Source organism: Pelodiscus sinensis, chromosome 5, assembly GCF_049634645.1.
Source record: "Pelodiscus sinensis isolate JC-2024 chromosome 5, ASM4963464v1, whole genome shotgun sequence".
Taxonomy (NCBI): Eukaryota; Metazoa; Chordata; order Testudines; family Trionychidae; genus Pelodiscus; species Pelodiscus sinensis.
Window position 1 is genome coordinate 38,261,313 of NC_134715.1, and position 576,716 is coordinate 38,838,028.

Consider the following 576,716-nt stretch of genomic DNA (forward strand, 5'->3'; position numbering starts at 1 on the left):
AGCCAAAAACTCAAAAAGAAATAACAAAATCTTTTTTAAGTACATTAGAAGCAGGAAGCCTGCTAAAAAACTAGTGAGTCCCCTAGACGATCGAGATCTAAAAGGAGCAATCAAGGACGATAAAGCCATTGCGGATAAACTAAATTATTTCTTTGCTTCAATCTTCACGGCTGAGGACGTTGGGGAGATTCTCAAATCTGCACCGTCCTTTGTGGGTGATGCATCTGAGGAACTGTCCTGGATTGAAGTGTCATTAGAGGAGGCTTTGGAATAAATAGAAAAACTTAATGTTAACGAGTCTCCGGGACCGGATGGCATTCATCCAAGGGTTCTAAAAGAACTCAAATGGGAAATTGCTGAACTACTATCTGTGGTTTGTAACCTATCCTTTAAATCGGCTTCTGTACCTCATGACTGGAAGGTAGCCAACGTGACACCAATATTTAAAAAGGGCTCTAGAGGCGATCCTGGCAATTACAGACCTGTAAGTCTAACTTCAGTACCGGTCAAAGTAGTCGAAACAATAGTAAAGAATAAAATTGTCAGGCACGTAGAAGAACATAACTTGTTGAAAAAAAGTCAACATGGTTTCAGTAAGGGAAATCATGTCTTACTAATCTATTATGGTATGTCTACACTACAAAGTTAATTTGAAATAACAGCCGTTATTTTGAATTAACTTTAATAGCATCTACACATCCAAACCGCTATTTTGAAATAAATTCGAAATAGTGGAGCATTTATTTTGAATTTGGTAAACCTCATTCTATGAGGAGTAACACCAAATTCGAAATAGCAATTTCAAACGAAGTGCTGTGTGGACACTTAATTAGAAATAGGGGGCCTCCAGCCCTTCCCAGGGAGCCCTGGTGGCCACTCTGGGCACAACCTGGAAAACTTACTCTCCTCTCCCACAGCCCCAGAGGCATTAAAGGGGTAGACCCTGGCCACAGTGCCTGTGCCAGCTCCAAGCCTGCCAGCCCAGAGCCAGCAGTGGCCACTGGGCCCCCTGATCCAGTGGCCCTAAAACATGAGCCAGCAAACCACTGGTAGCCAGCCCTCCTCCGCTCCCCAGGAACAGTCTGCCAGCTCCCAGGAGCCTGACAGGGGCTGGAGAAGGCGGGTGCCTTCCTGGTCCAGGGTGGAGATCCTGGACCTTATTCAGGTTTGGGGGGAATGCCCCCAACTTCCATGATCTCAGCCCTAGATGGAGGAACATGGCCGTCTGGTGGCCAGGCTGGCAGCTATCCTACCATAAAGGCCACATGCGAACCCAGGAGCCGGTTTGCATGAAAGTCAGGTTGGTCCGGCGAGACCCCCAACCTTGAGCCCTGAGCTTCCCCTTCCCCTTGCTTCCCCCTCCAGCTCCCTCCTCCCACCCCCTCCTACTCTCTCTCCCATCCTCTCTCTTCCCCTCTGTCACCTCCTTTTCCCAGTCTCCCCAGAGGTCCATCTCCCCCCCAGTTTTGTTCAATAAATACAATATGTATTAATGCAATACATAAAATGGATTACAATCACTGCAAAGTAATGATTTGTACCGTTTTCATTTTTGAAAGTCCAGCATAATAGTTGGTAAGTACTACTCTGCTATAAAATGTGTACTTGATTGATTCTCACTACAACCCAATGAAGAAATGGGCTACAAGATCTTCAACAAATTTGAATTTAGGGGCTGATGTAAACCCAGGGTTAGGCTTTCCAATTACTCATGTGTTTGGCCTCAAGATATGCTACAATTTGATACTGAAGGGATTCATGCAGAGCCTAATACTATAGTATAACAAATAACACCTTCAAAATGGAAGGTTTTCTCTTCTCACATGGTAAATATCAGGCTGCACACAACACTTGGAATGACTTCTTAGAAACTCTCAGGTAACTTTAAAAAGTTACCTAAGAGAAAAAAGTGGCCCTGGACTCTGTATCAGTATGTATTCATGCTGCTATCAGTCATCTTATTAAAAAAGAGAGGAGGCCAGTGTCTGGCAGAAAATGATGAGGACCCTGGAAGTTGCACCAGAGAAGACCTGAATTTGGTGATATTCTGGACACATTGCACATTGACGTGACTGGGTTTATGGAGAGGGTAAGGTTATGCTTCTCATGCCAGATGGTTTCTACAAAATACCGGACACACTTGATGTCAGATGAGGGAGCGGGGCTGGTCAGGAAGGGGTCGGGAGGAACCAGCGGTGCGGAGCAGTGCTGGCCGAGAGGAGGTCGGGGGGAGCAGGGCTGGTGGGGGAGATTAGGGGGAACTGGCCGGTGGGGAGCAGGGCAGGTCTGGAGTGGATCGGGGGGAGCTGGGCTGATTTGGGGGGAGGAACCGGCTGGCGGGGAGCAGGGCTGGCTGGGAGGAGGTCGGGGGGGAGCGGGGCTGGCGGGGGAGATCAGGAGGAACTGGCTGGTGAGGAGCAGAGCTGGCAGGAGGAGTGGGGATGGCTGAGGGAGTTGGGGGGAGCGAGGCTGGCCAGAGAGGAAGAGCATGGGGGAACTGGCCGGCGGGAAGTGGGGCTGACTTGGGCGCATGCAGATCCCGGGGCGCTGCCCGTCCCGCTCACAGTTCTGGTGGAGCGCATGGGCGAGTCTGGACCCAGGGATTCCATCCCGTCCCTGCCCCCCCTCCCCCACCACTGCGTAGTTGCGTACTGCCTGGCTGGTAGACACGCTCACACAACGTGAGCATGTCTACCAGCAACATGAGTGCGTCTACCAGCCAGGCAGTACGCCACTACGTACTGATACTCATGATGATGATAAAGCTTATTTAATTAGAAAATACCGGACATTTATATGTCTGGTATTTTCTCAATTTTTTTCCTGGAAGGAAAGCTCAAAAACCAGACTGTCCGGTTCAAAACTGGACATCTGGCAACCCTAGGAGGAAAGGAGTTTTTGTAGGAAGTTGGCTGGCTGGGTTTCTATTAAAATAATTAATCCAATAGTAATAACAATTATTGATAGTGTGTTAGTGCACCTACAGGCTGGGCGAGGTATCTCTTATTGGTATTTAAATATAAATATATTCAAAACAGCAGTGGGGAATGGGGGAAGATAGGAGGAGACAAACAAGAGGCTTCACTTTCCACAGAAAAGCGAATGTGAGTCTGAGCTTGTTGAAAACACTTTCTTTTGGGGATTAAAAAGGCCTGAGGATGAGGTGTGTGCAGCCTTTCAGATCTTTGTATTGTCTTATTACATCTTTATATTTCAGTGACTTCTTGAAAGGGCAGACTCTGAGCTTGTTGCTAGTCCTTTTAACAACTCATCAGTACAGCAGGAAGCACTAAAAAGTCAGGAGGAGTTTTTGACTGGCAGCTAAACTTCACATAAAGCTGAATCTTTTTCACAATTGTATAGACTTTAGTTACACATCCTGCTCTTGGTCAACCTTAACTTCATTTTAATAAAGACTTAAGAGTGTTCAGACTTAAGGGTAACATTCTTTGAGAATGTTTAAATTACACTTTCTTTTTAAAAGCTAGGAGATAGAAGGTTCATTAGGCCACCATTAGTCTTCATAGAGTCATCAGTGGTCAGCTCAAGCTCAAAATGAGCTAAAATTGGCTTTCACAGTGTTGAAAGAGCCAAAATATTTGGTTAGCACCCAAACAGTCAACCTGCACTCCTTGGGAGCTAGCAAACCTACTGGCTGTGTCTACACTGCACCCCTTTTCCAGAAAAAGGATGCAGATTAGACACTTCGGAATTGCAAATGCCGTGGGGGATTTAAATATCACCCACTGCATTTGCATTTACATGGCTGCCGCTTTTTTCCGGCTTGGGGATAAGCCGGAGAAAAGCGCCAGTCTAGATGCGATTCTCTGGAAAATAAGCCCTTTTCTGGAGGATTTCTTATTCCTACTTGGAAGTGGGAGTTGGGGGGAGTGGGGCTGGCCAGAGAGGAAGAGCATGGGGGAACTGGCCGGCAGGAAGTAGGAATAAGAAATCCTCCGGAAAAGGGCTTATTTTCCGGAGAATCGCGTCTAGACTGGCGCTTTTCTCCGGCTTATCCTCAAGCCGGAAAAAAGCGGCAGCCATATAAATGCAAATGCTGCGGGGGATATTTAAATCCTCCGCAGCATTTGTAATTCCGAAGTGTCTAATCTGCATCCCTTTTCCGGAAAAGGGGTGCAGTGTAGACACAGCCACTTAGTTTTGTGCAGAAGCAGGATCTGTATGAATTTGACACCTTTGCCTAAAGATTCTTGAAAATATGGTCATGTCAATGCACTTAATTCTATTCCTTTTCCCTCTACCTTTCACTGTCCTGCCCCGTAACTGTAAGCTGGGAAGGGTGGTTTGAACTACACATTGTTCCATTTCCATTGGGTCCAAGATGGCGCCTCTCTTTCCAGCTCCCATATAGCCTATTGAGACTAGAGGAGACTTACAAAGTGGTACTTAGGGTCTGATCAGTCTCCTAGGGGCTCACGAGGAGGTCTGCCCTCTTGTGGAAGTGCCTTTTGGTCTCCTCCCTTCACATCTCAGGGCATATTATGTTGTACATTTTTGTTAATAAGAAGAGGTCTTAAAGGATACTCACTCACACGCGCGTATTTTCAACCTCAAACCTTCCAACTGTGGAAAAGTCCCAGGAGGAAGCTCTGATGGAAGAAAATAGAATATACCAGAGCTGAGGATTGTCACAGAAAGAGTCCTGTACCCAACACCTTGAACAGAATGAAGTGACTACTAAAAACTGCATGAAACGTAACAAACCTATTGCTTTTATAAATAACGCTATGAAAAATCTCTCTGCTATGAAGCAGAACATTGACTCCTTAACTCCAGCGCTTCAGCTTGTAAAACTCAGCAATGATTTGTGTAAGTTTAAGCCTCTCGTCACCATTATGTATTCTGAGGGCTTTCTCTTCTATCTGCCTTCTCCACAAAGCCATCAGCATCCACCCAGTACCTTGATCTCCAGAAGATCTTCTTGGGATTAATCATTGGCAAATGTCTCTTGACTCTTTCTGTGTTGTCCATCTGTGTTTAATTCCAACAGAAGGATACCCAGATGTATTCCTGCCCTCAGGTATAATTACCTCAAGACAGAATGACCATTTAAGCACATATGATACTACTTAGCTTTAATTGGAGAATTGGCAGAATTTATATGACCGGTAGTTTTGGGGTCTGTCAGGTGCATGAAAGCATAGTTTGAATCTCATTTCCTGCTGAGGCAACAATCTCAGTACTAGCTGAGAGATAAGGAAAAGCATATTTGATATTCGATTAGTCCCTCGACTAGTTGCTTCCCCTCCCCCTTGCTGTCTTTATCAGAAGTAGCAAGGGGAGAACAGGAGCCAGTTCTGGGGGGAGTCTGCTTAAAAGCTGGGTCCTGCCAGCACCATCTTGGCAGGGGATAGGGGAGGCAGAAGTGGAGCAGGGACCAGGCATGAGCTAACATTTAAAAGGCTGGTGCACAGCGGAGGGGACTTGGCACGAGCTGGGAATCAATTGTCCTGGCTTGCACTGGGTCTCTCCTGCTGCGCTTTAGACTTTTAAATGTATTAATAGCTGACAGGCTCTTAATACATTTAAAAGGCAGAGCTGCAGCAGGGTTAACTTCTGGACTGGGAGCTGACCCTGCTGCAGGTCTCCTGCTTATTGGCTAATCGACTAGTCAATTGAAAATCCATCGACTAGTTGATTAAACTAAATTTAACATCCCTAATGATGGAGTGTGTGCGGGTAGATCACAAAAGGACTTAAGTATCTTCCTGTTACAGGGGTGCCTGAATCAAATGCTGAAAGTGTGAAGATTCTTTTTTTTTTTAACTCCACTGTAGACTTCTTTTCTAAATCAACCTCCTAAATCAGAACATGGATTTGATGTTATGCAGCAATATGAGCACTGACGTACATTACCCATGTTTGGGATGCAGATGTTACCGTAGATATTTGCTAGTTTGCCAGCAGTGAGAATATATTTTATGGTTGTGAAAGATGAGTGATCCGTAGGAAAGAGGCTATAAGGGCAGAGGGGTAAATTTATGCATGAAATAAGAGTTTAGCTGATACTGGATTCACTAACCAGAGTACTCTGAATAGAACTCTTGCTGAGAACAGCAATTTTTGCCGGAGCGGTGCAAAAGTATGAGATTGCAGCATGGTAAACAAGATTGTTTGATGCCTGCATCACAACTTCACATTCACTGATAAAGATACAGCTGATGAGCCAATGACAGTGTGGGAGAAAGCAATATCAATCCTTTTCAATGACTAGTTATCAGGGTGCTCTTTGGGAGGTTGCAGACTATAGTGGTGCCAGAGCAATGGTATGACCTTCTCATTTGCATTTTCTGTTGCCACTGGCCTGAATGGGGAAGCTGAGAACAAGGACTTGGTCATGTGCTTAAATTGGTGAAAACAACCTGAAATCTGCCTGAGATCGGAATGTGATATTAACTCTGCATTGGAGACTTGGACACAACAACACTGTGAGCACATTCCAAATATTCCAGTGAGTTTAGGATTTAATGACAGCTTAATATTCCTCTAGGGTCTAATGATAGTTTAGAGCTGTTCTTTAATAGTGCAACTGAAGCAATACTAGCACCGAATACAATGGAGATTGGCATCATTTAAATACAAAGATGAACGGCTAGGTAGATAATTCATATTGGCCCCTAGTAGAGGCAGGTAGTCTGGCTCACCTTTATTTCTAGCTGCTTTCACAGACTTCCTGACTCTTCTTTACAGTTAAAAACCTGGATGCCTGTATAATCAGTTGACAACAATTGCAAGCACCATATAACTATAATCAAAAACCGTATCTTGAATTACAAAATGGTATGTAATCTACATGATTACAGTGATGCTCTTTTGCAATTGTATAGTGGCCTTCCCCTGGTGATTTAAGAGTGCTTTACAAATACTGATAAGTTAAGAACTTTATATTTAAAAACCCTCTTGGGAAATCACTTGTATCTTTACTGTAGAATCTCATCAGTTCAAACCTGAATTCCTCTAACTTCTCTGTTTACCCAAAAGGGGTTTTGCTTTCCCCCAATAGAATTTTAGTTTTATTGAAAATTTGTTGAAGTTTTGGATGTAACATGTACCTAGATAGGCTAAATTATATAGATAAGGTTACACAACAATTAAATGGAAGAACTAGCATAAGAACTTGAGATGTGAAATCCAATCTTCTTTTCTTATCTCCCTCTCTCCCTTTAAGGTAAACTTTGCAGGTGCAATTTGCACTAGCAAACAGTTTACCTGCTCTTTTGTGCCCCAAACATTACTTGTAGAGGCACAAATGTTGTTTCAGATTTTGTGGGTATCATTTGTGTCCACAAAAGAAATAACTTACCTCTGAGAAGTTATTTTTTAACTGTTGTGTTTAGTGTAACTTATAAAATAGAAGAATAAATATTAGAGTGTAACAGTGAAGTTTGTACTGTAAAGAATCAATTAATTTGTCAGGAGACTTTGCCTCAGAGATTTTCACAAGAAAAAGCATAGAATTGTATTTTTTCATTGAGACATATGTCATAAATTAGGAGTTCAGCTGATGACAAATAATAATTGCATGAATTCACTCTTCAGGCAGTCTTTCCTCAAGAGAGCTTTTAGTGTTAATCTGGCTAAATCCAAATGTTTCCCTTTCTTATGTTGTTTATTCTGCTTCAAGGTAGTTACAGTTCATTTATGTCTACTGAAGTAACAAGTGGTATTTGCTGCAGTTCCTTGTAAGGATTCATGGGGAAACTCATTTACATATTCCTTGTTACAAAAGCAAACCACATCCTGGCTAAGACAAAGTGCTGTCTGATAAACAAACTTCATATACTAGAGTCTGTCTGGAGGAAAGCCAGGATGTGGTCAGCCTTTGTAACAAGGTACTGTTTAGTTTGTGTGGAAGTCAAGGAAAGGGACAAACTAACTAAATCTTTCTTTCCATCTCAGAAAGAATTTTCATTAGTCAAAACATATGTATGATTCTCTTTAGGCAGTGCTATAGCTAGGCTTTGCAAAACAAGATTTTTTTAAAAAAATAATTGTGGAAAAATGATTATCGGGTTTTTTAACTTAAAATTTGTTGTGGAAAGCTATGGGAAAGTCAGACAATAATTATTTCATAACAGTAACTGCTGAGATTCTAAAAGTTTTATAACGGTTAAAACACAAATTGTGGACATCATGTGTCATAATATTCAAAATAAATATCCTTAAATCAAACTCTGCTCCCAAACAGTATTTTTCATTCTTTATCTGTAAAATTCAGTTATTATCAGTGGAAATATTTTCTCATCAGTTTGTGTATGTACAGTGAAATTGGTGTTTTCCAGTAAAAAAAAAAAAACCTGAATCATTACACTCAAGCTAGGCATGGATGTTTTCTTACAGAAGGTTTTTTGCTTGCTCGCATTCAGGAGAAAAACAAACCCCATTTCTTTCTGGGCTGACAAATATCTATGGAAAGTTGGAGACACCCGTTCAAATAAATGTGTTATGCAGCTGTTCCTGCTCCTTAGTTAAAGGGTGCCTTTGCAATATACTAATAATTGTAATGATACTTTACACAGCTATCATCTTTCATAGAAGAAATTCAAAGCACTTTTCAAGTACATATGAGTTAAGTTTCATAACAGCTTTGTGAAGAAGGTTGGTAAATATAGGTTGTAAGATCATATGGGCTGGGACTGGCTCTGCTGTACAAAGCATACAGTATAAAAAGCACAGTAGCACCAGACTTGTGGGCTCATACTAAATATTATCTCCTCCCCTTGTGGGGACAGATATGCTTGGAGCCTACTGGATCAGTCCTCGGTCAAAACCACCACAGGAGGAGAAGATATCCCTACCTTTTGGGTCCCTATCCCTGTGGTTAGAGCAGCTACCCAAGTTGTAGGTGATCTGGGTACAAATTCATGAAATGTATACATCTTAGATTGTAAAACTCTTTTTAGAGTAGGGAATACATCTTCGTATGTGTTTTTGTAAAGGTCTAACACAGTGGAAACTGTGACAGAGTGGACTAGGCCTGAGAACCTCTGCTGGAGGCCTGGGGGGTCCTGCCACATCCTGCCCCAGACCAAGGCAGTAGAGAGATCCTCCAAGCAGGCTAGAGTGGCTGCAGGGGAAGCAGCCACTCAGGAGCTAGGAGGGACATATAAAAGGAGCTGCATAACAGAGCAGCAGTTAGTTGCTGTGTAGAGCTCAAGGCTGGCGGCTCAGTGTGAAGAGCTCACAGCAAACACGATAGAGCCCTGAGGTAAGGGCAAAGATGGCACAGGACCATGAGGAATTGGTCCAGAGAATTAGAGGAGCTGTAGAATGGACATACCAGACAGCTGGTATCTACAGGGTCTCTGGGCTGGGGCATGGTGTAAAGGGTGGGACTGCATCGTCCCCAATCTCCCATTTGCCACTGGGGGAAGTGGCCTGGATCTTGAGACATTCCAGGGAGAGAGAGGACTCCAGTGACCTAGTCAAAGGGCTGCAACCTGAAGTGCCCTGAGAGGCAAAGATGTTGCCTCCAGGAAGGAAGCTCTTTTATCGCAGCAGGGGATTGTTTATTTTGCATACAGATTGTGTGTGACTTGGAGGGAGGGATGAGTCATCGAAGAGGAGAGTACAGGCACAATACAGTCAGCTAGGAGGCACTCAGGAGAGGTGAGTGCAACCCAGTTACAGGGCCCTCCTTTACATTGGTGCTTCAAGGGCACCATTGCCATATAAATATTTAACAGAAAATAATCTTGAGAATCCTTCAGGCTGAAGGGCCTTCTAGAAAAATACCATCATTCTCTGAGTACATTTGGTAGAGAGGACTTTATTAAAAGCTGTACAAGCTCATCAGTGCAGAGACCTGTCATCCTTTCTATAAAGCATCTAGCACATCTATGGACACGAGAAAATCTAGTGGTATTTTCCTTATTCACAAGGAAAAAAAAAAGATGTTGAGAAGTTGCATTCTTTCCCGCCCTCAAATCTTTTGTCTCCTGTATGACCTCTTTGGTTTGCAGTAAAAATACCTGGCTTATGTTGGTGTGCTATATAGGTGATAAATTACAGTGACAGAAGCAAACTTGTTTAAGTCAGATCTGCTCAAAGGCATATGGGTTCCCATTTTCAGAGCATGTAAACTTTGAAGCAATGGGTCTCTATCCAGCTTGTTTACATGAAGCAGATTAGAATTTGCTTCCTAGAAGGAGAGTCAGACTGGTGAGTGGATAAGGGGATTCCTTTTAGGTGGGGTTCCTGAAGTATTCTGGCTAACTCAGATGGAACTTATGGGGGAGGGGTCTCTGGCAGGGCCAGTTCACTTGTAGGGTTGCCAGATGGTTTAAAAAAAATACTGGACAAAAATTTGTCAAACGAAAAACCAAACCAAACCACCGGGAAAAATTTGTCGACAGCAAAAAAAAAAAAAAAAAAAAAAGAGCGGTAAGTAACCGGGGAGAGCTGGGGGGAGGATTCAGAAAGTCAAGTCGAAATGCGGTCATGGCCCGCCACTAAGACCAGCTTAGTTGGTGGCCCCTTGAAAATGGTGGCCCCGGGTGACCTCCTGGCTTGCCCACCGGCTCGGGTAAATGAACATCAGAGAGAGAGAGAGAGAGAGAGATACTAAAAAAATTTGTTTTGCATCATTCAGGCTGTGTTCCCCTTCAACTCCACAAGCTGGTGCAAAGCCAGGATTGGATAATGACCATGATCCTATCCTGTGCTTTCCTATCCACTATCAGAAAGTAGCCAGGCCTGTATTGCCCAGACACAGTGTGAAGATACTGGGTACTCTGAGTAGAACATGCAACTATGATAGTTTTATTATAAGAACAGATTATTTTGTTTTGCATCATCCTGGCAGGTTGTTTAGTTAGCTGGTCTAGGGCCTGGATGACCCTTCCCATTTACTGAAGAAGTTGAGTGGTGCATAATGGTTAAGGTACAAGTCTGCTGGAAAGGTGATCAGCACTTCTGTGGTTGAGACACTGGCTCTGGGGTATCAGAAATCCACCTCTGATTTTTGTGGCTCAAGTCTATTGCTATTTGAGGTTAATTCTAAATGCCCAAATCTCTTTTGTGGATCTAGCCTAAGTAACTTACTCAATGTCACATAAGAAGTCTGTAGACCAGAAAAGAACCTAAGATCACACCAATCTTGTGCACAGATGGTGAAATACATCCATATACATAGAACTGCACAAATGCTCTGCATCACTTAAACACTAATTTAACACTGAAGTAGGACCTCTCTGGTGTATATCTCTGCTGGTGCTCTGTTCCACTGTCTTTTTATAGGGACTTTTTCTTACAGTTTCACTGTTACAGTATTAACTTCAAGAAGAAATGAACCCGAGCCACAAAATTCAGAGGTGAATTTCCAAACCACCTTTCCCTATGATAGTGGAGAAAGTTTGGATTTAATCCATCACAGGGACCAACTACAAATTTTGGATTTATATCTGGCTTGATTCCAAAGCCCTCTGTCCCTCTAAGGTGGAGCATTCAGATCTTGGATTTTTTAACCAGTCCATTTAACACAAGAACATAAGAACGGTTAAACTGGTTCATGCTAAATGCCCATCTAGCCCAGTATCCTGTCTTCTGACAGTGGCCAGCACCAGATGCCCCAGAGGTAGGGATCACAACAGGTAATCCTCATGCGATCCCTCCTCTGTCATCCACCTCCAGAGAAACAGAGGCTAGGGATGCCATTCCTACCTATCCTGGCTAATAGCCATCGATGGACCTTACCTCCATGAATCTATCTAGCTCTTTTTTGAAACTCTTTGAAGTTCTAACCTTTACCACATCTTCTGGCAAGGAGTTCTAAAGATTGACTGTGTGGGTGGTGAGTGAAGAAAAACTTCCTTGTATTTGTTTTAAACCTGCTGCCTATTAATTTGATTTGGTGACCCCTAGTTCTTATATTGTGGGAATAAATAAATAACTTTTCCTTATTCATTTTTCCTATACCAGTATTGATTTTACAGACCTCTATCATATCCACCCTTAGTCTCCTCTTTTCTAAGCTGAAAAGTCCAAGTCTTTTTAATCTCTCTTCATATGGGGGACCCATTCCAAACCCTTAATAATTTTTTTTTGCCCTTTTTTCAACCTTCTCCAATGCCAATATATCTTTTTTGAGATGAGGCGACCACATCTGCAAGAAGTATTCAAGATGTGGACAAACCATGCTTTTTGTATAGAGGCAATGAGATATATTCTGTTTTATTTTCTATCCTTTTTTAAATAATTCCTAACATTCTATTTGCTTTTTTGACTGCCGCTGCACACTGAGAGGATATTTTCAGAGAACAATCCACAATGACTCCAAGATCTCTCTTGAGTAGTTGTAGCCAAATTAGTCCCCATTATATTGTGTAATATAGTTGGGATTATTTTTCCAATGTGCATTACTAAACATTTATCAACATTACATTTAATTTGCCATTTTGTTGCCCAATCACTTAGTTTGGTGAGATCTTTTTGAAGCTCCTCACAGTCTGCGTTGGTCTTAACTATCTTGAGTTAGTATCATCTGCCAATTTTGCCACCTCACTGTTTAACCTTCTTCTCTAGATCATTTATAAATAAGTTGAATAGGATGGGTCCCAGGACAGACCCTTGGGGGACCCCACTAGTTACCTTTCTCCACTTGGAAAACTTACTATTTATTCTTACCCTTTATGTCCTGTCTTTTAACAAGTTATCAATCCATAGGAGGACCTTCCCTCGTATCCCATGACAACTTACTTTACGTAAGAGCCTTTGGCGAGGGACCTTGTGAAAGGCTTTCTGGAAATCTAAGTATACTATATCCACTGGATCCCCCATGTCTACATGTTTGTTGACCCCCTCAAAGAACTCTAGCAGACTAGTAAGGCATGATTTCCCTTTACAGAAACCATGTTGACTTCCCCCAACAAATTGTCTTACAATTTTATTCTTTACTATAGTTTTAAGCATGTCTAGTGGTTATCATACCTTTCATTCCATCAACATGTCCCCTTTTTTTGCACCCCCCCCCCTTTTTTTGGGAGCCAGTGTATTGGAGTTATTCTGAATACAGTCTTTCTCAGGCTTGGCAAGCAAAAACTTTGATTTGGTTTACTGTTTCCTCATAATTTAATATAATATTGCCAGCCTATATATCTATCAATAAATTAATGGCTCCCAGCTTCTTATTTGTCAAACAGCTTTTCATGGTCTGGATGCTGTTCCTAGTGCACCAGCATCTTTTTCAAAATGAATTGTGTCATTATTTTCTATGTCAATTGCCTCCTAGCTTGCTGCATTGGTAATATTGCAAACCTGAAGAGCAAATCAGCTAGAAGAAGGGGGAGCAATGGAAAGGTTTTTAGGTCCGTATCAATAATGATGTCAGTAATGGTGTCAGTTGCACAGGGGGGCGAGTAAGTCATAAACGATCTGTAACATGTACGGATATGGCTTTCCCAGGGGGGTAAAATGACTAGCTTAGATAACGAGGTGGAAAAATGATGGGTCTCAAGAAAAGTAACAAACAAGAGGCTGTTGGACTGAATGGTCCCCTCCCACACTACTGTTCTTAAATCATTACTTTCAGGACCATATTTGGCAGGTAACGAGACATAAAGGCTTTTGATTCTAATGGAAACTGTAACTTTCTATGCCAGGGCTGAATTTGGTTCCTCCAGAATTCTAGATTGGTATGTTATACTCATTGTGCACATCCACTGAGTACACATGTCTAAAACCAACAGAGCTACTACAAAGTTACACTGGTGTAACTGAGAAGAGAATCTGGCCCAAAGTGTTGTAGCTACATTTTAATTGTGTACTTACTAATTGGTGTTATTCTGTTTCAGATGTTTGGAGGCCAGTGTTAGGAATCACACATAAATCTAACTTACATCTTTAGGATGACGTGATTTTTTTTTTAAAGTATATATGTCTTCTAATTATAATATATTTTGCTTTGACATTACTGCATTTATTCATGTTTGTCTCCTCCTTATATATGCAGAGTTGATTTTATATGGATAATTATTAAGAATGTTGCTGTGGTGTTTTTGAAAATTAGATCCTCCCTCTGCTCTCTGTAATGGCACTTACATCATTAACATTTTAAACCTGGATTAAGGGGTATGGAGCAAGTCGTAAAAGGTCTTCAAACCATGAGATTAAAGATTTTGGAATAATTTACACCTGGATTACTTCAGTTGTCTACTGTGACTGGAAAGTCAAAAAACATACAGCACTTTTGTTAGTATACATTGTCTCTGTAAATCCTTTTGAGTTTATCTGGTACACAGTCCTCACCCTAAAAACGTGCATTTGACCAGCAAAATTTACAAAAACTCAGGTATAACTTGTAGTTTAGAAAATAAGGGCTGTCCTATGATTGATAGAGTGCATTATGTTTCTGGCAAAGTTTTGAAGCTCAGTTAATGAAGTTTGCTGCAGAGTCAGCACATCTGACTGCTTGACTGGCAATATTTTTTAAAACTGAGCTAACAAACAGTACTCAATGAAGTTACTGCAGTTAGTTCTCCAGGGTAGAATCTTTAAAGCGTGGGAGTAGAATACACAACCTTCTTTGGGATTATGTTGACATTATAGAGTTATGTTAAGTAAGCAGCAGGATCATTAAAGCACAGCTCAATGCATACTACATGTAAATCCTTAAAATGTATGGGCCTGATTTTGATCCTGCCTCACACTAATTTTACATTGGTGTAATTCCATCATCTTTAGTAGAAGTACACTGGGCCAGGCATAAGAATTGTCCAGTATCCTCTGCATTGCTCTGACCAGATGGGAATAAGTTCTGAAATGCAGGGTGGGGTTCTATGTGTTTCTAGGTTAGTATCAGAAATTCATGAAATAAATTGGTCTTGGTGAAATTTATCTTTATGCTGAGGACCAGCATAAAGACCAATTCACATCTCAAATCTCACATAATACATCAAAGGGCTTATGTGCTATGTAGGCTTTTTCACGTTGCATATGGGCAAAGATCACCAACATGAATAGGTATAGGAGAATCTGGCTTTACAACGCTCTTGTGAAGTAGGTACAGATAGGGTTGACTTAATACACTGCTGAAGTGCAGTCACAGCAAACAAATTTACACTTCCAAAAGTAAGTGAAAAAGAATGCTTTAACAGTTTCAAGTGGCAAGCGAAATTTAAGTAGGCAGAATATAATTGCTGGTAATGAAATTTCAGCTGGGACATGTTTCTTACAAAATGTGCCATAGAAATGTAAGGCCAGAAGGGACCTCTAGACATCATCTAGTACAGCTCCTTTGATGAGTCAGGGCTAAGTATACTTAGACAATCCCTCAGCGGAGTTTGACCTGTTTTTAAAATCTCTACTGACGTGGATTTCACAACCTTCTTTCAAAGCCTATCCCAAAGTTCCACTATCCTTACAGTTAGAAAGTTTTCCCTTGTGTATAACCTAAATCCTTGCTGCAGATTAAGGTCCATTACTTCTTATCCTGCCTTCAATGGACATGAAAAACAATCACTGTCCTCTTTATAATATCATATTTCAAGACTGTTGTCAGTTTTCCTCCTCAGTCTTTTATTTTCAAAACCAAACATGCCCAGTTTTTTAGCCTTTCCTTACAGGTCAGAGTTTCTAAACCTATTTATAGCTCACCTCTGGACTCTCCCCTGCTTTTCTATGTCTTTCCTCAAGTGCCGTGCCCAGAGTTGGACACACAACTTTAGCTCAGACCTTCCCAGTGCTGTGTTTTAAGAAGGACAATCCCATTAATATACCTCAGAAAGATATTACCTTTTTTTAGCAACTGCATCACACTGTTGGCTGACATTCAATTTGTGATCCACTAAAACACCCAGATTATCTTCAGCAGTATTATCACCTGGCCATGTATTCGCCATTTGGTAGGTGCTCATTTGATCTTATTTTCTTTTCTAAGTGTAATACTTTTTGAATTTCATCTTGTTAATTTTTAAATTTGTTCTCCAATTGGTCAAGGTTATTTTCAATTCTAATCTTGTCCTCCAAATTGCTTGCAACCCATCCCACGTTGTGTCCTCAGCAAATTTGATAAGAATATTTTCCACCACATTGTCCTCGTCATTAATGAAAATATAGAATAATACTCGATCCATGGTAGACCCCAGATTGACTATGAATCATGGATACTTATTCTTTGAGTAAATCTTTTCAAATAGTTGTACGCCCACTTCACAGTAACTTCATCTAAATTATGTTTTCTTAGTTTGCTTATGAAAATGCCTTATAGGACTGTCTCGAAAGCCTGACTAAAATCAAGATGAATCATGTCTGTTTCCTCCTGTCCAATAGGCCAGTAATCTAAGAAAGAGGGAAACTATATTGATGTAGCATGATTTGTTCATGATGAATCCATATTGGCTATTTATAGCCATATTCTTCTCTAGGTGATGATAAATTGATTGCTTAATTATTTACTTCAGTATCTTTCTAGATATCAAAGTTTGGCTAACTGGTTTATAATTCCAAATGCTGTTTGTTCCCTTTTTTTAAAGATATGTGTTATGTTTGCCTTTCTATAGTCCTCTGGAATTTCTCCCATCCTCCAGGAGTTTTCCAAGATAATTGCTAATGATTTTGTGATTACTTCAATTAGTTCTTTAAAAGCGCTAGGATGAATTCCATCAGACCTTGCCTATCTGAATATACCTAACTCGTTGAAAATATCTAGATCTGTTCTTTTTCTTTTCTGACTTGAATTCCTTCCTCCTTGTTCTTAATATTAATTGTGGTAGGTATCTAGTTACCATTAAACTTTTTAGTGAAGTAATATAGATATTGAACACCTCACCCTTCCTGATGTAATCTGTTGTTTACTCTTCTGTGAAGCAGTGAACTACATGTTCCTTTATCTTTCTTTTTCTCTTAATGTATTTATTATGTCCCTTGCTAGGTATAACTCATTTTGAGCCTTAGCCTTTCTGATTTTTGTCCCTGCCTGCCTAGTGGTATTTTTTCTATTCATCTGTAGCAATTCAACCATGTTTCCATATTTTTGTAGGAATCCTTTTTGATTTTCAAGTAATTAAAGAGCTCATAAGGGGGAGACATTGTCTTCTTATTTCTCTGGTCATTCCTTTGTATTTGCTGCTGTTTCTTTAACAAATTCAGAAAACAGGTGGTTCCCTGGGAAGAAAATATAAAGGAAAAAGAATTTCAGAAGAGCTAGCTGTTTCTCAGAGACAATATTAGTCTGTTTTTAGGAATTGTATTGTCCTTATTCTACTTCTCTCATACCTTCCCTTACTTAGAATAATGAATTCATCATGTCATGATCATGTTCTCCCAAATTGCTTATACCTTGAGATTTGCTACTAATTTGTCTTTGTCAGTCAGAATCAAGTCCAAAAGAACTGTCCCCATGGCCACTTCCACCACTTTCTAAAGTCATTCCTAATTCATCACAGCAACTCATTGAACATTCCCCCCCATGTTACTCTCTCAACAGATATCTGGGTAGATCAAGTCTTTCATTACCAGGGCCGGCTTTAGGAAGTGCGGGGCCCAATTCGAACAGTTTGGACGGGGCCCCGGCAGCCAGGATTTTTTGTTGAACAACAACAACAACAAAAAAGCACACAAAAAAAGCGTCACAGCCTCTTTAAATCCCCAGCTGCAAGGCAGAGTCCCGCCTTCCCACCAAACCCCGGGGCTGACTCCCCCTCCCACGGCTCAGAGAAACCTGAGCTCGACTCACCCCTCCTGCAGCGCAGGGAAGCCACTGCGCTCCTCCTCCGGGGCTGACGCCCCCTCCTGCAACGCACCCGGCATGCCAGCACACTTCTGGCTTTAGGGCACGGCGCCCTCTTAGGCACGGGGCCCGATTCGGGGGAATTGGGTGAATCGGCCTAAAGCCTGCCCTGTTCATTACTTACAAGACCTTTTGTTTTAGATAGACCCCTACCATGATATCACAGTTGTTTTCCCCCTTCTATTTCACTCAGACTTTCAACTGATCTGCTTCTCGCTTCCTTCAGTTGCTTGTCTCCTTCTGGACCTCCCGGTTAAAGCAACCATTCTCCTTTTCCCCCTAACTGTCCTTGGTTTAACAGATTATATCCCTCTATACCAATATACAGGCAGTCCCCGAGTTATGCGGATCCGACTTACGTCGGATCCACAGTTACGAACGGGGCCCTCCCTCTCCCTGGTCTCCAGCAGACCAGGGAGAGGAAGCAAAGCGGCGGAACACGCGGGCAGCGGACAGCCCACATGCGTCTGGGCTGTCTGCTGCCCGCGTGCTCCGCGGTTTTGCTCTGCTTTGCTCCCCGTCCCCCTGGTCTTCAGACCAGGGGGACGGGGAGCAAAGCAGAGCAAAGCTAGGGAGCCCGAGGGCAGCAGGACAGCCACGGCGCGTCTGGGCTGTCCCGCTGCCCCCGTGCTCCGCGGCTTTGCTCCGGACGCCTGTGGTACAGCAGCTGGGGCGCTGCCGGTTGGTCCCATAGTTCCGCTCTGGTCGCTACTGGACCAACCCGGCAGCACCCCAGCTGCTCTGCCCCAGGTGTCCTGATTCAGCCACTGCTGGTCAGTTTCAGCAGTGGCTGAATCAGGACGCCTGGGGCAGAGCAGCTTGGGTGCTGCTGGGTTGGTCCAGTAGCGCCGAGGAGCGGCGGCGCTACTGGACCAACCCAGCAGCACCCCAGCTGCTCTGCCCCAGGCGTCCCCAAGTCAGCCGCTGCTGAAACGGACCAGTGGCTGACTACAGGAAGCCCCTGCTCCGGGCTTCCTGGAATCAGCCGCTGATCAGTTTCAGCAGCAGCTGACTTGGGGATGCCTGGGGTTCTTAAGTTGAATCTGTATGTAAGTCAGAACTGGCGTCCAGATTCAGCCGCTGTTGAAACTGATCAGTTTCAGCAGCGGCTGAATCTGGACGCCAGTTTCGACTTACATACAGATTCAACTTAAGAACAAACCTACAGTCCCTATCTTGTACGTAACCCGGGGACTGCCTGTACCAGTCATGACATTTTATCCCACCAAGTCTCTGTGATGCTGGTTAAGTAATAATTTAGCTTATGGGATGTCTCCAGTTTTTCCTGTTGATGCCTTATAGTCCTTCTATTTGCTGATGTCTAAGATTTCGAGAAGATTTCCCTCGCCGTTTCCCCTCTTGTTCCTATGATCAATCCCTCACCCACACACCATCTTTAAGTCCTTTAAGTTACTTTTGTCACCTTTCCTCTCTGAACACAATTTAAAGCCCCCCTCACTGCGTTGGTGAGTGAAGATGATTTTTCTCTTCTTGGTCAGATGGACCCATCTCTCTCCAGCAGACCTCCTTCTTGGAACAGTATCCTATGTTTGCAGAAGCAGCAGCCCTTCTATCAGCACTATTTATGCAGGATTACATTCATTTCCAGGATGCATGCATCTCCCTGCAAGGGCTCTTGTTTTCTACTGGGAGAATGGGCATCATCCGTGCCCCTAAGTCCTTCACACTCACACCCAGACTTCTGAGGTTGTTGCTAACCTGCTTAGAGTCATAACAAGCAATATCATTATTGTCCATGTAGATGAGTACCAAGGGCTAGTGGTTAGAGGGATGGATGAGACTTGGCAACCTTTCCGTAATGTCTCACCTGCAGGCTCCAAGCAGGCAGCATACTTCCAAGGAGTGAGACAAAAGGTTAAGTTGTCAAATGGATGCCTCCATCCCCCTTCTAAAGGGAGTCCCCAAATCACTGCTATAAGATGCCTCCTCTTCTGTGGTGTGGTGTCTGTAAGTCTCCCAGTCTTGGTGGCAAGTGATTTCTCCTGCTCAGCCATTGGGGTTTGCTCCTCACCACCTGTAGCCACTACAGCGTACTGGTTCTTGAGCTTGATGGATGGGAGCTTGGGTGCAAGGTGGAGTTCTGGTCTGTTTCCTGGAGTGACTAGCCACCACTCTCCTCCCCCATAAAGCAGCTGATTCTCTTTCCTCCTTTGTTACTGCCATAGTCCTCCGCGGCATCCGCCGTCCCAGTTCTTTCCATGTGTGTCCTATTGATGAAGTCTTTATACATCTGGATTCTAAGCAGACAAGCCTCTGCCTCATGTATCTCTTAGCTGCTTCCTGAGCAACTCCATCACACTTGGTGGTTCCCCTTACCTGGCTTTCATTAGCAGGGGCACACAGACCATTTTCTCAGAAAGTCAACTCCAGGACCCAGATAGAAACCTCTAGCATCTATATCCAGTGGTATAACTAAGACAACTTTTTCATGTTGTCAGTGTAAGTAAAAAGTAATCTGGCAAAATCTAAACTAAAGTAAGCAAAAATTACAGAACAAATTCAATCTGTAATGTCCCCCTGAAACAACATACCTCTCCATATTCTCATGTGAAGTCATTTGAAATGGATTTCATTTTTTATTTTGTATGAGGAGACATACTGTATTTATGACATGCCTAGTTGCAAATTATTCAAAAATAGTCTATTGCAATATGCTAAAAGTAGTGGCCAAAGCAAAGGTTTAGATGCTGCTGAGGTTTTTCTTTCACAAGAACAGAAAGTTCTTGAATTCTCTCTCTTCCCCCCCCTTTTCCTCTTCTCCCATTTTATTGGAAAGTGTTTGATAGCGAGTGTCTACTCCAAAATAAACTCTGAGCTCTATAAGGATTTAGGTTTTATTTTAATAAAAGAACATTTCTACAATTACAAATTTTTTAATCACATTTTTTTAAAAGAAATACTGCTGGACTCCATAAGCAGTTATATTCAGCCAACCAAAGAATAGTAAGAATTGGTCTGTCCAGTTAATGTAACTTTTAGAATCTGAGTCTACTTTCAGGAAAACAAAACAAATTGTGTCCTCCTCCTTCCTTATTACGTGATGTGAAAAGACCTACTCAAAATTAGACTGCATAGAGCTTCATAATACGATACTACTACTCCATTTTCCATGGATGTCAACAAGCAACGTTAACGTTTAAAGATTCAGTGTTGGAGTTAGCATCCACAGAAATGAATGGAGGTAACTTATAAATGTGTCAGGATGTCTACAAATGCAGGCAGAAATGAATGTAATAAACTCAGCGTCTTGCAATCTTCTCTCCGGAGACTTTTTTTATTTTTTAAATGAGAGCCGAGACACTGAAGAGCTATTGGAAGGTCTGTCTGATGCATGTTCTTCGCTTTGGGAAACACTAAGTTAGAGCTTTTAGATTGATAAAACATCTTACTTTAGGAAGAAAACATGGTCTAGTGGCTAGTCTTGGGTTATGTGTGACTTTCTGCTGCCACTGATTCATTGGATCATCTTGGACAAATCCCCGAAGTTCTTTGTGCCTTGATTTAATCATCTGGAAACCAGATATAACACCACACATATCAGGGAGAGTAAGAACTAGAACAACCACAGTAAGATCACAAGGCTACTCAGTAAAGCAGGCACGTAACACTGTCTCCTGTGTGTGTTTGTTCTCCTCCCCCCTTTCCCTGTCTCTATCTTCCAAGAGGACAGAAATGAGCCTTTATGAGGGATGCCAATGGGGCAAGGGAAGAGAGGTGTGGGGTGGTTTCTCTAAACTTGAGAAACAATCTTCTCCAAAAAGTATACCAGCTTGCACAGTGCAGCTGCTTTGTAGTGGTGGGGGTTTTGATTATTGCCCAAAAATGTGCCTCACAAAGTGAAGAGGCAGTGCCTAAGAGCCCACAATCTAAATCTGAACTGATGCAACAAGCAACAGCCAAAAACAGATAGCAAGGTGGAGGGCAGAAGAGAAAGAGTGTGACAAGAATAAACTCACATAGTTATGCTAAAAGGTGTGTGCCAATCTTGGTGAGTCAGTTGAAACAAACCCCCTTGTCACCTCTCCTCTCACATGCTTCTTGTCGGCAGTATGGTAGTCAAGGGAGACTTGAATAAGGAGAGGGAGAAGACTTGTTTTTCAAAGTATTTTAGCCCACAGGGTTGTGCTTGGGTGTACAACTGTGTCTTCAAGGGACTCCTTTTGGTTTTGTTGTTGTTTAGAAAGGCCAAGTCTTGAAATCTGCTGCCTAACGGACAATCAAGTACTGAGCATGACAGGCTTGGGAACAGAAAGGAGTCTTTTGAAACTAAATGTGAACAATCCTTCAGTCCAGGCAAGAAAAGGGGGAGAGCGTGTTGTGGAAATACTGAGAGAGACGATGAACCTCTCATCTAGACATGCATCAGCTTTATATATTTAAAAATTATTTAACACACAAAACTGGTTGTGTGTGTGTGTGGTGTTGTTGTTGTTTTTTTTTTTGGCCTTGTTGTGGTGGGGTTTTTTTTGTTTTTTTTTTCCCAAGAGGTAGAGAACAAAAATAAATGAGAAGCATTAACAGCTTTGCAAGGTCACTAGAACCTGAGCAGAATTACTAACTGGTTCCCTCTCTCTCAAGCACTCTGTATTCACTGTATCACAAGCTTGAAGCCAGACCTTTATTTTACTGAGCAAAAAATGGTCCTTTTGTTACTGTTTTTCCCCCTAGTGTCATCTCTCATGGTTGTCAAGGAAACCAGTGTGTATCCTTTCAGCATAGGTTATTGGGCCTCAGGAAGGAAGTGCTCCAGTGCCGGCCTGCTATTTTTATAGAACCGTTACATAATACAATCTATTAGCGCTTCCTCTTGGAGTTTTATTGCACAAAGGGGAAATTAAGTTTGATGACTCCTAAATGTTTGATGGAGGATATCAAGTGACTTCTGGATTGTTTTTTGCTGCCTGCCTAGCAACAATATTTCTGTATGCAATATAAGAAGAACAAATACATTAGTGCCATTGGCAATATTTGTCTGTATGCAAATAGAGGAAGATGAATTCTAAGCAATGCAAGGACAAACACTGTAAAAGCACACAGCACTATCAATCTGGCAGGATGGGATGGCAAAGGAGGTTGATGTTTTATTGACAGAATGGGGTAAAGGAGTTTTAAAGGAAAAACACATGTCTATGTTTCAGCACAATGGAATATTGAATAATGGAATTGAGAAGCATTGTAATAAATCAGTGACCACGTATGCCATAATGGCTGTCTCTGCGATGATATTATGGATACTCTGAACTTAGCTTTCTCTGCTCCAAAATCATAGGCCTCTACCACTTCAGAGAATGGCAAACCTCCTTTTGGAGTTAGCAGTTTTGGCCGTACAACATACCTGAACAGTTATGTTCCCATCTTGATGAGGGCACTATTTGATACACACACCAAGATGTTAGGGTACATTTTCAAAATGAATAGCTTAAACTCAGAGCAAGATAAAGGCATGTTAGTTAACTGTAATAAGCTTTTCTGATTCTCTACAGGACAGGTAGGGCATCAAGTAGTCTAATCAGTTTTCCATTGGTTCTCCCCTCTCCTTTTGGAGGAAAGGGTCAGTATTGAAAGGTAGTAGTTTCATTCGCATTTTTGTAGGAAAGCACTTTATTGGTTTATACTTTTCTATACTGAAGATGGTGGGTTTTGCGTCTGCTCTGATTTCTTGTGGAAGGCAGTTCCAAATCCATGCTCCAGCTGCTGAAAAAGCTTTGCATCCTCTAATGGGGGAAATTCCATTGTTTCGATGGAACGTAATCACCGTGGAGAGATCCTGGTAACAGAGAGTGGCAATTTGAAGGTAGGATGGGGTCATTGTAGGCTTTGAATATAAGGGCCAGAATTTTTCGTTTGGTGTGTGTTTCACAGAGAGAGATGGACAACTGGTATATGACCTGGGACATGCATGAGATGCTTCACAGCTGGGCTGCAGCATTTCAACCAGCTGTAGTTTTTAAGCATGGCAGTGGTTTTTTTTTTTTTTTTTTCCTAGGCAAAGCCTGGAGATGAAAAGCATGTGGATCGAGTCAGCAGCCGATATGATGGGGCGCACAGTCTCCAGGCTAATACTATAATTGAAAGAAGGCATTGCTGGGGCTATTGCTGTTTTTGTCTCCAGTAACATTTGATACCCCAGGAATCTTCAGACTGTACTGAAGACTCGAAAGTAGATCAGTGATTAATGAGAATCTCGCCATCTTTATCAAAGAAACTTTATCAAAGAATCTCCCTCATAGCTGCCTCTGTCAAGGTTAAACTTAGCTCCAATCGCCAGCTTTTATCTTGCCATGGCCCTGTTTAAAAAGAGGGAGGTGCAGTTGGGTGTTATCTGCATACTGTTTTCCCCCCATCATCTGTACTGATGGTTTTACACAGAGCCCTGGGCTGCTCCAGAGTAGGAGGAGATGCTCATCACAATTCTGTGGAGTTGTAATGAGGGAAGGGTCCAAACCAGGGTGAGACACTGCTCATCCGTGACCGATCAATGGGGCAAGTCAGCTATAGCTCATGATTGTGGTGAATGCAGATGACCGAACCAGTACTGCATATATAAATGTCTGTCCGTCTTCTGTTGCCTGGCATAGATCAATTACCAGCTTAACTAACTAGTGCCATTTACCTGTCCTGTTGTATTAAAAAAAAAGTTCAGGGAATTGGAAAAGATCAGATATATTTGCAAGTAGCTCTCTGCGAGCTTCTGGATGAAATTTGCTCAAGAAAGGGAAAGTAGAGGTGGTAATGTCTGTTGTACTGCTGTATACTTTATAACAGGTAGGAAACTGCTTTCCTCAAATGACTACTAGAAAAACCACTCTCCATTCCTTAGTGCTGATATAAAAAACTTAGCCATGGCAAAATGACTTCATTTCTATTCAGACAAGTACTAGATAGTTGGGCACTAAAATGCCAATATTTGAATATTGGAAGAAGGTGGTTCATGGATATTGTATTGTAAATTCATCCTTGGTCCAGTTGCATTTGCATCTTCAGGGGATGGCCATGATGGCTGTTTTTGTAATAGTTAGGACCCAGTTGAGTGAAATCTAGTTGCCCTGGGATTGCAAGAGAGGGGGCTGGAAGATGCCTTTGCCCTCACTCTCCTTAGGTGCAGTGAATTGAGCGCTGTACTTCTGCAGACAAAGCACACTCATTCCATAATGATACTGTCAGAAAGCAAAATCATTGCATAAGAACATATATGAAGCTTCTTGACACTGTTATAATGTCTGATGTTTAGGCAGCTTATATATTATATTTTTATGTGAGTTCAGGTCCCCGTTACTGCTTGAAGTCCTCTGGTCACAGCTCACCAGACCTTTGTCCACTTGCCAACCGGACAGAGCCTTTTTGCAAGATGACAATATCTAGCTGTATAATTTATAGTTATCAAAGTTACACCTGGTAGGATTCCCTTAGATCTCTGGATTCTAGGTAGAGTGTGTGTTTGTTGTCCCATCTGCATATTTGTGGATTTTTTGGTTCTTTCAAGAAAACTGATTACTTCACTGGAATTCATTCTGAAATTCTTAAAATTTTCTGTATGGATCTTTTTGTTATTCCAGATGCTGGACCTGAGAAATGAATTCTTCTGTTTGGTTGATTTTATTCCACTTCTCCCAAAGTCACACAACAATGGATCAAGGTTAAGAATGTCTTAGACTCTCTCATTCCTTGAACAAAAAGAACAGGTGAGTGGTCCTGGAATCTCATAGATATCCTGCATTATGTAGTTCTTACTTGAAAACAACGATTCTGTTTAATAAGAAATGCTGAGGTTTTGAAATCTTTGGTTCTAATGTGGAATGGAAGTGAGCCCTTTCAAAACATTTCATGGAAAAAATGAGATGGACACATCCCACAATAGACCAACAGCTTGCTGGTCAGTGGCCTACTCTGCGGTGGGTGTCTCCAGAATTTCCATGTGAACCTAAGAAACAAATTTTGTCAAGAATGACAGAAAATGTTATTTTCATATGGTAAAGAAGTTCTACCAAAAATTTTTGGACCAGTTTTAGGAGAGTGCCAGTACTTAAGAGGAAAACATGTAGTGGCAGTTTGAATGGTGTAAGGTGTGTGATTGAAACATTGGCAGAGATATGTTTTGTATTTGTTTTAAAAGCCTTTATGTGTACAAATCCCTGTTTTGGTTTTAGAAAGATCTTCTGGATGAAAACAACTGGGGGCAGGAAAGTGAAAAATGTACAGCTGGAATTACCTGATTTATTTCCCTGTCAAATGTTAAATTAAGCAGGAGGCACGGAGGGTTTTTCTTTTTTTTTTTTTTCTGGTAGATACTTCCCCCAGACTTCCTGTGGGGTGATGTGGGCAGTAAATAGCAGGGTATCTAATGGCATCATTCCAGGCCTCCCAGCTACTGGCGTTGACATGGTCCTTTTCTTTTTTCTTGTTTTTAGAATTCTGAGTTTTCAGGGGACAGAGGGAGGGTTTGGCCTTATCAATGAGGGATTCAAACTAAAGTGGATGGCTTCTGCAACCCTCTTACTTCCAGACCAAACTGGAGGAAGTTAAGTTTTATTCATACCACTAGTAGTTTTGCCTTTCAAATGCTACTTCCTTGAAATTAAACCATATGTGCACATGCAGGTAATAAAACAGAACTGTGTGTCCTTCTCAAAATCTCTATTTTAAATATCTACGTCATTCTCTTCAAGCCTCCCCCTGCCAACTCAATTTGAAAATGCTCCCTTTAATCACTGGCAATACCAGTATTACTTTTGGAAAAAGATGCTGAAAAAAGAAGCCTCTGAGCAGAGCCAAAACTAAGATTTTCTGTGTCTGGGGCAAGCTACTGAACTGCGCCCCCTCCATCCTCCAAAAAAGATAAAATTCTTAATTTTTTGTATTAACTGTATTCATTGCACGCATTGTTAATTGCACATTAACAGATGTGCAATTTTTAATTTTGAGCCCCCTAACTGTACTGTGCCTGGGGCAAATGCTCCACTTGCCTCACTCTTGTTGCAGCTCTGCCTCTGAGGACAATACGAAAAAAATCTTCCTTACGTTTTAATCAGCACCGTAGAAAGAGTTATTTGTGAAAGCTGCAGTCTGGGTTCAGTATGTCTACAGGTTTCTCTCAGATCTGTGCAGTCATACAAATAGTAGAAACTACAATCAGATCTGTGCAAAATTAAGTGGTTTAGCTTCTCAAAGGTTTGTGTAAACACTCTGGGTTCACATCAAAACCACATATTTTGCACATTTTCAATGTAGTCCCCACAAACCAGCCCCAGTTCATTCAAAACTGGAACCAGATTTACGTGACAGATTTGTATTTGATATTTGAACATGAGCAAATCTGTAAACCAGAGAAATTTAGTTTGTTTTTGGATTTTGATGTAAACATTTCATGCAGTTTTACTGGCAATATGATTTCAGGTCCACGCAAGCCCTCGTATTTGCTGTTTGTTTGCTGTATGGCATAGTGCTTAGGCATAGCAATCCAAACCAATCTTCAGTGGTTTAAAAAAATAAGTTTTTTTTTTCCTGACTTCTTTTCCATCTGTTAGTCTCAGTGATGCCTTTAATGCTTATCTTGTGGTAGGTGATGGCAAAAAGAAGCATTACAGTGATTCCTGGATGTCCTGCTAGAACATCTCAGACAGACATGTTGCCTCTGGGAGCACAGGGGAAGTATACTCCTGGCTCTCACAAGTAGTCTGAACTTCAGCAAAAGTATTTGTCAAAGTAGTTGTTATAGGGCAGAGGGTAGCACCACCTATTATTAAGGTCACTTAATACTTCCCACTATAATCCTTATTTTCAGCGGCTTATACCTTTGTCAGATTTTAACTGTTTGGGCTGAAATTTTCTCTATCGGGCACCTGAACTTTCATTGGAAAATTTTAGTTTACTATTTTCAGAGCAAGTGTAAGGAAAACATTCTTTGTTTAACAGTGTTAAAAATAGTGCAGGGATCTTTTTCCCTAAATGTTCTCATCCTCTTTCCCATGCTGTGGTGTAGGAACGTGATATTTAACATGTGCGTAGATGGCCAGTGGGTCATGGCGATACCTCTGACTGTTCTTATGTGAGCCCCTGTACTCCAAATTTAGCCAAGCTATACATTTTTTTGAGCTTATGTAATCAGGAGTGGCCCGAGCCCAGTTGTGGCAGCTGGCGCCCCAGGCGGAAGGCGCGATCAGCGCCCCTGCCTGCATGGCCGTCAATGGCTGTGACATCATCATCGGGCACCCTGGGCCGTCGGCGCCCTAGGTGACTATCTAGTCAGCCTAGGCTCACGGGCTGCCCATGTGTGTAATCCACACACCTACTGTGGTCCATTGTGCCATGTAGTGGCACTTAGACCATTTATAGCAAGAGATAAGAGTAAGGGAGTTCTACAGTCCAAGCTGGGAGCCAGCTGGCTTTATAGCTCAAGCTGTAGAGGCTCCTATACTAAGCTCTGGAGGTCCCAGGTTCAAATACACCCAGTGGAGGTTACACTTACACGTCCTCAGAGTCTCCTTCAGTGTTAACAGCTAAAATCTACAAGGATTCAGTGTGGTCTGAGCATGTTTGAGCTCCTCCCTCAGATGGGATATGCTCCATCCCCACAGAGCAGCAGAAATACTTTTTTCCAGTCCAGGGCTTTGAGAACTCATAAGAATTTTCCCTGTAATTTTCTCTGAGTGGGGCTGGGCAGAAGAACCTAGAGCAGTGAATCTCACTCTGCTCTATGTACACATTGACCACCCTGAGGAGACCCAGCCAGCATGAAGAAAGAAGCTGCCTGGTTTGAATGCAGAAGGGAAAAGAGCTGGACTAGGTGTGAGGGAAGGTGGGAAGTCAGAACAGGCTTGGATGAGGAGCCTGGTGAGAGATTTGAGTTGAAGAGGAGAGGGGAAACTGGGATTTTTGAGGAGGAGAGTGGCTGCATAAGGAAACCATGAATGGGAGGCAGAACTGGGAGCCAATGAGTTGGAGCAGAGACTGAAATTGGATGAGAAGCCAGCGAGAGAGACTGGGACTGGCTGGGGAAGGAGACAGATTGGGAATCAGTGGGATGGAGTTAGATCTGAGAGGAGATGGGAAAGAGGTGATGGACCAGGAGGATAACTGGACTTCCAGGTCCAGGAACTGAGGGGGTGCTAGAGAGTTTCACAGATATTTGCTGAGTGTCTCATTCTCCTATTCTGCTGGCCTACACAGAGACTTACAACTTACTGCTATTACTTAATCTGCTAGCTCAAAGAGCTGTACATGACGGATCTACAGCTTACAACCCTACTAATGACCCATGTGGCTGTCAAGATTTTCTTTTTTTAAATTAGGAAATTACACACTAAAATTGTCAAAAGAACATGGTCAAGCTTGCAAAGTCAAGTGTGCGAAAGTTAGGACACACCAGAATTAGGTAACGCCAGAATCATCTCTGGGCCAGTGATGGATCAAGGTTGTATAGTATAGAAAGCTGATCTTTGTAGGACCCCTACTTTGTTTTTTAGATAGAAATTGGGAAGGGATGTAGTGACTGAAACCAGGGCTAGCAGGAAGGGAAAGGATGGCTTCCTGGTTGAGACCCTCAAATGCTGTCACAGAGTTTCTATGTGATATTCCAGTCACTTAAAAACAAACTTGTCACAGGTGGTCTCTCACTTTGTTCTTCATTTCTGGGTGCCTGGTTATAAGCCCCTTAGGACTGATTGGCAGAAACCCTGAGAGCTAATGGCTGTACCTGTAGTCAATGGGATCTGTGTCTTGTGAACTCATAAGGAGCTATATAATGCTAAGAACTCTGAAAAAATCAGGTCCTAACCATCTCAAACACGACATCCAAAATAAGTGGATACCGTTGCTCTTAATCTCTCTGTGCCTCAGTTCTCAATTTATAAAATGAGAATAATACTACATCTTATAGGGATGTTGTGAAGATAAATGTATGCATCACACAAAATAGTATGGTGATGAAGGTCATAGGAAAGCCCATAAGGAAATGAAGAGCAGAGTTTTAAGAGCAGAGTTCAAATAGTATGCAAAAAAAGCCATTGAACAATGATAGGAAAACAAAACATTGAATAGTTGCTTATTAAGTAAGCATAATTCAGTCTGTGCATTGAATGAAGCAAGAATACTGTGGAAAAAAATGTGATGTCATCAAAGATAGTATCAGAAATAGAGATGGTTGGAAAAATGTGATAATGTTTTTTCATCAGAATGTACTGATTCGCTGAAACTGAAATGTTCCATGGAGGCAGTTTGATCTTGTTGAAGATCTGATGCAATTCTGCCTGCCAAGCAAGTTTCTGTGGGAAACCTGCTTAGTTTTCTGTCAGTTTAGCGGCCTGGCTCTTTGATAGCTTGCTAAGAGGACTACCTTCAGAATCGGGACTCTGAAGCTTCCAGGGCTCATGGCTCCATTCTTTTTGATAGAAAATACCGGGTTTTATTCTGAAGTGGAATGAACCCTAATTTCAAAATATTGAAATCCTCAGCGAAATGGGATTATCTTTACTGGCACAGTTCTAATCACACACACTTTCACACATGCAAAGAGGGCAAAGTGTGGTTGCACGGGCAATATTAATTCTGGCATTACGTAATTTATGAATGCTTTCCATTGCTACTGTACTATTATTTTAATGTAGTGTTTGTGCATAGCCTTTTAGAGGAATGCCTAAAGGCCTCCGTCTGATCTGCGACTCACTGGGCAAATACATACTTGGAGAGAGTCCCTGACTTGAGAGATTTGCAGTCTGAAACTAGATTGTGACTTCACCTGGAGCCCAGCGCAAGGGGCAACACCTGGTGCTGATATCCCAAGAGCAGCCTTAGGGCAGAATTATGATCACATCCACTTGCTCTCACACATTCAAATCTGGGGAAATACAGACCCAGATTATGTCCCATTATGTGTGTTTGGTTTGTGTACGTTCTGAGAAATAAACGGAAAGATTCTAGAACAGTAGACTCAAGAATTAGGGTATGTTTGCTATGAAATTATGGAGTGCTAACCTGTGAGCATGCTTGCACGCTCTCCATTTTCTGTACAGCAAAGTATCCTGTGCATTTCAGTGAGCAGGTATAAATGTGCCTCTTAATTGTGGAGAGAATTTGTTTTAATTAGCAGCTATTTTTAAACTAAATACATTTTGTTCTTTGAATCTCCCAGGTTTCAAATACATCTTCTCTTATAACAGTGTGCTGCTGTAAAATTATATCACTGAATTCAAACTGCTTATATACTGGCACTTAACTACAATGAGCCCCATTATATACTTGGTGTACATTTCACTTAAAGTGCTCTGCTCTTTAGACTATATTAAGGGCAGGATTTAATAGCCTTCTATACTTAATTATCATCCTTATCCGCTGTATAATAGTATTTTGGAGTGTGTAAATTGCTTGTTACAACAAAGTATGCAGTGTATCTACTGAAATATTTCTATCAAAGGCCTATTTATGACTGCAAGTTGCTTGATAGAGATTTGTGTCAAATATCTGGAAATCCTTTTTTGGATTTACAAGAATCCAGTCTGCAGTGGACTAAGGCATGATATTTTCTAAGCTATAACACACACTTATGTATCTCCAATTGGTGCACATTAATCAGTCCTATCAAACAGCAGTATTTCCTGAACTGTCTAATAAATCTCTATTCTGAGCATGGGTGCTGAAATGAATAACTCAGGCTAAACCACATTTTACATACTATACATGACTGAATACATATCTTTGGCATCCATGGATTCCATGATATAGGACCTTTCTGAGATTCGGAACATCTGTTCAGTGACTACCTGGCTTTTTGGATACATATATTTTTGCATGAATCTTTCCTTGTAAGCTGAATCCAATGTCTTTAGGCTACGTCTAGACTGCCGCTTTTTGTCGGAAAAAGGTACGCAAATTGTGCTCTGCAATTTGCATACCTTTTTTCAATTTGTTTTTTCAAAAGAGGCTTTTCCAAAATTTGGCCTGTCTACACTGGGCCACATTTTGGAAAAACATCCTCTTTTGGATCTTTAAGCTTAAACATTCACCCCCTCCCTCCGGAAAATTAAGATAAATGCTTTTCATTTCTATTTTGTACCTGTGTCTGTAAACTGGTTGCTATGAATAATTTCCAACAAATTTAGCCCTTTCCTTTGTTGTGCACAAATCACTTGTCAACAGTTTGATTTTTATAAACTTAATTGCCTTTTGTAGTAATTCATTAAACAATTTATACAAAAAAATTGCAATCCATAGGTTGTTTATATTCCATTCAGCTATTTGCTACTTGTCATGTGGGATTGGCCTTCTGACACATAAGATATGGTTTATGCTTGTTTTCAGGATGGAGAGGAAAATATCTGAAACTGAAGTTGGCTAGCATGTCACAAGAAGGAAAACAAATGATTATGCTTCTAATTGACCTGAATATGATACAAGTAAAAATGTTACACTAGTAGGTGAATCTCAAAGTACTGATGAGAGGAAGTAGAGGAATAGCAAGTGTCAAATGCCTTTCCTGATGAACCTCTTTGGCCATAGTGCCAATGTCGATGTTACACTTTGACTGGGATCTCTTTTTAAACTGGAGCATTTATTAAAACCTTTTTTGTCAGAATCCATCAGCCATGCAGCTTACAAAATCACACTGCTGGAGAGTCCTTCCAGGAGTTCTACACTGTTCTGTGATCACACACTTCTCACCAGAGCTGGCCTGATCCAACACTTAAAGGGACAGGACACAGGAAAATAGAGCCCTGGCATTTCAGTCAATTAATTCAAATTTATACAGACATACATACCTATTAGAACTTGAGTGCTACATTGACTTTTCAGAGGAGTGTGTGTGTGTTTAACAGGGCAGGAGAGTGATACAATTTTTGAGAGTACTGCGATTTTAGTTTACTAAGAACTCTCCCTGTATGTAGCACCATTTTTATTTTCTAGTCCATTGCAGAAGAGAGACAGACACTGCCCTCTCATGGAGACTTTGTTTTTGTTCTTTCTTGTTAATCCTAAAGTGAAACATTCAAGATTAAATCTTATTCTTTGTCATGTAATATTTCTGTATTTATATATTATAATTTCTCAGCCTAGAGCTCGTGACTCCAAGGTAGCTTCACAAGACACAGTCATGCTCTGGATGAGTAGGAGAAGAAACATCTGGAGGAAATTACAACAGTGAAAGGTTAGTCTGTTGTTCTATGCACGGCCACTGCAGTTTGGAGCACCTGCTCAATAGCGCATGTGGTCACATCCTTATATTATGATGTGTACACTGAAGTGTGTCTGATCTGGTTACAAGACATCCCTTGTAGTTGCCTGTTTGCTGCTCTTTCAAGGAGCTTGCCAGTTGGTCGATTACTCTATAATCACAGTTCTCCTGTTTCCCAGGCAAGCTGTTTTAGCATGTGGGTTCTAGTTGCTGTTGCTCATTCCTTCACTTTAACAGGACTCGTTAAGGGAGACAGAAGCTTGAGAGAAGACAACCATGGGGAATAGGCAATTCAAACCTGCTAAATTAGGCCACATTCTTACTTGATATAGTCCCACTGAAGCCAATGGAATCAGACTAGGCATGACTTGGCCCACTGACCTGAAGTTTATATTCACAATTCTTATGGTCTGTTGGCCCTGTCCAATTCTTATCAAAGTCAGTGAGTGTTTTTATTGACTTCAGCGGGGGATGAATCAGGCCCTACATACAAAAGGGAGGTCAGATGGTGTCAGCCGACGGTCAGGGCAGTGAGTCCCTTATGACCGGCTGAAGTTCTTTTAAATTGTGCTTGGTTCTGTTACAGCAACTGAAGGAGTCAGGTTAAAGCTTAAACAGTTACTATTTTATTGTTACAGGGTAAACTTAGTTGTTAAATGCTACTACTGTGTTACAGATAACACAGCCACTACAAAGGACAGGACAGAAATTACACTAATAAGTCACTTACAGGTACCATGAAACCCTTTTGGTTCTCTGAGCTCTTATTAAATGCATGCAAAATAGACACATAGCAGGTATATATTCTCACCCCTGCGTTCCAGACTTGGCGTGGCCAGCGTCTTTCTCTCAATCCCTCGGGAAGAAGTAGGGTGAGGTTGGGCGTCCCACAGACCTCGGGAGACAATCAATACCTGCCAGCAGGTATAGATGATTGGAGCTCAAATGGGGTGGGCTGCTGAACCTCTTTTATACCCCTTGGGTCATGAAGGCTTCTTCCTGGTTTCAAGTGGCCAATTAGGAAAAATGGCTTTGAACACCAAGTTTCCCACGAAGGGTGCAAAGCATAATTTACACCTGGGAAAAATGCAGACAATGGGCACCTCTGGTATGTGATGGGCGAAGATTCCTCTCCTGGGACAGTGCAGGCGTGTCAATTACTGGTACTAGCCATCAGGGCGACGGGAGGTCCCGGGTCGTCAGCTAGCCCATTTACTGTCGGGTTTCTGTTTATGGTAGAGTCAGGGACAGGCAGCACACCTGTGTTCCCAGGGCATCAAAGGCTGACTGCCTTTCTCTTGATCTCTGGGGGGGGGGGGGGGGGGAAACAAGATGGGGTTCGTGGAAAACCAAGATGGGGTTTGTGTCTGGCTACAGATGGGAAGTAATAAACTGTTTGAATGCTAAAATAAACCAGACATCTTGGTTGTACAACTTTTGCTTCTTCCCCCCTCCCACCCCAGTTCATTGTTGCAGTTTCAGATTGCTTTTGCTTTTCAGTGGTTATTAGAAGGGCCCTACCAAATTCATGGTCCATTTTAGTTAATTTAATGATCATACAATTTAAAAAATAATAAATGTAATTATTTCAGCTATTTCAATATGACATTTCATGGTGTCATAATTGTATGGGCTATTAGGAGTTGCCGGGGAGGGAAATGTAGCAAGGTTATTGTGTGGGCGTGTGTGGGGGGGGGGGGGGGGGAAGGAGTGGTGGTACTGCTCCCTTACTTCTATACTGCTTCTGTTGGCAGCCCAGCTTTGAAGGCAGAGCGTCTGCCAGCAGTGGCACAGAAGTAATGATGGCATAGAATTGTATTGCCATCCTTAGTGCTGTGCTGCTGCTTTGAGCTGGACCCTCAGTCAGCAGCCACCACTATCTGGATGCCAACCTCTGAAGGCAGCACCACAGTCTGGCATTGCCACCTTTACTTCTGCACTGCTTCTGGCAGGGCACTGCCTTCAGAGTTGGGTGCCCAGCCAACAGCTGCTGCTCTTCTGTGCTGCCTTCAGAGCTGGGCAGCTGAAGTAATGGTGGCACTACCACAATCCTTCTAAAATAACCTTGCAATCCCATCAGCCTCTTTTGGGTCAGGACACTCAGTTTGGGAAACACTGGCCTCCTCTGTGAAATCTGTATAGTATAGGGTTAAAAGATCAGATTTGATGAGGAATGACCAGATTTCATGGCCCGTGATGTATTTTTCAAGGCTTTGAATTTGGTATGGCCCTAGATATTAGTATAATGCAGGTAAGGAAATGGGAAAATGTAGAGTGATTACTTGCATCCTAGGCTTTCAAGATGAGTAGCTTCTAAATAAAACATAGCCACTGATGTCATCTTTGAATAGCTGTGGACAACTATTGAAGTTTCTGACAACTGGAGAAAAAAGCAAATATGGTACTGATTTTTCAGACAGAAAAGTGATCTGGCCATTACGTTATTTCTATGTCTAACTTCTATTTTTTCTAGTAAAATAATAAATATTCAAACAAAAGGCATTTCAGAAAGCAAACAACAATATTAAACTTTCTTTGAATTGCTGGTGGGAGGGTAGTTCAAATTTAGGAGGAGATCAGTTCTGCTTTTACTTCACACAGCTTTTCATCTCCAACTATCTTCTCCACCCCTCCTCCACCACCAAGTATAGAATTAATTAAACCTTGCTCTATAAAAAAGAGAACACTTTCAAATATTTGGAAATTGCTACAAGCATGCAGCTTTATAAAGCTATTGATAATGGTTTTCTGCCTTCTTTAGTCAATACTATTATGTCTGAGGTGCTTCTTCAAATGTTAGTGGTGTGCTGAAATAGTAAAGGATTTGCACTGTGGTAATTTCTTTGAAGCCTTGCTGTCTGCCTTTAATTTTTCAGTGGGCTGCTAATCTCATTAGATTTTGTGCACTGAGTGTTTGCTCTTGCACAAAAGCTGTTCAAACAAAGCCAAAATGTTGACACCACTATCCTCTGACAACATTTGCAATGAATATTAAACACATTTGGACTGGTTTTGAATACATTTTAGAAATAGACTTCAGACTCTACAACTGATGTGTAAAAAGTTGGGGTTTTGGGTTGTTTTCTTTAAAAAAAAAAAAAAAACCAAACCAACAACTTTATTGTTGAGCAATTTGAAATGGCATTGCATATGCAATGATTACAAGAGAAGGTAGAAGCCAGATTCCTTAAAAACAGCTGTTCACATTTTTGTCAACTTAAAAAAACCCCACAAACAAAATACGACTTTTGACAAAATGGAGACTTTCATGAGAATTTCCATTTTCTTAATTTTTGGGTTTTCTTTACAAAAATCTGTTTTTTTTCAGGCTTAAATTGCTCTTTTTTTCATTGTCAAAAAACTAAAGAAAACCCAAACAGTGAAAACACTTGTTTTCTCTAAGTTTTTCATAGGAAACAAAAACAACTTCTCAACTAGCTCTAACCAGAAATAGTTCAAGAATGTTTTCTGCTTATTATCTTTTATGCAGCCAAACTGATGACCAGAAGGATTCTCTGGTATTGCTAGATATCTGAGCTAGATCTCTGGGCAGTCTTGCTTGAATATTTCAGGTCAATTTTAAGAGTGAGAAGAATGTGAAGGTGAAGGCTGATAGAAGAGTAGGGAAGAAGAGATAAGATCCAGTTCATGTGTTTTTCTCTTTAATACGGGTGCGTCCAAATGCCTCTTCTCCTTCAGGAGTGGTAGTGAATCCATAACTGCTGTAAGAGAGGTGGTGACCAGTCAATGACTACCAGAACTGAATCTCAGTTGCACAGGCTAGAATCTGTAAACTCTCTGTAGGTCCCTGGAGGCCAGCTGCATGTCTCCGCTTATCTGATGATGAGCAGCTATGCCCATGACCCCCCTCAATATTCATGGATCCTAAACCCTACAAGAATACTTCTACAGAGGGGCATCTGTTGGACTGAGGAAAGGGAGTGAATTGAAAGCAACCACTTCCCCACTCTCCACTGCAGCTCTTCCCCCTTCCGCCCATTCAGCAAGTCTGGTGTTCCTATACTCACAAGTGGATGACTTATGAATGCCAAATATGATGACATTTTGGTTCACGTGAAAAGTTTAATTTATATATAGAATATATTTAAAATACCGTTAAATTACACATAGATATTCATCTAAATTTTGGGGCCTAACTACTCAGCAATGTCTCTTTTTAAAATTTGATACACTATTTCTTTCAAGGAATAGCAAGTTTCTCTTTAATATGACTTAACATTATTTCCTTTCCCAAAGAGTTCTATGTTTATTCTTGCCTTAAAAAAAGGCCAGATATGATTGAGAATTTGAATGCAGTGCTGCCAAAGAAGAGTGGAGACAATGGTGGGCTTCAGTGCTTGGTACTGAGGCAAATGGAGTGTGCGTGGTTTAAGTCCACGAAGGGAAACCTGGGTCATGATCATTAGTCTCCTTTAGCACCAGTCTTGCATCTTTTCAATTGCTGGAATGATTGAAGGGCCAAAGCATTCCCTCCTTGGATCTCTATTAAGGTGCTGAAGTAATCCATCAGCAACAATGCATTGTCCAGAAAACACAGCTTTCTCTAGAGAGCAAAGGAGGAAGATTTTTACCTCTGTGTGGTAGTATTCATATTCTTTATCTCCTTTACTGATATGGTTATTTTATTACATTATGCTTTTCTGTTTTATTTCTGGGCAGTAGGCCTGAATCAAGAACAGTGGAGCTCGAGAAATGTGTGTTCTGCATCCTGGCAGCAGCAGGGCTGGATAAATGACTTTCACAGCAACAGAGAACCAAAAATGTCTCTGTTTCTCTCTCCCTCAAATAGACCGAGCAAGAAGGGCTCACTCTATGCAAACTGAAATCCTCACAGGATTGGGCCCCAAATTACTTTCCCACACACATTGTTTGTGCTTCAGTCTTGCAAAAGTAGAAGACTCAAAATAAGCTGCTTCTCATGCTGCATTCATTCTGCCAGCTTTTACTTTTGAAGACTGGTCTCAGGAGCAAGGTACAAATCTGTCCCCTTCCTGCTTTGCTGCTGTTAATATTCCTCTTCTCTTTCTATGACTCACTCCGAGCACATCCAGTTCATTCATAATGATAATTTTCTAGCTGCACTTTTCATCCTCCACATCCCCCTTCCCTTTCCAGATCAAAAATGTACTGTCAGCTGCTGTTTATCTGATGTTTCAAATGTCCTGGCTCAGTTTCTTTTTCCCTTTCATTACATTTTCTCCCTTCGTCTAGAAAGTTGTTTTAGTTTGTCATTTCTATTCGCCTGTCAGCAGCATTCTTCGGAGTGTCTGGCTCAGGCAGCCTGTCTGCCTGGTTTTCTTTATTGTTGTTTTTGTGCTGAATTAGTGCCTCCTAGGAAGCCCAATGTAGCATAACATAATTAAGTGACAATATATGAGGTGCCAGTACTTTACCGGGCAGTTAATGAATGGCTGGAAGATTTACAGGCACGAGGTGAAGTCAAAGGGAATTTAACACTCAAACTAGTAATTAAGTGATAGGAAGAGAACTGGCATCACATTTCTAAAGCTTCTGTATATTGGACGTAGTACTTTAAATTTTAATTGTATCTAACCTTTTCTTTAAAAATAAATAGAATGCTTTAAAATAAAGATATACCAAGAGATGTCCCCTGGCCCTGTTCTTTCTCCTCCCCAAAACAAACAACTTCTCCTCACTCCCTACCCCAAAAGGAAAAAGAACTAAAGTAACTCATACCAGGTCTCCAAGAGACCATCTTAATTTTAGATTGAGATTGTGGACTAAATTCTACTATCTATATAGAAGATATGGGTGCAATCAAGAGCCGCATCAAACCACACATTTTCCGTCTTTCTCAAATATCTATATGCGCCCTGAGATATGAATATAACCCCAAGGGTAGGACTTTGGGGGTGAACTTGCAATCCAAGTTTAATGTACACTTGTGGTCTCCCCAAGTGATATATTATCTTTGATGTTTCTCAGCTGTGGTATCAGTGCACCCCAATAAGTGTTGACTTTAGTAATGTGCTCTATGAACTGGTCCTGAAGCATAGGGCACAAATAACTAGACCCTGCACAGGGAAATCAAGAGGTTCTCAAGCAATCCCTCTGGCATGCATCACACATATTAAAAGCTAAAACTTTGCTTATAGGTCTTTTAATTTTGGGAGGGAATTTTTTTTTTGTTTACTTTATTTGTTACTTGGAAGTATTTTCTTTCTTTAAAATGCATATTTAGTGTGTATTTTAAAGGTGTTGAGTAATAAGCTACTGATGTGTGCATGAGGCACAATGGTAGAATGGGTTTTGCTTTGCCAATTCAAAAACATCTCAAACCATGAAGGGGGAAGGGACAAGAGAAGAGTCACTCCAAATCACCAGCTCCACATGGGTTATTCCAGTTTTGGCTAGTATATATTTTTTTTCTCTTTTCGCTTTAATTCCTTTATTTTGGCTCACTAAAGTCTCCTCCAATCACTGCACATTTTTTTTCTTAGCAGATTACTTTGGTCACCAAGAGTTTGTTGATTTAGTTCTAGTTGCCACACCTTAGATACTGAAATCAATATAGATTATTAATATCCTCATTGTATAGTTTTATTGCTCTTTCTTTCCAATCTTATTTTAAACAAATGAGTTTCTTTGATTGGATAGTATTCATGTGTACACACACACACACACACACACACACACACACACACACACACACACACACACAATGTTATTTAATGCACAGACATCATATGCATATATAAAATGTGTAGGCCAGCATTTTTAAATTTTGAGTGTTTAATATTAGGCTCCTAAATAAAATTGGTTTCAATTTCAGAGTTGAAAGCATCCTGAATATCAGACCATTGTTAATATTTTTATTATTCATATTATATGAGTATCCGGAAGTCCTGAACAGGTTAGAGGGAACCATACTAGGTATGATACAAACATATATGAAAAGCAGCTCACTAAACTGAAGAACGTAGTGTAATTTAGGTGCCTAAAGTGCTTCCTATACAAACACTTTTGTAGTTAAAACTTAGATCACACAGAGGTGTGAAAAACCATTGCCCTGGCTGTGATAAGTTATACTCACAGGAGTACTGGTGTGGACTATGCTATATCTGTAGAAAATGCTCTCCCACTTTCATTGTTACAGCCATTTGGGGTGGTTTCTTGTTTGGCGTAGACTGTACTGTGGCACAGCTGCTTTAGTGTCGCTGTAAGATCTCTAGTGTTGATGCAGCCTTGGGAAAAATTTAGAAATGGGATTTTTAAAAAGCACCTAAGGGATTTAGGAGTACAAGTGCCTTTGAAAATTAATGGGACTTGAATTCTACAGTCACTTACATATTTCAGAACAAAACTAAAACCACCACACCTTAGGTGCTTAATTTTAAACCTAAATTTGAACATTCTGACCTTTTGTGATGAACCGATTAATATTTATATGCCTGAGCAGAATCAGTACTGCTAACTTGTGTCATGGGCCTTTGACCGTTTGCCATGAATCAGTTGCTTTTCATCTCAAGTGTTAGGTCTGCTTTTGAAGTAGAAATATCGGGGTTCTATTTCTGTTGTCACCATGACATTTTAACTCGCTACAGTTTGCAGCACAGTGATACTGAGGTTACCCTGGAGTTTTATTGCTCTAATGTCAGTGACGTTTGAACTTCCATGAAACCTGCTTGTTCCAGCTGCCTGTGTGTTTAACTAGCTAGTTGTATATATGCACCGCTGCCCTCTATTGCATGAGATCAGAACTGCTCTAATATGTGTCTAGGCCCTTTATTGAACAGCTGATTGAAAAGGTCCCTCAGCTCACACCAGAGAGGTTTATGCTTTTGGAGCATCAGAATCTGAGTTCTATCACTGTTCTGCAAAGCTTAGAGCAGCTATGGTGTGCAGCACAGTAACAATCTGACTAAATGCTTCAAGTCATCTATAAGACAGTGAAGAAGAAAAAGGAAAAGAGGCATTTTTAGGGTTAAGAGAAGAAACAGTAAATCATTTCCTTGTTCTATACTGCAACATTTTAGAGCAATGCTCTTAAAGTAAATTGGTAATTTAACCCCAAATATTTATCTAATGATAAATATCTTTAGTATTCTATTAGATGAACATTGTACAGTTTTCCAGTGAAGAATATTAATACAATTTCATGGAATCACTTTAATAGAACTCGTAGGTCCCTTCTAGTTGTCCATTGAAATTGGGTCAAGTGGCCCAAGCCACAAAGTCTGGATCTGCACCCAAAATTCCCCAAACTCTGATGTGTTTGCATCTGAGATTTTGGTATGGACCAGCAGATGCAGCATGAAATTCAGAAGCCAATGTAAGTTTTCACCAAGTTCAGGGGTTATTTGAATTGACCTCACTCCTACATGAGCTGAAAAGGAAATTTGTGACTTTTTTTTTTAATCTATAAGCATGAATTTTCTATATTACTTTTTGAAAGATTACAATGTATTATAATTAAAATATATAGTACAGGTTGAACCTCCCTAGCTGTAGCGCTCTCTGGTCTAGCATCATTCGTGGTCTGGCATAATTTTAGTTAGAAGAGATGTTCACTTACCATGGATGTGTCCAAGTTTCCCACCGTCCCATAAAGTTTGTTTATCGCTACCAGTCCTGGCTCTCAGTGTTCTGTGCTGTTATTTAGCTCTAACTTACCCCTAAATAGTAATAGAGATGCAGCCGTGTCTTTTGCTACCCCTAAATGTCTTCTAAGAGCCCAGTAAGCAGTGGAAGTGTTAGTTAATGCTGCTAGACAATATTGACCTCCCATGGTTTGGCAAATTCTCTGGTTCAGTCCTGAGGGTGCTGAACTAGAGAGGTTCAACCTGTACTCTTTACATGTACTGTATCATGGGGTCTGCTTAATAAATAAAAGTCATATCAGCTAACAAAGAGTAATTAGAAAAGAAGTAAAAATGTTTTTAGTTTTAAAACTGAACACATCAGCTGCATGAATGCCACAGGGTAGGGAGTTGCAACAAGACAGAGCCAACTGGAAGACTAGATGGCTCATGTGATATGAAGCCACTGGCCTCTAGGTTATTAATTCAAATGCAGTTCTTATTTGTAGTGGCTGAAAGTCATGAGTATCTAATACAGGGGTGGGAAATAACTTTAGATGGGGGGCCATTTCACTAATTTTTGAAGTGGCTCAATGCTGCCCCAGAAGGGGTGGGGTCAGGACACTTTTGTGCTCCCCCTCCCACAGACCTGATTGGCCTAGGGGTGGGGAAGCATGTGAAGTCTTTGCTCCCACCCTCCCTCGCGTAGAGAGAAACACCAGCTGTTCTGAACAGCTTGAGGTGCCTTGCAGGGCAGGCGGAGACTTTATGTGCTCCCCCTAACCGCAGTCCAATCAGGGTCTGGGGGTGGAAGGAGCATGCAAAGTCTCTTGCTCCTTTCCCCCACCCTGAAAGGGGCACACAGCACTTGCAGGGCGGGGGCAGGGAGCAAGAGACTTCCTGTGCTTCTCCCACCCCCAGAACCTGATTGACCTAGGGGCAGGGGAATGGCAGGGCATCCATAGGCCCGATCCACTCACTTGGTGGACCAGATTTGGCCTGCGAAGGCCCGTTTGCCCATCCCGAACTAATAGCTATTAGCAGCTTTGTGTTCCAGATCCTAGAGTACCGGAACAAAATTTGCAATAGCAGTGCTGAGCTGCACCCCCATTTACCTGTGTCTGCACCCTTCATCACCTCTTGGAGTTGGGGTTGGCAGCTGGAACCCTCTTGTGGGTCTGGTGGCTAAGACCATGGGCCTGGCAGCTGGGTGAGATCCTGCGTGTGAGGCTTGGCAGCAAAGCCAGCAGTTGAGTGGGACCCAGGGCCGAAAGCAGAATGCTTGGGGAACAGCGGGGCTGGCAGGCAGAACTCCCTGCACGTGGGGTCAGCAGCTACGCCAGACCAACAGCCAGAAGTGGAGCCCTTGGGACCTAAGAGTTCAGTGGCCAGGACCCTGGGCAACAGGGACATGTGGCCAACATGCCCAAAACTTGGGGGTGCTGTAGCACCCCTCTTGTACTCCTACTTCCGACGCCTGTGGACCAAGAGCTGAAGGGGCACAGAGACAGTGTTTTATTCTTGGAGACTATCTTTTTTTCTAGGATAGTTGTGGGCGCAAAAGCTAAGGGGGAGGAGGAATTCCCTTGCAATATAGATGCTCTTGCTCTACCTCTGGGGTAGATAATTAAAGGTGGGTGGGTTTTTTTTGTAATTGGCTTTTCCTGTACAAATGAAATAGAAAGTAGAAGCAAAGACCGAGGAGGAGCTGATCATAGAGTCTGTATTGGAGTAAACATAAAGGTTCTTGTTACCTAGAGAGCGGAGGTAAACAATTGCAGTAGGCAATTAATTAAAGCCTAAGGTACTCTCTCCACAGAAGTCAGATTCTCCCTGGTATCCTGTATCTAATCACCAGGTAACTAATTTAGTAATTAACAAGCCTGACAATAATTTAGGGCCAAACCATATATTTTAAGAATAAAGAACAAACTTCAGCAAATACAGCAACTATAACTGTCCCACCCTAACCCAAGAAAGAGAGAAGATAGTACAGTCCCACACACACAAGGGTATACATTACATAAAACGGCGATTGATGTCCGTGACCTACAACCTCTCAGCTAATTTTAAGCTTTAAGGGAGGATTAACGGAGAGATCCTTTGATGTTTGTTGTTGGGCCGGATCCCGGAACCGCGTGGGTTCTCGCCTCACCCGATCTACTGCTCAGGATCAGCACCGGATCCTGTCCGAATGTCAATGTTCAAAAGAGCCCGACGTCTGATGATAAGTTCCAAAGTCTCGAGTTATAGTAGAAGAAGGCTTCCCTTACTCCTTAAAATAATATCCCAAGATATGGGCAGTCTCGGTTCGATCGTAGGCTGGAACCTTGGCCTCCTCGGGGTACACAATGACGACACACATACACGGACATAGAAGAGCCAAAGAACATGAATGCTCTTCAAAGGAAGCTTATAAAGAACTTAAGGCGGGAAAATGAACTAGCGAGCAGGGTGCAATGATAGTGGGCTGGGTGCATAAGGAAAAGGGCCGGGTGCATAAGCAGCGGTGCGCACGCAGGGCATAGTAAGGAGTGCAAAGGCTTTGAGCCGTGTGCACAAGCAATAGAGAGGAGTGCAAAGGCTTCTTTCTCCAGGTTTTGGCGGGAAAGATAAATGAGACTCCTTAGACTCCATTTTGAATCTGTATACCCAGGGCAACATTCTGGAAGCTGTGAGAAGCAAAAATACCACCACTACGATTTTGGTACTCGCTTGCAGAGGTCGCCATTACAAATATGTAGTGACCATGTAATAGGCCTCCAGGAGTAACACAAGCAGCAGGAGTTTAACTGTGAAGTGTAAGTTTGAATGGATGGTAAACAGTTTCTAGAAGAAGCCATAAGGAAGACTTAGATAATTAGTTAATTTAGATAAAAACAGGTTAGGAAATGTACTTGGGTTTTCAGAGCAAAATGTGATTCAAACAACAACAGAAAAACAGAAGATGGGTGGGAGACCCTCCTGTGGAAAATGAGAAGTAACAGCAGGCAGAAGAGGGGCAAAGGTGGCAGCTGCCCCAAGACCCAACAATTCAAAGCAGCCTGAGGCTCCCAGCCACTGCTGCTGAGCCCCAGACCCTTTAAATAGCCTCTGGAGCGCTACATTGCATGCTCTGTGGCTCTGGGGGAGAGGGTTGTTCTGTCTGGCATGGAGAGCTGGCTGCCCCAGCTCTGCCCCTTCATCCCTTCTGGGAGCACAGATCCGGGCCTCCCTTCCATCTTGCCCAGGGGCTCTCGAAGGCTGTCGGCTCCCCTGATAGCAAGTTTGAGTGAACTCAAATGTATAAGGCTAGTACAAGAAATCCTAAAGAACAATCCATTGCAGCTCTGTTACTCCATTTGATGAATAGGCCCATTCACTTCAGGGTTGTATTTCTGGTGAACTTGTATAATAAGTCACTAATCTCCTTCTATCAGATTCAATACAAAGAAACATTATGGTTGCATGCATTTATTTTGTGTACATTGAAATATTACAGGTATATATGGGTTAGACCCTAGGGTTCCTGGCAAGTTAACCCAATCCTTCCTAATAGCTAATCATCACTGTGATGGAGCGTTGGGTTTTTCCTGTCTCCTGCACCTCCGAAATAGCACGAACAGACTCCACCAGCCAGTAGAATAGAGGGAGTTTATTGCTTCTCCAGGATACAGCACAGCACAGATGTCATCTGGTTACAGGAACTGGGGCTAAGAGGCCTCAGTGCCCCCCCCTTGAGATAGGGGGTGGCTGGACCCTACAATCCTAGCCCCCCTCCCCACCTCCTTCTCCCCTGCTTTCCAGACAGAAACTAACTCACTCTCCTCTAGCCCTGCCCCCCAGCCAGGGGCGGCATTCCACCTTTCTTTGTTTCTCTCCTTGGGGGGTAGCTGGTCAGACAGGTTGAGAGACCCTTTTTGCATAATGACTCATCCCTTGTCCTGCTGGGCCATGGTACAGACAGCAGCCAGTGGGGGTTACCACAGCCCCAGCATAGAAACCAGCAAGGTACCCACACTACGTCACAGTCACCAAAAAGCTTTCTGTAGTGCACAGCTAGCCAAGAGCTCCATCTGTTTCCCGGCTGTAGAACACAACTACCTTTTGAAGGACAAATGACCCCAAATTGATGGCTATAAGCATTTTCCTTTATACGCTGCTAGAATCCCCAATTGACCTCAGTGGAAGTTACTCATACCCACGGGTTGAGGAGTTGAGCACACTGAATCTAAGCAGCCACCACCACTGTTCCCATACACTTAGCATTTACCCTGAAGTTCCAACCCCTCTGAACCAGTGGAAAAGATGTAGGGGTATCTGCACATTCTTAGCGCCTTGACTCACTTTGACAGTGCATAGCACCTTTTTCCCATGAAGATTTGAGCTGGAAGAAGGAATACATAATTATGGATTCATAATAGTTCTATGTACCTCGGGTGGGTTCAGAGACATTTTTTATTTGGGCTCATTGCTGCAGCTTACCTTTAACAAATTTTATTGTGGGGGCCATTTCTTCTAGTAGCTGCAAGTGGTGTGATCTGTTGCCAAGCAGTTTGTTCTGTCAGGGACAGGAGGACAAAAGGGTGAGTGTTAATTAAGAGGAAGGATGACGACATGATAGTGAACGACACACACCTGCCTCAAACTGCCCTGTGCACTTGTAACTATACAAAAGTGTTGTTTCCTCAATGATTCTCTGAAATGTCTTCTACCAAATTTGTATTTACTCTGACAGCCAGATGCTGAAGTTTGTAAAGATGAACACTGTGATAGGGCTGCACATCTTACTTTGCTAACGAAGCACGATGTGTCTGTTCATCAATTACTCATCTATTCATAATTGTTTTATTTATTTTCTTGCTATGGGCTTGCTTTCCACGTTCCTGAGCTCAGTCTGGTTGGGAGCAGTCATTTTTCCACTTGCTGGAGTTGTGCAGTTACAGTATTGATGGCTGTTCAGGCAGGGGCGCCGATTGTGCCACCCCGTCTAGGGCGTCAGTTGCTGCAGCCGGCCTCGGGCCGCTCCTGATAGTTCAGCAATTTCACATTTAAGTTATTTTAGAACTCTTGGGTGAATGCCATCTGGTCCCAGTGATTTGTTACGGATAAGTTTATCAATTTGTTCCAAAATCTCCTCTGACACCACAAATCTGGGACAGTTCCTCACATTTGTCACCTAAAAAGAATGGCTCAGGTTTGGGAGTTTCCCTGACATCCTCAGTTGTGAAGACCGAAGCAAAGAATTCATTTAGTTTCTCCACAATGACTTTATTGTCTTTGAGTGCTCCTTCGGTATCTTGATTGTCCAGGGGTCCCACTGGTTGTTCAGCAGGCTTTCTGCTTCTGATGTACTTTAAAAGCACTTTGCTATTACTTTTTGAGATTTTTGGCTAGCTGTTCTTCAAACTCCTTTTTGGCTTTTCTTATTAAATTTTTACACTTGTCCATTTAATGTCCATTATTCTACCCACTGCTGTTCCTTTCTTCATTGCTGTATCCTTTATTTGGTTTTCCTTCCACTTTTATTTTAGAATCAGGTGTGAAGATTATATGAGCATCTTCCAAAGGTCTCCCTTTAGTTCCTAGTTTAAAGCTCTTTTTGTTGTTCTCTATCTCAGATTCCCCCCCGACATCAAACATCCAAAACCCCTTTTTATAGCACCACTGCATGAGCCATCTGCTGTTGATCATCATCTTATGGTTCTCCTCCTCTAGGAACAGGTAGAATCCCACCTGAAAGTCACCTGAGCTACCGTTTCTTTAAGCATCTTTCCCCACCTGGCACAGTTCCTTTTGATATGTTACAGCAAGAATCTAGCTGTGTCATTTGTTCCTATGTGAAGGACAATTAGGATCCTCTTCAGCCTCAGGTTTGTGTCCCGTATCTGGGCACCTGGCAGACAGCCTATTCTCTGGATCACTTGTAGTGCAGAAGCTGCTTAAAGTACTGAAGGGTTTTTGCATCACTGTTAGAACACCACTTCCCTGAACAACAGGAGGTTTTTTTTTCCCCATTAGTCTAGATGTGTCTACAGTGGGTATTAGGTCACATAGCTATGCTGAGCTAAATTTTAATGGTAGATTAGGCCTCCATGTCTTTACATACATAAGTAAAGGCATGGATGGATACAAGAGCATAATATTGACAGTTTTGATTATTTCACTGGGTTCTTCTGCATAAGTCACATCTCTTGTGTATGTTAAGGGTACGTATAGCACACTTATAATGCCTGACTTGTTGCTGAAGGTTTGGTAAAATGAAATTATTTTGAACACCTTTCCCTATTTGTAGTTAACCCTTATGTCTTTTTATTCATTCTTTCAGATTCGATTTTGAATGTGCTATTATTTATAATGAGAACCCTCTTTAACTCTTCGGACTCTGCCTCTCACTTTAGAAATTAAGTAGAATAGTTGTTGTCTTCATCTTTACCAGATAAATAAATATTTTATTTACATGTAATGAATAATTCTAGTGTTTTTCTCATTGTAAGTAGAAAGCAACATTTAGTATATTAGATTACATTATATGTATGTGTGTGTGTGAGTGTATGGTACCTATTTTTTTTAAAGGAGAAAAGGCCAAAGGAGGAATGTAGTGGTTAAAAAGGAAGTAGACAGAAAAGTCTGCAATCCAGAACTGAACAAAAGAATCAGGAGAACAGTGAAAGTATTGAAAACTGACCGTTAAAACTCAAAACTGCAACAGTCCATGTTGAATCACATTATGAACAAGAAGCTAGTTATCATTACGACTTATCATTGCATTTCAAATTTAATAAAATACAATGGGTCGATTTTTGGGGGGCAAAATATATTTTTCAGGAAAAAGGGAGTTTTGCTAAATGTCTTTTTTTTCTGCTTGAAAAAAATGTGGTTGTTTTTTCATTTTTTTTCAATTTTGATATTACATAATGTGGGATTTATTGTTTTGTTTTTAAATAGTGTGGAAATTCCCATTTTTTCCTTTTCCTCTCCGATATATAATTAGAAAATAAGGATACTAAAATCATTATCTATGTAGATATAGACTCAGTGCTGCCCATTTTACCTGCCTGGACCTTTGGATTAGGGAGAAGTAGATAGCAAACAAAGTGAGATCCACTCTATAGGAATCATTTTTCTCTAAGTGTGAGGGTTTGATTGGTCCAAATGAATTTCCATTAACACCTGCTACAAGGCCCCCTGACTCGTTTCTAGAGATGGGCAAAGCAGTTTTAAAAAAATCAGCACAAACCTTTCCCTCAGCTATTGGTGAGTGCTAGAAGTAGAAGGACGACAATAATGCCAAGGACACTCTTTAATGATATTGCTGACTTGACTTGGTGGTAGCCAAACAGTGTTGGAAATCTTGCAAGAAAATCTATTCTTACAGTATTGCCTGTCCAATTTCTGCATCCATGAAATGGGTATGTTTAGATAAATATAAAAGAAGTATCTGAACTAAATGGAACTTCTGAATCTTCTGGGGTTTCATCCATTAGTAATCATTTCCAGAAGCTAGCATAGGTAAGATTTTTATAACCAAATCCTCTTCTGAGCAAGACACGGGTGTTATAGTGACTTCCCACTCAGGGAGTTTACTGTGTCTATTGAACAGTAGATAATGGTTAAATTAGGTGTAAAAATGCACAGGATGTTCTCAGTTACTTTTAAAAAAGAACTTCTGTAACCAAAGAGGGACTTTAAGTGAGCTTCATTTGGTTAAAACAAAATTCAAACTAAATAAAATCCTTGGGAAGGAGTGCAGGTCTTGGGCCATGGGAAAAGGAGGAAATTAGCCATATGAGTGTTAAATTCCTGGTGACTATGCCTTTAAACCCGTGAACTGACTTCTAGAAAAAGGAGTAGTATAATGGAATTCTCTCAGAGCCTTTCTCCCCTCCCCCACTCTGTTTAAATACTGGTTATGTAGACATCTTAGTCTTGCATCCATACGTGCAGTGGTGCATGCTACAAATCCTGTGCTCCATTTTAATGTGAAGCACTGATGTAAAATCTACAATCTGGCCTGTCAGAACATGATAGCTCTCTAAACATTGTCCTCCTTGTTGCCATAATACCACAAACATATTATGGGATACTGTATATGAATACAGCTGAAGCTTTGGGGAACGGGAGCATTTCTAAATGGCTCCAAGCTATGTCACAGCACTTATAAATGTGAACCTAATTGCTGAATGCTAACAGGATTTCTGCTAGCCCTGGTGCTCAGCCTTTCTAGACCAGAGTTATGGTTCAGGATTATTTTTTTACATGGTGCAGTTATCCATTCTGTTCAGTTTTCTTATTTCATTATTCACATAAGCCAAGGGATATGAAAAGCATCTTAATTCCAACAAAAACAAACACGCAAAAATCCCTGTGAATTATTAGCTGTAGTCCCATTTACAGGGATTTTATGGAGCAACTCCTCAGCTTGTAATTTAAAAATTGGTTAGGGTGAAAAGAAGACTCAGAAGCTATCCCAAATTAAAGCATGAAATGGGGAAAGAATAAACTGGTGTATATTAAACATCGAAATAAACTGGTGTATAAACCAGACAGTTTTGGGGAACCAAAACATTTCCCTTGGCTACTGAACCATGACATGCTGGTAGCAAAATATCAGTTAGCACCTAAAGGTTTATATTCCCTCCCATTCAAATATATGAAATAAAATATCTGGTTTAAAAGATATCTTTCAAAGAATTAAATTTCATGCCTATTAGACATAGAATCTACATTTCTAAAAGGCCTCTAATTTCATACATTTGTAAAACATACACTGTGAGCACAGATGAATATCTAATTAAAATTTTCACACTGGGATCCGTAAAGTTGGTTCTTAAATAAGTAGGCCTGATTTTCAGAGGTGCTAAGTACTTTCAGGTCTCTTTGATTTTGAGAGCTGTGGGTACTCAGCATCTCTGGAAAAAAAAACAGCCCATTTACAGTTTGGTGCTTAAATATGGATTTAAGAGCTTCATTTTAAATGCCCAAGTTTGAAAATGTTGGCCCAAATAATCTGAATCAAAATGGTGTCTCTTTGTTATCTAGCTCAGACAACTTTGAGTGCAATACATCTCGAAGAAGTCTTAAACATTGTTAAAAAAAATATGTAGACATGCAAACTGAGAGTCAAACCCACGCACTGTGTATGAGCTAGATATTGAAATATTCATTAATGATGATGGGTTTTGGCTCCTCCATCAGAATACACATCATTAGTGGTTCCACTAAAATGATTAAAGGTAAACTCATGCCCTTTTTGCTTCCAAGGGCACTGCCTTTTTATGTTTTTGTTTTGCATTTTTCTGACAATGCAGTAAGCCATTCCTGGCTCAAAATATGAGCCCCATATCATGTCCTTGCTCAGGCAAAAATCCCATTAATCCCAATGTGAGTTCTGTCTGGGCTAGAACTACAGGCTTAATGTTTGCACAAAATCTGAAGACTAGTACTTTGGAAAACATCGGAGAAACAACATGTTAAGGGAGAAATCATTGGCTGTATATTAGTTGAATTTCTCTTCACTCTCATGAAGTTCATTGGGCTGAAAATAGGATCTTTGTTTCCTCACCTGAAGTCATAATCTTTTGTTAGTCCTTTCCTCAGCAATCAATAGTGGTGTTGTAAACCAAAAATTATTATTTCAGATGAGGAATAAGAAACAAGAACAAACTTTTAGAAAGGATGGCAACAATAGTCTTTGAAGGGTTCTGGGCAAGGATGTGTGGAGTCATAGGCACAAGCTACATGGAGGAAAGGTTAGCAGCTGATGAATGCTTGTCAGGAGACACAGGAGTAGAATTTTTATTACTTAGATTGTTGTGATGCATCAAATGGGGCAGACACTTTTAAAAAACCAAAAATTCAATCTCTGCCTCAAAAGCTATGTCTAGACTGCAAGCCTCTTTCAAAAGAGGCTCTTTCGAAAGATACTTTCGAAAGAGCCTCTTTCGAAAGAGAGCGTCTAGACAGCATGTTGAACTTTCGAAAAAGCGGCTCGCTTTTTCGAAAGAAAGCATCCAGTGAGTCGAAAGAGGAACTTTCGAAAGAAGGCGTTCTTCCTCGTAAATTGAGGTTTACCGCCATCGAAAGAAAAGCCGTGTTCTTTCGATTTAATTTCGAAAGAACACGGCTGCAGTCTAGACGCAGGTGAGGTTTTTTCGAAAAAAGGCTACTTTTTTCGAAAAAACCCCTGAGTCTGGACACAGCCAAAGAATATACAAATTGATGATAGCAGAAGAAGTGTGTGTACCAAAACAATCCAAAATCCTCACGCACAGTGAAAATGGGCAAGAGAGTCAAATAACTTTTGGGTTAAAGTTTTGTTGTTGACTTTGTGTTACTGTGACTTAGTCACTTGGATACTACAATGATGTGATTAAATTAGAATTAGACCTCTTAGAAAGAAATTGCAAAAAAGAATTTAGCATCTTGTGGAGGAAAGAGGGTTTGTTATTTCTTCCTCACCTAGAAGGAAAGTAGAGATGGTTTTTGCAATCATCTTTGTAAATATGACCTATATCTACTGTCCTGCCCAGAGATCTCCTCTCCCCCACTGAGACTCCCACCCTGACCTCTTGGAGGTTTTCCATGTGCCCTTTCCAGCTAGGTATGCAATATGTATGCTTCAGCAGTTCCAATATTCAATCCAATAGAGGGCAGTGGTATATACATTTTACCAAAATAAATACATTTTATATAATGTTGATGGCATCAATAGCTTTCAATTATTGTGTCATACTTGCTCTAGGAGTCAGAGAACAAACATTTACTTTCAACTTTAATAGGTACTTAAATGTAACGCCTCCCCAAGACTACCTCTGCTGTGTTGTATTCCTTTATTCTGTATATCCCATATCCTCTCATCATTCTGTTTATTTCTTATTTAAAAATTAACTAAAACGTGTGAAACACATAAAACGATAGTTGAAAATTAAATTATTTTATAATTAACAACTGAACAGGACAGAACTAAAGATTACTAATACAAAGCTGTACATTTAACAAATCGTTCAGAATCTGTATCTGCACATTGACACTCTTGATGACCCACAGTCTGAAAAATAGTTTAAAATATATGTATTTTCATATATCTTCAATATAACTCCCCACACAACTCAAAGACTCCTTAGTTTGATTCCGCTTTCAGTTAATCAGGTGTGTAAATCAGGAACAACTGTCTTAACATTAATGGAATTACACCAGTGAGATGATGGTGAAAATGAAATCACCACTCAGTCCCATATTTCATAAGTTTGTTTACACTTGGATAGCAACAGAATTACCAATTCCAGAAGACACCATTTTTTCTAGAACTATGCAAATATTGATTTTTTTTCTGTTGTCGTCTTTTACCGCAAAGTAAAATTTAAAATAAAATGAAGTTTGAGAATAATCCAAAGCAGTTTAATTTTTTTGAGTGAACTTGACAAGAGTAAAAAAAAGTTTTGGATAAAACGAAACCCTTTTTTAGTTTAAGTATTAATATTAAATATATCCACCAACACAAGAGTATTGGTCAGTCAAACAAACAAACTTGATTTTGCATAGTGTCTTTGTCCTATACTTGAAAATGCTTGGTAAACAATCTTACAATTTTTCATGAAATGAATTCCAGAAAACAGCAGTGTAAAAATAAGATATGGTACATTTCCTAACTAAATGGAAGCAAGGGGGAAAAATTGTTTTGGGATGAGAATAGAAAATAAATGGAGAATCACTGAGATGCAGGAAAAGATAACAAAGATGGTTGGAATTGTAGAGAAGACCACTTTTGTAATAACAGTTGAGAGGCTGTGTCAATTGGACAGACAATAGAGTAGATGAAGAGAAAAAGACAAAGTCCATGAAATAGATTTGATGCAAATACATGCAGGTTTTTTTTTTTTTTTTAAAACAAGGCAATTTTGACCCGAATCGTGAAATGAGTAAATGAGCCAGGGGATTTGCTGAAGGCTGAGATGTTTAAATGGCTATGGTTTTGTGTCCAGGTATTTGCACATTTATAGAGTTGGGATTTGGAGTGCTGTGTGGGAGGGAGTTGAAATAATAAAGACAACAGGAAATGAAGGCGTGGATGAATATATTAGCACAGGTGAAGTCAAGGCAGTGGAAAATGCAGATAATATGGAAGAGATGGTGACATGACTTGCAAATATGTGCATGCACACAAGAACAATACTGCAATGAGGCATTTTAGTACTTCTGAGGCTCTGTGCCTAGCATGGCTGTCGTGTTTGACCCACCCATAACCTCAAGCAGATGGGGAGAAAGATTTCATTTCTGTGTTCTGGTGAAATTCCACTTTGCTGGTTAGAGTCTGCTTTCCTAAATGTCCCCTTAAATTTCCATTAGGAAAATAGTATTCTTTAGTCTTGTGTAGTGTCGATGTGCACTGTTAAACTCATGCTGTGTCTTATACAATAATTATTTAAATCTGTAGGGTATGTTTTGTTACTGTATATATTGATTTAGTCCTGAATCTATACTGGACTCAGTGTGGATAATCAGGAGCTGAGAGTCCTGTTGACTTCATCTGATGCCATGTATGGGGATCCAATTGTAGGATTAGGATCCTGTATGACAGTCACTTTGGGACCATTTAGGATGGAAGGTGCTATGTACATGAAAGATCATTACAAGCATCCCAGAAACAATGAAAAGCAATTTTTTTGTAGGCAAAAGTAGAATATAGCTATTTTATGACACCAGAGTGATGGATGATGGCTTTCACCGCATTTTTGGTTTCCAGGACAATAGTCTCCCTGGAAATACATTAGTGGGAAATTTGTATCCTGTCACATGGTATATGCATTGCTCTGTACTTTAAAATGGATCACAGAATTGTCATTGGAGAATGAGGTTTTTTTTGTCCTTTTCTTCTCAGGATGTGCAGTAATTAGGAGACTCCATCAGGCAGTATAATAATAACGTAGTTCTCCTGTAGTCAGCAAGGACTTGTAACCGTATTTTATTTCCCTTCTCTTTATAATTTCAATAAAATGGATGGGGAAAAACGCCTCTCTTAGATCCTTGAGTCCGGTAACATAAAGTGGTTGGGTTCTGTGATCACTGTTCTGAATAGACTGGTGAGCCTCCATTTCACCACCTCTAGTGAAATAGACACATTTATGGCAGTTCCTGGATAACACCGTTGCCAAGATAGGAGTTTATAGTGTGAGAAGCTATGTTAATATTGAAATTAAGGAACAGACTTTCAGGATTCAATATAAGATCTATCATTTAAAACCTCAACACTATTTTATCCATAGATACAAACTGATTTTATTATTAGAAGGGGGAAGTGTAATGGGATGGAAGTGAGGACAGGAGGAATCTATCTCCAGATGCCTGACTAGAATTGGAACAACTGAACAATACAAACACTTCCCTCACAAAGTCCTTCAATGTTTTCCTCTGAATCAAGTTAATGTGGGCATAAGAATTTAGAGGTTAAATCATATGCTGGTACAAACTGGTACACCACCAGTGGAGGTGTATCAATTTACACCTATGAGAGAATTTGCCCCTGGAGTCTAGTTAGCACTGTCTGAGGACGCCCAGGAATGCTGTGGTTTCTCAGGAATTGCGGAATGCCTGAATAAATTACCTGGCAGTCAAACTGCGATCATTTGATTTAGGAGCTCCAAGTAACTTGGAACACAGCCAGAGGCAATAAGTAATTTGTAGGGATTTATACAAATCCCAGAACTTCCTGGATGATACCAGGCAGGGACTGGAACACATGAATGGGAGAAGCTATAGAGTTACAGGTAGGTGGGTAAGCAAGGCATTCCACCACCTACTTGCTTATCACTTGTTTTTCAACATGGAATTCATGTGATATCTGTTCTCTGAAAAACTCAGCAGAGAAGTGTCAAATATGTGGCTCCAGCTCAGAAAATGGTAACAGGGATGGAGCTTTTTGAGCAACCATGCAACTCTGGCTTGGGGGGGGAGGGGTGGTGTGTATGGCGGGAGGGTGGGGAGGACTTTTTATACTAACCTCAGCATTCCCTTGGAAGAGGAAGTTTCTTCATCTTGATCACAAGCCTAATTAGGAGGAAGGAGCTTCTTTGCTTTCTGGAGGAAGACGGACCTTGTCAGTCCATCATGTTCTTGACAGGAGGTGGAGAGGGATGGAGGGGAGAAAGCATTGAAAAGATGGTATAAAGAACAGAATGGACAGATAATAGAAATGTTCATGATGTTCAGTTCTCACTGTGAGGTTTAAGGGTTGAGATTCAGGGAAACTGAGGAGTAGTTGAAGGGAGGCAATAATTTAAATGGTATTTATGCCCTGAGGATAAGAGCTTGTGAGGACATTGACATTTATAGTCTTAAGTCACCACTGAAAGGTGGAAACATCTGTAGCATTTCTTGTTATGAAAACTTTAATTGCATGTATAAAGATTGGCTTAATTTTCTGCATGCAAAGGAACAGTTGTCATGTTATTGGATTTTAAAGTGAGCAGACGGATCACTGTTGCACCCACGAGTGGTGTTTGCCCCAAATTCTGTACAAAGTGGGCCATGTGAGGTGTCAAATGGAAGTTTCTATGTATGATACTCATGTTCTTGTATGATTTTTGTATGTGAAGTTATGAATATGGTCTCTGTTCTTGTATTGTAAATGTTCTCTGTCTGGGAGGGAGCAATGGGCCTGGACTGCCTATTGTTAGGAAGGATTTATTGGTCAGTGAATAGCTATGCTAATTAGCATGACTCTATGGACAATGGCTCTCAGAGTGGCCAATATACACCTGAGGAATGCATCTGGAAGCCTCCAGACTAGCCAGTGCATAATGGCTACTTGCATGTGAACAGAGATAGGTCACTTGATCATGTGACCAATTCCAATTTGGGAGACACCAGGAATTTAAAAATCCCATGAGGGCATCTCCATCTTGTCTTCAATCTTGTTCCTGATTCCAGATACATCCTTGCTAGGGACAGAGAGTCAGGAAGGATTGCTGACCCATCCTGATATAGGATGTACACCAGAGACTTTTAAGCTAGCAATTTGTAACATCTCTGCTAAGAGCCTGCATCAAGAACTTGGTGACTGATGTATGTAATGTATTCTCTTTAACAATCTCACTCTCAACCTTTTCTTTCTTTTATTAATAAACCTTTAGATTTTAGATTCTAAAGGATTGGCTCAGCGTGCTCTTGTGGGTAAGAGCTAAAGTGTAGATTGACCTGGGACTGTGGCTGGTTCTTTGGGACCAGGAGGATCTGTTAGGAGTTGGTGAGATTGGGTTTTAGAATCTTTCACCCGTGTGTAAGGTCCAGGGCTGATTGTGGCACAGGGAAAGCTGGAGTGTCTGATGGGTTTTGCTTGTGAGGCTTCCTGCTGAGATGATCGGCAGCTGAAACACTTTGGCTATGTCTACACTCGTGGCTTCTTGTGCAAGTAATATGCAAATGAGGCTAAGTGTGGAATATCGCCGAGCCTCATTTGCATGCCTAATGAGCCACCATTTTTTTTCAGAAGAGGCTCTTGCGCAAGGAGGAGCGTCTACACTGCCCCTTGTTGTGCAAGAAAAACCCTCTTGCGCGATGCCGTTCTTCCTGAAAAGTAATAGGTGTAACGGCGTTGCGCAAGAGGGTTTTTCTTGCGCAAGAAGGGGCAGTATAGATGCTCCATCTTGCGCAAGAGCCTCTTCTGAAAAAAATGGTGGCTCATTAGGCATGCAAATGAGGCTCGGCGATATTCCACGCTTAGCCTCATTTGCATATTACTTACGCAAGAAGCCGCGAGTGTAGACATAGCCTTTGTGTGACTGGTTTGTGGCCTATTGGGGAAAGGTCTCCAGTCGAGGGCTGTAAGTAGCCCTGGTTTTGAGCAATTCACCCTGAGCGGACACCCTCAGCAGTGCCCAGACCCGGCCCGTTCTGTCACAACAGTTCCTAATCAAAGGCTATTTGACTAGTAAAATCAGATGCTGATGAGCTGTCTATGCTGGTTGGTCTGAGGAGGCACTGCAGCCTGCTCCATAGAAGGAGAACAGAAAAGCAGATCATTCAGCAATGGAGACAGTGAGAACCCACCTGGCTCATAAAGAACAGCAGGGAGGAGTGGCCTGATGAAATCTGAGCTAGGAACATAATGGTGGAAGCACCATAAGACACATTAGAAAGCGTTTGACTACTGAGTAGCACTTTTTGCCTTGTGATTTATAATGCAAATCACACGCTCTCAGCTCTTGAAAGCATGCAATTATGTTGTTTTGCTTCCTGTTGGGCTCTGCAGCCTTTATCACAAGAATGAAGCAATGGAATTTCAGTAGCTAATATGGTCTGTGAATGGTAGCATTGTGCTGTAGAACTCTGACCTTTTCAATATTTTTTTGTTGAATGCTGGTTGCCTCTTCATAGCCTCAACAGCTTCTGGGTATGGCAAAGCTGTAGGAAAATGCAAATTCTAAAGAGAGAGACTGGTATGATTCATTTGCCTGAGCTGAAAAATATGACTGAGTCTGATATTTCTCTCTAGTGATGAGAAATGGATGGAGCAAATCAAGAGAAAGCAGCTCTAGGCACATGGCTGTTTGGCAGCTTTTTAAAGACCCCTTTCAATAATCCTTGGCCCAAAGCGATACATTCAATAAAGGGAAAAGACATGTGGTCTGTAGCTGTAACCCAACACACATTAGAAAAGTTCTTTCTGTATCTTTGATACTGAGAATTAGCCTCATACTGCCAGTATTGAAACATTCCTGGAATTTCTAACCATTATAAATGACAATTTCTGAATTAAAAAAGAGTTGCAGCCAACCTGGGGGAATTCTTTGTTAGAACTTGTCTTAACAGATAAAGAAGAACTGATCGCACATCTAAAAATTATTGGTAGATCATATAGACGTGCTCATGACTTGATGATATTTATAGCGTGCAAGCAATGTCAACTCCAGATGAGTAACATAGATATGTGGTGCTTTAATAGGGCCACAAAGCTGAAAACAATTATGAACCAAATCTGCTGGGAGGAAGAATGTAATCAGAAAAATGTGAGTGATGATTGGGAGTCATGTTAAGAATACCTTATTAGAGGCAGGCCCGCTGACGGGAGAGGAGGAGACAACGGTCTCAGGGCTTGGCGATTTAAAAGGGCCCAGCTCTTCCAGCAGCCACCACTGCTACTGCAGCAGTGACAGCTCCCAGAGCCCCCCCAGCCTTTAAATTATGACCCAGGTAGAGCACTGCTGAACTACCTTGTCCAACTTTGGTGCCCCAGATTCATGAAGGATGTTGATATATTGGCAAAGGTTCAGAGGAGAGCCACGAGAGTGATTAAAGGATTAAAAAACCCATGCTTTCTAGCAGTGGTGTTCAAACTTTTCCTATTGATCCCTCCCCCATTACTGCACAGTTGGCTCAGCCGAGGTGCTCAGATTGAAGGCAGAACTGTGAGCTCAATCTTGAAACTTAACAAAGAAAAGGCTATGATGTGACCTCATTACCCTCTTTAAATATCTGTATGGTGAACTAATACTTAACAACAAGTTCTTCAGTCTAGCTGCAGAAAGAATAAAAAGCACCAAGGGCTGGAAGCTGAAGCTAGACTACTTGAGACTGGAAATAAGGCTCACATTTTTATGATGAGAGTAACTAACCATAGGGGAAAATTAATTAAACATTGTGGTGGATTCTCAGTCATTTACAATTTTTAAATAAAGACTGGATGTCTTTCTAGAAGATATACTCTAGGGCTGTGTCTACACTGCACCCCTATTCTGGAAAAGGGATGCAGATTAGACACTTCGGAATAGCAAAATCCGTGGGGGATTTAAATATCCCCCGTGGAATTTGCATTAACATGGCTGCCGCTTTTTTCCAGCTTGGGGATAAGCCAGAGAAAAGCGCCAGTCTAGACGTGATTCTCCGGAAAATAAGCCCTTTTCCGGAGGATCTCTTATTCCTACTTGAAAGTAGGGCTTATTTTCCAGAGAATCACGTCTAGACTGGCGCTTTTCTCTGGCTTATCCCCAAGCCGGAAAAAAGCGGCAGCCATGTTAATGCAAATTCCGCGGGGGATATTTAAATCTCTCGTGGATTTTGCTATTCCGAAGTGTCTAATCTGCATCCCTTTTCCGGAATAGGGGTGCAGTGTAGACACAGCCTAGGAGTTACTTCGGAGAAGTTATATGGCCTATTTTATATGAAGGTCAGAACTGATGACCACTATCTTCCCTTCTAGCCCAGGAACTCATGCATCTAGGGGAGATTATAGATGCTTGTTTCCCTGAGCCTGCAGTTCTTCTGTCTACCCCACTTCTATTATTTTTATTTCCACCTCTTACCGGGGAACCATATGCTTTCTCCCTACTAAGCTTATCAGCCTATCTCTTCCTCTCCTCACATCTGATTAACTAATTAGAATGTATTGCCTGATTGCTGCTGCATGCCCCGGGCAACTTTTGGCCATATGGAGCAGTACAGATTAATCCCTGCATACCACATGCACCACACAGCCTGTACATTTAGTACAATTGTATATCTGACCTACATACACATAAATGGGCACAACAAACATCTGGGATGCTAGCTGCTGCTAATGACATTTAGTGTTTCCACAGCCGTATTCACGTTGCATCTTTTTGCAACCACGTCTTATGATGCAATACAGTTAAACCCAATAGAATTGTCAGCATGTAACACTGAGAAAAGCTGTAGTAAGCATGTCTTTAGTCTGACCATTAATGGCTAGCTAAATACCTATAATTTCGAGAAGCGGTGCATTCATAGTTACAAATTGCTCTGGTTTCCACTGATTGCAGTTTCTAAGTGAGACAAACTAAATAACCTGACTCTTCTAACCATTATATTTGCCTGGGACTATAAAGAGAGAAACGAAGAGGGGATGTTAGCTAGACTGGATAGGATACAGCCATTTATAACACTGAATGTGAATAAAAGGATCAGAGAGGTCAATACTCAGGCCTGCCACTGAGGGGAGGGAGGGGAAAAGGGCAATTGCCCCAGGGCCTAGTGATTCAAAAAGGAGCCGCAGGCCCTTTAAATCGCCATGGGAGTGCCATGCTCAGAGGACAGCACAGAGGGTTGGCTAGGGTATGCGAGAGTCGGTGCTTTTTGGGAACGTAGGGCTGGGTACCCCTTATCTTACTGGCCCCTGCCCAGTAATACTGTTGGCCCCCTGTCACTACTTACATAATTTAATAACCAATATAAAGTTTTTTAAAAGGAATAATATATTGATACAGCCTGTAAGGCTGTGAGCTTTGGCACTTGGAATAAGATGTCATACATGTGTCATACATGTAATGCTAACAAGGGCCCTTGAAAACAAAGTAATTAATTAATAGCATTTAATTGCTCTGGTTATACATTGAACTAGTTAAATGTATTTTCTGTGGGGGAATATAGAAATAAGTGAGAAATTTCTTCTAAAAATTTCACTGTATTTTTTCCTATTTTTCAAGTGGAAAAACTGAAAATTCTCAGAATGATGTATTTTTTACCTTAAGGATTTTCACTTTAAAAAATGGAGGAATGGGGACATGGAGAGATTAAGATAAAATATCTCTGATGATTTTGGGTGCCAATTTGACCGTGCTTTTCAGTGTATTTAGTGCTACTGGGGTATTTGACCTCCTTCCATTTAGAGGGATATTATGGTGCACACATTCAGAAAACACTTGTGCTACCTTCCGTGTCAGTGCAGTGCAATTCTGTGTAAGACACATGTTTGCTTAAATAATCAAAACTATTGTTCACTGTCCCTGTTCCAGCTGCTTTGCATTGCACAGAATAAAGCATATGGAGTGCTGCCATAAAGGACTAAGTGACACAAGGGAGTCCTAGATGGTATAGAGTTGGTGTAGTCACCAACTTTGTTTTCCATGTACAGGATACATTAGATTGGGGAGGAGGAAGAAGGAGAGTGAAATATAAGGTGCTCTGTCTGCTACCCAGCCAGTGTAGAAAACAGCCCCAAGGCTGCCCAGAGAAGAAAAGTAGCTTAGGGGCACAGTGTTCTCCTTCTCCCCACCCAGCTGTCCTTAGCTGCATCTGCCCGTTTGAAGACTGAGCCCTTCAGGAAAATTTGCATTAATATTTCATTCTAACGCCAATTCTTTATCTTGAAATGTGTTGTGTCTCTGTTCTAAACGCAAGCACACCAGGGATGTGTCTACACTGGCACCCTTTTCCGGAAAAGGGATGCTAATGAGACACTTCGGAATTGCAAATTCCGCAGGGGATTTAAATATCCCCCGCGGCATTTGCATGAATATGGCTGCCGCTTTTTTCCAGCTCGGGGTTTTTCCGGAGAAAAGCGCCAGTCTAGACGGGATCTTGCGGAAAATAAGCCCTTTTCCAGAAGATCCCTTATTCCTACTTTCAAAGGGGCTTATTTTCCGCAAGATCCTCATAACTTTAGCAGCAGAAAAGGTGGTGCTCCACCTGGTAAATTATATATTTAGAATTAATTATTTTAGAAAGGCAGAGTTAAGTAGATATTCTTACTAGGTAAAGGAAAGGTCTAAATGATCTTTTCAATGGTGAACTTAAGTAGGCTTTGCATGTTTCATTATATATATTGTGCTACTTAGGTGCAGTCATACATTCAATACTTTGCACGTGGTGTTTGCCCATAATGGAGCAGAGATAGCTCTCTTGTATCCTGCTAAACTGTGTTTAATCTTAGAGTAAATAGAATACTTGTTTTATGACTATAAGGGTGCCAAGAAATTCTTTAAAGCATAGTCTGTATCTTTTAAGGGAAAGATGGAATAGGATGAAACAGGAAAGTTACTGCAAGATGACATTGTGTGTTTAAAAAAAAAAAAAAACACACAAAAGCACAAACCATCTCCCCTCCCCAGAGTTTTAATTAATGTTCTTGTCATAAGTATAGTAATTTAAATTAATTCTGCCATCTGTGATATGGAGTCTAGAATATTTTTTTCAATATAAAATATTTTTGGTTGTGCATAAGTAACAGAAATACAATGACCTTAAATCTAAGAGTCTCTGAGAATATTTCTTAATGTTTTCCAGTCTGAACTTTCATTTTTAATTTTTATCTGTATTTTGATTGCTCTGAGGGTGGTTGTACACAGAGTAAAAGTGCTAGAGAGCTCCAGAGCAGATTATAGGCCTGTTCAACATGATCCTCTTTCCTGTTTCAGTGTTAAAATATATTGGGCATCATACCACCTTCATAAATGATCATTTGTTCATACTCAGAAGAATCAGGGAATAGTACAGGTCAAACTTTTCTAAACCAGCTTTCTCCTGCAGCTCCTGAGTGACAATAGGGGCTCGTCTACATTGGCCCCTTTTCCGGAAGGGGCATGGTAATTTTTGAAATCGCAATAGGGAAATGCGCGGGGGATTTAGATATCCCCCGCGGCATTTAAATAAAAATGTCCGCCGCTTTTTTCCGGCTTTTAGAAAAGCCGGAAAAGAGCGTCTACACTGTCCCCGATCCTCCGGAAAAAGCGCCCTTTTCCGGAGGATCTTATTCCTACTTATTCCTAAAAGCTGGAAAAAAGCGGCGGACATTTTTATTTAAATGCTGCGGGGGATATTTAAATCCCCCGCGCATTTCCCTATTGCGATTTCAAAAATTACCATGCCCCTTCCGGAAAAGGGGCCAATGTAGACGTAGCCTAGTAGTGTAGCAAGAGAAGTGGCACAGACCAACTATCCAAAGTTCTGGGTGTTGGTGGTATATCCCATTGGTTTTTACTTTCAACTGGAACATACCAGTGCTCCAAAATTTGACAAGGTGAAAAAAGGGCATCAATATTTAAGAATAATCTGAACCTAACCCTAGTTTACATTTGTAAGACTATCTCTGCAACAAGAAGGGCTTGAGACTTGCACTTAAAACAATCTACCTTTTGGACTCAGACAAGTTTTGGCACTGAGTGTTCCAGAAATTGGGGTACCCACAGCTGTTGGCCCCAAATCTTTCTGTTTGCTACTGTTTGCTCCTCGCCTAAACTTGCTCACAATGCTCTCTTTGTGCCATTGCAGTTAGTTGCCTTGGAGATTATTATGTTGTCGCAATAAAATTACAGCTTCACCTGAAGATGTTTTTCATGAGCCATGAGTAGTTCTTTACAGATCGCATGTGTAATGCAGGAAGCCACTTAACAGAATGCCTTTACTACAGCTCATTCCCTTTGGCTTTTTTCCGTATTTGTTTTTGCTGTCACATCAACGGCACAATGCTGGTTCGAACACTGAGCACAATTATAGCTTTGTTAAGGAACATCAACTCCTGTTTACGTGTTTCTGTCTTGTGATTGGAAAATGCTCAGCATCTCCTAAGGCTGGGCCTGTAATGGGCATGTGACGAACTAAACAGCCTCTTGAGGTTTTGTGACACCTCCCAATTCATCACTCAGAGGAAGAGCCTGCCCCTAGTTAAGCATGCCCAAGGGATCTCCCTCTCAGGAGCCTACTGCCGAGGGAACCTGCAGTATTAAAAACTGAACATCCCCCTGTCCTACAGAAAGAAACATCAAAACGTGTTATGCAAGTGTTCCAGCTAAAGTAAGGAATCAAAGTGAGACACAGATGTTCTTTCTTTAGTCCTCAGCCCCCTTTTTGCACATTTTATAAGGCTTTAGGCTTGTCTGGCCCTAACAGAATTCAACTCTTCCTCTGCGCCATTTGGAAAAGCTTTTTGGCATGGCTGTTGGCTCTGTTAGCATGAATTCTGAGCCATAGTGCTAGCCTCCTTCAAATTAGTCCAGTAAGTAACACATTAACCACTACAGGAAAGGAATATAAAAATAAACCTCCCAGTTTCCTAAAGCTAGAAGAGAGTGAGAAAGCTCTTCTATTCCCGGAGGTCTTAAAGGCCCTGATGGAGTTTCCAAGACCACTATGGTTAATTTACAGCACGCATTGAGTCAGATATGAGAGATACTTGTGAACAATTTGCCTACTAAAACACCAAAGATTATAGGGTAGACTAGACCCTTGGCTAGCTATCTCAAAAGGAAAATTTGAGCCATATTTCAAGCTGGCAAGGGCTAACGTACAGTTGTGGGTGGGACCTGTGCAAAATTGTGTTTTCATACTGTTAATAGCAAATCATCAAGCTGTTGTAGTTTCAGCTTGGTTGTGTTGAGTTTTGGGGTTCTCTTGATCCTGATACTGGAAGCAGAGCTCAAAGTATGAACAAACCAAATTACTTCACCTGAATATCTGGGAACTGAAACCAGTTAGAAAATCTTAGGGTTTAACTGGCTTCAGAATCCCAGAAACTTGATTTGATTCAATTTAATCACTGCATTATTTTACTCTGTCAGTGTAACCAATATAGCACTGACTAAAGTAAAACAATACTTAATGAATCTCTGGTAACAAATGGTCATTCGTGGACTCTCATAGCAATCAAAACACATCCTGTATTCATCTTCAGTTATGTCAAGTCCTGCATGATTGATTTGAGCTGTACTCTAATAACTACTGTATGTATGTTGATCTGGTGTTTGAGATGTTTTCTCCACAACTACATTGGTTTAAATAAAAAAGTGGTCATCAGTCTGACAAAACGGGCAGGAAGGGGAAGAATGGCCACCTCTCTGCAACCACTTGAATTGTTAAGAGACAATGCTAAGACGATTAGCTTTGAAGGGTTTGCTTCCTCTCCAGCCAACCTACAAAACAGTTTTGAACCAGGACAGAAAAATGCTTGTAAATATGGGAATCAAAAGATTCCTGGCAGATTTAACAAGGAACAGTCAGGAAGGCAGGTCCTTGGCTACAGGGCTGAATTAAGGTTATGGGGGCCTAAAGCTAATGGGAGGGAAGGGCCTAAGTATAAATTAAGTCAAACAATTATCTACATATATATTTACATATTTATTTGTGTAAAATTAACAAATTTATTCTACTGTCACTACATGCAGTTCTTCAAATAGGTACTTCTGAGGTAGCATGAGGGTTGTTACGCTGACCTTCTCTTAGGCCTCCTTCCTCCTAGGTCCTGGAGAGACCTTCTATATGTGGATCAACCCTGCAACACTCCCCATCCTGCACACCTTTTTCAACCTTGTGCTTCTTCCTCAGCTCTCCACATGGTATAGTGCAAAGCCACGCCCTGCTCATGTTTTCCCCGAACCATGGGCTCTACACCACATACCCTGTCTCCCTCTTACTGCACACAGGGAGGCAGCCAGCTTTTATTATGTAAAGGAAAACTGCTCTGAAAGCTGCCTCCCAGTGTTGTACTGACTGAGGACAATAAATTAGTGTTGTCTTATTTAACTCAAATGATGTTGATGGCAGGGACAAATGTAAGGGGACACGAAGGCTCCATGCCCCAAATGCCATGGGTGGGAGGCGCCAGCCAGTAGCTGGGGGGGAGGGTTGGGGGCAGGTGCCCGTAGGTTGGGTCCTCCCCTGCACTGACCGGCAGCAGCAGGGGGAAGTGGATCAAGGCGGTACCTCTGCTTTCCTTTCCCAGCAGTGCCATTCTGGGGGAGAGTGCAGGACTACCCCACAACAGCCTGGTGGGAAATGGAGTGCTGCAGCTAGGGGAGCAAAGCAGCTGGGAGCAAAGTGCTTACTCCACCCCTCCTAGTTGAGGTGGAAGGAGTGGCGATAGTCCCCCAAGTCTGTCCCAGTTGAGGGAAGAGGCAGAATGAGGGCAGGGTAAGGGTGGGGAGAGAAAAGAGCAGAGATGGGGAGAGGCAGGACCTGGTGGAGAGGGATTGTCTAGCCCAGTGTTTCCCAATTTTATTTGGTCGTGGAACCCTTTTAAACTCGAAAAAATTTTGTAGAACCCCTAATAACGGTCTCATATATGGAGCTGAAAAAGTAGACCACAAATAAGTAGGGATAATAATAAACAAATGCTAAACAAGGTCATGAGATCAACAATTAATTTAATTGCACATATTTAAAAACAAAAATCACTATTATTTTTTTATTCATAAAATGTTATTGTAATGGAATTTTCTCGCGGAACCCTTATTTTTACTTTGTGGAACTCCGGGGTTCCATGGAACACCATTTGGGAAACACTGGTCTAGCCCTTTCCCAGGCTTTGGGGGGGGGGAGGAGGTCCCTTGGACAGTGGTCCCCCGGTTCACCTGACCTGTTGCTTCTGATTTGTGGGATGATGCCCAGTTTGTGAAGTTATTCTCCAGTGATTCATCACATCAGGCAATTCTATCACCAAGCTCTTCAACAATTAGAATCTTAGAATAGAATTTTAGGACTAAAAGGGACCTAAAATGATCATCAAGTCTGATCCCCTATACTCATGAAAGATGCAGGGTTAAATATTATCTATTCTACAATGTGTGATCAGCTTGAAGGTTTTTTAAGCGTGAGTTCTACGTGCAGCAGCCTCCATGCTTTGCAGCTGTTAGTTTTAAGTTTTCTGTTAGAAAAAGGTAGCAGCTGGATGTGACACATCTTTAGATTTTTGCCCAGTCATGTTTAGCACTTCTGTATGATGTTAGCACTTCAGAATCACTGTACAAACATTAAACAAACAATCTAAAGCTTTTGAATGACCAGGGGCTTACAAAGCAGAATTATTCCCTTTTGTGTTCTCTGCCCCCTGAGCAAAAAGATTCCATTGAAAATTAGCATCTTAAAAGCATCATTAAACATCCTTCAATCCAACCAAGGCTACTGTAGTGACACCCTTGTTCCATCAAGTATGGTGCCTGAAGCTGGTGTAGAAGGAAGGGAGAGATTCCTGTTTCATTTGCTTTTGTAAATCAAGCAGACCTTGCTTCTTTCTTTTTTTAGAGTGCTCAGAGTTTAGGGGAAGAAAGTGAATCTGATTCTGCTTATTCTATGTGTGAAAAAAGCAGAAGGGACCAAAATCTATTTTTGTGTGAAAATCTGTTCTCCCTGAAGTCAATAAGGCTACACAGGTATAGCCGTCAACAGGAATTGGCCTTTGTTCTCATTCCCTTCTCAAGTTGTACTCTCATTTCAAACTTACCCAACATTTTCCACTTGGGAAAGAAGTTAGTTTGATTTGGAGCAGAAAAATGAAGACTATTTGGTTTTAACTTTTTGGAATGAAACTTAAAAACAAACAAACAAAAACAAATGTGAGGTACTTTTATGATTCATTGAACTGCTACAGAGCCAGAAAATGGACAGAACATGCTTTTAGCCTATACAGCCAGTCTTTCTATCATAGTCAGCTAAAAAATAGATTTTAAATCCTTCAAGGACAGGGGAGGGAAGAAACCTACAACATTATTGAACTTCCTCCAGTACTTCTATAACTTTAAAAGTACAAAGATGCATTGGCCTGTGAAAATAGACTGAGCATAAGGAAACAACGTGGATGCCTGTACAGAAAACTACTTCTCAGAAAAAAATAAGATTTCTTTGCTTTTTAGTACAGTTCATATAGTTTTGAACACAGTGCATCATAAATCTGAAGCCCCTTGATGGAAGGCATTGTAAAAGTTAATAAAATACAGGTATCCAGAATGGGATTTTTTCCTACAAATGTGTGGGAATTTATTCCTTACACATGGAAGGAGCTATAGTTTTGGCTGGAGCTGGATGTACTGTGTGTGCAGGTTCTTTTCAAGCTTCCCACCCTATTGCTCTGCTAGTGGCTCTGGTAGCATCACCTACTTGCTGGCTTCCCCCTTTCTCTCTCTGGTACTAACCAGTCATGCAAAAACAGGAGGGTCTAAGGCTATAGCCTTATCGGCCTAATGGTTAATCCAGCCCTACTTGGCTGGGGAGAACTAGATTGAGAAACAGTGACACAATGGAGGTATCTGGAAATTAGGTCTACCTAAATCATCAGAGGGATAATGTGTATTTAGGTAAGACAGGTATTCATATAGAATGTTTGTTGTTTCTAACCCCCTTTTCTTTCAATGCTTTATTCCAATTGTCTCAAACACATCAAAGACGAAAAAAATGTGGACTACTTTCAATAACATCTACTCATCACTCAGCTGCACCTACCTTCTTCAGAAATGAGCAATGAGACACCATTCTGTTTGTGATAGTGAACATGGACTTCAAGCTGTGGAACATCTTATCAATCTGTGACCCAAATGATTATATCTGGTGATTTCTCTGCCACCCATTCCCTGTCACCTAAAGAAATCTGTTGGGTTCCAATTCAGGTTACGACATTTAGGATTGCTGTTTTTAAGCCATAGGAAAGAAGAAATAAATTGACTTAAGAAGGCCATCTGATCACTGTATTGCTCTACTTTACGGGCTCCTAAAACAAAGGACTGCAGGTTTCCAAACTCAGTGGGATCTGCTGGGTGAGCACCACTGATGAAGAGTTTGATAGCCCAGGACCTGGTTTAATAGTGGGAGGATTGTTGAATTCCATCTCAGTAGAGGAACAGGCATGAGGGCTGACACCTAAAGGGGTGCACTCAGAGAGACAAGAAAGGGAAGAGAATTGCAATTAGCTCTGTAACCATGACAGCCTGATTTTTTTGAAGGTTTTTAATGTCATGGAAACCTTGTAGAAAATGAGCATGTAATGTATACTTTAGTAATTAATAGCTTTGCAAAGCACAAAAGCACCCAGAATTGATTGTAAACTTCCAGCCATGTTACCACCTCCTCATAAGTTGATACAGGGACTTAGTGTTTCCACTTGTAGTTTCGTATTTTGGACATAAGAAAAAATAAAATTTGAGTTTTCAATGTGGGACAACGTTCTTTCTCTGGCAAACCAAGCATGAAAAATTTCAGCTAGCTTTCTGTGGGTAACAGAAAGCTTTTAAATAAGAATTTTCTGCCAATTTTCATGCAGAAGAGACTCATAAGTGATTCTGCCAGTGTTTATAAGTCATAAATTTACTATCAATAAATAACTAGTATCAAGCAAATGTCTTGATGTACTGAGATAAGCAATTGACACGTAACGTGGTTTAAAATGATTAAAAAAAACCCTGAAGCAGGAATGAAATGTTGTTTTTCATATGAGTATGGAAAAAATATTGAACTGAAATTTATAGTAAATCTGAGTGGTAGATTCTCTTCTATGTGCCAGTGAAAATGCAAAATATCGTTTTCCAGAGCGATTCAGCCTGAAATCAACCTGTTTTATGGCTATGGGCTTTGGCTTGAGAACATAGCAGGAGAACTCGAGAAAGATTGGATGAATGATTGTGTTCAGCCTTTTTAAATGGGAAACATATGAAGTGATTTGTGTAAAGTAAAAAGCAGAATGGGAAATTCTTAAAAAAAAAAAAAATCTTTCTAGGAGTCTTTTTTAATAGTGTGGAATTCACCTCAAGTTGTGATGATCTATTCAGAATAATAAAAAATACTGAAATCTGCAAAAGGGTAATCATCACATGCTCCTTCTCCTGTCATCCATTTCCAGACAAATGGAGGCCAGGGACACAATTCCTACACAACTTGGCTAATTGCCATTGATTGACCTAACCTCCACGAATCTATCTAGCTCTTTTCTGAACCTTGTTAAAGTCCTAGTCTTCACAACATCCTCTGGCAAGGAGTTCCACAGGTTGACTGTGCACTGAATGAAGAGAAACTTCCTTTTGTTTGTTTTAAACCTGCTGCCTATTAATTTAATTTGGTGACCCCTAGTTATAATATTGTGGGAATAAGTAAATAATTTTTCCTTATTCACTTTTTCCACACCAGTCATGATTTTATAGACCTCTATCATATTCCCTCTTAGTCTCCTCTTTTCTAAGCTGAAAAGTCCAAGACTTTTTAATCTCTCCTCAAGGGAGTTCCAAACATGTTGAAAAGCTGTGAAAAGGTAAAGTAATATAGTATAATGTCAGTTATCTGAAACCCCAGTTATCCAAAGATACAGTGTGCCCCCATGTAGATCTTGAGCTCCAAGTAGTGTTTGGATGTATCCACGTGTCCAGTTATCCAAAATTTTGAATATAGTGCCCCGTTTACTACTGCACAGGCTTCCTCTAAAAAAGAAGGACATTGGAGGCTTCAAGAAAGGCAACTCTCTGTGACTGGTTGCTTAAGGATTGTTCGTACAATGCACTCCTGTCTTTCATCCAGGTGACCCTTTCTTTGTTCCTAGATTGGGTCAGCAGTTGAATGTAAAATAATCCACATTAACCACTGTACAGAAGATGCAGTTTATAGGAGCATATCGGGACTCATTGGTAGCCAAAGCCTAGTTTCCGTAAACAGATTTGTAACCTTGTCAGGTCTGGTTCAGGGAAGCCCCTGAGACACAATAGGGAACTGTCTTCAGCACCTGGGACCCACAGCATCTTAGCATCTTTGTGACCAAATACAAAAAGTCAGGTCTCTGCTGCTTCCAGGGTTGGCTCAGAACAACTTATTTTCCAGACAGACTTACCTTGGACAGACGAATGACTGCTTCCCTACAAGTGAGGTGCTCCTGAGCCTGGTGGAAGGATCAGCTCAATGTCTGTGCAGGCACTTTTTTTGTTGCTCAATCCCACAAGTGGCTTTAACAGCACATGCAACAGGAATAGGGAACACTATGACTCAGAGTAGATGGGCAATTCAAGAAACCAGTCTTCACATCAATCTATTGGAACTCAGGGCTGTTAGGAATGCTTACCTTCATGTTCTACCCCTCATTAGGGGCACATCAGTCAGGGTCACGACAGCCAATGATTTCTCCATGTCAACAAACAGGGAAGAGCAAAATCAGTCGGTCTGTGCACTGAAGCCATGAAACTATAGAATTGGCACACAGCTCATCAGATCCAAATATGAACAGTCTACCTTCCACGTATTCAGAACACTGCAACCGATGTCCTCAGTAGACACTTCTCTTGGGATTACAGGAGCTAGACACCCAAGTTCAAACAAACAAACAAACGATTTCACAGGAGCTAGACACCCAAGTTCTCCACAGTATATTCCTAAAATAGGGACTACAAGAGCAGGATCTCATTGCCACCTGCAATAACAGGAAGTGTTTGCCTTTTTTCCCCTCCAGACGGGGTCTGAATACCACTCCTTGGGAAATGCCTTTCTTTTACCTGGGAAGCAAGGTCTGCTCTATTCTTTTCCTACAGTGTCACTGATACCAAGGATGATGAATTAGATTCAATAGGAAAGAGCCAGAGTTATCCTTTATAGTGCCAACTTGGCTGAGATGAGCTTGATATTCTTATCTGCTTCAGCTATGTATTGAATTGTTGTTCATGATCCCGACCATTCCCCACTGCTTGTCACAGAATGCTGGTCGTGTTTTTCATCCTAACTTAGCAGTTCTTCACCTCAGGACTGACTCCTCAGTGGTTCACAAGGTTAGAATCTCCTGCTATTGTAACCCACACACCCAGTGGCTGTGGTCCACCGTTCCATGTAGTGGCACTTAGACCACTTACAGTGAGAGATAAGAACAAGTGAGCTCCACAGCCTAAGATGAGAGCCAGCTGTCTTTACAAGTCAAGCTGTTGAAACTCCTATGCTAAGTTCCAGAGGTCCCAAGTTCAAATCTAGCTGGTGGTGGTTACAAGTCAGAGCTTGTCCTGGATCTCAACTGGGTCCTGCTAGGTGTGTGGTGGTTACACTATGCAGAAATACAGCAGGTGATATGGGTTAATTTCTTCCTACTGTTGAATATTACCTGCAGAAGTAGAAGAGAAGAATTCTTCCACTGGTGGTGGTGTGGTTGTGTCCTGCCTTATTTGGTGCCACTTTCAGTCATCCTGGATTATCTGCTGAATCTAAAAAATTGAGATTATCAATTAGTTAAATGTAAGGTCCATTTGGGTTCAATATCAGCCTTTTATCCTCTGGCAGAGAAGAGACTGAGGGCAGTTTCCCTTTGTACCCCTGCATAGCTTCAATATCTGGTACAAGGAGACGCAGGGTGGGTGTATACATGGACTGAATGGACACTGCTAACTGAAAATCTCCATTCAAAAGTTTGAGATGCCTGCACATTTGAAGTGGAGAGCCATGGGGAACTTGAGTTGTAGAATCACAGTGACTGCATGAAGTGAGTAACTTCTTCATGAGAAAAAGTTAAAAAGAGCTGAGAAGAGACTAATAAAAATGGCATTATTATAGAAGTGTATAAAATAATAAAAACTATTTAGATTAATCAATGCTCCTATTTACACATCCCTCCAAAAGAGAGAAACAAGAGGACACCCAATGAAATGAAAGCACCTTAAAATTGATTTTTTTTCCTCTCCACCATGAACAATTTATGACACTGCCACAAGATGTTGCTGATGAATATTGGTGGCACTACATTGATTTCTGCAGAGTTTTGCCAATGTACACGAATAGAGAATTTGGGCCTTTGAAGAGTTTAGTAGAATTCAGAAAAGGTTTAGAACTTTTTGTGTGAATGTCCTCCACTAAAACACTAAGACTATGTGAGATTTTGCGCCACAGATATGCAAATGAGGCTAAGCATGGAATATCGCCGACCCTCATCTGCCTATCTAATGAGCCGCCATTTTTGTGGGAGAGGCTCTTGCACCAGAAGGAGCTGTCTACACTGCCCCTTCTTGCACAAGAAAATGCCTCTTGCGCAATGCTGTTATTCCTAAAAATAATCAGCGTAGTAGGATTGCGCAGCAGGGTTTTTCTTGCGCGAGTAGGGGCAGCGTAGACAGCTCCTTCTGGCGCAAGAGCCTCTTCTGCAAAAATGGTGGCTCATTAGATAGGCAAATGAGGGTCGGCAATATTCCACGCTTAGCCTCATTTGCATCTCTCTGGCACAAGATCACGCCAGTGTAGATATAGCCTAAGCATCTACACAGCATCCTTTGCTTGAAATAAGCTAGGCAATTTTCGCTATTTAAATTGCATAGCTTATTTCAATGCTATTTCAGAATAGTTTATTCCATAATTTGGTGCAGAAATTTTGAAATAACTCACTATTCAGAAATTTCCATTAAGCCTCGTGGAATGAGGGTTACTGGGATGTTGGAATAAGCCTCCTGTTATTTCAAAGTCTATTTCAAAATAACGGGGTGCTTCAATAGATGGGGAGTAGCTATTTTGGGATATTTCCAATATCCCAAAATAGCTCTGCAGTGTAGACGTACCCTAAGATAGAAATGTGCAAGGGATACCAATCCTTATGCTTGAGGACAGAAATCAAACTAACTAATTGGGATGAGAAAAACAGTTCCCCAAAAGGCACGCACTTGCTTCACTATCCAGTAAGGAGGTTGTGAAGAAGCAAAAATATAATGATGGAGTTTTTCTGGTTCTTCAAACATTAAAGAACATTAAAATAGTACATCTTCAAATATTGTCAGCCACTGATTCTATTATTTTCTTTGAGGAAGAAATCACGTTATACACTGAAGTTCGGATTTGATTATTTTTTACCTCATCTTGGTGCCCTTTGTGTCATCATAAATGTAACTAATAATGATGCATGCACTCTAATTTATTTGCACATAAAAGTCCATGACTATTTTGAAAAACAACTAAAATAATATAATTAAAACTAAAGCTCTATTGAAATACCCTAGGAGCCTTTGAACTAAACGAATATGGACTAGATGAAACCCCAAAATTTTTGGTGGGTTTCTTCTCTTTGCTTTAGATTCTTGAAACTATAGCATGATTAAGTGAAGACTTATTCAGTGTTTACCTAGTTTTCTTTTGGCATGACCAAGCCATTCATAGTCCAAATGCTTGTGTCTCTTTGATTTCAGTGGAGCTATAACAAATAACAGCTAATGATATGCCTCTTATTGTTTATTAATGTCCTCATAAAACAGATGTTATATGCAACATATGATTTGGATACTCTGTCTCCTGGGATAGTTATTTTAATAATTTTATATTTACATTTGCCATTTATATACATTTTAATTTGTATTTTTTATTTTAAATCTTCATGACTCTCTCTAAATTACTGGGGATTCAGAGTTTAGCTTTTCTTCAGAAATACAGGCAACTGAAAAATGTGCATTAGCAGAAAGTTAAATGGAGGGATGCCATTGGATATTAACTGTTTATCTTTGCATTATGATTGTAATTTGACATGATGTTATTTTTTAACTTTGTTGTGACTTACTGTCAGCCCCTAAAAACATTAGTGAATGGTGCCCAAGCCTTTTAATAATAATGAAAAAAAGCCTAGATTTGTTTGCCATTTCTCTAATCTGTTGCTAATAAACTTGAAAGAACACAGCCCTGTCTAATAAACACATCAAACTAATGGGGAGTAAAGTAGTTCAGAAGAGTGTTTGTTGTTTGGTGTTTAGATCTCAGTCAAAATTAATCAACAATGGATGGGGCCTGCTGTATTTATTAGCAACACAAATCCCTGTGATTCAGTGCCAGGTCCTTTGACTCATTCCAGTGCATGCTGGCAGGGGTACAGGACTGATAAATACTTACATCCTTATGACTGAAAAAGATGGGGGAGGGGAGAGGAAAGGAGGAGAAGTTGGGGGGAAGGGAATACAGCCGAGAAAACAGACCACACGACTGTAATGAATTCCCTGAGAGCCATTTTGAATTTCTCTCTATACAGCCAGACTGTGAATGGGAAGTAATTGATTCAGGAACAGTAGAGGCTTTTTTCTTTGTGAAACCTTCAGCTTTGCAGATGGCTAGCCTGAATAATCCTGCATGGTTTTGTTCTCTCTTCCCCTTTCGACTACTACCTCCCCGCCTTAACTTTCACTCCTCCTCATCCCCTCCCCCACATTTGTTTTTTAAAGGCCTTGCTTGTAGCAGTGAGGACTGCTGGAGACAGGGCATATATAGCATGTGCTTTCAGGGGCATCACTAGAAATGCATGTGCAGCTTTCTAACAAGTTCTATTCCAAGGTAACTAAAGTGATGACATTTTAAAAGCTTGGTGTTTAATTCTAGATCTAGAGTTTAAGGCTCATTTTTGGAGGAGAAATAAATCCAGTTATCAGCATAAAAATGCTTCCCTTGAATGAAATGAACATCTCCCTCTGAAGTGCTGTGATTAGAGCTGGTAGAAATATCTGTTCAATGAGAAACTACCAACAATAACAACAACAAAAAGTTTAGAAGTAATAGCAATGTTTTGCTTTCAAAAGTTTGAAACCAAGTTGAGCCCAGAAGTCTAAGTTCTGTTGCTTCTAAGTCTGCCATGGCTTCCAAGGTTTCTAGGTCCCCGCTCCCTCTTGACCCTAGCAGACTGATAGTGGAATTCAGAGTCTCGGTGCCCTGGAAGCCAGTGCTCAATCAGGAGACTAAGAGTTTGGGAATCAAGGTATTCAGAGTCCTTGATCTGCAGCAGTGTGCCTGGAAACCCCCGAGAGAGTCCTGGCTTGAGCCTCCTGTGTTGCAGCCTATGAATTAAGAACTGCTAGCATCTTAATACCAAATTAAATAAAATGTGGAAACACTTTTGAGAGAAATAATGGGTGTAATTTGGACTCTAGCAATTGTGTCATGTGGTAGGCTTGCCAGATAGCTTCACAAAAAAGCCCGTACACAGCAGGGGAGAAATTGGTTGAGCAAAAAAAAAAAAAAGACACCGTGCCTTTAAATTCTCGCACGCTCCCTCCGCTAGACACGGCAGGGAAAAAATGGCTCTGCTGGCCTTCCGTCCAAAAGAAACAGAAAACCGGGCGAAAACCGGACACCTGACAGTCCTATTGTGTGGGGAGACTGGAGTGAACAGAACATCAAATAACCAATAGCCAAGTGTTTTAAATGATTTTTTTTCTTATTGTCATGTCGGAACCATTCTTTTCACACAAACTCATATATTTTTCATTGTGTTTCACTGATAAATGTCATGGTGGAGTCGATGCCTGGGAAGGGTAATAATTTCAATTTAGGAAGCATAAAAATGAGGTGGTTATTCAGAATATAAATTTAAATTAAAAGCCCAACAACCTGCCAGTACGAACTCCCACAATTATTTTTTTAAATCTTTCCAAATAAAGATTTCCCTCCTATACATATGAAAACACTCGCTACCTACACAAACCTGTCTAGGAGGCTAGTGGGTAGAATTACTCACAGCAGTAATTTTTGTCCCACACTTGCCATTCAGGGAGAGAGGCAGCAAATTTCTGCATTGCAGCAAGTTTTGGTAATCTTCCTTTCTCTGTTTAGTTCTGCTGTTTACTACTGTCTATTTTTCCACAGAGAGGCAAGATGCGTGAAGTAATATCTTTAATTGGACCAATTTCTGTTTTGTGAGAGAGACAAGCTTTTGCGCTTACACTTTCCTCTATATTGCTTTAACAGCAGGGCTGAGGGACTGATGTGTAGTGGATAACTTATTCAGTGCACCAGAATTCTTTCCATTAGTGACTTGTCAAGCAATTTACAGCTTCTGCAAAGTATTCATTCAAAAGTATTGTTCAACATTATTCAGCAAATAACCTTGTTGAGTAATTCTTGGTATGTAAGTTGCTCAAGAATTGTATGTTGTGAGTAACTGTATTCATGAGCTGATGTTTCATCTGATTTTGATAAAACAAATAGGCAAAGATGTTCATATGTGAATGCCAAACCTTAGGCACTCTTGAAATTTTGGCTGTGCTTCATATGGTATAGTTTCTTGATTAGCTGCTCCTCCTAGATGCTTCCCGCCTGAACTATTTGCACTAACAGCATTAAATATGGCTCTAGGGGGGCATATTCATTTACGAATTGCTTCGAATTATTTTGTATACAACATGGAAAACTGCAGCAGAAATCAGCAAAGATGCCAAGGATATATGGATGGTAGCATGCAAAAGAAAATATGTTAGACTTGTTCCTCAGACAATTCCCTTATCTAAGCTAGACCACCTTTATTTATTTCAGAGGCAACACTTTATTGTCCTGGGTAAGAATCAATAGGTGAAAACTGCCATGCAATGAGATGAACAACCTCAGCCTGGGAAAGACAAAACAGTGGAATGTCAACCACTGCAGTAAATGGTTCAAGAGGCAGCATGAATAACTAAACTGGAATGGTTACTCTGGAATATTAGGTTATGTCTACTAGCGTTATTTCGAAATAACTTAGTCCACGTCTACGCAGCAGGCAGTTATTGTGAAATAATGTTGAAATACCATCAAGCTGGAGGTCTTCTTACTCCAACTTCTGTAACCCTCATTGTATGAGGAGTAAGGGAAGTTGGAGGAAGAGTGCTCTATTTCGAAATAAGTGCCTAGACGCTCCAATTTCAAAATAAGCTATATCGAAATAAGCTACGCAATTGACGTAGCTCAATTTGCATAGCTTATTTCGAGTTATGCCCTGCTGTGTAGACGTGCCCTCACTGATAATAAGACAACTTAGTGGAGTAGGGGCGGGCTAAGAGTTATTTAGTTCTCTTCCTGGTTCTGTCACTAGTTTGCCAAGAGACGTTATGCATGCCGCCTAAGCCCTTAATTTTACCATCTGAAGGATAACATGTTCACCTCCTTCCCTTTCTTACTGTGAAGTTGTGAAAATTACATAAAGCATTATTGACCTGATGCTGTGGGGTGCGATGAGCACTCCTATGAGATGCTGAGCATCTTTCACTTGAAATGAGAATCAAGACCCTTCAACACTTTGCAGTACTGAGCTCTGTATAAGTTCTAGGTTTCCTTACCATTAAACAACTGGCACGCAGCAGTATAGCATCAGATATAAGATTTCATGTAGGGAAATCATAGCTATGTTTAATAACATCAAGCTGTAACTAAGGCATTTTAAGCAATTTTAAAAGGACGCAAAGTTCCATATTTCTTCTGAAACGGTATGCCAACACAAACATATAATACAAGCTTATGAAGCCACATTCCCTTGATTCCTCATGCTCCCTTGGGTATTACATCAGCTGTATCAGGGGAATACACAACCCTGGATTAGAGGTTTTGGCAGGTGACAGCAAAGAGTGTTTAAAATATACGTTTGAAGTAGTTTGCTTGGATATGTGCACACTAAGTATATCAAGAGTACCTAATGTATATACGGATAAGTAACTCTTCTAAACATGTAAAAACTAACATCCCAGCATAACGTATGAAATGCAATTCACCTGCAGCAAATCAATCCCCTTCCGAGCTCAAATGTATATGATAATCATGTATGTGTGATATATACTGTTAATAATGCGGATTGAAGGAAAGGAATCTCATTTAGTGGTTAGATCAGCCTAAAAAATTGCCCTGAAAATTTATCAGCCTGGACATACAATCTGATTTTTAGTTTATTCATGATCAGCAAACAACATAATAAAGATATTTTACTCGTCTGTCAAAATAAATTACTCATCTTGGGCAAGGGAAGCAGTAGACAGCTCCAAGGCTGGGAATGATTATTATAGGATTAGAAGTCAGGACTTCTGGGTTCCTTTCCCAGTTTTTCTAATAAATTGTCATCTGACAATGGGCAAGTCACTAACCTCACTGTGTCTCCGTTTCCTCTTCTGTAAAATGGAGACAGCAATACCTACCTACCTGCCTCACAGTAAAGTTGGGATCCTCAAATATAAGTCTCCCATATAAATGAACAGGTCGGTCTATCTCCACAAATCATTTTTATTTCAAAAACACCTTTAAGAAATACAAAATTTCTTTTCATGAGTACCATGCACATCTCTTAGCTTTGTCAGTGACAAAATAGAAATTCAGTTATTAGCCTCCAACGTTATTGACTGAAGATAGTTGTGTGTGTGTGTGTGTGTGTGTGTGTGTGTGTGTGTGTGTGTGTGTGTGTGTGTGTGTGTGTGTGTGTGTGTGTGTGTGAGAGAGAGAGAGAAAAAAAAAAAAAGCTTCGGAAGGAATTTAAGAGATGTGCTGTTCGCAGGTGGGTGGTCTCCCTGAAGATATTTTCCTTTTCTAGTCATCTTGCTACTGTGTGACCTTGTTTTCTGCAGCTTAATAATTAAACTAGCAACAGAATCCACTCCCACTTCCCTTTGATGTGTCACCAGCTTGGCCCCTTTAAAAGGTGTTTCTAGACAGGTTAGGTTTTTTTCCTCTTCATGTTTATTTCAGGTGTGATCAAGGAAAAAAGATACACTGCACTTAAACGAAACTGGCAAAGTTTGGGGTTTGGCCAAAGCAAGTTGTTGTCATGGGGAAATTTCAGAATGGTTTAAGCAAAAGAAATACTTTAGAAAAGTTTATTAGAGAGAATTTTGTACAGAGACCACAAATAGTGAAGATAAAATGATAACCACAGAGTTAAACTAAAGAGAGAAACTGCTTTTCTGGGATAGGACCCTTTCACTTTAGCTTTATTTGTTTAAATTAAGCTAGATTGATAGTGAGCAAACGTTGTGCCCTGCTGCTGATTATTCAGTGGTCTGTCTGAAATGAATTTGACAGTTTCAGTACATTTCATGCTGGACAGGTGTCTGTGACAGAGCCCCCCTGCCATCTGAACATCTATGGCCCCTTTGTCAGCTGTCTCACTAGAGATGCCAAGAACTGTGGAGAAGTCTAAATGGAACAACCTTAACTGCTAGAGTCAGTCCTTCCAGGCAGAACAGGAAATCTGCTGTGCCTCTGTCCATGCCATGCCTATTCTGTGGAGAAGTGTAAGACCTCCATTATGAATCTGAGCTTACTGCTGGTCTCCCCCCTCTCCTGAAATTTCTCTGTTGCCTTCCCTTGGACATTGCTTTCTTTATTTTATACTCCCCTCTTCTCCTTTCCCTGGGTTTTGCTATGTTGCAGTCCCTTGAAAGTTTTACCTGTATAAGGATGGAACCCACTAACTTGTATTTTCTCAGCACTCAAAGGAGAGAACAAGGAGCTGAACATCCTGGCGAAGAGTTTAGTCCCACTCCAGCTCAGCCTAGAGTCTGTAGAATGGTGAGTGTCTTTGAGCCTCTCCTCCCTGCTCACCTAACTAATAGCGTGGGAGGACTGTACAGGCTGGTTAGCAAGGAATTCAATGGTCTCTGCTCTTGATTTTAGTCAAGTGCTGGGTTCTGAGCTTCTTAGGATCCACTAACAAGGTGAAAGCATTGTGTAGGAGTAAAATGAGCGGCCTGTTCTGTAGACATTCAGGTGTCTGTGCCGCTGACAGCAAGATACCAGCCAGGATATTTACACATCCCTCACCACATCTCATTCAGGACATGTCAACCTCTCACAATCCCCTTTAATTCCCAGGGTCTTTTCTCCTTGACTGCACTCCCCTTGCACTATTTGGAAATCTCCTTCATGGACCCAGAACGGCTGGAACTCTCTCCTTCGCAATCAGATCAATGCTTTATGAAAATGTCAGAGTTTGCAGTGCACTCTGAAGCATATATACTTCAGGAATGTATTATAGTGAGATCAAGCTGAAGCAGGACCTACAGTAATGAGACACAGTGTTGAATGTGCTTGGCCCAGCAACTCTCATTTTTTCCCCTGAGACCGGGGCTCTTGGCACAGTGAGTGACTCATTCAGTCCTTTTGGTTGTGCATGAGAACGAGAGACAAGGGCCTTTGGTTGTTCCAGGAGAACAAAGAAAGGCAGATTTTGAAGGCTGCCAGATCTTCCATTAAGGCTACAGGACAAAGCTTGTTAGGATGTGTGTTGTAATGGAAGAAAAAGAGTGAGGCCTAAAAGGCAATTTGTGTAAGCATATCAGACTTGAGTATGTATGAGAACCAAGCCCCTTTGCATATTACAGCTAACCCTTGTATTCACTCTGAGCCCATCCTTAGAATGTTCAGCTGGAAAGGGCCAGGAAAGTGAAGTATGAGTCAAGAATGGAATGATTTACATATTGCAATGCACACATCAAGAAGACTAATTTTATTTTTAAAGTGGGAGGAATGAATACAAGCAAAGATGGCAAAAGGGGCCTGACTCTCAGTGAACACGTCATGCACCACCACTTGGATAGATTCTATGGGGTTTACTCAGTACCCAGTGCGTTCAATACAAATTAATTCCATAGTCCTATGAATTTCCCACAGTCTCTTCCCATATATACAAGTGACTTTTCATGGCACACAAGAGCAGTACAAGAGCAGCTATACTAAAATGCAGGTGATATGAACATGGTGAGGTAAAAATAGCTATATTTACTAAATGTATAGGCGAATACAAACTGCATATACACATTGCTGCTTTGGCAGTGTAACTGTGGCTTCTGAAACACTGAAGGCTCATAAATTATTTAAAGGGATACTACCCAATTCCTTTACACGACAGTAATGTGGTACTCTGATCCTGCAGGTGCATCCATAAGGGCTGATCCTCCATGAGTTCAGGGATCTCCATACAGCCTCCTGGATCTACCTGGATGGATTCAGACTGGCAGGATTGAGACCTTATACTAGATAAATTAAAACACTGTGGAACTACTCTTGGGCTTGAAGTTAAGCTTTTCAGAATGGAGGCCTTGCTTTGAAAAGACCCTGGGATAGGATTATCTGTTTGGGGAGATGCTTAGCATGCTTGTAGGTGGTGGTAGAAATAATGTCATGACAGTTTCTGAGGATGCCTGTTCCTCCACTGCAAACCAAAAAAACTTACTGTTGTCCTCCATGTTCTTAAACACATTGAATGTAAAAAATATTAATGAACATTACGGCCAGCTACTTGCATTGCAGTAAACACGTATTTCTTTTTAATTTTTGGGTAGTCCAATCCCAAGCCCCATCCACAGGTATTGCTCCAGAGAGGTGTGCCATTGATGTCAATTAGGGCTGCAAGATTAGGATTTTATTTTGTCTTTCTCTACAAGTTGTTTTTTTTTTGTAAAATCAATATTAAAATGCTGTTAAAGAACAAAAGCAATGTTACTTCTTGCTAGGGTGATCAGAGGAAAGGAACTTGTGGGTTCCAGCAATAGGTGGAACGTATATGATGTGGCTTTCTACTGCATTGTGCTGCTGCCAGGGGAACGTAACTAAACAATGTCTTGTAGAATGTAATTGATTAAGGAAACATTTAACTTCCAGATATTCAAATTCTGCTGTCTGTTGTGAAAATCTGTTTTCTTTCCACCGTTGTCCTAGATAAATCCGTGCTATGCTGCTCCAGGCTGGACTGTTCAAGGTTGTTCAGTTTTCCCTTTGAATCCCACAAGGTATACATCTGCGTTACTCAGACACCAAATATTTACATTCATGTACATGATATAATTGTGGCCTCTGCTGTAGACTCTTTCTCGGGGTGAAATAAGCATGTCTCTTCTAATACTGCTAATGCTCACATATGCCAATGCTATATTTTCTATTAATTAAATGTTCTACATTCATATTTTGGCCAATGGTTGTGCCCCTTTAAGACAGCTAGATTGTAGGGAAGGAGTTGCAGACCATTTCTTATCCACTTGAGGAATTCCTCATGTACAGGGGAAAAAACCCTAAAAAAACTAAGTGAAGAAAGGGCTGGATCTGCTAGGTCTATGGGAACTATGGGTATGGGAAGCATGAGAGGCTCTACCTGGGCCAGAAGAGAGACAGAGACTGACCTTTGTCCTGGCAATTATGCAAAGCCCTTTGGAAGTCACTGAGGCAAGGACACAAGTTAAATAGTTTCTAGGGCTGTCTCAGCCTATGCCAGGGACCATATAGCCCCTACACAGGGGCTTAAATCCGAGGTCCCAGTTTATCCAACTTCTCTTGTTTCTGTCCTCACATAGGTTTCTAGGCTGTCCCCTAGTTCCTGTCCAAAATATACTTCTGCAGTGACCAGTCATACTCTCTTCCCCATAGCTTCAGTGGTATTACATGGTAAATAAAGAAAAAGTAGCAGGACTACCAGATGTGACACGTTGTGTGCTGGGCTCTGGCCAGCTGCATTCTACTTGGTGGTTTCCCAGAATGCTCTGCTCCTATTCCTGGGGATGCTGTGGAGGAGGGCACTATACCTGCATGAGCCCTGAAAGGAAGGTAGGGATTGGGGGAGAGGAGTGAGGTGATTAACTTATTTACAGTGAAGGTAAAGTTGTATACAATTATGGGAGGTAATTGTATACAAACCAGTCCATCCTCCTCTAGGCTGAATGAAAGTATTTTTCACATCATTTATTAATATCACGCAAAGGAAAGGGAGATTACTGAGAGAGAAACAGGGATCCAGTCTAGTCTTGAATACATGCTAAAAATTAAACAGACCTTAACAATAAAATAGATGCTGAACAAATTCTGACAAAGCACAGATGGTTTCTTAGGTGCTTTTGAAAATCTGTTCCACAATTATTTTTCAAAATCTTTGTATGTTAGTGTTGCATTGCATCAGATCCCAAGAAGAATTTTTTTTCAACACAGGAATGGTGTTCTTATCTGATACTATATCCCTTTTTTAGTTTCATGTGAATGTGGTATAAAGGATAGGAAGTTGATGCAGTGCACCAAAATTAAACAAAGGTAACAAATCAAATAAAGAGGGCAGACTCTGGGTAGAGTGACTGACAATGCAGCTCATCCTATGTTGTCAGAGTGCTCTGATGTAATCCTGAACACCTGACTGGGCTTCACAAATTGGTCAGGAACCTCATTTGACTGCCTGTAGGACTCTTAACTCTCTATCTGCTTCTGCTCAGCTGGAGATGCTGCACTATTCCATTAAGACCTGTACCTCTAGGTAAGGAAAGCCATTGTATAGGCTGATGCATGATAAGCTTCCCCCACACTGTTCAGCTGTCTAAGCATTTGCCCTCAGTCCGAAGGATAGTAGCAGAACACTATGCCAATGTCTCTCATTCTTCATCTGTGGTGTCCAAGCTCTTGAGCAGAAAGGGCCAAGCACTAAAATCCTATGGCTGGTTTTAGGGACATGGATGAATATTCAGAGTTGACTGGGCTGACTGCCAGTCTTTATTACCTACATTGGTGAACGGAGCAATGACAGTCCAGAAGCATGTGTGATCTGCCAAAATAGTGCAGCTATGTAAAAGAAAGACATTTCTCTGACTATAACACGCAGGATTCTGCTGTGTAGAAAAACTGGACATGTCATAAGCATGCTAAGTGTTTCAGCTAAATCAATTTTTTCATTGTATTTTAAAAAGCCAAGCAACCCTCACCTGTCATGAATTAACCTTCCTGATTAGAATGTAAGAAACCATGTGAATTGCAGCCCAGCTTTGTGTCAAGCTGTGGAATTCAGTGTGGCATAAACCTTCAGAATTCTGATCCTTGTGGGACTTGGCTACAATCAGCCAAACGTTCTATCAATCAGCAGGACCCCTGCATGGCATGGCATTAACCTTTACAATTCAGACTTGTGTGGGACTCTGCTATACTCAATCAGTCAGTCAAATCTGTCTGCACAGCCCCTCCACAGGGGGTACATCAACTTTTCTAACACCACTGACAAGCTGAATTGTGATCAGTCAATCAGTCCTATCATGCTGTACAACTGCTCCTCTTCTGCCCCTCTTGCCCTGAAAAAAAATCACCCTGCAATCAGTGTTATTTACAAATTGTTCAAAAATGACATTTCCCCCTTCTGTCAATTAACTGGCGCTATTTCTTTTTTTTATCAAAAGACTGATGAATGTTTTTAATCACAGTGTGTTTTGTGTGTGATTATCTAACAATTTGGCACAGATAGCTGTCTGCTATCAGGCCCAGCTCTGGAGTAACAAAATTACTATAGCTCATGATGGAATAAAATGGTTGGCAGAGCAAGTGTGTTTACATCATACCTGGCTCTAGTTAGATTCATGAATAGATTTGGACCTGTTTACTGTTCCCTTATGGTGTTTGCCCTACTAATAAAGTATATTATATGCAACCAGAATGACATACTGCATAAAAAAGACTGCACATAGACAAGAGCTGCAACCAAACTAAAAAGGTGTTTGAGACAATACAATATGTGCGGTTTGCACTGTATTGATGGAAGGAGGACATGTTAATATTTGTACATTGTCAGATCTATTAATTTTGACCTAAAATGTCAGAAGCAAACAGTGATTTTTTTAGTGATCATTTATATTGCTGGAACGTTTTTTCCTTTCTGAGTGTCTTTATGGGCAACACTTTTGTAATTGAGAAAATGTAATAATATTATGAAACAAGCTCCCGTTTTTGATTTTTTTGAAACATTTTTTTATATGACCAAAAAGAGAACCTTTCCCTCTTTACTGTCCCCATACCTTAGTAATAACAGAATAGCCTGGTTGATACTTCCATGTATGGGATGATGTCTTATTTCCATAAAGGGAGCCAGAAGTTTCGCTAATCAAGAATTCCAACTGGCCAGTCCAGCCAGCCTTATGGGATGTCATGTTTTCACATCTGTTGCTCAAAATAAATAAAATAAAAATTCAGCCTGGTTTGAGACAATCCCCTTACCTTATCATTTGTTTGGAACTTAAAAAGCCATGATGGAATTGCATTCTGATGTAAGATCATGGGATTTTCACAGTAGTGGAACATAGGAAAAGCTTTACTTTTTCCCCAAAGGTTTGCTCTTCTTGAAGACACTGGTCATTTATAAAAACAAGACAGAGTAAGTTTGAGGCAAGGTTACCTTATGTCTGCTCAGGTCATGTGGTTTGGTTTATTTTCCCACAGAATCGTTTTTGCTGTTACAGTCATAGTTGTATATCTGCCCCTATGGTGCTCCTAGATCAAAGATGCACCATGGGAATATCTTGGCAGCTATACAACCTGGGTGGATGTCGGAGTGTTCTGAGGGTACTGTGCACACATAGTAGCTTCAGCAACCCATGGGACAATGTTCTCTAGGCAACTTCGAGGACTGAAGACAGGCCAAACACTAATGAACACTCCAAGGGAGTTCTGTGTACTTCACATTGTGTTTGAACTGCTCCAAGAAGACAATTATGTCCTGAGCTAGTGCTCTGGTAGCGACCCAAACACTGTTAACTGATCATGCTAAGCACTAACTACACTGTGTGCAGACACAAACCATATTCAGAGACCACAGTAAAATGATTACAAACTGTTAAAAGTTGCAGTGTGGGCATGATAGAGAGGTCTGACTCTACTATTGAAATAAACACAAATTGCCCTTGACATCAACAGGAACAGGCTGAAGCACTAAGGGCCAGACTTATAAACATATTTAAGTGCCTAATGATGAAGATTGATGCTTGGTGGGATTTACAAAAATACAGGTGGAACCTCTTAGTCTGGCACCCTCAGGACCTCATTGGTGCCGAACCTGAGAATTTGCTGGACCACGGAAGGTCAGTATTATCTAGAAGCATTATCAACACTTCCACTGCTTACTGGGCTCTTAGACATTTAGGGTAAATTAGAAATAAATAACAGCACAGAACACTGAGATCCAGAATTGCTGGCTGTAAAAAAAACTTTATGGGACTGCAGGAAACTTGGCCATACCTGTGGTGAAAGGACATGCAGTTAGCTAAAATCATGCTGGGTCACAGGTGTTGCTGGACCAGAGTGTGCTGGACTAGAAAGGTTCAACCTGTACCTCACTGAGTTAGATGCCTACCTCCCATTGACTTGCCTAGGCATATTTGTAAATCCCACAAGGTACAGAGAATATACCTTTTGTAAATCTAGTGCTGAAAGCTGAGAGAGGGTTTTTAGTATCAATGATGCTTATAGGTTTTACTACATCCAGGCACTTTGTGCAGAGCTGTTGTTGCTTTACAATTTCTGTACAAAGACATTCACTGCGATCAATAAAATGGTAGAGAACACATTGGAAATTTCCATCTTTGAAGGGCTGGAGAGAATGAATTATTTAAAAGCCTAATCCTGCAAGTCCTGCAGCATGTGAGTAACTTTAAGAATGTGAAAAAAGTTACTCATCTGCTTATATATTTGTAGATTCTTGATTCCTAAATATACATCTGGGGAGAGGGATGAAATGGGATGCATTTTTCATCTTGGCAGGGGGCAAAGGAATCCACACGACATAGAAGCAAGCCCTGATAATGGGTCAAGGATGGCATAATTGCTTGAGGCCTGTTCTTGGTATCCTAAGTAAAATATTCAGTGGATTTACTGATTTTCAGCCTGACAGGACATGCAAGTCACTGCTCATATCAGAGAGTGCAACAAATATATAGAGTGAGAATTAAGTTTTACTTTGCCTGCTGAGATCATACTAGATAAAACACATACCCCTGGAATCATGTGTGGAAGGTTTCAGGGAGAAATGGAATATTATAGTGCACTCAATATCTGCTTCCCCTTCCATCTTGCCAAAAGTGCTCTTTTGCTTTTTAAATTTTGTCTGCATTAGTTTTTGTGACTCTAAGGCACTGCTAAAGCACACATGTAAGACATCAGTAGAATACTCTGAGGTGTGGACCACACAGACATGCAGTTAGTTCCCTTTCAAAATGCACAGCGGAGGAAGCATTTTTTAAAATTAAACTTCCTTATTTCTTTAAGTTAAAAACAACTTGTACAACTTTTATGAAAGGAGGAGAACTTAAAACCTTGTATGAGCACAAAAAATTGGCAGGGGGTGAATGTACTGATTAGATGAAGGAACCCTCTTTCTTCCCCCCCACCTGAAAGAAAGGTTAGGGAAAGGAAACTGGTTTCCTGCAGTGGTTGCCATTTCTCTACCTCTGTGTGCTTTGCTGTGCTCTGTAGACACACAATAACAACCCCAGTGGGTCTGGGGATCAAATGACTAGCTGCTGAAGGATTAAGAGCAATTCTATCCTCTTGGCATGGGCTTTGGAATTTTCATTAAAATGACCTTGGGTGTGGTAAGAAAGGAATTCAGGCTGCACTGATCAGGAGCTAAACATTTTACCTGGGAAAACAATAAAAAAGGGCCCCTTTAAAATGCTCCTTCCTTGGGCCTCAAGCAGAGTGGTAGTAGATTTTAAACCTTGAGATGGTTGTACACAGATTAGCCCATAGATGTATGGAGATTCAAAATTAAAGGGATCTTGGAGGGAAAAGGAAGAGTGCTTACTACTAGAAAGTTTGTTCATGCTAGAGAGTGGAATGGACTTTCCAGGTTGACACCATTGTGCTGCCTATAGCCATAGAAAATTTAAATGTTTGTGTGCCAGATTGTGCAAAACTTCAGGTAGATAAGCGATTATTCACAACTTTTCCACATCCATCTCTACCTTTTTTTGTTCAGTCTGATGCCTCCAGCTAGCTCTATTTCTGCGTGGACATCTTTCAGTCTTACATCTCAAACTCAATCTGCACAAAATTGAATCTATCCTTTATCTCACTCTCTCACTAGTTTCTCCCCTCAGTAGCAACAAAGACAACTCCACTAGGTATCTTGTCCTCCCAGGCTTGTCATCTTGCTATTACCTTAAACTTACCTTTCCCCACAATATGTAGTATCTGATCAAACCTTATTAGTTTCCCCCTTTTTAATGAAATCAAAGTCTACTTTTCCCCTGAATCTATTGATAAAACCTTTATTAACATAAGGCATTATCGCTTGCCTTCAATACTGTAAACTTAGTCTTCCAACATTTCACCTCTGGACGTATCTGATAATGTCACTGTTAAAACAATATTGACTTTTTCTCTTTCAGCGATCTCATCATGTTAGTGTCTACATTGATTCCCTTCCTGAGCTTTCTTCAATGCTTACAAAATCATGTCCCACTTTCCTTTCTTGAATCCACTGCCTCTACCCGTACTATGTATTTCTCCTGGCAAGTAAACCTCTGTCCCTACTGTTACCTTTGTTTCCTTTTTCGTGCACTTGACTTCACGTGATCCTTCATGCTGCTTCCCATATTTGGAATAGTTTCCCATTTTTGTCTTCCAAAGGCCTTTTTTTCTCCACCTTTGCTTCACTCTTCAAAATTCACTTCTGTATCATGTATATATCCCTTTTATGTCCTCACCAGTGATCTCTTCTATCCTCCCCTTCCTGGACTGCAGTAGACTGTTTTGTTTTGCTATGTTCAGTTTGATAAAACTAAATTTTATTTCATTTCGGTTTTGTGTCATTCTGGAAGATTGATTTTAAGGTGCGTTCCTCTGTATCCCTAGGTGGCTTTTAAGAATCGTTTTTCACTGGGAAAAATGAAAATGCATCACTTGTCCCTTTTGGTGGTTGTTATGGAGTAACTTCTGATTTGCCATCTGTATGACCTTATGGTCCCCAGGAGCAGGGGCAGATGACCCTTTTGCATTATCTTGCGGGGCCCCCCTTTGCCACGGCGCATGCGCGGTGACGCCACGGCGCATGCGCGGGGCTTTTTGAAGCGCGGGGCCCGGGGCAGCCGCCCCGCTCGCCCTGCCATATATCCACCCCTGCCCAGGAGTACCTGTGAAATTGTCCTCACATTGGCCTCTGAGGGCTCAATAGAGCACTGGGGAGGCTACATAGGAAGCTGCCAACTAGAGAGAGGTTGAGAGGAGCAGCCAACTGGGGCCTGAGAGCAATATTCTTTCTAATTTTTTTCCATTCATTTGTGGAATAAATGTTAAGTGCGTTGAGTCATGCGTGGATGTGCAACACCAGTACAAACACATGCTGCTGGTTGTGGGCTGCTGTGGGTACTCCACGAATTAGCTGGGTGGCACCAGAATCTCTCCTGGGTGTCTGCCCAAGCGCATAGCTTACAGGGACCACTGCCTGGAAGGACCATAAAAGAAGAGCTCCAGGGCAGAGTTACTCCCTGGAGCTCAAAGAGGGAGCCCCGCATGCTGGCAGACAGAGAGAAACTTGTGCCTGAACAGAACAGTCCTGCTAGCAGGTCCTCAGGGAGCTAGAAATAGCTCCTGTCTGGCCGCTGGGTTTGCATGCTGAGTCCATGGGGAAGTGGGTAGATAGTTGTCTGCAGTCACTACTTGGGAAGTTGTAGGACAGTTGGACTGAAGCACTTGATGCTCCTGGATGGAGGAACACAGATTGTGTCATGCTGGAGGGCTGTGACATGAAAAGGGTGCTGAGTTAAGTTCCCTGTAAGCTGAATGACCACACAGCTGTTTTCTGAGCTCTGCTCAGAAGTTCAAAGCTCCTGCACAGGCAGGGTGCTCAGCTGATGACTGGGGAGGCAGGGGAACAACTTGCTAAGCAAGCAGCTAAATGGAACTAGCTGCCTGCTTGAAACTGAGCAGCTCCCAGAGCAGGTAAAAAGTGAGCTAAGGAGACAGTAAGTGGCTGCAGGAGAAGGGGAAGTGGAGGAGGGAGGAAGGGAGGGAGGGAGTGATTGGCTGGGGGCGGGGACGACGAGGGCAGAGGGCTGAGAGGTTTTGAGAGTCCTATCTGCATGAGGAGAGAGAGGCAGAAACTCAGCACTCTCAAGCCTCCTGGGAAGAGGGAGATAAGAGGCTGACCACATGAGGGTGTGGGTCGGTACTGGCATTGGGGTGAGGTGGAGGTAAGAGAGGAATTTGTTTGTGATGTGAGGTGGGGGAGGTATGGATAATTTTTGTGCTTTAGCTGGGAGTTAGGACAGGTCAGACTGCTGGTGCTTGCTAGCTAGATTTAATCCTAGCTCTCAGCTCGGCTGGGAGGAGCAGATTGCATAGGGGTAGATGGGTGGATGCTGGCATCTGTGCGGTGAAGTGGAGGTGTGGGAGAGGGGGTTATTTGTGATGTCCCTGATTCCCTTGTTGCAGTCCTGTCTGTCTGGGTTGGAGGGAAGGTGGGGTGGGGGTGAGGAGCAGGCTACATGGAGTGAGTGTGAACAAAGGGTATTGATATCAACTGAGGAACTGCCCCCAAAAGTTTAGATACTTTCCCTCCATAAATGCTGTTAGTTCATCTCTGTCGCCACAAAATCCCCTTCCACTGAACATTTCTGTATGAAATCCTCCTGGCCTACTTCTAATATTCTTTCAGTGATTGACCAATCGCCTCATCCTCTGTCATGGTGGCTTTATCAATGGATCACTCTTTCCTTGGTATCTTTGGTTTTGACCAGGCAGTTTGCCAAATGGTTCAGAATCAGAATTAAAAAAAAATGCAGTTGTGCTATCTAAAAGAATGAGGTAAAATAGCATCTGCTAACCTTTCTCACCCCACCAGACTGACTGCCCATGAGGGACTAGTACCAAGTGACTCCTGTGAGCTATCCTAACCAATGCAGATTGGGTGGGAAGGTAAACATTCCCATAACATTTCAACTTTGGTTTATTTCCTTTATTTTATTGCTGTGAAAGCACCTTAATTGGATGTGGCTACAAGGTTAATTATGTATACAACATGACTGCTCTGAATAACTCGCAAGGTATCTTTTCTTTTGCAGACAGATAAATGTCAGCTATCTGCACAGACCACTCACGTTGGTCATCATGAACTGGTTATTTTCTAGTAGGTATCACAGCAGAAATACGTCTGATGAGGGATGATTGGTTTTATGGATGTGTTCAAGGAGAATGTTTCATATGTCAAGGGCATGAAATATGTGGTAGAGAACTGTGCTGGACTAGTCCCCCTGTTGGGGGACTGCAGTCCTGTGGGTCTTGCAGTAATTGCTGCCATAATAATGGAAGTGGGTGGGAGTGGGATTTAAAAAATAGTACCAGATAGGGCTCTAATGCATGGAAACTTCTGATGGGGAATTGGACAAATGGGTGCTCAGGGTTGATAGAAGAAAACATTTCTGTTGGAGGGTGCAGCTCTGCCCAGCCCCATACTATGGGCTATGTGCAATTTGCCGTCTCACTCATGGAGGTGTTTTGTTAATCATTCGATCATGTGAAACATATTTTTGTACAACAAAATTTCCAGTTTCTGCCAGTAATGTTAACAATGCTGGCATAGAAACAACTTAGCAGATTGCTGGCATCTAAGGATGGGCAGGGAAATTGTGAATTAGCATCAAGTATATATATCTTATACAATCAGATGTGTGAAATATGGCAGTGAATCACAAGAAATGAATCAACTAATTATGACAGCTATGGCGGCCGAGTCTTTCTTTTATACAGGTTAAAAGCATAGAGCATATGAATATTGCAACCAAGTCTTTTGCCTGGAAGTGCCAAATAGAGGTATGAGTTGAGTTAAAACATGTTAGGAAAGAAACACGTTCCTCAAAGCTGGCAACAGGAGCTAGAATGCTATAGATTGCAGAGAGCAGATGACTTTGCATCACCTACATTGCTCCTGAGACCTTGTATTATAATTAATTTCATAGCTATGGCACTCAGCCGCCCTATGAACCTCCAAGTTATAGCAAATAAGAAATGCTCCAAAGAGCCTGCTCCTTTCTCTCATTGAAGTAATGACAAAATATCTATTCATTTCGATTGGAGGAGGAGCAGGTTTGAGATCATGGGCTAATTTCAATTTTACGTTTATTCCCAACAATGTATGTTCCCATTGTTCTTGACCCATGTGATCATTATTATGTTCCTTGAGAACATAGTTCCATTCAGCATAGTTCTAGTCCTCAAGAGATTATGTAGTGCTTTGGGGCACCTTGTATACTATGTAATGTCAAGATAATATCAGGACAGTTGGTTTAACAAAAAAATAGGCTCTTCATCCTGTTTATCTTGATTACCAATATTAGGCTGTTGCCACAAGCTGTTCATGTGTGTTTGCCAGTAATATTGATTCTGTTGAAAAGACCTTTATTAGCACAGCATGTGAAAGAGAGTTGTGGTTAGAGTAGGGGATTGAGAGCCAGAACTTCTAAATTCTGTTCCTGGCTCTGCCATAGATTCGTTGTGTGATTTCCCCCCCCCCCCCTTGCTGTGTACCTACATATGGATTGCTTTTTCAGGGAATGGTAGGGTGCAGGATGGATTAGAATATTTCTGTGTGGTTTAGAGTATGGTTTTCCCTGGAATGCACTTGTCAACTCAGTCATGGAAGGCACAGTATTCAAATCTCTGGGTAAAATTTTCAGAAGCTTCTAAGTAACGTAGGCACCCAAATTCAACTTTCTTCCAGTAGAACTTGCAATCCAATCTGACTTAAATACTTCTGAGGATTTTATCCTTCATTACCAGACATTCAAGAAGGTAACTTTCAGTTGGTTTATATATTTTAATGTTATATTGCATATTGCTCACCAGCAGTTTTTAGTGATTTTTACTCTTCTTACTGATTAGATGAAGTGACTGGGCTACATTTTATAATACATTGCAACTCATTCGTACCAGTGAATCTTGCACCTTGCATCTTTTCAGCAAGGATGCTACAATTTTGCAGATCCACACAAACTTTGTCTACATAAAAACATTGTGTGTGACCTGATTATTAGCTAATTTTGTAGCAGTTGTGCTTGGTCTCTCTTACAGGCAGAAAGAGTGAGAGCAGGGAACTGGGGGTGGGACTTACATAACTGAAAACATAGTTAAATCAGTATGACAGGTTATACCTAAAATCCGGAACTCTCTGGTCTGGCAACATCCATGGTCCAGCAGAACCATGGACATTGCTGGATCACAGATCCCTGACTGGCCGGGTTCAGGGACTGGGCTAGTAGTAGGGAGTGCAGCCCTAGGGCAGTGGGCTGGTGTGGTGGAAGGCAGAGCCCCCAGCTGGGTCTGGTGGTGGGGACTGCAGTCCTGATGGGGCTGCAGACAGTGGGGCCAGTGCCTGGGAGTGGAGCCCAGGCTGAGTGAGCAGAGCAGGGAGTGCCGTCCCGCCTAGATAGGAGGCAGTGGGGCCCAGGAATACAGCCCCAGCCAGGGACTATGCAGAGTAGCAAGGAGCGCAGCCCTGGCTGGGCCAGGCACTGTGTGGAGTGCAGCCTACTCGGCCTACTCCTCCCCCGAGTGCAGTAGGGAGCACTGCCCAGTCCCCAGATGTGAGTTCAGTACTGGTAGGGCTGGGGGCAGTGGAGCCAGTGTGGGAGCACAGCCGGGAGGGGAGCCTTGACCTCCCCTTGCCAGAATGAAAATCAGCAGGAGAAAAAGAATCTGGAATGAGCTCATGAGGGAGCAGATGATCTGCTTGCAGTCCCTCGTGCAGGTGCCCCTTGCTGTGCTCTCCTTATGGCACTGGTGTCCGGGTGCTCAAATTCCCTGGCCAGGGCTGTGGCATCTCTACAGGTAACCAGAGCAGGACAAGACATGTGTCCACTATGTCCCTTTTCTGTTCCATGCAGGGGGAGGGAGGAGCGGAGAAGGCCCTTGTGAGATGCAGGCATGGAGAGGAGTTCCTGTAAGCACTCATTGTAGTTTCCAGACCAAACAGACACCGGAAGTATCTGCCCTCCTGGCACTCTCCCCGGAGTGCTTCCTGGGGCCCTAAGTTCAAGGCAGACTCCATTAAATGTGGGTTCACTGTTCTGGAGTAATTTCAATGCTTCCCTAGTGAGGACACAGAAGTTTGAATTTGTAAAATTGGGTGTCCAGAAGTTGAATATAGTACATTCAAAATAATCTCCTAGCGTAGGCATGTCTGTAGTGTCCTTGTGTCTTAGTTCCCCTTTCTAAAATGGAGCTAATAGTGAAGTACTGTCTCACAGAAGTGTTGTGAATATAAATGTATTATAGATGGCGAGGCACTCAGTTACTACAGTAACAAGGAACATATCAATATGTAAGAGAAATTGTAGAATAACTGGGTTGTAAGGAAGGATACGAAGGGTTAGTGGTCTTACAGTCAGTTTGAGGGAGTGGGGGTGGTCCTGTCTTAAGGATAGTAGGAAAGCAAGTGGTAAGTGTGGAAATGTTGGTTTTAGAACTGAGTGTTCAAGGCCGAGTAATTTAGAAAGCAGAAGGGATAGGGAAAGCACTATAACAGAATGGTCAGAGAGGGGCAAAGATGGGAAAGGTTTTGAAAGTGAGGACGATGAGCAATGTTTCTTAAACTGTGTTCCATGGCACACTGGAGTGCTGCGGAGAACAGCAGAGTTCAAAATGGCCACCCTTAAAGGGACAGGCAACTTTTTTCCCCTCAATAACTCCCCCCCACCTTTTTTTTTTTGCTCAACAAAAAGTCCTTGGTGTTCCTCATAAAAAAATTATTGTTATTGATGATGAGGCTTGAAATTCATGTAAAGAGACACAGGGATGGAATCAAAGGATCTGATAAAGATATGAATAGGCCACAGCACCCACTTTCCTAAAATGTCAGAGTTGTCTATGAATCTGACTAGTTTAGCTGATCAGTCTAATTTGCCTGTCTGACTTCTGTATTTGTGGAAGCTGCACTACAGTTTTTTCATTTATCTGTGAATAAAAGCCAACTTTCATCTGTACTGAAATAAAATATTAAATCATTCAGCAGGTGAGACTCGTTTAGTTACATTTTATAAGATGCATGAATGATAACGTGGGATTGTGATATGTTTGAAGTGATCCCTCAACCCATCCAATTGGTGAACTGCCAGCTTCCATCCATAGCCTACAGCTTTAAGATGTTAATGCAATATCCTGACAATTTTCTTGACATGTCATGGGAAGCAGGGGGAGTCTGTAGCAGACACAGAATTTCATAGCAGAGGTCCAAGAGCAGAGCTTCGGCATTATCAACAAAAAACTCAGATTGCATGCTGCTTGCTATTTTGGCAACAAGAAATCCCTGTTCTAGACGGCTCCTTTCTAAGCCTGTAAAAACACAATCCATTACTTCATATTGAAAGAGAGTTTATTTCAGCATGATTACTGATCCTGGAATGAATTCATACAAGAGTGACAGACACTTGCCACATTAAAAAGAGGTTGTCAGTGTAACAGGTTTGTTCCTCTCAAACTACTAGCTGGAGGCAAAAAAGGGTGCGGGTTGTAGGGTGGGACTGCAAGAAACACTGAAATACTAATACTAATCAAAGCTGTAATTTCCTGCAAAGACACACGTAGGCATCCTACAAAGACACATGTAGGTGTTGCTTCCCATGATTGTTATTCTAGAGCCCTTATTTTTGATCACATGACTCTAGGTTTTACATTTTTGCCCCTCACAGTGCAGGGTAAATGTGACCAGCTCATAAAATAGCTTTCATGTGAGTATAAGAAGAAGTATTTTTAGTATTTACATAGGACCTATGTAAGTGTCATGGTCTCCATTTCACCTAGCCCCCCTTGAAGTGAATTCCTTGCTTCCCATACTCAAAGGTCAAGTAAGTTTGTACTAGTTAATAGCTTGTGATGGCTGTCCTGATATGTACTGCATCTCATTCTACAGAACACCTTTTCTAAAATGGGAGTGAAGGGCATTCATGGTCATGGTAGTTACCGTAGTATGTCTTCTTTAGAAGCCATGCTCCATAGGGTCCAGCAGGAGTGGAGAGAGCTGTGTTATAGAAGCAGATGCTCCCTTCCTCCAGAAACAGATGTTACAGGCAGAACTAGATCACAGGACATCGACAGTTTAAGGGAGCAACTTTTTGAAGGGATTGGCAAGCCCTGTTTCCTGACTAGAAAGTGACTAGAAATTTTTGTCGTGTTAGTTATTCCCATGTAGAGAGGAAAGGAGCTCATGATACGCCATATTTTCAAGCACTCTACCGTCATTATCCCAGTACAGAGTTGTGAGGGTTAGCTAGGTAAGTAACTGTTCTATGCTCATTTTGCAGCTAGGTTAAGTGGAATACAGGGAGGCTAATCAGATGTGCTCAACAGGTGTAATTCCTATTAGGTTAGGCAGGTAGAACTGATATGCATGCAGTCAACATGCTAATGCTCTAAAAGCTTTGGAGTGTAATATCCCCATGCACCTCTCCTAGTCCAGAACTGTTGAAGAATGGGCATATTAACCATTTATGGCTATGGAGGAAGTATAAACACCAACAAGGGAGAAGATTAAACAGCCAATTTTTTCGAAAGCGACTAGTGACTTTTGGTGCCTCCATATTTTTTTATCAACTGGAGTTGTCCTACAGGGCCTGACTGTCAGAAGGTGGGTCCTCAATGCTTTCTTGAGATGGGGCCTCTAGGGCATCTTGATTTGGGCACCAACAGACTGAAGTACACTTATGAGTATCTAGATAGTGTGTAAAGTGATGGGATAACGTTAGGAATAAGAAAGTTTTGTACTAAATATCTGGAAAAACTTTTACTTGTGAGCTCCGTTAGACCGAGGTCTACCATTCCCTTTGGGGGATGATGTAAGTCTCAAAAACTGAATTGGGCAGACTTCTAGGAACTGTTGTGAATGGAACAGCCCAGGTCTGACAGGAGCATGGGTGGAATGACACAATTCCAGAAGGCTCTTCCATCTTTAAACTGAGTTTCATGCACTTAAGAGATTTTTGTGTGGCACTAACTTGTTTAAATTATGGCTATATTGACATTTGAAATGCTGACTATAGTTCCTCCATAATTTTTTTTTAAAGGCACCCGGTGGTAGGATCTGCTCTTGTTCCCCATTTCTATGACATTAAGCTAACCCCCACCCATATACAGTACGGCTGATATTTCTTTGGTAGGAATGTCTATATCTCAGCTAGCAGGTTTAAAAATAGAACAAAAACCATGATTAAAACACGTCAGCTCATGCTGTAAGAAAAACGTCATGAACCAGACTTCGAGTCACTGCTGAGCTCTGTTTTCCCTGGAGAGCATATGTACTTAGCAGTCATTCAAAGCAAGCATGAAAAAATGATTTCCAAAGTGGTTGGGCAAATGAGGAGAATAATTTTGAACAGGGACTAAATTGGTTTGAAACATATGCTCGCTCTATGCAGCCAAAGTACATAATCAGGTTTAGCAAAACAAAGCCTGATACCGAACTTGCCAGGAAAAATTGTTTTGTCATTTTGAAATCTGCTCCGTTTTTAAGCAGACTTCAGAACAGAAAACAATATGTACTTCATACCCTGCTGCATCTGCCATAATCATATTTTCTGATGAAGTTGTATAAGAAGCTGGAAGACTCTGTGGGAGAAAATATAATTCCTTTGTAGAGATTCATAAATTAAAACCCTGCTATCACTAAACTGCATTTTAAATCAGGATTAAGATTTGTTAACCAAATGTATACTGTGTTAAGATGACTACATATCCAGACATTACTAGTCACAGGAAATATTGTGTGCTTTTAAAAATAATTTGACAGTCTATAAAAGAATATATGTTTGATAACATTGTGGGCAGCTTGACAATTAACCTAATTGACCAGTTATATAATCAGCTGAGTAAGCAAAGGGGGAAAATAAAGCACATTAGACTAATTGTGCAACAACTTTGTACCATTGTCGGGCCTTTGCTGTCCTCAAGTTTAGTTGAGTACGACCATTGACATTCCAAACCAAATTATATTCACAGAAGGCGGCTAGGGTTGCCAGATGGTCTCCCCAAAAATACCAAACACACGGGCTAAATATTTCTTGAGCAAAAAAAAAAAAAAAACCAAAAACAAAAACCACCCACACCGAACACATCCTGTGTGGCTACTACCAAGAGCTACCAAGCTGGGAACTAAGGAGGAGGCAGCAGAGCTTGCTCTGCAAAGCAACCACCTGCTACCCAAAGCAGAAAGAGGCAGACCCCAGGGCAATACAATGGCGGCGGGGGGTGGGTGGCGACCATGGGTAGGAGAGTGACCCCCCATAGCCAGGTCTTTGGGTGTCCCAGTGGAAGAAGCAGAAATTCCACCCCAGTCAGTTTTGGCTGAGGGCCCATGGAAGGCGCATAAATGCAACTACAAAGCATCTGCGGGCTTCTCTCCTGGACTACGGCACCACAACACGCTTGAACAGTGCTCAGGAGCAGGGACAGGGCTTCTCCTCCTCCCCAAGGCATCACTCCTCCTCAGACGTGATTAGCTGAGGGCTCCCAGCACCAATCTCAGCCACTCCCCCCGCCCCTGCCAGGCTTCTGACCAGCGCCCAGCCGGAAAAACAGAAAATACCGGACATTGCACATGTCCCGTATTTTCTGAATATTTTTACCAGACAGAGGGTGCAAAAACGGGACTGTCCAGTAGAATACCAGACACCTGGCAACCTTAAAGGTGGCTGTGTCCAGCCCTCACCTTCCAGCTCCACACATTTTTCTAGTTACCATTTGTATTTTTTCCCTCCCCCGCCCTTAGCCACTTCCAGACAGTATTTTCTAGCATCAGTCTGTTGCCTAAAGCAATCCCTGGAGCAATTGGGATTGTGTCCTCTTCTTCAGGCAGTGTCGGTCAATGCCTTCCTCCCCTAGCAAAAGTCAGGTACTCATGTCAAGATCAAACTGTAGACAGGCATTTTGTGTCTGTCCCTGATAATCCAAACTAAACATGCCATGTATAAATAGTTTATCTCCCAAAATAAATGCTGATTTAGCCTACATCATACCACACCCTCTTTCTCCTCCCAAAAATCACTCCCCCTGAGCCAGTCAAGATGCTTTGTCTTAATTGGTCTCATGGTGAAAGGAAAGGAACTGAGTTTTTGTCCCAAGTCAGATTGTATTTATTATCCATTTTTAATAAAGGTCTCTAGACTAATATGCTCTCAGAATGTTTCCTTGTTCCCCTCTCTCTACAGACATGTACACATTCTGTTTATAGGTTGTCCACCAAAGGCCACTGGCACACTGAACAACAGAAATACAAAGGCAACGTATTAAATATAGAAATATAGCAGTAAAGTATAACATACTGATGCAGAACACTACCAATGCATACTCCACTCCCCAAAGAAGCCTGTCTCTGTCAAGGAATGAGGATAACAAAAGGGGGAAAAGATGCTAAAACAAGGGGAGGGAGCATTTAAATAGAAAGAATAGGCAAATGTGCCTTTAAAACAGGGGGAGGGAAAGTTTTTATACTTGAGGGCCACTGACCCTAAGAAAAATCAGTTGGGGATCTGTCTAAAATAACCCACCCTCAATGAGCTGCTTCCTACAAGTGGGGAAGGGGGCCACTGAGGCTTGGGGCTTTCCTCAGTGAGCCAACGTTCCAGCCCCACAGGAGTGGGGGGAGGAGGAGGGCAGGGCTTCCCCTGGCGATCCAGCACTCATACTGTAGCCCTGCAGGGGCTGGTGGGGGAACACCGAGTCTTGCTGGAGGCTGGATCTAACCTGTGTGCTATTGGATCCCTATTCCTGCATTAAATGGAGATAAGTTTGGGCTATGCCTTTTTCTGGGGATAGTTCCACAAACAAAGACTGCTGGCTGAGAGAGACTTGTTGCTAGTTCCGTAGCCTAGCGGTGATGTTCCAGTTGATGGGTGAAACCTTTTTGTGGGCTTGAGGTTGGTGGGTGCAGAGTCACCCTTCAGTTGACAAATCTGTGAGCATAAGCCCCGTCTAAGACAGAAGTGTGTGTAAACCTAGCCTGGAGCTCTTGCTGAGTTTTAGTATGTGGTGGTGGTGGTGGGAGGGGAGAGGAGGTGTGGTGGGGGCCGGAAACAAGTGCAGATCTGAGCGAGAGCCTAAAGGAGCAGCTGAATGCACGATGACTTTCTCTGGGGAAAAAAAAACCAAGCCCAACCCCAGAGATCATGGGTGACGTGTGAGTCCCTGCCTGTTGGGTAGGCTAGCCATGCTTCTCTGCCCCTTCTTCCTGAGCCCTCTCAAGGCCCCCACAACCCTGCCCAAGCTGCAGCCAAACAACCCTGGGTCATTAGCAAGCCCCAGTGTCAGGTTGTGAGCCGGCTCCAGTAACCTGCTGGCTTCAGGCAGGAACTGAGCTGCCCCCAGCTTGGAGGAGAGTAACCAGCATGGGCAAGGTCTGGGCTTGGTTTACAGGTGGCCTATTATACCCGCTACCCATAGCAGGGAGGGTTTTGGGGTAATTAGTAGAGGCTGAAAAGAATGCTCTGGATATAATAAACAGAAAAAGCTGTTTCCCTGTACTTGTTTCCTTCTGTGTTCAGAGACACGGGACTTTGTATTCCTTGCAAATAACCTAAGCTGCATCAAAGAAAAACATAAGTACTTCTAACAGGAATACCCACAGGGCTCCAGACTTTGCCTCACTGCTTGGATCTAAAGGAGCAACAGCACATTCATCTCTTTCCAAACACGGACAATGCCAGCACAAAGATTACACAGTCTAAAAAGAGATTTAAAGCAAACTCACATAAACCAGTGCATGGGGTGTATGGGTGACAGCCTTGCCGTGCCTCTGGGCAAGACTTGGGGGGCAGCTCTATGCTCCTGGAAAGGGCAGAGCATTGAGGAGAAGAGGGAAGTGCTGGTCCCCCACCATTTTGTTACAGGGGTACCATAGTGTTGGCCGGCAGCTCCAGGCCCTTGTGAATCAGGAGGTCATCGAGTCCGGACCCCTGCCCAAAGCAGGACCAACCCCGACTAAATCACCCCAGCTGGGGTTTTGTCAAGCTGGGACTTAAAAACCTCTAGGCATGGAGATTCCACCACCACCTCCTAGGTAACCTATTCCAGTGCTTCACCACCCTCCTAGTGAAATAGTTTTTCCTAATATCTAACCTAGGTCTCCCCCACTGCAACTTGAGACCATTGCTCCTTGTTCTGTCATCTGTCACTACTGAGAACAGCCTCTCTCCATGTCTTTGGAAACCCCCTCCCCCTTTCAGGTAGTTGAAGGCTGCTATTAAATGTCCCTTCACTCTTCTCTTCTGTAGACTAAATAAGCCCAAATCCCTCAGCCTCTCCTCACAAGTCATGTGTTCCAGCCCCGTAATAATTTTTGTTGCCCTCTGCTGGGTTTTCTCCAATGTGTCCACATTCTTTCTGTAATGGGGTCCTAGAATTGGATGACATATTCCAGATGTGGCCTCACTAGTGGGGTTGGTCCTGCTTTGGGCAGGGAGCTGGACTCGATGACTTCCTGAGGTCTCTTCCAGCCCTAGGATTCTATGATTCTATGAATAAAGGGGAATAATCACTTATCTAAATCTGCCCGCAATGCTCCTTCTAATGCACCCTAATATGCCATTAGCCTTCTGGGCTACAAGGGCACACTGTTGACTCATATCCAGCTTCTCATCCATTGTAATCCCCAGGTCCTTTTCTGTGGAACTGCTGCTTATAGCCAGTCAGTCTCCAGGGTGTAGCAGTGCTTGGGATTCTTCAGGATATCTTTACACTACAGTTAAACACTCTCCCAGCTCTCAGAGTCTTAAAGCCCACAATCGAGCCTGAGTCTGAGAGTCTATGCTGCTAGGTTTTCCAAATGCTTTCACCAAAATCCCGAACATGGCAGGAAAAAAACTTGGTTGACCAAAAAAAAAAAAAAAAACAAAAAAAACCAGGAGAACAACAACAAAAAAAAGGTTGCTGCGCCTTTAAGAATCCCCGCACTCCTCTCTTCCTCCTGCCCATGCCCGACATAGCGGGGGAACAATATCCCTGCCGGCTTTCCATCCAAGAAAAAAAGAAAATACTGGGCCAGAAATAACGGACTGTCCAGGAGAAAACTGGACATCTGGCAACCCTATATGCGGCAGTGAAACAGCCCCACAGTTCAAACCAGCTGACACAGGCCAGCCGTCAAATTTTAATTGCATTGTAGATATAGCCTCAGTTAGTTTTACAATAATTCACTTTCTAGTGCAAAAGATACATGGGGAACAGTTCAGAGGCCACCATCTACTATTGAAAAAGCAGATGGCCTTCCTAGATCTTGGGGCATGGGCGGATGCTGACAAATATACCAAGGTTTCTTATTTTAAAAAAGCTTTTCCCCACAAAACAAACAATCAAAAGAAAAAGAAAAAACAAAAAATAAAATGAGATAGGAAGAGGAAACAAATACACTGATTATGTTCAAAATTTGATCAGGGTCATTTCTCTACTAATTAATTAACTCATAAATAAAACGGTCACATTGTGTTTACTGTGTCTGACTCCCCAGTTGACCTCACTGGAGTTGCTATCAATTTACAGCAACGTAAATGAAAGGAGAAACAAGCCCCATATTCTACTATTTACCCATATTCTTGTGATCACTAGGTCCTGAGGTAAAAGGGGGGGGAGTCTCTGTCACTCAAAATCTTTAATCAAGAATGGGGGGGGGGGTTCTCCCTAAGGAGGTGCTCTTGCTCATTCAAAAGTTTTGGACTTCATTTAGGAATTACCTTCAGAGGTGCTTTTGGCTTGTGCTATGCAGGAGAGCAGCCTAAATTTTTATTGTTCCTTCTGGTCTTAAAGCCTATGATGTTGTGAAAATGTGGGAAGTGTCATAAACTTTAGGAGAAGTATTTATTCATCTGAAAAACTTCATTGGCATAAACTTTAAAAAGCATAATTCAAGCAATCAGGGAACAGAAGAAAATGCATTGTTTCAAATGTATTTTGAAACATCTGATTGTGTGTGTGTGTGTGTGTGGTTTTCATCTAAAACTATAGATCTCTTCTCAGCTCCTGAGGCTCTCCCCAGGTGTGCTGAAATGTTCAAAAAACTTGGCAAAAGCTTCAGGAAAACTGGCTCTAGTTTGGATTTGTAAGGGTTGGGGGAAATGGGGAAGTTTCACCTGGTTTCAGGTTTCATTATAGAACTTTTGCACTGCTTTAATATCTTCTTCCAGATTCATAATCCGTGACAAAGTTAAAGCCAAGAATCCAAAATTGTGTAGCTTGTCAGAGAGGAAAGATTTACTGTCAAGCAGTGTGAGACATTTTTAAGACAGAAACCAAGAAGGAGAATTTGCTTATTTTCTACATGCATTACCTGGTTTGGTGACCGGTAGGAAACACCGTTGTTAATCATGTAGCTAAAGTTCACACTTCTGCCTTTTTCGGTGAGAAAAAAATTACTCATCAGGACAGTGTGGTGGTGGGTTGCTTCTATCATTTTTGAAAGAAGAGAATCATCTAGGATATAATACATAGTCTGGCTGCAAGCTGTATTTCCCTTGAATTCAGCTGGCTGCAGCTGTCCTCATGGATCTTGAACTGCCAGTTTGCACAAAGGTGGTTTAGAAGATGTTCAAGAATGGGGCAGATTTTGGGCTCCATGCCAAACTCAGCTAACAGCAGAGCATTAACTTAAGACAGGAATTAGTGATCACTGGGTGTAGCTAAAATGTGCCCGCAAGTTGAAAAGTGGTGCATGAATGAAGTTGATTGTGTGTTTAGCTTATAACCTCAGCAGCAGAGTCCAACCTCTTGGTGGTCAAATAGATTTACGTAATGTAATGAAAGGCCATACCCTTTCCATTTCCTTCTTTCAAAGCCTTGTCACCACAAACTGTTCGGTAAGATTACTTATCAGTGACAGCATATTTATTGTTACCATTGCAGAATAGGTTCAATGAAATCTTGAAATATTTTTTTCATTGTATACGCCACAGAAGGCAGGGTGTATATTGACTGGTTGGAAAGCAATTAATTAGCTTAGAAGAAGGACTTTTCACTTCTGTCACATCTGTTTTTAGACATAACCTCTCACTCCCACACTCGTTTGGATAAAGTAAGAACTTTGGCTCCCCAATAGAACTTTGATCTCCTCTGAAGTTAATAAAATATTTGTTTAATTGTATTTGCCATGAAAATACTATTAATGCTGTACACTTCTGTCTGTCTGCCTGAACTGGAAGGAAAATAGTCTGCAAGTCAATCTCATATTGTAAGACTTTAATGCCAGAAAATGTCCCACAAGAAAACATGTAAGAGACCCTGATTTATTCAATGGAATAAATGTTAGTGGATTGGAGGATGATTTCATTTCATGTTCATGCATTCAAAATGACCCACCACAGCTCATTCATTCTGTAGGTTTTGTGGCCAGCCTAAGGTCATGAGGCATCTCTTTATTCCCTGTATCAGTTCTTTGCACTGTTGTCACTCCGTGGACTATAGTGGAATTTACACAGCTGAAGAGAGTCAGTTTTGTGCATGCACTTGCACATCCCGGAACCTTGTTTCAAGATTGCTCTGTAGCTCAATCAGGTGAATAAGGGCCGTAAGACCAAGCCAGTTTAGACCAGCGGTTCTCAAACTTTTTGGGCTCTGGAGCCCTTTATATGCGTAAAAATTTATGCGGCGCCCCAGCAGTCCACTGATTGTATGTGTTGTACTTGCGTGGAGCCCCAGCGGTCCACTGATTGTATGTGTTGTACCTATCAATGTTTCCAGTTTGTCAACCTCACGGAGCCCCTGGAGATGTCTCGCGGAGCCCTGGGGCTCTGCAGAGCACAGTTTGAGAAACACTGGTTTAGACAATCAGGAGAAAGACCTGAGAGGATGAGCTGTGCAGCAACCAGAAAGAAATTACCTCTGAAGAGCAGCAGCAGAAGCCTCAGCACGTAAAGGCTTAAGGAAAGAAAAGGTTTTGGAATGGTACTGTAGATCCTAGGAAGTAGAGCGGAGAAGCTGGTATTTGGGATGACATATTGTGTTGTCTCTGAGAGTTCTACACGATGGCTACGTCTAGACTGGCCCCTATTACGAAATAGCCATGCTAATTTCCAACTTTGGAATAGGGAAATCCGCGGGGGATTTAAATATCCCCCAGGGGATTTAAATAAACATGTCCGCCGCTTTTTTTCCGGCTTGGGGAAAAGCCGGAAAAAAGCGTCTAGATTGGTGCGATCCTCCGGAATAAAGCCCTTTTCCAGAGGATCTCTTATTCCTACTTGAAAGGTGATCAGAGAGGGTGTGGGGCCCCTACTGGATGAAGGAGGTAACCTAGTGACAGATGATGTGGGGAAAGCTGAAGTACTCAATGCTTTCTTTGCCTCTGTATTCACGGACAAGGTTGGCTCCCGGACTAATGCGCTAAGTGACGCAAGAGGGGATGAAGACGGACAGCCTTTGGTGGGTAAAGAACAGGTTAGGAACTATTTAGAAAAGCTAAACGTACACAAATCCATGGGTCCAGACTTAATGCATCCGAGGGTACTGAGAGAGTTGGCAAATGTCATTGAGGAGCCTTTGGCCATTATCTTTGAAAAGTTGCGGAGATCGGGAGAGATCACGGATGATTGGAAAAAGGCAAATGTAGTGCCCATCTTCAAAAAAGGGAAGAAGGATGATCCAGGGAACTATAGGCCGGTTAGTCTTACCTTGGTTCCTGGAAAAATCATCAAAGGGATCCTTAAGAAATCCATTTTGAGGCACTTAGAAGAGAGGAAAGTGATCAGGAATAGTCAGCATGGATTCACAAAGGGCAAGTCATGCTTGACCAATCTGATTAGCTTCTATGATGAGGTAACTGGCTCTGTGGATATGGGACAGTCAGTGGATGTGATATACCTTGACTTTAGCAAGGATTTTGATACCGTCTCCCACAATATTCTTGACAGCAAGTTAAGGGAATGTGGACTGGATAAATGGATGGTAAGATGGATAGAAAGATGGATAGAAGGCCGGGCTCAGCAGGTAGTGATCAACGGCTCGATGTCAGGATGGCGGTCGGTTTCTAGCAAAGTGCCCCAAGGTTCTGTTCTAGGACCAGTTTTGTTCAATATCTTTATTAATGACCTGGATGAGGGGATGGATTGCACCCTCAGCAAGTTTGCAGATGACACTAAGCTAGGGGGAGAGGTAGATACACTCGAGGGCAGAGATAGGGTCCAGAGTGATTTAGACAAATTGGAGGATTGGGCCACAAGAAATCTGATGAGGTTCAAAAAGGACAAGTGCAGAGTCCTGCCCTTGGGACGGAAGAATCCCAAGCATTGTTACAGGCTGGGGACCAACCAGCTAAGTGGTAGTTCTACAGAAAAGGACCTGGGGGTTACAGTGGATGAGAAGCTAGATATGAGTCAACAGTGTGCCCTTGTAGCTAAGAATGTTAATGGCATATTAGGGTGCATTAGAAGGAGCATTGCCAGGAAATCCAGAGAAGTGATTATTCCCCTTTATTTGGCTCTGATGAGGCCACATCTAGTGTATTTTGTCCAGTTCTGGGCCCCCCACTACAAAAAGGATGTGGACGCATTGGAGAGGGTCCAGCGGAGGGCAACCAAAATGATTAGGGGGCTGGAGCATATGACCTGTGAGGGGAGGGTGAGGGAGTTGGGTCTGTTTAGTCTGCAGAAGCGAAGAGTGAGCGGGGATTTGATAGCAGCCTTCAACTTCCTGAAGGGAGTTTCCCCAGGGATGGAGAAAGGCTGTTCTCAGTAGTGACAGATGGCAGAACAAGGAGCAATGGTCTCATGTTGTGGTGGGAGAGGTCCAGGTTGGATATTAGGAAAAACTATTTCACTAGGAGAGTGGTGAAGCACTGGAATGGGTTACCTAGGGAAGTAGTGGAGTCTCCATCCCTAGAGGTGTTTAAGTCTCGGCTTGACAAAGCCCTGGCTGTGTTGGTTTAATTGGGATTGGTCCTGCCTAGAGCAGGGGGCTGGACTTGATGACCTTCTGAGGTCTTTTCCAGCTCTATGATTCTATGATTCTGATATTACTTTACAAGTCTCTTAAATCTTTATAATTGGAGACCAGAGTAGGGATAAGCAGATCAAGTGGCACACAATTAGAACCTGATCAAGACTCCCCTGAATTTTGAATCAAACCAAATCTTTATTTTGTAGGTGCTAAAAATTGGATAGTATTGGAAGTTTCCTCAGAAAATTCTGTTCTCAGAAGATTTCTATGTTTCTTTCTCAAACTAGTATTATTACTCTTTGCCAAGCAATTGCAGATGTCCAGTGTCTGGGTGTTGTCTTTCTGTCTTTCTGTCTTTCTTTCTTTCCAACCAAATTTATGTAGTTGCTATTTGCTTTTGCAACCATAGGGTCTAATTTTGAACTCTTTACTCACATTGGTGAACAGTTGCTAAAATAAATATTTCTGCACACTTGTTGGCTTTGTCATATGACTGCTAAATAGGCATCTGGCATTAATTATTTCTAATAAATAGGCCATTTTCTTACCAGATGATGAAAATAATTTTGGGAAAAGGATCTCTGAAATAACATGTGCAACTGTAGCCTAATCTCAAGACAGAAGCCTTCCACTTTAAGACATTCCCAGAAGCTATGACAATTGTCTATAGCATATCATGCCCTCCAGCTCCTTTGTTCTCCATGTCATGCTTGTTTGCTATGTGAGACTGAGATGTGGAAATGTCTAATAATATTTGCTACTGGTATTCTCTTCATATGGGGAAAATTCTAGGCTAGAATCTTGGCTTCATTAAACTCAGTGGCAAAACTCCAATGGGCTTCAATGGGAACAGGATTTCAGTCTTTACAGGAGCTAATGTTATGGGGTTAATCCAAAACCCACTGAAGTCGGCATTGGAGGCTGTTTCTTTTGTATTGTTAAATTAGCATGGGTGAAAACTTGAAGAGTGCCTGACTAGACTGTAAACAATTTGAACAACTGCTAGCAGTCTGGATTTGTTTTTGTAAGTCCCAAAAGTGTTTGCATGTGTACTCTCTCACATCAAATCTCTCAATATATATATATATAATTTTTAAAAGAGCAGAAAAATTTCATCAGAATGAAGAATTTATCTTAAGAAAAGCAATAAGTGGTATATGGAAAACTGTGATGACAAGGGAAATATTTTAGGAAGTTGTAAACAGCTGTGATTCTGAGCACTAGACAATACATTATTGGTTGGCTAATGTTACTATAGGGCACGGGAGGGCAATAATTTTTGATTGGGGGGGGTCCATTCCAAGATTTTGGTAAGTGGTCAAGGGCTGCAGGTTTCTGTGGCGGGAGTCCGGAGTCTAGGATGGAGGTTAGGTGCACAAAGGAGCTCAAATTAGGGGATGCAGGAGAGGGTGTGGGCTCTGAGAGGAAGACTGGGTGAAGGAGGGGGGTTTGACCTGGGGCATGGGATTTGGGGTGCAGGGTTTAGGAGGAGATATTGGTTCAGGAGAGGATTCTGGCCTGAGGGAGGGGCATAGGAGAGGAAGTTGGGTGTGGGAGGGGGTGAGGTGCCAGAGGCAGGCTCTGGTTGGTAGGTGCTTATCTAAGCAGCTCTTGGCCAGCAGCACCCTCAAGCAGTCTTTCCTGCCTCTCAGCACTCCCTGGTTGGCTGTTCCATGTGGCTCTTGGTACTCTGTGTGTGTGTGTGGGGGGGGGGGAGGGTATGTGGGATGATGGTGTGTCACGCTCCAGCAAAATCTCTCCACTCCAATTTTCCAGACATCAGCCAATAGGTGCTGAGAAATTGTGCTGCACTGCCCCTACCTGCAGCAAAATCTCTGTTCCCATTGGCCTGCCCATAGGCACTGAGAGATTTTGCTGGGGGTTGGGGCAGCACATGAAGCCTCCCCACTCTGCCCACAGGACAGAGAGCCACAGGAAGCAGCTAGCAGCTATGAGCAGCATTGCTCAATGCTGTAGGGGCAGGAGGGCTGGATTACAAGGCTTGGCGGCCATCTCTGGCCCGCAGGCCACAACCTGTCCACCCCTGCAAGCATTACAAAGCAAATGGTTCTCTTTAAACTTTGCTCCTAAGTTCCTCATTCAATACCACCATTTCCTATCAATTTCCATTTTCTCTGCTGGTGCTTGGAGGACTGCCCTCTTCTGAAACATGTTAAACCATGACAACATGTACTCAAGCAATGACAGAGTATATGAACTTGTCAGTGTTTCTATCACTACTATATTGTCTGCAAATATGGCAACTCTGGAACTAATGGAAAAAGGCATATAATTTAGGGGCAAAAGAAATGCCCATTTGTGTAACAAATTCACTACTATAAGAATTTGAGCTGAATTCTGAGTCTAAACTCTGTAACTATATCTGTGATAGAAAAACAATTGTACTCAAAGTAGAGTTAATGGACATGGTTTTTGCCTTCAGGATGGCCTATCAGGTGATAGGAGTCCTCAGACCAAGCAAGTCTTATTAACACCCTATAGCAAGATGTGAAAGTTTGAACCTCTGGAACAGTGGAGGCAGTTCAGCTATTTAACTGTGTGTGTAGGAGGGAGGTTCAAATTACAATCCATACCCCAGCACTCTAGGGGTATGTCTACACTACCCCCCTAGTTCGAACTAGGGGGGGTAATGTAGTCATACGGAGTTGCAAATGAAGCCCGGGATTTGAATTTCCCGGGCTTCATTTGCATAAAGCCGGCCGGCGCCATTTTTAAATGCCAGCTAGTTTGGACCCCGTGCCGCGCGGCTACACGCGGCACAGACTAGCTAGTTCGGATTAGGCTTCCTAATGGAACTAGTAGAATGAGGTGTACAGCTAGTTCGGATTAGGAAGCCTAATCCGAACTAGCTAGCCCGTGCCGCGTGTAGCCGCACGGCACAGGGTCTGAACTAGTCGGCATTTAAAAATGGTGCCGGCTGGCTTTATGCAAATGAAGCCCGGGAAATTCAAATCCCGGGCTTCATTTGCAACTCCGTATGACTACATTACCCCCGCTAGTTCGAACTAGGGGGGTAGTGTAGACATACCCTAGCAGAGCCTGTTTTACTGCCCACTTGTCTTTCTCCTCCTTCCTCAAGGACCTTTTGCCTCCCTAGACTATGGAGTCTGCCCTCTCTCTAATAGAGCTACCCACATAGCTCTAAAAGGGAATTTAGGTGATTGCTCAGTTAATATGCTCTGGAATAGCTGCTGTACTATTGTCAGCACATGTAAAAAACCCTACATAGTTTAATAGACAGTAACATTTTTGTAGGTTCTTTGAACCTTCCTAGAATATAATAGAAATTTATATTTCTCATCTAGGATTTACATAAAAAAATCCCTGTAGAAAGAATATCACTCTTTATTTCATTCTATAAGCTTTTAATTCATTTCTGTAGAGACAATTTTTTTTTTTTTTTTTTTTTTTTTAAGAACCCAGTTGGTTTCATTCACATTAAATTCTGTAGGACTATTCCTTATCAAATATACAATAAATAAGGAGTCCTGTGGCTACTTGCACTAAGGGTACATTTATACTGCCCAGCTATTTTGGGATACTGGAGGTATCCCAAAATAGCTACCCTGCATCTACACAAGCTGCCTGTTATTTCAAAATACTTTTCGAAATAATGGGAACGCTATTTTGCTATCCTGGTAAACCTTGTTGCTCGAGGGATAAGGGATGGCTTGAAATAGAGGGTTATTTCAGATTTGGCACTATGTAGACATGCCAAATTTCAAAATAGCCTCTATCGAAATAGATTTGAAATAAGATACACAATTCGCATAGTGCAAATTGCGTATCATATTTCGAGTTTATAGTGCTATGTACACACACCCTAACAGATTTCAATGGGCATAAGCTTTCATGGGTAAAAACCACTTAGTCAAATGAATCTGGTTTTTACCCATGAAAGCTTATACCCATTTAAATCTGTTAGGGCATGTCTATGCTAAACTGGAAAGTCAGCTTAAAATAGACAACTCTAACTACATTAATAACACAGCTGGAGTCAAATTACCTTAAGCCGGATTTCTCCAATGGCCCCACATGGGAGGTCAACGGGAGACACACTCCCATCAAATTCCTTTCCTGCCTCGGGCTTCCTGTAGTCAGCCGCTGGTCAATTTCAGCAGCGGCTGACTTGGGAACACCCGGGGCAGAGCAGCTGGGGTGCTGCCGGGTTGGTCCAGTAGCACCGAGGAGCGGTGCTGCGGGACCAACCCAGCAGCACCCCAGCTGCTCTGCCCCAGGCGTCCCCAAGAGCAGCTGGGGTGCTGCCGGGTTGGTCCCGCCATGCCAAGGGTCGGTGCTAACAGACCAACCCAGCAGCACTCCAGCTGCTCTGCCCCAGGTGTGTCCGATTCAGCCGCTACTGGTCAGTTTCAACAGCGGCTGAATCTGGACGCCTGGGACAGAGCAGCTGGGGTGCTGCTGGGTTGGTCCCCGCAGCGCCGCACCTCGGCGCTGCGGGGACCAACCTGGCAGCACCCCAGCTGCTCTATCCCAGGTGTCCCCAAGTCAGCTGCTGCTGAAATCGATCAGCGGCTGATTCCAGGAAGCCTGGGGCAAAGCAGCTCTGCCTCGGGCTTCCTGTAGTCAGCCGCTGGTCAGTTTCAGCAGCGGCTGAATCGGGGACACCTGGGGTACAATATGTACCAGTTCCGACTTGCATACAAATTCAACTTAAGAACAAACCTACAGTCCTATCTTGTACGTAACCCAGGGATTGCCTGTATTATAGTCTTATTGCATCCTGATTGAGGTCAATTTTTTCTGAGGTTTTTCAATCTTTGTTGTTGTTGTTTCTAAAGGACTGGCTTTGAGAGATTTGTCAGATCCCATTGATAATTTGATATGTGCCTAGCATGTGCCAGCCAACAAGGTAGCCATAACACATGCCCCACCCTTGCAGATAAGATTCCTTGAGTTTGGAGTTTTGGCTCACTGCACCAATCGCGTGAGACAGTGAACAAGATCACATAATAGAAAGGATTAAGTGAGAACAAAAACATTCTTTGCTTTATTTATAGAATCATTGTGGCAGGATGAAAAGCTGTAAATCAGCTTCAGCTGGGTGTGGACTTGCAGTAATCCACTCAAAACGTTGATTGTTCACTCGACTTTGCCTCCTAAAAGCTTCTGTGGCTCCTGTGGATTATTGCTTCATAATGCTTGGACAAACATCAATTAGCATACATCAAAACTTTTCCATTAGTGTCCCCTATGAATGGAAGAGGCCCAAAGACACAATCAGACAGACAACAGAGCATATGCAGATGACAGCCGGCCAGCCAGTCAGTCTTTGTAGATGACATGATTTTGCTGATACAGATTTGCTGGAAATATTATGTTTCTTTCTGAGACCGGAATGATTATAAAACCAGAGCTTTAGAAAGTGACTTCTTGGAAACCTAAACCACAGTGAATAATAAGTATTTTTTTACCTAGGGAAGTTTGCCGTTTGTAAATTGCCCAGGGCTTGCAAACCTTACTTCTGTATTATTCTGGGATTTCACTGGATATTCTGTTTGTCCTATAGTGTAATTTTTGCACTTTCCCCAAGCCACATCTTTTCAGTATTTCTTTATGAGCCTCTGGTGGTGTGCGTTCTGAGATGGCCTATTTGTTAACAGGAATGCATCCAAAACAATGTTGTACAAAGTGCACCTACTTTAGCTATCTTTTTTTACGCAATAAATAATAGATCATATAAACAGATCCCTGGAGTGTACTGTATGTAGACAGAACATTGTAGAAAAAAAATATATGCGTGCTATTGCTGATCTTGGCTTGCTTCTAGGAACAGTAAACTAAGTGGGTTTAGCCATGAAGCCAGGTCTTTCTTAAACAACATTTTCTGAGTTAAGGAAAAAAGACCTGAGAATTTGACCCTATGGGAGTTTTGTCTCAACAAATGTTGAAACAATGATGCATCGAAGCAATGAGTAACCAGGACACTGAAGAAGATCCAAGAGGAAATGTGTCTCAAGGATTCCTCCCAGAATTGTAGAACTTGCAAAGGAAAAGAGCCGGCTGTGCCATCCTCATTCTTACTCTTCCTATGTCCCAGCATGGGTGAGTAAACTGAGGGACAATCAAGCTCTTAGAATGATTAAAGTATATTCATAGTCCTAATGGTATATTACTTTTGCAACATGTTAAAATGCTCATATAACCTAAAAGTAGACACAGTAAAATTAAGAGACATTGTAATATCATGGTATAATCCACACTTGGTCTGATTGAAGCACGCTGAAACTTACGGGAATTAGATTCAATGGACTTTGGATCAGACTCATAGAGCACTACTTTATGAATTATCCCTTTGAAATCAACAAGACTGTTTGGGTGGCAAGATACTTCATATCAGTAAAGCTGGAAGAGCTGGGTCATAAAAAAAGAGCATTTAATGAAATACCAACATTAAATCAGGGTAATTGATTCTATTTTGTCTGCATTAAGTTGGTAATATTAGAGAATTAACTTTTAGAATCTGCTTTGTGAACAATTTTCAAGGGCTTCTTTTGTGCATTAAATTCCTCTATCCTCATGTAGCAAAAAGAAGGTGCAGAGGCTGTTCTTCTTAACTTAGGGGAAGCAAGTTCAGTCACCGGAACAGGCAAACATAGCATTCAGATATGTAAACAATTCATAGGACTTGATGGAACAAGATAATCATCCCATGCAGATGCTAGGATATGAATGTTTTTATATGTTGTGCTATGAAAAGACCTTTAAGATTTAGATATTAGACTTTCAAGTACCTTTTCCACCCATTTCCTCCTTTTTCTTTCATTGCACGCGACCTCTGTCATTTTTAGATACCAGATGAAAAGCATGTGTAGCAGAGCACTGAAATGCTCTCATTATGTAGCTAGGGTTGCATCCAATCTGAAAAATGGGTTTCCCTAAAGTGGAACACACTACATTAATCATTACATGCAGTTTGGAAATACAGAGGATTGATGTAATGACTTCCAAGTATCTGATTGTATAAATATTTTTCTACGTGGGCTTTAGAAAGAAATTTTAAAAACAAAACCTAAATACAGACTAGGAAATGGTTATGGAGAATACTTTGGAATCACTGCTGAAGTAATACGCTGAACTTTTGCATCACACATTCATAGAATCATATAATACTAGGACTACAAGGGACCTCAAGAGGTCATCGAGTCCAGTCCCCTGCCTTCGTGGCAGGACCCAATACTGTCTAGATCATAGATCATCCCTGATAGACATTTATCTAACCTACTTTTAAATATTTCCAGAGATGGAGATTCCACAATCTCCCTGCGCAATTTATTCCAGTGTTTAACCATCCTGACAGTTAGGAAATTTTTCCTAATGTCCAACCTAAACCTCCCTTGCTGCAGTTTAAGCCCATTGCTTCTTGCTCTATCCTCAGAGGCCAGGAAGAACAATTTTTCTCTGTCCTCCTTGTGACACCCTTTTAGATAACTGAAAATGATAGCAGTTTTCAGGTATCTAAAATGATACCGTTTCTTTTCCAAACTAAACAAGCCCAATTCTTTCAGTTTTACTTCATAGGTCATGTTCTCTAGATCTTTAATCATTTTTATTGCTCTTCTCTGGACCTTCTCCAATTTCTCCACATCTTTCTTGAAATGAGGTGCCCAGAACTGGACACAATTTTCTATCTGAGACCTAAGCAGCGCAGAGTAGAGTGGAAGTATGACTTCTCGTGTCTTGCTCACAACACACCTGTTAATGCATCCCAGAATCATGTTTGCTTTTTTTGCAACAGTGTCACACTGTTGACTCATATTTAGCTTGTGTTCCACTATAACCCCTAGATCCATTTCCTAGACAGTTGCTTCCCATTCTGTATGTGTGAAACTGATTGTTCCTTCCTAAGTGGAGGACTTTGCATCTGTCTTTATTAAACTTCATCCTGTTTACCTCAGACCATTTCTCCAATTTGTCTAGATCATTTTGAATTATGATCTTATCCTCCAAAGCAGTTGCAACCCTTCCCAGCTTGGTTTCATCTGCAAACTTAATAAGTGTACTCTCTATGCCGATATCTAAATCGCTGTTGAAGATATTGAACAGAACTGGTCCCAAAACAGACCCCTGTGGAACCCCACTTGTTATACCTTTCCAGCAGGATTGTGAACCATTAATAACTACTCTCTGAGAATGGGTATCCAGACAGTTATGCATCCACCTTTATAGTAGCCCCATCTAAGTTGTATTTGCCTAGTTTATTGATAAGAATATCATGCGAGACCGTATCAAATGCCTAACTAAAGTCTAGGTATACCATGTACACCACTTCTCCCTTATCCATAAGACTCGTTATCCTATCAAAGAAAGCTATCTGATTGGTTAGACATGATTTGTTCTTTACAAATCCATGCTGGCTGTTCCCTATCACCTTATTATCTTCCAACTGTTTGCAGATTATTTCCTTAATTACTTGCTCTGTTATCTTTCCTGGCACAGAATTTAAACTGACTGGTCTGTAGTTTCCTGGGTTGTTCTTATTTCCATTTTTATAGATGGGCACTATATTTGCCCTTTTCCAGTCTTCTGGAATCTCTCCTGTCTTCCAAGATTTACCAAAGATGATAGCTAAAGGGTCAGATACCTCCTCTATTAGCTCCTTGAATATTCTTGGATGCATTTCATCAGGCCCTGGTGACTTGGAGACATCTAACTTTTCTAAGTGATTTTTAACTTTTTCTTTTTTTATTTTATCTTCTAAAGCTACCCCCTTCCCACCAGCACTCACTAGGAGTTAGGCATTCCTTCATCAGACTTCCTGGTGAAGACCGAAACAAAGTCATTAAGCATCTCTGCCATTTCCAAGTTTCCTGTTACTGTTTCTCACTCCTCACTGAGCAACGGGCCTACCCTGTCCTTGGGCTTCCTCTTGCTTCTAATATATTTATAGAATGTCTTCTTGTTTCCCTTTATGCCTGTAGCTAGTTTGAGTTCATTTTGTGTCTTTGCCTTTCTAATCTTGTTCCTGCATTCCTGTATTGTTTACCTATATTATCCTTTGTAATTTGTCCGAGTTTCCATTTTTTTATGACTCCTTTTTTTATTTTTAGATCATGCAAGATCTCCTGGTTAAGCCAAGGTAGTCTTTTGCCATATTTTCTATCTTTCCTATGCAGTGGAATAGCTTGCTTTTTGGCCATTAATAATGTCCCTTTTGAAAAACTGCAAATTCTCTTCAGTTTTTTCCCCCATCAGTCTTGCTTCCCATGGAACCTTAGCTACTAGCACTCTGAGCTTACCAAAATCTGCCTTCCTGAAATCCATTGTCTCTAATTTGTCGTTCTCCCTTCTACCATACCTTAGAATCATGAACTCTATGATTTCATGATCTTTCACCCAAGTTGCCTTCCACTTTCAAATTCTCAACCAGTTTCTCCCTATTAGTTAAAATCAAATCTAGAACAGCTTCCCCTCAGTAACTTTTTCAACCTTCTGAAGTAAAAAGTTGTCTTCAATGCAGTCCAAGAACTTATTGGATAGTCTGTGCCCCACTGTGTTAGTTTCCCAACATATATCTGGATAGTTGACGTCCCCCATCACCACCAAATCCTGCGCTTTGGATGATTTTGTTAGTTGTTTAAAAAAAGCCTCATCCACCTCTTCTATTTGTGAATATTAATTCTGTGTTGTCCTTATCTTCCCTTAAAGTTAGATCTTGTGTGTCATTTAACTGATCTTGTGTTTCGTGTAAAAAAATAAACTAATTGAACAAAAGAATGGTTAACTCGGTCATAAAACACAGTAGCCACTTCTTGGGATGAGACTGAAGTTCACTTATTGGTTTGATCCAAGTCTCTTTGAAATCAATTGGAGTCTACTAGTTTTGTGTCTATTTTTCTTCTTTTGATTCCCTCTTTATTGAACACTTGACAAGCTGGCTTCGGTGTCGTGTGTTAAACCACTAAACCTAGTTCATTCATGTGCATGTTATCCTTGGGAGTGAATGCCAAAAGTTCTTCTCTTTTTCTTATGTTACAAACATGTGGTTGATGACATGTAATCTAGAGTCCAATATCAAGGCATGTCTACACTACAGAGCTTTTTCTGAAATAACTCCCGTTATTTCAAAATGACATTGTGAACATCCACACAGCAAGCCTGTTATTTCAAAATTATTTCAATATAACAGGTTTGTAATGTCAAAATAATAACCCCTCATTCTCAAAGGAATAATGCCTATTTGAAATTGCTATTTCAAAATAGGGTTAGTGTGGACGCTCAGCTGCTGTTATTTCAAAATAACTACTCCCTAGAGTCATTCAGAGTAATTACTCCTGAATACTTCCTAGGGCTCTAAGTTGAGACAGGCTCCCTTAATGTGGATGCACTGCCTCGGACTAGTATTGAGGCTTCCCTGTAGTGTGAACCTGCTAGTTTGAAATAGTTATTTTGGGAGTTATTGTTTTGAAATAAGTTATATTGAAATAACCTGGTAGTGTAGACGTAGCCTTCTCAGTGATTACTCCATTAATAGTGAAGCAAAATTAAATAAATAGAGTTGCTCTAGATTTACATTCAGCTCTGACTCTGGCTGAAAAACATCCTTGGAAGAGCCAATGACAGACCAGAAATCCCCTGTTATTTATTAAGGTTTTAAAAAGAAAGCTAATGCTCATGTATTCTATGCATGTTTAGCATAATTCGTCTTTTACTGAGTTGATTAAGCTGTGTTGATTTTTGTAATGTAGAAGCAAATCAATTGTGACTGCAGAAGGATTGGTTGATTAGTAAATAAAATTTAATAGGTCTTCAGACTTCTAAGATCTTCAGTAGCTTTTAATTTTTGAAATAAACTGTTTTGAAGTCAGATAAGTACATTCATAATGCAACTCCTAGCTCTGCATGCACTTGAGAGAACAGGACCCAGAGAGTTTGCATAAGTTAGATGGGGTGAAATCTTGGTCCAGTCAAAATCAATGACAAGACTCACACTGATTTCAATAGTCATTTATAGTACTGTAGAGACTGACTAATATGTCTGTTGACAAGGTGTAGTTGGTTTTACCATGCTGAAAAGCGATGTTACCACCTTTGGTATACAGCCACCTCCCTTATTTAAAAATATTATGGTACAATAGCATGGACTAATAATCTGAAGCATTGCAGCTCTCAGTAATGTTACTGTAATGCGTCGTACTATTTCTGCAGGTAAATATTTATAAGCATTGTATATAAAGAGCACTATTCTGTTGAGATGAAATAACCTGTTTTTATTAATTCACTAGAGAGTGAGGAAAGAAACAATGCAACTTCACATGAAAGGTTGCTGTATTTGTTCCTTATTCATTACTTGTTTTCTGTCATCTTTAACAATGATTAGAGGTTTTTGATACATGTTAGTGTCTAAAGTGGGCAACCATTCTTAATTTTGTTCTAAAACATTACCACCTGTGCAAACCAAATAGTTGCTCCATGTTGATCACTTAGATACGGAATTCAGCGTATCCCTGGTGTTCTCTTGGTAGACTTAAATTTTTGGATGGAATAATGATCAGTCCCTCCTTCCTTCTAAGGAGGTGCCCATCCTCCAGTGTGATATAGACTTTCCAGATTGATGACCTGGTGGTTCTTTGTACAAAGCCACATGAAGGAAGATATGGGAATAGACTGAGTAGTATTGTGCACATGCATTTCACTGACTAAGCATTTGCTAAGGAAACTTGAGAAACCTAAAGCATATGCAGTTACATACATAATCATGTCAGAAAATATTTCTTAGCTCGGCAATGTATAGTCCAGGTTTTTTGGTCTCCATTCTGCCTCTAGACTACGTGAGGGGGCAGGTGGGGATGGAGGGAGGCAAGCTAAAGATACCAAAATGTGGCAAGGCTCACTCGCCCTCAGAGCACTGCCTTGTATCGGTACAGGATATTGTGCTCTCTAACTTCCCCCGGACTGATAAGTCCCTGTACCTTGGGCCCAGTGCTGGACCGAGCCATACTTGTGCCCCGGGCAGTGGGCATGTGGCGCATGCGCAGCCCAGCCCCCAGGTGCGCGGCATCTGATTGACATTGTAAGGGGCGCTGCGCCCCAGGGCAAGTGGCACATGCGCAGCTGCGCCCCCGGGCGCCAACCTATGGGGTTGCCTGATTGAAGTGGTAAGGGGTGCCGGGCACCCCTTACCACTTCAGTCAGGTGCCCCCCATAGGTTGACGCCCCAGGCAGCTGCCCAGCTAGTTCCCCCCATAATCCGGTCCTGCTTTGGCCCACTGTTGGACTTTCTGACCCATCAGCCTGTGTCTAGGTAAGGATCACGTTAGAGTTAATTCATTTACATAGCACTTTTTCTTTTAACAGGGCTATGGAGTTAGGTCAGTCTCTGCTTTCAATTATTGCTTGTTGCTGTGACCAAACATTTCTATCTATACCTCCACTGTTGGGTAGACTCCTGTTTCTCCATGCATGCACAGGATGTGCACTAGCTAATACCTATCTATTTTCACAGTCATGAGATTATTCCATCAAACCAGTGTGCGCCCACATCTGGAGTCAGTCAATCATACCATTTCACATTCAGCCATGTTAGTAGTTATCTGGTAGCCTGGAGAGAGCCTCCACCCTATTGAGGGAACTTCCCCACATGCACTTGGCTATTATAACAATCCAAATAGCCACACTCCATTGCTGGGAAGTCCTTTCTTATATGACCTGGATGACCACTCTGGGAACACATCACTGTGTTCTTCTGACTGGTTCCCAGGTATGTGATCCAGGTGCCTATTTATAATTGAGGAACTTGTCCTGTATGTTCCTCTTACTGTCCCAGGATTAGGATGCTCTGTTACCTTGCTTCTCTCAGAATAGTCCCCTGAAGTTAACTCTTTGTTTGAGTGATTCAGTATTATCTGCTTGCATGCAAGTTTCTCTAGGGCCTCATCTGTGGAAATCTTCAAACCCAACCTTCGGCTCCAGTAGTCAAAGCCTTAGGAATTGTTCTAATATTACCAAGTCCACCACTTTGTCTAAGGATTTCATACTGGACTGTGATCATCATTTTGCCAGATCCTGTGAGTGCTATGCTGCATTCTAGGGCACATTTGGCTCGGGGGGGAGGGGGGAAGGCTCTGTCCTAAACCAGTGTCAAAATGCTACTGGCCCCAGTCCAGGCCTATCCATAATAGCTTATTTTATAATTCTATAGGACCATGCCTGCAGCTTGGACAAAGCTTAGTAGGCCACTTGAGCTTCTCTAGAGAGAAGGGCCACCCTGGTGTGCTTCCTGCTCTCTTGAAAGCGCACAAGAGTTGTCACCTGGACCCAATTTTGTCAGGCTGGGTACTAGTCTGACAGAATTTTCTTCTCCCAAAATTATCCAGGGCATAGGGTCTACTTCTCAAGGCATTGCAGAAAACATTCTTAATCAGCCTGCTGAGTCTGTTGCTTGGCCTTGCAGCAGATCCAGCAGAAGAACATGTTTGCTGTTGGGTTGACAATATGTGGACTTCCTCTTCCTATGTTCCTCAAAAGGGTGGAAAAGGGTCTTAGTCTGACCATCTGTCCATCACCTTAAGGCAGTTGGTATCTCCCTTCATCCTTGGAAGAGGAGCTCCACAACTCCACTTTTGGTACCAATGTGTAGTGGGGCTCAGTCATCCTGCCCTTGTTTGAGTATTAGATGTTGCTGCTTATCTTCACCTCCAGAACCTTTTGTTGGTCATCTACCTCTGGCTCTAGGTCTCCTGTGGCTCAGCATTCTAGCCAAGCCACTTCAGTTCAGACATCATCAGGGAAACATAGGCACCTCAGGAACTTGTGTTCTCGGTCTCTGCTTCACAATAGTTTAGTCTCCCAAAGGCTCTTATTCTTTGTTCTAATTCTGGTTGTTGGCTTGATGTGGAGGTGGCTAGGTGGGGTTTTCTAGCCTGATACACAGGTCAAAGATGATATGGTGGCCACTTCTGACCTGAAATTTTTGTTCTACACTAAATTGCCAGAACTGTACCTTATGTAGTCCTTTACACCTGTGCAGAGTGGGTGTGAAAAAATACCAAATCAGAATGGAAGCATTGTGAACCCATTAGCTACATTTGGTACTGAACAGGGTGCAAAGGAGTAGAGAACTGGGACATTCACCCACAAAATAGAAGAGTGTTAGATGACTGCTCCAGTTTATTCATCCGAGAAGCAGTTTTCTCAGAAAATAATACAATTATAAAGATAAAAGAATTATTAATATTAATTGATGTAATGTGTCTGGTGAAAGATGGGCTGCATCAGTAAAAACCTGGACAAGAGCATTCTAGTGTTTCAAAAAGTAGTAGTAGTACGTTGATAGGTAGCATTCTTCCACATGAGTCTGTATCGAGCCAAAGCCTCAGTATGCTGTTAAAGGGCTGGGCTTGAGGTTAGATTTCACACTGTGGTCCTAACCACCTGTGGTCATTGCAAGAGAAGGATAAACTTAACGTCCTTGCCAAATCCAAACTTGAGTAATTACACAATACTGCGAGCTCCTAGGGTCAGTCATTATGTTTGTGCAGTATAAAGACATTGCTGATTTTTCAATAGCCAACAAATCTACCTAAGTTTACTGATGCAGTTTTAATTAATATATGACATTGTCTTTCATTTATTGTCCTAAATAGCTGTTACAGTTTGTCAGAGTAGTGCCTGCATTTCATATGTGTCCTGATATCCTGTTTCATAAACCAAGTTTTTCCACTACTTTTTCATTTGCCCAGGAAATGATATTTTCCCCAAGAATATTTTTGACAAAAGTGACTTTTTAATTTCTGCCAATTTTTCTTTTGTAACTTTTTGACAAAAATGAGGGGAAAAAATCAATGAAATGGAAAAATTCATAACTCTGTTTTCCATCAAAGACTACCTTTGGGCTGATCATTTTAGAAAAGCTGTATTTCTCATCACTTGGGAGGAACCATGGAATGGTGACACATTTTGGTGTTTACAATTTTTAAGCTTCTAATTTGTGAAACAATAACTTTTTGACATTGTGTCTGAAAAATGAAAGCCCTGCACATATCAAGGGGGGATTCATATGTTTCCTTTTTTGGTAGATAATTCATATCTTTTGGAATCTAGGAACTGCATTTTCATAAGCTGTTCTTTACCATGGGGGTTTGGATTTTGGGGATCCTCAAGCATTATAGAATTTGTAATTTTTAGTTTAATTTGATGGTTGTAAGGGACACAATGTGAAGTATTAATAGTCAAGTGTATGAAGATGTTTCGGGTTCTAGAAATACGATGCCTCAGCAAACTTTTTCCCAGTGTTGTGATCATTCCTTAACTTGAGCTGTAGTGCACATTTAGAGTGAATTAGAGGCTGTAGGCTACAGATAGTGTTGCCAGATGGTTTAACCAAAAATACCGTGCCCTCTCCCCCCCCAAAAAAAACACCGGGGGAAAAAATTCAATTGAGGAGAAAAAAAGGGGGAGATCAGAGTTGTTGAGCATAAGAAACATTTTAAAAAAGACCCCCCCCCCCAAGAGTTATTAAGCAATAAATAAATAAAACAAAAAAAATCATTAAAACATTATGGCCCCTTTAAGTGCATGCAGAGTCAAAATAGGGATAGGGAGAGGTTGAGCACTAAGACCCAGAGAAGGCATTGCTTCCCCCTGCTTGGAGTCTTTAAGCTTTTTGTTGGCAGCCATCTTGTTTTCTTGGCCGAGCCAGAAAGCAGCTTCCCTGCGGAACCGGGGGGACCCGAGGAGGGGTGGCTGGGCCCAGTTGCTGAGTGTGTATAGGGTTGTCAGGTGTCTGGTATTTTCGTTTCCTGGCAGGGAAACCCCCCCAGAAAATATCAGACATTTAAGGTGTTTGGTATTTTCTGAACTTTTTTACCAGACAGGAGGTGAAAATACCGGACTGTCCAGGTCAATACTGGACACGTAGAAACCCTTGTAATAGACTGTAATAGGGGAGTGGAGAGGCAGCTATCAAAGACTTTGGGCCTGATCCTCCCTTGCCTTCATTATGACTCCTTAGTTATCTGTATACAAATTAGTGGGTAGAACTTCACACACATTTTGGAACTTACCTCAGAGGAGGTTTTGACCCATAAGAGGCCCAAAGTGGAGAATTAAGTCCACTGTGCTGGAGGAAGGCATAGGAGTAGAGGAAAAAGTACTGCAGAGTCAAGTAGCTGCTGCTACTTTATCCTACAAGTGAGTGATACAGAGAGCAGGTGCGACTATGTCCCTGCCCTCTCTATATTTGGCTCCTGTTGTCAGAATTGTTTGGGTTTAGGAGAACATGGTCTAAAATTGTGCTGGGCTCTGCAAGACCAGGGAAGGATGTTTTTAACCTTTTTATTGTTTGTATGTCCACACAGAGCTAGAAGCACTCTAGCTCTTAGCTGTTTTCTTCTTAGAGCTCCACTACTTCATATAAAAATGGCTGAATTACTCAATTTCTTTTTCTCATGACTTATTGAAATCCTTTTTGTTCCTTTTGTGCACATCTGTATTTTTTGGTGCTGGATGTTATCCACAACACTCAGTCATAAAGAATGCATGACAGCCATAACAATGGAACTGTGATACAGCTTTGCTGTGTGAAATGGGGAGTGGGGAAGAGACCAATGGTACATGGTGAATGTACAGTCATTCCCTCCTTTCCTAGTCTGAATAGCTTCCAAATCTCATACATTCACAAGCAGAACCCAGCCAAAGCCCACAGCTGTCATGCATTTTCAACAGATTCCACAGGGCCTAGATGAGGTTGGAAGACATTCCTTTGCTCTTACACATTAGCTAAAAGGAATTACCGTAACATCTGATATTGTGGAAGTGGGAAATTTGCCATCCTGACCTTGCCCAAAGCATTCCGGAACTGGGGGTCCAAGGATTTATTATCTCAGATGGCCTCCAAAGGTCATGGAGGGCCTGTCTAGTAGAGTTCCAGTAAAACTCGAGCAACCAATGTGCTATTCATTTGGAGAGACTGTGCAGTTGTGTCTGGATAAAATAATGGTCAGACACATGTTACTGTTGCTCTCTGGGTCTTTGTCATAGGAAAGGCATGTTCCACTGGAGCAATTCCCAGCTGTCAGTAATGTGCTGATACACCACAGCCAATCATCAGAGAACAGGCCAAATAAACAGGATGTTCACAATGTGTATGATTGCATGAGTGTGTAACAAACTTTCTGCACATTTCACAGTCCCATAATGAGATTGACATGCATTGCTTAATCTGCATCTGTCTGTTTTGGGTAGAAACACATAAACACCATGGAGACAATGTATAAGAAAGCTCAGTTTCTTGGCTGCAAGGCTGTTGATATGGTAGGATGAAATCTGGTATAAATTGGAACTGAGCTGGACTTTACAGCTATTTGTTTACTTGCTCAGAAGGACATTAAAGTCAGCCAAGCACAGACAGGAGAGTGTGTTCATGTAATCAGAGTGATTATTATAACAAAAGATGACAAAAACATCAAAGTATATATGTAGGATTATTGAAGAGTCTATCTGAGGTGTCCTTATTTGTTTCTCTTTTGATTTTACAATTTGTATTGCTTGACATAAAAAAGCCCCAAACTATGTGTTATAGATACATAATATGCACGCAACACAAACCAATAAGAAACAAAGTAAAATACCATAAACCTATATAACTATATCTGATAGAGATGCCATTATAGCTTATGTTTCAAATGAGGACAGTATCAGTAGAACAGTAAGTATAAAAGGCAAGGTTATTTCTTCATTGCTGAAGTGATGTATTTTTTGCAGTAAGAACAAATGTCCATTACTTCTCTCATTGTAAGGTGTTACCTGAGATAGGGTACAAATAGATTTTACTGTGCTGTAGCTAGGCAAAATCAACATTACGTCCCCACATGTGGTTGACTTCATTGAGTGACGCACAGGAAAATCTGTCTGTGGTTTGTCTTCACTATGATTATAGCAAGAGAATGTATTCATCATCTCATCATGAAAACACCTTTGTATTAATAATAGTCTGAGTCTGGTAAACCAAAACTTAATTAAATAAATTACAATAATATTCAGATATTAGTGATAGGCCTTCAAAAATGATGCCCAGTTGTTTCTATGGAGAAGAAATAAATAATCTAACCTGATTCTGCATTTGGGTCCTAGTTATTTCACGGTCCTGAGAGGAGATGTGTGGTTGCTATATAATGAGAACGTGCGTCTCATCTGAGTATCGACCAATGTTCCTTTTCATCTTTTCTATCCATGTATGGAATACATTTTTATGGGCACCAAGGCATGTGCAAATATGTACCACTACTAGAAACAAAACAAAAAACTAGATGAGGGCATTCTTCTAGTGTGCTGGGTGACAGTTGAATTTCTCCTGAGTGGCTGCATGAGTGCACAGCTTACAGGGGATACTGGTATTGACCGTTGTCAGTTACATGTTCTAAAAATGGATATGCAAATGTGGTCCTTAGTAGGAAGGTGTGAGACTGGCCAAACTTGATGATAATCAATAGTACAAAAAAGTTTCTAATGAGCCAAATATGCTGCCCATCTACTGACAGGAGAAGATTGGAGTTGATTTATCTACTGGAAAGGAAAGCTAGAATCTTGTGACAGATTTCTGTTCTACTTCGGAAGAAGTGGTTACCCTGCATTGTGAAAGCCAGGGAATTGACTAGCAAAACAGGGGTGCATTTTGCAAGATAAGGTGTTCTGGGCACTGGATTTATTGAAAATGGATCTAATTGTTTATGAAGAATTCAGGGTATATTTTCAGTCTGGGGAGTTTGACCACTGTACTTGCTCCCTAGCACACTGCAGAGCAATGGGAAAGTGGAGTTACTAGTGAAAAGAACAAAGAGTAAAAGGAAAAAAAGTGCACTTCATGGTCCAGATCCCTGTTTAGCACTTTTACTGCACAGGAATAATCCATCATAGCTATGCCCAGGAAAGAGGAGCTGGGAGCAATAAGGAAAGAAGTGGTGGGGAAATGCAAAATGAAAATGGCAGCCAATCAGGAAAAGTAAGTTGCATTGTTACAAATGTTACACAACAGCTCTGACAATTTTGGAAGAGGGATCTTGGCCTGGATTCAGCCTTGGGAAAAACACAGGCAAGTGTGGCCTAAAGGAGCCATGAGTTTTACAGTAGCTCCCAAGTCATATGAGATGACTATTCAGGAGAGATATGTGCTTCAGCAAAACTACAGGCATCTACTAGCCAACACAGTGCAAAGGAGTGGTAAACTGACAAGATGCCTTAGAGAGGATTGGAACAGAACAATCTGGAAACCAACCCTACAGTGGTGGAAGAGAGTGTGCTAAACATGTAAGTCCTCCACAGACCTGCTAAAGAGGGGAAGGGTAAAGGGGGCAACTACCTTAGGTGATTCAAAAGGACCCGGGGCTCTTGTCCACCACTGCTACTACTGCAGCCGTGCCTTCTGGGCAGTCTTTGAGGGCTGGCTGCAGGGGGAAGTGCAGCCTGGTCCAGGTGGTGCTGAGGGCTGGCTGCCCCCACCCCACATATCCCTCCAAGGTCCTGCCCCTTCTGAGAGCATAGAACTACACCCACACTTTGCCCCTCTGGTCCTCCAGCAAGCGCAAAGATGTCACACTTCCTGAACACTATAGATGCAGACTGTAATTGCAGTTACTTGCTTCCTCCTGGGTCCAAATAGAAAGCAACAGGACATAGGAGTCACAGACTGCAGTTACCTTAGTGGTAGGAAATTTGTTACCTCATTTCTGTTCATAGTTCTGTTCATAATAAATAAAGGATTAATCTTGACACTGGTTTGATCATCAGAAAGTTATTACCTGGGACTAGGAGAGGACGATAGAGCATGTAAATGATCTAGTAAGAGAGGTAACATTGCAATGGCTGCTACAAGCCTCTACAACTGCAAGAAATGCAACTGCCGGTTTTGAGAATTGGAGAAAATGCTGAGTAGGACTGGACACCGTTCAAACAGCTATCTGAGCATTATAGGAAAGCCGTTAGTGCCAACAATCTGGAGAATGAGCAAAAGATTGCTTGTACCAGTAGTAGGCACAGAAGCTTGGGAAATATAAAATGCACTTAGTACACATCGTGATGGAATAAAATAGAGAGAAAGCTTTGCAAAAGCAATGAAAATGTCAGGATCATTGTGTCCCTAAGAAAAATCTTGCTCATAAGAGAGAGTGGGAGTGATGTTCAGTGTAAGAACCCAGAATGAAGGGAAAATGGAAGCGTTTGTGACTGACTTTAAACTCAAAAGTAAGTTTGGTGAATACGCACCATTAAAAGCCTCTCTGATTAAAGAACGGTCCCCACCCTCTCATTCTTTTCCCTCATCCCTCTCACACCTCAAGTCTCCTGCTCTAATTCTTCTACCCCTCACAGACCTCAACCCTGTGCTCCCAGATCACTATTTCCAATTCCTGAGTCCCATCACACATCCCAACCCACTGCCCTCAGACCCTCCTCTCATCCCCAACCCTGACTCCCGCACCCCCCTCCCCACCTAATCCTGACTGCTGCATCCTCCACATCCCCATCCCCTGCCCTGAGTCCTTCTACCTGCCCATCCACACCCCAACCCCCTGCCCTGAGCCCCTCAAGGGTGGAAATACAACAGTTACTTTCACTGCCGTTTGAATCAGAAATTGAGAGTAAATCACTGATCGTAATACACTTGGAGAAGCATCACCAAGGGTACAATGACTACTTCTGAAAACTGAAATGTGACCTGGAGCTCCAACCAGGATGCCACTTACAAAAGGTAAAAGCCCTTGCAAGAGCAAATACTCAATCAGGCAATATATAGTTTGGTGATCCAGAACAAGCAATAAACAGAACAAGCAATAAATAAAGTATCTATAGGCATATGAGATAAATTTGAGACAGAACAGCTAAAGGTGAAATGCTGCAGACAGTGATACAAGAGGTAAGGAAAGGAGAGGAAAAAAAATCAATACTTCCCACCTGCATATCCCCACTACAAATTTTTTTTTTAAAAAACTGTCCGTGATCTGAGGAATGGAACACGTCCACTACATAGAGATTCCCAGCAGAAAGAAACAATGATACTATATGAATAACTTCCCAAGAATAGTTATACTTGAAGATACCACAGCAGCGACAGCTATTGGGAATATTAAATCTGTATTTGCACATTGTGGAATTTCAAGAACTTTGCTAAAATGTATGATTTTTTTCATCAGGAGACAGCTAGTCTCAGCTGTCCGCAAGTCAGTGTATTCATTGAATGGCATGAAGAGCAATGAATCCATATTTAGAACTATGCAATTGTAAAGCTAGTCCACTGAAATTTAGAGTGTCTCCTGAACGCCTCTAAAACACCTGTTTAAATCCATGATTGCCTGATATCGGGCAAAAACAAAGGATAACTAAGGAGTCTGTGATAGTGAGAAAAGGACTGGGAAAGTACAGTCAGACAAAATAATGCAATAAAGGAGCAAAGCCTCTTCTGCAGTTTAAAGGAGATTCTGAGAGATGGTCCTTGGCCAGTCAAAGTTAGAATGATGCCTCAAGTGCAATAATTTGACAAACTCTAATAAAGGAATTGTGGCTTAGTGCAGTTTTTAAGTGACACAGTAAATCAGGATAACTGCAGCATAGTGCTTGAATTTTGTAGCTATACTAGAAAACTTACCCAGTGTTGCCCAGGTCTGGACAGACCTGTTGCAGGAAGTGGTGGCCGTGAAGGCTGACCACCAATTTCTAACTGGGGACAGCCCAGAATGGGGTGGGGCCACAGGATGCCCAGGGCCAGGAAAGGCTGTGCAGCCCACCCACTGGCTTCTCCTGGTGCCAACAAACTGTCTGACAGCTGCTCCCTGTGGCAGGCCAGCAAGGGTGACATTTTGGGATGGTGAGGGGCAGCAAGTTGTGTGCTCTGGGATGTGGCTAGCTTTTCATCCTGTTCCCCAGATGCTAAGGGAGTGAGGGGAAAGTGCTTGCATTCCGTGCATGCCTCTCACACCTGGCTGGTGAGCTCCTACATTAAGTTCAAAGCCACCCTTTTTACCCATGCTTTTATTTGTGTTTGTGTGTGTGCGTCCCTCCTGAGGTATCTTAGCAGGTTTTATGTTCCCCCTTGGGATTTTGTATTTTATTTTTATATCTATATATATATAATTTGTAAGGTGCCTTGAATATTTTAAATAGTGTGGCAGGGCAAAACATTTTAAATAAAGAAAGAAATAAAATAAATAAGTCAATAAAATATCAAATATTAGCCATTTACATGGGTTTCAACTTGGTAATCAATGGCAGCACCAGGACTATGCAAGTCGAGAGATAAAACATCAGCTAACCTGGTTACATTTGACAAGAATATAAGTTTGCTAGTGAAAAAAATTAACCCTATGCAGCTGTAAATGTACAAAACATACTATTTTTGATTAATTTTTATGGATTTTCATAAACAGGCAACGAAAGAATGGTTTATTACAATAGGGAGCAATTACATGAATGAGAAGAAATTTGGTCCTTGTTTCTCTGTACTTTTGGACAGAAAACGTTGAGATGACTTACAGCATGCCAGAACTTCATTCCTACTCAGAGTATGCTATTTGCTGATGCCATCTTTATATTTTATCAGGTACTGGGTCAGATCTTTGGATAGCATGAATTACCATAGCTCCACTGAAATCTATAACTGCTTCCATTTAAACCAGCTGGGATCCCAAAATCTGACTGTGAAAAACACATGCAGGTGCAGTCAGGTATTTTTTTTAAAACACATTTTAATGTCAAGCTCTCATTTTATTCCTCTGTGATTACTGCAGCATTTGCTTCTCTGGCCTCCCAAAAACACACATACCCTCCTTCAATTATTAAAGAGATGCAGCTGTTGATCTCCTCTTTCTTGGCCATTAATTTGATTATATAACTCCTGTTTCTATGACTCCCCATCTGCTATTGCATCAAATTTAACATCTTGTCACCACCCTTGAAGCTTTATACAACTGCCCCATTTTTTCTCCCCATTGAGCTGCCCATGATCACTTCTGCTCCACCAATATGTCCAACTTTGTTCACTTTTCACAAAATTGACGCTGTGCTTTTTTCCATACGCCACCCTCCTCTCTTCTCCTTGAGCAGTGCTACCTCCCCAAGTTTATCTGCAACTCTATTATTATGACCATATTAAAGTCCTTCTTAGAACCTCGCTGCTGCTGTCCTACTTACGGTAAATCTTCTTGACTTGTATTTTAAAAATCTATCTGTTATCCCTTCCCCTAGCTTCTGTTTGTTTGTATGTCCTTAGGCCTTGAGTCCTTGGCACAGGGACAATTCCTTCTTGAAAATCTGGAAAGCACTCATCACATTTGTGAGCACCACTGCAAACCAATCATTTATCATCACGATTTGTTAGAAATAAATATTGCTAAAAGGAAAAGTCTTGGCATACACATATAACGCCTTATCAGATGTTTGGCTAATGTTAATTTTCTTGTGAATTTTATCATTAAAAGCCCAAATGTTTCCCTAGTACATACAGCTTTGAGAGAGGATCTGCCCTGCAGAGCTCTCCCTTCACACACGAATGGAAGGGGTTGTTTGTGAGTGTGTCTGTATTGCAATAAAACACTCAGGGCGGGCCTGTACCATCTGACTCAGCTTTGTGAGGCCTTGGGTTGTGGGGCTATAAAACTGTAGAGTAGACATTTAGATTGGGCGGCAGCTTGTCTATACATCAATTTTATAGCCAAGTCCCTGCGAACCTGAGTGAGTAAGTTATAGGTGTTTTATTTCAGTGTAGATGGTACCTCACACATCTCTGCAGTATCATTTTCTATGCCTGCATTTCATAAAAAGTCATCCGGGGGAGTGGATGTGTGTGATGGGAGCTGTAGGGACAGAAAAGCCAACTAAAAAGAGTGAATGCTGTCAGAGCCTGCACCAGTGCTTGGACAGTCTCCCTCCATGCTAGGAAATTCTTAATGGGGAGACTTCAGATTGCTGCTTCCCATAGTGATTCAGTGTCCCGGGATTAGGGCAGTCAGAACTGGAGTAGAGCCATAGGACCCCTGGGTGATGAATGTCTGATTTCTTACTCATATCCTTAGCGTCTGCCAGTAGAAGCATTGCCCATTCCAAAAGTAAAGGGGAAATTTGACCTTTGGTGTTGCACAAAATGTAAATCATGGCATAATGTGGCTTTAGATACCAAATGAAATATAGCCATCTCTGGGATGGAGAGCAGCAGAGATTCTTAGCAGAGAAACTGGGGTAACCTAGTTATGAACAGTGAAATGACAGCTTTACGGCCCATGAAGAGATTAAAGGACATTTCTGTGAAAGAGATGTGGACTATACAAGACATAATTTTGTTTTATTTGTACTGACGTGGCAGAGTTAGTCCTGCTGGGATTCAAACCTATGATTCCAGATAGTTCAAACCGGCTACTTAAGCCACTTAACTCTCCTCTGCCTGTAATTAGCTTGTTAACGTTTTCTTTAACTCCTTAATTCATAGAGTTTAAGGCCAGAAGAGACCATTAGATCATCTAATCTGACCTCTTGATGACGAAGACCCTTACATTTCAGCTAAGTAGACCTATATTGAGTTCAGTAACTTGTGTTTGCTGAAATCATATGTGGGCATGGCCCCACAATATGCCAACATCTTTATGGCTGACCTCGAACAATGTTTCCTCAGCTCTCATCCCCTAGTACCTTTACTCTACTTATGCTACATTGATGACATCTTCATCACATGGATCCATGGGAAGGAGACCCTTGAAGAATTCCACAAGGATTTCAACAACTTCCACCATCAACCTTAGCCTGGACCAGTCCATGCAAGAGATCTATTTCCTTGACACTAAAGTACAATTAAATGATGTCCACATTTCCACCACCTTATATGGTAAGCCTACCGACTGTTATACTTACCTACATGCCTCTAGTTTCCATTTAGAACACATCACACGATCAATTGTTTATAGCCAGGCACTAAGATACAACTGGATTTGCTCCAATCCCACAGAGACTCCTGCAGGATCTCTCTCATGCATTCTTAAAATTATCCTGGAAAACAATCCCTCACTCTCCTAGGCCTTGGCAGACAGGCCAATCCTTGCCTATAAACAAACCCCTAACCTGAAGCAAATTTTTACAGCAGCCACACATCACATCTCAGAAACACTCCCCAGGACACTATCCCTGCAATAAACTCTGTTGCCAGCTCTGTCCACACATCTATACAAGCGACACATCACAGGACCTAATCACATATGCCACCATGTCAGAGGCTCATACAACTGCACAATCAGGAATGTGATCTATGCTATCAAGTGCCAGTAATGCCCCTTTGCCATGTATATTGGCCAAACTGGACAGTCTCTATGACAAAGGATTAATGGACACAAATGGTGAAACACCGAAATCTGTTGGGCAGCATTTTAATCTGCCTGGACACTCATTAATGGATTTAAAAGTAGCCATTCTCTTACAAAGTAATTTCAGGAACCAACTAGAGAGAGAAACTGTGGAACTGGCCTTCATATGCAAATGTAAGTAGTTTTTTTTTATAATGCTTACTTTCATTTTTAGTGCTACTTTGAAGCATCTTACTGTATTGACAGCAATTCCAACAATTTTCATCTACCCTCTATCACTAAGGAATTATTTTGAAGTAAATCTGACTAATCTAATAGCTTCCAGAAGATGTAGAGTTCCTTGGTTTACTAGTTTGGTTGATGAAATAAAATTGACAAAGGAAAGAAAAGATTTATTTCTCCATAATTCTTAGGTATATTTTGTATATCCTTGGAACAACAACATTTTAGACATTAGCTTTGAAGAGATTTACAGGAGTCAAAGGTCATAGTCCCTGAAAACACAGAAAGCTACACATGGAAATTTTGTTTATTTTATGTCTCTTAAAAATCACATGAAGCTATTCAGTGTATAAAGCAGAAGTACTTTGTTATGAGTAGCAGAAGCAAGGACTGTAGATATGTTGATCTCCCTGGTTACCAAGTGTAACGAAAACAGACATAGAAAAATGTGTGGCATCTCACTATCGCTGCTTGCCTTAACAAGGGTTTATTACATATTATTTAAATACATACAGTACTTCTTATGGAACATGCGCCCATAGAGCACACAACAGTTCAGCCTGCAGCAGATTAGATGGATAAATAATATGCAGTAGTCCTGCTTGAGGCTGTCTGTTAACAAAACTGTACTGCCTTCAAGTTTGAGTGGCAGCTGTATAACTTATTTTTATGGTTGGGGAAGACCAAGGTACAGCTGAGTTATTTCTCCACAATGTTAAGACTGAGATAATGTTCCTCCATTTTGACACATGATAGGATATGTGTATTTAAAGATTCAGGGCCAAAGTGCTAAAGCTGGAACAAGGAGATCCCTTATTGACAGGTCATCTTTGGCCAGTCCATTGAAGAGTGTCTGAGCCACCACAACTTGCTGGAAGTAGACTTGGTACCTTGATATACATTTGTAAGGGTCTACCCAGAGACTCTATCCCCTGTTCTCTTTTTAGTTCAATCAAGGAACATTTTCAGGGCTTTCTAGCCTCTTGTAATGGATTGAAATCCAACATGAGTCCTATGCCCCAATTAAACTCTATACTTAAGACTTATTTTTAAGGTTTAGATGGTGCTTGAACCTAGGTGTGGCCCTGTGGGTACACAGTGTGACTTATGGTCTAAACTTTGTAATGCATGACTCAAACATTTTTTAGAATACTTATTGAACAAAATTACCATTCACTTCAGTGTCTTTTGTTGTCTACTGGTTGTTATTGATGTCTCTGTAAACATCTGTCTTTGGTCTTCAGAAAGCTTTAAACATTGTAACTCTTAATCTGATTAAGAAATTGATGAGTTACATTTTAGTGTCAGTTATGATATCTGTGATTCATCAATTTGAAAAATAATGTCTGGGTTTCTTTTACTGGATGGTTACTCCTTCAATATATTGATGCATAACCTAATCTACTTATGTACTTTATTTGTAGAGTGCTTATCAGGATAGCAGCTAGGTGCTTATCTATAAAGTTAAGCATACATTACATAAAACAATCACAATGAGTTGTGTTAGTCACTGCTTCATTGCAGCACAGCTAGGCTTTTGCAAAGACACATGCTACTCCAGCAGTTAAATCTAGTGCTGTGCATTCTGGGACCTATATAGTGTATTTGAGAATGATAGGTGGGCACTTTGGAGGTTCTTTTCAAGAGAAGGCTTACGGGAGAAAGCTATTGGGTGGGTCAGAGAAAATTAAAATCGAGGTGGATCAATGTTTGTCATTAATGTTCAAGCAGAGATTGGAGTCTTTGGGGTTAAGTTTCTAGGTGTGAAACCAGGGTTCTTTGCATATCGCTGGTGAGCTGCTAGAAGTACTAGCAAAAATGTGTGATTAGGTTGTGAACACGGGCATCTACATTTGAAATAAAAGTCAAACCAAATCCAGTCATTATTTGTTACTTCCCTGTCATTTAAGGGCTGACCTTTAGTTTCTCTCATTATCTTTCAATTTTCGCTAAAGCTTCTCTGTTTCCTAGAGCATTTGCTTGCAGTTTTGGTTAGAGCAGTTTAAATGTGTTCGAGCAATGTAGCATCAGCTCAATATCCTGGGTGGATTTATTGTTTTCCTTATCCACCTGACATTTAGGATCAACATTTTTCAGTAAAATTAGTCTGAGTAAATGTTCTATATTACCTCATCCTGTTCTGCTCTTTGTCCTGCTTCCTATCCTGAAATCCTGCATAAGATATTTGTTTGTCGGTACAGGGTTTCTTTCACTGCTTCAAAGAATTAGTCATATATTTGCTTTTTACGGAATGCTTCCTGAAATGGATAACTCAGGATCACTCTAAGGTAAACTCCATAAGAACTTAAATTTCAAAGAAGCCTTTCTCCAGTTGTGATCATACAGGAAAGTTTCACCTCCAAATAAAATCTGTAGATTGCATTCCCAGGATCTGAGGTACTGTTCTTCTAGATATAAGCAATGGTGGTGTGATAGTCAAAGAGGCTTGTTCTCAGATCGCTTCATACGATGGGGAGTGTGATGCACACACACTAGGTTTTAACAGTTCTCAGGAAACACAGGTAACAACATTTCCCAATCTGAAGCAGAGTAAGGGTGGGATTAGGCTTTGAACATTGTGGATAATTTTAAAAGCACTGCATACTGCCAGATTTAATTACACTCAGTCAGTCCAGGCTGAGCAGAAGTATGTATGTAAGGAACAAAGGTTAAAGTCAAAGCCTCAGAACAAAAAGCAGCAAAAGCAATATAAAAATCAGCTTCTTTTTTTTGTTTGGCGGAATGAATATTTACCACAAAGCTGCAGGCATAAGAAATTCCAGGATGGGGTGTATTCACTGTGGGAACACGGGACTTTCTCTTGTAGCTGCCAAACTACAATGATGAGGATGATATAATATTGTCAGGAAGATTTTCACTAAAAATCATGTTTGGACATGACTGTTTCTAGATTGTGTGGAGAAATGCAGGCTTCTAATATATGGGATGCCCTTCCTCCAAGACTAAGCTCTTAGAGTAGAAGTCAGTATAAACTGATGAAAAAGAAAAATAATCTTGGTTCTAAAGACATGCTGAGTAAATAAGTAAATGATCAATATATAAAGTCTTACATGGAGTAGTTACAGTTTTGAAAGATGATGAAAGTCACAAAGGGTATGTCTAGACTACATGGCTCCGTCGAAGGAGTCATGTAAACTAATTTACCCTAGATAGGCAAAGAAGTGGGGATTTAAATAATCCCCGCTTCATTAAAATAAACATGGCCGCTGCGCTGTGCCGACGATCAGCTGATCCGGCACAGCGCGGTAGTCTAGATGCAGATCGGTCGGCTGGCGAAGCCTATGCCGACTGATCCTGTAAGCCTCGTTTCAGGAGACATAAGGGATTGGTCGGCAAAGGCTATCCCAGCCGACCGATCCGTGTCTAGACTACTGCGCTGTGCCGGATCAGCTGATCGTCGGCACAGCGCGGCTGCCATGTTTATTTTAATGAAGTGGGGATTATTTAAGTCCCCGCTTCTTTGCCTATGCGGGGTAAACTAGTTTACATGGCTCCGTCGACGGAGCCATGTAGTCTAGACACACCCAAAGAGTCCAAAGTGGTGATGGGCAAATTCCAAACTTTTTGAAAATGTTGGTGATTGTAAAACGGAAAATGAAGATGTAAGAGTGTCAATGAAATGTAAATCAACTCCAGTATATAGAAGACATCAGAACTAAAATGCCAACTAGGCCTTGAGTTTCCAGGAGGCCTTCAGAGAGAAATTGATGTGAGTTTATATTCATTACTTTTAGTGAAATAGAATTTTCAGGATTTTTTTTTGTTGTGGAAGGGAAGAAATGACTTCCAGAAAAGGTTTCATCTGCTTCTGCAAAGTTGGAGTGGATGGGACCCCTTTTGCATGCAGATCCTGGGTTCCTTTCTTTAAAAAGTTATCTTGTAATGCTGGTATCTTTATATGCCAGAGCTCTGGTGAGCAGAGGTTTGGGGGGCAAATATTTCATACTGATACTAGCTAGAATAGAGGATACTGCAGCTCATGGACTGAATATATGTCATAATTTATAAATTCTGCTGATTTCCAAATGTTGTACATGTTGTAGTCTAGCCCTCTAATATCATTATAAATAGAAGGTCAGGTTGAATGTTGGGTGTTGACAAAATACTGATTGTTTCCACTTTGTAGGCAACGTAAATGTCAAGAGAAAAGCATTTTGCTTCCTTTCCTTATTAGGAAAAACAAATAGTGAATTTAATGCTTCTGAAAGGTATTGGCTTGACAGCACTGGAAACAGAAGTCTTCAGTCTGCTGACAAACTAGGTTCCTAATGGGCAGCAGCAATAAAATGTTCCCATGCTGCATTAACACTGTGTAAACAGCCTGACCTGGAAAGGCCACATACAGGGCTCAGGAGACGATTCTTTTTCTCACAGCTCTTTTAGATCCTTGGCTTGTTTGTGGAGACTGCCAACAAAGGACTTTGTTAATTTTCTCCTATTGTTCTATATGGTTCCATCAGCCAATCAGAATTAGCCTCCTGGATCACCAACTTCATTAAATAATACTAATATTAATGTGATCATTATTGCATATTACAACCTGTTCTTTCCTCATTCATACCTTTGTGTATGATTCAAATCCTATATATGTTATTGAACCACACTGCATGTTCCCAGTTAAGAATATCCTGCAGTGTTCTTGATCATTCTTAGCAATTAGCCTATTGTTGCAGTTCATCCACAGGATAAATGCTATAACCTGTGAGTTCTTGGCCATCAAGTGCTTTTAATTTTTGGGTGTATCTTGTGTATGTAGCTGAAGAGATTTGGAGGACAGCAAAATAGGAGTGGTGCTAATGCAATTGTGCTGAAAAGACTGATTTTACTTTGGGCCACTGGCATGAAACTTTCAGAGGGGTAGCCGTGATGGTCTCTTTCAGCCAAAACAATGTGGACGCCTCGTTGTTTTGGTATACAACTGTTTCCTTGGCTTAACCAAAGGTAGACAAATGTTTTCACTGTTCTGTAGACATATGCAACTAAATTTGTTAAAATCTGAAACAGAGATAAGAGACTATTTTGTAAGATGCCTGCTCCTACCATCCCTCTTCCCCCCCAAAAAGTACTCACGTCTGAATTCCTAGGAGATGACTACAATGTAGCTGCATCTAATTTTGTTTCACTAATGTTTAGCACAACTGCTGTAGTGAGAGAGTGCATGAAACAAATATATGGAGCAGACTTAATGGTGTCTCATGCTAGCAGCATGAAAAGCTGTACAGGAAACCTCCCTAAAGCCTGAGGCCACACTTGATTTGCATATGTATCTACATAGAATTTTAATCTGCGATAAATATGCATATGGATTTTTCTTTATGAAGTAGCGTGTGTTTTAAAATTACTTAAAAAAAAGAGATTGAAATATGCTTTGAGGTCTGCAGGAAAAGCAGGCCAAATAGGGAGGCTGGTGCTGCATCTCCAACTTTATCTTTTAGATGCTCACACACATGACGGAATGCAAATTAAATCTTCTGTGAGCACGATATGATTTTCTCAGGCACATAATAGAAAAAGTCTGTTCACAAATCTAAATGCTTCTAAAGAAGCTTGTACAAATAACGGGTGTCTTTTGTAACCCTAGTTATCTGTCACTCAGTAGGCATTATCCAGTATTTAGTGTTTTTCTTCATGGAAAATTCAGCTGAAAATAGGCTGCAAACAGCTGGAATATTTTTTTTTATCCACTTGAAAGTCTCTGAACCATTGGTTGAACAAATCTTGAATCATCTTAGTCTAGCCGGCACAGGGAAGACTGTCACACTCATTCCTTGAGTATTTGTTGGCAAGTCTGAATGTGGGAAAGATCACCGCTGATGCTTTCCATGAGAATATTTCCAGCTGGAAGCAAGCACTTCCCCGTCACTTGGTTCTCTGACTTCTCTGGGCAGGTTTTCCCCACAAGCAGCTGCAAATAAAGGTGTCTGTGCCCCTCTATTCTGATTGCCCTTCCACTGCTTTGCAGCTTTATATGTTTAACTACCTGACAATTTTTTTTCTTGGCTGATGAGATTCAAGAGTTATCTTCAGATGTACTGAGTGGAATCCTGCAGCACATGGAGAAGCTTCTTCAATTAGCTGAAGAATGACCCTTCCATTAGCTGTCATAGCTAATTCTGTGGATCCAGATCATCTCATCCTCTTCTTTCCTTCCCATTCTTGTGCCACGCTGCTCCTTCAGAGTGACGAAGAAGCTGGAGCAGCTGAGGAACTAATAGGTGCTTTACTATTTCTCAATGAAATCATTACATCTAGTGATGTTAGATAAGCAAGTTAGCTTCTGGTAAATAGCTCACAATCTCAATATGTCTTAGTAAAGTCTTGTTGTAACATTCTACCAAGCTGAGAGAGAGGGTATACCTCATAGCTCTGTTGTCCTAGAGTGTCAGCCTACAGGCCCAGGAAAACAACACTAAATTGGTTCATGTCTGAAGAGTTTTCTTCATGATAAGGGCTACATATTATTTTTGGAATGAAAGCTTAGTTTCTGCAGAATTTAAGTGGCTGCTGCTGGTCTGAAAGAAACACTTGAGATTCATGTGTTTTGGTGACTATGAAATGACACTGTGAATGACAATGAAGTCATTGCACCAGGGAATAACTGAGAGTAACTCTAAGGCCCCAAATATGAAGAGACCCAAGTTCTAGTCCCTGCCCTATTAACTGTTTCTTTATACTTGATGGAACAGCTCCACCAGGAGAGACTGAGAGACCTGTGGCTAGGGCCAGTATTTCTCAGAGGCCAGTGGCTAGGGCAGTCTTCTGCACTGTGGAAGACTCAAGTTCAAATTTCTTCTCCACATTAAGACAGAACAAATTCCTTCACCACCTTCCAGGTGAGTATTTTAACTACTATGCTAAAAAGTGATATGGGAGTTTTCCTCTGCTGCTGCTGGTTGCAGTGCTGGTGGAGAATATCTATGTAAGGTCAATTCATTCACCCCAAAACGTTTTTTTTTTTCAACTTTCTGATTCCCCTTCCCCCCAGTTCTCTGTTTCAGTTCAGGTTGAACCAAGTTTTTTTATTTATTTATGAAAATGCCAGTGAACCAAAAATCAGTTATGTGCCCAGCTCTAACCATGAGACACCCACCAAAACTGCCTCAACATTCCTAGCCCGAGTCACCAATGTTTGTGACACTGATACCTCAGATGCTAGGCTAACATTCGTGTTGCATACTTTGGAGGCCAGATTCTTCTCTATGTCAAAGTCTTCAACATCTCTCTCTGTCTGTTTCTTTCTCGCTTTTAAAAGCTTGAAAATGAATCCTAAAGGTTCAACCACCAGAAGGCAAATAGAAAGGAACTAACATTTTATTTTGAAAAATATTTTATCATTTTAAAGTCAATTTCCTAATTTTGGCAGGAACCTGACTCATGGTTTTTGGATGTTTGGCCGTGACACTACTGTGTGTATATGATTTCTATAGGAGTCAAACAAAGCTGTGCACACATATCTGAAGAGAGAATTTATTGTCATAATGTTTAATGCCTCCTTTTTTGGCTCTATACTATTAATTAACCAAAACTATACTGATAGCAGTTACAATCAGAGTATTTGAGCAGCGTGATTTGGCCCTATTGCTGAAGTAATCAATAACAAAGGAGCCAAATAAGTTGTTTTATTAAGAACCCACCAGTCACACAGAATATTGGGAACAATAAAGCCAGTAAATACCTTTAAAACATTCCAGGAACTTTAAGAATTGAAAGTAAATAACACTAAATGGTAACTTTTTAAATTAACTTGATATTTAAGAACCTAATCCTTCAACATTTAAGCACACGAGCAACTTTCATTACCTGGGTAGTCCCATTTTAGTCTTTTGGCCCTGGTCTACACTAGGGAGTTGTTTCAAAATAACCTCCCTTATTTTGAAATAATAAGTGGAGTGTCCGCTCTACGAAGTCTGTTGTTTCAAAATAATGGGCTGGTTATTTAAAAGTCTGTACGTCTGCTTTCCTTGGGCAATAATGCTTATTTCAAAATAGTTACTTTGAAATAGCGGTAGTGTGGATGCTCTGCTGCTGCTGTTTCAAAATAACTACTCCAGATTAATTTGAAGTAATTACTCTCCAGTGTTTCCCAGGGCTCTAAGTCGAAGTAACCCATCCACAATAACGGAACCTGCCTCGTACTAATTTCGAGGCTCCCCCATAGTAGGGACACACTATTTTGATTTTGTTATTTTGGGAGTTATTTCAAATTTAATTATTTTGAAATAATTTCCTAGTCTAGACATGTCCTTGAAGAATTTCATTGATGCAGAATTAGCCCTATTGCTATAGTAAAAAAAAACCCCACCTTTTATTTTAAAATAACGTAATACCAGGATCAGTGAGTTCAGGTCAGTTATGCTAGTATAAATTTAGAATAATTTTGGTTTCTGTTTATTTTACTCATTCCCTGTCTCCCTCTCAAACATATAAGAGTAGACAAAATGTTCTCTATTGGCTGTAAATATTAGCTGCACTTCAAATAAACACCTTGAACTCAGCCAATTATAACTGCTATTTTTATCTGTCTGTATGGTGTCTTTTTGTAATGACACTTTCATATATCCTGGTGCAATATGACACAAACCTGCGTGCTAAACGTAGGACTGCATGGTATAATCTGCTCTCGATCTTGGAAACTGATAGTTGCCTACGACACTGAGAGGAGATTTTTTTCTGTGCAACTTGGGAGACTACAAAAGACATTAATTTTAAATGTAGACTAGGGTAATTACCATTACATTTATGTTAGAGGTTAACATTAGTGTTGTTTCCTCTGTTGTCTGGTTTTACAGAATGCTATACCCCACTGCTTTTATTAGATCCAAGCAATGGCTGAAATAATAGTGTTATTAACCTTTGACACTGCTGAAAAATTAGGCTTAAGAAAAATATAGGTATAGAGTAGAGCAGTTGTTTTTCTTCAAGCTGTATGAAATCTAGTAGGACTTTGTACATTTAATAGTCACTGTAATCATACTGATTATTATAAAACCAGAAACAGATTTTGAAGCCCAATCTTGAAGTCATTACTCAAAACTTGCAATGAAATCTCCAGAGGTTTAGTTAGAGTAAGGACTACAAGAGCAGACCTTTTATTTGTACCGAACATGGGCACAGCTAAAATAAACAGTGACTTGCGACTTCAACTAAAACTTCAACCAAATTTAACTTGAACAATTTTTGAAGTTAAAAAATATTTAGGAGTCCTGGGTGTATGCGTGTGTGTGTGTATGTATATATATGAAAAAATGGGTGTGTTATCTTACTATATGGAAGACCAGTGCTAATTAAGGTCAATTCAATCAGGGAAGATGTGGCTCACTCCTTAAGGTTATCATTGGTTATGTTTTTTATATTTCTGTGAAGTTCTTCACTTCCTGGTTACATACAGGACGTAAAGTAAAAAGTTCTGAAACTGTTTAAGAAAAGCTGTTCATGTAGCAATGTGGGCCTGTCCATAACCAAAATCAGAGTCTGGCCCCAAAACGTTACCAAAATGGATCTTTTGAGACTTCGGTAGCCAGTAGTTTTGGTTAAGACATGTCCTATAATCCTTCTAAAAGGAAATGATCAATAATGTAATCAAAGGAAGGATGGTCTTGTCATTAAGGAAGTGGGAAACCTGGGTTCAATTTTTGGTTTGGTCTTCCTTTTTTACCACAACCATATTACTGATAGCTATCTGTACTCCAGTTCCTGAACCCTTCAGGAGCTAATAACCCTTTCTTACACCAGTGTGGTATTGTAAAGATAAATTCTCTGATTCACTCAGATATTAAGCTGATTGAGTCATTTAAGCACCTATCTAAATGGATTTGTTTGAGTGCGGACTGCAGTAAACCCATCTATAATATCCGCTAAAAAGTGCACTATCAGATGATTAAGTTTGCATGACGACACAACTGGGAGAATGGTAATTAATGAGGACTGGTCACTGATACAGAGCAATATGGACTGTTCTGCAAACAATATGCTCAGTAACTAAATGTAATGCATATATCTAGGAATAAAGAACAATCTCTACGTGAAGGTGGGGGACTCGGTCTTGGGAAACAGAGATTGAAAAAAGTGGGGATCATGGCAGATAATCAGCTGAATATGAGCTTCCAGTGTGGAGCTCTGGTCAAAAGAATTAATGTGATGCTGTAATGGATAAACAGGGGAATTTTGATTAGGAATAGAGAGGTTATGTAATCTTTTTATTTGGCATTCATTTGACTGATGCAGGAATACTGTGTCTAGTTTTGCTGCTTACAATTCAGGAGGGAAGTTGATAAATGGGAGAGAATTCGGAGAAGAGCCACAAGAATGATTAAGGAATTAGAAAAGCATGCCTAGAAAGAGAGAGATTGAAGGAGCTCAGTCCATTTAGCTCAAGAAAGAGAAAGTTAAAGATGACAGGCTGTCAGTACCTACATGGGGAACAAATATTTAATAGTGGGCTCTTCAATCTACCGGAGAGAGGTATAAGATGATCCAACGGCTGGAAGCTGAAGCTAGATCAAATCAGACTAGAAAGAATGTGTAAATATTTAATGCTGAGAGTAATCAATCACTGGAGCAATTTACCCAAGATTGCCATGGATTCTCTATCGCTGACTATTTTTTAAACCAAGATTGGATGTTTTTCTGCTCTAGGATTTATTTTGGGGAAGTTCTCTGGCCTGTGTTAAACAGGACATCAGACTAGATGATCACAATGATCCCATTTTAGCCCCAGAATCCATGAATCTGTGGAAACTTAGAAAAACACTGGTCCAAATTTTGTACCTGCTTTTAAGCTCTTGTCATCCAATTACAATCAAAATGGTTGTAACTGGGTGATGGAAAAAAATTTTTTTTAGCTGTTTGCTTTGTAAAGTTGACAGCACTCAGATTCACTGTTTTCCTTATAGAGTCAGGGCCCAGATCAGGAAAACACTTAAGCACGTGCTTAATTTTAAGCATGTGCATAAATTCCATTTACTTAAATGGGAATTAAGTATGTGCTTTAGTGCTGTCTTCAGTAAGGATGCTTTCCTGAGTGGGAGCCTCACTGAATTTCTCCTGTTCATAGCGAGTTTTCATACAGCAAGAACGGGAGAAGGAGTGAGCTGCAAAACATTTTAAAATGTGTTTATAAAACCACAGCTGTTAGCAAGGAGACTTACGTGCAGGTGTATATGAAATTATTTTAGTTAGTTAACTCCCCCCCCCACCTGCCAATCTAACTATTGGTGTCCCCATAATATCTGATACCATCTTTTTTCAAGAGAGAGAATCTAAATTTGCAGGGGAATTTAAATGATACTTTATTATCTCTAATGACACTTTTTTTTACTTTTCCTTTATTGGAACATTTTGAAATTTTATAACTAACAACAGCTGATAAGAGTCTGTGTCTTTGTTTGAAAGGAAAAATGTATTCTATATCCAGAAAGGAGACCTTAAAAGGATCTTAAAGGCTCTAGTACGATAATTTCTATGTGTAGCAATTGAATTTGGAGTTTTCTTGAAATGTCATTTGTATAAATATATTTTATTGCTGTGCTTTCTTTTAATACAGGAGAAATAAGAGTAAATACTGACAGTTTTTAAGCAGATGAAATATTCAAAGTGAACCAGATAAACCACTTTCAGAATATTTGGTCTACTTACTTTTTTAACTGCATCTTCAATGCTTAATTGAGTATTTTTCTGACAATATATTACCCTTCAACATTGCTGTCTAAAAGCATAGTGAGTATCCAAAACAAGCCTGTCATTAACACACACTTTCTCAAACAAAAGAAAAGGAAGGCAGCAAATCTGAATTGTGGAAGTTGCTGGGTTCTCTTATTCTAAACACATTAGCACACTGTATTTTCCCACTTATATAGGCTTTTGTATGGTGAGCATGTGACTGTTTAAATGCCCCAGCGGGGTATCCCGAGACTGGAGGGGAAAAAAGGAAAAAATTGTTTGGAACAATTTGCATTAGTTCAAGGGCAATGTTAAGCATTTTACAGATGGTTTATTGCTATTCTTGTGCTGTTTAAGCTGTCTTTCATGTCAAAAGTCTTTTCCTGCTTACAAATCATCAGGAAGAATTCCGGCCACCATGCTGTTTGCCTAAGCTCCTCTAGAGGTTCTGTCCCTTTGATCACAGATATCGTTTGCAATCAAGTTAAAAACAGGGGGCTGTTGAGATAAGCTGGGGTTCTGACAGTAGAACAACCTTCCCTTTTCTTTCTGACCATTTTCTTTTTCTCTAGCATAGGCACACATAATCTCAGCACAGAAGGAATAGTGTTAAGGGATAAGAGATGTGTTTACAGGAATGAGGAGATCATTAAAAGAGTCCAGCTTCTTAAAAGTGTTGTTCGTCTTTCCAAGAACCTGAAGTTCAAAAGGAGACATGCAGACCAGAACCTTGGCAAACAGAATTAACGAGTACAAAACTTCCTCTGTCTTCAGACAGATTATAGTTACTGTACAGTTTCAGCATCCCCTGCTATTAAATGAAACATAAGAGGGTTTTTTCTTATCAGTTTTTCAATAACACCAATACAATTAAGAGCCCGATCCAATACTCATTGAATTCAACTAAAAGCTTCGCATTGACTTCATTGGGCACAGGATCAGGCCCTAAGTGGGCTGCTGTGTACAGAGAGGAATGAATCTCCATAACAACACACTGACTTTGCTGCCGAGAATGCAGCATAGGCAAATTCATTTAAGCAGTCTGGCCGGGAGTCTACTGTATATAGACTACATTACAATCATGTAAAACAAATTATTATGCTATAAGGGAAGGAAGTGAATGTCATGAAAGACAAAGAATATTAACTTCTATTTTTTATTATTGTTCTTTCCTGTTCATTTGTATATTTCTCCCTAGAGAGGCTAGACAGGTTTTCAAATTACAATAGTAGTCTGGAGAGGAGCACACAAACTGACGGTAGTCAAATATGGTATGACTAATGCTGCAATATATTTTAAACTGTACAATGTGTCCACAATTCTATAGCATATTGCTACTGTATTTCAATTGTTACTTTAAAAAAGCACTGTGGAATTCTACTCTAAAACATGCAGCCCTTTTGAGAATATATAAATTTACAACAAGAATGTCAATACATTGACATAGTTAGGGTCTTTTGATACTTTGAGACTCACATGACTGATGATTAAATTTGGCTTTATTTATGCACTTATGTACCTGAAAGTAGCTGATGTATTTACCAGATTAAGGATTCACTCCCATTTAAAAAAAAAAAAAAAAAAAAAAGAAGGGGGGGGGGAGGAATTGCTAAATTAGTTTCTTGTGTTTCACTTTTGTGAGAATTAAATCAGTGCAAAACACTTTGGCAGTCTTATAAAAATCTGAAAATGTGTATTCTGGAGAGAAAATTTCGCTAAACTTATTTAGCCATCATTGCATTATTTAGCAACATTGAACTGACAGCTCTAAATGCAAATGACCAATTTTATATTGTTGTTTTTAATACAGTTATAACAAATGCTAAAATAAAAAGTCACATCAAGCCAAGAAGTCAAAACATTTCATTTTTAAAATGTTGAAATAAAATGTGTTGATTTTCTCAATATTTTAGGTTTTTTGGACTGAAACAATTAAGTATTACTAATACCTTGAGTACATCACAAGTTTGTTGCCAAATCTGCCTTTTTTGTTGGGGGGAAAAAAAGCTTCATCTAAACATTTCATTAGCTCTAACACTCACTTAAAAAAGATGGTGTAAAATCTGCCCATTCTTACATGTGTATAGACTGCCTTATGTAAGTAAAACAGTTAAGCTGGGGAAGATTCCTTAAAATCAAACCCAGGACATGTCATAGCAAAGGAAAAGAGGTATAGCATAATGAACTTTTGGTGACAGAAGTGGTGGTGTTGGGAATCAAGCCCATATAAATGGGCACAGATATAAGAAATTTCCGAAAAAAGGAATAACTAAGTTCATTCAACTTAGTGAATGCACTTAGTTAAATCATGTCCATTTTGAAACCCAGCCCCCAAGGATTGGGTTGAGGGGTCTTGCCTGGGGAACACGGAATGGCTATAATACCACTGACTCTGGGAATCTTTGGCTGCTAGATAGCCCACAAAGGGCGAAAAACGAGCTGTCTAAATCTGGTTCTTGAGTTGTCTACCTGTAATCCTGACATTGGAGTTTAAAAGGGGCACTCTAGCTATAAAGTAAACATATCTGTTCAATTCTGCTAAGTCAGGGTTTGGCAACCTTTGGCTTGCGGCCATACACCAAGCTCTTTGCGGCTCCCAGTGGCCACATTTCACCATTCCTGGCTAATGTAGCTACGGTAAGCAGGGGCCAGCACATCCCTGTGGCCCATGCCATTTCCCACAGCATCCATTGGCCAGGAATGGCAAACTGTGGCCATGGAAGCTGCGAGAGGCTGTGCTTTTGGATGCTCATTTAAACAAACTGTCTCTCAGCTTGCCAATGGATTATCGTGGGCCGCAAGGCAAAAGTTGTCAACCCCTTCAACTCTTTCTTATCGCCTTCTAGAGACAGAATCAAATTTATAATACATTTAGTTCCTTAAATAGTAAATTCCTTATTTCAGTTAATTAAAAAGCCTGAAAGTATATTAATGTTTCTCCAGTTATATTGCTTGTAGAGAAAACAAAGCATTTATGCCTTACATATTGTAGCGGGTTTGACTCACTTTCATGGCTTCTTCCCCCAGGGTGGCTTTTGGGGAAGTAACCGGCTGCTCTGATGCTGATGCGCCCCCTTTGGGTGACGTGTTCTTTTCAGGGCACTGCCCTCCGGCAGTGACCACTCTGGTCTTGATCTGCGCCCCCTTCTGGGGAGAGAGTCATTGTTCTTCCTCCGTTCCTCCTCCAGGGTCCTTCCTACTCCGTAGGACCCCCAGTTCTTCTCCCACTCTGCCTGCCTGGTTGCCTCCTATAACCCTGCCTTGCAGACTTATGGCCTGGGGCTTCCCAGGCTCAAACTCCCGCAGCCTACCGCAGCTGCCTCCTTGCAGCCCAGCCTTTTAGGGCAGACTCCATGCGAGCCCTGCCCTCCGTGACTACCTCCTTGCAGGGACTCAGGCCAAGTAGCCTGAGTTTGCTAGGCCGAAGCGCCTCTCATTGCAGGCAGGTCTCTCTCCTCCTCCCAGGAGCTGCTCTATTTGGCCTCCAGTTGGGCCCTCCTTAGCTGACTCAGCTGGGCTTCCTCCTGACCAGGTCTCAGCCCCTTAAAGGGCCGGTACGGGGCAATGCCCTGCCACAATATGTAAACAAAGTGCAATATGAAGGAAAGAATAATATATATTACAACTTAATGTAAGACATAATACAATGAAGACTAGCATTCATAAGTCTATATGGTATGTGATGTCAGACTACTTGTCAAATTCAATCCTTAATAACAATTATACTGTGCTTTTTCTAATTAGGCTTGAGTCACTTCTGTAATTGTCAGTTGCTGGGCTTTTAGATTGTGTGCATGATAGCATCCTAACTGCTTGATGTTAAAACAACATTTATGGTGAACTTGACTGCTCTTGAGGCAAAGTTTTGAAATGCCTTTCACATACCTGTGTTCCAACAAAGTGCTGACAACGTACTGGAACAATGACTTCATATATTATCTCTTTCAGTAAGGAAGCAGAATCATCTAATTTCAAATGAAAAAAGGTAAAGGATTGTGTTATGTCTTGGGAAGTCATTCTCTGAACCCTGGCCTTGAATAAAGAACATTATTAAATCTGGCTAGAGGTCTGCCGCTACTGAGGATATCCTTGCCATCCTAACCCCCCGTAATGCAAACATTTATGCATTTGCTTAACTTCAAAGCATGTTTTGTTGTGGTTAAAGGCATACTTTTTTGCAGATCCGTGCCAGTGGAAGTAATGTTGTTTTAATAATTAATTATCTACGATTTCAGATGAGACCCAGAACTCTGAATTCAAGCCGTTGGCAAGTTATCAAGCCTTTCAGTTCACCTTTGAAAACAGAGCAGACAATGGATCATTAATTATTACCAAATAAATCATCTTCTCTCTAGTAATTTTAAAAGCAGCCATTTAAATGGGAGTAGCTTATAAATAACTGACTAGAAGATTAAATGATTTTTAGAATCAGCACTCTTAGCACTGGCTGATGCAGAGAAATCACATGGATACTCCTAGCAAGACAGAAGCCTTCTCCATGTAGAAAAATCTTACTCCTTCTTCACTTTGGATTGTTTTGTATGTTTTTTAAAAAACTAAAATATTTTCCTGTGATTGCTTCCTCAAGTTTTTGTCTTAATTTCTTTCATATTGCAAAGCCATCTAGTGACTTCCATGCCAGTATTGCCATTATCCCTTTTAATATACTGGAAAAAAATTTCTGCTGATTCTTCCCCCAAGAAGGGATGATACAGGAAGGGATAGGAAAATCTCTGAAGAGAATGGACTATCCATTTACACAGATGTCTGGAAAATCAGTTTCCTCACAAGCTACAATAAGACTTCTGAAAAAACCATTATATTACTTTTTAGTTCTTTAGTCCCAGCAGTTGCTGATGCAGCCTTATGTTACCAGTTGTGGGTTTTACATCTTAAATCTCTTCTCAGAATCTGGGTGTTTATTAGATCCACTCCTGTGAATAAACACGCAGATGCATATACACAGTAATTTTTGTTTTTCAAATTTTTACAGTGATTAAGAAATACAAGTATTAATAAGAGCTGCCAAATAATACAAATCATGATTTACTTCACTTTTGGCATCAAATATAGCCTATCTACAGTAAGGGAGCATTACTGGGGGAGTGGAGAAAAGGGAGAGTTAGCATCTGTGTCTATCAGCCAGACACTGAGAAAATGGAATACTTAGTCTTCCTTTCCTTCCTTGACAGGGGAAATATATATCAGATAACATCCCAATCTATTAAACCTGTAATACGGTTTTAAAATCTGTTTTTTAAAAATATGCATGTTAGAAACCTATTGCATTGAAAACATTCACATAGATTTTCCCTGCCTTTAATGGGGCTTATTTCAAGGATGCAGCTTTTTAAGGATTAAAAATATAGTTGACAGCACTTTATTATTTGATCCTCAAATTTATTTATTTGTATTGTCATAACTTTGGGTAATGTGTATTTCCTGTCTACTTCCATAATGTTCAATAGATTAGAGGAAAATAAAATTGAGTTTTTTCTACATTTTAATTGTGGATTAATGGCAAACCAAGGGCAAAAACATTTTACAATACAAGAAATACAAATTATATTTACTTTTGATTGACCAGGTTATCCACATGGGATTGTTGGTTTCCTGAAAGCAAATGAGATCATTCATGTGAGCTTATCTTACTGTATATTTTAGAAATGGGCATCTGTCTGCCAGTGAGTTTGTTTGTTCCAGAACTCCTCCTAAACAGTAAGCACTAGGACCACCAAATTTGATATGATTCTTACCATAACTTGAAACAAAGTCAGTGTTTGGTTGTGCCAGGATAGTGGGATGTGCTCATAATTCGATTGTTTCTCATAAAATGGAAAGGGAGGGGTCTGATAGGAGGGAGTTGTATTGTGGAATGACCACAGGGTGACACCAAGTGGCCAGAGATGGGGAAGGGGTGGAGAAATGGGCCAGCAGAGGGAAGGGGTGAAGAAATGAAAGCTATCTACTACAGATTTCAGAGAGTGAGTCTGTCTATCTGTGTGGCTGTCTGTGCCCCAGCTGGGGGGACATGCATTCTTCTCCTAGCTATGCCCATCATAGTGGTTCTGGACAGACGTGTCTCCCCAGGCCTCAAGCTGCTGTGGTGAGAGAGGACTGAGGCTGTTCTCTCTCCCTGGGACAGGCTGCATACTGAGCCCCTCATCCTCAGGACAATGATCTAAATGAAGAAAAACAAAACTTATTTGAGTCAAAGCCCAGAGCAACACCGGGTAAATCTTCTAGTTTTTAAATAAAGGCCCTAATGTTTTGCTGGATTTGATCCTTAAGGAATATGAAAGCACATTGGGTGCAGGTACTCATGTACAAATCTGAAATTTGGCTTCTGCAAATACCATTCAACTTTGACATTTGCTTTCTGCAAACGTTCACATTGGTAAAACTTGTATGAACAAATATTTGTTGTAAAATGAACACATGGCAGGGAAGAGGGAAAAGATTCTTCTTTAACTTATTTCACTCAAGAATAGTGGGATAATTGTGTAATTACTTTAACTTTCTACAGCATATTGGTGATGTACAGTTCTGTATGTGTGCTCAGTGTATGGACAGTCAGAATATGAAGTAGGAAGGATTTAATTCCTGACCCCCCCCCACTCTGGAAGACACTTTGTTACAATTGAAGTATATGGATGAAATGCTAGATGCCGTTCTGTATTATATTCAGTCTGAAACTAGATATATATATATATATATTGGTCTGATATAGACATATATTTTTATTATATTAAATATGACTGAGCACTGTTGATGTTTATTTAAAAATGTGTTTTAAATAGATGAAAAAATGCACCAAGTGTATATGGGAGGGCTGCAGCATTGTCTACCATTAAGGGTACCCTAAAGGGCCCTGTTTCATTTGCTTATAACTTTGCCAAATTTTACGTTTAGGCTGAATTTTGTTATGCCATGTATCTGTTTCAGGCTGAGTTATTTTAGAAACAGTCAGTGAAAATAGCTAAGCCATTTCCAAGAATGAAACTAGGAAAAATACGTTGTTTGGCCCTTATTTAAAAAACCTGGAAACCTTTTTCTTTGAAAACATCTACAGGTTGCACCTCTGAAAATCAGCAGTCTCTAGAGAGCCCCGGAGCCTAATGGGGGCAGCAGGGTTGGCAACCCAGACAGGGGCAGCGCAGTACCATGGCCAGAGCCCCGCAGCAGAACCCAGCAGCCCACGGCAGGGGCCAGAGCCCCGCAGCAGCCCCCTTGCAGTGCAGAGACCGAGATGGAGCCCTGTGGCAGGAAGCCGGAGCCTGCAGTGGCCCAGGCTGCTGGAGCTGGCAACAGCTGGACAAGCAACCCAGCCAGGCTAATGATGGGGGAGAGATTGGAGGCAGGGTGCCTACTGGGGCAGTCGCTTACCGGCGGCAGGCTTGGAGGCCAGTGGCAGGGGACCTCTCCTGGTCCAGAAAATTCTCTTATTCAGGACTGGTCAGGTCCCAAGGGTGCTGGATCAGGGAGGTTCAACCTGAAAAGCAGGCTGCATCCACACTGTGGTGTCTAGCTACATGTGGCAGAACAGCTCTGGTGGGAAAATGCTTCAAAGGCAGGGAACAGCCAGATCCTTTTCGCCATATGTCCCCCTCTCACCGCTCTCAGTGGGCCTGCCTCACCTTGTTTTGAAACCTACGAATGTTGTAGCTGAACAAGGAATACAAGACTGGACTCATATTTTGTCGTAACTTTTCTTTGTTGATGAATTTTTAGGATCAATTATTTGTTTATTTAATGTGTTTTGCCTCAATCAGCTATTTAGAGCTAAGTCTGCTTGCCTTGCTCAGACAAGTGGACTTACTGAAATCAAGGGAGCTTACTCACTTGAGTGAGGTACAACAGATTTAGGCTCTTGTTTGTGAATTACTATTAAATGTGCGTGCTTAATCATGTAGTAAATACTGTAGTGTGGTTAACACGATTTCCCATGTAAACAATAGAGCCTTTATTATCTTAATGTTGCATATAAAAATGGACACAGCTCCAGTAACAAGAGTTTCCTTTAATTGCAAACAAAATCTGGAAAAGTTCTTGTTGAGGATGTGTCTTCCAATAAAATGTTTTATTGGGCACGTCTGGGTAGGAAGTGCTGAGCCGTATGGATTGCTTAAACCTCGGCCTCTGAAATCATAATTGTGAGGGTGAGCCAGTGATTAGAATGAGAGAGAATGCTATTCTGTTTTTAAAGTATTGTTTCACCGATCAGCTTTGATCTGTGCTAGGAGAGATGATTCGCCAGTTTACACTGAGTGCTGCGGAGATGGTTGGAATATCTTTAGAAGATTAGCCCTTTGTAGAAGTGACCCAGATGCTCTTTGAGTGAAGTTTGTCCTAAAGTAGACAGAGATAGTGTAACCCACTTAAATATGCATTATCTCTGAGACATGAGCAGAGACATGGTCATCGTTTTTGTTTTTGTTTTTGTTCTGGTGCTGAGTATATTTATGTTAAATGTGGGCCTGAGGGGAGCCCACTGTTTAGGGTTGAAGTTTATTATTAGGTGAGGAAATTAGTGGACACCTCCAGCTGCCATTAATCAGCCATGGAGTCTGGCTGGAGCCAAGGGAGAGGTCTGTGGGTGGATTCCACCGAATGGTAGGGAAATACAACAAGACAGAGACAAATGTTTTCCAGGCTAGCAGCACTAAACTCTGCCCTTTCACAGTCCTTAACATGCATGTTCAAATTGATTTAGTCTGTTTACCCCCTCAGCCTAACCATCTATTTCCCTTGAAGACTGACAGCTTTATGTGTCGCTACCATGTTATTATGTGTTGCTGTTCTACCAGTAGCTATAGTATTTCAGAAACGTTTAGTTGCAGACATAAAGGGGGTGGGTGGGAAGGTTAGGTCATTTAATTATTTTTTACAGGATACAAAACATGTTGAGCATAGCACCAATTCTCTCTCTCGCTCTCTCTCTCTCTCTCTCTCTCTCTCTCTCTTTTTTCAACACATTCCATGTAAAAGCCTTAAATAAACATGCATGTTTGAGAAACACATTTCTCAGGTGATGTAAGTGTCTGGCTTATTCCTCTTCCTGTTTAGTTTACAAACATGACATTCCTTCACAACTCTGGAATGCCGACTGAAAGTCTGCCGTAGATGTGTGCCACTTAAGCAAAAATGAACGCAGGTAACAAATGTAAACATGCTTTCAATGCATTGTGTCGGCTCACCAGGAAGGTCAGTACATCTAGGATGTGAAAGAATCTGAACTAATTTATTTTTTTTAAATTGCATTAATTTGCAAAATGAGGATCAATTAGAAATAGTAAGCATCCTTTCTCAGTTTCTGTGACATCAGCCAAACACTAGTCCATCACCAAGAACCATAAACTTAAGAACATAAGAATGGCCATAGTTGGGTCAGACCAAAGGACCCCCTAGCCCAGTATCATGTCTGCCAACAGTGGCCAATACCAGATGTCCCAAAGGAAGGGAACATAAGAGATTATCATCATGTGATCCCTCTCCTGTCCTCCATCTCCAGACAAACAGAGGCTAGGGAAACCATTCCTACCTATCCTTGCTAATAGCCATTGATTGACTTAATCGCCATGAATCTATCTAGCTCTTTTTTGAATCCTGTTAAAGTCCTAGTCTTCACAACTTCCTCTGGTAAGGAGTTCCAGAGGTTGACTGTGTGCTAAGCGAAGAAAAACTTTCTTTTGTTTGCTTTAAACCTGCTGCTTTCATTTGGTGACCCAAGTTCTTATATTGTGGCAATAAGTAAATAACTTTTCCTTATTCGCTTTTTCCACACCAGTCATGATTTTATAGACCTTTATAATAACCCCCTTAGTCTCCTCTTTTCTAAAATGAGAAGTTCAAGTTTTTTTAATTTATCTTCATATGGGACCCATTCCAAACCCCCAATCATTTTTGTTGCTCTTTTCTGAACCTTTTCCAATGCCGATATATCTTTTTTTTGAGATGAGGTGACCACATCTGTATGCAGTATTCAAGATGTGGATGTACCATGGTTTTATATAGATGCAATAATATATTCTCTGTGTTATTCTCTATCCCTTTTAAAATGATTTCTCACATTCTATCTGCTGCACACTGAGTGGATGTTTTCAGAGGACTATCCACAATGACTCCACGATTTCTCTCGAGTAGTTGTAGCTAAATTAGTCTTCATCATATTGTATGTATACTTGGGATTATTTTTTCCAAAGTACATTACTTTACATGTGTCAACATTAAATTTGCCATTTGTTGCCCCATCACTTAGTTTGGTGAAATCTTTTTGAAGCTTTTCACAGTCTGTTTTGGTCTTAACTATCTTGAGTAGTTTGCTATCATCTGCAAATGTTGTCACCTCACTGTTTACCCCTTTTTCTAGATAATTTATAAATAAGTTGAATAGAATTGGTTCCAGGACAGACCATTGGGGGACCTCACTATTACCCCTCTCCACTCTGAAAACTTACCATTTATTCCTACCTTTTGTTTCCTGTCTTTTAACCAGTTATCAGTCCATAAAAGGACCTTCACTTTTACCCCATGGCAGCTTACTTTACTTAAGAGCCTTTGGTGAGGGACCTTGTCAAAGGCTTTCTGGAAATCTAAGTACAGTATATCCACTGGATCCCCCTTGTCCATGTGTTTGTTGACCCCCCCCCCCCCAGAGAACTCTAGCAGATTAGTAAGACATGATTTTTCTTTACAAAAACCTTGTTGACTTTCCCTCAACAAATTATGTTCATTTATGTGTCTGACAATTTTATTCTTTACTATAGTTTCAACTAATTTGCCTGTAATTGCAAGGATCACCTCTAGAGCCTTTTTTAAATATTGACATCACATTAACTATCTTCCAGTCATTAGGTACAGAAGCTGATTTAAAGGATAGGTTACAAACCACAGTTAATAATTTTGCAATTTCACATTTGAGTTCTTTCAGAACTCTTGGGTGAAAGCCATCTGGTTCTGGTGCCTTGTTACTTTTAAATTTATCAATTTATTCCAAAACCTCCTCTAATGACACCTCAATCTGGGACAACTCCTCAGATTTGTCACCTAAAAAGAATGGCTCAGGTTTGGGGATCTCCCCAATATCCTCAGCCATGAAGACTGAAGCAAAGAATTCATTTAACTTCTCTGTAATGACTTTATCATCTTTGAGTGCTCCTTAGCATTTAGATCATCCAAGGGCCTGACTGGCTGTTTAGCAGGCTTCTTGCTTCTGATGTACTTAAAAACATTTGACTATTACTTTTTGAGTTTTTGGCTTTTCTTATTATATTTTTACACTTAATTTGACAAAGTTTATGCTCCTTTATATTTTCCTCACTGGGATTTGACTTCTACTTTTTAAAAGTTGTCTTTTTATCTCTCACTGCTTTTTACTTGGTTGTTAAGCCACAGTGGCACTTAAAGGGTTAGGTTCCAATATCTGAATAGCTCCAGGCTCTTGTGCATATGGCGGAAAGTGATATTAGGTGTCCGAATGTTGCCTAAGTCAAGGGGAGATCAGATCTGAAGTCTTTCACCAAGGAGGATCTGAGTCTCTGCACTTGTTTTGTATGGGAATTAAAAAAGCTGCCTCTTGTTTCATTCAAATACAGACCGCTACAAAGCCCCAAACTAATGAAAGTCATTAAAGGGCAACATGAAAGAGACAAAGGAAACCGAAATACAACAGCTAATGTGAGCAGTCTGATAATTGGAGTTGAACGACAGAGCTCACTTATATCCTATGTACTTAATTCTCAAGTTCAGAGTTGAGCTATGGAATGTCCTAACAGTTTCACCCCTTTTCTCAGTATGTTTTGAGCACCAGCTGCAGCTGCTGTAAGCTGCTTCTAGTTTGGAGCCTGTTGCTGCTGGTCTGCACTCAGATTGTGCTTTCTGTAAAACCCCAAGTCATATGGTTTCAAGAAGAGTCTAAACTTTTCTATCATATTTTGCTCTACTTTGTGAACATGTAGGATATAGTGTAGCTCTTTGGAGCAGTCATGTCAGAGTTACTTAGCAATGGTAACAACACCCTCTGGCATAAAATTCTCAGTTCATAATGGGGTTTGTTTTGGCTGTTTCTTGCATTTCATAATCTCATTGCTATCAAATCATAACATGCTTAGAGACAGAAAATTAAGTAAAAAAGTACATAATCTGCAAAATCCAGACTGCTTTATGGAAGCTGGTATGCTAACACAGCAGTGTCCTCGAGGGCCCATGTGCACTGTGGCAAGCAAATCCCAACTCTGCTACGGTGTAGTGGAGCTGTTGGTTGGAGTCTTGCAGTTTTTGTCCATATAGACATTTTCTGCCTTCATAGCATAGGGGTTTTCCCTTAAGATTCCCAGAATCTCTGTGTCCTCCAAACCCTTTCTTATCTAAGGGGATAATCATTTACGAACGTGGTAAGGGGAGTTTCACAGGTTGTACTGGCATCTTCTTGTGAGAGTGTACGAATGAAAGGACCATGTTTCAAGCCATATGAATTCTGTATCCAGTAGTTTCACAGAAAGCTAGGACACTAATTTTTTTCTATGTGATTTCATTTGCCCGCCCAGGTCGCTGGAAAGTCAATAGTTAAGGTATTAAGGCATGTTTAAATGAGAAATTCCTAAAACACCTTATAACAAGTTTTGTGGGTCTTTTTATTATCCCAGAAAAACTGAAAGTGAGCCCTTGTACATTGTGTAAACAATCAGCTACCTGCTAGGATTTCTCCGCTGTTTAAAATGCAGAGATTTCAGTTATTAATGGTGTAGTGAAATCATTTCATATAAAATGTTACACAGCTTCATACATTACAGGGCACTTTCAGCACGGCAGACAGTCTGCCTTCTTCAAAGAGCTACTTTATTTATACATCTATATCTACATCTATTTTTATAGAAAAACTAGAGGCACTGCTGAGCAACATTAAAGGTCATGTTTCTAAAACTAGCACCTAAATTTCCTCCTAAATGTTTCCATGTACCATTCTCCCCTGGAAAAAAGTGTGCATGCAAGTGTACTACAAATTTAGATAGATGATTAAAGCCCCTTTGATATGTTGGTTTTAAGTGACTAAGATAGTATATTCTTAGCCTGAGTTTTAGTCAGGCTTCAACTCTGCCTCTTTTATTCTACCTATAATTTAATGATTGCAAATAAATATGGGCATAATTGATGTAATTTGTATCTCTAAATAACTGCTCCCAGAAATTCAGTATGTTGATGTCTAATGACATCAGTTTTATCTGGTATTGCACAAAGGAAATCATACCTTTTTTGAAATCTACCTATGTGTATGTGCAATGTTACTCTGTAAAACAGACATCTCAAACACTGTAGAAAAAGCAAATGTAAGGATTCTGTATCACATCTATACCGAATGAACAAACCAATTCCTTCTCCTTGCAAGGAGAAGACAAGATAATGTCCTACAAGTGATTTCAGATGCTAATGTATTTGATCATGGCTCAGTCTAATTGGAATTTTCCCAAATCCCCCAGTCTCTTGCCTCTTCCTGTGTTTCTGTTGCCAATGATCGTGGGATGCCAATAGTCTCCATAAAAATTTCTTCATTGTCCCAGATGTCAGTAAGGAGCTTCTGGAGTGCTTCTACCCCCTTTTGACCTGCACGTTTATATATATTTGCCAGTATTCCAACTCTGCCTGAGGATACTCTTAAACTCATCATACTGATTGCCTTTTCTGTTTTTTTTCAGTGAAGGTGACGGAGTCAAGGTGGTGCTGAATAGGTTTCCAAGGTATCTGAATCATAGCATTTGTTTCAACTGAAGATGGTCTATTTGGTAGTTGGCTGAAATGTTGAGCCCATCTCTGTCCCAGGCCATGTTTATCTTTGCGGATTAGTCATCATGAGCAAAAGTGTGCCCACCTTTGAAATCCCTAGAACAGTTTCCAGGAATCAAAGAACTTTGTAGTTTCATTTATTTCCACCTTCTACTTGTCTTGCATTAAGCATAGTTCTCTTTGTGTCTTGCTTTGGAGGTGCTTGAATCTGCCTCTCTGGGTGGTGTACTGAATATCATTTTTGGAAAGCCTCATTTTTTTTCCCAAGAGTACTATGATTTCCTCATAATTTTTGTCAAACCAGCTCCGGTGTGCCCTTTTTCACACCAAAGATGTCAGTTGCAGTTTTTCTTTATGGTATCCTTGAATTGCTCTCATGAAATCCGGTCATCAGCATGGTTTGCTTCTAGTACACTTTGTAGCTTGTTTTGATAGGCTGCATGGTTTAGTTTAGCAATATCAGGGGATATCTTGATGAGTTTGGGACATTTCAGGCATGTGGGCATAATGTGTAGAATCAGTATTGACTTAATCATTCTATGATCCAGCCAACATTCTGCTTTGTGCATGGCCTTGTGATCTTTCAATCTCTTATGCTATCGAACAATGATGGGGAAAGAGGAAGAATGAGAAAAACCTGTAAACAAAACCAGCTTTTTAAAAAATGATATGCTTCTCTGGATAACTAGCTATGCTTCATAAAGAAATCTCAAAGGGTAAGTTAGTTGTATAGTCTGAGGGGTAGCCGTGTTAGTCTGTAACTTCAAAAACATGTGCATGACAAGCCAGGATGTAAATCTATAGTTTATTAGTTTGCTATGCACTAACTGGCTATGTTATCATATGCTAAAAGTTGCATAGTGTATTCTGACAGTGCTGTGTCACTATGGAAATTTTAATGTGATGTAGCAGGGTCAACGTGGCCTGTTGTAATTAGCAGGTTAGTGTACTTCACATCCCAGCTTACCGCACACTAAGGGTATGTCTACACTACAGCGCTAATTCGAACTAACTTAGTTCGGATTAGTTAATTCGAAATAAGCTAATTCGAACTAACGCATCCAGACTAAAAAACTAGTTCGAATTAGCGTTTTGCTAATTTGAACTAGCATGTCCACACAGAGTGGACCCTGAACCGGGGTTAAGGATGGCCGGAAGCAGTGCCGGCAGGGCATCAGATGAGGACTTAGAGCGTGGAGCTGCTGCCTCAGGCTAGCCGAGGGCTGTGCTTAAAGGGACCCGACCCCCACCCCGGACAGACAATTCTCAGGGGTGCCCTGCTTGCAAAGCAGTCCTGGCTTGGATTGCCTGGAGTACCCACACTGGGCACATCACAGCACTCGGCCATCAAACCGGCTGCACTTGCCGCAGGCTGCCATCTGGGGAGAAGAGGCAATTGGGGGGCTGCAGGAGAGCTTCCACCCCCAGAAGCCCACAGAGCCAGCCCAGTCCTCCCCATCGGGGGCTCGTACCCCATTCCTCCCTCACCTCGTTCCATTTACCCTTCCCTAGCCCCCCTTCCTGATGTACAAAATAAAGGACAATTGTGTTCAAAAATAGAATCTCTCTTTATTGAACAAAACTGGGGGAGACTGGGAAAAGGAGGTGTGAGAGGGGAAGAGAGAGGGTGGGAGAGGGGAGGGCAACTACAATGATGAGGGGTTTGGGAGAGGTCCCATATGAAGAGAGGCTAAAGAGACTGGGATTTTTCAGCTTAGAAAAGAGGCAACTGAGGGGGGATATGATAGAGGTCTATAAAAGCATGAGTGGGGTGGAGAGGGTGCATAAAGAAAAGTTCTTCATTAGTTCCCATAATAGAAGGACTAGAGGACACCAGAGGAAAGGAATGGGTAGCAGGCTTCAAACTAGTAACAGAAAGTTGTTCTTCACAAAGCAAAGAGTCAACCTGTGGAACTCCTTGCTGCAGGAGGCTGTGAAGGCTACAACTAGAACAGAGTTTAAAGAGAAGTGAGATCAATTCATGGAGGTTGGGTCCATGGAGTGGTATTAGCCAGGGAGTAGGAGTGGTGTCCCTGCCCGAAGTTTGTGGAAGGCTGGAGAGGGATGGCATGAGACAAATGGCTTGGCCACTGTCTTTGGTCCATCCCCTCCAGGGTCCCTAGTGTTGGCCACTGTCGGCAGACAGGCTACTGGGCTAGATGGACCTTTGGTCTGACCCAGTACGGCCATTGTAAGCTCAGGGTCGGGGGTCTCAGTGGACCACCTTGATTTTCATGCACACCTGCTCCTGGGTGGCCAGGCTGGCAGCTCTCCTGCCCTAGACGGCCACTTTCTTGTGCTTAGTGTGGAGGTCGTGGACGAGGTCCACGATATCCGCACTAGACCAGGCGGGTGCCCGCCTCTTGTGGTCCTGGGCAAGCTCCCGGGAGCCGCCAGCCTGGTTCCGGGAAGAGGGGGAGGGCTGGGGAGCATCGGGTGGCTGGCTCGAGCTGTGACAGGTGCAGGGTCTGCTGGCTGGGTTCTAGCAGGCTTGCACCTGGCACGGTCATCGTAGCCAGCCCGTGCCCCTTTAAGAGGTCCGGGGCCGGGAGGGGGGCAGTAGAGTTTCCCTGGTGTTGGCCCGAGTGGCCACCAGGGAAAGCTGGGGAGGGCTAGCCTCCCACTAGTTCGAATTAAGGGGCTACATACCCCTTAATTCTAACTAGTAAGTTCGAACTAGGCTTAGTCCTCGTGGAATGAGGTTTACCTAGTTCGAACTAAGCGCTCTGCTAGTTCGAATTAAGTTCGAACTAGCGGAGCGCTTGTGTAGCGCCTATGAAAGTTAATTCGAACTAATGTCCGTTAGTTCAAATTAACTTTGTAGTGTAGACGTACCCTTAGTCTCTGTGTAGACAAGCTCTGTGACTAACTACTCAGATTCTTAAAGTTAAGCACAGGCATCCATTTTTGCTGGATTGGGCTCTTAAACTGCACCTGTCACTAAAAATATCCAATTTGGGTGAAGTGCAGGAGCTGTAGCTGTAGCCCTTTAACTGTTTCCAGCCTAAGAGCAATGGATAAGAAGCAAAGAAGTCTACCTGTAGTGATAGTACAGGTTGAACCTTCCTGCTCCCGCATCCTCAGGATGGTCAGGCACCCGGGCTTTTCTGGGGCTCCCCTGCTGGCTGCTGCCCCAGGAGAACCTGGAAGCCTGACCTCCTCTCTACCTGCTTGGCTCTGCTGCCCTTAGCTTGCTCCCGGGGCTCTGCTTCCTGCCCCCAGCCCTACGCAGGGTGGCAGTGGCTCCAGTGGTGCCCCGGCCCATATGGGATGACAGCTGCTTCTGGGGCTCCCCTCTCCCAACCTTGTGCAGGGCAGCACCTGCTCCTAAGGTTCCCCGCCCCCACATGCCTGTCCCCGCACAAGGCAGCAGCTACTCTTGGGGCTCCCTGCCTACCCTGCCTGGCCCTGTGCCAGGTCGCAGCTGCTCCAGGGGCTCCCTGTCCCCATCTCCAATGGGGTGGCAGTCTCTCCCAGAGCTCTCTACCCCCAGGTCACTGGCCCTGCAGGCTGCTGCCGACCACACCAGCTCTGCTCCCAGCCACTCTCAACCTCTGTGGCTGGGGCTCTCCAGTCTAGCAACATCTGTGGTGCTGTTGGACTATGGATGTTACTGGACCAGAGAGTCCCACACGAGAGAGGTTCAGCCTGTATTGCAGTGTGCTCTTAGGGCTTGAACCAAAACCTGTGGAAATTAATGGCTGTCTTTCCATTTGCTTCCATGGTGTTTGGTTCAGGCTCTGAGACACGAGCTGTGACTGCATTTTCTTGGTAGGTGTGCTGTGTCTTTAGTGTGCTGGGATACTGTAGGATAACAAATACTATAGTCATATAAGAAATTATTATTATTGTTCTAAATGATCTAATGAAGTTCTTCTAATTTTTGATGATTTGCCTGTACAGGACTTTATTGCGCTACTGGAAAAATCCTTTGAAGTGGGATTTTGGAAAGCTGGGCTATGCTCCTACTCAATTGAGCTGTTTTTCCTTCTGGAGATACTTAAATAATAACTTGAGGGTGTTTCTTCTTAATGAGGTAATACCCATATCCTGGGCTAAATAAACTTGAGGCCAAAAATCTATGTGTTTATTAGTTGAGGATGTTGTAATTAACAAATTTACCAGGAAACACCCTTGAGTTATTATTTTACTGACGTTTCTAATGATTATGTATTTAAGAAGTAATTGGGTGAAAAAGTGATGTTTATTTTTCTAAATGTGGAAGTGGAGAGGCAGAAAATTTAAGGAAACCAGGTTTCTTGTGATCATACTTGCATAGATGGTACCTGTGGTGCAGCAGTGAAAACTGAGACTGACAGAGTAGTGCACCTGTCATCATTATGTGCCCTTAGGTAGGTTAGGGCAGTTAAACTAGCAGTCTCCTTCTAAGCTGCTACGTTTTTATTTACTTATGTGTTAATATATTGAATTCTAGAGACTGTAGATAGAATTGTAATAAGAAGAGAATCTCAACAGGTTAAATCTAATAAATGAGAACTGGGGGCCTCGAATATACTTGATTTTGAGTAAGAGGGAGGAATTGGTTGCAACTCTGAAGGCCATTTGGGTGAAAGTGGCCATAAAATGATAGATTTCATGATTCAAAGGAAACGAAGGAATGAGAACAGTGACATAATACAATGGACTTTCACAGACTTAAGAGAACAGGTAGGGAAGGTCCCATGGGGAAAACAAGTTCAGGGAAAGGAGTTCAGGAGAGCTGGCAGTTTCTCAGAGACAACATTAAAGGCACAACAGCAAACTATCCCAAAGCAAAGGAAATATTAGAAGCATAAGAAGAGGCCAATATTGGCTCCACCAGTTCTTCAGTGACTTGAAAATGTAAAAGAAACCCATAAAAAAGTGAAAGGTAGCAAACAAACAGGCCCATTGACTTCAGTGAGACTGCTCATTGGCTCAACAAGATAAGTACATGCATATGAGTTTGCAGTCTAAGTGAGACCGAATGATTCCCATTAGTTTCACTCAAATATAAAAATATCCTAGCACATGCCCTTTATGTTTACAGAGCAGAGAAAATCCTAGGACATGATCTTGTCAAAGAGAAGGGAGTTTGTTGAACTAAGACGTTAACTAGGATAAATCTGCACATGCATTCCTCAGTCCAGCACTGAGATAGTAGCAAAGCATTTTCACGGATTAACTAACCCCAGCCAGTCCTGACTTTTGCCAAATGACCATACCTGATACCACTGTTAAAATATGACATTGACTAATTGCTGTGCTGACAGCTTGCTCAAGTGGAATATATGATGTTAGGTTCCCGATGCAGGAACAAAAACAAAAATACCAAAGGGTAGCCATGTTATGCCTACAATTACCAGAATAAACATCTTAATAGGCATAGAGGACACAAACAGATGTTCTAATTGCACGTCTGTGAGAAACTGATATTGACTAGTTCCATTCTAGCTTAACCTCTGCACCTCGGGAAGTTTCAGTCCCCATGGGGATTTAAGTGATTTATTGATCTCAGCACAACAATATTGCAGAAACAGGTGTATTTTGTAAGAGGTTAAATACACCCTTAGTCAGTGTAGCATTAATTCATGTTTAAAAAGAATCCACACTCCACTTTAATCAAAACAGAGATATCTACAGCATTTACCACATTCCTAAACAAGTGGGAGGAAAGATGAGTTATGCAGAGGATGTGATATGGGGAAGGTGGAAACAAAGGAATAGTTTCTAATAATTAAATCTTTATATTATAAAAAATTTCAAGTGATTTGGGCCAAAAAGGAGAAAAAAACCTACAAAGAATTTTTATGTCATGAATAAGTACAAAAGTTTTGGAAGATTCACTGAAGGTTTTACCGAAGTGCACTTTCTATCGGAAGACAGTGAGCCAAAAAGCTAGCGCGAGCTTCAGAAAAATAACACATTATTAACCTTTATGGAAAGTTAAACAAGTTTTCAGTACAGGGGTTTGTGCGATCTGTCTCCAAACAAACAAGTAGTGAATGATGAGTGACTTGTCAAAATCAAATTAGATTAACAAATGGAATGTATGTGTATATGATATGGTGTTCTTGTTTCCTCCAAGCTGGAAAAGTGATCAAGGCAGATTTTATAATCCTTATGCCCATTTTCATTTTTAACTGAATATGTCAGCTTGGATTCACCCTGGTAACAGTGACTGAACCTGAAAACTTTTACACATGTGCTTAATTTTAATCACATAAGTAGTCCTATTTTTACAATAATTATCTTTATTGGGGATGGTAATGTGCTGCCAAATTTTTGATAAGAGACTCCCTTGGAAATTCCCTGCTTCAGTCACTGATACATTGTACACATGTGATATTCCCTTAGTAAAAAACACACCAATCCTGGAAAATCCCCCATCAGTCATTTTTTTTTTCCACCATCAATTTTGCAGCTCCCTGTCAACATTTCTTGCCTTTTTTTTAATAACGGGTTCTATTTTTCACAACAGATGCAATGGTGGTAGATGGGTCTCCCTGGTATCTCTGCTGGCAGTAATAATGGTAGCCAATTCTTCCTGCAGTTCCTGGCTGAAAGGTGGCTGGTTGGGTGGGGAATATATCCCTCTGGTGGTGGGTTAACTGATCCATGGGGAATGATCCCCTTTGGTGGTTGAGGTGAGCAAACCTCTTTTGATCTCTGGTGGTCTCCAAGTCTGGTATGCAAGGTGGAAGGGCAGGTCTCCTCAGGCTGATGTGAGAAGTACTTCCGTGAGTGGTGAGAAGGTCAGTGCTTTAAGTTTCCTTCTGGTGTTAGCTCTTGAATCTGGCATGGGGCTAGGCACACAGGTAGGCATTGGCAGGGAGAGGGGTAGTCTACAGTCATCCTCCCCCCTCCACTTGCTCAGCTGACAGCTTTGTTTACCTTGCATGCATATGTGCTTTTCATTGTCTTGAGTCTCATTTTGCTTAATTTATGTTGGAGACGCAATCACACTTGCAAAGTGAAAGTCCTTTGTCTAGGAAAGGCTGGGATTAGGCAGTGCCTGCCAAACGCATCTGAGAAACGTAATTCCAGCACAAATCCTTATGCACTGCCTGTATGTACAGCACATGGTGGCTCTCTGCTGAGAACAAGAGCAGCTTGGCTCTGCTTCCTCTTCTCTTTCTCCACGTGCACTGTAGGAGCAGTTGGCATGTGGAATAAGAGAGGGTTTGTGGGGACTAGATGGCTCATACTCCAAATGTATTTGGGCTTTCGCTATACTAAGGCTCCCACAGTTCCTACAGTTAGCTCATTCTGCTGGGATTTTTTTTTCTAAATGGACCTAATGTAGGCACTGTTCTAGAAGCATTGGTTGGGGACATGAAAGAATTCTCCCTTAGCAACATCATCAGTGTTTCTGAAAATAGGGGGCATACTCAGAGAAGGCTAAGCGTGGCTGGGGTGATAACAATACGTGAAGAAGGAGCATATGGCATCAATTAACTGGCTACATCCCTCACTGTTTCCAGACACTTCCATGTCTGAAGGATTGGGGTTGTTTGGAAGAAGACCTATTCAGTGGAAATTGTAATAACTTTTGTGATGACTAGTTGGACTCCATTGATAGTGTGATGTTTTGGAGTTTCACTGATGCCATTAAGGGGTATATCACTGACTGTCCTGTAAACTTGGCTACTTCTCTGCTGTGCAGCTAAGCTCAGAGCCTTGACAACAGCAGCACACTCATAGCAATGGCCTCATGCTGGCTTTTGTCACCCTCATTACGCCTTGCAGGGTGAAGACAACAGCACTTCTAGTCTGTCTCCCCCCAAAACCATCTCCCCTGTATTGTCCACTCCCTCTCCCTGGATACACACAGAAATTATCAGGTTTGCTATTTCCAGAATGATAGAACACACACCACACTGGCTGAATACACTGCACTTGTGATGGTTTTGTAATTAAACAAAAAGTAGTTTATTAACAAAACATAGTTTATTAATAAAACCTCCAGACCAGGGGACTCAACTTTCAGAGCTTGACAGGTGCTGTACTTTCCAGTGATGGATTTCAGTATGGCTTTTTGTCTCTTCCTATATTTTCCAAAGTTCATTGATTCTGTTTCCAGAGGCAGGAAGGCTTCCCTGGGGGTATAGTCTCCATCTCACCTCTTGAGATTATTAAATGGTCAGTTCCCCACACTTGTTCAGCAGATGGCTTTATTTATCTGGCATGTAAATGTGCTTTTCATTGTCTTTGGTCACATTTTCTTTGACTAAAAAAACCCTCAGCCAAATAACTTAGAACTTCTCATATTTCTCAACACCAGAATCTTGAAAAGACTGTGTGTTATGAATTTGACATCACAGCCATGAAATATGACCTTAATCTTCACCAACCACAAATAAACTTTTTGAGTATTCAATAAGAGAAATGGAGGGTAGTTTTCTAAACTCTAAAACAAGTCTGCTATTTATTAAGCACCTGTATTGACCTTAGGAGAATGAGGAGAAGCCCTGCATGCAGACATTTTGGTATCACCAAGAAAGAGCTGGGTGCACCCAATGTCTTTGGTTGTAGCTTCCATTAACGTATTTGTGGAAAAGCAATAGAGTTCATCTGCTGATAAACGGTATGAGTCAGAGTACAGGGGCATGTTCAAATCCTCAATTTATTTAGCTTGGAAAAGACAGAGATAATGTCAGTTTTATTTAGTGGTTTCTTCTAACACCGGGAAAAGGGAAAGGTCATGCATAGAAATTAAAGAAAATAGAAAACAGATGGTAGGAAATATGCCACAGGAACACATGTAGCACTGTACACAATAAGAAAAAAGTGTGTGTGGAGGGTTGAGTTATTGTGCTCCCCTACTGCATGGTGTTCTCTTAACTCTGCATTGTTAAACTGAGCCTATAGTTGTATTACAGTTTATCTCAGTCACTATAGATAACAACCATAACATTGTCGCCAGAGTTTAAATTACTAGATTTTCCCTCCCCACACATCTCTTTAGGAGCTCTTTGAAGATATAGCGCAAGCAAAAATTGGTACTTAGGCTCCCTATGTTTATTTATTTATGTGCCAAGAGGAAACTGTAACTTCAAAGTATATATTGGCCATATATTATGTTGTTTGGGGTCACCCTCCTCCCCAGTTGTGAGGCACTTGCTATCCCTAGTCTTTGCCTGTGAGGGGTTAGCTCCCTGACTTCAACCACAGGCAACACCAGCACTCCTCTCTCAGCCTATGCAGGCTGTGCTATTGCTCTGCAGATAAGTGACAAGCACACTCCAATCAATGATCCTGGCCAGTGTCCCCCAGCTTAGACTAAGTGTCCAGCCCCGTTCCATTGGACATTCAGAATTCACAGATTTGCTGCTTATAAAGATTGCTTCAGACTCCACTCCGCTTAACACAGAGCACTTAGATATGTTTATAGGGAAAACAATTAAAAGTTTCTTTATTAAAGAAGACTCAAATAATAGCAAATAGAAATATTAGAAACAATAGTTACATGTAAAACAAAATTGGAACACATAGAACCTAGACTTATTTAACTAGAAAATGTCATGACATATAAAGCAAAGCTCACCCCAAAGTTCTTCCGGTGTTTTGCAGACAGGCCTGACTGTGATTTTCTTTTTTTTAACGGACAAAACACAGTGCTGGCTTGTCTTTTAACGAAGGACACTGTGTCTGTCTCTCAGATGAAAACAGTTCTTTGATCTTTACTCATAAACTGGACACCATGCTGTGGTATGTTCCTTCCTGTAGAGTTTGCGATCCCTTGTCAGTTTTGCAATCTTGATTAACTAGTGGCTTAATATGCAAATAGACTTGCATTGTGAGATACACAATGACCGCATAGAGAGAGAGGTGTCGTCTACCCTCTGCCAGAACAGAACCTGTCAGAGGCAGGACTCCTTCTTCTGCCTTGCCTTTAAACTTCAAGGCCTTAAAAATGTAATTTCCAGTAGAGACACCTAACTTCTTACATGGAATCCATCCGTCTATTTCACAATGATTATAATAACCAGCAATGTTCCCTCCAGTCTTTTCTATTCATGTACAAATTTTTTTTCTCTCCATGTGTGGAATAAAATATCTTGTGTGTGCCATCAGTAGAAACAAAAAACGTAGCTGTGGATGCTCTGCTAATCAACTGGGGGGCATTTGAATCTCTTGAGTGGTTGTCCTTCCCATGGTCCTAAAGGAGAGGCTCTGAAAACTGAACTTCTGAAAAGACATTTAAACTACATAAATTCACTTACTCATGCATAATAGTCACTGAATTTAATCTGTTCAAAATTATTTATTTATTCATTTCTCTTTTAGACCCAAATTCTGCCCCAGCTATTTCTGAGTCTGTAATGTCAGAAAGTCACAGGGGAACTGGATCATTTTCAATGCATGGAAAGTGGAAACAGTCTGAGGAGGACCTGCTGATAGTGGTCCTCTCCCCACTGCCCCTCTGGTTTCTGCAGAGTTGTGCTCCATGGGTTTCATCCATGCATAGGGTTGCCAGGTGTCTGGTTTTCACCCAGTCTAGTAATTGCATCTTCTGTCCAGTAAAAAAAAAACAAAAAACAAAAACAGAAAATACTGGACACACAAAAAAAATTTCCCTGCCATGTTCGGGATTTTTGGTGAAAGTATCTGGCAACCATATCCATGCACCGGTGTAGTACAAAGGTGGGGGGCAGAGATGTTGCTTCCAGGGCAACTATCTACACAGTTTGAAAGACCCAGTAAAAGATTCTACACCTTGTTTTGGAGCAATTAATCAAAAAGCCTCTGTTGAACCTCAAACACCCAGGAAAACTTGTTCCTGAATAGTGTCACCAGGATCTGCCATTCTAGATCAGAGCAATGGTCTATAATGTTAGTGTCTTGCTTCCTTCAATGGCCTACCCCATATTACATGAACATGATTTTGGATTTTTCCCTTATGCTTTATTAGTATTGGCTGGGAGGGATTCTTAAGTGAAGCTTGTGATGATTAGCTTACGGCACAAAGTATGAGGTTTGATTATCTCATATACATAATTTCCAATGTTTTCATTGGTCATTCAAGCCCTCTAAAATCAAATTTACAAATACTGACTATAGGAGTACATTCCAAAGGATGATGATTATTTCCTTTGCACAGTCATAGCTGCAACAGCTAATTAAATCCTTCATTTGATGAGGCCTGTGAATGAACATATAGGTCAGGGGTAAGGAACTTCAGGCTCAGGGACTGGATACTGCCCCCGGCTTGCATGGAGCCAACCCGTGAAGCTCAGTGCCCCTGCCCTAGCATTGGGGAAACGGCGCTGATGCTCCAGCCTCCCTGCTGCCTCACCAAAGGACTGAAGCACACGAAATCTCTTCAGTTGGGCCCTTCTAGGCTCTAGTGTGCAAGGGGAATGCGAGGAGTGCCTTTCTCATTCTCATTTGGGGGCCACATCAGTAAGGGGTGGTGTTTGGTTTTTTTTTTGCTTCTCACTTGTGTGCAGCTTCTGACTGATTTTTCCATGAGACCCCCACCTTAAAACGGTTCCCTACTCTGGTATAGGTAATTAAAGCCCTGCACTATAAGGCTGCAGAGTTCCAACTTTAAAAAATAGAAAATGTCAAAATTTAAGTTCCCGGTGTTATTGTAGCTGCCTAGATCCCAGGATGTGAGAGACAGAATGGGTGAGATAATATATTTTTACTGGACCAACTTCTCTTGGTAGAAAATTCAAGCTTTCAAGATTTACATATCTCATCCTCAGATTTAGAGAAGGAAGCCTGATCATCCAAGCTAAATACAAGGTGGGACAGATTGTTTAACATAAGGGTTCACACAAGTTGTAGGAGACCATTTAAAATGAAGTGGGCACTTAAGATGTCTGCAGGGGCAGGACAATGGGGCTGTGTCTAGACTGCATCCCTTTTCCGTAAAAGGGATGCAAATTAGACATATCACAATTGCAAATGAAGCAGGGATTTAAATCTCCCCCGCTTCATTAGCATAAAAATGGCTGCCGCTTTTTTCCGGCTCGGAGCTTTGCCGGAAAAAAGCGCCAGTCTAGATGCGGATCTTTCGGAAAATAAAATAAGGGATCTTTCGGAAAAGGCTTTATTTTCTGAAAGATCCGCGTCTAGACTGGCACTTTTTTCCGGCAAAGCTCCGAGCCGGAAAAAAGCGGCAGCCATTTTTATGCTAATGAAGCGGGGGAGATTTAAATCTGCGCTTCATTTGCAATTGCGATATGTCTAATTTGCATCCCTTTTACGGAAAAGGGATGCAGTCTAGACACAGCCTGGAGGCTTAGTAGGCAGTGCAGTGTATAACAAGACATACTGGGCCATATAATAACTGTCTGTTAAGTCCAAGCTTATCTTTGCTGGTTCAACCTTAATTCTGGTCATTTATGAGTGTGCATGATTATTAATATTGTTCAAAACTATTATTTACTTATTTATACATTTATTTAATATGGAAGATTGTGTTTCTGTGACTATTTTCATTTTCAATAGACTATTTAAAAAAAAACAATTCATATTGGTTTGGTAGGAAGAAAAAAATCAGTTTTAAAAACCACCCTCTTCTCTGATCTCCTCCCTTCACTGGAAAAAGGTGGTGTAATAAAAAAGTGAAATAACATGATGTGAGAGGGGGAAGCTAATTTTTAGTAGCTTCTCTTTGACTTGCACCTTTACCCATTGGGTAAAATTGAGGAATTAAGAACTAAGCGCAATAGAAGGAATATCCTCCTTTTCACACATTTTAATATTTTTCCACTAGAAAAATGTCGGGGTTCTTTTGTGGTCTCTTCTGTCATTTGAAGAGAGTGAGAAGTAAAAAGTGAACAAAGGTGTTGATTTTAAAAGTGGAAGTGTTACTTTTTCTGAAAGTAGCATTTACCAGCACTTTTTAAAAAATACTTTCAATTTTTAAGTATTACACTTTCAGCATTGACACTTATAGAGATGAAGAGTCAAGAAAAGTAAAAAACGGAAACATGGCTTTTTCTAACAATTTCTGTTCCTAACAGGTAGTTTTCTGATTGGTTCACATAAAACACAGATCTCATGTGGCTCAGGTGGCCAGCCACAATTATGTTAAACAAAACTGTTTAATTAACTCAGCTTTGATTTCATTTTTATTATTTATTTTCTAACGTGTAATTCATATATAGACTAAAGCATACACTAATACGTGTGTTAGGTTTTACAGTGCCATTGGACTTCTTGTTGTTTTTGCTGAAACAGACTAACATGGCTTACCCCTCTGAAACCACAAGCAACTTTATAAGGCAAGATAGTCTCTTGTAGTTACAACCACAGCTAACTGGAAGAAGTCCACCAAAATATTTTTCACAGGAACGTGTCAGTTTATTGCAATTGAAACATTACATAGAGGCAGGTTAGTTCTGATGAAGTTCTGAGGGAACCCAAATAGGGTTCCAGTGGAACCTGGCTTGCTAGTCAGGTTTCTGATGTAAACCTGGGTGGTGTCCTGCTCAGCTCACATGCTCAGCTCTTTGCCAGCCTGTCTGTTGGGCTAATGAGGAGCTATGGGGCAACCCATCAGGCAGCCTTCTTTGAAGTAAGACTCCAGGGCTTCCAAGATCCATAGCCCTAGGGAAACCTGAAATGGGAATATCCTGGCATGGGGACCCTAGGGCTTTCACGGACCGTGGACTGCCCCAAAGACAGGCCTCTGTTCCATTTGCAGTTAATTTAAAACGTTTGTAATTTTGTTCCAGAACCAAACCAAATTCTAAAGCATTGAAATCCTCTGTGAAATAGAATTACCTTTCTCCAGGCAGTTCTAATCAGAAAGTTATCTTCAAAAGGAAAAGACTTACAAACAAACTTAATTATACTGAGAAGGTTTAAGGGATTCGTAGGTGCCAAAGACTAGCCAAAAAAAGACACACGGGCATTTCAGTCAGCTCTGTTAAAGGCCAAATCCTGCTTGCTTTACACATACAGCCAGTCTTGCTGTTTTGTGTAGGGTTAGCCAGATGGTGAGGTATATAATAAAACAAGGCAGACTCACATTTTTTATTTCTGATTGGGGGTGTCTTCAAAGACAAGTTAAAAGAATGAAACTGACCTAATATCTATTCAATCACTAAGCAAATTTGTCAAGAAAATATCCTAATAGCTAAGCAAGTTTCGCCACAGTTTCTATGTTGCTATGAAAAGAGAGAGACTGGGGGAAGGAGAGGAAGAGCAAGCAAAATATGAAAAGCACTAAAAGATATTTAACTTGCTCTTCAAAGCTGTTGTATTGTTCCTCCTCCCTCACATTCCTGAAAATCTTTCAGAAAGTAAAGTGGGTTGAGCACTGGAATGTTCCTGCCTGAATAACAGCAATCTTTATTATGAGACATTACAACGTCATTTCAAAATCATTTTCTTCCGGCCAACCAGCTGTGGCTACTCAAGACAGATTAACCAGAAACCGATGGATTTCAGCCCCATTTGGCAATGCCAGTTAAATGCCATAATTATACAGGTTGTCTGCACAGATAATGTCAGCCATGCACTTAGGCTACGTCTACAGTGCAGGCTTCTTGCTCAAGAACAGCCATTCTTGTGCAAAAACTTGCAGCGTGTCTACACTGCTTGCGTGTTCTTGCGCAAGTAAATTTACAGTAAAACATCAGAAGAGGGCTTCTTGGCAAGAGTTATTCCTCTCCCCACAAGGAATAAGCCTTTTTGTGCAAGAGCTCTTGCGCAAGAAGGCAGTGTGGACGGGCAACAGGGTTTTCTTGTGCAAGAAACCCCTATGGCTAAAATGGCCTTCAGAGCTTTCTTGCTCAAGAAAGCATCCACACTGCCCTGGACGCTCTTGTGCAAAAGCATGTGGCAGTGTGGATGTGCTCTTGCGCAAGATCTTTTGTGCAAGAACTCTTATGCAAAACAGTTCTTGTGCAAGAAGCCTGCACTGTAGACGTAGCCTTAGTGATATTCTTTGATAAGGCCAACTGTCAGATCTCTGGCTTGAGCTTTTTAAGTATACAAGTGCAGTGTAATTGAAGAGGGGCAGGCAGGAAGAGCAAAGCAACTTGTGAGTCAGTGGTGTATTAGGGAGTGTGGATGAATACAAACAAGCAGATTCTATGCAGTGCAAGTGTTTGGCTCTCAACCCCAATTATGACAGTGGTTTCTTTGTCATTTGTACATGTAATACTTGTTGGAATTGATCATTTGTGCTTCAAGTAAGTCTGATATAATCCACCTGGCAGTTTAAATGGCATATAACTGATGTTATGAAATATATGCTGAATTAAAAAAAACCTCCTTGTTCTACATTCTTTCAAATCAGGCAGATTTGTTGAATAAGCATACTGCTTTATTGCCTCTGTGATTTTTACATCAGGATCACATAAATAAAGGTCTGCTACTAACGTGGGTGGACACTTTCAGTCTCTCTATTATATCTTTTGAATCAGGAAACCATTTTTATTTAAAGATTGATTTTGATTGTCCTTCTACAGTGTACTGTAGAAATCATAATGGGTTTAATATCAGAAGGCATTGTTGATATTGTAATCTAATCTTTCTACCCTTTAAAAATGGATTATTGTTGCTATGGCTCCATTCTGTTAGGTGTTAGACACACACAGGCTGTGTCTACACTGGCGCGATCTTGTGCCAAAGCGGCCGCTCTTGTGCAAAAACTTGCTGCCTGTTTACACTGGCCGTGTGTTCTTGCGCAAGTAAACTGATGTTCTACTGTATAAAATCAGGGCTTCTTGCGCAAGAACTTTGATGCTCCTGCTCAGGAATAAGCCCTCTTGCGCAACTCTTCTTGCGCAAGAGGCCAGTGAAGACAGGCAACATGAATTTCTTGCGCAAAAAAGCCCTATGGTTAAAATGACCATTGGAGCTTTCTTGCGCAAGAGAGCGTCTACACTGGCGTGGATGCTTTTGCGCAAAAGCACATCTCTTGCGCAAAAGCATCCATGCCAGTGTAGATGCTCTCTTCTGGAAGAGTTTTTGCACAAGAACTCTTCCGCAAAAGAGTTCTTGCTTAAGAAGCTGCCAGTGTAGACGTAGCCATAGTAAATGGTACTCTCCGCTCTACAGAACTGATAGTCTAAAAGACAGGATGAGATCAGCACATGGCAGGATAGAGCTCGTTTCCTTTGGGTTTCAAATATCTGTCAATTAATAAGTAGGGAAATTAAACAAACCAAAATCCTTACAGCACTATAAAAACATTTGCCGCTTTCTGCCCAAAGTGGAATTTCTCCCAAATGGTGTGCAGATTCAATCCTAGACCCATGACATACTTACATCATAGGCCATCAGCATGGCATAGCTAAAAATGGCTAGTGAAGGCTGCTACAAAAAGGGAAAATCCCAAGTTTGCAAGAGTATACAAAAATTGCTTCTAGTCCTGTGAGGCTCTGAGAAGTCAGATATTAAAATCATGACACTACATACCGAAAAGATAAGTCATGTTTCTGCAACAAGCTATCTATTTTTCCTCACAGGCTTAGATTGTTATTCACCATCACTTGTGAGTAATGTGATCATCTGTGGTTGGTTTAACCTGTCTTGCTGATCACAAAAGTACCATCTAGAGGATTAAGATGAGTTTACATTCTGAGGAATAAAGTTTTCTAATAATAAGCAGGAATGTGAAGGGGTAATCACTTAACCAATTACCCAGAAAGCATTGCCTTACTGGCATGCTACCTGGAGTAACTGATTAACCTGAACTTGCCCTGCTCGGGCCTACCATGCTGCACTGCAGATGGGGGGCACTCCAGCCCAGCTCACCTATGGCACTATGTGGCATGCCTGGCCCGGCCCGGCCCACTGCACTGAGGGTTGGGGACTGCTGCAGTGGTCCCCAGCCTGAGGTGCAGGGCACTGTGGGGGACTGGATTACTGATTAAACATATAGTTTAACTGGTTAACATTTTAAACAGGATTTTGCATCCCTAATTATAAGTCATACACAATGTAGACATCTATCCTTCTTTCAAGTTTTCTTCTAGAAATACCCAGCAGGAACAAGAGGGTAGATATAATGGAGGTTGAGTTTTAAGTAAGCTCTTACAGACTTTTTGCCTTTTTTAAGCATTTTCCTTTAGCCCCAATCTTTTAATTTCCTGGCTTTGAAATATTTGTTAAAATACTTGGTTTTTTAAAACTTTAATGTTGTTGATATTAAAATATTATTTTTGTTTTCACTACAGTGATCTGATAATGTAATTTGAAATGGAGAGATATGTGGTCATAACTTTAATATTTTATAATTTTTTGGACAAATAGTGAATTCACCTTTGATTAAACTAAAGAAGAAGAAATCAAGCATGCTTGCTTTGAAATTTGCCCCTGAAATTAGTAATTATCTGGTATATTGATCACATGAAAAGGTTAGCAATTATTCTTCAACTCACCAAAAAGTGAGAACTCACATTGGGTTCTGTATGATATGGAAGGCTAAGAGGATTTGTGTATCAAGTTATTCTGTTTTAGGAATTGGACCATCATTTATTTTAGCAAATATAATTTTTAGCCTCATTTTAAAACATGAAAGGGTTTCTCCTGGATTGTTGTATCTTAAAATAAGTCACTTGAGTTACAGTGATTTTTTTTTTGTTGTGTCTGAACACAATCTCAAATGCTACAATTTACTGCTTCCTGAAACAGTCTTGACACAGTCCCATGGAGTAAAAAGAGAACGTTGTTCTCCTTTGGGAATTATATTGATATTGCAGATGCTGACTTGATTCATTGTGTTTTCTCCGACAGTACTTTGCTACAAATCCCTTTAAGAATAAACATAAAAGCACTGTCACCTCATTTTCTTCTTAAATGTGGATATTCAGGGCTGTGCCAGTCACTGAAATGCAATTGTTTCCTTTTATATCTGATATGGTGGTGGTATTTAAACAGCTCTTCATGTTAACCAAATACTGCCTCATAACTTCCCAGCTACTACTATTTCACCCCTCCCCCAGAGCCTGGTCTCCAGACTGAATTTCAAGTGCATTCTACGTAAAATGTAAATATTGAAATATAAGATATAGGGAGTAAATACTATGCTGGTGTTTACTGAAGTGTGTCTGCCTGTTTCAAAAAACACATTTGAGTAATTTAGGTGGCACTCTCCAAAGAGCAAATTCCGTGTCTCCTCCTGGGTTTGCTTATTATTTGTGGTTAAAAAATCCAGTCCTGAATGAGGAAAAGAGCTGACTTGCACATGTTAGGAAAGAGCACCAGAAAGTGTGTGCCTTTGTTAGAATGGAGCAGATTGCTCCCACTGGTATGCCTCCCTCCTCTTCTCCTCATTCCCAGTGGTGTTGGAACAATTCTTGGTGTAGGGTGATGAGCTGCACCCTCCAAAACCTGTCTGTGCCCTTCTCTGCTCTTTAGAGCTGGGGCCAGATGTTGGGATCCCACATGTGGGGCCTGCCACGGACCCTCAGGGCTGGTGGCTGAGCAGGAAACCAGGCTAGCAGTGGAACCTCTGGGTGCAGGCCCAGTGGCTGAGTAATTATCTGGTATATTGATCACATGAAAAGGTTAGCAATTATTCTTCAACTCACCAAAAAGTGAGAACTCACATGCGAGGCATGTAGCCAACAGGGGCATAGTTTCAGATTTTGGTAGGGGGATCAGAGGGAAGGAGTGTGAGGGTGGAGTGAGGGCAGCAAGTTCAGCAATGTTACTGAGCAGAGTCAGTACAAGCCAAGCCATAAATCTGGGCGGTAGGGGGAGACCTACCCTATCCCTCCTCCCACAGTACCTCTTTTCAGAGGCTACCAGGCACTTGAAAACTCTAGTTTTTTGGCAGATAACTTAGCAATTATCTGACAGGAGCACTGTATCTAATTCCTATATAAAAGAAAGAAAATTAAATAAACATTAGCTCCCCTCAGCTCTAACACTAACTTGTTCTGACATCTTGTGACGAGTCACTTAAGGGACACTGGTTACGTTTAAAATGTTAATGTTTATTCTTTTTGTTGATAGCTCTGCAGAGAGAGGCTATGTCCAGACTGCAGGCTTCTTTCAGAGGAAAGTTTTCCGGAAGAGATCTTCCAAAAAAACTTCTTCCAAAAGAGAGTGTCTGCACAGCAGAAGTGCATCAAAAAGCGATCTTCTTTTTTGAAAGATAGCGTCCACACTGAAGTGACTCAATCTTGCATTTAAGCTGTGATTGCTAAGGACAGAGTGGTCATGAGGGAACCTGTGCTTTTTCTTCTTATTTCGAAAGAACTACCACATACACCTTTTTCTGAAAGAGCTCTTTCGAAAAAAGGCTTCATCCTTGTAGAAAGAGATTTACCAATGTTGGAAAAACCCCTCTGTTCTTTCTTTTTTTCTGAAAGAATGCAATTGCAGTGTGGATGTAAGTGAAATTTTTTCAGAAAAAAGGTAGTTTTTCTGAAAAAAAAAAAACCTCTGCAGTGTAGACAGACCCAGAGAGAGAGACCCCATCAGGACTCCTGGGGTCTATCTCAGTTCTGGGAGGAGAGTGGGATCTAGTGAGTTAGAGTAGAGGGTGGCATACACATCGGGGTTCTGTATAAGTACCTCAGAATGGCCATACTGGGTCAGACCAATGATCCATCTAGTCCAGTATCCTGTCTTTCAACAATGAGCAATGTTTCAGAAGGAAAGAACAGAAGAGGCACTCAACAAGTTATCTATCCCTTGTTGTCCAGTCCCAGCTTCTAGCAGACAGGTTATGTCTACACTACCACCCTAGTTCGAACTAGGGTGGTTAATGTAGGCAACCGGAGTTGCAAATAAAGCCCGGGATTTGAATTTCCCAAGCTTCATTTGCATGTTGCCGGGCGCCGCCATTTTTAAATTTCCGCTAGTTCGGACTCCGTGCCCGCGGCTACACGGAGCGAGGTGTACCGGTAGTTCGGAATAGGAAGCCTAATCCGAGCTACCTAGTTCGTGCCGCATGTAGCCGCGGGCACGGAGTCCAAACTAGCGGACATTTAAAAATGGCGGCGCCCGGCAACATGCAAATGAAGCCCAGGAAATTCAAATCCCGGGCTTCATTTGAAGCTCCAGTTTCCTGCATTAACCACCCTAGTTCGAACTAGGGTGGTAGTGTAGACATACCCCCAGAGACTAGGGACACCATCCCTGTTGACCCTCGCCAACAGCCATTGATGGACCTATATCCCTTGAACTTATTTAGTTCTTAGCACATGATGCCAGACATAAAGTGGACACAACAGACAAATGGGGAATAGGGTGGGGAGGATTAGCTAATAATAAAACAACCATGTCTTGTGTAATTAGCAGAAGTCATAGTATGCATAACATTCTACTTGAAGGCAAAATGTAAAGCTGAGATGCTCATTTTGCAGCTGTGTGGGGTGTTTACCATCTAGAGCTGTCCTCTTAATCCTCTAATTGATTTCTGTATTCGGCATTCTTATATTATGGTAACAAGTAAATAATTTTTCCATGTTCACTTTTCACACATCTGTCATGATTTTATAGACCTCTATCTTATCGCCCCTTATTCCCTTTTCTAAGCTGAAAAGTCCCAGTCTTTTTAAGCTCCATTCATATGGGACTCATTCCAAACCCCTAATAATTTTTGTTTCCCATTTCTGAAACTTTTCCAATGCCAATATATCTTTTTTGAGGTGAGACGATCACATCTGTATGCAGTATTCAAGTTGTGGGCATACCATGGTTTTATACAGAGGCAATAAGATATTATCTGTCGTATTCTCTATCCCATTTTTACTGATTCCTAACAGTCTGTTTACTTTTTTGACTGCCTCTGAACATTGAGTGGATGTTTTAAGAGAACTATGCACAATAACTCCAAGATCTCTCTCGAGTGACTTTCCAAAAATTCCATTGGAAATATTAGCGTCCTTGATAATCACCGAGGGGAAAAAAATAGCCATGTAAAACAGCTATGAAATTCACCAAGTTTCATAAAGAGATATTATCGGTAACTCTAGCCTCTCTCTCTCTGCTCCTCTGTGTCAGAGTGAAATACCTGAGGTCTATATATCACAATTCCCTATAAAATTGGGTTAAAATGGTAGTTGGCATATTATATCATATCAGTGATTTTTTTTTCTTTTGGATTCAGCAAACGGCAGGCCATTGGGCATCACTGTGTTATGCAGGAATAACTGGTAGTCCTTGTCTACATCTAATTTTAATAATGGGATATTCTTATGGATAGATTATGCCTGGATTATGTTTGGGTGCCCTGGAGGTGCAATAAACCTGCCACTCTCTTGTGCCCTTATGCAGGGGGACCAGGAACTGTTGCAGTCCCTGCATTCTCATGCCTGTTCCAGCCTACTCTTGCTTCAGGTGCTACCTCTGTGAAGAGGATAGGGATGTGCACTGAGCATATAAACAGAGTATGAGTGCATGCTTCATGGTTGCACTTCCTCTGCTCCTGGGGAACTTTGTGAGGAAGTGGGCTACCCAAAGCTCCCCTTGAGAAGTTGCGTCTCTGCATCCACAGTTATATGCCTAAAAAGTACACGCAAGTCCATAATGTAAAATACAGAGTAACAAACACTGAGCTTTTAGTGCTGCACATAGGTTTCCATACAGTATTTCTTCATTGCTTTTGCCAGTAGTAGTCACCAGTCATCACACTGCTGCTGTTTTCATTGTACTATTTCAGAGAAAGTTGCATGCTAGCTCTTCTATACCAGGGTCTAATCTGATGTGAAGAAGCACCATCATGCTTTGGAAAAAAATAGTGCTGTTGAATTCATAGTTTATTAAATATGGGTCACAGAAAACAAATCCAAAGATATCTTTGATGTAATTTTTGCAATACAGTTTTTATGTGTTTGTCTTTTGATGGCTTAGGAGAGAGGCATGTGGTCTCTACTCCCATCTCTCTGAAAAACAAAACCACACAGTTTGGAGCGACGAGGAGTCCTGTGGCACCTTATAGACAAACTGAAGTGTTGGAGCATAAGCTTTCGTGGGCAAAGACCCACTTCGTCAGATGCATGTAGTGGAAATTTCCAGAGGCAGGTATAAATATGCAGGCCAGAATCAGGCTAGAGATGACGAGGTGGATCCAATCAAGGAGGATGAGGCCCACTTCTAGTAGCTGATCTGGAGGTGTGAATTCCAAGAGAGGAGAAGCTGCTTTTGTAGTTAGCGAGCCATTCACAGTCGTTGTTTAATCCTGAGTTGATTGTGTCAAACTTGAAGATGAACTGTAGCTCAGCAGTTTCTCTTTGAAGTCTGGTCCTGAAGTTTTTTTTGCTGCAGGATGGCTACCTTTAGATCTGCAATTGTGTGTCCAGGGAGATTGAGTGTTCCCCTACAAGTTTTTGTATATTGCCATTCCTAATATCTGATTTGTGTCAGCTTATTCTTTTACGTAGGGACTGTCCAGTATGGCCGATGTATATAGCAGGGGGGCATTATTGGCACATGATGGCATATGTTACGTTAGTAGATGTGCAGGAGAATGAACCAGTGACGGTATGGCTGATCTGGTTAGGTCCTGTGATGGTGTTACTGGTGTATATATGTGGTGTATATAAGTGATCTCTCACTTTCACAGTCCTTGGGAGGCAGGCCAGTCCTCGCCCACAGACAGCCCGCCAACCTGAAGCATATTCTCATCAACAACTCTACACCGCACCATAATAACTCTAACTCAGGAACCAATCCATGCAACAAACCTCGGTGCCAACTCTGCCCACATATATACACCAGCAACACCATCACAATCAGACTAACACGGCTACCCCTCTGATACTTGACAGTTTGAAGCATCACTTACCCTAAGCTGAGCATGCTGCAAGTTGAATGATGGGAAAAGAGAAAGAAAAAGCATAGCACGCCCTCACCAGATCCCTATGTACCTTCAGTCAATGTTATTCAGTATTAAAAAGCACCTGCACTTTCCCAGTATCCTAACTGGCCATAAAGGATTATGGGATATTGTATGATGGCAAGTCATTGCAGTAGCTTTCTGAGTCTCATGAGGGAAAAGATTGGCAACCACTCTCTGGTTCCTGGTACTCACCCTGAATGTGGAGTTAGACTGAATTGGGATAGTGACCCCTTTAATATAGGAGACTGAATGACTCGCTAAAATATGAGGGAGAAATACTTATTGGAGAGGTTACCTGGGGAAAGATTGAGTGCCAGGAGCGGGGAAGATCCTTGAAGCTGGGTGGAGTTGAGGTCTAAGATTCTTTGTGAAGTATCTTTAGGGTAAGTCTGGAAGCTGGGCAAGTGCTTGCACTTTAGCTAGTGTTTACAGCTTTCCTAGGTAGTGTACTTTGACAGCTGAGGCTTTTCATTGTTTCTGGTTGGCAGGATGTGAGCTCCTGGATCCTTATGAGAGTGGGAAGGTGGCATGAAGCAAGAAAAGACTTGGTTGGATTATATAGTTCAGATCTTATGAAACCAGTGGAACGTGGGGAGAGGGGTAAACAAATGCTTTAAGCCACTTTTGCTGTTTTCCAATCATAAGGACGGGCTCTCTGGACACTAGTCTAGGGCCTTTGGGTAATGCAGAGCAATCTCAAGGTTCTGGTGGACAAGTACTTGCTTGAATTGATATTATTAAGTTACAACCAGTTAGATTCTTCCTATAAATGTGTAATCATTTTACTAAATGTCAATCATTTAATCTCATGTTGTTAAAATAATACCCCTCATTTCCGCAGCAAATTTTGCAATGATTCTGTACAGAAATGGAATTGCTGATATGCTTCATTGATGAACTAGGATTTGAACATCATTGTAACTTTATGGCATGCCATTGCTGCTAATTTGGGGGTGCAGTTGAAAAGGAAAAAAGAGACATTATTGGTTTAAAGGGTTGTGGTTTCCTAGTGTACATGCAGTGCCAGTTGGTACCAGGAATAGTAGAAGACTTTTCATTGGCATTAAGTGCATAATGATTTAATGAGCCTGTTGTACTGAATCAGCCAAAAAAACCACTGAGTAAATGTTGCAAAAAACCACACTGGCTACCGATAAGTGTTTGTTTATGGGCTTCAGTTCTTTTATGAGTTATGATAAATCTTTATTCTCAGATTATATGTGAGTACATAAACATCACAATTCCAGTAGAACAGACATTACTTTGTGCTCTAGAGAGCCTTGATGTGTGTATATGCAGTAAATGTGATTCATTTCCATGCTTTCCCTCAAATTTTCAAAGCCCTAAGAACTTTTTCTACATAGTGTTCTCACACTCAGAATTTATATCACAAATTTATAGCACTCTTTTTAGCTGTTGCATTATGAGCTATACTATTAAGGAGAGAGTTAGCAACCAAAACTACAAAGGAAATTATTATTTTGTACTTAGACTTAGGGGAGATGGAATGGTTTGCAGACTCTTGGAACATTTGGGATGTATTCCTCTCTGTTACTGATTGTTACAGAAGAACAAAATGCTATTTTTATTTCTCACATGTTCTATTCATTAAGAATATTGCATCTTTGAAAGATAGCTCATATTAATCCATGCTTAATGGGGAAGAAATGTGGTCTAATTGTTTAAGCATGCCCATGGAGACAGAAGACCTTCGTCTTATTTTTGATTTTGCCAATGATTTCTTACAAGTGACCTGCAAGTCACTTAATCCCTCTGTTCTTCAATTTTCCTACCAGAAAATGCATAGACTAATGCTTACCTGCCTCACAAATGTTCTGTTCATTGATGCCAATTATATACTTTAGATTCTTTGACTGAACTGTTTTATATAAGCTTAAGCTATTGTTTTTATAATAAGCTTTCTTCAATGGCATACACTATTTAGAATTTAAAATGTACCATACTTTTCTATTTTGGATAATCTCTAAATTAAGTAAAACAGTTCCTTTAAGATGCCCCAAATATATTGTGGTTTCTAAATGGCCTAAAATGAGCTAACAAAAATACAGCCATCCTTAGACAATTCTTTCCTCACTAGCATTAGAACGCTACCATATTTTATTTCCTAAAATATGTTGCTTAGCAAGGTTACAAGATATTTTCTGACATAAAATATAGGTCCTTCATTTTTGAAGTGGTGGTGCTAAAGTCAGGCTTCCAAATTCATATCTAGTAATTTTAATAATAAGAAGAGACCCAGTTCAGGGATGTCCAAAATATGCATGATTTGTGCCCAATTGTATACACAATTACCTGATGGACATCTGTATGAGTGAAAAGTTGTATGTATTTTGAGCTGCTACTGCATATTGTGTGCAAGCAGTCACCTTGTCATGCCAGCAGATTTGTAGTTTGTGTAGTCAAACATGTTCAGACCCAGAGTACTGAAAGCTCAAAAAATCTCCCCGGATTCCAGTCCATTTAAGGGAACATTTCCCAATATTTCTTATTATGGGTAGCTGATGTTTTAATATTACAAACCATATGGTGATCTGTCTTCAAAGAAAGTTAAAAATGATTTCAAGTATCAGAGGGGTAGCTGTGTTAGTCTGGATCTGCAAAAGCAACAAGGAGTCCTGTGGCACCTTATAGACTAAAAGATGTATTGGAGCATAAGCTTTTGTGGGCAAAGACCCACTTCGTCAGATGCATGTAGTGGAAATTTCCAGAGCAGGTATAACAATACAGGCCAGAATAAGGCTAGAGATAACAAGGTTAATTCAGTCAGGGAGGGTGAGGCCCACTTCTAGCAGCTGATCTGGAGGTATGAACACCAAGAGAGGAGAAACTGCTTTTTAGTTGGCTAGCCATTCACAGTCTTTGTTTAATCGTAAGGTGATGGTGTCAAATTTGCAGATGAACTGTAGCTCAGCAGTTTCTCTTTGAAGTCTGGTCTTGAAGTTTTTTTGCTGCAGGATGGCTACCTTTAAATATACTACTGTGTATCCAGGGAGATTGAAGTGTTCTCTTACAGGTTTTTTATATTGCCATTCCTAATATCTGATTTGTGTCCATTTATTCTTCTACGTAGGGACTGTCCAGCTTGGCCAATGTATATAGCAGAGGAGCATTTCTGGCACATATTACATTGGTAGATGTGCAGGTGAATGAACCATCAATGGTGTGGCTGATTTAGTTAGGTCCTGTGATGGTGTCGCTGGTGTAGATATGTGGGCAGAGTTGGCACCGAGGTTTGCTGCGTTAGAGTTACTGAGTTAGAGTTACTGTGGTGCAGTGTATAGTTGTGGTGAGAATTTGTTTCAGGTTGGTGGGTTGTCTGTGGGCAAGGACTGACCTGCCTCACAAGGCCTGTGAAAGTGAGGGATCATTGTCCAGGATGGGTTGTAGATCACTGATGATGCGTTGGAGAGGTTTTAGATGAAGACTGTAGGCGATGGCCAGTGGTGTTCTGTTGGTTTCTTTCTTGGGCTTGTCTTGTGGTAGGAGGCTTCTGGGTACATTTTATAAAAATGATTGTTGCTGTCTGAAATAAATAAGTCTGTAGGCTGGATCCTTGCTTCAGTTCCATACTCTTTGTACAAGATAGTCAAAAATATACCAACCTCTATTACAGTGTCCAACCTAGGGGGTTTCCCTAGTCCATGACATTGGGAAGAGGGTATAGGGAAATCATTACAACTTGCTGGCAATTCCCAGTTTTTGAAAGAGCCCTTGGGTACAGGGGATAGTGTAATTCGGTGTGACTTAGAAATGTTGTGAGGCTGTCTTGTGTTGTTACAGGCTAAATTAGCTTCTGGGTAGCCTCAGTGAAAAGTGGTGCAGGACCATTTTTGACAGCTGCTGGAGTCCTGAACCAAGAGCAGCTTAGTCAAATGTGAAGATTGGGGCCCGAATGATTTTTGGATAAACTCAAAAAAGAATGACACTATCTAAGCAATTGTGGTGTTTTAGATACTACTTGTAATTAGTAGAACAGGGAGCATTGGCTGTTGGGAGTCTGGAAGCACAGGAAACAGGAAGGAGAGGGGAGATGATTAGCCGTAGGCTGTGTGAGACCTACAGAGGGATGAAGCAGCTTTGTAAAGAGGATTCACGTTTGGTAACTAAAGTCCTGTTCATGTTTGTTAGTACCTTGCTTGCATGATACGACAGCAATCTGGAAAATAAATATGCTTGCTTACCAATTAAACAAATGTTCATTCTGTGAATGGAGAAATGAAAACTTAGTGATGTGCTAAAAATAACAATTATTGCTTGACAGGATTAAAGTGAGAATGGAACTTGGGTGGTATATTCCACCTGGATCTGTGTGATCCTTGAGGCTATTGACAAAGATTTTTTGACTTGAAGCTGTAAACTTTTTTGGGGATGTGCCCAGTACTTAGATAATCAAGTATGACTATGATTATTGGCATTTGGTGAAGACAGAAGAGTCAGATAAGCTAAAGAGAGATAAATATTCTATATAAACATTTCTTTTTTCTGATGGAAATTAAATGAAAAGTTTGGATTATTTCTTATTGCTACATATTTTACAGCTATCCATCTGTCTTGTAGAGAAAAACTTTCAAATACTGTATGCATAAATAAATTTAGCAAGCACCACATTTCTTACTCCCTGGCCAATCCACTACACCCATATATAAACTATAATCTCCCAAGAATGGTATGAAGTTGCAGAAAATTTGTCAAAAACACAGCAGTACAGTTACACACTTCAGTCTAGCAATATGTTCATAGAAGTCCTAATGAAGAATGCAAAAACCCAGAATGTCACCACTAGACATGTTTCCCCCAATAAATTGAAAGTTCTACAATGTTACCATATTATACATCTTGTATGCCTCCTAGCGCCTATGTGTTGTGATACCTAAACTTACTGCAGAATATCGAAAGATAATTACACTGTACAGTCTTAGGAAAACTTTCCCCTCACTTGTAATGCATAACTACTTTGTTAATATTGACATTCAGGTGCAATTAAACTTCTACAGAGAAAGTTATTGCAGAACCTACACAAAAAGGTCAAACCTTCCCTTGAAAGCATTGATACTGCCTTTGTTCATTCTTATGTATTTGATTACAAATTACTATACCCTTCTGCCATTTGAACACTTCTAGATTCTAATCAGTACTTTGATGAATGCACAACATAATAATACAGATGAGTGATGTCACCTTTTATGTATACTACAGCATGAGTGAAACACAATGCAAAGAAACCATTCAGAAATTGTAAGAGAGCATGTTATTTCATTGTAATCAATACTTACCATAAATTGTCTAGCCTTACACATTTTTTAAAACACAACCAAATGTCCTGTCTAAATTGTGAAGAGTAGACTTGATGTTGGTAAAATAGGAAAACATTCTGAGCCAAATTCTGAATTTATTTATACAGAGCTAAAGAATTATTTCAGAAATACATAACCTATAAAAAATATCAAAAACCCATTTGTCAGCAATGCCAGGAGTATTTGAGGTTTCTTCTCAGTCAGGATTAGGGAATTAGGTAACTTCAACTATAATTCAAACTTCAGAGACTTAATTCAGAAGGTATTTTATTGAATGAAATCTATGTAAGGAACACATCCTTTTTTCCATTGACTGAAAGAAAAAGATATTAAAATGTGTTAAGGAGTGAGCAAACCAGAAAAAAACTCATCTAGATAATGAGTATTCAGAAGAGACCATGTAATCAATTTCTCAAGTAAAAAATCTTTACATAAACATTCGTACCATTTGGTCCCTACTGAATTTGTATTTATGCCTTTTTCTTGCCAATTAAAGATTTATTTTTTCAAAATGTGGTTCACATATTTATATTCAATATTTTCATTGGCTATTTCATCTACTTCTCTGGAGATAATGGAACTATTCATCAAAATAAAATTGTACTGATAGATGCTAAGGTTGTGACATAAACTCCCAAAAGAGAGGAAATTTATGTTTAAAGATTAAGTCTTGTCCTCCTAGACATAAAAAGGTAGGGTACCAATGAACATGGTGTATCTATGGAATTCTTATATATAGATGTCCTTGCTTGCATAGGATTTGTGTTACCACATTGTTACCTTTTAGGGTACGTGTTATTTGGAAATAACTGCTGTTAGTCTGAAATAATATAGTCCACATCTACACTACAAGCAGTTATTTTAACATAATGTCAAAATGTCATTGAGCTGAAGGACTTCTTACTCCAACTCCTATAAACCTCATTTTACAAGGAGAAAGGGAAGTCAGAGGAAGAGTGCTTTCTCAGACTTCCTGATGTGTAGACAGCGCCAAAAGTCAAAATAAGCTATTTTGACCTAAGCTATGCAATTGACGTAGCTGAAATTGCATAGCTAATTTTGGCTTTAGCCCTTCTGTGTTGATGTGCCCATAGTATGATTTATGCTGCAGGAATGCCTTTTTAAAAAACTCAATTAAACCCAGAATAATTTGAGGGGTTGCTTACAAGATGAGAGAAGCCATTGTACCACTTCACATTCTGGCAGTACCTGGAATACTATGCCCTGTATTGGTGATCCTACTTTAAAATTATATTTATAATAATCAAAGGAAAACAATCAAAATTAAGAGATAGTTGAGAAAATATTTGTGTGTAGTATTATACTACTCATATTAATATAAAAAAGTTTATGGAATTCAACAAGAGCCAAGTCTTCTATGACTGCTTTTGTTCTTATATCCTCTGAAAGTCAAGGCCTGTTCTTCTGGTACTTCAACTGTGACCCTTTGTTGGGAAGAAAGAAGAGATTGCCTCTTCAGATAGTGCTTTCTGTCACCAGATATGACTTGCTTGAAATTTTGCCTCAGCAGAAATACTTTATTTTTATTATTGTAGAGGGAACCTCAATCTTGGACCAGAAACACATTGTGCCAGGCTTCGTACAAACATAACACAAACATAGCCCCTATCCTAAAGAGCTAACCATATAAACAGAAATGACCATTGGTTGTGGTGGAGAGCAATTATTTCTAAGTAACTCTACTTTCCAAGCTGATGGGTGCAGACACCATTTTGCCATTTGCACTATCTGCCAAGAGACTTGAATCAGGAAGTTCTTTATGTGTGGGCAGCAGAGTTATCAACCTAATGTCTTTACTCTTCAGTGGGAAGGAGCGTCTGCAAGCCTTCTCTGATATGGGAAAATTCGGTGCATTAGCTTTAAGGAAGGGCCCATAATTTCTGTTATGCTGCCCTACTGGGAGTCGACAATCATGCTGGGCTCCTTGATTTGAGCAGGCCTTCATTTTGCTAGCTGCAATTAATATGGTGAAGGTAATACAGTAAACTTCCAATAATCCGGCAGCTTTAGGACCCAGGGGGTGCCGGATTATCAGATATGCCGGACTATCAGAAGGGGGGGGGGCTATGAGGGGTCTGGAGTAGGGTGGGAGGGGATGCCACCCCAGACCCTTCTTAGCCCCCCCTTACTATAGTCCGGCTCTGCCCCAGGCGTCCCTGATTCAGCTGCTGCTGGTCAGTTTCAGCAGCAGCTGAATCGGGGATGCCTGCAATAGAGCAGCTGGGGTGCTGCCGGGTTGGTCCCGCAGCACCGAGGGGCAGCGCTACGGCACCAACCCAGCAGCACCCCAGCTGCTCTGGCCCAGGCATCCCCAAGAGCAGCTGGGGTGCTGCCGGGTTGGTCCCGCAGCCCCGAGGGGCAGCGCTACGGGACCAACTTGGCAGCACCCCAGCTGCTCTGCTCCCGGCTTCCCCGATTCAGCTGCTGGTCAGTTTCAGTAGCAGCTGAATGTGGGAAGCCTGTCCGGCTGCCCCAGCACTTCCAGGTTCCTGATGGTGCCGGACCATCAGGAGTCCCGGAGCATTGGATGCCGGACTAATGGAGTTTTACTGTATGTGGGAAAACTAAGGTAAACGCAGTTATTCCACTGTCCAAGAACACATTGAAGCGAAGAGTTAAGGAGACAGCAGCAAATAAGGAAAACACATGGAGGGAGAAGATGAAAAACACAAATTCTTCAAGCTAATGGGAGCACTGCGGGTCTCAATCCCCTTTTTTTGGCTTTTGTGAAATATACTGGGGAAGGTGCAATCCTCCAAAATATTGCACTCTGTCTCCCTCTTCCCAGACACAAGAGACCACAAGGAGTGTTCAATGTGCCACATGGCTACATGCAAGATAGAAATATTTGAATGATCACATGGTGGGCTTTTGCATGGATGGAGCTCTGTCTGGCAGGCCACAAAGCAGGCCTCAGTAAAGAAAGTGGCTTTATTTGCTGTGTGGACTGATTCACAGAGAATAACTGGCATTTAAGCTCTGAGTCCAGAGCTAGGTGAATATTTACCACAGATCTTTGCTACTGGGAACTACAAAGACTTGGCCTCTTCAGGTCTGTTTGCAAAACTGTATGAAGAAATTGGACCAAGTCATGAGATGTTGTTCCATTCTGAATTTCACTGGCTCTTGAGAGGAAATGTACTGGAATGATTTTTGAACTGAGACATGAGCTGTGTGTCCTATGGAATGGACTGCAAAAAGCGTGATCTTGTTGATTTTCTATGCAATCAAAGGAAGAGGTCACAGATCTATCTTGGAGACAGAGTGACTTGACTACAGGTCTGCAAGGAAAGAACATTTGCATCCTTCAGCAAAGCAATTGAGTCACAGGAGTCATGGAGAAAATTATTTTGTGGGAAAAATAATCTATTGAAGATCAGTTATGAATCCTTCCCACAGTTTGCAAGTTTCATTTGCTGCCAGTGAAATTATTCAGCTTTCCACATAGGTGATGGCTGAGCAGATCAGCCAGATGGGGGAGCAGTTTGCATCCGTACCCCCTCCTTGGACATGACAAAGTATGACTAGGTGCAAAACCCCTTTTAATGCAAGCCTGGTGCAATGGATTTGCCAGCAGCTGAAATTTAATAGTTCATCAAAATTCCTTGCTTTCGATTTTTGCAAGGAACATAAGGCCAACTTTCTCTTCTGGAGTTCTGGTTCACTGTTAAGAACATACGTGCTTTAAAACTGATGGTGATGTTCATGAGAATGTATGTATGTTAACACAGTTACCTCCATCAAGTGTCAGTATCAAGCCACTGATGTTTTCACATCAGAGATTAGACATGCAATTTCTACCATGCTGTCAGACTTTGAGATGTTGGGTCACAATAGGCATGTCACATTAGCGAGTGTTAAATACATTAAATGTGTAAATTCCTCGTTTATATCAGGCATAAGTATTATATTTGCTGTAACCACATGTATACATTCAGTTTATTGTTAAATCAGACTTTAAAGGACATATTCTCAGCTGGTGCAAATTGACACAGCTCTATTTATTTTAGTGGAACTGAGAATCTAGCCCTAGAAATCCAGTTGTTTTTTATGTGGGTATATATTCATATGATTCCAGTTATCTGTACTGTTTGATCTGGGAAGGTCATTATACAAACGAATGGTTTTCTGCACAGAAAATAGGTACGTTTTGCACAATGTCACTTTGCATTATCACGAGAGAACTGTCTTTTCAACACTTACACATGCCATGTCATCACGTTTAACATTGAAAGCAGAAGAGCAATATTTTCTATGGTCAAAGTCACTATTACTTACGTAGTCAGTTTCTCTGTTGATGGTAATACGTTGACTCAGCACAATCCATAGTGACTCATAGACTTTAAGGTCAGAAGAGACCATTATGATCATCTAGTCTGACCCCCTGCACAGTACAGGCCACAGAATCTCACCCACCCCTCCTAGAATAATCCTCTCACCCATATCTCAGATATTGAAGCCTTCAAATACTTTGAAGACCCCAAGATGCAGAGATCCTCCAGCTGTGATCTGTACCCCATGCTACAGAGGAAGGCGAAAAACCTCCAGGGTTGTGTTGAAATAAAAATGAGTAATAACTGGAGGACACCAATTCATTCCTTCACTGCTATATGCAAGACACCTTCTGCCCTTCTTTTTAAGGTGAGCTGTTAGAAGTCTCATGAATGGTTTCAAGAGACAGAAAAGCACCTCTGACTTACATACAGCACTGGAAGGGGTTATCATGACCTCCATGAATATAAAAAGGCAGGTATGTTAGCTCAGATGGTATTAATATTTCATATGTGGTAAAACTGGGGGAGGACATTAAGGTCATCTTGAAAAGATTCCACATGTCTGATCAAGAACAAAAGAAAAGGATTTAGAGTTGTTAATACACTGAGATTTTAGCCATTTATATTTACAGTAACTGCTAAGGAGTGGGGTGAGGCGCCTTTTCCTGACAGTGTCTAGAAAAAAGGCTGTGTAAATTAAGGCTCAGAACCCATTTGATTAGAAACTGAAACAAACCTCCTGGGAACTCAGAAACCTGGTTGGCTTGTGGCATTCTTTCCATGTCCTAATGTATTCAAATGAATGATACTGCCTGATACGAAATGTGGGTTTCTGCAAACAGCTGGTGTGGGTTTGGTTGTCTGGAACTACACTGAAAGAGCTGGATCTAATCATAAGTGAATATGAATACTTCTCAGTCAGCTTAGTCCTCTTGCTATAAGTTGACCTAGTTTATTTAAAACTAGCTAATTAGAGGGACTGTAAAAGCACCGTTCCCAGCATTCTCTAAAGCATCAGAGAGCTAGATACCAACACTATTCCAGTGAATGAGAATATACAGAGGAACCCAGCAACTTTCTAACATTCCCTCCCTGATAATATAGTTGCTTTTTCTAGCCTGTTCTGCTTTTTCCAGTTCACCACAATATTCATCCTTTTCCCAGGCATGAGGCCCTTCCCTACACAACACACAATGTTCAGCCCCAGGGCAAAATTCTGCTTCTCAATTTCTTGCAGATAGCCCCAGAACTAAGCACAGTGAAGACAGAGGGAGGCACCTTCATGGCAGCACTCTCACCCCTGCATCTCATAAAATCCTCCCCACCTCTCGCATGACAAAAATTCGAGTCCTATTATGAAATCACAAATAATTATGGGCTATGGGCATTGGGGTATTTTTGGCCACTTTGTGAGCTTTAGACAAAAAAGCCTAGAGTCACTGCATCGGAGATCAGTTAGCCGTGGAAAGAAAAGAAAAACATTTTCAGCATGCACTGGTGAAACACAGTTGGGAAAGGCATCTGTCTTCTACCAGATCTTCGAAACAGAAAAATGGTGCTTTTGCATATTTTATTTTCCTAAGGAAATGAAGTTTTTTTTTTCCATGCATTGGTGATTCTAGAGACATGTAATTAAATAAAATTATGTAATGCTAAATAAATTTTGCACATAGCTCAAACTTCCAAATACCCTTTGAAAATGTTAAATTAACAATGATTATAGCTCTATACAATGTATAATTACCTATTATTTACAGAATAAAGAAAGAACAGTGAAAGTACAAGGTCATGCCATAACTTGCACTAAATATAGAGCATTGAGAAGAATGTACCACTGTTTTATGCAGCCTTCTCTTTTGTCATTCGGGAGCAATGGAAAAATACTTCTAAAAACATTTTAATAGGCATTATAGTCTGAATTGGATTTCAGGGGAGAAACTTAGCACTGACTCCATATTTAAATGCAAATAAATGTGTCCTAATCGTAGTAAAATCCTGTGAAGCAAAACAATTTATTGTGTTGTTTACTGTTACATTCAACAAATTATAGAATGCACAACAGCTGGAAATTCATTTCACAGCCAGAAGAGAGATTTGTACCATTTTGGAGATTGAATAGGATTTTTAATCCTGATTTTTTTTTAATATATGTGCAACTGTACAGGCAATTGCAGAAAGCTGTGACAATAATTGGTTGTTTCCAGATTCAAGTAGACAGTAAGATGCACATGGGCAAATAATGTAAAAAAATGTATGGGAAGCAGTGAAAATTCCATGCGTAAATTAGTTGTATGTGGAGGGCTGACAATCAGCCCCTTTATTATTTGCTCCTGTAAAGCAAGTTCGTTCCAATGCCAAGGAACTGTACAGGGCTGCAGAGATGCCGTACCTAACTCAAGTCTTAGTAATGATGATTCAGAGAATCACTGAAGGGGTCTGGAGAACCATCCATTGGCCCTCTGCCTTGAGGAACTAAATTCATTCCTGTGCAGAGGAGCAGCAGGCTTGTGAATCCTATAAGCCCGATTTCAGTGACTTGAGTGATATGTAGGCGTTGTAAAAGGCATCACAAAGCTGGTATGTGCATTCTCAAGAAAAATCATAGAAACTTAAGGCTGCAAGGGACCTTGAGCCATCGCCAAGTTTAGCTCCCTGCACTGATGGCTGGACCAAGTAAATCTACTCGATTTGGTTATATTTATTTTGTTATACAGAATTCCTGGTCCAGTTTTCAAACTGGTGTGTCATTCTGAATCTGACAAGTCTGCCCTTTATGCAAGAATAAATTACACTATTTATGCTTAATTTGGTTTTGTTCTGGAATATTGTGTTTCAAATGAAGGGGTTTCCATTTAGTTATTTGGCATGAATAAATCTTCAGTTTCTTATGTTCTATGATTACTTATTTGTTCTGATGTTGCCCACTAAAAGCACATAGCAGTTGCCATGCTACAAATTTTCCCTGTCTGTACTGTGGAATACTGTGGAAATACAGTGGCCATATAGAGAAGTATTGGAGGAATGTACCAATGATGGAATTGAATGTACTACTGTGGTAAATAAAGTGGCCACAGCAATCCCAGTATGGAAACTGTTAGCAGATGTTGACTTTTTAGTGATGCTTGTAAATTGCTTTGAACTTTACTTTGTCTCTTGGTTGTCTCCATGGTACTTTCACAGGCTGCATAGGAAGTAACTTCTGAATCAAACACAGAAGTGAGTTTGCAGCAACAAAAATCCTATAGGTGCCCCTCTAAATTTGGCAATATCCACCTATTGCATGTTAAAGTGAGCAATCTAGTGAATAGCCAAAGTGGGGCAGAAAAGAATGGTGCTGGAATGCTCCCCACAAAACTGATGGTGTCTTCCAGTGTCCATTGTTTTCATTCTGCAGCAATGAGGAAATGGCATAATCACTGATACTATTCAAACATGAAAATGTCCCTTTATGATAGCCACCAAAGACTCCTGGGGAATCCTAGGAGATGCTCACTTGATAGTGTTTTGAGTGCAACAGTTTTGAAAAGTGAATGTTTCTTTTTGTTGTGCACAGATGCACTTTGCTGGGTTAGCAAGAAGAAAAATGTACCAGGCATGATGCTTTTTTATGAATTACTCCCTGATTTTTAGAGGAGAAGACTGTTCTTGAAATAATGATTAATTCCTTGTGGTCTCTATTTTCTTATAAAGCCAACTGCTGCACACTTGTGGGTTTTGTATTTTAACAAATGCATAAATGTTTAATAATCACTTTATTTAAAAAAAAAGTTACATATTTATATCCATGAAATAAAGGCAACAGAAACCTATGGCTATTTCACAGATTCAGATGGGGACTATGTTGTATTAACCTCAGGTTTTCAGCATCAAAATGTGGGTGAACAGTAAATGCAGAGCAGTAGGCAGCAGTTCAGAGGATAGGAGACAGAGTCAAAAGGGTACCAAGGTGATATTTTAACACATTATTCCACTGTAGTTTCTATTTGACTTGGTTGCATGCATTTGATTAGAACTGACTGGATGGCTCTCCCCTCAACAGAGGTTAATCCAATAAAATATATTATCTCACCCACGTTGTCTCTTTAAGAAGAAAGCAGGCAGAGATAAGGGAGTGAGGGTGCAAAAGGAGAGAAGTAGGTGGAAATAATAAATGGTATCAAGAAACCAAACAGTTGGTTCTTTGCTATTAAACACCCACAAACATATCACACTATGTAGAAGGCAATTATACCATTGGGCACTTCTGTTTAGTTTTCTAATATACAGAATTTTGTGCTCTGTACCTTGTAGTATCAACAGAACCCTTTGAAAAGATTATTAAAGGATAAACATAACTCAGTATGTAACTTAGGAAAGTAGATAAGTAATGTAAAAGAAGAGAATACACAGAAATAATAGACAAGGAGAGATTACAGCAGATATTCCCCCCCCCCTCCTGCTGGATATTGTTTATGGTATTATTGTTTCATTATTACATTTGTTAATGTTATCATATCTGTTAGTGACAGAAAACCAAGGCTTGGAGCCAGGATACTAGACAAAATAGTCCAGTGTTTGTGGTAGCTTCTTCCTTTGTTGATTATTAAAGCATTGCTATGAATGAAAATAGTGATAATAAGGAGAAATGTGGACCATGCTGTGAACAATTTCCTGCCACTCCATGAGTGATCTGACTAAATAACCCCTTGCAGCTGTAATTACGTACTTTTATAGAAAAAAGTTTGAATGTAGACTTTATGAGCTTAGCTGTAGTGACCTTCTGAAGTGCAGAGTTCATGCAGAAAATTCAGATGCTTTATTTAGTACTGCAGACTGCACTGATTTCCAAGTACTATTAGTAAAAATAATACAAGAAAATAACTTTGGAAGGGCTATTTGATGTTAGATTGAATATAGATACTTATATCTTCTTTGTTCTGATAGATCTGTAAACTTATTTGATTCTTCATATACATTTTTCTCTTTTCCCTTTCCCTTTCCCTTTCCCTTTCCCTTTCCCTTTTCTTTTCTTTTCTTTTCTTTTCTTTTCTTTTCTTTTCTTTTCTTTTCTTTTCTTTTCTTTTCTTTTCTTTTCTTTTCTTTTCTTTTCTTTTCTTTTCTTTTCTTTTCTTTTCTTTTCTTTTCTTTTCTGATGGTGAACAGTTTAATAGCTAATGGGAGTGAATTCCTTTATTTATACAATGTAGGAGTACAAGTAAATAATTTTATATTGTAATTTTATGCAGCGCCTTGCTATGTGTGATTAGATATATTACTTTATTACCACCTTAGGCTAACTTTGGTACCACTCGAATCAATAACAAAAGCAGAGCTAAAGAAGGCTTCTCATTGGGATCACACCCCACCTTACTACTGCCCTTCTGTCATTTGTGTGAGGCCCCTTGGCTCTTTTTGGAAGGGCCTTCTGACTCTCGGTGGTCTGACTGCAGACTGGTCTGACTCGGTGATCTGTACCTCGTGGTGCTTATGAGTATTTCAGCATTAATCCAATAGCAGTGAATGTGAAAGAAAGACGCAGGAAAAGAGAGAAGGGGAAAGACCTTGGGAAGGCTGAGGAGGAGGAGAAAAGAGTAAAACCGTGGGCTAGGTATAGAAAAGAGAGTGTAGGAGTGAAAATAACTGGTTTTCCAGAAGAGAGGAAAATGATTGTTTTAGTCCCAGTGTAACTTGTAGGACTCATGCTTGTGTCCTTTTGGTCAAACTTCAATAGTAAGCTATTAAAAGACCACTTAACAATTCATGAGTGGGATTAAATCACATTAGGATTGTAAATTGACAGTGTAGAAAAGATTTAGAGTCGCATTCTGATCTTATTTACATTAGTATAATCCAAAGTACTTCATTTAAGTTAGTCGCCATCTGACTGAATTTTGTATTCCGAAGTGGCTACAAACATACATAAATGTTCCATTTCATTAGCCCAAAGTACATTGCTCTTACAGTATGGGAAGTGTGTGTGTGTGTGTGTGGGGGAGGGGCTCAGCTCTGACTCCAACCTTAACCAAGAACACTCCTCTCCCTCCCCAGAGCCCTTAAAGGGATTGTCTCTGGTCACAGTGCCTGGGACAGTTCTGGGGAGGATGAAGATGATATAGACAAAAATTAACAATGAAGATGATATTGAAAAATTTAGCTGAAAAATTAGTTAATGGGGTGGACTGGACTTGACCCTTCAAGTTCCCTTCTAGTCCTATGATTCTATGGTTGTCTGTGCACTGGAAGATCTGGGTTGTACTCACTTCTCATTTGCTCTCTTTGAACTTGGGGCAACCAACTTAAATTCTCTTACTTCCTTATGTAATAATACTTTCTTCACAGAGGTGTTGTGAACAACACTTAACTAATGCACTGTTTCTTAAGTGCTTTGAGATCCCTGGAATACTATATGTACCAGAAGCACAACGTGCAGTATTAATATTGAACTATGTTCTCAAACTTGTGTGCTAAAGTTAGGCACCTACTCACACAATTAGCTATTTAAAAGAGGGTATTTAGGTGCATAAATACAAATTTGGCACCTAACCTTAAGAACCCACCTTAGAAAACTGGGCACATAAGTATGCCATGTACGTGGATGTGCCTTTTAATTAAGAATATTCTGAGAAACACAGTCCAAACACACATAGTTTGTGTTGAATGTAACTACAGGAATCAAGAAATTCCCTTTTTAGTGGAACTGCAATATTTAATGAGAGAGAACAAAACATGCCTTAACTATAATACGTGCCTTATCAAAAACTGTCTGGCTTTTGCATTCCGCTTCCTTGTGATAAGGCTCTTATGCTGAGCTGGTCTTCGGAAGTGAGCCCAAAGGGCTGACTGATAAGTTTACATAAGGAAGGAAATAATCAATTTAGGGCTGTTACTAAATGAGCCCTTATCGTGCTCATTTCCTCACTCTTGCTTCACAAGCTAAATATTACATGTTCAGGAACAACTTCAAAAGATGCACCGCTCTGCTCTCTGGCTTTTATTAAGGAAAATTGCTTCAAGGGCACCCGCCATTGGCCTGTACCAGAACGGCAATACAAATCACAGCCTGACAAACATACACTGTAAAATGACTCCCGCTTACACTAAAGGAGCTAATAGAGTCTTGAAGGTTGGCTCATTTTTCTAGCCTCATATTTAACACTTCAGGCATAGATTTTAAAAGGTAAGAAATGGTTTTATAATGTGCCTTTTCACCTTAGCAAATTTGCCTCTCCTCAATGAGATACTGCAGTGTACTTTGTTGTTTTGGAACAGGTTTTATAATCCTGAGGTTTTTTTTTTTTTTTTTTTTCAAAAGTGGAAGTCCCTATTTAGGATCCTGTTGGTGGTAAGAAGACTTGTTTGTATACATGACTTGGCATGCTACACTTCAAAATGTGGGTGTCTGTTTGAACCTAATTTAGGGTGCATTGTGTCAAATTGCTCTTCCTGATGTGTTGAGTGAAGTTACTCCAGATTTACACCAGTGTCACTGGCAGTAGAATTTGAGCCACAGGATCAAAACTCAATCCAGTCACTATAAAAAAGTCTATCTTAAAAACCAACCCATGGATTAGTTGGCCTTGGCATACTGATTACACCACAAGCTGGTCTTCTAATGTAGAACTGCGGCTAAGTTAATGCAAAGTAATTACTGTGTGAACTATAATATAAGAATATTATTTTACTCCACATTTGTCTGGCCAGACTTATGGTACATGCTGTCATCCAGGAGCAGGTCCCAGTCAGACCACATCTATGGAAATTTTTCCACTAACTCCAGCCATCATAAAATGGTCACCGTTGGAGCATTTCCCATGCCCAACACAAACTGCTGCCGTTCTGTAAAACTGCCACAGCCACAGAAGTATTTCATTGTCATTAAATAAGCCAGGCAAATTTTAGCAAAACTATGGAACATGACATCTGTGGTCAATCTTTCATGCCAGTGGATTTTTATAACGCTGCCTCAAATGAGGTACACCTGACAAAAAGGACAGAAGCTGATGCCCAAAATCAGGGTTTCAGGTACAAAATATATGGAATTTGGCCATTCTTTGAAAAAAAAATAGCAGAAAAAAGTGTGGAAATCTTGTAAATATAGTTAGCAGTTGTGGATTGTTTTTCTGTTAACAGATTAATTCTGGATTTGTTTGGTAGTTTAAATATTTTAGGAGCATGGAGGGAATGATTATATTTATCTAAATTAAAATGATCCATCTGTCATCCTCAACTGTCATCTCTGCCTCAGTATGAACTGCTACTCAGTTTCTTATTTTGAGGAATGATGGAAAAGCCCCAAAGGTGTGTTTAGAAGCTAGTGGTGAGATAGGGGCTAGGTATACCTCCCAAATTGCATAGAACCCTTAAAACATATTGTATTGATCTCTAAAGAAACATATTGTATTGATTTCTGAAAAGTTTCTTAAAATAAAGACCACTTTCTAATCACAAATTTTCCCATGAAAATTCTAGATTAAATGATCATAGATTATTTAATGTTGATCTCCTAACATAAATATTGGTCAGCAGTAACAACAATGGGGTTTCTCTAGATCTGTAACAATTATACGGGTACTCTAGCTCTTGTTTGCTCAAGCATTTGCCTATTACTGCAAGGAAGGGTCTGACATTATTTGTATTTTCGATGGTTAGTATGGATGAGTCAGTTTGCATGTATTAACATTTTTTAATTAATGGATGTTTGTAAAATCAATGTGCAGATGGAGACAGTGCTGTTAGGCACAGTCCAGAAGGAGTTGAACATGACAATAATGATCTGTATTCAGCCCCCTGAATCTTAGAAAATGCACTTATGGAAGGACTTGCTTTTTCAACTACAGTGCCAGTGAGAAAGGAAATTAATTCTCACAAGATCTGAATTACTCAAATCAAATCAAATATGCCCACTTACTGCAACTAGAAGAAAGAAAGAATAAACAAGGATGCATCTACACAGCACCCTAAACTCAAAATAAGATACATAATTTGACTATACAAATTGTGTATCTTATTTAAAAACTATTTCGAAATAGCTTATTTTGAAATTTGGCGTGTCTACACAGTGCCAAATTTCAAAATAATGCACTATTTCGAGCCATCCCTTATCCCTGTTGCAATGAGGTTTACCAGGGTGGCAAAATAGCATGCCCGTTATTTTGAAAAATATGTTGAAATAACGGCCAGCTTGTGAAGACGTGGGGAAGCTATTTTGGAATACCTCTGGTAATCCACAATAGTGGTGAAGTGTAGACATACCCTAAGACAGAAAGAAACACCATCCAGACTGCATCCATGGAGAAACAATATACCTGTGACTACAGAGTTATAGCAGAAAGCCAGCTGGTGGCCTAGGCACCATAATAGAATCACAATAATAAACTGTATTTTGAATGTGCAGTTAGAGGACTTATTAGCAACAGTGTCCTGAGAAAGCCAGCCACTTATATTCAAGACCAGAATAAAGTATTGGCAAATAACTGTGAATAATACTTGGAAAATAATTCTATCAACCAGTTATTTCATACATGCTATTTCCAAGTGCTTTCTTGAAAGAACTAAAGTAGCCAAAAATGTTGCTAATGGAAGTGACTGTGTTAATAGCTCTTGCAAAATATGCAGTGTGAGCTTCCAGAAGCCTAAAGAGACTTGGATTATACTGAGCAATCACAAAGTTTGTAGAGTCTTGTTCCGTTTCTGCAAACTACTTAATATCTTAGATCAGAAAGCTTTATTGGCTTCCTGTTCACTCCTGCTTGAAACTGAATGCCTTGATGATTAGCTCCACACATCCTAAATGGCCATAGAGTGACTGTTTCTGAGAGTTTCTATCTTTGTGTGCCCTATTGTAATTGTTATGGTTGGATGCCATAATATCACCAACCACCCCAAAGAAGAACTTTGGGCAAAGTCAGCAAAACATTTACAGTGTAGGTCTTCTCTATCCCTGTAATTTGCTCCCATATTTAGTCAACTAAAACCCAGATTTGGTGATTTTAAGTTGCAATGTAAAATGCTTCTGTATAACTTGATTTTTATTGAAAAAGCAGGGGATTTCATACTTTCTATTGATTCTTTCATCTTTGGCCAAAAAAAGAAAATCCCTTAAAAAGGCAATTTAGTGTCATACAAAATAACAACTCCCCCCCTTATAAATGTACTTATTAAATTTCTGCTTCATGAGTGATCAGCAACGTCCCTCTTTTAACTTTTCTATTTTTTTGACATTCCACAAGGAAACCATTCAGTTGCTGTATGGATCCTGAAATGCTATAAACCCCTCTCAGACCAGAAACAGGATTTTGCTCTGTCAGAGGTTTTTCTTCACAGCAGTTGTGAGAGAGAATATTTAGGTCACAGATGGTTCTAAGAGATGGGGATTGGCAGTTCACAGCAATATCCTTTATAAAGGATATAAATTTATAAAGGATATAAATGAAGCTCATCAGGGCCAGCATGAGGCATGTGGAGTCAGTTCCCCCTCACATGGCCCCACACTTTATTATTAGCCCTGCTCCAGACTCTATTCTCATGCACTGGAGATTTAGACAATTTATTTTAGAACATAAGTACATAAGAATGGCCATACAAGGTCAGACCAAAGGTCCATCTAGCTTAGTTTCCTGTCTTTTGACAATGGCCAATGCCAGATGCTCTAGAGGGAGTGAATAGAAACAGGTTATCCCTCTCCTATCATCTGTTTCCACCCCCTGACAAACAGAGACTAGGGGCACGATTTCTCCCCATTCTGGCTAATAAGTATTGATGGATCTAAACTCCATGGATTTATCTTTAGTTCTTTTTTGAACCCAGCTAAAGTCCTGGCCTTCACAACATGCTCTGGCAAGGAGTTCCACAGGTTGACTGTGCTGCATGAAGAAAAACTTCCTTTGGTTTGTTTTAAACCTGATAGCTATTAACTTCATTTGATGACTCCTAGTTCTTATTTATTGATAAGAATAAACTAGGTAAATACAACGTAGATGGCTACTATACCTAGGTGGGTGCATAACTGGCTGGATAACCATACTCAGAGAGTAGTTATTAATGGTTCACAATCCTGCTGGAAAGGCATAACAAGTGGGGTTCTGCAGGGGTATGTTTTGGGACAGGCTCTGTTCAATATCTTCATCAACAATTTAGATATTGGTATAGAAAGTACGCTTATTAATTTTGCAGATGATACCAAGCTGGGAGGGGTTGCGACTAATCTGGAGGATAGGGTCATAATTCAAAATGGCTGTGCATAATGACCTGGACAATTTGACCTGGACAAATTGGAGAAATGGTCTGAGGTAAATAGGAAGAAGTTTAATAAAGACAAATGCAAAGTGCTCCACTTAGGAAGGAACAATCAGTTTCATACATACAGAATGGGAAGCGACTGTCTGGGAAGGAGTACGGCAGAAAGGGATCTAGGGGTTATAGTGGACCAGAAGTTGAATATGAGTCAGCAGTGTGATGCTGTTGTGAGCAAGACCGGAGAAATCATTCTTCCGCTCCACTCTGTGCTGGTTAGGCCTCAGTTGGAGTATTGTGTTCAGTTCTGGGCACTGCATTTCAAGAAAGATGTGAAGAAATTGGAGAGGGTCCAGAGAAGAGCAACGAGAATGATTAAAGGTCTAGAGAACATGACCTATGAAGGAAGGCTGAAAGAACTGGGTTTGTTTAGTTTAGAAAAGAGAAGATTGAGGGGGGACATGATAGCAGTTTTCAGATATCTAAAAGGGTGTCATAAGGAGGAGGGAGAAAACTTGTTCATCTTGGCCTCTGGGGATAGAACAAGAAGCAATGGGCTTAAATTGCAGCAAGGGAGGTTTAGGTTGGACATTAGGAAAAAGTTCCTAACTGTCAGGGTAGTCAAACACTGGAATAAATTGCCCAGGGAGGTTGTGGAATCTCCATCTCTGGAGATATTTAAGAGTAGGTTAGATAAATGTCTATCAGGGATGGTCTAGACAGTATTTGGTCCTGCCATGAGGGCAGGGGACTGGACTCGATGACCTCTCGAGGTCCCTTCCAGTACTAGTATTCTATGATTCTTATGCTATGTTATGTAAATTTATTACATATTAAAACATTAATGATCAATAGTTGAAATTATATTAAAATATCCATGTACATACATTTGTTTTGTAGAAGTAAAATATTCCTTTCAAGTTATACAAATAAGGTCGAAATACATATGCTCATTTTAAACCAAGCATCATAATGAAGTCCGTAATGTGCGTGCTGCAGTGTAAAATATAGACATATGCTCATGCATTATGCACAGCCATTTTGACAATTTTGAGTATGTTAATGACATTAATGTGGTGTAACGTGGTTTTAGCTACAGTTTTATAGTGAATCTGGATTTGGTTTTTTTTGTCAGTATTTGTGCCACATGGTATGTACGTACATATATATGGCGTAGGAGTGGGATATTACACCCACACATAAATAGGCACTGCTCCTGCTCCATATAGTCAAAGTAGACCCTGTAAATAAACATGCCGGCTCTGAAGTTCCTATGCACTATGAATTCAGTTTTGGTTAGAAATCCAGGGATTTTTAGACAGAAGGTTGGGGGTAAGAGAGGCGGGGGAAACTATGTTGGTTGGATGTTTCATAATGTTTTAAAACATCTTTGTGCCTTAATACCTGTCAGAGGGCGTAGTACTCTATAAATATTTATATCTAATAGTGTACTATATATATATATATATATATATACACTTAATTTATGTGTATAAATATAAAGCCTATTGTGACTATATATATATATATATATATATATATATATATATATTATTTAAAAGGTAATTGGAATAAAGATATATATTACATCTTGTGACAGACCCATATTAGCTGGCTGCCTCTGTGTAATGGAGGGCAGGTATACGGGGTGCTGGATAAACAGTTTTCTATTCCCTGAATAAACTCCCGGAGTCTGCTGCCTTGTAATTAAGGCAGGCAGACTCCTGAGGCTAGTTAATAGCCTGCCTGAAGGAGCAGGCTAATCAGACATCTGCAGCCAATTAAAGCATGTGATGCTGCTTTATAACGTTTCCTCCAGGTAAGGAAGAGGGAAGGAGAAGAGGGATGGACAGAAAGGAGGAAGTGTGTTTGCCGAGAAGCTGAGAAGGGAAAGATTCAGTCGTGTAACAGAGAAAAAGTACTAAGCATTTGGGAAACGGCTGCTGTCTTGGGGCTAGAGGGAAAAAACCTGAGAAGTTGCTGCTACCTAGGGTCCCTGGGCTGGAACACAGAGTAATGGGCAGGCCCAGGTTCCTCCCAAACTCCTTGCACCACAGAAAGACCTAATTCTGGGAAAAGGAGTTCCAAGATTAGAAGGATCTCCCCCTCCCCATTCATTGGCTTTGCCGGTGTTGAAAATGGCTCAATAGGCTATAACCCTGATCTCTAGAAGAACATAAGAGGCAGCATGGAGGGTCAGAGCGAGTCTCTGCAGCACACAATAATCACCAAAGAAGTGTAGGACCTAAGGGGCACAATCAGGTCTTTACCACAATCTCTGAATGCTTTGAGAAATTTGGCAAATTTAACTCGAGTCAGTCTCATCAGTGTAGGACCCACGGGGTACAGCTAGGTCTTTGCCATAAGCTCTTAATGAATCATAGAATCATAGTGCTGGAAGAGATCTCAGAAGGTCATCAGGTCCAGCCCCCCGCCCAAGGCAGGACCAATCCCATCTAAACAGGGGCGGCCCTAGACTAGCTGCCAGCAACTGGTGCCCTAGGCAAACCATGCAATCGGTGCCGCCCCTTCCCAACCCCCAAGGGCAGATATAGGCTGAGGTTTTTGGTAAACTGGGAAACATTTTGTCCCTATTTTCCATTTAATGTTTTTAAGCATATTTATTTAAACAGGCATAATTATTCGGTTTGTCCATCCAACCAATGTTTCTGAGATCAGATTAAAATAGACACACACAATTTTCAGAATAGATTTGTACACGACAGCTAGACGATATTTCAGTACAATTTCAAATAAAAATGCATTACTAATGTTAATTATAATTTTTATCATTACAAATCCAAAATAGTCCATTATGCTATCCTGCTTTAACTGCCATTACCACCACATTGCTGGGGAAAGGGGGGCTGGGGATAGAGTTCTGTGGCTGGGGACAGGCGGGCTGGGGATGGAGTTCTATGGCTGGGGACAGGGGAGTGGAAACAGGGTGCCAGTGGGGGGAGCGAGTCCCCTGCATCCGCCTCCTCCCAGGATTCCCCCCCCCAAGGGAAGCCGGCGCGCGCCTCCCCCAGGGCCGACCCCACCCCCTGCGATGCAGGGAACCCCCGCGCACTCCTCTCCCGGGGCCGATCCCCCCACTCCCACGGTGCAGGGGAAGCCGGCGTGTGCCTCCTCAGGGGCCAACTCCCCGCATTCCTCCTCCGGGGCTGACGCCAGGTGTTATGGGAAGGGGAAGTGGCAGGGAATTTGGCACTCCATTTAACTTGGAGCCCTAGGCGGCTGCCGAGTTTGCCTATAGGCACGGGCTGTCCCTGCAACTAAATCAACCCAGCCAGGGCTTTGTCAAGCTGAGACTTAAAAACCTCTAGAGATGGAGATTCCACCACCTCCCTAGATAACCCATTCCAGTGCTTCACCCCCCTCCTAGTGAAATAGTTTTGAAAATGCTTTGAGAAATTTGGCAAATGTACAGGGCTCGACAATCTATGTAATCTACTTGCCACGGGCGAGTAGATTACATCAAGGAAGAGCCAGGTTTGGGCAATCTGCACATGCGCAGAATGCCGGACATTGCGGCTGGCGAGCGGGGCTCGCCGCACCTCGGCGAGCCCTGCAAATTTAACTCCAACCAATCTCATCAGCAAAGTAATAATTTAATAGTAGATACGGCAAGTTTTGTGGTTCAGTGCATACCAGGACAACAGAGCCTGATAAAAGCGCTCAAATGACAGGATTGCTATTGTTTGAATCATGATGGCATGTTCCTTAAACAAATGTTGGAGGTAGCAAGTGTGTGATCCAGTAAAATATAGTCCAAACCATCAAAGTATTTCTACCACTTAATGAAATGCACTTGCCTCCAGCAAGAATGACCTAAAACTCTTTAGGAAAAAAATGTTTTGGAATTCCAAAAGAATGTTTTTTAAGCAAACAGCTATACCAAAGCAGAATGCAACTTTCACAGTGAAACCCCAAACTAAGGAAACTTACCTGATTTTACAAAACTGAAATTTAGAGTCAAATATCAGAAAACTGAGATTAAACCTTGAGTGAAACTGGACTGAGATACAATTTTGATTGGACACCAAGCACAAACTTATGGTTCTATCAAATATCTTCTAAACCAAATAATAATAAATTGAGAAGTAAAAGCCTAGCTTTGTGAATATCAATGGTAACATTCTCATTGACTTCAGCAGTAACAATTTCACCCATGATTTGCATAATTTACCATGCACTGGAATCCAAACAACTCTTCTGAATGCTTACCTTCAAAAAAAGGCCTAGTGGGCTGGGGATGACCATAGACTAGAACTTACAATGAAAGAACTCTCTCTGTCTAGTGAATCATTATGACTATTGCTTAACTTTGGTCATTACATTATATTTCATTCATTTATACATTGCCTTGGCCCTATGGCCTGTACACATCTATCTATTCACTACCATAGTCCTCCATACCTACACTGAGCCTATGATGATGCAGGGGAAAAGAATCAGAATTAGAAAGAGAATGAAAAAATCTGAATGTTTCAGGACATACATTACAGGCTGATTGATAGTAGAGAACGAGCAATTAACATTGCAGCAGTGTTGCACAGCATCTGAGCTGTGGCATACCCCTGGAAATGATATTCAGCCAGGTGTATTGTCTTTCTCTTTATAATACAATCCTATTAAACATGGAATAGAGGGGTATTTCCTTTATTGCTGGTGCTACTGTTGTTAATGATTTTCTTTCCTTACATAAGCTGATACGGTACCCTAGCATACTATGATACTTGGATGGTTTTACATGGTTTAAAATGAAACCATACTGATTTTTGTAAGAGATTCCCCCTCCCCCATTATACCACTCTCTTGGCCACTGCATTTAGTTTGCCCAGCCAGCTAGGAGCTTAGTTGGGGAGAGGTTGGGGGGGGGGGGGGGGGGGGGGGAGAGGCCAAGGGAAGAAATTAGGCTTGCTCAACTTGCTAAAGTGTGATTTGATCTGTGCCAAAGTGTAGTTCCCTGGGGAGAACATTCTAGAGTGCAAGCCAACTAGCTAGCTTGTGATGAATTAGAGCACTGGGAAGGAATGCAAATCACCTTCCTATCCCTTAAAGTAACTTGGGCCTGGGAAGGAATGCAAATCACCTTCCTATCCCTTAAAGTAACTTGGGCCTAGTCCATTTAGGGCTCTGTATATGGCAGTACAATACTTTGAATTCACCTGGCAAACAATGTGCAGTCAGTGCTGAGACAGTCCCAGGTAAAGCTAGATGCAGCAGGTTACAGTGGTGTAGATGGTTAAGATACTATTGCAGGGGTGTGCAATAAGCTGGAAGTGATTCACCAGTATTAGCCTCTGCCAGGCCACTGACACACACCCTCTTGAGCTAGCAAGGTGGTCACAGAGCCACTTTGGGCTAATCCCTGCCTCCCCTTGGTATATACTCAGGTGGTTAGACCAAGCTGCTGTCCATGCAGTTGTGACCACACTATTTTTTAGTGTGTTGTAAGCTAAATCAGGGCTAGTGCATATGTCAATTCATGCTAGGAAACACATTCCCCACAGCTGTGTAAGCATATCCTATGAGTCTGCTTCTAAATACATTACACAAAGGGAGTTAGTACTGTACTATGAAAGGAGATCTATTTCAAAGTCCTGCTTCGCATAAATAAAGATGACAAATTTGGGTCCTTGTGTAGGTGAAGCAAGCTTCTGTGATTGCAGTCTTGAAGAGCTTGTATAATGCACTGGCTATGCATGTGTGAAGCTTGCAAAATGCAAAAGAGTTAAATTCTGAATGATTGTGGAAAAGCATGGAAAGGCATAAGTACACAGTCCTGATTAGATTTCTGGCAGAAATTCAAGGCAATCTAAAAATCATTGCGTGGCCAAAAAGCTTTTTAATTTTCAATTCTACAGCGTATCAAATGGAAATTATAAAGTAGTCATAAAAAGAGACAAAAACAGGAGAAAAAGGATTACTTTCACATCCTGTGCTTGTTAATGACAAGTATTTGGAAGCACATGGAGATCACCATGTACCCAGCCCAAGCTCCAGGCTTGGAGTGCTTTAAAAATTTTTGGGCTGAATTCAGGTTTCAGGTATTTTAAAGTGCACTAGTCTCTATTTTATTGTCTTGAAACTTGCAATAATGCTTCTAGGGGATAATAATTTTCAATATAGGGCAGGACAGAATTCTTCAGGCTTATTTTACTAGCAGCAGAAACACTTCCTTCCATTTTTCTAACCTATCGCATGCTATTCATTTTCCTATGCAAGGACTCCAGAAGCGTAATTGGCATTTGATATTGTGGTAGGAATTAGTTGTGTTAGAGCTGGCAAGAGGCTGGATTTAGCTTTTTTTTCCTAAGAAAGGTTTTATTGACAGCACATTGCTCATTTTAGAGCTGTATTTCCTCACCACATGTATGTGCTATGCATCACTGATCTTTTTTTTTAATTGTGTTTTCAGTGCAAAGTTAAATTAACATAAATGTGAAGCCCCAAATCTAAACTGGTTGGTTTTTGTTTACTGTAACCATTGTGCCAATTATTTAATTTGCAATGCATCCACAAATCACTAATAAATATGTAAGCTGAATTTCCAATGAACAAGAGACCTGGTGTTAGTGTATTGTGCAGTGGCATAGGTCACGGGACTTGGAGTGGGAGTCATGTAACACAGCAACCAGCCAGTTGTGTTTCATTCTACTGTGATAGACCACAAAGTGACATATATTCAGTACTCTGCACCTGGCTGTTCAGATCAGGGACTCTAGCATACCGCAAGAACATAGTCTGTAGAAAGGGGCAGACCACTGCTGTATGCTAGAAGACTATCCAAGAGGAAAACATGTGGGTGAAGGTGCCATAATTATCTCCCTGCTGGCAACATGCTCCCAGGATAAGCACTTGTTGCCTGCCTATATCAGCAACTAATTATAACACTGTGCTGAGCCAATCCAGCCGTGCTGTCTGGTGCACTGGGGCTTGAGGAGGATGCTTAACCATGGCTCAAACTATTCCTTGCCTCTATTCACCTACTTGCCCCCCACTCCAACTTACTCTTATGCACCCAAACCCGGGTTGGCACAGGGGCATAAAGGGTTTCTTGGAATTGCTTATGCTTCTATGTAAGCTTCCTAATTGTCATTGTGCAAAAGCCAAACCACTGCCTGCCTTCAGTGATATCACCTGATGTGACAAAGGTTCTGTCTACCTGCATCACCAATCAGCAGCATCAACTTTTTAAGAGGTAATCCAGCCTGTAAGAAGCTGCTGCTTCACCTACCACGTCCTTTCCCCCGTAGCTAAGTCATTCCTAGAAAATTCCTGGTTTCTGGAATTAATTTTGGTATAAACCTTGTCATACCCTCTTGTTGTCTAGCGAAGTCCTGTTCCAGGGTAAGTTCTGCATTCTGTGAACACCAGTTGCAGGTAGTAGGAATGTTCTTCTTTGAAAGCAATCCTTGTAAACAATTATTCTTTTTCTCACTTCCTTAAAGAAGAAAATCCTTCTTGAAAAGCAGTCGAGGAAATGTATTCAGGGTATTTCTCTTGGATGCTACTGGCCTATGATCACACAAGGGTAATATTATAAATGTAGGTCTTATATTACATCCTTTGTTACAGGGAAAACCAGCATAAAGGCAAGCAAAGTAGATAGACTTCTCAGATAGCTTCAATTATTAGGAGTCACTTATGCTACTGTAGGAATCCGAATGGATCCAGGAATGAGTCAACTCTATGGAATACATTTATTTCCAATATCCATAATCTGAAAGATTAGCATCTCTATTCCCTTAGGTCCTGGATTCTCTGCTGGTGATGGAAGTTACATATTTCCCCTTATAACATGCCATAATAATAGCTATAATCTACACTCTTTATTTTTACTGAAGGCTGCAGTAGGTAGTACAGAAGCTAACTATTTGAAATACATCACCTACTCTTGCAGTATGACCATATCCAAGGCTGACTTTGTCTTGATGTGAGTGCAAGGTTATTCCTGGGCTTTGCATTATCTTACACAGTGTTCAATGAGCAAAACTTGGCAGCGAGTCTAATCAAGCCCAATTTCTTCTCATTGCTTTGGTAACAATGGAAACAGAATGAATGTTTCAAGAAAAGTGACCAACCAGTCTCCCCCTTCTGTAGCCCTAGAGTCTTGATTAGCCACTTGGTCATATCACAAAACCAATGTGTGTGTTTTTGTTCACCCAGAGATAGCAGAAACGGTTAATTGGAGCTGAGAAAAATGATTTACTTAGCAAATGTATCTCTTTCTGGTCCCAAAATGTCTGTGAGAAGATGATTTTGTTGTCACATCATAAACCATCCAGGCTCAGACTGTGTCCCTGGAAACCATAAATGATGGGGACTCTTCATACCTAGAACTTTGTCATCCAGAATTGAAGGGTAAGTTCAGGTGCCTCTTTGACACCACCCAGAGAAGCTTCATACATCTGGTGATAATCAGAAAACAGACACTCAGTGGAGGGGGGCTATGAGATGAGGTGCAGAGCCTGTTTTTTTACTTCAGCCACATTCCAGAGAAGTTAATGCAGGGTTGAGCTAGTGTTACCTTTTCTGAGGAGCTGCTGAACCCTGGGACCATGGCTGTTGTCCTAGCCATGAGGTTCTTAGTAGCATGTTACTGATGGCACTGCACTGCTAGGGACTGGGAAGGCAGAAGGCAGTAGACCTGGAGGATAAGGGTTTTGGGATGAGCTCTCTAAGGTTTTCCATGTATGGAGAACAGGCAGGTCACACTTTTCATAAAAGATCTCTTGAAGGGGATCCTTAGAGATTTCCTTCCCCCACATGACCTGCTTCCAAATGTATTATATTTTTTTTGCTGATTCACAAGTTTTATTGGGTAGTAAAGGCCTCAGTCTTGTGATATTTCATAGATGTAAAATAAAGTTTCAAGATTAATATCCAGTGTCTAATACAGTGAGCTGAGTTTTTAATCTGGAATGATGAATCAGTAAAACATTGTGAAATGGAATCCACTCTGGTGTCTCATGGGAGGTGTAGTTTAAATGACTTACTCCCTTATTTTCCTTCCTGGGCTGGGCTCTTCTGTGATGCACCCTAACCCTGTGACTGCCCTGGTAAACCAGGGTGACTCAGCATGATGGGAAACCAAGGTGCATCACATAAGTAGTAGTCTGGCCAACAAGCCCAGTGCCCAAAGGAGAGTGGGGGGATAAATCAGTTGATGTATCACTCCCATGTGTCATTGTAGCACCATTCCCAAATCAGAGGCTGTGTCTAGACTGCATCCCTTTTCCGTAAAAGGGATGCAAATTAGACATATCACAGTTGCTAATGAAGTGGGGATTTAAATCTCCCCCGCTTCATTAGCATAAAAATGGATGCCGATTTTTCTGGCTCGGAGCTTTGCCAGAAAAAAGCACCAGTCTAGACGCGGATCTTTCGGAAAATAAAGCCTTTTCCGAAAGATTCCTTATCCCTCATTTTAAGGGGGATAAGGGATCTTTCAGAAAAGGCTTTATTTTCCGAAAGATCCGTGTCTACATTGGCGCTTTTTTCCGGCAAAGCTCCGAGCCGGAAAAAAGTGGCAGCCATTTTTATGCTAATGAAGCGGGGGGGGGGAGGGGATTTAAATTCCCGCTTCATTTGCAATTGCGATATGTCTAATTTACATCCCTTTTACGGAAAAGGGATGCAGTCTAGACACAGCCAAAATGTTTGGTTTTCAGTTTTTCACTGAGAAAAATGTCACTGAAATCTTGACATTTTTCCACACAAAAGTAACCATTTTTTCTGACTAACTCCTGTAGTCATTGGATCGCCTTGCTGAGCATTGAGTTCACACCACATTGCTACCGCAAATCTGTGCAGGAGAGATAACTGGTCAGTGTTTTTTTTCCAAGGTCACAGGTAGGATGGCACTTCTAGTCATGCTTGGTATGCAGTTCACTGACTGCTTCCACAGTTCCACTTGTGCAACATTCACAATGACATTGAAGAAAATCCAGTTCAGCTTCCCTAAAAAAGTCAGAACAGTATCATTAATACTTAAAACTCTTCAGTGGTGTCTATCATTGTTGAATTTGACATACATCCTAAGGAGTCACAAAGATGACCTAGAGAATTACACCTCAAATGTAAAATGCTGTTTTAAGAGTTTGTTTCAAGAGAGTCTAGTTTTTGCCAAACTTTTATTTTAGAAATGTCTGTAAATAATGTATACCTGTGTGTGTATGAATGTATACAGTATTTATATTTTTTCATAATTATGCACTATGACATTCTTAGTGTATGCATTAGGCTCATGGGGAAAGTTGTCCACGATAAAATGTTTTCAGGAAAAAGCCTGAAATATATTTACCTAAGGTGAAACTAGAGAAACTGAGAACTTTTTATATAAACTGGTAACCTCTGTCCCTTGCTTTTGTACCTCTGCTGCCATTTTGGTGATATCTGTGTCATGTGCATTTTACGGGACTATAACATGCTTTTTAATGGTCTGGGGGACTTACAGAGAATTTAGCCCATTAGGGTTACTACAAATAAAAGACGACCTCATTAGTCAATTATTTCTTGTCTAAAAGAGGTCATTAAATTTGATGATGGAAGCTGTCAATGTATAAAAATGTACAACTGAATGAAAGGTGAGAACAAATGCTGACAAGTATAGTATACACACAATATCCCTGACAAGACACAGGGCTGAGCTAAGCAAATGGCTCATAAAGCTTTTTTTAGTAGGAGGATAGTAAAATCCTTCTTTTAAGGCGATTTGGCTTTTTACTAAGCATTTACGTGGAGACAGGGGTCTACCATGGTAGGTGGGGTGCTTGTTTTTACTAGATGTCACAGACACCACTGCAATAGAACTATACTTTATTATGGCACTAAAACTATTAAATTGTTATAGTCTCTTTCCCTTGCAGTAAAGTTTTTCTCTAATCAAAAGAGGATAGTCATTCTTTTTCGACACTAATTATTGTTTTTGACAGGTAATCATCTGAATCTCTTTTAAAGGCCACAGAGGATTAGGCTCTCTTTGTACTAAATGACTGCATAGGGAAGTGATTATAAAGATTGATAGGTCACTTCCAAACACTCCGGCTCCTTTCATTAACATTTTAAGAAATGCTAAAGCAACTACCTTCTGGCCCTCTTGTTATATCAATTTACTTCAATCAAAGGATGATAAATAGTGATGGGCAAACAAGAAGTTAACAGTGTTGTTACAGTTTGGATGCTTATTAAGTGCTCTTTGGTTTAGGAACGAGGCTTAGGATGAACAACTCCAGTTCTTTCTCTTTCCAAGTGAGTGGTCGTTTTTGTGAGAACAGGATTTCTCATCTTTTCAGTTCCTGCCTAAGCGGAAAACAAGAAGTGTAGGCATCCCCACAGCAAGCTTAAGGCCTAATTCAGAAATATACTTATACCCAAGCATAACATTAGATACAGGTGTAGTCGCCCTACTATCATTGGAATGTGCTTAAGTATCTTGCTCAAAGAGAGCCTCAAAAAGAGTAAACACAACTTTTTAAACCTCAAATAATGTTTGACTCAGTTCTGAATTTGACCCATTTTATTTGCTCATCCCTGAGAAGAAGCATGACAACCTACAGTAGCCAAGCTCTTTAGAAAGTTAAGGAAAAAAAGTGGAATGCTCAAGACTAGCAATGTTCTTGTGGGAGAAAAAATTCCAAATAAGAACTCATCAGTGGCTCAGCTGTACTGGAAAATAAAAATTCTGTGTTGCTGGTGTAGAACGTAGTCTTGTGCTAGTTGTCTGCTGGTTCAGAAAGAACATAGGGAGGGATGCCTAGACATACGTACAACTGGGATTATGGGGATACCTTAAACCTCCCCTTCAACCATAAAATTTAGGAATTATGTTACTAAATACAGTGTGTGCAACAGACACTGATTTATCTAATTTTCTTTAAAAATGGACAGATTTACTTATGGTATAAAACTATTAATTGAAGTAATGTTCAACAACTATTTTACTGGGTTTTTTTCAAGTCTGGCTCCCCTACATGAAAAAAAAAGTGTCTATGCCCCTGGGTTGGGTGGGCCAAATACAGAGGAAAGAGGCTTTAATCTAATAATTTGTTATGCAGAGTATGAAAGGTAATTTCAAATATGATATGGAAAGAAAAGGAGAGATTTTAATCCAATAATTGTTACAAGGTTAAGTATTACAAAACAGTCAAGTTTGTAAAATTGGATTAGTATAAATAGTTTATTTAGCTGGGGTAAGTGAACGTTTATTCCTAAACACAGTCAGTAATGTTAATTATTTTACAGTGTATAAAATTATGCCAGATACTCTACCTCCTAGTATAGAAAAATTATGCTTAGTGCCAGCCCAGAATATGAGCTAATTGAACACAAGGAGAACTGAAAGGATAATGATTATCTGTATTACCATAGGTCAGAACCCCATCATGCAAGGCAAGAACAAAAAGATCTCTCCTCCAAAGAGTTTAGATTTGAATTAACATTTAACAGTAATATAGGTATTCTCTTCTAGGCTATTTATTCAAAATGTAAACACATATTGTGAGGTTCACAGTCAAATTTAGTTGACCTGAATATATATTTAAATTGTCAACAAGATAGAAATAATAATGAATGTCTAATAGTGAAATAATATTATATAATATTAAAAAAAAAGGAAGCACTTGCAGGAGCTGGAGCAACCCAGCAGTCTGCTCCACTCTGGCACCATCTCCCCTCCAGTTTGCTTCATTTCGTCACAGGAAATGGAGCGCCCTGGTTCCAGCCCACTCCCTGAGCCCTACATCACTCAGGAGAGTGGAGAGGGCTGGGAAGATGATGGCTGAGAAGAGCAGGCTGCATTATTTGCAGCTTCTGCGGAGGTGAATGTATGGTTAGAGAGGGGCAACCCATGCTGCCACCCCATCCTAGGCCCCTTAGGTAATCCCACAAGCCCTGTGACTAATATGGGGGATGGTCCCATCCATAGGACATTTGAGACAACCACCTTGCTCCCCCCTGCCAAAGTACAGGGCCCAGGGTGCCTGCCCTGAACTGTCCTATGGACAGGATGACTCTGGAACGATCTACAATTGTTGATCCTTGCATGCAGGCTGCAAGACACAGACATATAGGGTATGTCTGGGGGTATGTTTCCAGCCTAAATAGACAAATGAGGTCTTACCAGTACAATGGCATTAATACTTCACCATCTCGACTTTGTACGATTGGATTTCACCTATTTTGTTACTTCAGTGAGCAGTCACCCACATTTTGCTGTAGTGTAGAACATTCCAAATCTCCTCTGTGTTGACAATGCCTCCTATAAATTTCATTGGAACATTCCTACTTTTTCTGCCAAGATCATTAATAAAATAATGGGACAAGGTTGCTTATTAGTAGAATTCCTCAAGGATTGGTCTTGAAACCATTTTGCAGTCTGATAGTTCACTTTTCAACACAGTCTATTACCTGCTCTGCTTTATTTTAATCAGTTTCTTATCCACTTTACAATTTTTGTACTAATTTAACTAATAATTTCCCATATGGCATGATGTCAAATGCTTTACTGCAATCCAAGCACATCAGATCTGCTGCACTTCCCATATCTAGGAAAAAATACAGATTTTTTTTTTTCAAAGAAGGAAATTAGGTTAGTCTGTTTTGATCTATTGTTGGTAAATGCACATTGATTACATCACCTTTTCCACTTAGCTCCAATGAATTTAATTTAATTATTTCTTTCACAACTTGTTAACTTTGCAGGCTAATGAGGTTAGACTAACAGGTCCGTAATTGCCCACATAATTTCTTTTCTCTTACTTAAATATAGGTATGATGTTAGCCATTCTACAGGCACTATCCCCAAATATACAAATTTATTAAAAATCATTGCTACCTGACTAGCAATCTCATGTGCCAGTTCTTTCAGTATTCTGAGCATACATCTTTAGAACACTGCTGCTGAAGAAACAAGTATTGTTGGATGAGAGCTTCAGATAAAATGAGGAGTTTCAATTTATTTTGAATTGCTTGGTAATTTTGTTTTATTGTATTTTATGTAGTTACCATTTCTGTTTTGAGTTGCTGTACTAAGTATTTGCCAGATGTGCCCAGTATTTTCCCATAGGCACTTTGTTAAATCTAAATGAGTTTTTTAAAAAATACGTAAATGAGAATAGACCAAGCCCCTAACTGGAGATTCATATGTTTAGAAGATTCTATTTGTGTTAAAAATATGGAAACTTTAAATAATAATTTTAATAATACTGAGAGATAATTACAGGGGAAAATTGAGATGCATCTGGATCTGAAGTTAGGAGACAGTTGGTAAGTTTAGATTCAGAATGAAAACACCTAGAGAGCTAACTGAAACATTACAACATCACCATAAACTAAAGGCTGGATTTCTATGGAAGTGTCTCATAAGTTAACCAATACGGGTATGTCTACACTACCCCGCTAGTTCGAACTAGCGGGGTAATGTATGCATACCGAACTTGCTAATGAAGCCCGGGATTTGAATTTCCCGGGCTTCATTAGCATAAAGCCGGCGCCGCCATTTTTAAAAGCCGGCTAGTGCGAACCCCGTGCCGTGCGGCTACACGCGGCACAGGCTAGATAGTTCGAACTACGTAGCCATTCTGAACTATCTGTACTCCTCGTTCCACAGATAGTTCCACAGCAGTACAGATAGTTCGGAATGGCGGCGCCGGCTTTATGCTAATGAAGCCCGGGAAATTCAAATCCCTGGCTTCATTAGCAAGTTCGGTATGCATACATTACCCCGCTAGTTCGAACTAGCGGGGTAGTGTAGACATACCCTACTAGAGGTAAATTGAGTAGTTGTATTTGAAAACCTGTAAATCCTTTATGATACCAATATCTAATGTATGGGTAATGAAATGAGTAGTTAGAAAACAAATAAAAACCTGTTTCTTTAGTATGAAGCTAGGGATACAGTATATCAAATACCACAGTTAAGCAATTCTTATACAAAACTGCACATATCTAATAACAAATGCAGAAGTAATCTATGATATATGAGAGAATTTGTGTGTGTGTGTGTGTGTGTGTGTGTGTGTGTTCAAGAACTCCTAAATGGTAAGAACTAGGACTACTGAATTTGGTATGCAGCTTCCTCTTACTATAACCTAAAGCAAAGTCAGAGTTTGGTTGTGCCAAGACAATGGGATGTACCTGGAATATGACTGTTCCTCATAAAACAGAAAGGGAGGAATCTGCTATCACAAATAAGTATACTGAATAATGAACGGGGCAGCTATAACTCCATTAGAGCAGTTGGGGGTTGGGGTGGAGAAAGGGACAGCTATCTACTATATATTTGAGAGAGTTTGTCTATTTGCGAGTCTGTCTTTCTGTCTCCCAGCCAATGGATATGCACTCTCCCCCGGCTATGCCCGCTGCAGCGGCCATGGACAAGTGCTTTCCATCTGGCCCCAAACTGCTGTGGTGAGAGAGGGGCTTGCGTGTCCTCTCTCCCCAGGCAGCCTGCATACTGAACCCCTCATCACCAGTCCCACCCCAGAGCAATAATTTACATGAAGAAAAACAAAAATGATTTGAGTTAAGGACCTGAGCGATGCAGGGTAAGTCTTCTAGTCATACATAAAGGTGAAGTTGAATGAGCAAAGTTACTATATCGGTCATCCTACAACAGAAATGTTTTTATAGATATACTTCCTACAGCTCTCCAGTACATAATACTTTATAAAATATGATGTTATTAATTAGGCTAATTCTGATAAATCCTAGTAGCATATTTATTATTCTAGTCAATGTTTACTTATATTTTCTGAAATAAACTAAGCATTGTATAAGCAATTTTACAGCACTATACTATGACATGATCAGTTCAGTTAGCAGTGAGAACAGGACAGACTTAGCAGAATGAGAGCAGGAAAGGGCCACAAAGCAGAACATATATGATGCCAAAGTGTGAAGAGGGGCACCCTGTTTTTCAGCTAAGTGGAAGAGGTGGGTGTGCACCTATTTACAAGTTTAGGTACCTCCTAAACTGAGGGTGTTGGTCTTGCAGATGAACCTGCATATTTGTATTCTGCCATCCTTTCAAACTGACTAAAGACATCATGTGCTTGTTTGAACCATTTGTTCATTTTTCTGAAGAAGATGGATTGCACAGAGTTGAATAAAAATATCGCTCTTTCATTTTAAACACAGGCCCCAGTCAGTAAGCACATCAGATCCCAACCCTTCCTCTTTCTTCCCATACTTCCTCTGTTTCTCTGCTTTTTTTAAACCTCTGACTAGCTATCTTTGAGACAACTGTTGTAGTTTCAGGTAGGGCTGTTTGTTTAATTGTGAGATCAAAAAAATAATTGCAATTAATTGCAGTGTTAATCAGGCTGTCAGACAGTGTGATTCAATGCCTGTTGATCTCCTTTCACTGTGCTAGGTGGGCTTCCTTCAGCTGATGAGCCCTTGTTTGCAAGGAAGGGTGCATTTTACCTTAGGGACTCCATCTGTGGCAGGGCAGAAGAGGCTGGTGCAAGGAGGCTGAGCTCATCAAGCCACTGTATTCTGTGTTCCCCCTGGAGTGAGGGGCCACCCATGAGCATTGGGGAATGAATGTGTGTGGAGGAAAGTCTCTTTGCAGCTGATGCCCCTCTCCCCACCCAGAGGTATATGATTAACATGTTAAAAATTAACACGCTAATTTTGTTTTCAGTTAATCACAGTATTAATTGTGATGCATTGGCACCTGCATTTCCCCTCCAGGGTCCATCGAGGTTGGCTCATTTCCAAATATACTGGGGGTTTTTTTCCAGCAAAAATATTGGGCCTGAATCCTCTCTCAGCTCATTTTGACACAGGTGTCACTTCATTGCTGTCAGACAGATTATATCTGATGAGAGGAGAATCACATCTAGCAGCTTCAGGATGCCCTGAGATACTACATTTAGCTGGAGTGAATCCACTACAGGCAGTCCCCGGGTTACATAGATCCGACTTACATCGGATCCCTACTTACAAACGGGGTGAGGCAACCCCGCACTAGCTGCTTCCCCCCAGCAGACCAGGGAGATGCGAAGCTAGCGCCCCCCTCCCCCCCCCGCAGACCAGGGAGACGTGGAGCGGCTTTTCTCAGCAGACACCTCAGCTTGAGAATAAAGGACTGAGGGAAGTGAGGTGTGGGAGAATAAAACTGAGCTCTGGAGAAATGTTTGGCTAGAGTTTCCCCTACAATATGTACCAGTTCCGACTTACATACAAATTCAACTTAAGAACAATCCTACAGTCCCTATCTTGTACGTAACCCGGGACTGCCTGTACTTTACTAGGAACAGAGGGCCTGCATGCCACCATTGGGTCAGATTCCCTCATCTGTTAAATGCACTTTTCACAATGGAAGCCGAAGGTGGCATGTTAGCAGCCAGAGATGTCCCCGGTAGGCTCCCTTGTGGAAAGGAACGCTCTGATGAGAGGAAGCTCATGCAGGAGGTGGTTCTGTTGAAAGGAGCTGGGCATGGGCCACATGGGGAAGTCCATGATGGAATAGAACTTTGCTTCTCTATCTGATCTTCCAGTGATGTAAGTCAGGCCTGCAAAGGAGCAGCAATAACTGACACTGAAGCTGAATGGCCCTGAATCAGAGAACTACAAATGAGTCCTTTTGAATCCCTCATTGTGCCTAATCTTAAAGAATGAATGTCAGGCTTCAATGGGCTTTAGTTCTAACCAGAGTAGTTATCATTAACATCTTTACCTCTCCTGGGGTCAGTGAGAGTTGTTTGACTGTTCAGCCCCTTGAAAACCAACCTACTTGTTGTAATGTCTCTATATAGACTTGGGAGGTAACACCAGATGCATGTTTTGGAAAATATTGGTTAGGAAAGATGTAATATTCAACTTCCCTACCTGGTGCTCATAGGAAGGGACTTCCCAGGATTTGAAGCTCTACTCCCAACAGGGGAATTGGAAAAAAGAGGAGAACCTGTAAGTGAAGTGGCTACCATAGATTGTCAACCCCCTGATTTTTGCTGAAATATTTGCCTGATTTGTTCCCTATCCCTACGAGGATGAGGACGAGGACAAGGAAGGAAAGGAGGGAGGGAGGAAGGAAGGTAGGTAGGTAGATCACTAAGGCATTGGGAACCAGAAGGTTGCTTTCATGTGTAGACCACTTGGGCAGCCAGAGAGGAGATTTCCCTGGAGAAGGAAGTGTCAGAGCTTGACACACATTCTAATACCTCAGAGCAGACAAAGGCAGTGGAGGCTATTTCCCCAGAATTTGGACAGATTAGCCCAGGGAGGGAAAAATTTGGGTGAGATCAAGCTGAAGACCTCAGATAAGAAAGAGGTGACAGAAATAGATGGAGTCCCAGTGGAAAGAAAAACCCAGGGATCCAGACCCTACTTCATCATAAAGAGGGATTGCTTATACTGGGTCACCTCGATACAGCGAGAGGAGGTACAGCAGCTCCTAATACCTCAGAAACACCAGAAAGCTGTATTAAGCCTCGCCCACAGTCATCTTTTTGGGGGGCACAGGTACTATGGAGGTTCTTTTGGCCAGGAGTACATGAAAAGGTACACCTCATATGAATCATGCCCTGAGTGTCAACTACACAGGCCTTGGCCCCACTTGAGAGCTCCATTGGTTCGCCTCCCCATCATAGAAGTCCTATTCAAGCGTATCACCATGGACCTACTAGGTCCTTTAGAAAAGACAACTCAGGGTCACCAGTATATCCTGGTCATCTTAGACTACGCAACCTGGTATCCTGAAGCCATATCCCTGTGGAACACATCCTTGAAAACAATAGCAATAGCATTATTGGAGATCTTTATGTAGGTGGGGCTACCGAAGGAAATATTGATGGACCAAGGAACCCCGTTTACATCAAAACTGATGAAGGACCTCTGCACCATACTCCATATCCATACCCTAAGGATCTCTGTATATCATCCCCAGACAGATGGACTGGTTAAAAGGTTCAACCAGACCCTAAAGCTATGTTATGGAAGGTAGTGAGTTGAGATGGGAAGGACTGGGGCACCCTGCTATCGTACCAAATGTTTGCCATCCAGGAGGTACTTCAGGCCTCTACTGGATTCTCATCCTTGAACTATTATATGGATGCCATCTCCATGACATCCTGGATATCGCTAAATAAATCTGGGAGGAGGAACCCAATACAGGGAAGAACATAACTGAGCACATCTTGCAGATGAGAGAACGAATAGCCTGAGTTACACCAATTTTATGGGAGCATCTGGAAAAGGCATAGGAGGCCCAGCAAACGCATTACAACCACCAGGCAAAGGTTCAATAGTTCCAGCCAGGGATCGAGTGATGATGCCCATGGAGGAGAGCAAGCTTTTGGCCCAATGGCAGGGGACCTATGAGGTGGTTTAAGCCCTGGGGGGAAATAAACTATAAGGCAAGGCAACCAGGACACTGGAAATAGGAAAAGGTTTATCACGTGAACCTCTTGAAATCTTTGCAGTCCCAAGAGGCATTTATGGTCATCCAGGAGGTCCCAAACCAAGAAGGTACCTCACATGTACAAGTGCAAGGAATCACCTGACCTGACACCAAGAGAGTGAGGTAATCGAGATGATCAACTGATATCAGGACGTTATCAATTAAGCCAGGCCGAATGACCGAGGCTTATTACCACAAATCCTGGAGTCAAGGTTGCGGTGGAGACCTGATAAGGTGTAAAGAGGGAAGAAATTAAGACTCAAGTAAAGAGGATGTTGAAGTTGGGAGTCATTGAGGAATGGTCTAGCTCACTTGTCTTGGTGCCAAAGCCCGATGGTACCACTTAGTTATGTAATGACTTTTGACAGCTGAATGAAATATTCAGGTTTGATGCCCCATATCAATGAGTTAGTCAACCGCTTGGGCAATGCCCCATTTTTGACCACTTTAAGTTTAATGAAGGGATATTGGCAGATCCCTTTGGCCAAGAAAGCAAAAGAAAAAAATGCATTTTCTACACTTACACAACAGCATACCTTGATGATATAATAATTCATACCCCCAACTGGGAGACTAATCTAGAAAAACTGGACGCTTTGCTGCATACTTAAGGCAGGCTAGCTTTATGGCTAATCCAGCCAAGTGTTGCTGAGGCTAAATATGTCACTATATCATAGGAAGAGATGAGGAAAAAACCCAAATGAATAAGCTGGAGGCCATCCAGAATTGGCCTTGGCCAAATAGGAAAAAAGAGTCCGAGCATTCCTGGGTGTGGTGGGGTATTATAGATGGTTCATTCCCTGTTTTGCTACCAGAGCAAGTCACCTGATGGATCTAATAAAAGCCCAGGGTCCTGATGTGGTGAAGTGGACCAATGCAGCAGAGAAAGCATTCTTAGATTTACGTACAGCTCTCTGCAATAATCTGGTACTCGTAGCTCCTGACTTTGACAAATAATTCATCCTCCAGACAGATGCATCCAAAGTAGGCTTGGGTGCTATCTTGTCACAGATGGGTGGAGAGGAAGAGCACTCAGTCCTCTACCTCAGTAGAAAACTCCTACCGAGAGATCCAAGATATGCAGTGGTGGAAAGAGAATGTCTCTCCATCAAGTGGGCTATGGAAATGCTCCATTACTATCTACTGGGCCAATGATTTACTCTTGTGACTGACCATGAACCCCTTCAGTGGACACAACGCAACAAAGAAAAAAACACAAGAGTGACCAGATGGTTTCTGTCCCTACAATCCTTCTAATTCTCCATACAACATCAGGCGTGAAGCTTCCATGTCAATGCAGATGGTCTGTCATGAGTATATTGCACAACGACCCAAGTTGTCCAGCCCTAGGGTGTTGAGCAGGAGGCAGGATATGTGACATGGTCAGAGCAGAAGGCTATAAAAAAGTAGTGGAGGGGAGATGTATAAGCCTCAGACTGAGGAGATCTGTGTTCCCAGAGTAACAGGGAAGGGCTGGTGGAACACCTGAGGCTAACTCACCCTGCGTGCAGTTAGGCCAGCCTAAGCTAATTAAGACACCTGGCGGTAATTAAGAATACCCATTCAGACTGGCTATAAAATAAGCTTTACCTGCAGTTAGGGCATGTGTATGTAGTTGAGAGGATGGAGGAAAGCACCACTGAGAGTAGGAGGAAAGGAGACAACAACTGAACACTAGGGGGACAAACTGGAAAGAAGGAAGGTGCTGGGGAAGGTGTGGGGAAGTAGATCAAGGTTTTGCAGCTGTATTATTGCAGGTGCCGGGGACTCACACAGGCAGCTATCATCACAGGGCCCTGGGCTTGAACCTGGAGTAGAAGTTGTGTCTGGGTTCCCCCCAACACCCATCTCCCCATTTCCACTCGGGGAAAAAAGGACTGTGGCTCTTAATCTCCGTTTTACCACACGCTGGCCAATGATGAAAAGAGTTTGGTAAATGGCAAACTAAAGCTCTAGGCTTGGTGCCTAAAATTGTGGGCTGCTGTGAACCTCTGAGGCAAGCAAAACTGCCAGGAAGTGCAGGACCCACCGAGTTTTCGTAGGAGCTTTGTTATATATAAAAAGAGAGAGAGAGAGAATCATGAGCTTTCAAGGGCAAAAATCAGCTAAGGATGTGGGTTTTGCCCACAAAAGCTCATGATACTGGAAACTTTAGAAATTCAGACCCAAGAAGATATTTAACTCTTTTAAGTGAACATGTGAATGCTATTTCTCTATAATGAAATTTCAAGGAAAAGCTTTCTTTTTGCCCTGTTACATAGCTATTGCAGCAGTTTTATTCTGGATAGATATAAAGACATTTAAATCAATGGCACATGCAGAATATCAATTACAAAGTCCTCTAGAGCTTTCTAAAAAGGAAACCTGCTTGAGACAGTTTCTCAGATGCTGCTAATTTGTAACGTGTGGTAACCTATCAGTTAACAATTATTCTGGGTACATTTATGCTATATTTCTGGGAATCATCCGTAGACACATTATTTACAACAACTGTCAGCAAATATATTATTAATCCCATCAGAACAACACTCAGCATGAACCACTCCGTGATCAGCACAGGAATAAGAGATGCATCAGAGCTGCTAGATGACACATAATACAGCTTTTTGTAACAGAACCTGATTTCTTTGGGGGGTTTTCTTTACTGTTTTGTGGTTTTAGACTAGGTAAAAATGTATTTAACTCTCTTGACTATTTATATATTACTCTTACTTTGTAACCTCCTACTTGGAGTCTGCCTTCTCCTGGAACGCTAAACTGAGTCTCTCGGAGATCTTACCAAAAAGAATGCAATTAAAATGGCTATGAGAGTCTTCTGGCTTAATTTCCCTGCATGCTTACTGTTGGTGTGGGTAGGGAGGAAATGGAGGAACTAGAAGCCCCTGCTGAGGCTTCTACATAGGGCAATCTGAACAAGAAGTCCATTGAACCAATGACAAAGCAGAGACAGGACACAGGACTTGAGACAGAGAAGAGTATTTTGTTTTCTGTTTTTAATTTGGAAGCTGGGTAAGAGACAACTCATCTCAAAGTATTCCTCCTAAACTTCCACCCCCGTCCCCAAAACTGAGATTTCAGCTGCTTGCAGACCTGCCAACTGGGGGAGGGGTGCGGAAGGAGAGGGAAGGCAGACACCAAAGTTGCCACGACTTCTGCAACAGCAGCAGTGGCAGCGACCAGTGTCCTGGGCCCCTTTAAATCATTGCTGGAGTTCTGGGTGTCATGCGTTTTGAGCCTCCGTCCCTTTTAGGGCCTAGAGCCTCTGCCCCACCACTCACCACCTCTCTCTCACACACACACACACACACACACACACACACACACACACACACACACACACACACACACACACACACACACACACACACACACACACACACCTACCTTGTCCAAGGTTCTGCGAAGTTTGTTGGCCACCCTGGCTCCATGTACTAGGTGATTTCTGGTCACTGTGGTGACCAGCATTCAGAGAAGAAAGGTCCAATCTGGCACCCAACATTGCACCTCAATCTGTCTAGATGGCCTGTGAGATACACAAATGTTGCGTGGCAATTTATCCTGTTTCTCCTTTCCAGATTTCTAACAATCAAATCTCCCATTGCTGTTACCTTTCTTTTCCTAGTAATTTGAAGAGGCATACTCAGTATGGGTATGTCTACACTTGCTCTCTATCTTGAGATAGGGATGCAAATGTAGTGTACTGAAATTGCTAATGAGCATAATCGCATCCGGCCGCCATTTTGAAATCGCATTATTGCGAAATAAAACTTCCCGTGTAGCAGTGTTATTTCAAGAGAAAACCCTTCGCTTGAAATAACTGTTATTCCTCATACAATGATGTTTAACAATTATTTCGAGAGAAGGGTTTTCTCTCAAAATTACGCTGCTACACAGGGCATTTTATTTCGCAATAATGTGATTTCAAAATGGCGGCAGGACGCAATTATGCTAATTAAGCGCGCAATATTTAAATCCTGTGCTTCATTAGCAATTTCGGTACACTATATTTGCATCCCTAACTCAAGATAGGGAGCAAGTGTAGACGTACTCTATGAGAGGTACTTGGACATCATCTGGAAACAGGGTGCAAACTATGGGATTGTTTTCTCCTACTCCAGCTTGGCCTTTTCCTTCCCTAAGACTCTCATACTTTTTAACACCACAAAGGCTTCAGTCTGGGGCTGAGACTGCTGTATTGTGTCCCTGGAAGTCTGTTTTTGTTAGGCATCTTGTTTATGGATCTTTAGATGAGGGTGGGGAATCTTTTTTGGGTTGTGGGCCACTGATCCACAAAAAAAAAAAAAAAAAAAAAAATCACCAGGGCCATAAACAAGTGAGAAGGAAACAAAACAAAACACATCCTCACTGATGTGGATCCCTACTGAAAAGGAGAAAGACACTGCCCATATTCCCCTTGCAGACCTGAGCCTACGGGGGCCCAGGCTAGCAGATTTTGTGTGCTCCAGCCCCATGGCGGGGGGGAGGAAGGCAGGGGAGCGGGAGCACCAGCCCTAGTTCAGGGAGGGAGCCCTGAGCTTTGGGAACTGGATCTAGGCAAGTTGGAGATTGGGGACTTAGGTACCCCACTCTTGCTTTAAACCCTCAGAGTTCAGAGACTGAAGTCTCCTTTTATTTTACATATAAATGATATTTTGATTAATTTATGAAAAGCCCAAGAAGAAGATGGAATTGTAGAAGGACATGTTTAACTTTTTGTAGAGACGAACAAACCTCGACATTATGTACTGATTTGTGAAAAAAAATATTAGGTGACACTTAAATGTTCTAGCTTCAAGAAAAAATAAAACAACCTACAATTCTAAATTAAGTGCATATAAGTAAATGGTTTCTTTTATGTATTAGAATGCATTTGGAGAGCATGCAATCTGCTTTGCTCAAAAGTGAAATGCAAATTATTAAAATTACAAATTCAATACATCTTAAAAAATAGATCTCTGAGCAACAAAGTGTATACCTTACCACATAAGCTTACTTTGAAGATAGTTTTTATTTAACATCCTAGCTCTCACATCATTTGTGTTACTAGCCAAGTCTATGATACTATGTCATTTATCAGCTGACCCTCTGTGTCTTCATGAATCTTTATCTCCAATCTTGACATAAGTCATCTTCTTTGGCCACCTGGGCTTTGTCAGTATATGACTGTTGAAAAAAAACAGTCAGTATCTCATTAAAATGAGGGCCAGAAAGTCAGCTGATGTAAGGTTTTCCTCCCTGACATTTGAGTTTTCTTCCCTGACATTTTTTAACTTTGCTGAGTTTGTTCTTGTGACCTTTTTTGTTAAAAACAAAAACTACACACAGTAGCATATATGTCCAGTGTTAAAGAATGAAGAAAACAACAGCTCCCCTTCTGCTCTGCTTTTAAATAAAAAAGGTGCACCTTTCCTATGAGTGTGCCTTTTTCCCAAGTCTGAAAGCATGTGTTCCATCCTCAGAAATATGCCTGTGATTTAAATACGGCAAGGCCCTAGCTGCAAAGAGGATATTATAATTCAGACAAAGTTTAAGAAAAAAAATGCCAAAGAACAAGACATTTCACATTGTTCCTTTAAAATGAAACATGGCACTTCCTTTTTTATGTGATTAAGAGTCTGCACGTAATGTAGGGCTTTGTGCCACATTTTTATCTATGCAGGTGGCCTCTCACCTTGGCACAGCTTCACTGCAGTCAGTACAGCTCTACGCGGCACAGGGTCCATCTGCTTGCATCCAATTACAGGATGATGACCAAGGTTTATTATTGAGCTAGTGTAAATTACAAAGGTTTATTGTAATTCATCTCTATCTGTTCCTGGCAACTCATTTTCTAATGCACATATTTAGATCATTTGTTTTTTCCAAATCAGCAAGGGTTTTAATTTTCAAGGAGGGAAGTCTATGCTCGATGTATTTATCACATTGAGTTTGTTTTGATATTTATTTTTCCTGTCCCCTACAATTAAAATGTATTATAATTTATAATAAAAGAAATCACATCCAGACAAACATGTACTTTTTATTGTATCCTTACAGTAAATATTTGTGGATAATTAATTAAAAAAAAAGTTCCTAATAGATTAGCTTAGAAGAATTGAGGGTTTGGTTCTACTGTAGAGAGTTTCAGATGTATATCTTTTCTGAAACTCAGTTGGGAATTTGGTATGCCTGACAGCTACTGTTAACTAACTAATTAAGGCAATGGGAAAAGCTGTATCCACTTCTCCAGATAGGTCCGCTAGTGTTTTTTAGTCTTGAATTGCAATATTCATTAACTATTCCCAGGGCTTGCCGAATCGTGGTGAGCCCCACTCGCCAGCCGCACTGTCCAGCAATCTGCGCAACTTTCGGCTCTTCCAGGTTACAATCTACTCGCCCGTGGCGAGTAGATTGTAGTATTTGTTGACCCCTGACTATTCCAGTTTGGGGTCAGGAAGGAGAAACTGCCAAACTATACTTGTTGACCCAAGTAAAGAACTTCACTTGAGCCTGTAAATCAGGGTACACAAAATACAGTGAGCGGGATAGATCCAGTCCACTGAGCCATTTGATCCTGCCTGCAGCTTGCCCTGCCATGGCCCAACCCCTCTGAGGGGAACCAATCAAGAACCAGGGAGCAGGGGAAGTGTGCGAAGTCATTGCTATTCAAAGTGGCCTGGGGGTGGGGGGAATATGCAAAATCTCCTACGCTTGCCAGGGTCGCGTGGTGCCTAGAGGGATCTGCCAGTTGTTCAAAATGGCTGGTGGTTCCCTCTAGGCACCGTGTGCCCCTGTCAGGGCAGGGGTGGAGGGTGAGAGACTTTGCGCGCTCCCTTGCACCCAGACCCTGATTGGTCTGAGCAGAGGAGAGTTAAGTCTCCTCCCCCTGCTAGGAGTGCATGCACCTAGAGCAGGGCTGGGCAAAATACAGCCTGGGGGCTAGATCTGGCCTGTGGACCACTCTGTTGGGACCCTCAAGCACACAGCTGCTGTGGTTTAAAATACAATCTGTGTAGCTCTCTGCTCTGCAGGGAGGGGGAGGCTTCATGTGATCTCTCAGCTCCTATAGGCTGGACACAACCGGCCAATAGGAGTTGACCCCAGCCAATCTCTCAGCTCCTATTGGCTGGAAACAACCGGCCAATAGGAGCTGAGAGATTGGCCTGGGGAATGGGGGCATCACAAGCCTCTTTCCATTCCCACAGCTGAGAGCCATGTGGAGGGAACAAGCCTGCAATTTAAAGTGATCTGGGGCTGTAGCAGGCAGAGAGCCCAGCCTGCCATAGATAGAGGCCAACACAATAGCAAGTGTTACTATCTAGTTCCCTGTGTTTTTGAGGAATTACAGACTAGAGTAAAGTGACTAGAAAGCATCATAATAAATGAGGGCTACACATTCTTGCATTGATCTGCATATGGAATTCATTCCTGGAATCAACCGGGAAATCTGCTGGAGGCTAAAAAAAATCTGTTGGCAGGATATGACCGTAAAGGAGATAAAATGAGGACTCCCAAATAATTTTGTATCGCAACTACAGGAAATACACTTTATTTCCTCTTATCCTCTGCTCCTCTCCCAGCCCCCACTATCATCAAGCAACACTGAAAAGATTTTGACATTATACCAGCCATTGTTTTGTAAATTTAATTTTATGACCGACTTGCTCGGATGATTTGCTACAACTTGCATTGAATTTCTGTGGGTTTACTTCAGGGAAGGATGATTAATGCAGCAGAATGAAATAACCAGCCAAGCACTTATTACTAACAGCATCACTCACACCAGTGTACATTGTCACATGTTGCATATTGTACAGGAATAAATTCTGAGGACAATTGTCCACCAAAATTCAAGTGAAAGTGTATTGAAGTGAAAACAAGGATAGATGTTCTTTGTGTTACTAATTATTTTCTCCTCTCCGATGTATCTTTTTCAGCAATGAATATTTCAGGGATTTTGTTGAGCATTTAGGACACAGAATTAGAAGTCAGAACAGCTGGGCTATATTCCATCTGAGTTTCTGTAACTAGCAGTATGCTACTGGGCTAGTCATTTTACAGTGCGATTTTTAAAAGCACTTAAGTGACTCCAACCACCAAACAGATTTCAAGATGGCCACATGAATTCTCCTTTCATAAATACTCATAAGACTGTCTATTCACATGAGTGTGTACATAGCACTCTTTCCCCAAGAATATTCCTATGAAGAAAGATGAGCTATTTTGGAAAGTGAGTAAAGGGTTTGAGTATCTCCAGTGTTCTTGCTTGAACAACTATTTGTGAGTATTTTCACATGGTATTTTGCAAGCTCTAGGTGTGTTTAGCCACAACTAAATGGCCATTTTTCCAAAACAATTTCACTTACGTTTACAGTGCAATCATGCTCTTTTGAAAAAAAAATAAATAAAAGGAAAGACCAGAGAGGTTTTTCCAACATCGGTAAACCTCTTTCTACAAGGAAGAAGCCTTTTTCCGAAAGCTCTTTTGGAAAAAGGTATGAGTGGATGGGGAAGAGGGAGTTCTTTTGAAAGAAGAGGAAAGAGGAAAAAGCATAGGTGCCCTGGTGGCCATTCTGTCTATAGTAATCACAGCTTAAAGGCGAGATAGCGTCCATTCAGTGTGGACACTATCTTTCAAAAAAGCAGATCGCTTTTTCAATGTGCTTTTGCTGTGTGGATGCTCTCTTTTAGAAGAAGTGTTTCCAGAAGATCTCTGGCGTGGGTTGATTAGGGCTGAAATAGCTCATGTTGGCTCAGATGTTATTACCCCCATGTCAGCTAAATCTGCTTACATCCTTGTTTGACCTTTTCTTCCATTAGTGAAGATGAGCTCATGGGGAATTGCAAGTTTGAAAATTTCTCCTGCAGAAGAAAGCCAGGAGATTAAATTCCTCTTCATTTATTAAATGATATAACAGCAACACAAGCTCATGAATGCTTCCCTATGAATTTGTTTTCTTAACCCTGAGGTCTAATGCTAGGACTCAGCCCCCACATACATTCAGTCCATAGCTTCTCCTCAGAGTGCCAACAAGTGAATCAATAAAGATGATGATGTTTATGCCACAAAAACCACTAACTATATTTCACAGTGTCTGCCAAATGTTTTTCAGACAGAATATATTAACTTTCAGTCACTACCAACATAGATTGGATAGAATCAAGTACTCAGATATTTAGAGGCTCAACCCCATTGCCAATCCACTGAGAAATCCAGATCTCACCTCTAACCTACCTTTTAGAAAGGAAAGAGCTATCGTTATATGGACTGCTTGTTTCAGCTTTGCGAAAAGTTGCTCCTTGCCCATTGCACTAGTTAACAATCCCCACTTCTTCCCTGTCATAATAGTGTCTAAATCTGCACGGCGAAATTAATGAAAGTTTTGACATTGACTTGAGTAGCTGGTGTATCAAACCCATACTGAGTAACCCTCTTTCCATTTTGCAGCAGTGCAGCACTGTACCCATCTTCTAGCATGCTACACACCCTTAGACTTAACCAGCGGATTTCCCACTCTAAAGCCAAGCGAATGGGCTAATAATTTGTCAAGTGATATCATCATTTCCCCTAAAGATGGCAAATTTTAATTCCATATGGCCTTGATCCTCCAAATACTTTGTGTGCTTGCTTAACATTAGCGTTTGAGCAGTCCCATAAAATTAAGCACGTGCATAGGTGTTTGTAGAATCAGGTCTCAAATTTGATAAGTGAAAGACTAACATATTTTTTCTTTGTCACAGCATTCATGGCACCTCCTCCTGTTGGTTCTGGAATTAGCTCTTGCCAAGTGCTGCCTTCCTCAGGTAATATCTCTACTCATCATTTCTGTGGCCCCTCTCATTCCCAGAGTTACAATTTGTAGTTTGACCTTCCAACTAGATCACTATGGCCCTCCCTTTCTAGGGAAAACAACGTCCTTCCTGACCAACTATCTGACTGGTATCTCCAGTGTCCTGGGCCAAAGAATTTGTGGGGCCTAAGGCAGCATGCTCTGGGGCTGCACTTCATGGCCAGGCAGCTCCAGCCAGGGCAGCAAGCAAATGGCCAGGCAGCATGGGGCCCAATGCAACCACCTTGCTTGCCTTGCCCTAAGGCCAGGCCTGAAGCCATGGACCGTGAAACAAGCAGCTAACATCTATATGATCTTCCATGTTGCTGTTTCCCTAGGCTCCTTCCTACCTATTTGGTTTCCTGCTCTGTCTGGGCTTGCCAGCCCAATGTCCCTTCTCGCAGGGTATGTCTACACTACAGCGCTAATTAGAACTAACTTAGTTCGAACTAAACTAATTCGAACTAACGCATCCAGACTAAAAAACAAGTTCAAATTAGCATTTTGCTAATTCGAACTAGCATGTCCACACAAAGTGGACCCTGAACCGGGGTTAAGGATGGCCGGAAGCAGTGCCGGCAGGGCATCAGAGTAGGACTTAGAGCGTGGAGCTGCTGTCTCAGGCTAGCCGAGGGCTGTGCTTAAAGGGACCTGACCCCCACCCCGGACAGACAGTTCTCAGGGGTGCCCTGCTTGCAAAGCAGTCCTGGCTTGGATTGCCTGGAGTACCACACTGGGCACATCACAGCACTCGGCCATCAGACCGGCTGCACTTGCCGCAGGCTGCCATCTGGGGAGAGGGGGCAATTGGGGGGCTGCAGGAGAGCTTCCACCCCCAGAAGCTCGCAGAGCCAGACCAGTCTTCCCCATCGGGGGCTCGTACCCCATTCCTCCCTCACCTCCTTCCACTTACCCCTCCCTAGCCCCCCTTCCTGATGTACAAAATAAAGGACAATTGTGTTCAAAAATAGAATCTCTCTTTATTGAACAAAACTGGGGGAGACTGGGAAAAGGAGGTGGGAGAGGGGAAGAGAGAGGGTGGGAGAGGGGAGGGCAACTAAAATGATCAGGGGTTTGGAACAGATCCCATATGAAGAGAGGCTAAAGAGACTGGAACTTCTCAGCTTAGAAAAGAGGAGACTGAGGGGGGATATGATAGAGGTCTATAAAAGAATGAGTGGGGTGGAGAGGGTGCATAAAGAAAAGTTCTTCATTAGTTCCCATAATAGAAGGACTAGAGGACACCAGAGGAAAGGAATGGGTAGCAGGCTTCAAACTAGTAACAGAAAGTTGTTCTTCACAAAGCAAAGAGTCAACCTGTGGAACTCCTTGCTGCAGGAGGCTGTGAAGGCTAGAACTAGAACAGAGTTTAAAGAGAAGTGAGATCAATTCATGGAGGTCGGGTCCATGGAGTGGTATTAGCCAGGGGGTAGGAGTGGTGTCCCTGCCCGAAGTTTGTGGAAGGCTGGAGAGGGATGGCACGAGACAAATGGCTTGGTCACTGTCTTTGGTCCATCCCCTCCAGGGTCCCTAGTGTTGGCCACTGTCGGCAGACAGGCTACTGGGCTAGATGGACCTTTGGTCTGACCCAGTACGGCCATTCTAAGCTCAGGGCTCAGGGTCGGGGGTCTCAGTGGACAACCTTGATTTTCATGCACACCTGCTCCTGGGTGGCCAGGATGGCAGCTCTCCTGCCCTAGATGGCCGCTTTCCTGTGCCTAGTGTGGAGGTCGTGGACGAGGTCCACGATGTCTGCACTGGACCAGGCGGGTGCCTGCCTCTTGCGGTCCTGGGCAAGCTCCCGGGAGCCGCCAGCCTGGTCCCGGGAAGAGGCGGAGGGCGGGGAGGCATCGGGTGGCTGGCTCGAGCCGTGCCAGGTGCAGGGTCTGCTGGCTGGGTGCTGGCAAGCTTGCACCTGGCATGGGCACCGTAGCCAGCCCCAGCCCCTTTAAGGGGTCCGGGGCCGGTAGGGGGGCAATAGAGTTTCCCTGGTGTTGGCCAGAGTGGCCACCAGGGAAAGCTGGGGAGGGCTAGCCTCCCACTAGTTCGAATTAAGGGGCTACACATCCCTTAATTCGAACTAGTAAGTTCGAACTAGGCTTAGTCCTCGTACAATGAGGTTTACCTAGTTCGAACTAAGCGCTCCGCTAGTTCGAATTAAGTTTGAACTAGCGGAGCGCTAGTGTAGCGCCTATCAAAGTTAATGCGAACTAATGTCCGTTAGTTCCAATTAACTTTGTAGTGTAGACGTACCCTCAGAGAGTGACTTCATTGCAACCCTTCTTGCTGCTCACAGCTTGTGGGGTTTATAGAGACCAGAGATGTGGGAGACCTCTGTTCAAATCATTTCTCCCCATGACACAGGTGTTGGGGAGTTGAACCAGGGGCATCCTCCTGACAAGTAAGTGATCTGCCCACTGGGCACCACCTTCTCTTGCCAAGTTTTAAATGGAACCCCAGTCTACTAACTGGTCTTCAAGCATGATGACTGGATTAGGCTTCTCAGTCAGGTAGGCAAAGGTGTGCTTGTCTCTCCCTGCTTTGTGGATTGCATTGTGGCTTGGAGAAAGGTCTCTGGACTCTGAGAGTGAGGCAGCAGTGCACGTGCCCAGGTGTCTATGGAAATTTTACAGCAATGCCATACTTGGTATTGAGTGAATTTAGGCACCTAACAGGGATAGGCAGCAGATGAGCAGGATGTTTTTGGGACACAGCGGTGCCAAAGGAAGGACTCAGGTGCCTCAACCCCAGACGTAGGTATGTAAGTACTTCTGTGGATCTGGGCCTCTGTGGCTTTCATTTTGAATTAGTCAGTATGACTGAATGACTTCTGGATAGGTTTTATTGTTTGTTTTCAATCAGGTTTACGCTCAGTCATTAGATAACGTCACTTTGCTTTCCAAATCACTTAGGTCATGCAGCACTGATTGCAGCAATTCCTAAATGTCCTTAGAAAGCTGGGCATGCCTTAGTCACCACACTACAAATGATGAAGAGTATTTTAGCCCGCCGTATCTTTATCTAGTTCAGTAGGTTCCCCAGCATCCAACTTGCACAGATTTATGTTCTCTGACTAGAAGCAACATAAGCTTTTGAAACCACTAGAGAAATGCAGTAACAGGAAAATTGTGGCTCTAGTTAAACAGGTCTCCAGGGAACGCCTGGTAAATGTCTAGGGTAGCAATTAGGAAAGGTTAACTTATGATGTGACAAGGAAAAGTAGTACAACTTAGATAACACTAATAAACTGCACTGCTGCTAAAGAATGATAGATTAGCCTGGTGTATTTTGTATTTGAAAAAGGATTTTTTTAAAAAAAACCTGAACATAGAGTGTACAGTTATTTAATACACTCACACACATTTTGCTGAGCATGCTTGTATTACATGAGGAACATAGATTCTGTAAGGAACACAAACAAGGGCAATATGCAAAACTCTACTTTGTGCAGCTGTCAAAGGAATCACAACACTTTAGTTATTGTCTTCCAGGAAGTAGGGAAGTATCAGTGATAAAAAGATTCTGGAATGATGCCAGTATAACTTTTACCTGGGCAAGATGACTCTCATAGGCTCCAAACATGGGAGGATTTTAGTCTTCATATATTATAGCCCTTAGCTTGTGGGGTTTGTAAAATATTTTCTTTCTTAAATGCCCATGAATTTAAAATAATCTTTCTTCCAAAGATAAGCCATGTTGTTGTGCTTCTTGCATTAGGATTTATAGCACAATGTCTCTTCTTTTCTACTATTATTATTCACTATGTATTATCACAGTATTTTTTTTTGCCAGTCTGCTTTAATATTTTAGTGCCTGAACCAAGTAAATTTACCCATGTGCTCAACTTCATGTAATATAAACTGGAACAGTGTTTCCCAAATGGTGTTCCGGAGAACCCTGGGTTCCACGAAGTTAAAGTAAGGGTTCTGCGAGAAAATTCCATTGAAATAACATTTTATGGTGTTAAAAATAATAATTAATATTATGTGACTTTTTATTTTTAAATATGTTCAATTAAACTAGATGTTGATCTCATGACCTTCTTTAGCATTTGTTTATTATTATCCTTACTTATTTGTGGTCTACTTTTTCAGCTCCATATATTAGACTGTTATTAGGGGTTCTGCGGCCAAATAAAATTGGGAAACACTGAACCAGAATATGAATTTCAGTGGAACTACTCAGAGTATGCAGAGTTAAGCAACTATGTTAAGTCTTTCTAGCTTTGGGGCCTAAATAATGTTCTCTTCACTGAGTGCTATTCAGAGCTTCCTAACACTTTGAAGAGCTCTTTGTTTGCTAGTAGTGTTGACTTGGTAATGGCTCAGGCCAATGAGAATTAGAAACGTGCTGATTGAATGCCTGTTGAAGTCAATGGAAAGACCCATATGACTTCATTTGGGTGTTTTTATCTTTCAAGTTGAATATTCCATTACAAAACTTTCATAATTTCATCAGGCGTATTCATGGGGGCTGGACTTGAGTCCGCTCTTATTGAAGTTGGCTTACAAAATTCCCTTGACTTCAGTGGGGGTGGGGCAACCTTACATATGTGCTGGACAGTACGCATTATGGGTGGCCCTAGTGGCTTCAGCAAACTACTCAAAATAGGGAGTGAAACGATGATATTGATATTGCAATGTTTAAACCTGTCATTATGCTTATGCTGCTTGTGTCCTAGATAAGAACCTGGTGGTGAGGGCGGAGATCCTGCCCACTATGAGGGCTGCAGTGTATCAGTTCTTCCTTCCCTACAAAGCTGCCCTGAAGCCAAGGAACCCAGCCACTTCAGGATTCTTCTGGTGCAATAGTGACTTCTATCACGCTTCCCATCCTCCCTGTCTTGCAGGTGTGTAACAACTAGGAGTAGTAGCATCAACTGCCCTACAACTCTGGGTGCCTTCAATAACATAGAACATAACAGTCACACTGAGTCAGACCAAAGAGCAACTTGCCCAGTATCCTGTCTTCTGACAGTGAGCAACGCCAGGTGCCTCAGAAGGAATGGACAGAACAGATAAGTATAAAGTTATCTGTTCTCTGTTGATTATTCTGGCAAACAGAGGCTGGGGACACCATTCTTGCCCTTCCTGGTTAATAGTCACTGATGGACGTAATCTCTATGAATTTATCTAGCTCTTTTTTGAATGCTGCTAGAGTCTTGGCTTTCACAATATCATCTAGCAAGGAGTTCCACAAGTTGACTGTGTGTTATGTGAAGAAATTGTTTTATTGGTTTTAAACCTGCTACCTATTTTCATTTGGTGACCCCCTAGTTCTTATGAGATGAAATAAATAGTTCTTCCTTATTTACTTCCTTCACACCAATCATGATTTTATAGACCTCTTTATATTCCCTTTAGTCTTTTTCACAAGCAAAAAAGTCCCAGTCTTACTAATCTCTCCTCATATGGCAGCCATTCCATACACGTAATAATTTTGTGTCCTTTTGTGAACCTTTTCCAATTCCAATGTATCTCTTTTGACATAGAGTGACCATATTTGCATGCAGTATTCAAAATGTAGACCTAGCATGGATTTATACAGAGGCAAAATGCTATCCTTGTGTGGCTCACAACCCTGACACCAACAGCGAGCTTATGAGCATGCTTCGGTTACTCTTTGCAGAGTGATTCCTTGACTACCTTTTAGTGCTGAATTTCATTGCTGCTTTAATGAGACCATACACTTCAGCTCACTAATTTAACTGGGGTTTCACAAACACTTCTAGCAAAAGAAGTCTATTAAATATAGGCCTAGGTTTATGTAATGCCAAGTACAAGGGGTAAAGATAGAAATGGTTACAAACAAACAACACTAAACATATACTTGTAAGACTAAAACTTAACTTCAGCAAATTATAATACTTGTCTGGGCAGGTTTCTCACCTATATTCGGTACCCAGAGACTTCAACCCTTTTGGCTGAAGAGTTACTTTTCTCAGATGTACAAGGGTTCTGGTCTCTTCAGACAGTTGCAACCATACCATATGTGCCCACTACTATGTGGTTCTCTTCCTTTTGTATTTATAGTCCAGTAAACCTTTGAAATGCATTATTTGAAAAGTAAGTCAGCTAAAGCTTCTCTCTCCTGCTAAGGTGTAGATACCATGCTGTCTTTTCTATATTCACCGACCCTGCTTCAAGAGACCAAAAAGTTGCTTGGGGGGAGGTGTATCAAGACTGTGAACTATTCACTTCACCACCTTTTTCTTTCTTGATGGCTATGTTTACCTTGCATGTGAATGTACTTTTCTTTGTCTTCAGGCACACCTTCCCTAATTTATCTCAGACACACATTCCAGCAGTTGGAACCATATACCTTAGTCTGGAACAGATGTGACTTAAGCACTGCTTGCCAAATACATTATAAAGTCATTGGTACAAGAATAACTATACATGGCACAAGAGTAAGGGCATATTACATGCTATCCTTTAGATATACATTATGGCATCTGTGTGTTTGGTGTAGGGTTTATGCCAGGCCTGATAAATTGCAGCTACACAATAAACAGCCAATGGGCCTCCGTGTCACACTCTGTTTCCCAGCACTGCTAGAACAGAACCACAGGACCGCAGGCAGTTAGTGAAATATAGTACAGTCCTTAAGCTCCAGTAAAAGGTATTCCCTGAGGCCCTACTCATGCCTTGTCCCTTCTCTAAGGCACCTGCCCCCGTTCTCTCCATTCCTACCCCTCCTCCCCTTGGTGGCTCTTCATACTGGGGCAGGAGCAGGAGTGTGGGAGGGGGGGTATGGGTTCTGAGTTGGGGTTGCAGGCTGTTGGTGGGGCCAGAAATAAGGGGTTCAGGATGCAGGAGAAGGCTCCAGGTTGAGGCAGGGTGTTGGGGTATGGATGGGGAAAATGAGGGCTCCAGCTGGAGAGGGGATGCAGGCTCTGGGGTGGGCTGGGGATGAAGGGTATGAGATGCAGGTGGGGGCTCGTGGCTTGGATTGAGGGGTTCAGACTGCAGCTGAGGGTGTGGGCTATGGAGTGGGGGTGGAGATGACAGGTTTGGGATGCAAGGAGAACTTTGGGCTGGGGCAGAGGGCTTAGGTTTCCTCATGGTTCCCAGGCCAGTGAAGGGATCCTCCCAGTGCCTAACGACTGCCGAGCCTTGGGGCCACTTCATGAAACAGTGTGGCGCCTGGGCAGGCAGGGAGGCTGCCTTAGCCCTGGAGCAGAACTGCCAGGGTCTCTTTTCATTTTGGCAATCTGGTAGAAAACCAAGACACTTGCACCCTACCATCACCCAAGACAAGGTGCCAAAGTGTACTAAAGCCACCTTTGCTCTGTCCACCCCTTTTGAGCAGTGCTGGTACACAAAGAAAAGACCCAAGGATCTGGCCTCAAACCTTTGCCCCAAAGAGCTTAGTCTAAACAATTTAATTGAAATCTACAGACTAATGGACTATATTAGCTGTAGAGAGCAAACAAAACCTGTTCTCTGGTTCATCCCAACCACATTAACTTCCCTATAGACCAAGCTTAATTTACATTAAAATGTGAAGATGAAAAATGCCTTATAATTTAGCTATAAACTTCTCCATAAGTAATACTTATTATTTTTGCTCTATGGTGACAGAAAGATTACGTCTGAACAAAACCACAAAAAATGAAGCATCAGTGCTTAGTTCTGTTAGCACAATGCCCTAGATTTTTCTTTAACTCCCATATAGACTATAACATTAACATTCTTTTTCTGGACTGGCTAAAGTCACTGCTATAGTCTCCTTGTAGTGAAGTACAGTCAGAATCTCATGCAGTTCAGCTAGTTATAACCATTAACTTTTGCTTTGTTCACATTGGCTCTCATGTGCTTTTTTTTCTTCAAGCTGGAGAATATGCTGTGTCTGCAACAGCATTGACTCAAACCCCCATGCTAATTGTAAGATAACTTCCTAAAGATCTCAAGCAAAAGGAAGTCCCAGAACAAAGCAATGTCAAGTATGCACATGTCAAAACACAATGTGCTGATTACAAGCCCTTGGAAACATGCTGAAAGACAAGTCTAGCAAAATAACAAAAAACAACCCCCCTCCCCCAAAGTCCTACAGAGGCGCTTCTAGAGATTTTTAGTGTGAAAGCAACATCTGAATGTACCCATCCCCACTTGGAAGAAACAGAAAGAAAGAAGAAATCCTGAAATAAGGAAAGGTACTTGAGATCGAGAGATGAAAACCTTCCAAGAGCTAATATACTGTTTAAGCTGCTCCTAATATTTACATAGGTTATACTTCCACCGCACTGTAAATCAACTGGATTGATCTGGAGTAGTATTTGATTGTAAGTTGCCAGAGAGCAAGCTGCTATGACAGATATATATAATATATAAAGAGGATTATTTTAAAATAAAGGGTCAGTAGAATAGAACAGATTATCTGAAAGTGTTTCTCTTTGTTTGACTTTGTCTATCTTCTGGAATGCAAACTGTGCATTCCTGATCTCTCATGTAGGTACTACACTTTAGAACAGAATAACATGTACAATTTTTCTTTGTGAACAAAGTCCTGCACACATTCCTTAAGTGACCGCAGGTACAGATTTCACATCGCTAGCATACTTTTGGAATTTAAGTATTTTAGATTATGTGTATTTTGGTCCGCTCATGAAATCTGATTGCTCTCATCTTTTAAGAATCCTAACTTGTGTAAGTAAAAAAAAAATATAATGACCTCAGCTGGAAGATTCTAGATACAAAATAATGCAATTTAGCCTCAGTACTTGGGACAAAATATGGAATTACCACAAAACCAGCAGTAATACAAATGAAAGAATAATCATTTATTAATACTATTTATACTATAAATACTATTGCTCTTTCCTTTTCATCTGTAGATGATAGTCTTTTACAAAGGCAGGGAAGGCATTATCCCTGCATATTTTACATATGGGGTAACTGTGGCATATACTAGTTAAGTGATTTGTCCAAAGTCCCCAGCAAGTCAGCAGCAGGACTGAGAATAGAACATTGGTCTCCAAAGCAGTTACTTTTTATAGGGAACCTGCATCTGCTGAGTATTTTTAACAAATGCATCTGAAGGCATATTTTTGTCCTCGGGTATTAGACATGCTTTTAGAAGTGTGGACCCCTTGATATATGCCATATGCTAGCATCATACTCTGTTTACTTTTCACACTTGGGGCAGGAAAGTAATAGTGTACTTAGCATTCCCACTAAACACAACAAACCGTATTTAAAACACAATATATTGTAGGAAACAAATATTTAACATGTTCCCTAAAATACATTTAAACCAATGTGAATAGTCTGGTTGGATAAAATACTGAGTGTTTCTACACGGGCTACAAAGCTAAACTTAAAGCAAGCTCAGATATTACTACTTTGCCTTTACTGTGACTAGTAGCATCTGTGCTTCTTCCACTGGTTTTTTTTTTTTACCCATTTGTTTTCAGTCTTTTGTGCCTGGTTCAAAACAGATGGTTCCTTTTAACATGGGCTCCATCTGTATACTTCACTGTCTTAATTTGGTATCAGCTGAATTTGGTACAGCACACAAATTAATTTTTTCTATCTTGTTAGTATTGAGGGGATTAGACCAGAGTCTGTGTGTGGAAACTTCCTGTGATGGGGCACCCCAGCCCCACACTGACCAAGGGAAGGCTAACCAGGCCTGCTGACCTGAGAAGGCCCCTCCCCTTAGGCCCTGCTGGGCATGCTCCAACTGTAGGGCTGGTATAAAGGCCATAGGAGCAGCTCAGTTGGGACTGACCGCCGAAGGGGAAGGAGCTTCTGCTGGACCACAGGAACAGCCAGAGCTACAGCCCCAACCACCGTGCCGACAGCAGCCTCCACACTGACCACAGCTAACAGCTACCCTAGCCCCCACTGCACCACCTCACCCGATGACGACGCTGCGCCAGCTGCTGGACCAGCCACCGAACCAGCTGCCGCAGATGGGATAGGAAGTAGCCCATGGCAGGGAGCAGGAGGTGCTCCGGAAGGCTCGGTGCATTTCGGGGAGGATTCCCCACTGAGCCAGTGGTGGGAACCACCCACCACTGATAGGGCCCTGGGCTGGGGTCTGGTGAAGAGGGAGGGCCCGGACCGCTCTTCCCCACCACACCATATTGAACCCCGATAGCGGGCAATTAAATACTTGGCCACTGGGACATATTGAACCCCGATAGGGGGTGATTAGAGACTCGGCTGCTGGGCCATAGTGATCCCGAGGCCTGGGGCGCTCACGGCCCCGTGACACTTCCCCATAAAAGACACATCATGTCCACAGCAGATGGTACTACCACTGGAGTCAACACTCGCTGTTAAAAAAATTTTTTGTAGATGAAAACCTGGCGAATGAGGCTCTGCAAAAACAACACCAACCTCCTTCTCCCCTTCCCCCACTCAAACTCAGATTTTTCTTTTTCTTCTTGTTACAGGCCATTCATTTTGTAACAAAAACAGTGAGCTGTATCAGAGGGGTAGCCGTGTTAGTCTGAATCTGCAAAAGCGACGAGGAGTCCTGTGGCACCTTATAGACTATAGTGAGCTGTAGGAATCCAGCTGTCTAGCTCAGCACGTCTGTAGGGGAGCCACCCCTCATTTGTGGTGCATCCTTACCACTGTGCTACTGGTCTCTAATCTGAATAGTGCAATGATACAAGTGAGCTATTGCTAGGGCCCAGAATAATTTGATGGCCAGATTGTGCTGGATGCTAATGTGTCCATGCAGGAAATTAAGACTCTCCCTTCTACCCTTATGCATGGCTGCACCTCAAAATTTGGGGCTGATTGTTAGAGGAGAGCAGGGTACTCAGCCATCCTAAACTGGAAGGAAGCGAGTGGATGGAGCCTTGCATTCATACACCCTCCTGCCATCCAGAAAAGCTGAAGCAGTATAAGATGAGGAGTATGCTGCACTGGTAAAGGGATATAACAAATTACACTGCTCACCCCAGGACCAAGGAAGGAGTGACTGTCACAATGCCTCCTCGGAGTCCTCCCAGGGCATCGAGCAATTGTTCAATCTAGCCTGGAATGAGTGAATTCAGAAAAAGACCAACCAAGGCGCATTTTAAAGTCAGCAAAGACTAAAGCATTTTCAGCAGGTGGTCCCACACTGGTCCTTGTCTCATTCCATGCCAGAGACTCTCCCTTTCAGATGCAAAAATGAACAGACGCATTTGAGGTTACCACAGGAAGAGAAATGACTATAATAGGAGCATTGACAATACAGATCTTTTCAGTGGTGGCTCCATGATATAATTCCCAATTCTAAAACAACGAAAAAGCAAAAGAGAACACTAGCAGACAGATGCTGATTTTAGTTGCACTGCTGCAAACCCAGAATAGCTGTTGATTTCAGAGGCACCACATCAGATTTGCTCCACCTTGGTGAGATTTGCTTGGCCCCAAAATTTGAATTTATAAAGGGACCATTAAAAATGACCTAGCAGCTTGCAGAGAAAATGAACATTTTTCTAGCAACTCACACTATTTCCAAGTGGTATGTAAACAGTGTAATGAGACCGGTATGCTGCATTGCATTGAGAGGGCTTGTTTCTTAGTAGGCTACATCTACAATAGCTTTTTATGCTAATCAAATGCTGACTGCAGATTTCGATCAACATTCCACCCGTCACATAATCCTTTCCCTTTCGGCAATGTTCCGTGGTACTTAAAAGAGAACAAAACATTTGCCGAAAAAGGAAACAATAAAACACCCCGTTCCTGTCATGTATATGCATATGCCTTTTCACTCATTCTTTTCTGTGCATGAAATTTCTTAGGTAAATACAACTACGAGGGAAAAGGGAGCCCCGAAGGGACTTGCTCCTGTCAGCATGCGTCTTTACATTCAAGTGAGCGCTGCTTTCTTTTGAAGTGAAAGGCCTCCAGACCTCTACGGGGCCAGTGTCAAATCACCTGCTGGGCAGGACATGCACACACCAACGCTGATGACACTGCACATCTTCAGAGACAACTCTTTAGCATAGGGAAGCCATACACTCTCACAAAAAGTTCATACAATGCTTCCTCTCCTTTTCTGAGCTCTACTTTTCAAAGCCCTCCCCAGGCAAATGCCCTCTCTCCGAGGCCATTCCACAAACCACCCCACCGCTGTACTTTCCAGGCATCCCTTATCCTGCCTTCCTAATGTGGGAAGCCTGCGTGGGCTCTGGCCTTCCTAATGTGGTTGGCCCCAAAGAAAGGTTTGGTGCTATGCACCAACGGGGACCGGCCTGAATTCTGCCACACACATTTTCCCTTCTGACGGAAGCTTGCATTCTAGATTGGCGACTCCTTCTGAGCATGGTTCTGCCCTCACAATAAGTAGATGTACCCTGTAATGGTTACTAAAGGGTCCACCTACACCTCAGTTGCAATTTCTCCACCTATTTCACATCCCCTCTTTTATAAGTTCTCTCTGAAAGCAGTGGAGGGTATTTTGGGAGGCCCCTATTTGGGTCCTGGAGATTTGCTCCCCTGCCCTTCCATGTGAAGTGGAAGTACAACCTAGCTCCATTCATTTGTGAAGTACTATAAGTTGGGGGGGAGAGGGGGAACAGAAATGGGCCAGAACCTTTCCCTGTGGTCCATTTGCTCCATCTTAAAAATAACCATTATAAGACTAGCATAGGAATGTTTAAAACTAGTTTCACAGCATGGGTGGTGGGTGAAGGTAGGTCTGGGGAAGGCAAGCCCAAGCCCCACCCTTTGCCCCTCCCCTTCTGACCAGGTTCTGCCCCTGTGGGATCCAAGCCACCTTCCCGGCACATGTGGAGGGAGGCTGACTCGTGGCCCCAACCTCTCTAGCCAAAGAGTACAGGCGGGGAGGAGGGAAAGGGGGGCAAGGTGCATGCAGCCTCAGCCTCCCCGCCCCAGAGCACAGGGAGAGTGGCATTTGGGGCAGCAACACTCTGCCCTCAGTACACATACATTAGGCATTCTGGGGGTGGAGAATGGCTGGGGCCAGGCTGATGGGTTGGGAAGTCAATGCCTTTCCCTGCCTATTATACTTGCTGCCCATGTCTCATAGGTTATGGCATCATTTCTGAGAGAAGTGGTTTGGCCCATTAGTATACAGTACTTTTGTGCTTTATAAATGAGGAAATAACTTATGAAGTGTCTCTCGGGGGGCCTGAGATATTTCCTTGGCAAACAATTTGGGCCTGGAACAAAGTGTGCTAGATTAGTATAAACTCTTGGTAATATTATTTTAATTTTAGGAGTCTAAACTATTTCTTTCCTTCTTCACACCATGTAACAAAGACAATAATATCTACATTGTCAATATGTTGTCAGCAACAGTATTTTGTTATGGAGCAGCTTTGGGCTGCTGAGGGCTGTACACCTTTGCAATACAAACCCTATTTTCAAGTGATTCGAACTTGTTTGTAAATATTTAGTTCTAGTGAGAAAGTCCTTGATGTTTAAAGGACTAAGCAACAAGCATTTTTTTCTTTTATTGCTCGCCCATGATTTAAAGTACACATGCGTCATGCTAAATTCCATAAAAATGTATTCATGCAAAGATGTGGCTGCCATTCTAAAATGCACAGAAGTCTGGAAATGAAAAGCTGTGGTGCTCACAGCAGCCATAACTTCTCCAACTCAAACTTATGGGCAATGTCTACGCTGGCCAGTCTTGCGCAAGAACATATGCAAATAAGGCACAGTGATGAATATTGCTGCACCTTATTTCCATACTTAATGAGCCCGCCATTTTTGTCTACACTGCTCCTTCTTGCGCAAAAGCCCCTGGTGCAAAAATGGTGGCTCATTAAGTATGCAAATGAGGTGTGGCGATATTCATCGCCATGCCTCATTTGCATATGTTCTTGTGCAAGACTGGTGAGTGTAGATGTAGCCATGTTGTATTTTGTCATTTTTTTGGGGACTGACATTTCTACCTTAATACACATGAAGACTGTGGCCAAGTTACTTTTCATTTACTAACTTAGCAGTTTCACTGTCTCAGCTGGCATTGCATTAACATGCTTTTAAATATTTCATTTCCTAGTGTGATTTCATAGAACAAAGAACAGAGAGATTTAAATAATCCCCTGTTGTGTGAAACCCACAGCAGAGCAGGCAAGGCTGAAAAGTGTCTGCTATGGATGTGAAAGCCAGCATGGCAGAAAATATGAAGTTTCAGTTCTTCTCCTCGGAAGCTGCTTCTAGGCTTTTTGTAGATTCCCGCAGGGGCAGTACATGTGTTGGTAGTGCTGACAGAACCTCTAAAAACTGGAACTCTCTGGTCCAGCAACAACTGTGGTCTACTAGGACCACGGATGTTCCTGGATCAGAGAGCCCTAGTGGCCGGGAGTAGGGCCTGTGTCTGGGAGCTCTGCCAGAGTGGCGGGGCTTGGCCAGAAGTCCAGCTGGGTGGGGATGACAGCTGGCTAGAGGCGGCAACCCCAGCAGGATCTGGGAATTCAGCTAGGGATGGCAGCCACAGTGGAGCTGATGGCATTCGCAGCAGGGCCAGGCGTGATACATGGGGCAATGTGATACATGGTAAGCCTCCTCAGAATCAGTCTCTGGTGAGGGACCAGTTCTGTTTATCATGGTAGTAGGGTCTGGCACAGAATTAGTTTCTCTTATAGAGTTGGGAAGAAACTCTCAGGTGCCAAGGCTTTCCTCTGGTTAGATATCTGGGTAGCGGGGTACGCTCAATATCTGATGGAGCATTCATTCTGGCATGTTGTCCCAGAGGAAATAAGTGGTTTCAATATACATTCTTTAATGGACCACTGTTCTTTTCAGACTTTAGTTGATATACTGGTAGCCTGGGCTGGTTAATGATTCTATGCAAAAGTCCGTTCTCCATGGCAAGTCGATCCCATTCTTTCCTTAGGAATGGAATATTAAGGTGCCTGTTCTTATCCATAGCAGAAGGATTTCCTTTATCAACCAGCCAAATCCCTCCAATACAGACATTATTTTGTTGTGTAGCTGAAAGCTCAGAATGATTAGGATGGGGAAGGTGGGAAGTGTCTAAAGCAAGGGTCTGCAACCTATGGCTCTCAAGCCAAATATGGCTCAGTATGGAACCAAATATGGCTCTTTTGTCAGTCCCAAAATGCATGCAACTTTTTAAATTAAAATGAAAAATTTTAAAAACACATAATTACTCATGTAGCTTGAATATGTGCATGAACCTGAATTTGACCAGTTATGAGGTAAACTTCAAAGAAATGTGCAAAAAGATGCAGCAGAAATCCCATTAAATAAAGTCTGTGAGTACAATGTTTCATTTATGCTATCGTTAATCATCATGTCAGTTATCAATAATATTAAGTTGCATATTTTCATTCACATAAATGGGCATTCTTATACAGCTCTCTGTTGACCACTTGTTCTGAATTTTTAAGCTCTTTGGTTTGAAAAGGTTGCCGACCCTGGTCTAAAGAAACAAGGTTGCAGTAAGCTTGAAGAATATCGCAGGCTGTTGCTCCTAAATGTTCAATAAAGAGAGCAAGTAGCTCTTTAATGAGCGTCCCATAAACAGTAGAAACTTGACACAAAGCTTGAACCCCAGGGGCAGATATACCTCTTTCTACTCATCCTTAAGAACTGAGATACTATGAGGCCAACATCCAAGTTCTTGTTACCTGGGTGGTATGTTAGGCTGAAGTTGGTGGACAATGCTGCTAACCACTGGTGACCAACTTCTTAGGAACTCCCATGATGGACTGCAGGAGCTCAATCAAAATGGACAAGAACCCATACTTAACTCCTAGATATCTAAATTATCTAAGGGTTGGATGAAGGTAGGTATTGTAAAATGTCTTGCATAGAACCGTGACCAGTGAACCTCTCTCCAGTAGAGTGTGAGCATAAATGCATTCTATTTGAACAGGGACAATTGGAGCTGGACCGACCAGTCCTTGGGGCAAATCCTTCCAGGTATTAGCAACCTATTGGTAGTATTTAGTGGAGTGTATCTTCCTTGAAGCACCAGTTCACTCCTTCACCGGTTTTCTCTGAAGTTTTCCCAAATTCCTTCTTCATTGGATGAGCTTGCAGGTGACTTTCCATAAATTCTCTTCTGCAAGTCTCATTTCATATGTCCATCCTTTCCACACTGCTGCAGTAGATGTTACTTCTACAATTAGTTTTAACAGAACCTCTTGACTGGTGGTGGTATTATCACACGTTGCATCATTGCTTCTCTTAGGGGCATCTCCCCTTTGGAATTAAGAGGGGTTGTTAGGCTTTTCCACCACAGTATTCAGCCGAACTAGCTGATTATCTTGTTCAATTGGACACAACAGACCTACCACGCACACTAGCTGAGGTAAAGGTATTTCTCCTTGAGCTGTATTTCTCCTTAAGCTCCTTGGACTTAAATCTCCAGCCGTAGTATAAATGTACCCTTGGAGGCTTACCTGAGCTCACTCAAGAAGTCTATGATGGAGCCAAGAATTAAGCCTGTGTATCCCAAAGTAAGAAGGAAAAAGATTATTTTAACAGAATGTTTTTGCAGCGTTGCAGAGATCTAAAACTCTGAATTTAATTATTTAAAAAAATACGGTGTTACTAAAACAGTAAGATCTGCATCTTTATTTATTTATTTATTTATTACTGAAGCTGTTGTAAGTAGGACTATTCTTGACTTTAAAAAAGTATCGACGGCATGCAGACCCGTAAATAGAATTGAATAAGTTAAATCCCAGCACACCACTTCTGAAACCACTGGTATTGAACCAGCTTCTTGAGTAGTCAGTCTATCCTCCTCTTCCCTGATATCCCATACCAGTAGGGAGAATTCTGATGTGAATCAGAAAGCTGCAGCTGCAGGGATACTAGGCTGCCAGGACTATCACTCTTTAGAATTTGTTCCATCTTTACCTGATCTAAGCTGGTAGCAAGTATCTCCTTCTTTTCCAGTATCTTATGTAATAGCTTGCACAATACATATGCTGTCTAGATAAGTTTTTCACATTCTTTTTGATATGTGGACCAAAAGCACAGATACAACTCTTCTCCATTCTCAGCGGTCCCATATATATACTCTAAAGCATGTAGATACAGGTTGGACCTTCCTCGTCCTGCACCCTCAGGACCTGAGTAGTCCCGAACAAGGGAATTTGTGAGACCTTGGGAGGTCAGGCCTGAGGCTCTCCTGGAACTCACCTCTTGGCTGCCAGTCTGGCCAGTATGTTGACCCTGGCCAGCTGACAGGGCTCCAGTCCAGGTCTGCAGACCTGCTCCAGCTGGTGGAGCTCTCTGTCCCAGCAGATGGCCCTGTTCTGGTCAGCAGGGCTCCCTGCTCCCGAACATTGGAGCTCCCTGTCCCTGGCTGATAGAACTCTGCTCCGTGCCCTCTACCCCGCTCTGACCAGCGGAGCTCCATCCCTCAGTTGCCAGTCCTGCTCTGACTGCTGGCCAGCTGGTTGGGTTTGCTGGCCCTCAGGCCCTGTAGGTTCTTTTCCCCCAAGGGATCATGGGAGTTGTAGTTTCTAAGGCTATATTGCACCCACAGGATCTTCCCAGTAATGGCCAGAGACTCCTATAGTAAAAGGGGCCTACATATTCTTTCCTAGAGCTGCATGGGCCCACCCCTACCAGGATGACCCCTCCATCACCAGCATGACTTCAGATCAAAGTTGTATGCAAGGACAGTCCTCACAGAGATGCCATGTTGAAGGAAAGGCCCTGTCTCCTCACCATTGCCAACATGATCTTGTACATATAGTGTATGCAAGGTCACAGGGGCAGGGTGGCAAGTTCTGCAGATGGTCCATGTGATGTGATACCAGATAAAATCATGCATACTAGAAAGTGGACAACCCTTGGAAAGACAGGGTTGTCTGGCTGAAAACTGACGAATGGTTTGCCTGCCTGGGATACTGGTGAGGGGATGTGATTTTCATCTCTGCGTACCAGTTTGGCAAAATGTGGTCCAAGGATTTCACTTATTTGAATAAGAACATTCACAGGCAATCTGAGTCTTAAATAATCAAAGCAAATGTTCTTTATTTCATTGTTGTCACCTCCATGGGGGCAGAAATTGTTTTTACCTTTGTAAAAACAAATATACACAAGGACACGAAAGCTATGTACAAAAATACTGATCAACGATTAGGAAAGATTGTGGCTGCTTGCAGAATCGTGCATATGGTACAGTCTTCAGTTACATAACCATATACTAGCTTTTTCACTGAACCCCTGCCTCATTCATTGTGCAGTAGGGACATAAAAGGGGATTAAATTAAAGTTGTGCAGGCAAACATAAACCTGACAGTTCCTAACTTAGCCGTGCTTGACTGTGTGACCTAAATCATTTTAACACTCACACATTAGCATGTCACTCTCTCTAATTTTTGTTTCGTCGTGTTAGAGCAACATTATTTCCTTTTTCTTAAAAAAAAAGTCAGACATCAACTTGTGAAGACCCCATGCAAAGCTAATAAAGCAGATTTATATAAGAAATGGATAATTCAGTGAACACTACCTACATGGATTTTAAACCTGTCTATGCTAACACTTCATTTACTCTCAGTTCAAAATGTACCAGGGTGTTCCAAGTGCTAAACGATTTACTATGGTTTATGGCTCAAATAGTTCTAACCCAATTTGTCATTTAGCACCAAACTCCATTGCCCTGCTGCACACCCAAAGGCTAAAGGGCATTGAAACATTCTCCTGCTTAACTGCCCATGGGCTGCAATAGCTCTCATGACCTTCCTATTACTCTTAGGCTCTTTTATCAAATTACTTATTAAAAGACCAGGCTTCAGCTTTACCTCTGAGGTAATGTTTTGGCTTTTCAGATTTGTAAAGTTTCAGTTAATTTAGTTGGAGGAGATACCATGTTACAAGATTCTCTCAGTCACGATATCATTCATATTTTAAACTGCTCCTATGTATAAGCAACACTCTTTAAAAAAAATACTATTTACCATATTCCCATCCTAACCCTCCAAAAAGCTTTATTAATGCAATGAGTTTGCATTAAACTTAAAACAGCCTGTTTTTTATTCTCTTTAAAAATATTCAAGTGCTAGTAGGAATAAATTGTGCTAGGAAACATGCCTTTATTTTCTGAGCATTAGCACTGTTGTTATGGAAGCACAGTGATGGCTTCATAGTTAATCACTTCTCAATTACAGATTGTTACAAACACTTTAATTTGAAATTTTGACTAGTGTGTTTTTGTGTGCCTTTGATGGGGTGGACCAGATCCTGAGGCCTCCTCCTGGAAGCCCGGTTATCCTGCCATACCCTGATCTAGGGAAGCCATACAGAGGTCTAGCAAGCAGGCTAGATCGGCTGCAGGAGAAGCGGCCAGGAAGACACTATAAAAGGAGCTGCAGGACCAGGCAGTAGTCATTGTCTCTGGAGACCTGAAGCTGTGCAGACTGGGTAACTGACTAGCTGAGGGAGCATCATCATCACAGAAGACAGCCTTGTGTGGTGAGCTTAGTGAGACTGATGGACTATGCTGGGAATCTGAGATAAATCGCTAGGTGAGGAAGCTGTCTCCAGGAGGTGAATCCCTGAGGGCACCACTTCTTTCAGGAGAGGGGAATGGACTCTGAGACACTATATAGAAGGTACTGAGATTGGCCCATGTTCAAAGTGTACCCTGAAAGGGGTTTGTGTTTGATCACATACCAGGTGTGTGTCGGCTGGAGGCCTGAGTTGCTGAAGAGGCCTTTGGCTTTCAGATAGAGAGAGTGCAGACACATGACCTTGGCCAGGAGGGGGTACTTGTGAGAGGTGCGTGCTGCCACATTACAGGGCCTTTTGGCTATCAAAAGGCACCAGGTCTGTCAATTCTCCAGGATTGTCCTGAAGTCCCCAGGAATTAAATCTTTAATTAAATACTATGTTGTGTGATGAGACCTCCAAGAGCACATTTCACCAAAACTGGGCACCCATGCGTCCCAGAGCCTGAACAGCTGCAGCAGACAGGTGATTCATAGCATTCCAGCTCTTGGAGGGAGGAAGTGGTGTGGGAACAGAGTACGAATCAGGTGATTCAAATGCTGCAAAGACCAGGGAGGGAGGAGGAGTAGGAATGCATGAAAGGTGAGTGGGGAGAAAGGAGTAGACAGAAGGTCTGTGGGCTGTAGATGGAACCCCAGTGGGCTGCATGCAGGCTGCAGGTTGCCTACCACTGATTTAACCTTTCCATGGAATTTAAATTTATTTGAAACCTAATGAATGGAGTATATCTGAAGAAAATAAGTTGTAATTAACCAATCTTGTTGTTAATGATCATTGTCTCTAATCGTAACAGTTGTAGTTTGCATTTGCATTTGCATATGTAAGTTGCACAAAGTTAGGCTTTCGCTAAGCTCTGAGGAGCTGCAAAACAATGTTGTAGACCTTTTTAAAGCCAGGCTGGAATGATAAATGTTGAAGGGGGTCCCCAAAGTGAGAGCTAGGAGAAGGATTAAAGTCTGTCAGGGACAGACCCTAGAAATAAAATTGCCTGAGGAAGCTTTGGTAATATTTCCTAGACCCATGAGGAAGGATTGTACTCTAACTTATTTCCTTTTATCTTCCCAAATTCACAATTTTTCAAGGGCAGGGGAAACATTCAGGCAGGCTCTAATCCCTTCAGATTCTTGTCTTCCAGTATGTCTTCCTAGATGTCACTGGGTGTCTTTTCCTTGAACCCAGTGGTCCCACTGCTATGTGGGGAACACAAACCTGCCACCAGGTTTTTGCTGTATTTTCTGCTGAGGCCTATCGCCACTTCTGATATTACCCCAGCAGACATACTCTCCTCTGTTACAGGGTTTGCCATATGAATTCTATAGACTGTGTCAGTTGTCACAGGGCCACTTATCTGCTCTGTCTTTAGTGTGGTCACTGTCTCAGTTTCTCCTTACTTAGGTTGAATCACCCTGATCTCCTAGGTTGGTTCAATTACTTATTTGCATAGCTCTGACATTGCAGCTATCAAAGAACAAAAAATCCATCCTTGCTAGAGTATGCAAGTTTAAAATAAATGAAGCTCCTCGCCAAGTCTCAAGTTGTATTAGGGTCTGCCAATCTTCAGGTTTCAGAAATGCTTCAGTCTATATTTTGAACTCAGCTTCCAGCCATTTTCAGACTCTGCCCCAGCCCTTCTAAATTCACTTAGGGCACTTCCTAGTCTTTCTCCTTTCTGAGGTCTACCAGATCTTCCTACCTAGAGCCTTTCTTTTCTCTTGTTTGATTTTCTATAGGCCTCTTTCATCCTCACCTCAGAAGGCATACTTTAGGCTTAGGACTTGCCTGTTATTTGGCTGTGCTCACGTGGGCTACATCTATACTGCAGCGCTATTTCGGGATACCAGAAGTATCCCAAAATAGCTAGTCTGCGTCTTTTGAGTGTGTCCGTTATTTTGAAATATAATGGGCTTGCTATTCCGATGTTCCTGTAAACCTAGTTCCAGAAGGGTAAAGGGGTGTTTCAGAATAGTGATTTATTTCGAAATTACCTCAAAACAAGCTACCCAATTTATGTAGCACAAATTGCATAGCTTATTTCAAGAGTGCAGTGTAGATAACCCATGGGGAAGTGAGTTAAGTGTGTCACAGGGAGGGCTGGATTGATCACTCCTTAAAGTGCTAATCACCTTGTGAAGATGGGTATCTTGTCCTTTGCGGAATACAGAACATCTATAGTTAACAGATCAGAAAACATCCTTTAATCTTGGACTCAATGGCATGGCAATTTTGAGCATTAGGACCAGGGGTATAGTTCTAACTCTGAATATGTATAATGAGTTTCCTAATGGATTTATTGCAGATTTGACCTCAATCAGTTATAAAAATGGCTCAAACTGTTATTCAGTTACTGGTTAGTAAAATGTTGCTGATTCTGGAGCCTTGTAGTGTTAACTTTGCAGTTAAGACTGCAACCACAATTCTATTGTAATCCATATTTTCATGCCCCTTACTTGGTTTAAGAAAAGTATTTGTATAATTTTGAAGGGTGGAAAAACAGCAAAATTATTCCTTTGATCCACAGAATGGATCTTAACTCTGATAGGTAGTTTGTTTTTTATACATGTGCAGATACCACAGTGACATCAGCGGGAGATCTGTGCATCCATGGAGAACAGAATATCAGATCTGAAGTCTACCACTTTGAATTAAAAGCACACAATTGCCCAAGCAGTTCCATCCAGTAGGGTAGTGCAGTAGTCATTAGATAAGCCACCATGCTGGCAAATCACCATAGATGTTTTCAATTCCACGTCAGAAAGAGGTCTTGGAAGAAAGTTGAAATAAATAGTGTGTATCTGACTGGATGGCCTGGTGCGAGCTCAATAAAACTTGCCTAGATGTATTACTTGGCAAATAAAGTACTTATTATCATTTTTAACAGTCTGAGGCAAAACTAATAGAAACCCACTCTCCTTCCCATTTCTCTCCATCTGAGATTTAGTCTACCCAACAAAAATGGGTATCTAGTCTACCTTTAAGAGTTCTCTTCCCCACATTTGGAATCTCTAGGAATTTAATAAATGTATATGACTACAAGTTTGGAGTTGCTTTATGGAAAGATTATTTTTATAGAGGATGCTTTTATCTATTTTTGGAACATATTTTCTTGCTTACACTGGCAAAGCTCTATTTGTGATAAATCAAACAATGTAAATCTAGTTCCCAAATCACAATGGCATTATATAACATCCTTCTAAAAAGACTATTGACACAAGGAAGAAAAGTTCAATTTCATACTGTAGATTAGGGTCAATGAGAAATTTCAGGTGCTAGGCTGTGAAGATTTAGTATGCAGGATTGAAGGCTTCTGTGTGTCTTGTTGATGTGATGTGATATGCCTTTACTAATACAGATGTATTGTGACATGAGACCTGTTAAACCTATGTTCAGCTGGGGACGAGTAGTGGATTTGAAGGTGGGAGACCTTCCCTAGAAAAACTCAACTACCCTGCTCTGGAAAGATCCCACAAAATTCATTGCAAGAGTCATAATTTTCACTGCCATGATTACGTACAAGTGAAAGGTATTTATCAGTGTATCCAGACCACAGAGGACATTAGAGGTTTATGCTAATTACTTGAAATCCATCCAGAGGTGAACAGGAAACCACCACAAAAACTTGTGCACACATAACACCCATGTTACGGTCTCAAGTTTTCTTCAAGGATAGCCTATCAGGTGACCAGGGTGAGGATTACCATTGTAAAGTATAGACTAGAATATTTACAACATGCTAGCCATATCTGGGTGATATTAGACGTAAGGCAACACTGCTTCTTGAGAATTCAGGACTAGAAATGTTTCCAGTGCTGCCAACTATTTTGGTGAAAGTTGGGCCTACATTTTCTGTCAATAATGCTTTTGCTAACTCTGCTCCAGATCCACCTACTTTATCCTGAAGGAAAAACTAATCAGGGATGCTATGAAGGGTAAATGTTAGAGGCAATCATTTAGTGTAGGAAAACCAGCAGGGAAAGAGTACACTCCTTTGAATAGTTATGTGTACAATTGTCCATGTGTGCTGGAGCTCCTACTTTTCAAAGGTTGAAAATTGGAGCATGGTGCCTCAAACTACAGGGCTGTGTCTAGACTGCATCCCTTTTTCGTAAAAGGGATGCAAATTAGACATATCGCAATTGCAAATGAAGGGGGGATTTAAATCCCCCCCCGCTTCATTAGCATAAATATGGCTGCCGCTTTTTTCCGGCTCGGAGCTTTGCCGGAAAGCGCCAGTCTAGACGCAGATCTTTTGGAAAATAAAGCCTTTTCCAAAAGATCCCTTATCCCTCATTTTAATGGCATTTTGCCTTTAAACCTTTGGGCTGTGTCTAGACTGCATCCCTTTTTCGTAAAAGGGATGCAAATTAGAGACATTGAAATTGCAAATGAAGCGGGGATTTCATTTTAAGCGGGATAAGGGATCTTTTGGAAAAGGCTTTATTTTCCGAAAGATCCGCGTCTAGACTGGCGCTTTTTTCTGGCAAAGTTCCAAGCCGGAAAAAAGCGGCAGCCATTTTTATGCTAATGAAGTGGGTGGGATTTAAATCCCCACTTCATTTGCAATTGCGATATATCTAATTTGCATCCCTTTTACGAAAAAGGGATTCAGTCTAGACACAGCCCAAAGACTTAAAGGCAAAATGCCATAATATCATAATCTAATGCCAGCTTGTGATCTTTTGCAGTGTGAAAACATGTGACCAGTGACGCTGTTTCATGATACAAAAGCATGGCAGAGTAGTCACGATAGATGAGACACAAAGTAGGAGAGGTAATACTTTCTACTGAAGCAACTTCTGTTTCCAGCTACACAGTTCTTTTTTGTTGTTGTTTGTTTGTGATAAGCATGTATAGAGCCCACAAATCTTGAATGGTTTGGTATGGGGATACTGATCACTAATTGTGGTGCTCTGCAGGTTTTACATCTGCTTTGGCAAGGTCTAGTGACACTTTGAACTGGACAGATGAAAAACCTGCAAATGCCCATAATTCAATACCTCCCCACAACACCCCAAAGATTCATAGGCCTTGCACATGCCCATCACAACATATGGGGTAATTCATTCAGAGCATCAAATGCACTAATAAAAATGATGTGATTGAAATAAGGAAATCCCTACATTCTTGAACTCGCAGAAAAAAAATCCCCACCATGCCACCTGAGAGTGAACACTTTGCATACAGTGATCACTCCATATCAGATCTTTCACTGTTCATCCTCAAAGGAAATCTACGCTTTCAAAAGATGAGCCTGGGAACTTAAACTCATAACTCTGCTAGACAATCAAACAAACAAAACCCTCAGATTTAACAGGAGACATAAAACTGGTGTCCATTACAACAATTTGTAAGAACCAACACTTTCTGCTATCCTAAATTGCATACTTCAAACCCTTTATGCATAATAAGCTAATCTCCAATTGCTCACTTCCACTGACTACGTCCAGAAAGTGTTACCCCTTCTGCTTAACTTGTCTCAGCTCAGACCCTCTGTTTCCTTCCCCGGATCTGGTGAAGCGCTCTTTGTAGCTTGAAAGTTTGTACCGACTGCCAATAGAAGTTGCTGTGATAAGCTATTACCTCACCTACCTTGCCCAGGAAATGAGACCAATACAGCTACAACAATGCAAACAGTATGGTATTATGACAGGATCAGAACCCATGAACTGTATAGACCTATGGACTCTGGGGTTATCTTAAACTCCGTATCCTTAGGCTACTTGAAAGAATATGGCACTGGCAAAAAATATCTGTAAAAGAGGTGAAACCCTTCCTGTTTTCTGATTGTTCTCCTAAACTTTGCAGAAGGGCAACTCGATGAGCAAATGAATATTGTAAGGCTCATAAGAAGGGATAGAAAAAAACCTTATATATAAACCTTCATGATTTTAAAATGGCTTGATTAGGAAAACTTGCATCTCTGAGCAAATGACCCTTGCAGTTGTAATTCACGTTTTTTTCCAGATGCAACTTCTATGGGCTGCGGCTAATTGCATTCAGGTAACTAGCTGAGAAATGCACACCTTTAATATCTATATCAATAATGTTGCATTGTCATGAACAGTGACAGTAGGACCGATCTGGTGATATTGTATATGAATGATTCTGGAAACAAGTTTTGTGGGTTTTTCCAGCCCTCCCATAGAATATTCACAGCTGCTTTTGCCATTATTTGACAAGCTCTGCACATGACTGAATAATATTTAGGAAAATAATGTATTCATTTTTTTCAGATGTTTAAAAATATGAATACAATTAGTATTTTACTTTACTAGTGGAATGCAGATTAAGGTTAGGATTTTCAAAAGAGGAGGATGGATATAGATAATCAAGTCCCACTAAATCAGTAGGGTTTGGGCACTTAATTCCGTTTGGTGCCTTAGAATATCCTAGTCTCTGGTGTTTAAAAGGTTTCTCAACAGCCTGTAGTAAAAAAATAAAAAAAATCACTAGCAAAACAAGCAAAAGGATTTCTCAGGGGAAATCTGTTCAAGCCTGTTGCAGTCTCCTGGAGGAGTATGGGTGTTGGTGTAGAGTGATATAGGGAGGAACTGTGCTGTCAACAACAGGAAGTTGGTGAAAAATGAGTGATGCCCTTAGGGAGGTGAATGTAGAGCAGATGGCTTTAATTGTGAGTCACACTGTGACAACTGACAAGAGAAATTCTGCTCTCTTGACACTTTAAAGATACCAAAAATACCAGAGAGCACATTCCATGGCTTCTTGAAGACTTCCATATCGAGGGAGGTGGGGAAGGAGCTCCAACTCCCCGTTTCCATCATTAAACAGCCCATAAAAACTGCAGTTGATAAGCTTCCTGGCAGTCAAACATTCTAATATTTAGATAAGTCACTAATGTTAATAAAAGCACAGAAGAGATGCAAAGGGGATGCATGTGCAGGGCAGCACCAGTTGATTTAGAAACTGATCCTTTCAATTAAGTGTGGTTCTGGATAAGAAGGGGAAAGTAACATTCTCTTTTATAAGCATTGATAGATTTAAAAACTTCTCTTTATTCGTTTGGAATGCATCAAAGAGCTTTTACATGATGTTTTTCAATTATTGCCGGATACAGGACTGTAGATTTATGTAGTGTTTTTAGAAATGAAGATATAATAAGCCAAGACCAGGAAACATTTATAATTCGTTACCGATTTTTGACTCTGGGACAAATGCTTGACTAGTGTAGGTCTGTTGAAACCAACAAAGTAACTTGGGGAGTAAATTTGACCCACTATGTATTACTTAATGAGATCAGTGCTTTAACATCCATCTTGCAACACTGCAGCCATGCAGAGTCTGTCACTTAGGCATATGCACAGCAAAATGCGATGCTTAACTCATTTGTTTCTGAATAATTTGTGTATTAACTTCTTTGCTTAGCTTTGATCATTAACATTTAAAAGCAACAATTTAGGCATTATATTTTGCCATTATACTACTTAAGATAGGGTACATGTAGTTTAAGACTATTTTGTTGCCCCACTACACTACTAGAACCAGAGATTCTGACCTTCTAACAAAATATTTTCAGAGCAATAACTTACTATACTTCAGGCTAAAGATGCAATACCTTTAGAGGATTATTATACCCACATGTAGCTAGTCTGAACAGTTTTTTCCTTGCAGGACTTCACAGCACCACACATTTGTAGGAGCACCTTGTTCAGACTTGGTTCAAACTTCTTGCATTTTCTACACCTTCTTCCACCTGCCTTCCAGCTACTCTTCTATGTTCTTTCTAAGCAAAGTATTCATCAGATTCTACAGCCTTACTAACAAAGGGGGAAAATGCATATGATCCCTTGTAAAGCATGCTAACACTACATAAATGTCATATTTTTAGCTAAAACTGTAAAGCTGTAGCTTTCGTGTCTAAAGTTTTTATTGGAGAAGCAGCTTAGGTATTTGACAGACTTGCCCCACCTTTCTGAGTGGTACTTGAGGTAGCTTGACATTTTGGAAGAATTGGCTCGTTGTCCTTACCCTTTCACTTTGTTTATTATTTTGTTTCATTCTACGTTACTTGGTAAGACTTCAGGTGTGTTTTGTACAGCCTGCATAAAACACCAACCCTCTGACATCCTTTACCATTAGTCCTGTGGTAGCATGGACTGATTCCCTTTGTGTTCATTAAGATTAAGCTGAGAATAACGTCTCTTCTTAGGGACTTCAGAAGTAGCTGCAATCAAAGGTACAAATTTGCTTTTCTAACCCTTGTCCTCTTGTGACAGCTGTCTTGTTTATATGTGGGTAGATGAAGTCAGCTTTTTTAGTACATGTCACAGGTAAGTCTTGGGCAAGATAAATTCATGGAAGCTGTGCCCTGTCCATGATTGTTACTAAAAAGCTGTGACAAAGTGGGGATCAGTCGGGCCCCACTGTGGCTAGGAACTGCAGGGTTCCCTCCCCCCCCCGTACATGGTCAGGAGCTGCTGGGTAATCCCACTGCCTGCAGTGGCTTGGAGCTCCAGGACCACCAGAGGTAATGGGGGTACCCCACAGCTCCTGCCCCATGGGCAGTGAAGGACCCTACAGCTTCCAGCTGTTGCAGAGGGAAGCCATGGAGGTCACTCGAAGTCATGGACTCTGTGACTTCCCAGAGCTTCACTAAATTGTAGCATTATCTTTTACTGTTCCAGAACCTCATGTGTATATTCCCGACATAGGAATAGAAGGTCTAAAAGGGACCACCTGGTTCACTGAGTCCTGTCCCCTGCTACCACAGACTGCTCCATCATATAGTCCTGTACATATACTTATCTAACTCCATCTAAATACTAGTTCATTTGTTTGCCTCCTTCCCATTCCTATAGGAAGGCTGTTCCAGAACCTCAGTCCTCTGATGGTTTGAAACCTCTTTCTAATTTAAATCCCAAATTTATCCATGGCCAGTTTATAGCCATTGTTCTTGTGCCAACATTTTCATTTAATTTAAATAGCTCTCCCCCCACCCCTATTATCTACCCCATGTATTTATGGAAAATCCGTTTCACTAGGCCAAACTCTTTTATTATCTCCTAAAATATAGGGGTATATCCTAAAAGTCTGAGGTCTCTCAAAGCCCTGCCATCATTCTAGGACATCACAGCTGCCTGAAAAGATGGATAGGCTTGGTAGGGGTACCTGGCAAGTTCCCTATTTTTGCATAATATTGTGAAATTTAAAGTTTTGTTGCTGCTGAGGATGACTTCAATCTTTTCTTCTCCAAACTATCATCATAGCCCCTTTTCAAATAAAATGTGGCGAGATCTTTGTCTGAATCCTGGCAGTGATTTCTGACCCCCAAATTCTGACAACTTTTTATAAAAATGACAGTTTCATTAGATAGAAGCAATGTTACCTAGTGGAGTGATACAGAGATTTCCTTCCCCCCTTTCCCTGTGTTGGGTAATGCAAGAGGCAGAAGCTTGAGAAGTCTTGTCGTCCTCAAGGAACACTGCATCTGAATCACAAGAATTCCTAGAGGTTAAGACCAGTGACTATAAAGAAAGCAAATACTTCATGCAAGGGTAAATTCTCTAATTGTGTTTGTTTTGAATAGCTGCCAGATCCCCATGTCAGGATGTCCACAGTCACAGCTCTGATCTCACCCTTCCTTCCTAGGCGATTGCACAATTGTGTTGTGTGTTTGTGGTAGGGAAGAAAGTTGGACAGTAGGGCCGTGAAACCTTCCCAGGGAAAGAAGCCATGTTTTATTTTAGTGCTTGGTTTGGATGGGCGCCTATATGCGATTGAATAACATAAGAAAACATACTGTGGCCCATTCATGGAAACCAAACCTGGTCTTCTGTGTATGAGTGTGAAATATGAGGTTTAATAGCAAGAGTGAAAAAACGAAATGTCAATAAAAGTGCCTTATTTAGTGTAGCAGAAACTTATAAACAAATCTGTTATACACTCATGAGAGTCACCTACTTTTTCTACAGTAGAAAAATCTGCCATGCAGGGATCAGTTACCTTCAGGACTAGAGCTGCAGTGAGGGGCTGTGTGAGAAACTGGTAGTCAATCCATCCCCCTGAGGGGGTCACATAAGTGATCTGTTGTCACAGATAAGAGGAGAAAAAGTAGTGACATATCGTAAGCCAGGGATAGTTAATTATTTTTTGTCGAGATCCACATTTTTTGGTCTGGGTTCAAACTCCAGAGAAAGTAACTTTTTAAGAATAGCAAAGATAAAAAATAAATAAAGAGAAACCCCTCGGAGTCCATTCAAAAGGGTCTGGAAGTCCAGATATGGACTGCAGTCTGCCTATTGATTGCTCCAGGGCCTCAGTATCTTTAGGCAGACAGCTTATAACAGGGGTATAGTGCAGGAGCCAGAAGCAAGGGAGAACAGAACTCATCCCAAACACCAGGGGCTGTCTCTACACTGGTGCGATCTTGCGCCAAAGCGGCCACTCTTGCGCAAAAACTTGCTGCCTATCTACACTGGCTGTGTGTTCTTGCGCAAGTAAACTGACGGTCTACTGTATAAAATCAGGGCTTCTTGCACAAGAACTATGATGCTCCCACTCAGGAATAAGCCCTTTTCCACAACTGTTCTTGCGTAAGAGGCCCTTGTAGACAGGCAACATGAATTTCTTGCGCAAGAACTCTTGCGCTAAAGAGTTTTTGCGCAAAATCACACCAGTGTAGACATAGCTCTGCAGTAGTAGCCACAGCCTCAAACCATTGATGTGAAAGTTGGGTAGACACTTTGATTATACAAGTATTAAATTGCCTCTGCCATGCAAATTCTAGCTTAAATGCAGTAGCCTGGTAGGAACCACTGCCATGTTTCTTCTGCAGAAGGAGAAATGGGCCATTAGTGATTTGGATATTAGTGAAGTTTTGCTTCTCCCCCTTTTCCTTCTGGAAAGTAGCTAGGGGCTGGCCTAATGAAGGACCATCCCAGTGCTTAAAGTGATAAGCAGCTGGATCGACAAAGGGGACTTATACTTAAGATTTCAATGCTTAGCTTTTAGGTGCTCTGCAGTTTACTAGATTCCACAGCCCTTGGTTAAGTGCACAGCCTTCCTATACTATGCATGAGGAAAGGTAGGCACTTAAGAATGGGATTCACAAAAGCTGGCAAGTTCAACAGGGTAGCACCTAAGTTAGGTCAGAGAAAACACTTAGGAGAGGAAAGAGAGGTAGGAAGGCTTTACTTCACTTGGGATTCACAGCTGTAGATCTTGTTTTGGACTTCGGTTCCTAAACTAAATTAGTCCTTTCTTGAAAACAATCACAAGAAATGAGGTAGTGGCTCTTTAACCACCTGACTATTGGGTAAAAAGCATTCACCTAGGAAGTAGAGATCTGGGTTCAAACAAAGTCTGATGCACAGTAGAGATCTGAACACATCTCCCAGGCAAATGCCTTATCCACTGGGCTATAAGATATTGTGGGCTTGGGTTTTTGCCATATCACCTGGTGCAACTGTTTCACTTTCCAGGTCCCCTACCCAGCTCTGCATGGCCCCCAGAAAGCAGGAGCATATCCCCCTGGCTTGTAAGTGGTGGGAAAGACAGGGGACTCTACATGCTGCCCCTCCCTGTAGGTGCCATCCTAAACATTGGCTTACTCCTATTCTCTAGGAAATAGAGGCATAGTCCCTGCCTGTGATAATCACTCTTGCACTCATGTGCTTTAAATAAAGGGACAACTTGGAAATTACAGGAGAGCATTTTTAAGGGCATCTCCCTAATGCATTGTCTCTCACTCTTGGATTGTATTACAGTGTACGGTCCTTTGCATGACTATTGGTGTGTACAAGATAACATTTATTGATTTGATATGTAATGCAGAACATTGGTCACTGAACAAGGATGGGGGTCATGCTGTGTGCAACATTCTAACATATGCACAGGCTCGGGAAAGGGGAAGGGGAAGAGTGTTCCATTTTCTGCTGTTAGAAAGTTGGCAACCCAGTCTACATCACTGGTTAATATTTGTCAACACCAGCTTAAAGTGTAAGTTTATTTCTCCCTTCTGAGGACTCAATTCTGCAACACTTACACATGATGGATAATACTCATCGATGGTAAATCACTTGGACTAATTGCAGAATACAATGCTGCTCAATATGTGGAACATTAGTAAAATGGGGCCCATTATCAATATTCTTGATGTATTACAGGACTGTTGACTATGCAATTTGATTCCAGTTTGTTATGCAAGGTAGCAAATTGTCTGTTGAGTTTGAGAAGTGACTACATGTAGAAAATAGACCTATTCAGTAATTTATTTCACATTGTCTTCAACAACAGTTTTGTACCTGACAAAAAAAGCAGTTTTTCTGTTCCCCTTTCGTCTACCCATAAGGCTTAGACTGAAAACACCCCAAATCCCTATTATAAAAAACAAGACAACACTTTCAAATCATTTCTAGCCTTTGATAAAATGTAAATGATTTACAATTAGTTTGGTCAAATTAGCTTATCTACAGAAATTCCACAGATAATGCAGATGGCTTTTCATTTTGCTTGCATAAAATATTATGCAAAGCATGATAAAATGACACAATGTAAATGATACAGCAGCTACCTCCCATATCATTAAGGAGCCGTGTCTCCTTCACTGTCCACTCATTGCTTTTTTGTCCTGTCTGGCAAGCACTTAAGTTTGAATGATCAGTAGGTAATTTAAATGTAATTAGTATAAACTGAGTTTGAGGGCTGAGGAGCTTATATACCCTAGTTATTCAGGGCTTGGTTACACCTCTAAACTCACTGATTTATTAGGATCTGTGAATAACAGGCTTCTATTGATTTAGATACAACAACTAATCCCCACATTTAATAGTGATTACAGTGTAGAATATAACTATAGAACCTGATATTGTGCTATTGAAGTCAATGGGTGTCTTGAGACTGATTTTTATTAATAGGATAAAGCCCTTAACTAGAACTAAGCTAGTGCTGTATTATATTATCCGGTCTTTTCTCCCTCTGTGGTTCTTTGTCCCAGTCTCCTCCTTTAGGCTTAATGCCTAACCCCCAATCTCCCTGTCAGTACTCAGTCCATCTACTTGCCCAGCCTGTCTCAGTGCCTCTCTTCCAGATCCTCGTGCAAGTTGTCTCATTCCTTCTCTTCCCCAGCTCCTAGACTCCAAATCTCCCTCACCTGGCTCCTTCTCAAATCTGTTGTCTTCCACAGTTTCTAGTGTGACACTCCCTTCTGGCTGCTTGTTCCTGTCTCCTTGTCCAGCTAATCCAAGTATCCCGCCACGTCTCTGAGCTTCTCATCCAGTCTCAAGTGTTCACTCTCCAGCATCTAATCAGTCTCTGCCCAACCAGTCCCGTCCTCTCTGCCTCCCCTGCTAGTGCTCAACTTCCAACCCAGGTTAGCAGTGCCAGTCTAAATGCTCACCTAGTGCCAGTCCTTGTTTTCTTCACCCTCCACCCTGATTTATTGCTCATCCCTTCTGCATTCCTCCTCCACGCCGCCAGGGTGTCAACAGGGAAGTTCTGAACGGCAGGGAAGAAACAGACTCCTGGCTCTCAGTTCCAATGCCAAGTTCCATTTTGGCCTAGCACAGTCATTACAGGGTAAGTCTGGCTTCAGCCCTTTATCCCCTGGCTGCTGGGAATATAATCAGTCATTATGTGAGGTTGGTGCAGGTCATGTGCTGCTGCCAACTTTCTCACTGAACAACAGTGGCCCTTCTCCAAGGCCCCACTCTGCTTACTCTGTCTCCCCCTCCCTCTGTCACTCTCTGTCCCCAACACTTACTCAATTGTTCATTTTCACCAGACTGGGGAGGTCTGAGAAAGGCCCCTTTTCAGCCAGTGTTCAGTGGAAAACCGGACACCTGCCCACTGTAATACTGAGTGCAGCTGCTAAAATTGAAGACCCCGAGTATATCTGAACTGCAATCTTTTCAAGGATTTATAACTTGGGTATATTTTTACAGGGAAAGCAAAAGGCTCACCCTGACACATGTTGAGGCAAACACCTGGTATAGAAAAATGTAGCCGAAACTGTTAAATTCTGACAAAACCATAAGCAACCAAAGACAGATATTATAGTCAGAAGTGCTAGACAATCTTAATAATAGGCCAGTGCTCCAGCTCTGCCCATAACCAAGGATAATAGGCATTTTCATGACCAAGCCATCTAAGTAATATCTATTACTTAAACAATTAGGGAATGTTTTTGGAATGAAATAAAGCCCATGTAGAGGAAGGTACAGAAAATGGGTTGGCCCATAGATTCTAATGCAAAAGAGATGCTTCTACATCACAGAATAATATTACAGAGACAAAATACCTTCATGGAGGAATTTCAGCTCCATATTGAGAAGAGAGATGTTTATTCCTTTCTCTTGTGCTGTGTGTCTGTAGAAAAACAAACAGGTGCAGCTGAGTCCTGTAACTCTCACTACATTTCAGTCACAGTTAGACACCAATTATATTTTTTGGGGAAGAGAGGTCTTAAAACACTCTCCCCATATGTAATTGAAACAGTCCCTATTCAAATAAGTAGGGACATGCCATAAAAGCCTGTTTATTACCACAATGTAAGAGGAGGATGGTAAGCTAAGTAAGCTTGTATGTTAGCCTCTGCCCTTCACTCATCCCCCATATTACCACAAACAGCTATTTGCAATACCAGGGAACATTGCCAAGGCATCTTTAAGGACTGCTAGCAGCCTTTTCTTTTATCTCCATTTTTTTTTCAAATGTTGCAGCAGAACCTTCAGTTTTGCCCCTCACTGTGTGTACTTATCCAAAACTAAACTATCCATTTTACAGAACATTTTCAAAACTCAGAAAACATGAACATAGTACATTAAATATTTATTTTAAAATTAATAACACATTGTTTCCACCAGGAAAATCCACTGATCCAAATAAAAAAAAAACCCTAAACTTGTGCAAAATAAAGGGGAAAAAAACCTACAATGTGAGAAGTAAGTGAAATGAAACATAGCTAACCATACAGTTAACTTTTTATGCACTGAAATCTTAGTTATATTTTGTCATGGGTAATGTTAGGTTTTTTTTGAACTCAGTAACCTGAAAGCAACATTAAGGAATCATTTTTCACAAAGCCGTGTAAACTTTTATCAGAGTAAAACCTTACGTGACTGTGTAGGTTTAAAAAGAGGAGGTCTTTAGATAGAAACTAATGCATTAAATTTCTTCTAGGATAAGGGCCTAACTAAAAAATAGCATTGGGTCAAAAAAGCAAATTTAGTCAAACTAATACAAATAATCTTATTGGAATGCCCTTTATAAGGCATTCCTTATTATAGTAAAACTCCATTGGTCCGGCATCCAATGCTCCGGCACTCCTGATGGTCCCATCAGGAACCTGGAAGTGCTCTGGCTGCTGGATGATTGGAGCTTCTCTGTGCCCAGCTTCCCCGATTCAGCCGCTGCTGGAACTGACCAGCAGCTGAATCAGGGAAGCTAGGGGCAGAGAAGCTGGGGTGCTGCCTGGTTGGTCCCATAGTGCTGCCCTTTCCTGGAGTCAGCTGCTGATCAGTTTCAGCAGCAGCGGACTTTGAGACGCCTGGGGAAGAGCAGCTGGGGTGCTGTCGGGTTGGCCCCGCAGCGCTGAGGAGCGGCGCTACGGGACCAACCCGACAGCACCCCAGCTGCTCTGTCCCAGGCATCCCCAAGAGCAGCTGGGGTGCTGCCAGGTTGGTCTCACAGCACCGAAGGGCGGCGCTACCGGACCAACCCAGCAGCACCCCAGCTGCTCTGCCCCAGCCGTCCCGGATTCAGCCGCTGCTGAAACTGACCAGCAGCGGCTGAATCGGGGACACCTGGAGCAGAGCTGGACTATCGGAAGGAGGGGGCTATGAGGGGTTTGGGGTGGCATCCCCCCCACCCCACCCCAGGCCCCTCATAGCTCCCCCTTCCGATAGTCTGGCATATCTGATAATCCGGCACCCCCTGGGTCCTAAAAGTGCCAGATTATAGGAAGTTTACTGTATATGGAAACGTGGTGCAAATGATCAAGTATAGATTTTTAAGACCAAGTAAAAATTTCATCTAATCTTAGCTTATATATTCACTCTGCAACAACAGTTTATCTTTGCAAATGCTGTAATGGTTTGCTTCCAATATACTTTGAATTGTAAGATGTTATACAGTGGATGTTTTTCAAGGCAACCCTCTGAATTATGCCACAGTTTTTTGTTTTCACTGATAATGAATAATTTAGAAAAAATGTAATATTATTGTACAGTCCACAGGTGCATATTTGTAAATAACAAATACCTTCTTCCTGCTATGATTCATTTTATCTAGGAATGCATTAGGCAGTTATAGTCACTGTTACGGAAGTATCATACACTACATTACAAAAGTGTGGCTTTGGGTTACTTCATTTCAAATCAATTTGAATATCAAAAGTAATCTGCCGGTAATTACTCAAGCTGCATATAAAATCATTCTAATGGTCTTGATTCATCCATCTTTCTTCCTTTCCGTGCAGGTCATGCTTTGTTTGTTAGGACACTGTTTTTAAAACTCTTGAACAAATCCTTTATTTTCCTCTCAGTAATGTGGTTCACTGTCTGGAATTTCAACCACTGGAAATTCTCTAAAAGAATCTCCATTAAGCTTCCAAACAGAGTTACTTCATCCCTGCAGCTGGGTAGATGGGAGAGTTTCTAGTGTCTAAGTACTTACTGTATATGTCATCCCTCAAATGTTTTTCCCCTAGCCACAGCTTTAGGAGCAGGTGTTAGCCTTTTGCTTCCTTTCTGTTTCCTCTGTGAGGAATGGCCTGGAAAGAGCCAACTAATTAGAAAATTCTGCGGGGAAATTAATTCTGTGAACAGCTGTGGAATGGGATTTCATTATAATGCATACTCTGTCTGTCAGCAGGGTACTGATTGGCTTGACAAGTGGCAGTTCTCCCAGATGTTCTACATTAGGTGATGAGACCATAACTGCATCACACTGCCTGTAAACTAGAGAGAGGACTTTTGGTATTTGAATAGAAGCTAAAGTAGACTAACCTGCTCTTAACTACATGGTAAATTGCTTGTATTTGTAGTAAGGGAAGAGCATGTTTTTACAAATCACACTTTTCTCAACTAGCTGAATTCAAAATGTTGTTCTTGTGTACCTGAAGTACTGAGGCACAGATGGGAAAAACAAAAAAGACAAATTGTGCTTTTGCACAGATTACATATTGTCAGAGCTAGGCATATACAACTGCATGTGTGAGCAAATGGTTACTTAACTACCTGATCATGACCACATTTAGATACTCCGATCCTCATCCACTGAATAACTTCCATGTTTATCTAGTTCTGATAAGGCTGCAAAACCTGAAGCCGTGGGGGGATATATCCACTGAAGATGAGGCACAAGTGTGTTTTGTATGTCTCATGTGCAAAATTCAGTATGTGGGGATGGTATAGGAAGGAGCTGTATGTGCCCCTTGTGGAGCACAAAGTCTTTTTTCTGTAGCTGGTGGTCCAAGCAGCATGTATACCATAATACAGGCTATGAGTATTTACATGGTTTCTGTTCATCATGTTCTCTCCTGAAGGATCACTTGCTGTTAAATGTCCTGACATCCTTCATCTCAGTAATAAAATTCCTTCCTCTCAATAATTGCAGAACCTTCATCCTCAGGTCTTTTTCTCAGATAATAGGTCTGATATGAAGATGTCAGAAACATTCACTACATGTAAATCCAATGGAACTATGCCAGTTTCCAAACACTGAGGACCTTGCCATATATTTTTCTTTCTATACTTTACTGATTTTTGCATTTCCTTGAATACTCCTAGAATGGGATAATCCACCCCCCCTCCATACTACAAAACCTCTTGTTTTCTAATCCAGGCTCTTACCTGAGTGACAGATTACAACTGAGAATTTTGTTTAGGTAGTTAACATACACCTTGTAATATTTTGTATGTTCTAGAGATCAATCCCTATGTGGGGAAGTTGCAATAGTTTCCAAAGGTAGCTGTTTCCTTTTTACATTTTTGGTGGTCCCAAAGATTATTTTAATCATGTCTTGATACTAAATTATATTTTAAATTGGGAGATGTGTTTTTATTTTACCTGATTTACTCTTTATGTCACTGCAGAATTTAACAATGGCCACTGTTTGAAGAAACTACTATCATGCTTGCTTCAAATGCTAGATACACAGTAAGGTAAAAACTGGTGTGGTATTTTATGTACTACAATATTTTAAACTCAAAATATGAACATTACTGGGTTATCCATCATACTAGCTGGTGGTTGTTTGCAATCACAGCCTGAAAATGAGGAATAAGGAAGTAGTGGATTAGAATTAAGATTCTATTGCTGAGTGAATCCATTCATATCCAGTCATAATCTCATGAGAGTTCTTGCTATCTGACTTGTCCAAAAGTACAATGCCAAAACCAGATTGCCCTCATCCCAAACTGATATACAAGTAGTGGGGCTGTGAAGGGATTGGCCACTACCTCAATTTCTGTGTGCTCAGTACTTCCTTAGATTATTGCTCATCACAGAGGTACAACTCCCATAGGCAAGTAGAGGGTATGGGGGGAGGGGGAGGGAAGTGACCCTATGATCCTGTCACAAAGAGAACAAAATGCTCACTTTCAAGCAATGAGTCATTAGTCCTATTCCTTTTTACTACTGGTGGAACTGTGCCTGCATCAGACAGTGCCATGCAGTTCCCGCTGCAGTGGTCCAACCAAAAGTTGTGGCTTAAAGGCACATATTGACACTTCCATTTGGAAATGTAAGTCCTTTCAACCTGGGCTCATGAATGTTCTTGAAATATCTCAATTTATCTTCAAACTGAAATACATAGTAAGTTCCATTAACGTTCTCTTATGTAAGCAGTAAGAAACCTTACATGGGAAGGATGCTCCTCTTGACCAAGGATATCCTTTCCAGAAGCAAGATAAGCAGCTGTAAACAGTAAGCCTGGGCTCCATTCACAATGCAGTCTGGACAGGGGCAAAAAAAACTTATGCATGATCAAGTGAAAATATTGTTCTTAAATATGGTGGGCTTAATTTCCTATCAGAAAATGGGCACACAGGTGCCTTTCTGTTTTGCATATGAAAACCCTTATATATGCCCCCCAATTAGGAGCCTGAATACACACCTCAGAGAGATGTGCATGTTTTCCACTTGTACTTACAGTTGGATGTACATGAAGCAGGTATGTATTTGCACACATGTGGATGATTAACTCTTTGGTTAACCAATGCAGACTCTGTCATGTGGATTGTAAGCTCTTTGGTTAACCAATGAGGACAAATCTCATTTTACACATGTAAAGGCTTTACGGCTGGTTTAACACTTCTAAGAAGGTATCTGTCAATGATGCTTACTGAGGCTGATACTGAAGTTCTTTTTTCTTTTAAGGATGCTAGTAAATCAGTGTAGGCAGGACAAGAAGTGGCTGTGTCTCCCACCAAATCCTGATTGAGAGCAGAGCCTTCTTTGTTTATTGCTAGGTTGAATGTCAAATCTTTTATAATCCAATAGGAGTAGAAGATGAGCATGCCTGAATGGCCCCTCATGTCAGTAAAATGTGATGTGGGGACACAATTTACAAGTTATATGCATAATCCTCCTCAAAACAATTTTCTTAGAATTTGAGTAGAATTTTCAAAAGGGCCCACCCACTGTTGCCCTGCCCTGAATTGAAATTTTACTATTGGTTGCAATAGAAACAGAGTGAGGCCAATATGGAGTGCTTTTGAAAATCCTACCTTTTATCTAAACTTTCCTAAATGTTGGCTGTTTGAAAATGGAAGCTAAAAGTGGGAATTAAATGACCAAAAAAGGTTTTTTTGTCACATCTGGCAAATAGTAATGTTTTCAGAGGTATTCTCCCAAAATGCAGGCATCTGCCTTGTCTCCTGAAATATGAGGAAGAAAAGGTTCAGCTGGGAAATCCAGTTTTCTGACCCACAATTGGAAGAAATAAGTAAAAAGGATTAAATGCTTTATAGAGAGCATAATCCATATTTCCCTCTTCTGTACTACATGGCTATCTAAAATACTAGACATTAAGGCCAACATTTTCAAACATGCACAAATTATGTACCTTAAAGTGGCTTTGTTTTCATTGATATTGACCTTATTTGGAGCTTTAGGTGCTTAACACTTTGGAAAAGAATTCACAAATTATGGCATATCAGCTCCAACAGAAATTTAGTGGAAAAAGGATAAGAATAGGGACTTCCAGTTAGCTAGCTTAATATCTGAACCACAAATTATCTCCCTTTCCAAGAATTTGTACCATGAACTCCTATTAATCCCTCTCCCTGCAAAAATAGTGATTTTGCACCTTACAAAAAGCAAAGCAAAGCAAAACAACCACTGCCTAATTTTGGTGGTTGTGGTCAAAATATCAGAAAAAGCTACTATTCTGAAATTCTGTTCTGCAAGTGAAACATTTCAAAGAGCTCTGATTATATGATCCCTGTTTTGTTCTGAGGACAATAATGAACATTGCCACATAGTTAAATCAAATCAGTAGAAAATTGTAATTTCCGTTTACTGCCAGAAACTTTGGTCATAATGGGGGTATAGCAAAATATTGTAAAGCTAGTGTTACATCTTGTACTGAAAATGAATGTGCTTTGAGAGCTTGATTATCTTGAGGTCTGAGCAAAACATTTCCTCCTGTAGAAAAAGACATTAAACACATAAAATCCTAGACTAGGGTTGGAAGAGACCTCAGTAGGTCATCTAGTCCAATCCTATGCTCAAAGCAAGACCATCCCCAACTAAATCATTCCATCAAGGGCTTTGTCCAGACCAGCCTTAAAGTCCTCTAAGGATGGAGATGCCACCACTTCCCTAGGAAACCCATTCCAGTGCTTTACCACTCTCCTTGTGAAATAGTTGTTCCTAATATCCTATCTGGACCTCCTCCATTGTAACTTGAGACCATTGCCCCTTGTTCTGTCATCTGCCACCACTCAACAACCTTTTTCCATCCTCTTGGGAACCCCCTTCAGGAGACTGAAGGCTGCTATCAAATCTTCCCCTCACGTATTTATTTCTCAGATGAAAAGTGCAAAGAACCATTTTGATACCTATTTATCCTAAACTAAGCTTGCCATACAGTATATTCACAAGACATGTACAAAACATCACAATGTCCTGGCTTTGTTAATATAAAAGAAAAACTAGTGTTCCCAGCAAAACAGAATGTGGATGAACTTATGGAACACTGGAAAATGACTTCTAATTTACAAGCAGCATTGTCAATCTCCTTACATCCCAAAATTTGCCTTTGTTAAAGGAAGATAAATTCCATGCTAGTGTCTCATGACCATGTTCTCCTCTGTGGGCTGAACTACATCTCCCATCATGCATCACAGTCATGAGATTCCCATAATATATTTCAGCAGTTCAGCAAGAAGAGAGACTAGCATGTATGAGGGATTCAATTCAATCTACTGGTGCATTGACTACCAGCATATAGCCCTAATTAAAGAAACTTTATTTTGAGAGACTATATTCTCTCTCTCTCTCTCTCTCGCTCTCTCTCTCTCTCTATATATATATATATACACATACACACACATACATATAGAGAGAGACTATATATTTTTCTTTCTTTGTTATTAGCATAGCAGTCCCATACTTCTATAGTTGACCTATTAGATAAGCTGTGCAATTTAAATGAAACATTCTGCATCTGTAGAACATTTAGAGTAACTGTAGACTGATGAAGGACTAATTGCCAACAATGGTTGGCTGCTGTTGCAAAACTTGTAGCAACTAAAGATGGAAAATCCTATAAAGACCCCCTTAATGTGATGAGAATCTTCCTGAAAAAGACAACGTAAAAAAAAATAATATATATTTCTACACTATGTATAATCAGACACATATGAAAATTAGCAGAGCATAGAGCCTGCCAACAAGGATTTGTTGTGTTTGTGTGATAGGCAGTAGGGTTGTATCAGAAAGGCAGAGTGAAAACCCCCCCTGCTAAACCATATATAAATATAATTGTGCACATGCACACGCCATAAAGACATGTAGCTTTAGAAATATTGTAGTTTTTTTCTGGGAATATGTAATTTAATGATTGTGCATGTGAGGAAAGCTGGGCTCTTGTTTACAACTGGTTTAAGATTGAAGTGTGAGCAAACAAAGGATGGTCTTGGAACATTGTGGCAGAAAAATTCTCAATGAGAATTCCAGGAAAAAAAACAAGATGTTAAGCAGATGTATTTTCTTCCAGACCTAAGCCATTGTGAGCTTCAGTTTTTAGTTTGCATTGGCAGCAAATCTGTTTAATGGAGTTTAATACTTTTAGACAAACATTAACAAAGCCATAATATTCAGCTCTACCAGTGGCGTTTGCTTTGGAGATCAGTTGGAAGGTATTCTATACCCCAAATACTCCTAGGCCACATGGACTACTCACTGACTTCACTCAATTATATCATTCCAGCATTGTATTTGTTAACTAACATTTCTGGGGTAAGAGAATTTTTAAGAACACTGCTCCAGATCAATCCTCTGTCTATGGAAATAGACATGGGCAGAGCACTTATGGGATAAACATGGAATGAAAACAACTCTTCTGTGAATAAACACATATTGCAGGAAACAATTCAAAATGAGGTGGCCAGTTAACACCTCTACACACATTGGCCAAATGAGTTAGTGGACTGTGTAATGAGACATAAAATTATTAAATCCATAATTTTTGGTATCTAGCAGAATTAATGAATTTAAGTTCCTAGGTTTGACATTGTTGAGGACAAGAGCTGAGAGGTCAGTGTTTTGAATGACTTCTTGCCACATGTTCTTTATGATTAGGAGCCTGTTCTACCTTGCATTTAGCTTGTGACACCTAGCTCTGATTCCCTTTCCTAGCCCTCAAGAAGAGCTCTGTGGAACTTCTCTTTCACTAACAGAAAATGGTCCAACAAATGCTACTATGGATTGAACCTCTCTGATCTGGCAATATCCATGGTTCAGCATGATTTTAGGTAGCTGGATGTCCACGTATCATGGGTGTGGGCAAGTTTCCCAGCGTCCCATCAACTTTGTTTATAGTCACCTGTCCTGGCTGTCAATGTTCTGTTCTGTTTAGCTCTAATTTATACCTAAATTTCTTCTAAGAGCCCAGTAAGCAGTGGAACTGTTGATAATGCTGCTAGACAATATTAATCTCCTGTGGTCTGGCAAATTCTCTGGTTCGACCTCAGTCAGGTTCCAAGGATGCTGGACTAGAGAACCTGTACCTCATACAACTTGTCTATACACAGACACCATGGATATAGAAAAGAGTTATATAAAGATGCTGTTTATTAAATATCATGTACACTCTTTATAGACTGATCTCTTTTCCATATTTTCAAACTATACCGAGACTGACTTCTGTTCCAGCAGACGCAGGCCCATAAATGTTCTAGTGAATTATTTCATGGTTCATTTTTTAAATTAGATTAAGGACACATTGCATCCTTACAGAGAGAAGATGTAGAATTCAAGTGTTTGACACACAATTTCCATTCCCAATATTTTGGGATAAAAAACTGTTGGATTTTATTCATATATCTCAACAGGACATGAATAATGCAAACCTATTTAATTTATGCAGCCAGATACATTATAAAATAATCCATTGGACAGATGACTGAAAGCATGAATCCTTAAAAAAATCTTGAAGTTCAGATCCAGATAATGAACCTTTCTTAATTATAGCCAAATGGTGTTCTAACTAAAGATGTTAACAATTAAAATCAGTAATAAAGCTTTATAAAAAATTAACTGCCTGGAAGGTTTTTATTCCACTAGTACTGGAACTCCTGTGTTGACATGATTCTGTAACCTCCACCCTTCAGTAAATGTCAGCTATTTAGTTTTATATTCGAATTACTCAAATGCCCTACCTAAGAAAACAGAGGAGCATGAAAAGGAACTGTTAAAATATGTAACTTTTTACAACTGGTGCTTACAGTGGTTCGAGATTGAAAGTGTAGAAAAGAAATTCTAGGAAATCTGCCTAGTGATAGCTTTTGAGTGACAAATATGTAAACCCTTTGTCAAAGTTAACTTTTTAAAAAGCATTGACATAAACAATGGCCATGCCTCAATCGGTTCTGTGGAGGAATAAGAATGACATTTTTTGAATAACTGCTTTATAAAGACTGTTTTCTGGGAAAAATAGTAGTGGATTATGGATCACATACATTTTTAAATATAAAAAGATTCAGGGTCAAATCTTTGGACACAGCTGAAAATTGTAAAGAATCTCCCCCAGTTCTGGGGCCAATTGGAATACCCCTAGCCACTCTAAAGCCACAGACTAGTAATGATCTCCAAAGATTGATCGATCAAGCCAATGATTGCTGGAACTAGGGACATCAGCAGAGGGGGAAAACATGGCATGGGGCAAGTCCCCCAGCTTGAGCTATTAGGCTGCTTTGCAGCTCCTCTGCATTTTCACAGTGACAGTGATCACAGTTCAGGATCTGTTCCTTTAAGTATACTTCATTGGACTCACGTTCATTGAAAAGACAATCCCTAACCATCTTGAGTAATAGCATGGGTCCGGAGAAGAGCAACAAGAATGATTAAAGGTCTAGAGAACATGACTATGAAGGAAGGCTGAAATAATTGGGTTTGTTTAGTTTAGAAAAGAGAAGATTGAGGGGGGACATGCTAGCAGTTTTCAAGTATCTAAAAGGGTGTCATGAGGAGGAGGGAGAAAACTTGTTCATCTTGGCCTCTGGGGATAGAACAAGAAGCAATGGGCTTAAACTGCAGCAAGGGAGGTTTAGGTTGGACATTAGGAAAAAGTTCCTAACTGTCAGGGTGGTCAAACACTGGAATAAATTGCCCAGGGAGGTTGTGGAATCACCATATTTGAAGATATTTAAGAGTAGATTAGATAAATGTCTATCAAGGATGGTCTAGTCAGTACTTGGTCCTGCCATGAGATCCCTTCCAGTCCTAGTATTCTATGGATCATAAGACATTCCTGCTTAAGAGTCCAATCCATCCCCCACTGAGAAATGGAAAGACACCCAATGACTTCATTGGAAGTTGGTCTGAAGAGCAAAGGAAGTTGTGAACAATGCTATTTCAATTTCTTGAGTGTTGAATGGCAGGTGCATTTTATTTATTTGCTGCCCTTTACTTACACTATGCATTTTTTTTGCTTTCTTATTTGGAATAGGATAAATTGAAGTATCTAAATGAATTTCTTTCTGTATGTTTTTTAGGTCTGTTATTGAAGAGAAATTTCTACATGAAGATTTGCTCTTGGGATTTTGTGTTTATAATGGGGATAAATACAAGGTTTGTACAAGACACCAATAATTAAAGTAATTCCTCTTTTTTATGGATTCTTGTTTTAATCCCACAGTTTTTGCCATGTCTCTAATTTACTACCACTGGGTTGAGAGGTGTGACCAGAAGGTTGTTAACAATATGTTGTTTTGTATGTTGTTCATTTGGGTACTGTTGAAAAGTTGATATAGTTTATTGACTAATAAATCTGTTTACTTAGGCTGGAAACCTCTGCCCACAGGCTTAATTTATTCATATCCCTTGGCCAAACCATTTAACAATCTTACTGTGTAACGAAGAGTCTACATTAGAAGTTTGTTCAATCTAACCTACATAAATGATCACTTTGAATGATTCAGTATTAATATTATTGACCAACAATATATCACTGTCTATATTATTTATAAAATCCCCCCAAATGGGAGGTTTGTGGCTGTATTAGAAATATATAACACATTTGGGAAATAGAAAAAGTATTCGTGTAGGGTTTTTAATAATTATAGCCCGGAGAAGAAAAATACAATCAAGGCATTACGGACCTGATCAAAAGCTTACTGAAGCCAAGAGGTGTTTTTTTCACTGAATGCTTCAGATCAGACCACATTTCAAGAAATGTGCATCCTATTTTGTTTTCCATTGATGTAAAATAGCAAAACTTCCATTGATTATAATGGAAACTCCTGGATTCCAAGGTTGTATCTAAGCCTTTAAAGAACCAACAACAGACAACTACCCTGAGGTTTTTTTTCATATGATTATTTTTATTTTGGACTTTCTTTTTGGGGGAGCACCTTGCCCAAAGAAAGACCAAAGAAATTTACTAATTAGAGTAATCTTCACATCAATCTTTCTAGGAGGTAAGCAAATGATATATCCATTTCACACGGGGAAAATGGAGCACCATATAGAAAACAGTCCAGATTCACTCTTGGTATAATTCCATTGAAATGTGTGGATCAAGGACTTACTCCTAAGCATTTTAGTCTCATGGTCAAATCCAGTGGAAGCAATAATACTGAATCTAATAACAGATTCCTAGTCTCAAACTCTAACAATATCCTCAAAGGCTGTCTCAGCTGCTGTTAGCAGACTAAAGGCTAACCAGACACGGAACCCATTTAGTGATCACATTCTTATAGGCAGTCTCTGGAAGGCATGTCTACCTAAATTACCCTTGAATTGAGTCTATTTAAAATCATGTACATTTTTATTAGATATATTTTTAGAAAGTTTAATGTGAAAAGCATAGGAATTCATTGCAGACAAGAATTTAGCCTGGGTTTATGTTAGCATATAATTTGTAAAAGTTGTAATAAACATGCCTTGCTGAGATTGGCAAAATTTATAGGAAGGAAAACACCATGGCTAATTTTGAGCTACTTGCTTATATGCACAAAAGGGATAGTGCTCGGCACAGATTCAAACCTCAGGTTTGTTATGTGATCCTGAAAACAGCATGGAATTGAGGAATAGTTATATAACTAAGACCAAAATTTCCAGAGTAACCTTTTCTTTATAAACTATATTTTGATTAAATATTTTGGCTTCCAGTATAAATATTAACCGACAGCCTAATGATGGAATCATGAAATACAGTCAGGCTTTGATTCAGATATGAAGAAACATATAATGCATAAATCAGGAATCTGAGCCTGAGTAGACATTTCTTGTTTCTTCCAAACTCCTACGGAAGTAGATGGAATTCTAGTGTATGCAAGAAGTGCAACACTAAGATCAAAATATAAACACAAGGAATAAATATAGAAACAGGGTATACAGAAGAGAGTCAGTCTTAAATTTTTATAGTTCCTCAAAATAATAGTGTCATCATTGTTTTCCCTGTGTTTTTTCAAATCCTGGTAAGAGATATTTTTAATTTATGTTGCTAACAGAGAGGAAACCAGGTTTGTGATCGTTGTCCAGCTGCATTTGGAAATCACTCTTGCATGTAGGTGATGAAAGGAAACCAGTCAGGAACATAATCAGCAGGCTTGTCCTCAGAAACTTGGTTAACTTTTTCAAGGTCATTCTTTACCCCACACAATATCCTGCTTCTCTGAACTGTTCTGGGCTTCCTAATACCACCTGGCCATTCAGAAACAGGAAAATAAAACACTCACTAGTCGATTCAGAAAAATGATTTCTAACTAAACTTAGAACCTATTAGTTTAGTGGAGCTGTACAATGTTCTAGATTTATTAATTATATTGCAACAGCACTAAAATGTCCACGGCATGGATGAGCATTCCAGTCTTGTTAGGGACTGTATGAATATGGAATAGAAGGTGCTCTGTGCCCCAAAGATCTAAATAATCATACTATATGATTTTTCTTCTTATTACAACATAAAATATAACAGTCTATTACCTAATTCAACAATACTTTTTTTAAAAGGTAAATTTTGAATATTTGGAAAAATATTTTGACTTATTCAAAATATTTACCTGTAACATTGACTTGCTAACAGCCAATAACAAATCTTGCCTTCCTATGTTTATGAATTGCCACATAAACCTATGCTGCTGTAAATAATACTGAACAATAAAAACACCACAGGGCATAGTCAATAAAAGCAAATGACCAAAGCTGTAATGATGCAAGAAAGAGGAAGTTAACATAGCTATTCACTGTTCATAGAAAAAGAGGGGAAATGCAATTAGAACAGGGCAAATATTTGTAAGAGGGTTTACGATCATGCAAACAAGGTGAATGAATTTATATGGAGGGAACTTGCCATTTCACAAACATTGAGATAAATTTAGGCTTTGTTCACACCAATGTTGAAAGAAAGCTCATTGTGCAACTAATTTGTTCATGTGTGAGTATGCATGCTTTGGTTTGAAAACGGATTCATGGGACAATGGCTTCAAAGTCTCATGAAGTAAACTGCAGAGCGCTTCCTACTAAAGCGGTGAGGAGTCCTGTGGCACCTTATAGACTAACTGAAGTGTTGGAGCACGAGCTTTCGTGGGCAAAGATCCACTTCGCCAGATACATGTAGTTACCTGCCTCTGGAAATTTCCACTACATGCATCTGACGAAGTGGGTCTTTGCCCACAAAAGCTTATGCTCCAATGCTTCGGTTAGTTTATAAGGTGCCACAGGACTCCTCACCACTTTTGCAGATTCAGACTAACACGGCTACCCCTCTGATATTTCCTACTAAGCCATTCAGTGTTCTGTAGGAAGTATACAGAATGCCCCACTATATATTGCCCTGCATTAGACTCTTTGGCGCTTGTGGGAACTATTCCGTTTTAAATCCTCCCATACCCTGCTCTTCTGTCACAAACAAAAAAAACCCAAACAAACAAAAACTAATTTGAACAAATGGAAATCAGCCATTGGAAAAAATTTCCCTGCTTTATGTCCTTTTGCTATACGTCCACATTTTTTGACCATATCTTGGACTTATATTGGGGGCACCTTGTATTTGTATGAAAGCAGGATCTGAATGGAGTGCTTCCCTGACAGCTAGCCAGGAAGAGGCTCTGCGTGTGATTATGTAAGTATAGTTTGGTTAGATTTGCTAAATATTCAGCGCTTGGACAGACGTTTTGTTCACTGTAACTGATTTAGTCACAAATGTTAGTGCTAAATGCAGGAATTGTTAAATATGGTCACCAATGCCTGCAATTATTTTGGGAATACTGAAAAGACAGACTGTGCTTAACTTTCCCAAAGCAGGGAGATGCTGTTAGTTTAAAGATCATTGGATGGCTATCAGTCTTGTGTGAGAGAGAGGATAGTACGACTCTTGATTAGCAGGTGTCCGGCTGTAAGACTGGTTCAACTTGTTTCTTCCCTAATATTCAAAGGGTAGAGCTAAAGAGGCTCGATTAGGAGCCTTTTTTATTTTTTAAAATTGCTCCAGTAGTGCTGAAATCACTTGACAGTATTTCTGTTTAGCCTGCAAAATTACTAAAACTGATGTGCAGAGGTCACAGCTAAGAGGTAGATGGTGACTGATGGCCTGCAGGCCAGTGGTGGAGGGGTCTGATGAGCAGTGTGGCAGTGGAGGACAATGAGCAGATGGATGGTGAGCAGCCAGGAGACAGCAAGTAAGATGCCTCTTGACCTCCTGCTCTGGGTGAAGGAGGGGAGGAAGGAGGAAGAAATAATGTCTGCAACTACACCTCCGAATCTGAGTTTGCACTGACCAAGGGCAGCAACTGTGAGTGAGGTGCAGAGAAGAGTTGGGCATGAGAAGGGGACTTTGAGATTGCTGGACTTAAGAACCCGAGGGGGAAAAAGACACTGCCCAACCTACTTAGCATGGGACTCTTACACATTTTTTGTTTTATGAACCCTGTTTGCAATGTTTTCCAAAATTAATGCCAGCTTTACTTCCCTCCTTGTACTAAATGTTTCTTTTCTTCACTCAGACTTTGTGCTTGTGAATGGAGAAGTATTGCCTCTTAGATACCCAGAGATGGTGTGTGAATTTCCCTGGGTACTGTGTGTGTGGGAGGGGGTTCGAGCCAGTTCCGTGTTAGATTGATGGAAAGGAACTACTAGATATTGAGTCTGGCCCTGGCTGCTGCTGGCTCCATCTGGCAGAAGGGTTACATGTGAAAATCCCAGTTTGGAAAGAAAATAAAAGACTCAGTTTGTCCACCGAATAGTTTGAACAGCTCTAACTGTAATGATTCTAGAACTAAATTTGCTTTCTGACCAGTATTTTCCGGACATGTGTAGGACATGTTGCTTTAGTTAAGAAAACTCCTGGGAGTGATGGTTTGGATCCAAGGTTGTTAAAATGATCTACTTATATCATTGCACAACATTTAACTGGCAGATGAATTTATCCCTGGACTCAGAAGAGCTCTTGGAAACAAGTACTAATCAACCCAGTGTGCAAGTCTAGCGATATGCTGAATAGGGAAAATTACCCATCTTGGTAACCTCTCATATAATTAACATAGTTTAGAAATGTGGGGTAGTGCACAGATCTTTGGATTCAAGGTGCTATTGACATACAGATCACAATAAAAAATTATCCTTTTCCAAGAAGTTATAACAGTAACGGACATAAATCAGATATCAGGAATGGTAATATACAAAAACATGTAGGAGAACACTGCAATCTCCCTAGACACACAGTAGCAAATTTAAAGGTAGCCATCCTGCAACAAAAAAACTTCAAGAACAGACTTCAAAGAGAAACTGCTGAGCTACAGTTCATCTGCAAATTTGACACCATCAGTTTAGGATTAAACAAAGACTATGAATGGCTAGCCAACTACAAAAGCAGTTTCTCCTCTCTTGGTGTTCACACTTCCACATCAGCTGCTAGAAGTGGGCCTCATCCTCCCTGACTTAACTGACCTCGTTATCTCTAGCCTTACTCTTGATTGGTATTCTTTTCTTATGCCTGTCTATTTATACCTGCCTCTGGAATTTCCACTACATGCAGCTGATGAAGTGGGTCTTTGCCCATGAAAGCTTATGCTCCAATAAATCTGTTAGTTTATAAGGTGCCACAGGACTCCTCATTGCTTTTTCAGATTCAGACTAACACGGCTACCCCTCTGTTAATTGCTGAGGATAAACCACAAACGTAAGTGTCAAGTATCAAACTGGAGTTAGACCTGAGTTCACAAGTGAAAGTCATGGTCAGAATAAATTCTTTAAGATAGGAACTGTGTTTTACTCAGTCTTTGTACAATTGAGCCCAATTCTTACTTGGTGCTACTCTAATGCCAATAAAAATAACTAAACCCCCACTATGTGTCTCATTTGGGATGTCTAACCATAACTGCCTGAATTTGAATCAGCTTGACTATTGAGGATTGAAGTTTCCAGAAAATCTGCAGTTTTTTGACACAGACTTGTCAGAAGTACTTACATGTATAGCTACCCGAGAAGAGGTGATCGTGTGGTGAAAATATACAAAGGTCTGAGAGGGTAAATTGCATACAACTCAGTCATATTTGGATAAAGAAACCAAATCATGTTTATTCTAAGTGTTGCAACACAGTTTATGGATCCTCAGTTCTGCTTCATTTAAAACCATATAACCCAGGGATTCTCATTAAAATTCCTAACTTTTAAAAAACCATTTGTGGAAAGCATTTCTGGTTTGCTATTGAAAGGAGGGACCAGAGTGAAAGAATGTTACAGGCATAGCTAGTTGCCTCCTGCCTCAGTGTTTAGGGTACATTTTGTATGGACGGGTCTTGCAGATTTCCTCCTTACAACTGACAGGGTATTAAAATTGTTGGCTCTAATCAATGTTTCTGCATCATGTTTAAAAGCAGATAACTTTATAAATTCAGGGAAACTGAAGCTGCCAATTTTCACTTACTATATACTTCCTACAATTTGACTGAAGTGCACTCCTTTGCTTTCTGAGAAACCAGGTGAACTTGACCACAACCTCTTGTTTTACACGCTCCAGCTCAGTGGCAAGAAGCATGTTGCAGGCTTGGTTTACTTCTCAAGCCACAAACCAATTTTACTTATTTTATTGTGGGTCTTTAATTCCTAATGGCTTTCACATCTGGATGGTACTAATGTATAGGGTTGCCTGATGGTTTCAACAAAAATACTAGACACACTTGACATTACATCTTATTTAGAAAATACTGGACATTTATATTTTCTCAATTTGTTTCCCAAACAGGAAGCTCAAATACTAGACTGTCCAGTTCAAAACCAGACACTTGGCAACCCTACTAATGTATAAGGGGTATAGAAAGTATATATCCAAACATGTCTCCCAATTGAATATTGTTTGCTTGCTTGCTTGATTTATATTTGTGTAGTAAACTTCCATCATTTTTAATATTTTCCCTCTGTAATCAAACAAAATAATCCAAACAAGCCATGCAATTCCCAAACTCTACATAAAACAAATTCTTACGACTGTACAAGTATCATCTCATTGATACAGACAAGTGTACAAATTTCAAACATCCTGCAACACTGTTCCTGATAATTTTTGCAGGAATGGCAGTGTTGGGCAGTGGGTAGCTCAGAGAATTACTCATGGAATACTGAGGGTGCGGGCGGGATGCTCAGAGCAGGCTAGAGCATGAGCCATGGAATCCCTCTTAATTTTAATGGAGATTTTTACCAGTGGTGATCAAACTTAGGCCAGCAGTTTTTGGAAGTTACTACCAGCTGATGGCTTTGTGTCAGGGGATGGGAACTGTGTTTAATGGGTTCAGCTCAGCATTGTAGGCCAGAAGTTAAAGGGATTCACACTTCCACTGCCCAGGCTGTGAATAGAGGGGTTCTGTCATCGGGCCTGTCAAATCCAATGCACAGGGAGTTTTCACAATCCCATCGCTTCTCTCTCACCACAGAAATAAAACACCATTCCCTTCTTCTTATTGCACTCCTCCCATGGGGTTCCATGGCTCCTCTCTGCACACAGCTGCTTCCTCTTTGCTCAAGAGGTTTTGGAACTCTTATCAAGACTGAAGTGTTAAAAACCTTAGAAAATAAAAGACAAGTTCTTCTGGGTTCCAAAATCCCATCACAGATGGACAGATTTGGTCAACTGATAAAGTCACTTTTGAATAGCTATTGTTTTGGCCAAATTCTAAAATGTAACAACGTTTGATTGTTCTTGGCTCATCCAAATTTGCTTACTTAAGGATATGTTCTACTCTCAGTGTGCACATGTAATTCTCATTACCATTAATGGGGCTTAAATATACATACATCTGAGGGAGACCTGGTCATTTATTTGGAATGTTCCAAGGTCAACTAAAGCCTGGATGTCTTGCTTTGTGTGCTCGCCGTTTGACTAATTGAAAACAATGCTTATGCAAGACTTCCTTGGGGAACGTGGGGACTAAGGCTTTATAGCCTGTAAGCTGAAATTAAAATAGGCACTACAGCTGTTTGGATAGGAGTTCTGGACCTCTTCATTTGAGCTATAGTGAACTAAGTCTTAATAGACCCTCTTAGCTCATGAGTTGAATCTGACATTTGCCTGGAAGACAGAGTGGGAAAAGTGACCAATTTGCAGTTCCCTGGAATTTGCAAAGGAAAAGAGGTTTCCTTGTATATTTGCAAGCTTGATTCAATATGTGCTACTTCCAGTGACTGACACATGCCCTCACATGAAGGTGGTGAACTTCCTCCTTATAGACAAATACAAGAGAGTCTATGATGCTACACAGAACAAGTCCACTGTAAATCTCTCTTTACTCTTAGAAGTGGTAGGTCTCCAGCCTCTCATGGCTCTTGTATAGGAATTATACAGATCATTGTCATTCTAGCATACTCTATGTTGGCTGAGGAATGCTAGGGAGATAAATTACATGAGAATTTCTATCTTAGTGTGCTTCTGTATGGTTCTCCTTAAAGTGAGGGCCAAAAATGTTTTCGCTTTTTTGCAAATCTGTTAAAGTGTGACGATTTGCTGGTGGAAAGGAAACTTTGCACAGCTCCGTACATAGATGTGTTTATTTTTGTGAGCTTGAATGCATCCATTGCACTCAAAATAAAGAGCAAAAGTAAAACGGAGTGGAAAACCTTTCCAATAAGCCAATGGGAAATGTAAGCTTTTTGCTCTATCACTAAGCAAAGAGCTTTTGAAACAAAATACCGTAAAGGAGATCACTAATTTAATCTCTATGCCCTTGCTTCTGGGAACACATATGCTTAATTTCAAGCATATGAACAGACTCATTGACTTCAATGGAGCTATTCAAATGCTTAAAGTTAAGTATGTAAAGGATTGCCTGCACTATAGACTTGAGTTATGTCAATGTGCAGACTCTGCTGTAGTAGCTCCACTGTGGTATGTCCACACTACATTGCCTGAGTTGGCAGAGCATGTCCACAGTAGATGCTTTTGCATTGAGCAGTGTATCATGGGTAGCTGTCCTGCTGTGTAACTTGCCACCTTCTACCACAGGGAGTTTTGGAAAGGGTTTGCAATCCTTCACGGAAGCAGTTTCAGCATTCTATGATGTAGTTTTTTCAAACCCATCATTTCACAGGAATCTTAGTATCACATTGCTTTTCAACTGCCCCAGTAACCTGCACGCCAGCCATCTGTCAGAAAGCATGGATTCTTTACTGCTCTTCTTATAGTACTGAGCATTTAAAACACAAGACCCCTGATCCTGCTGCATTTACTGATCTGTGAGTCTGATGGTGATGCCTCAGTGTCTGCTTTAGTGAGTGTCATGGAAACAAACAATTCAAGGTTGCTGTTGGTATTCCTGAAGCAGCTGCATGGGGAAGGTAGATCCATCAGTTTTGAGTCCAAGAAACAAACACCGAGTGGTGGAATGGCATCATTATGGGAGTATGAGATGATGAGCGGTGGTTGCAGAAATTTTGGCTACTCAAGGCCACCATCCTAGATCTGTGTGTGGTGCTCACTTATGTCCTCCGGTGGGGGAAGACGTAAGGCAGCCCTCCCAAAAACATTTAGCAGAGAATTGTTCTAGGAAAGTGTCCCAGAAATCTCTATATAGGACTTACAGGGTGTCCAGAGCTAATAAGCAAACAAACTGTTCTTTACAGTGGAATGAGAAGTAGATCTCAACTTTCCCTCTCTTGGGTATTTCACCGTCTGTTCTAGATAGTGAATGAGCAGATGAGTTCTTGCAATATTGACAAAATCTGAGCACTTACCAGAACTTCCCTCCTCTGCATCAGGTTCACCAGTGTTGGGTTGCTGCTGGGAGTCTTCTCAGTCAAAAAGAGGTTCTGGTTTACCATGCCACTGGCTCTCCTTGTAATCTGTCCCCTATCCTTTTCTGCCTCTTTGAACCCTGAGGTCAAAATGCTGGACACTCTGATACCCTCTCATTCTAGTTCTCCAAAGAATCCACGGAACTCTTGGTACTGAAAGCGGAGTAGTCACCATGGAGGGTATGTAATTTCCATGTAGAAGCACCATGAGTGAAGCTCCATCCCATGGTGACTTTTTTGTTGTTGTTGTTGTTGCCTCCATTGCCTTCTGGTACTCCTTCTGTGGCTCTTTCATTTTTACACCACACTACTGAATGTACCTATCTTAGCCTTTTCCTCCAGCCCCTGAGTGATCTGCCAGAAATGTCAAAGCTCCTATGGTTGAATTGGAGCTACGACTGCACAGCCTCTTCTCTCCACAGACCCAGGAGATCCACATCCTCTGGTGCAGGCCAGAGGGCATTTGCTGTGTGGAGCCAGAATGGTCAGCTGAGCAGTTGCTATATTAGCTCTCCAAACAGGAAAACCAAATTCAAAAATTCCCTGGGCTTCAACAGGGGAGCAGTGTGCACCTGGGAGCCAGTCATTGGAGTTCAAAACAGTGACCAGAACAGTCTTGATGGATCATTGAGAGACACCTTCAGGAGCCACTTAGGTTGATGTAAGCAACATAGTCTACACTGTGTTGCCTTAACTATGTCAAACTGAACCCTGCACCTCTCAGAAAGGTGTATTTATTAGGTTGGTGTAGGTAGAGGATGAGTTAATGCATCAGGAGAGAGAGGCTGTAGTATAGACACTCCATGGTTAGGCTGATATAGGTTGCCTTACGTTAACCTTACTCTGTTCCATAGATTAGGACTTTGTCTTTGCAGGATTGGGGCTTAAATTACCACCATCTGGCTGATAGATGACTTGTATAAAATGAACTGGTGATTAAGTACATTCTCAGTGGACGATGGTTTACATCAGCATTACAACTAGCGTCAATCTCAGCAGAGACTATTCAGAGGAGAATGGTTTTCTTTAAAACTATGATGGAGTTCCCAGTGTGCTGTGGCTACATTCTAAATCTAGTGCCATTCATTTAAAGACATGAGGCCTTACATCATGTATACCAATTGCAATTAAACTATCACAAACTATAAAACAAATTGGTAGTCAAAACTTGAGTTGTATGTCCCTTGTCTATCTGACGTTTCACTGACGACATACATATGTAAATGCTCTTGTATCTCCTTGCCTCTGAATATTATAAATATCACTGAATGTTAACAATTCTTTAAAACTTAAATTCTTTAAAATCTGAAAGTCAAATTATACTGAGGATATAGGACAGTGCACTAATTCTGGCAGGTTAACTGTGAAAGTATAATAAGGCTGGCCAAGAATGTTTTTGCGTCAGCAGCAAGTTGTTTCTCAAATTCTAACAGTAAGGTTTTTTTTTTAAAATATAGCAGAAGTAGGAAGCCCGAAAAAGGCAGTGAGGCCACTAGACAATCCAGGTATTAAAAGATTACTGAAAGAAAAGAAGGCCATTGCAAAGAAGCTAAATGAATTATTTGCATCCATCTTCACTGCAGAAGATGTGGCAGAGATACCCACATCAGAACTATCCTTTTTGGATGACCATTTTGGTCCCACACTGATGTATCAATAGAAGAAGTGGTTTTAGAACAAACTGATTAATGAAACATAAGTTATCCTTAGACATTATAGTAAAGAATAGAATGATCAGACACGTAGATAAAAATGATTTGTCAAGGAAGAGTCAACACTGCCTTTGTAAAGAGTAGTCATGCTTCAGCAATTTATTAGAATCTTTTGAGGGTGTCATAATCAATGGATAATAAAGGTGATCCATTCAATATAGTGCATTCAGATTTTTTGGAGAGAGACTTTGGCAAGGTCCTCTCTAAAGTTTTCTTTCACACATTGATCTGAGGAAGTGGGTCTGGCCCACAAGAGCTCATCACCTAATAAACCATCTTGTTAGTCTTTCAAGTGCTGCATAGTCCTGTCTTTTGTTTCAGCTAGACCAGACTAACAGGGCTGCATCTCTATCTCTAAAGTTCAGGTGTGTCTTTACTCTGCTAGCATAAGCAGTGCCATGTTGAAGTGAATGACATTCAAGCCCGACTTAGGGATGAAATGACATCTGGAATCCTTAAGGATGACTGTAAGAATGTTTATTTTTCTGTGTTTATTATTTTGAGTGATCTCCTTTTTCCCCCTCACCCTCTTCCCCCACTGTGTATTATGCCTTTAGGTATGTAAAATAACTCATCTGGAGTCATGCAGTCCCTTCTGGCAGGATGTTGGAAAGACTCCTTTCCTGCACGGAGAACAAAATAAACCTAGCACAACCATTGACCAGTTACAGTAATGCAGCATTAGTGTGTTGGTTATGTTTATTTAATAACAATTTATATGAGTGGTTGCTTTGCTGACGAAAACTGTTTTTATCCCAGGGGTCGTGTTTATTTTAGGTATATTAGGAATATTTTGAAATGTAATAACAAAAATACCCAAAAGCTTTTTTTATTTTAATTTCAAAAGGGTGTGGCAAAAGAAAGGGCAAGGAGGAATAGCCACATGACTAGTGAATTTTTCTATTTACTGTATCACAAGAAAGCTAAGTAGAGGAATAGCTGCTGGTTGGCTAGATGCCGGCACTATTTTTATTGGCAGGCAATTCTGAGTGGCTGAAAGCTGGTCATTAACACCTTGACACAAAGTGCTGACAGGGCAATTATAAGATTAACACCCCCCACATTATATTAACAGTGTCAAAACCTCACTTATACCAGACACTGAAAAATAACAGCATGAAGGATAACATTACTGACACCGGATCATTTTTAAAATTAAAATACTACAAGTAATGAACCTTTTTGGTAATGGATAGATTAACTGCTAATGTCTAGTAAATGACTGAATACATTTTAAAGTGCCGTTTTATATAGTTAGAAAAAAAATGACTATTAAAATGAAGTCATGAGGCCTGGGCTTGTTCTCCCCTAGCAATTTCCAGAATTAATTTGACTGAGTATATAAATTTTGCAACGGCTATCACAGGAAACTTAACATCTCAGAAGTTCAAGCTTGCCCCCTAAATCTTCACTGGCAATAGATATTCTCCAGTCAGAACATATGTTGATGCTGTATGAGACAATACAATCCAGCTTTTAGGCTATTCAGCACACATGGAGTGAAACTGGTTTTGTTAATGAAAAGTGAGCAGATAAAAATCTAAGACCTTGTCTACATTTAAAAGATTTGCTGCTTCAACTACAGCACTGTAATTGACATGGCAAACTTCCTGAGTGTAGGAACAGTTATACCAAAAGGTTTATACCAGTGTTTCCCAAAGTGGTTTGACAACCCATCCTGAGAAAGCTGCTACCAGGCCGCACCAGTATGTTTATTTACTGGCTCCACATCCACAGAGCTTCGCTACTCGTGTGACGGCGCGTTGGGGGTTCCCCGTCTCTTGCACCCCGAAATGGCACAAACAGACTGCACCAGCCAGTGGAATTGAGGGTGGTTTATTGCTCCTCCAGCACAGCGCAGCACAGATGTAATCTGGTTACAGGAACTGGGGCTAAGAGGCCTCAGTGCCCCCCCTTGAGATAGGGGAGTCCCAGCCCCCTCCCCAGCTCCTTATTCCCTGCCTTCCAGCCAGGAACAACATTCCACCTTCCTTTGTTCCTCTCCATGGGGGGTGTCTGGCCACTGGTTTGCATAGTGACTCATCCTGTTTTGCTGGGTCGTGGTACCCACGGCAGCCAGTGGGGGTTACCCCAGAGCCAGCAGCATAGAAACCAGCCGGGTACCCCCCACTACGTCACAACTCCCATTGGCTGTGGTTGGCTGTTTGCAGCCAAGGGGAGCTGCGGGAAGTAGTGTGACACACTAGGCAGTAAGTAAACACACCAGAGTGGCCTGGTAGCAGCTTTCCCAGAGTGGGTCCATGGAAATTCTTGAACTCTCAAATTATGTAGGGTATTGAGCCTTTTCATTTTAAGATTTGTTACTTCACTAATGAAAAAGCAAGATCTAATTTAAAACCCCTGGTTAAAATTGAGGTTTCATTGAATACATGCAGTTGTATGCCATATTGACAAGGGATGACTAATAAGTTCTGAAATTTCAGAAATGCCTTTAAAGATTTCTGGTATTTTACAAAATTTGAATAATTTTTAAATTCTGAGGAAGGGTGGAGAAACTATAAAGCTTAATTCAGCATCTCTTAATCTGCTCTACACTTACAAATGTTTACCCTTGTAAAGAAAAATGATATAATAAGAAATTTTATATGTTGTATTTATGAAGGAGCTTTATGAACACATTTTGAGCAACCTATTAAGTAAATGAATTTAGTGTTGATTGCATTTTCACTACTCAATGCACCACATAAGAAGATGTATTGTACTATTACTTAGATGCTTAGCAAGTGGAGTGTCTTTTTTACTAACTTAAGTGCTTTAGTCTACCTTCCTATATCACACTCAAATAGTCATACTGAGGGGAAAATCCTGACCCCAATTTATGCATCTCATGGAGGATCCAAAGTCCAGCAGAGATCCTGTTTTTCAGTTGCATGGGAATAGAGGGCTCTGCAGAGATCCCTATTTATGGGACTCTATGTTTATTGTGTGTTAGAGTAGCCAGTGCATTGTACAAATCTCCTAACTCAAGACTCGATATGGGAGAAGAGCAAAAGGCTGCATCTGCTAATTCTCAACTCCTTCCTTCTGTGTGAGAGTGTGAGTCAAATTCTGACTTGATCCAGTGTTTTCTTTCACAGGTATAAGTAAAGATCCAACGTGTCAATTAGCTGCACTATGGTCAACAAAAGAGTATAGTCTATAGTGAAAGTCAGTCAGAAGTTAGTGTCCAAATTACATGGTCATGTACAAACATGTGACTTACCTGGGTAGTCGACAAATACCTTTGATGTTGACACCCGCGCGTCCAGACTATCGCGCTGAGCCGACAAACAGCTGATCAGCTGTTTGTCGGCTCAGCGCGGCAGCCATGTAAATTTAAATGAAGCGGCGATTATTTAAATCGCCGCTTCATTTTCCTATGTCTGGTAGCCTAATCTACATGCCTCTGGTGACAGATGCATGTAGTCTAGACGTACCCTCAGTGACTCATACCTGCTTTTCTTTCTGTTTTGCAGCTCAACCATGTGAGTATGGTTTACATCTCAGCTACTAGAGGTGAATAGTGTGACAGTCAGTGGAAAGGATTTCAGGGCATATCCAAGATGTAAAACAGGACAAGCAAAGAGAAAATGGGGTAAAATGTGAATTATGTGATATACAAACAGTATTCATGTACCTTATGTGGATGGCATCTTTAACTGAGCCTTAATATATGGTGTTCTGTGTTATCTAATTGCAAATTGGTAAACAAGTCCAAAGCATGAACCAAATATGGAGGTCCTTAGTTTTTAACCTCCAAAACAAAAAAATTAGGAGTTTTGCCCAAGTAATGACTGAGGGAAAAAAAGAGTAAGTACTTGAAATATTGGCCCCATGTGGGTAGGATACCACATTATGACAGATATTTCTACACTGTTCTTCTACTTAACACTGTAGAGATATTTATACAAGATATATTACTTTGTAAACCTTCATTTACAGTGAGCTTTATTCTTGGGAGGATTTGCTGGACTTGGAAGTTTAGGAACAGAAGACACTAATTGAACTAAAACATGACACATATTTTCTTAGAGTAATACTTAAAATAAATCAATGTAGGTTCTTTTTTCTTTTAGATATGCAGTAAGAAAATGTCAGCAACTAACAAAGTTAAGGATGTAGGAGCTGGAACGAGTACCAATGTGAGTTGTACAGTACATTATAAACAGTGTGATGCCCTAAACTCGGATTGTGCTGCCAAAAAAAAAAAAAAAATCGGGACACTGACACACATAATTTATGAATAACCAGAGCTCATGGGAAGAACTGATTGCAATCCCATATTTTCATCTCTTATACTTACTTTTGTTAATATAGAAAGAGAAATAAATAGTGCAGTATGGAATGGAGCATAGTATTCAGTCCCTATTAATAAGACTGGTCCTTTAAAAGCATTTCAGAAGATACGGGGCCTTTAACTATTACTCTAAAAATGCTTTTTAGATGGATGTTTATTTTTGCTCTTCACTTTCCACTAAATGTTAAACTCCCTTTAAAGGGCTGGAAAGAACACTTCTGACTTGCGCATGTACATGTTTGTGCACACACTTTTATGTTGCAGAATGAAGTAAACAGCCTGTTGCTTCCTTCAAACCTCAGTGATGGGGTGAATTTTAATAGCAACAACATATTGAGAATTTGGAGGAAATTGCTTCATAGGTTGGAATAGGTTTGGGGTAGTTGAAAGTTGGCTAACATGATGTTTGACAGTGGCTGCTTCCTGTGGGTCCCTTTTGCCAAAAGAACATTATAGGCTCCCATAATGTGATGTTTATGCTATCAAAAGAAAAGTCTCCAAAGTATCAACTCATGAAATTGAAGATTTACCCAAAACACACAAATGCTCTTGGTATTTATGCCATTTATGGTATTGTGATGGATATGCTAAGCAAGGGACTCTAATTCCCATTAACTCCTCCCCCCCTTTTCTCTGCCCAGGCAAAGGGAAGGGCCCTGAAGCAGGTGGCACCCGGGCTGAGCGAGGAAGCAGAGGTTGCATATCAAGCTAGGAATTGCAGAGAAATTAAAAACCAAAGAACTGTGAGCCACATGTGGGATTTGTTGCCAACTCTGTTTTTAGATGGTTCATAGAATCATAGAGCTGGAAAAGACCTCAGGAGGTCATCAAGTCCAGCCCCCTGCCCAAGGCAGAACCAATCCCAATTAAATCAACCCAGCCAGGGCTTTGTCAAGCCGAGACTTAAACACCTCTAGGGCTGGAGATTCCACCACCTACCTAGGTAACCCATGCCAGTGCTTCACCACCCTCCTAGTAAAATAGTTTTTCCTAATATCCAACCTGGACCTCTCCCACCACAACTTGAGACCATTGCTCCTTGTTTTGCCATCCATCACTACTGTGAACAGCCTTTCTCCATCGTCTTTGAAAGTTGAAGGCTGCTATCAAATCCTCTCCCCTCTCCACACTCTTCTCTTCTGCAGACTAAGCAGACCCAACTCCCTCAGCTTCTCCTTTTAGGGCATATGCTCCAACCCCCTAATCATTTTGGTTGCCCTCTGATGGACTCTCTCCAATGCATCCACATCCTTCCCGTAATTGGGGGCCCAGAAATGCACACAATGCTCTAGATGTGGCCTCACCAGAGCTGAGTAAAGAGGAATAATCACATCTCTGGATCGACTGGCAATGCTCCTCTTAATGCAACCTAACATGCTATTAGCCTTCTTGGCTACAAGGGCACACTGTTGACTCATGTCCAGCTTCTCATCCACTGTAATCCCCAGGTTCTTTTCTACAGAACTACTACTTAGCCAGTCTACTGAACTACTACTTAGCCAGCCTGTAACAATGATTGGGATTCTTCCATCCCAAGTGCAGGACTCTACACTTGTCCCTGTTGAACCTCCTCATGTGGCCCAATCCTCTAATTTGTCTAAATCATTCTGGACTCTATCCCTGCCCTCCAGCATATCTACCTCTCCCCTTAGCTTAGTGTCAGCCACAAATTTTCCGAGGGTGCAATCCATCCCCTCATTCCAGGTCATTAATAAAGATGTTGAACAAAATCAGTCCCAGAACCGAACCATGGGGCACTCTGCTAGAAACCGACCGCCATCTTGACATCGAGCAGTTGATCACTACCTGCTGGACCCGACTTTCCAGCCAGCTTTCTATCCATCTTATTGTCCATTTATCCAATCCACATTACCTTAACTTGCTGGTAAGACTATTGTGGGAGACCATATCAAAAGCTTTGCTAAAGTCAAGGTATATCACATTCACTGACTTTCCCATATCCACAGAGCCAGTTACCTCATCATAGAAGCTAATCAGATTGATCAGGCACGATTTGCCCTTTGTGAATCAATGCTGACTATTCCTGATCACCTTCCCCTCTTACAAGTGCTTCAAAATGGATTTCTTGAGGATCCCCCCCCATGATTTTTCCAGGGACTGGGGTAAGACTAACTGGCCTATAGTTCCCTGGGGCGTCCTTCTTCCCTTACTTTAGGGGCCCAAATCAAAACCACTCAGTCAACTGTAATTGTTTAAGCCTCTGCGCCCAGAGTATCTGCCATCTTTACCTTCCATCCTGCCCCTTCACTTAGTCACATGACTGATGGTTATTGGGCCCCACTAAGACTAACACCTACAAGTTTAGCTACTGAAGCACCAAGTGCTAGCCTACAAGTTGTGGTAGACTTGGCCTGGACCATCCTTAGGATTTATGCAGTCCTATGCAGTATTATTAAATTGAGGCTGCTAGAGGAAACTTCTCACTCCATTGCTGACACGTACAGAAATTCCTGCACAGCAGATGCTGCAGCAGCAGGGGCTCACAGCCTGAGAGAGATGGGGAGGCAGGAAAGACTATTGCGCCATCCAGCCAGCCTCACAGTAGCAGAGTGTCACTGTTCCCTGCAGAGACCCTCTCCCTCATGCAGTCTGCACTGTGCCAGTGTATTCAGTTCTGTGAATGGTCCCTGCCTCAGGAGACTGTAGAGTGAGCTGGTTGTGTGGGAGCCAACCCACTCTCACCTGCAGTCCTGGTGATGCCCCACATTTTCAGATGCCCTATATAGCTGTACATGCTGCATATGCCTAAGGACAGCCCTAGCCCTGGCCCACAACTGCCATGACAGGGATTCAATGTGCTCCAGCACTGAGTAGCCCCATACGTACGGTATTAACATTGAAACCTCCATCCAGCCTGCACTCCACCCCCACAATTCCTCCACACGTGCATATGGTCAAACCTTTTATCGCCCCCGCATTGCTGCTTAAAATCTGAATTGGTAGCCTAGGAGACATAGCTGGCACCACCTGCATCTACTGATTTGTGAAAAATAAAGGCATAAAATTGCTTGGGCAACTCTATCATCAGCATCATTTCTCTTATTTGTCACATTTATGCCTGTTTAGGACAAAACAAATGCTCATTTTGAAAAGTTGTTTAATGACTGGAACAAGTTTCAACTTCATTCCCTGCTTTCATGCAACCAGAGGTTATATTTATTTAGAAAGCTAACATTTATACAGATTATACACTCAACAGTTCCATGCCAAAAAACACATGACTAAAATGACTCTTTCCATCCATTCCTCAGTTTTTGACCTATGTCTGTTTTTACAGAAACTGGATCTTTAAGCAATAGACTCTAGTAGAGTCAAGGGAATTCATGGCACCCTGTGCAATAATTTGTCAACAGTGGCTTGAGAGAAGGGATTTGAAAAATGCATTTGAATATTGCAACCCTCCAGATTGTCCCCAGAATTATTGGACAAGGCTAATTGGCAGTGAAAAAAGCAGTAAAAACAAACCATTAGAACTAGATGATCTTTGGAGAACTCATCAGGCAAGGAAGTTTTATTTTTCATGGGAAAAGGCTGTTTTAAAACCCCTTACGAATATGTTAAGATGGCTTAATTAGAAATGATTTAGGCAGCTAACAGGGGCGGCCCATCAATATAGGCGAACTAGGCAGTCGCCTAGGGCGCCAAGTTACATGGGGCGGCAAATGGTAGTGCAATATCGTTGAGGAGTTTGGAGGTGGGGGCGTCAATTGCATGGTTTGACTAGGGAGCCAGTTGCTGGCAGCTAGTCTAGGGTTGCTCCCGGTGGCAAATTTGCAAGAAGCAATCTGTATATAATTATTCAACTTCAAAATTTCCTTGTTATATTTCCCACTTTTTTTTCCTCTCTGAAAAATCATTCCTATGACAACAGTTTACTAATGTAAGTGGTTGTGGCAAACCAGTTTTCACATCTTAATCTCAGACCCATGTACAAAATTTAAAATTTACTTTTTTGTGAGCACTTCACCAGAAACCTAACTACAAAAATGCAAAATTATCTAGAGGGGCAACCTTTGATTTCAGGAGGATTTCCCTACACATGTAACTATCCATTTGTGCACAGGATGCCATGCAAGATTGGGTCACATACATGCTCTCTTGCTCAGATCAGGAAACAGACTCAAGACCATCTAATTTCAGCTTAGAGTCTGCCAAAAATTAAAATTTTCTCTGGAAAAAGAATCCCCATTTACATTCTCATGAGGAAATAATGGTTTTCTCATGGGAAGTTTCAAAAAAATTAAGGCCGTGTGGGCAAACCTACTTTGCCACACTTCTTGTTTTCCAGTATTTTCTGTCTAGAAAACAGTATCAAGGTGTGAGAAATTGGTTTCTCCCTCACACATACTTTCTCACATTTTGTTTCCAACTGAAAAGCTATCAGTGTTTTTAAAAAGAAAAGAAATATTTAAAAAAAACCAACCAAACAACCAAAAACCAAAATACCACTGTCCATCTTTTTAGCAATTTTAAAGACTCTTTCAAACACACACACAGTTCAAGAAGAAAGACAGAGTGAGTATTTCCCCACAATTACAAAATAAAAAAATTAAAAATTACCTGAAAATTGTTTATTCCTCAAACATAATTTTCTCTTCTTTTTTGGAGTGGGGGAGGGGAACTACCCTCCCAACAAAATGTATCAGAAACAACTGGGGATTTTTACATTTTTTTTTCATTTTTGACTAAAAAGCTTTTGATCTGAAATATTCTGACCTGTTTTATTTATAATAGATAATCACAACTAAGCATTGGTGTTTGGATTTTGAATATTTTGATTCATTGAGCAAGCTCTAGCATATACTACACCAAGCAACTTCATATAAAAAGGATTAAGGTTGTTTAAATATGACAACCCCTTAAAAGCAAGGAAATGCCAAGTTATAGGACACCTTTTAGTCATACCCTAACACCCACATACCATATTTCTGCTGACAGAATAATCACCACATGTTCATAAAGAACTTCTTTCTCCTCTCCTCAACACAGATTCATAGATTCCACGGCCAGGAGGGACCACTGGGATCAGCTAGTATGACCTGCTGCATAGTACAGACCATAGAATGTCCCCAAAATAATTTCCAGTGTCTATCTTTAAGCCAAAGATACAATCTTGATTTTGGAATTGCCAGGTATGGAGAATCCATCACCGCCCTACGTTGTTCCAGTGGTTATATTTTTAACAGCAAAGATAAATGTGATTTATTTCTAATCTGAATATGTCCAGTTTCAACTTCTAGCCATTGCTTTATGTTATACCTTTGTCTGCTAAACTGAAAAGATTATTATCAAATATTTGTTTCCCATGAAGGTATGTATAGACTTATAGTCACCCCTTACCCTTTTAGTTAAGCTAAACAGACTGCATTCCTTGGCTATGTCTATACTACCAGGTTATTTTGAAATAAATTATTTCTAAATGACATCTTCTGAAATAACTATTTTGAAATAAACTTATTCCTCTTCACAAGCAGGAGTTATTATTTCGAAATAACATGCCCCTTATTTCAAAACAACAGGCTTGGTCACTTTATTATTTCAAAATAAGACATGCACCTTGAATCAACCACTGAAAGGCATGTTTTCTAATCCCTTAATCATTCTAGTGGCTCTTCTCTGAAATCTCTCCAATTTATCCTGAATTGTAGGCATCAGAACTGAATAAAGCATTCCAACAGTGGTTGCATAAGTGCCAAATACAGAAGTAAAATAACCTCTCTGCTCCTAATCAAGATTTCCATATTTATGCATCCCAGGATTGCAATGGGCCTTTTGGCAATTATGTTGCATTGAGAGGGGAGCTTCTGATTCTTTTTGTTCAGCAAGTCAGGCTGTAAAACTCATAAGATTAGGCTTTCCTGCAAGATTTTCTGTACTTATTAATTTGTACACAGGCTGGAAATACAGGGTATTTGCCGACCAATCCCTTATGCCTCATGAAACAAGGTTTACAGGATTGGTCGGCAAAGGCTTCCCCAGCTGACAGATCCGCGTCTAGACTGCTGCGCTGTGCCAGATCAGCTGATCGTCGGTACAGCGCGGTGGCCATATTTATTTTAATGAAGTGGGGATTATTAAAATCCCTGCTTCTTTGCCTATGCCGGGTAAACTAGTTTACATGGCTCTGTTGATGGAGCCGTGTAGTCTAGACATACCCACAATATTGGTTTTTTTCTGGTCGACCTGAAACTACTAAGTGCCAAGGTATGTGGAAGGCAGAGGAGAAGGGAGTTATAAAATTACAAAATTAATTACAAAACCAGATTAGTTCAATGTGAATTTTGGGCTAAAACTGAGTTTTATTTGGCTTAAGATAATTTTTTAATCTTTAGGCCCTAAGAATGCAAAGATGTACACTCAGGCCTAATTTAATACCCCAGAAGTAATCCCATTGAAATCATTAACAGGAATGTCGTGAGTAAGACATGAGTCATAATTCTTCTGCTCTACTTTGTGCTGGTTAGGCCACAACTGGAGCATTGTGCCCAATTCTAGTCACCACCTTTCAGGAAAGATGTGTGGGGAAATTGGAGAGGTTCAGAGAAGAGCAACAAAACTGATTAAAGGCCTAGAAAGTATGACCTATAAAAGAAGACTGAAAGAATGGGGGCTTGTTTAGTTTGGAAAAGAGAGGACCAAGAGGAGACATGATAGCAGCTTTCAGGTACCTAAAAGGATGTTATGAGGAGGAAGAAAAATTATTTTCCTTAACCTCTGAGGATAAGACAAGAAGCAATGGGCTTAAATTGCAGCAAGGGGTTTTAGGATATTAGGAAAAACTTTCTAACTTTCACAGTGCTTATCCACTAGAATAAATGATAGAGGGGTAGAGGATTGGACTTGATAATTTCTCAAGATCCTTTCTGGTTCCAATATTTTATGATTCTATGATTGTCACTGCTTACAAGGCATACCATTCAGACTGTGTACATATTGTAGCATAATCTGGGCCTAGTTAATGTGTCGTTTGACAAAAATGTTTTGTGCATCTGTTAAAAATTTTTTTTAAAAAAATACATCTGATTTTACAAAAATGGCTTCCTTTTTTCCCAAAGCAGTTCTCCTGGTAACCAAACTTTTTCATAGTAACTTCAGTATAGAGAATACAGAAGCATGTTGGATTGCAATTTTTCTCCCACGTGAAAGAGTGATATTAACATACGCATAGTAATTTTGACAATCCCAAAATATTTGCCAACAACTCCACAGTACATTTCATTCTTCGTTTCTGAAAGTAGTAAACTGGAGAGAGTGACAATACTCTCTCAAAAGTACAGAAGTATACAGCTGCTGAATTTACAAATGAAAGCAGCTGAAGAAATGCAGTCTTAACAAACAGTTTATATCCTTTGGATTTTTCATAGCAGTAAAACAACAAGAGAGTCCATGAAAGACTTAGAGTACAAACTGATTCTCGCTAATTCTGATAGCCAGAAAAAGCTAGGCTATAATTTTCAAGTGATAAATGATTTTGGTGTTTCTGTAACACTGGCAGACCCTGGTTGTTGGCAGGCAGGATCAAACCTGCCACCTCTGGAACTTAATGCATGAGCTTCTCCCATGTGAACTAAAAGCAACATTGCGCTTAGCTAATGCTATAAGGCAGATTCATTAATCCCTCTAAGTGGTCACAGGGCCACTAGATGGGACAGAACACCATGCGTGTGTGTGGGGAGTGAAAATCAGGCCCCTTTAAGGTATGTCATTTCTGAAAACCCTTGCCACGATTCTTTCTCTGGAATACTTCTGGCCTTGCCAATGCTACCAACAGTAAACACCTTACTGAACACAACTGCCAAAAGAGAGAAAAAAATCCCTCTTTCATTTTTCTTCCCTTGCAAGGCCAAACATGCTGACTTTGGACTAGTTTCAAACCGGCTTTAATTCATTAAAAGAGTGAAACAAAATCACCCTTTACATCCTTGACAGCTGGCAGGTTTTATGAGTTTTTACTGCTCCTGCCAAATTAAAAAAGTTTTCATTCAGGTCTGTCATAGATCCTTGGAGTGCTGGAAGTGTCAGAGATGTCAAAGTGTACTTGTAACAGCAACATGCAGTATCTACAGGCATTAAGGTATTATGTTAATCTACTGGTGTAAAGGAAGTTACAACTCTCTTTTTATTTCAGAAAGGTTTTTTCCCCCTAACACATACCAATCCCCCAAAGAGGGAGTATTTCCATCTCTATCAGTTCACCTGACTTGTGCCAGGAGTTCTCTGTTAATCATTAATTCATTCTCAAGAAAGAATAAGATAAAGACCTAGTGATTTCCTTGATGCTTGTTGCTTAACTAGCTGTCAAATATCTTTATGAGCAAGAATGGTCTTGGGGTTACAGAGCTGGACTAGGTCTCCAAAGTACTGCCTTCAATTCTTGGTTCTCCCACAGGCTTATGGGTCACTTTGAGTAAATCAGTCATCTCGCCGTGCCTCAGTTTCCCCATGCAATAATGGCTCTTTCGTATGTTCAGCTTGTGAACTTTTGGGGCGAGACACTAGCCTTTAATATGCGCAGCACCTGTCACATCCAGGGTCTCCAAGTGCAACTGTGATACAATTAAAAACAATAAAAAATAGTCTTGCAGCACCATAGAGACGAACAAAAAATGTAGATGGCATCATGAGCTTTCGAGGGCTCAACCCACTTCTTCAGAAGGTACCATCCACATTTTTTGTTAGTCTCTAAGGTGTTGCAAGACTATTAGTCTGTAAATGGAAAAAACTTAAAAAAACAACAAACACAACTACCCCTCTGAAGCTTTTCAAGAACAATAGTTACCAGTTCACATTTGCTGGAGGTGTTTTGTCTTAATTTTAGGATAACTAGCAGTTATGGAACACACATGAAAAATCAAGAAACAGTCAATCCTGAAGAAGATGCATGACCGAATGTAAAATTTTAACTCTTTATGAAATCCTGCATATAATATTGTACCATATTACAAGACATACGTACAAGATATACTTTGCAGCCGTGCAACCCAAGCATCCAAACAGAATACAAATAATTTTACTTCTATGCCAAACATTGGTTATAAAGAAAAGTTTGAGAGCTGTTCAATATCGTGTAACTTTAGGTGAGGTTATTTTGATTATGCCTCAGTGAACTAGATATATTTATTCTTGCTCAGGGTTTAATGATGAAGATAAAGTAGAATTTGGACATACAGATGTTGCACTTAAACCTCCCTCTACCAATCCCAAGGAAATGCAAATGAAGATCAATTCAAACTGTACACAAAAGTCAGAAAGCAAAGCTTTCCATTTCAAACCCTTTAAGCTTTTGTAGTTCTCTATTCTAGAAAGAAGTTGTTTCCTTTTGGGGTGGGGAGAAGGTAAACCATGATAGAACTTCAATCCATTGGTATACCATTGCTATAATTCCCAGAGGTTACTGGGAGGTACTTGCAGCATTTTTCAGAAGTGAGGGCTCAACTCACCAAAGGCAGATTCCAGATCATTATTCTTGGCTTCATTAATGTAGAAAACAGCTCATGGGCATATGATGCTATTTAGTGCTGGCAGTATATTTCAAGGAGTATCCACTTTGGTGCTGTTTATATTGCTTGACTAGGTCATTTTCATTTTGTTTTGCTTAGTTATTTTAAAATCAGTGTTATTCTGTGATCTGCTTCCCTTATCTATGGTGATAAGAATAGCTTGAGGTTGCAACGTAAAGACCACAATAAGGCTCTTCTTGGCAATAAAACTTTGATACCCATAGGTGCATGTTTTTTGTTACAAAATGCAATCATTATGGCATGTTCATAGCCTAGAGTTATTTTACTTATTCAGCCAAAAACTATATAAAATGGCAGGTTGCTCTTGGAAGAAATCAACTTGCTGCTTTTTGCCTCTACAAGATTGTGTTTGATGCACATACATTTTTAGAAATTCTAAGCCTAGGGCAATTCTCTACTTCTGAGAGAGAGTTACAATAGAACAATAAATAGACTCTCAGTTACATTTTTGTGATCCTCTTCCCCACAGCATGTGGATGTAGCAGGCTGAAATGATTTGCTCACCACAAGAATTAACTTTAAAAATGGCTTTGAAAATGTAGATTTGGGTTGGCTTTGGCTAGAGCATTAACCTGAAAAGGAGGAAAATGTATAGTAACTTGTACCCAGATACTGTGGTGCTTGACATTTCAGAAACACAGGTATAAGATTAAATTAGATGTACAGTTATACCATCAACTGGACGTTCAGTTTCAGGAATGAGTGCAAAAATCCCCAAAGTTTCAGCTTACAACATATGAGTGTTCATACCAGAGTCTGTGGTCTACAATTCCATTTCCCTTTTACTACTTTTTTAAAAATCTCTCTCCTCTCTTGCTATGTGAAAAGGGGAAAATGAATATTGAGGTGAAAGGTGCCATCAAATGTCCAAAGTAAACAAATGGGATTTGAAAAAAAAAGTGTTTCTTTTTCATTATATTTGTAAAGTGTTTCTTGAAACAATAGTAGAGTAAACATTTTAGATACAAATGTGATTAAATTGATGATATCCCTTTAAACATTGACTGTAACCCAGAGCAGCATTTGGCTCACTATGTAAGACCAGAACATTCATCATCAGTGCAAGCCAGAGGAGAATTAGGCCCAGAGCATTTTAGGAGTCCAGTGGCAAACTCTGAATTTAGACTGGTGTAACATAGTTGAATTTGTCCCTCTCCTCCATGATCCTCAAACAAAAGCCTCAAACTTGTGATGGTGATATTTCAGTGCAAGAGAGTTGAGGAGGAATAAAAACAGTGACATAGAACCACTAAATTATTCTGTCAAGAGAGGACATTGGGCTTGGGAGAGAATGTCAGCCTAAGATACGGCCATCTCTTTTAGTTCATTCTGTATGTTTTTTCCCTCCCAGGATTTGAGTGTGCGTGTGTGCGCACATGCGAGCACACACACACACAGGCCCACCGACAGGGGGAGAAGGAAGTGAGCAACTGCCCCAGGGCTCAGCAATTTTAAAGGCCCCAGGGAGCATGGCTCATTGGAGTTCTTCAGACTGCACTCCAGGTGGTCGTGAAGATTGCAGGGGAGGGCCAGGGGTGCAAGGTAGCATGCTCTGGACAGTGCTAAGGACTGGCTGCCCTATCTCTTCCCCTCCCATCCAAGGCCTCGCCCCTTCTGGGAGCATGGAGCCAGACCCATACTTTACCTTGCCCAGGGACCTGGAAATTCCCTTTCCTTTATTTTAATTTTATTTTATATGTAAATAATTTGTTCCAAATGTCTCACACTTCTGCAGAGCCTGGTGAGTCCTAAGTCTCATTTTGCAACTGTGAATATGTTCACTTAAGCTACCTTAGTGTAATGAAAGGGAAAACCTTCAAGTAGTTCTGAACTAGTATAAACAGGAAACAGTCTTTCTTTTTTTGAACTAATAATGAATATAACTGATTTATATTAAAGTTACAGCGCATCTTTTCTGAGATGTGGCACTAATAAAGAATCATGTATCTCCTGCTCTGAAAGCTGGAAAAATAATCCCTCCAAAAGACTGAAGTGTGGCTGGACAAGGCTGAATTTCAAGTACTCTTTAAGGATTTTTAAATGACCAATTGACATGCTCTCTTATAAACTAGCAGACTGAGCAGACAGCTGAAATGCCTTTTTGTTTTTGCAGTTTTTCAAATATTCGTCCATGTGTCCCCTCTATCAGTGAATTAATGTGCAATCTACACATCACAACAACATAGGTGGATTTTTTGTGGAAGCTACCCAGAGACCATGCCAAAATTCAAGTTTCTGGACAGATTCCATGGACAGATTTCATGACCTCCCTTTCCCATAAAAAAACACCAAAGTTTCTAACAGCCTGATTTCCCCATCTTTTACCATTCTGGAAATAGTGGGATATTCAGGGAGAGCTCACTATGATCTGGTTCCTTCTACAGCTAGCAGTATGTATGGTAAGGTAGATCCTTCTCACAGCCTCATACCTATCAAGACAGAAGGATGTTCAATAGAAGGCAATTCACAAATTTAATCTCTACCCTGTGTCCTTTTTTACAGGTAGTAGGATTCTTGTGGGGAAATCATTAGACAAAAACACGCTAACACAAAACCGGCCCATTCAAGCAATATTAATGTATTGATCCTGGAACTACACAGCCTCCTTCCAGTCTGCTGAAAAAGGCTTTTGGGAGGACAAGACACATCCATATGGATCCAGCTCTAAACTTGTTCTATCCCAAGATATATTCAATTAACCACATAAGTATCAATTCCTTTCTATATCCCCCAAGGACTTGTCCTACTAACAAGCGGCTTGATACTGTAGCAAATGATCCGCTGGAAAGTGATTTAGTGGGTGTAGTGAAAACCCTCTATATTGATCACTGAACATGGTCCCCTCAACTCTTGTACTCCATAGGAATGAGATGCGTAAGGTAAATTGAGGATGAGTGCCTCCCATTGACCTAGTATGATGTAGACACCACAAGTAGTCAACCTAAGCTATGGCGACTCCAGCTATATTTCTCACATAGCTGGAGTTGCATAATGTTGATCGAATTTAGCCCATAGCGTAGACCTGTGCCCACGAGCTTTGTCCTTACTTCCTTTACTTTATTTTGCCCTGATCATGCTGTGTCACTATAAACTCTGGTAACACCAACCTTTCATGTAAAGCTGAAGAGGTATGAAGACACATAGCTATACCTGGGTCCATTCCACTTATGTCAGGCACATCAATACTCAGTAGTGAGTTCATTACATATGATTTGACATTCCTAATTAGTCAATAAGATCAGCCCAACTCTTGGGTATTATTTCTCCTGTCTGCTCACAGCCTGCTCATTTCTTAGACTAGGCAGCTGATTCTACCTGGAAACATACACCAGGATTGTCAATGAGAGGCTACTTGTATTCCTATCTGTCTGGAGCAGACAGAAGTTTCTTCAGTAGCAAGCTATTCTCATCCTGCCCTCTCCTTGCTACCACCAAGTCCCCTAAACTCTGGAGACAAAGGTATTATGGGGTAAATCCTTCCATTTTAATACAGTGAAGGTATAGCACATGGGCACAATTATTACTCACATATACACTTGAGAAGTATAAATAGTTTAAGACTAAAGTTAACCAGTCTGTCCTTCAAATGAAAAGGACACATCAATAAAATACCCTCTTAAATTTAGCTTCCAAAGTACTAGTTAACTTATTTTTATGAGTCAGAACCTCTGAAAAATAGAGTATAAATATGGTATTCTCTAGGGACATTGCTTTTCATGTGTCACCCACTTTGAGCAGTCTTATTCCAATAGCAATGATCCTCTGTCCCTACCGCCCTTCAGTTTTGTCTATAAACTACAGATAACCTGAAGTCCTCTGCTTGCTAAATGGGGGCATTTCTGATGAGCCATTAGAATCTGAAGTCCTGTCTGAATTTTTGGAACATTAAAGATAACATAGCTCATTTTGCATGAAGTAGGAATTTAGAGTTATCCTTGATTAATACGTTCAATTCTTCATTGTATTGCCATGTCTTGTTTTCCTATTGGCTGCAATCTTACATCCTAGAATCAGTGCCTTTCAATAGATCTGTATGTGGAATGGTGTATAAATATATGGGGAGTGCTTTGGAAGCCATCAAGATGAAACAAAAAACAGGACTGTGTAGCACTTTAAAGACTAACAAGATGGTTTAATAGGTGATGAGCTTTCGTGGGCCAGACCCACTTCCTCAGATCAAATGGGTCTGGCCCACGAAAGCTCATCACCTATTAAACCATTTTGTTAGTCTTTAAAGTGCTACACAGTCCTGTTATTTGTTTCAGCTGCACCAGACTAACACGGCTACATTTCTATCACTATTCTACAGTCAAGATGAAAGGCATCATACATAGGTAAGAATATGTGTACAGGTTGGACTTCTTTGGTTCAGCACACTCCAGACCTGACCAGTCCCAAACAAGGGAAATTGCCAGTCCAGGGGAGGTCCCCTGCTACCAGATCCCCAGCCCACCACCTCTTCCCACTGCCGGCTCCATCCATGCCCCCTCCCCTCTGCTGGGCTGCAATGACTCACCTTTCTTGCCAGACTGCCATACTACTGCGTCAACAGCAGCTCAAGCTGCTAGGTCCCGGCCCCAGCCCTGCTACTGGGGCTGCTACAATCCCAATCCCACTACTGCGGCTGCTGCATCCCCAGCCCAGGCCCCGTTACCACGGCTACCATATACCCAGCCCCAGCAATGCTAATAGGGCTGCTGCAGCTACTGCACCCCCAGCCCCAGCTGCACTACCGGGGTTCCAGTCCCAGCCCCAGCTGTGCTGTCACCAGTCATGGTGGGCTCCCAGCCCAGCAGGGATCCCCGCTGCCAGCCCTCCTGCCACTAGGCTCTCACCCAGGACTTTCTAGTCCAGGAACATCTGTGGTCCTACCAGACCCTGGATGTCACTGGACCAGAGAGTCTTAGTTTTGGGAGGTCCAACCTGTATTATTGAAATGTGAAATTGATTATTTTATAAGGTATCTTTTCACTTCATTTTATTATTGTATTGGAAGTTTTTGTAGATTATATATAAACATATGCAATTTATAATTGTATGAATGAAACATTGATTCTTGCCATTTCCATCTTAAAATTAAGTTCTGTCTTAAGATTCTCTCCTTGTCAAATAATATATTGAAATGAACTGAATGTGCACAGTAAGTGAAAAGAGATATTGGGAGCAAGACGAGATCTTACCAGGGTTTATTTTAAAAAAGTGTGTGTTATGCAGACATCTGTATTTTCTAAAATACCTAATGATCTCTGTAGTCTAAAAAGGGCCTCTCCAACTCTACAGCCGTAAAAGCTCAGATTCTGCACTGATGTGTCCAGTATAATGTGCTTCTGACAGAATAGATTCTGCAGCTCTGGTTTTTTTCATTGAATAACAGAACACTGAAGTATTTGGGCTGCCAAGAAGGGCATCTCAACAAAAAATAACAGGATAGCTGCAAATATTCTTCCTTTATTCTTAATGGAGCCGCACTTTAGTGGCTTTAAGAGTAAATAAGTTCTTTTAGAAATATTTTTCCATGTTTACATAAGAAATTAATAGTGTGTCCCCCACTAAATTAACTTGTTAGATGCACAGATGAATCCAAAGTTTGAGATCCTCACCAAATCTACAGTAGATAAATCAGGCATCTATGTTTTTGTATTTTTTGGAAAAATCAATAGAACTATAATGACACTCAGGTAAGTTGCTAACCTACTTTTTTTTAAAGGAAATATCTTTGCCCAATATATAATTAATCTGCAAATTGTACAGTTGTAGAGTGATGATGAGGCACAATGCAAAATATGATTATGTCTTCTTATTTGGAGATCAAGGAGTTACCCTGATCAGTATAAGGACCTCATATTAATTAGAACTGGTTGGACAATGGAATTTTCATTGTGAATGACTGTTTGACAATTCAAAGTTAATTTCCATTTTGAATGCAAAGGAAAGATGAAGTGTCAAAACATTTCATAGTACAAAAATTAAAAAAAAAATTCATATCAGCAATGTCAAAATCTATTCTTTTGGCATTTTCACTGAAAATAAAACAAATTTGGTGACATTTTTGTTTTGATTTTCCCAGTTGTGAAATGAAATAATTTAATCAAAATGGACATTTTCACATAGAAAGCTTTCCATTTTTGCAGAACCACATTCTCCCATGGGAATTTTTTCCATGGACAAAGTTTTGTCCAACTCTAATGATAATCATGCATTAGGGCACATGCCGATCTTCACCTGGGTTAGGAGGAAGTGCACTCCTCCATAGTATGCTTGTTTTGCAACAGCTACACATTCCATGGTAACTCAAAGGCTGTGCTAAGAAAAGGAAAGTCATGTTTCCCACATTTTTAGAAATTACTGATATTGCTACATGCAGGTGACTTCTTCAGTAATGTAAATGATCATACAGTAAAACAGAAGGGATTGCCAGAACTGATTTCCAGTCCTGTGGTGAGCTGGTAAAACACTTTTTGTGTCACACTCAAGAGGCATCCCAATTGTCAATAATACCTATTTACACTATTTGTCTTCCATACCGTTATTAGTCAGGATCAAATCCCTAATCTATTGGAGAGGTAATCTATTTACTGGGATCCTTATAAGTTACTGCAAGGAACAAGAACTAGGATCCTTGTAAATTACTGCAAGGATGTGGGATTAGCTACAGTGAATGAGGATACTGGTGATTTAAATGGCATGGAAGATTCATAGTTCTCTATAGGTCTCAAAAATTATGACAGCTTGAAATTAATTATCCACTAAGTTAGTGGCCTTAATTATAGTCTGACACCAGGATTGTAAGTAGTGGTCCCAGATAATCAAAGACATTCATCCTCAAGAATAGTGATAGAAATGTAGCCGTGTTAGTCTGGGGTAGCTGAAGCAAAATGCAGGACAATGTAGCACTTTAAAGACTAACAAGATGGTTTATTAGATGATGAGCTTTCGTGGGCCAGACCCACTTCCTCAGATCAGGTTTGATCTGAGGAAGTGGGTCTGGCCCACGAAAGCTCATCATCTAATAAACCATCTTGTTAGTCTTTAAAGTGCTACATTGTCCTGCATTTTGATTCATCCTCAAGGTGATGGCTAAGGAGTCATAATCAATAACATAGCAGTTTTGTCCAGCCAAAGTCAATTAGCAGAAAGTTCAATATGAATTTAGCTGTAGTAGTATTGTGCAAGTATTACTACCAGAGACCTCCTTAAGAAGGAAATGAAAAGAGAGAAATGGCTGCTCACATTCTTTTTCCATTGGAAGACTAGGTCCATGTCAAGACTAGGTTTGTCAACCTGGGATAAAGCGATGTTTCAGAATGAATAAATGCAGCACAGATACCTTGCCTCTTCCTAGCACTCACACCACAACCTGATGGAAGGTCATTGATAGCTACAAGGAGCATAGCCACAGACCCATAAGGCAGTGACTAATGGGTCACAGTCATGCTTGAAGGACATAACAAGTGGGGTTCTGCAGGGGTCGGTTCTTGTACACCCAAATCGCTTCATCACCGATTTAGATGTTGGCATATGGAGTACGCTTACTAAGTTTGCAGATGATACCAAGCTGAGAGGGGTTGCAAGTGCTTTGGAGGATAGGGTCGTAATTCAAAATGATGTACACAAACTGGTTCTTTTGTAATCCTGATCCCATGTCCACCGCTTTTGAAAGTCTTCCCTTTACATTTATGATAACAGCTTTCAAGTACCTAAAAGGGTGATACAAGGAGGAGCGAGAAAAATTATTCTCCTTAACCTCTGATGATAGTACAAGAAGCAATTGGCTTAAATTGCAGCAAAGGCGATTAAGGTTGGATATTAGGAAAACTTCCTAACTGTCGGGGTGGTCAAACACTGGAATAAATTGCCTAGGGAGGTTGTGGAAGAGATATTTAAGAGCAGGCTGGATAGACATCTATCAGGGATGATCTAGGTGCTTGGCTTTGCTGTGAGGGCAGGGGACTGGACTCAATGACTTCCTGAGGTCTCTACCAGTTCTTATATTCTATGACTGAGGATTGCACTTTTGTTACACAGTCTTGTTAAATTTGACATTTTTATACCATGACCTCATTATTCCAGCTTGATTTTTGAATACTCATGGGTGTGTTTTGGATCAGATTAGATATGCCAAAAATGGTCCAGTTGTTTGGGAGTATCAGATACATCCACATTAAGGTACTTTTAAATGTAGTTTGCAGAACTCAGTTTAGATCACTTAGAGTTATATGGTAAAGACCAGTAGTTAGCAGGTGGTTCAGCTTTGGGAGTGTAAGGTTGGGTCCTAGCCCATTCAAACCAATAGGATCTGTGATGCTCCTACCATGGTGATCCTTATAGAAAGAGCTGCATCTTCTCTCCTAGGAAAACCTATTCTAGAAGCCCTCAAACTATACATGCAGTCAGTACAATTCTCAGTTGACAAACATTTTTCCCTTCGGCATGATAAAACTAAACAATAAATAAAAGGAGAAGAACAAGAAAAAAGGAAAGGAGGAAAAGGAAGAGATCAACCATTTTATGCTTGCTGTTGCTTTTCCTTTTTTGGAATTGCCACTGCCACCCCTAGTGAACTCACAAGAGTGTTGTGCAAAAGAAGTTTTCAAATAGGAATTCTGCTGCAAAGTCCCACACTCCATTATTAATATACAGCAGAAAAGTGCTCCCTCATGTGTCAAAAGGAAAGAAGGCTATAGCAAAGCTAGAATTTCTATAAGTCCCTGAACAAATAACCTTAAATGCTGTCCTATTCATAGAATCATAAAATGCTAGAACTGGAAGGGACCTTGAGATTTCATTGAGTCCAGTACCCTGCCCTCATGGCAGGACCCAGTACTATCTAGGCCATCCCTGATATATATCTATCTAACCTGCTCTTAAAATACTTTGGGGGGGGCGGGAGAGGGGAAAGGCAGAAACAAACCCCATTTTAGTTCAAGAGACAAAGCTTCTTCTTCCCCACACACTTAAAGAAACTAGCATCAGGTTGTTGCTTTTCATTAGTTCCTTGATATAAAGAAACTACAGAACACACATTTTTCACTGCATAGTACTTTTCACTTTCATAATGAATTTCAACTGAGAATTTCAAAGTACTTTACGAAGAGGAATATTGATATTTGGTAACATCAGGGAAACGGAAACAAAGGGGGAGTTCACTAATTGCCCAGTTTTACAGAATGATCAGCAGAGTCAGCAATTGAGTATACCTTACTAGGCTCCCAGATCAACCTAACCTCTCCGGATAATCAGTTTAATTGCTAATATTATAATTTTCATTAACACATTGGATTCATGGCTTTATATTTCCTGTCAAAGTGTATTTTGTTTGTGGTGGACAAACATCTTACTTATACATTTTTCTGTGAACTGCTACTGTTGAAATACCTGAGCATTCAACATTTCAGAGCTGACGTCAATGCTCCTCTGCATTTTATAGCTCATGCATGACTCTCTCACATATATTCACCATTTTAAAGTTTTGCAGCAGACACTTGAATGAAAATTATTGGAAGGAAAACTATCATTAGTCTGCTAGAGCTATTAAATCATGGCAATATTAATGGAAATGAATACAGCAGAAACCACTTATACAGGAATAGATTCTTTGGTGGACTGTTTTGCAACTTGCACCCTGCAGATAGGGTAGACTTTGGGTGTGTTTACGCTTGTTTGACAAAACTTTTTGTCATTCACTGGTGCTTAAGAATCCCCGCCAAGAACGACAAAGATTTGCTGCAGCAAGTGCACATGGGAAAACTGCTTTGTTGGCTTTGACAAAGTGAAACCCGCTCGTTGGGTGTGGAAGTGTTTTGTAGGCACAAGAGCAGTGTCAACTCAGCCTCATCACTAAAAACTGCTTAGTATAGATTGATTCTGACTTAATAATACCCAAGTCATATCCAGTGATTATTTTTGTGTGTGATGTTAGTGGAACTGGTCTAAAAATGATTTTTCTGCAGAAAATATTGATGAAAATAAAAGAAACAATTGTTTTTGTCAAATTGCATGGGAGAAAATTAAAACTGAAAAGTTTCAGCCTTTTTTTTTTTTGTATTTGAAAATGTTATGATTGTCATTTCCCAGGGGCCAGGTCCCTGGTTAGACTGCATTTCCTATGAAGTATTGTGGTTTCTCCTCTCGCTGAACTACAGTGGGGCATCCAGGGAAATATAGTCTAGCCAAGGAGCCTGACCTATTGAGGAAATCATAGGGATAAAGTACCCACACTACAATCCCCAACGGCACCATGATAGCACTTCCACATCTTTTTATTTCTTCTAGTTTTCTGCAGCAAACTGGAAACTTTTCAGGTTTGTTTTCATTGAAAAAAAAATCAGGGTCAATGTTTTCCATTGAAAACAGACAGGTCTAAAGCTTGATTTTTGTATGTCTAAAAATAGTTTTGGTGGGAAGACTTTCAGCCAGACCCAGTTTTTAGTATCTGGTTGGTCCGTGTTTGTATTTATCTGACTTATTCCTGACCTATGCAGCAGCATACATTGGGAAGAGGGTTCAGAAGAACCCACTTATTGGTGAGTAACATTAAAAAAAAACCCACAATCCCCTCACACGTGCTGGTTTAAAACATGGAAAAAAACCACAATTATTTCCTCTCTATGTGCTCCTTCTCATTGCTACCTCTGTCCCCTTTAGTAAGCCATTCCACTCCCAGTGTGATGCTATGACAGACAGGGCTACTGCGCTGCTTGGATGCCACAAACAGAGGAATCTTGAGAAGATTGGAGAGGTTATTTTATTTCTTCATTTGATACTGGTATGACTGCTGCTGGAATACTGTGTCTAGTTGTGGAGTCCATAAATCAAGGAAGTTAATAAATTGGAGAGGGTTCAAAGGAAGAGTCACCAGAATGATTAAAGGATTAGAAAACATGCCTTACAGTGATAAATAGATTCAGAAACTTAATCTCTTTTAACAAAGAAGAGGTAAACAGGTGAGTTGATTACAGTCTGTAAGTACTCACATGGGGAACACATATTTGAAAGGAGAGGGTGGGCTCTTCAGTTTAGAAGAGAAATGTGTAACCTCATCCAATGACTGGAAGTTGAAGTAGATAAATTCAGACTAGAATCAAGGTATATTTTTTAAACAATGAGGGTAATTAAACACTAGAACAATTTAACTAAGGTCATGGGTTTTTCAAATCAAGACTAGGTGTTTTTCTTGCAGAGCGTAGTAGAAATTATTTTGGGGAAGTTCTATGGCCTAGGTGATCACAGTGGTCCCCACCAGCCTTGGAATATATAAAGCAGTAAGTTTCTTTAGATAGGGGTAACAAGTCACTTTTCTCACTGGCTCATTCTCTGGAAACTTATTGGGGACCTTACAGTAGTCTTCCTAAATAATTCACACTCTCTGACTTCATTTTGTTTCTATTTTGTGTGAAACACAAGACAAAATGATTTGGCATGTGTCCTGTTCAACCTGGTTTGGAAAAACACCTTTAGAAAGGATTAAGACCAGTTTGTCAAAAATAGGAAATAATTGACTGAATACATTAATTTCCCCAATTCCTGATGAAATCTAATTTTACTTCAAATTAAAAAAGGATTCAGTAAGTTGTTGAAAAGCTAAGCACACTTGACCTGTTCAGTAATTTAATACTAAATCTTTATTCTCAACTTTTTATCAGATCCAGATGTCTATTGAATTAATGGAGGTAGCATGAAACTATTGTCTTGCAATGAGCTTTTAGGGCTTTAATGCAGGGGGGGAAAAGATGTCATTCCAAGCTCTGTATAATTTCAATTAAGGATTTGTTATGCACTGCAGGTAAGTATGACTCCTGCTGAGTTTATATGTCAGCAGAATTCTTAGATGGTTTTCTCATGACTCCTTGTTACACCTCTCTTTAAGGCTGAGGTATTTTATGTGTGTTACAAAAATACAGTTAGCCTGAACACTACCTACCTCCTGTAACTGTGCTGACTTTTTAGGAACCAGAATTCTATGGTGCAGCTGGGACTTAATCAGCCCTGTCACACAAATCTCTTGGCCTCATTTCTATACTAAAGTTTTTGTTAAAAAAATAAAAAGGGATCTAGGAGAAACATCACAAAGGGACTAAAAGCTGTACAGGAGGTATCTCCCCTGCAGGCATTTTTTCCGCTTAATAGGCCAGAGTTTAGTTTAGGTCAAAAGAAAACTGCTGATCTGGAAATAATGGTACATTCCGGAAAGACCCAGCTGTCACACCCAACCTCCCAGCTGCTCTCCTTATTTATTCAATATTACAAAGGGAAACATAAATAAAGATTAACTGCAAAATTATTACTACAACTCCATGGTATTATTAGGGAGTTCAGATTGTTAAAGACTCCAATTTTATGGTGCAAGGATAAGAAGTAGCTATTTCAATGACACTTGTAGACTTATGTAAGTACATCTGGTGGAAAATGACTCATTTTTAATTCAGTTTTGCTAAGACATTAGTAAGAGGTTTGGGATTGATTTGTGTGATTATTAAATTTTCAAACTTAAGAAAATGGGGTTTACATTTGCACTGAGTCTATAAAGGATGCTACACTTGTGTGCACAAACAAATCCATACATATTGGGGGACCCAATTTAGTTTCTCAGATTAGGCTCAAGTTCCATAATGATCGTTCGTCACAATAAAACTCGTTGGTCTGATTAGTTAAGTTCCAATGTACAATTCTGAGAAATGTTTCCCCCCTGCAAAAAGAATCCCATAAGGATACCAAGGTCTGTCTTGGACTTCATAAAGTAATAAGCAGCATATGTCACAAATATCAGGATAGAAACATGAAAAAGATGCATAACTTTTTGTCTAGTGTGCCTAACTCATAGTCCTGTATTTTAGAATCTTCAGGGGGTAGCTGAGATACTCTGTACAGGATCAACTTAAAAAACAACAAATGGTCTGGTAGCACTTTATAGACTAACATATATATATATATGTATGTATGTATGTATGTTAGTCTATAAAGTGTTACCAGACCATTTGTTGTTTAAGTTTATCCTATATTTTAGTGCATCATAATTTCCTAGCAAACATCACTTTATCTCCATAGTAGCTGCTGTAAAATTGGCCTCTTAAGGTGTGATCATGATCAGAAAAGTGGGCATTAAAAATGGCACCTTTAAAATCTGTAAATCATCTTTTCACGTGTAGTCAGAGTCTATCTAGTTTCTTATGAGGAAAAATAAGCCTAAACGACTTTTTACATCACTTTTCTAAAGCTGTAATGACTTTGGAGTCCTTTCTTATGGTATACCAGAAAAAATAATCATTACATGTTTTGAAAATCATTAATGACAAAAATCAATCTCAAGATTTCTCCTCTCCCAGGATGTGTTTTCAGGAATGTTTATAGTAATAAAATCTCTCTCTTTTTTTTTGGGTACAGTCATCACGTTTGGTAAATGTGACACAAAACCCAGACATAGAACCTGCCTGTCATTTTCACATGTTCATTTCCCAAAGTGTAACTATTCTCCAGCCATGGTGAGTCCGAATACTCACATTACATTCCAAGGCTATGTTTAACTGATGAATATGAGTTTTGCAGTACTATTTCCTTTTCCATACATATAAAAATATGCAATGGAACAGAGTGTTCCTGTTTGCTTCTTTTATGGACAATTGTCAAGTCTCAAATTTCAAGCACATCAAGTCGATATAAAATGCCAAAACAAAAAAGGTCACTATTTCTATATAGAATAGGAATAACCTTTCATGAAGGAACTTATGCATTATCCCTGTTGAGGGCTTCCTCAGCATGTTTTTTCCTCTTATGCTTTTCTTTTTATGAGTCTCTAGACTTTAAGGTAGAACTGTGACTTGTGTGCTGGTTACCAGTTGGCTTGTTGCTCATCTAACGCATCACTATCTTTTACCTTCCATTCAGTTATTGACTTGCTAAGAGGTAAAAGGAAAAGTAGTAATGGTGTAGAAGTGGGGACATCTTTTAGTAAAATTCCCCTACCAAGATGACTGGAGCATTAACTTTTCTGTCACTGGTTAGAGCAGTAGTATCCAAACAGGAGTGAATTCCTCCCTGTCACAGTTGAGGGCAACTGCACTTGTATTTCTCTTTCATGTCTCAGCACCTGCTCTCAGTTTCCAGTTTCCCAATTGCTTTTCTGCATGGAGACCCATGGTGCTCTCCCTTATGACTGGGGTCAGAGCTGTCCCATCCGTACAATGGTTTGGGATCTCTTGGGCTCCATGCATTATGGTGATGCAGAAGTATGGGGCCAATGGCAGCCTGGGATAGTAGTGGGGTGCAGGACAGAGGTGGAGCAGGATGAGGTGGGACTTGAGGGAGAGGGATTGCCCTGGACCCTGTACCATCTTAGGCACAGCTCTGACTCGGGTATTTCCAGGCTGCACAGTTTCCTACTTTCGTTGTGCATTTCCCAAAACAGCCAGGTTGCTCAATTAGGCTCTCTCTTTAGAGATGGAAAACAGGTGTAACTGCTACAGTCAGTGCTTTTTTTGTGACAGTACTTCCCGGTACTCAGTACTGGCACCTCTAGACACAGTACCAGCACCTCCAGTCGGAGCTCAACAACTTTTTCCCTGGAGTACCGGCACTTTTTTTTTTAAAAAAAGCACTGGCTACAGATATAAGGTACCACATAGCCCCTTCCCAGGCAAGGTCTGCTATATTCCTAAGGCAAAAAGCAAAATTTATGAAAAATAATAAAAATCTACATACAGTGTAATAGGCTTAGGGTTAACTTTGGTAATGTGGGCTCTAGTAGGAATAGTTCTTCAACCTCCACTCACAGTTGCAGCTCAGAACAAAAACACTCATAACATGTTCATTTTGTCCTATATACAGATCTGGGCTCTTTGAGCTGGACTTCCCAGAAGCAGGTAAATATGTCCTGGAGAGACAGAGAAAGTTATAGAGTACCTGTCTTCAGAAGATTAGCCTCACAGGGCAAATTTGCATTCTCCTCCCTCAAAGGTAAATTGTAGGAAATCAACTTAATACATCTTGTATCAGAAAGACCTTTGAAGGTTCCAATACATTTTAGAAATTGAATTAATCTCGTCTTCCTGCTAAGGAAACTCTATGCAATCTCACAATATCATTGAAACATTTGTGCCTTTAATACAACGATCTCCAAAGATGTTAAGTTAAACTCAAGTCAATAACATTTAGTTCAATCAAGTTCATTCAGGATATTGCAAGACACTTGGAAGAAAGAAGATGCTCGCAGAGCTATGGCAATCACCCTAACAGGCCCCTTTTGGGCAAGATGACTCTTTAGTAGCAAAGTATCGAGCTACCTGCAATTGGAAGCATTGACAGAACTCATAAGCATTGGCAATGCTCACTACTGGCCATCAGTCTCAAAGCAGCTGCTCCAGCAGCAGCTCCACAGGCATGGACCCCTGGCTCCTCCCCCCCACACCTCTCACCTCCACAGGAACCCAAAGCATGGCCCATGACAGAGTGCCAAGGCCCCAGCCCTGGTGTGCCGTAGCTCAGCGCCCACAGCTCCTGGGCAGTGTGGCCGCTGCAACCACAGCCCCAAGGGTCCGGGCCCCAGAGCACTTGACAGGCAATGTGTCCAACCCCAATTCCCTGGGGAAGGGGCCACCATAGGTTTTTGAGGATGCTCAGTCTCCCCGTGCCTACAATACTCACTGACTATGTTATTCTATCAAATGTTGTATTAACCCATAAATTATCCAGACAGATTCCAGTTATGTGTCTGTCAGTGTTCCACTGAGACACGGTGACCTTGGCATGAGCTGGCAACTAGACTGCCAACATCACAACATCTACTTGAGAGATTTTCAACTTAAATAAAAAAGGTAAAACATTGAATAAGCATACGTAGAGGAGCACTACAGACATCTCTGTAGTCTATTATCTCATTGTTTAAGAGCCTTCAAAACAGGCCAGAACTAGAGCCAATACTTGTTTGGTATGGAATGGACGATGCATGCAAACACAAGAATATACACACATTTTACCTTACATTTCATGTTGGAAAGAATCCACAATATCAGAATAAAACAGATGAAAGTTTGACACTGCCTGGAAATGAGGGATTTGACTTGATTCTCATAAAAAGCCATAAAACAGCTCAGGCTTGCTTGAAAGTTCTATAAATCTTGCAGTGTACCTGAGGGCTCGTTCATAACAACAGTATGCTTGGCAGAGTGAGTCCACCGCACTAAATGTCCATGGCCACATTACATGGCTTTATTTCAAGTGTTTAAAAGCTCTGCACCGTTATTACTGATCGGATACAGCCAAATTAACCATGGCTGACCACAAGGCTGCCACCTGTTCATGGCTGGGCAACATCTCCTCCTGACCTGATGTCTGCTCTTCAGGGCTCAGTGAGCAGGAACTTTCTCTCTAAGACAGGCTATATGACCAAAAATTTCCAACTGGTGGTGACCAATGAGGACTTCAATCCTCTCATGGACAGTTCTCAATAATACATCAAACTGTCAAAAATGCCCGAGTCACTGTTCACAATGCAAATGAAATGCCTTCAGTCTCCTGCTGCCTTAAGCAACTGCACTAGTGAGTGAGGGTACATGTGAGCCTGGCCAAAGCACATTTAACTCAAGTGGAACAGCATCAAAAAACAAGAAAGCAGCAAGTTCAGGAATATTACAGAAACTGTGTAGGCACAGGCACCGGGCAGCCTCAAACCCACATCTACTATAGTCCAAACTCACAAGCAAACCTCTGGGCTACAGAAGTAAAAAAGGCCACTTGGCCTAACCACATTTTATTTAAGTAGAACACCTTCCACAGGCAAGAGGGAAGCAAGCCCCATGGCACATGCAGCACAACTGCATTTGAAACCTCACTAAAATCTTCTTAAGGCAGGCAGAGGGAGGAGTCAAACCCACATCAGCAGTAAGCAAGGTAGGGAGTCTAACCTCTGGACTACACAGTAGAGAGCTGCTGCTGTCCAAGTCATATTTAATTAACATGTATCAGCTTCAACAGGCAAGCTCAAGGGGTCCCCAGCTACCATCACCATAGCGACTGTATAACCCAGACATGCACATGCCTTTTCCCACCCAACTTTTTCAGGATGCAGAAAGCTCCCCTAACACACCAGAGAAACCCCACCACTGGCCTTGAGAGGGAGAGTCATGCACCGCATCAGCCCAATGCTAGTTAGTTAAAGTGGACCAGCATCACTGGGTAGCAATGTGGGATCCCTCATCACAGTAGCCTGTGTCCCAGTGATTAGGACATTCACCTGAGTGGCAGCTGAGCCCTCTTTCCCCCCTGCTCATGAGGCAAGGAAGAAATTAAGATGGTGCGAATAGCCAGACTGAGTCAGAGCACTGATTCTGCTAGCCCAGTCACCCACCTTCTGACAGCGGCAGACGCCAGATGCTTCAAAGGCAATGCATGGAAGAGGGCAATTATCAAGTGATCCAGCCTCCATAGGCCACTCGCAGCAGCTGGCAGTCTGAGGTTTAGGGATGCCTGGAGCACAGGACTGTGGCCCTGACCATCTTGGCTAATTGCCCTGGTGGGGCCATTCTCCAGCAGTTGTTCACTTTTTTATTGAATCCCACTTACAGATTTGCCTTCACGACATCAACTAGCAGTTACGTCTTCCTGCTGACTGGCCTTGCAGGAAGGCGTACCTCCTTTGGTTTGTTTCAAAGCTGTGGCCTATTCATGTCCTCGGGTCACCCAGACTCTTGTGTTATTTGAAGGGGTGAACAACACATCCTGCTTCACTTTTCAGGGTGCTGGCTCCTGGGAGTGGCAGCAGACCAGGCTGCCGCTTTTGTAGCTGCGGTAGAGCCCTATAGCTCTGCAGATACCTGTGGGTATAAATGTCGTATCCACGGTGCTACAAATATTTGAATGAGTCAGACTGCCCCAAGTGAAAGATGTGGGAGAGAGGAGAAAACAAAGGAAGTGAATATTCTCAGCCTATGCTGAAAAAATCCCCTCCCCATTTAAATGACAAACGTTGATCAAGATATCAACTAATGCATCCACATCACAGTCAATGGAAAAGCTCCTAACAACTTCATGGGAAGTTGGAGCAGACTCTATAGTTCATAAGTGTATCACAAATACTGATGAAGCATTGTCAGCAAGTGGTGCAGTCTCCAATGGAGGCAGTTGTAAGAAAAGAATTTGGTTAAAATGGAGAAGCAAATTAAGAGATTTCACTAGTCTCCATCCCTCCAAGAGCAGGGCATTACTTAAACTTTAATATTTCTATGACTGGAATTACTTGGCTGGCAGTCTGACAAGGGAAGGTGAGTGGAACAAGTATCACTAAAATGTAAATGAAATTTTTGTAAATTTACCATTCCAAGCTCATACTGTTATATAATGCTTATTATGGGCTAAGGAGAAAACATTCTGAAGGACCTTTTTGTGAAAACAGAGGAAGCACTTGAGCAAAAACAAAGCAATCAGCAAAAAAAGAATGAAATTATCTCATCTTAATGGTTAATATAAGGGGCCTGAAAACATTCCCACTTTTATACATGTTATTCTATTTCCCAACGTGGTCTCAAGCTACTAGAAAAAAAATATTAAAACACAAACCATTTCTGACATTTTATATTTGTTTAATTAGAAATCAGGTTGGAAAAGGTATCAATTCAGATATGTCAAATTAACTTGCTATAGTCTATCTTGTTAAACATTAGTATTAAATCTGGTAGTTCCTGTCAAACTTAATGTGTTAATAAGGAAACAATTATACATTTATGGCTTATGTCATTTTGAGTTAGAGGACAAGCTTTAATAACCAGTGCAAGCTAATCTACAATAGCCGTCTTATTAAATCCAATGTTTATTCAAAACACCTAACTGCAAAACACCATAACTTTAAATTACAAGCCGAGAAACTACATTTGTGAATGTAAAAATACATGAAATAGAACAAAAAGACATGAGACAAAGCAGCTGCAGCTTACCAACAACCACTTTCTGCTAACTATCTTGATTTCAGCAAAGCCAATGTCGGATAATCTTATGGTCTGTAGCATTTATGGTCTAGTTGTTGGCAAAATATTATACAGAGGTGATATCTTGACTGTTGCTTTTACTTTCTGTCAAAGTCAGCCTCATAATATTTGATGTCTTTCCTGCCTTAAAAATATTTTTCAGTGCACATGTTATCCCAACTTGTTACCTTACTTTGGTCTGTCACATAAATTCCTTGTTTCTGATGCAAGAACAAATTAATTAACATATAATTCAGTTGATTACAACCAAGGTCACGTCAGATGGATGCAGCAGTAGTCAGAATTCTAAAAGGGAGCATGTGGGAGGGACAAATAAAGGTCACAAGAACGATCACACACTGCGACCTACAAGCACAGTGTAGACCACATACTAGCAATATACTGACTATGTGGGTAGGAAGGAAGAGAGTACTGAATGAAAATATCAGTGTGGAGGTTTTATACTGAACAGGAAGGCCGTAGTATAAAAAAATCCCACAAACCAGAAACAACAACCCAAAATATATTTTAAGTCTGTCTGTTGGAGAACATCATTATCAAGTAAGTTGACATCTACAAGGCATTTTGCACAAGAGACTACAGGGGTCAGAGACTCTGAGTGATAAACTACAATGGAGACACAGCATCAGCCTAAGAATCCATAAACTCATCTATAGAATTCAAATGAAACTATAGTTCAGAATAGTGTGCTTCTATTTTTGAATGTTAATTTAAGAGTGCAATTACAGTACAGCCAAAATGCTGAAGACTGAATTGTGCAATTTGGGTTACTCATACACACACACACATACGAATTAACATCTTGTATTCTTCAGATTCTAATGAAAAAAGTACATGATTACCCCTCTAATGTTAAGGCTGAAAAGGTCTATGAACTTGTAGTGCCTGCCTTTATGAACGTAAGGTAAACAAGCCAGGTGGGGTCAGGGAACACTTGACTTGGCATAATGGAAAGAAGCACAGCAGACCAGGGGGCTGTCCCCAGCCCTTCCATGCAGTGTCTTTGAGTCCCCGGTCTGTACATCAGTCAGTGAAGCCGGAGGGCAGGGCTGGGAGAGATATAGTCATGCCATAAGAGTTGCAGTGTGGGACCATTCATTGCTCCTTTCCTCATTGAACCTGCAGAAACTGCAATGGGGAAAGAAGCAGGACCCTCATCCTTACCCGTTGCCCTTCCATGGAGCTTGGTCTCTTCCCGTTCCCAGAAGCAGCCACAAAAGTGGATGGGGGTGTAGAAGTTATATATCTATTGAATTTTACCAGAGGAGCTGCTAGTATTCTGCTCCTTTCACTGCTCTAGTTCCAAAGGTGCAACAAGAGGATAACCCTCCCACCCCCCATTCCAGGTTAGAGGGGGTGGATCATGGGGAGGAGACAGGGAGAGCATGGAACCCTGTTCTGCAGACCAGGTGAGGAAAAGTGATGTGGTGTGTCATGAGAGGATGTCCTGTGGCACTCCCCTCCTCCCCACACTGGGAAGAAGTGGATTCCACTTGCACCACTGATATCCATTCTGATATTAATGTTTAAAAGTTATTAAGGTTTTAAATGGGAGTGTGTAATCAGCTAATTGTTGGTCCTGTGTCAAGGTAGGTTCTCTCTCTCTATTTCCTAAATTATTGCTATAAAAGGCAGAAGAAAGAAAAAAACTGTCAGGACTCATAAAATCATTTTTTATATGTCCTAAAATCTGGAACCCTCTGTTATTGGCTTCAGATTTAACACATTTTTTTTCAGACCCAGACTTTATATGCCAATTCTGAGATAGATATTCCATTTGGGGGGGAGGGGGTGATTTCAGATGAGAATGTTTCATGCACTTTCAGGCCTTTGGAGGAAAAGAGGTAAAACTATTAGCCATCATGGAGTAAAGAGAGTAAAGTGTCTCTGATGGACCCTTATTGACAGTTAAAATTCAATAGATATATATAACTTCTGCCTGCACATCCAACTATTTATTCAAATGAACCATTTGCTCAAAGTCTTTTTCTTCCATTTCAAACGAGAACACTGTATCTATGTATGTAAAATACAGGGCTCCATGTTGAGTCCCATGCCATTTCTGTCCATAGTAATCACAGCTTAAATGCGAGATACCATCAATTCAGCGTGGACACTATCTTTCAAAAAAAGCAGATCGCTTTTTTGATGTGCTTTGGCAGTGAGGATGCTATTTTTTGGAAGAAGTTTTTTCAGAAGATCTCTTCCAGGAAAGCTTCTTCCAAAAGAAGTCTGCAGTCTAGACACAGCCTCAGTCAGCAGCAGACAAATCTCAGCAACATACTTCAAGAGTAGATAATACAGAGCAGGACTTTTCTAAATGTAGCATGGGCACTAACTAACTGAGATAGCTGTAAACATGAAAAGTAACAGGTCTGTAGGGTGACGTCCTGAGTGGCTTTAACTGGAAAGCTAGTTTCTTTTCTTGGGAATTATATGTTTGCAAAATTGGCACTTGCTACTTTTTGTAAGGTTGCTGCAAGTCCCCACGCCATGCTTCATCCAGCACCAGCTAAATGGTATAAGATAATAATTTGGTATTAAATACTGGCAGAGTCAGGAGGTTTCCTTCATTCATCTTCTTACCAATGCCAAGGCAATCAAATTAATTCTGTTAACCGCCTGCCAAGTCAACTAGCCTACTAAACTGTCCTGTCTTAAAAATGAAATCGAGACATTCATATCAAATCATACCACTTCCCCACTCAGTGTGATCACTGGAGCCCCGCCAAGGAGAATGACTACCATCATTATACAATGCCATGTGATGGTTTTAATGAGCTGACATTTCCTGTTGCTAAATTGCCATGTCTGAAAGCCAAACAAAATAGTGTTCAACTTCTTTGCAAACCAGTTTGTTTTTTTACCTTTTGCCTTCTATTCCTCCAACAATGCTTCTCAACTGTGCTTGCCTATATGCAGGGTTTTTCTCTCTCTCACTCTCTCTCTCTATATATATAAAATTAGCTTCCCACCTAATAAGCACAATACATGAAAATGAAGTTCTGTGGTATCTGTTTAACAGGCTGTAGCTCTAGAAAATGTCTCTTTCTCTAGAACGCTGAACAATAAATAATAGAACCGTTGGAATTGCACCGACTGGTACCATTGGTGCAGTGTGTCCACATGAGCCATCCTATAGTGGATAGAGTTTTATTCCATGATCATATTTGTGCTGTTCTATGCTACAGATATTTCACTGACTCCTGGATACTTATGTCTAGTGTTCCCCTTAACCTGAGCACTTGGGTAGCCTCCAGGAGAGATGCAGGTGCTGTCCAGCTGATTAAAAGAGTACCCATAATCTCCCACATCCAGCAGCATGTGTTTCTACTGGTGGTGCACATCTGCACATGGGTTGGTGCCCTTAACAAAACTTATTCCACACACAGATGGAAAAAAGTTAGCGGAAACATTGCTTATGTCACTGTTCACTACACAATTCACTGAAGAAATGGCATAAGGAAGATTTCAAAATGTCTTTTTGGACTGTCAGGGAAACTTTGGGAGAAGTAGTCAAATTCTCATAATTCTGAGGAATTGCCATAATTGTCATTTAATTTTAAATGTATAGCTCACATTAAGCAGGAAGTCATCTTTATGTAAGTATTGTGATGATCCCATCACAAGGGTAGCCAGCTCTGCTCAAAACTTGAGGATGATTTTAACCTGATTGTCAACAAGGGACTTGATCTTTCAATCCAATATGGTTGTGGTTTCAACACAAAAGCAGTGCTATCAATCTATAGTATAAAGAGACTTAACAATCCTGTGTATTACATGCTCCATGTAAACTCTACACTTTATTAGAACTGTTCTAAATATCAATTGGCTAGATATAAATAACTCAAGGTGATGAGTTTTCTAGAAAGAGGAATGGAATTTAGATCTGCTAAATCCCCTGGAAGATCGATCTTGGGGTAAGCAAAGACAAGCCCTCAAGCAGAAATATTCTTAGTATTTATGGGGTCGTATGCCTAACACAGCTCAGAGGAATGGAATGATGATTTTTTAGAGATGTGATTTTATAATCCTCAGCAACACACTAATGAAATATTTTAAAGCAAATTTTAAACTGAGGTCCTGTAGACTAACACAGTAAATTCAGAAACTGACAGTATGGAGCTGGCAAACGCCTGTTAAATGGCTACTTTACACTTGAATAGTTCTTCCACAGTTTCAATATATTCTGTGCATGGGTAAGGATGTCCCTGGCCCCAGGATAGCAGGCAAAATGCCCGGGTGGTGGCAAACAGCGTAAGTGCTGGTTAGAGGGCTCTGTCCTTGTAGAGGCTGATTCTTGCAACATCCAGGCAATAATCGCCCACAGGCAGCTACGATGGTCTGGTCACATGGTCAGGATACCTGACACACACCTGCCTACACAGATTTTCTATGCTCAGCTGAGGACCGGGATGAGGTCTCGTGGTGGGCAGAGGAAGCGTTACAGAAATGTTCTTAAGAACACCTTGGTAAAGTGTGGCATCAATGCTGACACCTGGCAGGGGCAGGTGAAGGATCAGGCAACCTGGAGGATCACATCTCAGAGTGCTGGGCACTGTTCTTGATCAAGCAACAGCTCCATGAAGAAGATAAAAAAACCCGATGCAAGGAGTGTGCCTGGGACCCATATTGGTGCTGCTAGAGATAGAGTACTCATATGCAGCCACTGCCAGGGAGTGTTCCTTGCCAGAACTGGCCTAATTTTTCATCTACATACTCATCAGGTATACTGTCTGGGATCTTACTCACTTCGGAGGAGCCTAGAGAGAGACAGTCAGAGAGAATGATTGCCCTGGCTCCAGGGGAGCAGGCAAAAGGTACAGGTGATGGCGAGCAGCATAAGTGCTGGCTGGAGGACTCTGGAAGAGCAGGGGGTGGTTGCACAGCCAGTGGCTGGAGAGAAGAAGGAAATTACTTCTTCTATCCAACTGCCAGCTGCATGGCTACCCTCTCTGCTCCTCCGGAATTCTCCAGTCCAAGCTCGATGGCTGGGTGCAGCCTATGGGGGGAAAGGCGATGGGGAATGGGGCTGGCCAGCCAGAATATGCCCACAAGTCCCCTTCAGAATCTCCACCTACCTCCTCTAATTAAACCTGCCTTTCCTCAAGCATCAACATTCAAGGTTAAATTAAAAAACCCTATTTCTACTATTTTTCATTGCAAATACACAGTATTTCAGCTATATTATGGGTTAAGCAGGCTTTTGTGGGCTACCCTGGGAACCTACCTACCTACCCACCCTTTATAACATTGAACATCGGAATGCAATTTCCCATAGAAAGAAACGGCCGACTTACAAATGACCTTTTGGACCACAACCCGTTCATAAGTTGGGGACTTCCTATACATCTTTAATTACTAGAATAGTGTGTCCCTTCGTTGCATGTTAATAAAACTGTCTGGCTATGTCTACACTGGTGGGTGTCTATACTGGCATGTGCCTTTGCGCAAAAGTTTTGCTTTTGCGCAAAAGCATCCGTGCCAGCATAGATGCTCTCTTGCACAAGAAAGCTCCGATGGCCATTTTAGCCATCGGGCTTTCTTGCACAAGAAATTAACTTGGCTGTCTACACTGGCCCTCTTGCGCAAGAATACTTGCGCAGGAGGGCTTATCCCTGAATGGGAGCATTGGAGTATTTGCGCAAGAACCACTGATTTTGTACAGTACAAAGTCAGTGTTCTTGCGCAAATACTCGCGGCCAGTGTAGATAGGCGGCAAGATTTTGTGCAAAAGCACTTGCTTTTGCGCAAAATCTTGCCAGTCTAGACGCACCCTGTATGTTTAGAAGAAGTACTTGAACAAACAGAAAGACTCTCTTAAATATATAGTATATCACATTGGAACACTACAATGAATATAGGACAATTCTAGAGATGAATTGAGGCTCTTTGTTCTTTCAAGTTGATGCATTAGATGATAGAGAGAAACAAAGTAAAACATACAAAATAGGCATATTGGGATCATGGACTGTGAAAATATTGTGGTTAGGGGCCTCGTGTCTATTATTTTGTGATTTACAGATACCATAGTTATAAATGCCAAAGAAAAATTTCAAATGGATTTAGTAAGGATTTGCCACATGACAAGTCCTTCTCAAACATACCAGGCCTCCTAGTTCACTTTTTATCAACATCCTCCCCAACTGTACTGTATATTTACTTTGTAAGAGTGTCCACTTTTATCCATTCTACAGGGTGATAACATGAAATGGGAAATTGGCTGGAAGGCTATAGACTTTACGTGCCTTATACATAGGGAAAATAAGATAATCAAGATGTATGAAAGATCAATGCAAAAAAAAAAAACAGACATGGAGAAATACTTCGTTTTCTCATTATACAAAAAGCTAGTGGTGCCATAGCTGAGAGTTTGAACTCTTTTATTAATAACACAAAGGACCACGGTTTGTCTGATAATTTCTATTAATCACTACAATCCAGGTAAAAAGTGCCCAGCGGCCACATGAATGTGCATCTCAAAGGTTAGGCATTCTTGGGACTGGCTTGGGATTGCTGAAGTTATAGGTTGGAAACATTATGATGTTCATGCTATCCATATACCTATCCTTGCTTAGTCTTGCTAAAAGGCTCATGAAAAAGACTGCTATATACACACACACACACACACACACACACACAAATTGTGCAGTTTGCATAGCAGTTCCATGCTAATTAAGAGAGACCATGTTGTCAGATGGATGCCAAAATGGTTGATCAGAAGTTTAGCCATTTCCAAAAAAGGGATTGACCATAACCCATTTCAGGTTTTCTTTTGGAAAGTTTTGGGAGGCAAAAGGCAGCAAGATAATGGTGTCTCACAGCTGCAGCATATGTAATGATGTGTCAGTACCAGGCCCGGCCTTAGGATAAGGTGAGCATGGCAGTTGCCCTGGGCCTTTCGCCTTCAGGGTCCAGTGCCTGCCTGCCCAGCCACTCGTCCACTGCCCTGGCTGGGAGCCTCCTGGCTGCAGAGGGCACCAGTTGGGCTCTGCTGTCAGCACGCCACTGTGGGCCCCGCAAACTCTTTGTCCAGACCTAGCCAGTACTGTGAGTCAGACCAGATAAAGTAAGACCTGACCCAAATCTTGACAGTGAACTGTAAATCAGTTCAAGATGACTTTTACCCAGCTCTAAAAAAATACAAAGCCTAAAATGAGGTTTAAAAATCCACGAGAATACGCTTGTGCATGATATTTCAAGTTCTTTGATGTTGAGTGGTTTGGAAATATAACAAGAATACAGCATTTCTTATGGTATTTTACTTGGTGGAAAGCACTGTTTCTTCCAAACCAAAGCAGGAAGGGGCTTCATATTTTTTTATTTTTACATTATGAAATATTTTGAACCTGCCAAATTGTTTGATTCATATTTATTTCAAGTTATGGATGAAGGCTGGCTAAGGTTTTTAAACAAGATGATTAAATTTAGGATTGTACCCATATTTAGGACACGGGATCCATGCTCAGCATTTTTGAAATCCGGTCACTTATTTAGATACTTAAATATAGATTAAAATCCTAAATTCAGACAATGTTTGAAAATTATCTATTAAAATAGACAGAAGAGTATGAGACATGCTAACAAAGACCATGGAATTCATCAAAGTTAGTCTGAATCAAGGGGCTGGGTATTCTAGGGTGTCAGAGATAATTACTTATGTAAAGAAAATGACGTAAGTCCAAAATTAATATAAAAGTCAAGGTTTTGACAAAATATTTGGCATTGTGCTTTTCACCACTCTCTCAGGGTTTCCTGACAAAGGATGTTTTTTCTATGTTCTGTGAGGAACTCAGTGATATTCTTAGGGTGGAGGAATTCCATCAGTGCTTAAAAGGATTCCAAGAGGAATCTGTTTCCTTTCCCCTAAAAATGATCTGGATTATATATCAGAATATCTGGTCATTTTATCTGGACCTTTTCAGACACTATAATATACTGTACTAGACGATTTACCTGATATTGCTCTGGTCCTTAACTTAAAAAAAAGTATTGTTTTTCTTCGTGTAAATCATTGCTCGGGGGAGGGGGACTGTGGATGAGGGTTCATTATGCAGGCTGCCCTGGGGAGAGAGGATTACCACAGCTCTCTCTTGCCACAGCAGCTTGGGGCCAAGTGAGAAGTGCCTGTTCATGGCCACTGCAGCTGCCGTGGGCACAACCGGGGGAGGAGTGCATGGCCTCTGGCTGAAGACAGACAAGATACAAAAAAGACACACACATAAACTAACCCTCTGAAATATATAGCAGATAGCTGTCCCCTTCTCAACTTCTACCTTCTGCTGGCTCAATGGGGCTATAGCTGTCCCAGTTCCCCTCTCTGGTCCCTTGCCTATGGTCATTCTTCTGTATAACTTCCTATATTTTGGCCTTGGAAAGGGTTCAGAAAAGGGCAACTAAAATGATTAGGGGTTTGGAACGGGTCCCATATGAGGAGAGGCTAAAGAGACTGGGACTTTTCAGTTTAGAAAAGAGGAGACTGAGGGGGGATATGATAGAGGTCTATAAAATCATGAGTTGTGTGGAGAGGGCTGATAAAGAAAAGTTATTTATTAGTTCCCATAATAGAAGAACTAGAGGACACCAAATGAAATTAATGGGGAGCAGGTTTAAAACTAATAAAAGGAAGTTCTTCTTCACACAGCGTGTTGTCAACCTGTGGAACTCCTTGCCAGAGGAGGCTGTGAAGGCTAGGACTATAATAGAGTTTAAAGAGAAGCTGGATAAATTCATGGAGGTTAGGTCCATAAAAGGCTATTAGCCAGGGGATAAAATGGTGTCCTTGGCCTCTGTTTGTCAGAGGCTGGAGAGGGATGGCAGGAGACAAATCGCTTGATCATTGTCTTCGGTCCACCCTCTCTGGGGCACCTGGTGCTGGCCACTGTCGGTAGACAGGATACTGGGCTAGATGGACCTTTGGTCTGACCCAGTACGGCCGTTCTTATGTTCTTATTGCTAGACTCCTCTCTTTTCATTTTATGAGAAACAATCAAATTGCAAGCACATCCCATTATACTGGCACAACCAAACCCTACCTTGCTTTAAGTTGTAATAGGAGGAAGCTGCATACCAAATATGGTGGTTCTAGCTTTGACTGCTTATGAGGAGTTCTTGAACAAACAGACTCATGGATGGACAGACAAACAGATGCACATTTCTAAAATACCTCATAAGAAGATATACAGGACCTGGACTAGAGAATAATCCACTAGCTCCCTGTCACACCTTAAGCTCTGATTTTTTAACGTAATCATATATGCTACAAGCCATTTATCCATGATGTTTATATAGTATTTAATTTCTGGTAAAATGGATCAGGACACATAACAGCCCAGTTTCCAAATTAATAACCAACAGGGGAATTTCAAAGTAGTTTGCAAAGTAGTTTCAGTAGGGAAAAAATAGTCAGTTCTCAGAGTGGCAATATCTTCTTTCTGAAGAGCTAATTTGCAGTAGCATAGGAGTTATTTTCAGTTGTTATTGTATCAATGCAAATAACACCTCCACTTATAGCAGGGCTATATAGGCACTCTCTGGTCCGGCAACATCCATGGTCCAGCATGATTTTAGTTAGCTGGATGTCCACTTACCATGGGTCCGGCCAAGTTTCCTGCTATCTCAAAAAGTTTGTTTACAGCCACCAGGTCTGAATCTCAGTGTTCTGTGCAGTTGTTTAGCTCTAATTTACCCGTAAATGTCTTCTAGGAGCCCTGTAAGCAGCAGAAGTGTTAGCAATGCTGCCAGACAATATTGACTTCCTGTGGTTCTGCAAATTCTCTAGTTTGGCACCAGTCAGGTCCCAAGGGTGCCGGACAAGAGAGGTTCAGCCTGTACTCCATTTTAATACAAGCTATGTTCTTCTATGCTGGCATAATGCTTACTTTCTAGTAGCAGGGTTCAGCTGACTCATTAGTGCAGAGTGACATTTGCTCTAACCACTCCCTCTGTAAGTAGTCCTAGTGAAGGGGCTGCATAAAGGTTCATGGGATGAGTCTGTCAAGCAGCGTACAGAAACACAAAGGCAATAGCATGCTGCCTTTTCTGTGGCAAATGCTCTAAACTCTGTTGATAAATATAAGACGAACTGCTAATGCTGACTAAAGGGTGTGTGAGTCCAAAATAAGGGCTGGATCCATCCTGAGTGACCAATGCATTAACTGAATCCTTAGATCATTCCTAAAATGGTGTAGGGTCTAGTGTCAAATGAATACCGTGTCCCAACTCCTGCAGCACTTAGAGTCTGTTGTTGATAGTATAATTCAGGGTCTCACTGACTTTGGCTACTCTGCAAATGGAGTGTGCCGGAACGGCTTATTTCACTTACATATACAAAAACACTTTTCTTCAATTGAAGCATGTGTGTTTTTTCTCCCTTTAAACAAATATATAGCATGTAATGAGGCCAATGTAAAGAAAAATCCATTGCACTTTTTTTCTGTGGTTTTGTACAGTTACACAATCGCAAGATACTGGTGGACTAGAGGACTCATCTCCCACATTTCATGGGAGAAAAAGGCAGTGTTTGTAAAAGCTATGAGAATTTTCATGTCAAGTTTTCAAAAGCAAAATTCATATTAGTGATTTTTTCCATTGCACAAATAGCAAAATCTTTTGCCTGCCTAGTGGAAAAACATCATGAGGTCTATGGTTTGTGTGCTTATATTGATCACGGAAATAACTAAATTAATGTTTTACAAGGAGGTGTGTGTCTAAATCCAATCTTGGAACCCAAATTCCATCTGTTCTATGGGGGATTGTCTGTCCTGTTGTGAAAGCCATTGAAGAAGACTGAATTCCTGTAAATAATAAATACCTTTCCTGCATGACAGGTAGAGTTTTCAGACTTCAGCATTGTGGACTTAGGATGGGATATTCAAAAGCTTCCAGCATTAACTTAATAGGGGAGTCAGAGGGAGTTTTACAACTGATTTCAAGAAGGAGCAGTTAGACAAATGTTGAGCACTTTTAAAACCCCACCCTTATCAACTGGGAGGGAGAAAACTAGTAAAAGTAATGCTGAAAGAAGCTTAAGGATAATGGAGAGTACATTCTACATTTCAGTATGCAATTTGGTAAGCTAGCAAAAAAAAATATGATTTTAAGCTGCTTATGTGAAGTAGAGTGGAGTGTTAACAGTTCCTCTTTGGAGGCTTTCAGATCAGGCTACACAGTGAAGGGGACCATGAAAGTATTGTACCTAGATATAGAATTAGAAAAACAGCTCTGGGGAGATCACATTGAGCTCTCAACAGCACATTAACAGAGAGATGATAAGTTAGAGGGAATTCTGGGGGATAGGAGGGTACTAGATAATGTGGAATATTGGTAAGAAGGGGAGATGAAGCCTTTTACTTCCAGGGCTTTTCACTCCACTTTGCTCAGAGATGTAAGTCAATGATACTGTCATCCAATAACTATTGGGTACCTTGTATTGCATGAGTTGTTGGCATTTTGGTCACTGTTGGGTGTTTACATTGAGAAAAAGGGTACCTGCATAGCCACTTGATTTTGCTTCTTACTGGTTTTATACGAAGTGCTTTTAAATCAGAGCCAACCATGACTGGTCATAGTGTGAGTAGGAGATTAATATAAAAATAATATTTTACCAATAGTATTAGAATTCTTCAATTCTTCAAGTCCATGTGCTGAGCAAGATACTTTTCATGCTTTCTGCTTACTATTTGAGGACCCTACCAATTTTCTGTGAGTCCATAGAGACTGTTGCGTTTGCTTTTGCTTGGATTAAGAAAGATTTCAGATGTTATCTTCTACATATCCTGCTCTGTACTGTCCCAGAAGGTCTGGGTTCCATTTGGAACTCTGCACTTAGTCATTACTGTATATTAGTCACAGAAGGAAACATTCTGTTCTTATTAGCGATCCAAATGTTAAATCCCTACCCTTGAGAGTATGCAATAAATATGACACTGTTGTGCAGTGAGAAAGTCTGGTTTGGCTGAATAGCACAGGAAGTGCATTGCATTATTAATAAATGCACAATAAGTGTTCATTAATGGTATTCTTATGAAGCTATAGAATCTATACAACTTCCTTTTAGAAGTATGACCATTGGGGTTGTTAAAATACAGAAAAAGTTGAAGTGCCCTGATCCTAGCTTTTAATTGGCAAAGATGATGCTGTACATGTTTTATACCACAATCAGTTGCTTACTATAAATGACTTTCAACATAAACATGATTAAAAACAAACTTGTTCCAAATTCTATCATAAAATATCTTCCATTTTAATTACTCTTTCACAGCAAAAGGTTGTAGGCAGACATAACCAAAACGTAGTCTCCATAGCCTTTACTTATCACAAACATTAAGAGCATGTCCATACTTACCCATGAATCGATGCTCTGGAGGTCGATATTCAAGCTTTCAATTTAGCGGGTCTAATATAGTCCCTTAAATTGAACTCAGAGTTCAGCTCCTGCTGGCATTCAGTACTCCCCCTTTTGTGAGGAGTAAGAGAAGTTGACAGGAGTGTTTGCTCCCATTGGCCTCCTATTGTGTGGATGCTGCCAAGGCTTGGTTTAAGGTAAGCCAACTCGAGCTATGCATTTTGCATACCTATAGTAGTGTACTCTAAGCCGACCTTCCTGATCTAGTATAGACCAGGCCTATGTGTACCTCTTGCTTCCAGGGTACCCTATAGCAGTGGTGCACAACCTTTTTTAAACTGTGACCTCCACGGCTGGGCCCAGCCATTGGCGGCCATGTAGCATGGCGTTTAGATCCAGGTGGCCGGGGGCTGGACCCAGCTGTTGGCGGCCATGCAGCGCTTAGATCTGGGCAGCTGGGGGCTGGGACGGCTGTTGGTGGCTGTGCGGCATTTAGATCCAGTCTGCCAGGGGCTAGGCCCGGCCGTTGGTGGCTGCGCAGCGTGACACCCCCCAGCCCCCGGAAGACATCTGTGACCCCCTTGGGGGTTGTGACCCACAGGTTGCTCACCACTGCCCTATAGCACTTGACAGGTTTCTTTACTTTGTTTGAAAATAAAGGATAAGTGTTGCTGTAACACATATGAAAGGAAAGCACATCAAGTGCTACCTATATAAGCCTGACAAGCTCAGAGCATGAGAGAAAACTGAAATGTCAACAATGCCTTCATCAGAAAGTTTACAACACTTCATTGTTATAATTATTACAATGTTATAAAACCTCTCTTAGCAACAGCCTATGGTTTGTTTAATCTAAATAAATCTTTAAGAGGTTGACATTGAGATGATTCAGTTATGGCTGGATGCTTGTTATAATACAAGTAAAACATAATCCTGCTCAGTTTCATAAATGACACCTGCTTAAGCTTGCTGGATTTGTTTATCAGAACATCATATGGCACTTTGCTTGTTTTCTTTCCTTCATGTTTAAGCCAGTATATCTTATTCTGTTTGCATTATAACAATAATATTGGAAACAGAAGGTATTTTAAAATAGGAAGATTCAATGTTTTCAATGCTGAAAACAAATTAAAGTGTTTAAAATGCAACATCTCTTCTCTTTGGCAGTTTTTTAGTCTGAGAAACAAAAACTGCCAAAGAGAAGAAATGTTGCATTTAAAACATTCTGATTTGTTTTCAGCATTGAAAACATTGTATCTTCTCATTTTAAAATACCTTCTGTTTCCAATACTAGTGTTAGAATATCCTATTCTGTTTGCATTATGGCTTAAAAATGAAGGGAAGAAAAATGTGATATGTATCAATATCTTCTCTGTTCAATATTAAGACAAGTATTGCATAATCATTGAAGAGACTGTCATTCATTATCAGCAGTATCAGGATCACTCATTTAATGAAGCTTATGGGAGTAGCCAAGTTAGTCTGTACAGGACAAACTTATAAAACAACAAATGGTCGGGGAGCACTTTATAGACTAACAAAACATGTAAATGGTATCATGAGCTTTCATGGGCACAGCCCACTTCTTCAGATGAAGTTTGGGTAAACCCAGTTATCTATATAACTTAACATTCTAGTATCAGTAATGGAATAGAAATTACTGTTCAGTAATAGAAATATATAGGTTGGCAAATATATAGTAATAGAAATATATACTGTTGTGTAAATGGACAAATTGCTCACCACTGCCCTATAGCACTTGACAGGTTTCTTTACTTCGTTTGAAAATAAAGGATAAGTGTTGCTGTAACACATATGAAAGGAAAGCACATCAAATGCTACCTATATAAGCCTGACAAGCTCAGAGCATGAGAGAAAACTGAAATGTTTCACTCTGGCTAACTGAAAGAAGGAATCAGAGGAAACTTCATCATCACAGCCACCATTCTCACTGTATCCCTAGATCTCCAATCATTTTCATCTTAATGCCAAAATGCCTTGTGCAGACCTGGCCAGAGAGAAGGAGTCAGATGACAGTTTCCCATACCAGGTAGTATACAACATTTAACTGGTAGAGGTGGCTATCTCCCCACCACCATCTTATGTCTTCTTTTCTTTCCCCAGCTATTTCTTCTCTTTCCTACCCCTCTCCTTTAACCTTCTGCCTAATAAAAGTCTGGCTTAGCTGGCTAAGCTTGTATTATTTTGCAACACTACTATATGCCCTTCTCCAGAAAGAGGAGAAAGTAAACGCAATATTCTTAACAGCACAATGTTGGTATTAGTTTGCCAGATCTCAAAATGGTTGATGATTCCAGTCTGAATTGTTCAAGCTTCCATAGATCCTTTGATACCTTTTTCTGCTAGACTGAAGAGCCTACTTTTAAATATTTGTTTCCCATGAGGGTACTTACAACGTGTGATCAAATTGCCCTTTAACCTTTCCTTTATTGAACTAGGAATGGATTGAACTTTTTGAATCTATCATTATAAGACATTTTTCTCATTAGTCAATCTCATTGCTTTTCTCTAAATCCCCTCCAGTTCAATAAGGTCTTGAATTGATGACAGCAAAACAGGACACATTCTTCCAGCAGTCATTGCACCAGTACCAAATACAGAGGTAAAATTTCCTCTCTATTCCTACTCAACATTCCTCTATTTATATATCCAAGGATAATATTAGCTCTGTCTCCCTTCAGCCAATAAGGTGGTGCCCAATGGTGTGGTCCTGCTGCAACTCATCTGGGTTTATTAATCTGCCTGGAGGCAGGACTGGTTAGCTGAAGGTGCTCAATCTTGACAGTTATCATAGGATATGACAATATCATTGCTTTTCTCCATATACAGAAAAAGAAATAGTTACTGAACACTTCTGCCTTTTCTTGTGTCTTCTAAGAAATGGAATTTCTCTACTACATCTCAACTAACTTATTCTCCTTTCCCCAAAAAGGACAGTTCCCACAATTTTTTTTAGTGCCAAAAAGACTGCTGCACTGGGGGGGGGGGGGGGGGGGGAGAGAGGAGGTTCCATCTAAAATTTTCTCCTGCTAAAGGGAGACAAGACAAGGGATATGTTAAAATAAAAGCCTTAACGAATACTCTATGCCTCTTTCTTCTCAGTATCTTCATACTAAACAATTAAAAGGCTTTATAATGGTGTTTTTGCCAAGATACTAAGCAGGCTGAGGTTTCTGAATACCAAAACCTGAACCTTGTTTAGCACTGTTTTATGTTGGACACTAAGGCCATGCCTACACTACACTTTTTTTTTGGGGGGGGGGAGAGGTATACAAATTGCGCTCCACAATTTGTGTACCTTTCCCCAATTGTTTTTTCAGAAGAGGCTTTCCCAAAATTTGTCCCATCTACACTGGGCCAAATTTTGGAAAAAACCTCCTTCTTCAGAAGAGCCCTTCTTTCTTGTAATGAGGTTTATAGGGCTTCCAAAAGATCGTCTGCTTTTCCACAAAAAATGTTGGAAGAGCAGATGTGTTCCCTGGAAAACACTGTAGTGTAGACAAATGGGTTATGTTAACACCTTGGGCTCTTTGAGTGCCTGTTTAAATTTTGCTTTTAATGGGAACTGGGTGTGTCATGCCCCATCATAGTAATTTTATCCCAGGTATGTTTAGTACAAACAGAAGGCTTGAACACCTTGGCTCAGCTGAAGAAAGAACAGATTTCTCTGGAGGAACATGAGAGTTAATTCCTTATTTCTAGCCAAATCCTTGCAATATCCCAAAACACTGCTGCATTTTAATACCATAAAGCTGGGAAGGGAAGGGCGCTGAAAGTCAGTTTATATGATGCTGATTACTTTTCTCCAGCAAACTTAGCACTGTCTTTTCATCTATGAAACATGAACGCAAACCAAGAAATCACTGTAGTCTTGCAGTAAGCGCCTTCTTCTATTATAAGCACTGAATATGAATAACTCCATATGCTGCTCCCCTCACTTCCCATCTGGAATTATAGTAAAGTGTGCCGAGAGGTTACCATGGCGCTGTAACAACAACCAATTGCTTTTCCCCGTCTTTGAGCCATCTGATCTGTTTTGAGTTTGAAGTCTTTGTTGGAAGTAGTTATGGCAATATGAATATTGTGTTCTTAGTCACACATTTATTAGATGCAAAATATTTTTCACAGAGCTTTTCTTAGAACCATTATGAAGCAACTGATGCTTTTATACTATTTAGCCAATCATTTCCCTAATCTGGGCAAGCCTGCCTTTCCCTCTTCCCCCAGAGAAGATTTGATCTAGGAGACAAGTGCTAGGAGCACGGATCTGGGAGTCAAAAGATGTGGTTTTTATTCCCCATTTTCTTGCTGAGGGAGGATCTGATCCAAAGCCCCAGTGAAGTCAGTGTGAGTCTTTTCATTGATTTACAAGGGCTTTGGATCAGGCCTGCTGTGTGATCCTTAACATCCTCTTGCCTCATTGTATTCTTCTGTGATACTGGATAGTAACAGTAACCTTCCTTTGGGAAATGCTTTGAAACCCTTGGCTGAAAGATGTTATTATGCAACGCAGCTATTATAATGTGCTTTGCAGTTATGCATAATGGAACATTTAGTGGACTGTTCATTGTCATTACTGGTTGAGAGGAAGCCTCTTGCAATTTTTGCTTGAACTATGAAAATAAAGTAAATTCACTGGTGGTTTAGGATGTATTTATATTGTCTGCCTGCCTGCCTGCCTATGTTTTTATAGCATTAAAAAAAACTCCTCTTAGTTTTCAGGTAACACTAAGAATCAATTATTTCTGCTCCGTGGTCCTTGGTATCACCTCAGCATGTCACAGTAGAAAGACATGTGGCTCGTGAGCCTCGGGGTGGCCACAACTGCTCTAGTTAATTCATTAAAGATAGAGAGCTCTACAAGTTCAAAGCAAAGCCATGGGCAAGTTCAGGTTGAGCCAACAAAGAAAAAAGCTTGGTTCTTAAAAGCGATATTCTCCAGGAGGCACAAAATGTGGACAGGTCAAAATAAAAATTATTTGGTTATTTGGTTCTTCAGGAAGATTATGTTAGCCATCTTTACTGCTCAGTCCACACTTACATTTCTCTCTTTTCCTCCTCCCACTCACTGATGCTTCAAGGAAAATAAACTTTATGGGAGTGCTTCCAAGAGCTGGTTTTCTATGCTTTGGTGCCAGTCAGTGCATGTGCTTTTGTCCCTGCCCTCCTTTCTGACTCACATTTATCTGCCCAATCCCAAACTTTCTCCCCCAATTAAAAAAAAATCATGTTACCTTTCCTTAGTGGATTCTCTCAGGCTTCGGTTCTAAAAGGTGCTGTGTTTATCCTCAAAAGTGCCAAGCACCCCTAGCTCTTCCTCATCATTTTGTGGGATGATTCCCTTGGCTTCAACACGAGACGTTTGAATTGGAACCTGTTCAGAAGCAAAGTGTCAATTATGCCAGCTTCTTGTAATAACTGCAAGGGGAAACGGGGGATTTGTGTAGAGGCCTCAACCAGGCAGAATGCCTTTTGTAACTAATAGACTTTAATGGCCTCAGCAGCACAACATTTCATAGGCTGCAAGTATAAACGAACATGGATTTTACATTAACTTTTTATCAGTGGCTGAATCTCAGCCGAAGGCTATATTACTAATATCACAGTAACATATTATCCCCTTTCATGAGGTCAACGATCCATATGTTAACTTACTATTCATTGTAGTTTTTGTCCTCCCTCCCCCATATCCTTGTCTTCTCTACCTATATCTCACTTGGGACAGAATTTTCAAAAGTTTTCACCATTAGCAGCCACTTCTGCTCCCATTCAAGTCAATAGTAACATTTCCAAGTTGGGCATTTTGGAAATCCCTCCCTTAAAATATCTGTGTATTGCCCATTTTTGAGGTAAGTACAACGTGGAGATCAAACAGGATTTTTAGGACCACTGGGGACGTGCGATGTCCCAGAATTGGAATCACAGTTTGATTCTGGGGTTTCAAAACCCACGCCAACCTTCAGTCTGAATTTTGTGATAAGAGCCTATACAATGGGCCAAACTAGAACTCTGAATTCAGACAGGCCTGTCTCTACATTCAATCACTATTTATTCCACAGAAACGCATAGGTGCAGAAAGTAGGGGGGAGGGGGATGCAACAATACCCCTGGGCTTTGCACCCAGCCTGGCCCCACACAGGGTCCTGGCTACCCGCCTGTGCTCAGGAGCCCTGTCATCACTCAGGGTTCCAGCTGGCATCTGCTAGCCCCTCACTGACCCCATCACGTGGGACTGCTCTGGGTCTGGTTCTAATTAACATTTTCATCAATGACTTGGATAATGGAATGGAGAGTGAACTGATAAAATTTGCAGATGACATCAAGCTGGGAGAGATGGTAAGCACATTGGAGGATGGGATTAGGATGCAAAACAAATGGGCATATTGGAGAATTAGTCTGGGAATCACCAAAATAAATTTAAATACAGACACGTGCTACATACTGCGCTTTAGGAAGGAAAAATCAACTGCCCAACTACAAAATGAGAACTAACTAGCTGAGGAGTGGTACTTGGAAAAGATTCTGGGGTTTAGAGTGCCTCACAAATTGAATATGAGTCAACAGTGTTATGGAGCTGCGAAAAAGGTTATTATTACGGGTTGTGTTAACAAGAGTGCGGTATAGAAGAAAAAGGAGCTAATCATCTCACTCTGCCTAGCACTGGTGAGGCCTCAGCTGGCATATGGTGTCCAGTTGTGGGCCCCAAACCGTAGGAAATAAGTGGATAAACTGGAGAAAGTTCAGAGGAGAGCAATAAAAATGATAAAAGGTTTAGCAAACCTAATCTCTAAGGAAAGGTTCAAAACTGGGCATTTTTAATCTGAAGAAGACTGAGTGGGGGATGGGCGATAGCAGCCTTCATGTATGTTAACGTAATGTTCCAAAAGGAAAATAGTTAAGTGTTCTCCACAGAAGAACAAACAAAAAGCAGTGGGCTTGATCTTTAGCAAGGAAGATTTGTGTTAGCTGTTAGGAAAAGCTTTCTAACTATATGGCTAGCTGAGCTCTGGAATAGGCATGGGAATTAGGTGAAAGTAGGACTGAGGGAGTCAAGCCCCCTAACCCCATCCCAATCCTGCCTCTTCTACCCAGGCCCTACCCCCAGCACCAGAGGAAGGCAGGGTCGTGCACATCCCCTTCCCCTGCCCCGCCAACACCACAGGGAGGGAGGAGGGCATATGGCCACCAGTCTCCCCAGTCCTGGAGCATGGGAAGGTTGGATGCTGGGGGCAGCAACAATCCACTGCCTGTATGCCTACAGTATGTGTTCTGAGGGTGGACTGTAGGCTTCCCTCCTATGATACATGCCGACCCTGGGAATAGGCTTCCTAGGGAGGCTGTGGAAGGTTATTGAGAACAGTTTGGACAAACTACCTGTCAGGAATGGTCTATGTTTATTTGGTCCTGCCACACTAGACATCCTTCCAGCCCTACAATTCTGTGATAGTTGTTAAGTTGTTACTAGAGACATGCATATTGACAGTATTTCTGTATGAAGAAAATTACCAACTCAAATGATTGGGCATTGAATTTGTTATATACCTTAGCTTCAGAAAGGCCTGGTTTCAATTAACATCAAATTAACATCTTGCACAATATTTTAAGGAGAAATATTTATGAGTAAGAAGAATGTAAAAAAGCACATGCCTTATGTTTATGTAAAAATAATTCAGTAACTAGGAACTTATATGCCAAGTTTCAGCTCATAGTGAATTTCTGAAGCCATGGTGTAAACCCTGGGAAAAAATGGGTTTCCTAATGGAAATACTGAGACCCTTACCTACAGTGGCACAAATGAGACCACTACAAACCAATAGAAGCCTAGAGGCAACATAAAATCTAGCCCAATTTTTATAAAAGCTGTTTCTTGGCCTCCTATCACTGGTGATGTCTCACCTACAATATATCCAGTGACTCATCCTACAATTATTGCTGCTGTCATTGTGGTCCAAATTGCTGGGAGGAAGGGAAGTACTGACAGAAACACTTTAGGAGATTAGAACACACAGGTTTGTGATTCCTTATAAAAGCTTTGCTATGAGCAACCTGATCGCTCTGTGATTACTTTGTTTTGAATTCACTTGTGCAACACAGTCCTGGAACAGTGCAGTTTTGTCTTGCTTTTGGAAAGAGTTCAGTGACAGGAGTTTCAGTATGGAAAGACAATGTTTTCCTTAAAGGGGCACTCCAGCTCAATGCAGGCTCACCTTTTGGCATTTTTAGAACAAGGTATTTATGTATCTGTAAACCTGCTGTATTTTTTATGACAACAGAAGAATTTTTTTTAAATGTTAGAGTTTGCACAGCACCCCGAGAGTGCAGAGAAGGGTGAGGTGCAGCCATGGCTTTGCCTCTCCCTTCCAAGTCACGTCTCATGTCCAGCCTCACAGAGTGAGGACAATAGGTTTATCCTTAAAGAGGTATAAGTAGCAGGAACAAAGAGTTAGTATGTCTATTAGTTACAAAGGCATGCTGCCTGGTTGAGGCCTCTACACGAATCCTATCGTAAAGCTGTACCTAAATATCATTGTCTAGCTCAGGGGTGGGCAATCATTTTTTGCTGGGGGCCACTTCGGAAATTTTTTAAGTGGCTCTGGGCTGCACAGGAAGGGGCAGGGCATCAAGCGGAAGGGGTGGGGCCAAGATATTTCCCAGTTTCCCACTCCCAGATAATGATTGGTCTAGGGTGAGGGAGTGCCTTTGCCCCTTCCCATGTCCATGCCTATAGAATGGGAGGAGACTTCCTGAGCTTCTCTGCCCCTACACCAAATAGGGCCTAGGGTGGGGGGGCACACACTGCTCTGGCCCCGCCCTGCGAACGGCGCGCAGTGCTTCAAAGTGCCATGTGCTCCCGGCAGGGTTGGAGCAGGCTTTGCGCGCTCCCCCACCCACCCCTGGCCAATTAGGGCCTGGCGGCAGGGGAGTGCGCAAAGCCTCCTCCACTCTGCCCCCACCCTGCAAGCAGCGCACAGCACTTCATAGCACCGTGTGCTCCTGGCAGGGCAGAAGAAGGCTTCACATGCTCCCCTGTCTCCAGCCCCTATTTGGCCTGGGGGTGGGGAAGCAGCAGCGCAGGCCAAATCCACCAACTTGGCGGGCTGGATCCAGCCTGCCTAGGCCCTTTTGCCCACCCCTGGTCTAGCCTCTTGATGGATGTATTTTTACTATGCTGGTTGTAGGGTTTGTCACTTTTGTCACATTACATCATGATGAGGATTCAGCATCATTCAAACTGGGGAACAGGCTGTAGTAGGAGTGGACAATAAACGGCCCACAGGCTGGACATGTTACGTCAGGATTAGTTGCCATAAGTCTGGCTGCTTGCAGCTCCCATGAGCCATGGATCACAGTTCCCAACCAATGGGACCTGGAGGCAGGAGTTTCCCATCCATACTACTTCCTGTAGCTTCCATTGGTTGGGAGTGGTGATCTGCAGTCAATGTGAGCTGCGAACAGCCGTACTTGCTGACCCACAAGTAAATATAGCACTGGTGGCTCACCACGGGCTAACCCTGGTGAACTGTGTCCAGCCCAAAAACTGCTTATTGCCCACTACCTGGACTATAGGATTTAGTGGTTTATGAAAACAAGGAGCAACAGATCTTTAGCCAATGTAAATTGTCTTAGCTCCACTGACTCCAATGCAGCTGTGATACATTTACATCGGCTGAGCATCTAAGAAGAGCCTGATGACTGTATCGGTGTTGAGGTCCTGCTAATTAAGATATTTATATTATAAAAATAAATTTAAACATTTGCCAGCCTATATACACCATCCTCTGTAGTCAGAAAGCTTGTGATATGATGATATGTGATATGAAAGCAGACATATGATGTATTTAAATATCCATGGAAAATATTTGGCAACCCTAGTATTCATACAATACAGACACAGAAAAACCATGGGGAAAAGGGGGAAAAACACACTTGAAAGGGATGTAACTGAGAATAGAAATCCCATTTGAGTAATTGTATGCCTTAAAAGCCCAAATGATGAACCTTCCTGTCCACAGTGACTAATAGGGACAGGAGCTCACTAGGATTAGGAACATGTTATTTAGTCAGTGTTTGGGGAAGTAGATGTCTTAATTAATGTAAAGAAATATATTACAAATTCACATCAGATTCAAGGTAAATTGAGGGTCAAATTGTCTCACAGAACTTCCCTGCAAGTCTACTTTACTTGGCTAGTCTTAGATACTATTGTCTTAAAATGCAGGAGTCTATGCTCCATTGTATAGTATTATTAGCAAATCCTCATCAAAATGAAATTTGCATTGTGACAAACTTAGGTCTGCTTCAAGTGGAAACTGCACAATTTCCCAAGATGATCATGAACGATCCTGATTTTAAACGGAAAAAAAATCATAATTACACAGGGCAGGTCACATTGCACATTTTCATTCTTGCCAGACTAGATTGTCAACAATCAAGCTGTGTAACTAAAGGCAGCTAGATCAGTCTATTTTCTGTCGGCCTTGCTGCGACAAGTGTGGAGCAGACTTTGCAATGTATTTGCTGCACAGAACTGGAAATGTCTGTCTCCTCCAAGACAAAATCTGGAGAAGGGCCAGATTCCAAGGTCTCACTGCTTTAGGAGGAAGAAGCTGTAAACTAGCAATTAGTAATCCTGCTACTAACAGGGAAGATTGCCGGGAAGTATAAATACGGTCACTGTTTATATGTAACTTCATGTAGGAAGTGTTGCTGATTATATTATTGCCAGAACCACCTATGAAGGAAAGAACTCAATTTGTGAGACACTCCAAGCATGGACTACTAAGATCATTAAAAATGTGTGCAATCGTTATTCACAGATTTATTTTAAAGAAGTCTGCCATAGTAATATTACACATACACAAATATTAATGAGTCATTAGAATATAAAAATAATGTATAATGAATGTATTATGCATCATTATAGGTCTGGATTTTTTTTCTGGGAGTAAGGCCTAATTGAAAAAGGATTAAGATGGTTTTTTAAAATAGTACACTCATCCAAAATGTTAGCTGTTACATGAGAAACAAATTAATTGCCTGAAAGTCTGTTTTAAGCCTCTCAGTGCTCTATTTTTGACTTGTAGAGAGGTAAAATTTCAGACTAGTTGTAGTGAACACAGCAAAGAAATGAGTAATGGATTCATTACAAAGGGTGCATCTACACAGCAGGGTTTAACTCAAAATAAGCTACGGAAATTGAGCTATGTCAATTGCGTAGCTTATTTCAAAAGAGGTTATTTAGAAACTGGGAGTTTCCACACAGCACTTATTTCAAAATAGAGCACTCTTCCTCTGACTTCCCTTATTTCTCACACAATGAAGATTACAGGGGTCCGAGTAAGAAGTCCTCCAGCTTGGCAGTATTTCGACATTATTTCGAAATAACTGCCTGCTGTATACTCATGTTGCTGTGTAGACGTAGACAGAATTATTTCTGTGAATGTAAACTTTACTGCATATGATACGATGATAGTTGCTTTTCCTGGGCCGTTAATCTAGATGAGCAGTTATTAACTGCTGTGAATAGTGCAGACATTTGGAATGAAGGCTGAGTTGAACTGTCCTTACTATGATTGTATTCCTCTTTTATTTGAACTGGGACCATGCCCCAGAGCTCCATGGCAGAAATGCCAATGCAGAAGAGCTTATGCAGTGTGATCCCAAAACTAGAGGGAGATCAGAAAAAATTTAGATTTGAATTAATTGGACTATGTAGCTATCAGAAACCAAATCTGAACTTTACTACAAAATAGTGATGTTAATGAGTTCAAAACTGCATTAGGGTGGGAAAGGATATTGAAATGAATCCTTTGTAACATTTTCTCATTTCAAAGCAAATTAAAAAATAAATTCCCTACATGTATCAACTGTTTCTCCAGCAAAAGTCACAACTAAGTGGAGTTTGGCTTGCTCATCTAACCACTGAATTAAGATTAAAGAGAGATGTGGTGGATGGAGCAAGAATGATTAGAGATGACTTATCACATTCACAACATGGTAGAATGCCAACATCAGAATGGATGAAGGAAATTATTTGTGATATGCCTTTCACTTACCTTAATGGCTTGTCACATCTGGCCCAATTTATGTGCGAGCCATGAAGTATTACTTGACAGGAAAAGCACAAGTCACCCTTAAAAACTTGCCAATTTTATTTTAGATAAACAGATATAGTTACCTTAGTCTTCCCTACACTTCCCTATACTTACTTTAGGGAATATTGCAAATACTGAGGTAACATTATTTAGCTCTCAGGCAATTGGCAAGTTTTACAGAATCATTATACAATTTTCGGTTAGTGTGATAAATGAAAGTTCACAGCACAATCAGTGAAAAAATGGATGTTTGTTGTGGAAAGATAGTCCATGGCAGTAAAACCTTGTATAAATATATGGATGAAGCACTTTGGATGAAAATATAATTAAGACTTTGTTGGAGTTTTAAAACTGACACACACTACATTTTAACTAATTTTTCACTTTTACAAACTTCTCGTGCATCCTGGTTCTGATTGGGGACAAAAGCAAAAGACCAAAACACCATGAAGAAAACTCTGGGAAATCCTTGACATTCTAGGTAATAATCTCTTAAGAAAAATCTGTTTTAGTGACATTTAAAGATGCATCAACCTTTCTAGATTCAAGAGTCTAGGATAAAACTGGAGGAAACATCCAGTTTGTTGGGGCTCATGCATAATGAAAAAAAGAATTTTTAAAAATTACTTAAGATTCATCCATTGCTTCCTAAAAGTCATTTCTTCGGGTAGGCTTTCACGGAGGAAAGACTGTATGTGTATATGTACCTATTAAAATTATAGAGAGTGAATATCAAGTACAACTCTACAACTATGAAGTAATTCCATTGGCTTCTACAGGCTTTGTATTATACATATACACATAGGTCTTTTTTCAAAATTTGGACAAACTATAAAATTCAGAGCACCATTGATAGCATTCTTCAGCATAGACTTCAATGGGTTTTGATCAGATGCTTTTATGCATGCTCTATTTAGGCCTTGTCTCCTCTTACTGGGAGATAGATGCTGCAGAGATCAATCTTGTGGGGTTCAATTCAGCGGGTCCAATAAGGACCCAGTAAATCGATGGCTGACTGCACCCTGTCGACTCCGGTACTCAACCAGGTCACGAGAAGTAAGTAAAGTTGACTAGAGAGTTTCTCAAGTCAACCTCCCACAGTGGGGACACCGCAGAAATTTGGACTAAGGTACTCTGACTCCACCTATGCTATTCTCGTAGCTGAAGATGTGTATCTTAGTTTGACTTTCCTCCCTAGTGTACATCTGGACTTAGATTCACAAATCCCCCAGTAAATATTTGGAAGATGGGTTTGCTCACATTCTCTCTACTTTCCCATGGGAATCACAGGGTTCACTCTATTAAGTTAGGCATGAGGCATATAAACATGTATTTAGATATGCACCTGTTTGAATTTTTGTCCACTGTGTTAGAAATAAAATAAATTAGGGTTGTTACCTCAACTTGTTAACTCAAAAATTAATCACTATTAAAACATTTTTGTGATTAATCACACTGCTAATAGAATACCAATTGAATTTCATTAAATATTCATTAAATATTTCCTGATCGAAACCCATTGAAGTCTATGCTTTCTAAATTTTTAAATATATCAACTTCAAGTACAATGCAAAATACAAAACAGATGGCACTCACTTTATATATTTGATTGCAAATATTTGTACTGTAAAATGACAAAGTATTTTTCAGTTCACCTCATGCAAGTATTGTAATGCAATCTCTTTATTATTAAAGTGCAACATACAAATGTAGAATTTTGTGATATATAACTGCACTAAAAACAAAACTATGTAAAATTTTACAGCCAATTAATAATAGAAACAAGTTTGTTTACATTTACAGGAGATAATACTATCTGCTTCTTATTTACAAGATCAGCTGAAAGTGAGAACAGGCTTTTGCATGACACTTTTGTACCTTGCATTGCAAGCTACTTATGTGTCAGATATGCTAAACATTCATATTCCTCTTTATGTTTTGGCTACAATTCCAGTTTTGAAAGAATTTTTGTAACATAACTCTACATTTGTAAGTTCAACTTTCATGATAAAGAGATTACATTACAGTCCCTTGTGTGAGGTCAATTGAAAAAAGTTATTTCTTTTGTTTTTTTTACAGTTTAATAAAAAAATAAAAGTCAGTACTTGACATTTTGTATTCCGTGTTGTAATTAACTCAATATATTTTAAAGTGTAAACACATCCAGAACATATAAATAAATAATATTTTACTATTTGATTAATGATGTTTAATCACTATTAATTTTAATCGCTAGAGAGCCCTAATATAAATATCAAAGATTACGAAGTATTGTACATTGGCAAAACTGCCTCTAGCATTGGCAAGGATTAGATTATATAAACATTTATGTAATACAACAATTATATTAATCTAGATAATAAAGATTTATTTATCTTAACACCAGATTCCTTCCTCCCCCCATAAAAAAACCCTCATAGCTTGTATGGTTTGTTATTAACTCCTGTGAAAAAAGACTTCTACTTTTAGCCAAAGATAAAATATATCAGGTATATTAGGATATAAGATTAATTAATGTTGTAACACGCAGCTTATTGCCCTGAGATAAAAGCTCAGCTTAACTGAGTTCTAAAACCTAGAGGCTTGCCATAAGCACCTAAGCAGTAAGTGACCATGTGTCATAAGATAGAGTGCTGTTACCCACATGCATTGCTGAACTGATGATGAGGAACCACAAGATGCCCATTCATATCAGTTCTAGATATTTAAAAACAGGAACATTAGTAAAAGTCCAATCACAAATATGCCATGGTAACCAACCAAAATATGTGCTAATAAATGTGATAGAAAAGGCCTAGTAAGCTATGAGAGAAAGTCATCACAATATCTGGAACAGTCAGGAAATATAGATAAGGAAGAGGGCTGCCCCCTGTTGAATATGCGATTGACAAGAGTATAAACCAAGGGTTCTCAAACTTCATTGCACCACAACTAGAATTTTCTGTACACTGAGCACTCGGGTGGCCACCCAGAAAAAGGGCAGCTGTCACCTAGCTGGTCAGCAAAGTGCCCACAGCTGTGTGTTTCTACTGGTGGTGCACCTCCACACATGCCTTGATGCACATAACAAAATGTATGCTGCCCATGGATGAAACACTGACCACAATCCCCTTCTGACAACAAAAATTACTACACAACCCCAGGAGGTAGGGCCGCAAGCCAGAGCTCTGCTGCCCCAGGCTGGGGATGGAGGGCAAAACCAAAGCCCAAAGACTTCATCCCTGGATAGAGGGTCTTTAACTTGATCCCTGCCACCCAGGGCTGGAGCCCATGGACGGTGGGTGAGCCCCTGCATTAGGGAGTCGAGCCTATTAGTCCTGACCCTTCTACACAAAGCTCCTCTCCCATATGCTGGAGCCCCGAAGCATCCCCCCTCCAAAGGAAAAGCCCACGGGTACCCCAGACAGAAGAAGCCTCAGCCTGCCCTCCCCAGCCACAGCAGGCCTTTGACCCCGCTGAACCTGCGGCCCTCCCGTCAAGCATCAGACCAAGTCTTGGCTCTCCTGACTCCTGAGCACTATGTCAGCTCCAGTACCACCAGAGTTGGGCCAGCCCGAATACCAGGCCAAGATACTGGGTCCCCCAAGTGCCAGGCCAGCCCCAGCACTACCAGAGCCAGGTTGGCCCCTGAGCACCAGCTCCTCCTGCCTTGAAGGCCCAGCCATCACCTGCTGAGCCACCAGCCCCAGCAGCACCTGCTAGAACCTACTTAGTCCCCAGGCTCTCTGTGTCTCTCCTCATTCCCATATCCCCAAGGAGGAGGGACATGGTAAGCAGTGGGGACCTTGGGGATAAGGGATGGAGTAGAAGAGGCATCTAGGTTGTTGGAGAAGGGAGGGACACCCCAGCTCAGTTGTCCAATGGAGGGTCAGCAGGCTTATTAAACCTGTTGCCCATGCTGAAGTCCTTGCACTTTGGCCCTGAGAAGTAGGGCTATGGTTTGGGGTTTGACTTTGGACCTCAGCAAATCTAACACCAGCCCTGGCAGTCCCATTTAAATGGGGCTATGACCCACTTTGAGTCCCAAACCACAGTCTGAGAACTACTAGTACAGGCAGTCCCCGGGTTACGTACAAGATAGGGACTGTAGGTTTGTTCTTAAGTTGAATTTGTATGTAAGTTGGAACTGGTACATATTTTGGGGGGGGACGGGGAGCTGAAGTTAGGTGGAAAAGACCCTGATTCTCATACAACTTCCTAATTCGAAGAAAAACACATACTGTTTTGATATGAAGGTTTTTTTGGTTGATATTTTAATTAAAAAATGATCATAAGTTTCAGTGTTTCATGCTATATCCAAATCTTCCTTTTGGGGTACCTGAAAGATCCCCATTATTCATTTAATAGTCAGAATCTTTGTTTTTTATAACTAAAAAAAGTTTATTCAATGCATATTACTGTTCCAAATAGAATTTGCTACAGATGGTTCAGTGAAATTGGTATTAAGTGTAATCAATAGTCATTAGAGAGCACCGTGAAATATTGATACAATCAAAGCTGTTGTTGTATTCTGCTGAGCAGAAAATGGAAATCCCTTCCTGGGAAGTGTGTGAGAATTTATCCACAGGATTAATTTTAAAGAAAAATTCTGTGTTGGGTACAGGAGTTTAGCCATAGGTGGGTCCTCATTGTCCACTCACCCACTTTGCAACCAGACCCATCCCCTCGGGGCTTACCCTGCTCCGCTCCAGCCAGGGTGTGGGGTTGCAGCTTATCCCCTCTTCCCTTCTGTCCTGCTCCTCCCCATTCTTGCCCACCCACACCACTGGGTAATTTTTCAGCTTCACCTCTGCCAGGCTGGAAGGGACTTGTTAATTTCACGTAACGCTAACAAGATACTCCAGGGTAGATTGGCAGTTCCTCCAGGGTAGATTGGCGGAGGCCCTGGAGGTTTTTCGCCTTCCTCTGTAGCATTGGGCACAGATCACAGCTGAAGGACTCTCTGCATGTTGGGTCCTTCAAAGTATTTGAATGCTTCAATATCTTTGATATAGGTGAGAGGATTATTCTAAGAGGGGTGGTTGAGATTCTGTGGCCTGCACTGTGCAGGGGGTCAGACTAGAGGATCATAATGGTCCCTTCTCACCTTAAAGTCTATGAATCTATGAGTCTATGAATCTATACTTGCAGCTCTAGTGCTGAAGAGGGAAAGAGCAGTTGCTCCCAAGGTGGGAACTGTAACACAATGGGTCTCACTGCCTGCTGCTCCTGCTGTTCCCTAGGAAATTAATTTTTCCACTCTGGGGTGCCCCCTTTTGGCTGGTGTCTTGTTCCCCCCAGCAGACCCGTATCCTCCACAGCGAGAAAAGCCACTCCGCGTCTCCCTGGTCTGCTGGGGGGAAGCACCCCCCGCGCCACCGGAGGTGGCGACAGTGGGGTAGGCACCCGCACTAGCTGCATCCCCCTCCCCATTTGTAACTAGGGATCCAACGTAAGTCGGATTGATGTAACCCAGGGACTGCCTGTATAAGCTATGATAAAGGGTGGCTCTCAGCCGATACACACTTAGGCCAGGAAAATTCCAGGAAATCTCCAAGAACCATTTATGGGTCATCTTACCTACTACAGGGCTCCCTAGAAAAGGATGGTGCGAATATGCAAGTTCTGATGCATGTATTCTCAATATCTACTTTGCCACATAGTTGTGTTTGTAATATTTTTTATTATGTTAAAGAAAACTGAGAAGTCCTTCCCTCAACATTAGTGTGTCTCCCACATACAGTAGGGGCTTCACTCTCCAACTAATACTGTGGCCAGCCTAGAGAAAAATGAACACTGCCAAACCAAGCAGTGATGAATTGGAAACTAATACCTGACCAATATATCAGCCAACAGTTTTACATTATTGAATACTGGAGGATTACATGTTTGTTTTAGCCTTAAGAAAGTTAAAATATATTAATTTGAAGTTCTCCTGTTCAACTGAATATTTCAAAATTTATACACTGTGCATGTTATTGAGAGAAAGTTAAAACCAAGGATAATTTTATTTGGAAAGGAGAATAAGTGGAGCCATGGGACAGATATAGGCCCTAATTTTGCAAGGTGATTAAGTATATAACCTTATTTTAAGAACAGGAGTAGTCCAATTCATTTCAGTGAGATTACTCAGATACTTAGAGCTAAGCAACTTTACTGAATAAAGCACACAGTCTTTATGCTATATATGATAGGTTCTGAGAAGATAAACCATGTATTTCTATTTGTTTCTACCATGCAAGAATGAAAGAAAAAAATCTATTACAATAGAAAACTATATGCAACCCACAGTTAATCTGCATGTTATTGCAGTCAAAGTGAATATTTCTGTATGATTAAGAAAGTGATGGGAATTTCAAAAAGGATTAGATACCAACACTGGAAGTTCCACTAGCCATGATAATTCCAGTGCCCTCAATCTTTAGTCAGGTGTCAGGAAGGAATTCACCTATAGTTCAGCAGTTATAATGAGGTAAGTCATTGGAGTTCACATTTATATTTTCCTTTGGGGTATCTGACATTGATGGACAACAGCATTTGTCAAATTATAACAGGTCTTAGTTCTTATATGAAGGTGACCGTGCATTAGAGAGAGAATTCTACCCCATCTATTTTAGAGCTGACCAACATATCATTATCCAAATTATTATTTTATAATAGTGTCAAGGGTCACAACCCAAATAAAGCAACTTGGGGTGGAGAGGGCTTTCATAGCGTGGAGGACAACTCCCAGATTTTTGAAATTTGCAATGCAGGACCCCATCAAAGAGGTTACCTAGTAACAGATCTATTAGACTCCACTGGATGAAGTTCAGAGAGATACTGTGTCATTGCCTTTTTGAGCTCTCTCTGTCTTCTTCAGTTTGGTCTATAAAGTGTGTCAGCATGGGTTCTAATCAATTCTACAAGATAATCCAATGTATGCCAAATTTTAAGCACAGCAGAAGACCTCTGGATTTGAAGAGAACTCTCAGATGCACAGAGTCAGGCACATCTCTAATTATATTGGTATTTTAAGCCTTGATTTAGCCATCTAAGCACCAAACATCCTGACATGAAGCAAAGGTGTAGAATTAGTCACCAAACATGAGTGTGTAAACTTAGGCAACGTTCAAAACCTCATTAAGGACTGGATAGCAGGAATTAGTCCATCTTGCCTGATAATCCGGACAAATAGCATCCTATGTGTGTTAAAACTTTCAGTAAGAACACTTATAAATGGCAAATACACACTCAACCGGTTTTCTAACTAGATAGCAAGAATCATAGACTCAGAGAACACTAAAATTGAAAGAGACCTTGAGAGGTCATCAAGTAGAGTCCCCTGCCCTCATGGCAGGACCAAGCACCATCTAGATCATCCCTGACAGGTGTCTGTCTAATCTGCTCTTAAATATCTCCAATGATGGAGATTCCACAACCTCCCTAGGCAATTTACTCCAGTATTTAACTACCCGGACAATTAGGAAGTTTTTCCTAATGTCCAACTTAAATCTCCCCTGCTGCAATTTAGGCCAATTGCTTCTTTTCCTATCCTCAGAAGCCAAGTAGAACAATTTTTCTCTCTCATCCTTGTAAAACCCTTTTAGGTACTTTAAAACTGCCTGTAGTTTCATAGAGTGATCATGAAAAATGACACTTCTCTCTTAATCACTTGTAGGTAAACATGATACAGCAGCAACATTTATAATTCAGTCCCCAAACCCGATTTCACTCCTTAACTTTAGATCTACAGAGAGAATCATAATACCACATATACAAAACTGTATATTCATCATGCAGCTCTATAATTCCATGATTATTCTCACTACCTGACATTTTACAAAGTACAGTACCCATGGTGGACTTGAACACCAAATTCACTGGGTGATGTATTCATATTAATATAGTACAAAACAAATTTAATCATAAGAATCCAGGTATATGACCAAATATAGACATCACAGTACATGTTGAACCTCTCTAGTCCTGAATTCTATGGTCTGTCAATATACGTGGCCCAATATGATTTTAGTTAGCTGGCTGTTCACTTAACATGGGTGTGGTTAACTTTCCTGCAGTTCCATAAAAGGTATTCGCACCCGCCAGTCCTGGCTCTCAGTGTTCTTTGGTGTTATTTAGCCCTAATGTACCCCTAAATGTCTTCTAAGAATCCAAGAAGCAGTGGAAGGGTTGGTAATGCTGCTAGACAATATTGACCTCCTGTGGGCCAGCAAATTCTCTAGTTTAGCATTGGTCAGGTCCCAAGGTGCCGGATTGGAGAGATTCAATGTGGATTGTCTTTTGAAACAAACTGTCGGAAATGGTAAGAAAAAGGTTTCTAAAGTAGATTATATTTCTTGGCTGGAGAATATCATAATAATAACCTTTAAAAGAGGATAATTAAACACACAAAGCAAACATCTGCTGAAACTATATATTTGATTATGCTACCATTATCAAAATCAAGTTTAAAAGAATTTTACTTAGTGTCTCAGCAATCTTTGTATGTAACATTAGCAACTGCTGTTAAAGAAATGGATCTGTACAAACCCATTTCCTTTGGAAATGGTAATATTAAGAAGGTGATAGCTCAGACTGATGTCTTTACTGGAGTATGTGGCATACAATGATGAAGTAGATTATCCAAATTTTCCAGTGGTGGCCCTTAAAACAATCAAGTTTGGCTCCATGATGTCTTGCCAAGTGTGCTATAATCTTCTCCTTCAAACTCTTAAGGAGGATTAATTGACACAACTGCTTTAAGCTCATACTATCACATTCTATGTCTATGCCCCTACATAGAAGTTATATGTGACTTTCTGACAGTCCACAGAATCTGGAAGATCTCATAAACTGGCTTCAATATGGACTAGGGATATACTGGTATTCTTCCATTTAGTGTGAGGCAGTTACATGGATTCTTTCCATAAGTATGAAAAAGAAGTTGCCAGTTCAGACCTGATGAAAGCAAAAGCTCGTTTCCCACAGAATTTATTCTGAGATCATAATCATTAATGGTTTAAAGTCTGAACTCCATTGAAAATGTTGGTGAAACCTCTGTTTCTAAGTTTTCCCTGGTAATTTTCTCTTCAGGTGAAGCTGAGATTGAAACCTTTTAAGGGCCCACTGAAATCAGTGGCATAACTCTCACTGATTTCAATAGAAGCATAAGTCCGGTTCAAGAACTAAGTCTACACTAGGCCCTGGTTTACAGTTGGGAATAAGTTTGAATTAAGATACGCAACTTCAGCTACGTTAATTGTGTAGCTTAAGTGGAAGTATCTTCACTCAAATTTTGGCGCTGTCCACACTGCAGGAAATTGAAGGGCACACACTCTCCCTTCTGCTCACAGAGGCAGGACTAGCAGCATTGATGAGAGTGCTCTCTCAGTTCAAATTAGAGTGACTTCACTAGACCCACTAATTCGAACCCCAGAAGATTGACTGTGGCTGCTTCAATCTTATCTGTAGTGTAGACATGGCCTAGATGTCAAAGATGCACACTCACAGGACAGCATTCTTTGTACTGGGGCTTGCTCAGAGAATTATTATGCCAGCTCCTCTTCCCTTGAATAGCAACATCTACATTACTTCATCATTGTGAATATTAGGAAATGTAAAACAATATGCTGTGTGTACATCTTAGGCCCATTCAAGTTCACAGGCACAGGAGTGATGCCTATTTTTCTGAAGGCTCTTTCTCTCTCTCACTCCATTAACATTTAGTCACCATTTGTAATGTCTTCCCAGAATAAACTGAGTATAATAGTCTGTCTCCCAAATTGCAACAGAACATCAATGACGGGAATTTTTCTTTTTAAACAGCTTTCAAATGATACATAGGTTATTTTATAAGGCAAAGCCAGAGTTTCTCTCAGTCCAAACCCACCAATGAAGTATATAAGAATCAATCCACATATCTTTTAATCAACTTGGAACTTAGACTGGGTATACAGGACCAATAAAATGTAGAGGGCCTGAAGTCTGGCCCATTAAACTCTGTCTATACTGTTTTACACTTTTGGAAACCTAAATTCAAATTTATCTCAGATCAGAGTTGAAATGAGTATGCGAGTCCCAGTGAAGATCCATCAATATATACATTAAAGAAAACCCCACATGTACTATTCACTGTATGAACACTGCCTCTGTAGAACAGAGAGCAAGCTTTAGGTTGTTAGCTGCAGATCAGGAAAGAGACACAATTCTGTTACAATATAAGGAAGCTTGTCCACAGTACAGCTGGCTATCATTTGTACTATTAGTTGTTTCTTTTCATGAAGGCTAAACTTCACTGAACTCATATGGAGCCATGTATTTAGTGCAAAATAGCTAAGGTGAGAGAGACACAACTTTTTATGGAATTAATGTGTGTTACGAACTGTTAATTGGGACATTCTCTCTTGGACAGAAGCTAATTGTAAATATTGTCGTTTATTCTTATTAGCTAGTTGTTTTATTATTGCTATTATTTCTGTGTGTCTGAGTAGCGTTGGCTAACAGCTACAGAATGTGAGCAGTACTATAGTGACCCTGCTCCAACATATGCAAGTACTGGGAAAATCAGAGACAGAGATTTAGCCAGTCATGACAGGCTTGTTTATTTAAATGTAAGGAAAGAACCAGACCCATGGTTTTTATATCTACAATGAGTCCCAGAGGGGTACTCAAAAAATCATTATTTCTCTTAAAAACAAAGTATTGTGCCCTGAACAGAGAAAAAGAAAAGTAAATATATATTCCTCATCCTGAAAAAAATAAGTATTGGGTTTCCAGAAAAGGAAGGCATACTTGTTGTAGGCTACCCAATGGTAGACATCTTAGGCACTGAAAACTATCAGAGAATTTGCTAAAGTAATTACCCCTATCATGTTGCCTCAGCAACCACACCAGCATACGATATAAATTCAGACCTGAATGAAAGAAACAGCCCCATTAAGCCAGCTCTTGAAACACAGTTTCTTTGCTGTATTAATAAAGTAATCTTGTAGTATAGTCTGTGTCTAAATAGTCTAGAGAAGCAAGTAGATAGGGCAGGTAAATACATTTTCTGCCTCTCACTTCCTTTCTTTTCTTAATTTTTCAAATGCCAGAATTGGGGAAATCAGGTAATCCTCATCAGTTAAAGAAATCCTGATGACATTCACCACCACCTCCAACTACTAAAAACAACATACATTGGAGAGTTGGCTCCAGCATTGTCTACTCAAAGTAGATAACTAAGCACCAATATGGCCAAAGACTTACCTAAGATTCACAAAGTGCATCCAGTTGTGAATAGATTGATGCATTTAAGCATTGACCTAAAGTGCTGCAGGACTTAAAGTAATCAGGATAATGGATTTTTAAATTGTTTTTACAAAAATGTATTAAATTTATTACACTATAAATAGAGAACTAAATGCACACTTTGAATATTATGTCAATTTTGGTTATTTTTAAAAACACTGCAAATGTAAATATCTAAAAAAGGGTAACAAAATGGCTCAAAGGTTCTGGGATAGAAAATATATGATATATTACAAAAGCACATTAGTTGGTAGAAGAGATGAGCAACAGGAGAATGCTATAGATAAAATAAGAACCTCTGAGTTTTCACTATACTGCTCCTTATTAATGCTTTCCTATACATGAACAAGTGTACTTGATAAAACTAAAAGGAAAAACCCAAGAACTCCTGAAGGAGTTTTCTAAATTTGTTTGTTAGTTTTTTCCTTTTTATTGATCTATTTTTGTTTCTTTGTTTTTTGTATTTTTCTGCTCTAATTTACTGTTTCAGGAAAGTACTTCAGAAACAGCTTACTTTTAACCCATTTTGCTTAAGGTCCATTGGCTTCACTGGGACTTATGCACTTGCTTCAAATAAAGCATTGGAAATGGTTAGGATGTTCCAAATTTTGATTTTTCAGGGAAGATGTTTACTGACAATTTCATTTTTTTCACTAAAAGATCAAAAACCGCAAACATATTTTGCCAAAATGTGTGTGCTTCAGACTTTGAAAAAAAAAAGTCTACACTTTTTGGGAGGGGCAGGAGGGGGGGCAGGGAAAGGGTTCACTTTTATTTTTTTTTAAATAGATTTTTTTTTCCCCATCAGCTCCATTAAGTACATTTCAGTACTTTCCTGAAGCAAGATGTTTTCCTGAAATGAGACCTTATGCTGTGGGTCTAATGCAGAAGTGGGAAACCTAAGGCCTTGGGTCCAAGTATGGCCTCCAAGGCTCAGGGCTCCCCCCCGCCTGTTGTGGATAGATTCCTGCATTTAAGCATTGACCTAAAGTAACCTACCATGTTGGTGATCCAGTCCCCCTCCCAACCCACCATCCTCCTGCTGAGCTGGAGCACACAAAATCTACTATCCAGACCCCATTAGGCTCTGGTGTGCAAGGGGAATGTGGAGAACGTTTTTCTCCTTCTCAGTCGGGGGGGATGGGAAGGGTTAGAATTAGGGAAAGGGGGGGCATGTTTTTTTAAATTTGTTTTTGCTTGTTTTTTGTTTGTTTTTGCTTTTCATTGTGTGCAGTCCCCGACTGATTTTTTTTAATCGAACAGCAGCTCCCAACTTTAAAAAGGTTTCCCACTCCTGGTCTAATGGATGCTATGTCTATATAGAGTCTTGGGCATTATCTCTCATTGGTTTTAACAATATATCCTAATGATCCTGAATGTAACCTCTGCCTGCTCACTGGTATTTTCTCCACTGGTTCCTGCTGCTGAAAGAAAGGGGGAAACTATCCCAAAGTAAAAGAGGGTATTTCTCAGCTACCAGACATTGCCAAAGTCAGCCTGATGAAAAAAGGCTATATCTAATCCATAGCTGACTAACAATAATTGTTTTCTTTTTCTCCCCTCTTCTCATGTATCCTCTTTTATCTTTTGTCTTTCTTCTGGATTTGCGCTTCGGGAAACTGATTAACAGCAAATAACATTGCCACAGCTTTTTAAATAAACTGAGAACCGTTTGATTACAATCTTATTAATATTGTTATAATAAATTAAGAAAACAGTAATAAACAGAAGATTTTGTTAATTAAATCCTTCATGAAGCAAGTAGTTAATAATAAGTAAGAGCAAGTAATTTCTCAGCAAGTAATAGAAAATTTACATCATATGTACTTGCTGAGACGTTAGAGACTGAGACCACGGAAAGCAATTAAAGTTTAGTACCAACCATGGGATAAAAAACTAATGACATCTAATTAATCATGTAATCGTGACACAGCTTGTGGCATCTGGTTCTCAATGAATATAAGACTCTTCTACAATCTGCACGTACCACACTTTAGATCTTGGCTTGCAGTTTGGTTAAAGGAATTCATTTTAAACAGATGCAGCCACTGTTTTAATGAATTTCACATTTAGAATTGTTATTGTATTGGAATTTATTTTCAAGGTTTTGCTTAGAGTCTGCTACAACTTTTCTGGATGTTCCTCCAGTTCACAACTTCCGAGTAAATAGACAGTGAATTGGTTTTTAAACTCCTGGGTCTGCTGGGAGGAGGAAAGTAATTATTTCAGCAACCCATCCCATGATAGCTCACCATTTATGAGAGTGATTAACTCAGTTGTGGCTATAAAATTGCTGCTGAATAGCATGGCTGCTTGCAAACCTAACATTTCTGACATAACATGTCTGTGAAGGTTTTAAGGATGTGCCCAGAAAGGTATCAGATGCTTGCTGGTAATTCAATGCCACAGCAATAAAAGTTCGGTGTTAAAAGGAAAGAAATAAAATAATAAAGCAAATTAATATTTAATTCTCTCTCTTCCTGATCCAGATGTCGTATAGTTCTCCTATCCCCACTCTTGATATCATCCACACTCAAATCAAAGTCTAAGGATCATTTTGTAGAGATGACATGAAAGCTGATATATATACTGTGGTGTTGCATCTGTGTTAGTTCCAGGATTGTTGATAGGCAGGTGAATGTTGATGCACAATCTTAAAGACTGAAGTTGTCAGGATTTCTTGTTAAACCTCCATGTGGGACATGGACTATCTCATGGGAAGAACTGTGAGCCCCTTTGCCTGATTTGCTTAAAATCAGATAAGGCAAAGGACGAGAAATATATGAAAAGGGACAATCTTGCATTAAGGGTGGACTAACTAATCCAAACATTTGTTTCCTTTCTAATTTCCATTGACTAAATATTGCTCTCCCTCACTCAGGCCAAGCTCCAATTGACTTCAATGGGACTTTTACTAGAGTTAAGACCTGGAGGGGGAGGGCTTGGAATTCTATACTATATTGTGCTTTTAGTTCAATAGTGACTTTTTTCCAAGTGGATCTTTCTTTCCCATAGTAATATTTTTATTTAAAAAATTCCTGAATTTTAGAAAAGTTTTAGAAAAGCTATGGACAAACTTGGACCAGTTCTTCCCATCGCCCCCCTATTTTGTAGGGAGAACAATTGAATCTGTTCTTACTGGAGTCTCTAGCAATACTTGATACCAGGGATTCATTTAGTTAGCTTAAGTTTGAATTTTCAGGATGCCACAAACCCTGAAAATATACCTTTTCCAGAGGAACATAAACCAGAGTGACTGAATGAAAGGCTGTAGAATTTGCCTTTCAGAACTTCCTGCCCTGTGTCCAATCAGTTTCCTGCCTGCTATTCATGCAGACAAATAAATCCAATCTAGCTGAATTTGAGGTCTATAAAACACAGACAGCTCTGCTACATTCAGAATATGATGGGTGGGATCTCGGAGGATTAATGCTGTCATAATCAAAGCTTGTAAAAAGGCTTCTGTCGAGATGACACAAGCAAGCACTGTTTGGAAATCTCTTTTCAGCATATTACCATGTGAATAAATAATATTGTCGATTTGTTTCATTTACTGATCTAATGCAGAGTATTACCAGTGTTTCCTGGGGATTGGTCTACACACATCAGGAGATTGAAGTAAGATATGCAACTCCAGGTACGTAAACTATGTAACTGGAGTCAATGTATCTTACATCCCCCATTCAGCCCTGTCCACATAGTGGGAAGCCAATGGGAGCAAATGCTCCTTGTCAGCTTCTCTTACTCCTCATGAGGAGCAGGAGTACTAGCACCAATAGGGGCACCCTCTGGGTTTGATTTAGTGGGTCTACACTAAACACTCTACATTGAGCCCCAGAAGATTGACTGCGGCAGCATCAATCTTCCATGTAGCGTAGATATGCCCTGGATGTGCAAATAGCAAGTGGTACTTCAAATGAGAGAGAGAAACAAAGAGAAAATAATGATAACTGGAACAGTGCTGCCAAAACAATATGAATACCAGCAAGCTGATGAAAATAGTGACATTTATGGGAATCCACAGATAGATTTAGACAGAGCTGTGGTTTCCACTAGTGTAACTTTTCTTCATCTTTTATTTATGTTTATCTTCCAAAGCAAACTACTGTAACTAATATATTTATAACAACTAGGGATGGGACAGAAAATCTGGAGAGAATGAGAAACATGCTTGGGCTTTCACCCATTTGTCAACAGAATTGTTTATCAGTTGGGAAATGTTGTCATTCCCCAGCAAAAAAGAGAGATGGGGTAACAGTGACTTCTAGGCTATGTCTACACTGGCATGATTTTCCGAAAATGCTTTTAACGGAAAAGTTTTCCGTTAGAAGCATTTTCAGAAAAGCGCGTCTAGATTGGCAGGATGCTTTTCCGCAAAAGCACTTGTTGCGGAAAAGCGTCCGTGGCCAATCTAGACGCGGTTTTCCACAAAAAAGCCCCGCTCGCCATTTTCGCGATCGGGGCTTTTTTGCGGAAAACAGTACTGTGCTGTCTACACTGGCCCTTTTGCGCAAAAGTCTTTCGGAAAAAGACTTTTGCCCGAACGGGAGCAGCATAATATTTCCGGAAAAGCACTGACGATCTTACATGAGGTTGTCAGTGCTTTTCCGGAAATTCAAGCGGCCAGTGTAGACAGCTGGCAAGTTTTTCCGGAAAAGCAGATGATTTTGCGGAAAAACTTGCCAGTCTAGACACAGCCCTAGTGTAACTGCTCCAAAATTAATGGGCATACACAACTGATGAATTTAGTGAAGTGTCTTTTGCTAAACAATCAGAACAGTAACTCCAACAATATACATGAGACACTTATTTATACTGAGCACAATTTTTCAGAGTACTCTTTTTGGACAATCTACTCTTTTTGTAGATTGGGCTTGACCAAAACATTTCATGAATTCATGACAAATTATTAAATTCTTAAAAATTCTGAGCAAAACATGACAGCTTTTTATTTTAAACTGCTTTTTGTTTAGAATTTTATCTTAATGTTTAAAAAAAAAAAGCCTTGAACCCAAAACATTTTCATTCAACCTGAATTTTTTTATAAAATATTGTGGTTTGCCCACCTAACAAAAATGTTTTCTATGTAGCTTTATTGGTTACGTATCTAATGAAAGATCCTGATCCTCATGTATGATAGAATCATAGAATACTAGGACTGGAAGGGACCTCAAGAGGTTATCGAGTCCAGTCCCCTGCCCTCATGGCAGGACCAAATCCTGTCTAGACCATCCCTGATAGACATTTATCTAACCTACTCTTAAATATCTCCAGAGATGGGGATTCCACAACCTCCCAGTGTTTGACCACCCTGACAGTTAGGAACTTTTTCCTAATGTCCAACCTAAACCTCCCTTGCTGCAGTTTAAGCCCATTGCTTCTTGTTCTATCCTCAGAGGCCAAGATGAACAAGTTTTCTCCCTCCTCCTTATGACACCCTTTTAGATATCTGAAAACTGCTATCATGTCCCCCCTCAATCTTCTCTTTTTGTAAACTAAACAAACCCAATTCCTTCAGCCTTCCCTCATAGGTCATGTTCTCTAGACCTTTAATCATTCTCGCTGCTCTTCTCTAGACCCTCTCCAATTTCTCCACATCTTTCTTGAAATGAGGTGCCCAGAACTGGACACAATATTCCAATTGAGGCCTAACCAGCGCAGAGTAGAGCGGAAGAATGACTTCTCGTGTCTTGCTCACAACACACCTGTTAATACATCCCAGAATCATGTTTGCTTTCTTTGCAACAGCATCACCCTGCTGACTCATATTTAACTTGTGGTCCACTATACCCCCTAGATCCCTTTCTGTCATACTCCTTCCCAGACTGTCGCTTCCCATTCTGTCTGTGTGAAACTGATTGTTCCTTCCTAAGTGGAGCACTTTGCATTTGTATTTTCTCTTTATTAAACTTCATCCTGTTTATCTCAGACCATTTCTCCAATTTGTCCAGGTCATTTTGAATTATGACCCTATCCTCCAGATTAGTCGCAACCCCTCCCAGCTTGGTATCATCTGCAAACTTAATAAGTATACTTTCTATACCAATATCTAAATCGTTGACGAAGATATTGAACAGAGTCGGTCCCAAAACAGACCCCTGTGGAACCCCACTTGTTATGCCTTTCCAGCAGGATTATGGATGGAAATAATGATGATGCCTTGAATGGGTTGGCTCAACTCATGATGCCTTGAAGGGGTTGGCTCAAAGGTATCTCTGAGACCATCTGTGTCTGGATCCCCAGAAAAGCAACTTTATTCAGTAGGAACATGCAAGTTATAGCACAGAATGTGCTTGGTATGCAAAGGGGGAGATAGTTCTCTCAGTGAGGGTCCTGCCAGTGAACAGAAGTTTTGCAATTGAGTTCAAGCTCTCATACACTGTCTGTTGGCATTTACAGATATTATTTAGTTAGGGAGAAACCACAAATGAGGTATGGCTCTATGGATGTTTCTATGGAAGTTAATAGGATGTCATTACCCATAGACTTGAAAGTTGCTGAGGGTCCTAACTGTAAGAAGGTGGACATTTTACTTCTCTCCGTAGTCAAGAAGTGACTTGTGGTAGCACTTAGGAGGTGCCCCACATCCTAGGCCCCTGCCAAAATTTTAACTGCTAAATGGGGTGTCTCCACATGCCCCCTCCCTCTCTTTCTGGGTGGCCCTCCCTGCACTCTCCTATCCTCCTGCAATCAGTACTGTCTCAATGCCTTTTCTAGGTCTAAAGCCTGACTGGAAGGGATCCAGGATGATGCAAGGCGTCACATATCAGAGATGACTTATCAGGAGTGTAGAATATCAGGATATATGGTAAGATTATTGACCTCTATAAATGGTGTCTTAATTAAGAAGCAGGCCACTCCATATTTAAATGGATTTGACAGCTTGCCTTCTTCTTCCAAAGGCATTAACAATCTCTGTCAGCAGAAGTGGCTCAGTTACTTTCGCTGACTTTCTCTAGACAAAAGGGGCAGGGGTCAATTCCATGTGGTTGGTCAGATTTCCCCCTGAGGCCTTCACACTCATCAGCTTTGAGATCAGCCCCAAACTCTGTCAGGTCATGTGGAACTTGTCCATTATAACCTGATCTCGTTTCCATTGTTCTGGTGATATTATAGATTCATATGATCTTTTCTGTGAAACAGGATAAAAAAATCCTCAAACTAAAAATGTATAAAGAAAGCTATACCCTAGAAAGCATGCTGTATGGCACCTCTTCCCCTTGTCCTCTCCTGGAGCTTTTAAAAAAGTTGCTAATTTTATCCCCCTACCACAAATGAGAATGAACATACACATGATTATTGTATGAATACCAACTTGCAACACACTGACAAAATACATTTCCTATTTATTTCAAAGCAAATTCATCTGCTATTTGCAGATCCTGAGTACTTTGTGTAGTGGTCACCACTAAAATGTCAGTTACTGAAGAGATATTGGACTTTGTGCTTACATATGTATAATATATGGTATTTATTGGTAAATGTAATTAAAATGTCTACCACTGGAGAATGCTGTTAAGCTCTGGAGAGGACCAAACCAATGAATGTATTTAACTGAAAGGAAAAATAAATAGAAAATGCAAAAAGTCTTCCTTTTAACAAGTTAGAAAAAGGAAACATTAATTATCTAAGTTATGTAATGAATGGATTATTTTATAACTGATATGCTACTGAAGAATGAAATCCCTACCCAAGAGAGCTTAAAAGTCAAAGATCTATATGAATATGATACAATAAATAATCAGAGAATAAGGATTCAAGAGACTGTATACAATTGCAAAACATGCCCACCTTTAAGATACCAACATTTTTCATTTCACTTTTTACATTTAAAAATTGATTTGGATGTTCAGTTTTTTAGTTGATAAAAATTGCATTTGACACAGAATTTTTTTACAAAAGCATTTTGCAAACTTTTATCTGCACATCTCCCACTAACTTACCTGAGAGTTCATGCATGTCTAATACCAAGTAAAGGTAGATGTTAAAGACACTAGAAGTTACAGAGGTGTTCTGTTCTGAGTATGAAAGTTTTAGGTCCTTTTACTTTGGACTAGAAACATTTTGATCTGACAATAAAAAAAAAGGATAGAAGAAAAGAAACCAGATCTAAAATGTGGGTTGTGCTCTCTTTGCTTTTGCTTTTCAGCTGTGTACTGTATCCTGATTAGCTTTCTGATAGCTACTTCCAGAAAATAAATGGCACATGCTCTAGTTCCCAATTTGGAATGTAATGGATATAATGTACTTCCACTGAATAAATACTTGTCTTGAGCCTTGCCTGAGGCTGCTTCAAAACCAAACTCCTCCCCCCCCACCCCCACCCCCACATTGCAAATCTGGAAAAATCACTAACAGGGAAACAGAGAAGTATTTGGAGAATCTGTTTCTTAAATCTTTTTTTTTTTTTAAACTTCCTGTGTTACTTATTTTTTAGGGGTTTTATTCCATGGCCATTTTAGAATGGTAATTATTTTCATTCTGGAAAGTGATCTCATTCATTATGTATGTCTTATATCTCAATTCCAGCCATGTATTCAGCACCTGGGGTGCATATGGAAATTTAAGTTATTGCAACTCACTGTAGTAGCCTTTTCAGATAGAGATAAAAAATAAAAATACTTATTTCCAGACCCTGAGACCCTAATAATATCTGGCATAATTTGAGGGGACATAAACTGAATATTATAGATGTCCTATATTACTGCCTTATTCTATCAGTTTTCAATTAACAGCTTGATCCCCTGTCCTGCAAACCCTTGGGCAAATGTTTACGTTTAAGCACATGGCTAGTCTGACTGAGTACTTGCATATTTACTTACAGGATCAGGATTCTGTGTAGTTACCATCTTCCTGCCTTTAGAAACTCTTTCTTTCACTTTCTTGCTGTGAACACATACAGGTTTCAGTTTTGCCTCAGAATTTGCTTGTATAGAAACCTGCAACCTCCTAGAGTCCCACTGGTCCATTAACCAATCCTGATGCAGACCTGGTTTTACTGTGTGTAACTAAAATATTCAACCTAAAACTCATTTAGACTTTATTTAAAGTTCAATTGGGGGACAAAAATCACAGCTGATGACGGACATATTAGTGAAGCTCCCTATCTTCCCGATCCACTCCATCTTGCCTGGCCCTAACAGTATCTATTGTTACTCTTTGTTCACCGAAAACCCTAAAGTAGCCAGGTCAGCAAGACACACAAAATTCCACAATCTCTGCGCTAAAGACCTTACTGTCTATGAAGAAACACAAGATAAGATGAAAAACGATAAAATGAGAGAGAGGGAGGATTTAGAAATACAGTTTCATGTATTAGCTTAGTGGCACTAAACTTGTCTTTCTGGGCTAAGAGAGGAAATCTGTACATTTTTAGCATCAGTTAACCAAGGATGAAATTCCCCTCTCTGGAGAAGGCCAGCACAAGCTATATTTTGAGTGCTCAAGACAGGCATACATGATACATAGGGTTTGGGGTGGCACTCTGCAGTGAGATAAATTTACTTCACATAAGTCAAAATGTGGGCTCCGCTAGAGATGAACAAGATCTTTCTTTAAAGTACTGACAAGTATCACCATGACAAGCTATACCAAACACACATAGGAAGAACTATATTTTTCCATTCTGGAATAATTTATTCTCATATATCAAACATTTGCTTCTCACAGAACTAGAATTTTTTATTTCTACTCAGACTGATTATCCTTCCGCTCCCCTTCCCTTCCCACACTTTCCCTTCCTTCCATGGCAAAGTTTAGAAAGAGCTATCAGAACTATAGCAGTGATCCGACTCACAGTTTGGTCACTTATTTAATGTAGAAAATGAGGGATGCTGACAAAGAGTAAAACAATAGGACTCTGCTTTTTACCTCAGGAATGTAAATGAATTTCAGTTTCCAGCTAAGTTTCAAACGCCTGTATGTTCCACTTCCTTAAGAAGCTGACAAAATAAATTCAGCACTGAAACCAAGAAGAAAATGACTCTGACAGATTCATTCTCATCTGGGCATCCTTTCCTAGATCTCCCTTTGCCAAGCCATGATTGCAACAGCAATTCCTTATTCCCTTGAATAAATGCCATAGAGCTGTTCCAACAAGAACAGCCACATAAACCGTCATAGAGGTTAGTAGTTTTGAGAGCTATGTTGTGCAAAGGAACTAAGAGCAACTGCCACTAGTAGAACTCCAGGAATGCTGTTGAGACTTGAAAGAGACTGATGGAGGATGAGAAGATAAAAAAGCACATTATCATTTCAATTTAACATTTTTCAGCCTCTTAAGACCACACCTGGTTGAGAGTGGCTGCTACAGATCTTGGGGAAAAGGTAGAGAAGAAAAAAAAGATTTTGCAAAACTTCACTAGTGAAAAGCTTGTTTTATGAGGGCAGAGAGGATTGTTGGCACATACAAATCATAGTCTCATGTTAAATCTTTTGAAGGCATGTAGAGGGTATATGCCAATATGAGTTTTTGGTATTTTGATGTAAAGATATGGGAACCATATGCCATTCTTTGTGGAAAAATTGTATAACTGGCACAGACTTCAACCCCATGGTTTACCTTATGGTGTTACCACAATAAAACCTCTGACCAATTTCCAGATTAAACTGACAATTTAAAAGCTATTAGATTTTCTGTCCTAAGTACAAGATTGAGGATGCTGAATTTTAATAAAACAGTAATTACTCACCTCCCAAATATATTCTCTGGCTATAGAAAAACAACAGACTCTGGAATGCCGTATTTACTTTGCCTGACAGACACAAAGTCACATACACTTCTGAGCCATAGTGGGGCTTTTTAATGACACTCTTAGGCCTGGTCTATACTGCACATATAACAGGTTCAACAGGGGTTTTCCCCCTTACCACTCTTTGCATCACACAGCTACATGTGTACCATACACAGTAAGTCATCCTCCTCTGGACCTGGAAAGATTCCTCGGTCCCTGGCTCCTTCCCCAGTTGCAGTAAGTCCCACTAGTATCTTCCATCTGCCATGCCCAGTCAGATCTCAGCTCACTAGTCCTGGTGGATGTGGGCACCAACATTCTACACTCTGTACCATCAACTACTCACTGTAAGAGGTTGCCTAAGAGGGGATGGATGCATAGTGCTCTTATTTCCTCCTCCTTGACATCTTCAAAGAAAGGCCAGTCAGCCTGGTCTCCCCTTTCCCACTTCCCTACTGTGTGCTTTTAAAGTAGCTAGATACCGGATCCTTCCAATTCTATCCATGCAAGAACCACAAAGATATTCCCTCATCTTGTCCAATCGACAAGGTAAAAGTCTTGAGCAAATGAGCCATCTGTCTGCTTTCTTATCCAGTAACTACAGCAGGACTTTTATTCTAAGAGAACCTGCTGCTCCAATTGAGCTGTCTTTTATAAACCTCTGTTTTTAGGAAATGCCATCCAATTGCTCTCTCCATGCTGTGTCCATTTCCTACATTCCTCAGGAAACTATAAAATCTAGAAGGCTGAGGAGCAGCTGCTTGGTAGAATTTACACTTGGGGGCAGGTCTTGCAAAGTGATGGGGAAGAGATTTAAGACTGGGGAATAATTTTCCCAGAGGGAAAGGGGTTATGAGTCCACTATGTCACCCATTTCCACTATGTAAGTGTGAAAACAAATCAGAAGCATTCTAGTTGGGTTTATGAGTCATGTGGAGTAGGATCATTATTTAGTTATCCAGCAGGAACAGCAAGCCAGCTGGTCAAGAAGGCTACAATGAATCTTCCCTTCTTACTTTCTCTAATGTTTACTTTTCTTTTCTGAGCACTTGAGGTTGTCAACAGCATGGAGTGCCCGATCCAGTGCTCTTGGGTGCAGTTGGAGTCTTTTATTGGTTTCAGTGGAGATGGGATCAGGCCCTTAGGCATTTGAGAACAAAAATGCATTGGATGTTCTTTAAAATATACATGGTAAAATGCAGGCACAAAACATATCCTTTACAAATAAATATTTTTAAGATTAATGGTATTTTTCCCTTTTAACAATGGTTGTACAGATTAACTTCACAAACACAGTTTACTGGCCAACTACAGAAATAAAACTGGCAGATTAATAAATCTGACCTAGCATAAGATTACAAAATGGATATTAGATCATCACTATAACAACCAGGTTGCATGCCAGCTCTGAGAAGTGATACTTCCTTAGCGATCTGTTTAAGATTATAAATTGCAAAATCTTGCTGTGTTGTGCAAGAAAGAGCATATTTGTCGAGACCCCCATATTCCCTTCATGGAATGTATATACACACAGTCATGTGTAGGATAAACTGTCTTTAAAAATCAAAATGCCTCATATGGTATTTTAATTGAATATTGTTGACATTGGTCCAAATTAATGCTGCTAAAGTTAATGATATGTGGGTACAAAAAGAAACCAAGCAATTAAAGTAAAGACAAGACTAGAAGCGAACTAATCCCTGCTAGGTTCCTCAAGGTCACAACCTGGATCCACTGATGCCAATTACAATGTTGCTATTGATTTCAATAAGGCCAGGGGTTTACATGTTTGTATGGGTCTGGAAGCGAGCTGCCCAGATTATCAACCTATGCCAACAGAATTTTTGCAGATTTAAACTCCTCAGCTATAACGGAATCTTGAATCCATTCCGAATACAAGTTGGTTTTAGTTTTGTGGGAAAAATTCACAGAACCCTCATTACCACAACCACTACAGTGAGTAACTGCAGCTAATGGAAAAAGAAAGACAACAACAAAAACTAAACTGAGCAGAGACACTTATCCAGAGATGGTTAATTTGATCTTCAAGGAGCCTATTAACTAAAGAGAAACCCCTTTTTAACAAGGACATGTGCCACTTAATGTTCAAAAAAATCTATTTAAATATTTCTACACACATATATGTAGTGGAGTTTGGTATTTATGATGTGTCAGTTTTCTAAGGGCATAATATTCAGTCTTCTGTAAAAAAAATAATTTAATTAAGACAGCATGGAAGTCAGTATTCACATTCATGTGTTGTGAGAGCACCAATCTTGGATTTGAATAAATGCAAATATTGCCTCATTGTACAATATTTTGCATAGAGAAGTAGGAGCTCTCATACCTTCCAGAGCCAGCCTATTCCCTCTCAATGCTTCATCTAGTCCACTTTTTAAACTTCTCATGTTACAGTACTTTTTAATCACTTCCTTTGACAGACTGTCCCATTGCCTAATAGTTTTCACTACCGGGAAGTTATTCCTGATATTCAGCTTACATTTTACTTGAATTCATCTCATATTATTTATTTATGAATGTTAGATCCACAAGGGAAGAAAATAGCTGAATATCATACTGAGAAGAAAGATTTGGTATAAAATGAGAAGATCAAGAAAAGCTAACTCAGAGGACACTGCCTACTTGATTAGACTGCAGGCTCAGAATAATTCTTTTTCATCTACTTCAATGCCAACAGTTGTATCTATTTGTAATGAAGCAAACTGCCAGGGGGAAGAAACAGAGGGTATGTCTACACTACAGAGTTTTTTTCCGGAAAAACTTCAATTACGTCCACACTGGAATCACATTCTTTTGAAAGAAAAATCGAAAGAATAGAGGAGTTTTTCCAACATTGGTAAACCTCTTTCTATGAGGAAGATGTCTTTTTCCAAAAGAGCTCATTCGGGAAAAGGCATGTGCGGATGGGGAAGAGGGAGTTCTTTTGCAAGAAGCGGAAAGAGGAAAAAAGCACAGGTGTCCATTCCACCCATAGTAATCACAGCTTATATACGAGATAGCATCCATTCAGTTTGGATGCTAGCTTTCAAAAAAGTAGATCATTTTTTGATGCGCTTTTGCAGTGTGGACACTCTCTTTCGGAAGAAGTTTTTTTGGATGCTCTCTTCCAGAAAAGCTTCTTCCAAAAGAAGTGTGCAGTTTAGACAAAGCCAGAGGTACCAAGGCAAAGAGAAAGATACACTGATTATAACAACTTCCCTCCCTGAAGCCCTAAAAAGAAGCCTCAAGAAAGACATAAGGAGGGAAATGGATTTTCTTTACCCTCCAGGCTCTTTTCTGAAGAAAAGACCCAGACACCCTCACCCTAGAGGAATAGTTCCACAAGCGTTGGTATTTGCTCTGTATCCAGGAACCCAAGCATGCGTGTTAAGAGAAAGCCATCTTTGAAACATGATGTGCGTGGGCCAGGGTGTGTTTCTACTTTATAGCCTCACAGCACTGCACATTGGTAGGAATATGTGATTGCAGGTTCCCTGAAGACTGAATGGGGACATGCTGTAAACTACTAGCAAAAAAGTTAGTTTTTTTTACACGTGTTTTTGTCAGCGTCTTTTCTTCTTTTATCAAAGCATATAGATGACTCCTCTCCACAAAACTATATAGACCCAGCCACGTGGAGTTTGTCTCAGGATCAAAGCCCATCACCACACAGGAAATGTGTAGGAGAGCTAAGAAATAAATCCATACCCCTTTGAATCTGAGTCTAGTGTAATAACCACTAGAATGCTTCTTTAAGACTAGCAAAGACAGCCAGCCCCTTATCTCCTGCAGACCGGAGGACGCTAAGATGTCAGATTGTTTTAATGGCTAAAACCAGAGATATAGAAGAGCTCCTCCCCCAAAAAAAATCCAGGGAAAAAATCCAGGGAGCTGAAGCTACCTGAAGAGTAGAAAAAGAGGCTTATGAAATTGGCCACAGAGATCTGAGATCCTTTGAGAGCCAGTACTTCTTAACAAAACCAGGCCTTAGGAATATGCTATTGTCTCATGGACTTGGGTCAGGACATTTCATCCACATATTAATGAAGACTGAAATAAAAGTACATGGTAAAATGTTTTCATAGATATTAGAATAATGGTTACTCTTATGAATTGTTTTCGTTCTCTGAATGAGAGTGCTTACTCCACGTGGCTGGGTCTATATAGCTTTGTGGAGAGGAGTGCTCATATATATATATATATGAATGAGAGAGCGAGAGCGCATCATATAATAGATAGTAATCTATATCGATATCTATCTGCATGTTGTCTGGTAGTCCACAGTAGAACTCAGCCTGAATTACTGAGTCTTTGAATCTATGGATTAGGTGCATTAGATGCCAGAGCAGTCAATCTAGCTCTGAATCAAGAAATACAAGAAATCTCGTGAGAAATAGTGTGTGCAAAATTTCCAGCCCAATTCTGCAGATCAAAGGGTTTGAGTTGGGGCAAATGGGGGCAAATAGTTTTTTAAATAAAAAAGCATAGAAATTCAGGTATATCTTAGAAGATATACTACAATAACAATTTTAAAAACCTCCCCAAAACAAAAACAAAAAGCCCACAAAAAGTTTTCCAGAAAACCTTTAAGATCTTTCTATATACTGCATAAGAAACAAGAAAATGGCATATTTGCAATTGAAAATCCTTTACAAATATTATTTAAAAGAAACCTAGTATGACAAACTTAATCTTCCAACTAACTTTACCATTAAGTCCTGGCTTTGGGGGTTCAAGTACTGGATTAATATCCAGCAGGGATTTAATTACCTCAGAGTCTGCAAATATGGACAATATTATTCTGTTTCAGAATAATGAGTTTAGAAAATAATTCACATCGCAACGAATAATTTAATTACATTTTCCAGGTTTCTTATTTACTTACAAAAGTATTTAGAAATTGCCAAAATTTCAGATTTTCTCATTACTTAAATTGCTGGTGAATTTCTTCATTGAGCAGAACAAGAACTGCAAAGGGAACTGTAAGAATCAAACACAATTCAAACTTAATTGTTAACTAATGTCTATGTTTACAAGCTAAATGCATTTCAGGAATACAGTAATGAAGATGCAGTGCTGAAACATGCTTGGAAAATGCAAACAAAAGGGTTGCAATAACTGTAAATCAAAATTCCCTTTTGAGTTAAAATTACATATCAGTGGGAAATTTTACAGTGATACAGAGTGCATACAATGGAAACTGATCATGCCAAAAAGAGTCTGTAGAGGACACAACTTTGCCAGACACTCAGCACGTGGGTGCCAGGCATCCGGTTTTCAATCTGAACACCCAGTTTGAAGATAAACCCCAGCAGCTCCAGATGGCACTGCTGACAGAACCATTAAAAATCCAGTCAGAGGCACAGTGGGGACCAAGGGCCAAAGCAGGCTCACTACCTGCCTGGCTCTGCTGGCTCCTAGATGCAGCCATTAGCTGGGGACTGCATCTACCAGGATCTGTGGAGGCAGAACCTGCAGGCATCAAGGCAGCACATTGATCCTCCTTGCACCTAGGAGCTGCAGGGTCATGGTGGCTGCTTTTTGGGAAGCACCATGAGCATCAGGGAGCCTCGACGGGAAGGCACAGCCTTCTCAAACTGCTAGGCATGGCCCTGCCCACACAACACCTGCTGTAGGCATACTGAGGGCAGAGTGTTGCTGCCCCCATGTTCTAAAGCCAGGGAAGCTGGAGCCGTGCGACCTCCTCCATCCCTGGTGTTCTGAGACCAGGGAGGCTTGGGATATGTGCCTTCCATCTCCAGGGCTGGGGCCCTCCCTCCCCCAGCCCTACCGTCACCGACCACCCATGGAGCCATGGTATGTGCTGCTGGTTCCCCAAAACCCAACCTCCTGTTCCAGTCCAAAGTCCCCCTCCCACACTCAAACCCTCTCCCAGAGCCTGCGCCTCATAGACACCCCAACTTCCCAACGTGGAGCCCACTTCTGTACTCCAAATCCCTCATTCCTGGTCCTACCTCAGAGCCAACATCCCCTGCTAGGGCTCTTCCCTACTCTCCATCCATGCTCCTATCCCAGCCCAGAACCTTTTGTCTTACACCAAGCCTCATCTCTGGCTCTGTCCAAAGACCACACCCCCAGTTCATCTACTCCCCAGTCCAATACATTGTCCGACAGCTAAGAGAATCCTCTTGCACCCCAAATCCTCAACCCCACTGAGAACTTGTAACCCTACCTGAGTCCTCGTCCACTGCCCTAGCCCAATGAAAGTCAATGAGGAGAGTGAGCAATAGAGGGAGTGAGAGAGAATGGAGCTGGGGGAGGTGGCATCAGAGAAGAGATGGGGGCAGGAGTCTTTGATTTTGTGCATTTAGCAACCCAACTCAGCAAGGCTGAGGAGACACGCTCTAATTTCTTTCCTTTCATTCTCTTCATCTTGGCCTGGCCCCGATTCCTGGCCTACATTTAAATCACCCTATGTCAGCAATTGCAGTCCCAACAAAGCTGCTCTACTAGAAGCAATCAGAACTGATCTGCCCCCACTTCTTTCTGCCCCAGGCACATCCCCTCCCTGCTGCCCTACAACCTGGACACACCTGTATGTGGTGAAGGGAGATCAGATGGTGTAGAATCAAATCCAAATCCATGTCACCTAATGATTTCTTTCCATGAGGTTACTCCCCAGATGCCTCTGTAGGGCAACTTTCCACCTACTTTGTGTTGCTGACACAGCACAAGGCAGAGGAAGTTGTGGCCAAGAATCTAGCCCATAGGCTGAGTCACTCCTGCTGTTTTCCAAGTCTATTTTATAGTAAAGGTGTGGCCTACTCATATATTGGCTTGATGATGTGTACAGCCCTATGTAGTTCAGCCTCCATGCCTTTCACAAATGCAAACACTGGGCCAAACGTAGCCACTTATTTTTCACATAATACATACACTGTATAGGGCTTCGTATACCTCATTTACTCCAGACTAGTTTAAATCTGAGTGATGCAATCAGCTATAATTCAGCAAAGACGAACCTTTTGCTATACTGAGATTAATTTTACACTTTTTACTTGCTGTTCTACTTTTCTTTTAGGTTTTGGGAGACTGAGACCTTACTGCATCATTTATTATACAAATAAAGTATTAGGACATCTCCAAAGTCCAATAAACTGCAGCTCCAATACAAATTTCCATTTTAATGATACAGTCTATTAGTACATTTACCAACTAAAGAGCTAAAGCATTTACACTACAAAGAACAGTGTACAGTAAATCCATGTCTGGCAGCTCTTGCTGGTTCACCAGGGTCCTTATTTTCCACAGCAACATAGTTAACTCCACCTAATGGTTTCCTTTGTGATTTCTGAAGGGGCAGCTAGTACAGAGATATGTTTCTAGTCAAGTGCTTGCTGCATGTTCTTTAAGTACCCAAACAAGCCAAGTCTTTTAGAAGTACCCAGTTCATTCTGATGCTTTTAAACCTTTCTAGCTCCAACAATGGATATTCTCTTCTATCACTGAATAGGCTGTACTATCCCAAAGGGAGTAGTAGAAACCCTGTTTCCAGAGAGTTAATCATTAACTGGTTACTAAATACAATGCAACAAATGGAGAAATTGCAGAATGTGGCTAAAACATGGGAAAGTTTCTAGCTGTTCTAGATTCTCTCTGTGGCCTTGGGCCAGTCATTAAACTGGGGTGTGCACCTTGCTTTCCCCACCTGTAAAATTAGGATTAATAAAACAAACCCACTTCTCAGCGTAGTTGTAGGACTTAATACAGTAAAACTCCAATTGTCCGGCATCCAGTGGTCCAGCACTCCCGATAGTCCGGCACCAACTGGAACCCAGAAGTGCTCCGGTCAGTCGGACAATTGGAGCTGCTCTGCCCCCGGCTTCCCCAAGTCTGCTACTGCTGAAACTGACCAGTGGCTGACTTGGGGAAGCCAGGGCAGAGCAGCTGGGGTGCTGCCGGGTTGGTCCCGCAGTGCCGCCCTCTCCCACACTGCACAGTTCCCCGCCGCCCCCTGCCCCCCTTGCCCCAGGCCCCTCATGGCCCCCTTCCGGTACTCCGGCATATCTGATAATCTGGCACCCCCAGGGTTCTAAAGGTGCCAGATTATCGGAAGTTTATTGTATATGGAAATAAACTTTGATGTCCTCAGATGCAAGGTGTTGTATAAGTACAGGAGACTAACGCAAATGGCCATTTCTACTGTCATAGCTACCATTCAGCCATTTATTTGTGTACAGTTAAAAATGGAGATGTACCCCAAATAAGACGAGTTAGAAAGTTTACAATTTAGCTATAGTATAATAACTGATCTCCTCCATTGAGTTGTCATAACAGCTATGCCATATCATCAGGATTACAGGTATTGGGGAGATTACAGAGATTAGGGGCAAAAACAGTAATTGCCCCAAATTCTAGATACTACAGAACCTAGTATCTAGCAAGTTCCCAATAAACAGCCAGACACACATCGAACAAAAAAATGGTCTTTAGCATAGTGGCAAAAAGGGAAAGGGTACAAATAACTTAAGAATATAAGAATAGCCATACTGGGTCAGTCCAAAGGTCCATCTAGCCCAGCATCCTGTCTGCCAACAGTGGCCACTACCAGATGCCCCAGAGAGAGTGAACATAATAGGTGATCATCATGTGATCCCTCTCCTGTCATCATTTTCATACAAACAGAAGTTAAGGACACCATTCCTACCCATCCTGGCTAACAACCATTGACGGACCTAACCTCCATCAATTTATCTAGTTCTTTTTTGAACCCTGTTAAAGTCCTAGTCTTCACAACATAAGAAAGGCCATACTGGGTCAGACCAAAGGTCCATCTAGCCCAGTATCATGTCTGCAGACAGTGGCCAATACCAGATGCCCTAGAGGGAGGGATCACAACAGATAATTCCCACGTGATCCTCCCGTCACACACTTCCAGACAAACAGAGGCTAGGGACACCATTCCTACCCATCCTGGCTAATCGCCATTGATGGACCTAACCTCCTTGAATCTTAAATGTAAACTCTTTGTAATAGTAAAAAATGAAACCCAATTAACCTCCTATAATAGGCCCAAGGGTAATCTTGCCTTTTGTGGTTCCTTAGGTCTATTATTCCTTTCAGACAAGAACATAATCTTTGACCCTAAGCCTTGATCCTTATGATTTTTAGCCCCCCTTTCCCTTGCTTTTATTCTCCTTTACCAGCTAACTAATGTGATGGTCCCATGTCCTTCACTCTGCTGGTTCTATGTATGGAAGGCAGATGAGAAGCTACTCTTTTCTAGTCCTCTCAGATGCTTGTCATCTCTAAGGGGGATATGAAGGTAGGAATGTTTCAAAATGCAGCTGCAAAAGCGTGCCCTAGTGCAATGAAAAGAAAGAGTGAGTATATGCAATAGTAAAGATGTGAGAAGGACTTGCTGTCATACTGCCTTAGTGTATGGTTACACAGCACTGTATAATGTTTACCATGTTAGTATATGCAGGCACAACCTACTGTACCTTAGCACTTCTTTCCAGAAGGGGAAAGCAGCACGGGCAACCTAGACATAGAAAACAGAAGTGCAGTGTCTCATTTATAATCTTGTTATTGGCTCTAGGGAGAAAGGGAATTATTCAGCAAGGAATTGTGCAAGTAGTGTTTTTGTCAAACATGTGCAAAATGAGAAACAAACATTTAAAATAGCTGAAGGGCAAAGGAGGTGCTGCCAAAAATGCATGATGGAGAGAAGAAAATTAAATTTAAACCAAGTGCTACTAGTATTGCAAAAGAACAAGAAGCAGAACCCTCTATTGTAAACAGCACAGGAGTTAAAGTGAAAAGTCTGTGAGGGATGGGGAGGAAAATGCAAGAACTGAACTAAAGCAGTAGCACTGGCAAAACCATCTCAAGAGTAAGTTACATGCACAAAATCAGGCTGATGACAGCGGCTATGGACTCAATGTTGACAGCCGTTCTCTCCCTACATTGTGCAAATATTGAATACAGCCCTTCGTGAGACTTGGGTTGTCTCAGGCCCAGTTATTTGGGTTTTCATTCTAGATTATAATTTTCTTCCTTTTCCTCCATTCAGAATTGTTCTCATTAGTATACAAGGTGGACTGCTATTTACTAAACAGAATTTTAGTAGAACAGGGTTGCATTCCTCCCATGCATTAAACAAAGGCAATGGCCAATATTTAGCCTTCTGCCTTAATAAAAATGGGTCACATTAACTTTTAACTGAAAGTGAGGGAAACAAGAATGAAAACATTGAGGCTGCTTTTGTGCAAAATCTTGCCACCTGTCTACACTGGTCGTGAGTACTTGTGCAAGAACACTGATGTTCTAACGTAGGAAATCAGTGCTTTTTGCGCTGACGTTCTAATGTAGGAAATCAGTGCTCAGGTATAAGCCCTCTTGCGCAACTGTTCTTGCGCAAGAGGCCAGTGTAGACAGGCAACGTTAATCTCTCGTGCAAGAAAGCCCGATGGCTAAAATGGCCATCGGAGCTTTCTTGCGCAAGAAAGTGTCTACACTGGCATGGATGCTTTTGCGCAAGAGATGTGCTTTTGTGCAAAAGCATCCATGCTAATGTAGACGCTCTCTTGCGCTAAAAGTGTTTGCGCAAAATCATGCCAATGTAGACGTACCCTGACTTTATAACTTTTAGAAAGTTTAGTGCCACAAGTTGAAAAGTATTGCAAGGCCTGAGACAGAACAGCAGGATGTTGAAGCATAGGTAATTCAACATAATTTCTTTCACAACACTCTCTGTATAAACAGTAAAAGCCTTATTTTTAAAAAATATGGCCCCTAGAAATATAGTAGTTTTGTATTGTTCAAAGTAGATTTTTCTACAAACCAGTCAGCTAGACATCTCAGTGATCAGGTCCACACGTTTTGTACACTCAGAATTACAGATATATATTTTGAAGCATATTTGAAAATGTGTTTCTGTTGGTTCAAAATTAAGGCCCCAATTCAACAAAGTGTTTAAACTTGAAGCACATTCCTAGTCTCCCTGAAGGCAGCGGAACTGCTCGGAAGTTTAAAAATTAGGCATCTTCGTAAGTTCCTTGCTGAATCAAGGCCTTGGTGAAAAACAATATTAGGTGTTAGTTTGAGTGCATGACTTGTCTTTCATTAACCTTACGAAGTTTGACAAGATTGCTCTCAGTGAAATAATAGGAGAAAATGACTCTTATAACCACACTGTAGGTGGATAGCAATCCATTCAAGGAAATATTTAGGTGGACTGTGCTGTGATGTTTCATAAGGCCAGGCTTACAACAACTTATGTATGATAGAAAGGAACCTGTATTTAATTCTCTTCTGTCTCTCCCCCAAATAAATTTGGCAAGATGCATGTTAAGGGACCAAAGAAACCTTACTGAGACTATTAGGGTAAATATTGGAACAGAAGCAGGAATGGCTGGAAGAGGTCTATTTGTACAATGCCAGCTCAAACAGCTAAAGCCTGAGGTAATTCTAAGTCACTTCCAATTTTGTCATATTCTGTAACTGGATACAATATTGTGCCTGAATGTTTTATTGCCTCAAGGGATGAGAAGACAATTCTGCACCATTTATAGAATGCAGGTTCATGAATTCTCTAGACTTGGATGTCATCTTATCCTAACTTTGTTTTTGGATTCATTTGTAACCAGAAATTGAATTGACTTTCTATATTTAGTTAAAGGCTCCTGAAAGGGAAGGGTTTGGAATCATAGAAAGCTAAGAGAATATCGCCTTCCTATAGAGAAATATTGCTCTATGCCACCCTCTAGTTACATCTTTGTATAATAGTGCATTTCTGGCTAAGGGTTTGATTACAAGAGTTCAGAATAGAGACAATACAGGGTGTTCTTGTCTATGTCCTATTAAAACACTAAAAGCTTTTCAGCTCAGCCCATTCCCCTGGATTGTGCAGGATGGAACTCAGCATAAGATTTTTACCTCCATGAAGTGGTTCTTTTGTGAAAATAGTGTGTGATGATGAGATGTGAGGGCCCACACATGTAGGGGAGGACTATGCCTGTTGCATGCCTCAGACCTCTGCTAATCACATTATATTTTCCTATGTATGTACTAGGATAAAGCATAGTCAGGCCCCATTTTGGCTATTACAGTCACTCCATTCTGCTTACACAATATCATAATAGCTTTGACAGTTTAGAGAACACGCTGTTTAGTTTCTTTTATTCTTTATAGCGATGCTCCTGACGCATGAAGTTTGGATCCAGGCCCATTAGTCAACTTTTTGAAAGTTGAGTGTTGTTTGGAATTGTGCTTCCGGTCCTGGCCTATTTCTAATACTTCAAACTGTACAGTGCCAGCTGCATTTCATATTTTGTATCAGTGATGTAACACTGTCAGAGAGGAGAGACTAGTGTGAGAAATTTTTCAAATGAAAATCATTCAAGTTTGAAGGCAAATTTCCAGTCAGGTTTATGTTCTCTGTGTACTTTCTACAAGTAACTGATGACGAGCTTTATTAGAATGCTGTCTCTTTTAGCACCTAGCCTAAGTTTAAAAGATCAAATATTTGCCCACTGCAAATTTTGTATATCGAGGGATCATTAGAGATACCACCATCCTCAACTTTTAGGCAAATTGGGATGTAGGGTCAGGAAGGGAGTGTGGGGATCTCTCCTCCCAAACTTCCTGCTTAGATAGTGGGATGAAGAGACAGGCCAGCAGAGGACAGAGAAGGACACATGCTGAATCTAGATGTATGATGATCCCCACTGCAACTTCTCACTGAGGTTCCAATCTGTTGCTGAGCTGAAATTGGAGTGCATCTGCTCAGCAGCAAAGAGGAAGAGACAGCTCTGTTGCAAAGAAGCTGCTGCTTCCTTATTGTTGGTTAGAGTCTAGGGCTGTGGTCTCCCACCTTTTTATGGCCAAGAGTACTTTTTAAATGTCAGGGAAACCCAAGATCTATTTCCTGAGGCCCAATCTCTTTCCCTAAAGCCTTGCCCACTCCATTCCCCTTCTCCCCCCAGCCCATCACTTGCTAATCCCCACATTCACTCACTTTTGCTGAGCTGGGACAGAGGCTGAGGGCTCTGGGCCAGGACCAAGGGATTTGGAAGTGGGAAGGAATGAGAGGTACAAGCTCTGGGAGGGAATCTGGGTGTAGGAGAGGGCTCCAGGGTGGGATGCAGGACAGGGTGGAGAAGGGGATGTTGGCTCTGGGAGGGGATGAGCATTGGGATCAGGTGTGGATGTAGGATGCTGAGCAAGCTTCCAGGACAAGGCAAAACTCCTTTGAATGCTTGTGGGAAGCAGGGCTTTGGATTCCCCCCCTCGGCATCCCCTAGCATGCAGGGCAGCTGCCTCTGAGGCTGAAGGTTCAAGGGAAAAGCCTGTGGGGGTGGGCACACCCCAGGGCTTATTGGATTTTGCTTGACCATAAACCCTGTAATGAGGTGGTCTGGGCTGTTGTCTAACTTCATCTGCACTCCTAGGAGAAGGCATTGCCTTGGCTTAACGTGCACAGGCACCAGCCCCAATTCCCCTTAGCAGCTGGTTGCCAATTTGCTTATAATCTTCCTCTCTCCCCGGCCCTTCCTGCTGAATGCACAAGGGTAAGCCATGCAAGCAGCCTCCCCTCTCCTCCTGAGGCTGTAGGGACTGTCCTCAGAGATACCTTCTCACTGGCCAGATCCATCACTTGCCACAGCAGCTGGACAATCTCTCTTATATCAGATCCCAGTTTAGCTTCCCTCTGCCCCCAAACACCAGCAGTGTTCCTGAATAAGATCACAGGGCAGCCAGGAGGGAAGAAAGCAGCAGCCAGGGGTGGAAGCAGCAAGTGGTGAATTGATGGTGGGACAGCAAAGAGTGGGAGGAAGCAACAACGAAAGGGTGAAAGAGCAGGAGTAGAGGCAGCAGCAGGAAGGAAAAATTAGAGGGGTCCCATGGAAGAGGGGAAGAGTGGAGTAGCAAAAACTGAGGGATAAGTGGGTCAGAGGTAGCAGGAGACAGTGGAGTCAATAGCATGGGGAAAAGGCAGCAGTAACCCAGAGGTAATGGGGCAGGAGAAGACACTTCTAACAAATGACAAAGTTGTCTAGGAGATCAGCGTGCCTTCTGGTGTGCAGAGGAGCTCAGCTGAGACCTGACTCTCCAGCCCCTCACTTGCGCTGCATGGTCATTGCAATGGCTCTTTTCAAAACCAAAGAAATGTGAACAGGTCTGACATTGCTCCATGATCACTGGTGTCCCAGTGCTGTTTTATCCTGGGGTGCCATGAATGGATGGAGGGAGGCTTTCCTAGTTTGTCATGCTGGGGGAGGTTCAGAGTACAGCATGTGTAAGCGGGGGAATGGTCCCGCTCTTGTGGGGAACTTTCCTGGCTTCTATACACCCCGGTGAAATGAACCAGCGAAAGGATCTGAGTCCCCGCTCCCACTTCCTTTACCCCACGGCTCCCTGATCCTGAGGGCTCCCCCTCCACTCTCCTGAGTAGCAGAGCCCTTGAAACCCCAACAAGGCTGGGCCCAGGTTTCCTGGGGCTTAATCCCTGACCTTGTAGTCACTAGGGGCAGGAGTTAGGGTGTCCCCACTCCGAGGTGCTCTCTTTACACTGCAGGCCTTCTTGGCCCAGTGATCACTTCATAAGGTTCAAAGCAAATACAATTTATTAAACATCAACTGATTAAAGAGAATAGAATAAGAAACAATGAGAATGGTTAAATGAGAACACACAGCCCTGCTCTGTAGCACAGGGACATCAACACAGCAGTCTGCAGAGTGTAAGGACAGTTCACAGTCTCTTCCTTAGAAGCCCTGGATGTGCTGCAAGGGGCTGCAGGCTGGACACGCTTGCACTGGCAGTGACCACACAGCCTCAGTCTCTAAGTGGCCAGACCCCTCTCCCAGTCCAGAGCCTTTCCCCACACTTTGCAGGTCCCAGTAGCTCACCACATCCAGCTGCAGGCTGTGCTGCTTGGCTGTTCCAGCTCCTTGTGTTGCTTCTCTGTTCCTTTTGGCTTTCCGAGCACTGCCAGTCTGCTGCTCAACACAGGGTCTGCACTGCTTGGCCTGTCTGTGTCTGGTTCTGTCGCTGCAGGACTTCTTCTTGTACTCCTCTTTCAGCTCTCTGTCTTTGCAGGACCTGTCCTGCACACAGCTCGCTCTGCTCTTTCAGCTCCCTGTTTGCTCAGAGAGAGAGCCAGAACAATCCCCACTTACAACCTGTCAGTCAGGCTGAGCTGGAGTGTTGACTGCTTTCCATTGTCTCTGGGGTCTGTCAGTCTCATGAACCCTTCCCCTTCTGAAGCTGGTAAACCAAAAAACTCCCACAGAGTTTTAGTAAGGGGTAACAGTCCCCTTACATTCCCCCTTGCTAGAATTCTACCACAGCCACAAAATTCACACCATATAAAAAACATTAACAATTAACAAAAACATTTCACATACTTAACATCTTATTTCTACTGGACATGCGGACACTCATTAAGCCATTACATAGGACCAATAACATAATCATCTCTAAGTTTAACAGGCAATACACCCTTATTAGTTCTCTGGGACCTTCTTACAACAGGTGGTTCATTACCCATATTTTCTATTTCCCTGTCTTCAGGTAATACTGGGTCAGCCTGAGGGATCTGGTCATCCTCGTTGTGGTCAGGGGTTGCTACCCTCTGCTCCCTGTGGTATTCAGTTTGTGGGACTAAAACCATTCCCCAACTCCTTTCAGTCTCTTCAGGCCGTCCTGATCTACGCCTCCTAGGATTCCTGACTGGACTAAAGGTGCAATGTTTTAGCTGGTCTCTATGAACTGTTCTCTCCTGACCTCCGCGTTCAGGTCGAATGGTGTAAACTGGTAGGTCAGGATTGTTATGAGCAACTACAATGTGAGGACTCGACTCCCATTTGTCCTGTATTTTATTACGCCCCCGGTGTCTATGATTACGAACTAGTACACGATCACCAGGCCTGATGAGAGCCCCCCTGGACTTGCGATCATAAGTCCTCTTCCTGCTTTGGGCTGCCTGTTTAGACGTACTGAGAGCAACTTCACAGGCTCTCTTCAGCCTGTCATGGTGACTTTTGACCCAGTCATCCAGATTGGTCACATCATCTTCCTCAGGGCCCTCTCTGTCCAGAATATCCAATGGCAACCTGGGATCTCTAGCAAACATGAGATAAAAAGGAGAATACCCTGTCGACGAATGGATGTGACTATTATAGGCCATCACCAGCTCAGGGAGATGCTCCTGCCAGGCTCGTTTCTTTTCCGGTGGGAGTGTTCTGAGCATGTCATGCATTGTCCGGTTAAACCTCTCACACTGAGCATTTCCTTGTGGGTGATAGGGTGTTGTTCGGCTTTTGGCTATGCCATACAGTTTACACAATGCTGATATCACCCCTGACTCGAAATTCCTCCCCTGGTCTGAGTGTAACCGTGCTGGACAACCATAATACATAAACCAGTGTTTTAGGAGGGCTTCAGCCGTTGTCTGCACTGTCTGGTTTCTAGTTGGAACTGCAACAGTGAATCGGGTAAACATATCTGTGAGAACCAGTACGTTCTCAAACCCCTCTGAAGATTTCTCTAGCCGAGTGTAGTCCATTGCTAAGACCTCCATTGGGGCAGTCACATTGGTGCAGGTCAAAGGGGCCCGAGTGGGGGGAAACACATCCTTGGCTAGGGCACACCGCTTACACTGACGGATCCATGCTGTTACATCACTAGCCATTGTAGGCCAGTAATAGTTCTTCCTCATCACCTCAAGAGTGCTTCTGTCTCCAAAATGCCCTCTATGGTCATGCCTGGCTTCATAAACTTGTCGGCGAAGTGACACTGGCACCACTAACTGCCACACTTCTTCGCCATCACGAGGATGACAGATTACACGGAACAGCACTCCACGGTGCAACCTAAGTCGCTCCCACTGTCTGGTCAGCTTCCTAGCCTGAGGGTATTTGTCCCCAAAGCTCCGGTCTGGCCTCATCCGCTTCATGACTGCCTCTAAGACTGGCCCAAGGTCCCCTTCTTTTTGCAGGGTGCGAATCTCTTCCCACGAATACCCTGAGATTATTGCATCCTCACCTTCTACCAGGTTTTGTGATACCTCTTTTACCATCACTGTCAAGCAGTCCCCAAAAGCTCGACCACAGAAGTCATCAAATGCACTAGCATCATCGGGGTCCTTTTCCTTACTGCTGGCATGCTGCCCTTTTCCGAGGGACAGTCGTAGGAACCCTTCTGTCCCCGCTTGGCCTTCCCCTGATGTGCTACTCGATCTTGGTGTCTCTTGGATTCCAGACGCTCGGGATTCCAGTCCCCTCTTCAGTGGACAATCTCGACTAGTATGCCCTGGTCTTTCACAAGTGTAACAAATGTACCTTCCCAGCTCATCCTTTAGTGGGGGTCTTCGGGACCCTGGGGTCCTGGGGTATTTTGGCCAAGTAGTGGAGGAGGTGGATTTTTCTTTCACCACCTCAGTCATTACTTTCAGCATCTCCCCCTGCTGGATTGCCAGTTTTTGGATAGCTTCACTTAAACTTTCCAACGTTAACTGTGTTTGGGGCAGGGCCTTTTCCCCAGTAGTTGCACTGACTAGGCCCCCACTCCGTGTTCGGGAGTTAGGCTTGGCGGTCTCTTCCAAAGGAGCCTCCTCTTCTTCTGACCACATAATGGCAGCCTGCATGAGTTCAGGGAACTTCTTCCCAGGCTCTTCCTTCAACCTTCTCTTCATTTCACGGCGGAGGGAGTCATCCCGGAGCCCAAACACCATCTGTTCTTTCAGCGCCATATCTGCATCTGAAACTCGTTGAGGGTCTCGCCGCTCCACTTTGCTCATTCTCTCCTGGAGTTCATAGGCATATGCCCGGATAGTTTCACCAGGCTCCTGCTTTCGCTCAAAGAACTCCTTTAGCCGGGTTCCAATAGGTACCTTGTCTCCATACACTTCTAGGAGGAGTTCAAATACCTTTTTCACATCTTTCTTGTCTGCCATTGCCATAAACTTTACTGTGGCCTTGGCCTGGCCCTTGAGGTGCTCTTCTATGAAATCCACATGATCTTCTTCAGGTATTCTTAGCACATGCAGAGCTGCCTTCACAGACTTCACCCACTCCTCTACCGTAATGTCTCCTGGCCTAGTTGGGAAGCCACCAAACTCTGCAACCTTCCGCTCCCGTGGGACATAAATAGTAGGGGGTTTCTTAGCTTCTGCTGCCTGTTGGTCTATAACTGCCTTGGCCAGTGATAAGGCTTCTCTATGCTCCGCTCTAGCTTGCTGTAATGCCTCACTTTGGTCTGATAATCTGCGCTGAAGTTCAGCAACCTGGGTCTGTAGTTCTTCAATTCCAGCCATGGTAGTGCTCTCGACCAGGCCTGGCTGGTGCTACCAGAACTCAACAAATAAACCAATGGGGTGGACCCTTTGAATGGGATCCTGTTCGTGACGCCAATTATGTAAGCGGGGGAATGGTCCCGCTCTTGTGGGGAACTTTCCTGGCTTCTATACACCCCGGTGAAATGAACCAGCGAAAGGATCTGAGTCCCCGCTCCCACTTCCTTTACCCCACGGCTCCCTGATCCTGAGGGCTCCCCCTCCACTCTCCTGAGTAGCAGAGCCCTTGAAACCCCAACAAGGCTGGGCCCAGGTTTCCTGGGGCTTAATCCCTGACCTTGTAGTCACTAGGGGCAGGAGTTAGGGTGTCCCCACTCCGAGGTGCTCTCTTTACACTGCAGGCCTTCTTGGCCCAGTGATCACTTCATAAGGTTCAAAGCAAATACAATTTATTAAACATCAACTGATTAAAGAGAATAGAATAAGAAACAATGAGAATGGTTAAATGAGAACACACAGCCCTGCTCTGTAGCACAGGGACATCAACACAGCAGTCTGCAGAGTGTAAGGACAGTTCACAGTCTCTTCCTTAGAAGCCCTGGATGTGCTGCAAGGGGCTGCAGGCTGGACACGCTTGCACTGGCAGTGACCACACAGCCTCAGTCTCTAAGTGGCCAGACCCCTCTCCCAGTCCAGAGCCTTTCCCCACACTTTGCAGGTCCCAGTAGCTCACCACATCCAGCTGCAGGCTGTGCTGCTTGGCTGTTCCAGCTCCTTGTGTTGCTTCTCTGTTCCTTTTGGCTTTCCGAGCACTGCCAGTCTGCTGCTCAACACAGGGTCTGCACTGCTTGGCCTGTCTGTGTCTGGTTCTGTCGCTGCAGGACTTCTTCTTGTACTCCTCTTTCAGCTCTCTGTCTTTGCAGGACCTGTCCTGCACACAGCTTGCTCTGCTCTTTCAGCTCCCTGTTTGCTCAGAGAGAGAGCCAGAACAATCCCCACTTACAACCTGTCAGTCAGGCTGAGCTGGAGTGTTGACTGCTTTCCATTGTCTCTGGGGTCTGTCAGTCTCATGAACCCTTCCCCTTCTGAAGCTGGTAAACCAAAAAACTCCCACAGAGTTTTAGTAAGGGGTAACAGTCCCCTTACACATGCCTACCGCCTCCCTATGCCGCTGCAGGAAAATGAAACCCCAGCATGCACCACTTTGTAAAGAAGCCCAAATCAATTCCACAGGGAAACCAGCTCTGCTGAAGCTTTGAACGGGGAAAGGGGGGATGGTGAAGGGAAGCTGGATTGTGGGGAGTGAGAGATGGGGAACTGGGCTCCTCAGGAAGAAGAAGGAGATGATGAAGAGCAGGTGAAGCGACTGCTGGGAGTGGAAGCAAAGCAGGGATCATGAGAAACAGAGGAGTCGGTGGAAATGTGGAGTTTCCCAAGATAGCTTATTTTGCTGAGATATGCTGAAAAAGACACTGGTCCCATAGTCAGCTTACTACAGTACAAACTCATGCACATAGCTGTCCGTGAGACTATCAACCCAGCCTCATGCTCTCCTCGCTGGACACCCGAGGAAGTGACTGGATTTTCCCCTGGAAGGCCAAGGCACCCAGTCTGAGATTATCACTGCCTCTTTTGTGCTAGTCCCTTCTCCCTAGTCAGCATTCATGTGACCCGAAAAGGGGTCACTCTCTCATCCCAAATGAACAGAATGAATTGTGTTATTTTTCCAGTTATGAAAATGAATGACCTGATTTCCAGTACCACGTTGAATGAGCAGGGAGCTGGCAATCTGGGCTGGAAACAGGCTCTGCTCCATTCCTGGCATTTCAAAGCCCCAGTCAAGAGACAAGTCTTTCACGTCACGCTGTGGCAGTTACCACGGTGGCTGTTGTGAACCCCTTGCAGCCTCTGTCAGGCACAGGCAGTTCTCTGTGTGAGGTGGGGTTGGTATGCGCCTTGCACGTATGTGGACTAACCCCTCTGGGGCTCCGTTAATCAAAGTTGCTCTCAAACTGCGGCTTCCTTAGCTTGAAAACATTAATTCCCTTTCTCTCCCTTCCCCCGTCTACAAGCCTTGCAGTGACTGTTGAGCTGCTGGGGATTCCCTCCCTTAGGCTGTGTCTAGACTACACCTCTCTGTCGACAGAGAGATGTAGATTAGGCACGTCAAAATTGCTAATGAAACAGGGATTTAAATATCCCATGATTCATTAGCATAAACATGGCCACCGCTTTTTTTTCTGAAATGGAGCGCTCTCGGAACAAAACAGCAGTCTAGACGTGGCTCTGTCGAAAATAAACCCTTTTTTGACAGATCCTGTTATTCCTCAAAAAATGAGGTTTACAGGATCTGTCGAAAAAGGGTTTATTTTCAACAGATCCACATCTAGACTGCCATTTTTTCGAGAAAGCTCTTTTGAAAAAAGCGGCTGCCATGTTTATGCTAATGAAGCACGGGATATTTAAATCCCTACTACATTAGCAATTTCAACAGGCCTCATCTACATCTCTCTGTTGACAGAGAGGTGTAGTCTAGATGTACCCTTTCTGATAGGGCTGGGGAGGATTACTGTCTGCCCCTCCTGCTGCACCTGGGGAGCCTTCAAGGACTGGGAGGGAGGATTCCTCCCCCCATGTAGTCTCTGGTTGGCTGTAGAAGAGAAGCACCCTGACTTATTGGGCACTGCTGGAGCTGTCTATGCTGCAGACACAGCTGATGGGCAGTTTCCTGTTGTCTCGTGCTCAGGATCATAAGCAATGCTCCCTATAAGCTGAGCTCTCGAGCAGCCACCCCAGAGAGATTCAGATGCCACCCCGCTTGTTAGCAGAGCACCCACAGCCAGCAGCATGTGTTTGTACTGGTGGTGCACATCTGCACATGCCTCAATGCACGTAAAATGTATTCTGGACACGGATGAAACAAATAGAGGGAACATTGATCAAAGGAGGGAACCTAGCAGCAATTCAAAGCAGTAATTCCATCCAACGCCCCTCTCAACACCTTCCTTGAAGCACCTTTCACAGTAAAGACACCACCACCCTACTCCTCCAGAAGGCATCCAGGAAATCCTCCTGGGGCTACTGCAGCATGTAGCTTGTGGTTAAGGCAGAGTGAGACTTCAGCTGTCTCTTTGTTAAAGGGATGGCTGCTACTTGAGGACAATGTGAAGAGGGAGGTGATGTGAGACTGGAGCCCAGATTGACTGTCAGAGCCTCCACGACCAACCAGTTGATTGCAATCGATTGGTTGCGGACAGCTGGTCTAGGGCAAAAGGAAGAGAGGAGACATCACTGGTTTTGGATACCTGCATCCAGTTGAGAGAGTGAATGATGTTCAGATTCTCTCAAGTGCCGAACACAGGTCCTAGATAGAGAGAGATGCCGGAAATGTCCCATATTGAGGCAGGTATTTCTGCTCAAAGAGGAAGAAGGAAACATAAGATGAAGGATATGAATAAGTAACATGAAAATGGTTGAAACAAAATACAGGACTATGTAGCACTTTAAAGACTAACAAGATGGTTTATTAGATGATGAGCTTTCAGCTACCCTAGACTAACACGGCTACATTTCTATGAAGATAGTTGTGAGAGATGTGTGTGGCAGGTGGAGGGAGGAGGAGAGACCAGGCTAGAAAAAGAGAAAGTGCTAACATACACTGTAGATCAGGGGTCCTTAACCAGTGAGGTGTGCCTCCCCAGGGGATGTGTGAAGAGGATACAGGGGAGGTGTGAGGTGCCTCCCAGAAAATTTATCGCAATTGCCTTCTCACTGGATAAAATTCTAAAGTTTAGATTTCTTCATAATTAATATTATGAATTTAAATTAGAAACGTTAATTTCTTATTAACTTCTAGAGATCGGCACACTACAATAGCAGTACAAATCAGTCAGGCCTATGTGACAACACACTATAATAACAGTACGCAAGCATTGCCAACTTTCATCTTCAAATATTACATTAATTTGTTAGGAAAAGGTTCAAAGTAAAAAGCTCATATTATTCATTTAGGCATTGTAACGGGGTTCACTCACCCCACAGCACCACCAGCCGTCGGACTTGGGAATTAGCTCGGACTGCTGCGTTCAGCTCGTTCGCCAGGTCCCAGGGTTCAGGCAGGCCTCGGGGTTTGACCCAGGCCTTCAGCTCAGGCTGGTCCTCCAAATTGCTAGGCATCAGTAGAGCCTTGGGTTCCTCTAGATCAGAGGGAGCCCTGCTGGCCGGCTTGGCCAGGCCTCGGCAGCCCAGGCAGGGAAGCCTTCACTGGCCTGAGGGAAGGCGGCTGTGGGAGGCCTGGGACAGGCCTCCGCCTCATCAGCCAGGAGCTCTAGGCAGACCTCTGTCTCCCTCAGAGGCTGGGCCCCGACTGAGCTCCTTGGCAGAGTTCTTATAGTCCTAGCCACGCCCCTTAGCTTCCTGTCAGGTGAGGAGGCGGGGCGAGGCTGTACACAAAATGGCTCCCAACGGGGTGTGAACATGAAGTTCACTTTCAGGGGGAGGTGTGAAGGTAAAAAGGTTAAGAACCCCTGCGTAGATAGAGGCAGTGTGGGGGAAAGAAAAGTGTCTTGCATAGAGAGATAACTAAGACAAAATGGTTTAAGAGAAAACCATAAAATGAACATGTGAAAAGTATGAAAAAAGGTGATTCATCCACTTGGAGGGAATTCATTAGGTACCAGAAAGAGTGGTAAGCAATGACAACATCAGAGACCCAGTATCAGGGAATCAAACTGGGTGAAGTGATAGGAGTCAGGCCAAAGAGGGATGGAATTGGTTGGGGAATGTGGCAAGATGCAGGTTGCAGCAGAAGGAAAAGCAGGTTAGCCAAAGGGATAGGAACAATTGCAAGGAGAAGCCTTCTCCCAAGGCAGAACAAGTGGTTCTAGCCTGCCTAAAGTGGACAGGGATGGGGAAGGAACATATCCTCATGCTGCCTTTTGCATCAGCTAGCTTTAGTTGCCATGGGCAATGACAGTGTACATTGCACCCTTTAAAATGGTGCTGTAATGGCACCAACCCCTCAAGCTTCCAAAGACATAGGGCCTGCCTCAGGGAGCTCTTACAGTAAAGTACACAGACAAGCACAATCCTGGTAGAAATGCAAAATTAATGTATATATCAAATGTGTTCAACGTATTTATCACTCCTATTAAAATTATTAAAAATAAAGCTTGATGAAAACACTAACGTTACATGTGTGTCTGTTTTAATAAAACATGCAGTCACATTAATTTTATCATGAATGTAATTCTGCAACGTAAACAGGGGAAATGAAACTGCTGAGGAACCTCATGGCAGGAGATGGGATGAAGTTGGTTTACACTGCCAGACACTTTTCCCCCTCTACTCCTTAAAATTTGGAACCAAGATTACTGCACTGTTCAAACTGCATATATGACTGTAATGTTTGTAATTCATGTTGTGTCAGTCTGTTACACTCATAATCTAATCAGGAAACAGGAACTCTCCCGCATGCCTTTGGCTTCTGGAGCTAACCAACACGCTGTGAATTGTGTGTATTTGCAGCAGCAGACTGCAGACCAAGAAAATGACTGAAGAATTTTTTTCTTCAAGAATAAATACGAGAGTTCTGCAATATGATCACAGACAATTTGCTTGGAAAAAAAGTGACAGAATAAATAATTCTGTACATTTCACTCAGCCTTCCTTAGCAGGAATGGAGATGGCTTCAGGATCCATATCAGATACTTCTAACTGAAGCATAAACCCAATGAATGGGTATATCATAATTTAGAGCATGTAAATATGGAGAAATATATGACTACGGTCCAATTCAGTTTCTCGGACCTTATCAATTCCATTTCTTTAAAAGAAAATAGCGCTTTTGAAAAGCTGTGTTTATGGTGGGAGAACACTGCAACAGACTCTCATTATGTACTCAGCCTTGGGCTCCTCCAGACATCTGACACAAAAGTCGTCTTTTTGTTTTCAAGTTTGCAGGAAGTCAGCTCCAGGAGATACCAATAGCGAGTGCTGAACATCACAGTTTCGTATGTACCGACTGTGCAATGTAGCAGTCTAATACCTTCTGGTAAAGTCTGCCTGTGCATTTTTTAGGAAGGGCAGTGCACACAATATTCAGGTATTCTATCTGCAGCGCAATTGCATTCTATTTTGGCCTTGCCCTAGACTAACCTCATGAAACCTTCTCTCCTTCATAAGGGGCAGGTATTTGCAAGGCTTCACTCCAGCTTATCATAAATTTCTCTTGAGTGGTCACACAACAGAATGTTGTTCTATCACCTCCTTCCTTCCCTCCCCCAGTTCAAAGATCATCAGTATCCATGAGAATATGATCAAAGGGGGGCTGTTGAATTAGATCTGAGTGCCATTTGGGAAATTCTCCTAAGTTTTGAAATTTAGCCAATTTTTATTTTTTACATTCCAGTTCAATAAGTCAATCTTATAAATATTATGCCCCAATCCAGGAAAGCATCCAAATTCAGGACAGCGCTTAAGCATATGCTGAACTTTAAGATCATGCTTAAATCCTATGCTATCCTGAATAGCATCTGCTTGAATTGAAGCCTTAAGCATGTTCTTCGTGGATTTCAATGGGATTTAAGTACACGCTTAAAGGTAAATGTGTGACTGTTTTGCTGAATAGAAATGAAATGACCACACATTTCTTAAATGCTTTGCAGAATTAGAGTATCTAATTTGTGCATGCTAATCATAAAAAACCCAGGCAATTTGTACTAACACACTTCTATTGTACTAAAACACTAGATTGATTAGTTAGGCTACGTTACATATTATGAAAATGTAGGTGAAAAGTAGGGTGAGACTTTAAAGCCAGAAGGCAGCAGCACAATCATATAGTCTGACATCCTGCACATCACAAAACACTCACCCACTCACTCCAGCATTAAGCCCATAACCTCCAGGCAAAATACGGAAGTCCTCAAATCTTGCTTTAAAGACTTTAAGTTACAGAGAACCCATCGTTTTCCCCATCAGGTGCTGAGCATTCCTGAGGAGTGGTTAGCTCCTACTGGGACTGGAGAGCACCTTGTACTGCATGGAATCATGTCCTCTATCAATGTTTTAATATTTAAAAAATAGTAGTGTGCACAATCTTGTGTGATACAAGTACATTCTGCTGGCTTTCCTCGTAGACCAGATGCTTTTCTATGGAGGTGATGCCAATATTTTTTAAAAAAATTCTTCAATCAACCATGAAGGCTTTTAAAATAAAACTTACGTCACAAAAGACAATGAGACTATGAATATATGTTCTGACAGGGTGTGTTATTTATGTGAGACAAAGAACATTTGATTCCTGGCGCAAGTTGAGAGGAAGGGAAATGACCCAATTTTCATTAATTTCACAATGTTTGAATATGAGTTCCACTACTACAGTCCTAAAACAGTTCATTAGGACTTCAGTATGTTGTTGCTATTGAAAGAAAGGGCATATTCTAATTGGTAGGTTTTATGGCTATATTTAGTAATTCATACTATGCAAGAACAAAAATGAGAGAAAGGGGATTTTTAAGAGTTGTGTGAACATCAATATATTGTCAACCCATTTCAAGACAGCACTTCATTATTAGAGTACCAGTGCCCTCTGCTGACACATGAATGACCAAGTTCTCTTTATTGAAAAAGTAAGGTGATAGGAGACAAACCGAGTCTTCACAAATATAATATTAATCACTCTGTCACCTACTGATGAACCGATTTGGGAGTCCTTGTCCAAGAAAAATTTACATTGACTTCTATGCCTGCTAAAAATTGTAGATTGTGCTAAAATCTTCAGGAGAGAAGACAACTTCCTCCATTTTCCTTTCAAGTTTCTCATTTGGAATGATTTAGCCTCTCTCCAACTAATGTCAATTTAGAATAGGTCTCTTTGCCTATCCTTGATCATCCTGCTATACAAATCGCAACTTGTTTGCCGTCACTGTCTCCATAGACAGCACAATCTGCTAAACTTTGCTACATTATATGTACTAATTCCTAAACACCTGAGAGAGAAAAAGCAAGTGTGTGCATCACTCTAACCAGCAATATGGAAGTGACAACATTTGCCATGCAAACCACATCATCTTGTTTGATTATTTTTAAAAGCCCATGAATGGAATAGATGTGGCTAAATTCTCCCCTGAACCCCACTAGTGATTTCAGTGTGGTTGCCATGGTTGAATTCAAAAGAGAATTCGGCCCTTTCTTAGTTTCAAAGTTCCCATTAACACCATAAGGGCCTTCCACATGAGAAGGAAGTTGTGTGAAACTCCTGTATCACAAAAAGACTGAATTTGCCTCTAGGATTTCTAGACTGAGCTTTGACCTATGCTTGATGTATAGACTGATATAGTGTTGGACAGAGCCACAAAAGGAGTAGGTGTAAGTCTGTGAGAATTGACAGCGGGGCAGAACTATGGCATTTATCTATCGGCCTGAGTAAAAGGTGATACAGAGGGGCACCTCAAGGACATTTCTAAAAGCAATTGTTCCTCCCTAAAACAAAACAGCTTGCCACACTAGGGACCCAATCATTTTATAAAATGAATTGAATAGTGAATAGCTGAATGACAGTGACTATAGAAAAGTAATATTATGTCTATTCATAGCATGGCACTCCTATAGTCATTATATGGTTTTTAAAATATGCATGAATATATATAATCTCATCATGGGAATATCCAGCTTGTAATAATTGTTTTGTCATCTTTGACAACCTAGACACAATACCTCTGTTTGTCCATGGAGAAAGCTATAATTGCTTTTAAAATGAGATTTGGCTTATATTTGTGTCAAAGGCTGTATGTGTATTGGGAGTTTGCCTCTATTGCAGCAGGTGATGGCTAGCCACCAATGTTGCTAAACCCCTCATTGATCTGCTCCTGAGTTAGTACAGCTGAGTATTCTTACTCAGAGCAGACTGCAGTCTGAGTCAAGCCATTCTATTAGGATGCGTTTACACTGCACCGATAGCTTGAAATAAGCTATGCAATTTGAACTATGCAAATTGCGTAGCTTATTTTGAGTGTATTTCGAAATAGAGTGCTATTCCAAAGAATCCCTTAATCCTTGTGGAATGAGGTTTATAGGGATGTCAGAATAGCGTGCCTGTTATTTTGAAAGCTGTTTCAAAATAACAGGCATGCTGTCAAAATGCAGAAAATGCTATTTCGGTATATCGGAACTGTTCCCAAATAGTGCTGCTGTCTAGATGCACCCTTAATGTTTTTCCTCATCACAAATATGAAACAGAAATAAAGGTTGAAATAGGTGGTTTTTTTCTACACTATACCTTTAAAAATTATACATACAAATACACTATATATGTAATATGGTGTATATCCTGAGAGCCTTAAATTGACTCCTAGTCAAGAATCTAAGGGCACTGCTATATATGCAGTCTTTCAGATTTGCGAGGTAACTCATCACATTTTGCCAGTTTGTTCCACTGTGCTGGCATCTCTAATCACAGTTTTTAATATAAACACTTTCTGTTGAATGGGATGACTAGGCAGCCTTACTATTCATGTGTTATAGCCAGATTTTACATCAAAGATGCCCTGGGTTTTATATTGTCAGAAGCAATTTTGTCCTAGAAGAATTAAGTTTGTGATTATCCCAGGAGGAAACCTGTCAACTCAGCTCTGTATGGAAAAACTGCTGCCTACAAAGCTTATAATGGAGTACTATTTGGCAGATTGCCCTACAAAAGAGGAAAGTATTTGCTGTCATCCAAACCAAATCAACTTTTTTCCCCTAAGTGCATTTATCTGTTTGTTGACTGAGTTGCTTTTATGGCAAATTCAATTTAGAGGAGGATTTTGTTAAACAAGCTCTCTCATTTTCAGAGGAAAAATATTAAAGAACTGACAATGACCATTTTTAAGAAGGAAGAACAGGTGGGGCCTTTAATAGGGGAATACAAAGATGTGCCAGTTCAGATTCTGATCCAGAATGCCCTATGAACATACATTCAGGAATGAGAGATGGTTTGGGGAGTCTCCATTAAGGCCTCTTTAACGTGTCTCATGTTAGTCTCCCAAATCTGAGGTGCTCCCCATCACTAGTCACTTTGTAATTACAAAATAGCATTGCTACGAATTTCCAATCAGCTTGGGAAGATTGAATGTACATTTCTGATCAGCTGAAGCATTTCTGAGACAGAAAAGGTAATGTTCAGTTCTGTTACTCCAGTTAAATAAATGAAAGAACACTACTGTACTATAATTTTTGTAAGACACACACCATTCTCTAGCCCCTAAATCAGTTGTGTTTGCTCCTATAGCCTGCGTATTCATACCCCTTTTTGTCCCATACAGACTAAGACAGCCTGATCCCACAAGAGTGATATTTATAACGAGTGAAGCATTTTGAAGAGGATAAATCCCCACACATATAGTTAAGATCTAGCACAGCACATGTATAGACTCTCCTTTCTTTTGTAGCTTATTTTCTGATGAAGCGTATTTCAGAAAAACATTGGCAATGACTGGAGGACACTTCTGAGCTCCAAAGACAACTTTCTTTAGAGCTTTTAACTGACCCAAATTGTTTCCTGAATTGCTCCCTATCCCAAAATAAGACTGAAGGATACAGATTTCCATCCTAATGTAGCAAAGTACTTAAAGTCGTGTTTAATTTCCATAGGCTTTAAGTTAAGGATGTGCATACATGTTTTACGGAACTGGAGCCCAGATACCAAAAATGCAGGAGCAAATCAGAAGTTTAAGAAAAAAAGCTGTTGGAGACAAAAAGAAAAAATCCAAGAGCAGAAGTGAAAAAGTAACTAGTGTTAAAAACAGCTTAAAAATGTATAAAATCAGTTATTGTGCCTGTTTAGAAAGGCAGATTTCTCTATTCAAAATATATGCCTCCTGGTTTAATCTGGTCTGTTGTTTTTCCATACAATTTCATGGAGTTTGCTAACAGGAACTGACATAAGGGAGCAACCTTTTTATTACTGGGAGTGTTGCTGAAGGCATACACAGCACCCATTGTCAATTTAGCTCAGTGCTGATGGCACTGAGCTAAATGGCAATAAATGGTAACATGTTTTCAGAGGCTCAAAGGAGTGAGTGGATGAGCGTTAATCAGCATGAGAGTTGCTCAGTGAAGCACGGAATGTAAAATCTTATAGACCCAGCTGATGTTTAAGCAGGGGACTTACTGTATGTAAATTCTCTACTGCCACATTGAAGTACTGATGACCCACCTTCTGTTCTCCGATCCCCAAAAGTGCATACTGTAGGCTTGTGGGGCTAACGTATGGAGACAGGTATATACCTGCATGACTTGCTGCCATGCCAGCTCCACCCTGCAAATCATGCAGCTCTGTTTATGTTGATGGCTCCAGATAGCCATAGTTGTAATTGACTTGGCTAGGTTTTTAAACCCATTTTTAATTATTGTTTATTTTACTTTATAACCATAAACTTGGCTCTGAACACTAAACTGATTTGTATTTTGATAATGTAAGTTGAATTGTAAGTAGCCCATTCATCTTAAAATGAGGTGTTTACTAGGAAACAAACCATATAAAACTCACACTCTTCCCTTAGTTTTTTGGCCTGAAACCTTCCCCAAAAAGCTAAGCAAAGGGCATTATATCCAAAAGTCAGACCAAATTCTGCTGCGGACCATTAGCATTTGGGATGTTTCTCTTTAGGAGTCTGCCATTATCTCAATGTTAAGGGGCCCAGCCTTTAGCTCGAAAAAAGAAGTTTGTGCATTTAGATTCAAAGGTCCAAGAATGAGTCCCTGAAGGTGACTTAGTCAGGCCCATCATTACAGTTAGTTAGGGGACCTTCACTTCAAGTACAATATAAACAGTGCTATTGCATGGTTGGGGTATAAATGCCACAGAGCAAGTTATATTTTAAGGGGACAGAGCAACAGACTGCAAAGAAGAACTACTGGGGCATGTTGCTTTAGAAAAGCAAGAAGGCTGTCTCAGTGCCCTCAGAAGTTACCAATGGAAACCAAAGTTTGGGAAGAGGAGTCAGGGGAGCACAACTCTTGGCCAGCCTCTGAAATGGCAATCCCATTGGTGAAAGAGGGCTGGCAGGACACCAGGCTTCCTCAATGAAGTCCTGCCAACTTAGTTGGAAGTGAGTTGGAAGCTGGAGAAAGGGACGGAGTGTAGAGTTCATTTTGGCCATTTTATTCAACTATCAGCCCGTCACTCTCTTCCTCACCTTCCCCCTTCTCTCTCTCCTAAGCTCTATAACTAAGCTTTAGGAACAAAATGCAAAACAAAAAAAATCTTAATTTTGGGGGTCTTTAAGCAACGTACTCATCAAACTCAAACAATAATATACTCTTTGCATTTCATCCTTTTCCACCTATTGTTACTCATTGTTTATCTAGAATAAAATCTTGAGCCTCCAACATAGTTACACCTGTTGGTATAGTTATAGACTGTACAGTTTTACTTATGGGTATGGGCGCACACATATGTTTTTTATTAGAAGATCTGTAATTTGGCATTCCATATGCCTTATGAAAATATGTTTATTATATGAATAACATCTGTTTTATGCAAAATGGCTCATGTAAGATATAATTGGAAAGATTATGATTTATAGAATATGATTATCCCATTTATATACATGTATTTTTGGTAGAAAAAGTTAGAAATATGGAACTGTGCATCTGTATTTGTTATTTGCTACTTTGGGTTACTCCCACTGCTGACACCTCAGGGACTAGAATGGAAAAGTCAGACAGGGTTTGATGGCTTTTCAGCTATTAAAATGGATTTTGAAAAGGCTTGGCCTTCCTGAGAATCTTCCATAATGCTACTGACTCATGGACAATGGAGTCAGGTGATTTGGTCACCTGATACTAACCAACTCCTTGGTCTGATGAACTGTTCCACAGGGCAATGTGAGAAATCAAACAGTTTCCTACCTTATGAAAATTCTATGTAAGGCAGGGAAGGAAAACAATGATTGTCTTCAGCTTATTTTACCTCTGTCTCCCCATTCCAAAGAGATACTTGAAAACACCTGAAAACAAAAGAACTGAAACTGAATGTGCTGGTGTATAGGGAGAGGGGGGAGGAAGAGAACTGCCAGACAGAGGCTAGAAGAGATACCTATGTCCAGTGAAATATTATTTTCAAACTACATCTAGGGTAAGAAATTATTTGTACCCAGTTTCTTTAGTGACTCTGCCTTTGTTTGTGTCCTTTGTATTATTTTCTTAGTCATCTGCTTTGTTCTGTTTGCTTCCTCTTTAACCACTTAAATCCAATTTTTTTTAGTTAAACCAAGTAAAATTATAAACCAGAAATAAGTTTATGTAATTTCTATAGGAAGAGCTGTGAAGCTGTTTCTACTTTCCTTCACCCTGAGGAGGGAGGCAAACTTCATATAACTTTGGGTTTGTATTCCAGAGGGAGGTAGGGAGGAGAATATCAAGGTGTAGTAGTAAGCAGTCTTCCTAGAGCTGTTCAATGTCTCTTTTTTCTGCAGCTAGGGTACTGTGTGCTTGCTAGAGGAGGTCTTGGGATCTGGCTCAGCAAAACAGTTTTAAGGGGTGCCCATTCTGGCAGAATAGGTTGACTGAGGCTATGTCTACAGAGTCTACAGAGTTTTTTGGGAAAAACAGCCATTTTTCTGAAAAAACTCATGGAACATCCTCACCTCAAGAACATTTTTGCATAAAAATATTGAAAGAACAGAGGGTGTTTCCGGCATAGGTAGTCCTCATTCTACAAGGAAGAACACCTTTTTGTGAAAGAGTTATTTAGCAGAAAGGTGTGTGTGGATGGAGAAGAGGGTTTTTCTACGCAAAAAGAAGAAAGAGGAAAAAAGCACGGGTGCCCTAGTGACTATTCTGTGCATAGCAATCAGAGCTTACTTTTGAGAGCACGTCCATGCAGTTTGGATGCTCCCTTTTTCAAAATCGTGTCGCTTTTTCGATACGATTTTGCAGTGTGGACGCGTTCTTGTGCAAGAAATTTTTTCAGAAGATCTCTTCCGATAAAAGCTTCTTGTGCAAGAAGCCTGCAGTCTAGACGTAGCCTCAGTGGTGTCTCAGCACCCCATTTGGCATCCTGGGGGTCCCTACATTTGTCTCATCAAACTATTTACATGCCACCGAGCACATCCCACATTTGTCTTCTAATATGCAATTAGTCACTGAAAGTACACAATTGTTTTAGTCTCTCTCAGTAAAAGCTTTCCAGATAGCTTAAACAAAATGAATCATTTTTGAGATCTAAAGCTAGGACTGGAGTGTTTTCCTGATGCTTATAGCTTTGATCATTACCCAAATGGTAAAGCAGTTACGCGTGGTATAAAAAAGATAAGAGTATTACATTTTTGACTGAGGTTACAGTTTTGTCTGTATGATTTACAATCTAAAGGAAGAGAGTGAAGAATGTTGTCCTGAAAACTAAAAAATAAAAAGCATTTCTCTCTATTTACCTATTAAATCTCAAAGATTAATACTTAAGAACACACTGTAATTGTTAGGAGGCAACACCTGAATTAACGGTGTAAGTTTAAAACAATGCTATTTCTTAAATAAGTGCTCACTCATCTTCTTAAAGCTCCTTAGATCATTGCAACCTTTTCATCTAGAGTTCATTTGAAATAGAGGAAAGCAGGGATTTCCTACCCTGAAGCCTGGGAACTTTGATTCATTATTTATTTATCACTTCTTTGATAATCAGTAAACAAACAAAACAAAACCAAACCCCACCACACCATAATGTAACACAAGCATTGTAGGATGTGTTATAGTTGTATCAATATTTCCATTTTAACTCTTCCCATGCACTTCTTATCTGGGTGTAAATTTGTTTTTGATAAATATTGTTATATGTTTATATGTACACACATGTAATATTCATATTACCACTATATAATATTAAGTAGTGTGCACATGCCCATTTACATATAACAGTAGGGACCAGTTTCGTTAAGATTGAAATGCATCTGTCGACTTCCCTGTGCTCATAACTTCAGTAAGTATACTGCATTAGAGCTGGCATTTTCTATGCTTGAACTCAGTCCAGAAGTGAATGTGTGTGTTATTCCCATAAATTCTATAACTTTTTTCAGTTCTGTATGTCGAAAAAACAACCAGAACACAAATTCCAACAGCTATTTTGAGAGTGAATGACTTGACAGCAGCTGAACCAACAGTGTTCAGCTTTGCTTTGTTTGTAGATCATACTGAGATTTAAGGGGCAAGCAGGATGGAAAGTAGGTCAGTAGTTACGAATTTGCGAAAAATTGTTACATTTTGTATTACAGAATGTTCCTGCTTCCATGAAAATGTAATTAGAATTGAACACTATTATGCTAGGTTATCAAATGTCAGAGAAGTACATGGTAAATATCCTTTTTTTATATTTGTCCATATTCTCAGAAAAAAATTAAGTCCCAGAATTTCTAAGCTAAGGCCAGTTAAAACTAGAAGCGACCATCACAATCACCTTTATTTGCATTTACTAAGTCAACAGAATTCTTTTTTATACAGGACACTCTTTGGGCCTGAACTCCACTGCCTTGAACTTGTCCAAAATTGATGCCAAGTGATTGGTTAGCATTAAAACTGATCAAAAGTTCCCAGATGGAACTTTTAGTCTGACAGGGTAGATCTACACTAGCTCATTAATTCAAGCTAGGTAGGCAAATGAGGCGACCGGAGTTGCAAATGAAGCCCGGGATTTAAATATCCCGGGCTTTATTTGCATGTTCCCATCTGGTCGCCATTTTGAAATTTCACTAGCCCAAACCCACTGCCGCACAGCTACATGCAAATAAAGCCTGGGATATTTAAATTCCAGGCTTCATTTGCAACTCTGGTCACATCATTTGCCTACCTAGCTCGAATTAACGAGCTAGTGTAGACGAGCTAGTGTGGACATACCCACAGAGAATGCGGATTAGCCCCAATGGACATATTTTCTGGGGATGATTCAGTGCTGATGTAGTTGTAAAAGAACCCTTGGGGGCCTATACTTTCAGACTCCTGGCTCTTTGTCATCCACCTGCTGAGCTGATGGACAGCCCGGAACCTGGAAATCCCAGGACCACAAGCTCCTAGGTAGATCATCATATGGACTGCCTCAGATTCAGAGGCCCTTGGCTTCCAACCTGCATGATTCCAGGGCTGCCTTCCAGCAACTTTCAATATTTTGTCCATTTTCATTCCAAATCAAAACAAAGCCAAGTTTTTGCTTGGCATGCTGGCTCTTGCAGAGCATAGATGACTGGTATCCTTTAGAACACCCTTAAAGCTGCTCCAAACTACACTGGAGCTGGGCCCAGAGAAAAACCAGTCTGAAGGTAGACTCTATCCCTGAAAGGATAGAGTAATACTTTCGCTGGTGAGCTTCTAATTCAAACAAAGATTATCACCAGGATTTGAGCTGCAAGAGATGTTATTGCTTCAAAACATTCTCCTTACATTTGTCCAGTGAACTGCTAATGTGCTTCAATCACTCAGCAATTTCATTCAGAAAGCATGTCAATAGACAATTTGGTCTTTAAGGCAGATTATGCAGAATGGTGTTCTGACATGCTCCAAACTCCTGAGTGTTGATACCATTGAAAACTAATTATTTGGACAGTTTACAGGCTCTGTCAATGGAATGTAAACTTTTGAGTAGCAATAATTGATTTTTAGAGGTGTTGTTAACAGCTAATTGAAGGCAGAGTAAAAACCTGCTATCTTCTACCTCTTCACCCAAACTAGAAACCACAGCTATGAATACAGGATGGATAATAACTAGCTCTTTCCAATTCTCAGGTGGACTAGGGTGATTTAAAAGATTAGCGTATCACTCAGCACATTTCTCTATTTCTTAGATTATGGAGAGTAACTATGTTTTCATTTTAGTTGGTACAGTGCATTGTTAATGCCAAAATCTTAAATTCTGATTGCACCTGTCGATTAAAGAAGTCTGCACATGACATACATAGTTCACATTACAAGTAAGCCTGCATTTCTTCCTACACTTATCACCTGAAGGTTTTTTTGTGGTAACACCTGGTACTTGCTATGAAAGTGTGGAGTGAATGTTTGGGTGCAAATTGTAGTAGCTGGCATTGTCTCCTTTAACGTGAATGGGCAGGGCACCAACTTTCTAGGGGTAACACAAACTGCCAAATTCAGATGTAGGGTTTGAAAGCTCCACTCAAAATTTCAGGAATTTCTGAATCAAATGTTTTGGATAGTTCTATTAGAAAATGCAAGAATAAAAGAGACTTATATGAGTGCTGATGTGAAGAAACGAGAATTAATTGCTTGGGGTGGTGAGGGTGAGGGGGATGAGAGAGAAAGACACAAAGTGTGTTGGAGGGGAACGTCCGAGAGATTGCAGAGAGGGAGTGGATAGACTTGCAGGGGAGTTAGGTGTTGGTTGGTGTTTAGGAACTAGGGATTCAGAATGTGATGGAAAAATAGGTGGCACATGTCAGCGGCAACCAATTCCCACTCATTCCCTACTTTCCCCATTATTTTTACCTGAAGACAAAGAAGGCTTCTCAATTGTTTCTGTTTCAGGGCGGTCACTAGCTAGCAGTTTTTCTTCCTACCAGATGATCGGGTAAAGTAAAAATTACAGAGCTGCTTTGAAAGATTATATGCTTTGTCTTTTAGACTGGGAAGGTGCATAATCTCTCTTTCAAGCATCCTTCTCGCACCATCCCACCCCTTCCCTTAGGCTCATTCCAACTTGCGCACAAATCAGAGGTAACTGACAACAGCAAATCAGGTCACATAAATCACCTGCTAGCAAGTTATATACTGCTACAGATAATTCAGGGCTGCGCACTAGGTGTGATAACTGAAGGTCATAGAAAAGTTGCTTGCTGCTTGCAAATAAGGTATTTTTTCCACATATTCTGCAACTACCCTAATTCATAGTTGGTGTTTTGTAGGAAGATAGTTTTCATGGTAACCATAAAGAATCATCTATATTGCTTTTTGTTGCCTATTTAGAAAGATACTAAAAGTGGTAACATAAGACTAGCCACACTGGGGTAGACCCAGGGTCATCTAACCTTGTAATGAATTCTTGGACCAGATCCTGTGTGCCACTAAACACTAAATCAAGAATTGCTTTATCCCTTGTAGATTCCAGAACTGACTGCTTCAAGCAGCAATAATTAATGGAATTTTGAAATTTTATTTCTGCATTCCATCCTGAAGAGCCATGTCTCAGCCAATACAGGGACAGTTGAAATCCCCTACTACTATTCGGTTTTCTGGTTTTGTAACCCGCCTCATCAGCTCGAGCATGGCACAGTCACCTTCATTATCCCAGTTAAGTAGTTGGTAGTATATTCCTACTACTATATCCTTATTTTTCAAGCATGACATTTCTATTAATAGATTTTCTGATACTGTCCGTTTCATTTTTACTATTTGACTACGCTTTCTTTCACATACCGTGTTCTACCTACCATTCTTATATATTTTAGACACTGGTTTTACCATGTCCCATTGACTATCATCATTCCATCAAGTTTCTGTGATGCCCATTATATATCAATATCCTCATTTATTACCAGACACTTTAGTTGACCCTTATTAGACGTTTGCATTTGTATATAAGTACTTAGTATTTCGTTCTCCACCTCCATGTGTTGTAACTGAATAGGATCTTGATTATTTCTCCTCAGTGCCTATCTGTACATTAATCAATTTCTATCCTCTTCACAAGGATATACAGTATCACTTTGGTAAATCCTGCCCCAAAGGATAGGTCTGTATGAATTGTGTGCTCCTCTGTTGACTTGTACCTAATTCTTGATTTAAGGATTCCTCTTTCACCTTTTTGATTGTGTGTGTCAGCGATCCAGATCCATTTTAGTTTAGATGGAGCCCATCCTTGCTGCATAACCTCCTCCTTTCCCAGAAATTCCCCCGTTCCAAATAAGCCTGCATCCCTCCTTTGAATACAATCTTCTCATCCACACATTGAGACCCTGCATAGTAGTGTACTCAAGATATATAGAAACATAACAGAAACTCCAGACATTTAATTTGAATAGCACTTTATCACCAAATTCAGACCTGTAAAAATAGCTGCAATTCCAGTGAAAGTGATGACATTGCATTTGCTTATAATTCATCTAAACTGAGCTCTAAACACACCCACCAACTGGAGGGGGAGGCAATGGGAGAAGGCCCAGCCATTCAAAAGGGCCCAGGGCTCCTGGCTGTCACCAGCACTGCCCAAGGCGCTGCCCATTCTGGGACTACAGAACTGGCCCTTCCCACTTTGCCCAGGGATCCAGCAAGTTTGTCAGCCCTCCTGCTTAGATGTTATGTCATTTTTTTAAAATTATGGCCAAATTTTCAAAGTTAATACCTAACGATACATTCTTAAATGTATATTTAGGCTTCTAGGTAAAATCTTTGCCTGATTTTCAGAGGCACCAAGCACTTACATAATCACCTTTCCACAGGGCAGCTGAGAGAGACTTTGATTTGGCAATGGAGAATAGGGACCCTTGTCTGTTTTCCTCTGGAGCATCCAGCCTCCTCAAAATCCTAGTAAGAGTCCTTCAAAAGATCCTACCCATTCCCAGTAGTAACTAGGGGGGGCATCGACACTGCACTGTAGCTCGAAATAAGATACGCAATTTGGGCTACACAAATTGCATATCTTACTTCGATCTTATTTCCCAATAGCTTATTTCGTACTTCGGTGCTATCTATACAGCGCCAAATTTCAAAATAGCCTGCTACTTTGAAATGACCCTTGCTTCTCATGGAATGAGGTTTATAGGGACTTTGGAATAGCGAGCTTGTTATATTTCAAAGTAACAGGCTTGCTGTGAAGATGCGGGATAGCTATTTCGGGATACTCTGGTATCCCGAAATAGCGTTGCAGTGTAGGTGTAGCATTAGTGAGCCCTCTCAGCCTTTTTATAAGGCTCAACTGATCATTAAGACACCACGGGTACATCTAGACTACATGCCTCTGGTGACAGAGGCATGTAGATTAGGCTACCCGGCATAGGAAAATGAAGTAGCGATTTAAATAATCGCCGCTTCATTTAAATGTAAATGGCTGCCGTGCTGAGCCGATCAGCTGTTTGTTGGCTCAGCGCAGTAGTCTGGACACTCCACAGTCAACATCAAATGCATTTGTCGACCTCCCAGGTATGCCTCCTGGGATGAGGTTTACCTGGGAGGTTGACAAATGCCTTTGATGTCGACCGCGGAGCGTCCAGACTACCGCGCTGAGCCGACAAACAGCTGATCGGCTCAGCGTAGCAGCCATTTAAATTTAAATGAATCGGCGATTATTTAAATCGCCGCTTCATTTTCCTATGCTAGGTAGCCAAATCTAAATGACTCTGTCACCAGAGGCATGTAGTCTAGACGTACCCCACCTGACCTCCTTAGTCCCACCCTTTTCAGCTAGGAAACATCACATAATTACAGCATAAGAGTGGCTGACTTCATCTCATAAAGAGGAACGTCACCCTTATTCTTGGGTGTTTCTATTTGACTCCTTAATCTGATATACTGCTGATTTTACCTCTGTGTTTTTATCCTGTCCCAGTGAGTTGTAATTTGAATCCTATCCATTATTGGAGACACAGTGGTTGGTACTTGTTGGGATCATCACAGTGGCTGAGGGGAGAGGGGGGTCATTCCCTTCATAGGGAAAACAGGGGTTGGCAGGGAAGGCTGGTCCCTCTGGGTGCATCTACTCAGAGTTATTTTGGAATAACAGCCGTTATTCCAATGCAAGAGTCTACAGAGCAATTTCATTATTTTGAAATAAATTCAAAATAACAGAAGGCTTATTCTGAAATCTATAAACCTCATTCCATGAGGAGTAACATTTATTCCAAAATAGCTATTTCGGAATAGCAGTAGTTTGGATGCTCCAATGCTCCTATTTTGAAATAGCTCCTCCCAGGGCCATTCAGAATAATTACTCCCCAGTGCCTCCAGGAGCTCTAAATGGAGATAGCACAACCACATTAGGGAAGCCTGCCTAATTTTGAGGCTTCCCTATAGTGTAGATGTGGTATTTCAAAATAAGCTATTTTGGAAAAAAAATCCAAAATGGCTTATTTTGAAATAAGAGTGCTATGTAGATGTACCTTCCCATTCCACTAGGCTCCAGCACAGAGCCCTATTGAGTTACCCATGTTCTGGTACTTGGGAGCACCTTACCACTGCCCTCTGTGAGCCACTTCCTATTACCTACCCAGTTGTCCAGGTTTTGCATTCTGTAACAGAAAGGTAATAGAAAAAGGCACTAACTGCACCTTCAGTCTGGCTGGGCCCAGCAGATAGGGGGCCTCTTCATTGAGAGGCTTCTACAAGATCATCTCAGATGCTCCCAAGGCAGATCCTTTCTCCTACTTTATCACCCCCCATCTGAGCTGTTCGGCTTCCCTTTTATGCTCCATCTCCATCTGCAGTATGCTCTGCAGATGTTTTCAGAGCAGGGTCATTTGGGCCCATCATTGTTTTTAATCCCTTATTTCTAGGGCAGGTTTACGCAACCTATTGTAATATCTTTTAACAGAGATATGTCTGACTTATGTAATCTTCAACACCTATGAGCTCTTCCACAGCTCTTAAACACTTCTCCAAAACTTTATTTAACATGCTAACAAACTGGTTATCTTTTATTTAATGCAGTTTCCCCCACCTTCTTTTCCAAAAAGTACCTCTGCAAGTAAATTTAAATCATGCTTCTTTGTTTTATATTCTCAGTCATTCTAGATCTTCATATAAGACTAGAATAATTTCAGAGAGAAGCTAAAACTGAGGCCCTGGACCTAAGCCTTCTACCTACTAGCCTAATTTATCTTCCAGAACCTGTCTCTTACATGTCCCTACATCACTGGTACCAGCATGTGTAACCCACACACCTAGTGCGGTTCACTGTCCCATGCAGTGGCACCTAGACCACAGCAACAGATAAGAACAAGAGATATCTACAGCATAAGCTGAGTGTCAGCTGGCTTTTAGCTCAAAGGGTAGAGGCTCCTATGCTAACTTCAGAGGTCCCAGGTTCAAATCTGCCTGGTGGCCGTTACAGATGCACCTCTTAATGCACACCCAAAGTTAATAAGTTGTGACATCTACCACCGATATACTCAGCAGGCAAGCCACCATGCACCAGTTGTCTACATTCCTGCTGACCAGTGTGCCATGAGGCAGTCCAAGGTGTGCCACGGAGAAGACAGCCACCTTAAAAGGAGAATCTCTGCACTTCTGTGCTGCACTGCCAGATTTGTGCATGAGACATCCAGTGCAGCCCACAGCAACCGCCCAAATCTCTTCCCACTTATATCCACCCAGCTCCGCCCTGGGGCACACACTCACCTCCTGCCATCCCTCCCCTTCCCCAGCAACTCTGTGTACTTTTGGGATGTGTGCAATCCACTGTGTCAGGCACCTCGCGTTGGTTCAGAGCCTTGAGGGGTGGGCCCAAAGGACCAGGAAAAATTTAAAAAAATTAAGCGGGAGCTGTCCTTTGGCACTGGACTGCTCAGCTTTAAAAATGAAAGCTGGGGCTAAGTATGTGATTGGGGGAGGGTGGGGAAAGTGCGAGGAGTGACATCATTAACCTCGCCCCAGGCTGCTGAGAGTGACGCCAGCTCAGCCCCTGCCTGGGGAGAGGGTGGGAAAACTTGGAGGTCACGTCAGAAGCTTCCATGATGGGGGGCACAATGTTACTACTATGTTTGTTTGCTTGACAACTTTTTTTTTTATTTAATGAATAGCAATTGCCAAGTTCTGTTTGTGTATTTGTGTGTGTGTGTTTGTTTATAATTGAAGGCTGCTCACAAACATACCACAATATATTATTTAAAGTTACTGTAATATAATTTGGGATACTTAGATTAAAAAAGATACTTTTTAAAAGATACTTACTATCATTGGCCAAGGAGCAAATATTGTTGTCAGAAGTAAAAGCGTCATCTGGTCAGGGTCCTCCCCCCAACAAAAATCCCTTGGTGTTCCTCATAAAAAAATGATTATTGGTTGGTGTCCCTCGGTCTTAAGTTTAAGAAATACTGCACCAGAGCCTCTCTTTGTCTCATCATTGTCTTTCTATCTGTTGTAACAACCTCCTTATTACATGAGGCCTTGTCAGTCTCCACTACCTCAGACAGAAGGAGAGTCCCATCTAGTGTGTGTGAGGGAGGGGATGGCATTCTCCTTCCACCTAAGTGCTATTGCTTCCTCAGACTGACTCCTCAACTGAAGGATCAGTTCCAATGCAGGCTTACTACATGGATAAGCCCATCTATGGTCTCTATAAACAATATTGTCTCTGTTCCAGTAATTCAGCAACTTCCGCCTCAGCATGCTGTACCTGGTCTCTGAGGGCCACAAACCACTTGCCCTGGGTACGTACATATTCCATTAGGGCACAAGGCAAGATATTATCCATTCTTGTGAGATACATTGGGTTGTATCCATCCTGGCTAGTCTGCTGTTGGTCATCTACCTCCCTAGTTATTTGGGTTGTTTTGTAACCATAAGTAGAGACAAAAATAATTAACAGACCACACGCAAAAAAAGTTATTTACAGAGAAAGGTTTTCATTATTTCTGAGGTTTCTCAATCTACCAGACTACAGCCATTAAAGTAAGAGTCTTCTTCCCCACATTGCAAATTCCCCCATTCTCTCGGTGCCTTTTATTTCTTCTTACTCAGAAGGACCCCTGAGCTTTTTTCTGAGTAGCTGTATCTGCAGAGCTAGGGAGCCAAAGGCTTAAACTCTTCACACCTGCTTAATTTACCAGTGATTTTATTAGTCTTCTGAAGTCTGACTTCAAAAAGCCTAATTCCAATAGTCCTTCAAAGTTAAAACAAACCTGTTTCCTCTTCTTGCTCTGTGTAGTGAGCGGTTAGGATCAGCCATAAAGTATGAAATACTTTTCCTTTGTTGTAATTCATGGCATGGTGTGTTTGGCTGACGGTGTGTGTGTTTGTTTTTGTTTTCAGGACAATGCACAACTTCCTACTAACTGAGAAAAAGGCAGAGCAAAATAAGCATAGGAAAGTTAATATACTGTCTGTGAGCCTCAAAAGACAGCCACAGATTTTCCACAGATCTTACTAAAGCCGTTAAAGTGCCTTACCCTAGTGTCGGTCTGCCTGATTTTCCATCATATCTTGGAGGATTCTGACAGATTTGTGTGTGACACTAGGTTACCCTGTAAAGTGGAAAGCCTGTAATCAGACACTGTGCAATCAATTGCCTCCCACTGGCAACCAGTCTGCCTTAAATCTGCCATCACAATTAATCAAGCAATTCCCCCCAGGGAAAGCCCATGCCTCCACAAACCACTAACCTGTCATCTATGGGATTCATATTAACTCATACTACCAGTTCCATTAAAAAACAAAACAAAACAAAAACAAAACACCCTTCCCTTAAAATTCCAGGGAACGGTATAGGCAAGTGCATAGCCTCCTAAAATGCTTGCATGGTCATGGTGCGGGAGAAAAGTATTTTACTTTAATTCAAATCCCTGGCAAACTTGCCATTGACCTAAACAAGAGCAAGATCAATCCTCTTGTTTGCAGGTTGCCGTAGGTTTTTTTCAACTGCTTTGCAAAGAAGCTAGCATGCAAAGTATAATCATTAAAATGAAGCAATTAACAGTGACATCCATAAGTTCATCTGTTTGAAAATGCCATCCAATGGTTTTTGTACAGTTTAATTCTGATGAATAAAGAAAATTTATCACAGAAATTAAAAGTATCTGGGAATAACAGCAAAAGAAACAAAATATACTAATCAGAAGTATCTGATTTTCTTGGGGAAAATGGACAGATTTTCTTGGGGAAAAGGGTTCTGACTAAATAAGGATTCTATCATATAAAGATGTTCCGTATTTATAAACAATAATTATCTTATTGCTTATTAGATAACTAAATAATAGTAGTGCATATCATGTAAATATATTGTACTGATAAATGTGCACTCAAAAATTGCACAAACCACATGACTCTTGTAAAACTTCCAAGGAATCTGGATAACAAAACTACTGAAACTTTTTGTGTATTTATTTCTTGGGGCTAGCTTTAACGTAGTCATATACCTAGCGTTAAATTATTATTTCTGGGGTGAAAATATGCAAAAGGAGAAAAGACTAGGATGCACAAGTTGGTCATAACCATTTAGTCTAGAAAAATACCCAAAGTGGACACTATCATTAATGGCACCTCTAGAGCTAATTTAAGGTGGAGGTAGGGTTGCCAGGTGTCTGCTATTGACCTGGACAGTCTGGTATTTTTGGCTCCTGTCTGGTAAAAAAATTCAGAAAATACTGGACACCTAAAATGTCCGGTATTTTCTTATTTTTTTTCCCAGCCAGGAGACAAGAATACTGGACATCTGGCAACCCTAGTGCCTGTGCCTGTGCCCAGACCCTGGCCTCCCCCCATCCCAGGCCCGGACGCCCCCAACCTCCCACCCCTGGACTCTATGCTTACCTGGTTCTGCAGGGAAGCTAAGTTCTGGCTGAAACAAGAACACAAAATGGTCGCCAGCAAAAAGCAGGATGAGCACCAAGCAGTCTTGGTGCTCAACTGCTCCCCTGTTCTATCCCTATTCTGATTCTGCAAGGGGTCATCCTGTTTTATTTATTTATGCTCAACAACTTTGGTTTCCCCCCTCCACCCTTTTTTTTCCCCCTTCAACAGAATTTTTCCCCCAGTGCTTTTTTGGGGGGGGGAAGGTGGTGTTCAGTATTTTTGGTTCAACCATCTGGCAACCGTAGGTGGGGAACTAAAACTCTCCTTAATTTCTCAGACATTCTTAACTAACGAACCCTTTTGAAGACACCACTTGTTGCTGTGCTGTAATTGCTGGGTCTATAACAACATACAGGTGTCCAGTTTCTGTTGAAGTGCACTTCCTTCTGAAGTATGCACCGCACTTTGAGGTAGGGAAGAGCATATGAAGAGTAATGGTTTTCCTTTAGTTTTATTTTCTCCTTCGATTCCATGGCACCAGAAGGTATGAATCAAAAAGCATTAGGCATTGCCTTTACTTCAACATCATTTGACACCACACCGGCACCTTTTTTGACTTTGTGGAATCTTCCAGCACCATAAGAAATACCACATGATCGGGACCGACTTATCCATTAGGCACAGTGCCTAGGGCCCACGATACTTTTAGGAGCCCATGAAAATGTTTTAATTTCTTTTAAAATCAGAAGAAAAAAAATGAACTTTTAGGGTCGAAGAAAATGTTTTAATTTTTTCCTCACATCAGAAAAAAACGAAACTTTTAGGGCCCGCAAAAATCTATTAAATTTTGCCTAAAACAGAAAAAAGTGTTGAAGTATTTAAAGTTATATCAAAATAATTTTTAATATTGATATTATTATGGTGGGAGGGACCCACGAAGGCAAAAGTGCCTGGGGCCCACGAATGTCATAATGTGGCCCAGCACACGATAGGTATTTTCAACCATGCTTTGAATATGTCACTATGCTGTCATAGACTGGTGATTAATTGTTCCACAAGTTGGAGAAAAAGGAATCAGCTTAGTTTGTAGGAAGGGAGAGTTAATTTGGCTATTGGGAAAAACCCCTAAGGATAGGTAAGCCCTGGAACAGGATACCTAGGGAGTGTGTGGAATACCCATCACTGGAGGTTTTAGGAACAGGTTGGATAAACACCTGTCACAGATAATCTAAATATACTTTAAGTGCCATAGCACAGGGGCAACCTGATAACCTTTTGTGGTCCCTTGTAGCCCTACATTTCTAGAATTTTCTTTACTTCACTATATGCAGATCACTAAAGCAGATAACTCAATTTCTTTCTAACATGTTTTTCCATAACGTATACCATGCACCATTAAAAGATCTACTCTTATTTATTGTTCAACTTGATAAAGTATTTGGGAATTTAGTTTCTACATCAGCTTCTAGTCACAATAAATCAGAATATCATCTTGCCAACATGGAGTTTCCAATGAAACACTGGGCTAGTGGGATATTTGTGGAAAACCATATGTTGACAAACACATTCTTTATCTAACACTCAATGTATACCCGTTACATATTTGGTCACATACTTGGTTGTATGTTAAAGTACAAATAACAGTAAGATAAAGCTACTGATTTTATGGTAACCTGTAATCTTTTTTGTTGCTGAGATCTAAAAACTTTTTAAATTCATATCTGCAACAAAGACATTCAGGTAACTGTCAAATTCTTATTCTGTTCCAGTGGTAAAATGCAATGACTGAGATCAGCAGCAGCCCTGAATCAGATGATTTGATCAAAGAGCTAGGCAAAACACTCTAAATTCTCCAAGCATGAGAACCAATGCACATGACTGCTAATTAACAAATGACAATTTTAAGGTTTTAGCAGAAAACTGTCCTCTACTTAAAGACAATTAGTTCAAAAAAGTAGACATCTAAAGACCATGAAAATGTGCATAGAAGCAGATGGTCAACCTTAAGATTGATAAGAATTCAAGAGCATTGAGAAATCTGAGATGTAAACAAATTTATTTCTGAAGTGTTTATTCCGTTGTTGTCATAAAACCCTAAGACAAGCTATAGGAGAGTATTTTAGACATTAGCAACCTAATGTAGCAGGAAGAGTATTGAAATTCCTCTACTCTCCACAAAAAAATTGACTTTTCATCAAAAACTCCAAACCCCAAAGGTTTGTATTTTCTATGAACATGTCAAAATTTCAGTTTTTGAATTTTCAACAGATCAATATTTTTCTGAGGAAATCAGAATGTTCTATGACAATTCCCATTTAGCTGAAAACCAAAGTTAACATGGCAGAAAAGTGTCAATGGAAATTTTTTGACCAGTCCTAACATTGGATAAACAGCAAAAACAACTCAGTGTATTTCTACATCCCTTTGGACATGCAAATATTAGCTGGCATTCAGAGGAAGGTTACTAAATTTTATTGCAACAAACAGGTTGGAACAGAACACCATTTAGGATGATGTGAAGCCAATTTTTCAGTCTTCAGAAAAAGACTGACAAGGTGTGTTGCATGGATGCTAGCTCCATTGGTCTAGTAGGGATTTTTACACAATAATCCACCATTAGAAACTAGATTAGAAGCTCTATGGGAAAAATACACAAATTGTGTGAGATTTCATATACTGTGTCTTACTCCATCACTTGGCTGTCTCCATGGGTCCTTTCCTATGAAGACTACATTTCCCACACTGCTTCATCTGGGAGCTCTGCAGGCACACCCTGCTCTGCACACAGATGCTGAGTGCAGAGAGAGAGATTGCTCTGAGAGAGAGAGATTGCTCTTCCAGGTTGCCTATATGCTTCATCCACACTTTTCCCACCAGAGCTATGCATGTTTGATACAATTAGGTCATCAGAAATCTCTATTTTGCGAGGCAGACTTCAATTTAAAGGAATTCTAGCCTTTATCTCTAGCATATTTGGTTTTATTTGTAATAAAGCAAAGTGGCACAAACTCATGACTATCTCAGGGGAGTTAATGTATGGTCCCTTTCATCTTTTGAAATGTAACTTATTGTAAAGATAATGCTGCTCATTATGTTTAATACTGGTGATCACTCCCTCTGCTGCTTCATCTCTCAAAGACTTTGATCAATTCCCATTCCTTCCCTCACTTACAGAGCTTTGTTGAATGGTAGTTTTCTACAGATAATAAAATTATACAATTTCAACTGTTACTCTCTCCCTTAATTTCATTGTGACCATGTCTCAAATGCCTAAGAGTGGTGGGTATTTGATGAATTCCCTGTGTTCTCTTTCCTCTCTCCCCATTTTTCATGTCTTCCCCCATTTGCTTTCTTGCCCCCTAAATTTGGCAAGAATTTTTGCCTCATTCTTCTAAAAGGTTTGTTCTGGAAGTATTTAATATCAGATTTAAATGTTTATATGGAGCAATATGAAACTTTCACAGAACTCTATTTATATTCCATTTAAGTGCTATAGTCACATTTTGCAATAATTCTTGCAATAAAAAAAAATAAAGATCATAAAGTGTTTTCATGATGACTGTGGTTTTGCTTTTTTGTTACTAGGCGGGTATTGAAAATATCCAAGTAGGAGTGCTTCTATGCCATCTAGTGGAGTAAACTCAGAGACGAAGAAGAATATTCATTCCTTTATTACTGTAAACAAAACTGAAATGAACTGAAGTGTGGTATGACATGAAGTGATTTCTGACAATGTATTTAGCCCTTTTTCCTTGGCATATCACAATCAGAAGGACAGAAGCTTAGAAAGGCTGATATTTGTTAGAGCTAAGCTTTGAGTGGCAAACTTCGCATCTAGAAAGGGATCAGAATCCAGACATCCCCAGCTCATATTCCATTCAGAATATTCTGAATCAAAATTCTAGCAGTTGTCTGCTTCTCTACCCAGGTCACACCAGAATGGAAAGCCCCTGGAGCTCCTCATTAGTGTGCACAAGAGCTTGAGTTCCTGATCCCTCCATGATACTGCAGAGGGGCCTTGTGTCCCAAGCTGGTCTTTCCTCCTCTGCTGCTATTCTTGTTGCCTTCAGAGGGCAGGGTGTCACTCGAGCCACAGCAGATGGACAATACACACTCCTCCACCACTGCCACAGCATTAGCTACTCACATGTGCTCCTCTTGATTCCTCCGTGTGAGGCTCCTCTAGAGGAGGGACTTCAGTGGCAGTACAACTGCTCTCTCTGCTTGCTGCTGACTGAGCTGGGTTGTGGATGAGCTTGCTGATGACTTTGATGCCATCCTCAGGCAGCCATACCTTTTGAAGTAGTGCACCAAGGGCCCTGATTGGCCAGTGGTACCAGTGGGAGAAGTGGGGACAAACAGCTCAGTAAGGTTCCATTAGAGCATGTAACCAAATACCAGTGTGATCCCAACATGGGCAACCCATGGGCTACTCCAGATTGGAAAGAGGAACTTTTACACTCTCTCTTCATCCCCATGGACCCACGTAAGGGCCTTTAGGCAGTCTTCTGCTGGCAGTTGACCAATCTGCCTTCCCATTCTGCAGCAGAGCTCAGTTATTCTTCTGCAGGAAACACCCTTATGTTTCCCACACATTTCACTTGTAGGATTAGTCTCAAGATCCTTCCCAAAAGAAGGATTACAACAGCCTTGGTAACATTCCTTACCAAGTACACTTACTGGGCTGCTTGTTTGGATCCTACCTTGCTGACCAGTGTGCTCTGACGTTTTCCTTGGTCTGAGCACATAGCAACACTCTCTCTTCCCTTGGCTGTCTGCTACCCCTTCATGGAAGTGAGACCTGGACATTCCTAGGCCCTCAGGACTAGTGTTGACTAGCTTCACCACACTCCCTTTCCAAGACACTCCAGATACTTAATAAATGGTCTGCCAGAGCTTATCCCATATGGGCACTCTGGTGTGGGAATCTTTGCCACGTCTGTGATACGTGCTTCCGCTCCCCTGAGTCCTGGGAGGGGTCAACCGTCACTCTTTGGGCAGTGCAAGAGCTATACAGACCCAGACTGACTGAAACATCTCTCCTTGTTTCAGTTTCCCCACCGCACTGGAGCATTCTCTCGGATTTCAGTCAGAGTTCTTAGAGTATTTAGGAACCTCCCCCTTCTCATTCACAGCTTTTTTCTTCTGTTTGTGGTCTTTCCTCTCTCCTCCTAACATGACTGGCAAGATAAGTTATTGTAACTTCAGAGAAGAAGGATTTTGTCAGATGATCAGCCAAACCAGGTAACAGTTGGTTAGTTATCAGCCTACCTGCTAGATTGGTTTTCTTGGTCAAGTCACTTTTTGTCCAAATGGGGCTTTCATTTGAACAGAAGACTACCAAGTGAATCTTCACTGTTAGCCTTGTGTTACCATCACCTCTTGGAATTTTACCCCAACATAGATGTAAAAAATGGGAAAAAGACGACCTAGTCTCATAATCAGAATAGAGTTTTGTAGTTTGATAGAGATACATTCAGAGAGGCCAAACTGCAAATAGGGAATCCAAGTACAGTTCATGACTTCTAAGTCACACAAGAGCAGAATGTCATTGCTAGAATGTTCTCTGCTGTCTATTGCATAAGTAATGTCATTCTAGTAACAGCACAGGGATGCTGGCACTTAGTACAGCATGAACACAGGTCAAAACCAAACTAGTCACATTTAATTTCAGTTTACTTTAAAATAAACTGAACAGGCCCTATACCACAATCCAGAGAGGGGCAAAATTTATTGCTTTCTGTGAGAAATTTGCCCGAATAAAGGATAGTGGCTTTAAGATTGCCCTTATTAAATAAATCACTGCTGTACTCTCCAATGATGGTCCAAGAAAGTATCATACAATAGTGAAACTGTAGCATTTTTTACCACTATTGTAGACCATTACTGTAGAATAATAGGTTTGTTTTTTAATACAGGTGAACTCAATGTCTCAATACTCTTTACATGCTGAAAGCATTTTTCAAACATTAATTAGCAGATTTATCGTTCGATGATACAAGTATTATTACATTTAAAATGATATATTGCTTTCTGCTTTTAAACTCTCATTTCTTTAGGAACGGCACACCACTAGATGGAGTGTGTCTTCCTTAAAATCATTTCAATTTAGGCAGTATGTAGATATCTTTTATTCACTAGTGGTTTAAGAAGTTAAATAGCCCAAACATATTTTAGGGATATTTTACACACTAACTGATTTAATACAAATACTAGCTTCACACTATTTTGTACTTCATTTTGCAAGGTAACTTTATTAAATTAAATATCTGGTAGATAGGGCCAAATTTTTGAAAGAGCTCAGTCGTATTTTCAAGATTACTCAGCTCCCAGCAGCTTCCATTGTGACACATATGGACAGATTTGACTCTAGTACTCAGATTGTTTGGGCTGCACTTGATATTTTATACAGGAGTCAAAGCCATTGCCAAGTAAGGATAACTACAAATGAATTTAAGATAACTTCTGTATAACTATTTCTACTAATGGACCGTATCACAATTATCTTGAAAGTTGACATTGATTAACATTTCTAATTGAGTGATTATCCTTTATTTCAAATATAAAAATATTTTGAAACAACCAATTTATTAACTAAAAATTGGAAAAGGATACATACATGTCCCTCCTTTGGGAAGTGGTTCTTATCTTCCTGCATATTCAGCATACATTATAGGTGTGCTTCAGAGATATGCCCCCTTAAAACTTCCTACATTTATATCATCACTAAAAGCACTCTATAAATTTACAAAGATTAACATTTAGCAGCCAGCTTTTTACCTTGTTTTTTTCTGGTACCATGGTCTTTGTACTGGATACTATGTTCCAAACCAACAGGGTATAGAAGCACATCCCAACTGGCTAGGGGACACCACTTTTGTTTTTGACAGGCTTCCTGTTTTCTAATGCCAAAGAGGACTTCAGCTTTGTAGAATATTTTGATGTAGGCAAACATAATTATGGGAAGAGCATAATACATTCAGTTATCATTTCAACACCATGCATGTATACCTATGAACATGGTGAACACTGTGCCTGATTTGTATGTACTGGCTAACTCATTTTGCCAACAATACAAATGTCATTTATATAGGTACGTCTAGACTGTGGGTTTTTTGGAGGATACCGGAAGTATCCTGAAAAAATTCTGCCACGGCCAGGGAATGCATTTGCTCTTCCACTTTTTTTGCAGAAGAGCAGACATGCTCTTTCAGAAGCCCTGTCTTCCTCTTTCCACAAGGAAGAAAACTTCTGAAAGAGGGGGTTTTTCCTTGAAATTTGGCCCAGTGTAGATGGGCCAAATTTCAGAAAAGCATCTTCTGAAAAAAAAAATAAGCAGAAAAAGGTGTAGTCTAGACATACCCTATAGCTGCAGAAGTGTCAGCAACAAACCTCCTGGTAGCACAAAAAGAGGGAGAAGAAACCAAAGAAATTAAAAAAAAAAATCACTGATTATTAAAAGTTGAATAAAATTGGAAAGTCCCAAAGCAGACACTCTACACAAATTTCCAATTAAAATCAACACCAAAATAATGCACCAATACTCTACCATATAATCCATTCTTTCCCATCACTGAATAAAGTTCTCCTGAAGGTCCAGTGCACTTGTTCTTCCATTCTCGCTATAGTTTATTAATCTCCATGGCTTAATATCCTCTCCCATCCCAGAGGGATTGTTTTTGGACAGCTTAGTGCAACAAAAACAAGTTCTGTACGCTCCATACTGAAGGCTGGGAACTTTCTTTTGTGTTAAAGTGCATTACAGTGGGTGGGTAGAAGGGACGTATATGAGGACATTAACTTACAGAATAGAAAGTGGAAAGAACATGGCTTCATAGACTGACCTAGATAATCATGATCCTTTTACTAGAACTGTTTCTCCCTATCCACGTCCCCCTTGAATCTTATTCCTCCTATTATCACCACACCAGCTGTCAACCTCTTCCTCTCCAAAGTTCCTAAGCCATTGTCCAACACACTCCCCACTCCTTCACCTCACATACAGTCTCCCATCTCCCCAGTCTCTCCTTTTATGTGCAGTTCACTCCTCTCCCTGCACATCTGTTCTTCCAGCTCCTCCTGCCTACTTGGTATATTGCTGGAGGGAAAAAATTTAGGGCAGAGTGTGAGACTCAAGCAGAGTAAGTGCAGAGGACATCATCTATTTTAAAGCAACAGAGTAAACTGACTTTGCCAGCATTATCTAAGGAGTTTTCTAGTATCTGTCACTTTAGTGTGTAAATGCTGCTCTGAAGCAAAAAAACCAGGTAGGGTCTGATCATATGAAGCAAGGCCAGGTTGTGCCTAGCTGTCCTGCAAGAGAGGCTATAGTTGTCTTGGAGAAGGCACCACAACTGGAATCTAATGGTCTTCAGAATGGGAGCCAGATTCTGTTAGGCTGGCAGCAACTTCTACAGGGAAAGCAACTTACTGGAACCAATGAGGGATAAGATTGACTAATAGGAGAACTATGGAAGAAAGGGCAGTTGGCAGAGGACAAAAGATTTCGGGGGGAGGGGAGGGGAGAGAGACAAAAATTCAAGTACCAGAGGGAAGGATAGAAAAAGGGAAAGAAAAAGAAATGGAAAAACAAAGAAAGTAATGCATGAACTTTTTTTTTTTTTAAAGAAATTCACTGTAGTTTATTGACATTTCTACATTTATTGTGCTTCAAGAAGTGGGGAGCAGAAATTAGGGTCTGACTGACATCAGGGTGAGGAAGATGTGAAGAATCTCCCTGTGAATCTTGGTCCTTAAGATAGAGGGAATCCCTCTGTTTTCCCTTCCTATTACAGCTCTAGGAGAAACCATTTCTAAATCATTATTTCTCATGGTTTCCACCAAAAACTTAACTTGACGCAGGATCACTCCAAATGCAGCCTTGGTTTGTATACCTGACTGCAGTGAAACCCCCTACAAAATGCTTTCACGTGTGGTTCCATGCTGTGTTAGGTACAAGTTAATTCAGATCCATCTACCAAAACAGTTAGGAAGTTTAACTTCCAATGGGCACGGCAGGGACTGAATTTCAAGCCTTAACTAAAAAATAAAGTTTCAGTTAAGTGCCTCCCACACTTTCAGTAAGGAATTTCCTTCCAAATGTCATGCAAAGATGCTTAAAAAAAGAAAATAGAAAATCAAGCTTTGCTGAGTAGTGAAGTTGTAATTCTGGGAAAATAAGATAAGTGGAAGTGCCAGAGAGGGATTCTTAATTCATCCTCAGCATAAAGCAGGATCGAAGTGTGGGAGCTGGATGATGTAGCCCAATCTCCATTATTGCAGAGATAAACAGGCACACAGTTTAGAGCAGGGGTAATAAGATGGAGACGGTTCACCAGAGTTAGTCCGTGGTGAGCTGCTGTTGCTATATTTCCCCACACCTCTGCAGGTACAGGTGCTTGCAGCTCCCATTGGCTGGAGATCATTATTTCCAACCAATCGGAGTTGCGGGAAGTGACATGGACCGGGCCACTGCTTCCCATAGCTCTTATTTGTGAGGAGCAGCCATCTGCGGCTAAAAAGAGCTATCAGTACCTCTACCTGTGGAGGCACAGTAAATACAGTTGTGGGCGGCCCACCAGCAGCTATCCCTAGTGAACCGCCACTGGTCAATGGGCTAGTTATTGTTTACCCTTGTCTATAGCATTCTCAGCTGGTCTCAGAGCCTTTGGGACCAGATTTGCAAATACCCTACCATGCCCCTGTCATTTTGGAGGCATAAATTAAATGTGGCTGAATTTTTCACCCAGTTACTTTCAGGATCAGCTGATGTCCCTTGCATTAGTATCCAGTTTGCAACTGTGCTCACATAAGACTGGCTGAACGTTTCAAAAGCACTTAACACTTCAATGCAACATGTCTGGACATGTAAAACCCTCCAAAGGTCTTTAGTGGGAACAGAGTAAGGTTAACACTGAACACCTGAATATTCCACAACTAGTTCACATCAGTTATATCAACACATTGTCACTACCAAAATGCTCTTGAAATAATTGTAGACAGAATTTTCAAGGGTGCTTCCCAAAAATCATGGTAATAGGCCAGTTCTTTCAAACTTTGATACCTGAAGTTGGTCACCTGAATCTATAGTTAGGCAATTAAATAATTAGCTTGATTTTCAAAGATGCTGTGCATCTGCAATTCCTGCTGAATGAAAAATATTGGCATATCTATTGTCTGTAGTACTATTCACAGGTAGACATTTGCAGACCATGTCATGTTAGAAATAAAGAGCCATTAGGGATAGAAGTCCAACAGATGACAACCAAAATGATGCAGATAGTAAAAGATTGTAGTCACACAGCTAGAAATAGAAGAATAGAGAAGATAGAGAATATTGATCAAAAGAATTTACATAAAATTAAGAAAAAGGAACTTAACCAACTTTAACTGAAGACACTGTGGAATCTGTATCTGAAAAAAACCCACAACAAGATTGTTCTTAAAGTAGTAAAAATTCCCTTCTTCCTTGGTTTCAGAATAATCTCAGAAGGCCTAGAAGAATCCGATCATATCAGTCTAATTATTGCTCATCTCAATGAATCTCCACCCACTCACGATCAGTGTCACTGCTGCCCATGGAGTCATAATATTTAAGTCAGAAGGAACCACTATCACCATCTCATCAGAGCACCTACATAACCCAAGCCACAGAATTTCACCCTGTGATTTTTGCATCTAGCCCAGAATTTCTAGTCCAACGTAATATATGCCATCATGTGCCAACAATGCCCCACTGCTATATACATCGGCCAAACTGGACAGTCCCTACATAAAAGAATCAATGGACACAAATCAGATATTAGGAATGGCAACATACAAAAACCTGTAGGGGAACACTTCAATCTTCCTGGACACACAATTGCAGATCTCAAGGTAGCCATCCTGCAGCAAAAAAACTTCAAAGAGAAACTGCTGAGCTACAGTTCATCTTCAAGTTTGACACAATCAACTCTGGATTAAACAAAGACTGTGAATGGCTTGCTAACTACAAAAGCAGCTTCTGCTCTCTTGGAATTCACACCTCCAGATCAGCTACTAGAAGTGGGCCTCATCCTCCCTGATTGGATCCACCTCGTCATCTCCAGCCTGATTCTGGCCTGCATATTTATACCTGTCTCTGGAAATTTCCACTACATGCATCTGACGAAGTGGGTCTTTGCCCACGAAATCTTATGCTCCTACACTTTAGTTAGTCTATAAGGTGCCACAGGACTCCTCGCCACTTTTGCAGATTCAGACTAACACGGCTACCCCCTGATAGTTGGGTTAGAACACTTATAAAAAGGAAGCACACAAAACCCTATTCTGTTATTTGGACTGACTTTTCCAGATGAGCTATTCTAACACCCATGTGAACACTTCTCATGTTTTTAGTCCTATCCCCTCCTTGCATACTTTGGAGAACAGTGAGTGGTCTACTAGACCCCCCAATACCACTATTACAAAGCAAACAGTCACAAAAGCAACCTTCTGATTACAGCTAACAATTTCATTTGTTTTCTCCAATACGCAATCTCATTCATATGTATATGATTTCTTTTATGTTGTATTTTGCTTCTTTTCCTGAGCACCTCTCCCCCACACTGCACTCCAAGAAGAAAGGTAAAAATCACTATTGTCCTATGCAAATCAAGCCTGCAAAGATTAGCACAGTGTAAGGTTTTCTCTCTATTTTATATGATATTTTTCCTTTATTTGCCAATGCCAACCATTAACCCACTTTAACATTTGCCTCAACCCATACTGCTCAAATCTCTCTCACTCCAAAGGTTGCCACTAATTTTTGTTCCAAAGTTACCAATGTACCATATACATTTGGGGTCCCCTCATTTTCCAGTCATAAATATAGAAGCAGAGGTTATGGAAAGATTGGTTTACACTGAAGGAATTAACGACACATCGTTTTACGTTTCCTTCGTAAATATCTTTTGAATCCCTCATTTTGGGTTTGTCTCACTTTGACACTTGTATCAAGGGCTTGGCCAGTGGAGAAAGATACATTACCCCAATGTATCTACTAGCCAAAGGTAGAGAGTGCATCTTTTCTTTTTAGTGCCTCCTCTGATCTGTTGCAGAATGGCATGATGTTGTTCTTTAAGGGAAAGAACAATTGACATGCATGTATAATATTCTGTTTAATGATACGTGATTCTTCTTGTGCTTCTGTAAGAACTGGAAGAGCATAATAAGTTGGAGACAGAGCTGCACGATAATATCAAATGTACACAGTTCTCAGAATTGATACTTGAACAGCATGAATTCTGAATTAAGCCCTGGCTGCATGTTTAATATGCACTCCCAGCTCAAGTTTCAATCTCATTTCTCAAATTAACTCATTTCCTAGCTCTTGATAAAGAACAGCCTTAATAGTATAATGCTTACTAAATTTTAAATTGGCTGCTGTGTTAAGCAGGGAAGGAGAATGAAAATATTTGTTATTTTAAGACTTTTACGGCCACAGGTAAAATCTACTGAAAAGAGAAAGAATATGAAAAATAAAACATCATCATCGGTATTGATTAAAAAAAAACAAACAAAGAGAGCTTTTAGATGCTTTATGAGTGTAATGTGTTTCACGTATGCCATTATAATTAAGGCTTGCAGTGGTTCTCAAGGTATAAAATGACAGGCCTGAAGCTTGTAAATGTGTTGGTTAATTGTATGGTATTTAGTGTAATTAAGTCTTCAAACAAAAGGGTGAAAAAAATGGTCAGTCATAACCTTCAGATAGCATGACCAGCATAGGAAAACCCATCCAGCAGAAAAAAAAAATAACAGGCTATGAGGCATTATTTTTTCCTTTTCTCCTATGAGGTGAAATAATTTGCTTTGTGTAACAGATTGTCATTATTCCATGAAAAAGTAGGGGAAGATTTGAATGTTTTGGATAAAATAAGAATGGATTCCTGGATCCTGTACTCACTAGAAACCTGAGTCAAAACTTTCTGAAGTCTAGAAGTTTGGTGGTATTTTCTTCTTCCTTCAGTCTCAAAAATTGTTCTGCTCATCTCATCTAAGGTAAAATTCTGGCCCCATTGAAGTCAATGGCAAACTCCCATTAAAGATAAGTGAGCCAAAGTTCTCTACTCCTGAAGTGTTTGTGGATTCTGCATAAGGAAAGTCCATCAGGACTATAGGAATATCAGAATACACCTTTTATTATAGATTCAGCTCAGCAACTCATTCTGATAATTGCTTATGTGGCTGTATCCAAACTGCTTGCAGCTCCCCCTAATTTATATATTCAGCTAAGCAGAGTACAGACCTAAAAGGACATATCTTCCCTGCAAATACCACAAGAAGTTATACTTAGGAGACTTGCAGACCAATTTTTGAGACTGAAGGACCAAGATTTTCAAAACTGTGTACTCAGACTTAGGCTCCTAAATAAATGGCCTGATTTTCAAAAGTACTGAACACTAAGCGCTTGAAAGCTGTTAAGGGGAACTAGTGAATACCAATTAGAGACAAAATTCACTAGACAATTAAGCTAAAGGCTTCCAGTATTCATATTTTTCCATGTTATTGTGAGCTACTGGGAAGTATGTGAGTATGCGTAATAGCATGTTTCAGAGACTCTTGAATCCCAGTGAGGAAAAAAAACTAAGTGTTCTGAAATTATATTAATCTAAAATGCCACTTCTAAATCATTTTTATTATTGGATCTATGGTGCTGGATTAAGAACAACTGCTTCCAAAATTAATAAATATGTTTGTCTTCTAGAATATTCTATAGACAAGGTAGGTGAGGTAATAACTTTTATTGGACCAACTTCTGTGGGTGGATGGTACAGACTTTCAAGCTTGCACAGTACTCTTAGCTTGAAAGCATGTACCATCTGCCAACAGAAGTAGGAACCATAGAACTGTAGAGTTAAAAGGGACAACAAGGGTCATCTAGTTCAGTGGTTCCCAGGGGGCCACGCCATACTTCTAGGAAGCCACATTACAATTAAGAAGTTTTTCCTGAGATTTGGTCTAAATCTGCTAATGCTGTAGTTTGAAGCCTTTGCTTCTTGTCCTGCCCTGTGTGACAAGAGAGAACAACCTGTTTGTGACAACCTTTCACCCATTTAAAGACTTCTGGCATGACACCTTCCCACTTAATTTCCTCTTTTTCAAAATAAATATACCCAGTTCCTTCAGCTTTTGCTCATATCACTTGCATTCCATCCATTTGATCATCTTTGTCACTTGCCTCTAGATCTTTTCCAGTTTCTTGACATCCTTTCTATACATTGGTAACCAAAATTGAACAAAGTTGGTCTAATAAAAAAAATATTACCTTATCCACCTTATCTCTCTCAAATTTGGAGATCAGCACAGCTACAACATTACAAACAACTACAGAATATTCTACTCGACTAAAAGAATGGTTATTTACTTTTAATAGACAGGATGAATGTTTTAGGTTCCCCAAAACTTGGAGAGGGGAGTATCTTCTTTTAAAAAGAAGTTCTTAAAGAAAAACCACCTTTTAGTTATAGGAACTTCAAAAAACAAAACAAAATTAAAAATGGGAAAAAACAGCTCATGGGGCTCTCTTATTTTTACTGTGCCAGTTTGTGCCACTTCTCATTAGATTAAATCATGTCACATTGTCACATTGCATTTGTTTGTACTTTGCAGCCTAGAGCAAAGCTGAGTGCCATAAAGCTTTCATTAAATTTATGTACAGCTTGTCTAGAAAGAAGAAAATTGAGACCAAGCAGGAATTCTAGTTTTCCATTGCAGAACAGGATGATAAAAAAAAGCAGGATGAGACAGAGATGAATCCATAATGCCAAGAAGCCAATAATATAACAGCATAAAAGAGTGCAGAGTCCTACAGCGCAATCACTAAGGGTATGTCTATACTACAAAGTTAATTCGAACTAAAGGACGTTAGTTCGAATTAAATTTGATAGGTGCTACACTAGCGCTCCGCTAGTTCGAACTTAATTCGAACTAGCGGAGCACTTAGTTCGAACTAGGTAAACCTCATTCCACAAGGACTAAGCCTAGTTCGAACTTACTAGTTCGAATTAAGGGGTGTGTAGCCCCTTAATTCGAACTAGTGGGAGGCTAGCCCTCCCCAGCTTTCCCTGGTGGCCACTCTGGCCAACACCAGGGAAACTCTATTGCCCCCCTCCCGGCCCCGGATCCCTTAAAGGGGCACGGGCAGGCTACGATGCCCGTGCCAGGTGCAAGCCTGCCAGCACCCAGCCAGCAGACCCTGCACCTGGCACAGCTCGAGCCAGCCACCCAATGCCCTGCAGCCCTCCCCCTCTTCCCGGGACCAGGCTGGCGGCTCCCGGGAGCTTGCCCAGGACCGCAAGAGGCGGGCACCCACCTGGTCCAGTGCAGACATCGTCCACGACCTCCGCACTAGGCACAGGAAAGTGGCTGTCTAGGGTAGAAGAGCTGCCAGCATGGCCACCCAGGAGCAGGTTTGCATGAAAATCAAAGTGGTCCACTGAGACCCCCGACCCTGAGCCCTGAGCTTAGAATGGCTGTACTGGGTCAGACCAAAGGTCCATCTAGCCCAGTAGCCTGTCTGCCGACAGCGGCCAACCCTAGGGACCCTGGATGGGATGGACCAAAGACAGTGACCAAGCCATTTGTCTCGTGCCATCCCTCTCCAGCCTTCCACAAACTTCGGGCAGGGACACCACTCCTACCCCCTGGCTAATACCACTCCATGGACCCAACCTCCATGAATTGATCTCACTTCCCTTTAAACTCTGTTCTAGTTCTAGCCTTCACAGCCTCCTGCAGCAAGGAGTTCCACAGGTTGACTCTTTGCTTTGTGAAGAACAACTTTCTGTTACTAGTTTGAAGCCTGCTACCCATTCCTTTCCTTTGGTGTCCTCTAGTCCTATTATGGGAACTAATGAAGAACTTTTCTGTATGCACCCTCTCCACCCCACTCGTGCTTTTATAGACCTCTATCATATCCCGCCTCCATCTCCTCTTTTCTAAGCTGAAAAGTCCCAGTCTCTTTAGCCTCTCTTCATATGGGACCTGTTCCAAACCCCTCATCATTGTAGTTGCCCTCCCCTCTCCCACCCTCTCTCTTCCCCTCTCCCACCTCCTTTTCCCAGTCTCCCCGAGTTTTGTTCAATAAAGAGAGATTCTATTTTTGAACGCAATTGTCCTTTATTTTGTACATCAGGAAGGGGGGCTAGGGAGGGGTAAGTGGAAGGAGGTGAGGGAGGAATGGGGTACGAGCCCCCGATGGGGAGGACTGGGCTGGCTCTGCGGGCTTCTGGGGGTGGAAGCTCTCCTGCAGCCCCCCAATTACCCCCTCTCCCCAGATGGCAGCCTGCGGCAAGTGCAGCCGGTCTGATGGCTGAGTGCTGTGATGTGCCCAGTGTGGGTACTCCGGGCAATCCAAGCCAGGACTGCTTTGCAAGCGGGGCACCCCTGAGAACTGTCTGTCCGGGGTGGGGGTCGGGACCCTTTAAGCACAGCCCTCGGCTAGCCTGAAACAGCAGCTCCACGCTCTAAGTCCTCCTCTGATGCCCTGCCGGCACTGCTTCCGGCCATCCTTAACCATGGTTCAGGGTCCACTCTGTGTGGACATGCTAGTTCGAATTAGCAAAACGCTAATTCGAACTAGTTTTTTAGTCTGGATGTGTTAGTTCGAATTAGTGCTGTAGTGTAGACATACCCTAACTTCCTTGGTGCAGTGCCTACTTCTTTAGTATTTCCATTAAATGGTAAGTATTTGCAGGACTGGCTGTCAACTTGTTTTGAATTGAACACTGCTGAGCAGTAGCTCCAAATTAAACCAGCTAGGTAGAGTTGGCTGAAAAATTGGAAAATTTGTTGCAAAATAATGTCTACAAAAATGACATTTTGTGTCTTAAATATTCAAAATTTGATTTTCTCCTTACCATTTCTACAGGTAGGTAGAAAAACCCAAATTTTGTTGCACAAGCAATTTACTGAGACATAAGTATTTAATTATATATGCAAAATAGATGTATCTGAAAACAGGTCACCAAACTGGAATATTTACTTGCACGTCTCTTTTTCTGGATATATGCATAGAAATTTCTTGTGGTTCTCAAGTGATGACATTCTGCTGTTGATTGTTATCACTTTTATACACCTGGAGGATCAGAAAACATTGTAGCTAGGGAGGATAAAGACCAAATTCTATATTGCCAACCTAAAGCATTCACAAACAATGTGTCAGCTTCCGTAAAAAATTATGAAATTGACTTTAAAACATGCTGGAGCTTTTTTTGAGTACTACATGTATTCTTTTTATTTGTTTTCTGGTTTGTGAGACCCTGGATTCATGTAGGTCCTGTTTCCAAGCTTCTCCCTGCAATCGTGACGGCTGGAAACTTATTTTTTTGTTGCTGTTAATGAAAGCTGAGAAATTGCACAAGAATCTCAGTTGTGGGAGTTGGAGCTTTAAAACAAAGACCAAATGTCATGACACACATAATACTCAGTGCTTTTCATCTTTAGATCTCCAAGCACTTTAGAAAGCAGGTCCATATAATTATCGCCCATTTACAGATGGGGAAACTGAGGCACAGGGAAAGCAATGGTCACCCAAAAGACCAGTGATAGAGTCAAGAATAGAACATCTCTCTTCTGACTCCCAGCCTAGTGCTTTGTGCGATAGGTTATACAATTGAGTGGATTGACAATCCTGATCAATGGAAAATTTTCTGGGTACTCATGAGCTGGTTGCTGTTCTTCTCCCCATGAAACAAATGTCATGTCTTCACACAGAGATAAGGGGGTATTAGAGGTTAAAACATCATGGAACTGCAAATGAGTATGCTTTATTACATTCTGGTGAAAAAACAAAATCTACCTACTGCTCTCAAGTTTAGATTTTCTGTCTAACTGAGTTATCAGTAAACATGCAGCTAATAACTTTAAAAGCTGGTGTTTAATATTTAAATCCTGTTCCATATTTAGGACTCAATTCTTGTGCTTCTGCATGGATCTAAGTAGCTATACCTCAGCTGCAGGATCAAAGATTAAGACCTTGTCTACTTTTATATGTTTTTTCCACTTATCTATGCAACCATAATTAAAGCAAACTTGACTATAGACACAGTTATACTGGTCCAAGGGAGTTTATACCACTACAGTATATTCTAGTTCAGGATTCAAAATAAGCTAATTCAATATAAGACACTTCTACAATAGAACTTATACCAGCATAGATATGCTAGAAAAAATAATTGCCTTCCTTACTGTTGGGTAAATTTTTTGAAATCCAGACCAGCCCTTAAAAATCAAATGATTTCCAGATCAAATTTAGAAATGTAATCTGATTTTGAAGAACAAACAACTGCATATTTTAAATAGTGCAACAATTCATCTTAAGATCTGAAAAAAATCTATGTCTTTTCTTCCTTTCTTTCCCTAGTAATAAAGATTCCTGAATACAGATTTTGCTAGCAGTTGTGTATAATAGCTGAAGCAGAATAGCATTCAGCTTTGCTATTATGCAGTCTTATTTTTCACTGCACAGCTAAACAGTTTAGCAAACAGAACTTTCTGTAACTTGAGTGTCTCATTTAACAACCATTCACAGGAAGAGTATCTAAAATGAGCGACATCTTTTAATAGCAAGATTCGGTGGTAGGTAGGAGTTTTTGACCCAAAACTTCCACTTATCTTCTGAATGAAGCCATTTCTGACACTTAAGATATGGTATAGGAAGCCTTCTGTTGTCAACTTCATTAATTTTGTTGCAGGTCCTCTTTGGAGGAAACAGTGGAATTTCAGATCCAGATTCTGCTTCCACTCTGGTGGTAAACCCCTTGGGGCAGAAGAGAAGCCCCACTTTTTCTCACCTACTGACCCTCTATTGATAGCAGCTGAGTGGAAGTCCTAGAAATTTCTTCAGTGGTCCAGGTTGTTGAAGATCATTAAATTGAATTGCTCTTTAGGGAATCTTCAGTACTTTGACACCCCTATACCCTATTACTGATCCAAAGTGTTCCCCACAATTCTGGAACTAGAGGTATGTCTACACAGCATCACAGAAAAGCACATTAGATTGGGTGTAAATGACCTCCTAGTTCAGAAGTGTACTGGGACACTGTTTGAAAAGGAGCTACATGAATTATATGTACACCTTTCAGAGTGTGCCAGAAGGGTCTCCAGGAAGCAGTTAGACCACAGAACTTTAAAAATCACAACCTTCTGGCACTCTAGTTTTTGCTGTACTGTCCCCAAAGAATTTGTTATTTGGGTTTTCAAAAAATATTCTGATGCACACTAAGGCACAAATAGCTAGCAAGCTGTGGTGTTTTAGATGCTGCTTGTAATTTAGATGCTGGCTGTTGGGAGGTCTGGAAGCACAGGAAACAGGAAGGAGTGGGGAGTAGATTGGCAGGGGCTGAGAGAACTACTGAGGGATTCAGCAGCTTTGTAAAGAGGCTCCACTTGTGGTAAATAAAGTCCTGTTGAAGGTTGTTAGTACCTTGCTTGCATAATATAACACAAGCACACAGACAGACAGACAGACAGACTTCCACCAGAGCAACAGATGAGGAAAACTGATCAGGCTGTTTTGACAGCATTCTGTGAGGTAGGAGAATTTCTGAAGGTTCCTAGAAAGGGAGGTTTCAAAGAATTTCAGGACACACCAAAAATTTTGGATGCTTATCTGTATGCTTTTTATTAATCCTACAGACTTTTAAAGGACTGGATTCTGACCATCAAGACATTTTAGAGACAACTCTGTCTTCTCTGAAGCTGGAAGTTTTTCCTATCACCTTCTTGTCAAATCATATAAAAGAATCTTAAATATATTTATTTTAACTGCATTTCAGATGAAGAGAAAATCTAAAAATCCTTATAACTTAACTGCAGCGGATATCTCAGAAATGTAATTAGCTCTCCTGACACAATCATTCAGAATCCCATTGGCAAACGGAATATTTGCAAGCTACTAGGAACATGGCAAATAGCATATATGTAGCAGTTACCTCTCTTCTGAACAGCTTGAGGAATACTAGCCAGCAAAAACAATTTAGGTATTTAACTGTGTTTCATGTCATATTACTTGTCACACTCCATGCAATTACAGGCAGTCCCCGGGTTACGTACAAGATAGGGACTGTAGGTTTGTTCTTAAGTTGAATCTGTATGTAAGTCGGAACTGGCGTCCAAATTCAGACACTGCTGAAACTGACCGCCAGTTCTGACTTACATACAGAATCAACTTAAGAACCCCAGGCGTCCCCAAGTCAGCTGCTGCTGAAACTGATCAACAGCTGATTCCAGGAAGCCCGGGGCAGAGCAACTCTGCCTGGGGCTTCCTGTAGGCAGCGCTGGTCAGTTTCAGCAGAAGCTGACTTGGGGACGCCTGGGGCAGAGCAGCTGGGGTGCTACTGGACCAACCCAGCAGCACCCCATCTGCTCTGCCCCAGACGTCCTGATTCAGCCGCTGCTGAAACTGACCAGCAGCGGCTGAATCAGGACCTGGGGCAGAGCAGCTGGGGTGCTGCCGGGTTGGTCCAGTAGTGCCCACGGGCGCTGCAGGACCAATCGGCAGCGCCCCAGCTGCTCTGCCCCAGAGTCCAAAACAAAAGCCTGGTCTGCTGGGGGGGGGAGCACACTAGCTGCGCTCCCCCCCCCTCCCCCCCCCAGCAGACCAGGGACACGGGGAGCAGAGCCGCAGCGGCAGCGGGGTGCCGCGCCTCTGAGGCTTTGCTCTGGCAAAGCCTCAGAGGCGAGGGACCCCGCCACGGCTGCGGCTTCAGTCTGGGTGCCTGTGGTCTGCTGGGGACGGTCCTCAGCAGACCACAGGCACCCTGACTGAAGCCGCAGCCGCGGGGGGGTCCCGCGCCTCTGAGGCTTTGCCAGAGCAAAGCCTCAGAGGCGCGGGGAACCGCCGCTGCTGCCGCTCCAGTCTGGGTGCCTGTGGTCTGCTGGGGACGGTCCCCAGCAGACCACAGGCACCCGGACTGAAGCCGCAGCCGCGGGGGGGTCCCGCGCCTCTGAGGCTTTGCCAGAGCAAAGCCTCAGAGGCGCGGGACCCCCCCGCGGCTGCGGCTTCAGTCCGGGTGCCTGTGGTCTGCTGGGGACCGTCCCCAGCAGACCACAGGCACCGGGTCTCAAGGGGCAGCAGCAGCGGTTCCCGCGCTTCTGAGGCTTTGCTCTGGCAAAGCCTCAGAAGCGCGGGAACCCGCCCGGTGCCCTTGGTCTGCTGGAGACGGTCTCCAGCAGACCCGGGGCACCGGAGCAGCTTACGAACGGGGCTTTCTCGCCCCGACTTCCGGGGCGAGAAAGCTCCGTTCGTAAGTGCGGATCCGACGTAAGTCGGATCCGCGTAAGTCGGGGACTGCCTGTATAGAGCATCTTTTTACATTATAGAGCAATGTTTCTCAATGTGGGCCACGGGCCTGCTTTGGGAAAGCTGCTAGCAGACCTGTGCCTCTTTGTTTACCTATAGGGTCTCTTGCCACAGAGTCTCATGGATCCCCTTGGCTGGAATCGGTGAACTGGAGTGAATTTCACTCAGTATGAATAGGAAAAAAGAGGCAGATAATGTGAAAGAGAGGAGAAGAGACCCCTAGGAGAGAATGGGTCAATCACAGGATACCTATGAGCCACCAATGGATGTGACTATGAAAAAGGCAAATGAAGTCTTAGGATGGAGTAGGAATCTTTTCCAGTGACGATAGAGAAGTATTAATGTTAGTGTATAAGGCACTGGTAAGTCCTCACATAACAATTCCAGTCACCCATGTGCAACAAAGATGCATTTAATCTTGAACAGGTGTGGAGAAGTGCTAGTAGGATAATCAGGAGAATAGAGGGCTTATTTTCTGAGAGGAAACAGGAAGAACTGGACTTGTTTAACCCTGGAAAAGGAAGGCTGAGGGAATAAAATTGTGCTCTGTAAATATATGGGGGGGGGGGCGCTAAACACCAGATGAGGTGAAGAGCTATTTAAACTGAAGGATAATGTTGGTACAAATGGATACGAAGTAACCATAAACAAATTTAGCTTGAAAATTAGAAGATGGGTTTCTAACTACCAGAGGAGTGAAGTTCTGGAATAGCCTCCCATTAGGAGTTGTGGGGAGAGGGAAAAGCAAACAACTTAAATAGTTTTAATGGAGAGCTGGACAAATGTATGAATGCAGTCATATGTTGGGGTTGCTCATGATGGTAGTGTTCAGCAGCTCTGGGGCTCACTTCCAGTTTATGCCTGGTGTTCCTAAAACTCATGCTTCAGGGTTTCAGCTGGCCACTGGCAAGAGTCCCCTTCCCTCCCATGTGTTTTTGGAGTATTTTTTTTTAATCACCTTCTTCTGAAACATCAGAGTCTGCCACAGCTGGAGATGGGACGCAGGGTGGGGTGAGCCCTGGCTCTGAGGTGTCACTTATTCTTTTTACCCCCAAGATCATTTTAAGTTTCAGGGCAAACCAAGGTCTACTCCTTCACTTCCCTGAGGCCCCACCTCTTCCATGAAGCCCCACCCTCTCCATTCCCCCACTTTCCATCGCTTGCTGTCCCCAGCCCTTATTCACTTTCTTTGGGTTGAGACAGGCGATGCGGACTCTGGGGTGGGAATGAGGGATATGGGTGTGGGAAGGGGTGAGAGGTACAAGCTCTGGGAGGGAATTTGGGTACAGGATGGGGGGAAAGACGCTGGCTAGGGGAGGGGGCTCTAGGCTGGAGAGTATTGGGATCAAATGGGGGGTTGGGGTGTTGAGCAAGGGAAAGGAAAGCAGGGATCATGTGGAGCAGAGGAATAGGCCTGGGGCTGGGAGCAGAAGGGAGGCCCTTGTGCAGTTTGCCAATATACCTTATTTTCCTGACAGATACTGATAAAAAAGTGTGGTTGTGATGGTCCCACATACAACTCACCATTGTATAAATACATGCACATAACCACCAATGTAATAACAATCCCAGCCACATGCTTTTCTTGCTGACTCCCCACAAAGTGACTGGATTTTCTTTGGGAAGGCTCAGGCACTTTCCCTCCCTGTCTGAAGTTACTACAGCCTTGTCTCTGGTATTTCCTCTCTCCTCCTTTCCTCCTCCTCCCGCCCCTGCTGCAGCTGGGAGTCTGAAAGGACTAGAGGGCTGTGAGGGATCCCCTCCCCCCATGTAGGGTATGGAAAGGAAGCACATGGACCCATTACGCATTGCTGGAACTTGTTCTGTGCTGCAGACACAGCTTCTGTCCAGGTTAGTTTTCTGATGATTCCTCTTTAGGATCAGAGGAGAGAACCTAGCAGCATTCAAAGCAGTGAGCCATACCACACCCTCCTCAACACCTCCCTGTCTCTATAAGTACCTTTCAAAGAAAATACAACAACCCCCAGCTGGGAAGACATCCAGCAAATCAGCTTGGGGTTCCAGCAGCCTGAGTTCAGCTGATGCTTTGTTAAAGTGTGGTCTGCTACTGCAAAACACAAAGGGAAGGGGGAAAATGTGGGACTGCGAAGGAGATCGACTGCCAGCACCTCCACGATCGACCAGTCAATCATGATCTACTGGTTGGGGATAGCTACTCTAAGGTGTTTGGCTGGTGGATTCTTGCTCACATGCTCAGCATCTGACCAATATGTGGGGTCAGAAAGGAATTATACTCCAGGTCAGATTGGCAGTGACCTTGAAGATTTTTTACCTTTATCTGCGGTGCATGGTATGGATTACTTTTCCTCACTGGCATAGATGCAACTCAGCTGGGCCTAAAAGTGAGGGCCCAAATCATGAATGGTATAATTAAAGCAGATAATGATTAAATTAAATGACTGAATAGGAAAAATATGAATTATTAGAAATCAGGAAAATAGGAGAAGGAAATGGGTTCAGTTTAGAGATGATCAAAACTTTTTGACCAATTTACTGCACAGATTACCATCAACATATTTCAGAGTAGCTTCAGGCTGGCAAAGAAAGTAGTCATAGAGGCACAGTATCTGAACGTGACTAAAATGAATAAAGGAATGTGAATGTAAAATAAATGTAACTGGTCACAATTCCCACTACTTTAAATTGCTTTTTATGATAGAAGATTGATCCTGTTTTATAGGGCATAGCACTGACCCTCCAGCAGCCATATCCCTCACCTCTCATCCTGTAGCTTATTTAATTTACTCTAATTTGTACAGTCAATACAATTTGTGACCCTATTGTGGATATTTTTCCTAGTTTCCCTCAGATGATTAGTGCACAATTTTACTGGCAGGCTAATAAACAAAGCCTTATGAACCAAGTTCTTCCTCAATTTTCTAACTAACAGCCTATAGGCATCTGCACATATAAAATAATCCCATTTCTACCCACCAGGTAGCAAATTTAGTGGCATGAATGGACTAAAAATGTCTTAAATCTATAAACATTTACAGATTATATTAAGGAGAATTAAATATTTGAATCCCCTCACTGTGTACTCAGACTTTTTCATATGTGGGTAAACCCTAATGAAGTCCGAGCAAGTTGTGGGCGCGGCAGGACTAGACTGTACATGGTTTTTAAATCCCTACCTATGAGAAAGCAAGAATATTTGTCCCTAAGTGACAGAAGGTGGCAGCTTTATCTGGAGCTTTTGGCATCCGAAGTTTTTTTCCCCAGACAGTACTTTTTCTTCAACCTGAAGACTTGGCTGGCTCAAAATCCTAAATGAAACCATTTATTGTTTTTGCGGATTGTTGTCATGGCTGCAGATAACTAGTATGCAATTAAATCCAACTGACTTTGTAATATGTTCCAGCTGCCAGACAGAAGTTCTAAATTTTCAGTTTTACTTGGATCTGAAATTTGATTTTGTGACCCTCTTATACCTGTCCCAGGATAATACTAGGCCAAGAATCCACATTGTATACAGAATCCACAGATATTTTATACTTTTCATTTTATGGCTGCATACATTTCACAGACACCTATTAATTAAAAATATATTAATAGGGCTGTAACTAAATTATTTCCCCTCATCCGAGTAACTTATAAAGAGCTATTTTCTCAGTAACAGATAATTTTAGAACAAAGACTATACCTGATGAAAATAAAAATGTTGCATTTCAAAAATGTTTGCTGTTGGGTATTTATTGAGTTACATTTGGCAGAAAAAAAGTCAGAGTTAATTTTTAATCTCCATCTCTTTTTCCTCTTTCTTCCTAGATCTTGAGCATCACTTCTATAATATTTTGTTTCTCTTAAACCTGCAAGAAAGAGGTAGGTTTCCTATCTAAAAAGATGAAGACCGACATTAACAGAGCTTGATTTAAGCTTAAATTACCAATTTAAACAAACTGTTGCATTATGTTTTGGTGAGCAAATCCTCTTTAAAAGAAATATTTCCTCAAGATTCCTGTACTGCAAAAAATAAGTCCATATTTTAAAACTCCTGCTGCTCTCTCTCTAAACAATCTATGTCAGATGTAGGACAAAATATAAGCTTTTAAACTTTGTTGGTGGCTGGCATGCAGGGGACAGACAGACAGAAGCCCAGCAGCTGCAAACATGTGGCTACATTCTTCCAAGAACTATACAATTAGTAGAATTTTCTTTCCTGTAACTGTTTGCTTGATACCCTAACAGCAGAAGCTAGGCATATTAATGATGCATGTCACAAAATTCCCTTTTTGGTATATTTGGCAATCTGACAACATACTAAAAGAACTAGAAGAAAAAAAGGGGGCTACTTTACTCACAACAGATCACTAGGGGGCAGTCTGAGTCTTCTAAATTCCAACAGGGGAAATTAAAGATTCAGATTGTGCTGGTCTTCGTATTTTGCATTGGACTTCCTGACCCGCTAGGCTAATCTACCAAAAGCTGGACCTTCCTTGTCCAGCACCCTAAGACCTGACTGGTCCCAAACAAGGGGATTTGCCTTACAAGGGGAGGTCCCTCCCAACTTGGTCCATGTTGTGCCTGGCTAGGACTCCAGCCGAGCCCTGCTGCTGCCTGCCCAGCTATGTCTCCCCAGGCTGGAGCTCTATGGCTGCCAGGGCTCAGTGGCTTCCGGGGCTCCATGGTTGTTAGGACTCAGCACCTGGTGCCAACCCCTCCCTGCCGCCCAGCACAGGAGCCAGAACTCCCTGCTGTGCCCTCATCCCTCAACACGGTACTCCTGGCAGAGTCTCACACTCCTCCCCTTCTGCCCTGTGGCCCTGCCCCCTACTATCTGGACTCTGTGGTCCAGCAACATCCGTGGAGACCAGAGAGTCCTGGTTAAGGGAGGTACAACCTGTATAAACTTAAAACTAGGCCAGGAAGTTGAACATGTGCATCTCAAAATATTATCTGATTCAATATGTAGGGTCACCACTTTTCATAGGAAAAGAACTGAAAAATAGCATTGTATTGTTTGTCTGAGATGAAGCATTTCCTCTTGTAATGTAGGGGAATCTCTACACTAGATATACGAAATAAATACTGACTGCTGATTTAATACTGGCTGAGGGGCAACCCTAAACACACAACAGCTTCACTGGTAGATTGAAAGGCACTAAAAATAATGCATTGTTACATACATTCCTGGAATCAAGGCCTCATTGAAGTCAATAGCCACTTTACCATTGACTTCTATGGAGTTTGGATATTACCCAACAAACATGCATATGCTAAAGGTGTATTAGCTTAGTAAACTTTCGTTGTACTCCATAATTTGATTTCCTCTTACCTTGGTAAATTCTAAAGTAATTGAACTGACTTAAGAGGATTTACACCAGTAGAATTTAGAACAGAATTTACCCTAACATTTCTGATGTTATTACATTGGGCATTATTCAGTAAGGGTGCATCTACACAGCAGGGCTTAACTCGAAATAAGCTAAGCAAATTGAGCTACATCACTTGCATAGCTTATTTTGAAATTGCTTATTTTGAAATTGGGAGCATCTACCCAGCACTTATTTTGAAATAGAGCACTCTTCCTCTGACTTCCCTTACTCCTCTTACAACGAGGGTTATACGAGTCGGAGTAAGAAGTCTTCCAGTATTTCAACATTTCAAAATAACTGCCTGCTGTATAAACGCAGACTCAGTTATTTCAAAACAATGCTAGTTATTTTGAAATAATGTTGCCATGTAGACTAGGGTTGCCAGGTGTCCGGTATTCACCCAGACAGTCTGGTATTTTCGGCTCCTGTCCAGTAAAAAAATTCAGAGAATACTGGACACCTAAAATGTCTGATGTTTTCTGAATTTTTCCCCGGTGAGGAAGCCAAAATACCAGGCACCTGGCAACCCTACAAACACTCAGCTCCAAACACTCAGCTCCCAGCCCCCCCCAACCCCAGCCCCCATGCTTACCTGGTTCCCCAAGGCTGCCGGCACAAAATGGCTGCTCAACCTTTTTCTTTTGCTCAACAACTTTGGTCTCCCCCCCCCTTTTTCCTCCAATGGTTTTTTTTGGGGGGGGGGGTGCAGGGTGTTTGGTATTTTTGTTTCAACCATCTGGCAACCCTAAGTGTGGTGCATATGAAATGCATGAAAGGGTTAACTGAAAGCTGGAACTTTTAGAACCATACCCTCAGGATATTCCAGCCAATGAGCATTTTCCTGTTGATCGGATGTTTCCATACTTGGTGTTTCAATGGTTGAGAGTGTTATCACAAAATATTTTTTCAGCTCACACTAAACTCCACCTCCAAAACTTTAAAGTGACAACACACTCAATTGTAATGTGAGAAGTACCCTGCCTTCATAAAAAATACCCTTTTCTAGAAGAATTACCATTGCTAGGGGAGCAGACAGTTTTGCTGGGCCCCTGGGTAAGATGGGAGGGGCCTGGCTCTGTACTCCCAGAAAGGACATTGGCCTATATGGCAGGATCAGGGCCACAGGCAACTAGCCCTCAGCACTGCCTAGAATGCTCCATGCAGCACTCCAGTGGCAATTTAATTCTCTTGTCTTGTGCAATTCAGCTAATACAAAGGATTTGGTGGGAGCAAACCTCTTCCTCTGCCTTCTGCTATGCAAAGGTCTCCACAAGCTTGTGTAAACTAGGCATTTGATGAACAGTAAATGTTTGGAAGTTAACCAAATCTGAATGTTTTGAGGCTTGGCAAGATTTCAGCATAGTCTCTGTAGTAAAGGAGGTTATTTTCTCTTTATTCCCTAAAGTGCGGGCTTAATGTTTAGTCAAAAATCCTTCAACTGACCTTTGTTTTTATTTCTTTAAAATGTTTCTTTTAAATAAATGATCACTTTTCACAAAACTGCTGTTGCAGAAATTGGAAGAGGACCTGGGCCAGAGTTATAGCTCATGTCCTTAGAGATTCTTCTGAGAGAAAGTCATTGGGAATAAACTTTGGGACTGTAACACTCATCCTCCACTCACTCCAATGCCAGAGAGTGACTAATTAGCCAGAGGGCAAAGGAAACAAATGGTATTACCCTATTGCGCAAAAGAGCATGCCTAGCTAGGATAGGCCCGTTTGACATTCTAAGAGAGCCCTGAAAAGATGAGGATTACATAAAGGCAGGGCAGAAGCACTAGAGTTGTGTGTAAAAATTCTGCCAGATGAGAAGATCCCAGCAAGGGAGAGGATTTCTGGAATGGTACATGAGGCTGACTTCTGATGTGGCAGTCAGCACAAAAACTACATTACTGGTCAATACAAGTGATACTTCCACTACAGATATTGCTTGCCTAGATTTCACAGAAGAGTTCAGTCCATTGGCTCACTGGAAAATATTTGGGATGTATGCAACAAAGAAAAGCTTCACTGGTTTTGCAATAGCTGTGGTACAATTTTACAAAAGGATTCTCTCGCTACAATGGCCAAGTTGAGAAGTTGTATTAGGACCAGGCCATTCCTGGAAATGGAGAAATAAGATTGGCCATGTGATAGTCTTATGCCACCTTCCTCAGCCCCATTTTGTTCTCCCAGAAATTGAACATCTCTAGTGAATTTGTGGCCCCCCCACCAATATTTTTGCAAATGACCTATGTAGAAATTAACTGCACTGTAGTGCTATGTTCACATATTACACTCAGAGAAGATAGATAAAAACAAAATATGCTGCTGAAAGACTGGAGTATTTCATTACTTTAGAATTCATAACAATACCACAAAAGAACCCAAAACTAGAATCAAAATAGGCTGTTCCCGAAAACAGAGCCTGCAAGAAGAACCAAGAATCCCTTTACAAATTAAAGTGATAGCTTGTTTTAACATCATTTTCAATTTACCATACTAAAGTTTTTGAAAGCCACTTAATAAATAATTAGTGGTACTACAGTGGGAACATAAGATCCCAGTAAGGAGTGGGAATCCATTGCATTAGGATCTGTACAAATACATTAGAAGATATGGAAGAGCTCAGAAAACTTCAATCTCAGCTTTATTTCAGTGATCCTGTGATTTTTGCCAAGGGCACTATTCAAACAATTCCCAGACTTGCTGCTACTATATTTAATAGGAGTTTAAAAAAAAAAAAAAAAAAAAGTAGCCCCAAAAGCAGAGGTGATGGTGGAATAGGGTGCAAAGTCCCCTCCAGGATGTGATTTGCCTCTTTTTTATTGTAAGTCCAATTTGACTAAGCAGGACCAAAGCAAGGGTCCCTTTTCACTTGATCCAACAGCAAGCTTTTGTTGTAAGAAACTGTCTCCAAAGAAAGCTTTAGCAAAGTCTGCAATATTTTTGCTGATTGTTAAACCACCCAAACAGGATTTTGTACCAGTTTTGCGGACCATGAAAATGTTATTACACAATAAAAAAAAATTAGATTGTTCCACTTACAAATTTGGAAATCCCACAGCTGCTAAATTAAGAGGTTAGATAAACCTTTTCAGTGTCACTAGTATCCTCTGCCAAAAAGTTCACCTTGGACAAAGATTTAAATATTAATAGCTTCAGGTCTGTCACACATTTTGTTAAATATTGCAGTTGGCGTTGCACCACTATGCCCATAATAGGTTGTCTATAGAACAAATAGGACCACGGTTAGTAATTTGGAATTACTGTTTTACAGGAACAAATTGAGATTGTAGATTCAGGCTTAAGAGCTGTAAGCAACAAGGTATACAAGAAAACGGACACATTTGGCATCCTTATCCACCACTGAGTAATACTGTACTCTGGGAATATTCTAATAGGAGCCCTAGGGTGTGTCTAGACTACTGAGTTTTGTCGACAAAAGTGGACTTTTGTCGACAAAACTATACCAGCGTCTACACTACCGCTGAGTTCTGTCGACATAACATCGACAGAACATCGACAGAACATCGACAGAACATCGACAGAACATCGACAGAACATCGACAGAAGCTTGCTTTGTCGACAGAACTGAATGTGTCTAGACGCTCTATGTCGATAAGTTTTGTCGACAGTATCTGTCTACAAAACTTCTGTCGACAAAACCCTGTAGTCTAGACGTACCCCTAGAGGACGAAGGTGTGAGTTAACATGAGAAAAAGATGTCAGAAAATGTTCATGAATGTGGTTTCATTTGGGACCATATTTTGCCACCCTTACTCAGGTTATCTGGTGTCTCACTTGGTGAATAGCCCCACTGATTTCAATAGACTCCTGATGGAATAAAATATTACTTATTATGTGGGATGGCAGCAGTATCCATTACTTCACAAGTTAAATGGAATAATCTGACTCTCGTCTTACTTATGGCTTCTGAGTAATGTGTTCCTTCTCCATCCGCTGCTGATACATTCAATACACTAGTGATAAGCAGTGGGGGGGAAGGGGAAGACATATTTGCAATTCCTATTACTCAGGGTTCTACTGCTCTTATTATAGCAAAATATACACATTTTGGTCTGGTTACATCAGGCAGTGAATTATGTTACATGAATAAGAGATCTACTAAAAAGTGTGAGGGTGGGGGGGGGGGTTGTGTGTATTTCTTTTTAAGAAAGATTGTTCCAGTTTCTGCATATGGAAGCTAATGTCCTTATGTGTGATTCTGGCAGGTTTACAGATCTTCCCTGCAAGTTGGTAAAACACAGTTAGGATGTGAAATGCCATGCTCATACAGTCTTATAATAATTATCTTTTCTGAGTTGTCAAACATCAGTACACAGAAAAGCAAAAACCCACACTGATATCCTTAATGGCTTGCTAATTCAATTTACTAGAGGAGAAGAAAAGCTGGCAAGCATGGAACCTTTTTACAAAACCACTGTACCACTTATGAACCTCAATATTACCTACTGCAAGTTAGTAGCGTAGGGACTTATCGGCAATGCCAAACTGAACAGCCTGAATTCACATCTTTAAATGCAGTTAAATCTAGAACTAATAGGTCATTGAACACAGGTAATTGTCCAACTATAGAAGTGTGTTAGACAGTTTGCAGATACTATGGCCGTACACCCATTTTCCTTGTGCGTTCAGACTTCCTAGTAATGAAATTGAGACAGGTAGTCTCTGGAAAGTTTCCTTCAGACATCTGGGAGAGCAACAGATATACATTTAAGCTTTGTTTGTGCCATACTATATTGCTTAAGCTATATCACTTTATCTCATGTTAAACGCCATAGGAAAGAGCAGTGCAACTTGATATAACATGTTGCATGAATAATTGTGTTCTCTGTAAATCTTCAGAACAATCTGTGAAAAAAATTTGTTCCCGTAGTTTTATACCTGTTAAGCCATGAGTTACTGAAAAAAAATGTCAAGTCTTCACAGCAAAAACTTTCAGTTAAGAACAGACACATTTGTTCACAAACATTTTTCTGAATTCACCCTGAAGTGTGAAAAGTAAAGCTCTTTTTCCACACTTCTAAGGATGCCACTGTAGGTAAAACATGAGAAATGTGGCATTGAGGCACCCGTATTACTGGTGTGAATAATAATGACAACACCTACTGGTTAGAGCAGAAAAGACCATCTGATAATAAAGGAAGGGACGGGAGCATAGAACAGATGAGTGGAAATAAAAAATATGGACAGATGGCACTGCAGGCCCTACTTCATTGAAATAATTGGAAATTTTGCCATTGACATCGGTGGTAGCAGGATATGGGGGGGGCGCTAAATTGTGGGATGGGATGGGAAGGAATGACCTCTATTAAGAGTCTGAGTAACCCGCTTTTTCTCATCAGTGACTTGTGTGCATGTTGTTGCGATTGGCCTAGCTGAACCACGAGGACACCTTTAATGAGTGAGAAGTTGTGTCTAAAACCATTCTTTGGGTTTTGGTCTATCTCCCAATGACCTGTAGAAAAAGCCATCTATTTAAAGCCACCGTGCCAGATTTTCAGCTGGTATAAATTAGCCTAGCTCCCCTGCAGTCACCACTTGTCACCTTTCAGGAGTGTCATAGATGGTCTAGCTAGTTCAGTCATCAGCTGACACCAGCTGAGCATTCGGCCCAGTGGTGTAAGAAGCTGAACACCTCTTATGACAAGCTGAGTGTTCTGAACATCCACTGCTCAGCAACTTACAGAATTGAACCCACAGATTTGACCTCCATTACTGTTTCTTTCCCTGCATATTTACAAAGCAGCAGCAAGACATGCCTGGTGCTATTTTATGGTGACATGGCATCTTTAAGGAGTCTAGATGAGGCACAGAGTAATACCAGAAAGATCAAATGCAAGTAACTGCTTAAAGGAAGTAGAAATGAATTCAGATGCACTTTGATTGCTGGTTTAGCCTTAACTGCAGCCTAAATGATACGCACCAGGAGAAAATAATGGCATTCAAATCCTCCCCATGATCAACAGCATTTTTCTTTGCATGAGAATAGAGGCAGGCCCAGGCTGTGGCTGCTGCTTTTGAGATAAACAGAAAATGAGCCTGCAAACTTTCTGACTATACTGTGAGGAACCAAGAGAGTATTCAGCTTAAGTTAAATTTAGAAATAAATTGGAGTTTATAGTTCCATTGACATTTATGCTACTCTGGCTTTATTACAAAAGTGTTGAGGTTTCAACTACTTTATCTTACAGCTTTTTACAGAGTAAAACATTCTCTTATAGCTTTATAGAGCCGAGGCATTGTTCAGGAGAATTTATCGTGGGTCATTTGTTTGTGGTGATTTTTCTATTCGTTTTCTGTATATTAAAAAGTAGCATTATAAGAGGGAACACTACTGGTCTTCCCCTACATTTCATTTCCAAAATTCTCTATTATGAGCAGGAGTTGATGTGGAATAAAAAGACTGATTTGGCTGTTGAAAGAGAAAGCTTGGGATGAGGGAATATTGGTTCAGTTACTACTTTATTACATTAAATAAACCTTTTGTTGTTTTATCAGCGTTTTCAGAATGTTAGAACGATAAATCTGGATAATTATAAAATAAAGGCCAACTAGATGACTTCCTGGGCCTCTGAATTGCTTTCAAGTCATTGCTTTTGGATTGTGATATTAGTGAAGGTACATTCCTCTGTCTTAAGTCATGCAAGCTCCCTTTCCATTGCCCCCTTCTTTAGGGCTTGTTAGTATAATTAATAAATAGCAAATTATTAACACTCTGCCAAGAAGAGGTTTCTGTATACTGAGCTAGGAGTAGCCATCCAGCCACTTGACTATTTTTGCTACACCTTTTGCAGTAACTGCTGGGTATGGGTACCAGTCTGGGCACAGAAGACTTCCACTGTAAACTGTACCAGGCACTAGGGGAGCTCGTAGGCAGTAAGATAGTAGCTGATGGTTTTCTTATCGAAGAACAGGAGATGTCAATGAAGATGCAATTCTGGACCATGAGAAGAAGTTGTATCAACTCCTAAACAGGTGCAGGAGTGGAATATTATACTAAATGTGGACTAGCTGGAGCTGAAATGAACTAAACTCTCCTACATCCTTTGATGAGGCCCAACAATATGAAAGGAAAATACAATGGCCAACTATCATTCAAGATTCTGTACCCACAAATCAGAAGCCTGGGAATGCTGAAGAGAGTTAACACAAAATGATACATCAAGGAAACAGTCAGAGACTTAAAATTAGGCATTTGAAAGAATACAAAGAATCATGATCAAGACACCATGACACCAGTTCTAAAACATTACTAACCTATGGAGTTGGTGGAGCTTCATTGGGATGCCTTCAAATGAGTTCTAGGAGCAACCTTAATGCAAAGCCTGCAACCTCATAGCGCTTGCTAGCAGAGGCTTAACAGATCCAGAACATGGGTCAGCAACTAAGGGAGATGAGCAGTTTGGAAATAAATTATTTCATCAGGTCACCTTTGGGCACAAGGTAGAAATGCAGTTTGATCACGAGCCACTAGAAAATATCAACATCATCACAGGACCTAGCCACATTAGCCACCACATCAGAGGCTGATACAACTGCACATCCACTAATGCAAGTTATTCTATCAAGTGCCAGCAATGGCCATCTGCCACGTATATTGGCCAAAGTAGACAGTCTCTACAACAAAGGATTCATGGACATAAATCAGATATTTGAAATAGTAACACACAGAAACCTGCCGGGGAACATTTTAACTTGCTTGGGCACTCATTAGTGGATCTAAAAGTGGCTAACCTCTTGGAAAGTAATTTCAGGAACCAACTAGAGAGAGAGACTGCAGAACTGGCCTTCATATGCAAATCTGCCACATTTACACAGGGACTGAACAATGACATTAACTGGATGTGCCATTTAATTCAACACCCAAATAACATCAAAAGCTAAGTATTGGACACTTACAGCCCACTCAGTCTCATTTAGCACAGATACTATAACTGTCAGGGTTTTTGCCCCCTCCTTTCCTTCTCCTCTTTTTCTGCTTTAAAATTTTGGGATTTCTGTGCCCATCTGTGCCTCTTGCTCCACTTACCTGAAGAAGTGGGCTGTGCCCACAAAAGCTCATGATACTATCTATATTATTTTGTTAGTCTCTAAGATACTATAGGACCACTCTTTTTTTTTTTAAAGAAAATATCATGACACAGCCACTGCTGAATGTATACAAGTAATGATGACACATTTTATGAAAACTCCAGTGCTGTGAGGTGAGCATAAAGTACTTGTCAGGACAGTCATTACTGGTGGCAGATATACTGAGTAGAGCCGTGGTCACCAACCAGTAGATCGTGATCTACCGGTAGATCTCAGGGGCTCTAAGAATAGCTCTTGAGCCCTCACTGAACTGCGCACCTGTGCAGTACATTTACATTAGATTTCCTCATGTAATGTAGGCGGGGTTTCTAGGAAGGGGCGGGGCAGTAGATCTTCACCTGTTCTGAGACTTAAAAAGTGATCTTGGGTGTAAAAAGGTTGGATACCACTGGAGTAGAGCATATCTTCCAAAATGCAACACAAATGGTGCTGTAGAACAAGAAATAAAGTCAACTGGCTATAATACCTTTGCATCTTTGATGGAAGGAGCCAGACTATACAACTAAGTAAAGAACAGAATGAGGTGATACAAAAAGTAAAAGGATTCGTACTCCAGGGCTGGCTAGATCAAAAGGTGTTTGTGCCATAAGGGGTTATCTCTTTCTATCAGATGAGGTAGGACTGTGTCTAAGCAAGACAGAGGGGTTTGATTGTTTGTTTAAAGGATTGAGCTGTGATGCCAGCAGATGTAAAAGCTGGTATGAGGAAACAGATACATGCACCACATCTGGGGACTGAAACATGCCTGAGAAAAGTCAGGAGAATATCCCCTGGCCAGGCATGAATTCCCCACTGAGAACATGGAACAGTGCAAGGGATGTAAAGAGGATAGTGTTTGCCAACAGAGGGAGACACTACCACCCTCGTGAAATCCCAGCAAACCCTTAAAACGCTCATAACAGCTGTTGACTTTTAATGACAGGAACTATATGACCATAGTAGATTCCTTCTCCAGTTTCTTCCAGATGGACAAACTGGATGTCAGGCAGGAGCTGTGATCAAGAAACTAAAGATATGTTTTGTGGGGTATGAATTACTTGAAGCACTGTGCTTAGTTCAGAGTACAGTCACTTGCAGATGACTGCAGAATAGTAGCAGATAACCAGCACACCCAAACCAGACACGTCTCAGCCAAAGCCAGTACCAAGAGGACATAGAAAAGTCATCAGATGGTCTGGCATAGGAGAGTCAGAAGTAACAAGATACATAAACAACTACCGGACCCCCTCTCTCACCACCAAGAGAATGAAGGCAGAAATAGGATAGAAGCAATTCCTCCACCACTAGCAACAACAAGAAGTAAGAGATTGGTTTTTTCTACCAATATACATGAAGTACTAAAAAGCCTAATATTCTACAATGGGTATGACAGTACAGGACATTTCACTAGAGTGAGGTGCATAGTAGTAAGCTGTGGCCTCAGCCACTCAGCAAATGTTTGCACAAAAGACAACTTTAGCTCTGTAAACATGGAGTTCTCATACAATTAACCTTATGCCAAACATGAAAAAAGATCAGGCAGTTTCCCAAGCTTAAATATGAAATAATTGCACTGATCAATGCAACTAAGTTCACAGCACATTTTTACTCTCTGTATTGCTAGAAGTTGAATAATTTAGCTTAACAGTTCTTTCAGCTGACTCGTAAAGTAATAATAAAAATGGCAATGGTTATTAACATTGGATATTTTAGGACTGGTAATGGCTCCAAAGTACAGAACCCATTTCTGGTGACAAAATTCCTTTTGCTGCATAAAAGCAGGTGTATAATAGTAAAGAATTCATACATATCAAGTGTAAGTTACAATTTTTTGGAACCGAGTCTTTTATTAAAGCTTTTTCTCTTCAGGGATGAGGCACGTTTAAAAAGTTTTTGTGATATTTACATTTTTATCCATGATATAGGTATTACTTCTCATTTATTGACATCATTAATATACCTGTATTTCTGGGAGTCTTGAAATAGCTGATTGCTGGGATTAGGGTTTTTTTTGTTTGTTTGTTTTGGTTTGGTTTTTTTAACTGTAATGATGATCATTTTAGATGCCAAGTGTTCTTGCAATTGGGACATTAAGAAAGAACAGACCCTTCTGATAATCATTTAAAAATATTTTATGTTGCCTAATGTAACATGTTGATTTGCATTCCGTTTCCTTATTATGCTTTAGGTTGCCTAGGACCTAATGTACAGTGAAAGCTTTGTTATCTGGCACTCATGGAAAATGGGAGTTGCCCATTAATTGAATGTGCGAGATAACAAAGCTTTATGCTCTTTCCCCACCTCCTCACCAGCAGATCCAGCTCCTGAAAGGCTGAGTGGGAAGGAAGCTGTTGGAAACCCCATGACAAGCTGGACAAGTGAGAGTTAAGTGTGCTCACCTGAAGACATGGCAGAATTATGGCTGGGGGCAATGCCAGTTTTTAGTTTTCCAGTTAACACATTGCTGGATAACAAAGCTTTCACTGTATTCACTAGTTTATCATAGAATTGTATAAATGTAGGCCTGAAAGGGACCTTGTAAAGTCACCAAGTCCAAGCCCCTGTTCTGAGGTGAGACCAAGTAAACAGACCATCACTGAAAAGTATTTGTCCAACCAGTTCTTAGAAATCTATAACAATGGGGATCCCACAACTTCCCTGGGAAGACTAGAACCATAATCATAGAACTGGAAGGGACTTGGAGAGGTCATCGAGTCCGGTCCCCCACCTTCACAGCAGAACCAAGCACTATCTGGATCATCCCTGACAGGTGTCTGTCCAACCTGCTCTTAAATATCTCCAGTGATAGAGATTCTACAACCACCATAGGCAACTTATTCCAGTGTATAACCATCCTGACAGTTAGGAACCTTTTCCTAATGTCCAACCTAAACCTCCCTTGCTGAGATTCAAGCCCACTGCTTCTTGTCCTTTCATCAGAGGCCAAGGAGAATAATTTTTCTCCCTCCTCCTTGTAACAGCCTTTTAGATAATTTTAAATTGCTATAATGTCCCCTCTCAGTCTTCTCTTTTCTAAACTAAACAAGCCCAGTTCTTTCAGTCTTCCCTCATAGCTCATGTTTTCTAGACCTTTAATCATTTTTGTTGTTCTTCTCTGGACTTTCTCCAATATCTCCACATCTTTCTTGAAATGTGGGACCCAGAACTGGACATAATACTCCAGTTGGAGCCTAATCAGCACAGAGTAGAGCAGAAGAATGAATTCTCATGTCTTGCTCACAACCTTCCTGCAAAGGCATCCAAGAATCATGTTTGCTTTTTTTCCCGCAACTGTGTCATTGTTGACTGTTGTTTAACTTGTGGTCCGCTACCATCCTTAGATCCCTTTTAGCAGTACTACTTCTTAGACAATCACTTCCCTTTCTGTATGGCTAAGTCTACACTACAAGTTTTTATGGCAGAAACTATGCTAATGAGAGACTCATTAGCATAAGTCACAACATCATTGGCATATTTTCTGCCATTTCTTTTGGATCAAGGGGTTTTTGCACAAAGCAACAATGTGGACATTTCCTTTTTGGGCAAAAACCCTGTTCTGCACAAGATCCTTATGCCTCTACAGGACAGGCATAAGGATCTTATGCAAAACAAGGTTTTTGCACAAAAAGGAAACGTCCACATTGCGTCTTTTTGCGCAAAAAAACCCTTGTGCAAAAAGAAATGGCAGGAAATATGCTAATGATGTCACATCTTATGCTAATGAGTAACTCATAGCATATTTTCTGCTGAAAAAACTTGTAGCATAGACGTAGCCTCTGTGTGAAATGGATTGTTCCTTTCTAAGTGGAGTACTTTGCATTTGTCCTTATTAAACTTCATCCTGTTTACCTCAGACCATTTCTCCAGTTTCTCCTGACTATTTTGAATTTTGACTATCATCCAAAGCATTTGAATCCCCTCCCAGCTTGGTATCATCCACAGACTTGATAATCATACTCTCTGTGCCATCATCTAAATCATTGATGGAGATATTGAACAGAACCGGCCTCAAAAGAGACTCCTGTGGAACCCCACATGTTATGTCATGATTTTGACTAGTTAATCACTACTCTCTGAGAATGGTTATCCAGCGAGTTATGCACCCACCTTATAGTAGCCCCATCTACAATATATTTCCTCCCTAGTTTATTGATAAGGTGGTCATGCAAGACCATGTCAAATGCCTTACTAAAGTCTTACCACTGCATCTCCCCTATTCACAAGGATTGGTAAGTCTTACAGAGCTTAACTAGCTTTCTAGTTAGGGGTTTCCTAATATCTAACTTAAATTCCCCTTGCTGCAGATCAAGGCCATTACTTTTTGTCCTACTTTCAATTGTTCTCCCTGTCTATTGATCATAGTTGTCTTTACAGCAGCCCTTACAATATTTAAAGACCATTATCAGGTTCCCCACTTCTTTTCTCAAAACTATATATGCCCACTTTTTAAAACTATTCTTATAGCTTTTCTAAATATTTTATTCCTTCCCCCATACTTTCTCCAATTTGTCCACATCTTTCCTATAGTATGATGCCCAAAATAGGATACCATATACCAGCTGTTGCCTTCCCAATTCTGAGTAAAGTGGGATGGTTTCCTTCTGTCTTACATATGACACACCTATTCATATACCCCAGAATATTTGTCTTTTGTACATCTGCACCACGTTATTGACTCATTCTATTTATGATCCATGAGGATCCCTAGATTCCTTTCAGTGGTATAACCACCTAGCCAGTCATTCCCATCTTGCTGTTATAAATTTGATTTTTTTTCCTTCCCAAGTGAAGTACTTTGCACTTGTCTTTACTGACTTTCATCTTGTTGCATTCAGACCATTTCTCTAGTTTGCAAAGGTCATTTTGAATTCTAATCCTGTCCTCCAAAGTCCCTGCAATCCTTTCTAGCTTGGAATCATCTATACATTTTAAATGCATCCTCTCCATTCCTTTATCAAAACCATCAATGAAAACATGAACTAGTACCAGACCCAGACTAGCATCCTGACCATTGGACCATCCTTCCTCTCTGGTAGTTCAATACATTGCAGTACAAAGTATCTGGGCCATGCCTACACTGGATGTTCTCTGCCTAATATATTATGACAAATTTAAAAATAAAAATGAAAAAATAAGAGGAATCTACATTATTTGATTTCTCTTTTATTGTGTTGATTACTCAACTGTATAGAAAGTGCTTTAATAGTTACTCTTCTTGATTTTAATGGGCATAATAGCTGTTCAGTGCCTCTTGGGATCAGGCTATTTCCATCAATCCATCCTCTCTCCCCCTCTCAGGTATTTATAGATCATCAATCACAGTGGTAGCTAGCCCTAAACTGTCACCTGACTAATGGTCTGCAGCTTTCAGATACCATAGCAACTTAAAAACCAGACATCAGCCTTTCTTTGCCACTGCAGTGATATAGCATTTTTAAAATATTGCACCCGCTCGACAAATATGTGGTGCTTTTTAATCGACAAATATGTGGTGCTTTTTAGCCCAAGGTCAGAACCATGAAAGTCAGACTTCTCTGTGCATTTGCTGGACCTTGCAAAATAAGTCAGGCTGTCCGTTCTTAATGATAGCCTCTATTCATCCAAAGCATAAAAGTGAATTGTAGAAGCGGTCCCTAAATGATCTTTTTAATGAGGGAAAGAACATTCATTCAGCCCTCTTTTATCCACTGGGTTAATAGCATGAGACTTCATACTCCCCTTACCTTTCAAAAGAGACAGCCGTCAGAGCCAGCACACTCCGCGGATAGAAGGATGCCTGTCTCAAGGCTGTTGGATGTAAAGAGCTGTTTATTTACCTCCTGCTGAGTGAGAATGCATTAGGGCCATCTAAATGGCCTGGAACGGCTTGATGCTCTCCGAACACCATCTTAATTGTTCAATAATGTAAAAGACAAAACTCTTTAAGCAGGCTTATCAAAATCCTCATGGTCTTTCAAGGCCTCTTCTCTCCCCACTCCCTATCCCCTGCTACTTCTCAATTATTTGTCATTTAATCCTTTATCTTCTGGACATTGTCTACTGCTACAACTGGAGGTGGAATGAATTCCAGTGTGGCATTCTTCCATTCAAACACAGAAAGTAGCGCACATGTATCATTTCTCTATTGAAGAAAAGGAAATGGTAATATCAGGTCTAATAAGATGTCACTACAGATAAAGGAGGATAGGGAATGATTATATAATTGTTGCCTTTTTAAATTTTTATTTCTTCATCAAGGTCAGAATTCCAACAACTCCTCTAATAAATAACTTAGGCTCTCCTAAGCAATGTGGTTGTCACTTATTTCTAACTGTAAACTGAATTTAGTTAGAGATATATTAAAATATCAAAACAAGGGAACCACAAATCTAGTCCAGAGTCTTATCCACAATGATTTGACATATATCAGAGCAGCCCCACTATTTAGCCTATTACATTATAAAGTTATAAGATGTTCAGAATGAACTTTCTCTCTGTGTACATGTATGAGAGAGAGACTAAGAGCAACCGTGCAGTGCTTTAATGTATAAGATTTAGATTTGTTCTTGACTCTTGCAAGCAGTCATCTGAAGCATGAAGTTTAAATGTGTTTTTCTTTCTCCCTTTTTAAAACTGTGGTTCTGCAAATGGTGTTCTTGCTCATGAAATGATCTAATCTTTTCTGATATCTTACTAAATCATTTGCCTCAATTATCTTCTATGGTGTTTGATTCCACAAGCGGACTATATGCTGCATATAATTCATTCTTTTTAGCTTATTTTAAATATATGCCTTTCAGTTATAGGTATTCTGATACTAGAATTCTCTCTCACTAGAGTGAACATTGGCAATTTCCTCTTTCTCTTGTGTGCATTCACAAGAATTCTGTCTCTAGATTCTCTGTTGTACCTTTGCTAATGCCAGTCATGATGGATGTTACAGCAAAATTATGTAACCTTTTCTTTTACCAAGTGACATGTGAATGTAACACAATACTTGTGAAAAATTCCAGACCGACAGTCCTGGACACAGAGGTCTACCCTCCACAAAACACGAATACTTTGAACAGCAGCAAGGAAAGTTTTCCTAGTCTTCAGATCTAGATAGACCATGGGATGAGAGGGCCATTTAGTTTTCATGCCCAGTCCCACCCTAACAAAGATTCCAGATGTGATGGTGGTTTCCATGATGTGCCCATACGTTAGCAGGAAACGTGAGCATTAAATTGTTTCATATCGACCACCAAGCACATATAAGATAGTAATGAAGTTATTCTCTACTAACCTTGGCTATATCTGAATGGCTATATGCTCCATATTTAGCCTAAGGCATTCAGTCTCCCAGTAGTCTACACTTCTGCATATTATGATTTTTTCCTTTAACATTCCTGATTACTAGTGCATTTAGTGGAGCATCTAGCACTGGAGATCCACATGAAACTTAATCAGGTGTCAAGTATCAGAGGGGTAGCCGTGTTAGTCTGAATCTGCAAAAGTGACGAGGAGTCCTGTGGCACCTTATAGACTAACAGATTTATTGGAGCATAAGCTTTTGTGGGCAAAGACCCACTTTGTCAGATGCATGTAATGGAAATTCCAGAGGCAGGTATAAATAGACAGGTGAATGAAACCCATGATGTTGTGGATGATCTGGTTAGGTCCTGTGATGGTGTTGCTGGTGTAGATATGTGGGCAGAGTTGGTATCAAGGTCTGTTCCAAGGATTCATTCCCGAGTTAGAGTTACTGTGGTCCAGTGTATAGTTGCTGGTGAGAATTTGCTTCAGGTTGACGGGTTATCTGTGGGAGAGGACTGGCCTGCCTCCCAAGGCCTGTGAAAATGAGGGATCATTATCCAGGATGGGTTGTAGATCACTGATGATGCGTTGGAGAGGTTTTAGCTGAAGACTGTAGGTGATGGCCAGTGGTGTTCTGTCGGTTTCTTTCTTGGGCTTATCTTGTAGTAGGAGGCTTCTGGGTACGTGTCTGGCTCTGTAAATCTGTTTCCTCACTTCCCCGGGCAGGTATTGTAGCAACACCAGCTACACCATCGCAGGACCTAACCAGATCAGCCACACCATCACTGGTTCATTCTCCTGCACATCTACCATTGTAATATATGCTATCATGTGCCAGCAATGCCCCTCTGCTTTATACATACTGGACAGTCCCTACATAAAAAGAATAAACGAACACAAATCAGATATCAGGAATGGTAATATACAAAAACCTGTAGGAGAACACTGCAATCTCCCTGGACACACAGCAGCAGATTTAAAGGTAGCCATCCTGCAACAAGAAAACTTCACGAATAGACTTCAAAGAGAAACTGCTGAGCTACAGTTCATCTGCAAATTCGACACCATCAGTTTAGGATTAAACAAAGACTGTCAATGGCTAGCCAACTACAAAAGCAGCTTCTCCTCTCTTGGTGTTCACACCTCCACATCAGCTGCTAGAAGTGGGCCTCAACCTCCCTGATTGAACTGACCTCGTTATCTCTAGCCTTACTCTTGATTGGTATTCTTTTCTTATGCCTGTTTATTTATACCTGCCTCTGGAATTTCCATACATGCATCTACACTCGTGGCTTCTTGCACAAATACAGCCATTCTTGTGCAAGAACCCACAGAGCATCCACACTGCCTTTCCTTGCACAAGGAAATTTACAGTACGGCGTGGTAAGAGAGGGCATCTTGCTCAAAAGCTACGCTCTTTTCTAACAGGTGTAAGCTCTTGCATAAGAGGGCAATGTGGATGCTAGGCAGGGATTTTTTGCACAAGAAACCCCGATGGCTAAAATGGCCTTCAGAGCTTTCTTGCGCAAGAGAGCATCCACACTGCCATGGATGCTCTTGTGCAAAAGCACAGCTCACACATGGCAGCGTGGATGTGTTCTTATGCTAGATGTTCCTGCTCAAGAAGCCGCCAGTGTAGACATAGCCTAAGAGTTTCCTCTCATGAGCAGAATGGATTTTGTGTTGTGCACTAGTACTGAGTTCATGTGGCTTGTTTGGATGTGCCACTGTGGCACATCTCTTATAAACTTCTACCTTTTCTCTCTGCTGCCATGTCTCCTCCCCTTGCTCCATCAGCTCCCTTGGTGCCTTCTGCCCCCCAACCCCTCACCCTCCTCTGCTTTCCTGACTCCTGCCCTTCTCACTACCCTCAGCCCTGCAACCTGCCCCTCCACCAGCCCTTCTCTCCCCCCTGTGCCCACTCCTCCAGTAGCCCTACTCTGATCATGTGAGCTGCCCTTCCTCATCCCCTCTCCTAACACCTCCCTCTACACACCTGTCCTGCCTCTCTCCTCTGGTGCTGGTCCTTCCCCTGCAGGTGTCTGCCCTTCTGCTTCACCCCCAGAATCCCCTGGCACCTGCACCTTCCCTTACCCCTGCACCATCCTGATGCCTCCTCCTTTCCTCACTACCATGCCCCCTTTGCCCTCTTTCCCCCCCCCGATGTCCACCCCCTCACCACCCTCTGCCCCCATTCCCCTTATGACCGTGCCCTCACACGACTTGCTCCATCTCCATCATGCCCACTCCTCCTTTCAAACCTTCTCCCAGCACCTACCCCTCCCCCCTCTAGCTCCCAATGCCCTTACCCCCTCCTCTCCCAGCATCACATGGTCCCCCTCCCACTGACACCTCCCCTCCTGCCCTTTTCCTCATTGTCTCTACTTTGGCCCTCATTGTCTCTCCTGCACCCTGGCACTTGGTGCCTTCCCCTTTCTTCTCCTCCCCTCAGCACAAGCCCCTTCCTCTACCACCCACCTTCTGCCTTCCAGTTTGCAGCAACCCCAGCCCAGGCTCAAGACCCCATCTTTCAGGGTGGGGAGCCCAGACCCAAGTTGAGAGCCTCTCCCTGTTTCCCCAGACAGCTCCAAACTGACACTGTCTCTAGCCCCTCCCCTGGCCTTTGTCTCCCTTTTGGACAAGGAGGCCACCTGAACTCTTTGTTCTCCAACACTTTCAGTTGGCACCTTGCAGGAGCGGGGCCCAGGCCATCAGTTGTCAGGAGACAGAGTGTCAGCCATTCTCTGTGAAGAGGCCTCTACAACAATTAGGGTATTGTTTGTTAACTACAAAGTTAATTCAAAATATCAGCAGTTTTTTCGAATTAACTTTAATAGCATCTATACAGGCAAACCGCTATTTTGAAATACATTTGAAATAGTGGAGCCCTTATTTTGAATTTGGTAAACCTCATTCTACGAGGAGTAACACCAAATTCGAAATAGCTATTTCAAAATAAGTGCTGTGTAGACACTTAATTCAAAATAGGGGGCCTCCAGCCCTTCCCGGGGACCCCTGGTGGCCACTCTGGGCACAACCAGGAGAACTTACTCTCCTCTTCCCCAGCCCCAGAGCCATTAAAGGGGTAGACCCTGACAACAGGACCTGTGCCAGCTCCAAGCCTGCCAGCCCGGAGCCAGCAGTGGCCACCGGGGCCCCTGACCCAGTGGCCCCAAAACATGAGACAGCAAGCCACTGGCAGCCAACCCTCCACCGCTCCCCAGGGTGCCTTCCTGGTCCAGAGTGGAGATCATGGACCTTATTCAGGTTTGAGGGGGGATGCCCCCAACGTCCATGATCTCTGCACTAGACGGAGGAACGTGGCCGCCGTCTATGGCAGGATAGCTGCCAGCCTGGCCACCAAAAGCCACATGAGAACTCAGGAGCAGGTTAGCATGAAAGTCAGGTTGGTCCGGCGAGACCCTCAACCCTGAGCCCTGAGCTTCCCCTCCCCCTTCTTCCCCTTGCTTCTCCCTTCCAGCTCCCTCCTCCGAGGTTTTCCCCTCCCCTCTTCCACCTTCTCTCTTCCCCTCTCCCACCTCCTTTTCCCAGTCTCCCCAGAGGTTTATCTCCCCCCCTCAGTTTTGTTCAATAAACCCAGTTTCTATTTTTGAACATACGTGTCTTATTTGACATTAGGAAGGGGGGCTAGGGAAGGGTAAGTGGAAGGATGTGAGGGAGGAATGGGGCACGAGCCCCACCACCCCCCCCATCTCAATGCGGATTGCAACAGGGATGGGAGGGGTGATAATTCCTTGGGGAAGGAAGAACAACGAGCAAGGGTATCTCGGGAATAATCCCCGCTGAGGAGCTGTGCGGGGATCAGCTGGGGGGTAAAAGGAGGCAGCAATGGGAGGTGGGGGGACTAACCTCTCTGGGGGAGAAAGGACTGGGAACTGATAGTCTTCTGGAGATGAGAGGTGGCAGATAACCCCGAGCGGCTGGGAAATCACTAGGGTCATGGCAGGGTGAGAGGTCAGTCTGCTCCAGCTCCAGCACCACCATCACTGTGCTCCCCTGCAGCAGGTATGCGGCTTGGGGCGGACCTGCCTACGAGCGGCTCACACACAGGGCGGCTCGACTCCCCACCCCCAGGAGGCAAAGGAGCCTCCCCGCAGCGCGGAGTCCAGCTGGCCCCACTCGTCACAGCCTCCTGAGCGGTGGGGGCTGGGACACTCTCCAGGTAGAGCAGGGGGAAGAGACCTTGCTCCATATTAGTGGAGCAGGGTCCCCGGCTCTGAATATTGGTGGAGCATGGGAACCACAAGCCCATATAACTCACCGCCTCTGACTGTAACTGGCTCTGATTGGATGCCTTTACCAAGAAGCAGGGTAATAGTGAGTGGCCACCAATGAAACTAGGATTTCCTCATGAACAGGGGTTTCTCCCCATCAGACCATAGAAGAAACTGAAAAACACCTTCTGTTAGCAAGTCTGGTCTTGCTCATGTAACTCCACTCATTCAGGATTTACACCAATGTTAGCAAACCTAATGTATTTGAACAGGAGAAACACTTCCACATTCAGTTCCCTGGTGTGACTTGGACTGCTTTATCGCTTGCAAACAAATAAACATTTTGTTAGGAAGAGGCAGGGGGAAAAAATGGTAAGAAAAGGTTTAAACGTATAAGAATTAAAAATACTGCTAGTGTGGTTCACTCTATTTCAAGTTATTGCCATTTGCTTCCCGGTTCCTTCCCCTTCCCACAGAAGGCCTTTAACTTCACAGTAAAGTCCTGTTTCTGAACTGCAGCTTCTCTTATAAATCTTCTTGTGATGTGTGCTGACAGGCTATCAATCAGATTTTCAAGCACCCGCATATACACTCATGGAGGTTCCCTCCTGACAGCCTAATTTCTTAAAGAAGTAACTTCAGTTTATCAGTTGAGTGCTTACTAACAGGAAAACACAAGCCTCTGAATTAACAGCTCACCAAAAACCTGTCTAGCTTGAAGTAAAAAACTGGACACATCATAGTTAAAGATGAAGAGGAATGTTCTTCCTTCCTGTATTAGTCGCAAGTCTCCAACATGAACATGACGACTTTTATGAGGCACAGGCTCAGAACTGTGCAATGGAGGAAGAGGGGAGAAAGAAACAATGAACAACAGACTATGTGTTATTTTTTAAGTGTTTTCAGGTAATGAGTTAGTTCCCTCATAACTGCTAAGCAATGAGTAGTGGGAGTTACCAAATGTTTAGAATGTAAAACAGAACATTATCTGTGCCTTGTGCAAAGAAAAAAAAAGACATTTTTTACAATGAGTTCAAGCTTATTACCTTGCTGAATGCCTCCTTATGCCTCAATAGCTTGGAATGCATTGAAAGAGAAATTTGCAATCAGTTTTGATTTTTGCTTTTCAATTCAGTTTAAAAAAAGTCATATTTGATCAGCCCTTTTAATAGCTGGTTTTGAACCTTAGAAAACTGGCCTCCTCTTGCAAATCTCCTTTGCAATTTTCTATTGCAAGTACCTCTTGACAGTATGGCACCATTTTTCATGCATAAGGTGAGTTTCATTAAGATACTTTCTGGCTCATAAGAACTAGCATGTGGACATCATCATGCTCCAGGTTGCTGGGACATGACAACTAGTGCAAACTAGGAATGTTAAGGACTAGTCAACTATCTGATAAGCAAATGCTTATCGGATAGTCAATCAACTAGTCAATTCCTTCCCTCCCCCCCGGCCTTGCTGCCTCTATTATATAGAGGCAGCAAAGTGGGGGGAAGAGGGTACTTCAAAGGGGCAGTGCCATACAGCTGAGCCCAGGATCAGCTGTGCGGCACTGCTGCTTTGAAATGCTGAGGCTCTGGTTTCAAAGGAGGAATGAGGACGTGCCTATCGACTAGTCGAGAATAAACCCCCGATTAGTCAATTAACCATTACTTAACATCCTTAGTGCAAACTACATGCTACTGGTCGGGTTGCAAAGATCCGTGGGGAAAACAGAAAGTGTGTCAGCAAAACCTGCTCAAGCTTTCATCTAGAAGTTAAAGGAATTCAAAAATAAATTGACCTGGCTCTCTTTGCTTCTACACATAATTTCATAGGGGCATCTAGCAGCCACAATACAGTTATGGGTTTGTCAGTCAGCATTTCTATTAGAAAAACCATTCCTTTGGGAAATTAGTAGCACATAATATGGTTTTGGGGTTTAACCAAAGTCACAGCTGTATCTCTAAATCAGGAAGTACTTGTCCAAATGATTTCAGATTTCCTGGACTTATTCTAGCCCAGAGATGACAATAATGAGTCTGCTCTAGCTTTTTGCTTGTGTAACCACCACCAAGCAGATTTGAACCTGGGACCCACGGAGCTTAGTGTAGGAGCCTCCAGAGCTTTATCGATAAAGCCAGCTGGCTCTTGGCTTAGGCTGTAGAGCTTCCTTGTTCTTAACTCCTGCTGTCAGTGCCACTACATGGGACAGTGAACCACACTAGGGCTATGTCTACACGGCAGGCTTCTTGTGCAAGAACTTTTTGCGCAAGAATTCTTGCACAGAGCACGCCCTCACTGCCATGTGCTTTTGTGCAAGAGTGTCCATAGCCATGTGGATGCTCTCTTGTGCAAGAAAGCTCTGATGGCCATTTTAGCCATAGCGGTTTCTTGCGCAAGAAACCCCTGTTGCCTGACAACACATGCCTTTTTGCACAAGAGCTCTTGCACAAAAAGGCTTATTTCTCATAGAAAGAGGAACAACACTTGTGTAAAAAGTCCTTACAATTTACTGTACTTTTTCTTGCGCAAGAACATGCTTGTAGTGGCCGTTTTTGCAGCGTAGATGTAGCCCATGTGTGGGGGTTATACTTGGATATTATGGGAAATTGAAATCAACTACCCTTCATAAGCAATGTGAGCCATTATTTTATATATATATATATATATAAAATAAAATTGCATGTGTTTTAATGTTATAACTTTTTTTAAAAAAAAGTTAAGTTAACAAAACCATTTCATACAGAGTACAGAAATGGAGAATAATTCCATTTAAAAGGCCTCCTTGTGCAAAGATAGAGAGCATGAGATTAAGGAAATTTTAAAATATGGGTCTAGTCTGAAAAGTGACTAGGTACAACTTTGTTACTCAGCAGATGTTTTATAAAGACACCTTTTAAACTACCTAGTGACCATCTGATAGTCTCTTTAAAAAGCTTCTGCTGATCTTGATCCTTGTGAGGCACTGAAGTGCCACAATAAGAAACTTTAAGGCAATAAAACAATTACTGAACATGCCAAACTGAGGGAATTACATATTAGGGCAACGAAAATCTGAACAGGCAAAGCCCCAAGGAGTAGGAGTGAGCCCTGAGGAACAGGTTTGGCCAGCCTCTAGATTAACTGTTCTTTCTTCATTTACCTTTCTTTATTTCTTCAAATCATATTTACATTAACCTTTTATTTCATCCTTTCATTTAAAAAAAGAATATGAATTGTTTGTTTATTAATCCTGGTTTACTTAGGTCTTGTAGATTATTCCAGAGCTCTTGCTAAATTTAAAATATCCTTAAACAGCAAATCTCAAAAAAGGCCATGATAAGGGAGTGCCTTGATTAGTTTAACTCACTGTCTTCCTGAAAATATGCACTCTACTCTTTCAAAAGGTAAAACAGATGTTTGTTTCCTCCCCTCGAAAGTATACGTACGTATTCCACCTTCTAGGGAACAGTTGCCATGGGTTTTCCCTTCTGATGCATCACCACTAGCAGGCAAGATGGCAGGCCAAATTCTTCCTTCAGTGACACTTGTGCAACCAATAACCATAGTAAGGTCAATGAGACTTCACAGGTGCAACTGTTTGGGACTTACTTCTGCAAGCTGCTGGAGTGCCTCAGCAATCTGAGCTCCATTCCCAAAGACTCTACCAGACCTCCCAAAACCAGAACTCTCTCATCTAGCAAGATCCATGGTCTGGTGGGACCACAGATGTTCCTGAACAAGAGTGTCTCAAACATGGGTGGCCAGTATGGTAGGCAGGGAAGGCACAGCTACTATAGGTGTTCTTAGAGTGGAGGGTTGCTGCCCCCACCACTGGGCCTCCCTGAGCTCCTGGCTGGGGAAGCTGGAGGCACATGCCATGCGCCCTCCTCCCTCTCCAGTGCTCTGGGCTGGGGACACAAGCCCACCCTTCCCCCTCCCTGTGGTGGTGGAGGGGCATGTGCACAGGTGCTGACCTTCCTCCCAGTGGTGGAGGGGTATGGGAAGGTGGCTTGGCTCCCATGGGAGCAGAGCCCCAGCAGAAAGGAGGGACTGGTGGTCAGGCTGGGAATTTGCCGCCTCCAGCACTACATTCATCGACCGTCCATGACTCTGGCACCAGAGGGCCAGCAGCTGAGAGCCACTCACATGGCAAGGCTGGTGATAGGGAGGCCAAGGCCCCAGCAGCCAGGCTCTGGTAGCGGGGCCGGTGCTACAGCAGCCGAGCAGGGGAAGCCCATATAGTGCTGCAGTAACCCAGCACGGCCTGGAGCAGGCTGGCACCCCAGCTGGGGCTGCATGCTGGTTTGGCAACGGGACTGGTCCTGCTGCTGCAACCCTGCTTGGACCAGGGCAACTCAGTCAGGGCTGCATGCTGCTGTGCCAACAGTGGGGCTGAGGGAGCAACTCTAGCAGCGGTGCTGGGGCAGCTGTCGCCCAGCTGGCAGTGGGGCCAAAGGATCCAGAGGCAGGGAGGGGCAGCAGGCTAAGGGGGCTGGTGGCAGGGGACCTTCCCTGGTCCAGCAAATTCTCTCTCCTGGGACCACTCAGGACCTGAGGATGTCAGACCAGGGAAGTTCAACGTGTACTTTAATAGGACTAAAAAGCAGTACAGACTTGTTTTAATGAGTGAGCTGACACAGCTCTGAACGCACAGAAGGGGAAAATATACTAAAGAACAAAGACATACCTAATCACTTTTCAGACTAGACCCATGTTATAACATTACTTCAATCCTATATTCTCTAACTTTGCTTGTGTGTGCTTTTTTAAAATGGAATTATTCTGCATTTTTGGGTCAGTTAGGAAGTTTGCACATGCATTCCAGAGAGGGGAGATAAAAAAAAAAAAAAAAAAAAAAAGCAATGAGGCCCCTTTGCAAGACGGATGTACTTTCCCATGCTTGATCTTTGGCAGCCTCAATTCAGAGGGAAAAAAAATCTCCTGTACATCTGGACCGACCATTTTTAATGTAGTTTATTTTTACTCCCTTCAGAACACCGTTGAGTGCATGTGACTCTCTACAAAATTACTAAGTCTCTCATGATGCAGCAGACTCCACCTATTGCATATAACCCCAATCAGGGGCTAAAGAGTAGAGTACAGTGGAGATATCCAGACAATTCCTATAGGCTGATAAGGGCTTTGTGGGGTAGGGAGATAGAGATGCACATTCATATGAATGCAGTTTCCATGTGTATTTTTAATTTTTTCATGTTGGGGCTCTGAAGGTAACATTCAACAGAGGGCCCCACATTACTTTACTAAGCAACTTGAACTTTTAAGTCTTTTCCATCCAGCTGTGTAACAGATGTGGATAACTAATTCTGAGGGTATTAAAATGTATTTTATATACATGAAGTGTCAGAATTATGACATGGAGATACATTTTCCATGGAGCCTTTACATTTGTACCCTTCATTCATGGGACAATAAGCTACTTAATTGCTCCATTCATCCAACCCCAAATGATTGTAAAGACCTCTTATGATACAAAGCTGAAAGTATTCGTGACTTAAAAAAAAAAACCACAGCAATAGTATGTACCATCATGACAGGCTGACAAAAAACACAGATATAAATAAACCTGGTTTTTTTTCCCCTGATGTGCCTGCAAAGCAGCAACAACGTTCCCATAAAAAGCTTCAGCAGAAAATTTTTTGAGCAGCTCTAGTGGTTACCATTACATGGTTAACTTTTGTCAACAGTTATCAAAGTGTGGTAGCTGATATTAGTCAAATAAAAGAATGTATTTTCCTGTATTTTAGGAGACAGATAGTGCTGCATAGTAACCATTGGAAACTGTCTTTTTAAGGGCTTTGCCTTTTAGTTTGATTCAACTATCAAACTCTCTCCGTACATCAAAAGCCAAGGTTAATGCTTAGTTTCATACAGCAAGGCTGCATCTCCATTGTCTGACTGGGTTCACAAGCAAAGGGAAAGACAGACACCAAGAAGAGCTTTCTGAACTTCAGGCTGTTGGAGTCTCAACTACTGAGAAGAGAAAATTATGTGAGCTGCTAATCCCATGGAAACTCAAACAGTGGGAATGTAGTGGAATGAAGTGACAACTAAGCAGCTGGAAACAGGGTAGCTGGATGGATGCTCCTAGTCTAGGATAAGAGACAGCTGTTGCAGTCTAATGGAATTTGTGAAGTAATTCCTTCAGATAATCTTATACCTCACTTTTAAAATTCTGGAAGTGACAGAGATGAAGAATTAGGGGCTAAAAAGAACTTTGGGGGAGGGGGATTAGCTAGGGAACAAGAACATCTGTCACCTAAATCCAGAGCCTTTCAAGCGCATGGACTGTGGAAATTGGTGTGTGTTGGGAATGGGAACGAATATATGAAAGGCGGCACATAGTGGAAGCCTTCGCTGAACAATAGGCTGTTTGCTGTAACCCTTTCTCAAGAAGCACACAAAATTTACTTGCAAATGACTCAGCAATCTTTCTGCATGCGATTCACAGTGCCTGTGCTTTTGTCTAGGCCTGCCCTAGGGAATAGTGGTTGGGGCTCTTGCAGAAGAAATATGCAGCACATTGCCCTCCTCAATTAACCAATTTGTTCCTTTTCACATTCTGTCAATGAGTTACTGTGTTTTATGACTTTAGTGGATAAAAACTAATTAAGGGTGAGTGAACTAGCAAACATTTGTTTAAATGAAGAATCCAAGCTTTAAACACTGCAGGCGATTTGATCTCACAAAGTTTTATTCCAGTAGTAAATGAATCTTTGGCTTTCTTTTTGAGAAGTGACTTGTGCAACCTCTTTGTAATGTGCACTTTACTGATACTCCTTTGTACTGAAGAACAGGATATGTTTTCATGCCACAACTCATAGTCAAAGGAACAAAGCATTAAAAAAAATAAAAAAACAGCACAGATGGAGTACACATAAGAACCTGTCATTCTACTGTAAAATCTTAAGTAGGAGGTCAAGTGCTAGGCGTGGACTCAAACAAATGGGTCATTATTTGTAATTAAACAGTTCAAAATCTTACATAAAATACCTCATTTACATTAAAGGTATTCCATCCAAAAGCATATTAGTCAGTTTCATAAAGGTTATGAAAGCAAGAGGTGCTGAGTACATGAGGATGGTTTCAGATGGCCACCCCAGACTCTGCACTTTGGGAAAGGAGGGGCCATGGCTGCATCTCAACCATGCTATGGATGGGACCTGTGGGACCCCGGATGGCTGGGGGAGGGGAGGAAGAGATTGCCAGGGGGCCTGGTGCAGGATGGTAACAGAGGTTCCTCCCCACCCCCATTCACTCACCATAGCAGTGGGTGCTGCAGAGACACAGTGGCCTGTTGTGCCCCAACACTGGATAAGCCACAGTGGAGTGCAGTGGGCTAGGAGATGGGCAAGGTGAGGGTGCGAAGTGGAGGACGCTGCCAGGTCATTCCGCCTCTGGCTGCCATGGTGAGTGCAGTGGGGCTCACTTCTGTTGCCACCCCATGGCAGGGCCCCCCTCTAATTCCCGGGCTTGTGTTTCTTGGAAGGGGAAGAGGAGGCGCTATGTTAGAGGGAAGAAGTTGAGTGGGGGTGGATTGGGCAGGAGCAGAGGTGGGGTTGGGCCTGGGGTGAGGGTTGTCCTGAGTCCCATGCCTTGTGCCTCCTCCCCCCAGGACCTCAATGCCCATTAAAATCAGTCCAAGCGAAGCAGCTCCTCAGGATCAGACAAGTATGAAACCATCCAAAGTTCAAGCCCAAAGGTGACTGCAAAGAGATACAAGATGATCTCACAACACTGGGGGCCTGGACAACAAATGGCAGATGAAATCGAATGTTAACTAATGCACAGTGGGTGGTGGTGGTGGTGGTGGAAACCAACTACACATAAAATGATGGTTTCTAAATTAGCTGTTACCACTGCAAGATTTATTTCTTGAATCACCATGGACAGGTCTCTGAAATTTTCAGCTTATTACACACAACTGCGATCCAAAAGGCTATTAGGAGAGGGAGAGAATATGTGACAGGAAAAAAATGTCATAATGCCACTATATAAATTCATGGTGCACCCACAGGTTGAATACTGTGTTCAGTTCCATGTATATACTTTTGAGATGGGGTGACTAGAACTGAACAGGAAAAGCACCTGGGAAGGGTAACAAAGATGATCAAGGAAATGGAATAGTTTCCATACAAAGAGAGAGAAAAAAAAAAGCTTAGAAAACAGATTACTAAGGGGAGATAAATGAAAGAGGTCTATAAAATCATGAATGGAGTGTAAAATATGATTAGAGAAGTGTTCCTTACCCTTTACCACAATAAAAAAAACCAGGAGTGATGAAATTAATAGGAAACAGGTTTAATACAAAGAGGAGGAAGTTTTCAGATTATGCAGTTAACTTGTGATGCTGTGAAGGCCCAAAGCAGAATGCTGTTTATATAAAAAAAAACTGGATAAGTTCATGGTAGGAATGAATCTATGAATAGCTATTAGTCAAAATCCTCAAGAATGTGTATGGTCAGGGTTACCCTAAACCTCAGACAACCAGAAGCTGGAAGGGAATGACAGGAGTAGATCTCTACAGCTGAACTTTTCTGTCCAATCCCTTTGAATCTCTGATGCTGGCTACTGTTTGAGACATGATACTGAGCTAGTTGGACCACTGATTGGATCCAATATGGCGGGGGGGGGGGGGGTTAACATTGTTTTGGTTATTTTATTATTTCATATAGGTTTGGAAATTTTACTATCCACTAGGTATTTAACATCTCACATGTAATAAAAATGAAGTGTAACTGATTAAAAATAATCACCTTTCACATCATACTATTATGAAGAAAGAATGCTGTGATGCACTGTACTGGTCTGAATCTGTGTGTAAGGCACTCCTCGGTTTGACAGACTGTCAAAAGAGTGCATGTTGGCTTCTAGCAGCTGGGCTATAGAAGATATAAGTCCCCTAATATTATTTCAAATTAGTTGAGGATTTTCTCTTAGCTCAGCCATAGACTCTGCTGTTTGAAGATGGTGAGCTCTCATCCAGTTTGCATGTCAAGTGCTGTGCAGCCTGAGCATAGAATAATTGAGACAAGTGAAGTGTTATGCAGTCATCAACTCATTATAAATAGTGACTGTGTGTTGTTTCTGACTTCCAGGAAAACCACTGTATCTCAAAGAAAATGAGTCTAAGGCTACGTCTAGAATACAGTGCTTTTTGGGGATATCCAGGAAAAGCAATGCTGCATCCAAGGAACGTGTCCGCTTTTCCAAAAAAAAATTCAGAAAAGCAGACGTGCTCTTTCACCATCCCTCTAACCCTCATTCTAAGAGGCATAAGGTATGTTTGAAAGAAGAGGTTTTTCTGAAATTTGGTGCCATGTAGACCTACCAAATTTCAGAAAAGCCTCTTTCAATAGAAAAGCAGAAAAAGATAAGCAAATTGCAAATTGCAATTTGCATATCTTTTTCTGACTGCCTGACTGGGCAGAACATAAAGCATAACACTTCCTGGGCACTACATGATCTCAGTGGATGCAATTTCAGACATGACCTAGTGAATGTGATCACATTTCCCTTTAGTGGCTGGCCCAAGAAGATGTGTGGTCTGAAGGTGAAAAATGAACGTTGTTATTTGTGTAGAAGTAAGAAAGGTATGAAATACCCAGGTAGGTTGATGATACCTAAAAGCTCTGGCCCTGATTGGGACCTGATTAAGACTTGCTGAGGCCCCAAGCTGTGTGAAGTTTAAGAGGCCCCATAGCATTATAAAAAACATGTATTATTCTAACAGAAAGGACAACAGAATAATTTTTTGTATTTCCATGTATTCCAGTATATAGGTAATGATGCATCTAAAAGCTGGTTTGTTTGTTTTTTAGATGCCCCTCATAATCTGAGGTCCTAAGCTATAAATCCAGCACTTGTGCATAAATCCAGCACTGGTCCCAATTTAACCAGATACTTGAGGACATGCTTAATTTTAAGCATGTGAGTTGTTCATTGAAGTCAACACAACAAGACAACTTGCCTGTTTAAAAAGTTAGGCCCATGTTTAAGAACCTAGCTGAATCATAGTTTTACAGTTTAATGGCTAAGTAACATATACCACCACTGCAGCAGCCACCGCTAAAGGGAATTCTTCAGCTTGAGAGATCAAAGAGTGTGTTTCTTTGCTGAAGTTATACTGAGTCCCTGTGGCTACGATGTGTGATATGGACAAAAGCAAAGAAATTCTGAGAAGCGATGGAATTTATTACAATATGCTATATAGGAATAGGGTTAAATCATCACAGGATGAGAATGTAAAGTGTAGTCGATACTCTGTCCTAATTTTTTTCCTGTTTTTTTTAAAATGTGTAATTAGTCATTGTGTATGGTCACTATCATCCATACAAATATAGCTGTTTTCAGAATTATCTGAGTACTGCTAAAGAATATTTGTAGTTCCCTGTTTCACATTTGTCCTTCATGCTAGCCCTGCAACTGTCATTCAGACAAACCATTTGATGAAGAAGCCTGTTGGCTTACTTCACACCTCCTGAAAATGAATTCATCAGACTCCACCGTTAAGCGTGAATTGCTTCTGATTTGTTCAGTTTTAAACAAGACTTACCTTCTCCATTATTTTCTCTTATGGTTAGAGCTACTCAATAAAATGTGGACTAAACATTTGTTTGTAAAAAAATGCTGAGTCTTTGAGAAGATGGTTCAATGTGATGAAATTGCACTGGAGCTTTGTTTGGTATCCTACTCACTTGCCTCCCTGGCACACACCTGGCAGTCTGAAAGGAAGATGAGAGCCTGCTCATCTCAGCCCTGTGAAGTGCTGGGCGGGGAAGGGGAGGAGGATCAGATCTAGAGCCCCCAAAAGAGGTGGAGCCTTGGGTGGAAGGGGCGGAGATAGGGCAGCCAGCCCTCAGTGGTGCCTGGACCATGTTGCACCTCCCCCACTTAGCCTTCAGTATTGCCTCAACTTCGCTGAAGAGGACTCTGGCTGCTATTGCTGCCATGGTAGTGGCAGGTTTGGCCTGGAGACCCAAGCCCTTTTAAATCACCAGGCCCCAGGGCAACTACTCCCTTGGCCCCCTCCCACTCATCAGCAGCCCTGGCTGTCAGCAATCCAGGTTCCAGAGCTTCCAGTCTGTCAGCCTGACACGTGTTCCATTAAGCAGCTAACAAGCAGCCAGGAGCCTGTAAAACCTGGAAGTTCTGGCTACCAAGCTCCCAGGCTCATTGTTCCCAGGGCTTCCAGGGTCCTAGCTCCAGGGCAGCTCACCTTGAAGACAGTCCTAGAGTCAGTTTCCCAGCACAGCTGGGCTCCATTTTGTGGAAAGCATCCTGAAATACCTTTGATTTTTTAAATTAGGTTTTCAATGTGATTTGTAGTGAAAACACTTTTCATAGCACCTACAAAATCCAAGGAATGATGCCACATTTTCTTGAGTGCCATTGACTGGCACCTTCATAGCGATGTGTGAATATACAGATATAGATCACTCATAACAATATGCAGCTGGATACAGAATAGGGCAGTACTGAGGTTGCTCTACTTTGAGTCTGGTACAGCATGGGCATTTCCAAGATCTAACCCTTAGGCTATATCTACTCTGCACAGTTATTTTGAAATAGCACGTCTACACTGCAGGGAAGCCTCAAAATGAGTCTGAGGCAGGTTTCCTTAATGTAGATGTGCTCTCTCAGTTTAGAGCCCCAGGAAGAATAACTTAGAATGGCCCTGGAGAGGGGCTATTTCAAAATAGCAGCAGTGGAGTGTTTACACGTGCCTCCGTAGCTACTTCAGAATAGGTATTATTCTTTGTAGAATGAGGTTTACAGAAGTCAGAATAAGTCGTCTGTTATTTCAAAATTATTTTGAAATAATGGAATTGCTGTGTAGACGCTCGCATACTTATTTCGGAATAACATGTTATTCTGAAATAACTTTACTGTGTAGACATACTTACAAAGGGAATGTCTACATTAGAGAAGGGTTCACTGATGTAACTACACTGATATAACCCAATAAGCTGGTCTCTATTCCCCACTCTGTTTTTCTTCATTGCAGCAAACGCATAGGGGGTTCACTCAAGTTCAATTACAATAATCTTCTAATATATATGAGAGTTATCAAACTGCGTCTAAGGACAATTCACTCACGTGGCTAGTGATGGGCAAGCTTCAAAAGAAGAAGAGTTTCCATTTGGAAAAGCATTCCAAAGCTTAGCTGCCTGGAGGCTGAGCTGCCAACTGTGTTAGAAATCATTTCTTTCAAGAGATTTCCTGCAGTCGTGACTGTTAGAAGAGGTAGTACTGAAATAGCTGGTCTGGAACCAATAAGTGTGGGAATATGAAAATTAAAACCAGTGTTTAGAGACATGATCTGAATGTGTTTGGACTTCAGGGGACCCCTCACACTTCTTGTTCATTTCAAATATTGGTGTGGGTGGGGGGTGAAATTAGATTTGGTTCTTAGCAAAAGAAGATTCTGTATCTGAATTAAACTTTCCTGGCTAAATAAAATGCACATATACTTTATAGGGGATATGTAGAAGGGTAATGAAATGGATTTCTCTCTCCTGATTGTTCAGCTTTGATCCCTCTTTCCTTAAAGTGTTTTACAATTTGCTTCATAGGCTTCTTCTGGCCAGAGTAAGTGTTCTCTCTGTAGCCCCTTTGCTATAATACTTCCTACTGCGTGCACAGTCCAATCCACAACAGTGCTTCCCAGCTGACCAAAGCAATAAACTTCTTGCAGCAAAGGAGAACCTAAGAAGTTGGAGTGCATTTTCAAAAGCATCTTGCCTTTTCTATCTGACTCTTCCTTGTCAAGCTATTTTTTTTTCCCCTTTTTGCACTTAGGTCAGTCACTCCCAAGATGATTTCAACTTCAGTGATTAAATGCACAAAAGCTGAGCCTAGTTCCAGATGGCTGATGCTTCCCTTTCATCCAGGTCAGTGATCCACACTTATTGTATTAGGGGCTGAAAGGACTAAGTGAGACTAGTGATGTCAGTTCCCATCATTTAACCATGAGACTTGTGTGATCCACCTTGAAAACTGTTGGTACTACTGCAAACTGATGAAATTCCAATCTCCAGCACTTAGTGAAATATGTAGCTGTCTGCTGGAGAAGGAAGAATTAAATATTATAGTTTCTTTTTTATTTGCTGTAAGTGACTTCTCATAAAATCTACAGTTTCATGCCATGAACATCACAGTTAATATTACCTCTTACAGATAAGATGCTTAAAGGGTACAATATAGTCTTTTCATTTTGGTGTAGCTTCTGGGGTTTAGACCTCATTTTTAATTCTTCTTAAAGCTAGCCTCTGATTCTGATTAAAATGTGAAAGTTAGTGTCTAGGGACCTAATTCATCATTCACTGAAATCAATGAAAATACTCCAAGTGACTTAAACGTGCTTCGGAGTGGATTTTAGGGAAGGGTGTCCTTGTTTGTCAATGACCCTCTTCAATCTAGGACATTCACTAACTTCTTAAAATGACTATTAGGGGTTTTTTTTGTTTTTTTTTTAGGTTTTGATAAAAAGAGGGACATGTTTTCCACAAATCAAATCCCAGTTTTCCAACCAGCTCTAGGAAAAAAAAAAAAAAAGACTGCTAATCTTGGCAATATTGTGACACTTTGAATATAATAAAAGACAATGTTGGGTTCCAAACAAGGTATAATTGTACAAATTGGGTGCAGGAGTTGTACCCCAATTCCAGGTAGTTATGCATCTACCTCCTTATTTGCTCATGCAATTTCCTAATTTGCATATGCAAATTTTGGGTATCTGCAAGCATCCTTGTTTTCAACAAAGCCCAGAGTGTTACTGCAGCAACACGATCAAACTATGAAAATAAGAATTAAATACATGATGTAAAATATGATAGCTAATGTCCTATTGCTTCCGGGTAATTTAACTTTTTTAGAAATGTGACTAACACTGTAAGGGTAATCACTCCAATTTCTGCTCCAAGTGTGAAATGCCCAGAGCTAGCACAACAGGGAACCTTTCATCATTTCATCTGTGTGCACTAATTAATGAAACGAGCAAAAGGGCTTTGTTTTCCCTTTTAATCCACCTTTACCCAATGGTAATAACCCTCCAATTCATTACACATCAGATGCACATTAGTGAAACACAATGACAGTTTGATTCAGCTGATAGAGTATTTCCATTGGGAAAACTAAAATAGTTAAGCCTACCATTTCCCTACAGTTGGTTGATCCAGATCTTTCTAAAATACAAATTTATATTCACCTTAGAAAAATGTCTAGGACAGCCTCCTTGAGTTGGTGTTTTGAGCTGATTTTCATGCCCATGAGCAGCCTGAAGTGGTATGCGCACTGGAGATTTTTTGAAGGAGCCACTAACCTCAAGTTTCAAAACAATATGCACAGAAATATCTTGCAGTAGTGGCAAAAATATTATTATAAAGCTCACTTGAGTGTTATGCATTATTCTACTTCCATAGATCCCCTGTCGTTTTCTCAAATCCTTGCTGCTTTGCATATTTATAAATAAAATTTTACCAAGAGCCACTCTTTATGCTTTTTTACTCAATCAGTTGAAAGACATATGATAACCTTCTGTGATATTGAAAGCTCTCTACAGAGGTTTCATTTCCTTGCAAAAATTGTTCTGTTAACAGAGTTATTCTGCAAGTGGGAAAGTATGGCCAATTTTCCTTTCCTTGTAATTTTCCCCATAGGTTTCTTTAGTTCACATTAAAAATCTAGCTGGAAAATATTTGTGCTCTGGTTCATGTTTTCTTTGTAACAAGGTCTTAAAGCTTGGCATGCATTGGGGCTGAGGGGAGAAGTTAATTTAGTCCTGCATTTAGCTATGTTTTAATCCTCACGTCTTTCTCTAATATCTCAGCCTGGATTCCTGAGAGAGTAACATTCTGCAGTTAGAGAAACTTTACACTGTTTCCCAGAGTTTTTTGTGCCCCCCTCCTCCTCACATCCCAAACCCTGCATGTTTATACTCAGATTTTAGTGAAGCAGTGCCATTTAGAGGTACTGATAGAAATGTAACCGTTAGTCTGGTGTAGCTGAAACAAAAAGCCAGGACTATGTAGCACTTTAAAGACTAACAAGATGGCTTATTTGTGGGCCAGACCCACTTCCTCAGATCAAATAGTGGAAGAAAATTGTCAGAACCATATATACCAAAGGATACAATTAAAAAAGTGAACACATATGAAAAGGACAAATCAAATTTCAGAACAGAAGGGAGATAGGGAGGGAGAGGTAAATGTCTGTAAGCTAATGATATTAGAGGTGATAATTGGGGAAGCTATCTTTGTAATGGGTAAGATAATTAGAGTCTTTATTCAAACTTAAGTGTAAAAGTTTATTGATAATGTGTTGGACAGGTTTAAGTTGGGGGCTATAGGTGATGACAAGTCGTGTTTTATTGTTGGTTTTCTTGGGTCTGTTTTGAAGTAGATGGTTTCTAGGTATTCGTCTGGCTCTTTCAATTTGCTTTTTTATTTCTCCGGGTGGATAGCTGAGGTTTATAAATGCTTGGTAGAGATCCTGAAGTTTCTGGTCTCTGTCAGTTGGATTAGAGCAGAAGCGGTTGTATCAAAGGGCAGGCAGATACAGCGGATGGATATATCACAGGGGTGACCAAACTCATTGATCCTCTGACCCACACAACAGTCTTTTGAAGTGTAGAAGTTGGGACGTGCCTGCCAGGACTGAGGGCTTTTGCCTTGCAGGAAGCCCTAAGCCTTGGCAGGCACTCCTCAGGGGGTTTAAGCCCCAAGAGCCCTTCCCCACTGAGCAGAGGTACCTAGTCCAACCGCCTGCTGTAAGGCAGAAGTCCTGACACCCCCAGTCTAATAGGTGGAGAATGGACAGAGGGGCACCAAACAGTTAATGTCTTTGTTCAAGCCCACAGTAATAGTGTCAAATCTTTAGATAAATTTCAGTTGATGTTGATTTTGATGCCCTAACCCTGGATTTGAATGGAGACTGTCTACACTATGGGGTTTTCTGGGATACTGGAGATATCCTGGAAAAACTCTGCCATGTCCAGGGAATGCATCTGTTGTTCTGATTCTTTTTTTTTTTTTTTTTTTGGTGGAAGAGCAGATGCATGCTTTCAAAAGCCCTGTCTTCTTCCTCCTTCCACAAAGAAGAAGAAGGGCTCTTCGGAAAGAGGGGAATTTTCTGAAATTTGGCCCAGTGTAGATGGGCCAAATTTTGGAAAAGCCTCTTCCAAAAAATCTATCGGAAAAAGATATGCAAATGGTGGAGCACATTTTGCGTACCTTTTTCCGATAGATCATTATAGTCTAGACATAGCCAAAGACTTTAACTGGCTAATGCGTTACAAAGCCAATTTCTTCTGCCATTAAGATCTGTAATCTATGTATGGAACATATCCAACCCACTTAATTAGCCTCGTGTACCAGTGCAATATGACCAGAGATGGAGGAAGAGCTTGTGACCAGAATCCAGATGGGGCTGCTTTGGGGAATGAGAGTCTCAATAGTGTGAGCTCTACATTCCTCCTCCATGTCAGCCATTGATCAGCTTTGTGTCCCCAGTCTGTAAAGTAGGGGTGCAACCCTTCCACCACCTCCTTTCATATAGTGAGCTAACCATTGTCAGGATCCCTTGGCCTTGTCTGGAGCCAGTTACAACATGCCTCTGAGAACCATCTAAACAAGGCCTTGATTATATTGGCAATTAGTCCTGAGCTCCGCATTCAGTGGCTATCAACCTGTATAGCTCCCTCCATGCATGACAACTTGTCTACAGTAGGGGGCTTACCTCAGTGCAGCTATACTGGTTCTAGCCACTGATTGTACTAGGGGTTAGTCCTTATTTCACCAGAGACGGCCAGAGAGCATGACTAGGCCCTCAGTATTAGTACAGTACTATAAAAGGGCAAGGGTGTCATATTCCTGACTCAGACACTGAGCTGCTGCCTGACCATGGGAAAGACCCTTCAACTGTTCTCACTTCTGTTTCCCATTATTTACATCCATTCATAAAGCGCTTTGAAATCTATAGCTATATAAGAGAGCTTTATAAGGCTTTATCATCAATCAATCAATCAATCAATCATCATCTCCTACTCTACTTTTCATTCGGTGCAAACTTCTACCTACCAGTATAGTTTTATCTTTCCAGGGAATCCTGACATGATGGCCTAGGTCATATCTGCTAAAAAAGCAGCCCTGCATGGCTAAGAATTAATTAGATTTAAATCCCAAAGAGAGAGTTCTGTCTATAGACACATAGAGAGAGTCTACAGTGATTGTGCCAGGTCTCCAATTCATTGTGATAAATATTTGTCAACAAAATCCATTAAAACCCCTTTTTTTTTAATCTCAGCCTATCACTGCCATTCATAAGTTTCCTTCAATCCCCTCCAATCTATCATGCGATCAATAGATATTCATCATACCCCACAAAGCGCCATATAGAGAAAACACTGACAAGTTGTGCCTCTAGGCTTGAGACACAAAAAATGTTCAAAGGGTTAAGACTTCTACATGCAAAGGTGCTGAATAGCTACTCGGTAACTAACACTCCTTCTTCCTGCATCATCTCTACTGTGACAGCATGGGCTTTTAAATGGTAATGTCTCCCCCTTTTAACATTCATGCACAAGAGAAAGCCTTGAATTCAGTGCAACCATTGTCTCAATGGCAGTGTGGAGTGTTTGTAAACATTCGACAAGGAAAGAAGATTTAGGGCAGGATAATAAGCCTGTGAACCTCAGAATGTCTCTTTTGTCCCTGCCATTATGTACGAGCTACCATTGGCAACTAATGGGTAAAATAAACTAAATCCACAAACCATTCAGAGCCCCTTGAGATCTCAGGCAGGGGGGCTGACAAATCCTCTCTCATTGTTAGGAGCTCTTCTCCTGGAAGTGGGGAAAAACTAATCTATTCCTATATTACAGGTTGCAGCCAAATTTCTTTTCTCCAAGGCTTTCACACCTCCCATTATTCTCTCCAGATCACAGGGCAAACATCAGAAATCACAGTGGGGCTAAGTGGGTGCTCTTCGCAACAGGAATAGAAAAAAGGGCTCACCAAGAAAGAAAGAAAAAGGAACAGCAGGCAAATTGATCAGTTGGGAGACTGTAAGACTATGTGCACTAACCTTGCAAAGACTCGAGAGAAGAACATGAGTCACTGATAGCTAAACAATGGCTTTTCAGTGCCCATCCTTCAGTTCACGTGGAAATGGAAAACATTTTTTCAAAACTACGAAACCTGTGCAACTTTGACTTTCTATTATTAGTAGGCACTGTTCAGTTTCCTTACAGCCAAAAGTATTACAAAAGCACTCCCCCGGTGGTTAGATTAGATAGATAATTATAGTTTGCAAAAGCTAATATAAGAAAGGGATGTCACTTGTAATATATCATGCTAATGGATAAAAAAGTTCATTTCATCTTCAAAGAGGCAAGTTACCTTTATTTTCCCCTTTGGTTTATATCACACGCAGGCAAATTCCCAGCCAGTTCCTCACTTCGGAGGGGATTTATTTTTTAAAGAGGACAAACTTTTCTTATCCACTTGTACAGATTAGCATTTGTCATGCTTTGTGACATACTGCAGTTGGCCCCTGCAAGGAAAGGAGATCCGATTGGGGTTTTCAGGGAAGGACCAGATTCCAAAGGGTACCACCCACTGTCTATGCTCCCTGGTACCAAGAGAGCAGGAAGAGATAGAGCCATTGCCCTACTCCTTTCCACACCAGAGTTGTGAAAGGGTAACTGGTAAGCATTACGCTTTACAGCTGATGCTTACCAGTTCCCGTAACCATTAATTGGTGGGGGCTGAAGCAGTTCCCTGCCTGCCACAGGCATGGGGGTGGCTTCAGCCCCACAATGGGAGGGATGCTGTGGACAGGGGCTGTTCGGGTCGTCTGGAGCTGCCCCTCTCCATGGCAGGCCTGGGCACGCAACAGGCTGGAGCTGCATCAGCATCTGGAATAGCCTCTGTCCACGGGAAGCCCATGCACACCACCGGCTGGGGCTGCCCCCACCTGTGCCCCCTTTAATCAGTTAACCAGTTAAACTGAATGTTTATTCAATTAACCAATTAAACAGGATTTTGCATCCCTACACCACACCAACCCCCTCAGCTTGCTGGGAATCGGGGGAAGCCTCAGGCTGCATCATGCTTACGGGAGCTAGAGTAAATGTCTTCGTGGCAGCTCTCACTGGAATAATGTGACTCCTGAATTACCCTAATACCTAAATATCATAATTTCTATCTTAAACTGGTTTCTCACCTCTTGTTTGAACAGATTTGATGGAGGATGGGATTTTTAAGTGATTAGTTTTGGCCTAACTCTGCTCCCTTTGAAATCGACAGGTGGTTATCAGGGCCGGACGGAGGCATGGGCGAGTCGGGCAGCTGCTCAGGGCGCCAACTGATGTGGGGCGCCTGATGGCAACTGTAAGGGGCGCACAGCGTTGGCCCCACAGCACCGACTGGCAGCGCCCTTCCCCCCACGGCTGCGAGGCCTTGCGTGGCCTGGCGCACGCCAGCCATGCTAGCTGGGCTGGGCAGCACATGTGCCTTGCACCCCGGGAGCGGGCCCTGAGCTGCGCGCCATGCACCGTATACCCGGGGGGCGCGCATGCGCCATGTGCGGTGCCACATGCCCTGGCCCAGGGAGCCAAAAGGGCTCGGGCCGGCCCTGGTGGTTATTAATTAGCAGTAGCATTACTAAACATTTTTGAAAATCCCACCCTAAGAGCCAAAATAACCCGATTCTTCTATTCTTACCTATACCAAGAACAGTCCCTATCTTTAGGGCTGCAGATGTGAACATAGCAGAGACTGAATTGCAGCAAGGGAGGTTTAGGGTGGACATTAGGAAAAACTTCCTGCCTCTCAGGATAGTTAAATACTTGAATAAATTGCCTAGGGAGGCTGTGGAATCTCCATCATTGGAGATATTTAAGAGGAGGTTAGGCAGACACCTGTGAGGGATGATCTAGATCAGTGATCTCCAACCTTTTTAAACCACAAGGTCACTTTTTCAATTTAAGTGCAATTGTAAGATCTACCTCAAACCCAAATACCCTTGCCCCACTTTCTTCCCGCTCCTCCTTTGAGGCCCTGACCCTGTTTCACCCTGTCTGAGGCCTCACTCTGCTCACTCCAACCCTCTTCCTCCCCCATCCTCACTCACTTGTACTAGGCTGGGGTAGGAGGTTGGGGCGCAGGCTCCGGTCTTGAGCCAAGGGGTTTGGAGTATGAAAGTATCTGGAGGCTTAACCCAGGGTGGGGGATGGGGTCCAGGAGCAGTTTCAGGGTGCAAGGTTTGGGAAGGAGTTTTGGTTCAGGGGGATTCACATCTGGGGCAAGAGGTTGGATGTAGGAAGAGTTTCAGGGCAGGGACATGGGTTCAGGAAGCAGGCTCTGATTGGGCACCGTTTAACTGAGATGGCTTCTAGGTGGTGGAGCAGTGGGGTTAAAGCAGGCTCACTTCTGTCCAGGCCCTGCACCACTCCTGAAAGCAGCTGGCACGTGCAGCAGTGGCTCCATGGTGCCATGTGCTGCCCCTCATCTACAGGCACTGAGCCCACAGCTTCTACTGAACACAGTTCCCCATTTCTGAGAGTGATGTCTGCAGACAAGGATGGCATGTGGAGACCCCCTGCTCTGATTCTCTCAGGAGCTGCAAGGATATGCCAGGTACTTCCAGGAGCAGCAATTACTATGGGGATAATGACTCCAGCCATGACAGGTTAGGCATTTTAGAACTCACTGCTCAAAAAATTAAATTTACACGCAAGAGAGAAATGAAAATTATGAAATGCAGACCAGTCAAAAACCAAAAATAACCCATTTTGCAAGCAGTAAAAGGAGTAACAACAACCCCACACATATGTGTTGGGTCAGGAGATGAGCGAAGGAGTGTGTGTGTGTGTGAGAGTGAGTGAGAGAGAGACAGATTTGAACTGCCAAGCTCCCTCTATCCCCTTCTCTGTGTGGTGATAGGGTACAGAAGTTGGTGAAGGAGGGACACCCTGACATCAGCTCCTCCCCTCTGCTCCCTCCCACACCCTGCACAGCAAGCAGGAGGCTCCCAGGAGGGAAGCTCTAAGGCAGAGGGCAGGAGCAGCATGACAGTGGGTGGAGGGGTAACTGAAGTGCCAGCGCTTGATAGCATCCTGGTCAAACCAGTCAAGATCACCTCTCAGAGGCTCCAAGAGCTACAAGTACATCCTGATCTGATTGGCTGTTGACCACTGATCTATATTGTGCTTGGTTCTGCCATGAGTGCATGGAACTGCACTTGATGACCTCTTCAGGTCCTTTCCAGTTATTCTATAATTAAGCTGGTATGGAGCATATGGATGGAGGTACTAGACAGATCACTGTGCATCAGAAGTGTGGCATCACCCAGCTGCTGTTAACGTATAAGTGCGACATCACATCTATTAGCTCTGAGCTGCTGAAGCTGCTACATTACACGTGAAAGGAAAACCATGGTACTTCCATTAAAAAAAAAGAGCTTTTCTAGCAATGGGTAGAGGAACCATTGTCTGCTGAAGTGTCATTTTAGAATGAAAATAATCTATTTCACATCCATGTACTCAACATTTTGTTAAAATAATTCCCAATTCTGATGACTTGAGTGTCATGGTTAACGACATCACCAGAAACTCTTGTTGGAATGATAGCTCCATTTCACTTCGGCAAACCCAATCATACTTCTTGAACCACAATGATTGCTCTTTCTGGATGCCCAATGAGAGTCAGAAGACATTCAAAAGCAAGACATCTCAGTGGCCCCAGATTAGTAGAGCAGGCTGTTAATGGGAGTGTGCTATACCCTGAAGACAAGCTAAGCTTGTTGGACCATTGGTCTGGTCCAGTATAACCACTCTTATATGAAATGGTCAGGAAAAAACCATTAAAATTTACATTTGAAAGAAAAGTATACTTCAGCAAGTGGGTAAATTTGTTCTGGTGCTCACATTTCAAGCAAAACTGGCTCAAGGCTGGATATTGGCAGCAATAGGTTGGTGATTAATGAATTCATTTTTCTTGACTTGCATGCTCTTATTGAAATTTATCCCACATAAAGACTGCTTAGTAACCAAAGCTGGAAGACGATATTGGCTATATAGAGAATACAACACCAATTATATGAAGAATCTTAGGCCCAATGACACTAAAGCAATGGTAAAGCGGCATAAAGACAAGACAACAGTTCTCTTTAGTTCAAACAAGAACTTTAAGAATTCCAAACACTTAGGGTTCTGAGTACATTTAACAGTATGTTATTTCTCTAAGATAAATACTACCCCCTTTCAAAGCTTTAACAATAGTGCAGCATATTAAAACTATTTCCACACACCAAAGAGAACTCTTTCAAATCTCCACATTCATGGTCATGACAAAGATCCCCTGAGACTACATGCCGTGTGCCAAGAATAGACCTTCCACCCCCCCACCGTGTACACCTTTGCTTCTAACTAATCCAATATAAATATTTAATTAGCGAGTTTGACAAGCCAGCATCTCCTGTTTCCAACTGCCTGTGCCACTCTAAATTTGATTTAACCCCTAATACCATGTACAACATTAGCAAATCAAAAACATTCTGACAGAAAATTGGTTTCTTTCCTCCTCCAATTCTCCTCAGTTGCAAAAGGAAACTAAAATCTCCTTCCTTTGCTGTGTCAATTTACCCTTTAGTGCCACCTGCCACAACTCTTGTAATAGTATAGATTCCCTGTCTGAGCATACGCTTGCTTAGTGGATCTTATCCTGCAAGATACTGAGCACTTGTTATAGGCGGTGTGCTTCCAAGTCCCATCTGAGTCACATAAATATTCTGCACAGAACTGAAACAGAGCCACTTAACCATATTGTTGAAGAAATGTCTTCTATGCATGTAATATGTGGTGTTCAATGTATGTACTAGCATTGCCAACCCTGTGTGTTCAAAATGTCACACATCAGGCCACCCAAAATCATGACATTAATTTCATGATTTTTAGACCAAACTAGGGGGTGGCGAGCGGCTCGCTAATCCCCCTCTGTCTGCAAAAGTGGTCAGGGAGCCTGTTGATGCTGGTGATATTCTGTCATCTGGCAGGAAAACATTTTTTTTATTTGAGAGAGAGACAGAAAGAGAGAAGAACACTCTGTAGAGCAGTGTTTCTGAAAGTGTTCTGTGGAATCACTTTGAGAAACATTAACTGGCCTCCCCAGTTTATTTACCGGCGCCCCAGCCATGGAGTCTTGTGGCTCACATCGGTTCTGTTTCGTCCTTTGCAGCCAAGGGGAGCCACGAGAAGCAGCGTGGGCTGGGCCACCTTTTCCCGCTGCTCCACTTGGCTGCAAAGAGTGAAACGGAGCCAATGGGAACTGCGAGGCTCCGTGGCCGCAGCACCGGTAAATAAACCAACTGGGGTGGCCAGTTAATGTGTTTCTCAAAGTGATTCTGTAGAACACTTTCAAAAACACTGCCGTAGAGTACTCTTGTACATCTTGTTTTTTGAATCTTTGGGATATTTTCAGATCCCCTTTCCAAGCCTATCTTGACAATCATAAAAAAAACAACAACAAATGGTCTGGTAGCATTTTATATACTAACAAAACATGTAGATGGTATCATGAGATTTCGTAGGTACAGCCCACTTCTTCCATGAAAGCTCATGATACCATCTACATGTTTTGTTAGTCAGTCTATGAAGTGCTACCAGACCATTTTTTCCCCTCTGTAACAGACTAACTCGGCTACCCCTGAAGCTCTTTGACAATCATAGGCACTATAAACATATTTACTGAGATTCTAACATAGCCACATGAGACCAGGAACTGGAGTTTACATATAATCAGGAGACTCCTGTAATATATCAACACACACACACACACACACACACACACACACACACCACACACACAAATATAAGTGTAATTGTAGTATCTACTTACCAGATTTGTAGTAAAATAACTCCTTAAGAATCATAGACACCCACAAACAGATGCACAAAGCAGGTTAGTACAGGTTTTAAAATGCTTCGGGATCCTCACATGAACAGTAATAAAAAGTATCATTTTGAACAAGATAATGGGGTATACTACTAAAGAAAGGCACAGTTAAGAGCCAAGATTGCAGTTTGATTTGATCATGAATTCATGAAAACTGAAATAGGCACTTGGACAACTGCCCTGAATAATCCATTTCCTGTGATGATTTGGTCATTCATACTGTCAACCAAGCCACAAACTTTTAGAAGAACACATGCTAGATTTTTTTTATTCAATTCTTCTAGATTCTTATGTAGCTCCATCAGTATAGCATCTGAAACTCATGATAACATTTGTTTTCTAATAACCATTCTGAGCACAAACTGTCACTAAATAGGTTCTTTTAAAAGATTTGCTGTTAATCCTGTATTTCTATGAATGAAATACTGTATTCAAATTCTTTTAAAAAAGAAAAGAGAAGGCTCTGGGGTAGTTTACATCTACTGTAATATTTGACATTTCCAACTCCCTCTGCTTAATGTGAAATTGGGATATAATATTTGGGGCTCTCGGGCGCAATCTATTTATCTACCACCTCCTACAACAGTGGTTTTTGTGCAGGTCTAAATTTAGACCCAAATATACATTCATCAGTCTCTCAAGCTATTTCACATAAGCAAGGCTTTTCTTGTAAATGAAAGGAATGCAGTGTATACCCTAGATGAGTGTTGACATTTAGATGAAGTCTTTGGGATATATAATCCATGTCTATTAAAGTAAAACACATGTAATGCCTCTCAGAAATTTGGTTCCAAAGGGAATGTTATTTTGGAAGACATAATAAATGGTTTATCATTAGTTTGAAGCCTCCTTGTAGGAAACAGTAGTCATTTCACAGATACAGTCCCCTTGAATATGGATTCCTTTTTGTGACCTCCCATTTGCAGTAACCCATTATTTTAAAATGGTGATTTAATGACATCCTCTCTTTTCCAGTCCATACTGCAAATGGTTCCATCAGCCATCCTCTCTACCATTCCATGAAAAGAACACTAAGCCATATATTCAAAAAATTATTAGCCAAGAGTATAACATTGTGAAGAATGTCAGTAGGTCTTATAGGGCAAGAGAGAGAGATGGGAAAGGAGTTTAGAAACTGTAACAGCTAAAAGAGGCTACTTTAAATGTATAGTGTGGGGGTGGGGCAGGGGAAGGAAATGTGGCCCCAAAGGTTCCCCATCCTTTAACAATTAAATACCAAGTGTAATGAGGAAAAGTATTCTCTGACCTCCATCTTTTAGATTAAATGAATGCATTTGTAAATGACAAGTGTTGTATCTCAGCAGTGCTATCCCAATATTGCATCAATCCCATTAAACTCATTCAGAATTTTACTTGAGTTAGTTTGCTTGTTGCATTTGACCCAAGCTCAGTGCACTTGAAGTCATTTCCTCTTTTTTCCAGAATGTCCCTTTTAAAAGGGATATTGTTGTAGAGATCCAGCGTCACACAGATCACATCTCATCACACTGAGAACACCGAGACGTCTTGGTGTATGTAATGGGTTGTGACTCACCATCATTGCACCACATGCTGGTCTCCTCAGGAATTAGCTCTTCCAGCTCCAGTGTGTTCCCTGTTGGCCAGCATCTCACCCTCAGTTACCTGTCTTATGCACTACCTCAGACCCCATGTCCTTTCCTCATAGTACTGCCCCACAGTAGTGCTCACACACTCTGGGGTTATCCCAGGAAACTCTAATCCCCCCAATACTCACTTTGCCTCAGTGACCTACTGACAGTCAACATCTAGCCCCTGCCCCAGAAGCAGACTGAAATCTGAAACAGACACTTATTAGCAAGGGGGTGTGAACCTGCTGCCTCTCTAGCCCTAGTATGCCATAAGCCCCTGTATCAGGCCTGCAGCCCAGGAGGTGGGTCAGGCCTGAGCCTCTGACTGCCTTTCCCCAGCACTGCTCTCTCTCAGGTACCCTTTGTAGCTTCCTAGTCAGCCAGGTCCTTCCTTCTCCACAGCTGAAGCAAGAGTGTCCTCTTAGCCCTTGCAGTCCTGCCCTAATTGGCTCAGGCTGACTGCTCTCCAGCCTAATTGGCGAGGGTTGTGCAAGTCTCTTCTAGCTTGTCTGTAAATCCTCTCCTGGCTGGGGTGGGCTACAGCACCACTAGAGTGCATTTACAAATGAAGGGCTTGTTTAACAGGTGCACATGCAACAGACTTGGGAGAAATTTCATACACTGAGCACTTCAGTTGTTAGATAAAAATACCCAGAACACAAGACATGTCTTCAGCTGGTATAAATGATCATAGTTCAGTTAAATTTTACAGAGCTAAGAATTTACATCATCTGAACATCTACACCCTCAAATTACAGAAAATGTTTGAATCAAATACCAAATCTGCATTCCAAATACATAGCTGAACCCTCTTATTCGAGTGGACCAAACTGAAAACTGAAACTTGGGAGGACGGATGGGGTACAACTGAAATCAAATTACAAATCCAAATTTTCCATCTTGGAATCCAAGTCTAATCCAAATAGATTTTACCTTTTTGAGGACCTTTTGAATTCTCCCCATGTAATAAAGTCAAATATTGCCATAATTTCTTAAAGATATTGTTTAATCAGAAATGCATGTACTTGAATGACTTCCCTTGTCATCCATTCTGTATTTTCAAAACTATTTGTTCTTATGCTAGTACTTTAAAAGGATGGAGTCTATTTCATTTTCATGTCACATCTTTTAATTTAATTTTTCTAAGGCTCTGGTAGCTCATGAGAATACCATTTATTCCTAAAAGCACTGTTTCTCTGTCCAATGCCCTTTCTTTTACTCTAGAGGTCTATTCAATCATGACAGGCATGGAGAAAGTATAAAAGGAAGTTATTTACTTGTTCCCACAATATAAGAACTAGGGGTCACCAAATGAAATTAATAGGTAGCAGGTTTAAAACAAACAAAAGGAAGTACTACTACATTCAACGCACAGTCAACCTGTGGAACTCCTTGCCAGAGGATGTTGCGAAGGTGAAGACTTTAACAGGGAGTTCAAAAAAAGAGCTAGATAAATTCATGGAGCTATTAGCCAGGATGGGTAGAAATGTTGTCCCTAGCCTCTGTTTTCCAGAAGCTGGGAATGGGCAATAGGGGTGGGATCACTTGATGATTACCTGTTCTGTTCATTTCCTCTGGCATTGGCCACTTTTGGAAGACAGGATACTGGGCTAGGTGGACCTTTGGTCTGACACAATATGGCTGTTCTTATGAAACTTGATAACTAAAAAGACATGTCAAAGATTTAAACTACATAACAGATAAACAGCGGAGCATGATATCATTTGACATTGCATGCCTATATGGATCCTCTATATGAAACCATTCTCTCTCTCTCTCTCTCTCTCTCTCTCTCTCTCACACACACACACACACACGACATTCTAGATTAATTTTTAAAATAAGTTTTCTTGTTGTAGATGTTGTGACAACTTGCAGGTTTACAAAGTAGGTTCTCTTTGAAAGTGTGATAATTTTGAGGCTGCAGTCCATTATTGCTGAAATTCTGAAGGAAAAGCCACTAAACGTTCATGAAGTGGTGAGATTAATTTAATAAAATGTGTTATGATAGCTTTAAAAAATGTCAATGTAAACAGCATGGAAAAATATATAGTGGGCAGTAGGGGCACATACATTCAGGCATGTTAAGGAATCAACAAATTTAGACTCTGAACCAAAGATTTGCACATGCTTTATTGTGTGCAGTTCCATTGCCTTCAGTGGAGCTACTCACAGTGCAAAATGTTAAGCATGTGCATAATTTCAGGGATTTGGAGGGTAAAATTTCCTCAGTTTCACCTCCCAAACAGATCAGTAATATAAATGCACAAAAGGGCAGGTGTGATTATTACTGGCAGTGACTAATCTACTTAGAGAGAATTCTTACTTGGTCTAGTTATTCCTACAATTTCTACTTTAGGATTTTAATAGACAATTCACATAAACACTATAAACACTAATTTCTCAGAGACTAGATTATTAATGAAATGTTTAATATGTTGTCTGTACTTTTCAGTGCCAGTATATCTATTTGTTTACAGATTCAGCTGCACAATATTACCCACAGCTGCATTCATCACCCATATGCATTAAATACTGCATTAGTGAAGAAGGTGTCTAACATTTCTCAGACTGAGGAGACATTACAAATGTCATGGAGAGTTAATCAAATTGCTAAACTCCAAGTGTTAACAAGACAATCATATAAACTTCCAACCTGCACACCAACCCTGCCTTAAACAGTTTACTGTATGCGAATTTCTTTCTATCTGTGTCTGTTCAGACCTAATGGTCTTTAACTGGTGATGTTTATATTAACACCAAACATGCCTTTCTTTTCCTACTTCACTGTATTGTAAACACCAATGAAAGGTTGGTGACTGAGTAAGTATCAAAGGAAATCTGTGTCATAAGTCATAGAAATTTCTTTTTTTTCTATTGTATTTCACAGTTGCCTTCAGTGTGTTTGATTTTTCTGATAAAGAGTGTTGAAATAACTTCCTTTTTTAACTGGCTATTGTTCAAGTCTGAGGGAGGAAAAAAAATCTATGTAACTGAATCCAATTAGTTGAATGTTTTATTAAACACAAAATGACGACTCCTAGGAGCTCAACTGAATAAAGAGAGGCTGTCTCTCTGTGTATGATTTTATATTTACAATACTTTTACTTCTGGAGGTTTTTTCCCCCTCTGATATTAGGATAATTTATTAGGACTCTATAGTTTGTACTAAATTTTTTTTTTACAGGATCATAAGTGATAAAAAGGGAAGAGCTTTTTATAAGACTTACTGAAGTTTCAGTCTACTCCGTTTCTTAGTGTAACAATCTGCAGTAATCGGTCATTTAAAAAAAAATCTGTGCTTAGTTGAAATCTAGTTAACAGTAAAGGGATTGAATTTGAGTATGCTCAGTTTGTGAAAGAATTTTTTAGGGTGGGGAGAGGAGGAGAAGAAAGGAAGAATGCAGTGGCTAAAGAAAAATGGAGTCTGACTGGTATCCCTTAAAATTCCCTGGAGTCTCTGTACTTTTGTGTTCTAGACATAAGCAGGGAATGGGATCTGGAGGAAATTCTCAAATGTCCTTTCTTGTCTCCCTCCCAGGATATCTATCTTTCTGCAAAACAGGATGTCTATGAAGTAAGCCTTTCCAAAATGAGATCCAGTCAGGGTCTGATCCACAACTAACTGAAATCAATGAGAATCTTTCTAATGACTTTAGTGGGCTCTGGATCTGGCCTAGTCTACATAAAAATTTATTAGAACAACCCGTTTTCAAAAAGACTGCTCCTCTCTTAATTCCACTAGAATCTCTTTAAGCCTCTCTATCCTGTATTTCAGTGGTTCCCAACCCTTTATACACTGTGAATTGGCAAACCCATTCACAAACTTTTGGCACACTGGTAATGTTTTATTTGCCTAATAGCATATTCATTATACACATAGGCAAAATGTTACCAGTCCACCAAAAGCCCTGGGACCTGGAGCTGTCGTGAGCAGTCGGCTTCAGCTCCAGCAGTTGCATGTGGCCCGTGGCTGTCGCAGCTAAAGCCGGCTATTTGGGGAATCTCTGGGGGCTGGGGCACACCCCAGCCCCAGAGCCCCTCCCAGTGCCATCCCAAGCCCCTGGAGCTCCCTGCCTCTCCACAACCCCCCAGCACCAGCCACTGACCGAGGTCCCTGCACCCAGCCTCCCCAGTGCCAGCCCCCACCCCTTACAGCCCCTCCACCAGATCCCACAGTGCCAGCCTCCTGTTTCCAGAGCCCCACTGCACCCAACCCCCCAGAACTACTCCCCATTGCCAGCTCCCACTATTAGCCTCATCCCCAGAGCCCTGCAGTGTCAGTTCCCTGCCCCAGTGCCTCCCAGTGTCAGCCCCACTGCCTCCTAGAGACCCCCACCCTTTAGAGCTCCCCAGTACTAGCCCCACCCCCAGAGACTTCCAGTATTAGTCCCATCCCTAGAGCCCCTCCAGTGCCAACCTCTGCCTTTGAGCCTCTGACCCCTAGAACTAGCCCCACTCCCCTCACCTAGTCCTGTGCTGTCCCCAAGCCACCAGTTGAGTGCTGCTGCCCGGGTCACAGCTGCTCTAAGGCTGCTGTGCCGGGCTCCATGCAGCCCTCCCTCCACGCAGCAAACTGCTCTTCCGCATCATGTCCAGGGCTGTTTCGCTGAGAGGTGGGGCAGGACACGGCTCTCCCAGCAGCCATGGTGGGAGGGGAGGTCCTGGGTAGCATACTCTAAACTCAGCCCCCTGGGCTGCCGCAGCCCAGCAGCCAGCGGTTTGTGACCCGGCATCGGGCTGCGGACTGGTGGTTGGGAACTCCTGCCATATTTAACTGTGACTTTTGGAAAACAAGCTTCTACTGTTATTTGAAATTGTTATGGTCAGTGCAGAGACATGCCAGTGAAAGACAGCTAAATTCTTATGAGGCCAGTGAAGTCTTTGTTTATTTCTCCTGTCATGTAGTGTCATTGTTCATCATGTTAATTGGTTTCATCCTATCATGTCCTTTTTTGATGTCACAAAATGTAACTTGAAAAGGTGCTGTGAAATGGGTCAGCACACAACATAAACCTTATCAATTAACTCAAGGCTTTCATTTGCATCAGAAAGTCACTAGCTGTTTGGATTGTGATAAATTGGCAGCACTCACAGTGAATTTACTATAAGGATGGAAGCAGCATGAAAAGGAGATGAGTTTCATGGTCAGTTGGAAGGTTGCAGAATCAGCTCTATTTCAGAAGTACGCATAGTGGAATAAAATGCAGAATGAAAACATGGAAATACACATGGAGGTTCCTTCAGTATCCTAGCCCCTGGAAGGGTTTTTTTTTCAATCCCTTAGGAACACTACCAGCGACAGTGAACATTCTTCCACCGACCTACTAGCTCCTCTCTGTGACTCACATGAAAATGATATTTAATTGAGTGAGAACAAATGTCAAATATACTGAGTGAATGGGATTGGAAATTTTATAATGTTGGGCCTATCGCTGCTCTTCTTTGCCTCAGAGTTGACAGAGTTGTTTACATAGTACCATCGTGGCAGAATAAACCACAGTGTGAATACTTACGCAATTCAAGGTTCCCTTTGTTGCTTAACATATTGTCCATCAATGCAACAGGGCTCCAGGAAGGTGGAAGAACATGCTTGGGTAGATATAACTGAAAAATATAGGGCTAGATCCTTAAGATACTGCTTAGGGTCACATGTAAGAATAATCTCTCAGCCTCTGCCTCATTTGCAATAGTGTATTATACAATCCTTCCAGCTCAGGTGTAAATTCTGGACAATCACAACATGTATAAAAGTAAGCTCTTTTATTTAAACTGCATTGATGTGTGTTATATTAAATAGCAGATTTTCCAACAGGGAAAAAAAGTCTGCAAATTTAAGCAAAATTGACACTCTCCCATGGAAAATTTAGATTTAGATTAAATCACATCTTCCAATCAAACCTTGACCAGCTATATCAGAACATAACTAATATCACTTAGTAACCTGCATATGCCACGCAATCCCTGAAATTGTAGACAATACTTTCAGTGAATGAAAGTAGCCTTTGCCTCTTTCAGTATAAAACAAGATAAAACGAACCAATATTTTAAGCCAATAGAATATGAAAAACTTAATTTTGCTTCAAGATATTGATTTAAAAATTAAAATGTTTTTGTCCTTCCCTGCTTCCTCTCTTCTTTATACTCGACAAATTAGGGTGGGAGAGAAAAAGATAAGAATGCACAGTAAAAACATTTCACAGTGTTTTACTGGATTTTCCCTTCACACATATACTTTTCTTTCTTTTTTTCTTTGATTGAATTAGAATGTGTTCAGTTTTCTGTAGAATAATAGACGTCCCAAATTGTGTGCTTTTTAAATTGTGTTAGTTATAGAGATTTTTTTGACCTCTAAACCATCTTAGGGCCCGATTACATGGAGGCTAAGCATGAGGTATGATGTGAATTTACAACCCACTAGGCTACCACACACTCACTGGCTCTATGGGCCTTGCTACCACTCACTAAACTTCTGTAGTGAACTTTGACATACTTCTGTTTGGTAGCTGGATCTAAATGTCCAGTTAGGACTTGTCTTCACTTACACCTTGACATCTATGCCCTGGAGATCAATCACCCAGAGTTCAATTTAGCTGATCTAAGAAGGACCCACTAAATCAACCGTTGATAGTTTCCCCCATCAACCCCGTTTTCCACATGGTTGTGAGGAGAAAGGGAAGTCAATGGGAGAAACTTCCCTGTCGACCTCCTGTAAAGGGAACTCCATGGAAATTTGACCTAACATACATTGAATTCAACTACACTATTATTGTAGCTGGAGTTGCATGTCTTCTTAGGTCAACTTTCTATGGTAGTATAGACCTGGCCTCAGTGTGCAGCAGGCCAATGAGTAGTAGCTTCACATCCAGACTTGTGTGACTTGAAATTCTGTGTAAATAAATCCTCAAACAGTAATGTTTTTTCTCTCTCTTCCTGTTGTCAAGGTCTGTTATTTCTGAAAAGCAATAACTAAAAAGAACTTTGCTTTTTTGGTGATAAGAGAAACAAACTATTGCACTGGTAACTTTAACAATTATGAATAGTTTCTTTCTGGGCTGAGTCTATTACTCCCACATCCTCCCATTTCTCAGTACAGGGCCCAGAGCTTCCTTTGAAAGTCTATAGAGATTTATGATTTCAATAAGAAGCATCAGCATTCATAATTTGCACATGAGCATTAGGCAAGAGCAAGAAAACATTCACATTCCCTTATGTAACATGGAAAGCAAATAATTAGAACCAGACACAACACTCACACAGTAATGGCAAAATATGTTATGGGAGAAAAGACGACTGCTGGGACATATTAAATAAATAACCATTCAGGAGATATGGTAAATGACTTAAAATGTGCTAAATACAGTCTCACATCAGATTCACAAGGGAATAATTAAATGTGACTAAAATATAGAAGATTACTTTCACTCTTTTGCTCTGTTGTATCATGGTTTAGTTGATTACTATGATCTTTGCACCTGGATTCATTGTTTCCTTCAAACTTTTTGAAAATGAAAACAAACTGCTTTATCATAGATTTAGATTTGTACCTGTAGCAGGTTGTAGCAGTGCATGGGGGGGGGGGGGGGGGGGAAGGGAGAGGACAGAAGTCAGTGGGAAAATGGCAGACATGTCAGTATATTCACTACTTCAAATAAAAATACTGTTACACTGAACAGATAATTTCTCTCCTCCAAGCTGGGTCACCTTTCATTGTTGAAAATTTTTAATAGTAATATACTAGAGTTTGGGTGAAATCTTGTTGTAATTGGTGGGCCTAGCAGCCACCTCTCATTCAGGGTAAATTAAAAATGGCCAGTAAGCCCAGAGTAGCTGTTTAACCATGAAATCTGAAGGGCTTTTTCTGGGCTGGATAAATGCAAAATGTTTGAAGGATCTGTATAAAACCAGGGGCAGAAATACCACAGAAAAGGCAGCCAGGAAACCTATGGGAGAACTTTGTCAGAATTTTGAGCAAGCTGTCTGGAAAAAAGCTTGATACTATGTGCAAAGAAACTGTCTCCTACTGTTTGATTCCCCTACTGTTTGGAGAAACAGGACATTATCCATATTTTTATAAATACACAGGATAGACCAAAAGAAAGAAGTGACTCCTTTGTAAATATCTTCCTCTAATAGAAACAACCTGTAATACTCTAAATATTGGCTAACAACTCAGGCCAAGATGGTGAAACAATAGCTCTGATCAGAGGCACACAAATACTATACATAAATGTTTTTGGCGAATCTTCCTGAATTTTCCTTTAGCTGTGCTCATGCCCTGTCTGTGACTATTTGCTGAGATCATTTGCTGTACTGAGTTTCATTGGTATGAATATTTATATTTAGGGCCTGATCCAAAGCCCACTGAAACTAATAGAAGACAGGCGTTGAACTAGTGGGTTTTGGATCAGACTCAATATGAATATCACAACTGCATGTGCCAGTATCTTTTAAATTTATTTACATTTATATATACAAACATTCATACAAATAGTGTTCTCTCAGTCAACTGGACAAGCAATATCCTGTGAACTGTTTGATCACCAACTGCTAATCAATGCATCTTGAATATTGGATATGCATAGAATTATAGCTTAGAAGAGACCACAAGGGTCACCTAGTCTAACCCCCTGCCAAAACACCGGATTTGTAGCTCAACCAGCTAAGACAGATGGCTATCTAGCTTCCTTTGAAAACAAACAGCGAAGAAGATTCTACAGTCTCCAAGGCACTCTGTGCCATTGTTCTTACAGTTAGGAGATTTACTGTAAATCTGCTATGCGGCGGTTAGAATCCCTTGCCTCTTGTCCTACCCTCTGTGGCAAAAGCGAACAACTTTTCTCATTCATTTTATGGCAACTTTTCAAGTATCTGAAGACCACTATCATATTCCCTCTTAATCTCCTCTCTTCCAAACTAAACATACCCTATTCCTTCTGCCTTTGCTCATATGGCTTGCATTCCATCCCTTTGATCTTTATTCCTTGCCTTCTCTACATCCTTTCTGTATGTCCATGAGGAAAATTGAATACAGTACTCCAACTGAGGCCTACCTAGTGCTTAGTTGAGCAGTTTCATCACCTCTCATGACTTTGTTGCTCGATGAAAGCAAAATAAAATTGCATTTTTTTGCAACATCATCATGTTTCTGTACCAGGAAAAATAATGGAGCAAATAATTAAGAAAGCCATTTGCAAACATCTAAAAGACAATAAGGTGATAAGTAATAGGATAGATTCATCAGGACCAAACCATGTCAAATCAACCTGATAGTTTTCTTGGACAGTGTAACAAACCTTGTGGATAGTGGGGGGGAGGCGGGGGAGTAATAGTAGATATGGTATCTAGACTTTAGCAAGGCATTTGATACAGTTTCACATGACCTTCTAATTAATAAACTAGGGAAATACAACCTAGATGGATCTAGTGTAAAGCGGATGTATAACTGGTTGGATAATTGTTCCTGGAGAATAGTTATCAATGATTCACAGTCGTGCTGGAAGGGCATATTGAGTGGGATTCCACAAGGATCAGTTCTGGGTGCAATTCTGTTCAGTATCTTCATTAATAATTTAGATAGAGAATACACAAAGTTGGAGGGCAATACAAAGATGGGAAGGGTTGCAACTGCTTTGGAGGATAGGGTCATAATCCAAAATGATCTGGACAAACTGGAGAAATGGTCTGAGGTAAATAGGATGAAATTCAATAGGAACAAATGCAAAACACTCTTCTTAAGAAGTAACAATCAGTTGCATGCTGGGAAAATGCAAAATGGGAAATGATGCTCTAGGAAGGAATACTGTGGAAAAGGATTTAGGGTCATAGTGGAACACAAACTAAGTATGTCAACAATGTAACATTTACAAACAAAGCAAACATCATTCTGGGATGCATTAGCAGGAGTGTTATAAGTAAGATACTAGAAAAAATTCTTCAGCACTACTCCACCCAGATTAAACCTCAAGTAGACCAATGTTTCTCAACCTTTTTTTATGAAGTACCCCTTTTAAAAAAAAGTACCCCCCAGTACCTACAGTTTTCAGACACACAATTTTTTTCTACCATTGCAACACATTTGTTTAAACAATTTAATCGTAGCTGGGTGGGTGACGAAATTTTTGGATGTAAAAAGTACATAAACAATAAAGCGCTATAAAACTTTAAACAAAAATTCAGTTTTCTCCAAATTTCAGCTGTGTTGACATGCCTCTCAGACCTCTCTCAAGTTCCTGTAAGGGTACTTGTACCACTGGTTGAGAAACACTAAACTAGACCACTGTGCCCAGTTGTGGGCATCACATTTCAGAAAAAAGTGGATAAAATGGAGAAGCAACAAAAATAATTAAAGGTCTAGAAAACATGACCTCTGAGCAAAGATTGAAAGAATTGGGTTTGATTAGTCTGGAAAAGAGGAACCTGAGAGGCGATATGTTAACAGCTTTCAAGTACCTAAAAGGTTGTTACAAGGAGGAGGGAGAAAAAAATATTCTCCTTAACCTCTGATAGGACAAGAACAATGGGCTTACATTGCAGCAAAGGAAGTTTAGGACATTAGGAATAACTTCCTAACCGTGAAGGTGATTAAACACTGGAATAAATTGCCTGAAGATATTGTAGAATCTCCATCATTGGAGATTTTAAAGAGCAGGTTAGATAAATACCTGTCAGAGATGGTGTAGATGGTGCTTATCTCTCCCCCCCTCCCCCAAAGTGTAGTACCTTACATTTGTCTTTGTATTTTATTTGTTGTCTATTACCCAGCTCTCCAATTTATCAAGATCCCTCTGAATTTTAGTTCTAGCCTTCAAAGTACTGGCAACACTTTGTCTCATCTGTAAACTTGATCAATATGCTATCTGTCCCTAACTTCATTTCATTTATAAAGACATCAAAGAATACCAGATCCAGAAGAGATCCCTGTGGGACCCCACTTGGCTCTCCTTCCAATCTGACATCATTCCATTAATAGTTACACTTTGTTTGTAGTTATTTAATGAATTATGTGTCTGCTTAATGGTAGTTTTGTCAAGCCTGCATTTCTCCAGCTCACTTGTCAGAACGTAATGTGGAACTGTGTGAAAAGCCTTCCTGAAGTTCAGGTATATTATGTTCATCCCATATCCCTAAGTGCCAAATCAGTTATCCCATCAAAGAAGGAAAACAAGATGGTTTGAGTCCATGCTGGCTGCTAGGATTACCCAAATTCACATATACCAACATTTAATCCACAGTTAAAAACATTAATAGAAATCATTTAACAATTTCAAAGGTGGCCAATGCACCATGTAAGCCCTCTTTTGAAAGTGTAAAGAAAACATAAGTGGTGCATAGGTTTTGTGTTAGCTCTCTGCACAGGACAGAATTTTATCCTTCATAAACAAACTCAAGGAAGTTGCTTTTTTACTGGCGTTTTCGGCAAGAAGAAATGGAAGTTAAGTTCATCCCAACTCTTTATTTTGAAGTATTTACTCGGTTCTGGTTTTAAAAAACAGTGGCTTACCATTTACTATGGCTGCCCATTCATTTAGTTGTTGCTCTAAGGTCACCAACACATTCTGACACAGAGAGTATGTCTACACTACAGAGTTTTGTCGGAAAAACAGCTGTTTTTCCAACAAAGCCCGAGTTACATCCACACAACAATTGTGTTCTTCCGAAAGTAAATCGAAAGAACAGAGGGTTTTTCCCAGTATCGGTAATTCTCTTTCTATGAGGAAGAAGCCTTTTTCCAAAAAAGCTCTTTCAGAAAAAGGCATGTGTCGACAGGGAAGAGGGAGTTCTTTCGAAAGAAGAGGAAAGAAGAAAAAGCGCAGGCGTCCTGGTGGCCACACCATCCATAGTAATGACAGCTGAAATGCGAGACAGCATCTATGCAGCGTGGACACTATCTTTCAAAAAAGCAGATCGCTTTTTCGATGCACTTGTGTGTGGACGTTCTCTTTTGGACCCTATCTTTTGGAAGAAGTTTTTCAAAAGATCTCTTCCCCCCAAAAAAAAAGGTTCTTCTGAAAGAAGCCTGTAGTCTAGACTTAGCCTGAATCCCTATTTGCTGTTACTCTGTTCTGATGATGCCAAGCATACATGCTGTCTAGCTGTTACAATGTCTTTCTAGGGGATTTCAAGTGGAAATTGTCCAGACTCTCTCAGCACAGCATGTGTCACTCTAGAATTCAAAACCTAGCACTGCATAGAATAGATTATGGGTAGGAGAATCAAGAGGACACAGACTCTTCTATAAAATTACTATACAATTATGATTTGGGGATGACATGATGGCAGTGGTTAGGCATTTTGAATACTGTCACTTGCAAACCACGTAATTAGCTAGAGGGAAATAGTGAAAAATGTTGTAATGTTTGTACCAGATGTAAGAATTCCATCCCAGAACAAATCAGTGGATCATCTGGCCTAGCAGCTTGTTTCCACAGTGGCCAATAATGGATATTTCAGAGGAGGATTGAAAAATCTCCTTGATCTCTAGGGACGATGGCTGAAATGGATTTAATAAAATAAGAACCAGCCTGAAGCTTTGGCCAATTTTCTGACTTTGTGTGACATGGAAGGGTAACTCTTCAACTTGCTTGGATACATGAAACACATGAGCACCCTCATTTCCTGGATGAGCCCTGGACATCACTCTCCATTAACCTTATTTTAGAATAACAACCTTACAGAAAAACATTTTGGTGTATTTAAAAAAAATAAAAAATAAAAAAAAAAATAAGCTCTGAACCAGCTTTTCTAATTATAGCTTCCCAATATCACCATTTAAAATAAGAGCTTATCCTTTGGAATAAGTCCCTGAGCTTACACTTGGAACAAATCCCTAGCCACTGTAAGAGCCAACTATTAAACGTTCAGGTTTTCAGATACAAAGCCTATGATGAATGACTCTGTGAACTAAAGCTACCACCAGTTTGTGAAGAAAGGAAGAGCTAAATAACCCCACTAACTAAAACCAAAAGGTTTTAAATTATATCAATCATCATTCTCTCCTTTTTCTAATACCAAGACTGGGTAGGACCAAAATGATGTATCAATTTATCTTGTCTGTTTCATGGCTTACTACCTAGACAGATAACCACCTCAAGTCTAGGCAGCCCCCTCCTTTTCGCTATTCAGTGGAGGTACAACAAAAGGGTTGGAGAGGGACATGGAATTTTTCACTGCGTTAACTCCCCACTCCCTCTTAAGGTACCACAGGGGTGGGTCTGCGAGTATTTGGCTTGTCAGCAGAGTGTGCTAGCAGAAAACCCACTTGCCCCTTGCAGCCACTATATACATAACTCAGCAAAGGAATCAAATTGGTTCAGACCAGTACAAGACACAGAGATTCCACCTCCCAATTTTAATCACTCCAGTGGTGATTCTACTGACAGGCCAAGGAAGATGGTATATTTCACACTTCAGGGGCTAAACAGCAAAACAAACTCAGAGATTAACTTCTAACTATGAAAGTATAGCATTTGGAAAGCTTCAGTCTGAAAATGACTCTCATCAAATCGCAGAAGTGGATGAGTGGGAGGATTATACAACCCCCTCTCCTCCCAAATATAGCAACTAAAAGAGACGTAAGCAACTACTGGTAGACACACAAAGAGGAGAAAAAATACTTTTTTAGAGAAAATTCCCTAGAAACATTACCACCTCAGGAAATCACTCAAATGAGAAGACAAATAGATACAGTCATACAAGATATCAGATAGCTGCATTTGCAGCTGGTGGAGATTATCTATAATATATAAACTGGTGCCAATACCAGTGATGGAACCAGTTCTCCTTTTAAGCTGCAGTTACAAACAAGTGAGGAGGTAAACAGTTATAATTCATCTTCTGCAAGTCATAAAGTTAAGTCCAAAAGTTCATCATCAATACTTTTAAAAGTGCAATTAGCACATGATCAGGAGCTCCTTAGCTGAAGTATACACATTTTAAATTAATTGAATTCTACTAATCAGCATCACATTTAACTGAGAGGGACATATATTGCAAAAAAGTCAGATTTTGGTAAAAATCTAACTGAATTTGTTTTATTGGTATGTGTGGCTCCTTGATTTGTTCATTAATGTGAGTGAATTTTTATTTATAAGACTATTTGCGAAAAATAAAAATCTACTACTTAGAAAGATTTTGAATTTGATGGAGATTTCTGCCAGAAGCATTGCATGGCCATCTTGAAATGTCCACCATGGAAAAGAAACAATACACTCAAAATATTGAGCTATTAAAATTGGATACTGAAAGGAATACACACAACATATTTGCCATCTGTCGACAGAAAATGGCACAACATATCATCTGACAATTTTAAATAGTGAATACATTTAAGAATCATGGTCTAGTGCTGATCTTCTATCAGCAAGAAAAAAGTGTTAAATTTACAAAAGAAATCTGTGGCTTAGTAGGAATAGGTAAAAATAAAGTTTTAACAAACTATAATAAAATAGACAAAGATCAAATGGTGTGGTTGGTATTCTTCACTAGATTTGAAAAGCACTCTCCATGCAAGAAATTAGGCCTTTTTTAAAAGACATAAATACAAATATTTAAGTATGCCATGTTGCCAAGGGAGACATCCCCTTTTGGATTTGTGGGAATGGCCCATCCTCCTTACCAAATGCACAATCTGCATCATGAGTCATGTGAATGGCCAGGAGTCTTCCTGGGACTCCAAGAGACACGAATTCACATTACAGCTGGGGACATATTTTCTACTAGCCTAAGAGCTTCCCAAGGAAAAAAAAAACTGTTTTCACCATGGCATGATTTCTTTCATAACTTCTGTGTACATCTTCAGAAGCAAGTCACATTCCTCTTTATTCTTATGTTTAAGCAATTGTTTTACTTCAGAAAGTTTTATGATGCTTATTCCAGTAACAATATTTCTCTAAACACTCATCTCTTAAGTCATCTTCATTGAGTCTCTCTCTCACCCTAGGAGGATCCAGCCCTCTCTCACTGTGACCTGCATTTGCTCCATCACAGCTCAGTCTCCTGTTTGCTGGCTGAGTTGAACCCACTCTCATCAACCCCACCTTCCAAATGTGCTTTATATTCCCTGGAAATAAGAGAACACAAAATGCCAAGAATATTTTATTGACCTTTTCAATGTTATGCACTGGTAACAGTTTCCCAGCAAGACACCTGAAATCACATCTGAAAGACACCAAAGGGTCTCAAAACAGTAAAAGATTTAATAGTTTTTAAGGCCCAAACCAAGATCTGTCCACACAGTGCAGTCAAGAAAATATGAGCACCATCGTTGGCAAGAGGCTTTGGGGATGAATTGGCCATGTGCTTTGGATGGAAACGGATTCCAACACCAGAGTAGCAATAAGATAAACACCTGAACACAAGCAAAAGTCAGGCTGCCCCAAAAGAGTGAAGATCAGTGGAATCAAAGCTGAAAAACCTAGGGCACAGTTGTGGAACCATTAAAAGACTTGCTAGAAATAGACAGGAGTGGAGGAGTTTCATCACAGCCCTAAATGCCAGAGGCACAATGGGAACAAGATGAAGAAGAAGCCATTTGTAGCTTTGTTCTGGGGATGGAAGCACCTAGTAAAATAGTCCAGAAAAGACTTTTGATCATTATATAACTACATGTATGATAAAGAACTTTTAGCAGTCTGGCAGGCAGCCTGCATACTCCTGAGTGTCTTCTGATGAAGGAATCACAACTGATTCACACATTTTGGCTCCCCACAACACAGCAGATCTTTATGAAATAGTGGGCAGGCAGCATGTTCATGGGGTAAGTTTACTTTTGGTTTCTTATGCTCCCTTGATGTTAGGACATATGGTAATAGTGTTGTTATATAAAACTCCTATGGAGTTTGCTGCTGTGCTTCTGTCCACGCAGAAAGTTATACTGTTGCAGATCTTGCTGACTTGTGCAAGAGGGCCCTTAATAATCTTGGCTGCAGAGGACTGGCTGATGACTATCTCCTGTGGAGCTCTGGAATGACCTCATGAATAGGATAAGTAGAAGCCAGAGGGACTATTCCAGGCACTTGTCAGGGCATAATTCCAGGGTCACCCTTATTTAGTGTTTGTTTCCTTGGCTCTCCCTCCCCTCTGACTCTTTCTGAACCCTGAATTCCACAAACTCAGCCTCATCCTTTCTCTGCCTCCAAAAGCTTCTATGTTTTTGCTATGCCCTGCACTAAAAAAAAAACCCAAACCTAATGCTGTGTAGTTTGTCTTTGTGTCTTCCTCATCTCAGATGTGTGTGGGGGGGGGGGTCTTCCCTGCCCTATCTACTGCTTCTTTCAGTGATTGTGGGCATTCCTGCTGCCAGGAAAGCAATGCCTTGCCAATTGCCTGACCTGTCACCACCCATGTGCCACAAGCATCCCCCAAACTCCTCCACCAGCCTGCTGTTGTGATGCCAGCGGCTGGGGCAGGCAGGCTGTCACATGCCTGCTGGGCAGTTCTCCAGACCTTCAGAGATGGGACAGGCTGCAGCCGTGCCACCTGCTGGCTCTCTGGCCAGGGGTGATACCTGGGACAGGGAGGGGCCAAGTGTTAGTAGCCACATTATGGAGGGGGGATGCTGGGGAGGGACCATCAGTGGCCACAGTGAGGGGAGGAGGCCTTGGTTCTGGTAGGCAGCATTGGAGGGAGTGGGGGGGAGGCTTGCCTCTCCAAGCCATGGGGTCACCCACTGCCTATGCTGCTACTGACAAAAGACTGACATGAGGCCACTTCTACTTGTACCTCCTGGCTTACCTGTACTTGACCCAGGACTAGTTTGCACACACTTAGTAGGTCTAGCTAATTCTTAAAATGTACTGTGGGTGTGTATGCCCATACCCCTGTATAAATCTTAGCCAATTCGTGGTGTCTATCTTTTAGCACATACATGCTTTCCATGTCTGCAGCAACTCCATCCAAAAATCCCACATGCATCCTGAAATAGGCAATGGGAATTTGCATGCTATACTAGGTGTTGAAAAATCCCCCTAGTGCTTTAAAAAGTATCCAGGTATCAAAACACAACAAAAGCTGCAGGCAAACAACTTCCTAAAATAATATGTTCTCATTCATTGGTTATAGGTCTCAATCTTACTAGCGGGGGTTAAATAAACTATTGTGCTGTGACAGCTGGTTTGTGAATTCTGGTGGGTGGGGGAGAAAGTGACTCTCAAGAGTCAGAATAAAAGAGTGGAATTTCAGGCCCCTCCCCCATGAAACAGACACTTATAATCATTCCCATAAAATAATTCATCAGGCATCATTATATTTAAATACACACAGATGGATGAAAGACATAAGACCATTTTATACAGAATGGTATTATGCACAGGCAGGAAGGAAATTCTTGTGGTTAAAATAAGCACAAGTCAAGAATCAAAAGATCTTGGGAAAGATTTTCAAAGTAAATTTACATGCAAATAGTTAATGTATGCAAGCAAATCAGTTATAGTTGTAGTCACATTCAGATATTTTAAAAGGCTGAACTAGACATATGCTGCCTTCATTCCAGGCACAGCCTGTCTGAACTACAGAATGTCACTTACTGGCTTCATTTTCAAAGGGAGGAAAATTTCTCTCAGTTTATGGGCAGAGTTTGCACTAGTGTTTTTTGTATCTGCACACGTGCATTAGAGGTGCAAATAAGAGCACACCAGTAAGATACTATGGATAGGACAATATTATCAAAACATGAAGATTCCCTGTTTCCTGATGTAATTGCCTCCAAGATATGCAGCTGCAAAAATCAACTACAGGTGCAACTTGCAGGTGCAAATCAGAGTACCTGCAACTACCTAATTACCAGCACAAACTAGAGATTTAGAACCACATAGGTTATGATTTTCTAAAGAATAATGTGCCTAATTCCCATTAAATTTCCAATGGGAGCCAGGCACCTTCAGTGGATTTTTGGCAATGCATATTTTGGGCATAACATTTCATGATCAAATACATGTTGAGATAATATTTAATCTCTTTTAAAAAGTAGGGCCTAAAATTGAACCTTATCAGAATTCGTTGTAAATATTATCCATGATCCTACTGTGCTGTTAATCTTTAATTAGGCAAAACACAATACAGAGGTTTTATTTTTCCAGTATGCTTACTGAATGTCAGTGAAACAATAGCCATCTGAGAAGCTAGCATCCCTGTGACTAGTTGGATAAGAATTAGGTCAAAGGGAAAATCCCAATTGGTGAATCACAGATAAGAGCAGAAAGGTCACCCCCCTGCATTTCTCCCTATGTAAAATAAAATACTTGCATTTAATGACTTTCAGGCTGCCAGAAATGCAATCTGCATTTGTGGTCCATTGTCAGTTCCACCTCAGCAGTGTCAAGTAACAAGAGAATGGTAATAAAAGTGAAGCCACTGCTGCTATTAGCCATTGCATATAAAATTTCACTCTTCAGAAAGAAGACCGCAAGAGGGTAACATGTTGCCCTTTCATGATGTGTTCATTGTTTTCAAGGCCGGTGTCAGCCGATGGTCAGGGCAGTGTGTGTGTGTGTGTATGTGTGTGTCACACCCAAGTCTTTAACTGCTGAGACACAAGGTCCCGTCGCAGCGGGCAGCCTAGGAGGCTGACGGGCGCCCCGAGAAACGGTTTAACGTCTGTGTCATTACCGCTAGGACCGGGGTCCCATCGCGGAGGGCAGCCAACAGGCTGACAGATGCCCCAGAGTTTATAGGAAGAGCTTATTACATCTCAGATTTCAACTGCTAGGATACAGGATCCCTTCGCAGAGGGCAGTCTAGGGAAGACTGAGAGATGCCCCAACGGATCTGTCCTCTGGAAGTGACACGATCCAAAACGCCCAAGCTCTCCCTATACCTGTCCCTTATGATGGGCTGAAGTCCTTTTAAATTGTGCTTGGTTCTGTTACAGCAACTGAAGGAGTCAGGTTAAAGCTTAAACAGTTACAGGTTTATTAAAGAAGCTTATAAATCATATGGTTACAATGGCTATTGCTCTATTTCTTAACTGCTAGCAAATATAGATCTTAAAAATGGTTATAAAGAAAATAAAGATAGAAAATAGAAATAATGGTACCAAGTGACAGTTTAATCTTTAAAGAGCTCTAAGTCTATGTATACACTTAAGACAAAGGACCACATCCAGGTACAATTTTTACTCCCTTCTGTGCCTCTCGACTCCTGCGGGTCAAGCCAGGGACGGTCCCTCAATTCCTAGGAAAGACGAATATGAGGTGGGCATCCCCGTGGAACCTTGGGAGGTCAATCACCTAACCCGACCAGCAGATAGATGGTAGATTGACACTCAGAGTAAATGTGCTGCTGGACCCATCTTTATACCCATAGGGGCCCGTATCCTCTTTCTTATCTAAGATGCCAAATTGTGTTGGTTCATTTTTGTGGCACCAGTTCTTACAAGCAAGTTTCAACTTACTTTACACTTGCAAGAGAGATAACTAAATTGTGAGTACCGGACATTTTTTTACTGGGCGAGAGATTCCTCCTCCCGCGGACGGCTGTGTGTTTGTATCAATATGGGTTTCGGTCAAGGGCACTCCTTGGCAGCCTCTTGGTCAGCAATTGGCGTATCTCTGTTTACAGCCATTCAGGGTCACAGCAGCCTGCATATCCGGGCCTTCTGTTCAAGGCTTTTACTGCTCTGTGTGCCCTGTATGCTCCAGGCAAGCAAAGATGGATGTTAGAGGGGGGGTTCCTGTCTGGCTACAGCCTAGCAATATCACTATTTTATTTTATTTATTTAAATATTTTTACCCCGCCTTTCTATTTAAAATATTCAAGGCAGCTTACAAGAACAAACAAACAAAAATACAAATATATATAAACATTTAAAAAATGAGACCCCAGAGGGACATAACCAGCTAAAAACATATAGGCTGTGTCTAGACTGGCAAGTTTTTCCGCAAAATCATCTGCTTATGCGGAAAAACTTGACAGCTGTCTACACTGGCCGCTTGAATTTCCGGAAAAACACTGACGATCTCATGTAAGATCGTCAGTGCTGTTCCGGAAATACTATGCTGCTCCCGTTCGGGCAAAAGTCTTTTTCTGAAAGACTTTTGCGCAAAAGGGCCAGTGTAGAGCACAGTACTGTTTTCCTCAAAAAAGCCCCGATCGCGATTTTCGCGATCGGGGCTTTTTTGCGGAAAAGCGCGTCTAGATTGGTCATGGACGCTTTTCCGCAAAAAGTGCTTTTGCGGAAATGCATCCTGCCAATCTAGACGTGCTTTTCTGAAAATGCTTTTAATGGAAAACTTTTCTGTTAAAAGCATTTTCGGAAAATCATGCCAGTGTAGATGTAGCCATAGAGAGGAGGAACACATACAGACTCAAACATTAATAAAAGCATGAGTAAAAAGCGCGGCTTTACCCTGATGCCAAAACAACGCTAGCATTGGTGCCATGCGAATATCCCGAGGAATAGAATTCCACAGCCTGGGAGCAAAAGCTGAGAATGCCTCTGTGACGGACCCGGCGGGGTCCACACTTGAACCTGTGGGGGGACCCCCCTCCCACAGCGGGAAAAGCAGCCGCCGCGGCCGCTGAACGCACCGAGGCGGCGGCGCTGAGGTCCGGGCGCCCCGCAGCACCGACAGGAGCGGGGAGCGGTAGGCGGGGACGAGCACGAACGGCCAGGAAGCGGCCGCCCCCGCCGCCCCGACTGACGCTCCAGCAGAGCACCCAGGAGCACGCCGGGACAGCTGCAAAGGGGGGGGGCCGAGGGGGAGGCGGAGCTTACCGCCCCGACGTCATCCCACGGCGACTATAACAGCGGGGAGTGGAAGGAGCCCGAGGCGGGACGCTTTTGGTGCCCGTGGGCGGACGAGTTGAGGGCCGCAGCCCCGTCCGCCGTGGAGGGCGACAACAGGTCGCCGACCTCCGCTTAGGGCCTCGGGCTGGGACCCGGAGGTGAGGGAGGGCCCGGGTCCCCCACTCACCTCCCTCTCCCCTGCCACAACCCTCTTCTACCCCGCCAAATCGAGGAGAAGGAAAGGCTGACGAAGGGGCCACTGAGCCCCCTCAGTCCCTTGGAGGCTGAGGGGTGATCGCCCCCGCAAACAGACACTACTAAGACCCCGGGTGGGACGGCCGAAGAGCCCAATCCAGACGGTGGGTTCGCTGGGCCCCGCCCCCTCCCCGGACTGGGGCCATGATCGGCTGGGGGAGGGGGTGCGAGGGGCTCGCACCCAAAAAATCCGTCACAGCCTTGTTCCGCATAGATGTTAATCTTATCTCCACAAGTGGGGGAAACGTGAAGCAAAGCCACCCCAGCTGACCTCAATCCCCGGGCAGGTTCATATGGGAGAAGATGGTCCGTCAGATACTCCGGACCCAACTCATTTAAGGCTTTATAGGTCATAACTAAAACCTTAACCTGCAAGAAGTATGCAAATGAGGTGAAGTGTGGAATATCACCACACCTCATTTGCATAATTAATGATGCTCCATTTTTGCACACAAAACCCCTCTTACGCAAGAGCTGTTCTTCCTGAAAAAAATGCAGAAGAACAGCTCGTGTGCAAGAGAGGGGGTTTGCGCAAAAATGGAGCCTAATTAATAATGCAAATGAGGCATGGCAATATTCCATGTTTCGCCTCATTTTCATATTTCTTGTGCCAGATAGGTGCAGTGTAGACATAGCCATGCTGTACATAGGATGGCAGTACAAAAAAGCAATGACTCTACTTAGCACACATCAACTGACCGCAGGCCATCACACCCCCTCTCTCAGAGTGAGCTTATCTATTTTTGATAAGGAAGTATATTAGTTTCAAGGGAGACAAGGAAAGGAGGAGAAGAAAAGAAGGAAACTTAATATGCATGGACAAGAAAACTCAGAAATAACATAGTTTTGTTGAATTACTATAAAAATAAGACATATTGCAATCTATTTAAAACAATAATTGGTCTTAAAGATATGCCTCAACACCAGGTTTTTCAATGAGAAATTGGCACTTAAGTTCCTAGACACTTGTCCCAGTTTAATGCCAGGAGAGGATGCTAAAGCACTGATGCTTGTCAGTAATTCCATCATGGGTCTAAAGATGCTAAAAAGTGTCTGTTCTTTGATTTTGTGCAGTTTTGCCAGGAACATTTTGCAAAGGATTAGCAGAGAGAAATGTTTCCAAATTTCCTTAAGTGTCAAGAATTTGACATTATTTCCACTTGTGTAACTATCCATTTTGCCAAAAGGGGTAGAAGTCACAAGTCTGAAAAACAGAGTTAACTGTAGCAAAAATGTCTTTTACTTATAGCAAAATTGTCTGAAGTGTAACCATGAAAACATGAGTCCCCTTCTCTCGTCTTCAGGGCAAGGAGGTGGTCTTTATTTCAAAACCCATGGAGGGGGATTGGGGGGAGGGAATGAGGGTGGGGGGGGAGGGAGCCTAAAATGTGTTTGGTTCACAGTCGAAACATCGAGCTTGATCTTCTCAAATTGAAATCCAAGGCAAAACTCCTAATGATTTAAATGGCATGTAGGTCATTATTAAATAGTAAAGCTAATCTTGGATGCACAGCTCCACCAGGGTATACTTCATAGATACCATGTGATGTAGTTGAGGAAGGCTATGCCTAAGATTGTTGTTAGTTTGATAGAAGTGTTCAGTGTCTATTGTAGGTCCTAAAACATACTTGTCATAGGAGAACTGATCCATTAACCATGAAGTAAATAGAAAGGCCCTGCTTAGATTCAGTGAGTTTTGGATTGGCTCATAGTGCAAGAGGAACTGCTGATTTCCTCAATTCAGTCAAGGAAAATCAAAATCCATTGTATACTCTGTTAGAAAGCATTACTGTGGGATCATGAAAGTCTGAACTAGGGCTGTCCAATAATTTAAAATCAATTGTGATTAATCACAGTTTTAAAATCTCACTGTTAAATAAATTGCAATTTCTTTAACCATTTTGGATGTTTTCTACATTTTCAAATATATTGATTTCAATTGCCACACAGAATATAAAGTACACGGTGCTCAATTTATTTTATTATCTTTTTGCAGGGCAAATATTTGTAAACTAAAGAAATAGCATGTTTCATCTGGAGGGCTTCTTGTGATGAGAATAATTTCAGAGAGTTTATTGGCAAGACAAAAACCTCAAGCATATGAAGGACTTGCTAGGAATAGGCCTACAGATGTAACACCACAGAAAAATGAAGCTTACGGCCAAGTTGAGGAGTCTAGGAAAGGAAAAGGAGGGCTGCAGAGTTCAGAAGGGCATGAAAGACTATCATAAAATGTTAATTAAATTATGCTTTCAGTAGTTTGCACTGAGTGTAAGCACTTGAGGTACAAGGGGCATATGCAGTTGCAAAACTAACACTTCCTTAATTGTGAAGTAGCAATATGAAAATTGCATATTCAATTATTTTTTCTATTGACTAAATATTCAGAAACACTATTTATTGCACTTTTCTATTGTAAGAATCACCATGAAATGAGGAGCGTTGGACATTGTCATAGAATGGCACCTTCTTAATTTCCACCCTCTCCCCGCACCCTACTTTTCTTGACTAAATGGCCTTGATTTTCACTGCACACTCAGATAGTTTGCTGGAAGCAACACTTGTATTTAAGAAGGCTATGAATCTGTTATCACGTGTTTTTCTATCATCTAGGAGAGAAAGAACATAGTCACAGTATTTCATTAAATGTTTACAGTTCCCATTAAACATGTGCCCAAACTCTACATCCATTTCCCTTGTCAGGCAGCTTCCATGTAGGAAACAGATTCTATATTTTGAGTCCAAAATTACACTATCATCACATTCTTTAAGTTCTCTGCGCATTTGTGAATTGTGGATATTAATGCATATTCCTGATTGGGGTCTTGCAAAGACTAACTGACTAGGACAGTGTTTTGAAAATGCTAATTATATACAATTATATATAATTGTAACAATATATTAAATATATATAGGAAGTTTTTTGTTGATTTGTAATTGTATCAAAACTTCAGTATTCAGACAGAATTTTTTCAAGCATGTTTGCTTCAGTGCTGTTTGTGCCATTAGTATTCATTTGAAATACTATTCATGTCAAGTGAATTATTAGCAGGAAGGTTTGTAGAAACAGTAAGTTTTATGACTATTGTGAAATATTAAAATATTTTTTAATTCAAAATTCACATTTATACTATACTCTGGAAAGCCAGCTCATCCAATCAAGCAACAGAATACCAGCATGTGACCAATGAATCTATTCAAAGTCATCTAACAGCTCATGAATATTAAAAGAATATCCAATGACTACCTCTTTTGTATCAAATCTCTGCTTCCAAAACAAGCTATTGACTAATAATTATACAATGAATAATTTTGAAGGGATACATTTAAGAAAATTGTGAACAGGAAAAATAAATCTTTCCAAATAAATGATTTGACAAATTATTCATTCACTTCTAATCAAAAGTGCATATATAGCCTGTAGGGTTGCCAGATGGTTGAAACAAAAATACCAAACATCTCCCTTTCTCTCCCCCTCCCCCAAAAAAACCACCGGGAAAAATTCTGTTGAAGAGGAAAAAAGGGGGGGGGGGAAGAGAAGACCAAAGTTGTAGACGAAAAAAAAAGGGACTCCAAAGACTACTTAGCCCCCCCCCAAAAAAAATTAAAATAAAACAGCATGTCCCCTTTAAGAGTGAGTGCAGGGATAGGAACAGGGGAATGGTTGAGCACTAAGACCCAGGGGAAGCATTGGTCTTTTGGCCGGCAGCATTTTGTTCCGGCAACCTTGCAAAACCAGGTAAGCATGAGGGCTGGAGGAGGTTGGGGGGGGGGGGGAAGAGGAGGCCAGGTACTGAGTGTTTGTAGGGTTGCCAGGTACCCGGCATTTTCGCCTCCTGGCCAGGGAAAAATTCTGGTATTCTCTGAATTTACCGGATAGGAGGCAATAATACCAGACTGTCCGGGTGAATACCAGACATCTGGCAACCCTGAAAAGCAAGAGAGAGGAAAACCATCTGAAAGCAGTAATTACTGTAGCTACACTAATCAAAAGGAAGTATGTGTGATAAGTATGCAAAATAAACTTTTTTGGAAATCCACACACTTATTTATCCTCAGAAGAGGGACAGGAATGTTAGGGTCTTTACGGTGAGAGTTCTTGATTTCAGTTCATCCAGATGCTTGATGGCTGGAAAGTGAGAACTATGTAACATTAATATTTTCTCACTTTCCAGCACTATGGTTTATTTATATGCAGTAGTCTCTATATTTCTGAATTCCCTGCTGAGAGCTACAAGATCAGAAAACTCAGATTAAACAAAATAGGTGACGCTCAGTGTACAGATCATTCTTTAGCTCATATGAATGCAATCAAGAAAAACAGTTTTGAAAGAGAAAAACTCGGGACTTTCAATACACACACACACACCAAAATTCATCATTCTAATTATAGGAAATGAAACAACAAAACTCCTATCTGTATGTTATTTTTACTGTTGATATGCTATTTGGAGGTAAATCTTCATGTAGTACAATGAGAGAATCATTAGGTTAACTGCACGCAAATTATGAACAAGCTATCTAGGAATAGTATTTTACAATTCTAAAAGCTTTCCTTTTCATCTCAAATGTCTTGCAAAGGAAAGAAAGGAAGTAACTGCCCACTTCTTCTAATCTCCTTTTAATTATCTGGGGAAGGAAATATTATGACATCAGGTTTTACTAACTCTTCAAAACATTTGTTTTGGTCTCTAACAATTGTGTGACCTGCTGGAAAACCCAGAAGATATCCTTGTTTTATTTTCACAAAGCAATCAGCTAGGCCCCAGTTCAGCAAAATACTGAAGGATGTGCTTACTTCCAATTGTAGGAAGAGACTGGAGAGTCAGAGCTCTAATAATCAGAGTCTAAAGATTATGTAATGTATCTGAAATCAATAAGCTGAAATATAGAACAATGTGCACTTCCTAAAATTGAGAGATATTAGAACTATTTTAGCTGCAGCATTTAGAAACTCTAAAGCATTTAGAAAGTCTAGAGCTGAACTGAAGCCTTGACCTTAAAAAGAAAAAAAAAAGACACTAATGCCCTTCTCCCCAAAGTTGAAAGTAATTTACATTTCTTATAGGTACTGTCATTTCACACACATTGGGGGGGCTCAAGGCAGGAGGTTGGGGTCAATGGTCCCTCTATTTTTCCCCCATCTGTGTGTAGAACACATTTTATTATGTGCACCATTAGTGGAAACATGTGCTGCTTGCTGTGAGCACTCTGAGAAAACAGCTGAGCAGCATTTGAATCTCTGAGGATGTGTGTCTACACTTGCACTCTCTTTCTATAGAGGGATGCAAATGAAGACATTTGAAATTGCAAATGAAGCCGAGATTTAAATATCCCACGCTTCATTTGCATAATTGCGTTATTTCAAAATAGCGCTATTTCGAAATACAAAACGTGGTGTAGATGCGGTTATTTTGGGAGAACACCTTATTCCTCATAAAATGAGGTTTACCAGTTATTTTGGACAAAGGGTGTTCTCCCGAAATAACTGCATCTACACCGCGTTTTGTATTTCGAAATAGCACCATAACATGATTATGCAAATGAAGTGCGGGATATTTAAATCCTGGCTTCATTTGCAATTTCAAATGTCTTCATTTGCATTCCTCTATCGAAATAGGGTGCAAGTGTAGACATACCACAATCAGCAGAGATTCAGGGTATGTGTGTAGGGGTAAGTGTGGGGGGCAAGGGGACTATTTAGTAGAGTGGGTGCAGGGGCTCAATTCCCCCTCACCCCTGCCAAAATGAAGATTCACACCACAATGCTGCTTGATGTACATCACTGTTGGGGAGGGAGAGGAAAGCACATAGGATGGGTCAGTCATGCCTCTGCCTCCTCCCCTCCTCCAGCCAAAAAGAAAAGGAATGCAGATGAGTTGTGTGCTTTCCTCTTCCTCTGAGAATGACAGTAGGGGAAAAATAATCAGTGTCCTGGTATCAATCTCAGGAAGGGGGCTTCAGCCCTCTCTAAATGGTGCGGGGGGGATCCTTCAGGCGGGTGTAGTCTCAGACAAGTGGGGGCATCCCCAGCCAGCCCCTTTCACTTGACCCTGCTGCTTTCTGCCTAGTGCAATGGCCTGCAGGAGAGCCCCGGGAGCCCGGCTGGGAGTGCACCACATTTCCTTCTACCCCCAAGCACCCCAGCCTGTTGGCTCCTTCTTGCCAGAGTGGTGCACTAGGCCACACCTTTATTTTCACCTCTGCTTCTCTATGCCACATTTGGGTACATATATATTTTCCCTGCCTTATCTTAAATATCGTCGGACATCAAAAGATGCATTACAACAGCAGCTAGACCAGGTACAAATCTGCAAGCAAAATCTAAGAATGGCATATTCCTACACGTGCTGCCTTTAATCCCATTGGAAGGCAGCTTAGTTAAGAACCATCACAAGTCATGACATGAAGTGGAAAGGCAGAGGTTCTTTATATAAACATCAGGACAGTTATTACTAGTGCAACAGTAATAGGAAAAGTCCAGATTTGTTAAGAGGAGCAGAAATACGGCACAAAAAAAGCACATTGTGAAGGAGAACTTGGAGAGTAATGCCCACGATTTCTCACTGCCTTTGTACCATGCCTCCATCAGTAAAACTAATAATTAGCAGCAATTGTTAGGAAGCCTTTGAAGACCAAGATCATGACCTATAAAACAGCAGAAGTATTTCACATACTGGGGTGTGGATAAACATTTTTACTGTAGAATGAATATTACTATTCTTATGTATTGCACACCTATGTCTTAAAAACATCCTTATAATTCCTTGTCCATTTTTACAGTCAACACAGCCCTAAAGAGAGGGAGGAAATCATTCATCATCATCTTAGAATACTATAACCGGAAGGGACCATGAGAGATCATCAAGTCCGACCCTCTGCCCTCACAGCAGGACCAAGCATCCTGTTAAAGCAGAGAGTTGCTTCTACATATTTATAAAAGGAGATTGTCATCCAGAAGACATCTTGGTAAGAGTTACCCCAGAAAACATTGTTCAATACCCTGAAGCTATTTTGACCATAACTGACAGGAAACCTCCACTGCCAGCAATTCAGCTACTCCAAAAACAAGAGACCAGGAAAAACAAGTATCAGGACTCAGCCAGATACTAGTTCCACATTACATTACATCCTGCAGAGCCTTTTAAATTTCCTTGTGTAGTGTCAGTGGCTTGACTTTTGTGAATTAACTGCACCAAACTGACATCTTACTAAACTACCTGGCTACGTCTACACTGGCACCCTTTTCCGGAAATGCTTAAAACAGAACAGTTTTCTGTTATAAGTATTTTCGGAAAAAGAGCGTCTACATTGGCAGGATGCTTTTCCAGAAAAGCCCTTTTCCCGGAAAAGCGTCCGTGGCCAATGTAGATGCGCTTTATTGGAAAAAAAGCCCCGATCGTCATTTTCGCGATCGGGGCTTTTTTCCGGAAAAGACTACTAGGCTGTCTACACTGGCCCTTTTCCAGAACAGTTTTCCAGAAAAAGGACTTTTGCCCGAGTGGGAGCAGCATAGTTTTTCTGGAAAAACACTGACAATTTTACAGTAGATCGTCAGTGCTTTTCCGGAAATTCAAGGGGACAGTGTAGACAGCGTGCAGTTTATTCTGGAAAAGCGGCTGCTTTTCCAGAATAAGTGGCCCAGTGTAGAGACAGCCCCTGAGAATCAAAGCAGCTGTTATCCTAAAGAACCATCACCATCCTATCCTAAACTTCATACAGATCGGAACCTCAACACTATAGAAGAAGTACTGACCAAGAACCACAAAGGTGCATCTGCAAACATTACCTCTCACCCTGAGATAGGGGGTAAAGGGGCACCTTACTCACCACACCTCTCTGCTGCCCTGCTGGGCACTCATCGCACCTCTGTCACACCAGCCACTCTTTCATGAGTGGACCATCAGCTGCCTTCTGCTACTCCTGCCTCTCTGCTTTGACCGTTGTATATCCATCTCTTAGTAATAGTCAGCTCTTTGAAGGCTGGATAGAAGCACTGACCCATCTTATGTGATTTCAGCTTTGGGGATTTTTAGCACTTAGCAGGTAGGGCAGAAACAGTCCTATCACAACTGATTTCAGCTCAGATTTTGCATTTAACGTAACAGAGGCTCCTACTGAGATTTTGCATTTAACATAAAGGGGTTCCTTCTGAATCCTATTTATCTCTTTCACTGGACAGGAGGTAAGGGGCAGGTTAAACCAGTCCAAGGAGGGCCCTGGGGAAGCATTTGTAGCTCCTGTACCACACCCATCTTTCTTTCACGGGGCTCTGGAATTTGAGCCCCTGACATGACAAGGTTTCCTTAACAGTTGGGACAGGTTAAGCACAGTCCTGTTCCACTATATTCCTACAACAATTACAACATTGGTAACCATATTTCACTAACCTTGCATTCAGTGCGAAAATTATTTGTAAGAAAAACCTTCAGAGTCCTAGGCCAGCACTCCTATTTCCACTCCTAATTTAGGTCTTGAGACTGCATCTGCTCTTCAGTTGGAACTCTCATTGAAGTCATGGAGACATTTTTGGCAGGAGCTGGTCCTTAAAATTAGTATCCCATAGTCAGGGCTGTGCCCTGTCAGGAGGTGTGGCACGTAAGGCACTGACCAAGAATGAAAGAAACTTCCAGGTAGATCGGAATCCAATTAACTTCCAAGGTGTCAACAGCCATGACACTGATGTCTTTCTAAATCTCTGAATAGGCTTCATAGGGCTCTACTGTTGCTCCCAACAATACAACGGAATAAAGAGACTCACAAAGAGAGAATTAGATAGACTTTATTTGCACTCTATCCCTTTTGTTCAAGACAGGGACATACAAGTCAGATTGTTTTGTTCCTTCAAGGGAAAAAAGTGAGATGAAAAATATTTCTAAATTTTGGCTATACAAGTTTGCAGCATCTATTTAAATGGTCTTAGTATATGTTTGTTTTGTTTGGCGTGGAAAAAAAAATGAAAATCATTATAAGTTATTAGGGGTGCATCCCAGATTCTTGCTTTGTCTCATCTAGCATAGATAGCTGTAGGGCTTGGTTTGGCATCATATTAGCTAGCATAAATCATCATGGCTGCATTTTAAACACATCTTTTTCACACAGCCATCCTAAAACTGTGATGTCATATGCTATGTGATGAAGTGCATAGTAGGAATGTTAACTAGCGATTAATTTACTAGCCCCAGTGGGGGCTCTTGTGCATTTCAAAGTTAGAACGCTGTGTGGAACCCAGGGCCAGTGGGAAGCTGTTAGGGACTATTGTACATTTCAAAGCTGGCACACCACACAGAGCCCAGGGTCAGCTGAGTCACCAGCTGATCCCGGGCTCCATGTGACATTTCAAAGTGTCAGCACTGCTGCGAGCCCGGGATCAGCTGAGGACTCCCCAGCTGACCCCACCCCCGTGCAACGCTGCCACTTTTAAGGACCCCCCACTTCTCCATCCCTTGCTACCTCTATCTAGCTGATAGAGGCCACAAGGGCAGGGGGAGAGCAACTAGTCAGCTATCCTATCGACTATCCAATAAGAATTTGCTTATCAGATAGTTGACTAGTCCTTTACATTCTTAGTGCCTAGATCTTTTTTCTGGTTTGGTGGAGACAGTGAGAAAACCCATAAGAGAGTAATATGGGAAGCCTCGATTCTTGCTGCACATTTCGCAGAGAAATCTTGTATCATGAAGAAACAGTGCTATTTCAGCTATTGACTATTTGAAGAAGGAAAAAACATAAGGCAGCAGAGAATTTAGGAAATTATTTGCTTTAAGTTTAGGACTTGAACTGAAAAGAAAAGGAGCAGACTTTCCCTGAGACTAGGTCATCGGTAGAGAAATTACTATGTCAAAGCCCTACTTACTACGTGCAGACTGTTTTCACCTTAGGGAAGAAAAGTAATTTATTTTGTGTTGTATTTTTCCTTAGGAGATTGGTATTAGCCTGTAACAAATGAGTGGTCAGTTATTTACTGCCCAATTCTACACAGTGAAGGCTAGTCGATGAGCTGTGGTATCACATATAGTAATCCCCTAGCAAAGGCCATCCTTAAGTAAAATGGATTCTGCCTTCCCATTCCATAAGGAGTATTTGCATTCCATACCCAAACAAAGCAGAAGAAACCAAGGAACATAGAGAATTTAGCCCAAGTCTTCCTTCATGTGCAGTGTAACAGTTAGTCCAACAAAAATTTCCTTTCCCTAGTCATAGTCAAAGTTTTTAAACAGAAATTCTTTTTGTGCCTTTAGTAACAGCAGAACTTTCTCTCATACTTAAGCCTGACTACTTCCCTCTCAACCTGCCACCATTTATTTCCCCTTTTCCTACCCAGCTGCCTCACAGGATAAATATACTCTCTCAAATACATAGATAGTATGTAGCAAGTCCTAAAATGGGAAAACAAGAATAACTGTAAAGTAAAGGAAGAGAAGAGAAGCAACTGTATGCTATTACAAAGAAATCTGGGTAGCAAACAGTAGTTTTCCATATCTTCAAATTAATGTCCCCAAATAATTAAGTAAAGGCAAAGTTTTCTACCATATGTTGAGACAAGTTTAGCGATATCAGGGCAGAGAGTTTATCATTTTCTAAGTTACCATGTTCTGGGAATGAACGAATCTGTGCCAACATTAACAGTGTGATCTAAGGCTCCTTTGCTGTGCTTTAGTTTATAAGAAACAAAAATGATGATACAGTCAGCCCTACACCCCATTATATTTCCAAGTGGTAATTCTGCCTCATCCATCACCTGGGAGGATAGTGAAGTATCATAGCATAGGAATTCAGGAGTAAAGGAAGGGACAAGGTTTATTATAAAGCCACTCACATTTCATTTTAGTAATCCGGTCTACTTGCAAGGAAGATTTCAGAAAAGTATCAGTGTTCTGCTGGATAGCTTTAATGGGATTACCTTTAAGTCTGTTCTAATAAGTGGTGTTATTAAGCTGTCTGGCTCATACTGAGACTTATGCCTAACCACTAGAGCTCCTTTTGCTCCTGGTTTTGTTACAAATTGGAATTAGTGTCTGTCTTGTGTAGGGTTTCATGTTTTAAAGAGGATTGGGTTAGGGGAAAATCTTTTGGTTAAAGTCCTTTTTTATTTTGCCTGTTGAAAAATCCCATTCTCTCAGACTATAAAATATGTCCAAAAGGGATTAGTGACACTGTTCAGTACAGATCTGTCAGAAATTCTAAATTAAGGGCTGCTACATGACACACCATATATTAATAGGATAGTAAACAGTTTAAATTTTACAGGAGGGGAAAAAAATCTGTTTTCTGCAGAGTGCTTGATAGTCCATATAAAATTAAAATGTGTAGGGTTAATATGACAAAGACTCACTCTTTCAATAGTTTTTAAACTATTCATGCACCAAGAATATTGCTCACTACAATTTTGAACCTGATAGAATGCCCACAAAAGCAATTGTGTGTCTTTCCCATTTACTTCAGTGAAGCCTTGTCTACACTGGCAAGTTTTGTGGTCAAAAAAACCATTTTTGGTAACGAAATCCAGAGTGCATTCACACCACACTGCAACAAAAGTCACAATAAGTGCCCAAATTTGGCAACAAAACTTCCAGCTCTGAGAGGAACTTTGTCTCTTTCCCTCCCTTTGCTGCCAACAATCATGCAGCATGTACTACAGTAGTTTTGTGTTTCGAGTTTATTGAACTCCAGCATATTTCCCATAATGCCCAATTAACCACTCTGGCCAATGCTTTGAACGCTGCTGCTCTGCAGCCATGTAAACAAGTAAACAGATGTTCCCCTGCCACCTGCAAGCCTCAGGAGCTTTCAAATCCAATTCCAGCTGTCTGTGTAGTGGCCCTCATGGCATCTTCTCAGGGAAAGAGGAGTGGCTATCGCTCAAGAGACTCTGCTAGGAGCAGTCCAGAGCTTTCGGATCTTACTAGTGTGTGGGTGGCAGAACTGGTGCAATCACAGCTGAATGTGACCTGTAGGAATCGGGACATGAACTGTGACTTTGAGCCCTTTGTATGAAGGATACCATAGGCTATGTCTAGACTGCAAGCCTCTTTCGAAAGAGGCTCTTTCGAAAGATACTTTCGAAAGAGCATCTTTCGAAAGAGAGCGTCTAGACTGCACGCGGAATTTCGAAAAAGCAAGCCACTTTTTCGAAAGAAAGCACCCAGTGAGTCTGGATCCTCTCTTTCTAAAAAGCCTGTTTGCTTTCAAGAACGCCTTCTTTCGAAAGAGCACTTTCGAAAGAAGGCATTCTTCCACGTGGAATTAGGTTTACCACCGTCGAAAGAAAAGCCGCATTCTTTCGATTTAATTTCGAAAGAACGCGGCTGCAGTCTAGACGCAGGTGAAGTTTTTTCGAAAAAAGGCTACTTTTTTCGAAAAAACCCCTGAGTCTGGACACAGCCATAGAGACACCCTACAATGCAGAGCCAAGATAAAGGAATTCCATCAGGTGTACTAGAAGGTGAAGGAGGCAAAGAACAGGTCTGGTGCTACACCCAAAACATGCTGTTTTTATAAAGAACTGGATGCAATCCTGGGTGGAGACCCCACCTCTACAACCTAGGAGAGAGAGAGGGGGGATACTTCCCATAACAACCTTGTAATATCGCTTGGTTTCATGGGAATGCTTTGCTCAGGATGAGCATTGGGATGACGCAGGGATGTAACCCCAACACATGGAAATGTCAGTGCCCCTCATTGTCGAAGTGGTTCCTCATAGTCCCCCTCAGATTGATGGCCACCCTATGGGTGTCTCTGACAGCACAAGGTTTTGGCTGTTCAAACTGTGCACCCAGGCACTATGTTTCATTGTTCCACCCATGGGAAAATGCTTCACCCTTACTCTCACACAAGTTGTGTAAGCAACAGCACGCAGCCACCACCTTGGGGATATGATCCTCCAAAAGGTCCAGCCTGCCATAGAGATACCTTCATCTCCCTTTCAATCTGCTAAAGGCATGTGACATTGGCTTAGCCTGTTGAATTACTTCTTACTGCTGTCCAGGCACCCCATGGAAGACTTCATGACCCAGGGCTGTAAAGGGTAACCAGGTCAGCTAGGATCACTATAGGCATTTCCACAGACAATTACACTGGGGGATGGTCTGGTCTGTAATTTTCTAGGTTTCTGTACAGGCCACTGTTCCTGAGGATGTGTGCATCATGCATCTTTCTAGTCCTCCCCCTCCCACCCCGCATATATGTCTGTGAAATGCCCATGATATTCACAAGCACCTGCCGCACCATGGAGAAGTACTCCTACCAATTGATGTACTCTGAAGCAACGTGTGGTGGTGCTGTAATGGGAATGTATGCCTTCTATTGCCCTGCCACAGTTTGGAAAGTCCATTTCAGCAAAACCAGCCACTCAGTCATCTATATTTTCCAGCATCACAGTCCTACCCACAAAATGCAGATATATTGCTCTGAACACTTGCATAAATGCAGCCCTGGCAGTAGGCTTCCCCTCTCCAAACTGATTTGCAACTGAACAGCAGCAATCAGGAGTCACCAGCTTCCACAAAGCAATTGCAACATGCTTCTCTACAAAGAAAGCTGCTCTCATTCAGGTGTCCTTGTGCTGCAGTTTAGGGGCCAGCTCAGCACAGAGCTCTAGAAAGGCTGTTTTACACTTCCAAAAGTTCTGTAGCTACTGGTCTTCCATCCCACGCCTACATGACAAATACGATCCCACCACTCAGTGTTGGTTTCACTAGCCCAAAAGCAACTCTATATAGCTGCTCTGTGATGGCCCAATGCAATGCCACTTTGCTGCTGTGTCTGTCACTCACGTTATCATCCACATCTGAGTCTCCATCCTTTGCTATTAAGCACATAAGTATCTCTGCTGCAATGTGTGGTGTCCTAGGCACATTGAACACAACATGGGAGAGAATTCTGGGATCCATGATTTCTCACAGAAGGTGCTGTAGTTTGCAGCAAGGAGTGTCATTCAAGTGGTGCAAAAGTAAGCCAGAAGCCCTGGGAAAGCTGGGAAGCAAAGAGGTCACAGTGTAAACATGATTTGCTGACTTTCTTTTTGGCAACTTGTGTGTATTGACAGTACTTTCATTGCCAAATCTTTCCAGTGTAGACAGCCTGGTATTTAGAATCAGGCTTCAATAGGACATTAAGTTTCATGCTCGTTCAAAGCAGATACTGGCTGTGATTGAGAGAAATGGTTGGCAGCCAATAGCCACACTGGTTGTCTAAACTGCAGTTTCTATGAATGAATATAAATATGATGGAAACAGGGAAGGATTTCTCATCAACAGAGACTTATCAAAATGACCAATTGGCCAATTCTGTGGTTTATTGCCAACATTTGACAATGTTTAAGACATTTTTCCAGCCCTGCATATTTATTTTTTTTCCTGAAGAAAGGAGAGAATATTGTATGTGTGGGCAAAATCTAAATCTATACCTATGTTTCCATTTCATTGAACTTCAATAGATGTGAACCATCCAGCTGAACTTCTCCTTTTGGTCTTTTTTTAGACAGACATACTACAACTTTTGCTGTTCCCCATAACTAGTTTACATTCTCAGTCTTCATATGGTGCCTATTAATGAAGAATAAATATGGAATGTTAAATCTCTGTATATTTCAAGCTATTTATAGACCTCAAGGATCAGGGAAAAATTAAACAAGAGAGCAGGCAGCCTTCCAAGACCAACACAGCTTTAACAAACACAAGAAATATTTATAGAGCATGTAGAGAACAAAGGAAATACAGCACTTCCGCTATTTACAATTTCTTTCGGCGTTTCAGGAATTCTGGTCCCCTACCATGTCACTGTTCTGAGTGCAGGGCCACTGCTGAGCTATTCTATGCACTCTTAGTTGCCTTGATTTTGTGTAGAGCTTCATTTTCATCTTTCTTGAAGGGACTCATTTGCCAAGGGATAGATTTTTGTCATCGCCTTAATTACCTTTTTACAAGCTAAGCCATATATTTAAGCAGGCTGTTTGGAGATGGTGGTGCTATTTTTAAATAACATTTTTCAATTGTAATGATCACATTTAACAATATTGCCACATTGCCTCAAGGTAACTAAATAATGTTACCGCTTATCCAGCCACTAAAAATAATATCTTATCATAGACCCTGAAAATTAAAAACCCTTATTCCTACTAAAACAGTGGGTCTGGACACCATATAGATTTCTTTATTTTCCTACAAGGTCTACAGAAACCTTTCAAATTCCTGATTTGACAAACACTGAAGGAAAATGTTCTCTTGGCTCCACAAAAATCCCATGCAGTGCTCAACATCTCACAAGCTTTGGAATGGCCTTATCAGGCATTTTTAAAATTTAAATACCCACCCAGGGAAGTGGGGGAAAAAACCAGATGGACAGCCAGATGAGTACCCAGGCATCAGCTTCAAGATAGGACCAACAAACAAAATAACTGAACACCAATGGTCATCACCTAAAGTCCCCAACAGTGCATCATTAACAATCTAGAACTTATCCTGGAAAAGGATCCCTCACTCTCACAGGCCACCTACAGACAACCTCCGAACCTAAAACAAATTATTTCCAGCAACCACACAGCACACCTCAAACATACTCACCCAGGAACCCACTCCTGCAATAAATGCCATTGCCAAATCTGTCGGCATAACTACACAAGCAACATCACAGGACCTAATCACATACGTCACCACATCAGAGGCTCATACAACTGCACATCCATTAATGTGATATATGCCATTGAGTACATTGTATATTGGCCAAACAGGACAGTCTCTATGACAAAGGATTAATGGATACAAATCAGATATTTGAAATGGTAACACAGAAACCTGTTGGGGAATATTTTAACTTACCCAGGCACTCATTAATGGATTGAAAATGGAATGGATGAAGAGTAATGCAAATACTCTTACAAAGTCATTTCAGGAACCAACTAGCGAGACTGCTGAACTGGCCTTTATATGCAAATTTGTCACACTCTCTCATGGCTTGAACAAAGACAAGAATTGGATGGGCTGTTATATTCAACACCCAAATGACATCAAAAGCTAGGTATTGAGCACTTACAGCCCACTCTATTATTCTTATTTTCCATTGACCCTTTAATTGACACTCCTCTCTTTTTCTGCTTTATATTTTAACCTTTGTGCCTCTTGCTCCATATTTATCATCTGAAGAAGTGGGTTGTGCCCAAAAAGACTCATGATACTATCTATATATTTTGTGAAAACAACAAGAAGTCCTGTGGCACCTTATAGATTAACAGATTTATTGGAGCATAAGCTTGCATGGGCACAAACTTTCAGATGTTAGTGGAAATCCAGAGGCAGGTCTGAATATACATGGAAAGAAAGGAGTACCAATCAAGAGAAAGGCCAGAAATAAAGAGGTCAGTTCAGTTAGGGAGGATGTGGACCACTTCTAGCAGCTGATATGGAGGTGTGAACACCAAGGCTGTGTCTACACTGCAAGGTTTTGCACAAGAAGATTTTTGCGGAAGAAATCTCCCACAAAAACTTCTTGAGCAAAAGCGCATCCACACCTCAAAAGCACATTTGCAGAAAAGCACATAGCTTTTGCAGAGTGTCCACACTGTATGAATGCTCTTGCACAAGGAATTTCTGATGGCCATTCTGTGAATGGCAATCAGAGCACCTGTGCTTTTTGGGATAGGCTGTTTTTGCGCAAGAAACCACTGTTGAGCATCCACACACCTTTTTGCACAAGAACTCTTGTGCAAAAAGGAGTTATGCCTCATAGAAGGAGGTATACCTATACTGCAAAAAGCCCTCCGTTCTGTCGATTGACTGTAGATTTTCTTGCACAAAAAAGCACTTGAGGTGTGGACGCTCCGCAGGTTTTTGCACAAAACCTCTGTAGCGTAAACATAGCCCAAGAGAGGAGAAACTGCTTTTGTAGTTTGCTAGCCATTCATAGTCTTTGTTTAATCCTAAATTGATAGTGTCAAATTTGTAAATGAATTTGCAAATGAAAATACAATTCTCAGAAACTGCAGAGCTAAAATTACAACTATTTCTAATTAGTAGGATAATGTGATGAGCAAAGGCAGCACAACAAAAAAGGGACGATTGGTATTGGATTTTACCCATGCTGGAGAGAAAGCACAAGTGACACAGCATAGAGATCAACAATTTCCTGTAGAGGAACTAGCTTTAAAAAAGAAAGACTCATCCTCTTACTAATTTACAGAGATCCTATTTGTGGATGACACACTGACACAGAAAGGTGCCAAATTCACAAAAGTGCTCATTGTGATTAGTGCATGAGTTGTACTCCAAATTTTGAATAGCATAAATAAAGGAAATTTTAGCATTGTCAAGGTATGGCCTCACAGCTCTTGCTTTGTGGACTAGTTGAATTTTGTGCTAATGAATAGTATTTAGGGAACTAGTTTTATGAAGTCAACAGCAAAAGCCCCTTATTTTGGATTTTCAAAAATGAGTATGTGCACATGCCTATACACAAGACTGGCAGAATAATTTTTAAATCGTCACCCATTTTGTATATTCCCATCACCACAAGTAACTGAAATCTAGACCTCAAAGAGGTCTAAGTAAATTGATATCAATGTATTACTACACAAAAGGTTGAAGCTATCTACTCTACTTTGGAACTGTGAAAGACAGAAGATACAAATACAGGAACTGTATTTAATCAATGATAGAATTGAACTGGACCTCATTTCACAGAATAAACTCATGCAGCCTCCTGAAAATGAACTGCAGACGGAGCGTGGAACAGATTTATATAGAAAAATACAATGTAAGGTCATATACCTTGGGTAAATTGTGACTTTAGGTAGCTTGTATATTTCCAGGGTAACTCCACCAACTCACATATTGTCCCATAACTTTACATTTACGGAGTCAAAGCACCTCTTTGCCTATTCTGCCATATTGCCAATTGATTTAAACCATCCACGTCGCAACCTTTTTGTGAGAAATCTAAATATGTGCATTTTGGTTTAGGCTAGAAGGGTCATCCATATATCACTCATTTCTTTTTGAAGTATTCTTAGGCCATTATATGACTGCAGAGTCTCCCTATGCAGTGTCTGGCAATACAAAAGTAGAAATAAAAATGGGAGATGCAACATTGTTTTAAAAATCATGGTTTGACTTCAATGTGCACAGTCTATTTTAAAACCTTGCCATAGTCTAGGTCAGCAGTTCTCAGAGTTTCATGTGCCTCTGGGAGCATATCAACTCATCTGGATATTTGCCTAGTTTTACAAGAGATTGCCTAAAAAGCACTAGCAAAGTCAATACAAACTAAATTTCATTAGGACAGGATGAGAAAGTAATTGTTCAGTAGTAGTGAATGATGACATTGATATTTTTATGTTAGACAAACTGCTTGCTTACAAAATCAAATATTTTCAAGTGGAGCTGAAACTTGGGGTATGCAAGAAAAATCAGACTCCTGAAAGTGTCACAGTAATCTGGAAAGAACCACTGGTGCAGACAGAGTATCACAGATGTTTCTGAATGATGGTCCATTTATTATGTGTCTAAGTTGGCAAACTTCATCTTTTGTGGTTTTATATAAAACAACAAACCCTGGCACCTGGCAAAATGCTGACACAAATAGGAAGAGATCATTTATAGAAGAAACAATATACTTTACCAGTAACGTGTTTCCCCCTTTACTATTATTAAATATATTCAGGCAGGTAGAAGAATTTTTCTACTCAGCACTCAGATATTCCTTCTGCATGATCCTGTTATATCTTACCCCTATATTTATGATGTCACAGTCTGTTGCTATGGAAATGTTTATGAATTCACAAGATATTCTCATTTTCTTATGGGAATCATTGGGAAGGAAGAAAAGAGTTTTAGAGGTGAAACTCCTTATCTAAACACCAATATCACCAAAAATTAACATGCATAAGGAATAATTTTGATTAACATACAAAAGAAAAAAGAATTATTCTTATTTCAAAGTTTGTCTCAACGGCAATGTACTTCAATTTTAATGTCGGTTTTTGCATTTAGCTGTTTGAGAGAAAAAAAAAAAAGAGGAGGACGGACATTATTTCATGAAAACATGTGAAGGTTTTTTGAGGCCTCTACAACTTTGTTTAGTTTCAAATTCAGGTCTCCTCATTGGAGAGCTAGTTGGTGAGAAAGAGAAAAAAGAAGTTTGAAAAAAGAAGTTTGTCAAATGGTCTACATGTTACCACAACAGAGGGCTGAATTTTTGCTCATTTATTAATAGTAGATGCCACCTTTCTAAACATTCAAGAAGGATGACACCTACAAGACGATGACGAGGGAGTGGAATAAACAAAGTGATCCAAATCTCCTGAACAGTACTAATATTGTGGGTTACACTAGTAGCTTTTATTTAAAAGTCTGCTGTTTAAAGCAAGAGAACAGACTGATAGGCTTTGAAAGTATTCTCTCACTCCACGAGGAGAGCCAGCTGAGGCATATTAGTGACTAGTGCTGTGCAAATTATTAATTTGTTTCACTGGCAGTTCCAAAAAATAAAATTGTGTCAGGTCAAATAAAACATTTCATACATATTTAATTTAAAATAAAATTGAAGGCTATCTTTAAAACTAAAAGTTGTTTCCCATTGAAAGAGTTAAAAGATTGTATTTTAGAAATGCCAGAATGAAAGATGTTGGTGTTTGTGACTTTTTCCCCTCATGAAACAATTTAACAAAGCTGACACATGCACAAAAGGTTTTGGTCAATAAGAAACTGCATTATCCCCCTGAAAAATTTGTCAATTTCTTCCACGTTTCTATTAATAGGAGAGAGTACAAGTTAGACCTCCCTGGTCCGGCACTGCCAAGACCTGACTGGTTGTGAATGAGAGAATTTGCCGGACCAAGGGAGGTTTTCCTACCACTGGCCTCCAAGCCCATTGCCTGCTGCTGGCAGGCTGCCCCAGCAGGCACCCTACCTCCCTCTCCCCCGCAAACTGGTTAGGCTGCTCATCCAGCTGCTGCCAGCTCCCTGGGCACCCCAGGCTCTATCTCTGATTGCCATGAGCTACCAAGGGGCTCTGGTGTAGGCCCCACACTCCCAGGGTCACACCAGGTGACTTCAGCTCTGTGCCAAAACTGGCTGCTGGGGGACTCTGGCCCTTGCCCCGGCCCAGTGTTGCTGTGGGCTCCGGAAGGGCTCCGGCTGGGTCCTGCACTCCCTACAGCTGAACTACCCACCCGTGTTTTCCCCAGTTCCAGCTGGCCCTCCTGCCCTTAGTCTGCTAGACTTTCTGGTCCAGGAGCATCTGTGGTTCTGGCAGACCACAGATGTTGCTGGACCAAAGAAAGCTGGTTTTCAGAAGTACAAGCTGTGTACAGCCTCAAGTGTTAATCTACATACATACCTTCTTATACTCCTTTCAACTCAATTACACATGCAGCTTCATTCTCAAGAAGCAGCAGCTATAGGAACTTTACCCTAAATATACAAACTATAGAAAGTAGCTCAGTAAATTGATGGGTGAGAGTTAAGTTGCATATGGTGATAAAATATGTACTTATATGTAAGGAGATGCAGGTGATATATAATCATAGTTTGATTTACTAGTTCCTTAACTATTTGCTTCCTTGATTTTAACTGTGTGCACTTTTTAATACTGTAATATGCAAATACATTGTGGGAAATCTTGGCTCCAGTGAGGTCAATGGGAATTTTGTCAGATCAGGATTTTGTCTATTGCTCTTGATTATGGTTGGTCATAAAACATTGTCCTGTGTATATAATACCTCTGCTCTGTGAATCACAGTGTAGGTGTGAAAAGCATTAACGAATTATTGATAGATGATTCAGGCAAGGACCATGGTTCTTTCAACAGCTATTCTGTTAGTATAATTCACAAGTACAACACAGGTGTCCTAGCACTTGTACAGACACTATGACCAAATAACTGTCTAAATTTCAGGGCCATTTTCATTAAAATACCCTAATCCATCTCTAAGACTCATTGACTTATGAGTCTACTGCATGCAAGAGACTCTCTCTGCAGCAGCTCCTGATACAGCCATTACATGTACAGAGCTTTATGACCTGTAATAGCCTATTTTTTGGCCAGTGGATTCTAGGGCACTAAAGAGCAAAGGCAACAGAAAAGAAACAAAGGCTCAATTACATTTTAAAAATTAGGTTAAGTGTTACAAGCATTACATTTGGATCTGGGCTCTTATACAGGTTGGACCTCCCTGGGAATTTGCTGGATTAGGGAAGGTTCTCTGCCACAGCGCTTGACCCTCAGCGCTGCCAGCTCCAGGGGCCCCCTCACTGCTCCCATCCCCAGCCAGCCCTGCTGCCACAGCCCTGACTAGAAGTGCCTATGGGTTGTCACAGGCTCTGGCTTCGGTCCCATACTGTACTGTTTCAGATGTAACCCCGGCCCCACTGCCACAGGCTGCGGCCACCTCCAGTCCAGGATGGTGGGGGCTATAGAGGGTTAGGCTCAGTGGCAGCCTGTGGGCTCTGGCCCCACACTCCCATGGTCTGTCGACTGCCCGGTGCTGCCCTGGATCCAGTCTCAGTGCTGCAGGCTGGCAGGGGTTGCTGCTGACTCCAGCTCCACTGCTGTGGGCTGCTCAGGTTGCCACCAGCCTCAACCTACTGCTTCATCCCAACACTGCTTTTGAATAGCCCAATAGGCTACCAGGTTCTCTGATCCAGGAACACCTGTGGTCCTCTTGGACCACGGATGTTGTCGGACCAGAGATTTCCAGTTTTGAGAGGTGCAACCTGTACATTACTACAAAAGCACAGGGGCTAAGAACTTACAGGCATCTTTGAATAGACTGGTTAAAAGGCATGAACAGAAAAAAAATGCAGAATGGCAAATATCTGGAAATGAACTGCCAGGACAATTTGAATCAGGGCTATGATAATGTTTTATATTGTACTTATTTTTATTATCATTGCATAGCATATTGGAAGCAGCTGTGACATTTTTGTACACCAAGGAGATGCAATGGACCTATTTAATAAAGTGGGTTAAACAGCCCCAGGTGGTCTGAAGATTTAAAGATCAGGAAATAGCACAGACAATTGAGAAAATAGGATAATCTAAACCAGATCAGGTCACTGAAATATCTGATAAGACAAGGTTATATAAATTACAGATTATAAAATAGGTATGTCTTGTCACAGTACCACATTATAGTATTACAATATGCTCTGGTACGGTTGGTTATTATATCACCCCTGAAAACAGAAATACATAACTTGTTAGTCTAATATCAATCAGTATAGACATTAGACTAACGTTTAGTCTATACAGGCCTATTCTAAAAAAATGTACATACATTTTTAAAAAGACAGCTGTTATGTTTTGGGGTTATGAAGCCATCGTATTTTCAGACTGTGTGCGCGCATACACCTGAAAGGAACTTCCATGGTTTAAATGACATTTAACACACATTTTTGTTTGATATAGATTTGCAGCTAATACGGAGCCTTAAAATACACACATATCTGCCATGCCATTGACTTAGGTCTTTAATACTAAAATATATTTTTAAATCAAATTTGTTTCTATACTGTATTTGTGGGATGTGGTGGTGAATGTAATAAAATGTAGTCTTTTAAAATATTCTTGTCCATGCTCAGCAGCTTGAAATCACTTCTGTGGAAACTTAGACGTGTTCTCAGAATCATATCAATAGATGTCAGTGTAATTACTTTTCATTTACATCAGTGTAACCGATATCAATCTATTTGAGGAATTGTTTTCTGAGACACGGGTACTACCACAAAGGAACTAAGTGCAAGGTTACGTTATTACTTATTGTATGTTTAACTGCTCCTTTTGTTCCTGAAATATAACTGCAGAAAAGTGTTAGAGTGGAGAATAAAAGTGACACCAATATCTTATTTTATTGCCTAGAGTTAATTATACAGGGCCATTGTGAATATTAGACAAGTCATTCCCCTGTTAAAATCAAATCAATGGAGAGTTCTTTATTAAAAAACCCTCAGCACGAAGGCTTTAATTTTGACCACGTTGAAGTAAATGACAAGACTGCCATCAATCTGATTAGGGACACAATTTAACCCTTAAGGTCTTGAGCATCCTATCATGCATGATAGGAAAGGTTTGTATCCAGATTGCCTCTCAGACATAATTTGTTTTCCAATAGATTTAATGCACCACATATTGGGATTCCTAATTACCATGGTAGTAATTGTCTCTTACTATCCCTACGTCACTTCCTGTGTATCCTGCTTGCCTGCACGATGTTGTGTAGCCACTGCTTATTTACATTCTATCCTATAGCTATCCTGTTGAAACACAAATAATGGTGGGTAAATAGCAAAAACAAATACACAGTATAATTAATGGATACAGCACGTAGTTCAAATGTAAGTTGCTCCTGAAAATTTATTCTAGATGTACTCTTACCCCACTGCAAAAGAGCAGAATTTATCATCCTTATAAAATACTGTTGTGCAGCAATTAGTTCTTGAGGTAATTCAAAAGTTCATACTCATTCTGAAGTCTTAAATTAACATCTTAGCTAACACAAATCCATACTGGGTGAATATAAAACTTGCTGCTACTTCCCCATTCAGATTACGTGGGTTACAGTAGGAAAGAGTAAATCATCTGTCCCCTTAAGACTGGGCATATATATGTAACATTCTAAGTCTTCCTTCATACTATCCTAATCACATTTTTAAATGAATAAATGTATTTTCCTTATAATTAAATGTTATTCAGTGCTAAAAGTTCATGATAACAGATGAACATTTTAGCCAGTTATCTGTTTGCTGCACTGCTGGGCAATGGAGATCGCGGAAGACTGAAAAGTTGTAATAAAAATTACATCTGCATATTCACCTATTACATTTATAGCATTAATGAGCTCAGAGGGAATCTTCAGACAGGAGCCAATCAGTTGAGAGATCAGAATATCTAATTATTTTCCAATTACCATAATTAGATAAGCCTGGCCAGGAAACTCAAAGTGAAGTAGAGTGACTAATTTCCTATGGTGAGAGTGGGACATCTGGTAAACTTGCTCCAATTGAAGTTTAATGGCAATCAATAAGAACTATGCACTAGCTCCTCCTCCTGCCCCCAAAAGCTATAAAAACTTCAGGGAAGGATTCGATGGTGGTCTGAGCTAAAGGGAAGCCCCTTTGGTGATATGTCATATGACTTCTATTTTGGGAGTGTGGGCAGCAGGGCTCAAGCCAGCTCCATATGGCAGGTCTGAGGAGGCAATGATTCAGCTCTTGCCTTCAGCTCTGTGGGGATCACCAGGACTTGGGCATTCAGCCCCACAGCTCCCAGCTTCAGTGGCAGGAGGGAGGGGGAACATCAAGGATCAGGGATCCCTTGCAGGAAGGATGCCAGGCATTGAAACTTTAGCCCCACCACTCCAGCGGGGTCTTGGGGTTGAAGCTCAAAAGAACTTGAATCCCATTTAGAGTCCTGCTTTAGGTGACACACACACACACACACACACACACACACACACACACACACACACACACACACACACACACACCTCTACTCTCCTTCCCCCCCAAACACACACACAGACACCCCGCCTCTCCTCCTACCTGACATTGCCTCTTCTCTCCTTTCCACCCCCTATGAGGCCAACAGGTGCTCTCCTCACTGGCCACTGTCTGCCCACATTTACAGGCCACAAACAAGATGTAGCTGGGGCTGCACTGAACTCTGAGCAGTGAGGAGGAATGGCAAAATACAGCACAATTCTGCCTTAAAAAAAAATAAAATAAAAAGGCTGATACCTGCAAGAGGCTTGACTATAGGGCTATGCCATTAGAAGTGGGATGAAAGGTCACCCTAAAGTAAGGGAACTTACATAAGGGAAAGTGGAAAAAAGCTGTACATTGGTATACTAGACCACAGGGTTACTGAATTGATTGGCTAACAATTCCACCTTAAAATGAATATAAATTTACTATGAAGATCATAATTTAATGAGGAAATTATATACAAGCCCTAATGTTTAGAACTCTTCTTGGGGAGAATATTGCACAATTAACCTACAATTTAAAAAAGTGCATTTGCAGAGAAGAAGTTGTGCTTATTAAAAATATTTTTACTTTTTAAAAGCAGATTCTCTTTCACTCACACAGTAATGCCAAAAGGGCCTAGTGCACCCCAGCACACTCTGCACGGTACAGACACATAGTAAACAGACAATCCAGGCTCTGAACCATTTCCTATTAAGCTGGACATGAGAAGGAAAGAGAAAGGAAGTATCAGTATTCCTCTTTTACACATGTGAATGGATGCACAGAGAGCACGAGTGAAGAAAGTCTGGGAAATGAACAGCCCAGCTCTCCTAACACCCAGTCTACTGCCAGTTCACTCCAAATTTAGAGTGGGATTTAAGGGAATTTGGCAACCAGCTCCTGTGGGAAGTCAGGTTTAAGTGCCTCATTCTGTTAGGCTCTCTCTAAACTCCAAGCCTAAGTGCCTCATCCATCTTTTGGGTCAGATAATTGGGCCTTTGTTGTCCTTATCCTGAAAAATGCCCTGAACACAGAGGCTATGGTTACACTGCCATTTTTTTGCGGAAGATATGCAAATCGTGCTCACATTTGCATATCTTCTTCAGATTCTTTTTGCGGAAGAGGTTTTGCTGCTATTTGGCCCCATGTAGACAGGGCCAAATGTTGGAACACCCCTCCCCCCTTTCGCAAGATCCCTTAAACCTCAATTTATGAGGAATAAGGGATCTTGCCAAAGAGGGTTTTTTCTGACATTTGGCCCAGTCTATACCAGGCCACACAGTGGCAAAACCTCTTCCGCAAAAAGAATCGGAAGATGATATGCAAATGCAAGCACGATTTGCATATCTTCTTCAGCAAAAAAAATGGCAGTGCAGCCATAGCCAGAGAGGGGCACAGATGGCACCACCACTTCCATTAACTGGCTGAATCCTTACCGCCATTTAGGGATATGCATCATCTTCTTTCCTTCCCCTTTCGCCTTTTGTTTAAGAGCTCTTGTTTAGCCATCTCAGATTGTTACATTGCTGTAGTTCTGCAATGAGAGAGACAATAAAAAGCAATGTGCTGAATTGCCTGATGCTGACAAGTTTTCCAGATCCTGGAGTGACTAAGACCAGGTGTCATATCTATGTTTCCCCAACAACAAGTTTACAATTGAGCGCTAACACCAGAGACAGAGGCTTCATGTTTTCTCTCCCCATGTGTGTGTCATTTTGTCTTTTGGAGAGAATAAGGTTAGATTTTAAGAAAAGAAAGGACAGAAGCTCACAACTAACTTTTTTCTGGAAGAGACAGTTAGTACCCTCTTCTATGCCATCTAAGATGATGTAGGCACCTAAATCTCTGACTTCAAAAAACTCCCTCCAGCTAAAGGGGAACGGAGCAAGGTATGTTAAATAAAGCGTTAACATTTAATTTCAAATGCTTCAGCCAAGCCTGCAGACAGGGGTAGTGGGGAAGAGGGAAGCTGCCCCAGGTCCTGGTAACTTTAAATTACTGCCAGAGCCCTGGGAGGCTTGCTCCCAGGTGTGCTGAAGGGCTGGTTGGGGGAGGGTAGCACCAGTCTTGCTTTTTCTGCCAGAGGCTCTGCTCCGACTGGGGACACAGGGTCACCCTTCCGTCTTACCCAGGGGTCCAGCAAGTTTGTTGGCTGCTTCGGCTTTAAGTGTATCTATCTTTATTGTATCTTCAATACAAGGTTAAAAGAGTACTTAATACTGTAGTAAGATTGTACCAGTAAGCAGGCTGAAGTCTTCGTACCAAACCCTGAAGCTTGTTTAAAACTATTTCATATTGGACATTTCAGAGTCACACTGACACCTTTGGACTCCATTTGCTCCAATACAATTCATTCAGGTTGAGGTCTGTTATAAGATACCAAGCCTCTTCAGGAGTCTGTGGGAGTCTAAAATCAGGATCAGACCTGTTTCTAACACACAAAAGCTGCAGTAAGATTAGAGTCCAAATAATTTTGACAGAAAACCAAAACCTTTTAAAATTCATGAAAGTTTAATGCCCCATAAGTCAGCCACAATGCAGCAAGCATACAACCCAATATGGGCACCAGCCACATGCTGTAACTTTAGTGAGTCATATTTAGAAAACATGAGCTCATTGTTTTTTTGGTGATAGAGAACAAACTCATTACAATACTGCAAAAAAATTTAACACAGGGAGCCTGGGACAGGCATTGCTTTATATAAGTAAATCAAATGAAGAAATAAGTGTGGCCCAGATTCTGCAATTCACTGCATGGCAAGGCAGCAAGAGGCTTTCTGCAGGCACATGGATGAGTTAGTTTCAGGATCAGAGTTAAAATGAATCAACATCTCCAAAATGTTTATTTTCTGTACCAATCTCAGTCAGTTGAGCCTACCAGGGCTAGAATCACATTAAATATAAATATTTCCAAAGAGATTAGTAACAGGGAATTAGGTGGAAATTTCAGTAAAATTATGAGAATTAAAACCAATGTTTTAATTCTGGAGTTGCACATCATTTCTTTGGAATATGTAGCACTGTTAGTTTACAAGGATTGCAGCTGGATGCTGCCACTTAAAATATCTGTGAAATCTGAGTCAATGAAACTTGTATAGAATTTTATATATCCATGACCTAGGTTTCCAGGACAACACAACCAACCCCCCCCCCCCCAACACTTCCTTCCCACCTCCCCAAAGAGAACACAGAAAACCAAAAGGAGCCATGCATTTGCAGAATAAAATTTGCTTAACTTTAAATGTATGTAAAAATCAGATGTTAAAAAATATTAACAGCTCCAGGAGAACTACTTATAGCCATCATTTACTTTAAAGTTAAAATCTGACAGAGGGGCCAACAGATTGGCCAGGCCCCGGAGCAAGGTGTGTGTGAGGGGGAGAGGCAGGGTCCACACTTCCAGATGGGTGGAGCCTCTGGTAGAAAGGGCTGAAATGGCAAATTTGTAACAAAGGCAATTTAACAGACCAACTCTAATAAACATGTGGGAAAACACAAGGCAAGGGAAAGGTTTTCACTGATTCCAATGATCTTTGGCCAGGCTCCATATCCAGTCATAGGTGTTTTCCTATAATGCTACTATGATTCATTAATTCACAACAGAATATGGAATTAGGTTAAATACACCTAAGGACATAAAATACAAAGATTAATCCAATGATTGTCATGATGTTATCAATATCAGTAGAGAGTACATTAGCTTTATAGCCGTTTGTTTTAATAACATTGCATTGTTCCCTTTGACCAGATTAGAATAGTCAGTAATCTGATGTCTTTACGTGCAATTTAGCACCTGACAAAACAACTTCAAGAGCTGCTTTGGATCTTGATCTAATATAAACATTACAAACATCTATTTAATACTTAGAGGCATTAAAAGCATAAACATTAATAAGAGTCTCAGAGATGGGTTAAAAGAACATGCTGGTTTTTGATGTGTTTTTCTAAAGACAGTTTCTATTACCCAGATAATCATTCAAGTGAGCTATTTTGTCTTTAATTATGTTCTCCTCTTTGCAATCATGATCACAATCTCAAAAGCATATCCCACTGAATCATTACATTTTCATCATTATAATTTGTCATTCTTTACTACTAACAGTATCACTTGTCATAAGGATCTATAAATCCATCAGACGTGAGTAACACAAAGTGAATAATTTACTCAATGATTATTTATTTGAATCTGAATTACCCACCAAAGATATTGATTTTCTAGAGTGTTTATTATTTGCAATTATCTACAATGTAGTTTCAACAAAAAATTATTGATCTATAACTTCAAGTTAGAGAATTCACCATTTACAGTACAGTAGTTTAAATCTGTAAGTGACCTGTGTCCCATGTTATAGGTGCAAACCTCCCACGTGAACTCATTCAATCTGACCTGAGAAAAAATCCCTTCCCAACCCAAAATATGGCAATCAGTTAGACCCTAAATGTGAGCAAAATCCACCAGGCAGATACTTTGGAGAATTTGTTCCTAAGTAATTCAGAGACTTCCCCATCTACCGTTCAATCTTCAGAAGTTAGGAATGTTAGCTAGCAATAGTTGCCAACAGCGGCAGATATAGGGCAGGGCGAGTGGGGCAGCTGCCCCGGGACCCATGCTTCATTAGCCCCCCCATGCACGTGCTACTACTTGTCGGCTGTGGCCGTGGCACATGAACGAAATTGTGCTGCTCTGGGCCCCGTGCTTCAATAGGCCCCGTGCCCTGGGCCCCGCAAAACTCTCATCTGCCCCTGGTTGCCAATGGCCACATGCCAACGTAGGCAGCCCAGTGAAAGGCTAAAACAGAGCTTCATTCCTCTGATTGTTAAAAACCTTGTCTAATTTTGAGCCTAAATTTATTGATGACCAATTTATGCCCATTTGTTCTTGTGCCCACATTGGTGCTTAACTTAAATAACTTCTCTACCTGATATTTGTCTCTGATGTGTTTATAGAGAACACTCATATCTCCCAGTTTCTTTCGGTTAGGCTAAATAAGGCAAACCTGAGTCTCCTATCATGAAGTAGGTTTCCATTCTTCAGCTCATCCTAGTAGCCCTTCTCTGCCCCGTCCCTGTTTGAATTCTTTTTTCTTAAACAAGGGAAACCAGAATTGCACACAGTATGAGGTCTCACCATGCCTTTATAATGGTACTAGGAGGTCCCTATCTCTGTCGAAAATACCTCAGCTGTTGTATTCTAGGACCACATTAGCCTTTTTCTTAGCTGCATTACATTGATGGCTCAGTCATCCTATGATCAATGAATACAGTGGGTTTTTCCTCCTCCCCTTTCACTTCCAAATGATAAGTTCCCATCTTAGAGCAAAACATCTTGTTAGCCTCTAAATGCGTGAGCTTTCATCCCATGTGCATTACTTCTGTTTACAAGGTCCTCTTGTACCGTAGTCCAAACCGCCTCTGTATTGGCAGTACCTCTTAACTTTATGTCAGCCACACATTTTATTACCACACATTCATTTTTTGGGCCAAAGGAATAAAAATGCTGGAGAACACTGGTCCCTGAGGAACGCCACTAGTAACCTCTCTCCGGCTTGACAGTTCACTTTTCAGTATGACCCATTGTAGGTCCCCCTTAACCAGTTCTTTATATACTTTTTAGGTCTCAGATAAATGCCCAATTTCTCCAATATAATGAATAATTTCCCATGTGGAATTATATAAAAACACTGAACTGAAATCCAGGTAGATCAGATGTAACCCATTTTCTTAAAAAGGAAAAAAAATATTAGTTGTCTTCTCAAAGGAGATAAGGTTGGTTTTGTGTGATCTACCTCTTGTAAAAGCCTTTGTATTTTATCCCAATTATCATTCATCTCTATGTCCTTAACTATTTTCTCTTTCAAAATTTGTTCCAAGACCTTGCATACTTCTGAGATCCAGGTAACTAAAAACTTATTTGTATGTATCACTTTAGTTCCATTTCTTAAAAATAGGAACTATATTAGCAATTACTGTCTCTAGAAACAGAGTATGACCCCTGAGTTTACAGACTCGTTAAAAATCCTTGCTATTGGTCTTTCAATTTAATGTGCCATTTCCTTTGATATTGAAAGTATCCAGGTCCTCGCCCCCTGATTTAGTCCCAGATTAAGCTGTTTGTATTTTGCTCCCACTTTGGATGTGGTAATTTTTACCTCCTTATCCTCATTGAGATTAGTACAGTAAAACTCCAATGGTCCGGCATCTGATGGTCCGGCACTCCTGATGGTCCGGCACCATCAGGAACCTGGAAGTGCTCAGTGCAGCCGGACCATTGGAGCTGCTCTGCCCTCAGCTTCCCGGATTCAGCCGCTGCTAAAACTGACCAGCAGCTGAATCCGGGAAGCCGGGGGCAGAGCAGCTGGAGTGCTGCCGGGTAGGTCCCCAGCTGTCCTCGATTCAGCCGCTGCTGAAACTGACCAGCAGCTGACTCCAGGAAGCCCGGGGCAGAGCAGCTCTGCCTCGGGCTTCCTGGAGTCAGACACTGGTCAGTTTCAGCAGCGGCTGACTTGGGGACACCTGGGGCAGAGCAGCTGGGGTGCTGCTGGGTTGGTCCAGTAGCGCCGAGGAGCGGCGCTGCCAGATGAACCCAGCAGCACTCCAGCTGCTCTGCTGCAGGCGTCTCCGATTCAGCCGCTGCTGAAACTGACCAGCAGCGGCTGAATCAGGGACGCCTGGAGCAGAGCCGGACTATCGGAAGGAGGAGCTATGAGGGGTCTGAGGCCAGACCCCTCATAGCCCCCCCCTTGTGATAGTCCGGCATATTTGATAATCCGGCACCCCCTGGGTCCTAAAGGTGCCGGATTATCGGACGTTTACTGTACCTTGCAACTATCCCTCCCTCCAAGTTCTTTATTATCCTTATTAAAAACTGAAGCCAATTATTTGTTTAGGTGTTGGGCCAGGAATAGATAATCTTCATTCTTCACCCCATCCCCTGCACCTAGAGATCCAACTTCATCTATCCTTGTTTTCTTCTTATTTATATCACATTAGAACCCTTTACAAAGGTCCAGCTCTGGTTGGCCTTTACAAGTTCTCACTTTTTCCCTACATTTTCTGAGCTCCAAGAAGTAGCTTGCCTTCCTGATCTCTCCCATCTTCCATTCCTCATAGGCTTTCTGGGTGCTCTTAATTATCTGTTGGAAATGCTTGCACATCCAGATTAGTCTGCAATCCCTCCTTATAATTTTTCCCCGTGCTTGAAATGCAGGCCCTAGATAGCTTTTTCAACTTTCACTTAAAGCAATTCCAATCCTCAACCAGAAGAAGAGCAATTAAAAGCTAGTTAAAGCAGTGGGTTTTATTTCCATACAGTAATGCCAGTTGGTGACTTCATGCCTATGGAAAAGTTTAAATATTCTTCACTAAATTAACCTTGGGATATTGTCAAGAAGAATAATTTCTAAAATGCCCAATAAGCAGGTGTCATGCACTGGTGACACTGGGAAAGATAATAAAGTCACTGACAAAGGGAAAGGCGGTAACAAGGAGCCCTTTAGGTAGTCAAGAAGAATGTGGCAATAGGTCAGTAAAAGAGGTTTGTGGTGAAACCTGGGCCTGACAGAGACATGGACAGCAATACAACCCTGGTTTTACAGGAAAAGAGGTAAGGTTTTAAAAATGCCCAATTTACCCAGGTAAAGAATATGCCTATAACACTGAATCCAGAACAGGAAATGATAGCAGACGCACTGACGTGGCATGAGTTCTGAGTCTTCCAGGAAACTGGGCTTACTCTTGGAGCTCAGTTATCAGAAGCTGAGAGGTGAAAGGCAACAGGGAAAAGGGCTCAGTATACCATCTGTATCAATAGACCTTATGTCACAGGACGCAAAGTGGAGGAACTCCAGTTTTGAAGCTAAAAAGATACTGAGAACAGGATGCTCTAGAAATCTCTTATCCATATTCCAGCTTTCTTTACATTCTTTTAGTGAAAGTCCCTAGCTGGCAACAGACTTTGCCAGACACTGGGCAATGGATCGGGGGCAAGTTCAACTCTGAATCCTATTGAAGGGACTTGGCCTCAGGCAGAAGGAGCAAAACTGAGGGCAACCTGCCCTTAGTGCTGCCCAGACTGTACCACACCTCCCCTCTGCTTGGACAGCTCCTATGATCGCAGTGGTAGTAGACTGGAGCCCTGGCCCTTTTAAATTGCCAGGCCCCCGGGGAACTACCCTACTTTCCCTTCCTGATCATTTGCCCTGGGAAGGTCTCTACAGAGAGCAACAAAACGCAATACAAGAGTGTTTGATTTCTAACACACTTAGGCCATATCTTCAGTTAGGGGAAGATTGATGCTGCCACAATTCATTTTCTGGACTTCAATTAATGGGCCTAGTTAAGACCCTTTAAATCAAACTCAGAAGGAGTCCCCATCAGTGACCGATACTCTTGTTCCTGTGAAAAGTAAGGGAAGCTGCTGGGAGCGTTTGCTCCCATCGGCCTTCTGCTGCGGGATGGCGGAGAAACTCGAATCAAGGTACGTTGACTCCAGCTATGTAATTAGCATAGCTGGAGTTACGTAGCTTGACTCAACCTTCTCCTTTAGCATAGACAATTCTGGTCCCCAGAGCAGAAATAAATGCTCCTCCTCCTCCTTCCCTCGGCAAGGACCACAAGACCCCTCCCTGCCTGGAGAAGCCGCAAGTGCCCTCGCTATGCCAGTGTGCCCCCAGCATGCCAGAACCCTGCCCTGTACCCCACCTGCCTGGATGAGCCCCAGGGCAGCTGAATCACACCTCCCCTCTCTTCACCGAGCCCAACAAATCTGCTATGGAGAAAGCTGCAGCAGCATCTGTTGATTTAAAGGTGATTTAATATCTCCATGCACGCTCTGGGGTGGAATTACTGGCCCCAGAAACCTGCATGAGGCATATCAAATATACCTTAGAATGTCTTACAATCATGAGACACTTTCCCTGAAGGAGGCAGACATATTGTGCCAGTAGACCTGTTAAATGACCTATACCCCTTAGAAATTGCCCTGTTGGCAAGCATGGTGTACATGTAGACAAACTCTTAGGTCTACACTGGAGGGTTGTTGCGCCAGAAGTATGCAAATGAGGCTAAGCGTGGAATATCGTCAAGCCTCATTTGCATATATAATGAGCTGCCATTTTTGCAGAAGAGGCTCTTGAGCCAGAAGGAGATGCCTACATTGGCCCTTCTTGCTCAGGAAAAATCCTCTTGCGCAATGCCATTACGCTGATTATTTTCAAGAATAACGGCATTGCGCAAGAGGATTTTTCTTGAGCAAGAAGGGCCAATGTAGGCATCTCCTTCTGGCTCAAGAGTAGACAGCTCCTTCTGGCGCAAGAGCCTCTTCTGCAAAAATGGTGGCTCATTAGATATGCAAATGAGGATTGGCAATATTCCACTCAGCCTCATTTGCATACTTCTGGCGCAACAACCCGCCAGTGTAGTTGTAGCCTTAGTGTATAAATGAATCTTTGCTGTTAATCCTGTGTCATACATAAGTTTTTCTCCCATTAAACTGCTTTATTACTTACTGAACCTACAATATCTTACTGCTTATCAAAGCAATGTTACTGCATAACTCAACAATTCTTTGTCAGAAGAGAAAAAGGATTGCCCTTAGAAGGGAGCACACTCCAAGGAAGAATAGAGAAACTTGCTCTTATTTTTCAGATAGACCACAATGTGGCTGTCAGATACTATCGTAAAAGAAAAATTCCTTCACCTAAAACTCCCTTTTAACAACTACAATATCAGAACTCCTCCCAACCTCAACTAGTTTTACAGTTAACTCTCCTGCTCAGCTTCTAGGCCAGCAACTCCTTAGCAGTTCAGGTTCCCCAGTGGGAATCCCACCAGGCGGATTGCTTCAGAGTTGGGGATCCCCGGTTCTCAAGGGTCTATACCTCACAGGCTGCCCCAGAACTAGACTGCCTGGGGGCAGGGCTCCATTCTCATTGACTGAGAGTTTTGAAAATGTCTACTTTAGTGCCAAATTGGAATGAAGCATCAAAATCCTCTCAGAATGGAATTACTTTTTAATTCAGACCTACTGTCTGTTGCAGATCAGTCATAGCTATTTACATTTTAAATCTCTCAACTTAAAAAGCTGTAAGATTTACTTTTTTTTTCTTGAAAGGAATGAATCACTGGAGAAAGTGTGTATGGCTTATGAAGGAAAAAAGGGTTAAAATTTCCTGAGGTTCCCTAGTTCTGCTTACTTGGTACCGCTTCCTTAGTGAATCAAAGGCACAGTTGCTTCTTCAGTCCCGTCTCCTGATTTTAAGAGTTATGCTCAGCCAATCAGGAAACAAATGCCACCATGTGATTTGTAAGGCCAGTCTCAGCTAAGTAACAAAGCTCACATATCAAGCATTGAATGCCGTCAGCAAAGTGAACAATCCTCTGAGTAAAAATTTAAACAAAAATAAAAATGCAAACATACAAGAATTTGCTGCATGAATCCAAACCATCAGTGAATTCAGAAGTTTCAGAGGGGTAGCTGTGTTATTCTGTAACTGAAAAAATGCCTAGTACAGCTGTTATTTTGAATTAACTTTAATAGCATCTATACAGGCAAACCGCTATTTCGAAATAAATAGAAGACACACTTTGGATGCACATATATACAGGCAGTCCCTGGGTTACGTACAAGATAGGGACTGTAGGTTTGTTCTTAAGTTGAATCTGTATGTAAGTCGGAACTGGCATCCAGATTCAGATGCTGAATCTGGACACCAGTTCTGACTTACATACAGATTCAACTTAAGAACCCCAGGTGTCCCCAAGTCAGCTGCTGCTGAAACTGATCAGCAGCTGATTCAAGGAAGCCTGGGGCAGAGCAACTCTGCCTCGGGCTTCCTGTAGTCAGCCGCTGGTCAGTTTCAGCAGCGGATAACTTGGGGACGCCTGGGGTAGAGCAGCTCGGGTGCTGCTGGGTTGGTCCAGTAGCGCAGCCGCTCCTCCGCGCTACTGGACCAACCCAGCAGCACCCCAGCTGCTCTGCCCCAGGAGTCCTGATTCAGCCACTGCTGAAACTGATCAGCAGCGGCTGAATCAGGACTCCTGGGGCTGAGCAGCTGGGGTGCTGCCGGGTTGGTCCAGTAGCGCCAAGGAGCGGTGCTGTGGGACCAACCGGCAGCGCCCCACCTGCTCTACCACAGGCCCCGGGCTTTGCTCCACATCTCCTTGGTCTGCTGGGGGGGGGGGGGGCACTAGCTGCAGACCAGGGAGATGCTGAGCAAAGCGGCGGAGGACCCGGGCCGGACCGCGACGCTTCCAGATCAGCTGGAAGCCCCGCGGGTCGGGCTGGGTCCTCCGCGGCTTTGCTCAGCATCTCCCTGGTCTGCAGACCAGGGAGACGCTGAGCAAAGCGGTGCAGGACCTGGCCCGACCCGCGGCGCTTCCAGCTGATCTGTAAGCGGCCGCGGGTCCGGCCCCGGGTCCTCCGCCGCTTTGCTCCCTGTCTCCCTGGTCTGCTGGCTCCCGCAGCAGACCAGGGAGATGGGGAGCAGCTTTTCTCACCCCGGAGGAGGCGGGCGGCGGGACCAGGCGTCCCACCGCTCGAGTCCTTCGGGGCGAGAAAATCCCCATTCGTAACTGCGGATCCAACTTAAGTCGGATCCGCGTAACTCGGGGACTACCTGTACTACAGCAGGGGGGGGGGAGACTATATAAACAGAGACCTATAAAATTAGACAGATAGTGTATACCCATCCACCGTGAGCACAGCAAGACACCCCTCCTTTCATCTTCCACTCATCTATCCCTTTTGCTCCCTCCTCCCCCAAAAAGTTATGGTAAAACTTGTGTGCAAAGAAACTTTCTTTAGGATCAGAAGCCCCTGAGGTGGCTGTACCTTGTTCTGTCTTGCCCTTGTGGAGCTCTCACGCCCTGGTGATGAGGTTTTACTATTTCTCCTAAGTGTCACTTATAAACTATGATAAAGTGTTTGATGTCTGCAACATTTAATCATCAAAGGCAGAACATAAAGGATTTAAATTTACTCGATCACTTTAATTCAGCAATACCTGTATATACTAGAGACCGGCACAAACCTCAGATGGACTTTGGGGAAATAGAGCAGTTGAAATCTGAATCCACATTTGCAGTCAGATTTTTGGCTCTCCGTGAACATTATAATGGGCCAAACAACCACCGCCCTCCCCCCCGAAACATTTTTGAACAGTGGATGATTGAAAATTTAAATCAAGATGGAATGGTAGTGTCTTAGGTCCATCAGTATTATACTACTCTTTTCACAGAAATATTACAACACTGACTTTTCCAGCCTAATAACTTTTAAAATATTTTCTTGCTACAAGACTTATAAAAAAGTGTTTTAAACAAACTCTCCTTCTCAGTACTACTTAATGTTTTCCATATTAAGGATTCTGAAATAGACAGCTCTTGGTGGTATACATATTTTTATGTGGTCAGTGTAGTCAGCAGGAAACTTTAAAGATTTGTGAAAAGAAACTATGCCCCATCACATAACTTCTAGCAGTTTAATGGGATCATTTCATGTTCAAAAGCACTCCCAGAAGGTGTGTTTTTTTTTTTTTTAAGTCTTGCATTTGCAATCTATTCCTACCCTCTGATCCTAGCCCATGATGAACACGACTGGTTTCTCATGCGATAACATATTAAATAGCAGTGGTCTTGCATTTTTCAGCAATTAACAGGCAGCAGGTTTTTAGAAAACAGAGACATAAGGAAATACTTTGTCTCAACACACCGTGAAACTGAGGAACTGGTGCCAAGGGTTGTTGTGAAGGCCAAGAGTATAACTGGGTTCCAAAAAGAATTAGGTACAATCAGGGAGAACAGGTCAATTGATGTCTATTACCAAGATAGTCAGGGATGTCTCCCCATGCTCCAGGTATCACCCAGTCCAGAAGCTAGGACTGGATGACAGGCGATGCCCTGTTCTGTTCATTCCCTCTGAAGCAGCTAGCAACAAGACAATACTAGGCTAGATGTACTACTGACCCAATAAGGCTGTCCTTATGTTTTAACACGCTTATGCTATAGTCTAAATGTAATTAAAGGGTTTTTTGAATATAAAGGTCACCACGGGAAATAAGACAGTTGACTATAACAACCAATTCTAAATAATACAGTAAGAGCATATTCTCCTTATCTCAAGAAAATATTGACTGGCTCAGTGGATAAAAAAAATATTGCCTTACAGAACAAAAATATTGTCTAAAGCAGAAGGCTGGGGTAACATTTCACAGATGAAGGATATACGTCCTTCATCAGAGCAACTGTATTTTGTCTCCACTCAGCTGAAGTAGTATTCAAGGACTCCATGGCAGGGCTGATTTTCAGAGTAGGTAAGGCAGCAAAAAGCATCCCATATTACTTCACCCACAGCTCTTCTTTACATGTTCATCCCTCCAGTGTCCCTCTCTCCCCTCTCCTATTTGCATGAACTTGTGGGAAACAGGAAACTGAAGTTTCTCACATTTTAAACAAGATGCCTTGGGGAGCAACAGGGATAAACCTGTTTTCTCCACCTAGAAAAAATAGAACACCGATCAGTCATGATATTCAGAATTTCATTGTTCTGACAGACTTTTGCTGGTGCATATTGGCATGACTTTTTGACCATGTGATCAAAAAGCAAACGAATGGAATTTTTCTTTTAAACAAATCCCAGATGTTAGTATCTGTGCCAAAAAGGTCAACATTCTCCATTACTATACCCAAAGTACTGCGATATCACTACTGTAAACTGTAATGTTTTGGATCATTACTGCACAATGTTGTCCTACTTTATGAAGTTCTTTATTTAACACACAAGACAAGAGCAGTATTTTCTTCCAGAGGCTAATTAAAGATGAACAGCAAGGCCAGGCGCTGATCTGTGTCCAAGTCTGGTTTCTAACTTACAGACTTGATCTCCTTTTTGAATCATTAAAAATATATTATGGTTTGCTCCAATTTGTGTGTTCTCCCTCTTCACTCTGTAAGTAACCTTACTCAACAGTTTCCACCCCTTCAGTTACTCAACACTGGCAGGCACACAGCAAGTTTCTCTCATATATTAACCACAAATGTTACTGTGCTTATTGTTTGTCCTAACTGCAGCAGACCAGCCAAAGCATCATGCAGAAAATGTTGTTGCTTTTAAGTACATGATTTGCAAGTGTCACCAAGTGCAAATGCCTTTTCCTTCTCTGAATGTCCTGCAGAAATTGCCTATACATGCTCAGAAAATAGATTGCTTTCTGGCACAAATCTCTATCTGGCTTCCCATGTCCTATTTGCTTTGTCATTTGACACATCTCTGCCAACTGCTGCCAACCCAAGAATTTGCCTTCCAGTGTTTTACTGGATTCGAGCTGAGACTGTTAGCAACCACAAAGCTGGGTGTGTTGTTTTGCTCAACCCTACAGCCAACTGGTTTCTAAGGGTGTTCCTATGTTTAACTGTAGATTAAAAGGAAGAGACACAATAAAGGACACAGGGCAGGGATCAAGTTTTAGACTTTATTCCCAAATTGAAAGTATTGTAGCAGCTGCTAAGACCATGGGGTTGAACACCTGGGAAGAGACAGAAGTCCTAGATTCAGTTGTACAAAGAGGGAGAAAAGGGACAGCCTGAGAGAACAATGGGGCCATACTATCAGGAGAGGATGGTCACAGAGGAAGAGACGAATTGTACACCCAAAGAAGCAGGTGACTTTGGAGGAAACAGTGAAGCATTAGCCTGGGAGGAATGAGAGGACCAGAAAGAATACTTTGGACAGCATCACACTCATATTTCATGTGTGTGTCTAAAGGAGTCCAACACAGAAAACAACAGGACTCTTTGCTAACACCAGTCACCAGTTTACTGTTTATTCTTCATTCTGTGACTTCACAGACTTCATTCTGTGGCTTATCTGGTAAATTGTAAATATGAGAAGCTGAATAGCAGAGAGAAGGAGAAACAAAGAATCCATGGGCCAAGTTAAACCATTGGCTAGCAAGGAAGATAAAGCAAAGGAGAGACTGATGATAATGGGGAGGAATTTTTACAGATTCAATTTTTCTATAGTCTTGCCATATTGTTTCTAATCTTTTCTCTATATTTAGATTTCCTTATGGCTTTGGCCTTTTGGTTTTTCCTTTTTTTGCAATTCCATGCCACCCACAGAAACCCCTCTATACTACTTTGTTCCCCTCTTTCCTCCCTTCTCCCCACCCCATTTCAGCATGATACAGAAAAAAAGTCTGTTGGTTCAGTGGCATTTATGCCCATTGTGGTAGCCTGTTCTGTTGATGTTATTTTTAATGGAAATTAGCGTTTATACAATTTTATAATGAAGAAAAGGCAATTTGCCTGGTTTTGTGAGAAAAGAATGTGCTACAATACAGAAAAACCTTTAATTTTTCACACATATGCATCACAGATTATTTTCACATGCTCACCATCTTAAACGCTGTCCTAATTTTTTTCTGCAAAGGACAACATCTCAGTGACTATGTTCAAAGTGAGCTATAGATTTGGACAAGAAGGAAAACTATAAATAAAAAAGGGAATAGCTATAAATATAGAAATAAATACTTCACAATTTATCCTGGTGCTGCCACAAGAGAGATGAATCTCCAGTGCCAAGGAAAAGCTCAGATATTAGATAGCTGAGGTAACTTCACACCTGAACCATTTTGCATTAGTCATAATGAAATATAATTATTTTTGAGGTCTTAGGCTATACACTCACATCACAAAGCAAGTACCCATTTTCAGTATGTTCTGGAATGAATTAATAGTAGATTTGCTTCCAGTATGTTTTCTGAACCACAAGAATTCTTCCATTAACATATTATACTTGTGGAACTGGGATCTCTTGTGATAAAATGCCATATCTCTTGGTTCTATTGACAAATTCAATGTCACATTCTTAGGCAATACTATACAAAGAACTAAAATAGAGAGATAGGGAATTTGGCTGAGATTTTAAAAAAGGGACGGGAAGGTTCTAAGGTGAAATAGGAGCTGATGGAAGAGCTATGTGGGAACTTCAATCATAAGATAATTTGTCAGAAGCAGTTTCTCAGGCCAAGGATAGAATTTCTGGTGAAAACAAGAGGATCTGCAATGTGAGCGATCCAGGGTCAAGTCCCAGCTTTGCTGGCCATTAAGTTAAAGAGTTACTTTCCCTGATCCAGTGAATGTTTACATAAAATGGAACAGAGAGACTGGCTCCAGGATCAGGCTTCTTCCCTGAATCAAAGAGGGCAAAGGCCTGATCTTTGGTTTTCCACATCCAAGTGAGAGACCTATCCACTGGGTCATTGGCTATTTTGGAATTTTTCGCCTGCCTGCTCCTCCCCCTCTCTTTTTTTTGTTTTGTGATGAAAAATTTCTGAAGATCTTGTTTTCATTCCACACCCAAATGAAAAAAAATCTAAACCTCAATTTCTCTCACAACATAATTCTTCTTCTGGACAGCCCGATGCTAGAGGGTGCTCAGAACTTCTGAAAACCATGTACTTCAGTATGAATTTGGAAGTGGGGATGGAGGATGGGGATTTTAGGCACATATATCTCAATGGAAATCTATGGACTTGTGCATCTATTTAGTGGGCTTGCCTACATGAGACATTAGTGTGGAATAAGCAAGCACAATGGCTATTCCACACTAGCTTTCTGTGTAGACAAGCTGATAGTCACTTTTGTAAGTCCCATCCCAGGAGCCTAATTCTAGGTTCTCACTTTTGAAACTATTGGTCCTCAATATATCCAAAAGCACTCCTTTTGGTATATGAGACCTCTTGGAGGAACATGTCATTAATACTGGCACCAGAAATAATATTACACTTAATTATATCACTTAATGTAAGAGATTAGGCATAGATACAAAATAAGTTATTTGCTAATTTCCACTACATAGTCATTAAATATTACAAGAAAATATCACTATAAATGGAAAGGGTTAGGAGGCAAAAATTCCTCTAACTGCTAAGACAACTGATACATTATATTCCAAGACAAGAGTAAAGCTGGATAGTTCAAGTTCCTTGAAAGTCAGATTAAGATCATTACATTATTCTCTACCTTTGCTTAATAAAAGAAAGAAAAACCTCCAACTTTCTCTCACTAATTGGCAAGTCTTTAGAGCAATGGTATCCAACACACTAGCCACATATGGCTATTTGGTCAGTTGTGTGTGGCTAGTTCGTTATAGTGGCTACTGTTTCAGAAGTGATTGGACACCACAGCTTTAGGTTATCGGGGTTTTGATTTGGCAAGGCTGTTTGCCCATCCAGAAGATTTGTTCTGTACCTTCTGCTACATATGGAAAATAAACATTCATGTACTTTTTAAAAAAGTAGCATAAGCTATAGACTACACAGTGAAGCTAGGAACATTTCATGCTTCATTAGGAAAATAATGCTTATGCCATTATCAAGGAGATAAAGCCCTACAACGTGATGAAGGGTAAATGTTAAAACACATTCAAACTATTTCCCCACTATTAACCTTGTTTGGGGATGGGATATAATTGTTACAGTTGAGACATTTGTTTTGCAAATTCATACACAACATCCATAATTGCTTACTATTGCTTTGGAATGTTAACAATAAGAATAATTCATATTCCAGCCAGTTCTATAGTCTGATTCCTTTTGCTTTGCTGGAAAAAAAATAAAAATCTCAGCACAACCTGGTCCAAGTTCACCCCAGTTTGTTACACCAATTGAGCAAGTAATGCAATAAAGTTGTGGAAAAGCAAAAGCCACTTAACTTCAAAGAACTGTATTGCTGCGTGAGATTAATAAGCATGTTAAAATTAACACTGGCACTGTGATACATTTCTCTAGTCGACATTTCTTGCTCTTAAACAGTAACACCCATTAATGTTAATGATAGTTGCACCACATTATAAAAATGAACACACCTGTTAATACCAGTATTTTCAAGTTAAATGAAAAAATTGGATCATGAACAATTCACAAGGATCTACAGCGGAATTCAATTTTCAATAGCAGAGCAGATTCATTGTGAAGCCTTCACATCTACATGTGATGACATTTAAGGCAGTCAAGTCTGGAACTGAGCCACTGAAAGATTAAAAACTTTTTTTTTAACTTTCTGTGTTTCAAATAAGTCAATAGGAATGTACATCACATCACATTAACACCTTCGGAGTAACATGTCAAAAGTACCTTTTGTGTTTATGAACTGGCCACATGGAGTCAGATGCAAAGCCAATCGGATTTTTTGCCCTGACAGCAATAGATATTGGATCAGGCCCAGGACTAACTGAACTGCCCCTCTAACATGTTGACAAGCAACACATGAGTGAAGTGACAGGTAAAGTAAAATTCCAACTGACTTCAGTCAGGCCAGGATTTCACCTCATGATTTAAGTGAATGATATAGAAAAGCAGGACTTCAGTTCTCCCTCTGTATATTCCAGAGCCTCAGTGCTAGAACTTCTGCCCCACAGGTTTAAAAATATTTACCAGGCCTCTGCTCTGCTTGGCTCAGGATGAATGTAAGTTCTGTAGACAAATGAAAGATTAGGAAAATCAAGATAAGACTGACAGATTTATGGTTTTTAATTTTTTAGCTATTGAAATAAAATATTATTCCACAGTGACAAAATGATAAAGTTCTGTATCTTCCCAAGCTACTTCCTGGCAACTTCAAAGAATACCACAGTAGATTATATCTATCATGTTATGTCCTAACATTGCTGAACAGTGATTATCCAACTTCTGTACAAGTGTATCAGTAAGAACTTAAGAATGGCTATACTGAGTCAAACCAATGATCCACCCAGCTAGTAATCTGTCTGACAGTAGTCAGTGCCAGATGCTTTGTGGGGAATGAATAGAACAGAGCAATCATCAGTGATCCATTCCCAGTCATCCAGTCCCAACCCGTGGCAGTCAGAGCATGGGGTTTAATCCCTGACCAGGCAGGCTAACAGCCATTCATGGACCTATCTTCCATGAAATTATCTAATTCTTTTTTGAACCTAGCTATACTTTTGGCTTTAACAGCATTGCCTGGTTGACAGTGTGTGTGAAGAAAAACTTCCTTTTGTTTGGTTTAAACCTGATGCCAACTAACGTGATTCCCCTAGTTCATGTGTTATGTGAAGGGGTAAACAACATTTCCTTATTCACTTTCTCCACACCATTCATAGTTTCATAGACTTCCCTCTTATCGTCCTATGGCCATCTCTTTTCCAAACTGACCTGTCCCAGACTTTTTACTCTCTGCTCATAGAAGCTGTTTTATACCCCTAATAATTTTTGTTACCCTTCTCTGTACCTTTTCCATTTCAAATATCATTTGTATATGGGATGACCAGAGCCACAGGCAGTATTCAAGTGAAGATACATAAAATTGTGAAAAGTCTGCTACGGGTCCACTCACCTCTAGAGCACTTCCTCCTGTCCACTCTGGGGATTAGCTTCTTCCAAATGCAGTATCCTCTTCTGGCAGTCTCTCCATCCATCTTTGCAACTCCAGGTGCTCCTCCTTCATGATGTAGCAATCCAGCAAAGTCACCATACATGTAGCTCCCTTCTATAGTATCAAAGTCTTTCAAGGAAACTGTACTTTACCACCAGGTCTGAGTCATTTTCCCCACTGGCTGGTAGGGAAACCCAGGCTCACACTCTACTCTGAGTTCCAACTTGGAGGCCCTCCTGAGCAGTCCTGATCTGCCCTATATGCCAGACCTTGCTACTTTACCTGAGTCCTTCCTGCCTCCTCTCCAAGCCCTCCACATTTACAAGCCCAAACTCTTTATAATTCCAAATACACTGGCCTCCTTTCTGTCATGTAGCTGCAGAGTATCTCTCTGAAGCCCCTTTCATCTCCTGGGCTTTATACAAGCTCCTCCTGTTCCTCATCAACTGGACATTATCTAATTAATGCATGCTCCCTGGCTCCTCTTCTCATTGTTAATTGGCCCAGCTAGCCACCTTAATCAGTCCAGGGCTTGTGGAGAGTGAACACAAAATAACAGATTCAATAAAACATTATGCAAATAATAAGTATAAATTATGACACATTTAAGCCTGTTTCCTCTTCACAAAGCAACTACAAATTAATGCAGTTTCAACAAATGAATGCATTACCCATAAGCAGTAATTGAATACTATGGGAAACCAGTGTGTAGCCCATAGATTGTACATGAACTGCTCACTTGGACTATTCATTCTTTATTGTGATGTTTGGTCATTTAATTCACATGGTATTTTTGCCCTCTGATTGGATCACAAGCTTTTAAAACAGTATAATAGTTGATAATGAATAGCTATTTGCATCAAATAGCAAATTATCAATAATGAATAGCAACTACTCTCGCCTGAATATAAATGTTTGCAATCAAATGTGTACTGGATTGAAGAACAGTTATTAGATAAATATTAATGCAATAAAATATCTGTTTGTGTAAACATTCAAACTCACTACAGGCAGTCCCCGAGTTACGCGGATCCGACTTATGTCGGATCCGCAGTTACAAACGGGCCCGTCTCCCTGGTCTCCAGCAGACCAGGGAGAAGAAGCAAAGTGGCGGAGCACGCGGGCAGCGGACAGCCCAGACGTGTCTGGGCTGTCCGCTGCCCGCATGCTCCTTGGCTTTGCTCTGCTTTGCTCCCCGTCTCCCTGGTCTGCAGACCAGGGGGACGGGGAGCAAAGCGGCGGAACACGCGGGCAGCGGACAGCCCAGACGCATCTGGGCTGTCTGCTGCCCGCGTGTTCCGCGGCTTTGCTCCCCGTCCCCCTGGTCTGCAGACCAGGGAGACGGGGAGCAAAGCAGAGCAAAGCCGCGGAGCCCGAGGGCAGCAGGACAGCCACGGCGCATCTGGGCTGTCCCGCTGCCCCCGTGCTCAGCGGCTTTGCTCCGGACACCTGTGGTACAGCAGCTAGGGCGCTGCCGGTTGGTCCCGTAGCGCCGCTCTGGGTGCTACTGGACCAACCTGGCAGCACCCCAGCTGCTCTGCCCCAGGCATCCTGATTCAGCCACTGCTGGTCAGTTTCAGCAGTGGCTGAATCAGGACGCCTGGGGCAGAGCAGCTTGGGTGCTGCTGGGTTGGTCCAGTAGCGCCGAGGAGCGGCGGCGCTACTGGACCAACCCAGCAGCACCCCAGCTGCTCTGCCCCAGGCGTCCCCAAGTCAGCCGCTGCTGAAACTGACCAGTGGCTGACTACAGGAAGCCCCTGCCCCGGGCTTCCTGGAATCAGCCGCTGATCAGTTTCAGCAGCAGCTGACTTGGGGATGCCTGGGGTTCTTAAGTTGAATCTGTATGTAAGTCAGAACTGGCGTCCAGATTCAGCCGCTGTTGAAACTGATCAGTTTCAGCAGTGGCTGAATCTGGATGCCAGTTCTGACTTACATACAGATTCAAGTTAAGAACAAACCTACAGTCCCTATCTTGTACGTAACCCGGGGACTGCCTGTACTCTGTTTTTGAACATGATAAACTAAATAGCCAGCCAGCCTTTAATGAATTTTTGAAACCCCTGTTTTTGCAGTAGCTGGCTGACTAAGCTTTTAACTGTGTTAATTGGAAACCAGATGCCCTTCACTGATGATGAGACTGAATTTCAGCTGGCTTTTCATGCACTTACCAGCATCATTTACTCTACCTTGGACTGATTTTGAGGCAGCTCCTTCTCGTACAGGTTCCTAATTTCTCTGAATCTGATGACAGAAGGGTGACAGTACTGTCCTTGTTTGACCAGTGACCAAGGGACACAGAAATTGCTAATATATGGACTCATCTCTCCCATTTCAGCAGAAAAAAACAAACAAACAAAGCACCTCTAGGCTGTTACCTTTGAAAGATTCTTCACTGAAAGTCTCAGAGCACACAAAATGGCTGTATCTAGACTGGCAAGTTTTTCTGCAAAACCAGCCGCTTTTGCGGAAAAACTTGCCAGCAGTCTACACTGGCCGCTTGAATTTCCGCAAGAACACTGACAATCTCATGTAAGAAATCATGTAAGAAATCAGTGCGGAAATATTATGCTGCTCCCGTTCGGGCAAAAGTCCTTTTGCACAAAAGCTTTTGCGCAAAAGGGCCAGTGTAGACAGTTCAGATTTGCTTTGCGCAAAAAAGCCCAGATCGCGAAAATGGCTTTTTTGCACAAAAGCGCGTCTAGATTGGCACGGACGCTTTTCCGCAAAAAGTGCTTTTGCAAAAAAGCGTCTGTGCCAATCTAGACGCTCTTTTCCGCAAATGCTTTTAACAGAAAACTTTTCCGTTAAAAGCATTTGTGGAAAAACTTGCCAGTCTAGACACGGCCAATGAAACTACTTCTTGGCTGTGTCTAGACTGCATCCCTTTTCCGTAAAAGGGATGCAAATTAGACACATCCCAATTGCAAATGAAGCGGGGATTTAAATCCCCCCTGCTTCATTTGCATAAACATGGCTGCCGTTTTTTTCCGGCTCAGAGTTTTGCTGGAAAAAAGCGCCAGTTTAGACGGGGATCTTTCGGAAAATAAAGCCTTTTCAGAAAGATCCCTTATTCCTTTTTTTAAGAGGAATAAGGGATCTTTCGGAAAAGGCTTTATTTTCCTAAAGATTCCTGTCTAGACTGGCGCTTTTTTCCGGCAAAGCTCCGAGCCGGAAAAAAGCGGCAGCCATGTTTATGCAAATGAAGAGGGGGGGATTTAAATCCCCGCTTCATTTGCAATTGCGATGTGTCTAATTTGCATCCCTTTTATGGAAAAGGGATGCAGTCTAGACACAGCCCTTTTGTATTGCTTCCTTCACCATAGCACAAGTTCTTGTTGCTTTACAAATGGCTTTTGCATTTTATATATGAAAATAAAGCTGTTGCCAAATAAAAAATCAGAAAAGCGTAGAGTTTCTTTGAGGACAGGGGATGAAGAAGCAGATTAAATGCCATAGGCGAAAATCTGAACTGCATTATACAGCTCTCACTGAAGTGCTGCAGAGTTTTGGACACTGACTTTTAATACAGGTAGGAAGACCTACCTTCTCTTCAATCTCCAAAGGTGCCAAAAGCCATTTCCCCTCCATCTGAATCTTTTCTGACCACATGTTTATCTACAAAGACAAAATAGCAAAAACAACTGAAATTCACTGATCACAGAACATTTCTGTGACATTTCACATCTGATCTTACGAAAAATACTCTGAATAAAAAAAAAGCAAAATACTAATGCTTTGTCCTTCCCCTCCAATAACATCACCTCATCAATCTTTAAGAAACACTTTCTCCTGTAAACAGTGTCTACAGGAAGTCAGAGTAGACAAACCTCTAATTCTTCAAAGAGAAAACAAAGACTCAGAAAGGAGGAATCAATGGGAGCTGTGCCCATTTATGTCAGGACTGAATGTATCTAACCATTTTCTGTTAGAGCGACAGTACAGTAGATAAGTAGTTGCCCTTAACAGCTCTTGCTGAGTATAGCGTGCTGCTCTAAAGCAGAGACCATTCTTAGTGGTACTGAAATGTGGCAATTATCACAATAGCATGTTTTTATGTGCACAAATGCTGAGATGACAGATACATTTCTTGGGAATGGATAAATCTCAGAGTCAGCTGTTGTGGTTTACAGTGAAGAACCTGAAGGTTTATATACTGCTGCTTGTTGACTTTAATGGGGCAGAAATGATGGGTCTCAAAGGGCAGAGAAAGCTTTTGTACTTTCAGTCATTTTGTACAAGGATGAGATTTGGAAGTAATTATGACACTTCATTAATCTCTATTAGTGGAACATCCAAAAGCCAGTCCTGGATTTTCCCTTCAACTTTAGGATGTCTTAGAGGAGATGTCTGTATACTATTGGAATCATGATCATAAACTTGTGCTCACTGCCCCCAAAATTAAGAACACCACTTCTCTTCACAATGACTAATGGCCCTTAAGAGGATTGAATGGGTGACATCAAATCACTTCATTACTACTTCAGTTTCCCATCTGTAAATCAGAGAATCATAGAATCCTAGGGCTGGAAGAGACCTCAGGAAGTCATCGAGTCCAGCCCCCTGCCCAAAGCAGGACCAACCCCAACTAAACCAACCCAGCCAGGGCTTTGTCAAGATGAGACATAAAAACCCCTAGGGATAGAGATTCCATTACCTCCCTAGGTAACCCATTCCAATGCTTCCCCACCCTCCTAGTGAAACAGTTTTTCCTAATATTCAACCTAGAGTCCCTCAGTGTAACTTGAAACCATTGCTCCTTGTTCTGTCATCCATCACTACTGAGAAAAGAACGGTTACTTACCTGTAACTGTTGTTCTTCAAGATGTGTTGCTCATGTCCATTCGAAGTAGGTGTGCGCACTGCGTGCACCGCGTCTTCCGGAGCGTTTTCCCTAGCGGTACCCGTAGCACCGGCAAGGCGCCCCCTGGAGTGGCGCCTCCATGGCGGGGCATAAGTACCCCTGCCGGCGCTGCCCCACCTCAGTTCCTTCTTACCGCCCGTGACGGTCAGACTGGAGCGTCTCTGTCTCTCTTACTGAGTTAGTTAATGGTTCCCGTTTCTTCTTTGTTTCATTGTAAATAGTTCTTATAGTTAGGTAGTTAGTAGTTCTTTTTTCTTCCCCCCCTTTGGGGGTGAGGAATGCCAGGGCCGCAAGGCTTTAAGGCGTGCTCTGTCTGCGGAAAGTTTATGCCCAGAGGCAATCCACACGACAGCTGTCTGAAGTGTCTGGGTGAGAGCCATCTCGCAGACGCCTGTAAGATCTGCCCTACAGCCGGTACCGACGGACCATCCTACGGTGCGCAGCGCGCCGGCCTCCACATGCGATGTTCTGCCTCTTGCCTGCACTTCGGCGTCGAGATCCTGGCACCGGTCTCACTCTCCGGTGTCCAAGAGGGTGAAAAAGTCCCACAGACGATCCCCCTCTAGAAAGACCACGTCAGCTGGATTCTGTGGTGCCGACTCACCGGTGCGCACGTCGGTGGCGGTGCGGCGTAGACGGGCGGAATGTCTTCATAGTCCAGGGCAGCTGCCTCTGCACCGTCCATCCACGCCGGACACTTTTGAGGCAGCACAGGACCTCATCAGCCTCACCACCTCCCCTCCGTCGTCGGTTGAGGTGGAAGGGTCGAGGTCGCCCACGCCAGAGGCCGTGTTGGCTCTGGTTTCGCCTCTGCATGGCCATGACCGGCAGGCTTGGGCACCTTACGCGTCGGGACCGTCCCATGTGGGACCAGTACCGATCGCCTCGGCACCGAAGCAGTTGTCGACACCAGATCAGCCTCGTACAGCATCCGACCGTACCCGACCCCCATCGGTACTGAGCTCTCTCCCGGCTCCTCACTTGGCTGCACCGGTGCCATACTCTCACAGCCATGTGGCACTCTCTGTGGCACCGTTGTCTTCCCAGGCATCTTGCTCTCTGGAACCGCACCGACCACATGGACCTTGCCGGTGCCCCAGTTGACGGTTGCACCAACGGCTCTCTTGGCACCGAGTTTGAGTTTTTCAGCGGACTTTCCAACGCCATCTCCGGTACCGGGCCTGGGTCCCCCGGTACCGCGGGCGCCAACAGCGTCTTTTTTGGCACCGGGCCTGGGTTCCCTGGTGCCACAGGCACCAACGGCAGCACCCACGGCACCGGGCCTGGGTTCCCCGGTGCCGCAGGCGCAAGTAACTCTCCTGGCACTGGGCCTGGGTAACCCGGTGCCGCAACCGTCAGTAACTCTCTCAGCACCAGGCCTGGGTCCCTGCCATGTACATGCCGGCAAGCCCGAATCCATGGCCAGGTTTGCCCCGCACCCTTCGTCAGCACCACCCTGGCCCGAGTCCGACTATTCATCCGATTCGGACGCAACGTCTCTCCGATCAGGGTCCTCGGGAGCGTCCTTGACCCATAGGTCCCGTTCCCGGCACCGGCGGGACCATTCACAGGTGCAGCAGACCTGGCCACCGCATCCGCAGTGGCCTTTCTGGACCCACTGGGCTTACCACCAATGGCAGGGGCCCGTGCCCCCTTCTCTGGGGTCGGAGGCTTTCGAAGAAGAACAGCCTCTCTCCATCCTCTTTGGAACTTCCCTTCAGGAAGCTGAAGGCTGCTATCAAATCCCCCCCTCACTCTTCTCTTCTGCAGACTAAATAAGCCCAAATCCCTCAGCCTCTCCTCATAGGTCTCCTCCAGCCCCCTAATCATTTTGGTGGGCCTCTGCTGGACCCTCTTCAATGCATCCATATCCTTTCTATAGTGGGAGGGGCCCAGAACTGGACACAATACTCCAGATGTGGCCTCACCAGTGCCAAATAAAGGGGAATAATCACTTCTCTAGATCTGCTGGCAATGCTCCTCCTAATGCAACCGAATATGCCATTAACCTTCTTGGCTACAAAGGCACACTGTTGACTCATATGCAGCTTCTCATCCACTGTAATCACTGGGTCCTTTTCTGCAGAATAGCTATTTAGCCATTCGGTCCCCAGCCTGTAACGATGCTTGGGATTCTTCCCTCCCAAGTGCAGGACTCTGCACTTGTCTTTGTTGAACCTCATCAGATTTCTTTTCGCCCAATCCTCTGATCTGTCTAGGTCACTCTGGACCCTATCCCTGCCCTCCAATGTATCTACCTCTCCCCATAGCTTAGTGTCAACCACAAATTTGCTGAGGGTACAACTCATCTCCTCATCTATGTCATTAATAAAGATGTTGAACAAAACTGGTCCTAGAACAGATCCTTGCGGCACTCCTCTTGAAACCGACTGACAACCTGACATCGAGCCATTGATCACTACACATTGGGCCCGACAATCTAGCCAGCTTTCTATCCACCTAATAGTCCATTTATCCAATCCATACTTGCTTAACTTTGCTGGCAAGAATATTGTGGGAGACTGTATCAAAAGCTTTTCTAAAGTCAAGATATATCACATCCACTGACTTCCTCATGTCAACGGAACCAGTTACTTCATCATAGAAGCCAATCAGATTGGTCAGGCATGACTTGCCCTTGGTGAATCTATGATGACTATTCCTGATCACATTCCCTTCTTTCAAGTGCTTCAGAATGGATTCCTTGAGGATCCCCTCCATGATTTTTCAGGGGACTAAGGTAAGGCTGACTGGCTGTAGGTCCCTGGGTTGTCCTCCTTCCCCTTTTTAAAGATGGGCACTATATTTGCCTTTTTCCAATCATCCGGGATCTCTCCTGATCTCCATGAGTTTTCACAGATAATGGCCAAAGGCTCTGCAAAGACATTTGCCAACTCCCTCAGTACCCTCAAATACATTAAATCTGGACCCATGGATGTGTGTACATCTAGCTTTTTTAAATAGTTCTTAACCTGTTCTTTCTCCACCGTGGGCTGCCCACCTCCTTCTCATACTGCGTTGCCTAGTGCAGTAGTCTGGGAGCTGACCTTGTCCGTGAAGACAGAGGCAAAAAAAGCATTGAATACTTCAGCTTTTCCCACATCATCTGTCACTCAGTTACCTCTCTCATCCAGTAAGGGCTCCATACCCTTTCTGATCACCCTCTTATTGCTAGCATGCCTGCAGAAACCTCTCTTGTTACCCTTCACATTCCTTGCCAGCTGCAATTCCAATTGCACTTTTGCCTTCCTGATTTTTACTCTGCATTCTCAAGCAATATATTTATACTCCTCCCTAGTCATCTGCCCAAGTTTCCACTTCTTATAAGCTCACCAAGGATTTCGCTGGTAAGTCAATCTAGGTGCCTACTATATTTGCTTTTCTTACTGCGCACTGGAATGGTTTCTTCTTTTGCCTTTAATAAAGCTTCTTTAAAACACTGCCAGCTCTCCTGGGCTGCGTCTAGACTGGCAAGATTTTGTGCAAATACTTTTAATGGAAAAGTTTTTCCATTAAAAGTATTTGCGGAAGAGAATGTCTACACTGGCACGGATGCTCTTGCGCAAAACACATCTTTTGCGCAAAAGCATCCATGCCAGTGTAGACGCTCTCTTGCGCAAGAAAGCTCCGATGGCAATTTCAGGCATCGGGCTTTCTTGCACAAGAAATTAACTTGGCCATCTACACTGGCCCTCTTACACAAGAATACTTGCGCAAGGGCTTGTGTAGACAGGCGGCAAGATTTTGCGCAAAAGCAACTGCTTTTGCACAAAATCTTGCCAGTCTAGATGCAGCCCTGGGCTCCTTTCCCCTTCATGTTAGCATCCCAGGGGATCCTGCCCATCTGTTCTCTGAGGCTATGTCTATACTGCAGGCTTTTGCCAGCAGAGAGTATGCTAATGAAGCGCTCGTTTGCAGTTGTCATATTGTCATTTGCATATTCTTTGCAATGCTTTTTGCGCAAAAAATAGGCAATGTAGACAGGTCCATTTTGCACAAAAAAAACCCTTTTCTATAAGATCCTTATACCTCCTTTTTTGAAGCATAAAGATCTAGCGCAAAAGGTTTTTTTTGTACAAAATGGACCCGTCTACACTACTTGTTTTTGCGCAAAAACCTCTTGCGCAAAAAGCATTAGTAGGGAATATGCAAATGACAGTGCAACAAATGCTAATGAGCACTTCATTAGCATATTTTCTGCTGGTAAAAGCCTGCAGTGTAGACATAGCCGGAGGGAGTCAAAGTCTGCTTTTCTGAAGTCCAGGGTGTATATTTTGCTACTTTCCTTTCTTCCTTTTGTCAGGATCTTGACATCTACCATCTCATGATCACTGCTTCCCAGATTGTCACCCATATCTGCTTCCCCTACTAGTTCCTCCCTGTTTGTGAACAGCAGGTCAAGCTGATCATGGCCCCTGGTCAGTTCCTTCAGCACTTGTACCAAGAAGTTATCCCCAACGTTCTCCAAAAACGTCCTGGATTGTCTGTGTACTGCTATATTGGTCTCCCAACAGATGTCAGGGTGAATTAAGTCCCCCATGAGAACCAGGGCCTGCAATCGAGAAGCTTCTCTTAGTTGTCTGAAGAAAGCCTCATCTACCTCATCCACCTGATCCAGTGGTCAATAGCAGACACCAACCACAACATCACCCCTGTTGCTTCCACCTCTAAACTTAACCCCTAGACTTTCCTCCCTCTCTATACTGGAGCGCCGAGCAATTATACTGCTCTCTTACATACAGTGCAACTCCTCCTCCTTTTCTCCCCCACCTGTTCTTCCTGAAAAGTTTATACCCTTCCATGACAGTGTTTCAGTCATGTGAGTCATCCCACAAAGTCTCCATTATTCTAATCAAATCATAGTTCTTTGACTGGGCTAGGGCTTCTAATTCTTCCCATTTGTTTCCCAGGCTTCTTGCATTCATGTACAAACACCTTAGATAACCAGTTGATTGCCCTACCATCTCCATTTGAATCAGGGGTCCTCCTTTGTTGCTATGTTACTGACCTCCTTTGTAAAGCACTGAGAGACCTGGTGAAATGGACTAGTTGAAACCTAGATATTATTGTCATTTATTCAGGGCAATATTCGGCACATTGACTCCATTAGGCATATTTTAAGAGCTGGTACTGAAGCTTTGTCTGTACAGTGCATTAGTTCACATTACTAGGATGTAAATTCCATGGCCCACATGGACCCTGTGCATGTGTACCAAGACCACGTTAGCTGTTTCAAACTATACTACATTTATGAATAATAGAGAATGTATAGTGCGCATCAGCAGCGTCCACTCTTACCTTTTAGTGTGCAACATTCACTAGAATCCACACTCATCTAGTGCAGACTAATGCATTGTGTAGATAAGCCCTCAGTATATTTTCACTTTCTCCAAGTATGTATTGGCATCCAGCTTTCTATTCCTTAGAAGGAACTATTTCTTAGAATAGTTCCAGTTACATTACTGATATACCCGGTATTAAATCTATCACAATGCTGCTGGATTAACTCTTCCTATTTAGCCTAGTTCATTGTACAGCACAACTGTAATGTGATCTATTCTAAAAGTTCAAAAAGAATTACAAAAAAATCTTTAAAAAGCTTTAATAATCAGAATGCAGGAAAAATACGTTTGTTAGCTTGTCTGACTATCTGGCTTTAGGCAGAACAGACTTCATTAAATTCAGTGATAAAAATAAGACTTGGTGCTGAAGTAAAACTGTCAATTTTTACACTTTAAATGTGATTTGAATGTCTTCCTAGTTTTTTTGTGATATTTTATTTATAATCCTTAATTACATATGTAGCCAGTTTAGTATTCTGAGACTGTTTAGGACAAGTACTGTATTGCTGCTATCCCTAAACTCATAAATTCTTAAAAATTTAAGTAAACATTTCTCATTTGACAGTGCATACATTCCCTAGTTAGTCAGACTTAGATTTTTCCATATGCATTTTTCATCAAAAATGTGGTGAGGTTTTCAAACCTACTGATTTAATGACTAGGATATCACTTAAATTAATGCAAACCTTTATTCTTTCATAAGGGAAAGTTTTTCACCTTGTATCCAGTGAAGAAATTTGCGTTTCAGAGACAGGAACTCTAAGTCACAGAAGAATTCTGCACAAATGCAGCTGTTGCTAACTTTCTATTTCTCAATATTTCCTGGCTAATATGGATTAATAAGCAATGAAACAACTACTGTATGGCTACATCTACATTGTACTCTCTTGTGCAAGAACATATGCAAATCAGGCGTGGTGATGAATATCCATATGCCTTATTTGCATATTTAATAAGCTGCTGTTTTGCGCAAGGGGCTTTTTTCAGGCAGAATGGCACTTGTGCAAGAGGGGTTTTTGTAGACTGCTCCTTCTTGCGCAAAAGCTCCTTGCGCAAAAATAGCAGCTCATTATGCATATGTTTTTGCACAAGAGAGCATAATGTAGACGTAGCCTACGGGTTTGCTGGATATACCTGTTCTTCGACACTAGCAGTTAGTGAAAAAACAGTCTATGTTATAAAAAGGTGGGCTTAAAAAGTAATTAGTGAGCTTCTTCTCTACCTGTGTCATGGGAATACGTACAATTTCACAGGGTAAGAGGGTACATTGGCTTACATCCAAACAAAATATCCACAAATATACTAACAGAACACTGCTGGGTTTTTCTGTTATTACAAAGTCAGACCCTGCCTGATTGAAATGAGATGAGATCTTTCACTTGGAGAAAAGACTGCCACTTCTTTCTAACTTTAGCCTGGAAAAATTGCAAGTCCTCAGATAGAATGATTGATTATGCACTTGTTACTTTTCCCTGCTTATTTCAAAGCCTTTCTTCTACATTGTTATATTACCTGGGAAAGAGGGCTAAATCTACTATGAACTATTACCGATATAGAGCTTTATCTGGAGCTAGGAGATAAGTACAAACTGGGAGGGTGAAAGTTATCAGCGCCGTCCAATTCCACTCTACATTTTTTAAAAAATACTGCAGAACTAATGTATGAAATATCCCTGGAGACAGCATTATGGAGGTAACAGAGTTGACTGTTGTGGTTTTCTTTGAAAATTGCAGGTGTTTATTACATGCCAGTCAACTGAGAAGAACACATTGGCTTCACAATATCATAAAAAACTTAGTAGCAGGTGTTAACAATAAGTCATTTTTATCTCTCTCTAAACAATGTCAGTGGCTTGCAATCCAATTTATTTTCAATGTCCAAATCTATAGATCAAATCAATTATTCAGAAGGGATTGAAATTGATACTAGGTTACTTTATAGTTCTAACATTTCTTTTTCTCCCCCATTAAAGGTAATTGACCTATTTACAGCTGAGTAAGTCCATAGAGACAATGTTATGGAACATTTTGGCACTAAGCGCTATAACATTTCCTTGACTTGTATGACATTTATCTCATAATATCAATTATGGTTACTTTTGCAGTTTTATATTTAAGGTAGCAGAGAAGAAATTACATTTACAGCTTGATTCCCCAGTATGCTTTGATTATAGACATGCATTCCCTGTGCTCTTGCACTCAGGAATATGAGACTAATTACAGTTTTGCAATCTATACATTTTAGCTACACTGACCGTGTCCAAATGTCACAGGAGAGCTGAGTGTGCTTTTTGAACCATGAAGAAATCCATGTTTAAACCATAGTCTTATTTAATAAAAGCTCAATTACACAAGACTAAAACAAGATTAAATCAGTAAACTATTTTTAGAATCAACATGCTTTGATAATCCTTTCTTTATGTGTATGTGTGTATGGAGTGTAATGGGAAAATTTTTTGGCTTTGACTATTAATGAATGGGCAAGGAGCCCTACAGAAGGGCCACATGCCATAAAAAAAGATTACAATGTTTAGTGTTCAGCTGTTTCAATAGATACAATAATCATGATTCCAAGGATGTCTTTTTAGAATAGCTGGGAAGAGGATATATTTGTTGGGAATTAAAACTTAAGGGACACATTTCTCATAGTAATAAAAAAAATATTTCCCTATGATGTCCCTACCAGGTTCCTAACCAATAAAGGGACTGTTGCAGTTAGCCTTTAGATTTTACCTTGAAATGCAGGACTTCTGTGGTGTGGGTACCTACGAGCAAGAAAGTTTATATCATTCAATGTTTATAGCTCCCAGGAAATAGGGACACAAGAGAAAATTTGGTTTTCATTGGGTTTTCAACAATTACCAATATGATTAAAATGTTATCCATCAAAACCTAAAAAGGAATACAAGGCACGCATTAAATATAAGTAGTCATTGACAGAAGCTACATTCATGTACTGACAAGGTTTAACAATTTTGTGATGGATGCATGTGATTTTTTTTGCACAGTGCTTGTGTTGCACTTCTAAATGGGTGCATAATAGCACTTGCTTTGTTTGACATGCTTAACCAGTAGAACCATATTGAACCCTTAATAGGCACACAAAACAATCAAGCAAAGCTGAGAGTATTGTGCAATTGCATTTTCAATGTAATTAGCTGTCTTATTTTGAACCCTAACCTAGTCGATGCATTTGCACATGTAATTAAATATGATTAATTCCAGCTCATTCACCCTCTTCTTGAAGTGAGCTCTTCAGTTCCTACAGTTCAATTACCAAGGGCTGGATTCTGATGATTGTTTTTTAAAGTTCAAGAGAACTCTTGTGAAACACACAATTGCAGAGCTGGTGAATTAGATTAGACAAAGCCCCCATCTTTCTCCTCAAAGCATACCCAAACTTAGGCTAAACATTAATATTTAACAAGTCCAGGTAACATTTTTTACACAACTTTTCAATTTCACTCTGCTCAGCCCTTCCAAATTTTATTTAGGAGCAGAAGCAGAACTGTCAAGATACTGTGAAAACAGCTATTCTTGTGCTATTTTCAGCTGAATCAGAAATAGCATAAAACCTCACAAAAAAGAATCTGACCTGATATGATCAGTCTAGTCCCTGATTTTACAGTTGGATCTGTAAGCAGGTACACTTTCAGGACCAGGACTAATTTTTGCAGACCTATAAGATTCATCCACACTTCATTATTTAAAGCAGCAATTTATTTTTCCAAGGCTAATCTGAAACGCTACATTGTTTGAGCTTTGTCCATTACTGAACAAAAATGCACAAGAGAGAAAAGTTTGAGAGAAGCTGAACAACTTATATATTATCTTCCCCTGTACATTATGGCAAACAAGCCAGCAAAATCCTATGTGCTCATGATGTACATAGAAGTGAGAATATGTTGACGCTGAGAAACTTGCAGGATTGCTTAAGTCAGATACGAACAGAATGCCAATGAGTTTTACAGATATTAGCCAATCTGGTAGGTCAGGACTCCTACCTGTTTTAAGTTTATGCTCACTTCCTTTTGCAGGAAACACAACACCAAAGATCAGTGAATGTCTCATGTGAACCAGCTCCCTGATGATTTTTATGATTACTTATTTAAATCACAAAATATATTAGGCACTTTCCCCATTAAAAAAGGCATGACACCTATTTAGAGAAATAGAACTAGCAGAATCTTATTCAGGGGATAAGACAATATGCCACATTTATTGTGAATACAGAAATCATTTACTCTCTCTAGTTCAGTGGTCCCCAACTTTTGGGGGCTGCAAGAATGGCTTGGGATGGCCCTGGTCACTAGGCAGGTGCACATAAATGCCCCGGCGGGCACCACGGCGCCCGCAGGCACCACGTTGGGGACCACTGCTCTAGTTACTAAAGTACCCACCACACACACACACTCACTCTCCCTTCAAATGGGATACAATTACTAGTTTCAGTTGCTCATGCTAGTCCACTGGCTAGGTGCTCTAGACATGAGGGGGAAGCTGAGTAGTGTCGGTGTGCACTGATGCTGCTAGAGGATGACTGTAGCACTGAAAGACCCTATCCTATAGTTTTGCACCCATCTTTTTATATGGGTTATTCCACAGAGCCTGTCCTGTCCCACTGCCACAGGACACTGTATGACCATGAGTCATCAGTTATTGGTAGATGCGACTTTGATCTTTTCTTGATGGGTCTTTTGTCTCTCTCTCTCTCTTTCTTTGTGGGTTCTTTTCATAGAATACTAGGACTGGAAGGGACCTTGAAAGGTCATCGAGTCCAGTCCCCTGCCCTCATGGCAGGACCAAATACTGTCTAGACCATCTCTGATAGACATTTATCTAACCTACTTTTAAATATCTCCAGAGATGGAGATTCCACAACCTCCCTGGGCAATTTATTCCAGTGTTTGACCACCCTGACAGTTAGGAACTTTTTCCTAATGACCAACCTAAACCTCCCTTGCTGCAGTTTAAGCCCATTGTTTCTTCTTCTATCCTCAGAGGCCAAGATGAACAAGTTTTCTCCCTCCTCCTTAGGACACCCTTTTAGATACCTAAAAACGGCTATCATGTCTCCCCTCAGTCTTCTCTTTTCTAAACTAAACAAACCCAATTCTTTCAGCCTTCCTTCATAGGTCATGTTCTCTAGACCTTTAATCATTCTTGTTGCTCTTCTCTAGACCCTCTCCAATTTCTTCACATTTTTCTTGAAATGTGGTGCCCAGAACTGGAAGAATGACTTCTCATGTCTTGCTCACAACACACCTGTTAATGCATCCCAGAATCATGTTTGATTTTTTTGCAACAGCATCACACTGCTGACACATAATCAGCTTGTGGTCCACTATAACCCCTAGATCCCTTTCTGCCATACTCCTTCCGAGACAGTTGCTTCCCATTCAGTATGTGTGAAACTGATTGTTCCTTCCTAAGTGGAGCACTTTACATTTGTCTTTATTAAACTTCATCCTGTTTACCTCAGACCACTTCTCCAATTTGTCCAGATCATTTTGAATTATGACCCTATCCTCCAGAGCAGTCACAACCCCTACCAGCTTGGTATCATCTGCAAACTTAATAGGCTTTCTATGCCAATATCTAAATCATTGATGACATTGTTCTTTTGCCATCAAGGTGGTGCTGGCAGTTGGCCAGTAAGATGGGCTGGTATTTGGGATTAATCCCATTACACACACACACACTCTCACACACACACACACACAAACACACTTTTAAATCAGATTGCATCCCCCCCAAATTTAAACAGAGTTAAGGCCGTACACAGCTTAAAGTAGGTTTGAGTTGCAATGTATACAGTTTAGAATAGGGTGAAGCTAAAATCTGAACTTGCAAATTGATTCTGACATACCATATTAATTTTTGCTCACTGATGAATTAGCATCGTAGAAACAACTAACATTATTAAACATTAATAATTTACTGACAGAATAATTTTATTTTTCAAAAATTGCTCATTTTAGGTGTTGTTTAGTAGCATCACTAATGAATAAGAATGTTCATAAAGTCATAGAACTGGAAGAAACATTCAGAGGACAACAAGTACAGTACATGCACTTTTATATGGGATCCTGCCACTTACGGCAAGAACAAGCACCATCATTCTAGATCATCCTCGTCTAATCTGCTCTTGAAAAATCTCCAATGATGGAGATTCCACAACCCAACTATGCAATTTATTCCAGTGCTTTACCATGCTGACAGTTACCTGCTTCACAGAGAAGACATTCAGATAGCTTCTTACGATTCAAGAATCTCTGGCTGATGGTACATTGTCTTCCTTTCACACAACAGGAAATCCTAGCAGGAAGAACAAAACTCCTCAGATCAGTATTCCTCCTGGCTGGTAAATGATAGTGAATGGCATCTAGAGCCCTAATTAACAGATACAGGTTGAACCTCTCCTGTCCAGGACACTCTGGTCCAGCAACATCTGTGGTCTGGTAGGACCACACATGTTGCAGACTAGAGAGCCCCAGCCACAGAGATTGGCTGCAGCTGGCAGCCTGCAAAGCCAGTGGCTTGGAAGCAGGTATCCCCACCAGCCATGACGTAGAGCCCCACCAGTTGGAGAGCAGGGACAGCAGCTGGGGTCAGGGAGCCCTATTAAGGCTGGAGTAAGGCTGGTCCAGAGAAAAGCCTCGCCAGCTGGGGACAGGGAGCCATGCTTCAGCCAGAGTGATGCCAGCTGGAGAGAATGCTGACTGAGGAGAAGAGCCCCACTAGCCACAGTGGGGCCAGCAGCCCATAGAGGAACCTCACCTAGGGTAGCAAATCCCTGCAGGTATGGTCAGGTTAGTGCAGTGGCTGGGGCCACAGCCAGGAGTGGAGTACTGGGACAGCCTCAGGCCTGACCTCCCCTGGTCCAGTAAACGCTCTAGTTCAGGACCACTCAGTACAAGGATGCTGGACCAGGGAGGTCCAACCTAGACCATCCACCTCTCTTTTGCAAAGTAAACTGTGCCATCCACCATAAAGAACACAGTAACTTCTCTAGTAATTCATGAAACCAGCCTCACAAATCAGCATCCAATCTAATATGTTTTTAAGCAAGTGAATGAAATATTAGCCAGCTGAGCAAACAGCCAGCTACAGCTCCACCTAGTTGCCTCAATCACCTTTGAGGCAGGGCACAGATGAAAGATTTGGTAGTATTTCCACTCTCTGCCTTTGACTAAATAAAGTTGTGCTGAGGTATGTGGAAATAAAATCAATACATAAAATTACATGAACTCCACACAAGATTGTTTTGGGACCAAGATCTGAGGTAGCTTTTACTTAAACTGAAGTCATTCCTTCTTCCACAATAATCATTGATTACTTAGACATAGTGATATTTCCACATCATGAAGCAGCATTATTAATCATGTCATTCAACTTTTATAACACAAGGGGAGAGTAACTGGGTTTACTTATCACCCCTGAGGAACTTTTTGATGGCTCTCATCTAACGATTAGCTTTTGACTTGTCTGACACCCCTCCTTCAGTTGCTCCCTCCCTTTTCTCTCTCTGGACTCCCTTTTTGTGAGCCAGCCCCCTGGCCAGATTACTATAATTCTCCCCTTTTAGGGTAACAGTCCCACTGGACATACTGTCTCTAGCAACCTTCTGATCCACAACTCACTGGCTACGTCTACACTGGCATGATTTTCCGAAAATGCTTTTAACGGAAAAGTTTTCCATTAAAAGCATTTTCGGAAAAGCACGTCTAGATTGGCAGGATGCTTTTCCGCAAAAGCACTTTTTGCGGAAAAGCGTCCGTGGCCAATCTAGACGTGGTTTTCCGCAAAAAAGCCCCGATCGCCATTTTCGCGATTAGGGCTTTTTTGCGGAAAACACTACTGTGCTGTTTACACTGGCCCTTTTGCGCAAAAGTCTTTCGGAAAAAGACTTTGCCCAAATGGAAGCAGCATAGTATTTCTGGAAAAGCACTGATGATCTTACATGAGATCGTCAGTGCTTTTCCGGAAATTCAAGCGGCCAGTGTAGACAGCTGGCAAGTTTTCAGATGATTTTGCGGAAAAACTTGCCAGTCTAGACACAGCCACTGTGTGCTACTTTCCCAGCAGAAGGTGGGAGGAATCCAGGCCCACCCATTGCTTTGGATTCTAATCTAGGGACCCTATGCTCTGTAACTTTCAGCCTACTTAAGATCCCACCTTGCGACTGTTTCCTGGTACTCTTTCCTAGTTTTCCTCCTTATCTTTTTGCCATATCTAACTTATTATTCAAGTTTCCTCTGTTTCCTGAAGCTACTTCAACTGCCTTTTCAGTTCTTACCAGCATCTATAGCAGGATCCCATGACTTACTCTCTAACCTAAACCTCCTTTTTTTTTTTTAGCAAACATTCTACCCTACAGCCCTGTTTTACTATCATCTTTTGTCTCCATGTAAGCCTGTCTTCCCTCTCCCAGCTGTGTTTCACTAGATATTATGCTGACTCTTGCAGGTGCCACCTATCAGCTTGACTCTTTTTAACCTGCTTAGGCTTTACCTGAGGGTGGACATCCCATTGCTAAGAACCGTTAGTAAGGGCTACACTACACAGAAAAGTAAGAACTAAGCAATTCAGCTTCTGAGATTGACTATGTTTGCTATTAGTATCAAGACAGCCAAACTGTCTAGGCATCAGTCATGACTTGTTTCATTTCTTCCCTTTAATATTATGTTAGAAATCTCTCCAAGAAAATCCAGAACTATGGTTTGGAAACTGGAAAAGATATTTGGGTAGCACATATTCACTTAATTCTATTTTTGATACTCTAATTAGCAGATTGGGCAACAGCAAGATTTTACAGATTGCTATGTTTCATATTTCTAAAGCCACACAGCTCTATTTTAAAATCCTTCTCTTAAAATAATCTCTCCTTGAAATCAGCCAAACCCCTTCCTTAAGATTTAGAATACAGTTTCACTAACTTATAATCGGCTATTCAAATAAAAGAACTAGAGGTGGCAGAGACAATGGGGCAAGGGTGGTAAAAGAGGTGGAAAGGAAGACAGATACTTTTCAGGGGATCAACAAAAGACTACTGTCTCCACATCAGAGAACATTCTCTCCAGGGGTTCCTTATTAAGGATAGCTATAAACCCACTGGGCCAGGAGAGCCTGGGGTACAGAAAGTGACAGATCTACTATGTATTTCAGAGAGTTTGTGTATCTGTCTGTCAGTCCCATATGAATCAGGGGGAGAGGAGCTTCAGCCCCGCTGCCCTCCCAAAAAGGCACCTGGAGGGTGGGAGGCTCAGGAGTCCCAAAAGCGGAGTGGGGGAAGATATCTGCATTTGCTCATACAGATGTGTCAGTCTATGTATATCAAATATATGGGTGTGATTCCAACCTTTACTAGACATTCTCTGGATAGCTCTCAAGTTAGTGCACTAAAAATGGTAATGTAGTTATGATAGCATGGTAGCAGTGAGTCAGCTGCTGGCCTGGCTGTGCTCATGCTCCTGGCTGGATTCCCAGCTGCTGGCCCTTCTGCTGCTGCCCTCCCCCCAGGCCCAACTCCATTCCTGGCCCAGCTCCACTTCTGGCCACCAGCCCCCCAGCTGCCAGACAGTCTCTGCTCCCACCTCCAGCTGAGTTCCTGGCTGCTGGTCTCTGGATTGTCTCTGATCCTGGCTCCAGACAGGCTCGTGGCTGCCAGCCCCCTGGTGACCAGACCAGCTTTGCTCCTGCCTCCGGCTGGGCTCCTGGCTGGTAACCCTGACCGATGGACCAGCACTGCTCCTGGCCCCTGCCTGAGCTCCCGCCTGGTGGCCCCTGGCTCCCAGATGAGGCCAGGTTCCCAGACGCTGGACCCTCTGCTGCTGGATTCCCAGCTGGCTCCCACTCCCAGACACCAGGGCTTTTTGGTCCAGCAACATCTGTGATCTTATTTCATGGCCCAGACCATTACATCTCTGATGGCATTCAAGGGTTGAAAGCAGGTTGCATGCATATCATACCTCAGGAATGCCTCCAATTTACAGGAGCTCCTTAGGAAGCATAGCTACTGGACAACGTTCTCTGTAAGGTGTGCGCTTGGGTAGCCACCCAGGACAGATTCACCCAGCGGACTGGTCTGAGTAGCGCAGCCACCACCATGTGTTTCTTCTGGTGGTGCACATCCGCACATGCCTTGGTGTGCATAACAACATTTATTCTGCACAGGGATGGAAAAAATTAGAGAGAACATTGCTGCTGGAATAGATTCCAGCTGCAACTGCTCCTCGCTGCAGACCAAAATATAGGTAGTATACTGGGAGCATAATGGGGAAAAAGGTGCGTGGCTGCCGGAGTAGTATGACACTACAGCTATTTTTAGCTAGAGAGTTACTTCAGTGTTGTTGCAGCTATAAACTGCACTAAGGATTTAACCAGCCAACTCAAAAAAGCACAATGTGTAATCTTAAACTAACAAAGGCGTGGATGACAGTCCACATTCCAGAGGAAAAGTTGCAGCTATCTGGTCTTGTAGTAGTAGCTGAGAATCCTACCACATCCCTTAGATTACAATTCTGAACAACAGATGGTGCAGACCTCTACCCTGAATTAAAGAGACAATATCCATCATCCTGCAGCTCTTATCTATGCCGTCTCATATGGACCGTAAATGAAGTAGATGACAGTCATGGATGGTCAGCTAAGACGGATGCATAAAACTGTGTTTCATCAACATACTAAGGCATGTCAGCATTCCAAATAGTACCATATACACATTGAATTGGAGAGGAGGAAGATGGAAGAAAACTCATACATTAAGCAGCTATTTGAAAATCTGGCCATCAACATTTATTTTCTTGGATGCCACATAGTATAAATAATTCAAAATATCAAAGCCCCATGTTAATCATTTACCAATATATATTCAATATGATGGGCAGAATTTTAGCTACATGACTTTCATTACAAGTAATGAGAACTTCACAGGTGGAATTGCAGTCCTCTGAAAAGTGATTAATAACTTATGTGTGCTTTAAGTATCTTCCGTGCCAATCTAGACGCTCTTTTCCGCAAATGCTTTTAATAGAAAACTTTTCCATTAAAAGCATTTGCAGAAAATCATGCCAGTCTAGACGTAGCCATTATGTTTACCTATACATCTGATAATTCTGATTTTTACTATAGTTCAATCAGTTTGCCCAGAAGTTAGACTTAACAGCCTGTTATTACTACCACTAGAGCCCTTTCTAAAAAACTGGCATTGTATTAGCTATCCTCCAATCATTTGGTACAGAAGCTGATTTAAAGGTTAGGTTACAAACCACATTTAATAGTTCTGGTATTTCAGATTTGAGTTCTTTCAGAACTCTTGGGTGAATGCCATCTGGCCTAGAGACTTATTACTGTTTAGTTTATAAATTTGTTCCAAAACCTTGTCTGATGACAACTCAATCTGGGACAGTTCCTCAGATTTGTCACCTAAAAATAATGACACAGATTGTGGAATCTCCCTTACATCCTTAGCCATGAAGATTGATGCAAAAAATTAATTTAGTTTCTCCGCAATTACGTTATCATCTTGAGTACCCCATTTAGCATCTCGATTGTTCAGTGGCTGCATGGGTAATTCATCAGGCTTCCTGCTTCCAATGTACTTTAAAAAATTGCTATAACTTTTGAGTTTCTGGCTATCTATTCTTCAAATTCTTTTTAGGCCTTTCTATTGATATTTGTACATTTCATTTGCTAGGGTTTATGCTTCTTTCTATTTTCCTCACTAGGATTTAACTTCCACTTTTTAAAGGAAGCCTTTTTCTCTTTCACTGCTTCTTTTACTTGGTTGTTAAGCTACGGTGACACTTGGCCTCTTACTATATTTTTTTAAAATTTGGGTTATACATTTAAGGTGAGCCTCTCTTATGGTGTGTTTGAAAAGTTTCCATCTAGCTTGCAGGGAATTTCACTTTGTCACTATACCCTTTAGTTTCTGTTTAACTGACTTCCTTATTTTTGTGTAGCTCCCCTTTCTGTTTTGGGTCAGCCACTGAGTTCTCCTAGTAATTATTTGTTGAGTAGAAGACAAAAACATTAGGCATGATTGCAAGTTTGAGGAGAAAAAAAATTCTGCATCAAAGTTTGTTCCTAATTACAGTGATTCCTCTCTCAAAGTCAAGAGGTAGAATTGAAATACACGAGACCAGAATTTGGCCATGCAATGGATAAGTTGTCTGAGAAAATGATTCTGCTTGAGTTGGAAGGCTGGAAGACTAAGAAATGGCTAGAATTTGGCAATATTTCAGATCTGGGAATAAAATCTTATTTTTAAAGGAATAAATGCACTGCTGGGAACATCAAGCTTAAAACGTTTTGACAGTAGCTGGCAACTGCCAATTGCCATTTAAGTCATTTACAAAAAAATATAAACAGCTTAGATTAAAATGGAAACGTATTTAAAAATACCAGTGGACATTGTTTACATAGAGTAGATATTTGCTTTCAAAAATGTGACTTGGCAAATGGAAGGCACAGGAAATGAAGAACAGCATGAATCTGTCAGACTCATTTTCCTCTTAATACAACTGCTAATATATTTGTACATACTTTATTGAGTGGAGTGGGCCTCCTCTATTTGCATCTGTGACCTGCTTTTCATTTAGGATTGTTATGCATAGCAGTTTGATATGCTATAAGAGGTTTGATATTTTATATTGTTCCTTACTTTGAATAAAAAGTGAATCGAGAACTGGTAACTGTCTTTGTATGAAATGAAACATGGCAATGCTATCAAGGAGCAAACACTGTGACACTGAAAAAACTCAGTCCCCATGCACAAACTTCTTATTCTATGCAAGAGCAGAGCCCCTTCCCCCAGCTCAAAATGATCTCATGATCTGAGCTTTTGAAGCACACTTGATATCTTCCCCAGAGACTGGGTTGTGGCTAGGTTTTAAATTGGATCATATTGCTCAAACCAGTCTTCTATAAGAAGACATTGAAACTTGTTTTAAGTGACTGCCCAAGGAACTAATAAAACCTAGTAGCTTAATAAAGCTGCTGTTCAAATTGTCATATGGGATATAAGATATGCAAAATGAGAATATTTGACATAGGCCTAGTAACTCTCCAATACATTATTTCAATATGGCAATGACATTTCTAATAGAAATGCTAGAAGAGGGTCACTGTTAACATTTCTAATCATTACTTGATAATCAGATATATTCCTTTCACATTGGCCGGGCTGAAGTTTGGCAAGCTTCTTCCTCCCGCCAACCCAGCTAATTGTTTAGTGCATTTGAAAGTGTATCTGAATACTGAATCGCAGAACATTTTCTTTTGGGCTTTTTGGGGTTATTTTGGATGGAGTCATCTGCACTTTTGCTATCAGGCACAATTTCAAATAAGTCTTTGGTTTCTTAACCTTTTTTATACTGTAATATTTGCACTCACCTTTTCCCTTTTGGAACTATCTAGCTTTGTCAAAGTATACACTTCGGCGTCGGTACTTCTCTCTTTGATTTTTTCTAACCAGTATTTAAAGTGGATCATATACAAATTAGATTGTGATGTATAATTTGCCCTCTACTGGCTTTATCTGTTGGTTTATCTGGGTTTAATGTGAAGTCATTGCCCCGGCTGTCTGGCAAACAAGGATAGATTAATTATGCATTTTCTCTCTTCGGAATGTTTTTTGTCTCTTTGCTAAAAGACTCAAGTGTTCCTAACTTTCTGGGTACAATAAGATTCTAATAGTCAAGCGTTTTACAGCAGGCAAGAAAAAAAAAGTTTTTACCAGACATGTCTGAAGTTCTTTTACTTAAGGAACATTTTTTCCCTTTCGGTAGTGTATAATATTATATCAGTTATCCCAAATGCATGCCCTGGCAAACATGATTGCTTAACCACATAGGCTGTGTCTACACTGGCACCCTTTTCCGTAAAAGAGAGACACTTTGGAATTGCTAATGAGACACTTTGGAATTGCAAATGCCGCGGGGGATTTAAATATCCCCCGCGGCATTTGCATGAACATGGCTGCCACTTTTTTCCGGCTCAGGGTTTTGCCGGAGAAAAGCGCCAGTCTAGACGGGATCTTGCGGAAAATAAGCCCTTTTCCGGAAGATCCCTTATTCCTACTTGAAAGTAGGAATTTGCAATTCCGAAGTGTCTCATTAGCATCCCTTTTAAGGGAAAAGGGTGCCAGTGTAGACACAGCCATACAGTTGGGACTTAATTGTTATGGAATCTTCATTTCAAAACACCTGTTAATAATAATAAAAAACCTTTCACTTGTCTGATCTGATGCAGGTTAGTAGTGACCAAAAGGAGTAGTCACTGTCGTCCTCATCATCTGGCAGCTGTTTTTCAGGTAATGCAGATTCAGGCTAGTTCTTAGTGAATGGATATAATAAAAAACCACCACCATAATTAACACATGACCTAGTTGAACAATATTAATCAAGGGTCAGATTCTGCCACCCTTACTGTAAATAGCACCTTACAGTTAGTAGCCTTACTGAAATGCGTCTGACTACTTGAGGGGCAAGATACTTCATGTAAATAAGAATACTGCTGAATAATTTAATTCTGCTCATTTAAACATAATTAGATGAATCCTTTTTAAAAGAAAACCTATTTCAAACAGTTCTCAATCTCCACAGAGGCCACAGGGACTGGACTGCATCTCACACACCCAGAAAAGAGTAATAAACCTGTGACAGAGTGCTGGCTAAGCCAGAGCTCTGCCATTGTAGCCTGGCTAAAGAGGCTGAGGGGAAACAGCTGAGCAAGCCCAGGCCTGAAGGGCTATTACAAGCAGCTGTGGGCCTCACTGGGAGAGGGCTATATAAAGCAGAGGAAGGAAGCCAGGAGAGGGCAAGGAGCAGCAAGGAGCCAGGGTATGGCTGAGTGTGCTCCCAGGTAGATGGAGGAGCTGGCTGACTTGACTGTAAACTTTGTAGCTGTGTCTAGACTGGCAAGTTTTTCTGGAAAATCAGCCGCTTTTCTGGAAAAACTTGCCAGCTGTCTACACTGGCTGCTTGAATTTCCGCAAAAACACTGACGATCTCATGTAAGATCGTCAGTGCTTTTCCAGAAATACTATGCTGCTTCCGTTCGGACAAAAGTCTTTTTCCGAAAGACTTTTGCGCAAAAGGGCCAGTGTAGACAGCAAAGCTTTGTTTTCCACAAAAAAGCCCCGATCGCAAAAATGGCGATCGGGGCTTTTTTGTGGAAAAACGCATCTAGATTGGCCACGGACACTGTTCTGCAAAAAGTGCTTTTGTGGAAAAGCATCCTGCCAATCTAGACGCGCTTTTCCGAAAATGCTTTTAACGGAAAACTTTTCCGTTAAAAGCATTTTCGGAAAACCATGCCAGTGTAGACGTAGCCTGTAAATAGAAGGTGGTGGGAACTGACAATAAAAGCACAGGTGACTGTACCAGAAGGCCCTCTGGCTGATTTGTGGGCCAGAAGGTGTCCCAGGCCAAGGGAGATCAAAACTAGCTCCCATAACAGTCTAGCCATGGCAGCATGAGCAGAAGCAAAGGCTAGACTCCTAAGTACAAGGACACTCGGTGTACATTATAGAGGCTGTCCTCGGCTGCTGCTACTACACTGTATTGCTACTCAAGCTAGTTTTGATTAAAGCTAGTTCAGGTTTGCCTACGTACACTGCAATACCACCTCCTGATTGCAGTGTACGAATACCCTGAAGTAGAGGTTATGATAGATCACAATTAACTCATTGATCTTGGAGCTTCTGACAGTCTCAATTTAGGGTTGCCAATCCTCCCCGTTTGGCTAGGAGTCCCCCAGAATTGGGCTTGATTTCCAGGAGGCTCCTGCAGCCAAACCAAGAGGTTGGCTGCTAACAGCAGCACAGCTAGGCTAAGGCAGGCTCCCCGCCAGCCCTGACACCACGTCGCTCCCGGATACAGATGGCACATCGTGTGGCTTCTGGGAGGAGCAGGTCTCTATGAAAGAGAAGATACTCACCCTGTACAGTAATGATGATTCTTCAACTTGTGTGACCCCGTGGGTCCTGGGTTCATCCTGGTGCCGCAGATCGGAGATTTTTCCGACAGTATCCGGTTGGGCTATGCATGCACGGCAGGGGGGCGCATACCGTTGATGCCTTAGGAGTTTGCGCACACAGCCTGATTCCCCTAAGTTTTTTTGAGACCTCCACACCCAAACTTTCATTCAGAGCCCACCCTGACTGCACCCCAACCCTCAGATCTACCCCCGGACTTCTTCCCGTACCCTGAACCTGCTCTGTGCTCCTTCCCAGAGCCTGCACACTACACCCCTTCCTGCATCTCAATCCTCTACCCCAGGCCCTTCTCAGAGCCTATACTCCAAGTATCATAACTGCCTCACAGATGCTCATCTGTAGATCTTCTTTTGACTATTTCAAATTACAACCCAAATTTCAAGACCTCATATAATGCATAATCACAAGTGTCTCACTGAGACTAGGTAAGTAGGGAAAAAACATAATTATGTACATTAAGCACTTCATCTTGGCTTTATACAAGAGTTGTCTACATTTTCTTTGAAGAAGATCCTGGATTGCATTTATAAAAAAGCTGATCTTGTGCTTAAAAAAGTTGGAGACCCCTGAGCTATACAGAATTTCTGAGAATTCTTTCATAAAACTATTGTCACATTAGTAGGATGTTTCATTCTACCCTATTTTTGACACTGGAATTTTCTCCAGCGTAATAAAATTAGAATGTGGATCAATGCCAACTTTGTACAGGTTGAACCTCTGAAATCGAGGACTCTTTCATCCAGCAACATCCATGGTCTGGTAGGACCACAGATACTGCTGAATCAGAGAGCCCTGGCACCTGGGAGTGCAAACTGGCTGGGAGCCCTGTTCCCTGGAAGCCCCATCCAGCAGGGCGGCATGGGACCGGTGAGCCCCAACCCTGGGGAGTTTTGGCCTGGCGGGAAGCAGGAATGCCCCATCGCCAGGGATTCCCAGCAGAGCAGCTGGCAAGCCCTGTCCCTGGGGATTCCAGATCAGGCAAGGGAGAAGCGGGACCACTGCAGCCGGGAAACTATATCCCCGGGGAGTCCCAGTGGGCTGGAGCCCAAGTCCAAGTCCCACAGGCTGGAGCCCAGTAACAGAGGGGCTGGAGTGGAGGCAGCCACAGGGAGGGGGAGTGTCCTGGGAGGCCATTGGCAGGGGTCCTGACCTGATCTGGCAAATTCCCTCATTAGGGACAGGTCAGGTAAGGTCCCCAGGGTGCCAGACAAGGTAGGTCTGACCTATACTACTCTCTCTCTCTCACAGGGACTTCAGCTGAAAAACTTTATATTAGTTTACTTTGGCAGCTTTCTTTTGGAAAATGCATGCAATCCACAAGTCAAATTGTCCCAAAGACTGTATAGTAGATCTGAAGCATTAATTTAATCTTTTCATATTCCTCAGGATCAGAGATTAAAAACAGGTTTTCAATAAATGAGTTAAAAATTATTATGATTATCAGTAGAAAATTTGTGACAGTGAAAGATCAGTCTTAAAAGATTAATTCATGGGAAATACTTTGCTGCTTCTGTGAAAAAACAGCCAGTGAACTAATCCAATACATATGCTATTATTCCTTGGCATAGAGAGCATATCAAAAGCGGGTCAATGGTTAGAGAAGGGAAACCACAGAAATACTATACAAAGGGTAAATGGAGTACTACTTAAAGTAATTATATTTGCTCTCTCTTTTTCCTAATCCTACAAACCAGAGACTGAAAACAAGGAGGCAAACCTGAACTGTCGATGACTGAAGGCAGATAAATAGCAGAGTTCTTGAGAATCAAAAATTTCCCACACTAGAATCAAAATGATGCACATTAAAGAAGGGAGCAGACTAGGATTTGAGTGGAAGAGATATTGACAATTACTTGGAATTCTCGCTTCTTGACCATTTCTTCTTCCAGGCTACGTCTACACTGGCCCCTTTTCCGAAAGGGGCATGCTAATTTGACAGGTCGTAATAGGGAAATCCGCGGGGGATTTAAATATCCCCCGCGGCATTTAAATAAAAATGTCCGCCGCTTTTTTCTGGCTTTTAGAAAAGCCGGAAAATAGAGCCTACACTGGCCCCAATCCTCCGGAAAAAAGCCCTTTTCCGGAGGATCTCTTATTCCTACTTCAAAGCCGGAAAAAAGCGGCGGACATTTTTATTTAAATGCCGCGGGGGATTTAAATATCCCCTGTGGATTTCCCTATTACGACCTGTCAAATTAGCATGCCCCTTTCGGAAAAGGGGCCAGTGTAGACGTAGCCCCATTGTATAAGTACAACTGTGGAGTTGCTTTCTTTTAGGGAAAGGAATAGAAATTCAGCATGGCTCTTGAATGCTTGAAACATTTAATCAGTCTTCTGTTAAAAAGGGGGAGAACCTTTCTTGGGGTATTCTGGATAGTTTGCTGGATATAAAGAAATATTCATAACCTTGGGAAGAGACACTGTAGCTTTTCTTGGTCCTGGTGTGATGGTAGCAAGGACTACCCATATTAAACAATTACCTGAAGAAATCCCTTTTGCTGGCCTCACTGAAGGAAGAAAGCCTGTTTTCAAGTGGGCTACATAGGTATGCTCTCATAAGATTTGGTGGCCTATAGAGAAAGTGTGCTCTTACATAACAAAAAGAAAAAAGAAAATCACAAATATACTCAGAGACAGTAGTCCCTTTGCTAGCCCTTTAAAAACAACAATGAAAAACGTCTTACTCTGTCCCTCAAAAGCTTTTAGTTCACTCCGGATAAAAATTAACAGCCCTTTTTGTGCTCAACAAATTCAGATTTACTCCTGGAAATTCTGATTTGGGTAAAATCATGTCTAAGCAATCCGTTCATTGGGAAAGAGATGAAATCACTAAAATGCTCTTGGGGAGAAGGCTACAACATATTTGTGGCAAATATCATCCTTCTGCCACTAAATGCTAAGAGGATCCTTAGCAACTCCACAATCTCTCAAAGATACTCACTTTTCTCATGTAGGCAGCCTAACCATGCCAGATAATGTGGGGGAAAAGCACAGGACACATCACCTGTTTTCTTCTATAGAAGGTTCTTCTAGGTAATCTGAAAATCCTAAGCTGCCTTATCAAGGATAGAGTATCAGATTCTTGCATAATAATTTTGCCCTCCCCTATTTTTACCCCAAAGGTAATTCTATTTCCCATGTGCTTGAACCCATAGTAACAGAGCTGGAGAGGCTTGAAGTACTGTGGGTCAGCAATACACCGTGCAGTGTATTTAACATCCTTCCTTTCCACCTCACTCTGTCCTCTTCAGCAACCTCTCTTATGAGGATATTTTCTTTCATAATGTGCAGTCTCTTTTCTGCATGGGAACTACAGACGTGCCCTGTCTCTGAGGTAGAGGTTTCTATTCCTGTTACTTCCTGATCCTATGCAATTTGCAGAATTTGAATAGAAGGAAAATATAGTCATGAATAGTCACTCTGGGTCTCCAGCCTCCCTTTCCTAAATGCTGTGGTAATTGGTATGTTGCCTTTGATTTGAAGGACTTGTATTTACATGCGACTATCAAAGCCAGAGATGTTCAAAAGATTTCTGGTCAACAATATCCATTATTAGTTTATGGTACTGCTCTTTGACCTGTCTGCAGTCCCATATTTACATTACGTATCGTGCTGGTGGGTCACATTCCTAAGGAAAAAAGTGCAACTATTTCCTTACCTGGGCAAGAAACTGGTAGAAAGTCGATCCAAGCTCCAAGTGGAAGTAGTCTATTCTGGATCTGTTCCCTCTTCAACGTTCTGTCTGTTGATCAATGAGAACAAAGTCACACTTCTTCCCATATCAAAGAACAGAATTTGTAGGCATAACCCTGGACTTTACAATGGTG

General features: G+C 41.4%; 1 long non-coding RNA gene across 4 annotated transcripts; it reads right to left on the reverse strand.

Annotated features, from left to right (window-relative positions):
* Positions 1-71,007: 71,007 nt before the first annotated feature.
* LOC142829575 (uncharacterized) lies at positions 71,008-365,684 on the reverse strand. 4 transcript variants are annotated; one of them, XR_012904107.1, is made up of 5 exons: positions 363,581-363,897; positions 337,527-337,666; positions 264,750-264,817; positions 72,024-72,123; positions 71,008-71,235 (listed from the first exon to the last, which is right to left on the reverse strand). It is a non-coding gene; the product is annotated as an uncharacterized LOC142829575 (long non-coding RNA). The 4 variants fall into 4 exon arrangements; XR_012904104.1 differs by lacking the exon at positions 363,581-363,897 and adding an exon at positions 365,508-365,684 and having other exon boundaries at positions 71,017-71,235; XR_012904105.1 differs by lacking the exons at positions 71,008-71,235; positions 72,024-72,123; positions 363,581-363,897 and adding exons at positions 211,479-211,820; positions 224,650-224,788; positions 365,508-365,684.
* Between the last annotated feature and the right edge of the window lie 211,032 nt (positions 365,685-576,716).